At 35.5% G+C, this 461,958-nt stretch overlaps 11 protein-coding genes, 4 long non-coding RNA genes and 1 pseudogene across 18 annotated transcripts; 7 read left to right on the top strand and 9 right to left on the bottom strand.

The window, feature by feature from the left end:
- Positions 1-25,629: 25,629 nt before the first annotated feature.
- On the top strand, positions 25,630-31,315 carry LOC100369799 (uncharacterized). Its single transcript, XM_002742315.4, has 4 exons — positions 25,630-25,750; positions 26,235-27,919; positions 30,717-30,809; positions 31,209-31,315. Coding segments are annotated over exons 1-4 (1,887 nt in total). The 5' UTR covers positions 25,630-25,748.
- Positions 31,316-47,034: 15,719 nt separating this feature from the next.
- LOC146737920 (uncharacterized) lies at positions 47,035-54,818 on the bottom strand. Its single transcript, XR_014930788.1, has 2 exons — positions 54,684-54,818; positions 47,035-47,593 (listed from the first exon to the last, which is right to left on the bottom strand). It is a non-coding gene; the product is annotated as an uncharacterized LOC146737920 (long non-coding RNA).
- A 9,382-nt stretch (positions 54,819-64,200) lies between these two features.
- Positions 64,201-64,907, bottom strand: LOC146737921 (uncharacterized). Its single transcript, XR_014930789.1, has 2 exons — positions 64,820-64,907; positions 64,201-64,379 (listed from the first exon to the last, which is right to left on the bottom strand). It is a non-coding gene; the product is annotated as an uncharacterized LOC146737921 (long non-coding RNA).
- A 3,643-nt stretch (positions 64,908-68,550) lies between these two features.
- Positions 68,551-69,747, bottom strand: LOC102800871 (carbohydrate sulfotransferase 1-like). The gene has a single exon (XM_006825914.2). The coding sequence runs from the start codon at positions 69,745-69,747 to the stop codon at positions 68,551-68,553; it is 1,197 nt and encodes a 398-aa protein (XP_006825977.2).
- Positions 69,748-81,176: 11,429 nt separating this feature from the next.
- On the bottom strand, positions 81,177-82,280 carry LOC102808786 (carbohydrate sulfotransferase 1-like). The gene has a single exon (XM_085504609.1). It carries the CDS (start codon positions 82,278-82,280, stop codon positions 81,177-81,179), a length of 1,104 nt encoding a protein of 367 aa, XP_085360735.1.
- Positions 82,281-92,503: 10,223 nt separating this feature from the next.
- Positions 92,504-130,200, top strand: LOC102802508 (gamma-aminobutyric acid type B receptor subunit 2-like). The gene is made up of 15 exons (XM_085504610.1): positions 92,504-92,737; positions 103,527-103,661; positions 113,081-113,410; positions 113,691-113,879; positions 114,214-114,459; positions 119,296-119,359; positions 119,894-119,977; positions 120,956-121,106; positions 122,500-122,632; positions 123,853-123,960; positions 125,123-125,245; positions 125,355-125,454; positions 127,239-127,477; positions 129,869-130,012; positions 130,144-130,200. Exons 1-15 carry the CDS (start codon positions 92,504-92,506, stop codon positions 130,198-130,200), a joined length of 2,337 nt encoding a protein of 778 aa, XP_085360736.1.
- A 7,691-nt stretch (positions 130,201-137,891) lies between these two features.
- On the top strand, positions 137,892-159,904 carry LOC100371827 (uncharacterized). The gene is made up of 31 exons (XM_085504329.1): positions 137,892-138,124; positions 140,005-140,169; positions 140,533-141,339; positions 141,575-142,861; positions 143,105-143,266; positions 143,862-144,004; positions 146,398-146,496; positions 146,812-147,018; positions 147,136-147,234; positions 148,119-148,191; positions 148,662-148,759; positions 148,891-149,092; positions 149,291-149,503; positions 149,697-149,971; positions 150,258-150,428; positions 150,797-150,913; positions 151,003-151,128; positions 151,289-151,614; positions 151,755-151,918; positions 152,139-152,218; positions 152,575-152,769; positions 153,393-153,526; positions 153,925-154,009; positions 154,312-154,509; positions 154,789-154,926; positions 155,137-155,282; positions 155,662-155,785; positions 157,210-157,355; positions 157,724-157,844; positions 158,541-158,782; positions 159,213-159,904. Exons 2-31 carry the CDS (start codon positions 140,025-140,027, stop codon positions 159,373-159,375), a joined length of 6,486 nt encoding a protein of 2,161 aa, XP_085360455.1. The 5' UTR covers positions 137,892-138,124; positions 140,005-140,024; the 3' UTR covers positions 159,376-159,904.
- An 8,287-nt stretch (positions 159,905-168,191) lies between these two features.
- LOC146737922 (uncharacterized) lies at positions 168,192-183,618 on the bottom strand. 2 transcript variants are annotated; one of them, XM_085504331.1, is made up of 2 exons: positions 183,555-183,618; positions 168,192-172,207 (listed from the first exon to the last, which is right to left on the bottom strand). In XM_085504331.1, exon 2 carries the CDS (start codon positions 172,202-172,204, stop codon positions 169,277-169,279), a length of 2,928 nt encoding a protein of 975 aa, XP_085360457.1. In that variant the 5' UTR covers positions 172,205-172,207; positions 183,555-183,618; the 3' UTR covers positions 168,192-169,276. The 2 variants fall into 2 exon arrangements, with proteins under 2 accessions (XP_085360457.1, XP_085360456.1); XM_085504330.1 differs by lacking the exon at positions 183,555-183,618 and adding an exon at positions 176,439-176,587.
- A 6,058-nt stretch (positions 183,619-189,676) lies between these two features.
- LOC102802861 (phosphoacetylglucosamine mutase-like) lies at positions 189,677-232,692 on the bottom strand. Its single transcript, XM_085504332.1, has 17 exons — positions 232,551-232,692; positions 231,555-231,625; positions 229,466-229,595; positions 226,846-226,941; positions 226,283-226,356; positions 224,652-224,779; positions 216,454-216,609; positions 208,919-208,961; positions 207,567-207,691; positions 203,923-204,036; positions 200,335-200,436; positions 199,557-199,612; positions 198,902-198,965; positions 198,614-198,736; positions 196,596-196,717; positions 194,374-194,425; positions 189,677-193,973 (listed from the first exon to the last, which is right to left on the bottom strand). The coding sequence occupies exons 1-17, from the start codon at positions 232,652-232,654 to the stop codon at positions 193,884-193,886; spliced, it is 1,650 nt and encodes a 549-aa protein (XP_085360458.1). The 5' UTR covers positions 232,655-232,692; the 3' UTR covers positions 189,677-193,883.
- Positions 232,693-232,956: 264 nt separating this feature from the next.
- LOC100371978 (alpha-1,6-mannosyl-glycoprotein 2-beta-N-acetylglucosaminyltransferase-like) lies at positions 232,957-305,976 on the top strand. The gene is made up of 8 exons (XM_002735781.4): positions 232,957-233,777; positions 283,899-283,996; positions 296,169-296,268; positions 298,081-298,211; positions 298,957-299,032; positions 299,518-299,607; positions 300,251-300,375; positions 302,673-305,976. The coding sequence occupies exons 1-8, from the start codon at positions 233,160-233,162 to the stop codon at positions 302,887-302,889; spliced, it is 1,455 nt and encodes a 484-aa protein (XP_002735827.1). The 5' UTR covers positions 232,957-233,159; the 3' UTR covers positions 302,890-305,976.
- A 6,086-nt stretch (positions 305,977-312,062) lies between these two features.
- Positions 312,063-327,530, bottom strand: LOC100372124 (ubiquitin thioesterase ZRANB1-like). The gene is made up of 6 exons (XM_006817836.3): positions 326,381-327,530; positions 319,308-319,379; positions 315,356-315,554; positions 314,364-314,608; positions 313,285-313,514; positions 312,063-312,331 (listed from the first exon to the last, which is right to left on the bottom strand). Exons 1-6 carry the CDS (start codon positions 327,483-327,485, stop codon positions 312,164-312,166), a joined length of 2,019 nt encoding a protein of 672 aa, XP_006817899.1. The 5' UTR covers positions 327,486-327,530; the 3' UTR covers positions 312,063-312,163.
- A 1,134-nt stretch (positions 327,531-328,664) lies between these two features.
- On the bottom strand, positions 328,665-329,496 carry LOC146737923 (uncharacterized). The gene is made up of 2 exons (XR_014930790.1): positions 329,282-329,496; positions 328,665-328,841 (listed from the first exon to the last, which is right to left on the bottom strand). It is a non-coding gene; the product is annotated as an uncharacterized LOC146737923 (long non-coding RNA).
- Positions 329,497-331,975: 2,479 nt separating this feature from the next.
- LOC102803113 (TWiK family of potassium channels protein 7-like) lies at positions 331,976-361,389 on the top strand. Its single transcript, XM_006817837.1, has 2 exons — positions 331,976-332,390; positions 360,539-361,389. The coding sequence occupies exons 1-2, from the start codon at positions 331,976-331,978 to the stop codon at positions 361,387-361,389; spliced, it is 1,266 nt and encodes a 421-aa protein (XP_006817900.1).
- A 6,859-nt stretch (positions 361,390-368,248) lies between these two features.
- On the top strand, positions 368,249-416,263 carry LOC100372277 (deoxynucleoside triphosphate triphosphohydrolase SAMHD1-like; annotated as a pseudogene). The gene is made up of 10 exons (XR_014930710.1): positions 368,249-368,363; positions 382,026-382,080; positions 382,604-382,764; positions 396,374-396,486; positions 398,005-398,081; positions 398,985-399,143; positions 404,860-404,910; positions 407,924-408,094; positions 408,392-408,483; positions 416,010-416,263. The product of XR_014930710.1 is annotated as a deoxynucleoside triphosphate triphosphohydrolase SAMHD1-like (transcript).
- A 14,549-nt stretch (positions 416,264-430,812) lies between these two features.
- On the top strand, positions 430,813-457,314 carry LOC102810390 (cytochrome c oxidase associated subunit FA4L3-like). 2 transcript variants are annotated; one of them, XM_085504739.1, is made up of 5 exons: positions 430,813-431,147; positions 452,961-453,007; positions 453,518-453,606; positions 456,523-456,589; positions 457,072-457,314. In XM_085504739.1, the coding sequence occupies exons 2-5, from the start codon at positions 452,966-452,968 to the stop codon at positions 457,159-457,161; spliced, it is 288 nt and encodes a 95-aa protein (XP_085360865.1). In that variant the 5' UTR covers positions 430,813-431,147; positions 452,961-452,965; the 3' UTR covers positions 457,162-457,314. The 2 variants fall into 2 exon arrangements, with proteins under 2 accessions (XP_085360865.1, XP_085360864.1); XM_085504738.1 differs by lacking the exon at positions 430,813-431,147 and adding an exon at positions 452,071-452,156.
- LOC146737924 (uncharacterized) lies at positions 432,627-449,557 on the bottom strand. The gene is made up of 2 exons (XR_014930711.1): positions 449,468-449,557; positions 432,627-435,670 (listed from the first exon to the last, which is right to left on the bottom strand). It is a non-coding gene; the product is annotated as an uncharacterized LOC146737924 (long non-coding RNA).
- Positions 457,315-461,958: the final 4,644 nt, after the last annotated feature.

Genomic DNA, 461,958 nt, shown 5'->3' on the forward strand with positions numbered 1-461,958 from the left:
AGACTATCATGAAAGGCCTAGGGTGAACGATGAGACATGTTGGCGACCGAGAAAGGTGTTTAAATTCTTCCTCCACACTCAGTTTACCCACGGTTACTATTAACCGTCGTTTATATCTCGGAAATTGCGAATCGCCAGTTTTTAGGGAAAAAAATCATCTTTTTTTCGTTGCAATCAGTGCTACAGATCGCATTTTAACATTGCGGTAATTCACTTCCGCATTGCGCTAAAAAATCATCGTCAATAATCGGAAAATTTCATCATTACGACACATCATTTTGATTGGTTAATGAAAGACATGACCTGTTATGTCAAAGGAAGTTGTTCCAGGTCAAATCGTGCTGAAAAAATTCATGGTGGAAAATTGTTTTGCGTCGACTCTGGCAGATCGCTCCGTGGTGGATTTAAAACCAGTTCCCTCCGTGATGGATTAAACCTGATCCCTTTATTTGGATTCAACCAGATTGCTCCGTGGTGGATTCACAACCAGTTCCCTCCGTGATGGATTAAACCTGATTCCTTCATTTGGATTCAACCAGATCGCTCCGTGGTGGATTCACAACCAGTTCCCTCCGTGATGGATTAAACCTGATGCCGTCATTAGGATTCAACCAGATCGCTGCGTGGTGGATTTAAAACCAGTTACCTCCGTGATGGATTCAACCTCAGTAATCCCTCCAACGGGACAACAGCAGCTGATCATGATTATGGAACAAATTGAAATTCAAAGCAAGGTTTTACGAACAATGTTAGAAAAACGTGACGCGATGGTGTTCGACGATGTCATGCATCAAAACATTTGGAGTAGTTTTGTACCTCAACACTATAATTCCCCACATGTTCCCGCCTACGTAAGTAATGGAATATTTCAATAAAATACGCGATAAAATAACTATAACAGTCACATATTTATAAATATTCGAAATTTACGAAGCAACAAAAAGCAAATATCCCAATAATTCTGCAATTTCTTTTCTGGTTGTATTAATGTCTGAAGTGGGATGCTTATATGATGAAATTGTTTTTGCGTATCTGTTAATCGACTTAATTAGCTGATTATTAGCGAATGGCTGTGTTATGTCTGTCATCGTTTAGGCAGGCGAGGTCCTGGACGGAACTCGACTCGAGATAACCGTCGCTATTCGGACTACTATTTCTGACAGTTAGTATTCGTAATTATTAATGTAGTGTTCAGTACTTAGTGTGATTGGCTTTATGATTGAAAGTTACGCCCTAGAGTCTTTTTTCTGCTTTGTAATTGGTTAGAGTTTTGAAAATGAATAAAGTTGTTTTAGTTGGTCTTGGCGAGTACAGCACGACATACGCAGTCCAGTCCTAGAGAGTCTTGGGGCGAGCCTTGAGGCAGTCCAGTCTTGGGCTAGTCTAGGGTCAGCTATGCAATAGTCTTGGGGATTTTCCCCAGGGCGCTGTGTCTTATAGAGTGCTCGACTGATCGACTAAGACGAGAATTGAAACGTATTTCGTTGTGTGTGTCTTATTTGACTGAAAAGCTTAAGTAACTTTCCCGATCCCGTACCTCAAGGGGACGCGATAGAGAGACGAAACTAGATTCTCCCCTGACATGTGTGGAGAACCCTAGAGGAGAGAATTTCCCCCTGATACTTACCAGTTGGTCCGGAAAGAAGGTATGGGACCAGGTCTTCGAATGTTGTTGTCTTCAACAAGTTCCCAGTAGAAATCGGCTCCGATTGAAACCGATATTTTTTTCGAGGTTCGAAGAAAATCTTAATATCGAAAGTTACAACGTCAAATAATCGGATGTTTGAACCTTTGTCGCTGAATGTTGCAAGTTTCACCATCTCTGTGCTGTTGTGTTTCATAGTCAGTTTATAAGCAGTACATGTACTCGTATTCCGTCTGACGAATGACCGAGTAGCGCCTTCATCAAATAATATTTTCGCATTGTACATGTCAAAATCTTAGAAGATCTGAGCGATAGCAGTTCGCGAAAGACGTACATCGTACATATCAGGCATATCCCGGTACCATTAGATCAACATTCGGAAACTCGGCATTTCTTCGGGCAGTTGAATCACAGATCGTCGCGTTTAACTATTTAGTGTCGTTTACGAATGAATGCCGGACGTTTCGGTCAAGGGTTTCGACCAGGGTGGACGTTTTTCTTATGTAAAATAAACGATCTTGAGTAAGTATTTGAAATTAGTGTTAATTAATGTGCCGACATAAGTGAAGCCATACAGAAATATCCCCCAATCTGATCAAGTAAACGGTGGTGGTAACATGTAAGAAAGCAATGTTTTCCCATTTTTATATTGTTGATATACGTAATGGGCATAATGGGTATTTCATTGTGAAATTTACACCTATTGTTATGTGTTGATATCAGTTATTTCATAACAATAAGTAGTGGCAGTATGTATTCGGTTTATTCTGGAGTGGAAAATAGTGATTTTTTGGCCATGGGCATTTAGATATCTATTGTTTTTTTAATTGTATATATTTACTTGGTTTTAATTTAAGTAAAAATACGAGTATGTGTATTTAAATGTCTTATATGTTTTACATGATTGTCGCGAGGATAATGAAAGAAAACGGCAAAATAAGTTATTATAAAATACACACCAGGCATTAATATTCGACTATCGAAAGGAACACCATAGTTGACAGCAAAACAAATTATTATAAAATACACACCAGGCATTAAGATTCGACTATCGAAAGGAACGCCATAGTTGACAGCAAAACAAATTATTATAAAATACACACCAGGCATTAATATTCGACTATCGAAAGGAACACCATAGTTGACAGCAAAACAAATTATTATAAAATACACACCAGGCATTAAGATTCGACTATCGAAAGGAACGCCATAGTTGACAGCAAAACAAATTATTATAAAATACACACCAGGCATTAATATCCGACTATCGAAAGGAACACCATAGTTGACAGCAAAACAAATTATTATAAAATACACACCAGGCATTAAGATTCGACTATCGAAAGGAACGCCATAGTTGACAGCAAAACAAATTATTATAAAATACACACCAGGCATTAAGATTCGACTATCGAAAGGAACACCATAGTTGCCAGCAAAACAAATTATAATAACAAGTTATACTTCATAACTGCATTATCTGTACATGTGTGATGCCTTTCGTGTGTTGAGAATCGAAGTTCTAATTTATGAGATTTAATCATTTTTTTATACTGGAAAGTAATGTACTATGTATTGTATAGGTGAACGGTCTCCCCGATCACATAAGTTCATCATACTGCTCAACCTATGCCGATGATGCAAAACTTTATAAATCTATCATAAAATGTTACAGACTGTTTCACCCCCCCCCCCATAACGATTTAAATAGGCTCCATGATTGGTGTAAGGCTTGGTTTCTCAAACTAAATCCCCAGAAGTGTAACGTTATCTCGTTCACGCTCGATTCTCTGTCACAATTGTAAGATAGATGGTTTGCCTATTGAACGTGTCACTCAAGTTAAAGACCTAGTCGGCGTATGCTGCTTAGGTTTGTAAACTATCATAAAAATTTCAGATGCTGCAGTGTTCATAATTGCGATTTCGTCTCGCGATCGAGCCATTCCATTAGAGCGCGTTCGTTCCGATACAGAACGTTCCATTAGAGAGCGGTCTTAGCGATCACGTGACAATGTCATGTGATCAATTCAGCGAGACGTGTGATCACCTGATAAGTGCACGCTATAACGGCAAATACCGTTAGGTTTAGCGAATTACGAAAGAGTTTGCTCGTTCGAAGGCAGTTTTTGTAAAAGCGACAGCCTTGATCGATACACTGTTCATTTACACAATCTTTCCTGGCACCATACGCACTCACACTGTTAGCGGCGGAGTGAAACGCGCCCAAGTCATGCTATTAACCGATTACTGACGTCTATGTATTTCATGTCCTTGACATGAAAGCTATAAAATATATAAAATACAATGCCTTGCTATCGTTTGAACATTTCAAATATTTAATTGGCCTAGCGTTTTTTTTTTTCATTCCATTGGAGACGAGTCGCTCTTCATTCCATTACAGAACGGTATGACACAAACCACCATCTAACGTCGCTCTATTTACTTGAATTGATATGGGAGCTATTAAATATAATTAATAAAATATATTCAAACAGTTTTGAACATTTCAATTATTTAATTGGTCAAGCGATATTGTCATTCCATTACAGACGAGTCGCTCTTCATTCCATTACAGGACGGTATGACCAAAACCACTCTCTAACCTCGCTCTATTTACTTGATTTGACAAGGGAGCTATCATAAATATAATTAATACAATATATTCAAACAGTTTTGAACATTTCAATTATTTAATTGGCCAAGCGATATTGCCATTCCATTACAGACGAGTCGCTCTTCATTCTATTACAGGACGGTATGCCCCAAACCACCCTCTGACGTCGCTCTATTTACTTGAATTGATATGGGAGCTATTAAATATATTTAATACAATATATTCAAACAGTTTTGAACATTTCAATTATTTAATTGGCCAAGCGATTGTGTCATTCCATTACCGACGAGTCGCTCTTCATTCCATTACAATACGGTATGACACAAACCACCCTCTAACGTCGCTCTATTTACTTGAATTGATATGGGAGCTATTACATATATTTAATACAATATATTCAAACAGTTTTGAACATTTCAATTATTTAATTGGCCAAGTGATATTGTCATTCCATTACAGACGAGTCGCTCTTCATTACATTACAGGACGGTATGACCCAAACCACCCTCTGACGTCGTTCTATTTACTTGAATTGATATGGGAGCTATTAAATATATTTAATACAATATATTCAAACAGTTTTGAACATTTTAATTATTTAATTGGCCGAGTGATCTTGTCATTCCATTATAGACAAGTCTCTCCTCATTATTTAGAGGCCACTATGGCAGAAACCACTCTCTACGTCACTGTATTTATTTTATTTTACATAGGAGATGAAGAGTATATGTTAGTAGTAAATTTCAATTATTAATTCGCCAAACGATTTGTATTGTTTGAAGTACGCACAAAGGCTATTGTTGATTCAGTTGCTATTCAGTTGCTAACTGAATGAATGATGTCTGAACATCATATACATAAAACTATTTCCTGATTATAGCGACGTTATATCCATCTCATTAGGCGTTGAATTACGTCACCTTCGGTGGTCGTCGAATTTATTCAATGACATATATCGCCCGGCAGGCAAATGGGTTTTTGAGCTGGACCTGTATTTGGAGTCAATACAAAATATTTTGATGTATTTTGTTTCCTGGGACGATAGACTTGATGAATCGGCATGGTGACATGACGTCATCCTTGGGTATTTTTTTCTAATTTTGCATAAATCCGAAATGGTCATCACGATACCATAACACGGCATATCAACACCTCCAATTAATATTTGTTTATGATTTAAAAAGCGACATTCTTGTTAAAAGGTACTAGAATATCTCTTGAGCGAATCATGTGATCATTTTAACATTCCTTATTTGCATAACTCCAAGATAACTGCCTTAGTATTATACTATTGATTTCTCCATTAGAATTGTGTTTAGTTCAAAATTAGTCTAGTATTTGTCAGATACGGGAAAAATCTGTATCATTGGTATGTTTAATTCCTGCGTGATTTTTATATATTTGAATGGCTATAATATACGCATATAATAACATTAAAGTGCCTGTGAAATGCCTGCTGTTTTTGTGGCCAAAATCATTTATTGGTGCATCATTATCAGTATTTTTTACGTTATCTTTGACTAAATTGCTACTCAGGTATTTGTTTCTCGAGGATGAGTGGACCATATAGACCACATATTATCGTTATAAGTTTATCGTACAGGGTTGAGTTAGATACAAAATATATCCTTTCTGACGCGCCTGGTCGCCGCGATCAACCGTGTACTGTACAATCACAGTCAATTGTATTGTGGTCGATGAAGTCGATTGAAGTGCCGACTACTATTGCCGTAGAACTCTCAACGATCGCCATGTCTATGTCGACTCGAGTTATCGCGATTGTCATAATTACGACATCACATTAAAGAATACGTGGACGCAAAATATTGACAGTCCACTTATTACGCAGATCAAATTGCAAGAAAAGATCACAGAAGTGTGAAATCAACACCAATCACAAAACAATTCAGAAAATTTTAGACAGCATAATTAAAAACAATTGCGTGATTTACTGTTGACGCACAGTTTTCGTGTCACGTCATTGCTACCTCTTACATAACACGAACTCTATTAGTCTGGAAGCTACTTTTCAAAAGCCTTCTAAAAACGGTTTTAGCTGCACTCCACGTGAAACATTGTGGAAACAGACTTTTCTTACGCAAAATTATCTGACATTTTCAAAAATGCCTGTTTCCAGGGCGGAAAATGCCCTAAAAGTGGTGAAAATTGACATGTTGTTATGGCAACCTGAAAATATTATGAAATCATTAAAAGATCTATATTTTCAATACATGAAGATATAGAAGTAAAGTTGGTACCAAAATGTAGATCGTGGATTGGCCCAATTATTTATGACATCATATATGCTAATTAGCTAATTTGCAACAACACTGTCTTTTCAAAGAAATTATATATATTGCGTGTTTGTTTTTTCAGGAAGATACAGTCTTCACAACACTATTTGCCCAATTATTTATGACATCATATAAGCTAATTTGCATATTAGCTAATTTGCATATTACTTAAATAGCATTGGAATTAAGTTAACCATGTACAAGCATTTATCTTATCGGAAATAGATAACTAGGGGTTACCGAAATCCATAGGATTTTGTGTAGTCATGAAGCTAAGATCCTACGGAAATCTCGTTTCGTACACTGCGATATTTGGAACGTATTTCAATGAGTACGCGAAAGAACCCGGGACGCTTTAACAACAATGCGATTGATACAATTTTTCGCTTTGGGAGAAGTTGTTTCTTTGACCAAATAAGGTATATATTTCAGTGAAATATTTAAATCATAGATTTTGATATTTAATGTCCAACAGGATTGATAATCGCCAAATCATTCGGTTCTTTTAATGTCAAAATACGAGACAAGGTTTTCATGGGATCTTGGCTTCATGACTTACAACATACTAACCCTTACATATCTACCCTTGGTCTCATTGATACTAAACATTTCATAAACAGTTGTTCCTTACGCAAAATGGTTCAGAAACATTCTATTGTCACTTTCAGCTTAGAGTGTGATCACGATTATGACATTTACATCCCTGGTAAATAATAAAATCAAATCATGTTTGTTACCAGGGATCCAAGTGCCATTCATATGATTACAGTCTAAGCTGAAAGTGATTGTAGACCATTATGCGAGGTGTGGGGCATACTAACTAAATGGTCAGTTTGGCTTTCAACTATCAAAGTAAAATCCATTTGCGAAGATTCCAGAGGATCTATTGAGGAAACAATAAACAAGAGGAGCAAAATACCAGGAGGAATTCTTGGAAAAAGCATAAATCAAGATGCAGTTGGGAGATGGATTGAAATAACAGCTGACCGCTCACAGATAACTGAAAACATCAGAAGATATGCTGGTATATCAGATGAATGCAAGTGGCTCTACAAAGAGGCAGGACCCTCCCGGATAAAAAAAAGGAAGATGTGAGACAGGTAGTCAAGGTCCTTGCCAGCATGTTGAATCCATTTTCTAAATCAGAGACTTTAACTTCAATTTCAACAGGGGTAGCAGCAGAAGATAAAAAAGAGAAGTTTTTACTACTCAACAGAATGATGATCAACTTTGTAAAGAGTTTGTGAAATGTCGACTGATCAAAGCTGAATCATCAGAGTCTGCTGAAGCATCAATTTTTGAAACGCTATCGAAACAGAAGCTTCAAACGTAAACCTAAAGTTACGGGACAAAATTTAATCATCAAGGCAGAACATTAATTTTTCTGCAAATCGGTATTTTTTGCAAGGTAACAAGAGCTTTACCTATTTTCTCACAAGTTAGGTCCAATTCCATGGGAATTAGCGAAATCTCATGGCACACGCTACAGATCACAAAAGTCTAAACTCCTGGAGGATCTCGAGATAGGTATCCCAGTCATTAGATGCCCAGACAACGTGACCCTGGTGATTGACAATTTTGCCACTATCCAAAAGCTCAAACCTACACCAAACAAAACGAAGCCATCAACCTTCAACATTCACCTGTGGATCTCAGAAGGCACCCAATGACTGGGGCAATTTTATGTTAAACAGTGAGAACAAAGAGAATCTTCCTGAATACCTGGTGGATAAATGGTCGAAGGATGGCGATGCAGGTTATTCTGATATCATTGAAGAAACATCTTTGTTTGTTTGTTATGGTAAAGAATGCCACTCAATACTCAAAGATGCTGTCCCTTCTCTGACATATTTGCTGGAGAGGCTGACACAAGACCAGTGTTGCACTGCGAGCAAATTGCGGAAACTGGAAATTTCAGAGCATTTGTCCTGAAAACATCTGACACTGATGTGATTGTCCTTGCTGTGTATTTTCAAAAAGAAATTGACATTCCACTGATTATCAACAGACAGGCTACTCAGAAACGATAGAAATACATTGACATTCAAGCTATATGCAGGGAACATGGAGAAGATGTATTCAAGGCACTTCCTGGTATGCACGCATTCTCAGCACGCGATACAACAAGCAGTTTCTGTAGCAAAGTAAGAAGACATTCTTCAAGTTAATGAAGAAAGATGCAGATTTCATGTCTGCCATGACAGATCTGGGTGACAGGCTTGACATTACAGCAGACATACTGACCAAATGTGAAAAGAGCCTGTGTTGCATTTATAACGAGCCAAATGCAACCAGTGTGAATGAGGTGAGGTACAGAATGTTGTCAAAGGGGGCAGACGCTCATGAAATATACCACCAACACAAGATGCCCTGACTCTACACACTCGCATAGCAAACTATCAGTGATACATATGGAAAATTCACCGAGTTCCTCATTTCAAGCTGTGAGCCCCAATTGACATGGCTGGGTGGTAGAAGGAAACACAATAAAGATCTTGTGGATGACTCAATATCCAGCACCAAAAGCATTGCTTAGCTGCAAAACCTGCAAGAATTGTGACACACGGCGCTGCTCATGAAAGAATACAAGATTTCCTTACACATGTATGCATGTGGATGTTCAGCTACTGTGCGAACTCTGAATATACTGGCAGATACATTGAGCCTGAATCAGATGCTGACAGTGATTATGACTAATGATGATTTAAAACACTTTAAAAACACAATTGAACCTTGAAAACATTGGACACGTATTAATCTAAGAAGGTTTTGTATGATTTCCCAAAACTAGTTTTGTAAAGTAACAGAACATAAATTTGAAGTATTTGCACAATTTGCTGCAGTGCAGATGCACACTTTCTTCAGAGTTGTCATTACTGTTTTCATGTAAAACCAAGACACATGATATGGTGAATAGTTTGCTAAAAAGCTTGTTCATTTCGCATAATTGTGTTTAGTTCTGTATGCAAATAATTTGTATAAATAAAGATTTTATTTTTTCAAATCTGCCATGTTCATAGTTGTATTGTCTTATTTATTACATGTTATAATTATAGAAAATAAAACGATAACCTTCAGAATAATATTGGGCAAAAATAGTGTTCTGAAGACTATATGTTCCTGAAAAAAAAAACACGCAATATATACCATTTTCTTTGAAAAAACAGGTTTGTAGGTAATTTCTGAATATGCAAATTAGCTAATTAGCATATATGATGTCATAAATGATTGGGCCAATCCACGATCAACATTTTTGTACCAACTTTACATCCGTATTTTCATATGTATTGAAAATATAGATCTTTTAACGATTTCATGATATTTTCATGTAGCCATAGCAACATGTTAATTTTCAGCCTTTTCAGGACATTTCCGTTCTGGAAACAAGCATTTTTGAAAAAGTCAGGATATCTTGCATAAGAAAAGTCTGTTTCCACAATGTTTGACGTGTGGTGCAGTTAAACTCCAAATTCTTGGCCTTAGCTTCCAGACTATATGGTCTCTTCAAAATGTTATCCAGAATCCCAAGTTGTTCTTTTATAAATGAGGGCAATTGTTTCGCGTGGGGGTCTATGGTATGACGGTATAAAGAGAATGTCCATCCCATCTTTTCCTCATTGATTTTAGGGCTTTCGTATACTGATGTTACCACTTCGGATTGTTTGAAAACGCGTAAATTCTCACACCATTACGCCAAAAATATAACGTTTAAAAAAAACGCCGACCGAAAAATATATATCGTTAATATTATTGTTAAATGACGCAGTATTGTAAAAGTATAGTACGAGAGCATGGCTTCCTCTCATATTTTGGCGTTTGGTGGAGCACTTTTAATTCGGCTAGAGTCGGAAAGCCGAAAACAGTCGACTGTTTCAGGATCGGTGGGCGTGGCTACAACACGAGAAATATCTCAAATTTACTCGGATACGAATACTCATTTCAACCAAAAAATCAATAATTGTCTATTTCAGTGGAACACAAATACAATACGATAAATGTGTGGTTTGGCATTTCACAGTCACAGGCATTTTCTGTGTGGAAATCATGACTATTAGCATAAATATATAATAAACAATCAATAACATATTCTACAACAAAATATACTGGTTCCAATAATAAAAACTAAATAGATGCCAGTGCACAGCTAACAATCTTCTAAGTGACATTCACATATAATACATGATAGTCATTTTACTTTATACAATCATGCATTTTCGGTGCAGGATACTATCACATGAACACGCACCGCTCATCAAGTATTAGTAAGACTTAGTAATTTCATCACACATTCAACAGTGAAGTATAGTATCTAGTGCCGGTGTACCATATTTAAATACATGTTTCATCACCAAAGCTTGCAAGTGAAAACGTTCTCTTTTTCAGTTGTGGTGGTAGTAACGTTTTGTGTTGACATGCTATGTTTGCAAACTTTATCTTAACCTAACCTAAAGGACCATATATGGGCATCAGTTTTTGTGAATTAAAGATAGGTAATTTATACATATTCCGCAGTAGATTCATCGAAAATTCTTCCAATATTATACACATAACCACAAAATGTTTATTATTGGATGTAGGTACACCCATGAAGAGATAAGTCATGAAGGAGAAGTGATCTAACATCAGCATATCTCAACTTCTCATGTAAAGAAATATTAAATCTTTACGCAGTGATCAACAAGCAGTGATGAATGTTTAAGCTAAATAGATGTCTATGTATAATGTATCGGCAGTTGATACTTATCATCTGTACTATGTATATATCCATCTCATACTTCACTATTGAGAGCCACATCTTAATGTATAAACGGTAATTAACACCGGAAATACACAACATAGCACAATACCTAAGTGTTGTCCATGTATGCTCTTTGACATATTTGGCTGTTATTTTATAATTAAAGAAAGTTCTTCATAAAACACATTTAAGAATGCTATTCAATGTCATAACATAGCAATGTCCATGTATTCCAACCTATCATAGCAACATACTAGGCTACAAAAGCTTATTAACAGAAATATTACCTGCAAACAGAATTGCAAGATCGTGTATGGGAACATGAAACACCAACACTAGAATATGTAATGCAATTACTATTTCTTTGTTGCAAATACTATACTCGATAGTGTTACCCTTTCTCGAAGTATTCAATGCGATCCTGTATGAACGAGTCATGAAAATACAAAACTACCATGTGTTATTATTTGGATGCCACACAAGTCGCCTGTAAAAATGAGATGACAGCAATATGAGATATATGATGCAGAGAACTATACTTGATATGTAAATTACAGTGCATGTATCTTCTGATTATTAGAGATGTATCAGTAACATGAACAGGTATAATAGTAAAACAATATATAGGTTTCATCAATGTATTTGTATTACATGCATTATTAGGAAGAGTATTCAATATCTTATATAATGCTGACCATTATTATAATTTAGTAACTACTGGTGCCATACAGGCATTGTAACTTCGAGTTACGGGTGACATAGATTTTTTATTTTGTTTAATGTGTTATGTTTTCCGTAACAGGAAGTTCAGTTAACAGTTAATTCGAAGTTTATTAGGTGGTTGTCAAAGAAATTTTGGTCAATAAATGCCATGCTAAACTAACTAATTATTAATGTAAGTCAGTAATTTAATTACGTATATTAATAAGCAATTAGTAGTTGCTATATATGTATGGTACAACAATTTTCCTTACTCTGTTGTATCGTATCTTTGGTAGAATTATTAACTTAATTACTGTTGATCACATTTCGAATTGTGCATCTCTGACAGTTTAGAACAGTTTAACACAAGATTGAAAACGCATGGGTTTTGGGACTCATAGTTACGCGTAGTGAAAAGATAAACGTGTAATTATATTTATCTGGGAGTTCTACACAGAGTGGTTTTCGTTTATGACAGTTGAAGTTGCTGTCATGATTTATATTTACATGTATTTAGTTTATATGAGTATATAGCTTTATTACCATCAACTTTTAATAATTTAGGAAACAACGATATATAATTCATTCCACCACATCAACACCGATGTATGCGGTCAAACATGGGGAAATATATTTTGCTTGAATAAGTTCCTTTAGGAAGATGTAGTTAAAGATGCATTCACACGTCAAACCCACTAGCAAGCTAAATACACAAATAATTCGAATGTTATATATTAAAAGAAAAGTCTGACAACATAAGAACATACAATTTACAGTTTTTTCATATCACTTTTCATTCTCTAGATACATGTATTTAACGTTTTAATAATTTATGTAGTCCACCATTTTGATTCTTCAGCAAAGTATTATGGGTAAAGTATGACATCATATTCTCTGTTGTCAGAAATTGACAAATGATTTCATCTATAACTTCGAACTTCAAATTGGCTGAAAGTGTAGAACATGGTAGCATGCATGTACCGGCGCCAAACAAGCATATAAAAATAGTTGTCACGACGGAAATGTAAATACTAGTATTCATTTGTGTGTTTTTCTACCAAATGCTCAAATTTCCTTATATTGTATACAATTTATCAATGTAAATAGGTTATTGCTGGAGAATCAATATGGCGGACTACATAATAGTGATGAAAAGTTGAATATATAGAGAATGAAAAGTGATATAAAAAACTGTAACTTGCTTGCTACAGTTGAAGAGGTCTTTCTTTAGGGAGCATTATATTGTTTGGCTTGACTTCAAAGTACATATCATGCACAACTCATATCTACTATATAACTGGCCCTCTAAGTAAATAAAGCCAACTAAGAGTAATGTAAGAGTGCTGCGTAAAGTCACATTTGAAGTAAATTTCTCGCTACCTAACCACTATATAATAACATGCTACATAGTTATCTACTAAATGTATCTAAAGAGCCGTCATCTTATAACATTCCAACATTGTAAACTATTCTAACTCTAACAAAAAAAACAAAAAAAAAACTATTCTAACATGCATTTTTCATCAATATTTGATGCCCTTTATTAGAAAAGTTCGGTGACCCTATACTTTTATTTCAGAATCTTTAACATTACAGTAACCCAATCCCTCTCGCTGGATTTCTGAGTATTTTTAGTGGTAGCAAACTACCCTAAGTAGGCATTCATATTTTACACCCTCCGGAAATCAGTTATCTAGCGTTTTTAGCGTGTGTTATGATCCTCGCTTGGGACTCAATTCCCGCAAGTGCGCAGGTGAATGACGACCCACCACTTTAACTAACATTGAATTAAAGGAAATATTACTATGACATTGTGTGTTTCACGACTTCATTAAATAACATGTTTTTTACCTGATAAACAGGCATGTTTACTTCAAGCATTAACAATGTGTTTACCATATTCTGTTTATACTTGTCAATTTAAATCGATAGTTTGTGGAATAACTATAGGTAACGGGATGAACACATAATACGTGAATATGGCTAATTAAATTATTGAAATGTTGGAAACTGGTTGAATACATTGTATTAAATATATTTTATAGCTCCCATGTCAAATCAAGTAAATAGGATGACGTTATGGGTGGTTTGAACACTCCGATACACATTTTACCTTTTCCGATATTGAGGGATTATTAGATTTTTCAACAACAAAATCACAAAAAGCAGCTTTTTGTCATAAAATAGTGAAATATATCAAGAAAAAAATCCTTCATAGACTTATTGGATATAAAAACAGATAATTATTGTAACAATTACCAATTACATACGAATTAAAAAAAAAACATTCCACAATATTTCACTCTATTTTTTCATTTCATACATCCTTAATTGTGGTGATGCAAATCAGGTGTTGAAGATCATAAAAAATAGAGTGTGTTATCTCCTATGAACTATCACAAGTTTTGCATTAACTTTCATGAAACCTATATTCACTGTAGCAATATAATAAGGAAAAAAATAAAATATATCCAAATGAGCATTGTACTTTTGTTCTAATTTCAGATTATGCATTTTAAAAGTCTTCAGTTCTGAATTTTTTCAATTAAATAGGTCTGTGCTTGCCAAAATTTTTTCGCTTGTCATAATATTGCAATTTAGTGAATATTATTTATAGTCTCCACCAAATGACTGGTGTGCTTGCTTTTCTCGACAATTGTCAAAGACTGGTGTGCTTTGCTTTTCTCGACAATTGTCGAAGACTGGTGTGCTTTTCTCGACAATTGTCGAAGACTGGTGTGCTGTGCTTTTCTTGACAATTGTCGAAGACTAGTGTGCTTGGTTTTCTCGACAATTGTCGAATACTGGTGTGCTTTTCTCGACAATTGTCGAAGACTGGTGTGCTTTGCTTTTCTTGACAATTTTTGAAGACTGATGTGCTTTGCTCGACAATTGTCGAATACTGGTATGCTTTGCTTTTCTCGACAATTGTCAAAGACTGGTGTGCTTTGCTTTTCTTGACAATTGTTGAAGACTGGTGTGCTTTGCTTTTCTCGACAATTGTCGAAGACTGATGTCCTTTGCTTTAATTGACAATTGTCAAAGACTGGAGTACATAGCTTTCAACTTAAAATTTCTCAATTAAAAAGTATGCACTTTCTAAATATGGAATAATATTTTGAAAAAATTAAGGTGATACCAATGTGTACAACCAAGGGCAATTTTTTTACATAAAAAAATTCACTTGTTGAGATAAGGTTTTATAAACATGATTTTGTTTTGAAAATAAACTTAATAACTATGATTATCGGAAATGGTAAAATGTTTATCGAAGTGTTTTTGGGTCATACCGTCCTGTAATGGAATGAAGAGCGACTTGTCTCTAATGGAATGACACGATCGCTTGGCCAATTAAATATTTGAAACAATCAAAACTGTTTGAATATATTGCATTAACTATATTTAATAGCTCCCATATCAATTCAAGTAAATAGAGCGAGGTTAGAGGGTGGTTTGGGTCATACCGTCCTGTAATGGAATGAAGAGCGACTCGTCTGTAATGGAATTACACGATCGCTTGGCCAATTAAATAATTGAAATGTTCAAAACTGTTTGAATATATTGTATCAATTATATTTAATAGCTCCCATGTCAATTCAAGTAAATAGAGCGAGGTTAGAGGGTGGTTTGGGTCATACCGTCCTGTAATGGAATGAAGAGCGACATGTCTCTAATGGAATGACAAGATAGCTTGGCCAATTAAATAATTGAAACATTCAAAACTGGTTGAATAGATTGTATTAATTATATTTAATAGCTCCCATGTCAAATCGAGTAAATAGAGCGAGGTTAGAGGGTGGTTTGGGTCATACTATCCTGTAATGGAATGAAGAGCGACTTGTCTGTAATGGAATGACAATATTTTTTGGCCAATTAAATAATTGAAATGTTCAAAACTGTTTGAATATATTTTATTAATTATATTTAATAGCTCCCATATCAATTCAAGTAAATAGAGCGAGGTTAGAGGGTGGTTTGGATCATACCGTCCTGTAATGGAATAAAGCGACATGTTTCTAATGGAATGACAAGATAGCTTGGCCAATTAAATAATTGAAATGTTCAAAACTGTTTGAATATATTGTATTAAATATATTTAATAGCTCCCATATCAATTCAAGTAAATAGAGCGAGGTTAGAGGGTGGTTTGGGTCATACCGTCCTGTAATGGAATGAAGAGCGACTCGTCTGTAATGGAATGACAATATCGCTTGGCCAATTAAATAATTGAAATGTTCAAAACTGTTTGAATATATTGTATTAAATATATTTAATAGCTCCCATGTCAATTCAAGTAAATAGAGCGACGTTAGAGGGTGGTTTGGGTCATACCGTCCTGTAATGGAATAAAGAGCGATTCGTCTGTAATGGAATGATAATATCGCTTGGCCAATTAAATAATTGAAATGTTCAAAACTGTTTGAATATATTTTATTAATTATATTTAATAGCTCCAATGTCAATTCAAGTAAATAGAGCGAGGTTAGAGGGTGGTTTGGGTCATACCGTCCTGTAATGGAATGAAGAGCGACTTGTCTGTAATGGAATGACAATATCGCTTGGCCAATTAAGTAATTGAAATGTTCAAAACTGTTTGAATATATTTTATTAATTATATTTAATAGCTCCAATGTCAATTCAGGTAAATAGAGCGACGTTAGAGGGTGGTTTGCGTCATACCGTCCTGTAATGGAATGAAGAGCTACTCGTCTCCAATGGAATGAAAAAAAAAACGCTAGGCCAATTAAATATTTGAAATGTTCAAACGATAGCAAGGCATTGTATTTTGTATATTTTATAGCTTTCATGTCAAAGACATGAAATACATAGACGTCAGTAATCGGTTAAATGGCTTGACATGGGCGCGTTTCACTCCGCCGCTAACAGTGTGAGTGCGTATGGTGCCAGGAAAGATTGTGTATTAACATCGATCAAGGCTGTCGCTTTTACAAAAACGGCCTTCGAACGAGCAAACTCTTTCGTAACGGTACGTAAATTCGCTAAACCTAACGGTATTTGCCGTTATAGCGTGTATCAGGTAATCACACGTCTCGCTGAATTGATCACATGACATTGTCACGTGATCGCTAAGACCGCTCTCTAATGGGACGCTGTAATGGAACGAACGCACTCTTGCTCGAGCTAGGCGCGTTACGTCGTCATGTTAATCGATTGGACACCCGGCTTGAATAGTGAAATATTGCTATTCCAAATCATTGTGGATTGTGGGATATTTTTGACCGAATCGAAGCGTGATTTAAGGTCTCATGCCGCTAATCAATGTAAATGCCTTGCAAGTACCAATGAAATTTGGTATTTTTTTTTATTCTCAGGTGTTCTCTGTTTGAGGGCGTGATTACCTGGGTCAAAGGTGAGACTAACGCCTAGTCTTTTGTTAACTACTTATCGTCTGTGTACCTGTGTATTTGGATGTTCTAATCTTGGCGTTTTTCCAGTGAGTTCCTAGGTGCAATCCAAATACAGTAGGTGTGTCTTGTTTACCTCAGTTTTGCAAGAGTTTAAGCTGACCAACATGTGCGTTTTTTTTCATGTGGTTGATTACAGGCATGATGATTTCCCATTTTAGAGCCATGTTTTCAACTTTGTTTATTATTTTCATATAGCAATCTCATCATATGTTAACATTGTCGTCTATGGAGTTTCAATCAGTGGTATGAGCCCTGAAATAACAATTCCGCTAATTACAAAGTGCGTCAGCTCGTATAAACTTGGCGTAACAATCCCACAATGCACTTAAATTGTTATATGTTCTATGACTTTCATTTCCCGTAACAACCCTTTTCACGGATCGTGCAATTTCCATTTTTCGTCGGCCGGTTCTCGCGTAACGTGTTTACAAATATCTTGGTATTTTTTTCAGAATAATAAACGTTTGTAGATCTCCACAAGTATCCCCCTTTTACCATAGTAACTTTATTGAGAACACATACAATTAGCCAGGAGGGATCAAAATGGTTACAAAACAAACAAAAATACAAAAATAAAACAATAATTAAGCTAATAAGAACAGACACTACGCATGTTCTTAGTCAAAAGGTCGAGAGGCGATGATAGAGGTCATTCACGATGTGTAGCCAAGGATTAAAATTTGAAAAAAAAAAAATAATATAATTATCAATTCATGACGTAAACAGCAAATAAACTGTTGATAACGGGCCTTGGTTACTTAGCAGTATCGCAGCCCAATGACTCGAGACAGAAAAAAAATCGTCACGTAAACGCGTTCGGCACCGGTAAATCTCAGGGTTCGGCAGAGATAGGATTGAGTGCCGCCGAAGCATCGGGCCGAAATCACGCCCTCTATCGCCTTCTACAAATGGCATTTTATTTCATCGTTTAATTCTTGCTCGACGTCGATGCACGCGCCCTGGAAACAATTTGGCAGTACGAAAAAGTACTTCTACATATCACAGTCCCTCCACTGTGGACAAATCGTCAGCCCGACTAGATTAAAACAATGGTGTATAAAATTATGAGACTAAAACCTCGTGACCTGAGTTTTGAACGAGTAAGTGCAGAGGGACTGTGATATAATAGACGATACTATTATCCTATAACGGTAAAGGGTACAACGTCGAGCAAATGACAACATTTCCCGAATACTGAACCATAAAGATTATACAAGAAATGAAAAAAATGACGCAGCCCTGTTGCGTACGTTAACACACTGTGTGTAGGGGGTTAGTATCATAATTATCCCGGTCAATACATAGGACTATCATCGACGCAAACGTTGACTCGAAACCTCCATGAAGGCGCGACAATGTCATATAAATCATTATCGGATAATTATCGTCTAATAAAATCTAATGAAATTCTGGCAGAGATGTCTAACTTAGACATTTTTAGACGATATTATCGATAATATCGGAGAAAACGAACTGTCCCAATAGTTGCCCAGACAGACCTGTCTAACTTAGACATTATTAGACATTGTTAGACGATATTATCGATAATATCGGAGAAAAACGAACTCTCCCAATAGTTCTCAGACAGACCTGTCTAACTTAGACATTTTTAGACATTTTTAGATATTGTTAGACGATATTATCGATAATATCGGAGAAAAACGAGCTGTCCCAATAGTTGCCCAGACAGACCAGTCTAACTTAGACATTTTTAGACATTGTTAGACGATATTATCGATAATATCGGAGAAAAACGAACTCTCCCAATAGTTGCCCAGACAGACCTGTCTAACTTAGACATTTTTAGACATTGTTAGACGATATTATCGATAATATCGGAGAAAAACGAACAGTTGCAATAGTTGCCCAAACAGACCTGTCTAACTTAGACATTTTTAGACATTGTTAGACGACATTATCGATAATATCTGAGAAAAACGAACTCTCCCAATAGTTGCCCAGACAGACCTGTCTAACTTAGACATTTTTAGACATCGTTAGACGATATTATCGATAATATCCGAGAAAAACGAACTGTCGCAATAGTTGCCCAGACAGACCTGTCTAACTTAGACATTTTTAGACTTTTTTAGACATTGCTAGACGATATTATCGATAATATCCGAGAAAAACGAACTGTCGCAATAGTTGCCCAGACAGACCTGTCTAACTTAGACATTTTTAGACTTTTTTAGACATTGCTAGACGATATTATCGATAATATCCGAGAAAAACGAACTGTCGCAATAGTTGCCCAGACAGACCTGTCTAACTTAGACATTTTTAGACTTTTTTAGACATTGCTAGACGATATTATCGATAATATCCGAGAAAAACGAACTGTCGCAATAGTTGCCCAGACAGACCTGTCTAACTTAGACATTTTTAGACATTGCTAAACGATATTATCGATAATATCCGAGAAAAACGAACTCTCCCAATAGTTGCCCAGACAGACCTGTCTAACTTAGACATGTTTAGACTTTTTTAGATATTGTTAGACGATATTATCGATAATATCGGAGAAAAACGAACTGTCGCAATTGTTGCCAAGACAGACCTGTCTAACTTAGACATTTTTAGACATTGTTAGACGATATTATCGATAATATCGGAGAAAAACGAACTCTCCCAAGAGTTGCCCAGACAGACCTGTCTAACTTAGATATTTTTAGATATTGTTAGACGATATTATCGATAATATCGGAGAAAAACGAACTCTCCCAATAGTTGCCCAGACAGACCTGTCTAACTTAGACATTTTTAGACATTGTTAGACGATATTGTCGATAATATCGGAGAAAAACGAACTCTCCCGAGAGTTGCCCAGACAGACCTGTCTAACTTAGACATTTTTAGACTTTTTTAGACATTGCTAGACGATATTATCGATAATATCCGAGAAAAACGAACTGTCGCAATAGTTGCCCAGACAGACCTGTCTAACTTAGACATTTTTAGACATTGCTAAACAATATTATCGATAATATCCGAGAAAAACGAACTCTCCCAATAGTTGCCCAGACAGACCTGTCTAACTTAGACATGTTTAGACATTGTTAGACGATATTATCGATAATATCGGAGAAAAACGAACTCTCCCGAGAGTTGCCCAGACAGACCTGTCTAACTTAGACATTTTTAGACTTTTTTAGACATTGCTAGACGATATTATCGATAATATCCGAGAAAAACGAACTGTCGCAATAGTTGCCCAGACAGACCTGTCTAACTTAGACATTTTTAGACATTGCTAAACAATATTATCGATAATATCCGAGAAAAACGAACTCTCCCAATAGTTGCCCAGACAGACCTGTCTAACTTAGACATGTTTAGACTTTTTTATACATTGTTAGACGATATTATCGATAATATCGGAGAAAAACGAACTGTCGCAATTGTTGCCAAGACAGACCTGTCTAACTTAGACATTTTTAGACATTGTTAGACGATATTATCGATAATATCTGAGAAAAACGAACTCTCCCAATAGTTGCCCAGACAGACCTGTCTAACTTAGACATTTTTAGACATCGTTAGACGATATTATCGATAATATCCGAGAAAAACGAACTGTCGCAATTGTTGCCAAGACAGACCTGTCTAACTTAGACATTTTTAGACATTGTTAGACGATATTATCGATAATATCGGAGAAAAACGAACTCTCCCAAGAGTTGCCCAGACAGACCTGTCTAACTTAGATATTTTTAGATATTGTTAGACGATATTATCGATAATATCGGAGAAAAACGAACTCTCCCAATAGTTGCCCAGACAGACCTGTCTAACTTAGACATTTTTAGACATTGTTAGACGATATTATCGATAATATCGGAGAAAAACGAACTCTCCCAAGAGTTGCCCAGACAGACCTGTCTAACTTGGATATTTTTAGATATTGTTAGACGATATTATCGATAATATCGGAGAAAAACGAACTCTCCCAATAGTTGCCCAGACAGACCTGTCTAACTTAGACATTTTTAGACTTTATTAGACATTGCTAGACGATATTATCGATAATATCCGAAAAAAACGAACAGTTGCAATAGTTGCAATAGTTATTACGGAATTATAGCACATAATTTCCGTTGGTCACGTCACGCGTAAACACGGGTCAACAGTCCAACAGTGAGGGCGTGATTCTCGACTCGAGCCGAGTTTCGGCACAGGGAGTTTGAATGTTTGATAATAAATATACATACGAACATTTTTTTCTTTTCCCCCGAACGCGTTTGCGTTGTAGATTTACCACTCTCGGCTTAATGTACATTTTAATTCTTGGTTACACACCTACTAAAGCTCTCTGTAATGACTACTAATAATGCGGCTTTTTCTTTGATATGATGCGTGCAGCGTTTGCTTTTGTGTTCTAATCTGTTTTCACACTGGGGTAACGATTACGTAATAGATCTACATGTTCAAACAGCAACCATGAAGCTAGAATGCCTTACTGAACTAGTAGTGGGGTATAAGTTCACAGATATGTTACATTCAAAATTATTCACATTATAGCATTCATAATAGAGAAAATGACAAAAAATATAATGAAGCAGAGCATCATGGGTGCCTTCTAGTTAACTGCCTAAAAACTCAGATGGCGGTCTGAGGCGGCCACTTTTTAAAGTACGTACCATCTTACAAAAAAATTTTCAATGCAAAATGTTACAATTGGGTAAATTTGAAGACTGACTATTAAAACGAAGATTTTGTTTATGTTTGAGCTTAACTCCGTGGCCAAGAACAAACAGATAGTTAACGATTTGTTTGCGTTTTTCTGCTGTTACATATTCATGAACTTATTACTTTCTCGTACGTGTGTGCAATTTTGTGTTCTTTAGTGGAAAGTCCGCTGTTAGGCATTTTAGAGGGTTGTGCATTGGTGAAGGCGATTTCTAGTCACCTCGACCCCTATCCCGTTCGACCCTGAACACCTCGATCCCTTGCCCCCTAGTCACTTTGACCCCCGGAGTTACACACTGTGCGTCACTTCGACCCAAGAATTATACAACACTGATACGACAATATCATACTTTCCCTGAGTGTGTCGGCCACCGATTTCATTTCACTGTCTAGTTAATGTTCGTTGCTTGTCGATTTCTGTTCATTCTATCGCACGCAACTGCAAAATGACGCCATCTTGGACTGAACCATTGTACTTGATCAGTGACACCCTATTATCCCGCAAAGGAGGTGTTGCCGACGCACATATTTTTACTAAGTAATACTTCAATGAGGTGATGCCGAAACCAGTTGTCACTAATATTGACACTTAATAAAAGATGTGTAATTATTAAAACGAATGTTTATTTTATTTTCTACGCATGCAGGCTTATATTTATAGCACCGTATACAGACTATCATGATTGTGATGTGTTTTAATAGGAGATATTTAACTCATTTCTGAAAATATATAATTAGTTGCATTGTACAATAGCATATATGACAGCATTTGTTGCCACTGACTTGCTTGAAATAAATATAATACATTGTTGCAAGTCGGCCGTGGGGGGGGGGGACTAGCCTGGGTGAGTAATGTATTCGCGCAACTGTTTTTTGATCCAAAAACGCAACTGAAACCAACGGGTACGGACAGGCGCAGCTGTCAATTATTTTGCGGAATCAGGATTAAAAATGCGTAAAATAATGGAAACACTGCATGATGATATAGAACATTATAAATATATTAAAGTTTGTGTGGTTGGTGTAATAATGTACATAAAAATATCCAACTTACGACGGTAAGTTGTCATGCAGTGGTATGTGTGTGTTTGTTTGTTTGTATAAGGTGTTAATTGTCGGTAACAACATATATTTTTTTGTCGTACAGTGTTGTATAATTCTCGAGTCGAAGTGACGCACAGTGTGTAACTCCGGGGGTCGATGTGACTAGGGGGTAAGGGGTCAAGGTGTCTAACTTGGGGTCGAGGTGTCTAGGGTCGAACAGGATAGGGGTCGAGGTGACTTGATTTCGGTGAAGGCTCAGTAGTGAATGAATTGTTTGTTTATTTTCGCCACGGTCTTCAGTACATCCATTGTTTCGTGCACATTTTCAAATGCAATATTCACAAAAACTACACATATGTCCACACAATTGATGCCATAAGTTAAAATAAAGAGAAATATTACTCTGAATATTCATAAAATTAATCGTAGGCGAAAGTTCCTCTCTCAAAAAAATTACCAATTTGAACAGAACGGCGTTCAAAAAGTTGACACTCATAGATTTCATTTCCGGTTAAATCCGTTGGCTTTTGACACTGGAATGCCAATACGAAAATGTATAAAACAGATAAAAGCGAATGCGTTCGGAAATCATCCGGCAGGCTTGTGCCAGTAAACTACCAGATGTGGCGCACATCCTACAGACATTATCCTAGTTAACACCCCGCTCACTTCTTTAGTAACCGCGTTCACACCTAGGTCAATAGATGTTATCCGTCTGGTTTTACAATGGTTTGAGTTGTATATGAACTTACAGACGGCTTGCTTATAACCGGATAACAGAAGGTAGTGTATTTACTCCATTGTTACGTAACAGTGGTTGACAAGGGTTTACTCACAGGGGACTTTTACTTTTCCGCTTTGATTCTAACTAGAATTTATAGAAAATCTTGACCATTATTCGAGTAAACATTTGGCGTACAATCATTATTATAATATTCATAATTGTTAATTGTCGAAAAAGGTTCATGATTGATTGGATCTCTCGTGTAAGATGCTGCCTGTACATTTATTAGAGACGCAAATAACTCCTCTGTTCTAAGCCCATTATAATAGTCACACAGCCTTGCAAGTTGGGTTTAGAAAGAAAAAAAATACATATATAGACACTGTAATAAATGTAACACTAAAGCATTAGGAGATGAAAAACATTTCCTGCTATTTTGTACTGGCTATATAGAACAAAGAAAAAAACTGTTTGATGAGTGTGCAATAAATATTTACACAATGGGTGTGAATTCCATATTTAAAAAAGATTATGGAGAATAATATAACTTTAGCAAAATACTTAAAGAGCACAATTTTTAAAACCACAGAAAGTAATTAATTTATTTTTTCTTTTATTTTACTAACATTTTATTTTTATCTCTTATGTATTGTATGTTTTTTATTTCTTTGTATTTATGTTCCTTACCATACAAAAACCTTCTGAAGGTTTTTAGTAGTGTAATAAAGTTATTATTATTATATAATTATTAATTTTTTTATCAAAATTTCACTTAAGTTATTCGAAGCCCTTGTGATTTCGGCTCCGATTAAAAAAAGACGTTGTATGGACAGAATACGGCGTTTTCAAATCGTGGACGCGTTTTAGAATAGTTTAAAGGAGTGGTCTAAATACTAATAAGTATGTCAAGGAATTGTGGGCTGATCGGGAATACTAGTTGTTTTCAGATGGGCATTTTCGGCTAGAGACGGAATTCAAGAAGCTCGGCCTTGATAAATTATCAGAGTTCAAACCCAGCTCTGATCGCGTGCACGCACTATATTTCCTAGTTTACAAGAATGACATGTTTATGTTTATTAATAAAAGAATTGTTAGTTTTACGACACTCTGTCTGATTTTGAACATACATGTATATGCAAATATACATTCGATTTCCCTTGACGTCGGCAGCGGCGCTGCACACAAGTTGGAATTCGAACAGAACTGAAATGCCATGTCATGTTACTGGAATTATATGTTGTCTTCTGATTGTCCATTTTCCAGGGAAATTATAAAAAAATAACATTTTCAATCATTATTCATATTAGAGTGAAAACATTTTCAAATCGACCCTAGGATAAACCAGTCCCCAAGGAACTGTGCAGGGACTGGGACTGTGGATAAACGTACCTACTATCAAAACCGTCCGATTTACCCCCCCCCCCCCGCCAAATATCTATAAGGTACTAACGGAAGGAGCCACGACGCTATTGTTTTAGCTTTGCCCCATGATCGTCCGTTAGTACCTTCCATGGTTAAAGCAAATCCGACCACTCTATGCTTCGAACATGTAGTAAATATATTTATATTTTCATTTTAATTCAAATTTCTTTACAGAAAATGATAAAGATCGACCCCGTTATAGTATCAATGTAATAATAATGTGAATATATTGTGTCTTTACTCATAGGTGTCAAATCTCGCATATCATCTCGACGATCTATCACGTGATTATTTACAATTTAACTAGAGTGCACCATATGTTTGACTCACTTTAATTGGAGGTATCGCAGAGAAGTTACGCAGCTCAAAGCCTGTATATGCCTGCCCTATGTTATTTTACGACTTGATTGAAAGAAGTGTTTCCTACTACAGGCCACGCCGTATAAAATGTATGTAAGCTTTTCAATCAATTCAATGATATTCTTTTTTTTTAAGTTTTGAAGGTTTATTTGCCTTCTTTGACTTGCCTTTGTGAACCACACACGTTGGGTTTATCTCGTATGTTAAGGTCGCACGTGATGGAAGCGATAGAACAAACACGGCCGGTACGTTATAATGTGATTCACGTCAGCTAGTTTGTGTAATACAAGGTTTAACCATTTAAGAATCTTTCCTTATAATTCCTATAAAATGTGAGTTTTTGTTTTGTTTATATAGAATAGAATTTTTGTTTTACACGATTGTTTCTGCACTGATTTTTTTTTTAAATATTCTCCCTCGCGTTCCTAGCTTGTATAATTTAGAAAACACTGACGGGGCATATGCAATAACGTATGTATCTTACGAAACTGTCGCCGTAGTGTATGCAACACTATGATGGACGTATTGCGGATGTGCAATTATTTCATGGTAGTTTACATTTATTTTTCTCAGGTACAGCCCCGAGAACTGCGACTTACATAGACATGACATGCCTGATTCCGAGGGAATGAAGGCATTTCACCCGCATGGAACGAAACGCCACGCGGTCGAAATGTATGAAGATAAATTAGAAGAGATGTCGGCTAGAAAGAAATCAAGAAATTATCTCGACACGCACAAAAGTATAGAGAAAAGACGCCGTGACCGAATAAACAGTTGTTTAAATACTTTGAAAACACTAGTACCCGGATGTAGGGTGTATAATGTTACGGCATATGCAGCCAAGAAGTTAGAAAAAGCTGAAATATTGGAGATGACAATTGATTATTTAAACAAGATTCATCAAATCTACCCAGACGGCTTGTTGAACGACAAGGCGGGGTGTTGCGGCGGCAATGATCAATTGGTAAATGAAATAACACAATGGGTTCAAGAAAAGAAACGTTGCCATAACAACGTAGACGATTTCGTCCACACTCTTATAGGTTATTTGCAAACTTGCAATGAAAGATCAAGGTATGACACTATATTACATAGTGCCATCAAATCAGAGCCTCTTAGTCATGAGTGTAGCAAAAAGCATTGCAAATTCGACGTATCTAGAATTGAACGAGGTCGACATTCTAATAATGACAAGTTAGACGAGCCGCTACCAACGCTTCAGCGTGAAAATGGGTCGCCACTACCAGATCATGCTAATCGCGATGACTCATCGTGCTCATCTAGCGAGTGTTCTATTATCGGGAGTGGAAAGATGCCAAGTCCACCGTTGATGACGGGGCCAACCGATCACCTCAGTACATTTCAACCAGCATTTTCTGATCTTTTAAAATCACTAGGCCAAGCCAGTGCAGTATCTACACCTAGCTATTACGATTTTCAAAAGCATCCAAGCGGATATCCAACATCCCACCAACAATTACATAGTCGCCAGGCTAGCCACACAGACAATCAAAACGTGAGGAACCCATCGACTTGTACCCCATGTAACTCACTTGACGAAGCATGCACCTGTGGGGCAACAGCTCGAATGCAAAATAAGCTACAGGCAGAACATCTTAACAATGAACACGAATTTCCATCAGTGTTAAATGCCCAATCACCAGCAATGAACATGAACGCTCTTCAACACATGGTCACACAGCATTTAAAACTTCCAGGTACATCGCAATCACTTCTGAGCTCATTGGCTGCACTGACTTGTAACATTGTAGCCCAAACGTTGCAGAAACCACCAGCACCTCCATGTCCTCCGCGATCACCACGACCTCCACCACCAACACCGTCCGATCGTCACTACCACCAACACCCACCATCACCGCCATCACCACCACCTCCGCGACCAATGTCACAGCAGTCTCGCCAACACCACCATTATCACCCACGTGTACAGCGACAACAGGTCAATATCATTGCGGATTACCAACACCAACCAAGGAATGGAGACGTCCACGATACCAGTAACAGCACCCATAGGTACAATGCATCCTCAGAATACACTGGAGGCCCCTTCCCACAAAAGAATGGAGCTGACCGGGACACTAGCAACAACAGCCATGGATACTATACGCCTGAGTATTCTGGGTCCCCATTTCCACAGAAGAAGAACCAACACATTACCAACAATGAAGACGTGGTAGTAGATAATATGCAAAGTCTGATGCAAGACCCAGTGAAACTAAATAACCAAGAATCAGGTACGTTCAATTTCTACATCGTTTTTAATATGAGCCACACGCGACGTACACACCCCGTTTACAATATATTGTTTGTTTACTTTAAATTCAAACGCACACTGTGGCGTTTTAGAATAGGCATGACATTTTTGAAGACAAATTATTTAATCCCAGAGAGGTGGAAATATGTAGACGTTAATTATTGTTGTCGCCATAGAAACAAGTTGGGTACAATCATTCTGACTAGCCTTCAAATGCCAGCTAAACACCCGACTGCTCTATATAAGGAGTATTTTAGATACTAGTAATCCTTTAAACTTGCCACATTCCCTCTAGAGGGACTGTAAACTTGCGCCTTTAATTGCATTTTTTGTTTGTTGTTTGTCATGTATCGCAACTGAATGTCCAAGCTGACATTGTTTTGGCTATAGGTGTAGGTGGGTCGAGATGTTTAGGGGTACTGGGTCGTGTTGTACAATAAAAAAACGGGTCGAGATTGTTTTAGGTTGAGATGTCCAGTACCCGTTGTATACAGTCTCTTTTTTAAATGTTTAATGTTTTTAAATAAAATAAAATATGGGAGTCAGTGTACTAAATAGCGAAATACGGGTTACCGCAAAATAAACGGTAACCCGGCTTTTGAAAAAAATGAACAAAAAACTGTATGCAATTCTAATAATTCCTTTTAATGCTTGTAGATTAACTTGTGAGGATCGCACTAAAATCATTTAAATTCCAGACTTGTTGCTTAATTATCATTGTTTATAATGCCTAAAATAAACGATGGTAGCATCTTTGTTGATTGTAGACTTCTATAAGCCCTTATTACAACAACAACGCCGGTGGCCAACCGCGCCGATGTTGTGCATTTAAAGACAGTAAATACAGAAAGCTTGTTTATAAACAGACAATTGATTTTTCATTCACCATCATTGTTACGTAACAGTGATTGCCAAGTGTTTATTCACTTTTCCTGCCGTCGAATCTAACCGGGTTTTCAAGAAAATCTTGATCAAATGCAACCTCCGCTCAAAGACCTTGGCCATTCTTATCATTACCGCCAACATGAGGCGGTATCGATAAAATCGGGAAAAGCCCAATTTGTTATTACACATTTTGCAAGATAATCCTAGTCACAAATTGCCAAAAAAGCGAAAAGGTTTTCGATCTCATCTCGGAACGAGAAATATGCATGTTACTTTATCTCTCGTCAGCGATGTTGACGGTACGCTGATGAGAGACCTTGTGATCGCTTTGGTTTCATAATACAGAATAATTGTTTAAACCATTTGCTAAATATATGATATTTACTTGAACATTGTTCAATTTCCTCGCAATACCTTACATTCAACGACAGAGAAGAGCAAAGTACACCCATGGAGCTCCATGGTACACCTAACACTATATATAACATACACCCAGCATCGTGAATTTTAATAGTCCAACTTAAACATATTGTCGATGGCGCTTCGCGAAGAGCGTTATTTGTCGGGCAGTGCGCTGGAATTCAATGAAAACGAACAACGTAGTTTACTTGTGTTGTGTACTCGAACACAACGCGATGACTATACCATATGTACCATATCACCATACCGTGTGACAGGAAGTCACCTTATCTGTAGCTTCTACGAGTCACATATCCTGTTGTTGTTTTTTTCTGACGGCATTTTTGCCCTTCGTAAAAACAACAATAATTTTCAATATTAATGTAAATTTATATCATGTTTAACTTTTTTAAATTTCGATGACAACTTCTTGCAATTCATAGTAGCAATGAATTTATAATTCCTCAAAATACCAGTATGATCATGACCATTTCATTAAAATGTTTCAATCCAACATTCAGAACTCGTTTCACATCGCCCAGTGTCAGGACATGCAAATGAAAGGCGTAATGAGGTTCAGGCGAAATACAAAATTGTAAATTATTTTTATTAATTTAAATTAACTACTGTGGAATGCTTCATGGATTGACTAACAATAAGGCAACGGGGGTAAGATGAATGCAACACACTCCAACCTGATTACTAGCCCAAAACCAAGCAGTACGCACAGAAGCCTGTCCTGGTCGTTCAACACGTGTAATTTATTTAGAGTAACATTTCAACTACAACTTTAACACACACATTTACCGGTATTTCTAGTCGGACCACGTGTTGGTACATGTTTATATAAAATAATTCTACAGTAAATATGTAGACAGTTGATTATCGATTAAGCTTGACAGCGATCTGATAAAAGATGAATGAACGACTTGTAGGACTCAGACGATTTACACCATGATAAAAATAAAGCTTGCGCATGTAACGGCGGCATTATCAGTGGTTCCAAACACTGAGCTTCATAGAATCACCGAGTAGTCGATTTTCGACTATATTAATTGTTACGGGTTATCAATAACGTGGGTGAACGAACGTGGGTGTGTTAAAAAAGTTAACACGCGGGTGTTTCATGTAAAAAACACTTTTTACACCTGTGTATTAGCATATGGCAAACGATTGAAACTGGCATTTTCTAATTGAACGGAGTCCACATGTATCAACTTCATTGTCCGCGTAAAGTAATAACGTTACAAGTTTATTGTTAAAGCGCGGTGGTCGTCTCGTAGCGCGGGTTCGAATTTCATGTAAATAAACAATGTATTTTACACGCGTTGTATACGTCGCTATGAGTCCCATATCGAACAGGACGCGGCACGACGACTGCCGCCCTTTAACCTAAGACCTTGCATAACGATAAGCAATTTACTTACAATGTATCTACTATCAGTAATTTACAAAGACCTTGATTTAACCTGGTCTTAAATGTTCATTTACAGATGAAGAACGGCAAAGCCGAGACGATTCGTGTATTTTAGGAAACGAGAATCAAAACAGTCCAGTATGTAGCAGCTCATTCACCGACCTGCTGAGTAAGTTCAACTATTCTATTCCATTCCGGGGAGGGGGTCGTTTTTCATTTTTGTGGTGACTAATTCTAATGTATTTTATTCTATTTTACCTATACTCGTGTTATTTCAAAATGAACAATGTCTGACTGCCGGGTCTGACTGCCCTGTACAAGATTCAAGAAATCCCTTTCCTATTAGCTAAGTAAAAATAGGAACCACCATATTAATCCGCCGACCCACTCACGCCTGCAGAGGCTGTCCATTCCTTTATCGCCACGTGTAATTCTAAACCTGGCATGTTTATAGTTTTAAATTAACCCAAGCTGCTTCCAGAGAGCAGGCGACGTTAACTTATACACGAAGACAGTGTTGGAAAAATCAACATTTGTCATTATTGACTGTTTTATTTCTAATCAGCAGGAGTTCTGGAAACTACTGCATGGCAACCATCTACCGTTCCTGAAGTAGGCGACGACAATACTGTATCTCTGCACGATCTATCTGCGTGCATACCTGGACAAGAATAGAACACATTGCGTCAGACTTCCAACGTTTCGTCATATCCGATTAGAAATTATCTAAAGCAAACACCGCGAACAATGACGGACATGGTATTATTTGGAAAGGAGTATACACCGATACTAACACAATTTCCTCCACTGACATTGTATTCTTATTTTAATAGAGGTCATGGGTCAATCAGTTTTTGAACTTCTTTTTACTTTCACGGGTATAATACATGATTTACCATGCACATTCTCAGAATATCGTCAAAATATAAATAAAATATTAATACAATATGGAATAAGTCACATGTAGTATTGCTTGCCATCAAAGCAGTTATCAGCAAAACGGAAATATTGTTGGTTCAGCTTGATAACTGGGTTATGTTGCCCGATAAAACCCAAGGTGTGTCGTTCGGCTAAATGTGGGACAATTTAACATTTGAAATGAAGTATAAACGTTACAAACATGTTTAAACCTGTGTAAATGTGACTTGGCGTGCGAGATTAAGTGAGCATATACATTTGGTTTAATAACATTGCCGTGTCTAGCAATTAATACGAATCAATGTGATACCTGGAATTTTTGTTAGATCTCTAATTTTACAGCCATTGATCTGCCATGTGTTTCCTATAGTAGTTTCTGCTTTCAGTTTTACAGATGAAACTTAGGTTCATGGCAAATTCTTAGCCTTTTTTGAAGTTATGTCAAAGATGCAAAAAAAAAATAACTTTAATTATGTATGTTTGTGTTTTTATGTAACTGTTACAGAGGGTTATATGACTTGATTAAACAAAAGTTTCTCTGTTTGCGCACCTCAGTCTCAGTATTGGTGTAAGTTTAACAATAGAACAAAATAAGTTCCATGGTTTTAACCAACTGTGAACTGTCAGCAAAGAAATAAAAATTATATCGATTTTAAAAATTATGTGGTTTTTCACTCAAGTGCTAAAAATGTAATTTCTGATCACAGAGTTGGAATAACTTTTGTATTTGAATTATATTTCCTCATTTGTTCTACTTCTTTCTGTTACCACGTGTCATTATTGTTGTATAAAGCCCCTCTCACGGTGTGCCATCGAGGATTACAACTTGTGTATAAAATAAGACAATATGCTACTTTCATGAGCTCTTAAAGGTCACACATACTGGTACTTTCATGAGCTCTTAAAGGTCACACATCCTGGTACTTTCGTTGGTGTGATATTTCAAGGTAATTTCCTAAACTTGATTATTTGTTCAACAATTACATAAATTACATTAAAATGCCTTAATTGTGTGTGTTTGCGATTCAGTCATAAGACCAAAAGTACCACGACGTGAGGTTATTAGGGGCCATAAGCGTGACCTATTATAATTAACTGGTTTTAAATAGTTTTCATGTCAAGCAATAGTTACCTACATTGAATATTATTTATATCTTTTTCATATTTGTGTGCGCAGTATGCAGTTAATGACCTGATTGAAGAAACCATATTCCATGTTATCATTGTTGTGAATTTAATTAAAATATTTCATTGTTCTTGTTCGTTTATGTTTTATACTTCGTTACACGGGATAAGCTTGGCGTGATCAGACGTCACGTAATTTACACTTTACTCCCCCCTAATTTGCATATGAATCATATGCACATTTTGCAACAAGCTTCACACTCGAGAAATATGATTTTCAAAATTATTGAATTATTTAACTCGTATAGTTATTGTACGTCTCATTATTCACCCGTTGCTTTGTTACACGAAGTTATTGCACCCTAAATTCGTCCCTACTTCATTTAGGAATTCCAAATAAGGAGCAATGAAAGTTATATTTTCAAAATGGTGACGAAATTCGTAGCGAGAATATCACGTAAATGTTCACCACTTTGCCCCGTCCGTTTTCTATACGAACCAATTATATAATACGTTATGTAAGCTATATAGCCTATGCCATTATAGAGTGAAGATACTCGGCATATGAAGCAACCAATCAGAAACTGCTACGTAAAAACCATGGAGGTAAACATTCTTATTACCTCCATGGTAAAAACTGAACCTGTGATATTTGTTACGAAATTCAACGTAACATAAGCCCCTACTGGTAAATGAAAGCAACGGAGGTGAACTCATTTTAGGCAAACAAGAATTTATTTTTTAACTGTCATATTCGAAATATATAGTATATAATTCGAAAAAATATATTAATATTGCTCAAAAGTCTCGCGATTGGGCCAAGAGCATTACTACATTATCCTATTTTGAGTACTATTTGCATGTTTAAACAAAACGGTATAATTTATCGGTAAATAAAAAAGAAAACGTTAGATGAAATTGTGATAAACGCTAAGACACGTGCATCCTAGATTTATACAATATTTATAGAATAGTAGTAGTTAGTATTCAATATAACCAGACATTTTGGACAATGATCCTTCATCGAAATAAAGTAATAACTCATTATTATCCGGATTTCCGTAAACTTGCAGCTAGCTGGGAACAAACATTTACAAATACACTGTTGCAAATTTAAATCTGACATTGAAAATACAACTTCACTATCATATCTAAAAGATCACGTGATTAATTTTGATATCGGTCAGCCGAGCAGGACAATCAACACATCATTTCTTGCTGACACTGATCATTAATTTGAAAACACATGTTTATTTTTAGTATCCTCTTATCTGACACGATAAGACGATGTTGAAGTAATCTAACGATTGGCGAAAAAAATCAACACTCAAGGCGTCTGTCTGCTGCAGTGATTTACGTCTATCACGAGGTTACGCCGTGGTGTACCTGTGAAGGACCAGTCAACAAATGGACCAACAAATTAACAATCTAAGGTTGTTATCGGAGGTTGATTCGACCTTGCAATGTGCTTACTTTGTGATATCATCACGAAGAAATGGAAAGAAATATGCCAGAAGTCCGTGTTTGTGGCAAGGTGTTAGGCCTTGCATGGGCCTTGAGTTTATCTATGTATAGTGTAGCAGGCCTGGAGCTTGCAGTGAAACACGTCAGACTTAGTTTCCCCTAGATGTTACCCAAGCGGCTTTGTACAATTTTAGTTTATGTATTAGTTTACGGTAGGCAATAAAACCCGACGATATACCCCCCTCTTATAGTTATGATAACTTTTGTTTTGATTAAGAAAGTAAGCTGTTGTAAGAGTTGAAATGCCTGAACAACAGTAACGCCCTGTCTGCTGCCTAGCTTCAAATAATTGCATCATATACTAGTATTTAAAGCGCGGTGGTCGTTGTGCAGCGTGTATTCGAATTTCATGTAAATGAACAATGTATTTTACACGCGTTGTATACGTCGCTATGAGTCCCATATCGAACAGAACACGACGCGACGACTGCCGTCCTTTAAACATTGTTTTAATCCTTGTTATTATTCACAACCAATACCATCTTCACGCCTGTTTTCGCGTCCCTTATGCCGACACAACATACGTCGACGTAAGAGAAAAACAGACGGGAACATGTTACAAGGGCGTATATACCGTAAACATGTATTTTTGACCTCATCGAATGACTCAAACACAATAAGACACGACTGACTATGACCCATACATCCTGTATCATCGAACAACTGGCGAACTTATAAAAAACGATAGATTTGCAATGTCACTAGTCAAAATATGCATAGATTTACTGTGAAAAACAACCACTGTAAAGCGCAAGCAGAATTTTATGATGTTCGACAAAATAGACGAGAGAATTGACATATCTGTTATGTGAAAGGTCGACAAACAGATCACGGTTAATGTGTTTATGTGACGAGTCGTGGTCGACATTGCGCATGACAACTTTTGCCCAATCAGAACAATTTTGTCTCCAAATAAGCAGAAGCGCTACAACAGTCTCGGAAGTATTGGGGTATCGAGTTAGCAAACTCATTCAGTAATTAACTAACATCCTTGGTTTTGATTATACGCAGGTGATCTATAATTTGTACCTCTAAATTTCCACTGATCTTCCTGGGGTTTGTAGGTCTATGCACCGACGTAAATGTGTTTAAAATGGCGGAGTTGACCCCCACCCTCTCCCTGATAAAGAGGGGAGAGTATCAGCACCGGCGTAACTATTACCTACTAGCATTGAACTACAAAGTACCCGACGTGAAAGCAGATGAGAACACGTTATGTTTGCATTCGGGGGTCAAATATGGCAAGTTGAACCATTCTCAACGTGTGTCATAAGAGCATTGACGTTCTAATTTTGAGGTTCACAGTAACAGTCTTACTTCAAATTAGGCAAATTGGAAAAGTGTGTCAAGGCAGTTTAGGTTGTCATGGAGCTAAAAAAGATAATGAACTGACTTTTTAATCTTAATCTTTTAATCCCGAGTCTTTTGTTTTTAGCTGACATATCCCGACAGGGAGGGAGAGTGAGAAGAATTGTGGTTGAAATTTTATGCAGATGTGATCATGGAGATGGGGAGCACATCGCAAGTTATGAAAATGATAATTTCAATTTAATGAAAATGACGGCCATGTACTTTTGAACGGGGTATACTGTCGTGGACAAACGCATTTTCAGCGTAAATTGTCAAAGCCCATGTACACTAATGTACACTGATGTTTACTAAGAAATCGTAATTAGTAGCGTTCACGCACAGCTCCTTAGCACGGGCCAAGAAAACGTGCGCGAACGCTTAGTACGGGCTAAGAAATGCTAAGTACGGATTGATAATAATCTGGACAGTTTTTAAGACCCGAACCAGGCTAACGAAGTATGAGTGAACGCTTAGCTCTGGCTATTGTATTCTGTGTTCATTTGGAAGATTTGCTATTACATTTTACTATTACTATTCATTTCGGTATGCCGTTTGCGACACGAAATTCAACGTCAATACATCTAGAAATATTGTAAAAAATAACTGACGATGAGATACTGTGCTGCTTCTTGTATATTTTGCAATCTGTACTTTCTGAATTTGCTTTACTATGTATTGTTTTGTATGACCATAGAACCGACATGTATATCTCATTATTTACTGTAATCATATTTAAAATGACTATACTTTTGTATATTCTTATCAACTTAGGGCGTTTCTTAGCTCGTGTTAACCGCTGTTTCCTCCCGTGCGTGAACGCAGTTGGGTCTATCCGATATGCAAACATATGAGATTAACCCGTACTTCGTATATCGGGAACACTACTATTGGCAAGGAGTCCATTCCATTGTAAGGAGTGGATAGATAAAAATATCATATTTTGTAATTTTTCTCAATAACATATTTTTCCAACTCCCTGTGGTGCCATTGTGTGCATTTTTAGTGGTCGCCATATTTCCGCCTCTTGTAGGAAATACTGGCGTGATTAACCGGACGTAACTCACACCGACGTGACTTTTTCTAGCGAGAACACGGGACAATGTGAAGCACAGATCAAGAGAGTAAAAAATAGTGGATTTTTTTTCGCTATGAACTGTGTTTTAAACATTCCCGCCAGATCGATTTCCTATTGATGTAGGATGCAGATACCCCGTGCAATATTAAAACATTTCAAGTTCGCCACGGTGTAACTTGCTGAGTTACGAATGGCGTGGATTCAGATCACATTGTGCAACACAATAAAAACTAAGAAACAACGTTGAGTAATATTTTAATACAAAATAAAACAAACCAAGTCGATATACGAATAATTTCACACAAATCGTACTCCAGTTATTAAAGCGCGGTGGTCGTCGCGCAGCGCGTGTTCGAATTTCATGTAAATAAATAATGTATTTTACACGCGTTGTGTACGTCGCTATGAATCCCATATCGAACAGGACGCGGCACGACGACTGCTGCCCTTTAATATCGCCGCGCACGTTACCAGCGACCTGGACACTTGACTCCCACCACGTGAATGTGATATACGGTATTATTAGACCATGGAATCGGTGAGTTTACACAAGTGGGCGTGTCAAGACAGAGTCGCCGGCAGCGCCACTGCATAATATACTAACTGTCATATTGAATGACAATGGTAGAGTTAAATATAGAAATATTTTTTTTTATAAACCAGTAATAAACCAAAAATGATTGACAGTTTCACCTTACTACCTCAATTAAATCAGGCAAATTTAAAAAAGTTAAATAAAATAATAAAAACAACTAATAACGTAATAAAATAACAATAAAATACAAAACAAAAAAGGGAAATAAATAAATGACTATGATTAATGTAAGTAAAATAACAGGAGAATCCTAGAAAATAAATAAATCGCAAGACGTGTGCGCCTTTCATGTTTAGATTACCAAAAACGTCCTGCAATCACTCTGAACTGGCCTGGGTATATACTTAAGTACGATATTAAAACCTGTTCTGTCCTGAAAATGACTTATGGACGTGCTAGTGTGTTCTTCCCATTTGTTTATTAAAATACAGATAAGGTCGACACTGTCTCGCCGAATTCGGGGTCACCCTAGTACCACCCTAGTTTCACCGCTTACTATTATGACCACAGTTTATCTGTCATCATACCAACTCAGTAACTGTGCCTGAAACAAAGCTCAGACAACTTTTTTCAGCTGTTCGGGAACAAAAAACGAGGTGAATGAATGACCAATCATCTCAGTAAACAACTGGGTGATTTTGTGTTTTAGTAATTGCTCTTTCTAATATCTGACCATATGCTCTGCTCTATGGGGTGCCGATATAAATAACCCCTATAACGGCCATATACGGATGGCTATTCGAACGGTGCACAGACGCAGCATGTATAACGCACCATTTACTTGGGCCCGGCCACCACGGGGAAATTGTAACACCAGTCCTTTTACATGTTTTAGAAGTCCTGGCAGATGCACTGCAAGGCCTGATGCACAGGCAATTACCGCAACTACTTTTATAACTAAAACATACTATCTATATATCTATTTTTTGTCTAGGAGACGTTTGTTAAGCCACTATTTTGGTATTTGCCACTATTTTGGTACCGTGTCAATAATGAGCGGCCTAGGAGGTGGCAGTAAAGCCTATTGAATACTACTAATGAGCAAGCGGACAATAACTACTTCGACAATAAAGATCGCCACTAGTAACCAAAATACTTGCAGCTTATTTGGACATTGGTGGATTGTAAAAGTATCAACGTTTAGCATGAAAATAAAATAAACTAAAGGTGTGTTCCAAATTAAATGTTTCTTGAAAATGGATTTGATGACAAAAATTCTTTAACAGTAAAATTGCACACAAATTATACTTCACCATAGGAATAGTACCAAAATAGTAGCACATATGATTTAATTGGCGGGAACTGCTATACTTCACAATAGGGATGGTACCAAAATAGTAGCACATATAATTTAGTTGTCGGGAACTGCTATACTTCACTATAGGGATGGTACCAACATAGTAGCACATATAATTTAGTTGTCGGGAACTGCTATACTTCACTATAGGGATGGCACCAACATAGTCGCACATATAATTTAGTTGTCGGGAACTGTTATACTTCACTATAGGGATGGTACCAAAATAGTAGCACATATAATTTAGTTGGCGGGAACTGCTATTATACTTTACTACAGGGATGGTACCAAAATAGTGGCAAATATAAATTAGTTGTCGGGAACTTCGGGAACTGTTATACTTCACTATAGGGATGGCACCAAAATAGTAGCACATATATTTAAGTTGGCATGAACTGCTATACTTCACTTTAGGGATGGTACCAAAATAGTAGCACATATAATTTAGTTGGCAGGAACTGCTACACTTCACTATAGGGATGGTACCAAAATAGTAGCACATATAATTTAGTTGGCAGGAACTGCTATACTTCACTATAGGGATGGTACCAAAATAGTAGCACATATAATTTAGTTGGCAGGAACTGTTATACTTCACTATAGGGATGGTACTAAAATAGTAGCACATATAATTTAGTTGGCAGGAACTGCTACACTTCACTATAGGGATGGTACCAAAATAGTAGCACATATAATTTAGTTGGCAGGAACTGCTATACTTCACTATAGGGATGGTACCAAAATAGTAGCACATATAATTTTGTTGTCGGGACTGTTATACTTCACTATAGGGATGGTACCAAAATAGTAGCACATATAATTTAGTTGGCAGGAACTGCTACACTTCACTATAGGGATGGTACCAAAATAGTAGGACATATAATTTTGTTGTCGGGGACTACTATACTTCACTATGGGGATGGTACCAAAATAGTAGCACATATAATTTAGTTGGCAGGAACTGCTATACTTTACTATAGGGATGGTACCAAAATAGTAGCACATATAATTTAGTTGGCAGGAACTGCTATACTTTACTATGGGGATGGTACCAAAATAGTAGCACATATAATTTAGTTGGCAGGAACTGCTATACTTTACTATAGGGATGGTACCAAAATAGTAGCACATATAATTTAGTTGTCAGGAACTGCTATACTTTACTATAGGGATGGTACCAAAATAGTAGCACATATAATTTTGTTGTCGGGACTGTTATACTTCACTATAGGGATGGTACCAAAATAGTAGCACATATAATTTTGTTGTCGGGACTGTTATACTTCACTATAGGGATGGTACCAAAATAGTAGCACATATAATTTAGTTGGCAGGAACTGCTACACTTCACTATGGGGATGGTACCAAAATAGTAGGACATATAATTTTGTTGTCGGCGACTGCTATACTTCACTATGGGGATGGTACCAAAATAGTAGCACATATAATTTAGTTGGCAGGAACTGCTATACTTTACTATAGGGATGGTACCAAAATAGTAGCACATATAATTTAGTTGGCAGGAACTGCTATACTTTACTATAGGGATGGTACCAAAATAGTAGCACATATAATTTAGTTGGCAGGAACTGCTATACTTTACTATAGGGATGGTACCAAAATAGTAGCACATATAATTTAGTTGGCAGGAACTGCTATACTTTACTATAGGGATGGTACCAAAATAGTAGCACATATAATTTAGTTGTCAGGAACTGCTATACTTTACTATAGGGATGGTACCAAAATAGTAGCACATATAATTTAGTTGGCAGGAACTGCTATACTTTACTATAGGGATGGTACCAAAATAGTAGCACATATAATTTAGTTGTCGAGAACTGCTATACTTTACTATAGTGATGGTACCAAAATAGTAGCACATATAATTTAGTTGTCGGGAACTGCTACACTTCACTATAGGGATGGTACCAAAATAGTAGGACATATAATTTTGTTGTCGGGGACTACTATACTTCACTATGGGGATGGTACCAAAATAGTAGCACATATAATTTAGTTGGCAGGAACTGCTATACTTTACTATAGGGATGGTACCAAAATAGTAGCACATATAATTTAGTTGGCAGGAACTGCTATACTTTACTATAGGGATGGTACCAAAATAGTAGCACATATAATTTAGTTGGCAGGAACTGCTATACTTTACTATAGGGATGGTACCAAAATAGTAGCACATATAATTTAGTTGTCAGGAACTGCTATACTTTACTATAGGGATGGTACCAAAATAGTAGCACATGTAATTTTGTTGTCGGGACTGTTATACTTCACTATAGGGATGGTACCAAAATAGTAGCACATATAATTTTGTTGTCGGGACTGTTATACTTCACTATAGGGATGGTACCAAAATAGTAGCACATATAATTTAGTTGTCGGGAACTGCTATACTTTACTATAGGGATGGTACCAAAATAGTAGCACATATAATTTAGTTGTCGGGAACTGCTATACTTTACTATAGGGATGGTACCAAAATAGTAGCACATATAATTTAGTTGGCAGGAACTGCTATACTTTACTATAGGGATGGTACCAAAATAGTAGCACATATAATTTAGTTGGCAGGAACTGCTATACTTTACTATAGGGATGGTACCAAAATAGTAGCACATATAATTTAGTTGGCAGGAACTGCTATACTTTACTATAGGGATGGTACCAAAATAGTAGCACATATAATTTTGTTGTCGGGACTGTTATACTTCACTATAGGGATGGTACCAAAATAGTAGGACATATAATTTTGTTGTCGGGGACTGCTATACTTCACTATGGGGATGGTACCAAAATAGTAGCACATATAATTTAGTTGTCGGGAACTGCTATACTTTACTATCGGGATGGTACCAAAATAGTAGCACATATAATTTAGTTGTCGGGAACTGCTATATCTCACTATAGGGATGGTACCAAAATAGTGGCACGTATAATTTAGTTGGCAGGAACTGCTATACTTTACTATAGGGATGGTACCAAAATAGTAGCACATATAATTTAGTTGGCAGGAACTGCTATACTTTACTATAGGGATGGTACCAAAATAGTAGCACATATAATTTAGTTGTCGGGAACTGCTATATCTCACTATAGGGATGGTACCAAAATAGTGGCACGTATAATTTAGTTGGCGGGAAATGCTATACTTTACTATAGGGATGGTACCAAAATAGTAGCACATATAATTTAGTTGTCGGGAACTGCTATACTTTACTATCGGGATGGTACCAAAATAGTAGCACATATAATTTAGTTGTCGGGAACTGCTATATCTCACTATAGGGATGGTACCAAAATAGTGGCACGTATAATTTAGTTGGCGGTCAATGCTATACTTTACTATAGGGATGGTACCAAAATAGTAGCACATATAATTTAGTTGTCGGGAACTGCTATACTTCACTATAGGGATGGTACCAAAATAGTAGCACATATAATTTAGTTGGCAGGAACTGCTATACTTTACTATAGGGATGGTACCAAAATAGTAGCACATGTAATTTTGTTGTCGGGACTGTTATACTTCACTATAGGGATGGTACCAAAATAGTAGCACATATAATTTTGTTGTCGGGACTGTTATACTTCACTATAGGGATGGTACCAAAATAGTAGCACATATAATTTAGTTGTCGGGAACTGCTATACTTTACTATAGGGATGGTACCAAAATAGTAGCACATATAATTTAGTTGTCGGGAACTGCTATACTTTACTATAGGGATGGTACCAAAATAGTAGCACATATAATTTAGTTGGCAGGAACTGCTATACTTTACTATAGGGATGGTACCAAAATAGTAGCACATATAATTTAGTTGGCAGGAACTGCTATACTTTACTATAGGGATGGTACCAAAATAGTAGCACATATAATTTAGTTGGCAGGAACTGCTATACTTTACTATAGGGACGGTACCAAAATAGTAGCACATATAATTTTGTTGTCGGGACTGTTATACTTCACTATAGGGATGGTACCAAAATAGTAGGACATATAATTTTGTTGTCGGGGACTGCTATACTTCACTATGGGGATGGTACCAAAATAGTAGCACATATAATTTAGTTGTCGGGAACTGCTATACTTTACTATCGGGATGGTACCAAAATAGTAACACATATAATTTAGTTGTCGGGAACTGCTATATCTCACTATAGGGATGGTACCAAAATAGTGGCACGTATAATTTAGTTGGCGGGAAATGCTATACTTTACTATAGGGATGGTACCAAAATAGTAGCACATATAATTTAGTTGTCGGGAACTGCTATACTTCACTATAGGGATGGTACCAAAATAGTAGCACATATAATTTAGTTGGCAGGAACTGCTATACTTTACTATAGGGATGGTACCAAAATAGTAGCACATATAATTTAGTTGGCAGGAACTGCTATACTTTACTATAGGGATGGTACCAAAATAGTAGCACATATAATTTAGTTGGCAGGAACTGCTATACTTTACTATAGGGATGGTACCAAAATAGTAGCACATATAATTTAGTTGGCAGGAACTGCTATACTTTACTATAGGGATGGTACCAAAATAGTGGCACATATAATTTAGTTGGCAGAAACTGCTATACTTTACTATAGGGATGGTACCAAAATAGTAGCACATATAATATAGTTGGCGGGAACTGCTATAGGGATGGTACCAAAATAGTAGCACATATAATTTAGTTGTCGGGAACTGCTATACTTCACTATAGGGATGATACCAAAATAGTAGCACATATAACGTTGTTGTCGGGGACTGCTATACTTCACTATAGGGATGGTACCAAAATAGTAGCACATATAATTTAGTTGTCGGGGACTGCTATACTTTACTATAGGGATAGTACCAAAATAGTATTATTCTGTGGACGGGGTCTGTTATTATTCGATATAGGATTGGAACCAAAATAGTGGCATGTATTATTCTGTTGTCGGTATCTGTTATTATTCGATATAGGAATGGTACAAAATAGTGGCATGTATTATTCTGTTGTCTGTATCTGTTATTATTCGATATGGGATTGGTACAAAAATAGTGGCATGTATTATTCTGTTGTCGGGATCTGTTATTATTCGATATAGGAATGGTACAAAAATAGTGGCATGTATTATTCTGTTGTCGGGATCTGTTATTATTCGATATAGGAATGGTACAAAAATAGTGGCATGTATTATTCTGTTGTCTGTATCTGTTATTATTCGATATGGGATTGGTACAAAAATAGTGGCATGTATTATTCTGTTGTCGGGATCTGTTATTATTCGATATAGGAATGGTACAAAAATAGTGGCATGTATTATTCTGTTGTCGGGATCTGTTATTATTCGATATAGGAATGGTACAAAAATAGTGGCATGTATTATTCTGTTGTCGGTATCTGTTATTATTCGATATATGATTGGTACAAAAATAGTGGCATGTATTATTCTGTTGTCGGGATCTGCTATTATTTAATATACGATTGGTACGAAAATAGTGGCATGTATTATTCTCTTTCAATATACGAAAGGTTCCAACATAGGAGTGTGCATTCTTTTGTTGTCACATGACCCCTAACAATTTTTAATTCCCTTTGTTAATGTACTGATCATTGCATTATCAGATTCCCGGGGAATTATTCGAAATTTTGCATAGTGAAGCCATACCTACCTTGCCAAAACCAATGTATTGTATGTATGTTCAATGGGTACAAAGTATACCCTGGTGGTGGCTGAACTGCGGGAGTTCAAGCCCATTAGTGACCCTCAAGTAAATCCCAAAATGGGGAAAGGGGCGCAGCTAAATAATTATCTATTCAAAATTACAGGCACATATATGAACATATAAACTGAAAAAACGAGATTGGAATGTGAAACACGGCATTGCGCGTTGTGTTGGCCACACTGTTTCTAATCCCTGCCAGGTGGGCTTCAGCTCAATTTCCCACTCTTTATCTCCTCCACTAGCTGGCTAGTTTGTGGGATTTGTCCACCCATGTTTTGTAATATATGCTAATACAGTTGTGTTGTCGCAATGGATGTGAACTGTTTTATTCTATACTTCATCTAGAAAGCAATCTAATGCCCCCCCCCCAACATATTAGGTATGTTTATGTGGAGCTGTGCTTTGCAAGGGAGCCACTCCCCATTCTATTTTCAAGGCGTCCATGACCAGTGTTATAGCCGCAGTTGATGGAGCAATCTGTTATCTCCGTCTTATGTTGGTTAAGTCCATCCACTTGATGGCAGTCAAGCTTTGTGGGGTCCATGATATTTCTCATGTGGCGATCCACACAACTGGAGTGTGTGGACCTGGACGAGCATACCTTTGAGAGCTGTTTGAGGCACAAGGCCTCTCATGGATGAAGCCATTTCCAAAAAGCTCAATAATTGTCTGAGCTGTGCATGCATGCAAAAAGTGTGGCTGCCGGGTCTCTCAACCTGAAACACTCCCAAGAATACATTCCCGGAAACACTAAATGTGGGATATGATTGTTTGAAGGATGTGTGCTAAAATTACTGCTCTTGTATCAACCAGATATTGATAAAATGGATTCACATTGTTGGCCTGCTGTGCAGCCACAAAACTGGCACTGCCATTAATTTTGGGAAAAAAAACTTTGAGGCTACAATGGGCAAACATTGAACTAATATCTTGAATCAAATGTTTGAGTGATATCAGGAAATCCCCTGATGTACACAGCAGTGTACCTCTGCTGGGGTCACCATCACATAAAATGCTCTGAGAGAATATACTGATTCAGTTGGCTTGGGTCTATATTGTTCACCAAAAATATGGGGGAATAACAGGCACTGCACTGCTGCCATTTGCCAATAATTCTCTCACTTCCTGGAAAATCATGCCTACCATTACTCGTGGCAGAGCCATTGACACTGGTGATGGAGTCAACTGAAGCTTTTTGGCCAACTTGATCTTGTAGCTGTGCTTGACTTCTGAAAGGTCCTACAGGGTCATTGTGGTAGTTTGCTACGGTAACAGAACAATTTAACGTCACAGGAAATAAGGGTTGGGAAACAAAATGAATCCTTTAATTCATACCACTGAAAACACCTGACCCCAACCACATCCACCTCAACAATCATTTCCTTGGTTGATATGTTTGTTCCTGTATTCCCCTCGACCAGACTGTCATTATTGGGCATTCTGACCCTATGAATGAGATTATTGTTCGTGTGTATCTGTCTTCAGTTTATCATATTTAGAACACATATTATATTGGTGCATCTATGCCTAGCATCATTGGTTCTGGCAATATGTTTGACTGCTGCCTCTGTTGAGGCCCTCAAAATGGCAAACTACCTAGGCAGAACTGGGCTAAACTAATTCCTTATATTTGGTCCCATTGAATCAAAATAGTTTTGCAGGCCCCTGTTCAGTGAATATCCTTTTACCATAAATACAACATTCTGGGTGATGTTAGCCATGTAAAAAAAGGGACACGTTACGATCAGCAAATTCTTGTATTGTCCATTGAGTGCCAGCTTAAAGCCAGAGACTGCAGCAAGCACTTGGCAAATCAGAAAAATGCAACTTATGTGGAAATTAAAATTTATTTAACATGGTGCCCAAGGTTAGACATTCTTCCTTGCAAAAGAATGGTACATCTGGGCCCACCAACAGTACTGAATCATATGATACAGGGTCCCCTTTACAATCTGGTTTGTCACCAGAAATACAGTACTGATGTTCCCACTTGTAATCAAATGGTGCTTTGGTGTGGTGTGGAATTTGCAACCCTACCTAATATCCCTGCCCTCTGCTCGACGAATGAATCAACAGCAGGTGGCAGTGGTATAACAGTGGATCTACACTGAGGTTATTGTACCATCTCAGTCACCTCATATACTTATCTATCCCAAGAATTTTTCTATTTGGGCTACATTTTTTGAGTAGACTTGACTCATCAGAAAATATAGAACTAAACTAAAGGGCACTGGACCCCACACATGATCAATTTTATTGTCATATTGGATGATCCCATGTTTAAACCAAATTTGAAAGAATCCCATACACACGACCAAGATCTGGTTTCAGGACAATGTATATATCGGTATATACATATTGATATATACCGGTATATCACAAGATGTTTGATGCATGTGTACAGTTAGAATGTTAGCAGTCCTGGCATGTTAACGATGCAGCTGGAGATGTACGCTTGTACACACACACAAAGATCAATCCCAATCAGTTCCCATTTTTGAACAAAACAATGTGACATAACAACCCACTATGTATGATGCTCATATCAAGTTTGTTGTGATCTGCCTTTACACTGCTGGGAAATTAGTGTGACCATGCCAACCACAATTAGTGTACACCATGAACCTAGGTCAAACTGTAAGCCCCTAATTTGTTCTACACATGAACAGTTGTTTTTAAATTATTAGACATAAATCATAGAGATCAAAGCTTTATGCTTCAATCAAGTTTAAATTTTTAAAGCAAACATTTTGTAGAATATAAACACAACACAATGTGGTATTGCAAGAAGCAGAAATAATATATTTGTGTCTTGTAGTTGTACAAACTATATTATTTGCCCAATTGAAGAATCTAACACTGCAATTTCAAATATTATAGAATTTTCCATAGTACTGAGCAATTTAATATATAGCATGTTTGAAAATAAACAATGCACCATCTTACTTATCATCTCACTCATTTGGAAAATATTGAGAGTTCAAATATTATAATTGTTGACAATATGCATAATGCTGACATGATCACATGCTTTACTACAAAGTGACCAACACTGACAAGGGTCCAGAAGAGAAACGTTATTTCTAAATTAAGTATAAATTTATAATCACACTTTAATTCTTGTTGTTATACTGTATGGTACCTTTGTAATACAGTTTTATAATATTTTTGTTATTATCATTATAACAAAATACACCATAGAGTCACAAAATAATCAGAAAACTGAAAAAGTGGTATACAAATACAATTACTAAAAAGTCATAAATCATTGTTACAGGTACTGAAGCCATTGATACCATATTCTTTCATTTCTCTGTATAGTATTTCCAAGTTTCCTACAATAATAAAAAAAAAAATTGTTAAAATATCTATCAAAATACAAAGCTTGTATGTTATGCTAATTTATCCCAGTACAGGGCCTAAGGGTTATCGGTAACAAGTCTTCCATTAGTAGTTAGTGTAGTGAGTCAGGTCAGGGAATTAATATTAATACCGGTAGTACCCAGTCCTAATTATAGGTAACAAATGACTCATTGGTCATTAGTGCAGTGAGTTAGGTCAGGTTCTCTGGGATTAATAAAACCCAGTCCTCATTAACAAATGCCAGAACAGAGCCCAAGGGATTAATAATACCCAGTATTAGTATAAGTAACAAAAGTCTGATTTGTACATGAAGTTAGTGCAGTGAGTCAGGTTAGGTTCCCTGGGTATAATAATGTCCAGTCCTAGATATAGGTAACAAAAGTCCCATTGCTAGTTAATGCAGTGAGTTAGGTCAGGTTCCCTGGGTATAATAATGCCTAGTCCTAGATATAGGTAACAAAAGTCCCATTGCTAGTTAGTGCAGTGAGTTAGGTCAGGTTCCCTGTGTATAATAATGCCTAGTCCTAGATATAGGTAACGAAAGTCCCATTGCTAGTTAATGCAGTGAGTTAGGTCAGGTTCCCTGGGTATAATAATGCCTAGTCCTAGATATAGGTAACAAAAGTCCCATTGCTAGTTAGTGCAGTGAGTTAGGTCAGGTTCCCTGTGTACAATAATGCCTGATCCTAGATATAGGTAACAAAAGTCCCAATGCTAGTTAATGCAGTGAGTTAGGTCAGATTCCCTGGGTATAATAATGCCCAGTCCTAGATATAGGGTAACAAAAGTTCCATTGCTAGTTAGTACAGTGAGTTAGGTCAGGTCCTCTGGGATTAATAATACCCAGTATTAGTTATAAGTAACAAAAGTTTCATTGCTAGTTAGTGCAGTGACTTAGGTCAGGTTCTCTGGGAATAATAATACCCAGTCCTGGTTATAGATAACAAATGACCCATTGGTAGTTAGTGCACTGAGTCAAGTCAGGTCCTCTGAAACTAATATACCCAGTTCTAGTTATGTGTCCCATTGGTCATCAGTGCAATGATTATGGCCATGGCCTCAGGATTAATACATGTAAAACCCAGTTCTAGTTATAGATAACAAATGTCTCATTGCTTGTTAGTGTAGTGATTCAGGTCAGGGCCTCAGGATTAAAAAAATTCAGTCCAAGTTCAGTGTTCTCCCCAGACCCCAAGTCAAACACTGTATCTAATTTGCATAATTTTCCCATTGAATATTGTGATACAATAACTGTGTTAGTATAAAATTAGTTAAAATCTATCTACAATTAATTAAAGACGAGACAGTCTGATATTTTATATCATTTTACTCCATTGTCTTTTATGTATTTATCAAGTCAAATAAAGTTTGAAATAGAACAGCACAACAAGCAGCCTATTGGCTGAGATAGCTCCGCTGTTAGCAAGGCACATTTCAATTAAAGAACTGAGGATATCATATAAGAAAATGAACAATATGTATGGTATGTATAGCAATCAGACTTGCTGTTTCAACAAGAATTCAAAAATATCACTTTTTACTAAAAATGACAAAAATATTCATCAAAATTAGATAATTGAAGATATCATCATGAAATGAACAAATCTGAGGGAGGTTTACCTGAGGTACATATATGTATAGTATCAAAGCAATCAGACTTGCGGTTTTTAACAAGAAGTCGAAAATATCACCTTTTATCAAAAATTACAAAAATATTGACTAAAATTAGAAAATTAAAGATATCATCACAAAATGAACAAATCTGAGAGAGATCCATATGTAGTACTTATATATATATAATAGCAAAGCAATCAGACTTGCTGTTTTCAACAAGAAGTCGAAAATATCACTTTTTACCAAAAACTACAAAAATATTCATCAAAACTAGAGAATTAAAGATATCATCACAAAATGAACAAATCTGAGAGAGGTCCAGGTGTAGTACCTATATATGTAATATCAAAGCAATTGGACTTGCGGTTTTTAACAAGAAGTTGAAAATATCACTTTTTACCAAAAATGACAAAAATATTTACCAAAATTAGAGAATTGAAGATATCATTACAAAATGAACAAATCTGAGAGAGGTCCACATGTAGTACTTATATATATATATAATAGCAAAGCAATCAGACTTGCTGTTTTCAACAAGAAGTCGAAAATATCACTTTTTACCAAAAACTACAAAAATATTCATCAAAACTAGAGAATTAAAGATATCATCACAAAATGAACAAATCTGAGAGAGGTCCAGGTGTAGTACCTATATATGTAATATCAAAGCAATTGGACTTGCGGTTTTAAACAAGAAGTCGAAAATATCACTTTTTACCAAAAATATTCACCAAAATTAGAGAATTTAAGATATCATTATGAAATGAACAAATCTGAGAGAGATCCACATATAGTACCTATATATGTAATATCAAAGCAATCGGAATAGCGGTTTTTAACAAGAAGTCGAAAATATCACTTTTTACCAAAAATAACAAAAATATTCACCAAAATTAGAGAATTTTAGGTTTTGACAGTCTGCTATGCACCATTCCACTAATGCCTAGCTGTGTCGACTTTGTCGACAGCGGAGCTAAAAAGCAATAGAAATAGTTAATATGTTATAGCCAGTCAGTAAATATATTGTTATCCATGGAGATAACTGTTTATCATTATTTCGTGTCAAGTACAGTCAGTTTTAGTGCCCATGTCACTGTCGGTTCATGAGACATTAGGGCAAACATTTTTTTGTTGTGAGATTGCGAGTTATCAAAATAGGATGAAAATAATAAATCAATAATGACAAAATTTCAAACTAAAGTCAACGATTTTTCATTGATCTATACCTTATGTGTAATGCTATGATTACCCTAACTTTGTCCGCTAAACCGTAACATTCTTGCATTGAACAAATTTAGAATGTTTTGTTAATTAAAATCAGGGTTTTTTCTTGAAAAAAACTGCAAGAGGGAGCACTGCAATTCAGCGGCACCACCAAGTAGGGGAGATGGGGTTTTCCCTATCAGGGTGTGGAGCATTCTCTGGCTTCCTTTGGGCCAAAATTTCTGTCAGACATGTCAAAGTTGAAGACTGAAGCCACTTGTGATCCCTTGTCATTCAGAATTTTGTGGTTGCCAGAAAATCTGCCCCCGAGGGTAAGGGGCACATGGCCATGGCATGAGGGCGATGCACCCCTGTTTCTTGTTTAAAAAAATTCCTGAAAATGATTCATTGGCGATTGATTATCTTAGAACCACTAATAAACAGACTGGCAATCCAGGTATTTCTTTTGATCTAACGTGTGTCTCGAGTTAATGTTTTAATCTTAGAAAGAACTGGGGATGATAAAAAAAAATGTCCACAAAGTCATGTGATAACATACGACTTTGTGAGGAACTATGGTGTTTCAACAGGAAGTGATGCAAAAGGTCAGACCGAAGTTTCATATTTTATCTTACATTTTGCCCTGATGTATCATATTTTTCAAGAGTTTTTTAATACATGATCAGCGAAATACAGTAACATAATACCAGCTCTGTTGTAGACATGGCGACGTCAACTATCCTAGAAAAATCGACTAACTATCAGAAAAAATATTATGGTAAAAGTCGTTCATTACTATAAAGATGGTTTATACATTCAAATAATCATTACTTTCCTAAAATATGGTCAATTTTGGCTACAAAATATATTATTTGGCAAATCAACTTAAAACTCAACTCGCCATTCGGCAAAATTTGGCAAAGCATGAGCCACCAGCGTAGCCGAAACACACAATCATTGGGCAGATGGACACCTCCAAACAACAGTGTTGCCAGTCAGTTTTTTTTCTTTGCCGACGCCTGCAGTTGAATAATTTTTGCTTCGATTTATGTACAGTTTTATTTTCAATGGGACCTAATTTCACTTGTTTTTTTTTTGAATTAAAGTACAAACTGCAAATAATAGTGTACCAAATCAGTATATTTTCCGGACATATGCAGCATTTGTGATTTGTGAGACTTGTTTTGTCACATTGTTGCTGTTACGTGCAATGGGCAAATTATTAATATTCTAGTATTTGATTTGGATTTAGAGGGGCCACACCCTTGAAAGAACATCTCACAGGGTCACATCACTGTACCATTACGCTTTAGAGGTGTGGAGAGAACACTGTTGTTATACATGTAGGTAAAAATGTCCAATTTGTTGTTAGTGCAGTGAGTCAGGTTAGGTTCTAGGGGAATAATAATACCTTATTATTAGTTTTATAGTTAGTGCAGTGAGTCGGGTCAGGTCGTCTTCGATTACCAGGTAATAATACCTAGTCCTACCGGTCGCTGGTAGTATACCGTAGTGGTTGTCGCATCAGACTCATGATTTGTAGACCCAAGTTCAAATCCTACTAAGGCTGAACACAGAAAGCCCAATTCCACTGGCCAAGATTTATTCACTAACGAATGCGACTTTGGGGGAACTTTGATTAAGGTCGGATAGCGCATTAAATTGCCATTTGATAGGAAAATGGCCGCACAGCCCTGTCATGTAGTCCCAAACTTGAATATGACTTCTGTGGCAAAAATGCACTATGTGTCAGCACTTGCAATTTGCACATAAAAAAAAGTCAGGAGAGACAACAGTGACATTCAATGTCCGGAACTGTTGCCTGGCACAAAAAAATTATTAAAAATAATAATAATACCTAGTCCTAATTATGAGTAACAAATGTCTTATTGGTTGTTAGTGCAGTGAGTCAGGTTAGGTTCTGAGGGAATAATTATACCTTATTATTTGTTTCATAGTTAAGACAGTGATTCATAATATCCAGTTTTAGTTATACATGTACATGTATAGGGAAGAAATGTGTTATATACATGTATAGGGAAGAACTGTGTTAACTCCATATTTGATTTTGCAAAAAGTTGTGAGATAGAAAATTGAACTGTAGATGGCATTTGGGGGGCTCACATCTTTTCCATAGAGCCCTCCGTTAAAATAAGCTTTTTACCTCTCCTGTTTTCAAGCAACGTGCAAGTTATTTTTAAAAATTTTATGGTTATATTGTTCAGTTCAATTTTCAATCCCACAATTCTTTGCAAAATCCAATATTGAGTTAACACATTTCTTCTCTATAGGAAGCCATTATCCCATTGATCATTAGTGCAGTGAGTCAGGACAACGTTGTTAGATACAAATAGATTGAATGGTAAACTTTTGATTTTCAAAGGATTTTTTTTAGTAATATTATTTATTCACTTATGGAACATGTATAAATGATTGTTTAAACATTCATCTATCACAGCAAGTATTTGGAAATGAAATTAAGAAAGCATTTCTGTGAATTCATGGCGTCCCAAAATTCAGTAGGAATTCCAAGTGGTTACTCACATTCTGGAGCTACATTTATATCCACAATGCAGCAATAATAAAGATGGTTTTTGTATTGTAAAACTTACTAAACAAATTAAAATGTAATACAAAGATTGAAATAACCATGAATGGTTGTTATTAGTGAGATTAATAACAAGTGTATAATGAGATTAATAACAAAATTGTATGTCTTTTCTAAATGACTATAGTATTGCCTAGGCTGTTTTATAGCTGTGGAATCATAGCCCTATGTTGCCGACCGCATTATTTACGTGACTGACTCTGGCCGGCCCATAGGGCTATGGGGCCTTGTGCGACTGAATACCGGTTAAAATCCACATGCCAAATTTGGTCGTCGCGAAACCTATTTGCGCTGTGAAATGATGACGGTGGTCATAAAAAATTGACTTTATTTACCGTACACCGAGTCGCAGGAAAATAACAAGACGAAAGACGCCATTTTGTATTCCAGAGTTTATAGCAAATTACGCGAGACCTATAATTTTGTACCACGTGACCGAAATCAGTAGATAAATTGCGTTTATGCAACTAGTTTCTATTATTAAACAAAAATCATACAATTATAAATACTGTATGTGATTGCTTTCTTGGAACAATTAGAATAACGGGAAGAGTGAGTTTTATTCTTCCACCACTGTATCACATGACCGCCAAATGAGATTACATTTATTCTGTGCTCGGGAGTGTGGGATGTCAATGGCTGCCGTTTTCTCGCAATTTGCTTGGTTTCTGCGGTAATTGTAAAATATCACAAATTATTGCTTATTTATAAACACAAATTGCAAACAAAAGTTTGTATGTTATTCATCCAGCAATCAATTCACAATAAAGGTACGTCACACCATAGTAATCGAAAGCAAAAGCGATTTAATTTACGTATGCCAGATTTCTGTTATTAAACTGTGATAAATCCCGTAGCTCTATGTTCGACGTACAACTACAAAATTAAAAAAAAGACGTCCAAATGAAATTGTTAGGGCGAAATTCGATTGTAGGTCGCACCAAAGAGCTACGGAACCGCAGCTAGCTGTTTTATTGACTATTGACACACCTTTGTCATTTACGCAAGTGTATATTATACAAATTGTTCTATCTCGTCATGTTATAGAGAAAAAATATGATAAAATAAGAAAGTGACTGACATGTTTTATACAAGAATATCATTCAGGTTATGGGTATAAATTACTAACATCAAGACCTCATTAATTACTTAAATCTTGCGTATTAAAACATTTTAATTTCAAGAAAATAAATAGCTGCTAAAATATAAAAATTTCCAGAATGGATGCTACAACTTGACAACACCAGCGATTTCTGTCATCATATACGGAATATTTTACAGAAATGCATCTCAAATGGAAGAAACACAAAACGGAAAAATAGCATATCGCTCGGTGGCTCTGTTGTTGTCCGCCTGCTCAACGTCCGCATATAGATTATTTAAATTCAAGCTGGACATGTACACGAAGTTTAAATATCACTTTCTGGATCAGATGAACTATATACATGTCTATAAATTACTGTTTTGAGAAATCGATGCACATTCGAAATTGGAATTGAACACAACATGATGATGATGATAGAATCAAATGGACGACTCGAGACGCCGCAGCAGTCTGAGCAGGCACACTAAACAAGTCATAGTGCGATAGCTAGCTAGTAAATATCAATATTAGTATTGAATTGTCATATACTTACCTAGCAGTTTCGCCGAACAGTTTCGATGCACTAACACCATTTCAATCGGCGACGGATGTGCTATGCAATTGATTTTTAAAAGTACGACAGTTGAATTGAGCTCCGCGATATGGCTGTTAGTACAGCCGATTGTAATACCCCCTAAGTTAGCGTCACTGTGTCTGCGTCAAAAAGATGACAATTCGGTCTGAAAAGATGCGCAAGTAAAGAAAACTTAAATTAAACATAACAAATTACTCCAAATTATACACAAACTGTCCAGAATTATTCAGAATTATGAGATTTATTGACTTGTGAAGAAAAATAATAACAAAGAGCAAGAGAATGTTGGTTTTAATTTTCGCGGGTACCAAAATAGTGGCAAATACCAAAATAGTGGCTTAACAGACGTTTTTTAATTCTTATGTGTCGGTTTTGTGTGCAAAGGATGTTTTTTTCGCACAAGAAACACATTTCTTCATTTTCGATGTATTTGCTGGACATCTTCTATTTGTTATCCGCATTTCTCATAAATATATATATTTATATTTTTCATTCTTGTTTTCTTAATTTAATTTAATTTAATTTAATTTAATTTAATTTAATTTAATTTAATTTAATTTAATTTAATTTTATTTTATTTTATTTTATTTTATTTTATTTTATTTTATTTTATTTTATTTAATTTAATTTTATTTAATTTAATTTAATTTTATTTTATTTTATTTAATAATCACAATGTTTTTTTTATATTATTTTGTTATATTATTTTCAATCTTCCTTTTATTTTTGTTGTTGTTATTTTTAGTTTGTCTTTGATTATTTTATCTTCAATTTACGTGTCAAAAATAATAAACCACGTTTTGTTGTATATTTGCAGGCTCGGTGACGAACCACTGCGATGAGATGGGTTTTGACATTTATTGCACATCCTAAATTTAAAACCAGTTCGAGGATGATAACGATCATTGTGAACAAAAATAGCTGCACTTTGATATGAGCTGAGCCAGTGATAAATTACACCTTTAACGTTGATGTTCTGACCGAATTAAAAGAAAGATTTGATTGGCCAGGAGAAACACGCCGCACAAAGACAATGGCCATTTTGTGTTACACGTGTGCAATTTGAAGGGTAATGTTTGTTACCGTGTGAATTAAGAGAGAACACTCAGTGAACGTCTATCAAAGCGTCTAACTATTGCGTCAACAAAGATGCCTTAGTGAGAAATATGTGATTTTAATTTCAAATCATCTGCAACAATTTGAGCATTATATGTTAACTTTCAGATCTGTTAAAAACTACGTTCTGCAAGTATTATTCTGTTACTGTTTGTCCCCTCTACACATCAGGCAAATTGTGCATTGTTACATAATGTTCCCTTTATATCGTCGTGACCCATGCTATTCCAATTACTGATGCTTCCTCACGACACATGCCTATTTAGAAATGCATTATAGTCCCCCCCCCCAGGTGATTCAATATCGATATATGGGTGCTAACAATTACTACCGCAATCGAGGTAGCTTGCAACGAGAACGAGGCTATGGTTTTAAGTGTATTAAAATTGGGTCACAATTGCGTGTTCCTCACATTCACATTTCTGGACCTTTAGTATTAATGATAATAAAGATAATATAGAGTGATTTGTAATTAATTGTTAAGATGACATGAATATTGAGAACACGTCTCTTGATTTTTAAACATTACTTGACCTGATTAATAGTCCGAATTGGAGCAAATGGCATGTTCCATTCAGTAATTCATCAGTCTGGAGGTCAGGGTACCATATCTGCATAATCATATGTAACAATGATCAGATAAGTGTAATGCAAACATATTGAACTTTTGACATCATGGCTGACTAAAAATAGCCAACTCAACCTTAGTTGTCAGAGACTCAACTGGTCATGTTGGTGGGTAGCAAAATTTGTATTTCCGTTGTAATTGTAAAAGATGGCTAGATATAGTTGGGGGAATTCAAAATTCAGTTGTCGTTTTTAAAAACATACACTTTGGTGCCCCAACAATATCTTGTATTTATACATTATTTGGTCGCCGGAAACGTTAAAACAGCTGATTGGTCGCTCGATAAATCCATCCTATGAATCAGGTCATGTCGATCCATACACATTTCACTCGCTTGCATTCAACTTCTCTGGGGGTCACTGCAAGCTAGGCAGTGTTGCCATATCATTTTGTTGTCTGATGTAAACAGCAAGTGATGAGCGAACTCGAATAAACATGATGTGGGTACAACATAATATCACTGGGGGAGGGGATAGATTTGTTAGACTCGGACATTTTCCATAACCAACTAAATATCATTTGAATAGAAATGTTATCGCAGAATATCAACTCTTATATTTGTATTTGGTAGATAATAAAGGTTGACCCGACAACAAAATCACTGGTATGAGACAAAACATCTTGGTTTGCATGCATTCCAAGTGTCGCAATCGAACGTAGACGTTCCGTCAATGTGAAAGTAAGGCTTGCAACGCAAAAAGTCACCAATGGCCGCGTCATGGTAAAGGGTAGTGGTCGTCAAACCACTCATGCGCGAGATATGGTTCTCTTCTAAACAAATATGGCGACTTTGACTGTTGCGCAGAGTACAGACGTTACCTTTAATGTCTTAGGTGATTGGAAGGTATCGAAAGAGTCACCGGCGGTAATTAGTGCAAACTCATACTTGTGATTTCCATTAGAAGAGCGCATTGGATTGTGGGAAAATCAATGTTTTAGCAACGCAAGTGTCGCACATGCTCGGCGCGACGAACGCCGCCCTTCAATTGTAGTCGATGTCCTCGATGTATTTATAGGGAAAACCGGCCTCGAGGTGGATTCTAACACGCTCGCAATCCAACACCTGAGCGGTATTTTAGGTTTTGTTGCATCGAGCCTTGATCAATTCTGGTTAGAATAATTCTTAATTCAACGAATAATTCCTAATTTAACGACAAATTACGACCTTTTGCTTCAAAGCTACCATGGAGTCATGACCAGATTAAATACAGTAATGTGTGTTCAAGTTTATTAATTTAACTTTATTACTCAGAGCCCAAAAAAGATTGTAATTTCTTTACGGTGATGTATTGTATTGTATTGTATTGTATTGTATTGTATTGTATTGTATTGTATTGTATTGTGATTTTTGATTTACGGGTATGTAAAACGAAATTACATTAACGGATGTAACTGATAACTTTTCCAATGAAATCCTTAGCACCCCGTTGGCAGGCCAGTCACACTGGTTCTCACCACAAGAGGTTACGATCCCCCCTGCCAAATGCTGAGTACAACTGAAACTAATATCTACATATTTACATGAAAAATTGTCCACCTGTGCGGATCTATTTGTGCAGGAGTTTTACGACCGTATGCCCTTACTGGTATTGTATTGTACAGTGTCTCACTCAGAGACCAGATTAAACGTCTGCCATGATAATGTCAATAACGGTATTACATTTAAACGCAGTCCCTCTATTAGATCCTGTGATTTAACGTTTTGAAGCAAATGTTCTCTGTGTACAGGTTATGTCACGTGATAGTTACGACCTTGTAGCCACGACCACAGTACGTGGGTTGTTTATGCTTTAACTATCAGGTGACAATGGATTGAACTAATTTGGACCATGGCTATCGAAGGTTTTAACCAATCCATATTCCGTGTTTTCGGTACTATGATCTATACCTATTACCCGATATTCTTTATTGTCACCAACTTAGACACTGGCTGCTTCACCGACCAGTAGTTAAAGTAAACATTCATTCAATCAACAGATAGCTCTCTAATTTTAATAAACAGGGACGGTAAACTGGTCCGATCCATGCTGATTCATAACCACAGTGAGCTGCGTTAGACATGTTTTGAGAAGTCTAGGTGATTCAACTTGAAGGCAATGTCCAGCATTATAATCATTTTCATCATGAACAAACAAAGTCATTCACAACTGAGTGCACAACACCCAACATTTCCATTAACGATTTTACACCAAATAACAAAAAATTCTTCAATGATTTATGCAAACTGATATGTTCACATAAAATACGTAAACAGAGAAAATTGCTCCCTGCCTGTCCTTGGGTATGGAGTTAAGCTCAAGCATAAATGAAATGCCCTTTTTAATAGTCAAAGAAATTCAGTTTTCAAATACCCGCAATCTATCATTTTGAATTGAAATACTTAATCAGAATTGTGAAAGAAGGTATTTACTTTGTATTATTTGTGTTATAATATGTAGAAGTTTATGTTCAAGGGTAAACGGAAGGCGATTTTAAAATGGCTTATGTAGTAATGAGTCAGTTTGAAGTCTGTAATGAGTCACCTCGATCTGCTCCATTTTACATTTTACTATTTTTTTTTATTATGAACGCTAGATTGCGAATAATTTCTGAATTTACTGCATATGTACATACCAGCTGTTGGATGGTTCAGTAAATTATTTTGGGATTTGTTACTAGCCGACTTGGCAGTGAATGACTTGGATTGTTTGTTTGTTTGTTTGTTCAGGGGTAATAACATGGCGTTTGATGGGGTTGCGAATATACACAGACCAGCTGTGAGTTCACTTCCAGATGTTACACACACACTTGGCGAATAATTTCAATAATGACCCCTTAAATCACTGTTTTAGAGGTTCCTGTTGTATTGGCGCTACATAAAGCAAGCAAAATGTAGGCCGGCGTGCTCCCTGTATACAAAGCCCCAGTCTGAGTGACCAGCGCCCTCTAGGGCGGACTGAACCAGAGAAACTTGTATTCATTTTGCTTTCGGAATTCATTTCAATCATTCTGTTGTGCTTTAGTGTGATTTTCTACCCACTCAGAGCTCGTTCTGTTGATAAACAGAAAATTATCCTCATCCACTGGCGTCAGAAGAGGAGTGACAATCTTTTTTAGATAAGATATATAGAATACGATATCAAAGAAGTATATTAAAAGACGAATAGCGACGATAAACTTTCTGCTCTTAGTGTTGTCTCATCAATGCCCCGCCCATATCTATTTCATATTACTTATCTATCACAAATAAGATAATTTTCGTCTTTATATTTAATTTACAGCCGAATAAATTGTAGTAAGAGGAGTGACAGATTATTAGATGAGATAGAAATAGTAGATAAACTATCAGTGTTCACGTCGCGTGAGAATATCATTAACAAATAAGATAGTGTTCGTTCGTTCGTTGAAATTGATCCCTCTTGACAACAAAATGCTTGCTAGTCGGGAGAGTTTGTTTGAACTGATTCTAATATCAAGTAAACGGTAGATAACACTAAAAACAATAACATTCCTAAAAATGAGGTAATGTGTGCGCGTTTGATATCGTCTGCTTGTACTGTCTATGACAAAGTACATGTGAAGATATGTCAAGTTCTAGACCAGTGGAGTTGCCCAAAGACTAACAATCTCAATAGAGCGTAATGACAGTGACCCCCTTGCCTAATCCCACGACTGATTATACATCTAAAGGGGATTCGTCTATAAGGCCAATGGGATGGCCATTCATCTATGAGATTGGATGCACACTTTATGTAACACCTGATTCTCTGTGAGACAGAAATGTTATATAAATATACTTCAGTTGTAATTTCACTTGGAATGCTAAATTAACATTTATTGGTGAAGCTGTTATATCGGAAGCCAATACTCGTGCATAAATAATATGAAATCCGAGAGCATTGCTAGTGTTTGTTTGATTCCTGGACTTTATGAGAGGATCTTGAGGTAGGTGCCCAAAACCTAGTTCTAACTTACCATCTATTTTTAATTTAATATAACATAATATAAGTCTTGCTTTCTAGTAACGAGATGTCTCTGTGACGTCATCACGACTAGCTGTAGAACAGTTGAATACACAACTGTGTTTGACTGTGTAGTCACTCGTCATTTAGAATTTCCCATAAACATGACGTCATTGATGAACGACTGCGACTGAAAATTAAATATGCAGAGCAGCGTTGTCGGGTCCAAGTTTTTAGGCTGCATATGTCTTATTATATCATTGATATCTATTTTAATTTTAGCCATACATGTAACATGTAAGTTGATCGGTTAAAACAATCACGAGAAACTAATTGCGATCAAATCATATGTCTGATCTTAATTATTTTATTTTGCATGTAAAAAACTGTGGCCATATGTGTTACATGCAAAATATCCATTTGAACGGTTAAAGCAGTTTTGCGAAACAAGTGCCCCCAATTTTTGCCATTTTTGGTGAAAATTCAAGATCGCAACCAAAATATGTGACTTATCCAAATGATTTTATTTATCCCGTAAGAAGCTATGCCCATAAATGTTACATGCAAACTATCCACTACATCGGTTAAAGTACTTTGGAATGGGATGGGCGCTTAGTAGTAAACGTCTAACAATGCATGTAACATTGTATCATTTCAACTCAGTTCAAAACTGCGTTCAACATTGTTTAAAAAAATGAACTTTGTCACCTGTACACTTCAGATTGTATTGTTACTTAATATTTTATTTATATTAGCTATTAAAATGAACAATTGGTTCCGCACAATGGATAGAAATGACGATGAGAGTAATATAGAGTGCTTTGCAATAGACCGTCTCCCGTTCATTGCGAGATATCTTGTTAGTCGTGAAATCGAACGTAAAACCAGAGGTCATAGTGTCGTAGTGGCGCTAAACTATTCCATGAATAATAAGGTGCTACACACATTTGAGGCTGGTCAATTTTAATGAAGCGAAGATATTTCAACGCCATATTTCTATCTTTTAGACAATCCTTTCTAAAAGATAGAAATTTCGACATTTTCAACTACAAAAAATAGGAATTTAAATTCAGAATCAAATCATTCTAATTTTGTGGCAGAATCACCTTTTTCACGCTTTGCGCGAGATCTCGCAGTGGACTGAAAATCATCTATTAATTCCCATGGTGATAACAGTTTAGTAACGCATATATATATATATATATATATATATTTGCAATCGTCGATATTGGTTTGATTTGTAGTTATGAAAGATTTCTAAATGAAGAACCAACGAAACAACAAAATATAGTGCGTGTTTTCAAATGTATTGCTTAAATACGTTTCGTCTCCAGAGGGCGTGCTACATAGAAAAAGTGTATCGAGGACAGCGAAATTACATCCACAGGTTCGCCATGTCGAAATCTTTTTACTTCATTAAATGCCACGGGTTCTCCGCAATCTAGGCGGCGTGGCCATATTCTTTTGTGTGTAATTTGTGACTATGTCGTACACAGCAAATATTGAGCGCAATTAAATTAACATATTGTGGTTATAAAATTATATCACTGCGTGGTAGACTTCTTCGAGTAGCAATAATATGTGGTTATTACGAGGATACCTGAAAGTATGCACAAAGACAGTACAGAGGGAGTATCGACCGACGCACATCTTTTCCTTCCAAGGATACATCATGGAAATTCCGAACAGTTTAGAACAGAATCATCGAACTTTTTTGTGTGGAGTCCGGTCAAACCCTTGTGGCAGCCATGTTTGTTTTTATTATTAGAGGACGCTTACGGTTAGTGTTCTAATTTCCTTTCTTGTGATGAAGATATTGGCATCGTTGGCAGAAACAGATAAATTTGTCGCCTTTCTCGTTTAATGTGATTCATCAAAGTCGCTTTTAGTTCATACTTTAGATTTCAACTACAATAGAGTACAACGGCCCACTTAAGCTTCAGACCTGGCATATTGACTTGCGAAACAAGATGAGGCAAACACAATTTTATGTTTTTAGATGAAAGGCGTGAGTGAGTTTGATTAATATTGGTGGTGAACCCGATCACATTTTTTTTTAGTTTTATTATTATTTTATGTGTTCACATAGATTTAATATAGCGGATTTTACTTATCAGCGAAAATAGCGAAATTAAAACCCAGTGAATAATTAATACATCTACAGTATTTATTCATTTTCGACTAATAAACCAATGGAATACACATATGGTGTATATTAAAGTGTAATGATAAGCTTATTTGTATTGCCTGACACACGTCACGAACATGTCAAGAACAATGTAATATGTTCACATAAGTTGTATGATACGTTAGAATTGAGACGATAACAACACACGCTATACATGCAAAGGCTTATGGGTAGACGCTTGCTTGTAAACAATGACACGCTATGGCCACCTGACGCATGCGCAGGTGACGACTCCCCCGCTTTAACATTCTTCAATACCAACCAATGAATCATGTATCCACACCACCTATTGTTTTAATAATAGAAAACTATCATTTATTTTTTTAGTGTTGTATCGCCACATACACTTCTACTTCACATAATGTTAGAACGTTAGCCCACTCAGGTGACAATCAAATGTGATTTCCCCTCTTCACTGATTTCTGTACCAGTTTACTTGATCCCCACATTGGTCATTTCGGCGAATAATAGAATAATCACAAACAAACACCACAGCTTCATCAATTCTATCAGCTGGAATATATAATCATATTTCATAGAATTACTAGATGTATCAAGGAATTTTTAATCTCAAAGTAAATTTAATAAACTATATTGAATAAACAATTCACTGTTTGTTGAATTATAATCATGCATAATCCCCCCTTAAACAAAATGAAATCTACATTCTTTGAAACGCTATTTCCTGCATTTTGAGGGCAAATTTTGCTGACACAAAGGGTTTCAGGTTGACTTTGGAGGGCTACGTCCCCACCATTTTTCTCGAGGGGCGACCTCCCCATGCCTCCTCCCCTATGCCGCCGCCACTACAAGTGATGGGCCACATTTTTCTGTTGTTTGAAAGACCACAATTTGTATAAGCCACTACTCACATTACACTTTCTATTTTATTTACAGATGCTCTAGTTTTTAGGACAAATAATAAGCTGCAATCAACAGAAGCTTATATTGAAAGATTCATGAGTGATTGTTGATGATTGTTTCAAAGGCTAGCTGGCATTTTGTTGTCCATTCACAGCTGGCCTTCCTTCTCTTAGTTGGCAGTTCCAAAGTCAAGTCTAACAGGTCGTATTAACTTGGAGCATCCATCAACAAATCTTATGTAATACCCAATCTGATTGAAATCTGATGTAGTGTACGGGCTTTAATTATTTTGGCTATGAACTTATTTTGATTTTATTTTTTATTACTTTTGTTATTAATGCATTTTTATTTTATTATTTTACTTTGATTTTAATTTTGTGATTTTTTTTAATTCCGCCCTACATTACATCTGAGCCTCAATCTGATTAAAATCTGATGTAGTGTACGGGCTTTAATTATTTTGGCTATAAACTTATTTTATTTTTTATTACTTTTGTTATTAATGCCCTTTTATTTTATTATTTTACTTTGATTTTGATTTTGTGATTTTTTTTTATTCCGCCCTACCTACATCTGATCCGACGCCTATGTAAGTCCCGTTCAAATCTCGCGTAAGTAACAGCCAATCACAGCCCCCCTTTTATACAGGCTGTCGGTTGCTTACTTTTCAGTGTAGCGACACTCTACGGGCAATCTTTCTGTACATTATATTTTATCCCCTTGAATAAACCATTAATAGAAAATTGCTAGTATATTTTTATTTGCAAAAGAAATTTCACAGCATTTTACAATTTTTGTCATTACATTGAATATTTTTTTCACTTCCAACAAATGTGTACACTTCCAGATACATCTTCGCCAGCCAAGGTTCGTTCATTCAGTCATCGCTTCAATTTTACATCACTGAGCATAATTATCTAGAATGGAAGCAAAAAAATAAGTAAATCGTAATGATTAGAACACTGTAAACAGCTATAGTAAACAATGCAAACTGATTTTAAATTGTATAACGGTCACCGGCCCACGGCATCGACGCAGAAAATTGGATTCCAGTCCAAATCAGCTCAATTACTTTAATAAAGAGTTATTGTATAATGTACAAAATGTTGATACAACTTGATAAATATTTACAGCTACGCTTCAATACCGTAGACGATGTTGGCCCGATCGTCAACAAAACATCACCCGTCTCCAGGGCAGGCGACTGGAAAAAGTCACTGGTGTTCGGTCGAAACGGTGGAAACAAAATCGTCACTCCCAGAATAACTATGCACAATAACGATCTAAAGTCGAACCATTCGAGCCACAATAATAACATAAAAATGACTTTCGTTGCATTTGACAATGATAAACTTACCGAAAAGCCGTGTTATTCTCGGTCGCTAACGTCGGTATAATCCGCCATTTTATTTGAGTGTGTTTGCCACCCGACTCCGCCCGGTGACGTCATCATACCGGTGTTCGGTCATACCGGTGTTCGGTCGAACTGGTGGAAACAAAATCGCCACTCCCAAAATAGATACGCAAAATAACGATCTAAACTCGAACCATTCGTGCCACAATATAAACATCAAAATAAAAATGACTTTCGTTGCATTTGACAATGATAAACTTACCGAAAAGGCGTGTTTTTCCCGGTCGCTAACGTCGGTATAATCCGCCATTTTATTTTAGTGTGTTTGCTACCTTTTCCAGTCGCTTGCCCTGGAGACGTGTGATGTTTTGTTGACGATCGGGCCAAAATCTCTACGGTATCATTGAAGCCGTAGCTGTAAATATTCATCAAAATGTATCAACATTTTGTACATTATACAGTAACTCTTTATTACAGTAATTGAGCTGATTTGGACTGGAATAAAACATTTTTTTATTTGGAACACATCGCAATTGATCAGAAAATATTTTTTTGCTCCAATATTCTGCGTCGATACCGTGGGCATAATACAATTTAAAATCAGTTTGCATTGTTTACTATAGCTGTTTACAGTGTTCTAATCATTACGATTTATATATTTTATTGCTTCCATTCTAGATAATTATGCTCAGTGTTTGATGTAAAATTAAAGCGATGACTGAATAAACGAACCTTGGCTGGCGAAGATGTATCGGGAAGTGAAAAAAATATTCAATGTAATGACAAAAATTGTAAAATTGGAATTTCTTTTGCAAATTAAAATATACTAGTAATTTTCTATTAATGGTTTATTCAAGTTGGCAAAATATAATGTACAGAAAGATTGCCCGTAGAGTGTCGCTACACTGAAAAGTAAGCAACCGACAGCCTGTATAAAAGGGGGCCTGTGGTTGGTTGTTACTTACGCGAGATTTGAACAGGACTTACATCATCGGATCAGATTCTTGTTGGCTTTCGAAATTACCAAAACTTCAAAAAAATAAATACTAGATCAAAATAAAATAAAATAAAATAAATATACAAAAAAACAAACAAACAAAAACTAGGACCATATTTTAATCAGATTGATGTAATACCTAGCATATCAAGAATTATCTGAGTTCTTGTGCATTTGTAGGTACCTGCCATGTCCTCAGAGCAGCTACTTTCTCAGGATCTATTAGTCCACTCTTCGTTGAACTAGGTGTGGCAGTATTTGACTTGTTACTTATAGAAGCGACATTTGAAGCTTTTCTAGTCTCTCGAAGAGAGATTCTTATTGCTTGATGCTCTTAAAATGTGAATGAAAACACGATATCATCGAGTTACTAACAGACATATTTTCATATATAGATCTTCCATGCATTGCTCCAAACAGCCATAAAACGTGCGTACTACATTGGTCATACCAAATAGCAAAACCACTTTGCTTCACTTAGGGTATCAAGGCGCTCCACAAACTCTAGTATTGTGTGTAAATCATGTAGATGTATACATTGAGTATAATTTTTATACTAAACGACTCCCTATTAGCGAAACCTTTAAGCAGACTTGTTTATACTTCAAGTTGTTTAACTTTGTCATACACAGCAGGTAGTCATCTGTGTTCATGTTTACAGCCTGGTTGGCATTAGTACTTAAGTTCAACAACAGTACACTACCTCTAAGTTTATCTTATGTTTAGAAAAGATTTGTATCTAATGGTTTTTGAAAAATTTGCATTTGTTCTGGGCCTATGAACGAAATTAACAAGTTAAATTCAAGATTGTCAGTTCAACTTTGGCTTTTTATTTTTATTTTTCTCACATGGTTTGACTGCTATGACCAAAAGCACCACCAGTTGGTCTTATCATGTCAGCTTTTTCATATCAGTCATAAAATACATGCTCATTTAGTCACTGCTCATTTAGTTTAGCTTAGTTGACGCTCCATAGAGATTTTTTTGGATGTCTAAACTTTCTTCATATATGACCCCCTTGATAAAACTTCAAGCATCGAATGTGTTCTGATACTTTTGTATTGTTGCCACTTGTATCGTTTATTGTGATCGCTTGGTATGTCATTCCGTTTCCAATGTTGTCTTGGTGTCAGTAGTTATACAATTTAGTCTTAATAAATACTATTTAGTTTTTGCTCCATTACCATGCACCATATTTATCAGACAACTGGGTGACACCAAGTTGCCAACAGCACAACAGACAAATACCTCTATGGATATCCAATATTACACAGTAATATGGTGCCTTGTTACGGCGACAAAATATGTAATCAGTGTACAGCTACTTAAAAGCTAAAGGAAGCACGCAAAACTAATGACACAGGGGTTACATGATTTATGGTGAAAACAACACTCATTCACAGACTTGCAGGTAATATACGACTATTCTACTTAATAATTACAATTGTGACAACCAGTGACATTGCGCCTGTTCAAATAATAAATAAATCACTGAAAATGACGAACATACATTGTATGGATGATGTTTGTGGATGACATACACAGCATACATAAACCTAGATGGAAATATGAGTATACAGTAATACAGTAATCCGTGAAAAGATTTACAGAATCCATGATGAGAAAATATCAGTATCAAATAAATATTACACAGTAATATGGAAACATATACACTCTGACCCAGTGAGGGCGCCATCACGCTGAACCACATGACAAAGCAGTCTCACTGCAGTTGTTACAAATATGCGAGATGTGAGAAAGCAAATAACACCTATATTAGATAAATGTGATTAAATTAATAGCATAATAATTGGCAATGGCCGATATCAATGTATCTAGATATTGCTAAATTAATTATACCACTCATAGGAGAAGCATAACGAAATACACACAGTGTGCACCACATAGTTGAAAACCCGTTTACCCAAGGCGCCGCTTTTTGTTTCCATAGCGACCTATACAACGTATGTACGATACACTGTTTGCTCACTTCTAAATCGAACACGTGCTGCGCGATGACTCCCACCCTTCCAGTGACAACTGCTACTGATATTTGGTTTATTTTCATAAATTACTACATTTTGTTATCTTTATATTGGTTTAACAATATTTTAACACGGCAAGTTTAATCATCTTCCTCTAAAAAACAAAACAAAAAAAACACTACAAAGTGAAAATGACATACGCAACCGTAGATTAAGAGAATTTACAAGTATAAAAGAACACAAATGACTGACAACAAACTTAGTCAGATGAACCATAGAGATAAAAGACAGAATCTGTCCTTTACCTGCATGGAGGAACTGTGTCAGGTGATTCATGTTAATTGAACTATGTCACGTGACCATGTCGTACTAACTCTGCTAGGAGACTATCATATGTGAGAACTATGCCACGAGACCCATGTTAAATGAACTATATATACAAGGCAATTTTAATAAAGTCTTTCATGTTAAGATTGTTGGCCCTTCCCTATTTTACTCTCATTTCTATTGTTCAAATTCATTGAAGATTTTTATACATTCCATATAATAAACTATAAAATCTATATTATAAAACGACACAAATTTAAGCACTGTTTCAGTTAGAATACGTAAATAATTCACGCAGGGCACGTAAATAATTTATTCAGAATACGTAAATGATTCACTTAGGAGAATAAGCAAATATGCAATATACGATGGTATCTTAATATCACTCAGGCTTGTAATGCATAAATGTAACATCCCCTAAACTGTTAATATGCTGGAAGATCATTAACTAGAGATGTTTTGGTGTCAATTAATTCCAATTGGTTGTTGACAAGTTTATAACCAAAATCTGCGAACAATTTACTTGAGCATAATTCTTGGACTCGTAATACTTCTTCTATTTTTAACTTGTTTCTCCATCGTTCGCCATTATTACCCTTTTCAAAAACTTCAAATTCTTCAACTTCTTGCAAAACGGAGCGCATGACGTCATTGCGGAACTGGACCCCTACAAAATTGTATATTATTTGAAGTGTCTGTCGTAGTTGCCTTTCCATATCTTCGTATCTTATAATTAAGTACCTGTCTTTCAACCAATCCGGGAGCTCCGATATTGCGAGGTGATTTAGTTTTAACCAATTACAGTAGTCCAACATTAAATCCTCCATTTTTGAATGAAGCTTAAATTCACGGTGTTCCACTTCATTGAAATTTTCCTCGGGCGTAAACAATTTTGTAAATTTCATTCGCGATGGAGCCATCCCCCGGGGATCTCGAACGATAAATATGATTTTCACATTGTCTTCTGTTACCAATCTTTCAGCCTCGAGAATGGAATACAGCCGACACACTTTGATCACCTTGTGAGGTTTCGATTTACATATACCAGTGACAGCTTCGTTGGTTATATTAGGTCGCGGCAAATACGTCAAATATGACCGCAGCACATAATACCAAATGTTGTTCAAAGAATCGATGAAATACGGATGTCCAGTAAAGTTACAATTATATATATCGTGCATAAAATCGAGTAGGTCTTCGCGAATATCCGATAATTTATCATAGCTATCTTGCAAAATATGTTTTTTCAACGCTCGTTGTAACATTCCTCCGGGTTCGTGAACGCCGAAAAAGTCGGGATTCCGCGATAGAAATCTTTCCGTGATCGTGGACCCTGTTCGAAAGCGTGATACTATCAGTACACGAGCTCCATTTTGAGTTGATATTGTTCTGCGCTCGTTACCTGTTGCTCTGGGTGGTAAATATCGAACGTTATTCTTTTTGCGCGTGATTTCCGTCTCAGTCGATAGCTTTGCTTCAATCTCTTCTATAGGTGTAACGTTCCATTCCCTTCCCGTCCCGTCAGCCACGTCACTTGCCGGAGATGTTGATGAAAACACGTAACTTAAAGCAAGCAATGCACACATATAAAAGAACAGTTTGATGCTACTGGGTCGTCTCATTTCTAAGGATAATCCTCCCTATAGTTTAAGTATGTGATCAAAAATCAACACCTGTGACATTACCTTATGGTAACAGCTTCTATTTAGCAATTATTAATGTACGAGTATAGGTCAAAGTTCGGAAAAAGGTCATTGCTCACATACCTGATGCTACATCATAATAATTTAATTAATCGTGCAAATATATATAAATGTTAATTTTTTAAAGTATTTAGACTGAATCCGTTCTTGTACTGACAATGTAATCTAATCATGGTTCGTGTATAGTCACGTGATGTTATGCAGTGTTGAAGGGCGGTGGTCGTTGCGCAGCGCGTGTTCGAATTTGATGTGAATAAAAGTATCGTTGTACTCTCGCTCCCAGTCAGTCAGTAAATCAATATTTTTGTTTACTGTTAATTTTGCGTTTGTTCTGACAATTTTACACCAAGTTGGCTCTTGATATTTCAACCAGAACCGGAAATTTATGCCATATATTTGTAATGATTTAATCTATGGAAGGATTATTATTTCATAACAATAACATACTCAACTGCAACAAGGGGGTACTTTCCCTTCACTTGCGCCACGAACAACACTGTGAGCAAACACGATGAAGCGTCGACTAACATTAATTATCATCGACAACACCAATAATCACCATATGCTACCATATTAAGCCTCTTCGCATCATGAAGTTACACCCTCTATATTAATATGTTGAAATATTATATGCTTATTAGTTTCCCATGATACTTTGTGGCTGTTCGTTTACTAAAATAAACAAAATATGCAAAGTTATCTAATCCGTTTCAATAATCATGCTCATTGCACAACTCAGTCCCAGAAAGCCACTGATTGTGTTTTAGTCAAAGAACGAATGCACACAATCAGAGTAACGAAGGATTTTCTACATCATCTCAGTTCGTAGCTTTGTCAGTTGTTTTATGTCATGGACTGTTTCGATTTTAAATGCCAGCTCGTCAAATTTTACTTTGCTTTGGTGTTTTTGTTCTCACGTCCAGTGATTCACCAGTTGAGCCTATCAAGGGGCACTGTGCATGTGGGCAATGTTATGCACGCGTGGCTATTTCAGGTGTTGTGTGTACAGGTAAATACGGAAAATCTGTTCAGGGACTGGACAGAAATTACTGGGGCGGTGTTTTTAAGGGTACATATTTTTCATGCAAGCAATTAGAGGATGGTAATTTTATTTTGCGCAGAGTCACTGTTTTCTGTGCATTAAATATAAGGACTATATTATACAAAAAATGCAATAAAAACATTGTGTAAATTTACCAATTTTAATAAAACAAAAATCCATGTAGGTATTGTCGCTATAATAAAACAGTCATGACTCAACACATACATTACATACGGTGTTGACTAATACCCATGCAATAGTACAGCAAACTTAAAAGAAAAAACAATGTAAATTGTAAATTACGTCTCAGCAACCACTGCTTGCAGACATGCAAAGCCAAGAATGCCAGTCACTGCTGGGATTCATAACGAAACATGCAAAGTTGTTGAGCTTATTTCCTCAAAATATTAGTCTAAATGCAAGACAAATGTTTGGGCCTTTATTTTTTTGTATTAAATAGTGTATTTGTATTAGTTATTAATTTCTTAAGTTTTCCACTTTCCTACTATATTTTATAAGCATGCCTTCTAGTCAGAAAGTAGATGTTTTATACAGACATAAACTTTTAGAACAATGTTTTTTCTTCCTTTAATTCTGTTTTACATTTTAGTCATATATTTTATTTTTAATTCTTTTAGTGAATATGTGTGTTCTTGCTTTTCCCCTGGGGATTGAATGAGAGTCATTAGAGTTATTGTTAATCAAAATCCCCTTCTTCCTCTAGGTTACGGTTTTCAGCATCGCTCTCTGTGTCACTATTCACTGACTGTTTCTCCATATCACTGTTCTCAGTCTCCTCCTTCGTATCACTATCTTCATCAAATACTTGGACGAGATCTTTAATTTTAAGATAAGCACATTTGTTTGCACATTTTTTACAGTATTCACCACGTCAAAATACAAACCATCTTCACTCCTGATGGCATCGGCATCAATACGTGGTGCTATTTTGGTCACCACTTTTGCAATTCCAGCACTCATTCTGTTTTCTCCTCATTTTTGGAAGACGTTTATTTTGCTTGTTTTTACGATTTTTTATTCTTGTGTGCCCAGCAATTTATGTACCTCTGTATTTATATGATCAGTGTTATATCGCACTACACATTCACTACCTGATTTTATTTTTTCCATTTTTGTGTACAGTAACTCATATCTTGCCTTAAATTAGGTCTTTAACATACTCAAGTATAGTTTCTACAGAAACACAAGCGAAAACATACGATGACATTGATTAGTTAAATCTTGTATAACATGAATCAACTGAAAAAGCACAAAGTTGACGTCTTAAACAAATACATCATATGCAATAAGCTTGGTGATGTGAAGTAATGACTGAAAACAAACAAGTTAGTGGTAGCACAGATGAAGAAAGTGTGGCGGAGAGCAGTGAAGATGAAAGTTCCAAAGAGAGTTAAGAAGATGAGCAAAATGAAACTGATGATAATGATTTAGTGTTGGCTAAACTGGGCAACTCTGATTAAGCACAGAGTGAGGACAGTAGTTAGAACAGCGAGCCCATTCAACAAATTCTGCACTCCAGATCTGTGCGGCGAACCAGCACTTTAAATGAATGTACTTTTGATAAATAAATTGCGACCTTTCTTCTCTTGAGTTGAATCACACAAGACGTAAATGTGTATTATTGATTCTAAAACCAGTTTTTAGAAGAGTGACAGCAAATATGTCAAAACACAGTTGGTGGATGTAATTCCATGTTATTGTTGATGATGAAAATATTGTTAATGATAGGATTATTTCAATCACGGGGATTGTACTTGATGTTTATTTGCATGAGAGTGGCAGTCTTTTTGTTTTCTATTGTAATTGTAATCTGGCATATTTACTTCAAGATAATTCCGATTAAAAACTTTCTCCTTTAAACAAAACAATGTTTATGCGTACAGGGAGAGTCAGTATTTATTGTGCATAAAAAATGTAGGGTCAGGTATTTATATGCACATAGGAGGGAGAGGGCATCTGTGTGTACACATTTGTGAAAAAACACCAGCCCCCCCTGTAATTTCTGTTTAGTCCCTTATAAACAGATAACTAACTAAGTTTATTTAACTATCACTTAACATCACTGTTACTGGTCTGCAAGGAAATTAGGTGTCTAGTAGTCAGTATAGGCATAGCATAACTCAGTATTATGATATTCATAGTTGTAAATTGCAAATACTCCACGGGTTTTTGGGCTTCCATCACTGAAATGCGCAGGTTTTGGATTTCTCGTTAGCGGCGTTTCTGTACCAGATTCACTGGCATAATATAATAGCAATAAACCGCCGTCCTGTCAGGTATAAAGAAGCACTAGTTTGTATATGATGTGGTTCTAATCAAAAACACCATGTACGCCATGCCTATCGATGGTTTATTAGTCATACTGTAACACATATTTGAGGACACGCGCAGCTGTGAGCCACTGAATCTCTCGTCAGACTGGAGACATTATAATCGCCTTTATTTTGAGCACATTATTAGTATAATACTAGTCAGAATCAGAATAAGGATTTGACCGAGTTACCGTAGGGCAAGTTCACAACAACTTCCGGTTCACGTGCCCGTATGGCTGCCATCGGCAAAAAGAAACGTTACATTTCACGTACTGTTATTTAATGCCGATTCCATTTAAAATTTTTCCGTTTGTACATGTTATATAGACTGGCGCAGTCGGGCGATTAATTCGTTTTTGTAGTTTAAAAAAAAAATTAAAAAAATCGCGAAATGGAGGTGTTATCGCGAAATCACCCCGACTGGTTTATTCTGCAGGAAATTAATTGCTATTAAATATTCATGAATGCACATATTATAATGAGGTGGGCGCGGATATACGTGCACAATGCGGTCAACATGGTAAAGATCACACTGCAGTGTCGATAGAGGGCCATGCAGAATAATCCAGTTACAGAGGATTTCGCGCTAACACCTCCATTTCGCGAATTTGTTTATTTTATTTAAACTACAAAAACAAATTAACCGCCCGACTGCGCCAGAGTGGGAAGATTCACCATTTTGAAATGGTACAAGTGAACTACGCTCAGTAAACTTCAAACTTGTTATTGGTAACTTTGGTTAATCCACAATCCACATATATAGGAACAGGTATTTAGAGAACAAGTTCTCAAGACTGCGTTGATCAATTATGGCTGAGGAAAAACGCATACGAAAAGAGTTACGCGACCCTAAGTTTTTTTACGACGACGATGACATCAGACACACCACGGAACAAAGGAAACAAAAGACGAAAAAAGGTAAACAAAACTCTCGATTCTATGCAGTCGCTAAAGGAAGATCTGTTGGAATTTTTGAGTCATGGAATGATTGTTATAAAAGCACCAATGAATACCCTAGTGCTTTACATAAATGCTTTTCCCAGAGAGAAGACACCGAGAATTTCATTGCGGCATTCAACTCTACAGCTATGGTTCCTAGGAGTGCCGCTGTTTACTCAAAGCTAACACAATTCGGCAATTCGCACAATTACATTGACAGCGATGATGAGTGTATCTGTGACTCTGAAGCAAAAATCGGTGAATTATATACGAAATCAGATGAAAAGGTAGCAGATAATACTGATGTCACTGATCTTACTACAAAAACGGATAAAGCCACTTTTGAACAATCACTGTTAGACAAAATGGAAGTGTTGAAATCAACCCCATCGCGTCAGAATCAAACAGCGCACGTTGTTATTTCGGAGTACCTAAAGTCCGTTCACAAATCAACAGAAAGTTATGATACCAGCATTAAATTTCTTGAAGAAAAATACACAGAGATTGTGGATTTAAACAACAAAGAAAAATGTGAAATTCGAGAAGTCATTTCCTCTAGTATACAAGAAGAAAGCAAAACTAGAACGGAGGAAGTTCGCCAACTGAATAAATCAGTTGCCGCGGTTAACGAAGTCGTCGACACTAAACTATTGAATACTCAAACTGTAGTCAATACACAAATTAAAGACAGTGTTGACAACATGGAACATTTATTTAAGAAACGCATGGAAGAAATGGAAAACAAACTCAGGTCAGATTTTGAAGTTAAACTTTCAGTTGTGGAAAACATGTTTGATTTACAGTTGGAAAAGCGAGAAGAAGATCACAACCGGGAAATACAAGCTATTAATATTCAACTGCATGAATTAAACCAGAAATACGCTTCTTTACTCGGCAAATCAGGCGAGGCCACTGATGTACAGAAGAATAGTCAACCAGATAATAATCTACAAAGCCTTTCTAGTAATGGAACATCTGATCTCACTAGCGATAAAACTGTTTGCATGACGCCACATATGACGACAAAGATTCTACCAACGAGACGCATTCGACACAACCAGTACCCACTATCCCTACATCGGTGAACGCCGACACCAGAGTTCACTACAAACGCACTATTAACGAGACGCTTTCAGAACAACCAGCACCCGATATCCCTTCATCGGTGAACGCCGACACCGGAGTTCACTACAAACGCACTATTAACGAGACGCTTTCAGAACAACCAGCACCCGATATCCCTTCATCAGTACACGTTGACACCGGAGAACGTGTTTTACGCAAATATAACACAGAAACAAACAAACTCTTGGTTGTGGATTCAATCACACATCGCATTTCAATCACACATCGCATTTCCGCTAGTCGAATGTTTCCCCGTACCACAGTAGAGCACCTAAAAATTCCTACATTAGAAGAAGCCTGCTTTCAAATGAAAGGAATTCGTTCAACTACAGTTGATTTTGTAGTATTCCATCTTGGTACAAATGATTTGAAGAATGGCTTTTCATCGGATTACTGCTACAATGAAGTATGTGATTTGATCGATACCACGAAGATGAACATGCCAAACGCTCAAGTTGGTTTTTCTGAAATTCTATATCACCATAATAATACTGAGCTAAATGATTAAATAGCAAAGTTTAATTGTTTATTGCGTAATATAGAAACAGAGAAGCAGAATGTTATAGTTGTAAATCATGACGGTCTTTTCTCATCACGTGATTGTTACAACAATGATGGCGTACATACACGTATAAACAACAGAGGTGTCGCAAAGATATCAAGCAGGATTTACGTAAGAGAAATAATTTGCAAAACCGCAACTTTAATCAATCTTACACCGGTAACTACAATGAGTATAACAAGAATAAACACCACAGAAAGCGGAGTTTTCAAGTATTCTCCGACAACGAACGACGCGTCACGAAAGATCATTATAGAGAGCGCCCTCAGTCTTCTGGTTCAAGAAAGTACTCAGGAAACGACTTCAAGACTAAAAGAACCTTTGCAGAGGAAGAAACGCCAGATATGTTCAATAAATTTATGAATTTCATGAACCTTATTAACTCATTTTGAAGTACAGTGCATTCGACAGCTTTCCATAGATTAATGTCAGGTATTCTCTAGTCTGTCCTTTTTAATGTCAGACCACTTATAATTGATTTGTGCCCTACATATTATACAATTCAAAATCTTAAACATGCATTATAATTATTACCATTCCACTCACAGCTAATGATAAATAATTAAAAAAAAAGATTGTGAGTTAAATAAACCTATGAGCTATTGTATGGATAGTCATATTATTGACTTATTAAAATTACACAATTATTTTTCTTTTTCTTTAATTGCTTACCAAAGTTACCAATACAGTTTGTTACCATATTTGTTTAGTACATTTAGTTTTACTCTTTTTTTTACTATTTCTATTTCCATTGTATTTTGTTTTTTCCTGTTTAATTTATATTCTGCTGTCGGTCATGGTTGCAAAAAAGAGAAACTCTGCCAATGGCATGCAAATATCTTCTTTCAAGCTTGGCAGTTGGAATATTAATGGGCTTTACAACAAGCTATCCAATAATGAATTGTATAACCTTACTTCATCCTTAGACCTTATTTGTCTACAGGAAACATGGCTGAATAGCAGTGTTAGTAGTGAGAATTTACTTAGTAGTTTAGATGCTTTTGAATTAATTAGAAAAGATAGAAATTTAACTAGTAAAAATGGCTCAAAAGTTCATAGAGGAGGTGTTGCGGTCTTGTATAAAAGCAAATACAAACAGTATGTTACTGAAGTAAATAGCAGTAATAATGAAGTTATTTGGTGTAAAATTGACAAAAAACTATTGAACAAAAACAATGACTTGTATATAGCCTGCGTTTATATACCACCTGAAAATTCTTCCATTTATAAAAAGATTGATAATGATATTTTTCAGCTGCTGGAAAAAGACATCACTAATTTTTCGTCCAAAGGTGATGTAATTTTATTGGGAGATTTTAACTCCAGAATTGGCAAAACTGATGATCTAATCAGTGACAATAATAATAAACATTTACCAATGCCAAACGACTACATTAATGATCATTTTAAAACAAGGAAAAATATGGATATAAACTCTAAATCTAGTGTAAATAAATTTGGCAGGAAATTAATCGATATGTGCATGGAGTGTAATTTAATCATACTCAATGGTCGCACAATTGGAGACTCTGTTGGCAAATATACATGTTACACACCGAATTTTTGCAGCGCTATTGACTTTGGGATTATTTCAAAACATTTTTATAACTCTGTACAATACTTCAAAGTTCATGAGCTATCTAATATTTCAGATCACTGCCCTATCTCTTTGTCTTTAGCCATAAACCGATTCATCTATAATGCCCTGAAAAAAAATAATAACAAAAATAAATTGGATCCATTACCTGCAAAATATATCTGGGATGTGGATACAAAAAATAAATTCTTGGCCTCTCTGCATTACAGTGAAAAAAATGAAATTACGGAATTTCTCCTAAAACAATATAACAATGACTCGGAAACAGCTTCTTCAGATTTTGAAAAAATCATATTATCACTTACAGACCAAAATGTTAAAAAAAATCACTCCAAAGGGTTTTAAAAAGAAAAACAAAACAATACTAAAAAAGAAAAAAATAGTTTGACAATGATTGCTGGTTGCTTCGCGTAGAATTAAAAAATATTTCAAAATTACTACAGAAACACCCACTAGACCCGATTATTCGTGGTAGATACTTCAAAACAAAAAAGCAATTCAAAGATTTAATCAGGAAAAAGAAACATGCCCTAAAACAGTTAACGCTGAAGTCAAAAAGTGATACATCTAAATTTTGGAAAATACTGAATGAGTTAAACAATGACAGTATAACACATTCAGATAATGAACCTATTTCACCTGAGGACTGGTTAATTTACTTTAAAAAACTGTTAAATAAAAACAACACTGTTCACTCTAATATGAAAACACATCTAGAAACTTTAGAGAAAAATGTGGACGCAGTCAATACAGAATCTTTAAATGGTCCTATTCAAAAAATGAAATTAAAAAAGCAATTAGCCAATTAAAAAATAATAAGTCATCAGCAGAAGACAAAATCAGTAATGAGGTTTTTAAATGTGGTGGATATCACCTGTCAGACGCACTACAGAAACTTTTTAACATAGTGTTCATGTCTGGCAAATTCCCTGATTCTTGGAATACTAGTCTTATTGTACCCTTGCACAAATCTGGGTCAAAATTGAACCCTTCTAATTACAGGTGAATAGCAATTTCAAGTTGTTTTGGTAAATCATTTAATAGTATTTTAAACACAAGACTAGTTTCATATCTAGAAAAAAATAATATCCTCTCGAATAAACAATTTGGATTCAGGAAAGACTGTCGGACAACAGACAATCTGTTTATCCTGAAAACTATTATTAATAAATACCTCCATCAGGACAAGGAGATCATTCATCAAGCAAATGATAAAAATAAATCGAAAACATCAAATAAAATTTATGCCTGCTTTGTAGACCTCAAAAAAGCCTTTGATAGTGTTTGGCATGAAGGTCTTTTTTATAAATTGTTGAAAATGGTGTAAACGGTAATATGTATAAAATTATAAAAGATATGTATGGTGATGTGAAATATAAGGTAAAAACAAGAAATGGTTTAACAGAATCATTTTGTTCAAATATCGGAGTAAAACAAGGATGCAAACTTAGCCCAAGTCTGTTTAATTTATTTATTAATGACCTGCCTGATATTTTTGATAATGATCATTGTGACCCCACACTGCTACACAACACACCCATTAATTGCCTTCTCTATGCAGATGATATTGTGATTCTTTCAAAATCCAAAAAGGGATTACAAAACTGTTTGGATAAATTATCAGCCTACACATCAAAATGGCAGTTGTCTGTCAACACAGATAAAACAAAAATAATGATATTCAATAAGTGTAACAGACTCCTTAACAAGGAAATATTCTTTTATGAAGGAAAAAAAATCAATGTAGTTAAAGATTTCAATTATCTTGGCTTAACTATGAGCCCAAATGGTAAATTTAAAGATGCCATGAAAAACCTGAAAAGAAAAGGAATAAAAGCTTTATTCTCATTAAAGACCAAAATTGGATCTGGTAATCTGGACGTGTCCATACTACTGTCACTATTTGATAAACTTATCAGACCAGTTATTGTGTATGGGAGTGACATTTGGGGAGAAGAAAGTTCTACAAAATCAATTGTAGAGGATGTCCAGCTTACATACTATCGGTACATTCTTGGTATCTCAAAAACTACACCAATCATGGCAATATATAGTGAATCGGGAAAATTACCTCTTGACTCTTTTATTAAGAAACAAATGATAAAATATGTCAAGCGTATTGCAAATTCCACAAATACTCTACTTCAAGAAGCATATTATGTCAATAAAATTATTAAAAGTAAACGGTTTAAAAGACTTGATTTGATATTACAAAATATAAACCATTCTTATCTTTTAAATGAAACAAATATTATCTCATTATCAAAACTAAAAACAATTGATGAGAAATTAAAAGAAGAGTTTACAACTGAGTGGAAAATGAAATAAATAATGACAATAGGAAAAAATCAAATTCTAAAAATAAACTAAGAACCTACAAACTTTTTAAAACCAAAATTGAACAAGAAAACTACTTAACAATTATGAAAAACAATGAACTTCGCAAATCCTTAACAAAATTTAGACTTGGCAACCACTGTCTGAAAATTGAAACAGGCCGGCATATAGGTTTGGATTTTAAAGACAGAGTCTGCAATATGTGCGACAATGACCATGTTGAAGATGAATAACATTTTGTCATAAATTGTCCTCATTACAACGAAATAAGATCAAAACTTTACATTGTAGCTAATAAATGTATACCAAATTTTGACAAATTTAGTAATGAAAATAAATTCATATCATTACTAAGTAACGAGAAAATGTCAATTCCTTTAGCACAATATTTAAAAATCTGTTTTAATACAAGACAGCAGCACCTACATAAACTAAGCCAGTAACACATTCCTCGTATACAAATTTATCTTTCTTTTTTTTAATGCTTTTTTGTTCCCTTACTTTTTATGTAGTTATTTTTCTTTTACTAATATTTGATTTGTAACCCTTTTCATCCCCTCCGGGGGATGTTGTGTGTTAATAAATAAATAAATAAATAAATAAATAAATAAATAAATAAATAAATAAATAAATAAATAAATAAATAAATAAATAAATAAATAAATAAATAAATAAATAAAAACATGGTATACAAAGGAAGGTTCAAACAAAAGGGACATTGATATTGTTAAACAACGCTATTTTTACTAGTTGACTGCGTTAAGGCAGAGCTCTGTTTGACATGCATATTTTCCACGATAATCTACCCAGTAGATTTTGTTTATGTCTGCTATGACAACGTGTTACTATTAGTATTAGTTTTATCATATACTAAATGACGAACGTTCACAATTGTTATAGGGCATGACATGCAGGAAAACGCATTGCATATCACTGCCATATACATTATATATCCCTATAACATGGAATTCAAAATTATGAATACTGCGAAGCGCCTTGCTAATGTAGGTTGAGCCCGTCCTCCGTCCAACTGTCGGTGAACTGTACCACACTGACTGCCACGCCAACATCATACGAGTGACTATATAACAAACTATAAACATTGAATAAACACACTAATACGCAATCCCTGTTCATACATTGTTCACTAAATGTAACAGCTGTTGAGACAATTATGACAACGCAATCACGTGGGCCATTTATATACACATAGAGACTAATGACATATAATTAAATTTGTCTACATTTTTATTGAAAAAGCTGTTCAATGATATCACAATGTTTCTGTGCTCTTTCAGCAATTAATTATTAATAAAATAACAATAAACTTAATTAAAACTGCTTATTTTTTCTTATTTTGTGATAAACACACAGTCAACGGCGTGTTTGAAAACCTAAATATCTTATTTGAGGTTAAATGTCATTAACTAAAGAAATGGAGCTGTTCCTAAGTTCAAGTTCAGTTTTCACCAATTTATACCCCAGTTCTTTGAATAATTTACTAGTGCACAATTCTTGGACCCGTTTCACTTCTTCTATTCTTAGTTTTTTTCTCCATCGCTCGCTATTGTTATCTTCTTCAAACACTTCAAATTTTGCAAGTTCTTCTAAAACTTGCCTAATGTCTTCTTCGTGGTATTCAAGCCCAAGGAAATCAAATATGGTTTGAACTGATCGTGACTGATGTCTCTCAGTATCTTCGTACCGTATTACCAAATACTTTCCTCTCAACCAATCAGGTAGCTGTGATTCGGGCATGTGATTTTCCATCAGCCAATTGCAATAGTCGGTTACAATCACTTCCATTTTTGGGTGAAGTTTAACTTGTCCTTTGACTACATCATTAAAATTCTCCTCTGGGGTATATATGTCATTAAATTTCATTCTTGATGGAGCCATTCCACGGGGATCACGTACCATGAATATTATTTTGACATTGTCTTCCCTAATCAGTTTTTCAGCCTCGAGAATCGAATACATCCTGCACACTTTAACCACTCTATGAGGTTTAGATTTACATATATCTGTGACTACGTCATTTGTTATATTTGGTCGTGGCAAATACGTCAAATATGTCCTTTTCGAATAGCTGTAAATGGTATTCAAACCAAGGAGAAAATAATCATGTTTAGTAAAATCACAATTATATATATCATGAATGAAATCCAGCAATTGTTCGCGAATTGGAGATAAATCTGTGTATGTTTCTTGTAAAATTGGCAAGCCCAATCCTCGTTGTATCATGCCGCCTGGTTCGTGAACACCGAAAAAATCGGAATGACCGGAGAGAAATCGTTCGGTCTTGGTGGATCCTGTTCGAAAGCGTGATTGGATCAAGACACGAATTCCACGCTGGTTTGCTACTGTTCTATTTAAACCAGCGACCCTGGTTTGTGCTGATATCTTTGCTTCCGACCTTTCGATTGGTCCGACGTTCCATTCCTTTCGCACCTCATCGCTCACGTCATCGGTTGAGATTAATGTTGAAATCACGTAAATGGAAGAAAACGTCAACATTATATAACAAGAAATTCTCGTTCCAGTCGGTCTTTTCATTGCAAATATCAGGTGATTAAATATGTAAACAAAATGCAAGAGGGTATCGCGTTAACACGTTCATAAATTGTACAATTCGTGGTGAGAAAATATGGTTGACAATCATGAAAATGTATGCAAATCTGTCTTCGTTATCCGACTTTCATTGTAACAGCTTGTTTTATAATTAGTGCAAGTCATCTAACATGGCTGTCATAAATGAGCGTTTTGTTTTTGTATTTCACATACTAGTTATTAATTTTTATCATTGTAACATATAAGGGAAATTTAGTTTTTTATGTTTAATATGTGTTTTTTCTGTACTATAATAATAATATACAGGTATATCAACACATTGAAAAATATCGTTGTAATTAGCAACGCGTCCCCTCGTGATTAATACTAATTGTTTATTATATTCGCGATATACTGTAGTTATGGTATTTTTTATTCATATTAATAATACACCAATAACGTTAAATAGACTATTATAGTTTAATTTAAAAAAATCAAATAGAGGATATTTAGGTATTTCGATAATACTAATTTAAAATGGAAAGAGAAAGTCGGGTTTCAGAATAACTCAAACGATAGCAGTTAATTGATTTTCGGATCGGCGCTCGTTCGCTCAGTGAGCTTTGTAGCATTAACAAATTCGCGGTGCGTTTGCAAAGTAAAACGATGTTGTTTAGGATTATTTCTTTTTACAAACGATAGTGTAAAATCTGTCAATATCTTAAAAAACACATAAATATAAAATCAGAATTTCGTCTACAGGACTAGATCTTAAATGATTCTCTGATTTGAGACGATTTTGTATCTTTTTGCCACTAAGAAGTACACCGACATTAAAATGGTGTAATTTAAAACAAACCGCCGCCCGGACAGACGCCAGTTCGCGTATGTCGTGCTTCTATGCAAAACATCAAGGTAAGTCATGACGACCGATGGTTTATTTCTTAAATATACCACAGTCAAAAAACGGATAAAATAATTACTACAACTGTAATAACAAATTGAGGAAAAGCACAGCTGTGAATTATGTACCACTGCATTGTCGGTCACATTATGTTAAGCCAACCTTGAAATCCGGGGTCGTAGCTTTAAGATTAATGCCGGATATAAAGTCATGTAAATAGTTCGGTGTTTTATAATGGTGAAACAACACAAAAATGGTCCCGGGCGTTCGACATGAGCCTCATTCGATGTCCCATAATACGTAGCGGCAGCGCACTAGGAAGGTCTTAATTTTACGGCCAATATTTGTTGTTATATGGCGTCTGTTTGCTGGTTCTGTAATTTTCTCTGCAGTTAGTTCTTTTTATTCGCATCTACCTCTTTCTTACATGAAGGGGCGAGATCTGCTCACCAACCTGGCGCCTTTGGCGCGACCTTACTAGGGGGTCCACCGTCCAGGGGCATGCTCCCTCTTAAAAAAATGAAATCTAGACCCTCTGAAACGCTATTACCCGCATTTTGAGGGGCAAATTTTGCTGACACGAAGGGTTTCAGCTCGATCTTGGAGGGGCGACGCCCCCAAACATTTGTTTGCTTCCCTTCCCCCTGTGCCGCCTCAACTGGGTAGTTGTTGGACTCTCGTGCAGAAAAATACATTTCTATGAAAGATCGCCGTGGCTCTGTGGTGTTTTGGGTTCGAATATGTACTATAAGCTGCGTGTCCTACACTCCTAGAACTTTCTATCTGTTGATAAATTTAGTCTCATTTTTATTTCACGAGAAGAGGAAGGGTCAGTTCCATAGATATGCACATATAAACTTGATCACGTAATACTCGAACTATTCATAGTAATACAATAAACAAAACGCGAAACAGTTTTTAATTTACCAAAATCATTAATTATGCTGAAAACCTTAGTGTTCAATATGCCGTACACGTTGTGTTAGAGCTGTTATCATTGTCATTATAACGAGGTTAAGGTTTAATATTTCTTCCCGTTACTTTAAAGCGGGGGTGTCGTCACCTGCGCGTGCGTCAGGTGGCCATAGCGTGTCATTTTTTTTTTTTTACAGACAAGCGTTGTTATCGTCGCTTGGGACTCAGTTCCCGCTCATGTGCAGGTGACGACCCTCCTGCTTTAAGGGGCGATGGTCGTAGCGACGCGTCGTGTTTGATATGGGTCCCAAACAACGCGTGTAAAACATACTACTAGTACTTGTTTACATGAAATTCGAACGCGCACTCCACAACGACTACACGCTTTACAATATTTGAACCCACAATGTCATCCTTAACTTCTATTAGGGAATAAATCAGACACTCAGTCCACATTGCGACTCCCCGAAATGACATCTACTTAAAGCGGGAGGGTCGCCCAAGCGACTATAACAACACACGCTAAAAACGCATAGGCTCGAGGGTAGACGCTTGTTTGTAAACAATGACACGCTATGGCCATCTGACGCATGCGCAAGTGACGACTCATTATTTCTGTAATCATTCGATATCAGTTGAGACTTTCAAACACGGTTACTTCTAGTGACCGTGTTTCAAACCACGCTTTAAAATTATTTGAGGAAATAGGGGAATGTATGACATGCCTTGACATAAGCATTCAGAAAGCTGCGAAGGATAGCTTTGTTTTCGTCACAATAGGATCGTAATTGTTTTCCTAAAATAATAAATTATATTTAAATTCATACAAAGATGTTATTATTCGTAGGATGTTTTATTTAACGTTTTCAACGTTGACCTCTGTGAATTCACTCAGCATATATATCACAATATTTTATTAGACCTGTCTTTACTTAAATTACATTTATCTATGATAGTTGAAAAAATAGAAATATGTTTTTTTATCTTGTTTATCATTGTTATGTTTTTTTATTTCGGTTGAAATATAAAATACAAGTACAATTCCAAATTATTCATTATTATTAATCGTAATCGCATTATATTCACTTTTATCGTTTCCGTTCTTTGACTGTTACCATACGTTTATTTCCTTCAATTGAAATGTGATGTTATTAAAAAACAAAAACAAAAAAAGTCACACTGACACAGAGAAATACATTTGTGTGATAAACTTTAAGACGGTTCGCTTACTAATTATATGTTATGGCGGATTGGGATTAATCTACAGGAATGTAACTATAACATCGTATCATGGCCTCGTTTTATAATAGCAAATTTATATAATTGAGCGTGCACGCAAAATACAGTTTATATGGATTGTTATACTATCCCCCATTGTACTAATGATCGTGGTGAAATCTGCCAAGGGTTAATATTGAGGCATCCGCCGAATAAATGGTCCTTGGCTGGCGAAGATGTATATTGTGAGTTGTTTACATCTGGTACTCGTATGATCGTCCAGACAAACCGGTGAGCTCCATAAAATTCATGGCTATTTACTTAAATGTTCACATGTATTTTTATGTCGCGCAAAATTACCTTAGTCCTATCTCCCGTAAAATAGCAAAAATAAAATCCGTGAGTTAATTCATAGCATGTATCATCTCAAAAAGTCAAAAGTCACCTCATGTTAATACATTCTTGTCTCAGAAATTGTGCTTTATGTACAAACACTGCTAGTTTTGTGATTATTTTGTCAGATGTATTTATAGTTTCTAATGTTTTCATACATAGGGCATTTCATCCTCTATTTCAAGAGATTCACATATTTTACATATTCTCTATTCTAACCCCAGTCCCACAAATCTACCCTGTTCTATTTTTAGCCTATGAATAGAGCACCTGATACAAGCAAGAACTCTTTTTAACTCATCAATTTCTACACAATACAAATATACTTCTGGGTGAAATTCAGTTCTGATATTTAGATATGTCCGCAGCTTTTCCTTTGAGACAATACCCCCACCACTCTTGTTTAAATGTTTTAGATGCTCTGGTTATAAATAGGTGTAAAAATACATCAAAGTCTCGTGGTCCCTGCCATAGCCATACCTCCCAGAACCCATGCACAGAAAATAGATATTTTACTTTTGTTGCCTAAGATTCCCTGTTATTATTATGAAGTGAAATAGCCAAATCAGACATTTTTAGTAATTTAAACCAGTATTTGAGACATTTCTTATAGGTATGCAAGAAAATTGGAAACCTGTACTTTTGAATCCATGTAGAGAATCTTTCTGTATGGACTTGGAATACTCAATATTAAAGGTTAAAATCAAAGTATTTTTCCATGCCTGTATACTTGGCTGCACCTGTTTCCATTTACACCGCATAATATACAATTTCGTAAAAAGTATCAGAAAATTTAAAAGGCAGAGATGATTTCTGTTTGAATTTAAAGGTATGCCCAAAATTATATCTTTCTGAGAACATTTTATGTAAATATTGCCGTTTACCTCTAAATAATTTTCTACCTGTGTCCAAAGCTCAAGCACATGGGGGCATTCAAAAAACAAATGATGACATCTTTCTACAAACAGACCACAAAAAGAACATCTTTCATCCTCTACCAAATTTCTTAAATGCAAGTATCTGTTAGTTGGTGTAATTCTATGCAATAATCGAAATTGAACATTTCTCATTGATACATCGTCCGTAGTTTTATATGGCAGAATGAAAATATCTTGAAATTCTTCATTATGCAAAGAAAAGAACTTGCTCCACTTTTTTACAGCAGTAAGTGGTTTTGTTTTTAGTCCTAATTGACAAATGTAGTAACTATAAATAGTTTTAGATATTTTCTTATTGCCATTGGGAATATAACAGACATTCGTCTTGCATGTTGTCTGTTTATTTTTTTTTTAGTTTTGTTTTGCAATTTTTCGGGATTGCAGCAATTAAAGATTGATATTGAAGAAACTTTGGTGTAATATTCCATTTTTGGCCAAATACATTCAATGACATAATATTTTTACTTTCATCCAATAAATCCCCAATTACATCAATTCCTTTGTGATGCCAATTCTTATATATTACAGTGTTATTTCCTACCAATATTGCTGGGTTATACCAAAGTGGTTGATTTACAATATAATCTGCTTCTGTTTTGGTAATACAAATTTCTTCCCATACAGTAAATACATCTTTCCAAAATGGATTATCACTCAATACTGTATGTCTAATATAACGTATTTGTTCTTCCCCCATACGCTTGAGCAAGTGATGTTTAAATTTTAGTTGACTATTAAATAGTTGTTTCCATGTATAAAAGTCATCACTGAGTAGTTTATAAATCCAGGATGATTTCATAGATTTCATAAATGATAATAAATGGGTCAATTTCAAGCCACCCTCTTTGTATTCTAAGCACATTCTTTTTCTATTAATTTTATCATAATTCCAAATAAAATTGTAAATTATTTTTTCCAGGTCTTTGATGATATTAGCCGGCATGTTTGGAAGAACTGTCAACAAATGAACCAGTTTTGAAATTGCTAATGTTTTTACCACTGTAACTTTTCCTATGAGTGTCAAGTGCCTCTTTTCCCATGACTTAAACAACCTTTTAATATCATTGATAGCGGGAATATAATTAAGGTCACACAGTAGATTTAGATTCACATCAAATGTGACCCCCAGTACTTGAAATGGATTGTTCGTCCAATTTAAACCTCTGTCTGTTAAAAACTTATCGAGGCAATGTCGTTTACTCCCTATCCAAATAACACTAGTTTTTTCATAATTAGGGCAAAGTCCTGAACAGATAGAGAACTTATCTAAGGTATTGAGCACTTCCCTCAGGGACCATTCAGTTCCATCTAAAAATAAAAAGGCATCATCTGCATATTGCCCAAGCAAATATTCATTTTTTAACAGGGTAATCCCTTTTACTTTTTCGTTATTTCTAAGGTAGATTGCTAAAGTTTCAATGGCAAGAATAAATAGGTATGGTGACAATGGGTCACCTTGTCTGACTCCCCTATGAACTTGAAAAAAGTCAGTAAAATGTCCATTATTAATTACACAGCTGGTAACATTAGCATATATAGTTGATACCCATTTACGGAAAGTTGGCCCGAAATTAAAAATGATCATTGCCTTTTGAATAAAATCCCATTCTAGACTATCAAAAGCATTTTCAAAGTCTAAGAGAAGTAACATGCCGGGAATGTTTTGTTGGTTTGCAAGAAACAGCACATCATAAATTAGTCTGGTATTATCACTGATGCTTCTGCCCTTCATAAATCCCTTTCGGTTCTCATTAATAATTGATGGTAATATTAATTTCATTCTATTTGCCAAACACGCTGAGCCAATCTTATAATCCGTGTTCAGTAAAGATATCGGACGCCAGTTTTTCAAAAAGAATCTGTTCTTGTTTGGTTTAGGCAGACAAGTTATAATGGCCTGTTTCTGTGTTGTACTTAATTCTCCCTTTTCATACGATTCATTTAGACTCATTAAAAGGTAAGGTGAAATATCTCTCCAAAAGAATTTGTAAAATTCACTGGGGAAACCGTCTGAACCAGGTGTTTTTCCATTGACCATATTTTTCAAAGCATTGGCACATTCTTGTATTGTAAGCTTTCCCTCTAACGAATTTCTTTCCTCCGTTGATAATTTTGGTATATTTGTTTTTAGAAATGAACAATTTTGATCAGAAATATCCCCGACCGTTTGATTGGCAGATTTATACAAGTTTTTTGTAAAATTGTTTCATTTCTTTCAAAATTTTTCCTTGATCTAAAATTTCAGAACCATCTTCTTTAACCAGTTTTCCAATCGTTTTATTTACATACTGTCTTTTTTCCAGTGTACAAAAATATTTAGACGGTTTCTCCCCATAAAGAGAGTCATTTACCTTTGACCTTATCATAGCGCCCTTCAACACTTGAGAGCGCATTTGTTCCAGTTCGGACTGTTTATTTTCCAGTTCTATCAGTTTTTCCTTTTGAATGTTTTTATTAATTTGTTGTATTTTAAGGTCAATTTCCTGTTCCAATAAATATTGTTTTTTATTATTTTCTCGTTTCCTATGACTGGAATACATTATAGTTTTGCCTCTGATATTTAGTTTTAAAACCTCGAAAAATAACTGGCTGGAAATAGAAAACTCCTCCGTATCTGGAACTTCTGCGCTTTCATCAATTGGACTGTTATTCACCATATAATCATTTACCGTTTCCTCTATAGTTTTTTTGACAATATTAATGTATTCTTTATCCTTAAGAAGGTCTACATTAAATTTCCAGAAACCCTTTCCTCGTTTTTCCCCATTCTGGTTAATAGTAACCAAAATTAAACTATGATCAGTCTTGTAGCCTGGTTTTATATCTGCATTTGTAGTATTAGATGCAATGTCGGATGTGGTAAGAAAATAATCTAGTCTACTTTGTTTAGGCGGATTCTTTTTTCTCCATGTAAATGCTCTATCATTTGGGTGCAGTTCTCTCCAAATATCCAAAAGAAAATATTCGTCTACTATTTTATCAACTTTTTCTTTTGCTAATGGGTTGTTTTTCATTGAATAACCCATCGAGTCTTTTTTGTAATCTCTTACCACATTCCAATCACCACAAAATATACATGTTGGTATAGCAAAGTCATCTAAGTACGAGGTCACATTGTCAAAAAAGTCGGGTGTGTCATCATTGGGTGCATACAGATTTACTAGGCATATACGCTTTTCTTGAATGGTCAAATCAATAATGATGTAACGACCACGTGGATCTGTTATTGTTTTATTCACAGTATATTCAAAATTTTGTCTGAATAAAACTGCCACGCCTACACTGTTACTGGAGTATGCAGTAAAGAAAGACATTCCCGACCACTCACATTGTCATCTGTTTACTACTCCTTCTGAGCAATGGGTTTCTTGCAAACAATAAACATTACAGTTCTTGTCACATAACCAATTAAATACATCTTTTCTTTTTTTTAGTATCCATGAGACCTCGTACATTCATGCTACATATTTTATAACTAGCCATAATATATTTCCAGTTTGGGAATTACCTGATATACCGTATTGTACTACTGAATGATCTTAACTACTATTATTTTGACAATAGCACGTCCTTTTCTTTGGATCCTAATTAAGTATTCAAAAGTAATGACATAACATAAACAATGGATACTCTGAAAAATATTCGGTGTTAATAAATGGACAAAAATAAAAACGTACACTAATAAAATACAACAAATCTGCGCCATAGTTTTCACAACCAAAAAATATGTATAAAGACAGAACATTTAACTTCAGTAGCTAAACTGGAGAAAACTATTATTCTGCAGTGTTCAACATCGAGAATTTTTGAGCACGGCTGTCTCGCGTCTTCTTTACGTAGGTTGTTCCGAGATTTGTCCAAGCGGTGTACCATTTTCTTGATTTAACAAATTCTCTGGCATTGCGAAGGATACTGGCGTTATACTTAGTTAAGCTTTCATTAATATAGATGAACTTTGATTGAGAACTAATCCCCAAATCTTCCGTTGATTTTCGCCTCAGGTGGATTCCCTTTGCATACACACAGCTGGCTAGGTAACACGATTTAAATTTCACAATAACAACTGAAATCCCTTGGCTTTTGCGTGAAATCGGATGACAGGTGTCAATATCGCGTTCTAAAACTTCTACGCCAATTGATTCACAAATACTTATTATCTTTTTCATAATATAAAGATTACTGCTATCTTCTAAATAAACACCGTGGAATTCCAAACAATACTTTCTGGAATATTGTTCCAAGTAATTTATTTCCATTTTCAACGTATCATTCTCTTCTCTAAGATTAATAACTGCCTCGGTCTCTAATCTTTCTATTCTGTCGCCTTGACCCGTGACTATTTCATCAATGCTTGTAATACTCTTAGATATATCATTTATTTCTTGCTTTAATTCAGATGAGACCACATCGATTTTTTCCGAAAGCTTCGTGAAAAGCGACTCTAGTGTCATCGAACTTGCCTTTGTATTGTCTTTGTTCACACTGGTATCCGCCATCTTGCCACGTTTCTCGTTTGGACTGCACTCACTGCTTGTAGACACTGGTGTCCTATTTTGCCGACCGCGCTTCTTTCCCATTTATTGGTTCACCGTATTGAATATAATAGTATTTCGCACTGCTTTAGTTATGATTTAAATCAATCTTCTTCTCCACACTACCGAAGTTTTGTAATATTTACGGAGCTGCCATCAGACACGTCCGCTTCTCAGCCAGACATGCGTGGAAACCTGCCACATTCTCCTAAAACTACTGCATCAGGTGTTGATGATTTTACCCCCCAAAATGCTTTACAATATTTTAGCTGTACTCTTTCCATCACCTGGTATTTACTATGCCCCTATATTTCAGTCCCGTAGCTTAAACCACGCAAAACCATACTATCAAATAATTTAAAATAATCTTGGTGAGGAAAGCTCCCAGTTTTTCTTATCATACAAAAAATGGTGTACATGACCTTTCGCGCTTGTTGTGTAAGCGTTGTTACTGCTTTGCCCCAAGTGTTTCTACTTAAATTAAGTAAACCCAAATATTTATAGTACCCAACGGATTGTCATTTAGAAACCATTTTTCACTCCTAACACTTTATTTTTTCAAAATGAAATTATTTTGTCCATGTTCATTTCATTTATGCACGAAATGTGTGATAATGTAGTATTGTGATGACAATGTAGCAGGAAAACGTATTATCATGGGATATGCATGTTCGAGTGATTTAAAAATATTCACGATCACCAAAAGTTCGTCGCCTCACTGGTTAGAATAGCTTCTGATCTTGGGTTGTTTTCGCTTGGAAATAGCAGAATGTACCAAAATATAAACCATTGTTATGAACGACTTAAAATACAGGGACCATTATATTGCACACTTTTCCAGATTGAAGTTTTGGTTCCGTTTTATCACACAAATATGCCAAAATCTGACCGTCCGAATATACTTTCTAAAATATGTTTTACATCAACATAAACGTCATGTGATATAAGCGCCCTCTGTTGTTGAGAAAAAAATCTTATTTTGATGTACAACCTCAAAAAGCACGCATTTTATACTATGTTTTCTATGCAGTTTAGATTTCTACTTAATGCGCTTATTGTTGTATGATCACATATAACCATCTTAAAACTAAGCAACTTATTCAAATTCCTTTTCATCTAATATTCACCCAGTATTTGCATATCTCTCTTTAACTTGTGGCAGATAGAAGTTGAAGGAGTTTGAGCAACGACATCTCGCGAGGAACTTCGAGAATCCGCAAATGCTAGCATAGCGTTTCCACTTGTGCAAAGCCCCACTTTCTCATTAAGTTCAGCGTGTGGCGTACTACAATGAATACATCGCAGCGTGTTCACCGTCTATTCTTGTTCTTATGTCTAGTACAAACCAGTCACCACTCAGTGCAAGAAGAAAAGGAAATCCATATTTCTGGAATTTTAATGTATTTCAGTTCACCTGCGTTTTTTGGTATTATACCGGCCATGGATATGGCATTGGAGTATATAAACAATAGAAGCGATATCTTGCCAGGCTACAAACTAGTTGTGGATGTGACTAACGCAAAAGTAAGTAGATATGATTGTGATCATATATTGTTAGTACTATTAGCACCAGAATATCACAGCAATGATCGTTATTACTAGTTTTGTTTTTTTACTGTGTGTGTCCCTCCCTGTTAAGGGTATAGCAGCTTCGAGCGTACGTCTGCTTCGAACCTTCCATAGTGTATGTACGAGTCTACATGAGGAGCGAACACAGGGACCGTGAAATCCATAAGAAACGACAGGAACATAGTTCTCATAGTCAAACATTGTTATTTTCCTATGCACACATACGTTCTTCTATGTTTGAGTTTTATATTTCGTGACACTAAATTAAAATTACATCACACATTCATATATACATTATGCACGTATAAATTGTTTTACTGTATACAACTAATGCACTATATAATGTATATTCGAATAATGTTTGTTTTATGCGAATACAACTCAATGCAAGACAGACAGATATGCGAATGACACAAACATTTTTGATAAGTCTTATGTCAAATGTCTTATGTATCTGAATACTGATATTTCCGATCACGTAATGTGTGTTGTAGCATATATGTTAGTTTGTCTGTAATTAAATTACATGTACACAGGTGGTTGTCACTGCTGGTGGACAGAGTTGTCTCAGAGCAATCTGGACTATGTTGGTTAATACTGAACTACATGCTGTTTGTACTGTCCGAAATTTGAAACTAGTCGCTGTGAGCCCATGCTCAACGTGTGCTATTTATATATATATCCCTTACAATGTGTCCCAGTAGGGAGAACGCTTGCGAGGCAATACCTTTCACGGTGCGATGCACTCGGACATAAATTATGTTCTATTACACTCACAATATAGCTAACGCTCGTTTACTGACTGTTTCCACAATACGATGGTTGTAACTAAACACTTATCAAAAAATATCTACATATTTGAGAATTTTTGTTTTTTGCCTTGTTTTATGTCAGAGATGAAACTATATGTATGTTCTCAGCGTCAGTCTTCCTCTCCCAGAACACGATGTACGAACACGCCATGTACAGATCCCGGTGCATTCGCCGTTTAGTACAGCGTTATCAAGCTTATGAATATAATATATTATATTTGAACTCATAGTTGCTGTCGACATAGGAAGTAAAGTAAGCAAATAACACCGAATAAACGGCAAGGTAAAGACTATGTTTACTATAATTAGACATAGTCTTTACCTTTCCGTTTATTCGGTGTTATTTACTTATATTATATTTGATTTATCCATGTATGTAAATGACTTACTGATATCCTACTGCTAACCTCGGGAGTAAACCTACAAAATGTTCTAAAAGAGTATATACGTATACATTGCAATACGCCATTCAGTCTGATTACCCTGGAAATAATGACATGTTCCCAACAGCCTTATTTGTATATGGATACTACCAAGAATTTTTTAAAATATTGGTATGCTGTGTTCATATCTATGTAATAGTGATATTCGATGAATATCTCATGAGATCTCGTACATCGTAAGCTATGGCATTGCTTTCGACTTTGCACATCATATACGTTACTTTTATAATGTACTCAGACATAAATCCCAATAAACCCAATAAACAACCCTATACAATAGAAAGTTGTATGTGATGCAATAATTAGTTAAGCCTTGATACAAATTAGATTTAGAGTGATGAATTATAGTTTATATATATATATATCGAGCATTAACCTAACAAGAAGTTAGTGACCAATCACCGTAAAACGGCAATGTTCACAATGAAGTACCAACTCGCTTCTGTTAGACGTCCCTCCTCTCGAGGGGAGGGAGGGTATAAATTCACCGGACTTTGGAGTATTCCATTCAATCAGACTACCCCGAGCCCAGAGCACGTTAGATCGCTATAATTTATTCAGTCGTTCAGTAATACAATACAGTTATTAGTAAACTTGTATAGTGTGAATCGCGCGCGTATAACAAGTATACGATCTAGTCATCATGGTTTTTTGAAGCAGCTGCCGGTTTAGGGTATCATGAAACTTCCTGTGTCAGCGGAAGGATAACTGTCAGACTGTGTTGCAAACAGTATCGCTAAGGGCTTTTTCCGGACGTCGTTTGAGATAATGCGGCATATATTGTAAGTTTGCTAAGCTGACGCTTTTACCCTTTTTTGGCAATATCATCCAGTCAGCGTATGGTGTACCCGGACGTAAATACTAAATATGTCTGGAAATAATGTCATGTATTATGTATCACGTATGATAGTTGTTTTATGTTAGTGATGAAACCAGATGATAGTATTTCCCAACTATCAGTTGTCCTACAGTGTTCTTTTTTTGTATTTGCAATCGTAGTAAACGGACTTTTATTGTTTTCGTTTTCATCATAAATGTTTTACGTATTACAAAAATGAGTCGACACGGTACATTATTTGTCATAAATTGGGTCAAGTCCGAATAATAGTTACATTTTGTGTCGAAGTGGCCAAGCACTGTTGTCTCAAATGTTCATCTCACAGACTATGTGCATTTTCTGTTTTGTATATTTTTCTTGTCTTTACATTATACCATGGTACTAGTCGCCATCAAAGTATAATAAGAGATCCCCACTGTGAATAAATATATACCAGTTTCAGTTTCTGTTAACTTGTTGCTTTAAAATACCTCATCATATTTATCCATTTTAAAAGCGAAACTCGGTTATTTACATATTGTTACGGCCAGGGCGGATGCGAGATTTGTAGCGATTCGTGACAGCAATATTCGAATTCCAAGTGACGTCACCTCTTATTTAGTGGATATGCGCTAAATCTTGAAAATCGAAAAACGCACATAATAACGTAAATTATTCGCAAGTATATATATGTTTTTCACAAACAAAGACAATGGCGAGAACTTACTGAGTCAAGATATTTTATGTAAAATCTTCGTAATTCATCAAAATATCTGATCACTTTGAATTCAGTGAATTATTTATAATACGTCGACTTCCGTGTGATAATCCCCATAAATAAAAGACTAGAAAATACAGGTTTCTGTTTTCTCTAGTGTGTTTGATCTCGTTTAATTCATATATGTATATGTTTTGCTATGATGAAACATACACACATACATACATCCGTACTTTGTATATTGTTATACGTCACGTTTTACCTTGTAAGGCCTTTAATCACACGTTCATTATTCCAGTACTAATATCCATTGTTTTCTTATAGCTGACGTACAATCGCTATAGGCAATATATTTCGGAATCTTTATAATTGGATACATTTGAATCCACATTAATGTATTTAATCTTTCAATCAAACTAGCCACGAACAGTCTTTTCAAAATTCATTCTCACCTGTGTATCTTTTAATTTAGTCATATGGAAGGTTGTAGTTTATGACTGCAGTTGCTAAATTATATTACCGTACATTATGATGTACTAGTTGAGTAAACCCCTGTAATGATGTCGACAGATACGTGTAGGTGATGGAACCCAGTAAATATATTGAGGGAACAATAACAAATATGCGTCGATTTCAAACTATTGCAATTTCATTAACCCTGCAGCATATGCGCTTACGTAAATGAGTCATTATAAATCATATTTTAATGATTCAGTAGAAAACATTGTTGGCTTCCCCCCACGCTTATATATTGCGCACTACTTAATACACAACGTAATCGATGTTGCGAAAGGTACCAACCGTTCAATTTTATTGTTCGCGCAATGCATCATGGGTGTTTAATATAGAGCATTAAAGTAATGATTACCAAAAATCAGCGTATAATTTGTCAATTTCCTTTCAAATAATGAATGATGCGAATGAAATAAATTACAGTAGCAATATAAATTACACATATTTTATATTAATATTTAATACTTTTCTTTTTCTTGCATTATATTTACTTTAAAACTCATTCCCATTATTCTCGCTCGACAGACGTAACAGTTTAAAGAATACATTATTATCAGCTATGAATCTCATCAGACGATGAAATTCTGTTTAGTATTTTATATGCGGATACGTGACTCGTATAATTATTTGTTCTATAAAACGACAATGAAAGCATCATTGTCTTTATTACATGTACTCGGAGCATCTGGTCTGTTGGGAATTAGAAGCCATCATGTAATTACTAAGCTTACACGTAGTGGGATCTGCTTATTGGCAGTAAATACATCCAGTATGTTATTTGTAGCTTTATAATATATAGCAGTCTAGTTTATGATAATAGTGAAAGACACAAACCATACAAAATATGCAGATTAAGCAAGTGCATCTCAGCCAATGGACGGAAACCGATACCTGCACGTGGAGTGAGACAGTTGCATACATATAATAGGCAAACGTAGTTTACTCACTGACGTTAGCAATACCACTGTATTTACTGACGGGATGACAAAGTGTTTTTGTAAAATCATTGGTTATAACAGTACATTGTCAGATCGCAGAATTGTGCACATGAAATGATTGTCGTCACAGTCTAAATGCACAGTATTACCTGTATGGATGACATAAATTGTGACTGTGACGTCATCTGCAACATGACTCATTCATATTTCGCAATATTTTTTTCCTTTTAAATTTATCAACGTGTATATACGCATATACGGACTTCGTCGTTTCTAATTTTCCAACCTCAATGTGTCATACATTTTAGCACAATTATTTAGCAGTGAATATAAGGTGTTGTTAAACTGTATTAAAAAAATAACGTTTCAATAAATGCGATCATAGAGTTTACGGTTCTTATGTATTTATGATGACACAATAATTATGAAACGGATATATGGGGATTCTCAATTGTGCAATTTGTAATTATGTGATATCGGTTTAAACTCGTATAGTAAATGTTATACGTTCCACGCCATACACTCACTTTGTACTTGAATTCAAGCGCTGATATACATATATGGAACTACTAGTATTTTACTGATTGTTACATACGAGTCGAGGCGACCATATGGCGGATTTGATGCTAAAACCCAGTATATTGTATACTTTGTTTGACGACATTTTATTGAGTAATATAAATCCAGCATACATCCTAATGGTGCACTCAGTCTGATTACCTCAAACCCAGTTTACTCATCGAATAAATCACAATGTTTAGTAGCCAGTTAGTCTGTATTACAAAGAATGTGTTTATTGTGAACTGCGTGCGTATACACATCTACGGTGTATTGACCGTGATTTCTTAAAGCAGCTGCTGGTTTATGGTATCATGATTTTTTTCTGTGTCAGCGGAAGCATCACTTTCAAGCTGTTAAAATCTAGTATCACTTTGGGCTACTTCCGACCATCGGTTGGGAATAGATTTTATGTTTGCTAAGACGGCGTCGCGTCAATCTCAAACTAAATAAAGGTTGAGTGACTGACCGCAACGACTGACATTGCCCTTAGATACTATGAAGGATTTGTAGGGTATACAATTTCGATATCTATTTTAACAAATGGGAACCACAGAACGCAGTTGAAGCTCGGAAATTGAGATTGTCGGCGTATTCGAAAACGAAAAACGCCCGTAATTCTCCATCAAACAATCAAGAACACTAACAAAACAGCCCTTAACAAAAGCTCACCAGTTCGTTTACAGACTCATTCATTCGAGTTACTGTTTTTTTTTTAGAAATGCATGTTTGTCCCGCGATTTTGTAATCATCTCGCAATACGCGTGACTTCAAGACCCTTTTTAACTTCATTGCGTATCACAAAACTTGCATACCCTTAGCTCATACATCATTGATACTAATAACCTAAATCGCAATAGAACGTATAACACATCGCATTTTACTTTTATCCCCATGGAGTCCCGCGTATTAACCCCGTATTTAGGGTTGAATAATAACTCATTTATCTATAAATATTTATCCCCGGTAAAAAAAATTCCCGGATGTGACCTTGTGTAACAATAATCAGTTAATTCAGTTAAGGTAGCGAGACTATTATTTGTGTTGAAAATTACGATTTTCACATTTATTTATTAATTGATGAAATGCACCATAAACTTTCATATGATAAAGTCAATATAACATAGAATGTCATGTAAGTTGGTTAAAATGTAGATTTTCTGAAGGGAAGCAAGGCAGCCTCAGTAGTGTTTTCCAAAATCAACAACACAGGTTTAATCTGTGTGCCTATAAGTTTCAAAGATAAACTCAAGACAAAGCAATGTTAGGATGTGTTATCAGTAGCTATCTGACATACAATGAGTGTTTCCAAACATTTGAGTGGTTTGTCTCCGCCCCTGTTTGTTTCACAGATTAGTCATTTGCATATGAATGTGTCAGACACAAGGTCACACAGCCACTGAAAAAAATCATTGATTTTGGTGTTTTCATATGCCGAATTTATCCAATTATAGCTATTCCATTCCTTTATTTTTTTGGTTTCCAATAGCCTTACACATTTGGACGTCCCTACACATGGTAAAACAGACCTTGATGGGAAAACAAATTGATTGATTGTGCCGATAAACAAGCTTGAAAATCTTTGCTGTTACTTCATGGACGTTTTCTATGAGTTTATGTTTTTCAAAATACAAGGTCTTTAACAAAAAATAACGTATACTTATTGTCGTCGGATTAACACCAAATTTTCACAGCTTTCAGGTGACAATGAGAGGAACTTGAATGTGTCCAGACAAACTATTTCATCGATTATTTACCAACGAGTTGTGGTTTGAGTTGGGGGCAATGCGACTAAAACAGTAATTGAAATTCAGGACACTACTTTTTAAAACGCGTTGCTTGATTAAAACTAACCAGACACATTCAATTTACCAGACTATTAAACAACTAGGAAAAGTGAAAAAAATACTTCTTATCGCCAGCATAAATGCGTAATTTTTTTTTACAGAAAAAGTAATTTTTCACCTTTGATTGAGTAACGCGTCGTAGAATGCAGATACGGGCATGCAAAATACACTTGTGAAAAGCTTGAAGTCTGGCGATTCTAAAAATATATACTTTCCCGGGTCTATTTGTAGTCATTTAGTCACAATTAGAAGATGAAAATAAGTATGCAAATAATAGTCCCGCTACCTTAAGGTAGCGAAACTATTATTTGTGTTGAAAATTACGATTTTCACATTTATTTATTAATTGATGAAATGCACTATAAACTTTCATATGATAAAATCAACATAACATAGAATGTCATGTAAGTTGGTTAAAATGTATATTTTCTGAAGGGAAGCAAGGCAGCCTCAGTAGTGTTTTCCAAAATCAACAACACAGGTTTAATCTGTGTGCCTATAAGTTTCAAAGATAAACTCAAGACAAAGCAATGTTAGGATGTGTTATCAGTAGCTATCTAACACACAATGAGTGTTTGCAAATATTCGAGTAGTTTGTCTCCGCCCCTGTTTGTTTCACAGATTAGTCATTTGCATATGAATGTGTCAGACACAAGGTCACACAGCCACTGAAAAAATCATTGATTTTGGTGTTTTCATATGACGAATTTATCCAATTATAGCTATCCCATTCCTTTATTTTTTGGTTTCTAATAGCCTTACACATTTGGATGCCCCTACACATGGTAAAACAGACCTTGATGGGAAAACAAATTGATTGTGCCGATAAACAAGCTTGAAAATCTTTGCTGTTACTTCATGGACGTTTTCTATGAGTTTATGTTTTTCAAAATACAAGGTCTTTAACAAAAATAACGTATACTTATTTTCGTCGGATTAACACCAAATTTTCACAGCTTTAAGGTGACAATGAGAGGAACTTGAATGTGTCCAGACAAACTATTTCATCGATTATTTACCAACGAGTTGATTGATTGAGTAACGCGTCGTAGAATGCAGATACGGGCATGCAAAATACACTTGTGAAAAGCTTGAAGTCTGGCGATTCTAAAAATATATACTTTCCCGGGTCTATTTGTAGTCATTTAGTCACAATTAGAAGATGAAAACAAGTATGCAAATAATAGTCCCGCTACCTTAAGTCTCAGATATTTCTTAGAAATTGTAGTATGCATCATCGTTGACTTAAAAAAGCAGATATTTCATTTACAAGTTTCATCTAATTTTCATACTATTACTACTGTATTATGTCATGGTTGAAACGTATTTTGTAACGGGATGTGTTTGAACTTATTTTAGTACGAAATTTGTTGAAAATGTTTTATAAGAAAATAACAAGATTTATTGAAAGTATTTTATAAGGGAGTTAAAATTAATTTATAACAAAATTCGGTGAAATGATTTGTAGAAATTTTTATGAAGGAATTAGTTAAAATTTGTTTATTATTTATTTAACAGTAAACGCAATTATTGAGAGTTTACGACCTGTTAATAATGTTCCTTAATGTCAATTAATATTCCTTAATATCGTTTTCAACAATAAATCATCGCGGGTTTTCGTGCTGAGTAAATACATTGTCTGCTCATCGCGGTATTGTACCTATTCTGTTCTTTACTTTTGTGTGTTGTAGAGGTTATGACATTACACAATATTACATGCAATTATCTTCATGTGTCATTGGGATCGGAAAACTCGAAATGTCTTTGATGTCTGCAAATATATATATACCCGACTTTTATACACAGGCATAAGTGGAATTCAAATTCTACATTTACTCAATAAGTAAATACTGGTTTATGTGAACTGAATCAAAACTCAGTTCTAGTTTGAGTGAGTATGCGTTTGAAGATGGCATACGTGACTCGATATTTGGCACACAGGGATTGTAAACGCGATTTTATAACTAACACATTGCGGTACGTTTGACGCTTAACAGAAAAACTCCCAAATACTGACATAAAAGTGTAACACGTTTCTGTCTTCTCAGTTTGATGTGTTATTTAATCTTTTCACAATATTAATTAGATTCGGAAAATATGGTTTTATTTTATATGCGTTTCAATGCATTTATTTACAGTATAATTTCAACACCAAAACAACAACAACATTTTTTAATAATTTTTAGATTGCAATGCTCAATACTTGCACGTTGCGTCACTGTTAATTTGTTTTCCATCGTACGGAGAGCGAGCGACAACAAACACATTTTATATACGATATGAAACTATTTTTGAGGCAATGTAGATTAACTCAAGCAACTGTGTGCGTATATCGTTTTGTATGGGCAGCTAACAGCGGAGACATGATGTTATGTTACCAATATGCTGAATTTCGCAGCTACATTTTCTCTGGCTTCAGTCAATGTACGATTGGTTCATTTGACATTTCAGTGCGTTAAACAAAATGTTGCTTTTTAAATCACTTAAACAAATATTTCAATTAGATGTGGAAATATGCCGTTTAATAGTATTGTGACAGCTATTTCATATGTATGCAAATTAGGAAAAAATATCACCAACTTTCAGAAAACAAAATCCATCAAAACATTTTATGTAGACTTAAAATCCAGTGTCGGCTAAAAAATTGGCAGTAGGACCAATCTTTACTGTGTGTTAACTAGCATCATCTCATTTCGGTATAAGTTTATAGTGAATGCGTAAATGATAGTTGTATATGTGTCAGTCATCCGACAAGGCTACATCACAATGCAGTGTACATGTATAATACAACATTGTATCTCAATAAACTGTTCATGTTGCGATGTCTATTCAATACATTTTCCTAATTATTGATGCATTTTCAATTTTTGTCTACGATGTCGATGTACTGATACAAGTTTAATCCCGATGCCTTTAATATACAGCTTTTTGTATAAAACATAATATAATCGTGATGTATTCATTATCGCGACAGCATCGTGATACGAGGACGTGTTTAGAAATACATTTACTGATGTATTCAACAAAGGTAAAAGTTGTGAAGAATGTTTTGAATGCATCAGATCAATCAAGTAACTAAAACAAGCGATAAACAGTAACAATCAGACTCGTCGGTCATTAAAACCAATGAATATTGTTCATAACATTTTCTATGAATGATTTTGTTTTGTTCATTTTACGACATGTACAATGGACAAAATATGATTGAATATGTATGTGATATTCATTAAGGCGCAATGACATAATCGAGCTGGCCGGCACGATTCTGTGACTTTTCAATCCGCTCTCGGTAAAACATTCACAATATGACATGTAAACAGCAGTTGTGTGACGTGCCGTATATATCTGTTTGACTGAAATGCACACATGGATTGTGTGTAGCTGTGTGATATCATGCACGTTTGTTCATTTAAATATATTTAAAGATTGTCTGTTTCTTTCAATTTTCAATGTAGGATATGTACTGGTGAAAATAAATACACGATAATATATTGTACCACATCATGTACATAACACGGATTATAATCATTATTATATGTGACATCTGCAGTTCTGTTGTCCAGATCACCCACTCGGTGAAACATTTGAATAGACCGTTCATGTACAATATTGTTGGCCCCTCTCAAAAGGTGTGTTTTTCATTTGTATGCTCAGGTATTTACCGAGCGAGGACTGTATTGTTTTTCCCGGATTTGTAGTAATCTCCACGTTTGCAAGGGCCCTTCTATCGTCTATACAATACCACCATTAACCAATTGCAGGCGATTTCGTCACAATCAATCAATTAAGCATTAATACACATATCACCCGGAGTGTGAAAATCACGTCGCCGAATGTATGCATCTTTACAGAAACTCTGATTTTATTAAACCCGCATATGTTGTGGGTGTTTGTACATTTTAAATGAAATATACACGTTTTGGGCTGTTGTACACGCTTAATAAAAGTGAACATACATATTCGTTACTTTCATATAACGAGGTAATTTCCGGTGGTAATTGGTGGACATATCTTGGCACACAAATCTAGTTTTTATTTTATTCAATTCGATGATACTTACTCAATCAAGTGACTGACTAGGGCATACATTTCTTGCAGACTGCTGGTCTCGCCAACAAGCTGTTAGTGGAGCATATATTTGACGAAACTCAGAAGTACATGGTGTTTGGTCCTATATCGTCTAGGATAGCGGAGGTCATATCGCAAACGGCACCGTACTATAATTTAATTCAGGTTAGCATTATATTATGTACATACAAACAAATGTATCTGTATCACGTGACCACGTTGCCTAATTTTGCGCTATTACACGAGCTACCTGCAAAATGTAAATTCTTAATATAAAACAACTACCCGATATATCCATACTTTGATCTGTTTAGAATTCATACTTTTCCGTGTTTTATTGTCCAGTGCTGGGCTTCATTATCAAGCAATTTGATCGGTGAATTTTGATATACACGTTAATTTTGGATACTCGCCAATACATCAGAATTCACATCATATTTTCAATTCCGAAAATACAAACGAAACAAACAGAACACAACAAGAAACCTCCCGGAAATCAGCCAAGAGGTGATGTCAGCTGTTTCAAAAACAGTAAGCAGCTCCTGTCCGCTGCGGCACCAGCCACATATTTCCCCTGTTAACTTGTTTGGAATTGAATCAATCAACTATGTAAATACATAACCTTGTTGGAAAATAAATCAACCAACAGCCGTTTGTATTATTGACATCACTGTGACATAAGTGCGATCATTTGTGACATAGGAGCAGAGTATTTATCCAACAGTAATATTCGCTAGGAAACTGTTTTAAATGTCTCTTCATGTCATTCAGCAATGTCATCGTGGTGTAATTATTAAGTGTACATAACGCCATGATGACGTTGTAGAAAAGGTGCATATGCTCGACTGTAACGAGGCTGGAAAGATATTACTGTCAAGGGGTGGGAAGTTTATGATCATGTCAAAATTAAAAAGATGGAAAGATGACCAGTAGTTTCACGATTCAAATAAATATCTAGATATCATGACCAATGATTCAGTTTATCTTTAACTTCCAGTTCTGAGGGGTGAATCATTGGGATAGCATCTTTAAACTTCGAATTGTTCATGGAAATATATATGTATTTGTGAAACTGAAGGAAGCTTCAATGTAGAAAACATTTCAGCTAGCAATGGTGTACAATTTGTACCCATTGGAGTACCAATGACTTGTTGGAATATATATGTACCAAATAAGTTGTATTGTAACCAAGAACAATGTAACAAAATCTAATGTTTGAATTTCTGCAATGCTGCAATCTGCGCTATCCGGACTCTCATTGGAATTGCACTTTAAGCTATTCAGAAGCCCTTTGAAATTACGCAATAACCACTTTTTATTGATACCACTCCTAGAAAAGACAGTATAATGATATATTGCCAGCCCATCTGTTACTACAAATAGTATCATAATGTGAAATGTGAAAGAGCTAGCAATTAATTAAGACATGCATTGTGTAATTTAGGAATCCATAAAAGACTAGACAATTCATTGTCACTATTCAAATTATTCATAATTCCGGCAGCCATTGGCGAATGAGATATATTAATTTCCACACCTATATATGCATCTTTGCAGGTTTATGATTGGTTATTTTAGTTTATGGGTATAAACTATCCTAGACTAGTGGTGTAATATATAATGTTGCCATCTGAAAACGAATATTCCATTACATGAAGTCGTATGGAAAACTGCATAATGACTGCCAGTAGCTAGGCAACGATTACTGCGCTACTCTAAAATGACTTCAATACGTACAACTACGGAAGTTAGTGTTATAAAGATGCAATCAAACTTACTGAAATGCTAAAATTGATTCTAGATAACGCTGTATTCGTCTCTACACATTGTACAATTGTTTCGTGTTTCGTGCCCGGTTTGTAACAACTATTGGTGTATAAAGTGATGAGACCATTTTTATGGAATGCATCAGATTTTAAATAAAATTATTTTTAGAAAGGCATCACATATTTGCAACTAATTATAACTAATCTTAACCATTTATTCTGCGGTCAGAGTTTGAAAATGCAATAAATTATTACTCGAAACAATTCAGGATGATGTTGGCAGTCTAATCTATATAAGCGCATATATTTGGCTTACAGGGCCATTTTGTGATCCGCAAGATAAATTCCTATTATGGAAGATCAAGAATGGTACATGCGTCACAACACCAAAAGAAAATAATGAATATTTCTATGTATGCCCTGAAAGTATCTAAGTTCCATTATTTTTATTATTATGACCGTAAACACAATAATACTTATGACAGATTTTCCTCTTCTATATCTCGTTACATATTTCGGTGTATGGAGTTACTTTCTTCGATTTTATATTAGTCTTGAGGGTATACCAAGTTTTTAGAGTGTGTAATTTGTTAAGGTTGCATGTGTCCTGTAGGGTTAGGTTTGCCGGTATAATGAATGCCCTTTACGGTGACATTAACGGGAATTACGGTAATGGTATACGTTGACGTGGGCGCATCTACAACAGTTTTCTTTTACTACTGCAAATCTTTGTTGTTGCAACTCGGTGCGCATGAGTAGGGGAACGGTAATTTTTGCCAATAGATCCGAATACAAAAATAACATCGACGTGGCTGACATCACTTTATTAATGCATGCGTTGAAACACACATATCTATGTATTATAATGTGTAATGTCTGTTTTTGTATTGAAGTTGTTAATTCACTTTACAGGTTATGATTTTTTACGATTGTTGATTTTTTAGTATGATGTCATTTTAACCTGTCGGTATCTTCAATATGTCCAGATTTTAAAAGTACATAGCAGTGTATAGCATAACATTCGAAGCTCAGGATATAAGATTTGCGCTTTTTAGACGTGAAGAGTTTTTTTCCCAGAGAGGCTTATTCAACGTGGAATTGTATTCAAAAATGCACCAAGCACCATCACAAGTGGCTTTGTCAAGGTTATCCTCCGCGAATAACTATTACGAATTTGCATGTAATATTCGATTTTGCATGAGTCCGCTTTCCAGTTCGATTCAATAATGTACAACACTTCACATCTATAACTGATTGTCTATCAATAAGTGAATAACGTACCACAGTATCTATGTTCATTGTTTGAATGTTACACGTGCTTAAACTAGCCAAATCAACATATAATAAGCTGTGCCTTTGTACATGTTACCACGGCTTTAAGAACGAGCAGACTTGCTATCAATGAGCCGAAACGTGCGAAATACGGGTTGCATATAGATTGTTTTCTCATGTTTGAACCACCCTAGTTACGTGGTATGTTAATATACACTTGTATGAACGTACACTATGTCAACATGTTATGCGGATATATCGAGAGTTTATTGCATGCGCTTTTCTAAATGTTGTAATATTGCATTCTGACTAATGACTAAGACAGCGTTCAATAACGGCTACCATGTACCCTGTACCATGTATGCCATAATGGCATATGTGCCCTGGCAATCGATTGAACTATTACAATAAACCAACAAAATAATCATACAATCCATTAAACTATTACAATCAACTTTTGTTGCATGTTATTTAACACTATTACTAGCTAGTACATTGGTGCTTTAGTACATGCATAAACCTTAGAAAAAAGGTCTATGGAACATGTGATATAATTGCCAACGCACCCAAGTAAACAAACAATCTGCCTGGACAAATTACCAATTACGTACTTCTGCGTACTTATTTCTATGTGCTCTGCGCGAGTTGCTGTGGAACGCCAGTTAAGAGCCAGTTAAAAAAAAAAACTAAAGAAGAGAAAATAGCACAATTTCAACTATGAGAAAATCCAGGCCGACTAAATTTATATATGTTGCACATGTAAGGGGGATCTTATTACACTGTGCATGAGTCCCGACAAGTAGCTCCAGTGTACAGTTTTCTGGGAGTTTTCATCTCCCCAGTGATGGTTGCCAGGCGGTGAAAATGCCCGGATATTCGATTACGAGATTATGTGTCTTCAAATATGTCAAACCTAGAATATTCTTTTTTATGGCATATTTGTTTACGGGTCGTGCTTAATTCTATAAAAGGGATTTGATAAGATACAATGTCTAACGACGATGTCAACAGATGGTGCAATTCATTGGAAAGGTGCGTCAGCAGTTGTTGTATCGAGATCAGCATTTGATTACATAATTGGTCGAATCTGAAGTGGGGATAAGTATCGAATCGTGTTACATTGAGCAAATAATGCACGTTACGTTGCACGGATGAGGGTATATGTATTTTTAAATGCATTGCATCAAATAAATATGTTGGTGTATACAAATGTTGCTCTCATTTTCGTGTATGTCTAACTTCTGTGTTTTTTCCACAAATCATAACCTAAAACTTTCCAACTGTATTAATTATGTTCATTTACATTGACTGTAGAATGCGTTAAGGCTAACAAACTCTTGTGCCATTCCGGGATGATTTTTTTCTATTTTATTCTCTTAGCTAGTGGAATATTGGTTCATCTGTCAACATTTCTGAACTCGATGGCACGATACAATAAAATCCATGCTGTAGATGGTTAGATGAATTGCAACTCCCACCCCTCTCCCTTCTGACTCAAAGAAACCTTGAAACGTGTCTCCTTAAAATATGTTATATCTCTCCCGGCGATGTGCGTATGCATTTTAAGTTTAATTGTGATTGTTTGAAATATACGGAACTAAAATCGCTGTTTGCGTTAATCAAACAGCACCAATACTAACTACGTACTATTTAGTTGCATTTGAGTTTTTCATTACGCCCACAGTGATGCAGGTAATTTGAAATACGATGTATGTATTCACTACGTCTTCCCTGTCGATATCCATTATTGCTTTGTTAATAACCGAATGCAAATTTCGCTACCACATACTCCTAAGGCAAGACAAGAAGGAAGCATAGTAGTTAGTTTTATGCCATTGTTTTGTGCGTAGTGTGCATATTTTTATAGCTTTCGGGAGATATTCCAACATGTTTTGCAGATAACAAAAGCTCAGCCAATGGATGTACGAACAATAAAAGTCGGCATTTTATATAGAAAATCATGAAAAATTAAGAAAGGTATTTTACATGTGTTTTTTTTATTAATAACACTTTTTAAACCCAGTAAATAGAGTGTATGTTAAGATCTCATGCCACTAATCAACCAATGACTTAATTTAAATGCCTTCAAGTTGCAAGAACAAATGATATTTTTTTCTCAGGTGCTCCTTGTTTGAGGGCGTGATCACCTGGGTCAAAGATGAGACCAACATGTGGTTTTTTGTTTACTACTTAGCGACTGTGTACCTGTGAGTTTATTATGTGTGTATTTGGATGTTCTAATCTAATGTTTTTCCGGTGATTTATCTAGGTGCAATCCAAATGCAGTAGGTGTGTCTTGTTTACCTGAGATTTGCAAGAGTTCGAGCTGGCCAACATGCTAGTTTTTTTCAAGTGGTTGATTTGTTGATTTCCCATTTTTGAGAAATGTTTTCAACTTTGTTCATCATTTTCATATAGCAATCTCGTCATATGTTAACATTGTCGTCTATGGAAATTCAATTAGTGGTATGAGCTCTGAATTATTGTGATTGCGAGACAAAAACTTTTTTCTAAAAAATACATTCATTTGTAACATTGCTAAATTAACATTGATCACAAAATATTGTGATTACTACATGGTTTGAAGCATGCCGTAGCCACGTACAAGCCGACATTGTACGTGCAATGAATATATAATTAACGCAATGTGTTAACGTCTCGCGAGATTTGTAGATGTCCATGATAATACTGAAAGGAGCACTTCGATACGACCCATGATCTGTAAATACAATGTTATAACCATATCGATTCGGTAGACTGTTTTGCTCACTCGTCCAATGTAGGTGTGCTTGTGTGTGCAAACTCTCCCACACTGTTCATAGTGAAGATATGGCCCTGAAAGAAAGAGTGTACAAGAAGCGGAAAATAGGTTGTTGAATGTGCTGCCTGAACTATGCATTTATAATTTAACAGCGACGTGATTGAATAATCTGGCAGAATACATTCAGGTCGGAAAATAACTATATGACATTCAAAGCATTTTAGTCAGTAAACATGTTGAAAATAAAATAGATATCTCCTAAAATAATGTTGCGCTGTTGTTTGCCAATCTAGTGCACGCCACGCTGCAACGTCTGCCACTGAGACTACGGATATTCGAATCACCACACGAAGTAAACTCCCGAATTCGTGTAGAATACAGTTGTTCCGGGATTGTTGTTTGCCAATCTGTTGCACGCCACGCTGCAACGCCTGGCACTGAGACTACGGATATTCAAATCACCACACGAAGTAAACTCCCGAAGTCGAGATATCGAATTTTATTTATTGGCTGGGAAAGACTCCGATTGTAATTGTGAGATTTGTGATATGACATAGGGGTCTCTTTATAAACTGGGTAACAAACGAGGCAGATGTAATCATTACCGCATGATTTGTGAGGATCTAATAATTGTAATTCAGTTTCCATATCATATTCTGTAACTGGATGAAGAAAAAATGATGTAATATTACTATAATTTAAATAGCTGGCGGTGGTCTTTAAAATTCGTGATTTTCTTAGCAAGTTCTTCTCCAATATTGGCGAATAATTATTTATTTTTTGGAGATCATGCAGATATTCAGATTGATTGTTAGGATTATCAGTTTCAAGAAGTTTGGGCAACTTGCCAATACTAGCAGCCACCTTTTCAGTTACTTCATTAATTATCTTCCATAGTTTATTAGAATTGTTTTTGTTGGCATTGATTTGCTTAGAGAAATGCAATTTTTTTACTTTTCGACGAATAGAAGTTAAAATATTTTTGTAGCCGTGTTTGTTTTTTGTGTTTTATTCCGTTTCACTAACGTTGTTAAAAAAATCAGTGAAATAAGCTGTGTCTACATCAGCCGTGGAAATATTTGCCCAATTTGTGTTGTTTACTTGATGATGGAAGTCATTAATATCATACCTGGAAAAGTCGCGTACATAGTGTTCACCCTTTTCAATAAAGGTAAAGGAACAAAATAGTAAAAGACATTTGAGAAAAAAGTAATACGGGTGGGGGCGTTGTTTGAAATTAAGAGCTGACATTGTGTCAAAATAACTTTGACTCAGGGTGTTTTCTTGAATATAATCGATATTGAAATCGCCAATGAGGATATAGTTGGATTTAGTTGATTGTGAATTAATAAGGTAATTCTCAAGGATGCCTGTAAACAATACCGAAAGTGAAAATGGTAGTTGATAATTGTATTTCGAGCTACACAGATTCTGATTCATGTATGTTACTTGTTGTTAAAAATTGGAATTGTGTTGTGTTGTGTTGTGTTGTGTTGTGAATGTATGCAGCCACACCTCCACCAAGAGTAGTACGACTGTTTTTTACTACAGTATAATTAGGAATGTTTAAATAGGATAAATCACCCGCTTGCCATATTTCAGACAATGAAATGATTTGAAATTTAGGTTATAAAGTATTTTCATACAAAAATTTAATTGGTCAATATTTGTTTTCAAAGATCTGATATTTGAATATATAAGAGAGAGCCTGATGGTGATTTTGGGAATTCTGTATTGAAGTCATTAACGGAATACGATTTGCAATGGAATTTATAAGGTGTTTTCATCTCTTGGTTGGCAGTCATATTTGAAGAGAATGTACAAATTGCTCAACCAATATTTAAGAGGAAGAAACATAAATCAATGACATTATATAATCTTACTGATGTCGGCTTCTGTATTTATAATTATTGTATTGTGTGCAGGTGATTTCTTCACATAGATCCGCCTATTGTATGTCCACATACATTTATGTCCTGGCCGTTTTTTGGCTGCATTGGTCTTGAGTTAAGTTTCGTATTGTTACTTTGTTCATATCCCATATCTAAGTTTGCGCTTTTTGTCGTATATACTGTTACGACGTCTTCGAGTGGTTAATCTCACAATGATGGGCCGCGGTCGTGGTTGTTGTCTCTCTTCGGGTTGTCATGGTTCCTGATTTCCTTGTACCTATGTGATGAGTTATATCTATTTCATTTCATTTCTGGATTAATTTTCAGTAATATGGTTCAGAACTATTGCGCTATCTGTATTTTCTTTTTCATTGAGTGTTTCCGGAATCCCGCTTACTTCAAAGTTAATTGTGGGATTTATTTGAGTCAATTACCTCTTGCTCCAGACCAACGTTTCCCTTAGCTCATCATTCTTATTCCTAATACTGGTATTTGGCATTACATTACTTGCTTGGGTGAGGTTGTGTAAAGTGATTCTATTGGTAAAGTAGAAAACACACAAGATGCAACCAAATTACTTATAAACTGTCAAGTCTCCCACTATATCAAACTCTGGTAATTCTTGGATATGCCAGCTCAAACCTGTATAGTGTTTGGGGACAAAGAAAATCATGAAGAACTTGAGAGCTCCAAAAAGACCCTGTTGCACCATGCGTCCTCTCTGTTGTTCTCACGCTTTGACTGCATGGACATCAGTCGAAAATTATAATAACTGAATAGTATTTCTTTTTTATATGTTTATATACCAGTGCTATTGATCAATGTTATTTTTGTGTTCCACAAGACACATAGCTCATAAAGAGGCAAAAGGTGATTTGTTTGGTTCACTGCCGAGGTCTCGCGCAATGCGTGTAAAACGAGGATTAAACGTCTGCCGCAATTTAATAATTTGATTTTCTTTTTTTTGTAGTTCATTCTAGAAAAACATATCTTTCAAGAAAGGATTATTGCGTTGAGATAAATTTACTTTACCAAAATTGACCATCATTAAATTTAGATAGCACATTATAGAGCGCGTAAATACAAAAAAAAATTATTCGTGTTTTTTGAACCCCACGCGATGCTTTGACACTATAATGCCGCTGTGACTTTTGTTTGCATTGTTTTTAGGTTCGATTTCATCTCAGACAACTATTTGCAGTACTTTCATTGTCCATATTTCCTTTGTTTATAGGGCAATAACTCACATATTCTAGGAGATTTGGTGAATGAGAGCGCCATTAAATCAGCGTGACATGTTTCCTACACGGCACACGTTTATATAGTTTATATATATATATATATTCAAAATTCAGTTAAATACTGTAATCTTGGTTTGTATGATTGGAATTCACATACGTGAATGAATAAACACTAAATCGTCCAGATTGGAAATGAGTTTTACAGCGTATTAATGAACTCATGATTCATGAATCGAGTATTTGTTTATTATATTTATGGTATATTTGAATTTCTAAATTAAGTATCTAGAGTTCACTAGCGTTTTTGTATACGTTATTGTATCAACGTTTTTCAAGGAACAAGTGCCAAAAATATGATTATTGTGTTTAAGCAGTTTGATTTAATTATTATCGTGTTCTTATATATCTTTTGATCTAACAAAGTCAAAATTACACGATTACGGCGACTGTTTTAGGGAATATTTAATGAATAAATAAACTAATAAACTGATAATCATAATTGAACACTGGATGGTGATTTCGAAATTTTATATCAATTGTTCATAGTAACCAAACAAATGTTTTATATAAGTTGTATAAGTAACTAAAACACATTGTAAGCGTCAAGTAAAAACAACTTTTTTTGTGAAAGCTATGTACATTAACATTGCAGGTGTCACCCAGCGTAACTTCGGCTGGTCTTTCAGACACATCTAAATACCCATCTCTGTTCCGCACGGTCCAGTCAGATATAACAAACAATCCAGCCCGCCTGGCGCTAATGCGGCATTTCGGGTGGGATGAAATTGGCACGCTGGCGCATGATCAAGACCTGTTTAACAGCGTCATGCAAGACTTCCACGATCTGATTGAAGTAGAAAATATAACGGTTCTAGCTTCAACCACGTACAGGAATAACCCAGAACAACAACTCAAACAGCTGAAAGCAGTGGATGCTAGAATCATTATATCAATGAATTATGGAACCGAAGTCTTATGTACGGTAGGTATTGGACTATACCCTATACTCATAATTCTGAGAAGAAATTAATTTTGGTTTAACAAAATAAGTGTTGAAATTTACTACAATAATATATAAAGATATATATTCTGTCATTATTTTTAAAGATGATCCTGAATTCACATCATTATAACTGCGACACATTGAATTAGTTTCGTGTGGTGAAAACGCCCATCTGGGAAGCATATAACTGATCAACTTTTGTGGGCATACATGAATAATCGGTTAAACTAATATAGAAATATACGTTTAATACACACAGGCTTACAAAGCTGGTATGTATGGACGTAAATACCAATGGTTTCTGACAGGTGGACAGAGTATTACCTTAATGAGCGGTGCCGAAAACTACGGTTGCACTGACGATGAAATCATAGAAGCCATAGAGGGGGCTTTCGTAACTGACCACTCATACTATGGCAACGAAAATGAGAAGACTATATCGGGACATGTATGTTACAATAATACATATCATATAATTATATTAAAATATCTCTAATTGCTGTCTCTTTATGATTCTCAACAAATTAACACTGCGCCCAAAGCCATTTTTTTAAATTTTAACTGTATTGATTATACATTTAATTTAATCATTCGTCTGTTTAAGAAATCAGGGAATCGTGTTTGGACTCCGAAGAGCGCATCGTGTTTACGGGCTACTTTTTCATTTGTTGTATTCATTTGTACAAACATAGACACATTTGTTTTAATCCATCAATTTTAAATCAGCGCGATTCAACATGTAGTTATTTTTTCATCGGATAGTTGTGCATTAATTCCTATAGACCCCAGGCGAGTTCCAATCAGAGCTAAACAATGTAATAGTCAACAAGTACAACGCAGATGTTTCATTATCATCAGAGTATGCGCCATGTGCATACGACGCCATATGGGCCATGGCACTGGCGTTGAATGGTTCTATTGATCAGTTATCCCCGAATAAAACCTTGGAAGACTTCACATATGACGACTCGAATATGATGCAAGTGTTTAAAGACGAAATGCTGAAAACGAGTTTTACTGGAGTTACGGTATGTACCTCAAGTACGTTTGTTCCAGCAGTTTGGGTATCATTAAAGGGCGGTGGTCGTCGACATCTGATTGTGTATTGATTGGTTGGAGAGTTGTGTTATCTTTACAGTCGGTGGGTCATTAAAGGTTCAACTGTCCAATCATTGTCGCATTGTATTCTAAATGACGTATTCATACAATGATACACATACAAAAAGGATTGTGTAACTGTGCGTAGTATGCAAGTACTGTCGTATGTGTCACGACAAACGTGAGGTTGTCTTACAAAATTTAGTATAACATAAACTGAAATAACGTCTACGCCAAAACAAAGAGGAAACATTATTTTTGCAAATATTTGACAATAATATTCACTGATCACCGGAATGTTAAGTCAGTTTTATTTGGAAAGAAAATACTTATTTTGTTTCTTTGAGTGAAAATCACAAACTCATGCAAATACAATGCATACTTTATAAATCGGTAGATATTAATAAACATGTGTAAGACCTGAAAACAGTACTTCCTTGGATAATTTCTGACACATCATTGGCTTTGTGGGGTCGAGTATATGTGGGGTTACTCAAATCATAGGTATCTATTATGAAGATATTCATATTCATTATAAGGAATTCAGTCTTCCACACGATCCTTAAACTTAACCCTCGTCCGTCTTACATTTTTGTAATCTGCCGGACGTATTGATGCCGGCCATCAAATTCTCAATATATAACAATTTCCGGTATCAGCAGTTTCGACTGTGTAATAAATTCAGATTGAATCTGTTGTATTTCGTTGATATTCGTGAAAGGCGTTGGATCCGATAATGTAATAATTACCGATAATGTATCATTAACCGATAATGTAACTTACAGGATTTACTCGATATTGTAATAAAAACCGATAATGTAACAATTCGCAACCATTAATGTAACAAAAAAGGCAACCGATAATGTAACACCAAATAACTGATAATGTAATATATTTTTTCAACCGATAATGTAACAAGACGGCAACCGATAATGTAATAACATATTTGCAAGATATTTACTGTTTAGAGACGGCCGGTCCAACAAATATGATTCTTTTGTCATTCCTTTCGCGAAGCAGGAAGTGATTTAGTAGGCGACCAGGAAACTCTCTATTTGAAACAAGTCAATATTAACATTCGCGCACAGCTCGTTAGCACGGACTTAGGGAGCAGATACCTTAGCCCGTGTTAAGAAAACGTGCGTGAACGCTCAGCAAAGGCTACGAATCGCCAAGTTTAGATTAAATCTTTCCCGTTTTAAGACCCGCTCCAGATACGCTAAGCGGTCAGAACGCCATTGCATTATATGTTAATTTGGAAGATTCACTATTACATTAATAACTAATCATTTCGGTATGCCATTTCCGGCATGACAATCAACGCGAGCACATCGAAAGATGTTGTTCTCGGGGAAAAAAATGAACCGACGATGAGACTCCGTGCTACTGAATTTGCTTTGATATTGTTTTATAACCGTTGAACTCATACCTTTCTGGTTACTGTACTGAGTAATCACAGTTAAAATGACTGAAGATTTGTTATATTCTTCAAAAGTTTTGGAATTCCATAGCTCCTTTTTAACCCTGACACCTCTTGTGCGTGAAAGCAATTGGGTCTATTCGATATGCAAACATGTCTTAGCCCGTACTTCGTGTAGCGTAGACATTATTACTGCTTTTGTGGGTTGACGAACATTTTCGCCCGGACGATTCGGCCCCCGGATGTTTCGGCCAGGGTTGACGTTTCGGCCCGTGGCTTTCTTCTGTAAAATATACGAGCTTCAGTACGTGAAAGTAGTGGCGGCGGCACATTAGGGGGGGGGGGTCGCACCTCAAAAAAAATGTTGGGGGCGTCGCTCCTCCACATTCAAGCCTAAATTTTCCCCCTCAAAATGCAAGAAATAGCGTTTCAGAAAGTCTAGATTTCTAAATTGTTAATGGGGAATATGCTCCGGACCCCTAGTAAGGTCGCGCGAGTAGATAACCCCGACCCCTGATTAAATTAAAAATAATTATACAGCACAGATTTAAATATATATAAAGATGAAAAAATATCAATATTACATTTAAATGAAATGTCATTAAATAATGTCATACAAATTGACGAATGCTTCCTGCAGTTGACAGATCCACAGTCAGGTTTAAAAAATGGTTTGCGTCTCAAACACATATTTGGAACATAAAAGTCAATATTGACAAGAATAGCAGGGCAGTCATAAGAAGAATTAACATTCAAGAATAGTTGTCCTATTAGATAAAAGAGAGATGTTAAAAAGTTTGCAATAAATAGAATAACATGTAATACTACAATGCACACGCAACTTAGTACATAAATATTAAACAAATTTAAATTGCACATTTTCAATTTTGTTAGAAAGTCCTTTTTGATGAGGGGATCACACCACAGAGTTATATTCAAGAATAGATCTGACATAAACAACTACAAAGAAATAATTGCAGAAATATCATTAAAGCTATGGATACCCAAGTCTTTAATGATGGAAACTTGCTGCAAGGGTATACCTTCCATAGAATATTTATAGCTTGAAATAGGCTTTTTCTTAAGAGTGAAGGTAATAAATTTACACTTCTCTAAATTGAGTGATAATTTCCAAAGGTCGCACCACTCTACAAACTTATTAAGATCAGTTTGCAAAATGTGACTGTCAGTTGGAGATGTGATAGACTTATAAAGCTTGGTATCGTCAACGTAAATACTAAGATTGGCAGAGATATCAAGGTGGGTGATGTCATTAATATACATAACAAATAACAAAGGCCCCAGGAGTGACTCCTGTTGTACACCAGACAATGCGGGAAACTATTCAGAGACGTGATCATTCAAAACTACTCTCTGCTGCCTATGACTTATGTAATATGATAATATGTAAACTACCACAAATACCAAGTTTAAAGGCCTTGTGGAGTAGCAGTGGCTGGCACACAGTGTCTAAAGCAGTATATATGGAATCTACCTGCTGCTTGTTGTTAATAGCAGCAGATACAATGTCAGTGCATTCAACCAGATTAGTGGAGGTTTATCGAGATGGACTTAAGAAGACATATTAATTTTATGTCATTGTAAAATTCACACCTATCGTGTGGATATCAATTATTTCATAACAATAAGTGTTGGTGGTATAAGTTTGTTTACAGAAATTATTGAACCTACTAAGGTAAATGTTGCAAAGATAATGACGTGAATACAGGTTACTCGTGGGTTTGTGAAACATGGGAATAACGAAAATATTTTATTACAGTGGCGTTTCATTTTGGCATGTTTCGCATGATCGGCCTTTAATAATTTTCCATTTCACAAAATTTAACAACTTTTTACACCCTCTCAAAATATGGTCCTCTATATTGTCTTGGAAGGTCCCATGATTCGCCGTAACTTCATGGCAACCCCGACAGCAATATTTGAACACAAAGATGTGCAGTCAATATTAGCTGGACATGCTAAACATGTATCCTATAGTATAAGAAAATTTCAGTACTCTTTTTAATTAAATTGCAGCTAAAACCAAACAAAAAATATTTGTTTGATGGGAGGATATAAAATACAGTACATTGCATATCGTTTTGGAAAATGTGAACAATTTCAATGGATTTAAGTTTGCAGCTATACATGTCACCCAGTTACGTTATCAGTTGAAAAAAATCTATTACACTATCGGTTATTTTGTGTTACATTATCGGTTGTCCTTTTTATTACATTATTGCTAGCGAGTTGTTACATTATCGGTTTTTATCACAATATCGGTTAATTCGTGTTACATTATTGGTTAATAATACATTATCAGGAATGTATTACATTATCAGGTTCAACAAAATGTCTGTGAAAATATATGCACAGAATATGTCATTACACATCACAATAGGTGAACCGTTATTTCTCGTTGCAGAATTGAGCATGTCTTCCCCAATAAAAATGTCATGACAATATGAAGTTTTAATCAGACGTTAACATCGTGAATACTAATATCAACACTCAAAAAATGGGTAACATGAAGGGTTTAATCTCGATACTCAGGAGGTCGTTTAACGTAACGTAACGTAACGTAACGTAACGTAAATTGAATTACATGTGATATTCTGTCAACAATGACGTAGAATTACAGAAATTGTGCTCGACTAAATTATGTTGTTGACACACAAGATCGTGCATCTCGCTGCGATTCCCTGGTATATAACATATGAGTATACACGCTACATGTCAATATACAGCAATACGATCAGTATGACTCAACTTTAATGAATTAAAAATAATGAACATCTGAATAAAAGAAACGATAGTAAGGTGTACAATAGATGGAATAATAAATACGTAAACTAAAGGTACTGCATAATTATCCATGGAAACATGTTACCTGATACTTGTCCGCGCTAGTATCACGCAAAACATGTATCTCTTTCAGCTAGTTAGTTAGTGTCGTATTGTTTATTTTTTTCATTTTTCCATCCAGTTTTTAAAATCCTGTCTGATCCCATATATTACATATATATATTGATATATTACTGTGGTTGCAACGTTAGTATAAATTCCAAATTCGTTTGACAGTAACTCAAGGAGTGAATTTTAAAATCATAAATTGGTATAATTTATAAAAGGCACGTTGGACGAAATGTTATGGTGAAGATTCTTAATCATTGTGCAAAACATTTTTCTTTTTTAATTCGCTTCATTAATATTCCGAAGTATGTGTCATAGTCAAAAATGTGATTAACATTTATTGTTGTTAAGAAATAACTGTAACAAAACAGAAAAAAATTTTGTCTATTTGCCGTGTTGATTTCTTTCCTGAAATGGTTACTTTAAATTTCAGGGTCCTGTGCACTTCACGCCAGAGGGTGATCGACTTGGACGTGTCATTATTTATCAGATACAAGGTGAGATAAATAAATGGTTTATTCGTTATATAAGTCATGGCTGCAACGTGTCTGATTTTCACGCGCGTAACTAATATGATATGAACATCAATCTATTACAATAAGACACTTTTCGAAAAAGTTTAACGTAGATCAATTATAGTGCAATGCCTGCTTCAGATTGTATCAATTCCCCATTTAGTCTGGAATATTTATAAGTTAAATTCCTTAGTGTTAAATCTGAAATTTCAGTCGGGAAAACAGTCCAAATAGAGAATAAATATTATAACATGCTTCATTATAACGGCGGTCAATAAAAATTGTTATTTTCTCTCAAAACATCCTAAAATCTTAAAATCAATTCAGATTTTATTAAATCGGGACTTGTTTTTCTTCTGATATCTGAGCAATAACTTCATTGTCTTCATTGTTGAATAAATTTATGCTCTGAATAAGTTTTAATAAAACTTATTGACACGTTGCTGAAAAATATTATATAATGATATACACTTTTAATTTGTGTATGTATTTATTAATCTGGTCCTTTTATTGTAGATGGGGAAATGATTCGTGTTGGTGTATATGATAATTATAATGATGTTATAGAGTGGGACAGTCAACATCGTTTACGATGGAAAGGTGGGCACATTTTCGAATCTAATTAGTGTGTCTAAGTAAACATGTAGGTTTCTTCAGTGCTCGCAATCAAACAATATTTGATTTTTCTATATTCAGAGAGTTGCGAAATGTCTAAGTGTTTACTTCATAAACACATGGCATAGGGCATCGATGTAAACTAATCACTTAGAACTCCAAAAGAAATATGTCAACACGAGTGTCTTCCTTCTTGTGAGTCACGGGTCTAAGCAGCATATTTAAAATCATTTCTGGCACGCGAGTTCGAGTAACATACAAACTATTATTTGCGATTAAATATCTTTGCCAGTGTCCTCGTCACGTTGCATTCGTGACACATAAGCCTTGGCATCTTTATTATTACGATAAGAGTACACCATATAATTAAAATCATACACGAAATGTCTAGAAGTGGAGATTACAATTTACGCTGATTCAGTGAAGCCCTCGATTAAGGATTAAGATTAAGGATTTAGGTATAGGAGAATCAAACCTTTCACGTCACATAGATGTATCGTACATATTGCTCGTACGGCCAAAGATTGAAAAGTTTTACAACATGTACTAATGTTAAAATTTACGTCAATATTACTATGTTTTCTGAATGCTCGAAAATGAACCCATACCAAACAATAATGCCATCACGTAGTCAGATGTCTACTCAATTGTCTTCTGTGATGTGCCATGCAGAGTAACGACCTGATTAGCAATATAGTTGCCCCCTGCTAACAAAATATAGTACTAGATGTGTTTATGTCGCAGGAGTAACAAGCTGATTGCATCCTCTCGATGAATGAATTGCCGTCACACAAAGAATGCATTGCAAGAACATGATATACATTTTTTTTATATTACAAGTATACAAGTATATACAAGTATTGTTATATATTAGAACCGAGATTAATAACAAATATAGAAGGTAATAATTGAATAATCACCGTACATAGTTGTTGAATATAACTTCTCTGTTATTTGTTTCAGGAGGGGATCCACCTATTGACTCAGTTGAACAGCGAAGCGTGACCATCGGAATAACACGTGGGGTATATGTTGCTATGACAACGCTCTCATTACTGGGAATTTGCATATGTTTATTCTTCTTGTGGTATAATATTCGCTACCGTTATCACAGGTATGAATTCGAGTGTGATAACATAATTATACATTCAACATTAAATTATATGTGTTCTGGTCAAAAGAAAATACAACACCCAAGGTGATTTTATACATTCCTTACACATTCATATGATTTACTTTTACCCCGAACACTGAAAAGTGTGTAAACAACGATGGTAGGAGTTTACACAGAAAAAAACAAGACAAAAAACAATATATTTTTCATATTTGAAAGATAAATGTTTCTATGGTAACAGTTTGATGTGTCTCATCACAGGAAATTTATCAAAGACCTATTTGCCGTGAATGTTTAGTCATTGTCGTATATGATAGCTAGTTGGGGCGTGATTGCATGTATTGCGCGTCGCGAGCAGCAATTGTGTAATTTACATTCGGGCTCTGATTCTATTAATCAACGCCTAATAAAATTAACGAGAATAGTTATCTGCGTTAAATGTTATGGCTTGGATATATGCATGTTTGTTAAATTGATTGTATCATTCAATTGTAAAGCTTGTGCATTTATCCCGGAACTCCACTCTTTATCTTTATGCAAATAAGTGAATCGTTACAGTTTTTTTAATACGATATATTGCACAGTAAACTGCAACACATGCGTTCCGATTAATGAATAGTGTGACATTTGGCTTGGTTAAAGTGTATTAATAAAGACGGCCGCATTGGGTTCGGCTCGTGATGTCAGTAATGGCGGGGGTGTATCACCAACTGCAGAATACGGCCATTGTCACAGGTGATTAATTGTGCTTAATAAACTGAAATAAATTGATACCGTTTTATTGGCATGCATGTGGCGTACTAGTTTTGGATTTATGTGAGTTTTTCGGACGCTTAGTAATCTATGGTCAAGGCCGCTAAATAATAAATGCTCAACATCCGGGGACCGCTGAAATTGACATACAGAAAGATACTCCCATTATGCGTGTGTTACATAAGACGCTACGATGAATAATTATTACTCATGTTTATGCAAATGTTGTAATTAGTGCTTTTTCTGATCCCGACATTTTTGTCCAGTTACAATGCGTTATGTACGACAGATTTCAGAAATTTGAAAATGTGATGTATTATTTTCATCAGTAGACCATGTCTTAAAACACAAATATTGGTTCATTCATTTTGAGACATGTGTAATTTTTCCCTTGAATTTATTTGTTTGAGTTGTGTAAATTAGTTGGTTCTGTATGAGTATATTTCTTTCTTAGTAAGTTGTACAATGGACAACCTTCAGTAAAAGACTGACATCCAAAATATTGTTGGCGTTATGGACACCGACACAACCCCGACACTTGTTATCGCCGTACTGATTCGTAATATGTCGTTTTTAGTATCTAATGAATCGTACTATATCTAATGAATAAATGTGTGCTTCACTATTTGTCTTAAATCAGGTTCATCAAAATGTCGTCACCGCGCTTGAATAACATCATGATACTGGGTTGTGTATTGACTTATATTTCCGTTGTCATGTTTGGCATTGACAGTAACGTATTCCAGGGTAATTCATTACTTACAATGTGCAGCGTAAGTATGCATTGATACTGTCATCAAGATTAACTTTTGACTGTCACATGGTGATCTCCTCGACTTGCGATTGCATAACGTATTAAATGTATTCTTATAAATGTCAGTTTATCATTCAAACAGTAAGCCCACAACTGAGTGAGGTTGTGATGAACATCATGCCAAATTCGGATAATGGTATATTTCAAATGTTAAACTCGAAAGCAGAGTGACGACTCTCATATAATTAGGTTAAAATGTTTCTCAAATTGACCATTACTTTTTATTCTTTACATAGAATCAGATTTTAGATTCACTCGGCCAGTATGATCAATCTTCATAAGCAGCGTATAGGTTAACAATGATAAACAAATGTATTTATCATGTTAAGACAACAGAGAGATCATGGATTTGATTGGTTTAAATCATTCGATAGACGATAAAGATGTAATGTTAGATATTTCCAGAAAGCTGCGAGTTTTAGCTAATCAAAAATTAGTTTTGTTTTGTTTTGTTTTGTTTTTATTATCGATACATTTGTGTAAACAGATTGGATTGGTATTTTGCTCAATGAAATAGTTGTAAAACATGTAAATTAAAAATTGGTTTGTTTTGATAATAACAATGACGAATCGCAGTCGAGTGTACAAGCGAATAAGTGTCTGAATATATTCTGCCTTGAGCAAAATATGTTCAAAAACATTCCCACAAAAGTGCCTAAATAGGTACATCCTCGGGCATTGGTGCCTTCTCGGGGATTTACAGCGTTCCTTAAATGCGTAGGATATCCGACTGTTATTGAAAAATATTGGTCACAATATATAATTGCAAATCGTCGTTCGAACCGTGGTCCCCGTAGTGTAAAAACGTAGGTGGGCAGGGCAGGGAAATTTACATTGAAACGTAGGATGTCCACCGCTTTGTCGATGTCATACGATATGGCATATTAAATTACAAATAACATCTCATACAACATTATCATGTCATATTGTTTGTTTGGTATTCTTAATATAAGATATAATTAAATATTTGTTTCAATCATTTTGTATTAGCTTTAACTCACTTCAGCTTTATTGTTTGGTTATTGTGTTTCATTTCCTTTTGTTTTTGAAGCAATAAAAGGGATACAGTGACAAAGAATAGTCGTCCGTTGGGTATATATAGTCAGACAATATAGTAGAGAATACACTAATACTATAGTAGTCAATTCAATCATTTAGTTTTATGCTTTATTCCTGCAGTTGCGTATCTGGGTAATGGTTATTGCGTTCACGCTGGCCTTCGGGAGCATGTTCAGCAAGACCTGGAGAGTCCATGTATTATTCACGACCAAGAAATATGAGCGAAAGGTAAAAAAACAAAAATCGATACCGTAATAAATAATTTCTAGCTGACTTGTTGGTTGATAACAACAGCGAAATGAATATCGTAATAGTTCCTCCAGGGGTTTCATTAAGATTTATATAAGTATAAAGCATTTGAGGAAAGCTGAGAGATACGCGGTAATTCTAATTTTGTTTCCTGATATCTAGACAGCGGTAGAGAAACATATTTCACTGATACACCGTGTTGTCCGCCTCTTAAAGTCACAGATGAAATAATACTGAAGAGACACATAGACTGACCCTACAAAATCAGATTTATTAAACGAGTGGATCAATTGTCATTTGTTCTTCGCCATATAAATATGATATTGTAGGGTGTTACGAATTTGATATTCTATTTATTCCATGTATTGTTTTTGTAAGCAAACATATCATAGATTGTAGAGCGTTCTTGCTCGGTCGCCATCATGATGCATTACGGTTTCTGGTGTATTGGTAAGACAATTACAAATGTTAAAGTCAATCACACCGTTTTTGCGTTTCACAATCCTTGAAAATTATCATAAATCAATATAAATGGTCAATGTAATAAAGGAGGTAATAACGTTCTATATCTCCGTTCTATGTAATAACAGTGCCGGCAATCTGAGCAAGCAGACGTTTAACATCATGAATGCATATCACAAAATATGCCAATGTATCGTGGCCGATAGAATTCCGTGACACGAAGCTAGGCGATTAGATAGCGATACGCGAGTCACGCACGCAGTTAATTTTTACTTTGACGTAGTATTCATCATGCCACTTGTTCAGTGTTATTTACTTATGTCTCAAGATGTGAATGTTTTACACAATATTTCTTGAAAAAAAAATATAAAAATATGTTGAATGTTTCAGATGCCGGCTAAAACGCTGGACACTGAATTGTCATGATATGTGGAATAAATACATTTCCCACATGGTGCCCCAGGGGGCGCTGCAATATTTATGCAAAGTATGATTGTGATAAAATATATTAATAACCGTAGCTAGTGGCGTTGTTTATAAACGCCGAATCACGATGATTCGGATGCATTTTGTTGATTACGTAGGTATGCAATCATTAAATATGGGGATTACAATCAAACCATACCCTCTAGGAATGCAATGTTTTTCCACACTATTTTCAATTTTATTGTTAATTTAGGTTGTCAAAGATGGTCAACTGATTGCTATGGTGTTCGGTTTGCTGGCCGTAGATGGCGTTCTTCTGGTAACGTGGATGATTATTGATCCATTGATTTTGCGTGAGCACATATTTCCATCACAGGTGAGCCTTCCCGCTGAATATGAATTGTACTTGAAGCAATTAAATATACCGATTGGATTTGGCAAACCTGTTGCCAGTTTCTGAATTATTGTGTTGTTTATGTTCACAGGAACACCCAGTGGAAGAAGACGTAATGTTAATACCAAGGATGCTGTTATGCGATTCCATCTACTTTACATATTGGATGGCGTTCATTTATATCTACAAGGGTGAGTGCAATTTGTATTGAAATATTCAATTCAATAAATAGTACGTACTGTAAAATAAACACAATAGTGCAGATAAAATAAAGAACAATAAAAACAGGGAAATGATGTCTAATACAGAGCCAACTATACAATACACGTGACTCGCACTGATGAGTAAATAACATAATAATGTCAATTGTAGTACAGAGAATTCATAATGCCTACCTAAGTATACATGACTGAGTATCATCAAAACTGTTACGCAATCTCATTGAAAAGTCCAAATAAACTCTGAATAAATTAAAATCGCATAGAAATCGTCGCTGTTTGCGAAACGGAGCATATTCTTTCTACACTCTTATATAGATTCTGAATCATATATACTAGACAAGAAAAAGTCATTGAAACCAATATGGAGTTACTTGAAATATTCTCACAGTATTTAACTTAAGAACTAATGTGATGGAATGTTGTAATGAAATTTAAGCTACAGCTTTTAATATTTTTTATATTTAACATATCAAGCTGGGAATAGACCATGCCACGATAGAGAGATTCATCAGTGGCGACTGTTGTTTAAAATATATATTGTCTGGCTGAAGTGATTAACATAATTAACATAATTAACATAATTAACATAATTAACATAATTGAATCTGATACATACATAGCTTATCACGGGTTTTATTCCTCACAAATCACCGACTTAGCTCAGTCAGTTGAGTGGTCACTCCATGTCTTGGATGTTCGGTAAAAAACCACTAAAACGTCTCTTTAATTCAGATCAGAGAGAGAACAGCATCAGTCTGGAGGACGTTATCAAGTTACGAACATCCTTATTTTTTTTCAATCATATTTCATATGACTTAGATACTATTTGTTCTTCAAATTGTAATTTCAATTTATAAATGAAATAAACTGTTTAGATATACAGTTTTATTTTTCAGGCTACATTAGTAAATTAAACAAACCCGGATACTGTTTGATTAGTGAATGTAATATGCATAACATCGTGTCGACTGTAAACACAAAATATGACAGAACACTGATGATGCCAATCCCAATACGCATATGTGATATCCCAAACGTTTTCAAAATCTGTGTATTTCTTGATAGGTCAAATTAAAAAAATAAAAATGATTTACATTTATTTTAGAAGATCGTCATATGTTGAAGAAAGCAAGGACGGTTTCCATGTATATGTTTAAAGTTTTTGAGAAAATGGGTTGCAAGCTGTCAAGACACCATTACTCATATATATATATATATATCTAATATATCTATATACATAAAACTAAAACATTAGCTAGATACATACTAGTAGACAAAATGAACTAGAACTGAAATAATATTTAAAAAATTAATCAATACAAAGCAATGCAGGAAATGATTATTAATATGTTCGACGAAACATTATCGTATTATTGTTATTTACTCATGTTCTGTTAGCTGTCAACCAGTTCTTAACAATATTATGTATCAAATTATGCATTAAATCTACTAGTTTATTCATGTCATCCTGCTCATATGCCTTCTGTATACATGCTTTTATTTTAAAATTTACTCGTAATTTATATTGCTGTGCGAGATGTAACTTGTCTTTCGTTACATTGCACATGAGACGTTACATCCTTGTTATTCTTTCGTCACTTTGGTTTAATGGGGTAGCAGGCAAACTAACGTGATGTCACTGTTACTGCAGGTAGGCACCCTCCTTGCCTGCCACGCTATCCTGACTATCAAAATGACGATAGCGATACTACGGAAAATACGAAAAACTATAGCTATTCCTATATTTAATGCAGGTATATTGATACTGTTTGGTATTTTTCTGGCTTGGGAAACACGAAAGGTGGAGATTCCTGGACTGAATGACTCCAGACAGATTGGATTTAGTGTATACAATGTTATGGTGATGTCTGTATTAGGAGTTACTATAACCAGTGTACTTGACTTGCAACAGATTGATATACGATATAGCATTGTCGCTGTCTGTATTATTGTTTGTACATCAACTACATTGGCATTGGTGTTTGTACCGAAGGTACGTGATTCATTTTATATTCGACGCTTTGTTATATATTATATATATTATAGAAATATCCGGAGTATTATGCAGATCAATGTAGTGGTAATTGTTCTTGAGTTCCGCTTCTGGTGTGAAAGAAGTGCCCCAAGACAGAAACTGTGACCGGAGTAACTGTTTCGATCCAGGCCTGTGAAACTAAGCAATGATAGCAAACGATAGACTGTCGGTAGATGATGGTGTATGACAAACAGGTTCATCAGAAGGAGAACTGTGACTGAACAACGGACAGAGACAGGGATTGCCAGGATTGGAATGGTGTAGCACGCGATCTCTGAATTAAATGGTTTTGGACCATGTTCCGCAAAGGATGTACGCGCGTGTCAAAGCTGCATCAAAGTTTCACATAGAAGATGTAGCGAATAAGAGATGGTGTTGTAGCTGGAAATGCCTGAACGCAAAGGAAAAAGTTGAAAAGGAAGAAAGCATAACTGACGATATTGCACATGGGTTATACATGTCACACGCTTTGCGACAACCGATAGTACATTTGTCTTATTTCATCCGCTCAATTAAACCATGGGTTTTTCCAGAGAGAACGGCTAGCATTGAAACATTTTGTGGTTAAATATGATAACGCCCTCACACAAAGCTGAATTAATATGACACCAATGCTACGAGTCTGGAATAGACACATTTAGACTTTGAACTTCAGAGCAAGAACTCACTTATTATTTTATAAACTTCACTACATGAAGTAGCCTGTATGCTGAATATTCAATGCCCATCTAGAAACTACGCTTTGAACTCTACATTACGTTTACAGGTTTGGGCGCCATTGTTGTACGTTTACTTGCCCCGAGTCATGAATTGTTAACGAGACATTCAGTCAAACGGCGATATTTTACTTAAATGTCATAGTTTATTAAAATGCATAATGGGGCATCGAATCTCAATCATTTTAGGAAGCACCTTTTTAACCACCCGTTTTTCAAAGAACGGTGACATTTAAACTTTTCATGAAAACTTGTTATAGCATTTTTTTTAGAAATCGGCATGGCAATCATTCACAACGATGAATGTAGGGGCGGGATAAGTGTTTACTGGCCATCGTTTGGAAACAATATTCATCGTTAAAATTGGAGATTTGAATGTTTTGTATAAATATACATATTTATGTGAGTGTTGCATTCGTTTCTGTATGTCTGTTTAGGATGTCAAAACGCAGATACCGTTGTTAGGAGAAACGCAATGTATTTAACAATTTTAAAACAATCGTGTGTGGAAGCTATTTCTAAGTATTTTTTGTTTAGTGTCAAGTAATACACAGCAATGAAAATCATATTTCTCATTAGGGAAGTATTATCACCATGGTTTTTAGTGTTTTTAACTGGTAAAACTACAAAAAATGACTAGAAACATACTTTTTTATGTGTTATCTCTTGATCTACGCTGTACTGAATCAAAATGCTTGTGTTATCCGGACTAGATTGGCCGTACAAACAACAAATACGCATAGTTCTCAAGAGTAGTTGCAGCATTGGTACAGGGTGAAATAGCTCATAGCTTGATAACATTGATGTGTACACTTTAGAAAGTGTGTTTTAATCAAAAAGTGCCTAAAAATAGTTTTATCCTTAAATTATTGTGTCATGTGGTGTGCGCGTCGTGTTATTAATTGTTTTTAATATAATCTTTTATTTAAAAAAAAAATAGCCCCGACAGATATTTGACATTAAGCGAATTGAAATATATATATATATACAGTATAATTTGGATGAAACCATTAATTTTTATATTTTTATTTGAAACTGCATGTTGAGAACTTAATCTGATTGCAATTTATCCTAAACTAAACTGAACTAACAATGATGAAATGAAAAAAAAAACCTGAATCACATGTTCGTTACGCAGATTGTTATAATACAGTACTCTTATTCATGTGGCCCAATTTGGTCACCACATTCAAATAGTCTTCAATATAAGTCACTATATACGATTCTCTCGTGACAAAGTATTTTTTGATCAGCTTCACTGCTAAAACTACAAAACCAACTAGAAACACACCATATAAGTTTATCTGGCGACGAAGTAATTTTATGACTTAAGTATTACGTAAATAGGTGAAAGCGATGTCGAAAACGTCCACTGAGTTTGGCTATGCAGTCGTTTGTCATCTAGTTGTAAATAGCAGATCAAATCGGTATCGATGTTGTGAACAGTCATCGTTACGCTGGTTTACGTCACACGCGCGTTTAGCGCTAGAGGGCGCAACTTATAACGTGTCTGTTATTCTTCATACTTGAAGCTTGATTTAAATGAAAGAATAAAATGATCAGACATATAATTGTACATTACACCTGTTATTCAGTATAACTAACTATCACGTGACTTATGCTCGTTTCACAGATATGGGGGATACATAAAAACAGTATTGAGGACATGCCGTCACGTTTTACCAATAATTTGAGCGATGTCACCCAAAATGAGCACGACTTGGTCAAGTACAACGCTGAAATCATCAAACTAAAGACCCAGGTGGAGTATCTTAAGGTGATTGTGATGGTCATTATCGTTTTAAGGGTATTCAGATCCTCAGTAAACATTCACATGTATCGATATGTCCAGTGGTTACATTTCACTTGGATAACTGCCCTAACAATCTAAGAACTGTTTTCTTTCAGCAACGTGTATCTACCAATGAATCGAGCGTACAGGAAATGTCAACAATTGCAAAATGAAGTTATGTGATTATAATCATATTTAATTCAAAGACATACGCTGTAATGTATTACACCTCACCAGTCAGATCATAACATGATTTGTTTTTCACTTTTGCAACAAAAAATGTGTATATAGCCTAAAATGGCGTGCGAGTCTCGAATTTTTGAGTTTTAAAGAAGACCATTATCAAGAGTTATAGCAAATAACAAAGATGCATTGTGCGTTATTTTCTAGAAATCGGCATGGCAATCATCCGTAACGATTAATGTAGGGTTGGGATAAGTGTTTACTGGCCATCGTTTGGAAAAAATATTCATCGTTAAAAGTGACGTAATTTTCACATTCCATGTGTCGCAAAATATGAAATGTTTATTTGTGTTTTTATTAGTTTTGGTCCGTAATTAAATTTTCATACATTCATTTATTCCTGGCATGGAACCCCCGCAGCTAATTATTATAAGTCAGGACGACATCAGGAAAAAATGAAAAAAGGCAAATCTAATAAAAAAAGGAATTCCAGAGGGTGTTTAAGCGTACGTCTTTTAGATTGGCTGCATATGTTTCATATTATACAGTATTATAGACTGTAAACAAACAAATAAGCAATGGTTTCAAAATATAATTTTAATTGCATCATATTTGATGACAACATATCAGAAAAAGTATTTTCTTAAGTATATCTTTTATCAGTTGCAAAATAATTGTATTTTTAATAGTAATGTTGTTTTCACTTCACTTTGTGATGTAGATATTATAGATAAATTACACAAGAGAGTACTTAGCTTAAGACATTAGAGCAAAGGTACGCTCATTTGTTTTTTCTTTATGGCACTCTAAATCTGTAACCAAATAAATAGAAACCACCACGGCAAATGTTTCTCATAGCGCTCTGATGTGGTATGATACAAATTATGTGTGTCATCGTATTCTTGTTATTTAATAATCGAATAAGAGTTCTATTTCACTTTTCATTAGATGTATCATATCTAGGTATGCTGAAATATCGTTTGATTTTTATATTTAGTTTAGTTTTATTTTGTGGTACATAGCCTATCTTTATGACAAATGAATTATTTTATTTTTATGTTGATCATTTCTATCTGCACTGTGTAATTTCACATATTTTTATATCACATAACATATAATTTACTATTTGTCTATAATTTATCACGTCGTTGAAGTACTACATTCAAACATTTCGTACAGTAAAGATGTATATTTATTCTTAAATGTATTATTATTATGTTGTATTAATAAAGGTGTTTCAAAAAGTTGAAAGGAGATCGAACAATGGTAACACCCATTGAGGGCGAGATATCTACGAGACTTGTTTTTACCATTAACATATTATTTCATTTTTTCCTGTCATGGTGTCCGATGTTTCTTTGGTCTATGTAACTATGGCATTCGGAGCAGTATATGCGATATTGGCGGAGATTGGAACATTATGTGAAGGACAAAACTAATCTCGTGGCTTACTCTCCCTCAACGACATATCGTCGGTCATTTCCGCCAAAGGCAATACTATTCTATTTATGATTATTGCCTGTGAACTTTATATTTCCCACGAAGTTATTATGTTAATTAATTGACCACGTGACCAACGTTTCAACATGTGAGAAAGATAGCATAAAGAGCGTACATTGTAATAATAATGAAAATTCAACGAATATTCAAGTTGTTATTGACTTTAAAAACTGAATCTTTCCAAGAAGTTCTGGTTGCACCTAAGCTCACTGTCTCCCACTTGTCCACACAAAGTACAATTTATTTTGTTTATCAATTCCAGGTTAATAAGTATTATTAAGATAGACAATATTCAAAATAAGAGATTACTAGGACTAAGTCAATTATTGTATTATTAATAATATAGCATAGCATTCTAGTTGCTGACATTATGGCGTGTTGAATACTTTGCGTGATTGGCTATATGTGTGGAGGCCACGCCTCGAGCTCTTAAACTTCTCTGTAATGATTGGCTAACAGTTGGAATGTGAATAAAGCCGATCCCAGAGTTGTGGCAAGCTCTCGATGAAGAGAGTCTTGAAGCGGCTGTGGGTGAGTTACAACGCGGCTGAGACCAAATGTGACACGATTCGATTCTCTGTGTGCCTTTGTTCGATAGAAAGGTGGAGAATTCCCCGAACTCTGACGTGAAGGTTAATAACACTCATTTAATCTTTCACACAAGCAATGGAGATTGTTCCGGTTGCGCCGGTTTGGACGCTATTCAGGAACTAGCCAACTTCATTGATATTATTCGAAACGACGTAAACTTGAGTTCATGTACGTCAGTAATTAAGGAAAGGGCAAGGCGAGTACGAAGAGGTAAATATCAAATTCTGTCGTTCAGATTTAGTGGCCAAAAAGTGTTTGGCACGTATACATGCGTTACGTGCTATACTGCGATTTGGTTCACTGTTATAAAGTCAGTCAAACGAATCGTATTTTTTCATACACCTGAGACTATTTCACACGGGTTTGCGATTTTATAATCCACAGGAAAGCTAGTCACCGATAATATATCCAATTTTCAGCGCAAAAGTAAGTCATTTGCCTAGTAATTGCATGCATGAGTTTGTTTGAGTTGTCATGGCACATCCGCCATATTGAATTTTCATTCGGACAACCTTTATGGCGAACAATGTAATAACAAATAGGTCTTTTATTGTTAAGTTATTGAATTGAACTGGACAAAGCTTGTCCCATTTATTGCGAGAACACGACCGGAAGTGTTAGATCAATTCATTGTCTCTATAGTTTGAAATTGTCCTCGTTTAATCACTCCATCACTGGAGGGACTGTGGTTTAACCCACGGCTTAGACGGCTACAAGTAACCGTGGTTTAATCGGCGCATTTTTGTTCAACCACAGTCACCTTTGACGCAAAATGAGCGGCCCTATATACACTGTGCTGCATGTATATATAATATATATATATATATAAATAATTATTGAGCTTCAACTTGATAAATAAATAAATGAAAATAAATAATTAAACTTGCAATGCATAAGTGCACTACATTCTTGTTATATTTTCAGACTAAATAAAGCATTTTATCATGAGATGCGGTGGGTCAAAGAATGAGCTTGAAGTCGTTACCATAACGTCCACGGTTGAGAATAAATCGACACACACCAAATCACGTCAAACTCTGCCTACAAAGAGTCTCAGATCGCTGAGGGCGCTCGAAACAGAACTTAGTTAACGGCAGTACAAAACAAAAACAGCGGAATATTATCACAGGCAACACGACGTTTGTATTTACATTTGGGAGACGCGCTTTTAATGACGCAAACACGGTAAGGTGCATTGATCGCCGTTTTCAGAAATGTACTGGATGTCCGATTGCATAGTTTGTACCATTTACATTATTTCTATCTGCATTGTCTTAAAAACATACACATTATATCTACATCTCATTCGACACCCACTGAACAGTATACAGCATTGCATTCCAAAGAGGGAACTTTCTTCGCTGCTTTGTGTACTGCGCTAGAAAAAAACAATTTTACCTCATAATAAAAACGAATGCGAAACAAATATTCATATATATGACGTCACTGCGCGTCTCTGACTTATCAATCCTAATGCAATTTCCGCAAAGATTTTTCCTATATGTCGCGCGCCAACTAGTGACGAAGCCTTTCTGTGAGGTATTGACTTCCATCCATACAAAATATTTTTTATAGGTTTATAATATGATAGATGATGAATAGCCACACAAACACTTGAACGGCATTGATTGAACGTTATTTTGACGTCACAGAATGGCCTCGTCTATAGAGGGCGACGGTGTATTACCTGTCTGGTCAGAAAGTTTTTATTTTGATCAAACGTGTTATTGGGTATTGACAGCTTGGAGTTATTTCAACTATGTCTTTGCGTCATGTCGCTGTATGTCTGTGCTCGTCAACAAATTGGTTGTTAAGGAAGAAACATCATTGAACACATGTTGTTAAAATACATTCTTGCTTCAGCTAGTCCAAAATGTGTATTTGAATGTATAAACACAGTCCCTCTATCCTCATAGAGGGACTGTGGTATAAAATATTGTGCAATTTGGCGTGTGTGTGTGTCACATATTTTTTGAGTGAAATTGTCACGCCGTGAATGCCCGAGGTATGTGTCACGTATTAACACAGATGGCGATTCTGATTATTGTGCAGATCAACGTGTACAGGAAATCCACTACTATGGTCTAACTAGGTAATTGCTGGCATGATTGGAACGTGTCAAAGTTAGTATATAGTACACATCGTGATCAGATCAAAGTAGTATATAAGTTAATAAACGCTGCTCGGACTGATAAATATGATATAAAGTAGATAATATTGGTAATCGTAGTCCTAAATAACTAAATAGTTAGTTAGGACTACGATTACCAATATTATCTACTTTATATCATATTTCAGATCAGATCGAAATGTTTGTTGCTGGGAGAGCGTATTGGATGAACTACTGTTATCAACACAAATTTGGCACATGCATAATGCATGAACGACCACCCTCTTGAAACGCTCCATCTTAACCTAATATTTAACGTGACAAAGTTAAATAAATGGCATGGTTGAATTGGTGCTGTGGATACTCGCTTCGTTTTTATGATACAATTAAAGTCAAATTGCCAGACTATCATTCTTTGGTAAATTTGTGGATGCTGAATTCGAAAACACATGCAATACAGGCGTTCGCAGGTGTGTTTAGTATTTTTGTTAAAAGCCTCGTTTCCGCCAAGTTATTTTAAATCGTCCCTCGTAAATGGTACAGGGGTCATTGAGTGAGATGAGGTTGCAGACCATTTTATTCGAAAATGCATGTTATACATGCATTAATGAGCGTGTTTATCCGCATCTTCAATTTAAACCCAAATAGCAGGAAACAAAATGCAGTAAGCGGCGAGGTTCCATGCGGAATGGAAATTTATCAGAGAACTCTTTTCTCAACGCCGGCCAATCTCGAGACGCCGGTTTCAAAATTGTTAATTTCATTGCAAAATCAAATATTTTAATATGCCTATATTCTGTCATGCCAAAAATGCGTGGGGCAACTAAAATTTATTGGAAATGTAGTACAGACCGAGTATATGGCGTAAATACCGGTATCCGATAATCATTGATTCTCATTTTGTTCGGGTATATATAATGAAAAAATACTATTTATTTTTATGAAATAATTCTTGAACACGAATACAAATGGACATAGATTCAAAACGATCCATTTTTCTTGTGTTGACACTGGTTTTCTCCTAAAATATTTTTTACTGAGTAAACAAATTCTAAAAGTCGATAAATGATGTCTAAATCAGTAATTATGTACTAGGCACAGTTAAAACAAATAAACATGACAATTTGTTTGACCTTGACGACGCCATCACTAATATTTGCTACAAATGGTGACACCGTTATTGAAACAGTGTGTTAATGACAGATTATATTACGCTTTTATTGGTTTTGAAAAGACATTCAACCGAGTTGATCATTGTTTATTTTGTAATATATTATTCAAAGCAGAGCTAAATAGGTAAATTATTTTCTGTTTTACTCTCAGTGTATGCTAACGTCACAAACTTAGTTACATCGACAGCCAAGGTATCTGATTGTTACGAGTGTAAACTGTGTGTAAACAGAATAGTATTGTGTTCTTTCCTGTTACAGTTTACGTTTACGACGTTGGGGAGGCTATATATCTCAATTTCCCCTGGTACATATTGCAATCGTCAATTAGTTTTTTCGGTTATTAGCTTTAGCTGTCTTAAGTTCAACCCAGGTTGATTACAGAGATTGCTAAATAGACTGTCACTACACGTCCTGAAATTGAAATGAAAACAGTTAATTTAACAACATCATAGTGAACAATGAAAAACAGTTTTACAATCGTTGCAAACTAGAGGTTGTGGTTGATTATAACTACCTTGGGTTTACTCTCCTCCAGAGTAGGATTGTGGAGTGTAACACACAAGACATTTGCAAGGCAACCAACAAAAGCTCTATTTAATGAAAATAAAGTCCTGAACAGATTTGATAACAAAATAGATTTCAAAATATTTGACGCAAAAATAATGTCGATTCTGATGTAAGGGAGTGAAATTTGTGGTCTTTGCAGATGTAAGGATAGCATATTTTTTCAAAATAAATGTTGCCGTGTTGTACTAGCCCAATTTGACGAGATTTACAGTCTGTGCCCTACGTTTGACGCGTGTTGTTAACTACTGGCTCGGGTTGCTGTCTCACTTTTGCCTTTCGTATCAATGGTTTGGTTTTTAATATAAGCTGAATAGAATCTTATTTTAATTTTATTTCATTTTTAATGTTGATGTTCATATAGTGTTTTGAGTTGATGATCCGTACCAGTAATTCTACACGCATGCGCATTTTGCTAATATATAGCAGAATTAAATAAACCATGTTGGCCATATGATGTAAAGCAATTACTCAAGCGGTATGGACGAGGCTTGGTATAATCAGAGTGTTGGAAGTGATGTCATTGTATAACTCTGTTAAAATAACGGGCTGTGATATAAGCGGTAATGTTGGTAACGGGGTGGTAATCGGCTATAAAACTCTTTCCTGAAACTCTTTATGTGATATTTTGTAGAATATTTTTCATGAATTTATTTCGCTTCAACAATGTTGAAAAATAACAAAATTTGCAGAAGACGATAACAACTACCCTAAAGGACTAACATGTAGTCTGGTATTATGGCGATGCTGCCTGTAAATGCATAAACATGTCAGAATAAATGAAAGTTGTGTAGAGTGAAAGAAAAAAAAATGAGAATTCAAATTGAGAACAATGTTTCTTTCATTTTTCTCATGTGATAATTTTAATTATTATAGTAATATTTAGTGAATATTGTGGAAAACGTTTGGTAAATATAAAGTTTATGTAAATTTAAAGCGCGGTAGTCGTCGCGCTGCGCATGTGCGAGATATATGGGTCTCATATAAACAAAGATGGCGACTTTGACTGTTGTGTAGATCAACGAGTACGAACTGAGACGTTTCAAGCTTTAATTAGGCAATTTTCATGTGATTGGAAGGTATCGAAGGAGTCACCGTTGGTAATCAGTGCAAGTCGCGCCCAGGTCAAACCTCATACTTGTGATTTCCATTTGAAGAGCGCATTGGACTGTAGGAAATTCAATGTTTATCAACACAAATGTCGCACATGCGCAGCGCGACGACTCCGCACTTTAATGTCATTTTAAAGGAATGATACATATAATCAGCACGTGACTGTCAATCATCCTCATCAATTCCGCGATTTTAGTATATGAAGACAATTTGAAATAATTAATCTTCAATTTTGGGATAATTACATAAAAGAAAGATTCATTCACTTCTTTCAATTGTTGTCTGTAGGTTTCTGTCGGCAATGACAACGCGATAACATACACCTGTGAGTGCGGAGATACGAATGGTAAATATAAGAATTGGCAGGAGAACAAATATAATTATAAAAGCAAAACCACGTTCATTTATTAGGGAATAGCCATAATAATTACACCAACATAATCCCGAAATGTAGCTTACAATTACGTGAAGGAAATATATTTTGCACTTCCTTCCCCATGTTTATAATGGTCGATCCCTAATCACGAAAGATATAAATAGTGGAAAGTGAAACCACTTAAAGCGTCATTGCATCGCCTGAACAACAACCACGCTTTCTTTAATGTATGTGTTTTTCCTGTTGACTTTGTCGGCATTGACTTGGCAGTACGCATTGTCGTATCCACAATAGATACTGGATGCAGAGGGCAGGAGTTCATGACGCAGGCGTGTTTGGGCTTATATGTCAGGACTTTATTTAATAAATATGCTTACGTCGAAAGGTGTGTAAACATTGCCGTTATTCGGCGGAGCCGAAGTACAGCACAGTGAAAGGAAAGGGGAAAAGTGATCGCCCAACCTTCAGAAGATTTGGGCGAACGGAGCGTAAGTAGAGCGTCAGTTGATCCCCCCTTTTGCGCGTCCAGACATAGCTTCCCGTTGTTCAAACTGGGAATTCCACGGATAAGGACTAACTCAACGGATTGCTTGCATGCTGGTCAGTGATCTAGGGAAGTACAAGGCAGTTACAAGAAGGTGAATGTAAAAGTGGTTAGTACAATCACAGTCCCTCCACAAAGGGAGGGACTGTGGTACAATTCACTCACAATTAGCTCAAATCGTCATGAGTGGAAAGTAACCTTGTAATAATATGCATATGAATAGACTGTTTCTATTCACGATGAGAGAATGAAAATCAGTCGATGCGCATGTTAGTGGGACCTCGATCGTATGAAGAATATACGACAGTATTTCATGTTTGATTTAATGTAAGTCACGGTCGGGTTTGCGCATCCATAACCCCCTGGAATACTACTCTTCTATAGTTTTACCCGTTAACTCCCATTTATGTGACATAACGCTGGCAGTTGTAAGATATAACCGAAAGCTGTGTTAATTGCTTGTTGGTGTTTACCGGCGTTGCCATGGCATGTCCTCCATGTTGGATTTCTTTCAATGAATTGTTTAATTGGTAACGCCTGAACAATGTAACGTGTACGAGTGTGCACCAAGTAGTGCAATTAAAAAGACGTGAATCAAAGGTAATGGATTGAACAAAGCCGTTTACGCGGGGAGATTACGTGGGTGAAATGGCGGTGACGTATCTCAGCTAATTGCCTAGTCGAGTGGGCGTTCACTCTCAGCGACAACGTACGCTGTTGTGCTAGATTAAGGTTACTAACACCGGTAGGAAATCAGAAATAAGAATTCCTGTTTTACTTACAATAAAACAAATAAATAAACAGTAGTGTAAAAACGATAATATATTTATTTGGTTGGTGTAATTTTTCCTACACATGGCCAGGAAAACTAAGAAATACACAGTCATAGTAATGATCAACATAATCAAATCAACTTCAAAACAAAGCTATAAGATCAATTCATTCTCATTTTTAACGAGGTGGTATGGTTATCTCTCAGGGTTTTTTTTATATATGTTCAGTAAAACCGATTAGGATATGATTATAATATTTAGTTTTAATAATTTTTTATTAAAATATATCTTATTGAATATCAATGTGAATATCATCATATATTGAAGTTCTTGGCTTTCTCTGACTGCGGGCGAGTAAATAATAAATTAAAATAAAATGAAATATATGAAATAAATAAGTATTTTTAAAAATGGGAATAAAATAAAAATAATTAAAAAATTATCTTCGATATTTAATATTGATGTACACATCGAGTTTTGAGTTGATGATACGTACCAGTAATTCGGCATGCATGCGTACTTTCCTAGTTCATAACTTAGTGTTGATATCAATTTTATCAATTTTCATATTCTGAATGGCCGCCGTTTTGGTATACTTCTCTATATGATGAGACATGACCTGGTTTCCATGACAACGGTACCGGACACTCTTTATTTGTTGCGGAAAACTGTATAAAAAATATATTTTCTATTAATAACTCGAGAGAAAAAAACTCACTAATAATCGTGTAACAGTTAAATTTAAGTTAGCTTCCACTTCTGATCATGATTTTCCCAGATTGCCCCATTTTAAACAAACTTTCATAGATACCTCGTAATAATCCATTTTGCAGATTATCTAGCATCTGGTGAACGTATTTGATTCATGGATTCACCAGGTAATACATCATACACACTGAAAGATCATTGTTCGAAGATTGTAACATGTTATAATATTTATATCATTTAACCACGTTATGTTAACTTATTAATTCCTATACTTCATGATTGCACCAATAATGTCTTTGTCTGAGAACTGACTTGTCAAATAAACGTTTATTTAAATTTCCAGAGTAAATAAATCATTGTAACATGGGATGTGGAGCATCAAAGAATCAGATTGAAGTCTTACCGAGAACGTCTACCCCCGCTGCAACAAAGATATCAACAAACGATGCACCACATCAAACTTTACGTACCAGGAGTCTCCAATCACTGAGGGCGGTCGCAACAAAAGGTAAAAGTCACAATTTAAGCGAATTGAGATTTTTGTATACAGTGTAAAGATCTACCTAATCCACTAACATGTCTGTATTTGTCTATTTTGTTTTAAATTATCCTTAAATTGCGGGTTTTGTGGCAGCCAATTTGTAGTCCCTCATTTTCGCTGCGGGTAGGGGCAGATGCGGCTTTGATAAAGTCACGTTCGGGTGGCTCTTGACTGCAACCTCAGTCTCATCCAATATTTGGAGTTCATAATTATTCATAGAGGGCATATTAGCACCAAACACCTACCATGTACTGTTAATAACACAATAGTATGTTTAGTAATTTATTTTTATTTTCTATTCCCATTTCCTTTCCTCGCATGACGATAAAGACGACGAGCTAGTACCAGTAGTTACAAACTCTGACCTTGAGGCAGAAGAAATCGATGATAATCTAGAAGAAGAACTGAGACCAAAATCTGTAGGAACAGTAGACACTGATTCTGAAGATGATGGTCTTCCAATTAGCTCTGTGAGTAATGCATGGTCACAACCTGAATCAGATCGAACCGATCAGGAGACTGGAGAGTCAACGGCTCCTACAGCTCTAAAAGACGATAGCCAAAGAGACGAAGACGCAAAAAATGATTTAGTTACCGACGATTTGATAAATCGAAGTACAGACGCTATTGATGGAGACAACAAAGACGCATTGCTGCCTTTAGATGGGAACTTACAGAAAGAGGAAACAGAAAGTGTGCAGATGGAAACATATAAAGCCACTGGAGCAATAACTGACGATCCCATTCCTGTGGATGTATTTCAAGTAGATCAAGATATGCTGACTGACATAGAGGATGAAAATGTATTAGGAGATGCAGAAAATGAGAATAAAGTGAAAGAAAATAAACCAGGTCTTGAAACTGCTTCTACATTTATAACAGAAGCAATTCCTGAAGACGAAGATGACAATATAGATGATGAAATCAAAATTGATCAATCACCAGATAACACATCAGTAAATGAAGTGGCTAGCTTAGAAGCAGAGGAAGAAGCAGAACAGACAGAAGCAAATGATGATGTTTCAAAAGAGAAAACTAATGAAACGGAAGGGGAGACTAAAGTCATTGAACAATCTTTATTAAATTCCTACCGCGAAGGAGTTAAATTACCAGAAGAACGTGCGAAAGGGATTACTGGTAAGATCAATCGAGCAGCACACTTTGGATTATATTTTTATGCCTCGAATGATTTGAGAAGCAATTGAACTTATCAGAACTCAGCTTTCTTACATCATGTACATTAGGAACGTCTAGTTTTTGTTTTAACCACTTTGAAAACGGTGGATTATATAAATATAGGTCATATATATTTATTCTTTAATTATATTTTTATTAACATCGCATACTCATATTGTTCATTATCTCCTTGTAGACGGCAGTGCTTTCGTTCATGCCAGAGCGTCTGCTAAATGGCCAATTCGCTGCTTTGCTGATCTAACTAAAATCAATGTGAATGCCAAATATGGCGGATGTGCAGCATTATTTCTGGTATCTTGTGCCTATGGAGGCAAAGATGAAAGTACGAGTGAGGTATTTCTTCTCGGATGTGGCTTTGATAGAAACCACTACTACTCGAAAAGCCTCATCCAGATATGGAATGGGCATTTCGGGCCATCAACTGCACTACATACAGACGAAGAAGGTGGCCTGTACTGTGATTGCCTTTTTGGTGATAATTTTATATCTGTTCTTCCGAATGATCCTAGTTACTGTGGCAAAGGGTGTGGTGGTTTGGTTTGCCAAACTGGGGATACGGACGACGAAAGCTTCAACCTCCCATATAACATGATTGAAGACAGAAATGGTGGGACTTCAATGATTCTCTGTAGTGCTGAGCTATCGGGTGCTGGAGAAACTGAGGTTGTTTCGGCGGTATATGTTTTACGTACAGGTCGTCAAAACAAATTTGGCGAACTGGACGACAATAAGATATTTAAGAAGCTGTCTGACAATGGAACTGATAAATGGAAATTTGGGACGAACTCTGGTGGGCAGCTCACTATTGCAGGGCCTAAACGAACTAAAATTGCCATATATCACAACCGCACCGACTGCGGCATAGATCGGCAAGGACAGAGGCCAAATGTGATGCATTTCCAAGCTTACCGGGGAAATGAAGAAACGATAATTCTAGATCAACTACCTAACCATGGATTGGCTTTAGTATTATGTTCAACGAGCCATGGAACCGATAGTGAAACGTCATCAGCACTCTATATGGCTACAATGTCTGAGACTGTCAAGTATGAATTCGTCCAAGGAGTTACGTCCAAGGAATCAGCAGATTTGTGGACAATTTTTGGAAAAGATGGGAGAATGATTATAACCGGACCGTCTTCTCCGTGTAGGTACGGTGTTTTCTGTAACACTCCCTCGCGACAGAGTGAATCCATGCCAGGTAAATATAGCTGCCTAGCAACAGGTAAATCTCAACCAATTAGAGGAAGTATTCACGTTGACATGGAAGCCATTACTGGATGGGTGTCTGACAAATCGGAAGTTCGGATCACAGTTAACGAAGTCATATTTGGAACGTACCAGGCAGATCAGCTCATCCAGACAGAAAATGGAAAATTCGCGTTTCAAAAAACATGGGAAAAGGAAGAATCAAAAGCAGGAATTTATTTAGTTCGTGTATATGCAATAGATACCGACACAGGTAGAGTAAAACAAGTTATCGTTTTATAATAAACCTTAGGTGTAATTGTCTTATTTGCTAATTACCGCTGCGTAATCCTTAATGGCTATTCGTTCTCCCAGATAAATATACATGGACGATGACATTGGCAAATTATCAAATAATGCGACACATTCATTGCAAACCCGATCCCTGAGACGGAACCAAATGAAGATCCTAACAAATGAAGTTAATATATAATATTTTAATCATTTCTGTACATAGATGGTGAAAACAGACTGCTGGAATTGGATGGTTCACCGTTTAGTCTAATACGACAACCAGAACGGGTGACATTTGCCATAAACTGCGGGGGACAAATATACCAAGCATTGAATGGCATAATTTATGAATCCGAACATAGGCATTATGTCAACTACGGAAAAGGTATGTATTGTGCAATACTTCCGAATATTAGCAATAGTGCAGTTAGTGCAGTGTTTAATTTGATGATATGCGTTACGCCTAAATTGCGCCATCTAGTGACGAACCGATTCTGTGACATTAAAATCATGGATGTAAACAATGTCGTTCAACTCTGTTTGTTTATGTAATCTCAATTCTGAGATATTGTTTTTTATTGACGGTTAGATAACGAGTTAATGCAAATCTACTAACAAGATTGTGAATAATTGGCCACCCAACCCTGAAACCTGGCGGATACAATCAGTATCCACGCTGTAAAGGCCACATTTACATCCATTTACATCCAAGTATTTCGATGCTAGAGCGTGTGATTTATTGGAACGACGCAACATGGACAAAGCTAAACTGTGAATCAACTTCCCTCGATTATGGAAAATATTAATCCTTCACCGCCAAATTCTACTTTAGTCAGATTCAGTAAAATAAACTCCCATAATTTCTAGCCAATTGAAAAATTATGTCAATTTGTTCCAGCAACAAAAAATATGTCGTTAGTGTGTTTCGCGATGTTGGCCCTTTTTCTTTTATTTCACTGTATATTTATTATTTCTTGCAGGGCCATCTTGTAAAGCCCTTGGTGGTGTAAAATATCCGGCAGTGCTGTTCCAACAATTGAACAACACACATGACGGGTTCCTATACGGTTCCTCTAGGTCAACGGGCGTGGAAGCAGACGATGAAAAGCATATTCTTTACGAGGTAATGTAATCTCTTTACGATGATCTAGTTGACAAAATTAACCATCGCGTATAACGAGCAAGGCATTCATAGTTACACAATTCCATATTATGAACCACAAGCCGCCATTTTTTGTTTTTTTGTTTTTTTTTCTTTTGTTTCACAATTTCGCTCATTCATGATGAAACCACAGTCCCTCTATCCCCGGTCTGGAAACGACTAGCGTTCTTTTGTCTCGAACCGCAGTGCGGGTAAACAAACCGTCCACACGCGGGCCGAGGAAGTCAGGAAGTCAGACAGATTACAATACCTTCAAAAGTTACCGTCATGCAAAGCGATACCTCATTGTATGACTTCACTTTGACTTCAAATTCGGGCAACCACAACGTAAACAAACATGTAAACAAAATTATCACTATGAAATTTGGGTTTTTTGAACCCTGATGCGCATCACAACCAGCCTACCAACTCATAAACATCCAGTTCCTGCATTTCAAAGATTAATATCGGGAATTATGTTCATTTTATCGTTTTAATAGGAACAAACTTCGCTAAACAAATCTTGTCAAAATGGCGTCGTTCATGTTAACGTAGTCGATCGAAAAACCTGTGATATTTCTGATTCTTGGGGGGTTCATAACAGTTCAAGTCAACTATACAACAACTAATGACTTTATTCTATGCAAAAGTATATAACAATGCTTCAATGTTTGTATATAAATGATTATTTTAGCACAGAAATGAGTACATTGTCATTTCAAAACGTCGCCATTTGCATTTACGATCTAAAAAGCATCCATAAAAGTCGCTCAATTTAACATTAATAAAATGCGGTGTGACAATTAACAAATCAGCCCACCAATTTTTAATGATATGTTTCGATCATAAAATGTCAAAATCGAAGACAAATATTGGTTTCGCGCCGAGAAGTATGGTACATAAAATTGAGTTAATTTCAATCACCCCAAAATCAAAAACGACAAATATTTGGGTAAAGGTATGAAAATTTGTTGCGAAAATGTGTCGCTGCTGGTAAAATAGATGAATTAAAGAACTACTCGCCGGCTAAAATATGACCTTATACAGATATCCTGAATAAAAAATTATATGAAAAAGTACGAATTCTGGAATAAACAACTAAGTTGTAAAAAAATACATAACACTGACGATGTCAAATCACGTACTGATCACGTGACAATGCCTTGCCCACACCCGCAATGCGCCTTTGCTAGAGAAGGAGATCAATTCACACCTAATACAATGACCGTTTCTAGACCGGGGATAGAGGGACTGTGATGAAACATTATCAAAGATGTTCTTCAATGATAAGGTTCTCTTTTTTCTGGCGGCGGGTTAAATAATTGTCACCTCTGAATGATGTTTCGAGATGATATTTTGAGAAGCAGCGATACATGAGTCATGTATGGCGTTATGAACTAATATAACTCGCTGCCATCATTCACCCGTCAAGTCATTTTTATTTTTAGTAAATCAATAAATTCCTTGTTCGCCAGACATTGCCTGCTTCATGTTACTTCTATTCGTGTTTACATTAGTAATAGTGAGTCCGAGTTTATCATCAAATTCGTCATTTACTTGATGGAACGCAAATGATCGTCGAGGTCTCGCAGAGAAAGAAGGCTCTACGAATTCTGCATTTTCTCTCGTCGTCGCAATGAAACAGTGGACGCGATGACAGCGGAGAGTGGAACACTATATCGCTGGTTCCCGGCGGCCCTTGCGAATTGCAAGTAGTACACAGGTAATGCCCTTATTGTTCAACTGGAGCGGAACTCCGGCTAAAAAGCACGTGACTAGGAGGCGTAATTTGAGAACATTCCAATTTTCGTTTTTCCGTACACAAATCTGTATTATTGCAATAGCGTCATGCCATTCAGTCTAGCTGCTTTAGACTTGCGGTAGCTCTGGTATGTGTTTTTCGCTATCTGTGTAACAAAAGAAAGTTTTACATTCACACAATTTTTGGGATCAAAAGGAGAACCCTGCTTTATATATAGAACGACCGCGAGCGCATGCGTTGACGTCAGGTAACCAAGAACAAAGAACGTGGAGGGCCAATCAGAATGCCGGAACCATTACTAGTTACTGGTCTCTTCTGGCTTTATGCGTCATGACACTTGAGGCGGGAATCAGCCAAGTATCACTATTTGAGGTGCAAAAAACAAAAACTCGTGGATCTCTCACTTCAGTGAGGGATTGTATCGGCCAATCTCGGATACGGCAAACTTATACCGAATAATATTATAATGACCAATATTGCACCTCGACTACAAATAAATACAAAAGTAAATGTTTTATTTGAAGTACCGCATAATGCTGAATTGAATTTACAGTCACTCTTGACAAATTTAAGTTTAGTTTATTGATTATGTGTACACTACATTTGTCAACAGGTTCCTGGTTTAAAGAACGGCGAGTACAAGTTACGGCTGCATTACCCCAATTCAGGAAAGCAGACTTGTGTTGTACAGGGAAAAGACAGAGGCAGTGAGGTACATGTAAATGAGTGTAGTGCTTGGTTAATAGTATCACACTTATTCGAAGGCACAGCTTAATGTGTTGTACACTGATAACTTTAACACCCCATGAATGGGTTTCGTCAGGTGATGAAGGAGTAAACGTAAAGAGAACACATTTTGAAAAAATACATGAAAATTATTTCGAAATGTGCAAAATTACATACACAAAAATGTTCCTGTGACACAATAATTCATATAAATAAACAAACACGAATATATTTATATAATAGATGACTAAGTAAATCTATTTTTTCTGCAACAGCATTAAGCAATAACATAATATTTCAGATTTCAAAGCAATTACAATCGATTCCGCGATTACATGATGGGTACCTTCCGTGTCTGGCTACAATTCCAGTGACCGTCACCAACCAAAAACTCACAATACGCCTTGACAGTGGAATGATTTGTGCATTTGCATTGATGGAATCTGACTACGAGGACCCTGTACACGATGACGTTTTTTTGAAAAGAGAAAGAGATCAAAAGCAAAAGGTAATATTATGTTTCCTTTTTTTCTCTCTCTCCCTCTCTCTCCCTGCGTTCTAAGTATTCTGCTCACCCACCAAAGCAAGTTATCATTAATTAAATTATTTTTTTAATAAATCTCAGCTTTTAGACTCAGCTACTCCGATGGCAACCAGCCTTGGAAGGAAGAAACTCACTATAGCCGGATGGTCACAGAATTTATTACAAAATGCTAGTGGCGAGGTAAGACAGTAGTGACGTCATCATTAATACATTTAGTATATTTTTTTTTACTCGTCTGAATGACATGTTATTCCCATCAGAATGTTGCGTCAACATTTTGCCAATTTTAAAGTATTTTTTTTTTTATAATTTGCTTTTTAATTTTGGATCAAATGGACTTTTTTAGATACATATGTCGATCAATAATTAAAAAAAAAACAAATTTTGTGTAAGGCGACACATATTGACTTTATTTTTAACACATAATGGTATTAAACATTGAATTGCGATTTATTGAAATTTATAAGTATTTCAGGATGACTAGATGAACTCATATTTTCTGCATCATAGAAAGGCGTGCTGTGGGTGAATCTTGCATACACCTCCTATCAATTGCGCCCTCTAGTGACAAACACTTAAATGGGTGAAGGCCGCTCAAAGCGCCGATGTTGTTTCGGTCCGTAGTTGTACACCATAGAAGCTTATGTTTCTGGGAGGTGTTACTATATTCTCGGGGACAAACAACCACACAATCAAACATAATTGTAAATTCAAACGATACTGCCTCCACTGATATACGTCGTTTTGACATACTAGTAATAGAAGCGATCCACCACTAGAGGGCGAGATTTATAGGTTGGTGTATAATATTGATGTTTCGATCGGTTTTCGCACGTGTGCTTATTTCAGGTCCCAGTTCCTGTCCTGTTATCTTGTAAATTGAAACACTCCTCTAATTTGTCAACATATGTCGATGGACTTTCACTCTTACAGATGACGTTTCGTTGTTAGCAATGTATTTCCGTTTCCCAAAATACATTCTCATGCGCTGAATCACATACTGCGATTATATGAAACCTCTTGATCTAAAACAAAAACTCGCAGTAATTGTATATGTTTTTCAGTCAGGAAATTTATCTCACTGGAACTACGGTGGAACATGGGACGTACAAGGTGGAGGATACGAAACAGAAAAAGGTAAACACATTGTAATAGTTATATCCGTATTGCCATTATAAATGCTGATAACATGGACGTGTTAAAGCGGGTGAGTCGTCACTTGCGCATGCGTCAGATGGCCATAACGTGTTATTGTTTACAAACAAGCGTCTACCCATGAGCCTTTTCGTTTTTAGCGTGTGTTGCTATCGTCGCTTGGGAATCAATTCGCGCGCGTGCGCAGGTGACGACCCTCCTGCTTTAAGCAGTATGAATAACATTGTTTTCAATAACATAAATTGTGATATAAATATATGATTAGATTGGTTTACCAAGGTATAGTTTAATCAATTATATTTGATTTGAATTCATTGAACTCCAAGTGTTTGAAATAATGTATTGTACAGTTCTGCGATAAGCATACTCAGCCTGTTGAGTTAATGCGAAAGGTACTGGGGTTGAATTTCAAATATTTACATAATTTTACCACCATCTATCATTATTTTCAGCTTTCGTATCCTCTCATATGTGGTGCAGTAAGTATCAAGAAGTAGATCTTACGAAGTATTTCTCAGAAAAACATCTCGACACAGCACCGGAAATACAGGTATGTCGGAGATTGGCAATTGAGGGCGCTCTGGGCAAACGCATTCGCAACTGGGCGGAATTTCGGACAACTAGAATAACTTTCTACGGAACCCAAATCCATGTTTTTTTATTTAATTTTATTTTTGTCAGATTCACGAATGGTATCATGAAGGTTGTTGTGGGGGTGGTTTCTATAAGTTTGAGGCGACCCTACTTAACGCTGCCGGTGATGTAGTCAAGAAATACAATTCTGGCGAGATTGGGACAATATATTCTGGTAAATGGGCGAAAGAGGGCGTGTCTTTCAAAGATTATGGGCCCGGAGTCAGGATGGTCGGATTAGAGTCACAGGGTGAGTATTTATCAGGTACTTTCAGATTTAAAAAAATGTTACGTGATGATTTCGCATCTGTAGATGAGGTCGCCTTGTAGCGTCACAGTCGTTCGAATGTCGTGTAAGCAAACATAGCGATTCACATGCGCTGTATACGTCGATTGTATCATTTTAAATGTATATCAAGTATTATTTATCAAGTTCATGTGATTTCAGGCAAAGATGATAAATTTTGGGGAGGCCATTATGGTACTAAATGCGCTGCTGCTTGTATTCGAGTCAAAAGTGAGGTAGAGGCTGCGGAAAACGATGTATATGATGACTTGGATCTCCTGGAGAGAGACGCAAACCAGCACGATCAGCTTGCTCTAAAGCTGCTAACGGATAATGCCGAATTGTTGGCAGAGACTGGCGCTTATGATGCGCAAGGTAAGAACTCGAATCTTGCAGAAAATTATTTTCAAAAAGGCCTCTCGCGTGATAAAAGAGCGACTTTGCTGTTATCTATGGCGTCATAACGACGTTTCAGCACTGGAGGGCGCTACTATTTGCGAAATGCAATAACAGTAATACTTTTTTTTCATCATTAAATATATTATTATTCCTCATTTCATTCTTTTAGAAGTAACAATAACCGAGACTGGCGCCGAGCAGAACGCAAAACGGGAGGTCAGGAGGAAAACAGATAAAAGGAAAAATCGAGAAATTCGAGTGTTTGTTTCGAGTACATTCAGAGATTTTAAAAGAGAACGAGAACATTTGATTAAGAAAACGTTCCGAGAATTGAATCGGATATGTTCTGATCGCAATGTGTTCTTTACGTACGTCGATTTGAGATGGGGAATAACCACGGAACAGACAAAGCATGGACGTACCATAGCCATCTGTCTGCAGGAGGTAGGTGTAACCCAATACTCTGTCGGAAGCGTAGTTTATATTTCTATATCCCCTCTATTTTTCGACAGCTACTTTTTGACTGCCTATCCCTTATCTTAGCGCCGTGTAATTGTCCGATAATTATTACCGCCATTGCTTCTTTTGATGCATAATATTCCCCTCAAGCTTAAAGTTCCGTGGAGGAACACTGGGCAACCGAAAGCCTGTGAGACGGCGATTTCGCCAAATTACTGCGCAGGTTACATAATGGTGTTGGTAATACTATCCTGTATTGTTATTGTTGCAGATCGACCGGTGTCGTCCATATTTTATATGTCTTATGGGTGATCGTTATGGATGGAGTCAGAAAGAAGACGAGAAAGACAAGACACTGGATCAGAGTTTTGACTATGCCGTCGATAACCATCGTCACTTGAACTGGTTGGATAACTACAGATATAACACAAGTGTTACCAAGGTAACATGCGCTACATAATTATGCTTACAATTCCGCTGGTCGTATATAACAGTAGATTAGATGATTTTTTTCACTTTAGTGTATTGTTTCCCACGGAAATACACGAAGAGTTCAAAATACAATGCAAATGAACGATAAATTGCAAACGGGCGAACATAAACGACCATCGTACGTCACCGAATAACTTAATAATTGTAAACCGAGACAGCACGATACGCCACGTTACACCGCGCCGCGTCGCGCCACGTCACGTCACGTCACAGCACACTACACCACGTCGTGACCCGGTGTCGTGCATATTTCAATATTCGTTGCATTGCAAACAAAAATCTGCTTTATTCAATCACTAATTACAATCTTCTTTACAGTTGGAAGTCCTATACGCAGCGTTGTTGGACACAGAAGCCGCAAAAAGTCGTTCGTTCTTCTATCTCCGAGAATCTCCAGACAAACTGAATTATCTGGTAGACCCACAAGAAGTAGAGGTAAATATGTTAATGTGGATGTTTAGCTTAGTGTATTGGAATGTTCTACATCGAATATATTATAATCCATATCTGATTCATTGGTTTAGGTGTATACATCAGAAAGTGAATGGCACCATGATAGACAATACGATCTAAGGCGTGACGTCACGGAGAGTGGCCTGAATATCCGTGCGTATGAAAGCCCAGAAGAAGTCTGTGAACTAATTAAAAGGGTGAGTGGAAAATATCAGATTCGGAATTTCAGATCTTGGAAAAACGAGTAATAAATTCGAAATGGAATCCAGCTTGCTACGAGCGATACGTTCCTTAGTTGAACGGGGTTAGCATAAAATGTCTCGATCTTCAAACACTTTTGTTAATTTCTTATTCAAGGACCTGGAAAGCTGTGTGGAAGAAGACTTTCCAATCGGAACAGAACTGACACTGCTGGAACGAGAACGAGACGCGCACATGGCATTTGCTGAGGCCAGGCGGCGAGTTTACATCGGGCGCGGAGAGTACTTTGACCACATTCAGACTTTCGTTGGTGAACAAAAACAAGTGCCACTTGTCATTCTCGGAGAATCTGGTTCTGGGAAATCAGCACTGATTGCCAACTGGGTGGCTAAATATGAGGAGGCGAACCAAGAAGCTTTTGTTTTTGTTCATTTCATTGGTTCCTCTGCGGAAAGTGCCTCTCATACAAAACTGTTACGACGGTAAGTTGTTCTAATATAGCTGTTGTTTTGTTATTGGTACCTAGTAGGACATCCGCCAACATGGAATGTCATATTTATAAAAAAACAAAACCTATTTTTGAACTATTTTGATAAGTAAAAAAAAAACTTTTCACTTTCAGGCTGATGGAAGAATTAAAACTGTATTTCGATTTCGACATGGCTGTTCCGTCATCGGACAGTAACCTGATCCGAGACTTTCCTGCGTGGCTCCGATTGGCTGGCTCACGTGGAAAGGTTGTCATCGTTCTGGATGCGTTAAACCAGTTAGACAGCGGGGCTGGTGGTAAGTCATTTCAACTCGCATTACCTGTAGGCATGTATTGCATTTCATCACCAAGATATGTTAGAGTATAGACTGCATCTGCTATCCAGTGCATGGTTAGCAGAAAGTTATACGGTACTGTAACAATGTCTTGTAGTCGCAGTCTGTAAAGTACTGTAATCAATAAATGCATTTTTGTTTTACTTTTTTGTCGATAATCGTGTGATTATGTGTTTTTCAGGGGAGGAACAGGATCTGTTGTGGTTACCTCGACAGTTGCCACCAGGCGTGTGTGTAGTGCTTACCACATTGGTCGGTAGGGTATGTATCACGTTAGTATAATGTACCAACTAAAGCAGGAATCTCAGTACCACAGAGAACAATGAAGGAATTAAGCCAATGAATTAAGCATTACAGTACTCGATATTGCTCCCACCAGGGATCGCGGTAATATACATTTGAGGTAAAATACCATTTGACTGCACATATTTCCCAATTCGGTGGTATTTAAAATACTTGCTAAATACTTGGAGAACTAACCAATCTTAGCTAGGGTGGACAAAATGGCGGTGTAGCTGACGTACTCTGAACAACAATATACAATTTAATGTTGGACTCGGTAATTATCCGTAATTGTTTTATTAAAAAACATTGCTGTACTTATTTTTTGATTAAAGGCTTTTGATGCTGTCACCTCGGCTGGCTGGCCAACATTTCCCGTCCACGCATTGAAGCCTGATGAGAAAGAAGCGATCATAACGGGATATTTAGAAGGAATCTATGGAAAGACGCTCACTGGTGAACAAAAACAAAATATCATCGACGCCCCTCAGAGCAATAACCCATTGTACCTTAGGGCTTTACTGGACGAGGTACGTCAATTATGTACATTTTATGCCTTATACTAGTATATAATATTCCCCGTATAGATCGTTTTCCGTTCACGTGAGATCCCGCGTTATGCGTGAAATCGAACGTAAAAACAGGACAATCAAAGGTTGTAGTGGTGACGAACATCCCGTGGGATTTGACAAACGGGAAATTATTTTGGGGAATATTTCCATGCTTAATAATGTGGTGTACACCGTGACATTTGATGATGGCCAATTTCGATGAAGTATGGGTGTTCAGACGCAACGAAATAAAGAAATAAGCTAATAAATAATAAAGAAATTCGAGTTAAAAATAAAATCGTTGATACTAGTATTTGCGGCAGACGTTCGGCGCGCGCCTTTAACGCAACTCGCGAGATCTTGCAGTTGAACGGAAAATCACCTATTATTATACGTTGTCTGTTTCTTTTTAGTTTAAAAATAAAAATTTTAAAAAAAATTAATACGCATGGCTTCGGTGTCAATACTTTTATGTGAAATTGTCGAGTTAGATAAATAAGGGCATCATGGATTTTTATTAAATTCAAGTTGTAATTACTGTACTCATTCAGTTGGATTGTGGCTAACGGCCACCACGACTTACATATTAAACGTTCTTGCAGCTTCGTGTGTTCGGTGATTTCGGCAACCTAGGGAAAAGGCTTGACCATTTGTTGTCTGCCGAAGACCCGAGTGTTCTATTCGGCAAGATACTGGAACGTCTTGAACAAGATTTCGAAAAAGGACAGGATGGCAGGTGAGACTTGTTTATTTAATAATCACATCATGATTCGTTAAAACAATGCTTCTATAAGTACGCCCTCTAGCGACAAGCGGGTCTGACGTAAACGGCTGTAAGCGACGTTATTATAGGCATCATTGTTGTCTTAATCTATGAGTGTGTCGTTAACGAACAATGCTTTCAAGAGATAAGTTATATTCAAAACGACGAACGACTGCCAAAAGTTATCTACTTGATATTGTTTGCACCCACCCGCGTCACGTTGATGCTGACGTCACAAAAGCGCTTTGCCGCTAGAGGGCGCAACCAGCAACATATGTATGTTTGAATATTGTAGTTTTGAATAGTATAATCAAACGTTAAAATTGGTAATGTACCATGGTTACATGGACTCGGTATTTGTTTCGTTGTAGGGAATTTCTTGTTCGTGACACCACCGCTGCTATCTGGTGTTCTCATCGTGGCATGTCTGAAGAGGAATTGCTACAGATGTTAAATGTGAGTTTATTTATTGAATTAGTTGGTTAGTTTAATATTGTTATATATGGTCATTGTACGTTCGTTCGTTAAATAAAACATAAAGGTCCAAGTGCTCGTGAAAGCGTCCGCCAACTAACTGAGTGCTTCAAGTACAAAGTTGTTCATTTCATGATGCAACAGTTTCGATTTGTGGTTTTGTATCAGAATTCAAATTGAATAATAATTTTGTCTATAACTATCGCGTGAATAATGCGCGATTTTATAGTTATATAGGTTTCACACACGTAATTATCATATTTTTTTCACTTCGCGTCATCTAGGTGCCTTCCGCAATTTGGTCTCCTTTCTACCTCTCGTTGGATGAAAACCTCATCAACAGAAATGGGATTGTAAATTTCTTTCACGACCATTTACGACAAGCGGTGGAAGCTAGGTACCTTCCAACGGCAGAAGATAAACAACAAAAATATGGCTATCTTGCAGCTTTCTTTGAAAGTCGGGAGAGCGATGACAGAGTGGTGAGTAAATTGAAGTGACTGAACATACATACTACACACACATACGATGATTTTGTAAAATTCTGAGGTGTTTTGAGTTAATATGATCGACATATCACGCTTTTTTGTTGCCGAGCACCCAATAATTTGTACCGATGTCGCCACGAGAGTTTAGATTAAGAACAAAGTTATGTGGGACATTTATTATCCGTATAACTGTTCGTACCGCATCATTCCAAAAATATACACATAATTTAACGTTTATTCATATAGACATTTTTTTCGTATTCTGTATTGCAGGCTGACGAGTTACCTTACCTACTGGCCAAAGCGGGTGACCTTACTAAACTACGAACTGTAATAACAAAACACGATATCTTTCGACGTCTGATGAAAACCGAAGAAGGAAAATTCGACCTCATAAAATGGTGGCAACTGGTATGTAAATACTTTATCTATCGTGATTTGCCATGCAGTGCGTTCGAAATACAAATATTGCAGATTGTTTGTTTGTTTGAAACAAATCTTCTCTATGTAAACGCTATTGGTGTCCGGAATTACTGTGAAATGGCATTGTGGGTATAGATTGAAAGTACGTTTACAGCGAGGTTATATATATATATATTCAATAATTGTTCCTCCATACAGTTAGGTGACTACACTCAGGTAGAATCAGCCTATCTCGACGCTCTGGCAGACATCGATAAAAAAGACGAAGACGTTAAGGATCTTTCTGGTCTTGTCCAATCAATCGCCGAGTTCTTTATTGATTTGGGGTTATATAACGGAGCCAAGTAAGTTATCATCGATTTCAGCTTCTCAGGTCTCTCGAATAGGGGGGGGGGGTATATCGATTACATCATCTCGTCTCATTCTAATGAGCTATTAATATTGCATGCCGCATTGTGCTTTCAAATAAACACAGCATGTATTTGGTATATTAACGAATTACACAAATATATATATATATATTTTGAATTAATGGTACGTGGCGTTAATTCGAAACTTGCTTGAATATTTCTGTATAAAATTCTCAATAATGTCTTTAATGCCGTCTTTGTAAATTGAGGTGAAGACATGCGCAGTTAGAGCATTATCTCATCTAAGTACAATGTCCCGGATGTTTCATAGATAATTATAGCATTCTCATATACTTTTTTGTTTCAATACCAGGTCTCTGTACAAAAGGCTTCTGTCTCAGCTTGAAGCTGAGTACCTGACATCCCACAGTACCGTTGTCAATTGCGTAAACAATCGTAGACGTACACACAGATGTAACCACCCACGTGTCATCGATGTGAGTAGAATTTTAAATTGATATTCGAATTTACTGTGATAGTAATGGTGTTCGTTATGAAATATTTCACACATATTTAATATGTTAAAGTTGTTTACATATGAATACGTGCCGTAATTTAGCGGTATTGCACTGGGTATTTTCATCCTACCATATTAGGAAATGCGTAAGTGTCCTCTAATATTAATCGGTTCTACTAAACTGTTTTGCTCCGCGTCGGTCGATACTACAGCTGTTCTGTCTTCGTGCATACTTGTTGGTATCCTCGTAATAACCTCATATCATTCCAAAGAACATGTGTTTACTTGTACGTATAATTATTATACAAATGAACACCCAAACAGCGGTGGATATACAGTTTTAGGCGAAACTCTGAAGGTCTCTAAAACTGTATGTCCTCCGCTGTTTGGGTGTTTATTTGTATTATTATACCGGATAAATCATAGAACAGAAATTGTGACACTCAATCATGGCAAACTTCAGTTCACGCTTGTAGAACTGAATGCATGTATGAACACAAATATACAAGTTCAGTGAAAGAGTTCAAGAGCAGTGATTGAATTCTATTAAGTTTTATTATGGACGTCTTTTTACTTTCATGGTTGTTTTGATACAGTTAATTTCAACAGCTTCAGTCTGACAAATAATTGATTTTTGCAACAACATGCGGCGCCATCCTGTGCGCAGCTATACGCTACATTGCATTCCAGTTCGCATCACATGTAGAACACTGAAACGAGCTGCACACGAAGCTGCACACTGCTTGAGTATAGGCTTCTGTCAACACCATTCTTTTTCAACAAATACACTGTCAATATACTGTCACAACACACACAACACGTAACAAACTCAAACAAAACGAAGCCGTCATACGGCAAAGCCGGGGCCAAAGCCCGCGACTCTCAGATTATTTAGGTTGACGAACTACGCAATCGCAGATCGATTGTCTCAAAGCGCGTAGCTGAGCGCGCTGGCGAACGCACGACAAGCTTGACTAAAAATCACGCGAATTCGCTACAAAATCCTAGTTTTTCTCTCTATTAAGATAGTCAAATAGTGAACGTAAACGTGGCAAACCAATCAGTTCACGAATATTGCCGCGTATCTTGTTCCCCTGACAAGTTATTGACGTAAATCAGGTAAATTGAGGAGAAAGGTACCCGGATGGAGGTTAACATTCTAATATTGCAAATTTTAACCTCTAATACGGTAATCTGATTGGCTGTCATGGTCATGAGGTATAATAATATTTTATGTGTACGCTCGCCATTCCATAGCGCATGCGCATTTACATACTAGAAGTTCATTATCTGAAATATGAACGATCAGTATATCTTGTGTGCCGCAAATATTTTTTTTTTTATTTAAGGGACGGTAATAACCCAGGGTTAACATTGTTGTACTTACTTTTTCTTTATATTCAGGTGTTGCATAAATTAGGTAAAGTGTGCGAGAAACAGTTAGAACTCTGCGATGCGAGCATGTACTATCGTGATGCGCTAGATCGACAGAACAAAATAGAAACACCAAACCAGAAGTTGCAATTTGTGGAAGGATTAATTGGCACGGGGTAAGAATACTGCCTTGATAGTGGAGCTATCGCACGGTGTACCAGAGGCGGCGGCACGAATTTGGCGGGGGTGGTGAGATCTACTCACCAACCCCGCGCCTTAGGTGTGACCTTACTAGGGGGTCCGGGGGCATGCTCCCCCTTGAATTTTTTTAATTCTAGACCCTCTGAAATTTTCTACATTTTGAGGGGCAAATTATGCTGACAAAAATGGTTTCAGCTTGATTTTGGAGGGGCGACCCTAACATTATTCGAGGAGGCGAACCCCCCCCCCGTGCCACCACCACTGTGTACTTTTTATACTCCATACAAATTTATACTTACAATATAGTTATCATTTTTAAACAGAATTTGTTTTTCTACTGTAGGTCTGTTTTACTGTTGCAAGGTGACCCGGCGGAGGCTAAAAGAGTTTTTCTTCGTGCCAAGGAGGTCGCTGTTGATGCACTGACTCCTACACATCAATATGTCGCTGCCATAATAGGACAGGTATGTGTGCTTGTAGATCATTGCGTGACGTAGCTACAACCCTTCATAATGACTATTAAAGTTACGCACTATTTAGCCGTAACCTTTGTTCTAATCTTCAATAAATAGTTAGATCCTTACCATGGCTTATGGGACTATGTGCCTCACTCGTTCCCGAAGGGACAAGTTTCAACCACCGTTTTATTAGTGATTAGTTAATTTGAAATGAAGAAATGTCATATGGTTTATGGGTCCCCATCATGAGTTCTGATAGATCATCAATGAACGAATGATGGCGCTCTATGCCAAATACTTTTTTGACACCCCCCCCCCCGTCCAGATCAGTAAGATGTTTGCATCTATATTTCAATATTCATGAGTGAACATCATCATCATGAACCCTTATAGTCAATAAACATATTCCATTAATAAGTGCTTAAAAACCTTTTTTAACCGCATCGATGACAAATATTTAACTTAGAAGTTCTATTCATGTGTCAAAACGGTTACTTCAAACGTAAGGGGGTACTAATTAGTTCATTTGTGAGACGTAGAAATACAGCAACTATGGCTTTCCCGTGGTTCCTGTTAGATGCCGTAAAAAGGTCATAGTTACGACAATGAGATTGTGTACGGAATATAATGTATCAGTAGTTTTTAAATACTAGTACGCAATTTACATAAAATAATTTCACGTGCATTCCGTTACCTTCTTAGATTGGCCAACTATGCTACAAACAAGGGAGACTAGATGAAGCACTCGGCTTTTACCTTCAGGATTTGAAGCTGACGCGCAGTCACGTGGGCACAAATCATCCTCGTTCAGCGGCTATCATAAACAGCATCGCGCTGGTCTACGATGATAAGAACGATAAAATTGCTGGAACTTTGTACGAGACTGCCTTAGCCATACTGCTTGAAACGTATGGGTCTGCTCATGTCGATGTTGCACATGTTAGGTAAGTAGAAGTATCACTAAAAGTTGATATTGTTTTAATAAGCGCCACGGCGCGACAGAAATAATATAGTCATTCGTTTTTTTGTTTTGTTATTCTGACTTCTGTGTGCGCAATCGTTTTCACAGCGTGTCAATCTTATAAAGCGTTTATAAATGTACTATAGGAATCTATTGTTTATTTTAACGTGTGTTATAAGTAAGTATATATCGTGCACGAGTGTGTTTTATTTTGGTTAATATGAAGAAAAGAGACTTATTTTATTCAATTTTCAGTCTATTTGATACTTTTTTTTTTGGAAATGTTGTTTTTAATGTTGAATTTGCATTTGGAAGGGAAAAATTGCGTAATCGGTGTTAGCCTGGCAGACAATTGGTAATTTTCAGGAATTTCCGATCGATCATCAATTCCATGACATTCGTGTATTTTACAGGTATAATCTTGGAGCATTCTACTTTGCTACAAACTATTTCTCACGCGCTAAGTACCAACTAAACGAAGCTGTCACTATTTATGAGTCGTTCCTGGGTGAAGAACACGAGCACACCAAGGAGACAAAGGAAGCTTTGGACAGTTTGGCGGGATTTACAAGTTAGAGGGGTTAGCCAATCCTGTGTTTGTTAGAGTGGAGAAGGCGGGATAAGGTTGTCACTAGAATTAACAATTGTATCAAAAAATAATATCATAATGATTGATTTATGATCACTCCGTAGTAACAGCTAGTACTTGCTAGTCTTTCAATCAAATTGAAATGAATTGAATATGTGCAATTATTTACAGAAATGTTATTTACTGAATCGGGCATTGTATAAACTAGGTTATATGTATATATATATATAGATGGTGACGTCATTTTTAGTACAAATAGATTGTATGTTAATATCGACACACCTTCCTCTGTGTGTACAAATCTTATTGTTTTTGTTATTGTTTTTGTTATTGTTTTTGTTATTGTTTTTGATTTTCAATATTGAATATCGATTCTAGTGCATACGGCAAATTGAACTAGTTGTCAGGATAACGACCCTGGTTTCGTTTTGCTGTTTGTTCATTATTTGTATTGGAGTTTTGAATATTTAGATTTTCAATTCCCAGAGGTGTTCTTAATAAACAATAAACATAAAACATGTTGCAAAGTTGCAAATTTGTTCAAGTCTGAGAACATGTGCGTGACATGAAACACATTAAGCGATGAAATCTACAGAAACACAACATTATTATTAACCTATATAATGTTATGCATTTCATACAAACATGAAACTATACAAATATGATTAGTTTTGACTCCCGTGTGTGGAGAACTGATATCTCAAGAACCATATGATGGTTTTTAATGGAACTAATGCCGTTTTGGTTTAAATCCATGCATATTAATTACCTAATTTTCATGATAATTAGTTGTTACATGACAGCTCCACTAAAAAAATTGCATAATGACTAGTCAATCATGATTTTCGACTTTTCTACTGATATCTCAAGTACTAATTATCACATTACAATGAAACTTGGTACATATATTCCATGGGACAATATACAGACATGATATGTTTGGTTGATATTCATGCATATTTAATTACCTAATTTGCATAATTAATAAATGTTCGGCTTTTCTACTGATATCTCAAGTACTGATTATCACATTACAATGAAACTTGATACATAGATGTCATAAGACAATGCAGAGATCTGACAACTTTTGGGTTACCGGTAATATCCATGCATATTAATTACATAATTTGCATAATGACTAGTCAATTTTCGGCTTTTCCACTGATATTTTATGTACTTATCATCACATTACAAGAGAACTTGGTACACAGATTTCATAGGACAATGCACAGACCTGATTACTTCTGGGTTAATATCCATACATATTAATTACTTAATTTGCAAATTTTCGGCTTTTTCGCTCATATACCAAGTACTAATCTTTACATTTCAATGAAATTTGGTACATATATGTTCCAGTACTATGCACAGACCTGATTAGTTTTGGTTAAAACATATTGGCATATTAATAATCTAATTTGCATATTGATTAGCGCATTGGCTCCAAGGTATTTACAGAATTCAATTCAAGATCCTACTACTCACATTCAAGGCACTTCATGGATTAACACCAACCTACATATCGGACCTGATTCAACTCCGTCAACCTGATAGAACTCTTCGTTCAAGTAATACATCTACACTTACAGTGCCCAGAACCTCAAGACATATAGCGATCGCTCATTCTCACATGCTTCTCCGTCGTTATGGAATCAGCTACCAACAGACATTCGTTCTGCAGCCAGTTTACAAATTTTCAAATCTAAACTCAAAACTTATATGTTTCAGCGAGCATTTCTGTGAACTGACATCGTCATTGGGCATCATATGATGGATATTATGCGCTATACAAACTCTTAATTATTATTATTATTACATTTTAAGCATTTTTACTTGTTACTCAAGTACCATTCAACAGATTTTAAGGAAACATGGTACATAGATTATCTGGAGTAATGCGCAAACCTGATTAGTTTTTGGCTAAAATGAACATTCACGACTTGCTTTTCTGTTGTTTTTTAAATTAAAGAAAAATACGCGTCATTTAACTATACTTTTTAGCGTCTTAGGCAAGGGACAAATCTGTTATGATATGATATATTTTAAATCATTTTCGTTACCTGAGAATTGACAGTCGTAAGATTAAAATGATGTATAAAAATGCGGATAATGTATTGGTCATTTGTGTGTTATACTTGAATAAACAGTGTTTGGGGAAACTGACGTTATTCAAAAACTGTCATGCGTAAATTGTATTTTTTGCTTTGATTTGATCGGAAATTATTACATTATATGTGCCTTGAATTGGACCCTTTTTATATTGTGTGACGAAAATTTACACTTTTGATATTAACCGGTGTGCCGCATGATATTATCAATAAAATTAGTATAAAACATAGTGCTTAGAGCGCCGCCAGGCGACCACATTTTTAAATCACAGTATCGTGGCACATATTTACAATACCAAATGTACTGTACATTCAGAAGACTGAATATTGCGTGCTTCTATGAAGTCAGCATGGAAGCAATGGACTCTGATTGGTTGCGCAGTTGTTCGTTATTTAGAATATAGTAATCCCCCCCCCCCCAAAAAAAAGATGTTCAATGCCGATCGTAATACTTTCACCATATACGTACTCTGTCGCTAGTTGGCGCAATTTATCTGAAATGTGTAAACAATCTTCGCTTGCGTACGATAGAATGTTATATTACGGAACTCCACTCACTGACAAAGTCCGAGAGATTCCATCCAGGGGCGGATTTATGGGGGCGCGGGTTATGGCCGAGCCGTGCCCATAGTATGCCTTCGACGCCCACGTTACCGGTTACCCATAAAAAGTACTACAGTGGCGTCATCGACACACACACCACTACCACCAACTCCCTCTCTTAGCCAGAAATTCGACAAGCTTGTAAAATTGCTACATCTTAAACCACTATAAAAACTAAAAACTGTGCATGTTATGCATTTTGCTCTGATGTCTTGGCAAATGTTTTTGAAAAATATGACTAAAATCCATCAAGACAACAGAACGAAAAATTAGACAGCCATTTTTTGGAATAAAATAAGTAACATACTGAGACATGAACCTTACTTGGGAGTAGTGGGATATATACGTTACTATATCCACAGACGTAGAAAGTATTAATTCATCACTTATTTGAGTAACAAAAATCGCTATGATATGTATCCATAGCGACGCATGTGACAAGTTTATTTTTAAAACTTAATCAAATTAACACTCTTTACTGTAAGACAGTATGAGGAGGATTGTGTTGACAGCAACTTCCGACCGAGACTTGAAAAATACAAAAAACTACAGGAAACGCGACTCATGTGCGACTGTTTGGGTTATAAATGTACGTTACTATGCCAACCATCATCGTCAACGCTCATTCCACATTTCCTTTAATCAATTTTGATGTCAAAATTGTGTTCAATAAATTAAACCCACTGTGTCAATTACACGTCTTGTTAACTGATTGAGTACAGTAGGCGAGAGGGACTGAAAGTTCTGACGGTTCACCTGTAAATCTTTTATATGAACGACGGAACAAGTTGCCCAAAGATGCCTTAAGGATGTAGTAGAGGTTTTCTTCTTTGAAACTATTAAATTTACTTTTTTCCCACATTCTCTTATAAGAATATATAAAGCATGCATTCAACTAGAGAACAAATTTTAGCGATGGTTTAAGACGGTAATACAATTTGAGTAAATCTGATATACAGTGCGTTTTATGTTTTTTGTGAGGTGTGAAAATAACACCTCTCTATTTGCACAGTTGTCACGTGATTACACGGTTCCTTTTTTTGTTGGAATATTTATTTTATATTATTTGAAAAATAAGCTTTCTAAACATGTATAACTTGGTGCTATGCAATTGCAATAACAAAAACCTCACTACCATTGAAGCATAGATATTTCTATTATTTTCTCTTATTTTCACCGCCGGGCAGAAAACTAAATATATGCAATTTTCAAGTTGCGACTAAATTGAGGCGCCATTTTTTTTATAAAATGCTACACCGATTTTGACCAAACCAGCGTCTTTTAGGTTAAGCTTTTTTTTTCTACTGGACATAAATTATAGTACGACGTGTTTGCACGTACAGCCAACGGCATCAAATGAATTCGGTGTCAATATTTTGCTCTTAATAGGTCGATTCGTATTTTAAAGTTTTGACAAGAAAATCTTTAATAGGAAATGATTCAATTCAATGTTGTAATGGCGTCGCCAGACATTACGTAATGTGATTAATTATTCATTTAGTCGTTCAATTAAGTAAACTGAAACATATCGTCTGCGCAATCCTTCACATTTGATCTTCCGCGCGCTCAAAAACTTTCCATGGTTACGCCTGTTCTATTTTTAGTAGGACCTCGTAATCGTAGTCATGACAACGCATTATAATCGCTGACGTTAGAAAATCGTTGGTATGTAAATTAATAAAATTACGTTATAGCATAACATTCTGATGGAGCTCAAATATTGATATTTCGAGTAAAGATATTGTGCTCGAGTATAACCACTGCTGGGGCGCTTTTTCAGTTTACGCTGAGCGATGAGTTCCCATGTTGATGGTGTATTGGGAGTTCTCATTTCGTATCCTACTGTTTAGGCTAACATTCTATAAGTATTATTGAATCTGAAACTTGTTGACAGCAGTTTATCAACTTGTAACCCAGCATGCAATTGGGCCACATTTAGTTTTCAATATCACTAGTTAATAAATGTAGACGCAGAAACGCAAAGATCGAATCCTGGTTAAAGGGCGGTGGTCGTCGTGTCGCGTCCTGTTCGATATGGGACTCATAGCAACGTATACAACGCGTGTAAAACACATTATTTGTTTACATGAAAATTCGAGACGCGCTGCGCGACGACCACCGCCCTTTAAGTCACAGTTCACCAACACTATGGTTAAACCAGGAAAATATTTTGGGCCCACGTTGTTATTGCGTAATTGTCCAAAGGCAAACTGAGAGACAAAGCACTTCACATTGTTTTGTTGAAATAACTCTCTGTGTATGTCGAAAGTAAGAAAGCTGTTTTTTTCAAACGACGGAAACATAGCATAAAGACGCACAAAGTGTAAAATCACGCATTAGTCACATGCTTGAGTGTCGCATTCAGACGAGACTTCATCCTTTCATAAGATCGCGATAGCATGAATCAATGCGTTATGTAGTCTGATTTGAGCTTTCTGAATACCTCATAAAATAAAATAAAACGCGTCAATGCATTTATTCAAATATCCAAAATAAACATATTGAATAATCACTGATCAATGATATGGTAATGTGGCCATGAATATATACGTAGATTTTTTTTACGTATGTTAATCGCGGAAGTTAATCACATGACTCTGACGTCAATAAGTACAATTATATCATTATTTGGCGTTATGAAAAAAAAAAGGAAAAATAAGTCAGATTTAACACAAAAATGTCCGTTTCAACAATGACAAACGTGTATAACAACAGGTTTCGTAATCACGTGGTTTTTCCATCATCATAATTCATTAAAATATCGTCTGTATATATTTGTCACGTACTACAGTAAAAACAATTGTTGACATTGGTGCTTCATAGATGCGCAAACCATGTTTGATTATATATCTATATATTTAGACGAACATACACGCATAATATCTGATCTAAGTTAACGCAATATCAATTTGGTAGTCTGAATGCTAGACCTACATTTTATTTTAATACTGTTTTCGACATTGACGTAATGCGAGTAGCTAACGTCCGGCACACAAATGAATTAAAAGACCAAATCTATGCAATTGATTTTGTTTTCATTTTTTATTCATATATAATGCATTGAAATTAAAATCACACATGCATCTAGTAGCAAACAATGTCTACTCAATAATAACGCCGTACCCATACAAACAATAGCATCTCGCATATCTAATGGTCCAAGGAAATAACATCGTCAAAATATAGTGCCAGGGATTGAATTAAACGCCTTTTCAATTTAATTTATTTCTTAACGAGGTCGCCTTAATTCTGACCCGGATGTTTGTCTAAATTGGCCAATTTACTGAATAGTACGCTTGATTATTGCAAAGTTGAAAATCACATTGAAATAATGCACAGTGGCGAAATTGTTTCCTTGTTGTTGCTAGTTTGTTTGTCTGAGTGTCCAGTTTCCATGGCAACACGTATAATAGTATTACAACTGTGTTGTATATTATATGCCGTTGTCATTTTAGGCGATTTTTAGAGATTGTTTTTTTAAATCGTAATTTTAAAACTTTGCAGTTAATGGGAAATTACAATATAACGATATGCAGTCAATTTGACTGTGTATTGACGCAATATCGAATATATGAATAGTTATGGGTATTCCACGCGAGTGAATTACGTTCATGAATATTGAAATGTACGTCATATGGCATATGCGTGATTATAATACCATGCGATACAACGACGTGCGTGCTCTCCTTGGTCTATCGGTAGCACTAGCTGTTTAGTTGTTAGACGATAACTGAGCAGTTATAAGGAACAATGCACGAACGCACGCTCAAATAGCGCGTACATCAGCCATATTCAATGTTTGTAGACATTTGCAATGATCGTTCAAACAACAATTATGATTCGTTCACGTTCGGAAATTCTGGTCCCTTTTATCTGTTAAATTATTAATGAGCGTGTTTTCGCGTACTGTTTGTTTGCGGGTGTCGTCGACCCCCGACGACCGAACCACACGGCCTATCTCTTTCTTTTTTCAAAGAACCGGTTCAAATATTTTTAATTTTTTCGACATTTCGAGTATTATAATTGAAATAAGCAATTCGTCACTGTCCATTGAAAATATGGATCAGACGGAGATGGTTCTTGGTCTGGTATTTAAATCTTAATGAATTCCCTGCAACGGCGATATTTTGGATATAGAGAGAAGTTTCTTTTATCGCGTCTAGTGTGTTTTCCGAATCCAATATGACGCTTCGGGGGTTCATCATTACTGTTGTTATAAATCACCACCACCACCACCAGAATTATATACATTTGGAGGATTATTGTTGAAATCAATTTACTTGCATAACGTTTGATAATGTATAGCTATGACGTCATATAAATGTATAAAAAGCAATAACGGGCAGCGCAGCGCGTCGTCCTATTTTTCTGATGATCTTGGACGCAAATGGTTGCCGTTGAGAGCACGAGAGCCGCCAAACAACGTTTTGCATTCAAATAGTGTTCTATTCGCTTACGTCATCGCGTCAACTGATCTATGTAACTATGATTTTTGGAAAAGCCGGTACGATGACGGGAGAGAACGGAACACTATTTGAGGAGCGGAGATCAGTTTTAATCTAATGGATTTCTCGTTTTCAACGAGATCTCGTGACTTTCTCGTTTTCAACGAGATCTCATGGCTTCCTCGCTTTCAACAAGATCTCATGGCTTCCTCGCTTTCAACGAGATATCATAGCTTCATCGCCTTCAACGACATCTCATGGCTTCCACGCTTTCAACGAGAGTCTCAGCGGCCATTGTGTACGTTCTGTTAATTTGTTCTGAAATATACGTCATACTGCACACGAGTGAAATTGTGCGATTCAAAACTTATAATTCCGTCGGCAATTTGACCATCAATTACCAAATTCGCTGTTACGTCACTATCCCGTAAGCAATGCAAGAAGAAAAATAATTGTGGATAACAACACAGTGATTCCCCCCAACTTAAAATATGTTCCCTGTATTCAATCGTGCCTTTAGCACTGACGCATCAGTAAAAGGCTCTCCCACATAGCCTCATAGGTTTATAGTTACTGAGATTACTGTAACAGATTTTAATTGGGAGACGTTGGAAATGACATTGTTGCACTTTTCAATAACATCCAATAAAACGCAATAATTTGAACAAATCATGCTTTAATGGAATTGAATGTTAATAACCGGTAGTTTTATTCAATAGAGCAAGGTAATTCGGTTAGCACTGAGTGAAGCCATGCTTTCAATTTTCCATTATGGTAGCCCAGTGCGGATGCAAATCCACCATACCCAAGTCATTTATTTTCACACTTAAATGGGGCAGCTGAAATCGAATATTACGTTATTCATTTCATATGAAGCACGGTATAACAGTATTTTCTAAATCTGATCAAGACTATATATGGGTTTACAAAAATATATTTAAAATCCTTGTTTTAGGAAAAGATGTTATTGGTGTCAATGTCAACGTAACTTGAAGGGATGCCACAGGTTATTTTTCTGTCGGTCATAATATGGGAGCGTCAGCAGCGCGCATTCGAAACTAACAATCTGTTTTACATTCCCTACCAACAGTCCCAGGCAATAGTGGCCAAAGGATGGCGTGTTACCCTTGTTATGCGCTGTATTCGAACAATATCGATGACGACGCGGCGCAATGGCTGGGGTGCTTCAAGCAGATTTCCGTCGACAGTGTCAATACATTATTGACTTCACTAATAACAAGTCAATGAACAAGCAATCTTTCGTGGTTAAAAAAACGATCTACGTTTAAATAGCAACGGACTGCAGTAATTTAAAAAAGCGATATATCTACTCTCTTCTAGAAAGTTAATTTTTAATTGGAAATAATTTTTGTTGAATAGACGTTTTGGGTGTTTTGTACGTAATTTATTTTCCCTGATTTTTGACGAGTTGTATGTAAGGTATAGGAAAAAGTGTATTTTCGCTGACTTTTATTTTCACTGAATCATTCCTTCAGCGAAAATTAATTCCAAGCGAATACAAAGTATTCCACAGTAATAAATATAAATTACAAATTTGTAAGGTTTGATTAAAGTTCACATACAGTATGCGAGATGCGCAATAAACCAAGCAAATGTGAGGGACAAGACAGTAAAGATTAGTATATACTTATATTGTCTATTATTGACTTTACCCTATGATTTATACACTTACTATGCAATGGAATAAATGTATTACAACGTAACATGGTGCTGGGTTTCTACTACGTCGTTGACAGTTTCACATTTTACTAGAGCCTGTCCAAAACTTATTAATTTATAAAAAGAACATCTAGTCAATAAGAAGAAAGATACAAGTTTGAAATAGTGAATGCAGGATGCAGGGAAACATTAAAGACATATTTTATTATAGATTGAATAGTTATTGCGTACTGCATATCTGTTTAGCAATTCTAGATCTATTAAAAATACATGTCCTTAGTAACCCGGACATAAATAGTTTGCATATTCAATCACGTGATCAGCGTTTAGCGACGCAGAAATTTGTCTGGATAATTGACATAAGATATGTACAAAATTATTATTATTATTATTATTATAGATATATAAATATGATTGGACGGTAACACATGAAGGGTGTATTGCTGATTGATTTTATAAATACATTTTTTGCAAATAAGTTCAATCCCCACATCGCCTTTTACTGCATTTCGTGAGGCTTCTCATATATTTGAATTTAGCTTTATCAAACTGTGGCGGGGGGTCCCCCTTGAAAAAATGCACGACCCATTGCAGCGCAAAGATGGTGAGCAGAACTCGCCACCCCCCTCCCCCCTTTCATGCAAAATTAGGCGCCGCCGCCTCAGTTCTAGAAATAAATTATTGCTATGATTCAGTTTAAAACACTGCTTGTGTAAATGCTCAATATTATCGGAATTTTACTTTACTGTTCTTGGGGACATAAAGCTGTTCAATTGTCAGTGATATGAGAGCTCATACTAAGCACACAAATTGTATGTATAAACAAACCTTGGACAAATGTTAATTCATTGCAAAAAAAAAGTCTTTTGACGTCGTTAGGCAGCATTGTAAATGTATTATGGGTTTTCTTTCTTATGTTGACAACATTGCATATATTTTGTCATAATTGTTTTTTTTTTTAACCGGCCTTATAAAATTGTCATCATAACTGTTTTCTGCTGTTGTTATGTCACTGAATAAGTGAAAGCCAAGGAATTACTATTCTCTGTGTTTCACGCAGTATTGTACACCTTTGTGCGACGTGATGACTTCACCGGACTTTTCATCGATTGCTGAGTCGACGTTCCTGCCTGCCTAGCAGCTGCTGCTTTCTTCTGTTTCGCTCTCAATCCTTTAGCTTTCAGTTTGGCAATGATTATACCTTGGGTGCCTTTTTTCACATTGGGATGAATTATTCTGCCAGATTTTGTTTTATACACCTCAACCTCGTGGCCTTTTCTTTTAGAATCTGGCACCAATAACCACCGATTAAGTTTCATTTTGACAGTTGCTGCTTCAGCAAGGCTAGGCCTGGGCGTGTTTGGTAACGGGGATGGAGTTTTACGTTCTCCCTTGCGACTTGGGGGTATAATACGATTCGACTCCAAATTCTCGATTATAGTTTCGCTTGGTCGCCTTAAGAGTACAGGAGGCAGAGGTTCCCGGGGACTCCTTGGGCTGCTGTCACCTGGGTTCAGAGAGTCAGTTTTTATTTCTGTTGTATTCACTTCTAGTGCCCGTGATCGTGGACGTACGTGTAATGCTGGAGTTGAATGCCGAGACACGGGTTCTCCTTTAACTGTCCCCGTACTATAATCCTCCTTATGCTTTACCTCTGTTTCATCCACTAAAGGTAACAATGCCATAGCAGGTGAAACACGACCAATTCTACGATTCTTCTGTCTTACAATATGAGTATTCTCCACATACTCCTCCTTTCTTTCTTCAACAATAATCCCCGCATATTCTACCTTGCTGTTATTATCCCGTTCATTGGCGGGCGAGATACGCCCATCTCTGCTTTTTGAAATTTCCCTTGGAGGCTGAGTAAACTCCACTGTATTAGAGGAGTGTTCATTTTCCTGTGGTAAAACTGGCGAACTTCTTTCTCTGGTTATGCTCTCTTCTTGTACCGTTAATGAAGTTGTTTGCTCCGTATGTAATACCAGTTCTGATGAATGTCCTCTATGTTGAATTGGAGGCAATATATTTGGCCCCTGAACCTTTTGTACATGCTCATTTTCGATTCTATTAACATTTTTTTCTGGGTGATCATTCTCACTTCTGATTCTTCTTTGTTCAATTGCTGGCAGAACGCTGGTTGGGTCGGGAGTAAAAATGTCTCTTGGCGATCCTTGACTCGCAGTCGCATTGCTCCCTTCCAGCGAGATAACCGTACAATCCTTGTTTTGATCCGTTTGATCATGAACCAATTTTTGTTCAATTGGTGGCAGGACATTGCTGGTGTCTGGGGAAATTCTGTTTTGCGAAGAAGCAGATCGATGTGAGGTCATATCATTATTGTCGTGATTTCTTTCGATGGGTGGCAGTACACTTATGGGGTCTGGCGTCAGTCTCCCTATTGCTTTACTATCATCAGTATTTGAATAACCTGTGATTAGACCTGAAACCGACTCAACATTACATGACTCTGTATTGCTTTTTGAAATATTTTGAACATCCATTGATGAACCATTTCTTGATACAGAAACAGACTGGCTATATCGTTCGCTGCCTGATGATTTGTCAGTTGTGATATTCGGGAACGTATTTTGCTGAATATCTACTTTTTCCAATGATGATGTATTTTGGGTGGATGTAAACGTATTTGTTACAGTGACTGTATCGTTAACGTTATCAGACTTCTCTCCTGCACTTAACACCTGCGTGTCATCTTTTCTTGTTGAAGAGATATCAGTATTCACTTCTGAGTCAGTATGTTGTCTCTTAGAGGAATTATCCAATGAATTTAGGGATAGTGTAAGAATGCTAGCTTCAGAATCTTTCTGGTGAACACTGTCAGATACCTCTCCTCTTTTGTCAGAGTCTTCATTTTGATGAGAAGACATAACATGATTTGTTTCAGAAGTTGTCTGATTAATCGCAGCTTGATATGTAGTTAACTCTTGCACATTATCTCGCTTTGTTGTCGAATTTCCGATATTGACTTCGGCAGTATTTCGTTTCATATCTGGTGTGTCGAGTGATGTAGTACTTTTGGATGCTTCTGAATTTAGCTGATTAATCTTACTTTGACTTTGACTTTCATTTAACACTTCTGCATCAGCTTCTTTTGTTGAGTTATTTTTATCAATGTTGACAAAGGCTGTATTCTTCTTCATAGCGTCATTTGATGTGTATTCAACAATATTCGACTCGCTGGTCTCATCATTGCAAATATTGTTAAGAGTAGGTTTCTCTATATCCTTTATTTCTTCTATATCGTCCCCATTCAAGGAGCAATTACCGTTGTCATTAGCAAGCATGCCTGTTTCATCAGTAGCAGAATCAACACTATCTTCATCATCATCTGCCTCTTCTTCTTCTTCTTCTTCTTCTTCTTCTTCTTCTTCTTTCCGTGCGTGCACTGGCAGAATTTTCCGTAAATGTGTCGGGATTTTATTAGTCTTTGCCTTTCCAAGATCAACTAAAAGTGCGCATCCTTTGCTGTCCATCATATTGGCGGCTGCAAGAAGTGGCGTCTCTCCTTCATCGTTGACGGTTTCCACATTAAGCTTCTGCGAATAACGCTTATGTTCCAGCATAGCTTGCATCACTGAATGGTTTCCAACGCTAACGTTCTGCATCAATGCTGTGTTTTTGTTCTCGTCTTTCAGATTGGGATTAAGATCTCCGGTGTCCAAAAGCAGCTTGACGACATCAATATTTTCCTCCTGTGTACAAGCCAGCATCAATGGGGTTCTTCCACGCTTATCTTGGTCATTTACATTTGCACCACTATTCAGCAGTAAAGCGACTATCTCTGTTGCGTTTTCCAGGCCGCATGCCCTCATCAATGGGGTTTGTGTGAAGACATCGTAAAAATTAACTCCAACGTTTTGTTCAATTATCAGTCTGCTTACTTCGCCAAACTCGGCACTCTTCACTGCTCGCATCAGGGCTTTTTCATTTGGTGACATGTTTCCCCTTTTCGACGCCATGACCTGAAACAATGAACACACGATCAGACAGTTAAGTTAAGCGCATTGCAATACCACAATAATGTCCTGCGGGAGAGGTTTATGGGTTGGGGCTGGATTTATTCATTCGGAATATTTGACTAGGTGTTACAACGAGAATTGTTTTTGCTCCTGGCGCAGTTTATGCATAATATATTCACTGTAATCATTTGATTTTGAAATATTGGAACAAATTCTCACATTCTCTTAAAATAGTCGTGTCCTGTCGATTTTCGCTTTTTTGAATATTGTTTTTTTTTTGGTCAGTCACCGATTTGCTGCATAGCTATGATTATAGTCTAAATGTTCTAATTTATGTATCACGTGTCGCCTCGATGTGATGTGTCACTTACCTCATGGAATGTCACGGAATGTTAGCGATCGAAAGTTAGATTTTATCGCCGTATTTTATATCTCATATTTCAAATAGTCAAAGAACAATTGCTTTCGCATTCTGTTTTGATGCAGAATAAATAAACGTGACACTGTTTTGTATTTGTTAGTCGTCAAGGATACACACGTTGGCAACAATTGCCATGATCCAGCACGGGTGAAGATAAGTAGTGTTTACTACTATGTGCTTCTTATGGTAGGTTACAAATTAGCGTGACAATTGTTAAACTCATTTCGAGGCGATGGGGACCAGTAAGTTGACAAGATGATCACTGTGTTAGTTAATAGTAATAGGTATCTGTCAACGGACCCTGGTAAACTGAAAATATGTTTCCCGTGGTTCATTAAGTAATGAATAATCACCATCGCGTTGTTACGGAATTACGAAAGCAACTAGTTTTATGAGATTTTATGCCGGGTATTGTATTTCGAATATCTCGCCAGGTCTTTCGTCGGCATCTCGTGTTCTTCTAAACAGAAACTGTCAACTAAAGGTGATAGTAAATGTACTTTTTACGACCAAGTATAATTACAGCAATTACAATTTCTATTAATTTCGCATATTTTGTTTTACATTTAAAGTAGAATATATTGACCACAATCTGAATGTGATTGCACATTCACTGACACTCGTAATCATTTAGGAGTAAATTGGAAAAGTGTGAAGCCTAGTCATTTATTTCAGCTGCTGTGATATAGACGTCATCAGTGAATGTCTTAACTTCTGAGATTAAAAAATGTAAATAACAAAATTGTAATCAAATTAATATGTGAAAAGAAATATCCTCACTGAACTCGAACCACGGAATATTCCATTACCAATGTGAGCAGGGACGTGTTATACAGTTATAACAACACAACCAAACATGATTCAACAATGAGGCAGCGAACACTGCGTGACAAGAGAGAGCATCAGACTTATTAGCCAATTAACACGACCAACATTGACATTCTTCAGCCAATTGCTGAGCAGCCAGTGAACACGCAGTTTCAAATACAGCCAATCGACGCGTTCGATACATTAGACAAGAACACGATGATTGTGATCTCTGTGAAACCCAGACGTATATCTATTTTTCTTTGTTTGAACCGGTTACAATTTCTCAAGCATATGTGCGGACTGCGGGCGAATCACTGTGGCACTCGAAATTCAGTGGGCAGTTCATTGTTATCATGATATACTAGTATCATCAGTGGGTGTCAGGTGTTCAATCCGCGGTGCATTCACTTACATGAAAGCCCTGGAAAAGCATGCACATGCGCATGGCTCTACGCTGCACACTGCTAAATCGTAAAAAAAATTATAAAATGAAAGATTATTCATGAGAAGTACTTTAGTTTGTTTATTACACGTCTACTTTACTTCATATCTTCTGCAAACCTGGAAATACTGCATGATTTTTTATCACACCTCAACGAACAATTGTGAAGTAGGTTCAGGGCCGATGAAACACAATAATAATAGTAATATCAATGACGTAACGTAATGTCTAAATATGGCCCGTCAATGACAGTAGACACTATTAGAACGGCAAATGAAATAAGTGCAACATACGTCAAAATGACGGACGGCATCGCATCACGCCATTGAATCATATAATGAAGTAGACAGTAACTGATACTCCAAATCGAAAGATATTTTTATCACAGTAAAGAATCAGGCTCTTTTTTTCACTTTAAAATGCGTGTGACTATTTCAACAATCAATATGACAGAGTGAAAAACTATTTTAATAATAACATGTTACGCTCTTTCAGCGAGACAACGACTGTTATACGAAATGACATGTCTAACAATACCAAACAATAATTTATTCACTGAGTACAACAATCGGCTGTAAAATGAGATCGCCTTCGCAATTTGAATATACGCATACTTGTGAAATCGCATCTGTTAGCGAGATTTATTTATATCCAGGCCACCTCACTTTATGAATTGTCACATGAGTATTAGCGCAAGTGTAAACCATAACGATTACGTCATCTCTTTAAACAGTCGCTTCGTCATGGAGACACAGCCCGATAACCCAATGATGGGTTTAATACGGATATTCGTTATACCAATTTAAGAGCGCGCGCAAGTAGAGGTTGGGGGTGTTCTTTCCCGATCACCTGTTGCATATTTACGACTTTTTCCCACCACTGGAGATTAAATTGAACGCAAATAGTCCATTTTATTGTTGTGTATTATGGGTGTGGATTGCTTGTACAAACATATTGTAAAGTGCTTGTTAAGACGAGTTTACCACGACGCCTGCTACGCAACGCTGCTTAGTTGTTTTCTTCTCTCCGCCCGACAAATGCTTGCTAGAATTAATAGACAGTTATTCGACGTACTCGTCATGTTTCTGTCTTTGAAATATCTATGAATATGAAGTTGTATATGACGACAGGAGTGTCATAATAATATCTAAGATTTATGCTCACAAAATTTACTGTCGAAAAACAAATCGATGGCACGATCGTGAGCAAGCGAAAAAATGTTGACACATTTAAAACTACCTCTGGTACTTATACTGATATAGACAATCGTTTTTAAAAAAAGCTACAGAAGCTGAGCAAATATGGCTAAATGGCATTTACGTGTTTAGTTCACGTCGACATCTAAATCTTAATTTGATCTAAGTTAATGGGGTGAATTTATTAACAAGATAAAATATTAATTTACTGTATATTGGCACTGGCTATCGGAAAGTAACATTACTGCAAATTACAACCTCTTACGCGGATATTTCAGGAATGTACATTTCCTGTACATGTCTATAAAATAAGACATACGTGTTGATGTCGATTTATTCGCATATCCAGAAAGCGGTCCGAACCTGTAGCGTTGGTAATTTGTTTCAAGTAATAACTTCTAAATTATCAACATAATTATACAAAATTGTTCTCAATTTCTACTGTGTTTATTATTAGGCATTATTAAAAATAATAATGAATATTTTGTCTGTAGTACCTTCGAAATATTTTGAATAGATGAACAAATTTACATAAACACGGCGTACTCGATATCGAGGTGAATGCCTTGAATAAACTTGAACTAGTTCATCTAATGGTACTGATGTCGTTACAAATAAAGAGATCTTTCTTTTGATTTTGGATTCTCCTGCCGGTACTTCCAACCGTAATTGTAAAACTCATATTAATAGGACGCTCCAAAATGTGACTCAGCGCCTAAAGAACCATGATGTCTTACTAAAACACCAAATTAATTTCATACTGCAATATAATATTGGTAAGAAGACAAAATAATGTGCTTTTTGTAATTTTTGAGATGAACTCATATCATTGAAGGTGGCAAGAACTAAATAACCGCTCTACTAATACTTTATATACTTATGTTATTGTAAAGTAATGTAGAGAACATGTATATGCAAAGTTGGTCGAATATTCGACGAAAGTATAAACTCATCGGAAAGAAACAGACGAATTCACGATACAATATTCAATAAATATATAATTTGAAGAATGAAGTTTGTATTCACACATATTGGTCGCTGCTAGGTTATAGCGTTGTGACTAGAATATATGTCATTGTTTTCAACATTGCAGTTTTCAATTATGTTTAAACGTATCTCTCTCTGATGAAATGCTGAAAATAAACATTCGCTATGACGGCAGAATTGCTTCATTAGATGGTTGCGTGTGGACTACTCTTATTAAATCATATAACAAGCGTTTATGGCGGGTTACCAAATTGATTAAAAACGTGCATTGGGAAATATAAATTCTCCTTCTTCTAAATTAATCTCTGTCCACCACGCCTGGTGTATTTTACACCCTCGTATTATGTAAAATCAAAGTAACATCGACATCATTCTTACCGTCAGATTGTTCCACGACGCTTTTTCCTGTACAGAAATTTTAGGATCACATTGTTAAGCTAGGACTGATAGTGAGCAGTGTTAATGCGATACTGGGAGCCGACGCAATGTTCCGCTCTATTAGTCACTCACATCGCGTCACCATGGTAGGTTGTTCTTTTGAAGTAAGCTAAACAGACACGTACGTCTGTGGTATTGAGTGTTAAGACAGCCATGCATCGAGTGAAAATCTATAGTTTCCTGGTAACGGCCTAGACCCCCTAGGCTTGTTTGAAAACAAAACAAAAACAACGTCAGTTCGTGATCCTCGATCAATCATATTTTCCAATATAATATACACGATAAAACAAATAAGATTATATTGGATGTGCTCGACTTTATGACAGCGATATTACGGCAGACAGAAGGGGTCGGTGCAATTAGCGTTACGAGCCGTGAAACGTGTTGCTCGGTAATATTGGTGTAATCGTATCGCTATCATGGATGTCGACACGCTAGATCAAACTCACACAGAAACTTTAGAGCCGATCGATACGTTTAAAGACATTGATTTATGTGGGGGAGCAAGTACTTGTGAAGACAATTTGCGATACCGTCGAAATTAGTATACTTATTGGGAACAGCTCAGTAGATTACATTGTGTTATCCAATAATTCAGATTGTACGGCAATTTCTTTTCAAAGTGCTAAAATTCCATCGATATTGAGCGGAAAGTAAACACGCACAGCTTATTAACACTTGTTGCTGCCTTGTGTACTGAGTAAAATTGAACAGAACCCGGTGTAATCTGCTGTTAAAGCGGGAGAGTCGCCACCTGCGCACGCGCGGGAATTGAGTCCCAAACGACGATAACAACGCACGCTAAACGCGCAAAGGCTCATGGGTAGACGCTTGTTTGTAAACAATGACACGCTAGGGCTATCTGACGCATGCGCAGGTGACGACTCCCCCGCTTTAAGCTTCATTGTCTAATTATTATTTGTCAATTGTCGTATCGTCGTCATTCAGACGGTGACAATAAAAACAGACATGTATGTCTTCAGAAAACGAGTAAACTTCTAAAAATTTTAAAATTTGATCTTAAAGCGGAAGGGTCGTCACCTGCGCACGCGCGGGAATTTAGTCCAAAGCGACGATAACAACACACGCTAAAAACGCAAAAGCTCATGGGTAGACGCTTGTTTGTAAACAATGACACGCTATGGCCATCTGACGCATGCGCAGGTGACGACTCCCTGCTTTAAATAAAATATAACACAACCACACACTTCACTATCACTCTTAGAATAAATAGAGAGATTAATTTATGCGAAGTAAACCAGTAAATGTAAGAAGCACCGGTTGTCTGGCAAACGTAAACGTAGATCAATTCTAGCAACAATCAGATATTCAAATATACCCCGGCATTCGTTCGCGAAGTGTAATGAGGTTGTAAAAAAAAATATTTCGAGCAAATTATCGACTAATCAGAAATATGAGTTCTTCACAAATCTTTTGTAAGTATTTTTGTATAGCAGAAAATATAATAAAACCAGAATAACTGGAAGCGAAATTCTATAATTATAGTCATACTTTGTTTTGTTCAAACGTTTCTCTGTGTGAAAGTGTTATTGATGTGAATGTCGGAGTAAGCGTGCATTGTGAAAGTGAAACAGACAATTGCATTTGTTTCAATAGGTGAGGTATTGTTGACTATCCAAATGAATTGAATATTCGCCTCATTATGTCAGTTTACCTGCTACTGAACGGATTGCACGCATCTCTCAAGGGTTTATATTGCTAGTATATATAATACTATCGTGTATGTGCTTTGAAGGGGACAGTATACATCATACCATGTTTAATAAATTAAAATAGTCCAGGCCGAGTTCAAATATTGCACTACTGTGCGTGGTATACATAGTACAATATGGGGACCCTACTGTATATAATGGAAACTAAAAATACACACAATTATGTATCGTTTAAAATGTTCAGCAATATTAGAACTCATATCACCGGAAATAAACTTCATCATAAACAATTTTCCATGACATTGTCTGGTGATCCGAATTATCATTATTTTTTAAAATTCTAATAGCATGTAATAAAACATGGCGAGGGTGGCGTGTAGCTCGTTAAAGGGCGGTGGTCTTCGCGCCACGCATGCGCGAGATATGAGACTCGTGTGAGATAAAATGACGATTTTGACTGTTACGTAGACCAACGAGTACAAACTGGACGCTACCGTGCTTTAACTAATATTTGTTGGTGATTGGGGGGGTACAGAAGGAGTCACCGGTGGTAATTAGTGCACCTTGCGCCTAAGTCGAAACTCGTAGTCGTAAATTTCTTAAGAAGAGCGCGTTGGATTGTGGGAAAATCAATAATTATTAACACTAATGTCGCACATGCGCGGCGCGACGACCACCGTCCTTTTCTGCTTGAACCTCCTAATAATATAATATTACACTGTGATAATATATGATATTAATAGTAGATGACCGATAATACGAATATTGATAGCAATAATGTTTATAGATCCCCGGTAATCTGTTAAATCTTTATAAACATTGTATGATCATTGGCATTCGGATTGGATCCCAACGTTTGATGTACCTACATTGCAGCAAAAATGGTTTTGTTAGAAAGTCGACTACTAATGGGAATGTGTTGATTATTGTTAGTTAGATGATAGTGAACATGGAATTATCCGTCAAACATATCTCAATCATTGAGATATGTTTGACGGATAATTTCATGTTCATTTCATGTGACATCGCAATTGTATGTCTAATTGAATATATAGTCTCAAAATTGTAGATGAATTCAACTTATGTTCAATTATCGCAGCAATTTAAACATGTACCGTGTTTACTTTCCCCGTTAACACAGAAACAGGCCATTCCACTGTAGATACACAATATCGTACAACTATCTTGCTGATTTGGTACAGATTTCTACTTAAATACTAGACGTTTCCAAATTCTAAAACAAATTGTTTTTACGATGATCCCATTTTTAAGCGACGGGGCGATTTTGATAATAACTGCATTTGAGATTTTATGGATCAGTAATTTCACAATTCAGTTCAGTTGAAACATGTCAGCTCAAACTGTTGTTCTCATAGAAATATAAGTTGAATATTTGAATATTCAAATCAATAATTCATACGCATACACGGAAATTAAACACTTTCAAAATACACAATAATGCACAAACACTATGTTATTACAAAGAACACGTTAGATGATATTGTAATTTGAAGACCATTGATCAAACTAACGCTGATTGTGGACTGACCCATGCCTGACCCCCTAGTGCGGGTAAAACAAACATTACATCAAGTCTGTGTCAGCATTGTGTTATGAGAAACAACAATCAGTTAACGGAAGTACGTGCGGATAGCGAGTAACTTCAAGTGGTACAAATATTAAATCACGTGGTACACACATCATTCTTCTAGTCTATTTTAATTGTGCCATTTAGCAATATTCCGTAATCTATCACCATGACGATGATACAGATAGCTCATACAACAACATGTTATGGCGGAAAAACGTTGTCAGTTCATAGAGCTGATCTGTATTAAACAACATTTGGAAAAAATAATTAATATTGTAATTAGTCTTTTGTATAATGAGAAGTGCTATTTCACATTATGTTAATCATTTATTAAACTTTTTGAGCGCCAAAGTAAATTGTTGACACCTCACACAAAATTGTTAATAGTTTATCAACTGTGTTAGGATCACGACATGTAGCTAATGACACTATATGTTGAAGCGGAGATGTACGCGCGGGAATTGAGTCCTAAACGACGAAAACAACGCTCGCTAAAAACGCAAAGGCTTATGGGTAGACACCTGTTTGTAAACAACGACACTCTATGGCCGTTTGCTGCATGCGCGGCGGGTGTCGACTCCGCTGCTTTGATTTGGTGCAAATTTAGGAAGGAAACTATGGAAAAGTATATACAAAAAATACGAAGTGCTCCTCTGAAATTATGACGGAAAACGCCATAAATTTCAAAACATTAAATGAAAGTGTAGTTTTTACTTGTTAATGGATTGAATAAAATGCAGCGCTCGTTCAACAAATCTCATGTAATGGGTAGCCAATCATCGACTGCTTAGCATCTGGTGAATTTTTAAATTATAATTAAAGACAAGCCATGGTGTTATTGGGTATAATGTTAACAGAGAAGTCGTAAAGCTGGTGTGGCCCAGGCTTCAGAGTGATTAGTGTCAACAGACGATGATGGAAATTAGAAAAAAAAATTCTGGGGAATTTATATTTACCTCGTCTAGTACTTCAAATGAAATTAAAATAAGAAGCCAGTGTATAAATAGCTAACAACGTGTGATATCGAGAAGTTGCTTCGGGCTATCCCTCATAACACCCCTCTGTCGTGTCGGGTTTCATACACTTACCCCGTAAATCATGGCAGTATAATAAAACAATTTTCATTATAGTTCCATATTAATACAAATCCAATTAAATAACTTCAAGTTGGTATATACAAGTAGATTGAATTTTTGACATCATTGCTGACAATCTCACTATACACAAAATCTGTTGGTAGTTTCACGCTACATCTTTTAGTATAAGGTTTATAATAACTTTGTATATTCCGATATTTCTTATACGAATTCTTATGAATGAATATGCTTGAGTCAAGTCATGAAATGCACAAAAAACTTTAGACTTTAGCAACACGAGTGATGAGACCAATGAATCCTTGAAACCGTTTCTCAATTGCATGTCAGGAAACGGTGTTCATTTAACGACTATCCTATATATAGGAATGGAATGCTGAAAGTCCTGAATACGCGCTCACAAATTACGTTTCCGGACCAGTTAATAATGCTTGTTTCAAATCACGTCACCAAGCTTTATGTCGTGTGAATAATTATTCGTGAGACATTCAATTCGGACAAACAAACAAATACAAAAATTATGACAGTGACAGACGTTTTTATAAATAAACATCCCTTGAATTTACAACAAATCACTGAAAATCACAGCAAAGTAATGTAGATGAGGTTGAGAATGTCTTCACCTACTGTATATGTCGTTCTATGATTACGTCAGAGTATATCAAGAGCAATGAAGGGTGAGGTTAGCCACATTTAAAGCGGGAAATCGTCATCTGCGCATGCGTCAGATGGTCATAGCATGTCATTGTTTACAAACAAGCGTCTACCCATGAGCCTTTGCGTTTTAGCTTTGGTTGTTATCGTCGCTTGGGACTCAATTCCCGCGCGTGCGCAGGTGACGACCCTCCTGCTTTAACCACTGATCATACATGTACACAAGAAAATAATTACTGTTGTTTAAAATCAAGTGCGTAAATAAAGTATTGAATTAAATTTTATATATATATATATACATGTAGTATAAATAAAGGTCCTCACTGGGAAACATAATAAAAGCAAAGTTAATAAATCAACCTGTCAATTTAATGTTGTAAACTACTATAGTCCTTGAAATCGTTAAAATATGTTAGCCTATTAGTGCCTTGTCTCAAATACACACTCTAATTAAGTCTTTTGAATGCGTTATTTATTTACTCATATCTCCAAATATAACTTGTGAGACTAGCCCAAATCGAACTTTGATTGAGTTGTCGTATTGATTGATAAACATAACCATATGTAAGAAAGGTGTGATACACTGTAGTCTATTGAGGAAGGAAAGGGCATGCAAAGCAAAACGATTTTTGCTAAGAATAGAAAACGATATACTAGTATAAACATGTGCCTCATATTTGTTCGCCAGTAGTGATTTAACCGTTTCATCACCAGACTTTCACACTTGTCCCCTATAATTCTTCAATATTTCTGGAATATTTTGAAGCCAACAGAGAAAATGAGTCAATATTTAGTTTTTACTCAAACAATTTGGCTATTTGTGTCCCAATCTTCTCAGGCAGAAGGGAAGTGCAGACAATAAACGGTACTGTTTTGTGAATTGGTGATGAAATAAGAAAACTCAGTGGTGGTGAAACGCTCGGATCTTTTCCCATATCTCCACAAAAATAGGTGAGAGACATGAATTGGTCGAGATGTAGACTGGCCCAGCTGTGGTGATTTTTTTTCAGTTAAATTATAATAATAAAAAATTGCCCATACAGTGCCAGTCTAGTGAGATGTTATATCCTATTTATGCTATATTAAACGTCCAATAACAAAACAACTTCATCATTACGGGCCAAGGTCACAATGATTAGATTTGGCGTTGTATAAAGGGTTTGATGGCGGTTTCCATAGAAACTTCACAAAACAAAAGATGTCCAAGTAGTGAACTCGTCAACCGACGCATGCGTGAATGATAAATACGTATATTGTCTGATCAGCAAGTGCTGCAGTTCACGTAATGTCAATACTAGATCCTAAAACGGTTACCATGGTAACTTTCTGAATTGATTTATTTTATCGTACCATAAACATGCGCTGACAATATGGAACATTGAATGAAACTATTGTTAGGCGTATATAACCGATTAGAGTTCAAAGAAAGTATCAATCCGTATTTTGCATCTACATATTGAAATTACTTTAAATAAATTACATATAGATATGGGAGAAGGACGCCCAGAGCATTGAGGTAAAAGACAGTGACAATCCATATGTGAATTTGAATTACACACACAAATAAACAACAAACAAACAACTGATGAACAAATTACAGTACATTGTGAGTTCAACAACAGCTGTGTATTTATGCTAAAAATGTTATAAATGTGTTAAATCTAGTTTGTATATAAATGAGTGGTTGTCGCGAACATTGCGGCAATAGACAACATATTGACTCAATGCATCTGTGTTGCTACATGTAGTATGGGACCCACATCGAACTTACACGATCACGACGACCACCGCTCTTTTCATTGATGCGGGTACAAACCTACATACTGAACTCAGCATTGAGAATTGCTGCACCATCGACAAGCAGACCACCCATCTGTTATCGAAAGCATGGAACAAATAGAACATCGACTGATTTGATGCTTTAAAGTCCAGACAGACAGGCCCGATTTTAATAGTTCAAATGCAGACCAGTCATAATTGATGAAAGATGATTCTGCTTTTAAACAGAAAAAAAATCGATTGGAATATGGTGAAACTTACTCACCAACGTGTTCACGTGCGCGCATAGATATGTCTATTCCACCATTGTTCGACAACCTTGCTAATGCACTGTCGACTTCCGGTTAGCTAGGTAATAATTTATAGTCGGGAGTACTGTAATTACATTGAATGAATACAAATAAAAGTTCTAGACAGATATCGTCATATGTAACGAGATCGCATTTTTGAACTCACTCATTGAGTGGAGCACAGTCACTAAAAGGATCTGTTTTAGTAACCGTAAGTGAAGTAAATGGCTAACGGTAATACTTTGTCGATCGTTTTTTGCTGGAACAGCAATTTACAAAACCGCCGGCGCGCGCTTTGCGAACTTGCAATTCGTGTACTACAACCAAGGTAATTTAACCAAATCGCCAATTATTTGGCTGATATTTGGCATGTAATTCAGCAAATCGACGGAAAATGCTAATTTATATTGCAATAGGCAATCAATTTATTTTCCATGAACGGCTCCGAATACGTTGCTATGGGTCGCTATGGACTTAAGTGAAACATTATCAAATGTAAACACGGATGTCAAATAAAATGCCTGATTACACTTTTTAATGCGACCTTAAAAAAAACACCCTACCAAACGTAGTGCCATTCTGTTCACGTCGATGTCGGCATACAACAGTCATCTGCGGCTTTCACAGCAAAAAAGCATTTCCCCCATCACCTTACATCCTGTCTGAAATTGAGTTTTTATCTTCACAGCCTACTTTGGGTTTCAATGAATCGATCATAATCCAGTCTGGGTATGCTGTTATAATCCCGTATTAATGTCAAGATTATCCACTCAGTGTACTTTCATTTTTATTTCATGATAGAAATGAATTCACAATGCACCATGTGATATACAATGACTTATGTGATATGAGTAAGTTAATCCTACTGAGTATGTTCGAAGTTAGAATGCGTTGCAAGCACTAGAGCAACTCATAACAATGTGTTAAACTAGAAATAACACCATTTAGAAATCGATATCCACATTCCAAATCCGTAATGTTAATTTAAAGTCCAAAAGAACACTAACCAAAAAAAATGACAAACATATTTAAAAAAACAAAATTGAATGCGTGATTAGGCCAGTCAGTGGTGGAGTAATGTAAGGATTCAAATAACCATACACGTGAAACTGAGACTTTTGCGCACTTTTTTTTTTGCGACAGAGTTACTACGTTTGCCGACATTTCAGTATCAATTTCAACACATGCATATCGGTCCGTGGGTAATCACCTAAAACATTTTGTCTTTCAACACAACAGAAATACGCTCTAAGCTATGATAATAGTATTACTGTGAAAAGTATCCCACTCTCTTAGGAAGGGCTCTTTTTGCAAATACAATTTATCAATACGACATAAGATGAAATCGAGGCGTCAAGGACTCCATAAATGGGATAATGCACGATTCGAGTGTAATAATGTATATATAATGATGCGCGACAAGGGTCGCAGGCAACAGCGGAATGTAATAGGTAGACACTGAACCAACAATGAGAAACACGAGATATGTTCTAAGGCGATTCATGGGGGGTACATTCTAAGGTGATTCATGGGGGGGGGTATATTCTAAGGTGATTCAAGACAAGCTTGTAGGACAGGATGGGAAAGGATAGGATAGGATGGGATATTTTATTTGGAACGTACACACAAAAACAATGTTTAAGTAAAGTCCAATATAAGAAGCATAAAGTAACACAACTAAATGTAAAATAATTTTAGAATCTGAAATACTAAATAAGCTAAAATACTACAAACATATTTGTCTACACTTGAGAAAATCTTGATAAACAATTCTTCAGTTGACAAGATTTTGGTAATCAGGTGAGTATATATAGTGCACAGAGGATTTTTTTCCTGTGTTCTGAAAAACTGTTATGTTCACAATGAAAAAAGTAATGTTTTTTCATCACCCACGTCATTAGAGTCACACTTGTTACATACCATGTCAATTTTATTTATTCCCCTGTGATGGCTTGTTTCAATTGGCAAGAAGTGGGCTGAAATACGGAATTTGGTTAATGCTACTCTGTGTTTTTTGTTTTTTTTATGCCATCTAGGTATTTTTCGAATTTATAATTATTTGTGAAAGTTTTATATGTACTTAGTTTATTATGACTATTGTTCAACTGACTTTCCACATTTATTGAGTGAATTTGGTTTAACCTTTCTTTAAACAGATTACAACAATTTGCCTGATTAGTATTTGTAATTTGTAAAAGTTCTTGGACAAACTCATACCAAGGATCGTATTTAAACCCACTACTTTCTTTAAATGCAGCTTCGATTATTATGTTGTTTGTGTTCTCACATGACAACCTTTGATAACATTTTACGACAGTAGTACAAACATCACATTTACAAGCAATATTTCCTGTGTACTCCCAACACTCTTATACAAAACTTCATATGCAGTTTTTCTGGTAATATTTTGTCAGAGAATAGCTTTGATACAAAAACAGTATTATCAATCTCTGATTTGCTATTGCCAGTTCCACTAAATAGATTAGTCAGAAAACTACCCCAAACTTCTGACCCATAAAGAATAACTGGTTTAATAACAGAATCAAACAGTTTACAGGCTAGACTCACTGAATGGCATTTATTTGAATTTCAGATCATTTTATACATTTTGTATGATGCTTTGTGAGCTTTTCCCTACAACATTGCTGTGACTGCACTACATTTCTCATTTGGTTGAAAAGTGATGCCAAGGTTATACAAATTCACACATTCATGTTGTGTTCCATTAAAAATTTAATGCAGAATTGAAATTTGTCTTCAAGGTTTTTACCAATACTGTTGAAAACTGTAATTTTAGATTTGTTAATGTTAACCTTTGATTTCCATTCTTGGCAGAAATTTTGATTGGCATCAATGCCCTTCGTTCTATAAAGTGACCATCATGACTAGTTGTCAGCAACAGAAGATCATTTGCATATAAAATACAGTTAAATTTCACACCATTCAGGTCCACTGGGTCAAAAGCGTTAACAACATCACAAATACCATTGACATAAATATTAAACAACAGCCTTGCTTCACACCTCTATAAGAATCAAAGTATGGTGTAACTCCCCTATTCATTGTTATGCTATCGTGTGTATTTTGTTATAGAAGTTCCCCCCAATGCCTATATGCAGTAGTTTATATAGTAAGCCCTCACGCCAAACCGAGTCAAAAGCTTTGGAGAAGTCTTTTTACATTTGTTGTTTAAATATTTTATAATCAAGGACCTCAAAATGTTATCTGTTGTCCTATGATTTTTCTTAAAGACAAACTGGTTATCCCTGTTTTGATTTTTTTCATACAAATAATTAACCTGCTGTTTAATATCATGGTATAAAGTTTGGATAAACAGCTGGAGATAGCAATGCCTCTATAATTATTGAAATCAGCTGGGTCTCCTGATTTAAAAATAGGGATAACTGAACTGCAGTTCCATAATGCAGGAAATTTGCCTGATATTAAAACTAAAGAAAATAATTTGGCAATTGAATTAATGAGATATGGTGCACCATGTTTTAACATTTCATTTAAGATTATGTCATTACCTGAGGTTTTATCTAATTTAGGTAAGTTAATATGCTTTATTATTTCATCACTTGAAATGTCATAATTTTAATTTTATTTACATTCTCTCTCTCCGTAGTACTAACACTATTCCTAACTGTATGGGTAAAACTACTATCATCGACATTAGATTCACTGTTTAGACTTTTAAAGTGATCTAAACAATCATTTACACTTTGGTTGTCATTGTTACTATTTATTTTGTCAAAATTGTATATTAGCAGTGTGCACATTGTCGATAAAATACTTCTTTTGCTCGTCGATATATTCATCTTATTCATGTCGCTCCTTTTTCCAGATTAGATTGTAGGACTCACACCACGTGACTAACTGACATCAACAGTCCACATCACTCGATTGAATATAGATGACGAATGTGACGACATCACACGATTATGTCTTGTTAGTGATAAACATTTGTCCAGAAAAAAAATCTGAAATAAAAATAATATTTTCTCGATGGGAGAATTTTGAATAATCAACAATTTAGCAATAGACCTCAAAAGCATCATAGGAGGTGACAGCAAACTTCAAAGCATATCGAGACTTTCGCACTGTCTCGCACGTAACGTGATTTGACAATGATAGGCCTTTGAGCAAATGGCGGCCGAAATCTCGTCGGGAGCGAGAGACTTGCGAGAATTTCCCCTCTCAAATGGTGTTCCATTCTTTACCGTCACTGCTACAGTTACCATGTTTACATAGGCCAAGAGTTATTCTTGTTATCTTGTATTTAGAAATCCAGAATGTCGATCCCGGAAGTAGCTCTGAGTAGGAAATCATCTGGCAAAAAAAAGACCTGGACGTCCCAAAAAACATGATGCAGGACTGTTATAGCTGAGCTGGAAGAGACACAGGTTCAGGGGAGATGTATTGTGGTGAGGAGTAGGAGAGTTCAATAGCACACGTTTGTTGTGTTTGTACAACCAATACAACAATGGATTTAAAGCGCGTTGTATACGTCGCTATGAGTCCCATATCGAACAGGACGTGGTACGACGACTGCCGCACTTTAAGGAAGCTGTATACGTCTTAGTATTGATTTTCTAAACTGATGTTTCCATATAAAATATTTACTGAACCATACAAAGCTATATATTGATAGAAAACCTATTTCACACTGGACCCATTTCAACTCCTTGAACATCACCATGTCACGCATGGCAATGTTGTTGCAACATGTTGCATGTATCTGTCAATACCATGTCTGATGAATAACATGTGCACATTGCAACGGCACAAATGACCGCCAGTCGGCCATTTTGAACCCAATCCGAAAACTACACTTGAACACAATTAATTATCACGTGACCACAAGTCTACGATGCAATTTCAAATTCACCCCTCCCCAATCAAGTACTTGTACTTTTGATAGGTATGCTCGGTTACAGCCAATGTCCAGCATTATACAAGTTATTCACTGCTGGACTTTCAGTAAATGCACAACCCTTCAGCATACTGATTTTAATGGTGAAAAAAACCTCAAATTCAAATACATCCAAACTATAACATTTTGTATTGAAATAATTAGAATTGTGAATAAAGGTATGTAATTTGCATTATGTATGTTATAAATTGTAGAAGTTTATGTTTAATTTTCAGTGGAAGGTGATTTTATGTGGTTAGCCACTCTTCATTATGGAGTTTGAGCACAGTTAACGAGAGTATACCATGGATCACGGTAAGAGAGGAGAGAGGATGTTATTACAACCCCAACGCTCTCCATGGTTCAATTTACATCCCATAGTCCTTTGCAAAATACAATATGGTGAAAACATGTTTCTGCCCCATTTCACATGCTGTGCTTGTATACTGCTGCCTCTTCTCTCATTTGCATAAACAAGTTGTGGTCATGATTTTTTTTTTCAGCTTTAAAATCAGGATTCAAACCAGTTTTGTTGAGTAAGCAGAATCGATGACAGGTTTAAATAAAAAAAAAGACTGATGATAAGACTTGAAACAAAGAAGATAAATCTGGATCTTCTCTCCTCCCCTACTACCTTTCATGAAACCACCCATGATGCTCTGCTTCATTTTATATTTTGCTATTTTCTCTATCCTGCACGCTATAATGTGAATATTTTTAATATCATATCTGTGAACACATTTCCCCACTATTGCAGGTGTACAGAACAGTGTTGGTTGGTTAATTAAGTTATTTTTAGGGATTATGTGTAGCATGGAACTCCCAGTGCGTAGCGAGCTGACCTGGCAGTGATTTGCCTTGTTTGTTGGTATATGGCATTATAATACTGGACATTGTCTTTAAGCTAATTCATAAAAAAAAAAAACACCATTAAGAATCCTCCAAAGGATATTGAAATGTTTGATGGGAAATTGTACTGAGATAGTGGTTTTCGGTTTTCATGATCACTTCATTTTGGCACTCGCTGTACTATTTTTAAGCTGTAAGTCGATCAGCAAACAAGATATATACCCCAAATTGAACAAACTCTTGCCTTATTGAAACATCAATGGAAAGGACAGATCGTTGCCCTTGTACAGACATTTTGTTCTGGTTCACATAACAATTAACAACAAGCAAACACACAAGATAAAATTATTTAATATCTATATAATATCTATTATATTGATACATTGCATCATTACTACATGAAATAATAAAAGGCACTTTATTGAAATAAATTATAAATTACCAACATCACCTTCAGGTTCTGGATAAAATACAAGAATACAGATAACTTAAAGCAGGGGAGTCGTCACCTGCGCATGCGTCTGATGGTCATAGCGTGTCATTGTTTACAAACAAGTGCCTACCCATGAGCCTTTGCGATTTTAGCGCGTGTTGTTATTGTCGCTTGGGACTCAATTCCTGTATGTTCGCAGGTGACGACCTTCCCGCTTTAAAGCAACAGGGTCATCACCTGCATATATTTGGGAATACATTTCTTGCCCTAAACAACCATAACAAACATTTGTAAACAACCACATGCTGCTTAATAGGTGATTTTCCGTACAATTGCGAGATCTCACGAGATGCATGAAAGACGCGCGTCGAACGTCTGTCGCAAAAATCAAACGATTTGATTTTGAACTAGAATTTCTTTATTTCGCAGCTTACATTGACCAGCCGATCTTCGACAGAGGAATATTGCTTCCGAATACCCTTACTTAATCGAAATTGCCTATCATCAAATGTGGACAGCACATTATTAAGCATGGAAATGTCCCCGAAATACTTTCGCGTTTGTCGAATCCCACGCGATGTTTGACGCGACTACGATGCTATGACCTTTGTTTGTCCTGTTTTTACGTTCGATTTCAAGCATAACGCGTGATTCTCGCAGTGTACGGAAAATGGTCTATTGATAACTCCTTCGCTTTCAAATTTGCATCACATACTAAACTAAAACAATAGTTTCACAAATTATTTCTCAAGGCACCTCTATTTACCAAGTACATTAATTTGGGGAAGAGGATACAAGAACGGAGAAAGGGAATATTAGTGATATTAGTTTTTTGGGATTTCTAAATCGACAGTACCGATAACTAGTATATTTTATGTGGGAACTGGAGGTACAAATGCAGGAGGGGTGGCGATACACGAGGCAAAAATATTGCACATCAGAATATACCAATGTCCATATTTGGGCATTTCATTGCCCTCTAGGGCCACAAACTTGCATGTTAAATGCATTCTCATAAACATGTGCAATTATTAAAACTTCAAATATCTCATTATAAAACAAAAAATTTCAGTTTATTTTTAAACAGCACATAAGTAGATGATACAAGGTTGTGATTTTAAAATTTTTCTGTGTAGGGCAGCGGACAGGCTTACAAATTTGGAAAGATCACTGGGATAACAATGGAATAATGATTCTATACTATCACAGACAATCTTGCATGCAATTTTTTCATTTAATTTACACCACTGTACCAACAATTCTTGGTTTTATAAGAATCAAAACATTAAACACTGCTATAATTCTGAAATAAAAGCAAAAATGTTTTTCTCATGGTTGGTAATAAAATAAAGAAAGTTAAATTTCTGAACTACAAAAATAATTAATAAATTAGTATTTGACAAAGAAATGTGGTATTATCTGAGCCTTAAATGAAAAAAAAGGTTTTCTTTAATCAAACTAATTGGTAAATTAAGTAGATGCAAAACTGAAACTAGAATGATTTGAAAACAAAAGTAAGTTTTTTCAGCCAATTTGTGACTATGCTGAAAGGAAGATTTAAAATGGTTGTTATTTTTGAGTACAACAGAACCGACAAAAAATACACCATAATTTATTAAAATGAATTAACAAAGCATACCATATATAGGAACAATGAAGCACATTTATACAAGTCATCATGATTTTTTTAGCTTGGTCCACTGTGAATAGAATAAATCTATGCAAATCATAAGACCCGCTAATAATTTTGGAAAATATTGAAATGGCAGTTTTCACGGACGGAAAGTCATTTAAAAAAACTGCAACAAAACTTCCTATAAAAGAAGAAATATTGAATCAAAACTCCTGTTAGATGTTTAAGATGTAGTCAGGTAATTTACTAGAGAGAAATTGTCAGTTGTTGTTTTCCAGTTTTGGGCGTCGAGTGGAAACCCCGGAAAACACTAAACCTGTCGAAAAACACTAAACCTGTCGAAAAACACTAAACCTGACAATAAAAACACTAAACCCGAGGTAAAGGGTGTATTATGGGTGTACCATAATCGTCCAGTGAATATTTGATTAAAAGAAAGCGAAAACATGAAACAGAACCCACGACGGCAGCTGATTTCACAAGTCTTTTTCAACAGGTTTAGTCTTTTTCAATAGGTTTAGTGTTTTCCGGGGTTTCCACTCAACGAGTTTTGGGCAGTCAGTTTGAAATATACTACCTACCACATAAGATTCAGACCATCAAAATATGACCCTCGGCCTGAAAGAGCAAATCTAGGCTAAAACGTGACTGCAAGCAATAAACAAAATAAATTTGTTCATGATTATCTTATAATAGTGTGAATAGGCATCTAAAAAAATCACTTCATGTCTCGGAAACTCCTCCAATTGTTATCCCACAAAATATTTACACACCATACATGTGACAAATCCATCACAAAGCAACGAAAAACAGTAAACATGGCAATATGCCTAGTGGCAATGCTCTGCTTAACTGTTTCACACAAATTTAAAAGGTCTCATGCCACTAATCAACCAATGACCATTTAAATGCCTTGCAAAACCAATCAAATTTTTAAAATATTTTTTTCTCCTTAGGTGCTCCCTGTTAGAGGGCGTGATCACCTGGGTCAAAGGTGAGACTAACATGTGGGCATTTGTTTACTACTTTGCGGCTGTGTACCTGGGGGTTTATTCTGTGTGTATTTGGATGTTCTAATCTTGGTGTTTTTCCAGTGATTTCTCTAGGTGCAATCCAAATACAGTAGGTGTGTCTTGTTTACCTGAGATTTGTAAGAGTTTGAGCTGGCCAACATTTTTTTTTCATGTGATTGATTACTGGCATGTTGATTTATCATTTTTGAGCCATGTTTTCAACTTTCTTCATCATTTTCATATAGCAATCTCGTCATATGTTAACATTGTCGTCTATGGAGTTTCAATTAGTGGTATGAGCCCAAAAGAAACCAATAAGTGCAATGCATTCTGGGAGATATTGTTTCAGACGCCATGGGAGGGCGCTATAAATATCACCCAAGGAGAAAGAAACAAAGAATAAAGAAAGTGAGCATAACATCCTGGGACTAATAATAAATTTGACAATTAATAAATAACACTGCACTGCAAGTAAGTAATGTGTTATACTTATTCCGAAAAACACACAATTCAAACCTTTTGCTGAAATCTGTTAGCATATTCTGCATTTTTGGCCTAAAATTGTCTTTAAAATTACAGAAAATTATAGGAATGTGAATCAAATTTGCTCAAACATAATGACTTATATTTGATATTCAGTGTATACTCACTTTCAACATATATAATCTGAGACATGGTGGGTATTTAGAATACAAAACTGTTTACATACCTTCAAGAATTGCTTAATATACAAAGTATTACTCCTCAAAAATAAATTGTGAGATTTATGCACTCAAAAACAAGTATCAGATATTAATTTTAACTTTTTCACCACAAATTCACAAAATAGTCCTATTTATAGTCTGCACTTTCCTTCAGAAGATTGGGACAAAAATAACACATTTTTGAGTAAAAACTGAAAATTGACTTAAATTCTGTCTGTTGGCTCCAAAATTAGGATTCTTTTCAAGAAACATTGAAGAATAAAAGAAAAAACGTGCAGAACAATTTGGGCTTAGAAGTCCGGTGGTGAAAATGTTAACTTCATCTAACATCATTTACAAGCTTGCTGAATACTCAAGAAATCCCACATTTAATGATGTTTTTTCAATTTACCCCAAAATCTGCACAATAGATTCAGTTAAATTCAAGTGACTTTGAAAATCTTGTATGATTTGCACCATTTTTTGCATGTTTTGCCCAAAGAAATGTAGGTAGAGTAGGGTTATCAGAACTACACATAATTTTTATTATTTGGTGAATTATACCAATCATTTATATTTTTTTTCTTCAAAAAACTGTTTTTGTTGTTGCCTATTATTAATATGAAGCAAAAAGACACCAAAGCAAATCATTTTGCTATAAAGTATGATAGCGGCATATACAGCCTTATATGGAAGACAACAAGAGCTGACAATAAATATGGAAATAATTTAAATACGTATTTAATTTGGTCTTTGAGTTCTGACACATGTAGCTATCTTATTTTGGCCGTTGTGGTACATCTCCTACTCCATCAGCAAGTTCAAAAACTTTGACACAGACTTCGTAAGCCAGCATATCAGCATTTTCCTAGGAAAAAATGCATTTTAATACGCATATAGTATGACAAATAAGGAATAAAAATAATTGTAACATGGAAAAGCTAACAATGAAGATGGCGACCAAATGAAAATGATGAATTTTTTGTCACAATCTTTTTTTATTTGAGAAGAAAATGGGTGTCTGTAATATTATGCAAATTAGGCAAATAGTATGCACAGATTTCAAATAAAACATAATGTTGCCCACCACATTTTATTATTGAGAAAGCTAAATTGGTACATGCACCAGTAATGTTACGAAAATTTTGCAAATATGCAGACTTCAAACAAAAAGGTTCTGTATTGCAAAGTGCATAATTGTGACCGAAAGAAATCTTAAAAAATTTGAGACATTTTTTGCCAAATATGACTTAATTTGTTCATTGTACCTGGGTATCTGCCTCAGCATAAACTCTTACAATGTCCTCAGTTCCTGATGGTCTGAAAGAAAAATTTAAAACAATTTGTTACATGTATATAAACACTAAACTACACTACACTGAACTACACTGAACTACACTACACTGAACTACACTACACTGAACTACACTACACTACACTACACTGAACTACACTACACTGAACTACACTACACTACACTACACTGAACTACACTACACTGAACTACACTACACTACACTACACTGAACTACACTACACTGAACTACACTGAACTACACTACACTACACTACACTGAACTACACTGAACTACACTACACTACACTACACCGAACTACACTACACTACACTACACTGAACTACACTACACTACACTGAACTACACTACACTACACTGAACTACACTACACTACACTGAACTACACTACACTACACTGAACTACACTACACTACACTGAACTACACCACACTACACTACACTACACTGAACTACACTACACTACACTGAACTACACTACACTACACTGAACTACACTACACTACACTACACTGAACTAAACTACACTACACTGAACTAAACTACACTACACTGAACTAAACTACACTACACTGAACTACACTACACTGAACTACACTACACTACACTGAACTACACCACACTACACTGGACTACACTACACTGAACTACACTACACTACACTACACTGAACTACACTACACTACACTACACTGAACTGCACTACACTACACTACACTACACTGAACTGCACTACACTACACTACACTACACTGAACTACACTACACTACACTACACTACACTGAACTAAACTACACTACACTGAACTAAACTACACTACACTGAACTAAACTACACTACACTGAACTACACTACACTGAACTACACTACACTGAACTACACTACACTACACTGAACTACACTGAACTACACCACACTACACTGAACTACACTACACTGAACTACACTACACTACACTGAACTACACTACACTACACTACACTACACTGAACTGCACTACACTACACTACACTACACTACACTACACTACACTACACTACACTGAACTGCACTACACTACACTACACTACACTGAACTACACTACACTACACTACACTACACTACACTGAACTACACTACACTACACTGAACTACACTACACTGAACTACACTACACTACACTGAACTACACTACACTACACTACACTAAACTACACTACACTGAACTACACTACACTGAACTACACTACACTGAACTACACTACACTACACTGAACTGCACTACACTACACTGAACTACACTACACTGAACTACACTACACTACACTGAACTAAACTACACTGAACTACACTACACTACACTGAACTACACTACACTACACTACACTACACTGAACTACACTGAACTACACTACACTACACTACACTGAACTACACTACACTGAACTACACTACACTACACTACACTACACTACACTACACTGAACTACACTACACTACACTGAACTACACTACACTGAACTACACTACACTACACTACACTACACTGAACTACACTACACTACACTGAACTACACTACACTGAACTACACTACACTGAACTACACTGAACTACACTACACTACACTACACTGAACTACACTGAACTACACTACACTGAACTACACTACACTGAACTACACTGCACTACACTACACTACACTGCACTACACTACACTACACTGAACTACACTACACTGAACTACACTACACTACACTGAACTACACTACACTACACTGAACTACACTACACTACACTACACTACACTACACTACACTGAACTACACTGAACTACACTACACTACACTACACTGAACTACAATACACTACACTGAACTACAATACACTACACTGAACTACAATACACTACACTACACTGAACTACACTACACTGAACTACACTACACTACACTGAACTACACTACACTACACTACACTACACTACACTACACTACACTACACTGAACTACACTACACTACACTACACCACACCACACTACACCACACCACACCACACCACACTACACTACACCACACCACACTACACCACACCACACCACACCACACCACACCACACCACACCACACTACACTACACTACACTACAATATTTCATTGTTTTTTACTTTATAACACTTCCACTTTATTACATACCTAACAAATGATCTTCCATGTTTATATTTTGCTACCAGTTCATCAATTAATGATTGCAGTCCAGCAGGAGATGTTGTGCGCCTCTCTGCATCGGTTGTCTGGATAACTGAACGATCTTTTACCTATAACAAAGTAAGACAGTCAAAACACAAAAATGTAATATTTAGTGTATATACTTTTCGCCAGGGTAAAAATAAAGAATTCCAAAAAACAAAATTTGCTATTCATAATCCAATTGCTATCAAAAATATATAAGAGGGTATTCAGGATATGAAGACATTGTTTGAGTTTATGTCCTGTGAATCTCAAACATTTTTTCCAGAAATTATTTATGCAAATGAGTATGTGAATTTTTGTGAGGATCTGTACAAATTCACAAAGTGTGTTCACTTTCAAATATCCACTGTGTTCTGTGATGCCATTGGCTAAAACCGATTCAACATTGTTAAAGATCCGCAAGCAGTTATTTTTTCACATACTCAACTAGTATGTAAATAGCTAGAAATAAAAAAAAAAATGGTTGATGTAAGCGCATAGTTAGAACATCTCACAAATAGCCCATTTGGCTCACCATAATTAGACTATAAAAATCAGAGAGAAATGTACATGTAGCTTAGGATCTGTTGAAAACCATGTTTACCACCAAAATCTAGGCGAAACATTTGATATGCTTTTTTTACAACTTAGTTAATTAATTTTGTTTTGTAGTTAAATTTAGACCAAATTGTCATAATTTATAATTGATTGGTACGAATCAACGTTTGTTTTCAAAAATATATGGAAAGAATTATTTTCTGAAAGGCAACACAATTTAAGTCCTGAATGCAGAGGGTTAAAGAAATCTAGTTAGCAATATTGTAATCTAAAAACAGATTAGTTTTGAAAAACAGTCTGGAAGCAAAGTAACAATTACGCATAATACAGGGAAAACAAAGCTGTAAATGTGATTTTTCAGTCTATTGCCTGCCTCAGTGAATAGTCTACCTTTAAATACATGTTTATTTCAATTCAATAAAGGACAATATAAAAGAAGATTGATGTTGCATCATGAATTACTACATTTTTGGGAAGGGGGTGGGAACATTTATATTTCTGACCTAGAAATAATGGAAGCTGACAAGATCATTTTTAAATTCAACCAGTCCTGGTTTTATGGAGCTTAAATGTAATATATATTTTGCCCCCTAGCACTAGATTCCAGACAACTTAATTATAATACAATATACAGTTGCTATATTGATGAAGATGTAAATCAATCATCACGAATCTACAGCATATGCTACAACAGTTTTGTGTTCCACGTTGAAATTGTGTTACAATTAATTGACAATGATCGATATATTGCAATACATTTTGAGAATGGTGATAAGGCAGGTTTGAAAAATAATTAATTACAGCGGCACAGCTGTCGTTTTACATCATGTTTGTTATGGGGTTTGTGCTACATATAATGTACATAGCATGTAAAATACATTGATTATGTTTATGAAATTCAAACATGCACAACTGTGGAATTACTTTAAATACTTTATTCAGTTCCCTACACAGATTGGTTTAAAGTATTTTACATGTACTGTAAATTATTTTAGCTGGAATTAATTTATGCTGAAAATGCATTTTAGGTGTTTCGTATAGAATTTATTTTCACTGATTTTTGATGAGTTGAATGTAAAATATAGAAAAAAAGTTGCATTCGCTGGATTTTATTTTCACTGAATCATCACTTCAAACGGAAATAAAGAATTTTACAGTAAACAGTTTTAATTTCATAATGGAAATTTTTGTGAATTTCAAGAAGCATGAAATTATGAAGCAGCTACTTCCGTATGTCTTTTTTGTGTGAAAATGCTTGGTAAATATTCGGCTTTTTGAAAAAAACTTTTCAGCTGGATATCTTGTGAATGCCATGCTATCGTAATCGGTAAATAATGAATATTAATTCGTATATTAAAGATTTCAATAAAAAATACCAAGCAAGTTTCATAATGGCAAATAAATAATTATGTATAATGTTTTACCTTGACTTTCACCTGCCTGTTTGGAAGTTCAGTATAGATGGCATTCCAGTCGCTGATATGCCACCGCTCAGCGGCTAAAATAGTTTCCACAATTAACATATCAGCCAATGCGTCACCAACAGTCTGTTGACGATAACCATTTCGTTAAATTCAACATGAGAAGGACGAAGAACATTTCTTTGTGGGTTTAAATTTAGGACAGAAAATAACCCCACAGAAATCAAGCATGATAATTGAACATTTACTGGAGGAAATTGAGTAATAAAAACAAACAAATACATCATTTACCTGATTTGTAATGTCAATAAAATTACTTAAATTTTCAGCAGCTTTTCTCTTCTCTGGAGCAAGACTAGTGGAAATACAGAAAATATTTTACATTGTACAAGAATTGATTAACAAAAAATAGTTTTTATTACCATTCATACATTTGTGATTTCAACTAATTTATTACAATTATGTAAAATATTGTTATAGTTATTTAGAAATTAATTATGCTTGAAAACAAAGATACTGATTGTGTCAGGACAAGGTTGTTTTGAACTTTGATAACAAATAAATACTACAAAATGTTATTGTTAGTTACAATATGGTTTTTGCTATGTTAATGCAGTATGCTATTATAGTATACTCGGTACTAGACAGAGATCCGATAAGTTGTGACAGCCCCTGGAGTGCACTTTTGGCATAAAACAGTAAGTTTATAAGTTTTGGCACTTTGTACATCATTTAAAGAACATTCAAGATAAGTATAAACATTTAAATTTTTTGGCAAAACATAAAAAATTCTTTGATATTAGCTTTGAACTTCTAGGACTTATAAGTATAATTTGCATTTGCGCTTATAATAGAGCAAATATGGTATACGAGAACACAATTTTCTTTGTATATTATTTAACAACCATGCATGGAGGACACTGTACAAGCATGAATAACTAGTTACCTTTCGTTTTTACTTGCCGCATTAATCTTCTCTTCTGCTTCTTTACTGAACAGTACCTACAATATAAACACATTCTATTGCTATTAATTTATGATGATTGTGTCTTCATTTCACTCGTGCCATGTATTAGTTTTAAAAATTAAATGGCACAGAATTCTGTGTCATCACCATTTAGCTGTCTCCAAATTTCAGTACATTACCATGGGAACTAGCATGTGCAGACTGAAATTTCAGTACATTACCATGGGAACTAGCATGTGCAGACTGACATTTCAGTACATTACCATGGGAACTAGCATGTGCAGACTGACATTTCAGTACATTACCATGGGAACTAGCATGTGCAGACTGACATTTCAGTACATTACCATGGGAACTAGCATGTGCAGACTGACATTTCAGTACATTACCATGGGAACTAGCATGTGCAGACTGACATTTCAGTACATTACCATGGGAACTAGCATGTGCAGACTGACCTGTATGTACATGTAAGGCCTGCTCATAGCCCTCCAGATCAATTCACTAGTCTATCACTATTGGAACATTTTGAAATAATTAAGGCAGCTTAAAAAGGTTAATCAAGGGTCAATCCGAAGTCAAATTCACAATCACATTCACAACGTAACCAAGGTTACTCTAAAAAAGCATCTATTACTCAATGAATCTTGGGCTGTTTGTTTTGCCTTCTCACTACTTCAGAGTGAGGGTCATGTATGTTTTGTGCAGTTAGAAGAAAAACAAAAGAATGATAGTTGATCTTCCCCCATTTACTCACAGTTCCGTGTCCGTTTGCTTCAAAGTATACACCAATATCATAGTCTAGTGCTCTGTGATGGAGGTGCTTGACACCCGTCGCAACGCAAGCAACTGGCACTTTCTAAAAAGTATATAAAACAGTTATTATGGTGGTGAAATTTTACTTTAATACTTTCAATACATTACTGTTTGATGTGTGTCCCATGTGATGATTGTGACGAGTGTACATAGCTTATATATTCCCTGCAAGATTTTACTTGAAAATCCAACAACAAACATTTGGTAATCCAAACTAATTTTTATGTATTTTAAACATACACTGAAAGTGCTCCTGTGTGTTGGTTAATTAACTACATGTAATAAATACACCACTAATTACTAAAATACAAAATTAACAAATTGAAAACAGTTAATTAATGACGACGTCAAAAGATCAATGTCGGATAAAAAACTTATTTGCTTTAGTTTGGGGGTGGGGGGTTTTGACCTCAAAAAGTTTCCATTCTACAAAAACGATTTTATTTTTTAATGAAGTAAAAAAAACCTTGGACTATTTGTAGTTCGTTTTTTTCTATCCAATCATAGACAAAAATAACAGAAAATGAAAAAAACAAACATCCAAGACGAGAAAATGATTTGGTCCGAGTGTAAATATGTGCATCAAATAAGGTCAATTTCAGGGCATGGACCTAGAGCATGCGCAGAACCCAGAAAAGTAGTTTGCGCATGCGTATATTCCGCGTCATTATTACAACCAACTGCTATGCCATACTGCTGTCCGATTATCAATTTGTATTTAATGGTGAATGTAGTCTGACGCCATGATCAATATTTATCAATTAAGTTTCAGTGGGGGGTTTTGGGAAAAAACTAAAAGAATTAAGTTTTTTATCCGACATCGATCTTTTGACGTCGTCCCTTAATATGTACAAAATATTATCATACAATCAACTGTACAATTAATATGCATGTACCAAAATTTAATCCACAAAAACCAGCACTGTGACACAGAATAAACTGAAAACAATTTATAATTATGCAAATTAGCTTATTAATATACACAGATAATTCAAAGACTATTATCGGATCTTCGTCTACACAAACACTACATGTATTCATGTAAAAAGATTCAAAGAATTTGTGCAAACTAGTACATGCTAAACAAACAAGAATATGCTAAAACTTCACTTATTATGCAAACAACCTAATTAATATGCACAAATAATTGAAAGACTATTATCAGATCTTCATCTATACTATTGCATGTAAAAAGTTTCAATGCACAAACTGGTGCAAAGATATACAAAGAATATGCTGAAAAAAAAACTTCAATTAATATGCAAACAAACCTAATTAATATGCATAGATTTATACCATGGAAGCTGTATGCAAAGTTTCTTTCCAATCCACTCTGTGGCTTTTCAGATAGATCAAGATTTTACACACACAGATTATGAGAAAAACATACAGGTGGACGGACATCGATCGGATGACATTACTTCCCATTTGGGCTATGCAATAGTTAAAAAAGGCTGCCAGAGTAAGATTTAAATCTACTGAAAATTCAATATTTACACAGAAACATAATTTATTTGATGGAACATTTGGCTTGACATACCGGTAATAGCAGGAATTTGCACATTGTAGTGCTGCATTGAAACTAAACTGAAGTGAAGTGAAGAGTGGTTTGTATCGCCACAGTTGAGGACATTTGAGAGTAACAGTGCCCTCTAGTGGCTGAAGTGAAAATACTTACTTTGGAGGTAGAAACAAATGTCAACAATACATATCATTTTAAACTAAGATACTTGTTATTTTAGTTGTTTTACAAAAATACATTTTTGTCACAGGAGCCTTCTAAAGGAACTAGCATATTAAACATTTTTTGGGAGCATTTTTAAGAAATATTTCTTCAATTTTGTTTTCAAGTTTTATGACTTTTATTTATTTATTTAGAGAAAGTCTACATTAAGAATGAATTATGCTAAAAAAGTAATCAACTTAAAAGCACTACAAAAGGTAAAATATAGAGAAAACAAGCAGCCTATCAGCTGAGATAGCTCCGCTGTTAGCAATGCACATTTCAATTAAAGAACTGAAGACATCATTAGAAAATGAACAATATGAATAGTATCAAAGCAATCGGACTTACAGTTTTTAACAAGAAGTCGAAAATATCACTTTTTACCAAAAATTACAAAAATATTCACCAAAATAAATTAATTAGAGAATTGAAGATATCATCACAAAACGAACAAATCTGAGAGAGGTCCACATGTAGTACCTATATATGTAATATCAAAGCAATCGGACTTACAGTTTTCAACAAGAAGTTGAAAATATCACTTTTTACCAAAAATGACAAAAATATTCACCAAAATTAGAGAATTGAAGATATCATCACAAAACAAACAAATCTGAGAGAGGTCCACATGTAGTACCTTTATATGTAATATCAAAGCAATCGGACTTGCGGTTTTTAGCAAGAAGTCAAAAATATCACTTTTTACCAAAAATGACAAAAATATTCACCAAAATTAGAGAATTGACGATATCATCACGAAATAAACAAATCTGAGAGAGGTCCACATGTAGTACCTATATATGTAGTATCAAAGCAATTGGACTCGCGGTTTTTAACAAGAAGTCGAAAATATCACTTTTCACCAAAAAATGACAAAAATATTCACCAAAATTAGAGAATTAAAGATATCATTACAAAATGAACAAATCTGAGAGAGGTCCACATGTAGTACCTATATATGTAATATCAAAGCAATTGCACTTGCGGTTTTTAACAAGAAGTCGAAAATATCACTTTTTACCAAAAATGACAAAAATATTCACCAAAATTAGAGAATTGAAGATATCATCACGAAATGAACAAATCTGAGAGAGGTCCACATGTAGTACCTATATATGTAGTATCAAAGCAATTGGACTTGCGGTTTTTAACAAGAAGTCGAAAATATCAGTTTTTACCAAAAATGACAAAAATATTCACCAAAATTAAAGAATTAAAGATATCATTACAAAATTAACAAATCTGAGAGAGGTCCACATGTAGTACCTATAGATGTAATATCAAAGCAATTGCACTTGCGGTTTTTAACAAGAAATCGAAAATATCAGTTTTTACCAAAAATGACAAAAATATTCACCAAAATTAGAGAATTAAAGATATCAACATGAAATGAACAAACCTAAGAGAGGTCTACCCAAGGTACATATACACCAAGTATCAAAGCATTTAGGCTTGTAGTTTTCAAGAAGAAGTCGAAAAAGTAAAACATTGACACGGACGACGGAGACGGACAATCACTCTAATGATAAGCTCGGCTCGACAAAGTCGACAGCGGAGCTAAAAATGGCAAATAAAAACTGGGTACCCAAATGTGTTTCCATGAAAACAGTGCTTTCTTCATACTACTGGTACGCTGGTGGCCAATTTAATTGAAAAAGATAAAAAAAACACATACAACTAAAATTCATGATTTTTTCTTTAGACTTTCAAATAGCTAGATACAAAGAATAAATTCAGGAAATCCCAGCGACAAAACATGTGGTTGACAATGTCATAGTTTAACAGAAAATAAGATTATTTTACCATTTTGTCTTCTAAATACTGAGTGGAACTGCCATTAGTATAAGCTGTCTGAACGGCTCCCAAGTTAAGATCTAAATCAGCATCTGATAACAGTTTTTTAATGTATCCAACAATCTGAAATTCAAATATTACAAAAAATGGTCATATTCGGAGGTGTGTGGTGGTGAAAAAAAAATTTGACAGATGTTTTACAACAAAAATGGTTTCATTCAACTTTTATAATAAGTATCCCCTTGGACCTGTGTGTGATATTCTATCGAGAGGAAACATTTTTGACCTTGCAGTAAAACACATACTCGGTAGATTCTAGTTGGTGTAGCTTATGGGAATGGAAATAAAACAAAAGGAAGCGATGTTGACTTGCCATAGAGGGCACACTTTAAACAACACTGGCCAAACAAAATCTGCCAAGATATATTTGAGCATATTCAAATATTTGAGGTATGTAAATGTGTCGAAATGGACATAGTGCGAGTGGTTAGTGCTAGTAGCACTAATCCGAAAAAGTACTAGATCTAGTGCTAAAATAGCACTAGATCTAGCGCTAAAATGGCACTAGATCTAGTACTAAAATAGCACTAGATCTAGTACTAAAATGGCACTAGATCTAGTACTAAAATGGCACTAGATCTAGTACTAAAATAGCACTAGATCTAGTACTAAAATGGCACTAGATCTAGTGCTAAAATGGCACTAGATCTAGTACTAAAATGTACATAGTGCGAGTGGCATTGATATCGCGTTGTCAACGACGTCGAGACATCCCGTAATTGTCTGAAAATAAATTAATATTTACGTAAAGTTGTTGTATCTTTCATTTATTGGAAATGTGCTACAGTGGGAAAACTGAGTATGTACATGTACATGGATGTCATTGTCCACGTGTATCGTAACTAATAAACCTTTGAAACAACGCGATCGGCCGGGAAACTAGCTCCATGGTCAGTGAAACTGCAGGTCGAACTTTGCAATTTTTACAAATTGTGAATAGATACACTGTATGAAATGGTATTGTGTGGAAGTTTGTGTTTTCAACTTCGGCGTATGTAAACTTGTAACTTGTATGTAAATGGTGGAATTCAGCGTTGATTTTTTTTTAAATCGCTGACGTGCCGTTTTATTTCTGGTCGGCGCCACACTCAATGAAAATAGATCTTCGTAAATGAAATTATGATGGCATATATGAACTAAATAAAAAATGTGTATACTGCTAGTCTAAGTCCCGGGTCCCTGTAAAGCTCGGCGGGTTTTGTGTGTACGGCGACCTGTGAATAGACATGTTGCTCAGTACCGCTGGGAACTAGACAGAAAATGAACCGTTGTCTGGTTGTCATGACATTGACCTTTGCGGACATAATCAACCAATGGTAAAAGTGGATTCACGCAATTCTGTTGTTACATTGTACCATGGCGGTACTAACGGGAAAAAGCCACGACGCTATTGTTTTAGCTTTACCCTGTGATCGTTTGTCAATATTCGTTCACAAACATTGGTCTCGTTAGCTCTTAGCCCCTTTTTACAATGGATTACGCTAATCTCAAGCATTCGGAGCATGGAGGTACTAACGGAAGGGTCCACAACGCATCTCAAGTGACCATTTAAGCCTGGCTTATTTCCTTTTGTTTCAACCCAAGTTAATCCTGATATGGACATTGTCTAGCTCATCTTTGATGTCGATGATAGTTTGCGATTGCTTACACAAGTAACCAGTTAGCGGAATATGATATAACCTCGCCGATTTTTTAACGTGACCATATAATATATGTCTAGACACTTTCTCTGCAATGATATTTGTTAGGAGTCCTTAGGATTTTTTGCTGTAGACTCTCGAAATCTTGTTCTTGTTACAGTTGCTAGTAATTAAAACATGTAAAATCTGTGAAGTAACAAGTTCGTCTGTTGAATTTCCGGTTGTGAAATGCGTATTTTAACCCTTCACAGCTTTATTCAAGAGCGTGTTTATTGTGACTAGTGTGAATGGGTAAGCTTCGTTTGGACAAAGAGCTGTTATCACTGTAAACAATGTTAAATTATTCTTCTAATGCTCAGTTCATCTTTTGAAAACAACTATTTTTAGATTTGAAAAAAAAATCATGCCATTTCCCTATCAAATTCCAAGCCAAAAGATCGTACTACAACATCGGTAAATCTCTTCCGCGTTGCGTTCAATAACATTAACATATTTAAATGAGCTATGGTGATTTGAACACGTTGGCATCATTCAGCATTTTGATTGGTTAATTAGCGATTTGACCTCAACTCATGCAAGAGAAACATGGCGGATACCATACAGCATCGAGCGTTTATATGCGATCGGAATCATTTGCTTACGATGAAACTAAGTTGAATTTTATTTGAATTTCATAGCAATTCAACGAATTTATTTTTTGTGTGTTATTATAATCACTACTGAGTAATAATCAACAATTGTCAAACGCAGCATGATCGGATTACGCAACTGTGATCGTTTGCTACTACGCAATGCAGTTGTGTTTGTTTTTATATGAAACTTCGTTTACAATATTCTTTCGTTACCAATAAAATAAAAACAAATGTATTTGAAAAATGACACTGGGCGACACTGTAATGACATTTCAGGCAGTCTACTTTTTAATTCAGCAAGAATTATTAATTATTGTTAATTCTGCAATAGTTTCTTTCGTCTTGGGTGGCCCAACTCACGGCGTTGAAAGTCTGCGTAGTTGGATACTTCAATGAAAATAAGTCCCCCAAAAATATTTGATGATTATTTTTTGAAATTTTGAACCCCAAATAAGCGCCCACCAGCCGTGAAATCCCCAGGATGATTTTTCTGATGAGCGAATTTACAGCAGAATCCGGTATTATATAAAGAAAGTAATATTATGGACATCTCACAGATATTGCCGATGTTTTATACTGTTTGTAGTTTGCATATGAAGTGGTTGTTGACAATGCGATAACAATGCCACTCGCACTGTGCACATTTTAGCACTAGATCTAGTGCCATTTTTGCACTAGATCTAGTGCCATTTTTGCACTAGATCTAGTGCCATTTTTGCACTAGATCTAGTGCCATTTTTACCACTAGATCTAGTACTTTTTCGGATTAGTGCTACTAGCACTAACCACTCGCACTACGCCCATCTCAACACATTTACATACATGAATATTTACTGTAAACTGGTTGTAAACTGGTTCTTATGAAAGCCATAATCTACCTGCCAAATTTTAGTGTACCATTATGATCATTTTCATTTATTATCTGTAAGTTTTAATCAAAATGTTGGAAAAAAAATGAGGAAACAATATTTATTTTGCGAAAGGTGATAAAAGTTGGCTTCAGCGTTTTTTTTCAAGTCAGGAAAATTACAAAATTTTGGACATGCATTTATGCACACTGATTTATTTAATCAAATAGAAAGTACTTTATTTTAGCTGGAATTAATTTTCACTGAATAAGACCTTTCGGATAGTTTGTATGGAATTTATTTCCACTGATTCTTGATGAATTGAATGTAAAACATAGAAAAAAATATATATTTGCTGCATTTTATTTACACTGAATCATCCCTTCTGCAAAAATAAATTCCAAGCGAAAATAAAGTATTTTACAGTAACATTAAAAACAACATTCAAATTTTCAGAAAATTATTGTACTTACAAGTGCAGCTATTTTATCTCCATCAAGCAGACGAAACTGACCCTCTTCTTCTTTGTAAAAATATAAAATCCTGTCAGCGTCTCCATCGTAACTGATACATTTTGCTTGAAGTGCAGCTGATAAACCTTCAATCAAAGTCGTTATCAAAACAGATTACAAAGTGGTAGACAGATGGGTAAATAAACGTTAAAATTCTATGTTTGCATAATTTTTAAGAAAATGGATATAATTTTCTCTTGACTACAGATCTTGATCAAAATAGTGTAAACAAAAAAATATGAAAAAATGTGACAGATATAAACAAAAGTTAAGTTTAGTGCTCAAAGTTGGCATTAGCATTTAAAAGGACGATCTGTGTCTTAGCTTCTTATGTGACTTCAACGGTATATGGACTTCATATTACCAAACTTGTAGTCAATGCAACACTATTCTCAGTGATTCATATCTAGAGGAATCAAAAGTAGATGCTCAAAGAAAGCTTAGAAAGGACTCCCATGTGCTAAAAGTATTGCAGGCACATGAAAAGGTACATGTCTCAGAAAATAGGGTACAAGAAACCTGGTGACTACTGGGTAATATAGCTCAGCAGTATGACCTACAGAATATAACAATAGTTAATTAATTTGCTAAATAATTCTTGAGGAAGAAAAAGTTAAAAAATTAAATTGACTATTTAATATGCAAATGAGGTCATTAATATGCATAGTTTCCACCCAAAATCGAATCAGATTTGCACATTAGAATTTGCTAATTATTATGCTGATTAGTTATAAATAATCAATCAGGTCTGTACACAATTATAAAGTATAAGCATTAAAGTTGGCAGAAAATTTTATATTTTTTTTTCAGCATCAACCAAAATAGTTTTATTTCTCAACTAAAAGTTTAACCATAAAGTTTCAATAGCGAGCTATGGAATTTGGCTCCTCATTTAAGTACATATGGTAATTCCAAATAGCATAGAATATTAAATTGTTATAGACAAAAAATGTATGCTCATATAAATGACACCATAAACAACTTGTCAAATATCAACAGATATCATAAAATTTACCATAGATCCCGCATTGGGCGAGAAATCGAACAAAAAAACATGACAAACAAACGTCATGGCATTGTAGTGGCAACAAACATCGCTTGGGATTTGATAAACACAAAAGTATTTTTGGAGATATTTCAATGCTTAATAATCTGCTGATGATGGTCAATTTCGATAGTTTGATTTTTGTGGCAGACTTTCAAATTTCATGTAAACAAACAATGTATTTTATGAGTATTGTATACAATGTTACAAGTCCTATATCAAATATGACACAGCTCCTTTTAATGTATAATACAGTACAAGTACCTACCATTGGGAGGTTTCTGATGGAGCTTGACGTAGTCAGCACCACACTGAAAATAATTGAAAATGAAATAATAACAAATTTATAACAGTTACTGATTTAATCGCACAGTCGAAAACTTGCAAAAAAAATCAATTTAAATAGTTGGTATCCAGTGGAGGGAGAAGTCAACAGTACTGTTGCCTCCTGAGAATCTACATCTTCAAACACTGCAATCTCTGAAGTGCGTTTTTTAAACTAGTATTATAAAAACTATATCATTCTGTTCTAATAGCTGAAATATATTCCTGTGAGTTTTCATTTGTCGAATGAACTGTTTGTCAAATACAGAATACATATATTTTAGAATAATTTTCTTTTTAAAATGTGGATGAAATGTTTTGCTTTTAATGTATTTTTTATGTATTGTTTTTGATTTGATAACTTTGAACTAAACAGATTTTCTATTAGCTTCAGATCTTGATCAAAGTTAGGCACCCAGTTCATAGGAGTGCTTATATTGATTTTCTGACATCTTGTTTTCTGTAAAGATTTTATTGGTAGGTTTGCAAATGTGTATCAGCAATCTCTCCATGAGTTGGTTTTGAAACCCAGTATGGGATTCTGAGATACATTACCAAGGATATTATTACAAGATAAATCATTTGCTTCATTGAACACATACAACAATGCATATTTCCACTGAGATCAGTGACGTTTGATGTGTATCACCAGTGATCAGTCAAGTAGAAACAGTCAAAATATTTTATCAGATTTTCTCAATTTTTGCATGATATTTTCATACAGGACATCTGTTGTTCAAACTCAGGGAAGACTTTATACTGATGAATAAGGTGACCAAGTTTGATAAAGTTTGGAATAGAATTAGTAAAGTTATTATGCACACAATAACAATAATTAACAACGACGACGACGACGACGACGACAACAACAACAACAACAACGACAACGACGGACAAAATTTTCCCCTTAATATACCTTTCCCTTCCATCTTTGATGGTACGGGCAAGGTAAAAACTCTAAAATGACCTTTGCAGGTCACACACCTGTGTCCTTCAAATTACATCCAGTTCGCAGAATTGACTATTATTACGGTTATTTACATTCACAATAACTCAAAATTCCTTAACAGTTCACACCCACACACATTGTACTTCTTGTAAAGGCTTCCAAAGTTCCAAAACATTTCACCGTCTTCAATTCAAAACAGGACAACTTTTAGGAAAATACACTAATTTCTATTCTAAAACATTTTCAAGAAATTTCCCCTATTTAAAGTATGTCAACAAAGTACACTGCACTAAGATAGATTTTTTATGAAGATAACAATTTTACAAACTTTATTCCCAATTTATGCTTATAGTTAAATGTGAAAGTGAATTTTCAAATTTAACAATCAAATGTTTCAATTGTCTATGAACTACATTTACCTTTTCACCACCAGTTCCTACTTTTCATCACAAATTCACAAAATACCGGTAGTCCTGTTTATAGTCTGCACTTTCTTTCGGAAGATTTGGACAAAAAAAGCCCAATTTTTTAGGTTAAAACCTGATAATTGACTCAAATTTTGTCTGTTGGCTCCAAAATTAGTGTTGATTTCCAGAAATATTGAAGAATATGAGAAAAAGTGCAGAAAAATTTGGGCAAGAAAGTCTAGTGGTGAAAAAATTAAAGCTGCCATTGAATACTGTATTTGAAGTACATCTTGCATTAGATAAATCATTCAAACCATACTTATTTTTTTCATAAAAAAATTACTGTAATTTAAAATAAATATAGTATTTCTCATTTACATTTTTATTTTGCTATGTATTATTAAAGAAAGACAGCACATTCAATATACATAGTTAAAAATAATATGTAAACATTATGTAAAATGTGTTATTTATTTATTTTATCTCAAAAATTCAAATCTTAGTCCGGCTAGCTATCATGTCAATAACTCAAAATTGTCACTTATTCTCCATGTAAATATTAATTTTTATACATGTATTAATTCCAACAGCACTGAAATAATATAGCCCAATTTCACGGAACCGAAGCAGAACGTTAACAATTAGTACAAAGTTTCTAACACGACATGACATGACAAGACAAGACAATTGTCTTGGGAAACCTTTCAGCCACAATGTTTGACCTCAAACATCATAGACATAAAAGAACCTCAATCTATATGATAAAGGGAACAGACAGTCTAGGCTGCCATATATGGATGTGCAGAAATTACAACGTATTCTATATTTAGATTTCCGGTAAAACCCATAAAACATTTCTAAAGAATAGGAACCACATACAGAGTCCAGGCAGCTCAATTCATTCAGATGGTGTTGTCTTGAATGCCAGGTAAGTTTGAAACTCTGTATACTACTTTGTGTTTGTGGGAGTGGGACGGGGGTGAGAGTATGGCCAAGACAATTCATGCAAAAAAAACCCTGAAAATAAGCACACTGTCTTGTATGCTGGATTTCATTATTGTTATTTTTTGCAGCGTTATTATTACTAGCAAATTCCCCACGTTTACAAATCTAGAATTTAAGTTATTTAATTAGTTCATTGCACAATACTGATAGGATCAATTTGTCTGTACACTCAAAAACAGCTGATGAGGGGACTGGTATTACATTTTAATGGAAATTAAAACTGGATGTGGGAGGAGTACATCAATCAACAATGTATTACAAACAGCTATATAATCACTTACCAATATAAAATGAACATAAACAAATTGATAATTACATAAAACTTTTGGAAAATAAAATTTTGATTGTTGCCTCTGCTCTCAAATTAGCAGGTAAAAGCATATGAACAACTTTAAATCAACATCATTATAATTTAATTAAATTTTTAAACAAGATCGTGAACGAACATTTTGTATTTCACAACTATAAGATTCATAAAACAATGCACATTTTTATAGTGTACAGTCAATTCTTTAACACAACATTACAGTTAGTGGTTTGTTTTAATACATGGTTTGTCACAGAATATTTAATATTTAAGGTTTTACTGTTTGCAATTAAACTTTGAAAAAACAAAATGGCAATATAGTCTGATGGTTGGGACCTCATTACATGCAGTTGTCGAGATATACCCTGTAAACCCAATATAGCTGCAATTATTTCTAAAGAAGTGAAACTGTGCAATATTAAAATGTTTTTGTGCCAGGCGACAGTTTCGGACATTGAATGTGACTGTTTAACTATTTTTTCATGTGCAAACTGCAAGTGCTAGTGCTGATACCATATTCATGTTTGGGACTACATGACAGGGCTGTGTGGCCATCTCCCTGTCAAATGGCAATTTTAATGCGCTATCCTGGCATCAACCAGGCTTGGTCGAACACAAGCACCTGCAGACCTTAACCAAGGTTCCCCCAAAGTCACATTCGTTAGTAAATGAAACTCAGCCAGTGGAATTGGCCTTCCCATTTGAGTCTGTGGCACACTCACCCAGGGTAGCTAGGAGGCCAACCCTTTTTTTGGTGCTAGGACTAAGGTAGGATTTGAACTACCAATCTACTGATCATGAGTTTGATAAAACAATGACTGTGAAATATGATACCAGAGAAAATTATTTAACATTGTGTTAATAAGAAAAATCAAACCAGTAATTTGACAAAAACAGCCCAGATGAATAATTACTCTGGGGAAGTGGATAAGTTCATTGTCAGCAAAGCTTAGTTGGAGTTACTGCATCCCAAGTTATAATTATTGAAAACTGACACATTACGTCATTTATCGATTAAAACATTTATTGTCTTTTCTACTATAAATCCCATCATGCACCACTGTTTGAATTGTGCGTCTTGTGCTCGCTAAACACAACTAAACTCGGAAGTACTTCATGTTCGACGTTTGAAATTTCCTTGAGTGCAATGGTAACATAAGTAAATATAGTTGTTGCATTTATTACAGTAGCCAATATATTACTCAACGTGCTAATCTCATAATGTGTTCAGCCGAGTCTTTGCAATAAATAATATTACTACTATTCATTTAAAGACTGTTTGTTTGTTTTCAGAACCAGGATGTATCGTTTACTCCTACTCTTGTCTGCAGCTATCTTAAATACTGCTGGTTGTCGTGGAAACATCATGTGTCATTGTGATTATAAGAACATGTTATTAGTAGACTGTGGTGGTAACAGTCTAACATCAGTGCCAGACGATGTTCCAAATAAAGAATCCTTAACTTCATTATGGCTCGATAAAAACAATTTCAGATGTGTACAACAAGATATGTTTAAAGGTTTCCAAAAATTGCGAAATCTCTGGCTGGATTCGAGTAATGTCCACGAACTAGAAGTAAGAGCGTTCTGGGAAATCAAAGGGCTTCATCAGTTGTATTTGAGAGACAATAATATTTTGAATATTGACGAAGACAACTTCAGTGGACTTGAACAACTGACTTCGTTAGATCTGAGGAACAACCCAGTTCAATCGATACAGAACAGTGCATTTAAGGATCTTGTAAATTTAAATGCTTTAAATTTCAGTGACTGTAATCTCACCACATTGCATTCTGGGATTTTACGAGGGCTTACAAAATTGGAAGTACTGAAATTTGAACGTTGTAATATTTCAGCCATCATGAACGAGACATTTGATGCACTCATTAACTTGAAAATTCTTTCTCTGCATGGAAATCAGCTGCGAAACATTGATGGAAAATTGTTTCATTCGCTCACAATACAGACACTTGATGTAAGTTGCAATCTGTTACGCGGTGCAATAGGGAACTTGTGCAATAATGTACAGTCTGTGGAACGCCTCAACTACGAAAAGAATCTATTTACAACGATCAAATTTGATGAGTCATACAGCAAGTGTCGTAACCTCACATATCTAAACATAGCAAATGTTGCCAATAGCATCTCTGTAATGGGAAACACCTTCCAAGGTCTTAAAACCATTAATATAACAGAACTTGATTTCCATGGCAACAAGATGAAAGATTTAGATCCTGATGCACTCACCAGTTTTGAAAATCCGATCTTATTGAATTTGGGTTCTACAAATATTCGAACTGATTTTACACGCACGTTTGAAACCCTACTGACAAAGAACAAACTAAAAACGCATTCTTTATTACTTAACGACATCTCTCATCTTTCAAACATTCTACTACAATCTCACCACAACATTGTACAGAATGTATGGCTTAGAGATTTAGACCTGAGTGACAATCAAATCCCAAGACTTGTAGAAAGAATGTTCCAATGGTGTCCTTTGATTAAGAAGTTAAACTTGATGTCAAACAGTATTACAAATGTAGCTGTAAATACGTTTCTTGGTCTAGAGTACCTTACAGAGCTGGACCTCAGCGACAACTACATTTGGAATATAAAAGCAGATACCTTCAAGAACAGCCAGCTCATTGAACTGAACTTGTCAAATAACATACTGGTGTTTGTAGGATTTGAAGGTCTAAAAAAGCTAAAAAAGCTCAAGCTATCAGATCAAGGCAAAGTACGAATCGTAAAAGAACAATTCATTAAGTTGGAAAGTCTGGAAGAGTTGGACATCAGTTATAATTTCTGGGGGAGCTCTTTCCAACTTCCACTTTGTAATCTGACATCACTAAAAAAACTGAACATTTCGATGACTACTATTGAAAATGACATGCGTAATTTCTCGATAGATGATATGTCAGAGACATGTTCAACGTTCGTCAGTGAGCTGACGCACTTAGATTTCAGTATGTCTTACGTTGATAACATGCACCAAATAGAGAGATACTTCTACAAAAATAGAAAGGCGTTGATAAATTTGAAAACGCTTAATATATCTTCGCTATTACATGCAGAAAGCTACAAATACTTTCCCTGGAATATATTTACAGAACTAATAAATCTAAAAGAGTTACAACTGCAAAATAACCACATAGGTAACCACTTACTTCCCAGAAGTGATCCTTTTAGTAAGCTGACAAATTTACAAACTCTCGATGCAAGCGGCAACCGCATAACAAACATCGCAGCCTGGAAAGGACTACTTAACATACAGAAATTGGGTTTGCACGACAACTGGTTCGACGTTGTTGAAACTGAAACGTTTAGTGATATGAAAAATCTGGAATCACTCTACCTGCATGGTAGTCAGTTTGATTGCGGTTGCACGATAGACAGGTTTCATAGGTTTCTGAAAAAACACACAACAATTTGGACATCCGAGGCAGCTGCGTATGACGGCCGGCCATTCTGGTTCCAGAATTACAACTGCAGTGAACCAAAAATGACCTATGTCATTGATGCCTATTCCTCTCCATGGAAATGTGACAAAATACTAATTGTGTTGGTGACGTTCGCCATAATCACAGCATGCATGGGGCTCAGCTTCCTTTTGTATAAATTTTGCAGATACGAGATACGATACATTTGGTTTGTAGTCCGCTTAAAACTGAACTGCGTTCGACATGCGGAACATACAAATCTTATTAATTTAGATGAATATGACTATGACGTCCATATTTCGTATAACATTACTGACGAAAACTGGGTCATCGACCATCTGTTACCATTTCTTGAAAATCATCTTCAGATCAGAGTCCATATAAACGACAGAGACATGCGAGGTGGGGTGAACAGACTTTCGTACGCAAGTAATTTGATATTGAAGCGCACCAGAAAAATAATGTTTGTTTTATCAGATAATTTTGTGCAAGACAAATACTGTATGTTAGAATTACAATTAGCATTTGAGAAATTATTCAATGACCACGAAAATATTATGGTTTTTGCAAACCTTGAGCGCATAAATAAAAACTTGCAGCCGTTAATGCTGCGTTTGCCAATATGTAAGAAAAGACAAAACAAATGGTATCGGTATAATGAAATAACTCGGGATGCATTCTGGAATGATCTTAAAGAGAGTATTGCAGAAAACGGGAGTGTAAACCACACTGTACAGTTACTATAGCAACATAAATTTAGGGAGGGTAAATTTTCATTCATTCTTGATCAGACAAGATTTTGCAGTCACACTAAAAAAAGGAAAACCAAGTAAAAAGATTTATTTCAGATATAACACAAAAACCAGCCTAACCAATCATCTCAGAGTGGACACTAAACGGCGAATTGACGCAAGGTTCAAAATTTACAATATAGTCAAGAGACTATATAGCAATTTCAGCATTAAATGTAGAACACAATAAATTTCCAACAAAATCTTAAAATGTAATGATTGTGGTTCATGAGAAAAACAAGCTAAAATATATTTTGGCACAATAAGACAAGAATACTGCATATACACACAGTTGTGTTACAATATAGCAGTAATGTAAAGAAAAAACAGTGTAAGAATGTCATGTAAATAAATAAATAAATAAATAATGCATTTTAAATACATTGTATACATTGAATATAACCCATACACGATACTGTGCAGTGTCTGTTCAATTTTGAAAACAAATAATTTAAATCTTGAAATCTGATACCTTTTGTGCTTTCTAAATTGAAAAAAAAACAGCAAAACTTTTTTACCCAAGATTTTTTTTTTAAATTCTTCATTGTAAATAAAAAATAAATATAAACAGACTTACATTGTCATTCAGTTTTCTTATTGATCCATCATTGTAGATAGTAACTGTGATTGTTTCATTTAAATATTTCAGTAACTGCTGTACTTTCAGTGCTCCTATGCCATTAGCACCATCTATATGTATCTCGGTTTGATACTTTGTATTACTTGTAGAGGCCTGGAATAGTTAAAAAAAACAAGTCATTGTTAATGACATAGTCCCTGTTGGAATTAGGAGAAATGTTATTCATGCATTGTTACTCGTATGCCATTAGCACCATCGATATGTATCTCGGTTTGATACTTTATATTACTTGTAGAGGCCTGGAATACAGTGTTCTTCCCAGGCTCAGAGGCAAGCATGGCGGACTAATTTGCATACTTTTCAGGATTCACTCACAATCAAAGAAAGCTTAGAAAGAACTCCCATGTGCTGAGAGTATTGGAGACACATTAAATATAATTTGAAATTACTTAGCTGAAAACTAATTATGCAAATCAGAAAATTAACATGAACAGATTTGATTGTAAAACTAATGAGGTCTGCGCAATGTAACAAAAACTCTATGTACCAAGTTTAATTGAAATGTGATTTGAACCAACAAATTATGAATTATTATGCTAATTAGGGAAATAATATGAACAGAGTTTTACCCCAAACTAATTAGGTTTGTACATTGTCCTAGAGCATCTTTGTACTAAGTTTCATTAAAATGGAAATTAGTACTTTAGATATCAGTGTGAAAGCTTAAAATCGGTTAATTATGCAAATTGGGTAATTAATATGTACATATTTTAACCCACAATTATTCAGGTCTGTCTATTGTCCTACAGCATCCATGTATAAACATTCATTGATATGTGATGATTAGTACCCGAGATATCAGTGTGAAAGTTGTAAATTGGTTAATTATGCAAATTAGGTGATTAATATGCACAAATATTTACCAAAAACTAATTGGGTCTCTGCATAATTCTAGATTCATTGAAATGTGATGATTAGTACTTTAGATATCAGTAGAAAAGCTGAAAATTAATTATGCAAATTAGGTAATTAATATGCACACTTATTTACTTTGAAACTAATCAGGTCTCTGCATAGTCCTAAAGGATCTATGTACCAAGTTTCATTGAAATGCGATGATTAGTACTTGAGATACCCGTGGAAAAGCTGAAAATTAACTAATTATGCAAATTAGGTGATTAATATACACAAATATTGATCCGAAACAATCAATCTCTGCATAGTCCTTGAGTATGTAAGTACCAAGTTTCATTGAAATGTAATGCTCACTACTTATATCAAAAGCTGAAAATTAATTAATTATGCAAATTGGGTAATTATATGTACTGATATTACCATAAAAACTATCAGGTCTGTGCAGTGTCATATGATATCTATGTACCAAGTTTCATTGAAATGTGATGATTAGTACTTGAGATATCAGTGGAAAAACCGAAAATTGACTAATCATTATGCAAATTAGGTAATTAGTATCCACGGATTATTACCAAAAACTAATCATAACCTAGCATTAGTTCAGAGCATGTATGTACAAAGTTTCATCAAAATCCAATGAGTGGTTGTTTAGATATTAGTGGAACAGTCATGGAACCGCTAAAAATTAGCTAATTATCATGCAAATTAGGTAATTAATACGCACAAATTTTTACCAAAAACTAATCAAATCTGCGCATATGTTCAGAGCATCTATGTACCAAGTTTCATCAAAATCCAATGAGTGGTTCTTTATATATCAGTGGAACAGTCATAGAACAGCTAAAAATTAGCTAATTATCATGCAAATTAGGTAATTAACGAGCATGGATTTTTACCAAAACCTAATCAAATCTGCGCATTCGCCCAGAGCATCTATGCACCAAGTTTCATCAAAAACCGATGTATGGTTCTTGAGATAGCAGTGGAACAGTCGGACACACATACACACATACACACATATACATGTACATATACACACACACACACACACACACATACACATACAGACAGACACACTAACTGCAAAGACTCCCATTTTGTGCTTCGCACATGTGAGTCAAAAACCAACATACAAGACAGTATTAAAATGTACTAAAGACTTTATTTACATTACATAATACTTTACATAATATACCATAATTTGACAAGATCGTCATTTAATGTGAACTGTTCCATAAAACTTAGTCTAAACTAATCCTCCTTGACTTTGCTGTGCTCCAAACTTTGGCTGCCTTACTGTAGTTAAACTCGTCATAGACGTACACGGGACTTTGTTCCATACAATCATGTTGTGCTTTGAGCATAAACTGCACAACATTCCTAGTGGGAAAAAAATGAAAAATAAAAAAACACAATGAGGATTGATGTTCAAATAAATGTAAACATAACGATTGAATTGTGCCACGACCAGGGACCCAGTGCCGTATGGATAGCATACCGTCTGCAAAACATGTTGTTTACATACATGTTGGTTTTGTCAGGTCAACAACAAGGAGACTCGAGAATTTTGAGGAAAAAAAACATGAGGTGACTATTCAATTAAAATTAAAATGTAACGATAGAATTATGTATACAAATAGGGATTCCATCGATCATAGCTCGTGACGATAGCAGCTGTCGTTCGCAAGACGTTGACAGGCCGCCATCTTGGAAATACCCACACAGGACAACATGTGACCGGAAGATTACAAAAAATCGATTTTTATTTAATTAATTACCCATTAATCTATGAAGATATCCATAAATAATCTAAAACAAGCAGCCTAGTGGCTGAGATAGCTCCGCTGTTAGCAATGCACATTTCAATTAAAGAACTGAAGACATCATTAGAAAATGAACAATATGTATAGTATCAAAGCAATCGGACTTGCAGTTTTTAACAAGAAGTCGAAAATATCACTTTTTACCAAAAATGACAAAAATATTCACCAAAATTAGAGAATTGAAGATATCATCACGAAATGAACAAATCTGAGAAAGGTCTACATGTAGTATCTATATATGTAATATCAAAGCAATTGAACTTTTGGTTTTTAAGAAGAAGTCGAAAATATCACTTTTTACCAAAAATTACAAAAATATTCACCAAAATTAGAGAATTGAAGATATCATCACAAATGAACAAATCTGAGAGAGGTCCACATGTAGTACCTATATATGTAATATCAAAGCAATCGGACTTGCGGTTTTTAACAAGAAGTCGAAAATATCACTTTTTACCAAAAATGACAAAAATATTCACCAAAATTAGAGAATTGAAAATATCATCACGAAACAAGTCATTGTCAATGACACGTCCCCGTTCCGTTCATATTTGAGTGACATATACATTCAAAGCAGATCATGACCGAAATGCACCTGCATATGTACAACACATTGTACTAAATCTGAACAAAATCCATCCATGCATGACTGAGATCTGGTTCCGGAATTGTGAAAATACGTGATTTTAATGCATTTTCGGTCTTAAAATGGCCATCATTCAGCTATTGTTAAGCGGATCATGAAACAAATGCACATATCTATTTGTGACATGATGCACCATGTGTGTGTGAAGTTTGAACTTGATCAATCCAGACATGTCTTGGATACGGATCCAGAACTGAATTCTTTAAGAAAATGGCCGCCAGTTGGCCATTTCGAACTTGATCCGGAAAAAAAAATGACGTGCATCAAGGTCCTATTATGTTTAATGTAAGTACCAAATTTGAACGAAATTCGTCCATGCATAACTGAGATCCGGGTTCGGAATGGTGAAAATGTGCGATTTCAATGCATTTTCGGCCTTAAAGCAGCCGCCATTTGGCTATCGTTAATGGGATCATGAAACAAATGCACATACATATTTGTGACATGATGTACCTTGTGTGTGTGAAGTTTGAACTTGATCAATCCAGACATGTCTCGGATACGGATCCAGAACTGAATTCTTTAAAAGAAAATGGCCGCCAGTCGGCCATTTCGAACTTGATCTGAAAAAAAAAATGATGTGCATCAAGGTCCTATTATGTTTAATGTATGTACCAAATTTGAATGAAATCCGTCCATGCATAACTGAGATCTGGGTCCGGAATGGTGAAAATGTGCGATTTCAATGCATTTTCGGCCTTAAAGCGGCCGCCATTTGGCTATCGTTAATGGGATCATGAAACAAATGCACATACATATTTGTGACATGATGTACCTTGTGTGTGTGAAGTTTGAACTTGATCAATCCAGACATGTCTCGGATACGAATCCAGAACTGAATTCTTTAAAACAAAATGGCCGCCAGTCGGCCATTTCGAACTTGATCCGAAAAAAAAAATGACGTGCATCAAGGTCCTATTATGTTTAATGTATGTACCAAATTTGAACGAAATCCGTCCATGCATAACTGAGATCCGGGTCCGGAATGGTGAAAATGTGCAATTTTGATGCATTTTCTGCCTTAAAATGGCCGCTATTCGGCTATCGTTAATCGGATCATGAAAAAAATGCATGTGCATATGTCCCATATAATGTGTGATGTATGAGTGAAGTTTGAACATAATCGGTCCATGCATGTTCGAGATACAGGTGATCACGGACGGACGCACGGACGCACGGACGGACGGACGGACGCACACAGGGCAAAACATAAGTTCCCGTTTTCGGACTCCGTCCGAACGGGGACTAATGAACAAATCTGAGAGAGGTCCACATGTAGTACCTATATATGTAGTATCAAAGCAATTGGACTTGCGGTTTTTAACAAGAAGTCGAAAATATCACTTTTTACCAAAAATGACAAAAATATTCACTAAAATTAGAGAATTGAAGATATCAAGATGAAATGAACAAACCTCAGAGAGATCTACCCAAGGTACATATACACCAAGTATCAAAGCATTCAGGCTTGTAGTTGTCAAGAAGAAGTCGAAAAAGTAAAACATTGACACGGACGACGACGACGACGACGGACAATCACTCATATGATAAGCTCCGCTTGACAAAGTCGACAGCGGAGCTAAAAAAGTTGACAGTAACGAGTGATGTTTTTTTTTTCATGCCATGTCTATATCAGCCTTGTGTCTAAGATTGAAATCGGTGTAGGCCTACCATGTTTGGTGTTCTTACGTTCGGCAAAACAAACACACACTGGCATTTTATTTCTAAAATTACAAAATCTTACCTCAACAATCTGAAGTTGACCTTAACCAGGGAAATGTCTTCTTCCACGACTCATTAAAACCAGCCTCACGCCGTTTCTGTGTTTCTACACGCTTCCGTTTCTGTGCTGTGCTAGCGGTGATTGTACTTAAGCGTTTTAGCCGGGCGGCATCAACCTTTTTTCCTTTGCAGGTTTTGTCATATAGCATCTTGGTGTTCAACTATTTGCAACTCGAGTGACAATTTGTTCCCTATTGACAGCGTCCGTACTTCACACATGTTTAACAATGGGACTGTTTAATTCATCCCGGCAAGTTCAAACCGCCGTGGTGTTGACACGTGATAATTTATGCAGTGCTACATGTGAGCGGGTCAAATGGATGTAAACAGTGCATCCTATTAGCATGGCGGTGAAGTTGTAAGCATGGCGGTCAGAGCCCAAGCATGGCGACCGGGTCACCACTAGTGTTCAGATTACAGAGGTTTTACTTTGTACCACACTGACAGCAGTGCAACCCAAACTAGTCACTTACTAGTGTTCAGTTTACAGAGGTTTTCCTTTTTACTACACTGACAGCAGTGCAACCCAAACTAGTCACTACTAGTGTTCAGTTTACAGAGGTTTTCCTTTGTAATACACTGACAGCAGTGCGACCCAAACTAGTCACTTACTAGTGTTCAGTTTACAGAGGTTTTCCTTTTTACTACACTGACAGCAGTGCAACCCAAACTAGTCACTACTAGTGTTCAGTTTACAGAGGTTTTCCTTTGTAATACACTGACAGCAGTGCAACCCAAACTAGTCACTACTAGTGTTCAGTTTACAGAGGTTTTACTTTGTACCACACTGACAGCAGTGCAACCCAAACTAGTCACTACTAGTGCTCAGATTACAGAGGTTTTACTTTGTACCACACTGACAGCAGTGCAATCCAAACTACAGTCACTACTAGTGTTCAGATTACAGAGGTTTTACTTTGTACCACACTGACAGCAGTGCAACCCAAACTAGTCACTACTAGTGTTCAGTTTACAGAGGTTTTCCTTTTTACTACACTGACAGCAGTGCAACCCAAACTAGTCACTACTAGTGTTCAGTTTACAGAGGTTTTCCTTTGTACTACACTGACAGTAGTGCGACCCAAACTAGTCACTACTAGTGTTCAGTTTACAGAGGTTTTACTTTGTACCACACTGACAGCAGTGCAACCCAAACTAGTCACTTACTAGTGTTCAGTTTACAGAGGTTTTCCTTTGTAATACACTGACAGCAGTGCGACCCAAACTAGTCACTACTAGTGTTCAGTTTACAGAGGTTTTCCTTTGTAATACACTGACAGCAGTGCGACCCAAACTAGTCACTACTAGTGTTCAGTTTACAGAGGTTTTCCTTTGTACTACACTGACAGCGTGCGACCCAAACTAGTCACTATTAGTGTTCAGTTTACAGAGGTTTTCCTTTGTACTACACTGACAGCAGTGCAACCCAAACTAGTCACTACTAGTGTTCAGTTTACAGAGGTTTTCCTTTGTACTACACTGACAGCAGTGCGACCCAAACTAGTCACTACTAGTGTTCAGTTTACAGAGGTTTTCCTTTGTACTACACTGACAGCAGTGCAACCCAAACTAGTCACTACTAGTGTTCAGTTTACAGAGGTTTTCCTTTGTAATACACTGACAGCAGTGCAACCCAAACTAGTCACTTACTAGTGTTCAGTTTACAGAGGGTTTCCTTTGTACTACACTGACAGCAGTGCAACCCAAACTAGTCACTACTAGTGTTCAGTTTACAGAGGTTTTCCTTTGTAATACACTGACAGCAGTGCGACCCAAAGTACAGTCACCACTAGTGTTCAGATTACAGAGGTTTCACTTTGTACCACACTGACAGCAGAGCAACCCAAACTACAGTCACCACTAGCGTTCAGATTACAGAGATTTTACTTTGTAATACACTGACAGCAGAGCAACCCAAACTACAGTCACCACTAGTGTTCAGATTACAAAGGTTTTACTTTGTACTACACTGACAGCAGTGCGACCTAAACTAGTCACTACTAGTGTTCAGTTTACAGAGGTTTTCTTTTGTACTACACTGACAGCAGTGCGACCCAAACTAGTCACTACTAGTGTTCAGTTTACAGAGGGTTTCCTTTGTACTACACTGACAGCAGTGCGACCCAAACTAGTCACTACTAGTGTTCAGATTACAGAGGTTTTACTTTGTACTACACTGACAGCAGTGCGACCCAAACTAGTCACTACTAGTGTTCAGATTACAGAGGTTTTACTGTGTACCACACTGACAGCAGTGCGACCCAAACTAGTCACTACTAGTGTTCAGTTTACAGAGGTTTTCCTTTGTACTACACTGACAGCAGTGCGACCCAAACTAGTCACTACTAGTGTTCAGATTACAGAGGTTTTACTTTGTACCACACTGACAGCAGTGCAACCCAAACTAGTCACTACTAGTGTTCAGATTACAGAGGTTTTACTTTGTACCACACTGACAGCAGTGCAATCCAAACTACAGTCACTACTAGTGTTCAGATTACAGAGGTTTTACTTTGTACCACACTGACAGCAGTGCAACCCAAACTAGTCACTACTAGTGTTCAGATTACAGAGGTTTTACTTTGTATCACACTGACAGCAGTGCAACCCAAACTAGTCACTACTAGTGTTCAGATTACAGAGGTTTTACTTTGTACCACACTGACAGCAGAGCAACCCAAACTAGTCACTACTAGTGTTCAGATTACAGAGGTTTTCCTTTGTACTACACTGACAGCAGTGCGACCCAAACTAGTCACTACTAGTGTTCAGATTACAGAGGTTTTACTTTGTACTACACTGACAGCAGTGCGACCTAAACTAGTCACTACTAGTGTTCAGATTACAAAGGTTTTCCTTTTTACTACACTGACAGCAGTGCAACCCCAAGCAGACTCTACATAACATAGGGTTTTCATATTTCCAAGTTTAAAGTGAAATATCATATCAGTTAGTAATATTTCACAATAAATGTCACTACTGTGAATGATATGCGCCACGGTTAATTAAGTGATAATGAACTAATTCACCTTTTCTCGTAGTTTCAGGAAAGCCTTTGATAGTTTCATATAATAACCTTCTTCAGTAGGTTCTCCATACTGGCCCTCCGTATTATGACAACGTACCATATAGTGTAGTTGTGGAGTTGTAAGTAAACCTGCACACAATAAAATAACAAGCAATTAATACACAGGTTTAAAACACATTGATTAATAAATGCTTTAAAAAAGTAAAATTTGCGCCATTGTGTTAAAACGCATTGTTTTATGTCCATGCATATGTCTCCAGGCACATCTAGGATATAATTAGGGACACACAGACACAATCTCAGCCATAAGGCTAACAAGTCAGATATGAGACATGTGTTGAAATACATATTATAATATATATTATCAGAGGTACATTACTTGGGGTTTGCAACTCGCATAGTACTGTATGGTGACATCATGTCAAGATCCCATTCAAGTCTCTTCTCGTAGATAGCGAGACTGAGGCTACAACCTTCTGACATGACATATATCAATGATCAAGGTTTGTAATGAAAAAATAAAACTTTTCTTGTCACTATCATAGTGAAAAATGTAATATATCGAAAATGTACAGAAAATATAGTTCTCGTAATCCGTCATATCGTGGGCAGCTATTTTGATCCACCTGGACATCCCAGTATCCCAGTTACCTCGGCCATGCGCATTCGCATTTTTCTGAGTTGGAACGCTTATGCGAGAGTGAGATTGTGACGGGATCTTGGTATCATGTCACCGTAGTTACAAACCCCAAGTAATGTACCTCTGATATTATGTATTATTATCATAATTATTTACGGTACAATAATCTCAAACTGATAATTTTGTATCAAATATTATTTCACATTTTTCATCCCTGTCAATTAAGAAAAAAGAAAAAAAGACTATTTTTTTACATTTGAGTAAGTTGTAATTTAAATTAAATAAGCAGCCTTTCAGCTGAGATAGCTCCGCTGTTAGCAATGCACATTTCAATTAAAGAACAGAAGATATCATGAGAAAATGAACAATATGTAACCTTGCTGTTTTCAACAAGAATTCAAAAATATCACTTTCACCAAAAAATGACAAAAATATTCACTAAAATTAGTGAATTAAAGATATCATCACGAAATGAACAAATCTGAGAGAGGTCCACATGTAGTACCTATATATGTGATATCAAAGCAATCAGACTTGAGGTTTTTAACAAGAAGTCGAAAATATCACTTTTTACCAAAAATGGCAAAAATATTCATCAAAATTAGAGAATTGAAGATATCATCATGAAATGAACAAATCTGAGAGAGGTCCACATGTAGTACCTATATATGTGATATCAAAGCAATCAGACTTGTGGTTTTTAACAAGAAGTTGAATACATCACTTTTTACCAAAAATGACAAAAATATTCACCAAAAATAGAGAATTTGAGATTTTGACATGAAATGAACGAATCTGAGAAAGAACCATCCAAGGTACTTGCATATCAAATTTGAAAACATTCTGACTTGCGGTTTCGAAGAAGAAGTTGAAATTGGAAAGTTGACGACGACGGACGCCGAACGATGACAGACAATCAGTAATATGAACAGCTCCGCTGTGTCGACTTTGTCTTCATGATGACTAGAATATATTCTTTGTCATAAACTCACCATAGTCCTTGTATTCTGCATTTAATGACTGGACACCTTCTGTTAATGCCTGAGATAGGCCTGGACTACTTGGCCTAGAAAACAAACAAACTGGGTCATAGTACAGAAAAATATTTTTGATTCAAATCTTGAAATAAAGCAAATTATGGCCGATGTTGAAAAAAGGGTGCATGAAAAGCAGTTTCCGTTGCAATATTAAATTTTTTTGAATTAGCATGCAACCATTAGAATTTGCATAAATAGATTGTATATATTTCGCTGTAATATTGAAGAGATTACAAACAAATAGAAAGAAAGAATATGAAAACTATTGGAGAATGTGCAAACCAACAAACTTCTTTAATTATTCATAACATCAAGTATGAAAGTGAAGTCTTTGGACAACAAATAAGCAAGGTTCGAAATATTCAGAGGAATTTACTGAATCTTCCATTTCAGGAAAAGCTCAAAAAATCTTAAGTAGCTAGCTGAGTTAATTGATTCTGAGATTGAGAAAATTTAATTTTTACTCAAAAAATAATCTCAACCCCTTAAACACTGATAAAAATACGAGATACGATTACCTGGTGTCTCTTGCAATTATAACGTGAGCAGTTTGCGAAACATCAATCATTTCACATTCAACTATTTTCTGCAAGGCTCCAACGATGTCCCCGTCTCTGAAATTGAGACCGATATTCGTTAGCATACATGTCTTTTGTGATACTGTCTTATATTTATAACAATCATAAATTGAATAAACATAATATAATAAATATACTCAAAATATAATACCAATAACTATAATCAATCAATGATTTGTAAGAGCATGCCAGGATTTGTGATATGGGATAAAGATTTTACAAGAAGCAAACTCTTGCAATTTTAAAACGCTTGAAACCGATCGCAATTTGTGTGCAAGTCAATCAAAAGCATTCCCAACCAATAGTGTCACAGAATACAATGGGTGTTTTGAAATTTCAATTATGTACGTAAATGAGCGAGACTATCGCCGCATTCGAAAACGCAAAATACACTTACATGTGCATGTATTACATGATTTGCTAATACCCCCGGTAAGCCCTGCGTGTCCAATCAAAGAAAGCTTAGAAAGAACTCCCATGTGCTGAGAGTATTGGAGACGTATTAAAAATTAACAAGCCATGCATGACACAGTTCCCCTGAGAGTTACCAAATTTAGGATATATAGTTTTGTTTATAGTGATATTATTATAGCATTATTCAAAACAAAATGGTCACCGGTCGGCCATTTTGAATCAGATTGTCAAACCAATACATCTGTATACATGTATCTATAAAATGAGGTATGAGGAATATATATATTTGAACATAATCAGTCAAAGCATGTCAGAGATATCGCACTAGAACCGCATTCATTGAAGCAGCCTCTTGGCTAAGGTAGCTCCACTGATAGCAATGCACCTTTCAATTAAAGAATTAAAGATATCATCACAAAATGAACAAATCTGAAAGAGGTCCACCTGAGATATCTATATGTATAATAACAAAGCAATCAGACTTGCCATTTTTAAAAATGACAAAATATTCACTGAAATTAGAAAATAGGAGATATCATCACTAAATGGTCAAATCTGAGTAAGGTCTACCAAAAGTAGTTTTCAAGAAAAAGTTGAAAAAGTAACTTAATGGTCGAAATAGCTCTGCTGTCTTACAAGAACTTTGTGGTACCCATTTTTGCACCGTAAATTCAGACCGTATGTAAACCGTTTTGTAATAAAATGTGTGTATTTTTATGAACATGTTTGTTTCTTCATTGCAAAAATGTTGTGGAAATCAATGACAACTTGTTTTGCATTTTTTTTTTTCTTCAAAAGGTCGTAATATTTTCCTGAGCCCGGCTTAGTGGACGAAATATGTAATTGGGATAGTTTTTCATGGATGGTGAAATAGTTACAATTTTAAACTAAAAAAAAATCATCTTTTTTAGATGGTCCTTGATTATAAGCGCTCCCCCTATTTTTCACCGATTTTACATGTTCAGCCACCTGGGCTTATGATCGGGGAAGTACGGTATAGTAAGATAAATACTGTAAATTACTCATACAACACAAACATTCAAATATGATTTGTAGACGCTCAATCTTGTACAGAGATACAAAGAAAAATGCTGCTCATTTATTAGATCAACTTTTTCTTGCTTGGCCATACATAGTGATAGTGCCCTCTAGAGTTAGGAAATTGAAATTCTTTCAGTGAAATTTTTCACAAAGATTACTGTCTTTTTTATTTCAAAATGTGGGCAGTTTAATCTTAATTCTTAATAAAACTATTTATTACATATTTTCTTGTGATATTAATGGTATACGAACTGTATTTGCTCTATCAGAAGTGCATGTGATTATGCAAGTTCAATATGGCAGTATGTTTTGATAATTTCGTAAGTTTGGTCTTCAAAAAACAAAAACAAAAGTGTTTTGGTCTTGTATTCGCTTCTAATGGAGATGGGCTTCTAATCAGGCAAATAGGATATTAATTTGCAAGCGTGTTCAATCACAAGCTAACTTAGCCTAGCCTCAAACAGATTTTCTGTTCATTCTGAGATCTCACGCAATGCTTAAAAAGACGCAAATCAAATGTTTGCTACAAAAAACAAGTGATTTGAATTTGGAATTCACTTTTTTTATGGTTCAATGTTGAAATGATGATCTTTAAAAAAGGGTTGTATTGTGTCATCAAAATTGAGTATTAAGTGTAGAAACACACAAAAAATAGTTTCTCGCGATTTCTTGACACCACTACGATGCAATAACTTTTGTTTTTCCTGGTTTAACGTTAATTATCCATGCTCGTTAATTGCCTAACACCAGATCTTGCTGTGAATAGAAAATGGTCTATTGCCATTTTAGCCATTCCTCAGACAATTAAAATGAATCAACTGTGGTGTGCTATATAAGCATGGTTCATCACCATCCCATATTGTAACACGATATACAGAGGAAACTTATGTAAACGTTCAAGTCTAGGTTTAAAGAATTAGAAATGATGTGTACATTTCATAAAGACATACTTTAACTGATGCCTGCCACTATAAATAATATTACAAGAGACCTAACGTCAAATTGCTTAGCTTCTTCAAAACAAGGCTGATGAAGTTTGTATGGTGAGAAATTTGCTAATTGCCAGAAAATATTTTCACACAAATATGCATTCAAAATGACTTACTTTTCATTGGCCAATAATGTAGCATGTTTCTCCCATGATGCTACTAACATTTCACCCATTGGCTCGATCAATTTGACTCCATTATCGCACTCAGGATTGTGGGAGGCTGTTATCATCACACCAACGGCAGCTACAAGTGAACCAGACAGATTGTCATTCAGATATAAATTGAAACAAGACAGTATGTAGTCCCTGTCATTTAATTATAAAATACTCATGTCAAAATAATACATGGAATATCTGCAAACAAATGAATTAATATGTACTCTATGTGGGTACAACTCATCATAAAGTAATTTCCCTTAATCCAGTATTGTACTGATAACTGATAACTTCCATTGACCCATGTCCGAAATCTCAAGAGTGCACAAGTGCAACAATGTGTCATACATGCTCAAGAAACTGCATTCATAAATCTGAGTAAACCTTGATGTACCTTTAATAACAACTTTACTTCTTTGTTAATGCAGGTTTTTGTATACTACCAGGACCTGGATTTGTTTCAGTATCACTACTATAATTCCAATCAAAATGTAGCTCTGACCCCTCTCTACAGTTACCACTGAGATTCGTAATGGTATGACCCATTTATCCACCAGCTGACAACTGAAGCTACATGTAGGCCTCATGTGTCAATGTGCCTGGCCAAGATTTATAAACAGTAACTGTAAAATGTTTTCACTAATCTTCAACTTTGTGACCCGGTATTTATAATGGAATGCAATTTTTACAGTTTAAAGATTTAATATACAACAACATTTTTGACCACTTTTTTTTCAAAATTTCCGCGTTAATTTATCATAAAAACCAAACAAAAACCAGACTGTGGTCTATTTCTGTCACTGATTCAGATCAAGGTCATGACATCACTAAAAACCCCAGCATTACGATCTAATCTAATTATTTATTCTGAGCATGCTCAGTTGTTCTGTCAGTGTTGTTAGGAGAGGTAATTTTGAATGAAAATCGTTTTAAAAGACCCACTTAGGATTTTCAGATCTGAAAAAAAAATTAACAGAGACTTGTTTATCAACCTGCCAAGTTTCATAGATATCTGCTGCAGAATTTCTTAGAAAATCTTGGAGATGTAAAGGAAAGTGGATGGACGGAAAACAGAAATTAGAAACTACATGTATAGTCCGTCTTCAGGCTGCGTCTGAACAAGAACGAATTATAAAATATTTGCCCCAGTTGAAGTACAAACTTCAATATAGTCACACGGAACACACGCTGGGCTATTATTGTCAATTTTTATTACCATGCTGGTCAAATATACAATACTAATTCCCAACTTCCATGAATCTGCGATGGCATTCTGGTTGTATTTGCGACTTTGTTAGTAAGGTCACTCAGCAAGTTGGTGAGGTCACAGTACAAGTTGGTGAGGTCACGGAGAAAGTGTGTGAGGTCACTGAACAAGTTGGTGAGGTCACTAAGCAAGTTGGAGAGATCACTGACCAAGTTGGTGAGGTCACAGAAAAAGTTGGTGAGGTCACAGAGAAAGTTGGTGAGGTCACAGAGCAAGTTGGTGAAGCCACAGTACAAGTTGGTGAGGTCACAGAGAAAGTGTGTGAGGTCACTGAACAAGTTGGTGAGGTCACAGAGAAAGTGTGTGAGGTCACTGAACAAGTTGGTGAGGTCACTAAACAGATTGGTAATGTTACAGGGCAAGTTGGTGAGGTCACTCAGCAAGTTGGAGAGATCACTGAGCAAGTTGGTGAGGTCACAGAAAAGGTTGGTGAGGTCACAGAGAAAGTTGGTGAGGTCACAGAGCAAGTTGGTGAAGCCACAGTCAAAGTTTGTGAGGTCACTGAGCAAGTTGGTGAGGTCACTGAGCAAGTTGGCAAGATCACTGAGAAAATTGGTGAGGTCATTGAGCAAGTTGCTGAGGTCACTGAGCATATTGGTGAGGTCACTGAGCATATTGGTGAGGTCACAGAGCAAGTTAGTTAGGAAAATAAACAACTTGGTGAGGTCATTGAACATAGTTGTGTGCAAATGTAACATACTGTGCCTGGAAAGACACTAAAATAAACTTATATGCATAGAAACATGTTTTGTTTATGTTTACATTTTGTCATGAACAAACCTTTAGTAGCTTTGGATCTCAGCACAGCCAATAAACCCATACGATACAATACAGAATCTAATGTATCAGCCCTGCAACCAAATCAATGTTGGAATTATCAGGTGACAATCATGAATAGATATATCTTAATCATCCCTGTAATCATATGAAGATGTATTATGATTGGAGATTCTGGTCAACAAGTTAAATTCTCTTTTTTCTGGACTGGACTGGTACATGTATGTTCAAATAGCACAAAACGTTCTGTTCAAAAAAATGTGTTTTCCTATAATTTGTCATTTTGTTTGCTGTGTTTCATCAGAAATTCAACAATTTGGCACTTAAATCAACTACTCCTATTACTATCAATACAACAAACCATTGATCATTTAGTTTCAACTTTCTGAGGGCAGTCATACATGCACACATAAAATAATAACAATTTAAAAGCTTTTACACTGTTGTCTAAAATAGCATGATTGACATCAGTTTTTGGACATTACAGTGACTATTACAGTTTTGCAACATATTGCAAATTTTGTACTGCATCACGTTTTGTATGGATACCAAGGCAACAAATTTAACACATATATGTATGAAAGACATTGATTATGTTCACAAACTTGAAAGCTCACTTTCAATTTTTATTTATGGTATGCGTGATTTGTAGGCTCTGTAAAAAAAAGCCATATTTTACAAGTGTTTACATCGCCATCTACGTCGAGTATATTCTAATGGTAGTTTGGTACCTACATTTATATTGGTCTAAGATTTGCAGGTTATAGCGCCCTCACTTAGTTGGGTTATGGTGTTAGAGGTGTAATTGTTGGAATAAATTTCCTCATTGTTCTTTTTAATATATTCATTCATTACCTAACCCAATGAGAACATGGCTGAAATCGCTTGATTCAGGGGGACGGTTAAAACAGCACACCATTTGATTGGAAATTCCTGATTTTAATATCTTCAGCTATGCGATGATTCGACAAGTCACTGATCGTTTTATTTGTACCTTACCTTGCTCTGAAACCGGCAGTGCCGTATGTAAATTGTCTGCCATCTGTGCGTGTGTGCTGTGATGCGCCTCGTAGGGCTGCACTCCACCACTCGTTATTCGCCATAGTTCGTTTTCAGTTTGCCACATTGCCGACACTTGACCATTTAAGTCTTTGATAATAAATCAACCATGAACTCCATCGGCGTTTTGTGAGTGCATTGCAACGATATTACTAAAGTTTACGCAAATAAAAGTGTTGTTTATATTTAATTTTAATAATAAAACGACATGTTTGATGTTTTTTATTAATATGTTTACGATACCGAAGAATATATGTATATATAAAAAGGCAGCCAAAGTATTATCGTTCTCGTGTCAGCTGATCGAAAGAAAAAAGACACAGCTAAGCGGTATAGAATTAGCACATGCGCATTTCATTTTTTCGGTTGATATGGAAGAAAGAAATACGAGGAATACCGTTTAGTTGTTCACACAAAAAATGACAAGTCTCGTTGAAGCCCTTTCCTCTGGATGACGTAGAAATGACGTGGATTTGACATATGTGGGATCTCGTGGTGTGTGGTGTTAGGTTAGACTACAAACAACCACAGATAGGTTGGTGACATGCAATGCGGCCTTTCCGTGTTTTCAAGTTGTTGGTGTTTCTTATGTTACTGGTGACGTTTTCGCTATATATCTTAGTGTCCAATGAGGAAGCGAACCACCAATCTCGGAGACCCCAGGGCCATGATGTGTACGACGTAGCTGTAGTTGATCCTCCTGCGCCGCATCCAATACGAAACGTGGTTAGAAGTCGTGAAAACGAGCCCATTCACTTCGCTCAAGGAAAACCGCTGTCAAGTTCAAGGACTGTTGATCCCCGCGGTCAAAATGATACGAAGAATATTTCTTCTCCCAACAACACATTCAATAAAGTCCGAGATGGAAATGAAATTTTTGAGAAATCATCTCAACCTAAAATCAACTTCAAAAGCATTGATGACATGAAGGCTGCAATGTTAGAGACAAATCACCGGCAACACATACGAAATTTGGACAAGTTTCCAACACGACCTTCTGACGGTGTCGTGATTGTCGTACAGGCTCACCAAAGACACGAATATCTTCAGTACTTAGTGAACTCGATGAGAACAGTGCCTGAAATTAACGAAGTGTTGCTGGTAATTAGTCTTGACTGGTACAGTGACGAAATGAATGCTATAGTGGACAATATTGATTTCTGTCAGGTAAGCCAATTTTGAAATACATTTTTGACTTGAAAATAAATGTTATAATGCAGTTTTGATGGAGAAAAGATCATCCTGTCTACATCTTTTGGTGTGAAATTTTAAAACGCAAACATGTTTTTATTTATTTGTTAGTTTGTTTGTCTATTTATTTATTTCTTTATTTACTTACTCTTGCTTATGATAAACATTTTTCTGTAATGTTGTAAAATGGGTCTTGTTGATGGATATTATTTTAGTTTGTGATTGTCTTTTGGGATTTTGGTCAGATTTTCAGCACAAACAATTTCCAATCAGTATTTTAGGGTGTTTAGTTTGAAAGGATGAAATTTTGTGAAACTTTTTTTACTCACAAAATTACATGATTTCTCTTGAATTAAGAAATTTGATAAAATTGTCTTTCGCCAAATTGAAGACATTTTCATAGATTCTTGAGCCAAAAGTTGACAGCGAAGTTATGAAAGTAGTTTTAATTGGTTTACCGTAATCTTTACTGATATGACCATTCATTAAATTGAAATTTATTAGTACTTTGCATTGTTGATCTGTGCAACAGTGTGTCTGTGTTGCAGTGTGTTCTTTCTACTTTCACATTTAGCGTAAAATCTGTATTAGAAGCCGCATCCCTAATAGAAGTCACATCCATTCTTTTTGAATAATTTAGAACCAAATATTCACCATTTCTCATATGTGTAGATGCTCTAATAGAAGCCGCATTTCCTCTATTGCATTGTACCATTTTAATAGAAGCCGTGGTTTCTAATACAGATTTTACAGTACACATGACCTTAAACATAAAAACTATAACAAGTCTAATCCAACTAATGAGAATTTCCATCGTTTCGATATAGCATACGTATCGATGAATACCACTTTTTATATTAGAAATGGATTTATTATACTGGATCATTAAATTTTTTATTATTTTGACCATAAACAGACATGTTCTTGTCCTCAGTAAAAATCACAATACCCTTGTGGCAACAAGTGGCGAATTACTGCTACATAACTTTCCGTCATTCCAGATTTGATCTGCTTAATAAAATATATATATATATATATATATATATATACACACATATCTAATAGAGCAGTTTTAAATATTCATATTTGCTTGTAACTATTAACTATGAAAAGATGTATGGCACAGTTTTCTGTTCTCATTGAATTTAAAATACCTTTGAGTTATTTTTGAGCAATAGGAAATCTACTTTACTTTAATTTAAAATTAAAATTTACTTTAATTAAAATTCATTGTCATTCAGTGTTTTCCCAACACGTGTGCCAGAGATACATCAATGCTGCCTGTAAATCATTCGTTTCCTCCACTCTGGTGAGGGACTATGGTGTTTAGAGTAGGAATAGTGAACTACTACTGAACTATGAAATTTACGATGCTGTGACCCACTGCAAACTGAACCGCTACCATCGTGATCCGTTTGAGGCATGCATCCAGTATAATTGAAGCTATTCTAAATCTGTATTCAATGCAACATACAATGATGCTGTTGTAGTTGCTGGTAGTGATTTGTAGCATTCACAACTGAGGCTTCAATTGCCTCCATGCCCTGGAGTATTCCTAAACTCTTCAAACACATTTTGCTATAAAAATGGGAGCCATCTCAACTTCGAAGTTCAAGCCCTCTGCCACATTCAACTGTGCGTATGTTTTCTGCAGAATTTCCTCCAGTAAATGAGTTTGTAATTTTTTAACAACTGATGACGATGAGAGTTGACATGCTTTACAAAAATTGTTGCTTTCAATACATCATTATCATCATAATCTTCATCAGCCATGTAAATCACTATATGACAATTGTCCTCTGCATGTATGCTGAATGCATGCATGTGATTCATACTTGTACATGTGGATTAGCAGACACGGAGAGAGATTACAATATTAACAAAGAGTTTTAGCTTTACATGTATAGTTCATCAGATGTGCTTGTGAAAGAGAAAATATGGTGCATGTAGACATTATTATGCAATAGATTAGATTACTGTCTTCAATGACATTTATAATTGGTATTCAACCTCTCAGTGTGGAGTCTACTCTTGTATGCTCCATACAGTATTTCTACAAACTGGCTTTCTTTTATTTCTGTTATTATAAGATGTGCTGAAAAGAATCTGAGAAAAAAAAAATTTTAGAATTGTTTAGGCACGCTTTTTTTTCATTCTATTCCACTCAATACTTAGAACATACAAAGACGTTCACAGAGGGATGACTATTGAACTGAGCAGTTTTTCAGACACAGTGAAACTAATTGTTATGCGCTAAACATTGTACTAATGTTTACCTCTCTATGTATGTGTACTGGAGCTAGGAATTCTATCCTATACTACGTACAGTTGATTAAAAGAAATTCAACCTAATGAGGTGTGGCAAATCTATTCTGGACATCATATTGCAAATGTTATATTGCAGATATTTTGGGTGTATAAAATTTGAACATAACCATAGGCTGTAAAGAGTCTGGTGTAAATTTCACTAAGTTAGTCAAATACTAGTACCAGTACACGTCATTTCCTCTTATTTTCAAATCATATAATGAAGTCATATAGAAATAATTGCTACGTTCACACGACAGCATTTTATTGGAGCCCTAATCTTTATCATAATTATTCTGTGTGGTTGTTCCTGTTATACGATTTTGTGATAAAATTACACAAATATATAATTTACTATATTCACTGTGTAACTAGCATTACATGTAAAATATTAAACAGCAGTATCCAGTCAACATTCATGAAGTTTCAAATTATTTTATTATTACTCTGCACAAAAACTGATTACCAATATTCCCAGCCATTAAGACTTTCCACTATACCTAGCCCATATGCAAATCTAATTTAATACATCGAATAACAGTTTAATTAGACTTTAATTAAATGTAACTTTTGTATTTTGACTCTCTCCAGCAGGTCAGGTAGTATCAGAGCAGCACTTTAGTATAATTGAGTATGGATATGTGTGTACCTAGGACTTTCAATAAATTTGTATATTGTACCTAACGTGATATTTTACATTATGCCTTTACGCTTTGAATGCCAGTCACTTTTCACAAAATAAAAATATTTTTTTCCAATTTTTTTTTTTTTACCAATTTTAAGCAAATCCTTTAACAAAAAAAAGGAATTAAAAAAAAAACAATTTATGGAAAGTACATAATAATTAGTCAATTTGTAGTTCCACCAAAGAATTTTCCGATACCATGTAACATAAAACATCTGTCAATAGACCTAATTTTTCAGAAAAAAAATATGTTTTTAAACTGATTAACTCTGTTAATATGCCAGTAAAATACATATTCAATTAATCTAAATTACAATTGTCCTTTCAATGCGTTCACTTCACAAAATTCATAAATTTGTACTTGTTTCTTTTCTTGCCTTTTTACACGAATAATGAAATTTTCAATCCTTAAAATGTATTTGTTTCGTATTAATCTGGAAATTAATTGAAACACTGAAGTTAACTTATTATTTGCCAGCTTTTTTCACAATTTTGAAGCCATCAAGAAATTGTGTTTATTACAGAAGGAATTTTTCATTATTACAAAATTACTACCTGACTCATAATATTAAACATTATTTGTCTTTTGCGAACTACTGCATTTACAGTCTAGTAGGATTTAGATTTCAATGGAATACAAGAAGACAATTAAGCAGTGCACACAGACATATCAATTATCCTGCCATGACCACAAGACATGGGCCTTTCAAACTGAAACATAACAAACATTCTTCAGTCCATTATGCCTGTATATTGGAGAATCACACTGAGCACATACAGCACAGTTTATATTGTCCATGGTGTTTATTTGAGAAGCTTCTATATTGATATCTGATCCTATGTGACCCCCATGGCGATCAGCATCTCCATAGTGGATGATTGCAAACACAATTGTGTGTGCTTTTTAAAAGCTGCTTTGAAAACTCTCTAAATCCACCTTATGATTGCTCTGAATGAACTTCAACTGATTGGTGTTGCATCTAGCTTAGTGCTGATGTCATTAAAATCTGACTAAAAGATACAGTCAAGTACTAGTAATGAGTCTAGTACAAATCTTTTCAGAACAATCTTCATTATGTCAAAGTGCTATGATTTGAAAGCTTTCTTTCTAAATGGGTTAGGTACTGAAATCGTCAGTGTTATCTACTTGGTGTTGAAATGTGCCGGTATGTAAAGTGTACACAAAAAGATGTCTACATCTACATGTACATGTTCAGTATGTGTGTGCAAAGATTCCAACTGCCATCCCTTCTATTTCATATGGTAAACCGTTAATCTGTTCCAAACTTTTCACCACCAGTTCCCTCTTTTCATCACAAATTGTCCCATTTATAGTCTGCACATTCCCTCAGAAGATTGGGACAAAAATGGCCAAATTATTTGGGTAAAAATGGAAAATTATGTCTGTTGGCCTCAAAATTAAGGTTCATTTCTAGAAATATTGAAAAAATATAAGAAAAAAGTGCAGAAAAATTTGGACAAGAAAATCTGGTGGTTAAAAGGTTAAGACAACATTTGACATTTTATTTTTCTATCATGGTGTACATTTCTGTCGCATACATATTTGTTCAATTTGGATCTCACTTGATACATGGATTATGCTATTAATGTATGGCTTCGGATAACATTTGTTTCATTGCCAGTAATTATAACACTAGACTCGCCCTGCTGTGGCAGCAGATTTTGATTCCTTTACGTACTTTGTGATTGTGCTCATCACAGTACATGTATTTCCACACATGCATGTACATATACATCATATGTTGCATGGGACTCATGCATGGGACTCATGTTGTGTTGTGACTGGCGTTTTAGTACCTAATTAACAATGCATCAGAGCATTTTTTTTATGGAACTGATGTGAACATTTAGAACTACATATGTTTCTCTATTCTAAATGATAGTGAATTTGATACACCAGAAAATACTAGAATGTGCATGTGACCTTTTAGGGTTATGCATAGGACCTATTTTGATCTTGTGTAATTATGTTGCTGTTGAACTGGGTTATCAATGTCAACGTGTCTGTCAGCAGTCATTTATCAAGATTTCAATATTTAAAAAATGTTTGGACCAAAAATATGGGTTTCATCTTCTTACATATTTAATCACATACATGTACTGCAGTATATTCATACATGTAGTTATACTGGTACATGTAAGATGGCTGAATAATAGTAATGTTGACAGCAAAGCTATTTTCACTTGTGATGCAATGATGCAATGTATCCATGCAGTATTTCAATTCGCTTTGCTTGTGACATTACGGCCACTGGATACACCACATCGCTTAAAAAAAATAATTCCCATACCCAACGAACATCAGCTATCACATTCTGCCATAGTGCGGGACGTGTAAAACGCAAAGTTTGTTTAAACAAAATTTGAACACCACAGAGCATCATTTTTCTCTTTGAAAAGAGATGTCACCAGCTGCGGAAACAGATTTCTATCATCGCTAAACTGTACCATGATGGTTTTTTTTGTTGTCATACATTTTTGATAACCGGATAAAGCATTTTTTAGTGCGCCTGATTTGTTGATTCCTATGCTTCCAGATACACATTTTACCAGGATTCTGATGCATTGTATATTGACTTTTAATATTAAGAAATTTATTGATTGTGGAACTCTAATGTCATGTTACACTGTAAAATAAGAATGGCCATTACTTACTGTACTACAATAGTTGAATGGAATAATGTACAAATGTATGCACTAAACTGTAATTATTTTTATGTGACCTAAAAACGATGCAATGAAACCAGTCCCATCATATAAATTATTTGGTAATTAAAGACTTTAAGTTACTGTCATTTACATTATATGGAGCACTGTGAACTGAAAAGCAATTAAACTCATCCTAAATTCCACAATACTAAATGCACTTAATCTAGATTAGCTCTCTGTATACCATTCTTACTTTGCGTGGATTTGTACACTTTGTGACTGTTTTTGCTGTACTAGTAATGCATGTGATTTCCAAAATAACATAATAATGTGTCTCTGGTCAAAATAAGTTATATATTAATGGTTCTGGTTTATGAGCTCTTCTAATAAAGAAAAGACATTATTTTTTTTTCAGATTATGATTCAGGTATGGCCTAAAACTGAAGATTACGGTGTCTAATCACCAAAATAAGTTTAAGGTCATTGTTTAGGGTCATTTCACCTTATTTTAGGATTTCAGAATTATGTTGGATAAAATTTCTCAGAACTATACAAAACCTGATGTTGCCACCTCTTACACAGATCTTACAAAGTAGAATTGCAACTTCAAGGAGTTGAATTCAAATTTTACACTACTGAGCATGTTACTGCACAAATATGCAATGCATTATGGGAGAGAACATCAAATTTTACACACTTGAGCATGTTACCGCACGTACATGTAGTGCATTATGGGAGAGAACTACAAATTTTACACTACTGAGCATGCTACTGCACATATATGCAATGCATTATGGGAGAGAACTTCAAATTTTACACAACTGAGCATGTTACCGCACATACATGTAGTGCATTATGGGAGAGAACTACAAATTTTACACTACTGAGCATGCTACTGCACATATATGCAATGCATTATGGGAGAGAACTTCAAATTTTACACAACTGAGCATGTTACCGCACATACATGTAGTGCATTATGGGAGAGAACTACAAATTTTACACAACTGAGCATGCTACTGCACATATATGCAATGCATTATGGGAGAGAAATTCCATTGTGTATAATGGGAATTTATTACCATTACCGTACAATCGCTCACTATTAAATGTAAATGTTTTGAAATCTTAAAACTTTATTAGGATCCATTTCAATAATATTTTTATTATTTCCATCTCATGTCACCAAAGAAAATATTGAGATACATGTATGAAGAAATAATGTCATCATATCCATCAAGTGCCAAGCTTTTCTATGACATTTTGGACTCTTGTTTCTCGAAAAATAGTCCAGTGACCTCAATTTTGTTTTTTAATTTCAGTATCCTAATGGCATGAACCCATAATAATGAAAACATGAAGATAACAATTAATCTTCAATTCAGCGTGAATCTCCTCAAAGTAGTGACATCAAGAGATCTAAATTTACTTTTTTGCTCTGCTGTCGACTTAGTTGAATAAGCTGTTCTTAATACTGATAGTCAGATGCATGGGTTTCATACTCACTATTAACCATTATACATTTGTTACAATATCAATTCTATAATTTTCCAATTTTGAAGAATATTTTTGGTAAAAATTGTTAATCAACTTCAGTACTCTGGATATGATGGCTTCCATGTAGTGAATCTAAAAATTGCAGATTGATGTGTCTCTATCAGATTTGTGTCAAATTTTGGCACCATTTGAAAAATGAAAGTGCATAATTTATCCAATATTTTTTTTTTTTAAATTATGAACAAGTTATTATATGGGATATTATGCTCATTTGGTCCAAAATTAACAAAAGAATTTTAAAAAAATACACTATAATTTACAAAATGTTGTATCATCAATTTTTTTTGGGGGGGTGTTTGCAAAGGATTATTACGCTTTTCGTAAATCTCTATCTCGTACATCAAATTCATGCCTTTAGTTCACAAGACTTATTTCTTACACATTGCGAATTGTACATCACTAACTGCAGAGCTATATCAGCTAACTGGCTGCTTGTTTTTATTTAAATTATACATGTATATTTTGTGAGCAAACACTACGGCAATCTGGATATTGTCATCTCTCAGTAGACTTTAACACCTTTAAAACTGTCATGATTTAATTGATATTATAATAAATGGTCTTTGGAAGGCAGCACAGACCGTGTCAAAAGCTAGTCTGTTGCACAACCCACAGCTGTCAATACATCACATTTGTAATTGACATCAGCCAGAAGATAATACCATATTTGGTCTATTAGTAGCACATGCTTTACCAAAAAAACTGAGGTATTATTATGTTTAAAATAAGTAATGATTAGTTTACTAATGTAATTTTAGGTTTATACACCAGATCTTGCCTTTTAATAGAAACGATCACTTCCAATCAATTGGCCAAGCAAATTATTCCTCTGAGGCTAAAAACATCCCTCTCAATATTGCCATGGTGATGTATTCTGGAATTCTTCACTGTTGAAAGATTCAGTGATTTTCCCCAACTTGCACAATTCATGGTAAATATGTCTCCTGTGAAATTAAAGCTGATTATAGCATTTCATTATATGTAATATGTGGTGGGACTTAATGCATGAATGAATAGATAAATTGTTATCTTAGGCCATAAAGAAGGTTTTTGCATCTCATCATTACACGTCATCGCAGGTTTTAGTTGGAAACCTGGGCCTCACACATTTTTTGTTTGCGTCTGAGGATATACTAAGGAAGAATTTCTTGTTGATATATTTCAGACATACATGTATCAATAAAAGACATTTATGAATGATCTTTAATAGAAAACAGATGCCATTACTGACACCATTCTCTTTAAGTATCCTTTGATTTGAACATTTGAGTGCCGAAATCAAATTATGAAGCTATTCACAAATTAAACCACCTATTTTTTTCTCACCTCAATTTTGATGAAGATCTGTAGGCAAAAAAAATTATAATGTTCATTTGGTTCAAAATTCTTGAAAAAAAGTTTAAAAAAAATTGTGGTATTTAGGATAAATAAATTACTGTACTTGACATGTAGTTCACTTGTCAAACTTCACAACTTCAAAATTCACTGAAATTTCTCTGTGATTGTAACATACAGTTATAGGGTATTCATACAGGTAATACAGTTTTTTGCATACAATGTTTTTTCTTCAGTGAATATTATTGTCATTTTTGTTGGCAAAAATGGCATTATTGACTTTTTAAAACTACCAGCCAAACTACTTTAATAGTAACTGGTAATTAAACCATTGTATGTAGGTACCTTGCGTGGACCTGTATCAAATTTGTTCATTTAAAGATGGTATTTTAAATTCTTTATTTTTAACAGATATTTTTACATTCACTGTCAACTTTGTCAAACAGAGCCAATCATATTACTGATTTTATATTAGCATCCATTGGTGTCAGCATAAACTTTTCACTGTTTTGACTTCTTCTTGAAAACTGCAAGTCTGATTGTTTATTTCAGGATATCTTCAATTCTCTAATTCTGATGATTATTTTGTCATTTTTGGTAAAAAGTGATATTTTCGACTTTTTTTCCGAAAACTGCTTTGATATTATTTAAATGTATATATATATTAGGTACCTCCAGTGAGCCTCTCACAGATTTGTTCATTTTGTGATGATACATGGGCATTGTATCTTCGAATCTGTCGAAGTTTTCCTATGATAAAAATAGATGAAAAACTGTACATTGTACATGATTGACAAAACCTGTCACACTTTTATAACACGCCAACAAAGGACAAGGTAACCAGAGATTTATAACATTCATTATACATGTGTGTACAAAATGTATAACCACTAATAAATTATTGATAAAAATAATATAAACACTCATAAAGTAAATATTAAGTAATGTATTCTCTGTCTATTTAATTTAACCACGTTTGAATCAAAGTTTTATCTCTTTGTACCTACAGTTGTAGCATATCTAACATATATATCGTATATGCCATCTCTGTTCTCTGATAATAATGGGATTTTATTAATCAATTGCAAACGTGACTCATCATCCAGATGAACAATGCCAGTTACCGTAATAGGTGAATCTCATCACTGAGCCGCACACGTATAAATTTGTATGTCGTTATTTAATGTTACCCAGGTTGGCTGATTAAACATAACTCTTACTGTAAGAGGATCAATTGTGCGGTACAAATTTTTGTATTTATCAATGGGTTATTTAGTTACAGGCAATACTATAAGAGCATCAGAAATTAATAGTCTATTAAAAGTGTTATGGGATCAAATAAAGTTGTCATTTGTTGTTAAAATAATACAAGTTTCCATATTGAAATAGAACAATTTTTGACATTGTCCCAAGTAAGATTGACTGCTCTCACATAGACATTGCTGTGTTTGGTCAAGTACATGTATGTGCACTCCTGTGACTGATGTTAACCTTTTAATACAATAAATGTAAATGGGGGAAGGAGTGTATACAGATAATGAATTTAATTTTTGGCTCGAAAACATCATTTTCTTGTTTATAGTCAGTTTCAGTTTTTTATTGACTCTCAAGTGAGTGCCATGGGGGAGTTACGATCGTTTACATGTACTGAATGACTAAATCTTCAGCAATCATGTGATTTGATGCCAATAATTATTCCATACAATGAATTCCAAGTTGGCACTCACCGTACATGTATCGTGATGTTATCAAAGACTTATCAGTAACGGCAATCGTGAAATAGTCCCTGTGTACAGTGTACTCTTTGAGTGACAGTAATGGAAATCAAAAAGCTGTCTGCGTGTGCAATGTACCCTGGAAAGTATTATTATACTGTGATTGAATACATCATATGAATTTCTTAGTGCTCGTTCGGACACTATCTGAAAACGAGGACTTATTGAAACAATGATTGACCTCTGTGCATTACATTCAAATGTCATATATACAAAATGTGCATCATATATAATATTATACATATACACATCAATTTGTTTCACAATCTGATTCAAGATGGGCAATAGAGCAAATACAGTATGGTACTCCTATTCATTTGGATTTTTAATAGTAAAATTGTTCTTAATAGTACTTGCTGAATATTTTGTGTTAGGTATCGAAGTTACTATCTAACCATATGTTGGGAAAAAGCTAGTGGTCATTCCAACGATTCTGGATTTTTTATATACATATATCTCACTGTTTTCTGTATGTAGCAAATGACTGACTTACCTACAAATGTACAAGTAGTACCTGCGTTAACTCGGGAGAATATTAATCTTGTGATATTGTGTTACAGTAGTATTTATGAGTTTGCTTTGTAAAAAAAGACCAAAAAACAAATGAGACTGTATGGAAGTCTAAGTTTGCTTCCAAAAAAAATGTTTGCAGAAGGGCAGTACAGTGAGAGTATTGACTGATACAAATGTGTACTGTGTCTGAGTGCATACTTACTACTAACCTATCAAAAAATAATATAAGACAGATTTTGATGATTTTTGCTGTATATATTCACAACCATTTTCAATCAAGAAAATACATTTTATGAACTTTCCCCATCCTGAATATAAGATAATAACAAAATGTGACTATTATGATTAGAATGCATCAAATGTAATTATAGTTTTAAAATATTGACAAAATATTTCTCATATTGCAGTTACTTTCATGTACATTGTAAGCTGATACATGTACATGTATGAATCACCGTAGAATGTTTGTTTCTATATTGATTTACATTAAACTGGCAAATAAAACACGTTATGTGACATGGTTTACATATGTCACTCTTGAAATGAATGAATGGTATTAAAATTATCAGAAATGTTATTTAAAGTACAAGTGTATTAATTTACCAAAAAAAATTGCTAAACAACAGCCACTTTTCAAGAAAATAACCACCATTATCATAACTGCCATAGATAAAGCCCAGGTCAGTGAAAACATAGAATCACATTCCCAATCAATCTATAGCACACAGCAATTCATTTACCGGTACTGTCAGTCTTTATTGGCAGGTTTTCTTCAGTTATTTCTTGCTGTTGTCATAGCTCTACTTCAATATTATACATACATGTACAATGTACATGTATAGGTACTACATGTGGACCTCTCTCAGATTTGTTCATTTTGTGATGATATCTTTAATTCTCTAATTATTATACATATAGGTTCTACATGTGGACAATTCGTGTACTGCCAGTCTTTATTGGCAGGTTTTCTTCAGTTATTTCTTGCTGTTGTCATACCTCTACTTCAATATTATACATACATGTACATGTATAGGTACTACATGTGGACCTCTCTCAGATTTGTTCATTTTGTGATGATATCTTTAATTCTCTAATTATTATACATATAGGTTCTACATGTGGACAATTCGTGTACTGCCAGTCTTTATTGGCAGGTTTTCTTCAGTTATTTCCTGCTGTTGTCATAGCTCTACTTCAATAGTTGGTATTTATTACAATCGCTTGAAAGACTAAAACACGTAACATGTGCTACCTTAAAGTACTGTTACTACTTTTACTGTTCTGGTATTTGTATTGTTTACTTTGTATATTTTGTCTATACATGTATTACTAAAAGGAATATATCATATTTAAAAATCAATCAATTTTATTGGTAAACTCGAGACCAGCTGCCATTGTTGAACACTTTCCTACTATTTATAACATGTTTTTCTCATGAATTGTCTATGTATTGTGCATTCTGTAAACCATGTGTAGATTTCATGGCTTTCGATTGTATAATCTGTGTCTTGAAAACCCTAAAGATATATTCACTACTGCAAAATTTTCTGACTTGGAAAATTCGCGACAATTTAAAAAAATGTAAAGGGTTTGCTGAATTTTTTTGTTTTCGAGATATTTCTGGCTCAAGCGTGAAAAAATTGTTTCAGAAAAGAAAGAATGTTAAATGTACAGTGGAAGTAAACAAGGTGACTTACATGTAATTATGTACTACCGGGTAAGTAATTTTAATTAATAATTGATTTTTCAGCCTTGGACGCTATTATAAAATCATTAATTATTAAATTATGAACGGATATACTCATGGTGCATGTTAAAGATAGGGATCTTCTTTTAATTGAACATGGTACGATGGTTTAGTGTTTTTTTTACCTCGCTTAAGGAAGCATGTGGGTTCAATTTCCGAAGTTGTCTGCTTCATCAGTGGACCATGTTACACATTCACTGAACATGATATGCCAAGGCTTAGTTGTGAGGCAATGACGGAATAAGTGAACTACATTGTAGGGATGGCAGTGATGAGACAATGGCGGAATAAGTGAACTAGGGATGGCAGCGATGAGACAATGGTGGAATAAGTGAACTAGGGATGGCAGCGACGAGACAATGGTGGAATAAGTGAACTAGAGATGGCAGTGATGAGACAATGGCGGAATAAGTGAACTAGGGATGGCAGTGATGAGACAATGGTGGAATAAGTGAACTAGAGATGGCAGTGATGAGACAATGGTGGAATAAGTGAACTAGGGATGGCAGCGATGAGACAATGGCAGAATAAGTGAACTAGGGATGGCAGCGATGAGACAATAGTGGAATAAGTGAACTAGAGATGGCAGCGATGAGACAATGGTGGAATAAGTGAACTAGAGATGGCAGTGATGAGACAAGGGTGGAATAAGTGAACTAGGGATGGCAGCGATGAGACAATGGTGGAATAAGTGAACTAGAGATGGCAGCGATGAGACAATGGTGGAATAAGTGAACTAGGGATGGCAGCGATGAGACAATGGTGGAATAAGTGAACTAGAGATGGCAGCGATGAGACAATGGTGGAATAAGTGAACTAGGGATGGCAGTGATGAGACAAGGGTGGAATAAGTGAACTAGGGATGGCAGTGATGAGGCAATGGCGGAATAAGTGAACTAGGGATGGCAGCGATGAGACAATGGTGGAATAAGTGAACTAGATATGGCAGCGATGAGACAATGGTGGAATAAGTGAACTAGAGATGGCAGTGATGAGACAAGGGTGGAATAAGTGAACTAGGGATGGCAGCGATGAGACAATGGTGGAATAAGTGAACTAGAGATGGCAGCGATGAGACAATGGTGGAATAAGTGAACTAGGGATGGCAGTGATGAGACAAGGGTGGAATAAGTGAACTAGGGATGACAGTGATGAGGCAATGGCGGAATAAGTGAACTAGGGATGGCAGCGATGAGACAATGGTGGAATAAGTGAACTAGATATGGCAGCGATGAGACAATGGTGGAATAAGTGAACTAGAGATGGCAGTGATGAGACAATGGTGGAATAAGTGAACTAGGGATGGCAGTGATGAGACAAGGGTGGAATAAGTGAACTAGGGATGGCAGTGATGAGGCAATGGCGGAATAAGTGAACTAGGGATGGCAGCGATGAGACAATGGTGGAATAAGTGAACTAGATATGGCAGCGATGAGACAATGGTGGAATAAGTGAACTAGAGATGGCAGTGATGAGACAAGGGTGGAATAAGTGAACTAGGGATGGCAGCGATGAGACAATGGTGGAATAAGTGAACTAGAGATGGCAGCGATGAGACAATGGTGGAATAAGTGAACTAGGGATGGCAGTGATGAGACAAGGGTGGAATAAGTGAACTAGGGATGACAGTGATGAGGCAATGGCGGAATAAGTGAACTAGGGATGGCAGCGATGAGACAATGGTGGAATAAGTGAACTAGATATGGCAGCGATGAGACAATGGTGGAATAAGTGAACTAGAGATGGCAGTGATGAGACAATGGTGGAATAAGTGAACTAGGGATGGCAGTGATGAGACAAGGGTGGAATAAGTGAACTAGGGATGGCAGTGATGAGACAATGGTGGAATAAGTGAACTAGGGATGGCAGCGATGAGACAATGGTGGAATAAGTGAACTAGATATGGCAGCGATGAGACAATGGTGGAATAAGTGAACTAGAGATGGCAGTGATGAGACAATGGTGGAATAAGTGAACTAGGGATGGCAGTGATGAGACAAGGATGGAATAAGTGAACTAGGGATGGCAGTGATGATACAATGGTGGAATAAGTGAACTAGGGATGGCAGTGATGAGACAATGGTGGAATAAGTGAACTAGAGATGGCAGCGATGAGACAATGGTGGAATAAGTGAACTAGGGATGGCAGTGATGAGACAAGGGTGGAATAAGTGAACTAGGGATGGCAGTGATGAGACAATGGTGGAATAAGTGAACTAGGGATGGCAGCGATGAGACAATAGTGGAATAAGTGAACTAGATATGGCAGCGATGAGACAATGGTGGAATAAGTGAACTAGAGATGGCAGCGATGAGACAATGGTGGAATAAGTGAACTAGGGATGGCAGTGATGAGACAATGGTGGAATAAGTGAACTAGGTATACCAGCGACGAGACAATGGTGGAATAAGTGAACTGGTGATAGCAGCGATAAGGCAATGGTGGAATAAGTGAACTGGTGATAGCAGCGATAAGGCAATGGTGGAATAAGTGAACTAGTGATGGCAGTGATGAAGCAATGGTGGAATAAGTGTGAACTGGTGATAGCAGCGATAAGGCAATGGTGGAATAAGTGAACCGGTGATGGCATTAATGAGACAATTGCAGAATAAGTGAACTAGTGATGGCAGTGATGAGAAAATGGCTGAAAAAAGCGTATTATGTCTTGTTAAGATGGCTGAATAAGTAAACCTTGTCTGGTGATGGCTGCATAAACAAACATTTTCTTGCAACATTGAAACGATGAGGTGATTGCCGAATGTCTTGGCAACACAAAGCAAACGCCTAAATAAGTGAGCCAATAGCAAACCTTGCTTTTACGAAGACAATGGCATTCATGAGGACAAAATGCTACACTTTTTCATAGTTTTCTCTGACGTATGAAACACAGATTTTGTTCAAACTTTTCCTGAAATGACTGGCAGCCATTTGGTTTCAATGAATAAAAGAATATTCAAAACATTTGGACGATCAAGCCTAAGCTTCACATGCATCACACATCAGGTCATATACTGGGTATTTTGGAAATGGATTTCATTTACTCATTAACTGATTGAATTCAAACTTTGTCTATACAATGAACGTCATGGAGACCTGGAGGCATGTCATTTTGTTTCTTGATTGGATTTATAATCTCGTTTAATGGTCGTCTAATTGTTTTATAGAATGCAGTTCAAGTGCCGTAATTATGACATGTCTTTCCTGTGCACATTTATACAAAATCAATTCATATGGCGCTAATGTTGACAGTCATTGGATAGGGACATGTCATTGACATAAAACATTGACTTGTTAATAAATTAGATATTAAATTACATCTAATCTAGGGTCAAGTTTGAACATAGCAAATTTACTTTATTTAGCACTGTCACTGCTTGAGAATGTTTTTTCGATTGTTTCCATAATTGAAATTTACTAGACATGTAGTTAGATTGGTTCGCTTGTGCTTATTTGTACACGTAGAATGATTTATCTACCCTGAGTTGTAATTTATTGCTGCCAGCAAAATTCAGCTTTTACTCGCTTGATACAAAATTTATATTAATCCTGCTTCATTAACTGTGCATATATCTGGTCGAGCCTTACGGTAATTTTTATCGCTCGGCACCTGTAGCAAATTAATTTGCATCTGAGCAAAGGATATCATGCCCTGATGAACCATACATGTCTGGTTTGTTTAGTTTGCATTCAACACTAACATGTAAATTGTGCTAAGGGGTCTTCCTAAATTACCCTTGTTAAATATAACATCTAATTGGAAGATTAAAACATTAAAGCTGATTCTACTACCCAGATGTTGGCACTATTGAAGAAAACTTTACCCAGCTGAGCATACGTGTCATGTTCACATTTCAAAGTTGCTAGATTTTCAATAAAATTCTATTCCCAAATCTGGAGCTGGTTTATTCTGGTATGATATCCAATAAAACGGTTTGAAATGGAAGCATGCTACTATAAATTTGGTAAAATTGAATAGTTTACATCTGCAAATGTGTGTGTATGTGGCTGTGCACCTTGGTACAAATTCTAATTGTGGTGTGAAACCTGTATTCCCAGATTCCAACCTCTTGCACATCTTCCTAACTCAACTAAACACAGTATACTAAGACGATATAATAGTGCTTAAACTCAAAAAATTCAATATACATGTATTTCAATATTGGTAGGATCATTGTGTTTAAAAGTTACCCCATGTCGCATACTCATATTTTGTAATAATAAAACTATTATTCAACACACGCAGAGTGACTAATAATCATTCCACCGCAGTGCTTTCATCTTCATAATTATATTTGTCAGGCTGCATGTTATTTCAAAATAAACGATCCTTAATAACGCGCTGCATTATGATTGAAGACCTCCCCTCGTGTATTTGGAAGATGTATTATACGTTTGAATACAAGTTGATTACACGCTGTGTAGGATGTCGTTTCATCATCATTGTTGTTGCTATTTCCACTGATTACAGTTTTTCTAGTATTGCGCACACGCCAATGATAGATAGAATGCTGTGTGATTAGAATATGCGTTATTTTGGATGTAATTGATTTGCATTCATCTATTATTGTAATCAGGAATTCATCACGATATCTAAATGTAGGTTCAAATTTATTAGATATTTTTGTATGTAATTCAGGTGGGATATACCTTTAAAATCTTAACGTCCATTTTTTTGTTCCGTTATTTGCCATGTTAGAACTTACAGAAGAGGGCATCCCTAATAGTAGTATCGTAAAATCTGTATTAGATGCCGCATCCATAATAGAAGTCGCACACATTCATTTTGAACTATTGAGAACCAAAAATTCACCATTTCTTGTATGTGTAGATGCTCTAATAGAAGCCACGTCCCCTGTGTTGTATTGTACCATTTAATATAAACCACAGCTTCTAATACAGATTTTACAGTAGTACCAAAAATTGTATTAATCATATACTAAATGAAAGTATGACAGATTCTTGTAAATATTAAAGTACTTAATATGTAGTTTATGTTTATTCAAGAGTACTGCATGTAAGTGAGACATGTTTCATGTTAGTGGATGTACACAATGTAGCTGTCATATCTTATGTTAGTGGATGTACACAATGTAGCTGTCATATCTCATGTTAGTGGATGTACACAATGTAGCTGTCATATCTCATGTTAGTGGATGTACACAATGTAGCTGTCATATCTCATATTAGTGGATGTACACAATGTAGCTGTCATATCTCATGTTAGTGGATGTACACAATGTAGCTGTCATATCTCATGTTAGTGGATGTACACAATGTAGCTGTCATATCTCATGTTAGTGGATGTACACAATGTAGCTGTCATATCTCATGTTAGTGGATGTACACAATGTAGCTGTCATATCTCATGTTAGTGGATGTACACAATGTAGCTGTCATATCTCATGTTAGTGGATGTACACAATGTAGCTGTCATATCTTGTGTTAGTGGATGTACACAATGTAGCTGTCATATCTCATGTTAGTGGATGTATACAATGTAGCTGTCATATCTCATGTTAGTGGATGTACACAATGTAGCTGTCATATCTCATGTTAGTGGATGTACACAATGTAGCTGTCATATCTCATGTTAGTGGATGTACACAATGTAGCTGTCATATCTCATGTTAGTGGATGTACACAATGTAGCTGTCATATCTTGTGTTAGTGGATGTACACAATGTACCTGTCATATCTCATGTTAGTGGATGTACACAATGTAGCTGTCATATCTTATGTTAGTGGATGTACACAATGTAGCTGTCATATCTCATGTTAGTGGATGTACACAATGTAGCTGTCATATCTTGTGTTAGTGGATGTACACAATGTAGCTGTCATATCTTGTGTTAGTGGATGTACACAATGTAGCTGTCATATCTCATGTTAGTGGATGTACACAATGTAGCTGTCATATCTCATGTTAGTGGATGTACACAATGTAGCTGTCATATCTTGTGTTAGTGGATGTACACAATGTAGCTGTCATATCTCATGTTAGTGGATGTACACAATGTAGCTGTCATATCTCATGTTAGTGGATGTACACAATGTAGCTGTCATATCTCATGTTAGTGGATGTACACAATGTAGCTGTCATATCTCATGTTAGTGGATGTACACAATGTAGCTGTCATATCTCATGTTAGTGGATGTACACAATGTAGCTGTCATATCTTATGTTAGTGGATGTACACAATGTAGCTGTCATATCTCATGTTAGTGGATGTACACAATGTAGCTGTCATATCTCATGTTAGTGGATGTACACAATGTAGCTGTCATATCTTATGTTAGTGGATGTACACAATGTAGCTGTCATATCTCATGTTAGTGGATGTACACAATGTAGCTGTCATATCTCATGTTAGTGGATGTACACAATGTAGCTGTCATATCTTATGTTAGTGGATGTACACAATGTAGCTGTCATATCTCATATTAGTGGATGTACACAATGTAGCTGTCATATCTCATATTAGTGGATGTACACAATGTAGCTGTCATATCTCATGTTAGTGGATGTACACAATGTAGCTGTCATATCTCATGTTAGTGGATGTACACAATGTAGCTGTCATATCTCATGTTAGTGGATGTACACAATGTAGCTGTCATATCTCATGTTAGTGGATGTACACAATGTAGCTGTCATATCTCATGTTAGTGGATGTACACAATGTAGCTGTCATATCTCATGTTAGTGGATGTACACAATGTAGCTGTCATATCTCATGTTAGTGGATGTACACAATGTAGCTGTCATATCTCATGTTAGTGGATGTACACAATGTAGCTGTCATATCTTATGTTAGTGGATGTACACAATGTAGCTGTCATATCTCATGTTAGTGGATGTACACAATGTAGCTGTCATATCTCATGTTAGTGGATGTACACAATGTAGCTGTCATATCTCATGTTAGTGGATGTACACAATGTAGCTGTCATATCTCATGTTAGTGGATGTACACAATGTAGCTGTCATATCTCATATTAGTGGATGTACACAATGTAGCTGTCATATCTCATGTTAGTGGATGTACACAATGTAGCTGTCATATCTCATGTTAGTGGATGTACACAATGTAGCTGTCATATCTTATGTTAGTGGATGTACACAATGTAGCTGTCATATCTCATGTTAGTGGATGTACACAATGTAGCTGTCATATCTCATGTTAGTGGATGTACACAATGTAGCTGTCATATCTTATGTTAGTGGATGTACACAATGTAGCTGTCATATCTCATGTTAGTGGATGTACACAATGTAGCTGTCATATCTTATGTTAGTGGATGTACACAATGTAGCTGTCATATCTTATGTTAGTGGATGTACACAATGTAGCTGTCATATCTTATGTTAGTGGATGTACACAATGTAGCTGTCATATCTTATGTTAGTGGATGTACACAATGTAGCTGTCATATCTCATATTAGTGGATGTACACAATGTAGCTGTCATATCTCATATTAGTGGATGTACACAATGTAGCTGTCATATCTTATGTTAGTGGATGTACACAATGTAGCTGTCATATCTTATGTTAGTGGATGTACACAATGTAGCTGTCATATCTCATGTTAGTGGATGTACACAATGTAGCTGTCATATCTTATGTTAGTGGATGTACACAATGTAGCTGTCATATCTTATGTTAGTGGATGTACACAATGTAGCTGTCATATCTTATGTTAGTGGATGTACACAATGTAGCTGTCATATCTCATATTAGTGGATGTACACAATGTAGCTGTCATATCTCATATTAGTGGATGTACACAATGTAGCTGTCATATCTCATGTTAGTGGATGTACACAATGTAGCTGTCATATCTCATGTTAGTGTATGTACACAATGTAGCTGTCATATCTCATGTTAGTGGATGTACACAATGTAGCTGTCATATCTCATGTTAGTGGATGTACACAATGTAGCTGTCATATCTCATGTTAGTGGATGTACACAATGTAGCTGTCATATCTCATGTTAGTGGATGTACACAATGTAGCTGTCATATCTCATGTTAGTGGATGTACACAATGTAGCTGTCACATCTCATGTTAGTGGATGTACACAATGTAGCTGTCATATCTCATGTTAGTGGATGTACACAATGTAGCTGTCATATCTCATGTTAGTGGATGTACACAATGTAGCTGTCATATCTCATGTTAGTGGATGTACACAATGTAGCTGTCATATCTTGTGTTAGTGGATGTACACAATGTAGCTGTCATATCTCATGTTAGTGGATGTACACAATGTAGCTGTCATATCTCATGTTAGTGGATGTACACAATGTACCTGTCATATCTCATGTTAGTGGATGTACACAATGTAGCTGTCATATCTCATGTTAGTGGATGTACACAATGTAGCTGTCATATCTCATGTTAGTGGATGTACACAATGTAGCTGTCATATCTCATGTTAGTGGATGTACACAATGTATCTGTCATATCTTATGTTAGTGGATGTACACAATGTAGCTGTCATATCTTATGTTAGTGGATGTACACAATGTACCTGTCATATCTCATGTTAGTGGATGTACACAATGTACCTGTCATATCTCATGTTAGTGGATGTACACAATGTAGCTGTCATATCTCATGTTAGTGGATGTACACAATGTAGCTGTCATATCTCATGTTAGTGGATGTACACAATGTAGCTGTCATATCTCATGTTAGTGGATGTACACAATGTAGCTGTCATATCTCATGTTAGTGGATGTACACAATGTAGCTGTCATATCTCATGTTAGTGGATGTACACAATGTACCTGTCATATCTCATGTTAGTGGATGTACACAATGTACCTGTCATATCTCATGTTAGTGGATGTACACAATGTAGCTGTCATATCTTGTGTTAGTGGATGTACACAATGTAGCTGTCATATCTTGTGTTAGTGGATGTACACAATGTAGCTGTCATATCTCATGTTAGTGGATGTACACAATGTAGCTGTCATATCTCATGTTAGTGGATGTACACAATGTACCTGTCATATCTCATGTTAGTGGATGTACACAATGTAGCTGTCATATCTCATGTTAGTGGATGTACACAATGTAGCTGTCATATCTCATGTTAGTGGATGTACACAATGTAGCTGTCATATCTCATGTTAGTGGATGTACACAATGTAGCTGTCATATCTCATGTTAGTGGATGTACACAATGTAGCTGTCATATCTCATGTTAGTGGATGTACACAATGTACCTGTCATATCTCATATTAGTGGATGTACACAATGTAGCTGTCATATCTCATGTTAGTGGATGTACACAATGTAGCTGTCATATCTCATGTTAGTGGATGTACACAATGTAGCTGTCATATCTTATGTTAGTGGATGTACACAATGTAGCTGTCATATCTCATGTTAGTGGATGTACACAATGTAGCTGTCATATCTTATGTTAGTGGATGTACACAATGTAGCTGTCATATCTCATGTTAGTGGATGTACACAATGTAGCTGTCATATCTTGTGTTAGTGGATGTACACAATGTAGCTGTCATATCTCATGTTAGTGGATGTACACAATGTAGCTGTCATATCTCATGTTAGTGGATGTACACAATGTAGCTGTCATATCTTGTGTTAGTGGATGTACACAATGTAGCTGTCATATCTCATGTTAGTGGATATACACAATGTAGCTGTCATATCTCATGTTAGTGGATGTACACAATGTAGCTGTCACATCTCATGTTAGTGGATGTACACAATGTAGCTGTCACATCTCATGTTAGTGGATGTACACAATGTAGCTGTCATATCTCATGTTAGTGGATGTACACAATGTAGCTGTCATATCTCATGTTAGTGGATGTACACAATGTAGCTGTCATATCTCATGTTAGTGGATGTACACAATGTAGCTGTCATATCTCATGTTAGTGGATGTACACAATGTAGCTGTCATATCTCATGTTAGTGGATGTACACAATGTAGCTGTCATATCTTATGTTAGTGGATGTACACAATGTAGCTGTCATATCTCATGTTAGTGGATGTACACAATGTAGCTGTCATATCTTGTGTTAGTGGATGTACACAATGTAGCTGTCATATCTCATGTTAGTGGATGTACACAATGTAGCTGTCATATCTCATGTTAGTGGATGTACACAATGTAGCTGTCATATCTCATGTTAGTGGATGTACACAATGTAGCTGTCATATCTTGTGTTAGTGGATGTACACAATGTAGCTGTCATATCTCATGTTAGTGGATGTACACAATGTAGCTGTCATATCTTGTGTTAGTGGATGTACACAATGTAGCTGTCATATCTCATGTTAGTGGATGTACACAATGTAGCTGTCATATCTCATGTTAGTGGATGTACACAATGTAGCTGTCATATCTCATGTTAGTGGATGTACACAATATAGCTGTCATATCTTGTGTTAGTGGATGTACACAATGTAGCTGTCATATCTCATGTTAGTGGATGTACACAATGTAGCTGTCATATCTCATGTTAGTGGATGTACACAATGTAGCTGTCATATCTTGTGTTAGTGGATGTACACAATGTAGCTGTCATATCTCATGTTAGTGGATGTACACAATGTAGCTGTCATATCTTGTGTTAGTGGATGTACACAATGTAGCTGTCATATCTTATGTTAGTGGATGTACACAATGTAGCTGTCATATCTCATGTTAGTGGATGTACACAATGTAGCTGTCATATCTTGTGTTAGTGGATGTACACAATGTAGCTGTCATATCTCATGTTAGTGGATGTACACAATGTAGCTGTCATATCTCATGTTAGTGGATGTACACAATGTAGCTGTCATATCTCATGTTAGTGGATGTACACAATGTAGCTGTCATATCTCATATTAGTGGATGTACACAATGTAGCTGTCATATCTTATGTTAGTGGATGTACACAATGTAGCTGTCATATCTTATGTTAGTGGATGTACACAATGTAGCTGTCATATCTCATGTTAGTGGATGTACACAATGTAGCTGTCATATCTCATATTAGTGGATGTACACAATGTAGCTGTCATATCTTATGTTAGTGGATGTACACAATGTAGCTGTCATATCTTGTGTTAGTGGATGTACACAATGTAGCTGTCATATCTCATGTTAGTGGATGTACACAATGTAGCTGTCATATCTTGTGTTAGTGGATGTACACAATGTAGCTGTCATATCTCATGTTAGTGGATGTACACAATGTAGCTGTCATATCTCATGTTAGTGGATGTACACAATGTAGCTGTCATATCTTGTGTTAGTGGATGTACACAATGTAGCTGTCATATCTCATGTTAGTGGATGTACACAATGTAGCTGTCATATCTCATGTTAGTGGATGTACACAATGTAGCTGTCATATCTTGTGTTAGTGGATGTACACAATGTAGCTGTCATATCTCATGTTAGTGGATATACACAATGTAGCTGTCATATCTCATGTTAGTGGATGTACACAATGTAGCTGTCACATCTCATGTTAGTGGATGTACACAATGTAGCTGTCATATCTCATGTTAGTGGATATACACAATGTAGCTGTCATATCTCATGTTAGTGGATGTACACAATGTAGCTGTCATATCTCATGTTAGTGGATGTACACAATGTAGCTGTCACATCTCATGTTAGTGGATGTACACAATGTAGCTGTCATATCTCATGTTAGTGGATGTACACAATGTAGCTGTCATATCTCATGTTAGTGGATGTACACAATGTAGCTGTCACATCTCATGTTAGTGGATGTACACAATGTAGCTGTCATATCTCATGTTAGTGGATGTACACAATGTAGCTGTCACATCTCATGTTAGTGGATGTACACAATGTAGCTGTCATATCTCATGTTAGTGGATGTACACAATGTAGCTGTCATATCTCATGTTAGTGGATGTACACAATGTAGCTGTCATATCTCATGTTAGTGGATGTACACAATGTAGCTGTCATATCTCATGTTAGTGGATGTACACAATGTAGCTGTCATATCTCATGTTAGTGGATGTACACAATGTAGCTGTCATATCTTATGTTAGTGGATGTACACAATGTAGCTGTCATATCTCATGTTAGTGGATGTACACAATGTAGCTGTCATATCTTGTGTTAGTGGATGTACACAATGTAGCTGTCATATCTCATGTCAGTGGATGTACACAATGTAGCTGTCATATCTCATGTTAGTGGATGTACACAATGTAGCTGTCATATCTCATGTTAGTGGATGTACACAATGTAGCTGTCATATCTTGTGTTAGTGGATGTACACAATGTAGCTGTCATATCTCATGTTAGTGGATGTACACAATGTAGCTGTCATATCTTGTGTTAGTGGATGTACACAATGTAGCTGTCATATCTCATGTTAGTGGATGTACACAATGTAGCTGTCATATCTCATGTTAGTGGATGTACACAATGTAGCTGTCATATCTCATGTTAGTGGATGTACACAATGTAGCTGTCATATCTTGTGTTAGTGGATGTACACAATGTAGCTGTCATATCTCATGTTAGTGGATGTACACAATGTAGCTGTCATATCTCATGTTAGTGGATGTACACAATGTAGCTGTCATATCTTGTGTTAGTGGATGTACACAATGTAGCTGTCATATCTCATGTTAGTGGATGTACACAATGTAGCTGTCATATCTCATGTTAGTGGATGTACACAATGTAGCTGTCATATCTTGTGTTAGTGGATGTACACAATGTAGCTGTCATATCTTATGTTAGTGGATGTACACAATGTAGCTGTCATATCTCATGTTAGTGGATGTACACAATGTAGCTGTCATATCTTGTGTTAGTGGATGTACACAATGTAGCTGTCATATCTCATGTTAGTGGATGTACACAATGTAGCTGTCATATCTCATGTTAGTGGATATACACAATGTAGCTGTCATATCTCATGTTAGTGGATGTACACAATGTAGCTGTCACATCTCATGTTAGTGGATGTACACAATGTAGCTGTCATATCTCATGTTAGTGGATATACACAATGTAGCTGTCATATCTCATGTTAGTGGATGTACACAATGTAGCTGTCATATCTCATGTTAGTGGATGTACACAATGTAGCTGTCACATCTCATGTTAGTGGATGTACACAATGTAGCTGTCATATCTCATGTTAGTGGATGTACACAATGTAGCTGTCATATCTCATGTTAGTGGATGTACACAATGTAGCTGTCACATCTCATGTTAGTGGATGTACACAATGTAGCTGTCATATCTCATGTTAGTGGATGTACACAATGTAGCTGTCACATCTCATGTTAGTGGATGTACACAATGTAGCTGTCATATCTCATGTTAGTGGATGTACACAATGTAGCTGTCATATCTCATGTTAGTGGATGTACACAATGTAGCTGTCATATCTCATGTTAGTGGATGTACACAATGTAGCTGTCATATCTCATGTTAGTGGATGTACACAATGTAGCTGTCATATCTCATGTTAGTGGATGTACACAATGTAGCTGTCATATCTTATGTTAGTGGATGTACACAATGTAGCTGTCATATCTCATGTTAGTGGATGTACACAATGTAGCTGTCATATCTTGTGTTAGTGGATGTACACAATGTAGCTGTCATATCTCATGTCAGTGGATGTACACAATGTAGCTGTCATATCTCATGTTAGTGGATGTACACAATGTAGCTGTCATATCTCATGTTAGTGGATGTACACAATGTAGCTGTCATATCTTGTGTTAGTGGATGTACACAATGTAGCTGTCATATCTCATGTTAGTGGATGTACACAATGTAGCTGTCATATCTTGTGTTAGTGGATGTACACAATGTAGCTGTCATATCTCATGTTAGTGGATGTACACAATGTAGCTGTCATATCTCATGTTAGTGGATGTACACAATGTAGCTGTCATATCTCATGTTAGTGGATGTACACAATGTAGCTGTCATATCTTGTGTTAGTGGATGTACACAATGTAGCTGTCATATCTCATGTTAGTGGATGTACACAATGTAGCTGTCATATCTCATGTTAGTGGATGTACACAATGTAGCTGTCATATCTTGTGTTAGTGGATGTACACAATGTAGCTGTCATATCTCATGTTAGTGGATGTACACAATGTAGCTGTCATATCTCATGTTAGTGGATGTACACAATGTAGCTGTCATATCTTGTGTTAGTGGATGTACACAATGTAGCTGTCATATCTTATGTTAGTGGATGTACACAATGTAGCTGTCATATCTCATGTTAGTGGATGTACACAATGTAGCTGTCATATCTTGTGTTAGTGGATGTACACAATGTAGCTGTCATATCTCATGTTAGTGGATGTACACAATGTAGCTGTCATATCTCATGTTAGTGGATGTACACAATGTAGCTGTCATATCTCATGTTAGTGGATGTACACAATGTAGCTGTCATATCTCATATTAGTGGATGTACACAATGTAGCTGTCATATCTTATGTTAGTGGATGTACACAATGTAGCTGTCATATCTTATGTTAGTGGATGTACACAATGTAGCTGTCATATCTCATGTTAGTGGATGTACACAATGTAGCTGTCATATCTCATATTAGTGGATGTACACAATGTAGCTGTCATATCTTATGTTAGTGGATGTACACAATGTAGCTGTCATATCTTGTGTTAGTGGATGTACACAATGTAGCTGTCATATCTCATGTTAGTGGATGTACACAATGTAGCTGTCATATCTCATGTTAGTGGATGTACACAATGTAGCTGTCATATCTCATGTTAGTGGATGTACACAATGTAGCTGTCATATCTCATGTTAGTGGATGTACACAATGTAGCTGTCATATCTCATGTTAGTGGATATACACAATGTAGCTGTCATATCTCATGTTAGTGGATGTACACAATGTAGCTGACATATCTCATGTTAGTGGATGTACACAATGTAGCTGTCATATCTCATGTTAGTGGATGTACACAATGTAGCTGTCATATCTCATATTAGTGGATGTACACAATGTAGCTGTCATATCTTATGTTAGTGGATGTACACAATGTAGCTGTCATATCTTGTGTTAGTGGATGTACACAATGTAGCTGTCATATCTCATGTTAGTGGATGTACACAATGTAGCTGTCATATCTCATGTTAGTGGATATACACAATGTAGCTGTCATATCTCATATTAGTGGATGTACACAATGTAGCTGTCATATCTCATGTTAGTGGATGTACACAATGTAGCTGTCATATCTCATGTTAGTGGATGTACACAATGTAGCTGTCATATCTCATGTTAGTGGATGTACACAATGTAGCTGTCATATCTCATGTTAGTGGATGTACACAATGTAGCTGTCATATCTCATGTTAGTGGATGTACACAATGTAGCTGTCATATCTTGTGTTAGTGGATGTACACAATGTAGCTGTCATATCTCATGTTAGTGGATGTACACAATGTAGCTGTCATATCTCATGTTAGTGGATGTACACAATGTAGCTGTCATATCTCATGTTAGTGGATGTACACAATGTAGCTGTCATATCTCATATTAGTGGATGTACACAATGTAGCTGTCATATCTTATGTTAGTGGATGTACACAATGTAGCTGTCATATCTTATGTTAGTGGATGTACACAATGTAGCTGTCATATCTCATGTTAGTGGATGTACACAATGTAGCTGTCATATCTTGTGTTAGTGGATGTACACAATGTAGCTGTCATATCTTATGTTAGTGGATGTACACAATGTAGCTGTCATATCTTATGTTAGTGGATGTACACAATGTAGCTGTCATATCTCATGTTAGTGGATGTACACAATGTAGCTGTCATATCTTGTGTTAGTGGATGTACACAATGTAGCTGTCATATCTCATGTTAGTGGATGTACACAATGTACATGTAGCTGTCATATCTCATGTTAGTGGATGTACACAATGTAGCTGTCATATCTCATGTTAGTGGATGTACACAATGTAGCTGTCATATCTCATGTTAGTGGATGTACACAATGTAGCTGTCATATCTTATGTTAGTGGATGTACACAATGTAGCTGTCATATCTCATGTTAGTGGATGTACACAATGTAGCTGTCATATCTCATGTTAGTGGATATACACAATGTAGCTGTCATATCTCATGTTAGTGGATGTACACAATGTAGCTGTCATATCTCATGTTAGTGGATGTACACAATGTAGCTGTCATATCTCATGTTAGTGGATGTACACAATGTAGCTGTCATATCTTATGTTAGTGGATGTACACAATGTAGCTGTCATATCTCATGTTAGTGGATGTACACAATGTAGCTGTCATATCTTATGTTAGTGGATGTACACAATGTAGCTGTCATATCTTGTGTTAGTGGATGTACACAATGTAGCTGTCACATCTCATGTTAGTGGATGTACACAATGTAGCTGTCATATCTCATGTTAGTGGATGTACACAATGTAGCTGTCATATCTTGTGTTAGTGGATGTACACAATGTAGCTGTCATATCTCATGTTAGTGGATGTACACAATGTAGCTGTCATATCTCATGTTAGTGGATGTACACAATGTAGCTGTCATATCTCATGTTAGTGGATGTACACAATGTAGCTGTCATATCTCATGTTAGTGGATGTACACAATGTAGCTGTCATATCTCATATTAGTGGATGTACACAATGTAGCTGTCATATCTCATGTTAGTGGATGTACACAATGTAGCTGTCATATCTCATGTTAGTGGATGTACACAATGTAGCTGTCATATCTCATGTTAGTGGATGTACACAATGTAGCTGTCATATCTCATATTAGTGGATGTACACAATGTAGCTGTCATATCTCATGTTAGTGGATGTACACAATGTAGCTGTCATATCTCATGTTAGTGGATGTACACAATGTAGCTGTCATATCTCATGTTAGTGGATGTACACAATGTAGCTGTCATACATGTATCTCATGTTAGTGGATGTACACAATGTAGCTGTCATATCTCATGTTAGTGGATGTACACAATGTAGCTGTCATATCTCATGTTAGTGGATGTACACAATGTAGCTGTCATATCTCATGTTAGTGGATGTACACAATGTAGCTGTCATATCTCATATTAGTGGATGTACACAATGTAGCTGTCATATCTCATGTTAGTGGATGTACACAATGTAGCTGTCATATCTCATATTAGTGGATGTACACAATGTAGCTGTCATATCTTATGTTAGTGGATGTACACAATGTAGCTGTCATATCTCATGTTAGTGGATGTACACAATGTAGCTGTCATATCTCATGTTAGTGGATGTACACAATGTAGCTGTCATATCTCATGTTAGTGGATGTACACAATGTAGCTGTCATATCTCATGTTAGTGGATGTACACAATGTAGCTGTCACATCTCATGTTAGTGGATGTACACAATGTAGCTGTCATATCTCATGTTAGTGGATGTACACAATGTAGCTGTCATATCTCATGTTAGTGGATGTACACAATGTAGCTGTCATATCTCATGTTAGTGGATGTACACAATGTAGCTGTCATATCTCATGTTAGTGGATGTACACAATGTAGCTGTCACATCTCATGTTAGTGGATGTACACAATGTAGCTGTCATATCTCATGTTAGTGGATGTACACAATGTAGCTGTCACATCTCATGTTAGTGGATGTACACAATGTAGCTGTCATATCTCATGTTAGTGGATGTACACAATGTAGCTGTCATATCTCATGTTAGTGGATGTACACAATGTAGCTGTCATATCTCATGTTAGTGGATGTACACAATGTAGCTGTCATATCTCATGTTAGTGGATGTACACAATGTAGCTGTCATATCTCATGTTAGTGGATGTACACAATGTAGCTGTCATATCTTATGTTAGTGGATGTACACAATGTAGCTGTCATATCTCATGTTAGTGGATGTACACAATGTAGCTGTCATATCTTGTGTTAGTGGATGTACACAATGTAGCTGTCATATCTCATGTCAGTGGATGTACACAATGTAGCTGTCATATCTCATGTTAGTGGATGTACACAATGTAGCTGTCATATCTCATGTTAGTGGATGTACACAATGTAGCTGTCATATCTTGTGTTAGTGGATGTACACAATGTAGCTGTCATATCTCATGTTAGTGGATGTACACAATGTAGCTGTCATATCTTGTGTTAGTGGATGTACACAATGTAGCTGTCATATCTCATGTTAGTGGATGTACACAATGTAGCTGTCATATCTCATGTTAGTGGATGTACACAATGTAGCTGTCATATCTCATGTTAGTGGATGTACACAATGTAGCTGTCATATCTTGTGTTAGTGGATGTACACAATGTAGCTGTCATATCTCATGTTAGTGGATGTACACAATGTAGCTGTCATATCTCATGTTAGTGGATGTACACAATGTAGCTGTCATATCTTGTGTTAGTGGATGTACACAATGTAGCTGTCATATCTCATGTTAGTGGATGTACACAATGTAGCTGTCATATCTCATGTTAGTGGATGTACACAATGTAGCTGTCATATCTTGTGTTAGTGGATGTACACAATGTAGCTGTCATATCTTATGTTAGTGGATGTACACAATGTAGCTGTCATATCTCATGTTAGTGGATGTACACAATGTAGCTGTCATATCTTGTGTTAGTGGATGTACACAATGTAGCTGTCATATCTCATGTTAGTGGATGTACACAATGTAGCTGTCATATCTCATGTTAGTGGATGTACACAATGTAGCTGTCATATCTCATGTTAGTGGATGTACACAATGTAGCTGTCATATCTCATATTAGTGGATGTACACAATGTAGCTGTCATATCTTATGTTAGTGGATGTACACAATGTAGCTGTCATATCTTATGTTAGTGGATGTACACAATGTAGCTGTCATATCTCATGTTAGTGGATGTACACAATGTAGCTGTCATATCTCATATTAGTGGATGTACACAATGTAGCTGTCATATCTTATGTTAGTGGATGTACACAATGTAGCTGTCATATCTTGTGTTAGTGGATGTACACAATGTAGCTGTCATATCTCATGTTAGTGGATGTACACAATGTAGCTGTCATATCTCATGTTAGTGGATGTACACAATGTAGCTGTCATATCTCATGTTAGTGGATGTACACAATGTAGCTGTCATATCTCATGTTAGTGGATGTACACAATGTAGCTGTCATATCTCATGTTAGTGGATATACACAATGTAGCTGTCATATCTCATGTTAGTGGATGTACACAATGTAGCTGACATATCTCATGTTAGTGGATGTACACAATGTAGCTGTCATATCTCATGTTAGTGGATGTACACAATGTAGCTGTCATATCTCATATTAGTGGATGTACACAATGTAGCTGTCATATCTTATGTTAGTGGATGTACACAATGTAGCTGTCATATCTTGTGTTAGTGGATGTACACAATGTAGCTGTCATATCTCATGTTAGTGGATGTACACAATGTAGCTGTCATATCTCATGTTAGTGGATATACACAATGTAGCTGTCATATCTCATATTAGTGGATGTACACAATGTAGCTGTCATATCTCATGTTAGTGGATGTACACAATGTAGCTGTCATATCTCATGTTAGTGGATGTACACAATGTAGCTGTCATATCTCATGTTAGTGGATGTACACAATGTAGCTGTCATATCTCATGTTAGTGGATGTACACAATGTAGCTGTCATATCTCATGTTAGTGGATGTACACAATGTAGCTGTCATATCTTGTGTTAGTGGATGTACACAATGTAGCTGTCATATCTCATGTTAGTGGATGTACACAATGTAGCTGTCATATCTCATGTTAGTGGATGTACACAATGTAGCTGTCATATCTCATGTTAGTGGATGTACACAATGTAGCTGTCATATCTCATGTTAGTGGATGTACACAATGTAGCTGTCATATCTCATATTAGTGGATGTACACAATGTAGCTGTCATATCTTATGTTAGTGGATGTACACAATGTAGCTGTCATATCTTATGTTAGTGGATGTACACAATGTAGCTGTCATATCTCATGTTAGTGGATGTACACAATGTAGCTGTCATATCTTGTGTTAGTGGATGTACACAATGTAGCTGTCATATCTTATGTTAGTGGATGTACACAATGTAGCTGTCATATCTTATGTTAGTGGATGTACACAATGTAGCTGTCATATCTCATGTTAGTGGATGTACACAATGTAGCTGTCATATCTTGTGTTAGTGGATGTACACAATGTAGCTGTCATATCTCATGTTAGTGGATGTACACAATGTACATGTAGCTGTCATATCTCATGTTAGTGGATGTACACAATGTAGCTGTCATATCTCATGTTAGTGGATGTACACAATGTAGCTGTCATATCTCATGTTAGTGGATGTACACAATGTAGCTGTCATATCTTATGTTAGTGGATGTACACAATGTAGCTGTCATATCTCATGTTAGTGGATGTACACAATGTAGCTGTCATATCTCATGTTAGTGGATATACACAATGTAGCTGTCATATCTCATGTTAGTGGATGTACACAATGTAGCTGTCATATCTCATGTTAGTGGATGTACACAATGTAGCTGTCATATCTCATGTTAGTGGATGTACACAATGTAGCTGTCATATCTTATGTTAGTGGATGTACACAATGTAGCTGTCATATCTCATGTTAGTGGATGTACACAATGTAGCTGTCATATCTTATGTTAGTGGATGTACACAATGTAGCTGTCATATCTTGTGTTAGTGGATGTACACAATGTAGCTGTCACATCTCATGTTAGTGGATGTACACAATGTAGCTGTCATATCTCATGTTAGTGGATGTACACAATGTAGCTGTCATATCTTGTGTTAGTGGATGTACACAATGTAGCTGTCATATCTCATGTTAGTGGATGTACACAATGTAGCTGTCATATCTCATGTTAGTGGATGTACACAATGTAGCTGTCATATCTCATGTTAGTGGATGTACACAATGTAGCTGTCATATCTCATGTTAGTGGATGTACACAATGTAGCTGTCATATCTCATATTAGTGGATGTACACAATGTAGCTGTCATATCTCATGTTAGTGGATGTACACAATGTAGCTGTCATATCTCATGTTAGTGGATGTACACAATGTAGCTGTCATATCTCATGTTAGTGGATGTACACAATGTAGCTGTCATATCTCATATTAGTGGATGTACACAATGTAGCTGTCATATCTCATGTTAGTGGATGTACACAATGTAGCTGTCATATCTCATGTTAGTGGATGTACACAATGTAGCTGTCATATCTCATGTTAGTGGATGTACACAATGTAGCTGTCATACATGTATCTCATGTTAGTGGATGTACACAATGTAGCTGTCATATCTCATGTTAGTGGATGTACACAATGTAGCTGTCATATCTCATGTTAGTGGATGTACACAATGTAGCTGTCATATCTCATGTTAGTGGATGTACACAATGTAGCTGTCATATCTCATATTAGTGGATGTACACAATGTAGCTGTCATATCTCATGTTAGTGGATGTACACAATGTAGCTGTCATATCTCATATTAGTGGATGTACACAATGTAGCTGTCATATCTTATGTTAGTGGATGTACACAATGTAGCTGTCATATCTCATGTTAGTGGATGTACACAATGTAGCTGTCATATCTCATGTTAGTGGATATACACAATGTAGCTGTCATATCTCATGTTAGTGGATGTACACAATGTAGCTGTCATATCTTATGTTAGTGGATGTACACAATGTAGCTGTCATATCTCATGTTAGTGGATGTACACAATGTAGCTGTCATATCTCATGTTAGTGGATGTACACAATGTAGCTGTCATATCTCATGTTAGTGGATGTACACAATGTAGCTGTCATATCTCATGTTAGTGGATGTACACAATGTAGCTGTCATATCTCATGTTAGTGGATGTACACAATGTAGCTGTCATATCTCATGTTAGTGGATGTACACAATGTAGCTGTCATATCTCATGTTAGTGGATGTACACAATGTAGCTGTCATATCTTATGTTAGTGGATGTACACAATGTAGCTGTCATATCTCATGTTAGTGGATGTACACAATGTAGCTGTCATATCTTGTGTTAGTGGATGTACACAATGTAGCTGTCATATCTCATGTCAGTGGATGTACACAATGTAGCTGTCATATCTCATGTTAGTGGATGTACACAATGTAGCTGTCATATCTCATGTTAGTGGATGTACACAATGTAGCTGTCATATCTTGTGTTAGTGGATGTACACAATGTAGCTGTCATATCTCATGTTAGTGGATGTACACAATGTAGCTGTCATATCTTGTGTTAGTGGATGTACACAATGTAGCTGTCATATCTCATGTTAGTGGATGTACACAATGTAGCTGTCATATCTCATGTTAGTGGATGTACACAATGTAGCTGTCATATCTCATGTTAGTGGATGTACACAATGTAGCTGTCATATCTTGTGTTAGTGGATGTACACAATGTAGCTGTCATATCTCATGTTAGTGGATGTACACAATGTAGCTGTCATATCTCATGTTAGTGGATGTACACAATGTAGCTGTCATATCTTGTGTTAGTGGATGTACACAATGTAGCTGTCATATCTCATGTTAGTGGATGTACACAATGTAGCTGTCATATCTCATGTTAGTGGATGTACACAATGTAGCTGTCATATCTTGTGTTAGTGGATGTACACAATGTAGCTGTCATATCTTATGTTAGTGGATGTACACAATGTAGCTGTCATATCTCATGTTAGTGGATGTACACAATGTAGCTGTCATATCTTGTGTTAGTGGATGTACACAATGTAGCTGTCATATCTCATGTTAGTGGATGTACACAATGTAGCTGTCATATCTCATGTTAGTGGATGTACACAATGTAGCTGTCATATCTCATGTTAGTGGATGTACACAATGTAGCTGTCATATCTCATATTAGTGGATGTACACAATGTAGCTGTCATATCTTATGTTAGTGGATGTACACAATGTAGCTGTCATATCTTATGTTAGTGGATGTACACAATGTAGCTGTCATATCTCATGTTAGTGGATGTACACAATGTAGCTGTCATATCTCATATTAGTGGATGTACACAATGTAGCTGTCATATCTTATGTTAGTGGATGTACACAATGTAGCTGTCATATCTTGTGTTAGTGGATGTACACAATGTAGCTGTCATATCTCATGTTAGTGGATGTACACAATGTAGCTGTCATATCTCATGTTAGTGGATGTACACAATGTAGCTGTCATATCTCATGTTAGTGGATGTACACAATGTAGCTGTCATATCTCATGTTAGTGGATGTACACAATGTAGCTGTCATATCTCATGTTAGTGGATATACACAATGTAGCTGTCATATCTCATGTTAGTGGATGTACACAATGTAGCTGACATATCTCATGTTAGTGGATGTACACAATGTAGCTGTCATATCTCATGTTAGTGGATGTACACAATGTAGCTGTCATATCTCATATTAGTGGATGTACACAATGTAGCTGTCATATCTTATGTTAGTGGATGTACACAATGTAGCTGTCATATCTTGTGTTAGTGGATGTACACAATGTAGCTGTCATATCTCATGTTAGTGGATGTACACAATGTAGCTGTCATATCTCATGTTAGTGGATATACACAATGTAGCTGTCATATCTCATATTAGTGGATGTACACAATGTAGCTGTCATATCTCATGTTAGTGGATGTACACAATGTAGCTGTCATATCTCATGTTAGTGGATGTACACAATGTAGCTGTCATATCTCATGTTAGTGGATGTACACAATGTAGCTGTCATATCTCATGTTAGTGGATGTACACAATGTAGCTGTCATATCTCATGTTAGTGGATGTACACAATGTAGCTGTCATATCTTGTGTTAGTGGATGTACACAATGTAGCTGTCATATCTCATGTTAGTGGATGTACACAATGTAGCTGTCATATCTCATGTTAGTGGATGTACACAATGTAGCTGTCATATCTCATGTTAGTGGATGTACACAATGTAGCTGTCATATCTCATGTTAGTGGATGTACACAATGTAGCTGTCATATCTCATATTAGTGGATGTACACAATGTAGCTGTCATATCTTATGTTAGTGGATGTACACAATGTAGCTGTCATATCTTATGTTAGTGGATGTACACAATGTAGCTGTCATATCTCATGTTAGTGGATGTACACAATGTAGCTGTCATATCTTGTGTTAGTGGATGTACACAATGTAGCTGTCATATCTTATGTTAGTGGATGTACACAATGTAGCTGTCATATCTTATGTTAGTGGATGTACACAATGTAGCTGTCATATCTCATGTTAGTGGATGTACACAATGTAGCTGTCATATCTTGTGTTAGTGGATGTACACAATGTAGCTGTCATATCTCATGTTAGTGGATGTACACAATGTACATGTAGCTGTCATATCTCATGTTAGTGGATGTACACAATGTAGCTGTCATATCTCATGTTAGTGGATGTACACAATGTAGCTGTCATATCTCATGTTAGTGGATGTACACAATGTAGCTGTCATATCTTATGTTAGTGGATGTACACAATGTAGCTGTCATATCTCATGTTAGTGGATGTACACAATGTAGCTGTCATATCTCATGTTAGTGGATATACACAATGTAGCTGTCATATCTCATGTTAGTGGATGTACACAATGTAGCTGTCATATCTCATGTTAGTGGATGTACACAATGTAGCTGTCATATCTCATGTTAGTGGATGTACACAATGTAGCTGTCATATCTTATGTTAGTGGATGTACACAATGTAGCTGTCATATCTCATGTTAGTGGATGTACACAATGTAGCTGTCATATCTTATGTTAGTGGATGTACACAATGTAGCTGTCATATCTTGTGTTAGTGGATGTACACAATGTAGCTGTCACATCTCATGTTAGTGGATGTACACAATGTAGCTGTCATATCTCATGTTAGTGGATGTACACAATGTAGCTGTCATATCTTGTGTTAGTGGATGTACACAATGTAGCTGTCATATCTCATGTTAGTGGATGTACACAATGTAGCTGTCATATCTCATGTTAGTGGATGTACACAATGTAGCTGTCATATCTCATGTTAGTGGATGTACACAATGTAGCTGTCATATCTCATGTTAGTGGATGTACACAATGTAGCTGTCATATCTCATATTAGTGGATGTACACAATGTAGCTGTCATATCTCATGTTAGTGGATGTACACAATGTAGCTGTCATATCTCATGTTAGTGGATGTACACAATGTAGCTGTCATATCTCATGTTAGTGGATGTACACAATGTAGCTGTCATATCTCATATTAGTGGATGTACACAATGTAGCTGTCATATCTCATGTTAGTGGATGTACACAATGTAGCTGTCATATCTCATGTTAGTGGATGTACACAATGTAGCTGTCATATCTCATGTTAGTGGATGTACACAATGTAGCTGTCATACATGTATCTCATGTTAGTGGATGTACACAATGTAGCTGTCATATCTCATGTTAGTGGATGTACACAATGTAGCTGTCATATCTCATGTTAGTGGATGTACACAATGTAGCTGTCATATCTCATGTTAGTGGATGTACACAATGTAGCTGTCATATCTCATATTAGTGGATGTACACAATGTAGCTGTCATATCTCATGTTAGTGGATGTACACAATGTAGCTGTCATATCTCATATTAGTGGATGTACACAATGTAGCTGTCATATCTTATGTTAGTGGATGTACACAATGTAGCTGTCATATCTCATGTTAGTGGATGTACACAATGTAGCTGTCATATCTCATGTTAGTGGATATACACAATGTAGCTGTCATATCTCATGTTAGTGGATGTACACAATGTAGCTGTCATATCTCATGTTAGTGGATGTACACAATGTACCTGTCATATCTCATGTTAGTGGATGTACACAATGTAGCTGTCATCCAATATGGACACTGGCCGTATCATAACAGCCTGGTTGTCTAATCCAGGGATTTCTTTAGTTAGCTACATATACATGTGTCCATGTTGTGTATTTATTGTTTCCACACTCCTGTGTTGCTAACAATTTTGGTTATACAACTGTGTGTCTCTGCTGGCTGGATATGAAAAACTATTACATGCTTGCTTATTGGATTTCTCATAGTGTTACAAGTCAGACAATATATAGTAGATGATAACAAATTGTGTATGATACAACTGTACTTGGACATGAACCCTTTTTTCAGCTTCATGGTTGATGTCACTATGGTATTAAAATGCTCCTTATACTCTCATAAGCATGACTTGTGTCAACACGTTAATACATCTGTACACCATAGATGTATTTATCATTGAACTAAAAAAAATGTCATTTAATTTCTCCTACAGTGATAGGGAAGCAATATTCTAAAATGCATTTTATATACTAGTATATATTTTTTTGCCATAATGTAATGCATCACCAGATACCCAGTGTGTATGTGTATGGTAGGACAGCAGCATGTATAGCTTAACTATCAAATTGAACACTCAGAAAGTCATTATTCTATAGGGAATTTATGTTGATCATTGAATAGATAAGACCCATCAATGAACAGAGAATTAATCAAGTTTGGAAGACCGGCTCTGTGGTTGTAAATTCTTATGGGGCATGGAGAAATACACTGTAAATGGAAGTGATAAACTGTCTATTTTCAGAATAGGGTAATAAGTCTTGTCTTCATCAGAAAATAGACTCCAAGGTAATAAACAAGCTACATGTATGTTTCCTAAATAGCGTTGATGTATTCAATTTCAAGTTCACTCTTGCATGACCCTATAAACTAAGATTGTGTGTACTATGTTTTCTTGAGTAGGTGAAGACAATATTTTTTTTTTTCCTTTTTTTTTTTTTTTTTTTGGCAAATTAGCGTCTGGCCAAAAAAAAAAACTAAATGTGGTATTTTCGGTAACAGTTTAAAAATCAAAGCAAGAAAAAACTTGTATTTGAGGCATTAAGTACTAATTAGGAATACAGTATTTCCTATACTAGAAGCACATCTTCAATTCAAGCCTCGCACATGGGAGTCAAAAATACTTGCTAGGTAGGCATGGATTTTAATTTATGTTTTTTTTTAATTCTCACTTTATATTTTTGTAACTACGGATGTGCAAAATGATTTCTGATTTTTTTCCCCAGAATATACTGTATTAGCTTAAAGGCCGGTGTTCGTTGCGCAGCGCGTGTGTTCAAAATTTGTGTAAATAAACAATGTATTTTACACGCGTTGTGTATGTCGCTATGAGTCCCATATCAAACAGTCTCTTTAAACAATTAAAACTATTAGTGCAAGTCATTCGCTACATACATGTATAAGGAAATGAATGAAATTAAAAATAATTTTGGTGGAATTACCATAGCTAATTTGTATTTAAATAAATAATTTTGAGCTAATTTACATAAAATAAACATTTTAACGCTTACAAATAGGTAGGTTAGGTTACCAGAAACACAGAATTTATTTTGTTTGGCCATTTGAAAGTGACGTTGAGTGAGTGACAAATTAAAGAGAAATGTTCACTGTGTATGATTGTTGTTTACCATTCGTATTTACATGTATATACATGTACATGCTAGTCCTGCTTTATATATCAAATTATCATTATTTTGAATACATGTATGAACATGTGCGTCTATGTATTCACGCCATCTACGGAATGGTACTCACTTGTTTTTAAATATAGGCAATTATTATCTATTCCTGTATTTTCTGAATGCCTTTCCAGCAAAACAAGAGGGTGCATTCACTCAGGAAAACATTTTTAGCGTTTCTCTATCGAACAATTAATTTGTTGCTGGCATTTCATAACGTCAGCTAATAAATACAATGAGATGATTCGTCAGCATAACTAAAAATAGCGAAAACATTCAAAACTGTTTTTGTGCTGGTGGGCGCATTCTAAAATGCAATGCGTACTGCAGAACACTAAATGTTGGAAAGTTAAATGATAGTTTTGCTTGAATTTCGCTATTCTGTGTACACCACATTTCAAGGCTTTAAGAATGGCTTGGCTCATTGATATTGTAAAGGAAATAACAGGAATTGAGGGATTTATATGGAGCATCCTTGGCCTCTGTGATGTCAACTAAATCAAACAGATGTCCTTGTATTTGAAAAATAATGAGAAATGTGATTGTAAAGTAATGTATCAAAAATGACCAAACCCTTTTATTTATCTTTTTTTTTTTAAATTATCGATAGTTACTGCGCAGCGTTAGGGATTATATTTTCACCATTCTGTGTTGCTTGTAAGCTTCTGTATTGGAGTGCAAGGCAACAATCTTTATACTTTGATGTTGTATACATGTTCACAAATTACATGAATGAAAGAAAGTACCGCTGTGAACACTGTCAAGTTCACTGTTTTGTAAAACTACGTTTCTCTAAAACTGTCAGTGTAATCTAGACTTTCTCACCTAAATTTGTCTGCCCTGAACCCTAATTTTGGAGCCAACAGACAAAATTTGAATCAATTTTCAGTGTTTATTTAAAGTATTTGGCTATTTTTGTCTTGATCTTCTGAAGAGAAGTGCAGACTATCAACTGGAGGTGTAAAAGTTAATGTTTGAATATTATACCAGACTAAGTTTGTTGACATTTTTCAAAGGTTAGGAGATTAGTTGTATGCATATAACTGTTTTATAACTCTTATAATCTTTAATCACTTAACATCCATTGGGATGGATATATGACAATGAACGAAAAAAAAAATACAATACAAACATTAATAAAAATAACTAAGAACTACAAAAGAGGGAAAAAAATACTTTAAATAAAATATTTTGATGAATTAAACTATTGCACTTATACATTATTAATAGTGACCCAATTATGAAATTGAGTTATGGTGTTGCTGCCACAAGTCAAATGAAAATTTTAAGTATTGAGCAAGAGGTACAAATGTATTGCCATTTTTTGGCAACTTAATAAAAAAATTGAACTTTTCTTTCAGATTCAAATTCTTGAAAGTGTTTTTATGCTGTTCAGCTTTTGTGAAGAGTTGATTTCTCTGGTGGAAATGAAATAATAAGTAAATTAATGTCCGCCGTGTCTTGGTTAGCATTGGAATACTGTGCTTTGGGCAGGGTAAAGGTCATTGACAAGAATCTATACTATTGGATGACGATCATCAACTTACATGTACAAGTTCTTGTTTCTTAGGTCTATCTTTTTGAATTCTAAATTATACATCACTGTGACCCCTTCGTTTGGTTCTAAAATATGCATCACAAAAGTTGACATTTTACAGTAAAAAAAAATAGGTATTTTCATGTGTTAACAAAAAATACTTTTAATAATATTTAAATTTGTTGATACTGATTAATCTAAAACAACATGAACACAACGCTTTAGTAGCAAATGATCAACACATTAGTAGAGTTCGGTCATGTCTGTTACAAGCGTTGATTATTTACTTAGTCATGATTATATTAACATACGAAAAAGCAACATAGTTTCAACAAAAGCGTATGTTTTTGTTTGCACACAAACACTCGATACGAAATGATAACTGCCATGTTTTTTCATACACAAAGTGACCTGAAACCATGTCCTTTGACCTAATAGGTCAAACTGGTTATTAGCCAATCAAAATGTTCGATATCAGCGATGGCTAGTACAGCACAGAATTAATTTAAAAGCTCTACTGTACTGTACAATCTGTTTTCCTTTATTTTTGATTGAAAAACGACATTTTGCATACGGAAAAACAGGAAATTATTAATTTTTAGAATTTATATTGAGCATTGAAGAAGTATTCAATGCTTTTCACAGGGATAACAGCTCATTGTCCAAATGGAGTTTTCCTATTCATGCTAGTTGAATAAACATAATAGGCATCAGTGACTATGAAAGACATAATTAAATTGCTAAAAGAAATTTCAGTGTTCCAAAAATGTTGCCTAAAATAGAATAATTACATTATTGTTCACAAATTATTTATTTTCTAAGAATTGCTTTCATCTAAAATTGTGTTTTGGTGATCTTAAAATAATCATTGATGTTGAACTCAGCATAATTTTAATGACAAGTTGATGTGGTTCCATTTGTGATGCGAGGATGTACAAAACTCTGTGAAGCATCACACTTTTCGCTTAGTGCAGTGTAATATATTGAATATATTATTTGTTAACGCAATATTTAGTGACAACAGTGACGAGTACGCGTGTACAGCACAGCTTTCGAACATTTACCTCCAACCAATTCATTGCCTCGTTATCTCATTCGCTTTCCCCCCACCCTATTTATTCAGCTTCTATGGTATATATTCATTGTGTTCTTAAAGGTATCACACTGGTTATCGAATAGATTGGCTCAGCCACGGTAATTGTAAATAAATAAATTTGTGGCATGATTATGATAAATGGGCGATGCAACGATGATAACTGCTTCCGTGAATGCAAAAATAATTGCTGGTTTCACAGAAGCCGCACTAAGTATTCTCCTCAAAGAATGTTTCTTTGGAAAATACATAAACGCAATGTTGAGCCCACCAGACACCATACCAGTAATGGGATTCTAGCAACATTTATTCAAACGTCAAATGCTATAGTATGTTATAAGTGGTCTCCGGAAATAAATACTCATAATTTATTCATTGGTTGTACAAATGTATAAGCTGTCCATGCAGGGAGTTTCTAATAATCATGGTAGCAATTGAAGTGCCTTTAAATCCACATTTGTCGATATTGTATACTGGGTCAAAAAAATATAACTTATTTTAACCATAGACACACATCTGTATCATTTACATAAGTGCAAATATGGTGGTACATGTACATACAAGTGAGGCTAGATGTCAGAGTTATTTAATGAGTGTCGTCGTTTTCATCATTTCCAAGCCTTTGGTGTCGCATTTTGATGACACATAGAAGACCCCCATACCCCAGACCATATGGTCACAAAAACACGACAACAAACTAACAATAATTATATATAGTCCCTCAATACTTCCTTTTATTAGATTCACGTCAGCAGACAAAAGTGATTACCACCAGAGTGTCGTTTCAATCAAAGCTTCAGGCTGTAATCACAAAGAGAAAATATCATGGGGTTATATCACATGCATATGTTCAAAGTACGAAATAGTGAGACGGAGTATTGACAGTGGAACTATATTGCTAAAATAACACCTATTAGAAATATATCATTATGTGCACATTGTATGCTAGTTTTGTTTACTTCTGTGCGTGTGTGTGTGCGATCGTTTGGCCTGACCATGTAAACGCATTGAAGATAATCTCCTGTTAATGGGTGGGAGGAGCAACAGATCGGTGGGAGGAGCAACAGTTCGGCTCAGATAGAATGCTGCCGTTTGAACGTAGCAAATATGGCAAGCCAGCTCTTCATGATATTTACTCAAATTAGTTATGATTTTAAAATTTCAACTGATTTTTTTAGAGCACCTAAATAATAAGTCAGTAGTTATCCGACTGTGTGTAACCCAGGAAGCCCAGTTCAGGCAGCAAGTACAATGAAAATGGGTTGGAAGTATGTTACATAACACTGTGGTAATATGAATTTTTAATGTGTCCTGTCTTGCATCACACTGTGGTAATACGAAAGCTTTGCATGTGATAAATTAATACATTTCATAAACAAAGTTATTAACAATATTTGGGCAAAGTTACACTTAGCATGGAGCAAAAGGAATTCTCAAAACCAACGTACTCACTGCACGTGCTGGTTAGATTTTACTGGTTACCAATAGAACAAATACACAAATGTTCTGTACGTGTACATGTATTCAGGCACGTTCTTCATTCGTGCCATGTAGCCATATGGTGCATGTACAAAAATAAGTGATTACATCATCGAGTGTTTGATAATATCATAGTTGTTGGGTTTTGCACTGTTATTTTTCTTCACTTATTGTCCGTTTTACAGTGTCTCCTCCAGGACTCGTGCTAATTTTTGTGCATATTTATCAGTGTTGGTGCTAAATAGTGTATGAGATATTAGTTAGAACAGATCATTATAAAGTAAAGCACATGTTCTAATTGAGTGGTACAGTATTGTATGCGCAAGTAAAGTATGGGAACATCCATGACTTCAATTGTTGTGAAGCCACGTTTTATATACATAAAATATTCAAATGTAAAATATATATACATTTTATTCCACCTTTCTCATTAAGTTATAGGTTCCACACCACTTTTAGAAAAATTATCCATTTGTGAGTGCCTGTACATGTAGGCCAGAATTTTTTTCATTGTATATTTTTCAAATTATTAATTTTTTTTTTTTTTTTTTTTTTTTTTTTTTGAGAATGTATTAAGCCGTACCAGAATATAAAACAAATAACTGGAGAAAATCTGGAGCTGGATCAGTTCGTTCATCACAGCTGGCATCACTGTGGATTTGTTTGGTATATTAATTATTTGTACATCATTATGATTTTAGTACTTCAGAAAAGTACTCAAAAGTGGAGCTGCAGAGATAATATCCACCATTCAGTCATCTGTTTGTTTGATTCATTCATCCCACTTGAATACTTGAAATTTAAATTATTTATCTGAGTTTCAGCTGTCAGATACTTTTGGTATATTTGTGTTGTGATTGGACGATTAAAACAATATAATTTACCGATGGTTTCATAGACGGGACTATTTAATAAACCTCATAATAATTAAATATTATTGTCAGGTACATGAATAAAACCAGCATGTGGCTTGCATGAGTTTCGTATTCACAGTCCTTGGAATACTGCTCTTGGCAACCACTTTTATCTAATAGGATCAAAATAATATCTTCCCTTTGGGCTGGGCTGGACTGTACTTATGTTATGAATTGCTGCAAAACATAGCATTATCAATTTTTTATATTATTTTTACAAAAGATGTTTTGGGGTAAAATGTTTTTGTTTTTTTTAAAGCATTTTTACGTGTACACACTTTGTAATACTTTGCATGTAATGATGTTCAAAATAGTCTGATACAAACCTGTATTGCATATGGGTTATATGCATATTGCATATGCATATCCATTGTCTGCTGTTGACAGTTTCTTGTACTGTATAAAGAAAATCCCTTTTATGATCCATTACATCATCTAATTTGCATAGTAACTGTCAGACTTTTATTGAACTAGATTCTTGTACATACAAGTGTCAGTGTCAGTAAGGCAGTAATTTCCCTGAAATTTTGTTCCTGCAAATGTCCTTCCTTCACTAATAAGTCACAAATATCTTTGACAAGAAAATTTAGTTTAGAGTTTTTGTACATATTAATTACTATAGAATATTTTAGAATATTTTAGCTGAAATTAATATCCGCTGAAAAGGCTTTTTGGGTGTTTTGTTTGGAATATATATATATTCACTGATTTTTGATGAATTTAATGTGAAATATAGGTAAAAAAGTATATTCGCTGGATTTTATTTTCACTGAAGCATCCCTTCAGTGAAAATAGCAAAAAAATAAATTCCAAGTGAATATAAAGTATTCTACAGTAGCTAATTATCATAATTGATATTTTTGTTTGGGGGAAGGACTGTACATGTATCTCCTAACACTTTCATAATATACATGTATGTATTTAAGTTATTTCTCATGATGAGTGTGTCTCTATTTTAATAGTCCTTTCGTCCACTCAGACTTTGTCATGCCTTGTATTATCACCATGACAACATTGATGGCTTTCAGTTTTAATGATAAGGTTTTAAAACGGTTAAATTTCTTCCACTAGAAATGTATGCTGTTTCATAATTAGGAAACTAAAATCTGTGAAAGTCATTCTGAATCCCAGTGTCAAGAACCCTGGTGAAATTGTCACCACTATAATAGCAGAGTTTGAACTTTCAATTTTCAATTGATTAGATTAGATTATTTTGACATAAAATGATAGGAACAACATGGAAGGGAACCAATCTGGTGCCAAGCAAACACCTTTGAAACCACTGCGATAAATGTTCTCAGTTACAAAAATCACAATCATTTTTGACTCCTGAGTGCGAAGCACAAAAAGGGAGTCTTTGCAGTTTAATAGTTTAATGTGTTTGTCTGTGTGTCTGTTCCACTGATATCTCAAGAACCATACATTGATTTTTGATGAAACTTGGTGCATAGATGCTCTGGGCCAATGCGCAGGTCTGATTAGGTTTTGGTAAAAATCCTTGTATATTAATTACCTAATTTGCATGATAATTAGCTGATTTTTAGCTGTTCCATGATTGTTCCACTGATGTCTAAACAACCAATCATTGGATTTTGATGAAACTTGGCACGTAGATGCTCTGAACTAATGCCCAAATTTGATTAGTTTTGGGTAAAAATCTGTGTCAATATTAATTACCTAATTTGCATAATGATTTATCAATTTTTGGCTTTTCCACTGATATCTCAAGTACTAATCATCACATTTCGATAAAACTTGGTACATACATGTAGATATCATAGGACACTGCACAGACCTGATAGTTTATAGGGTAATATCAGTACATATTAATTACCTAATTTGCATAATTAATTAATTTTCAGCTTTTGATATTTCAAGTAGTAATCATCACATTTCACTGAAACTTGGTACATAGTTACTTAAGAACTGTGCATAGACCTGATTAGTTTTGGAGTAAATATTTGTGCATATTAATCACCTTATTAGCATAATTAGTTAATTTTCAGCTTTTCGCCTGATATCTCAAGTACTGATCATTATATTTCAATGAGACTTGCTACATAGATCCTCTAGGACTATGCAGAGACCTGATTAGTTTTAGGGTAAATATTTATGCTTATTAGTCACCTAATTAAAATAATTAATTAACACTGATATCTCAATTACTGATCATCACATTTGAATAAAATTTGGTACATAAATGCTCTAGAACAATAGACAGGCCCGATTAATTTTGGGTTGAAATTTGTTCATATTAATTCTCTAATAATAATTCATAGTTTTTTTGTTCTAATCACATTTCAATGAAACTTGGTACATAGATATTACATTACGCAGGCCTTATTAGTTTTACACTCAAATCTGTTCATATCAGTTACCTGATTTACATAATTAGTTTTCAGCTATTCCATCAATATCTCGAGTACAAGTGATTTTGAATTAATTTTTAATGTGTCTTCAATACTCTCGGCACACGGGAGTTCTTTCTAAGCTTTCTTTGATTTTTCTTGTAAAGTAGTTTACACTATACTGTAAAATACTTTATTTTATTATGGAGTTAATTTCGCTGAAGGAATGATTCAGTGAAAATAAAATCTTTCCTTTAATTTTACATTCAAATTAAATTCCATACAAAACATCAAAAAGTCCTTTCAGCGAAAAATAATTCCAGCTAAATTAATTAAAAGTATTTTACAGTATACATGTGTATGACATAAAATGATAGGAACAACATAGGCAATATGGAAGGAAGCCAAAAGAAACCCCCTGGCATCAAAGCAAATGCCTTTGAAACCTCTGTGTAGTCCAAGCCCTGCAATAAATGTTCTCAGTTACAAAAAAACACAACTATTTTTCTCTCCTAAAGTAGTTTACACTATATATCTCTAAGAACGATCAAAAATTGATTATTTAATCTGTGCTTTTGGATATTTCAGATTAAGAGGTTTTTAGCATGGTACTGATTACAATCACTGTGCTTATAACAGGATTTGTTTTGTCTGAAAAGTAGAATACTTCAATTCCACCAGAGAATACTGATGACTTATCAGTATGCATCGCTGCACCAATTTCTTCGCTATATCCAATTCGTTTGACATAAATTGAATGATTGATTTTATTCTTTCCTAAATATATTCCATGTAATATAATCGTTAACCAATGTATATTTCACCTTGTATTCCGTCAATCACAGCTTAATGTCAGTGTAATTAATGACCCTGGAATAAAGATTGACTGGCATCTATAGAAAGATGTATAATCTAATTTTACTGTCATTTGCTCACTAGCTCTGCATTCTACCAGTATTCTAAGCGCTTTCGCAACAAAACAGCATTCACTGTGTTGCATGGATAGAAATGCATTCCAATTCAGTATCTGCTCTGCATGTATTAGAAGTACTGTACTGTACTGTACTCTACTGTACTGTCAGAGCTTAATTGAACATATTAGGCCCTTGCACAGTGACACCATTCATTTTCATTTTTGCAAACCAGCATGAAAATGTCTGATAACAAGTGACGCTCACTGATCAACACTAGCTCGCGATCTACTGTGACAACGTTCCCCATAAGTAGGACCACAAACATGTATCTTTAGTAATGACAACAGTGAATATCAGCGTTATTTTATTTTTGGTGCAATTGAACCGTTTTTTGCCAACTGGTCATGTGTATGTTTGCAAAGTACATTGGCCTTTATGCAAATTTAGCATGCTTTCAAAACCACTATGCATCTAAAGTGATCAGAATAATCTGCCCATTAAAATATGTCTCATATTAATAAAATACATGCAGGTAAATATAAAGAAGCTGTAATTACAGATGATTATAATTTTAACTTTAAAAATTATATGCGTTCATGGAAGGCAAAACCAGCTGAGAACCAGCTTGGGAAATAAGATATATTTATATATACATTAGTGTATTCCCTATAGGCTGAAATGTAAACAGATATACATGTATATACAGGTGACAGATATCTAATAAAGAAAAAAAATATTTTATGGTGTATTGTATTCTACCCTACCCTACCCCAGTATGTTTTTTCACACACATCTGGCCTAATTTATATACCGGTAATACATTGTACAATGTATATATCTTCATAAAAAATAAAAATACGGTGACAACTGTGTAAACAGAGCCATGCATGTGTGAATAGGAAACGTGTCAAAACCAAACGATATATTTTGCTGTTCTTTTGTGATTGCTGCCCATGAGTCTAATACTTTAGTAATAAAATGTTTTAAGAAAATACCACACAAAATTGTAATTCCTAACTGAGGTAAAAGTTGTCAGAACTTTCAAAACACTGCATACATTTGCTGTATAAGTAAAACACATGAAACGTATTTGCTCTATTTGTAGTGAATGTGTTTATATGTATGGAAATGACAGAGGTGTGTCCATATGATCAAAATAAGTTGCCTTTCAATAATTGAGGATATTATGTACAATTTCTGGTTTATATGTTGGAGCGTTTCTAAATTGACATGTACATGTACAGTTCACACCTGTATTTAGTATCTGTAACTGAACAAGAAATTGTAGAACATAGTCTGGTGCATTTTCTGTTTTACCTTGTGTGAGTAAAAAAGGCCTTATTTACTTTTTTATCCAATCATCTGTCTCTGTTTGTGTAAATGAATAAGCAAAACAAACAAACTAATAAAAAGTATTGACATAATTATAATCTATGCTAATAATTTGTTTTTTTGTTTTATATTTCATTACAGGTAGTTCAGTTATTTTACCCGTACTCAATTCAGGTCTATCAAGATGAATTCCCAGGGTTCCATCCCAATGATTGTCCAAGAGATATGCCCAAATCAAAGTGAGTACAACCTTGATACCAGTTTCTGTGCATCACTTTAGGCAAAATAAAAACATCCACAGAAGATTATAGTACATATTATTTTGTTTGTTTTAAGCTCCACTGTCGACTTTGTCGAGTGGAGTTTATCATGTAAGTGATTGTCTGTCAGTGTCTGTTGTCGTCCTGTGTCGTTCAATGTCCGTGTCAACTTTTTACATTTTTGACTTCTTCTTGAAAACCACAAGTCAGATTGCTTTGATATTATACATATAGACACCTTAGGTGAACCTCTCTCAGATTTGTTCATTTCGTGATGATATATTCAAACAGTGATTGGTGAATGTCGACCATATGTGGATGTAGATTGACTCTAATTAACATAATTTATGCATTTCACGTGGATATCTGCAGTATCACCGTAACATCGAATATAACAATAACAACTCTGAAATTAATAATAATATTAATGTTCACCAAAGTCTACTTTTGTCACCTTTTGTAAAATAAAACAGCTATTTTTTTTTAACAAATTTTCAAGAATATTCATCAAATTACGTAGCTGATTAGAAATAATGTCCATTTGGTTTAAAATTATGGGAAAATACCTTCCAGTATTGAAAAATGCCATGTGAGAAACCAATTAGAGTGCTCAAAGGGTTACCCCCGGTTACCTGCAATACCTCGGTTAATTAGTTGTGTAATATGGAGTAGAAAAAAGCTGTAAACAATCATTGCACAATTTACTTGATGTCAATTTTGTTAGGCTCTTTGTTTCTAAGATGGTCTGGGGAATACGATTCTCAACAATTCTCTCCATCAAAATTGTTATTTATAGAATATGCTATTTTCATGCGTAATGACGCAGAAAATCCATTAGTGGTTTTTGGCAGGATCTGCTTGGATACAACATATAATACAAATCCTATAAGTGTATTTTTTTCGGTATGTAATTGAAGGTGGTGACATCAAATGACATCAGATGGCAGTTTCCTCAAAAATGTTCTTCAATGAAAGGATGTGAAGAATGTGTTATTCTATTTTTGTTTTGTTTTGCTCACCAATCAAGTCACATATGGTAACATAAATAAATTTCCACATCCACTAATTTAGAGTTGAAATTTCAAAGAAATAATTGTGAAAATTGATATGTACATGTATTGTAATTGTATACAATTATCACATGATTTGTGAAATTAACACAAATTTACTTGTGTGAGTTAATAGTCGATTTATGAAAGAAGTGATTCATGTTCATCTCAGGCTAGTGTACCTTTATACATTATATTCACAGACAGTATTATATTACATGTTCTTGCTTCTTTGAATGCGCTCATTTCTATTCATAATGTTTCCAAGCATTTTCTGCGTTCTGCAATGACATTGATTACAAATACATGCAAGTCTTGATTGATTGAAACATGGAACTCAGACAGAATGGAATTTTCATTTCTTACCTTGAAAACTATAAAATTTCAGAGCTTCAGTTGTCTCATAAGTAGCTTTGAACTTTTTTGTCCAAAATGGCAATTTAGCATCAAGGGACATTTCTAATTATTTGCCTTTATTTTGGAAAGTTCATCTGTTATGTAGCATCGTAAAAGCTGTTAAAACTCATTCAGTATTCGTTTTACCTTTTAAAAAGTGCTAATAGTGCTTTTTGAAAAACATGCAGCAAAATTAACGCATCTTTACTTTGCTCAGCACCCCCATAATCACAATTTCCCATTGTTAAGGACAACTCGTCCATGCGATAGTTAGGAACTACATCCATAAAATCCATTCCTGGTTTTCAAGTAGGAACTCTAAATCTACTACGCTAGACAATTGTTTTTCTGTCATCCTTAGCAACTTCGTAATGCATGTACCACATTGAATCCAATATTAGGCATATTTCCACAGTACATATATTTTTGGTCATCAGCTTGCTTTTGTATTTCTTTTAGCTAAATACTAGGTTTAGATACTTGTAGAATTTGTTGTGTTTGACATTGTCAGTCAGTTTTGAACACTCGACTGACCCACCCATATGTTTACCTGTGTCTCGTCTTTCCACAAACTTGTTACTGTCTACTGTAAAACATGTCTTTTTCGCGAATTTAGCGAGAGAACTGATTCGCTAATTCAAGATGTCGCTAATAACTTTTTATAAATTCAAAATGGCCAAGGCTTGGGGATTTGTATACAGTAATCTGGAACATAAAAATCTGCGGTGCTTCCTAATTACACTTGACAGGTTTTCTTTGTTTTTATGGGGGTGATAACTGCGCATTTGTTTTGGCTCACGACACACAAGTATTGTGAAAACAGGAAATCAACAATGACAAGAGAGATTCACTAAATCAACATTTCGCTATTACGTCATTTTACCACAATTCGCTAAAATTGCATGTCGCTATTTCAACATGATTTACAGTATGCTGTGTGGTGTGGATTTCGTTCCACAGACAGTGATCACAATCAAAGCATATGACTTGCCCTCTAAGAACAATTCAACTATATTTCTAAGGAGTTCCTTCTGTGATCTTTAAGAACATAGTCATGTTGTTCTAGATACCGGTAGTAACCCATGTTTACCTTAAATCATGTTGACAAATCAAAGAAGCATGTATATGGTTGAATGCCTACTTAGAACTGATAGCACCCAGTGGTTAAGTCTGAATACAATATACTAAATTGTCTTTATTTTTGCCAACAAATTAGGAATCACAAATCTCAAATGTGTCAATGTTTACATGGAAATATACTGTAAAACATGACTTTTTCGCGAGCATGTCTTTTTCGCGAATTTAGCGAGAGAACTGATTCGCTGATTCAAGATGTCGCTAATGACTTTATTATCAATTCAAAATGGCCACCAAACAAAGAAATCAACAATGACAAGAGAGATTCGCTAAATCAACATTTCGCTATTACGTCATTTTACCACAATTCACTAAAATTGCATGCCGCTTTATTGAACAGCCTTTTTTACAGTATTCTGAAAGAGTGATTGAAATGGCTTTAACATTTAATGATATGGGCAAGTGCTGTAATACTTGTGTTATGTTTTTTTAGCAGCCTAATATAAAAGACAATACAGTTCAATTTACAATGTAGTACACAAAGTGACTTGCATATCATTTTCATTTTTTCATTATCATTGTGCAATGAAGACTATCCCATGAAGAGCACTCTACATTTTTAGACTGGAAAAAAAATGTTGACATCAATTCCACAAACCTATCCACTAGATGATTGACAAGTCATTAGAGTGACACACATTAACAAATTTCTGGCTATAGAATGTAACTGTGATGGATATGCAATACAACTTTGTTATTAAATTGTGTTATTTATATAGCTTTTAAACCTTTAAGTGTCAATCAAAGACAACTTTTGTCACTACCGATCGTTATTCACAAATTTAAAACTTACATAATATTTTCAGAATTTTTCCAAAATTTTGATCATGGCGTGTAGCCAATAAAAAATTATGTCCGTTTGGTTCAAAATTATCAAAATATATTTTGAAAAATGCATGAAAACAATCGTTATTTTACCAATTAGGGAGTTAAAAAAGGTAATACCTGGCAGAAAAAAAAAATAGTTTTAATATTCATCAGGGATGAGAATTTGAGATTAATTTGATACAAATGTATTTATTAAATCTATTTATGCATGTAGTACCATTAATAATTATAATAAATTAAGGATAATACTATATACAGTATGTATGTAAATTAATGTGTCCATGTGTTTTCTGCTCTGTTTGATTAAATTTGAAAAAAAAATAATTGAATTTCCGGGTACCACGTATGTCTGTTAAAAACATGTACGTCACAGGTTTTTTTGTCAGAATTTTAGAAAAATTAAGTTTTCATGAAAAAAGCTGTCCAATTTAAGACAACAAATTGATTGGAAACATTTTTCTTTGGTCTAATCTTCTGTTATTTGTTGAGAAAATTATCATTCTTAATTTTAATTTAAAAGTAGATTGATAGATTGTATTATGCTGATTCATCTCTCTGTAATTTCCTGAACTGTCATTAATCCCATGAAAAAAAAAAAAAAATTACAGGCGAGATATTTGGGTAAAAAATGATTTTCATTTTCAATTTTTATGCATTTCAATGTTTAAAAATGTATGTTATTTTAAACCACTTTAATTTTTCAAGATAGAAAAATCGAGTAAAAATCAGATTGAAAATTGAAACAGTAAAATTTGTATGTACCCCGGTAATTTTTCAGTGTGTCTTTGACATTTTTAAAAAGTCATGGTTAATTTAGTATTCATTAGAATGACATTCGTAATGACTGTGTGTTTAAGTACATGATCATGCTCAATGTACAAGAACTTTCTACAAAATCATCTGATACATGTAGCTGAATTAATAGGAATGAGCTTGCTATTAAATTTTTGTATTAAATCGACCTTAAGTGGTTTTCCACATTGTATGACTACGATATTAAAACAATATACAAGTCAGAGCTAACCTGCTAGTGTGTGGATCATTTCGTGATGACATATAGATGACAGTCATTCACTGACTGCTGTTAAACAATCAGCACAAAACTATTGAAAAACAGTCTCATTTAACATTAGGAACCTCACTGAGAAACAATGTTGAATCTTCATCACTAATGAATAGTTTTCATTCAGGGGGGTTGAATTATAGGTTCAATTTCCTTTTTGGTGATACACTATGGAACATAAATGAAAATGTGGGAATTACCTCATCAGCTATAATTAGGAAATATGTAACTGATTTATGGCAATATAGAAAAGAAATGATGAATGTAATTTAAAGATATGTATTACTGTTTTCATGGTGCCGATACAAAGGTTGAATAAACATTATTATTATTATTATTATTATTATATTACCGTAAAATCTGTATTAAAAGCTGCATCTCTAATAGAAGTCGCATCCAAAAATTGATAACCAAAAATTCATCATTTCTCGTATGTGTAGATGCTCTAATAGAAGCCGCATCCCCTGTGTTGTATTGTACCATTTTAATAGAAGCCGTGGTTTCTAATACAGATTTTACAGTAGTCAAAGTTGGGATCATGTTCGATCACATAACCAATGGAGACACTTGGTGATGTTTATTAACTAGACCGGTTTAAACCAGTTCAGACTAGATAATGGAAATGACAGTATAATATATATATATATATATATATATTAAGTAATCTGTACTTTTCTTTTTTCACTGCTCTATCGAGGGAGCTGTTCATTTACATGCAGATAAGAAAAAGACAACATTCTGTATCCCCATACCTGTGTACCATACAGTATAAGACTGGCTCCATGAATAACTGAGCTGCAGGTGACCAAAAATCAATCAGGACAGTGAATCTTATGAATTAGTCATATCAGAGAAAACATTAACACTGTCTCCTCTGGGAAATCAATTTGTGATGATTGACCAGGGGGAAATTAATTAGTCATATCTTCTGCCAATTTTGGTGACAGTGTGCGTCAGTAGAATTTTGCCACATTAATTAAGAGCGACTATTAAAATATTTGAGTATTTAAAAAATATTTTTTTTTGATACTTCCATGAATGATAAATAATATATTTTGAATATACACTTGTACATATATACATGTAGTGGTAATACCGTAGTATTGACGCAAATTGATGGAAACATCGGTTACATCACTCATGACAATCGATGATTAAAAAACAGTCCGGGATAGCTGTATTTGGTGTTTATTTCGATGTAATGTGTGTGTAATCATATTGCTGCATGCTGTGGGCAGCGACGGCCAACAGATTGCTGTGGTTCTGCTGCTCTCTTGACACCGACAACAGCTTTTTTTCAACTGTTTCAACAGTGGTAGGCCCTGAAGATAGAGTAAACCATATAGCATTAATGCACAAAATTCATATGAGATACTGCAAAGTGGAAATAACAGTTGTTGATTTTTGTGCAAAAGTCATATAGGGAAGAACACAAAACAATTGTCTGACAACAATCCATATATTAAGAACAACCTACACAACATAGCTATATACATGTACAAACGTAAACACAAAATAAATGTCAGTGTATACAATATTTGCAAAAAAATTCTGCATCCCCCATAGACAACCTGCAAAATCACTCAATTGCGAACTTTAAATCATATTTGTTTATATACACCCATAAATAATTGTTGCACAGTAGCAACATTTCCATCCACAGTCAACTTGGTCTGTACATTAAAAAAAATCATGTATACATGGAGTAGGCACCTTCAACCAATTTGAAATTTCTCAAATACTGCCCACAGATACGATATTATTAGGCGTGTTCTACTATTTTTAGTCCCCGTTCAGACGAAGTCCGAAAACGGGGACTTATAATTCGGTCTCCGTCTGTGCGTCCGTCCGTCTGGAGTCATATCTCAGAATTCTTTGGACCGATTCCGTTCATTCTTTGCATGTGTCTAGTACTTTATGTGGGACATATGCACATGCAGTGGTTTAGCGATTTGATTCAAAATGGCCGACTGGCAGCCATCTTGTTTTTTGAAAATGTTTTATTTTGGACATGCTTTGTCCGTTTCCATTCAAACTTGGTACATAGATTATACATGTTAGGATACATGTCCATGACGATTTATTTCACAATTAAATAAAAGATGGCCGACTGGCAGCCATCTTGTTTTTTGAAAATGTCGTATTTTGGACATGCTTTGTCAGTTTTCACTCAAATTTAGTACATAGATCATACATGTAGGACATATGCACATGCAGTGGTTTAACGATTCGATTTAAAATGGCCGACTGGCAGCCATCTTGTTTTTTGGAAAATCTTGTATTTTGGACATGCTTTGTCAGTTGTCATTCAAACTTGGTACATAGATTATACATGTTAGGATACATGTCCATGACGATTTATTTCGCAATTGGATCAAAGATGGTTGACTGGCAGGCATCTTGTTTGTTTTTTTATGCGGTATCTTGGACGTGCTCTGTCAGTTTTCATTCAAATTTGGCACATACCGTACATGTACTTTATACATGTTAGGACGCATGTCCATGACAATTTGTTTCAAAATCTGGTCAAGGATGGCCGATTGACAGCCATCTGACTTTTTGGCCTTACTACTATATTTCCACAATTTATGTACCATTTTCATTTGTATTTGGCACATACATCATACATATCAGTGTGTTTCATAATCAGATCAAAGATGTCCGAATAACGGCTGTTTTTATTTTTGGCCATATTACTACTACACGGAACACGTGTTTTGATGTAAATAAACAATCTGTTGTATACGTCACTTGGAAGTTTCAAGGACACGCGCGACAACCCCTCCGCTTTAATATGACGAGCACAAAGAGAACTTAATTTAAGTTTCTATTGTGCAACCTTATTTTTTTTTTTTTGAGATTTTTATTTGCATTGTCTTTGTTATTTAACTATTTTAATTCCTCTACGGTATTTTATTTGTTTCAATAAAATATTATGTTTCCATTAACATTATCAAAACTTCAGATGCTAACATAGTACACATACAAAGTAAACAAAATTATTCTGAGTGATTTTGGATTTGTTAAATCTAGTTGGTGGTGGGAATCGGAAAGTCAGTTTAAAAAAGATCTATAGAATTGTGACCAAGTTACTTTTGTGAATACTATTGTGACCACGAAATATGCCCATCAGGAAGCATCTTGTTGTTAAATAAAAACATTGTTTTGACAAGCAACACAAGCAACATTGTCATAAATTACATGTACCTCTGTACATATATATATGTAAATCCTAGGCACTCATCTTTTCATTATATTATTTAATAAACACTGCTGTGTTTTTTATTTTATGATTTTACAAATTTTTATGTATTATCAAACAAAATGACATACAACAGGCTGAGCGTTACCTATCTAAAGTATGCCCCCTATGGCAGCAAATGACCTGATGTGTTTCTGGCTAGCCCTTAACCAATTGTCACTCTCAAATTTCATTTATATCTGGCTACACTGAAATGTGTCATTTCACCACCTAGAGAACTTTCAAATCATGAATTATCCTTCAAAAATGGTCATCTTAAAAAAGAAACGTGTCCTCATGCGCAGAAAACATCTAGAAAACATATTGGTAACGTATATTGTAAAGTGTTACGCATTTCAATTTCCTACACAAGTCTGACAAAAAATTTTGTGATTTTTCAAGTTTGAAATTGGCTGAGAAAACAGTTTTGAAATTAAATGTAGTTGTATTGCAAAGGCTCATGGGTAGATGCTTGTTTGTAAACAATGAAACGCTATGACCATCTGACACATGCACAGGTGACGGTTCCCATTCTTTTTCCCCTGTAGAGTTCAATGTACATGTATTTACTCTGTAATCTACATACAGTAATTAAAAGTTTATCCCAAAAAATAGGTTTGTACCCTTAATTTTTCTTGTATAGCAATGAGCAATCCAATCACAAAGTATTTAGTTGACACTGTACTGAGCAACCTTAAAGTGACTCATTTTAATGAGTCATCAAGGCTATGTTTCCATAGTTACCACAGGGGAATCAAAGACAGATTGACAGATAACATGCAGATGTCATAGACAGTGACAAAGGACGAGTGTAGTTTGAAATGTATTTGAAACAAACGTTTTCGACTGTCATGCCCACATCGAGAAAAAAAATCCTGCTGTCATTTTATAAAGCATCAAGTCTGAAATTGCTTGTACATGTACATTGTACATTATCGTACAGTCAGTGATTGTGTTCTTCCGGCTTGTACCTCGATTGGTATTCAGTGTAAACGTTTAGTGGTCTGCGTCACCAACCTCACTCTGCTTGGGGAGTATTCAAACTACTCTAGGGTCGACCCCATGTAAAGAGCAAGCAGAGAGAGCCATATACATGCACATGTAGAGGCAGCACCATCTGCATTGTAAAAGCCACCAGATGGGTCTTTCAGATACATGTACATAATTGGCCATTTTATTTTTCCACTATTGAACTTTTGCTTCTCATTTGTTTTGTTACTGCGCAAGTAAATTAAATTTGAAATGCAATCTTGTGTTTCTGAAAGTATTAAAATTTGTTATTAACGATGTATTTTCACGCACATTGTGTACATACATGCTACGAGACTTGACTTGTATTGAACATGGTATTCCCAGATTAAACAAGTAGATTTTAAAATTTAGAATTCAAGTGAGAACTTGATAGGCTTAATAATGTGTGGACCAGTTCTAGGGTACTCATCATGCTACTGTGTTAGTAGGACAATTCTAGAAGCTACTAAGAGAATGAGACGATACATTTCCAAGAAACCAATCATTGGTCTGATTTAGATGACAGAAGATTATTCTCTTTTGACAATTTTTTTGTTTGTAAGAGGACATTTTAAAAGAATGGCAAAGTAAATATTAATTACACATGTAGTAACATTAGTACAAGTGTGTGTGTGCGACTCAAACATTTATGTTTGTACTATAACATAGTTTATTATTATATTAATATTACACTGTACAATATTAAAATTGAGTGTGTATACACTGCTACATGTATCGGTATGTACTTGAAGATATACATTATATGACACTCACTGTGAAATGTCTTTTGTGTTTGCATTTTAGTAGCCCTGAATAATCGTTAGTTTGAGATGTTAATTAATACAACATTGCTGATTTGAGATGTTAATTAATACAGCATTGCTAATTTGAGATGTTAATTAAAATAACATTGCTAATTTAAGATGTTAATTAATACAATATTGCTAAATTGAGATGTTAATTAATACAATATTGCTAAATTGAGATGTTAATTAATACAGCATTGCTAATTTAAGATGTTAATTAATACAATATTGCTAAATTGAGATGTTAATTAATACAATATTGCTAAATTGAGATGTTAATTAATACAGCATTGCTAATTTGAGATGTTAATTAATACAGCATTGCTAATTTGAGATGTTAATTAATACAGCATTGCTAATTTGAGATGTTAATTAATATAACATTGCTAATTTAAGATGTTAATTAATACAATATTGCTAAATTGAGATGTTAATTAATACAGCATTGCTAATTTGAGATGTTAATTAATACAGCATTGCTAATTTGAGATGTTAATTAAAATAACATTGCTAATTTAAGATGTTAATTAATACAATATTGCTAAATTGAGATGTTAATTAATACAGCATTGCTAATTTGAGATGTTAATTAATACAGCATTGCTAAATTGAGATGTTAATTAATATAACATTGCTAATTTGAGATGTTAATTAATACAGCATTGCTAAATTGAGATGTTAATTAATACAATATTGCTAAATTGAGATGTTAATTAATACAGCATTGCTAATTTGAGATGTTAATTAATACAATATTGCTAAATTGAGATGTTAATTAATACAGCATTGCTAATTTGAGATGTTAATTAATACAGCATTGCTAATTTGAGATGTTAATTAATACAGCATTGCTAATTTGAGATGTTAATTAATATAACATTGCTAATTTAAGATGTTAATTAATACAATATTGCTAAATTGAGATGTTAATTAATACAGCATTGCTAATTTGAGATGTTAATTAATACAGCATTGCTAATTTGAGATGTTAATTAAAATAACATTGCTAATTTAAGATGTTAATTAATACAATATTGCTAAATTGAGATGTTAATTAATACAGCATTGCTAAATTGAGATGTTAATTAATACAGCATTGCTAATTTGAGATGTTAATTAATACAGCATTGCTAATTTGAGATGTTAATTAATACAGCATTGCTAAATTGAGATGTTAATTAATATAACATTGCTAATTTGAGATGTTAATTAATACAGCATTGCTAAATTGAGATGTTAATTAATACAGCATTGCTAATTTGAGATGTTAATTAATACAGCATTGCTAAATTGAGATGTTAATTAATATAACATTGCTAATTTGAGATGTTAATTAATACAGCATTGCTAATTTGAGATGTTAATTAATACAGCATTGCTAATTTGAGATGTTAATTAATACAGCATTGCTAATTTGAGATGTTAATTAATATAACATTGCTAATTTAAGATGTTAATTAATACAACGGAAAATAGAACCTCATAACATTAGACAGCTAAAATTAATGTCCTTCCAAGTTACAGTAATGTCATGTACTGTATGTGTAGCTTTATCATTGAATTTCTGGGAATGATTTTTTGTAACCAGCAGTCCCGTATTATTATTTGAAATTCTCAAAATTGCTTGATTCATCTGCATTATTTCAATATTTTTCTTACATTTGAAAATAAATTAGTCTGATATATTTTTTATAAACCTTGGCAATGTACATCAATCATCTCATGTCAAAGTGTTTGGATGCCTGGTATAGATTTATGAAATTTATCTGTTCTTTTTTCCAGTCTTTGTCCTGTTTAACATACTATAACATGCGTATACAACAGTATCAGCCATTGTTTTTTCCACGTTTTACATTGTAATCATCATTTTATAGGTCTTGTCTCATATTTTAAGATCAAAGACTTTCTAGTAATTTAATAAAAAGAAAGGAATATTTTTGCCATAATTTATTTATACATGTATGTACATGCACTGTATACAATTGTTTTACAGTATGTATGTGGATGTAGTGAAGTATTTCCCATGAATAGATCTGGTCTGAAAGCATTATTGGTTTAAACCTAATAATAAGTGCTATTTTTTCCCTGACATTGTTTACCTTTCTACATTTTGTATGTATATCTAATTACCCACTTTGTCCCTTCATGTATTGAATTTTGTTACTACATAGTACATGTATTGAAACAACAACATTTACTTTTGTGAATAATCAATACACAATTGCAAAAAAAAATGTATGGGGCACAGTTTTCTTCAAAATGACAAGAAGCAAAACATATTTTAGTTTTCGCTTTATACATGTACTAACTATTTCATGGTACGTTAAAGCACAGACTCGCTTGTTGAATAGTGTATTCTGAATTCCATGTACATTGTAAACAATGCATATTACACATTGTGTATACGTCACATGGCCAACACGACACAAGCATGGCAAATATATAAATGGTTTTATTTTGAAAATTTAGTATTATACTATAAATGCGTCTGTGACTGGCAGTAATGATGTTCTTCCTGTACAATTCAGTTATTGTATAACTCACCGGTGAGTGAATTTAAAGTGTTCATTTAACGACAAGCGCAGTTTTCATGTATTGTTTGTTTTTTTGTTTTTTTCAGAGCGGAGGAAGTGAAATGCAACAATTGGGAGAATCCCGATCAATACGGCCATTATAGGGAGCCGAAATACACTATGACAAAACACCACTGGTGGTGGAAGGTGTGTAGTACAAAATTATTAATGTACATTGTACATGTATATATAAACTGACTGTGCCATGTAGTTGTTTTTGTTTCCATTTTATGTTTCTATGACATGCTGTGAACTGATCAACATACATGTTTGTACATACTATTTTGTCCTCAGTTGTAATATATGCATCTCCAGGCTGAACATACTATGTTGTACATACCATTCTGTCCTCAGTTGTAATATATGCATCTCTCGACTCCACATACTATGTTGTACATACCATTCTGTCTTCAGTTGTATTACATGCATCTCCAATCAAAAACAAGTTCTCGCCCAATCAGAATGATGTACATGTATTCAGGAAATTAACCCTTTCACCACCTGTTTTTTTTCCATTTGAGTCTGCGCTTTCTTTCAGAAGATTGGGACAAAAATAGCCAAATTTAAAAACTGAAAATTGAAAGTTTGTCTGTTGGCCCGAAACTAGGGTTCATTTCCAAAAGAATTTGAGTGAGAAAGTCTGGTGGTAAAAAAAGTTAAAATGCTGCTACAAATATATTAAATCCCTTATTCATTTGCGAAGCACAAAAAGTGAGTCTTCACAGTTAGTGTGTCTGTCTGTGTGTCTGTTCCACTGATATATCAAGAACCATACATTGATTTTTTATGAAACTTGGTGCATAGATGCTCTGGGCCAATGGGCAGATTTTATTAGGTTTTGGTAAAAATCCATGCATATTAATTACTTAATTTGCATGATAATTAGCTGATTTTTAGATGTTCCATGATTGTTCCACTGATATCTAAAGTACTACTCATTGGATTTTGATGAAACTTGGCACATAGATGCTCTGAACTAATGCGCAGATTTGGTTAGTTTGGGGTAAAAATCTGTGCAATATTAATTACCTAATTTGCATAATGATTAATCAATTTTTGGCTTTTCCACTGATATCTCAAGTACTAATCATCACATTTCAATAAAACTTGGTACATAGATATCATAGGACACTGCACAGACCTGATAGTTTTTAGTGTAATATCAGTACATATTAATTACCTAATTTGCATAATTAATTAATTTTCAGCTTTTGTGGTAGTAATCATCACATTTCAATGAAACTTGGTACACAGTTACTTAAAGACTGTGCAGAGACCTGATTAGTTTTGGGGTAAATATTTGTGCATATTAATCACCTTATTAGCATAATTAGTTAATTTTCAGCTTTTCGCCTGATAACTCTAGTTCTGATCATCATATTTCAATGAGACTTGCTACATAGATCCTCTAGGACTATGCAGAGACCTGATTAGTTTTAGGGTAAATAATTGTTGATATTAATTACCTATTTGCATAATTAGTTAATTTTTTCCATGAATGTTCCACTGATATATAAAGAACCACTAATTGGATTTTAATGAAACTTTTATAAAGTATTCATCATCACATTTCAATGAACCTAGGACTATGCAGGGACACAATTAGTTTTTGGTAAATATTTATGCTTATTAATCACCTAATTAAAATAATTAATTAACACTGATATCTCAATTACTGATCATCACATTTAAATAAAATAGACAGGCCCAATTAATTTTGGGTTGAAATTTGTTCATATTAATATGAAACTTGGTACATAGATATTACATTACGCAGGCCTTATTAGTTTTAAACTCAAATCTGTTCATATCAGTTACCTGATTTACATAATTAGTTTTCAGCTATTCCATCAATATCTCAAGTACAAGTAATTTTGAATTAGTTTTTTATGTGTCTTCAATACTCTCAGCACACAGGAGTTCTTTCTAAGCTTTCTTTGATTTTTTTTTGTATTTCAGTTGCAACATGTATTCACTGGTTTACAAGCCACAGTTAGCCATGATGGTTTAGTACTGCTGTTAGAAGAAGATCACTTTGTGACTCCTGATTTCTTATCAACACTTAAAGTGATGTATAATTTCAAAAAAAGGTATAGATGTGAAATAATTGTGAAATAAATGTGTGATATTTTTGTCATCAAATCCACCATTTTGTTCATCCCAATATACATGTGCCATGTGATATTTTTGTCAGAATACTTCAGATCTGAATATCGTAAGTGGGTCTTTTTCATGATTTTCATCCAAAATTACCTCTCCCAACACCACTGAGAGAACAACTGAGCATGCTCAGAATAAATAATTAGCTTACATGTATATTGTAATGCTAAGGTTTTTAGTAATGTCATGACCTGGTCATGACCTTGATCTGATCAGTGACAGATGGGTGTACCATTACCAATCTCTGGAAACTGTAGAGGGGTGTCAAGGCTACATTTTGAGGGGAATTATAGTGGTGATACTGAAACAAACCCAGGTCCTGGTAATATACAAAAACCTGAATTAACAAAGAAGTAAAGTTGTTATTAAAGGTACATCAAGGTTTACTCAGATTTATGAATGCAGTTTCTTGAGCATGTATACATGTATGCAACATAGTTGGGTTGCATTTGTGTACTTGGGGTCAATGGAAGTTTTCAGTTATATCAGTACAATACTAGATTAGGGGAAATCACTTTATGATGAGTTGTACCCACATAGAGTACATATTAATTCAATTGTTTGCAGATGTTTCATGTATTATTTTAACATTAGTATTTCATAATTAAATGATGGGGACTGTGATGTGATATGTCTTGTTACGCTTTCAATGATTTTTACATCTTTTCATTTCAGTGCGTGTCCTGAATGTGACATATTAACACTTGGTACTTATGACAAGACTATACACTATTCAGATCGGAGCAACAAGGTATTCAAATTTCATGAATACTTTATAAATACACTTTTATCAAGACCAACTGTTACAAGATGGATTGTCAATGTTCTTGTAAAACAAGATTTGAGATGGCTTTCAAATTCTTAAAATGCACTTCTTCCAAGATGTCAGCAAATATACATTTGTATCTCAAAAATTGCTGTTTCAATATGGCTGCCAATATTCGCACAATCCATTTATCAAAAATGACTGCAAATGTTCCAAAATGGCTGCCACATTCTATAAAATCAATTGCTGCCAATATTCCCAAAAATCGCTGTTCTAAGATGGCTGCCAATATTCTTAAAATTCCCTTCCAAGATGACTACTAATAATTTCAAGATGCTCTTCCAAAATGGCGGCCAATATTTTCAAAATTATCTTCCATGATGGCTGCCAATATTCTCAAAATTCATTTTAGATGGCTGCCAATATTCTCGATAGATTCTTTTGTAACATTTATTACTATTTCTTTTCAGGTTGATGCTTTATTATGGCATGCAAGTAAACATAATATGGGGATGGCGATGGACAGGAAAACATTCAACAAGCTACAGGGATGTTCTAGAGTAAGTATCTCTCTACATCAAAACAAATTTCATACAGCTTAAGAACATAATATTTAAATTTGATATGTTCTATTTATCAATCCTGCTAGCACCATCTATCTCAATAGGAACAGCAAGTTCAACAATGACGCTTGTAAGAAGCCACAACTTAGGGTTTAGGCATGGTTTTTGAGGATGTCTATAAAACTTGGAACCAGAACCGTAATTACATGACTGAAAAATTATGTATTAATTTAAAAGTCATTTCAAAGAAATTAGTGTCTTGACATTAGGTTTAGAGATTTGGTTGTAATTCAGTGCCAAGGCAGGTTATTTTTTGTTATTTTATAATTGCAATTTAATTAAAGTGTAATTTTTTCGATAAAAAATTGCCATTTAAATTGAGTTACTCCACAGATTCCGGTTCTGGTTCCATGTTTTATAGACAATCCTTAATTGTAGCTTTTTGATGTGCACTGTTGGCTGATTTTTATTGCTTAGAATATACAGGTAGCAAGTCTTCTCTTAAAGATTATTTGTCATTGGGGGACAACTATAGTTCTTACCAACATTGGAAGTAGCTTCCTTTTACTGATGTGCACCTCAGCATCATAATGGCAAGGTACATTAGTTTTTAAAATAACTTGTGTAATTTTCGCTACAGGAATTCTGTACATTTGACGACTATAACTGGGACTGGACTTTACAGCACATTAGCAAGCATTGTATGTCAAGTTCACTAATGGCTATAGTTGTAAAGTCACCCCGAGTATTCCATATCGGTGAATGGTAAGTATTGGACCTGGATTCCTGTTTTTTTTTTATAGCAATCACTATACCAGTAAACAACACATGCAATGTTTTGTTTTGTGTGTGCTTCTACCAGTAATAAATACAGTATTCTGATATTTTTGGATTTTGTCACTTACTACCTGGTATCTATCTGTGTTGTTACATTTTAATTTCAATATTCGAACACAATATCACAATCTGTCGAGATGATAAGGTTTCCTTATCACACATGTTGGTGAGATTACCTTTAGAAAAAATAAATTTATAGTTTTATTGTTTATACCTGGTATCTATCCGTTATGTGACATGTTATATAATTCCAATATTCAAACACAATATCGCAATCTGTCTAGATGATGAGGTTTCTTCATCACATGGCTTGGTGAGATTATCTTTAAAAAAAAAAATGTTATAGTTTTATTGTTTGCACATCTCACTCTCTACTGAAGTTGATTTCAACCATGTTATTGTTAAAATCCAATCTGGCAGTGAATGAATGAATGATAGATAGAATGAATGATAGAATGATAGAATGAATGAGTGAATGATTGAATGATAGAATGAATAAATGAGTGAGTGAATGAATGAATGAATGAATGAATGAATGATTGAATGAATGAATAAATGAGTGATTGAATGATAGAATGATAGAATAAATGAGTGAATGAATGAATGAATGAATGAACGAATAAATGAGTGAGTGAATGAATGAATGATTGAATGATAGAATTAATGAATAAATGAGTGAGTGAGTGAATGAATGATTGAATGATAGAATGAATGAATAAATGAGTGAGTGAGTGAGTGAGTGAGTGAATTAATGATAGAATGATAGAATGAATGATATGCATTGGTGATAAAATATTATTCTTTGTTTGATCCATCCTTGAAAACTTCCTTCACTTGTCACTAAATAATTGTTTTTGTTTTGTTTTTAAATGATTTGCTCCAGACATGTGGACAATGTTTATATTCATTTTGTCAAACTGCAGAAATCTACATTAATTGTTACTTTAAAATTGCACCATTAAACCATGCAACAATCAGCATAATAAATGAGAAAACATGTTTTACTACTAGTATTTAGTATAAGGAAAGTCAAAAACACGATATTATTAATCACAAATTTTAGAATTCAATATATGCTATATACAATTGGTTGATATTTTGTGTTTTCCCCAACTAATCTAAATTCATATAAATGTCAACAATCATCTGGAACTATATATTCAACCGGAACAATCCGTTTATTTATATGCAAGCTGTTAAGAAGAGGTCAGGAAATTTGATTACAACATATAGACACCATATGTTTGAGAATTAATTCAATTTGTTATTTATTCTTTCCTGATAAAACAATTTTTTATTTTTTTATTTCATGAAATATGGTTTACATGCACATCGTATGTAAATTTAATTAATAATCTCAATTTCCAGCTGTATAGTTACTGAATGTAAATTATAAAAACAACTACAGTACCATATTTGTCGTTTGCTGTTGTGCATATAAATCAAGTTACATTTATTGCTTGGTAGACTCTAAAAAATATACTAGTAACTTATTATTACTAAAGACACACCTCTGACATTACCAGTATGTAAATACATATGTGCTACTAATAGAGCTAATACGGTTTGTATTGAAATATCTGAGTGGGGTTGATCTGTGATTGATGCAGAGCTACTTGATTGATTGTGCCTAATTGGTTCCCCAACCGTAACACCTGACACTCAGAACAATCAAGAGAGCAGCTTTTGTTTGTTGATCATTTTTGATCATGTACAGTTTCAAATTCTTCCTTGTACAAAATGTATGTATGGTTCAACAACGACTGATTTGTGATGCATTCGGCCGGCATGATTTAGATTTGATTGACATTATTTCTGAAATTCAAACGCATATTACATTTATCTGACTCGCTGATGACCCCACTATCTTCCTGCCTCGTTTTCTCGTCAAATGATAAAATTTCCTCCATGGATTGAAAGCTATGTACAATGCTTTAATCAGATAAAATTAATTCTCAGATTATATTGTCACTGTACAGTGTGTGTCAAATTCGTAATGCGTTTTTGATCAGAATGAAATTTGCTAGACAGGCAGCCTGGACAGTCATTTTTATCTTTAAAATTCATCAATAACAGTTGATAAAACACATTTTATATTATTATGTAATACATAACTCAATGGGTTGTATCAGTGGTGGACGTTATCTATTAATCTCAGATTTCTCAGATTCATTGCTGTCAAATATTATACTAAGCAAGGATCTCGCTTTATTTTTTGTTTGTAGTGGTGTGCATCATAATGGGAAGCAGTGCAACGTTGCTGACAAAGTCAATCACATTAAGGACATACTTCAAAAAAACTCAATGTTCCTGTTTCCAAAAGAGTTGCACCTTGGTCAGAAAACAAAGACAATGACTGCTAAGCCATCTAAACCGAACGGCGGCTGGGGCGACATCAGGGACCACGCTTTATGTATGACATATGGCAAAAAAGTAGTTTAAAAGGACATGTTGGAAAGACCTCAGTTTACTGGATGGACTGCGGTATCTGCACAAAGATGAACTTTATGGGAATGTCTCAGAGGATGTAGTTGAATAAATTTATGTAATTTGAGCAGAATATCTAAATTAACAATTATAGCAAATGATTGTGATTCAGAAAAAAAAAATCACTATCATTGTCACAAAATGGTGAAGTGCGCCACCACAGGTCAGAATTGTGATAAATTTACAGGATGTGCTTTTTTTTCACGTGCAAGGATCTTGTGCATTTTTATTAGAATATTATTTTTTATCGATAATTGATTTTATGTACAAAAAACGTATTTAGCCATACTTGTTCTTTCTCTGGAACACATGGGCAGATAGTTGTATACTGTAAACCGCAGTCCCGCAACAAACAACTGTTGTTGAGTCACTGTGTGTAAACTGTTATATTTTCATGTTTCTATCACAAAACTCCTCCCTGCCTAAAGAGCCCAAGTAATTTTACAAAAAAATTTCTCTTTCAAAAGGTGTTTACTCTTGCAAAACTAACTTAATTTACTTTCGCAAAAATATATTCATTAATTCTCACAAAAAATGAAAGCGTTAACAATATCTTTAACATCCTGTTATCTCAGTGTGGATCGTGTTTTCAGTATCATTTTTACTGTAAAGATTTGGAATAATCTACAAAGAATGTGCAATTTAATAATTTTTTAATGTACATACAAAACAGTTTACATCAGAGTGGACGTGATCGTTACCTATCACCTCCCAACTATATGTATTCAAATTAAGGTACTCGCAAGAGATTACCGGTATTCATAATGGCTAAAAAAAAAAAATGAAAAATAAAGTGAATTCTGAATATTTGTTTTTATAGAGATGATCTACAAATACCTTTTTTTTTATTTTTTTTTTAAATTTGTCGTTGACTTGTATGTCACCTTAGTGTGGCTTTACTACGAGTAGTGGCAACGAAACAAGTTTAATAGATATTATTTGTGTACTGTTGTCAGGTTGTTTTGTTAGCATAGTCACTCCACAAGTGTAGTATGCATTGGTACTGTCATCTGTGTACAAATATGTATCAATAACAATCTCTGCTGCTGACTCCTTTCCTTCCTCCCCCTCTTTTCTTTCTCCCAACTAATAGGTTTGGGTGAGTTGCATGCTGTTTATTTTACTGCAGCTCAAATAAAATCTTGAATTTATTAGACTACCCGTTGACAAAAATGTAAAAGAAATCAGAGTGAAAGAAGTATCTGATGTTGTTTTCTGCCACTAGAGGGTGATAACAAGGCTGTATGAATGTTGTTCCCTGTCTTAGTCTTTCATTCATATATTGCTTCAGTTGTATGAATTGAACCAAAGATTGCTGACTGGTGGCCATTTTCATCATAACAAATCAATTGTTTACTCTCCAGAAATGTCTGATATAAGATGACTGTCCCGCAGCCATTTCTGATATTTTACCATATTTCAAATTACCTTGCATATCATTATTGAACCTTCTTTTACTTGCAATTACAAGCATTCTTCTGGTATAATTGAAATTGTAGTAATTTACTGTCAGTTAATAGAAACCAATACACATAATCTACCGTTCAGGAATCAAATATGTGCACCACAGTTAACTTGCCTTGCACCTTTTAGTGGTGAGTCACATGATATCAGACCCTCTATCTGCAGCCGGTGTGGTGTATTTGATCAAATTTTGATGGCAGTAATGAGCAGCATCATCGTATGTGTTATTGTAACAGAAGCCATAATTCAAGAATTTCAGTGTTTATTTGTCATCTCTCGTAAAAATATATTATTTTGCATTTAATGTTTTCGAGTGTACTCAGAAACTGCCTTCTATACGTTTCTACCATAATGCATAGCGGTCATTGCGTTGCGCATCATTTGTATTTTGATAAACATTGATTTTCTCTCAACCCATATATCTCTTGCATGCGTGGCGCGACGACTACCGCTCTTTAATACTTCTTGCATAATGATAAACATGTTCATTTTTTATCGGTATTCATCAACATATGTTTCAAAATGTATGTACGCTTCTATTCGGGGGGAGGGGGAGCAATTAACTGCAACTGGCAAGCCAGTCTATCAGAAAGGATACAAGCATTTCAGCCATTGTGTGGCTGAATTCATCAAGGCTGATAATATCATTCTTAGACATAATCTTGACTGACTTTTTGAGTTATGCTTCTTAAATCGCCGGGTTGAATCATCTTACTGAAGTAATAGAAGTATTTATGGGCAATAGAGAAGTTTAAGATGATCAGTTAAACCTTCAAATTGCGGGAGTTTGAAAGTCCCTGTACACACTACGTGTATGTATAGTATGTAAATTAAAATATTTTTCAACGTTGCCTTTGATACAAAATATATTTAGTTGTACACTAGTTATGAATAATTATATTGACACCAAAATATCAGGAGTCTATTCTGATTACATTTATTTATTCTCAGCATACTGGAGCATTGACTCTCCTTGCTTTAATTGTTTGTAGGCATGAAGCTACATGTCTGTTTAGATGTAGTAAAATTTTAAAAAAAATATATATCAAAGGTAGAGTGATGCGACAACTGCCACAATCATATGCTCATGCTGGTTTTTTCCTTAATTTATTGCGGATATCTGTCGAGACTTTCAGCAGGCAGTGTGTTAAACCCATAAAATAAAGAGTCTGTGCGTGCAGTGCGCATATGTGTTTATATACATTTTATTAATGCATTTTTAAATAAACTTTCCCTATTATATAATATATGGTCAGATTAAATATAATTCTTTAAATTCCTATGGTTATCTCTGTGGGTTAACTGCTCAGCACTGCTAAAATGAATTCTACAAATGTATGTCAGTCCATTCCCGAGGATTTTTCTTCATGATGAACAACTCTATGCAAATTATTGTTATCTTGTGGTCTTCTGCACTTAGTAAAAATAGCAGCAAAGCTTTTATGTTCTGTGTGATTGTAAACACTTTATTTTCTAATAAAATGTATTAAATTTTCTTTATCAAAAACTGTGTTATTATTAAAACATGTTCATATGGATTTTGTTAACTCCTTGTAAAATAAAATATATTAAACCTGATTAGTTTTGTTGTTTGTACATTGGGCGTAAATTAGTATTCTTAGGTACGTGTGAATGAATGGTTTAACAGTATATGCAAGTTAGTGCTGTCATGAGTTCGTCATTATAGACCAGATGTGTGCAAGACGTACTACTTAACTGGAAACTTTTTTTGCAGAAATTAATTCAACTTAATTTGCAAGTTTCCATGGCTGTATGATTCTTCAGTGACATCAAGATGACACTACCCGATGACGTCCATCCAGCACCACAATCAAATTGTCAAGTAAACATACACCAATGTTTTACTTTAACAAAAGTAGCGAAAAACAAGATCTGAGAGATTGACAGTCTACGTTATAGCTGATCGCTATAAAAATGGGACCATGTGATTAATCACTAAACAATTACATGTTTTAATGCTATGTTTATTTCCTCAATGAAATACCATGCACTTATCAGTAAGCAAAAATGTAAAAAAAACAAACAAAAAAACTCTTAATTATATCAAGAAATCAACTCTCTAACTATTGCACAATCCAAGACAATAAAAAGTAATTAGGACAATCAAGATCAGTGAATCATGGGTAATAATTATTACAATAATACTTGTCATGGTAATCAAGGTTAAAGGGTAGCGGTCATCGCGTCGCTTCCTGTTCGATATCAGACTTGTAGCAATGTACACATGTAAAATACATTGTTGTTTATATAAAATTCAAACGCACGTGCTGTTCAGAGACCACGGCTCGTCAAAGGTGTGGTTGCATTCATTAATAATAAACATACAAAAATGGTGTGTTCATCACCAAAGTGACACTTTTATAAAACAAAATCAGTCTTAGAAAATGTGAAACAGCCATGTGCTTATAAGTAAATATATACGCTACTCCTTGGATATTGTCATGAAAAGATGAAATATAACAGTCTCAGTGGTGGATTAAATGCGATTCACCATTAATCTCAGCAGTGGTAGATCACATTTTTGTATAAACAGAAAATCGTTTATTTTCCGCAAAGGGACCGTACCATAAACTACATGTATGAAGAGTCTCACCCAATAAGAATGTTCACATAGTAATCAATTTCAGATGACTGTTAAATAAGGGTGTATTATGCATGAGAATTTATACACAAAAAAATTAAAATAAAAATGTCACAAGTGGTGGAAGATACTGCAGTATGAATTGGGAGATGGAAAATCAAATTCATTCTAATCAGTGAGTACCTTCACAAAAATGACCAACAAGATACAGGTCTGTTTTTGTCTGCATCACTCACCTTCCTCAAACATTTACAGTAAAAAGAGAAAATGTTATAATATTACCCTACCCTTCCTTCAACTAAGGATGATATAAACTAACTAAAAAACAATAAATTAACTTGCGAGGGGAAAAAAGATCAATAAGTTATATTTGTATAAAACAGACATGGAGTACTTACAACTAAGTAAATTCATATTTAAATGAGAGAAACAGATTTCTCTTGAATGGCCTAATACTGTTACAAAAAAAGTTTGCTTCTAAAAAAAAAAAAATGAGGAAAATGTTAAAAAAAATAAAATGCAACGCATACCATAGATGGTAGCTGAAATACAGTGATAGTTATCTTAGATAACCTTATTATGGCAGTTTTAAATGAAGTTAACAGGTGTATGTATGAAAAACAAACTGCCTTGATATTTATATAGGTCACCAGACAACATGTCTAGTAAATATAAGAATCACACTAAATGTGGATTTCAAATATTGCGTTCTTCACGTTAACCCATTTTTAGACATTTTAGATTTTAGACATTCACATAGGTGTGACAGTGATGTGATGTGATTGCATAATTGTAAAATGTATATCATTAAAAACATATTACACCAAACTACCCCAGAGCATTTAATCACTAAAGGTCACACATCCTGGCACTTTTCAGAGTATGACTACAGCCACAGTAATTTATGCTATGTTGCTACTGATTACACCTTAAACCTTTGAGTACCATATCTTTTTTTTTAAATTTAGCCTGTTTTTATGCATTTTTCCATACTATTTTTGAACCAATTGAACATAATTTCATATTTGTAACATGTCTTGATCAAAGGTTTGGTAAAATTATGAATAAATTAGAGGGGTTTAAAATTGTGCATGGTTCCAAAAGTTAACTTTGGTGCTCAATGGGTTAACATATAGGGTTAATTCAAGCCTAAAAATGTCATGTTTTGAGGGGAAATTAAATGGCAATGTAACTTTGAACCCTGGATGTGCTAGTATGTATAACCTTATAGAAGCAGGTCACTAATAAGAGTTATTGTTTTTTGTCAATCACTGAGAAACCAGGTAAACAACTAATGCACTCTGAATTTGTAAAAATACTGTAAACTCTATTAATTTCACTAAAGAAATTTTGTAAATTTTGCGATTTGGGTAATAAACTGCAACATTTTGTAGCCGTGAACATTTCACGGAATCTGCAGTGCCTCACCATCATCGTTCAGGACATTCATAACGGTAAACAAAAGTCATAAAATTTCTTCGCAAATGATATTAACCGGTCGTCTGCCTCAGTTAATAGATGATTTTCCGTACAATTGCGAGATCTCGCGAGATGCATGAAAGACGCGCGTCGAATGTCTGCTGCAAAAATCGAACGATTTGATTTTGAACTAGAATTTCTTTATTTCGTAGCTTACATTGACCGGCTGATCTTCGACAGAGGAATATTGCTTCCGAATACCCTTACTTAATCGAAATTGCCTATCATCAAATGTGGACAGCACATTATTAAGCATGAAAATGTCCCCGAAATACTTTCGCGTTTGTCGAATCCCACGCGATGTTTGACGCGACTACGACGCTATGACCTTTGTTTGTCCTGTTTCACGCATAACGCATGATTCTCGCAGTGAACGGAAAATGGTCTATTTACTTTTCACACATAAAACTGTATACAATGTATGCGTTTGTATATGCAGCAAGATATGGTCTATTAACAAAAGCACTATTGATGTTAGAGTAGAGATGGATGCAACTACAATCGCAGTAAACAACAAAAAGAACATTGCATTCGTATGGCGGAGCATGTGGGCTTTAACTGTCAACAGGTGGAAGTTTTGACAACAAAATCAAATGCTGTGAAAACCTTTTATGATCGTATACATACTGTGTTTGGATATTAATTTTGGAAGCCAATGTCATCGAGGCTGATTGTCCACCCTCACTTTTGGAGATGCAGATGTGACAATTAACACATGAAGAACAATTTCCTAATTTGCCCAAATGTATGAAAAATGTACTGATAGTTTACTATAGAAGTATGAATCAGGCAAGTTCTCGTCCTGTAAAAAAAACAATAAAATATATTGTTTTCTACCTCCCTGACTCATTCTTCAGTGACCAGACATTGCAAATGACGCCATCCCTCGATCTCCCTGTTGGTGGGTTAACTAAAAAATGTTGGTTGTTTTCTAGAAAACACCAATCATGGCGAGAATCTCAACTCTAGAAACTATACTGTACACTGTTCAGCAACAAACTGTTAAAAAATTGATAATAAAAAAACTCTGATAATACAAAAAATGAAAGCCTGCCCTCAATGTGCTCAAACATAGAAACTTTTGTTTAAGTTACTCTGATTCATGTAATTTTATATTGATATCAATGAAATCACAACATACAATTATTGGCAATAATGATAAGATTAAATTTGGCATCTTAAAAAGCAAAATACGAGTCATGTATGACCTGCTTCACCTGCATGCAAATCAATGCCTTGTCGCACAAAGCACTTTAGACAATTTCGAGGAGGAAGAGGTAGTTTCTAATTCTTTTGAAATTTCTCTCAATTGACAAAAAAAATCACTACATAATTATTCGCCATGGTACTAGCACACCCACATTCAAAAAGTGAATTTGGAGAAAAACAGCAATCATGTTACATTATCTAGTGGCTTCATATAGCATATATCAAAAGTGAAAACAATTTCTTATATTAATATATTACGATAATAACAGTGACTGTTAACATTTTTTCAAGATATGATGGAAATTATTTCCATGACTAACAAAAATGTAATTATTGGAAAACAATTGCATTCATTTTTAACTTCTTATCCGCAGTTTTGAAGTTGCCTGGATTACAATTAATTTTAGAATGACCAATTCATGAAATAAACTAAAAGTGCTACTGCAAGTTGTATTTTGAATACACCCACACACAAAAATAAGTTGATAAATATGATGCACAGAATGTAGCAAGGACTCATCAAGTCTTGAATTTGTCATGGAGTAATATATATGCTTCATTGGAAGTGTTTGTTTTAGTGGGATTTTAAGAACTGTATTCCTAATTCGCACTGACGTCTTAATGATCGTTAGCGAATTGAGTTTAAATAGAGCAAATCTCTGTACAATAAGTTACTGTATAAGCTGTGTTAGTGAAATAAAGTATAGAAACACAGGTGAATATAATGCTAATTAGCATGTAACATTACGATAAATATACACCTGGATTACATACTTCCATTTACTAACTGACTGGCCATTAAATCTGTTTAACTACATAGATTAGCACCACAATCTGATCTGCAATTATTGTATATACAGTAATTTTTGATTAAATAAATATTTTTATGATAAAATCAGAAGTACACAACATTTTGTGCACAGTAATACGCATCACCAGACATTACAGAGAAAGCCAAAAAAAAAAAGAACAGCATCAATTCAACTGAATCTACTATTCTCAAATGCATGACATCCGGGTGTCAAACTACGAACAACTAAACAACGAAATGTCCATGAAGATATTTTTGCTGAAAACACGTTCATTCCAGAGCACAAAACCCTCCTATATAATGTAAACAATAATATACTAAATTCTGAATGTACAAAGTCGGCGCAGAGTAAAAAAAATTAGCCACTTGTACTTCAAACACAGCGGAGGTGGAAAGTATGATGTCAGTCTGCAGTACTGACTTTCACGATAACAGTCCTCATGAATTCAGCATGAACTGAAATATAGAAATACTGACACGTTTCGTTAAATTTGTATACTAAATATAAATAGCTGTGTTTAAAACAAATTACAATCTATTTTGCAAATTAGACTTGCTAGTGTAATAAATAAGCTAATGAATAACTACAATAAACCAATATGTATACTTGTAACAACAAATGTAGCATTTTTAACAACCCTGGAAGGGCGCCCTCAATGTTCAAATGGACATATGTGATAAAGTCAACCCAATGACAGAGAAATAACTAATTACAAATTTGCAACATTCCATCTCTGTATTAGAGACAACATAGACTGCAATTACTGGTTCTTTAACCAGCGTAAACCTAAATGATTTAAGTTATTGCTTTAGCTGCTAACAAGGTGACATATAAAATATCTCTGATTATCATGTCTCGAATTTTCTAAGGAAAAACGAGTTTGCGGCGGGGGGTAGTAAAATTAACATCCTCTATAATACAATGTAATACACAATTTGAATGTTGCCCCAACTACCAAATCTGTTGATATCGCTAAGATTTTGAAGGCAATCATAAACAAAACAATTGTTTGTACTATCAGGCAACTGATCGTTTTCAACCGAATCTCAATTTATTCCAGGATAGCGGCAATAGAGTTTGAAAAATAATGATCTGTGACTTTGCGATGGTCAATGCGCTGGATATGCGATGGCAAAGGTGCTCTCCCAGTGGCAAACAATGAATAAAAGGTTCTTCTGGTTGCATATGAACTACTGGTACATACTGACTTTGAGTCCTTGGATGCGTCGGTGCAACAATCACTAATCACAATCTTTGTTAATATGGGACCCACATCATGTGCATACAAGGCGCAATGACCACCATTCTTTAAACTACATTTCTGATGCATGCATCAAGTGCTGTTTGTCTCCTTGAATGACAGCCACTCAGTTAAATTAATCAAAAAAAGTAAATCCATGCTAGTCTCCAAAAAAACATGATTTATACAAATTCTGAAACTGCTGATGAATTACTATAAAGTAGACCCTGAGTTCTATTGAATCAAATTTAAACTATTATAATACTATATATTCTAAAATTCATCAGCAAATACCAAATAACTAACAAATTTTCCTGATACATGTATTTTCATAATTATGTTTAATTCAAGTCAATCAATAGCAATGTTTCTCCTGATCTGAAATCAACATGTTTATGCAATGCCGAGAGACGTCTGCTTGAATCACTGTCGCCTTGTCATCTTACGATATCTTTCTAGCCACTCTTCTAACATCTGACTGACTTGCACTGGTCGTTTTCGTTTGTGAATTATTTGTTGAGCGACGAGATTGCCACCTTCAGTCACCATGCAGTCCATCCAATCATGGTACAATCTCTCTTCCGTTCCAACCTGTAAAACAAGTGTTTTAAGATTCACTAAATGCCTAATTTTATCCCCCTCAGCAGTCAAAAATAAAATCAAAATGATCTGATGAGAATTGATTTTTTATAATAGTTATTTTAACCACATGAGTTTACGCCGGAGACAACAACAACAATGATGACAATGGCGGAAAGGACAGACATTTTACCCTCATATACCTTTCTCTTAATCTAATGACGAACAGGCAAGATGAAAATTTTGACCCATATGTCAGGCCTCAAGTGAAGGAAGACGGTTTTCTGCTGGAGGGATGCAAGTTATTTCCAAAGAGAACTGTATGTATATGTGTTTTTTGCACGTTTACCTGGCAATCACATTATGAAGTTTACATGTTCTTTGCTTGTTCATCTAAATGAAGTAACCGAGTATACTTAAATCGATAAACTTATGTCACTATAATTGTTCATGAATTGAAAATTCAAAGGTGTTCATTAGGGTGCAATGTCACACAAGTTACTGGACTCGATGATTGCATGCTGACTCTTTTTCCTTTGGAGGCTTTCAGCAGGTGAGCGTCATAGTCATCAAATTTCATAAACCATGTACTGTAAAATACTTTATATTCGCTTGGAATTAATTTTCGCTATTTTCGCTGAAGAAATGATTAAGTGAAAATAAAATCCAGCGAATATACCTTTTTTCCAATATTTTACATCCAACTTGTCAGAAGTCAGTGAAAATAATTTCCATCCAAAACAGTCAAAAAGTCTTTTCAGCAAAAATTAATTACAGCTAAAATAAAGTATTTTACAGTATTTCACACACGTTGTATACATCGCATGAGACCTGTATCGAAGATGCTGTACAAGGACAATTGTGAAGTTCTAATGTCCTGGCGAGCAGTTAATTGGCACATTTTTTTTACGAAATTCATGAAAATGACTTTTGCACAAGGTTCTAAAATGGATTATAGTACTTACCTCAGGTGTTGCTATGAAATGAACAGGCAGAAGTTTACCCTCGTTATCAGTCAGTGGTAAGTACGTCACTTGTACATCATCAATACTATCGACATAAGCACCAGCGCCTAAATTACTGTCGGTGTCTGTATCCATGGAAACTAGGGCAGAGAAATGACCACGGGTATAGCCTAATGCAATAGGACTTTTCCAACAGAAACCTGGCTCCCACAGAAGTGGAAGATAGACACCTGTAATAAACATGGGTATCATTATCAGTGTTCATGCAAGCCATAGGACAGTATTTGGATTATCAATACTTAGCTTATGTAGGTTAGTGCACCGAAAAAAATATAGAAGGAAAAATTAGTGAATTTGCAAATTTTGTCACAATGCTGAGAATAATGGAGACACTGTTTACCATGTATAGTACACCATAATTTTCACAATAACAATGATCTCAGATGAAAATTAGAGCTGCAAAGCAGCTTTGTTGGGTCCAAGTTTGAAGGCTGAATTTGCTTTAATAAGTACCCATCGATATATATGTGATTTTTCTCAAAAGATGCTTTGAATATACATGCTACATGCAAAATAGCAAGTTGATCAGTTAAAGCATTCATGAGACATTTTTGAAGGAAATCTAAGATGGCAGCCAGACCATGTGACTTATCAAAATCATTTTATTTTTCCCATAATAAGTACGAACATGCTACATGCTTTGCAAACTTTAATGAGCATCATAAATAGATGGAGAAAATGTGATGTGTTCAGTGGTTCTGAAGAAAAAGATTTTTTTTTACTTTTTTTATTCATGATGCCGAGACCCTAAGAGAGAGTTTAAAATTTCCAGTTTAACTTTAATCCAAGATGACTACCAAACCAGTCAACCAATCAGAATTGTGCAAGTTAGGTGCACCAGTTCTCAAAGTTCTAGGATGACAAAGCAACGGCCAAAGAAAAAAAAATGAGTGCCCAAACATACACCTGAATAGACAGTCTGAAATTCAATCCATGAACATGAAGACAGGTGTGGGTGCGAGCAAAAAAAAAAACATATAGACAGAACTCAATCCATAACACAGGCAAGACACTCTTACCTTGGAATCTTGCATATCCAAGAGTTTCTCCTCTAAAACTCTTTATAAATTTAACACCATAGACAATGATAGGTCTTCTTAGTATATGGGCTAATGCAAAGATATGTGTTTGCTCTAAAGGTGCTCCAGGTTGACTAGCTAGACTCAGCATAATTGCCCAGTCTTGCTGCCACTGTTCCTCATCCAAAGAATACTCCAGGTTCTCAGCTTGAATCGTCTCGTAGTCTTTCCACCTTACGTAGAATCTACAAGGAAATAAATTTGAGAGCAGATTGGACACATGTATCAGATGCATCAGAATATTCCAATGTGGGTCAGGGATATTTTTAAACAAGGGAACAGGGGCCATGCGCCCCTTACCATGGGGAGCAGATGCTTGGGCAACCATAAAATTCTGATTGACCAGAAAACACATGTGGCCACGGTCTTCAACTGTGACCTGTCTGATAGTAATTTTGGCCCCAAAGAAGCCATAGAATGCTCCATTTCAACTTAGAATTACCCATTCTCCCCCACTTGGTGGCTCCGCTGAATTGCAGTGCTCCTACCTCTTGCAATTTTTTTCTAGAAAAAAACCTGTGGGCTACAAGTATGGCTACCATGTGACATACATGTAATACAGAGGAATCTCTTACTGCACTTGCAAAACTGGTGGAGCCCACAATTTAATCCCAAAGTATTTATTTGCAGTGTGAAACATTCAATCATTCCTGCAAATTCTCAATTTGAGTACCCATGAATTGTGGGAAATATTTCCTAAATGACTTCCTCGCTCCTAATGCTTTTTAATCATACTCTTTCTAAAGTATCCCCTCCCAAGTACTAAGTACAATTCAATTCAATATAATGAAAATATCGTAAAGTATACACTAGGCAGTACAGAAATCACAACAATCAATGCATAGTACTGAAATGTTTTGAAACAAGCGCTGATACAGCTACCAATTACTATTTTTTCGGTGCTTGATGTCTAACAATGAAAATGAACTCACCTTGCAGCACCTTCATTCAGACTTTCACTCAAAGCTCTTCTTAATGTATTGTCCTGATCAAAGATACCCCATGTGGCTTGTAAAACAGAATCTAATAAACAATCACCTGCGGTTCTATTCCACAGCGAATACAAGCGACTACCAAGTCTTTCGCTGAGTTCCATACTCCAGTTTATAATATGTGATTCTTGCTCCAGTTCTGAAAAGGTCAACAAATTCTGTTAAATCAAGAAATGAAACAAATTTGGCATGTCTCTTTTTCAAATTTAATTCCTACATGTATTTTGTATGATATGTAGAAAATTAATGCTTTTACAATATTTGATTGCTATAATGACACAAATGAAAAAAGATTGAGGGTGAAGCAGGAGGAATTAACTTTCTTGGGAGGGAGTGGGGGTATGATGCAATCCAAGTGAAGTTCACTGATAATCTCAGTGTTCTCATCAGGATACAAACAGAGTAGCGGTACTGTCATACCAATTTGCTTTACTGTCACACTGGTCAGACTCTGCATTATTCTGACTGCCACAGTGTCATTTCCACTGTGCCATTGCTCAACTCAAATTGATAATTAAATAACTTAAAACTTTTGTGTATTGTAACACTCTTGAAGCAATAGTAGTGTTCACGCTACACGAAGTACGGGCTAAGATTTAAGCTGATTTAGGCTTATCTCACATGTTTGCATTTCGGCTAGACCCAATTGCGTCCACGCACTGGGAGGGCCAGTCCTTAGCACAGGCTAAGGGGCGCCATTAGTAGGTAACCTTTGTTAAGCCGCTGTTTACGAACGCAAAATTTCTGCTTTTGAAGTTCTAATTTTGAAGCAGCATGCACAGACCCAATTTATTTGGATGCACAGAAACAGTTTACAACAGCGTAACAGAATGCAGAGTGTTATTAATGCATGTTGTAGACAATGAACCAAATTTATTTTGTCTACGATTGGAGCTGCTGTATGCTCTACTACAGCGACCCGATCAGTGTGGAAGCGTATGTGGAGTAACGTCAGAAAAATAAAATTCTGTTCTATCGACTATCAGCAAACAGTTTGTTTTTTTCAGCCTGACAAAGCAGTAGTATTTTTGCACCCCAGTCTTGCTACTTCCAGGAAAGTTGTCTTATAGAGTCGTTATACGAACATGGGATATAGCAGCATTCCTCTAAATTTTCAGATTTGTTTAACTAATTAACTTTTCATTTCTTAGATTTAAATCATGCGTCTTCTAGGTTGTGTCTTTGTTATGTCTGAGCTTGGTTGCCATTTCGAAATGAGAAAGTTGCATATATTTAATCACGTAAATAATATTCACACCCAAAGGTCGCCACAGAGGACACTTAGCCCTTGGCTAAGCATTCGTGTACACTTTGTTAGCCTGTGCTAATGGTCTGGGCCACGTCATAAAATTGGATCAGATTTTACCCGTACTTAGCATTCCTTAGCCCGTGCTAAGTGTTCTTAGGATTGGCTAAGGAATTTGACCTCTTAGCCCGTGCTAAGGAACTGTGCGTGAACGTAACTAATAACAAGTTTTGTAAGTTAATAATTGTGTGCATTGTGTAATTGAGCAGGTTAATTATCACAATTTGTTTGAAATAATTATGTAAATAATATGAAATTGTTATGAAAATTACCGGATTCGGCTGATACCCCGCCCTGGGTGATCTTATGGAGAATTCGATTTTTTTTTTAGAAAAATGTGGACCAAAAGATCGCCCGGGCGATCTTTCGGCAGATATTACGAGGCCCATCTTGTCTGGAAAAATAACCCTGCGTTGATAAAAATGGTCTAGAAAAAATAATGTTTCGCGTTGATCAAATATCATGCAAAGTATAAAATCAAAGTATTTTAATACATTGGTGAGAGGTCGCATTTTACGTGAACAAGAACATGCACTAAGAAGGAAAAGCAAGTCAAAGTCGAAACGGGGTGCATCATGGACATGACACAACACACGCTGCGACAACTGGGTGATCAGCGACATCATTTTGGGACGCAATTGAACTTCAAGTACTTTGCGAAACTTGCTGCGCGGTGATGCTGGCATCAAGTGTGTGTTGACCGAAGTTTGACCCCAAGTCACGCACTGAACTGGCGCGTTATCTTAGCAACTATTTTCTTTTGTGGTCCGTGCGTCGATCTAGTAAAATTGTTATTATGTCCGACGGTACTGTCATTACGCAACTTGTATGCAACTCTGTACTGGCTTTGAATATATCAACGTCGTTTACTTAGTGCACTGCTTTTCTAATTACGCAAATTTGTTTACAATATTGTACCAGCTCTGAATATTTCAACTTTGTAATGTATTGCTTTCATAATAATTATGCAAACTCAAGTTAATTTTTACTATTGTTAGGATGCTGACCCGGGGTATTGGGTCTGTGAATATTTCAATATTACCGACTTGATAATGCGTTGCATTCGTAATAATTACACAAACATAAACATGGGCGCATTTAAATCATTAAAAATGATAGTAGTCGGGTATCTACGGAAAGTCGAGAAAATATTTTATTAAATACTTGTGATTCATCGATGTTCCAATGGTGATTTTTTTATTTGAAATGAAGTGAACATGTAATATAAACCATACCATGTGTCAAGTTAAATTTTACTATAATATAATATACTCTGGACAACGCACTTTGATCGCAATATTCACGTACATTTCGACTGAACTCTAATAACCACGCGTTTGAATTACGTGCGGCATTGGGCAATGACCTCAAGAGTTCACGCACTGATATTTAAATTCGGACCATCCAGCTTGACGCAAATCAATATAGTTACTTGTCATGTGTTCAAAAAATCTGTCAACTCTCACAAATACCATGAACGCGAAGAGTTAACTGGGGGTTAACTGAAAAGGAACGTCTTTTTTGGACAAAAAACATGTCAGTACAATATTATGTGCACAAGGTTAGATTTATAGAACATACATGACCGCTTCACTCAGTCTTTTATAATCATGTCGCATGTGAAACGCAGGAGACATTTTAGTTCGCCCATTTCTTGTTTACTGACTTTTTGTCTGGAATGCGATACAGACAAAGATTAAACATTGCTGATAACAACCAAGAGGCTCAAATCTGGAAAGCTTGGATATTTTAAACTTCGTAAATAACATTCTTTTCAAGCGTAGACTTTATTCGAGTGTAATAAACGTAAGTGAAATGTATTTTAACGAGTCATAATACGCAACAACAATTCGTATACAGCATTGGTTTTATTGAAGTTTTAATGCTTTTCGACTTTACAGTGAATTATTTTAGCGTCATATTTGAAATAGCGCGCTCGATACAAGATGTCGGACGGGAAAATTGGGGTCTGTAAAAATGTTTGTTGGTTCAGTCAGGCAATGTGTGGACCAAAACATCGCCCACTATTTGAAACATCGCCCATGGGCGGGGTTTAGGATGGGCGAGGTATCAGCCGAATTCGGTAGTATGTACATTTTTAAATTTTTTAATTTTTTCGGGAGATCACTGTTATCTGGTTATCTATCCATAGAAAAATGTTTTTGTTAATGCATAACAGGATTATATGCACGATCACACCATACATACCGATAAGTTGATAAATCATAAGTTACATCATAAATGTCAAAACATGCGACTACAAGTCCTAGTAAGGTCGTGAGGCAATGTACAAATATAGACGAACAAGATTAACAAAATTAGTTCAGATAATGCAGATAACTGATGTTGGAATAATTGCAGGACTGCAGCAATACATGTATATGATCTTCCAAACAATGGTGCGGTAGTGCATATTTTTTTTTTACAATATTGTGGTAGAAATCTGCAAAAAAATGTCATGAGCGACCCCTTTTGAAATGCCATGCGCACTGACCAGAAACAAATCATTTATTTTATTAAGACAGCAATGCATAAAATAAACTACATGTAGATGTGAGGTCTTATAGGATTAACTCATAATCTTACCTTTTTGTACATCTCTATCGAGAATTTCATCAAACAGCTGATTTCGTACTGGTAAGGGAAAATCTTCAATTTCTGAGAAAGAAACAAATTATTGAATTGACTTTTGGTTGATATGCAAGCCATTGAAGTATAACTGTTACACGTCAATGCAGAATATATTATGAAGTGCGATATTGAAAAAAACAAACACTGAATTAGATGAATGACACCACACAACACAGATAAGGCCCAAAGGAGTTATTTTTATTTTTACATGGTAATATATCATCATGACAAGGGTTGGTAAGCATTCTGTATCACTCTGCCGTTTCACAGCGACACTGTGTCGTACTATGAAAATATGCATGTGATAACTATATTATCCCATAATATTTTCTCTTAGGTTGAAGTTAGAACACACTCGTGATTACGCTAGATTTATAGCGTTAATCCTGTAGTATTAATCACTTGTGTCTGCTGACTTCAACCATGGAGGTACCTCCAAGTTACAACCTAAGAGAAAATATTTGGGGATTAAATATGAGTATTTACTCACATCACTCATGAAAATAGCTGTGTCCATGATGGAATTAAAAAGTGTCAAAGACAATGCATACACTGCTGACAAAGTTCCTAGCAGTGATGCAATGTTGACAGAAAGACAGTAGTTTTCATGGTCAGTTTATTTAGGCACCTACTGTTAGGTTTGAGTCCCAACAAATTGACTATACTAAACATGTACATACAAGAATTATCCTTAGAGCAGTAAACATGTAAAGTAGACACTCCATACTGCCAAAACTTTGTGGTTGAATTTTCAGAAATACAAAAATTTTGTTTTCCCCGAGTGAAAATACTTGAACGATGAATATAATGGACGAGATTAACACATTGGATTACTAGGTTAAGTTATCAGTGATGATGTCATTTTTTTAAAGAAAACGGGAGTTTTCAGTCTGTTTAAAAGTAATATTTGTTCAACGATAACTACTACGTTCACATTACGGGATCTCTGCACATACCGAAATTTCTAATCCTTTGTGTTCACGTTATTCGGGACCCACTTAAGACCGACTCACTTTGTGCTAAAATCACCCCCCCCATTCGTCGATCTGTTATTTGGTCCAAACATGGAAAACAATACGCATATGATGATAATAATAATTGCTATAGTGAAATTGTATCCATTTGTAGTTATAGTATTTATTACGAGTCATCGTGCACATGAACGGCAAAGAAGATTCGAAAAACAATTATTTTTCCATGTCATTGTAGCATTGCAAGAAAATAGTGGTTGCAGCAGCACATAAATATGCATCGCTGACGACGGTTTGCATTAAATTTCATTCATTACTAGAGCATCCGACCATATACTAGTATATCTGCATCCCTGTCCCATTTCATACTCATATGAATCAGCATGTGCTCTCTTAAATTTACCACTGAGGGCGTGATTTCAGCTCATGCTGAGCATTCAGGCAGCAAATCTCGGCCGTGCCGAGTTTGGGCCCAAAGCATCTATCGAGATCAAGTTTTTTTTTTGCTGACTCGGTCCCGAGTCTCACATGCCGAGATATCAAAAGTGAACGCCACTCATAATATAATATACATCAATTGTCATTACAATAAAAATAAAGGATTATTTATGTTCAATGAACATATTTAAAATTCAGTATTCATTACATGTATATTCGAAAAAAGAAGAAACATGCATACAACCAAATAAGTGAATGAGACAATTGTACAAATTAATTTGTGTTATATATGCATGCACCTTTGAACTGTCGTAATATTACGTAACACTGTGAAGATATGCACGTTATGTATTTGATAAAACATACTGTATAGCATTCTGATTGGTTGATGGCATTCTTGACCAACATGTATCAGGTCAACGGTCGCATTGTGGCATGGCAAATCCGAGCTCATCAAATTAGTCGAACCATTTTTGAAAACCTATACTGCAATCAGTTACTGTAAAATACTGAAAAGGCTTTTTGGGCATTTTATATGGAATTTATTTTCACTGATTTTTGATGAGTTTAATGTGAAATATAGGAAAAAAGTATATTCGCTGGATTTTATTTTCACGGAATCATCCCTTCAGCGAAAATAGCGAAAATAAATTCAAAGCGAAAATAAAGTATTCTACAGTATGTAAAATATGTAAGTTTTCACAGTTCTCGGCGGGTAATTTATATTGAAGCACTGATGTTTCTGTTGCAGATCTTTTTTCAAAACCTTCAAGATTAGTCTTGGCATTTTTTTCCCAAGGCAAGATTACGTTAAGGCATTTGTTAAGACATATGTGGCAACTGTTATGTATTTTTATTTCAAACTGCCCTATGGGTACCCTACTGTGAAATGCTTTCAAGATGTCTATGCATTATGAACAAATTTGTAAGTGTCACTGTGTATATACACGGTTATGAGAAGAACTGTGGTACCAGTATATATTAACATTTCAACAGATTTATACTCCTCCAAGGTGAGTTTAAAATGTAATTATTATAGTCCTAATACTTACAGAAAAATATTTTTGGCTGAATTGAATTGTTTAAAAAAAAATGCTGAGTAGTTGAATTATGAGAGTTTTTAGTAACATAATACAAAAGTGAGAAATACGGAAAAAAAATACACATTTTAAAACTCAAAATTGTAATGACGTTTATTTATTTTCTAATCATTAGAAAGAAAACAAAGTGAAAGTTTCCCTGTCAGGTTGTTGTGTTCATAGAGGAAAATTAAATATTTTTGTTTAAACTGAAATTAGTTGGTCCAACCAATAGAGGGCGGCCTAACTACCAGTAATACAACATAGGATTATGACACACACACACACACTACATAAATAACACAGACTAAAAATAACACAGACTGGAGTGGAGTCTATTTTCTGGATTGGAATGCCAGTATGTACATACTGTGGAATACTTTATTTTCGCTGAAATTAATTTTACGCTGAAAATGCTTTTTGTGCGTTTTGTATGAAATTTATTTTCACTGATTTTTGATGAGTTTAATGTGAAATATAGAAAAAAAGTATATTCGCTGGATTTTATTTTCACGGAATTATCCTTTTCAGCGAAAACAGCGAAAATAAATTCCAAGCGAAAATAAAGTATTCTACAGTAGTGTGATTGAATCACCAGCAGAGTTCATTCTTAACAATCTAAGATGCAATATAATCTGGGACCACTTCTCAAATATCACTAAATGTATCCAGATTTCAGCTATCATACATCAGTGTTTATTTTACTATTTACATTTCTCTGATGTCCTTGAAATAATTCACACCACAAATAAAGGAGTATGGAATCACAAAGCCCCCACATAGGGAGTTGATTATTACATGTTCCTTAAGTTCTTAATTTTAATTAACCAAATTTATTTCTAGGGAGACCTCAATCTTTTTATTTTATACTTTTTTTTTAAATATGGTACAAAAATAGCGATAACCCAATTTTGAGTAGGTTTTTATTAAAATTGGCAGCCAATCTGCATGCATAATAAGCAGCTGGTGGTGGTGCAAATTTGAATTTCAAATTTGAGATGTTTTTCAAGAGATTTTTCAAGAGATGTTGGATTGTTGAATTATGAACAAATAGGTACAGAAATGACTATGCTCAGATTTTAGAAACCATTTTTTAGAAACCATTAATTTTCGCTGAAAAGGTATTTTGGGTGTTTTGTATGTTATTTATTTTCACTGATTTTCGATAAAAATTATATTTGGCTGAAATCATCTACATGTATGTTATCCATAACTCAAAGTTTGGTTAACTGTTAACTAAAGTTAGTTACTAACTCATACTTCTGTGAACAGTAAATTGAACATCGAATTAAAATTTGGGTGTGGTTTTGAAAACTATAGACAACTGTTCTTCAGTATACTTCATTTACTGCATTAATGTACTACTGGAAATTTGGTCTCTATGAATGTGACAGTCCAACATTTCAAACCAAATTGACATTGGTAACAATATACACACATGCTATATTCTTTGCAAAAAGTTATTTTCAATATTACATTCAGAAAAACCCTATGTTGTAATACAGATTAACGGTATAATTATGGCGTGAAAACTATAAGACAGATAGTACAAATAAGTGTTTGTAAAATCTATATACCAGTGAAATCTCATCAATGCCTACTTAGACATTGCGAGTCAAAATGTAACCCCCCCCCTAAATCTGAGTCAGCTTGTTGCTTGCTGGGCAGGTAAAATAAAAATAGTGAAATCTTCACAATCTTCCATAAGATCACATGTGAAACAGTTTCAGAGGTTTGAAATCATGTGAGAAGGGTCACTTTCGTGACATTTATGTAGTAATAGCGAAACTTGTCATTTAACACTGTTTATATGATTTCTGAGTTCTCTACAATAAACTGCAATAAGTTCCAGTGTCTGGAAAATGTTCAGTTCAGAGTCGACCACATTTTAATAATACAATGTATCTGTAATTTAAAACAAAAACATAGAGAACATACTCCACTACATTGTTTTTGCAAGATATCTGATGCTCTGATATTTGTAACTCCTTAGAAACATTTGCTGAATCACGCACAATCTCACAAGGTCTGTCTGCGATGTACATGTACATGTAGAACATTCTGAAAAGAACTAGCAATGTGTACTTGGGTGAACAAAACATATGAATCCATTTCCCAGTGAACAAAACAAAACAGTGAATGGTTTTGGATTACCACAAAAGCTTGACCAACTAATTATTTAGCAGATGTTTGTATTTCATTGGCTTCTAACATTTCAACCAATACCATAATTGTGCTTTTTTGAGTTCTCTAGAATGTTTTTCACCTCAGATTTATTTTCTTGAACTAATGGTTTAACTCTAATTTAGACTTTAATTAATTTATGAAAACAAATACCATTTAACTAATAGCTAGGCCGAGTTGACACATGCCGAAACTTGTGTGTGAATGGTCAGGACTGAGGCGACACAGGTAAAAAAAAAATTGATCTTGGTCCGGATGGATGCAAAAGACCGAAACTCGGCAGGTGCCGAGATTTGCTGCCTGAACGCTCGGCATGAGCCTAAATCACGCCCTCAGTGGTAAATTTAAGAGAACATATGCTGATTCATACTAGTATGAAATGACCGATGATAGGAAATGCAGATATACTAGTATATGGTAGAATGCTGTGCTAATGAATGCGCAAACAGTCATCAGTCATCAGCGACACATATGTATGTGCTGCTGCAACCGCTATTTTCTAGCAATGCTACAATGACATGAAAAAATAATTGTTTTTCGAATCTTCTTTGTCATTCATGTGCACGATGACTCGTAATAAATACTATAACAACAAATGGATATAATTTCAGTATAGCAATTATTATTATCATCATATGTGTATCGTTTTCCATGTTTGGACCAAATAACAGGGCGTGATTTCGGCACAAGCCAAGTCAGTCCGATTTGGGTTCCGAATAACGTGAACGTAACTGCTGTAATCCCTCTGCAAACACAAAGGATTAACAATTTCAGCACGTGTCGAGATACCCGACAGTGAACGTAGTAATTGGAACGATACAAGAATATAAACATTAAGTAAATGATCATCTACATACATACCAGCGTAGACGAACACAGCATTGCTTATTATTCAGTTATGCATGATGGTTTGAGGAAATATACTTATGTAAACTAAAAGTATCTTTTATCGAGAAAACATTTTTTGGAACACTTGATTGATTCTGTACAAATGCTGTAATCTGACATGTTTTTTCTAGAATACAAGTTGACCTACATTTGGTGACCTTTGACCTCGTATGGCGAAAATGCCATTAACAATTCTCCTGAGTATTGGCAATAACAAAGAACTCATCGGGAAGTACATTTGTTACATTTGTATTATCAAAGTTGCAGTACAATCTGCTATGGTTGATTTCACTGCATACCGGTAATGTGATAGCAATTTTAACAGCTTTCATGACAATAACAAATGAAATGTATTTTTTTCATGGTGCGAACTCAGTCATATCATAATGTTTTTGTTTTGTTTTTGATAAATAAATCATCGCAAGTGATTGTGTTTTGATTGACATTTTGTTTTCTAACAACAAATGATTATTTTTTCAAAATTAATTATTTAAGATAATGAAAATATCCAAAATTTATTTATTTTGCAATAATTTTTCCAAGGCAATTTAAATTACCGGTGAGGATATTGACTTAAAAAGTTAAGGGAGACACTAATCTAATTTTAGTGGATAGTTGCCATTTTGACAGTATTATAACGCTTTTAACATAGGTTCATATCACAGAGGTATTATGTCATATTTCTAATAGGCTAGTGACATAGATTGAAAAATCATATACAGTAGAATACTTAGTAATTTTCGCTTAGATTTAATTAATTTTCGCTATTTTCGCTGAAGGAATGATTCAGTGAAAATAAAATCGAGCGAATATACCGAATATATTTTACATTCAACTTGTCAAAAATCAGTGAAAATAAATTCCACACAAAGCACCAAAAATGTCTTTTCATCGAAAATTAATTCCAGCTAAAATAAAGTATTTTACAGTAGTGTTAAGGAATACTTTTTGTTGTTCTCAATTATTTAAGTAATCTGGGCTTTAAAAAGCACCAAAAAATGCAATTTTTCTTTATCATTGTGTTCTATTGTTTAAGAATTTTTTTTTTATCAAATATTAGGACAAGTTTTTCAAAAAAAACGCCATCGTAATACACAAAATAATGCTATTTCATTGTGCCATGGGTGAAGAGCTGCATGATTGTACATAATAAACGAATGAACTGTCATGTAATTTATGGCCAACTTTCTCAAAAAATATGAGTAGGCGGAACTTACATGTTCGGTAAATGAAGTTGGAATTTCGGAGGTTTTACTGTATCATTCATTTAAAACATCTATAGAGCAAATGTGATGAAACACTATGATTTCTTTCCTAAAGAATTTCATAGTTTCTCTGAAATGTTTACGAGTGTATGTATATTATTTTACTGTACTCATAAAAACATACAGGTCCATCATTTATATAGACGCAAAATATATAAACTAGTAATAAGGCGAATATGGTATTTTAAAATAAAGTTACTTACCAACAGGAAGAGTAAACGTAACACAGTCAGTGACAAAACAACAAGGAAAATCTCCTTTTCTCTGTCGCAATGATACAGCGATATCTCTACGTATATCGGTAGCCAGATCTGAACTCACATGACATGGCATCCTTTTCAAAGCATGGCTAGCAACGTCTGGTGTCAGTAGAACCGACAACAAATCTTCCCGTTGAAATCGTATCGCAAGATGCACCAGTGTGAAACCGACATCAAAAGCACTTGTCCTGTTCAATAGATTTATTTCATCCTGGGTGAGTTGACGACCTGGATCACCGCCAGAAGTGAGGTATGCTTCTACTGCTTGAATGTCATTGTCAACAACACCAATACACGCATTTAAAAATAACCAGTCTGATTTACGCATTCGTTTGCGTAGCTTTACTCTACGGTGTTCCTTATCTTCTTCATAGTTACTACTACTACTAGTAGTAGTAGTACCACTACTACTGGCAGAAGCAATTCCAGCAGCAGCCGCAAGTTCAATGGTTTGTATTCCACTTGCCCCTATCGGAGTGGGCAATGTTGGTGAGGTTTTTGTAATTCCGTTACCAATGTTACGTTTATTATCATCATAATCAGATGATGTACTGGCTTGTTCAGCGTCAGTTTTTATCTTATCCCGGGCAGTGTGGCATAGAACGCATTTTTTCGATCTGGGCCAGTTGTCATAAGTACAAGCACTGCAATTCCATTTCATCATTCGTGATCTGCTTTTATCGCTGTCAGGTGAAGTCGGTGGTTTTCTTCGTGTAGATGAACGCGGGCTGCCACTTTCGTTGGCAATTATATTCCCACCTTTAGGGCTGTGGCACTGCATACAATTTATGGCTTTGGGCCAGTTCAGGTAGGTACACGACTTGCAAGACCATCTCGATGCACCTGGTTTGTTGTTTTCATTTTCACACACCTGTGTTTTGTCGCATATAAGAGGGGACGATGAGGAACTTACGTCTGGTCGACTGCTGCTAGTTTCTGGAGGAATGATATGCAATGGCTTGGGGGCTCTGCAGAGGGTACATTTTACAGCAGATGGCCAATTCAAATACGTACAATATTCACAGGTCCATTTTCTCGAGTCGCCCATGATGATTTGATTTCAAAGGGAAATACTATTGGAGCATCCCCCGCTGTTTACAAAATCCCGCTAGCGGTTCGCAGACTGGTGGACCGCAACGCGTTTGCCGGGCACCGTATTCCTATCAGTTCGTTACGACAACTATAGCAAGATGGTTTCATTGACGCGTTACGTGAGTCGCGATTCTGTGAAGTTTCGTAGCAAACAACTTTGGAATTTAAATGCCCATCAAAACAAATGCGACGAGTGATAGTGAGGCATAACACAGCTGATTTGTAGACACAAACAAACGGCTTACCTACTCACACCAGTGTTACTGACAACTTTTCGCGGTCCCCGCTAAATATGCTTGGAAGTTCTCATAGTGGTTCAGGGTTTGGCAACATTCTGGGTAGCAGAACGCACGGTATAGACGGGGAAATAACCAACGATTTTGTTCACAATAAACGACAACAAAAGAGAGCTATGGCAGCCATCTTAGTTTCCAAACGATGACGTCATTAATTGATTTGCCAATACCTTGACGCTGGTGGCGCATGTGACAACGCTTGCAACTCGTGACCTTACCCAGGCCTCAGACCACTAAAAGAATTAATTGCTAATATTTTGGTCTGTTTTACTAAATATTGTCGACAAATTAGATACAAGACTACACAGTAGAGTAGAATATAGTTATAGTCAAATAAATATAGTTCTCAAACAGTACACATTATTTTCCAATTTCTCATTTTAAGTATTTATGTAATTTAAAATATATTTATCCCTTTAAAAAATAATCCAATATTATATATACATTTATTTATATAGGGCGTGAATTTCCACATTATGGTGTACTGTCCTTATTTGTTGATATATTAGATTGAACACCCCCCAATCTGATTAAAATCTGATGTAGTGTACGGGCTTTAATTATTTTGGCTATAAACTTATTTTATTTTTTATTACTTTTGTTATTAATGCCCTTTTATTATTTTACTTTGATTTTGTGATTTTTTTTTATTCCGCCCTACCTACATCTGATCCGACGCCTATGTAAGTCCCGTTCAAATCTCGCGTAAGTAACAGCTAATCACAGCCCCCCCCCCCTTTTATACAGGCTGTCGGTTGCTTACTTTTCAGTGTAGCGACACTCTACGGGCAATCTTTCTGTACATTATATTTTGTCCACTTGAATAAACCATTAATAGAAAATTGCTAGTATATTTTTATTTGCAAAAGAAATTCCACAGCATTTTACAATTTTTGTCATTACATTGAATATTTTTTTCACTTCCAACAAATGTGTACACTTCCAGATACATCTTCGCCAGCCAAGGTTCGTTCATTCAGTCATCGCTTCAATTTTACATCACTGAGCATAATTATCTAGAATGGAAGCAAAAAATAAGTAAATCGTAATGATTAGAACACTGTAAACAGCTATAGTAAACAATGCAAACTGATTTTAAATTGTATAACGGTCACCGGCCCACGGCATCGACGCAGAAAATTGGATTCCAGTCCAAATCAGCTCAATTACTTTAATAAAGAGTTATTGTATAATGTACAAAATGTTGATACAACTTGATAAATATTTACAGCTACGGCTTCAATACCGTAGACGATGTTGGCCCGATCGTCAACAAAACATCACCCGTCTCCAGGGCAGGCGACTGGAAAAAGACACTGGTGTTCGGTCGAAACGGTGGAAACAAAATCGTCACTCCCAGAATAACTATGCAAAATAACGATCTAAAGTCGAACCATTCGAGCCACAATATTAACATAAAAATGACTTTCGTTGCATTTGACAATGATAAACTTACCGAAAAGCCGTGTTATTCTCGGTCGGTATAATCCGCCATTTTATTTGAGTGTGTTTGCCACCAGACTCCGCCCGGTGACGTCATCATGTGCGCTACAGAAGGAGGTCTGTGATTCGTTGACTAAAATCGTCGATAGTGGGTCTCGTTGAAATCTCGTTACATAGGCATCGGGTCAGATGTAGGTAGGGCGGAATAAAAAAAAATCACAAAATCAAAATCAAAGTAAAATAATAAAATAAAAGGGCATTAATAACAAAAGTAATAAAAAATAAAATAAGTTTATAGCCAAAATAATTAAAGCCCGTACACTACATCAGATTTTAATCAGATTGGAACACCCCCAGTGCTGACAGTGAACAATCCAACGATGTCATGTGCAAACGAAGTCTTTGTGTATTACGCTCTCTGGCGACAGCATCACATATAACTTTGTTTGTATTCATCGCCAGCGGGCGCAGTTTATCCGACTTTGTCAAGATATTCAACACTCTTCCGTTTATCACGAGATACGTTTACACTGCATTGTCATGTACATACTTACCAATCTGTGTTGTTTTTTCTAGGTATATTTAAAATTGAACTTCTAGGTTGATCTGAGAAACGGTGTTTTAGTTCATTTGTCCATATTTGTGAATTCATAAACTCAAGCTAATCACGTCATAAGAATATTAAATGTGCTACGTCTCATAGTAAAATTATGGATATATTTATATGTTAGCTAAATGATAACGTACTGACAAATCATGATTTATTCACTGGGTTTGAATGTCGCTATTTTCTCTAATACGTAAAATCCGTTAAATCTACGTGAATATATGTAAAATAGCAATAAAACTCCTTGTTTCCTTGACAAAATCATGAAATAAAAACCACAGTGGATATGCTCAAAATAGTGAAATTATATGTCAGTGAAAATAAATGGTTTTACAGTAACATAAATTATATCACTCTTGGTCATTAGACCTATTGCGGTCGTTGGTTTATATCTGTAAACGTTTTGTTCTTAGTATGCAGTTAAAAAATCGGCCACGTTTGTATACATATGCAGCATACTATATTTGTGATTGCTACAGAGAAATATACATAACTTGTAAAGCGGCATTGTCTTAGTTACCTAACTGTAACCTGTTTTGTAAACCGGTATTGTAATCATCTAGCAAGTATACTCTCTAACGACTGAGTTGTTGCGATTTTTACCTCCATTTTCTGGAAGAAAAATAACAGTTAGAAGAATCATTGCAAATTATTCGGGAGCAAATGACAAAGCGTACAATATATCTTTTGTGTTTATGTAAATTAACATACGTTAGTACTATGCACTGGCAATGCAACACATTGCTGAATCTTTCAATTTTATCGTTTTTTCGTGGTATAAATGAAAATGACACCAACTCGAAACTGTGGATTATCGGACATAAACGGATATTTTGGCTAGAGTCTGTTAATTCGCAAAAAACGCGTGTTTTACGAATGATATGCCTAATAGTCAATATCCATGTTTTTATCCAGTTTAAATTTAAAGGGCGGCAGTCGTCGTGCCACGTCGTGTTCGATACGGGACTCATAGCGACGTGTACAACGCGTGTAAAATACATTGTTTATTTACTAGAAATTTGAACACGCGCTGCGCGACGACCACCGCGCTTTAAAACATTCACCCGCTTGCGAAACAATATGCTTGTATGTGTAACTGTCACTAGACTAATTTTAATATAATTCTGGGTCACGGAAAATGCAGAAATACCTGTTTGTCTTTCTGGGATTTTAATCTATTTTTTTTTCTTTCTAATATATTAAATAAATAAAATACTGCATATACCATGTATACCGTGCGTGCTATTAATATCACTTCAATAAAACATAATATTGGTAATTATTTAAATGTCCCGTCTTGAAGGTCGACCTTTCATATTCCTTTGTCTGAAAAGGTTGCTATTCGGCAAGTGAAATAGCTTTCTGTTAGCTAAATAACACGTGATCGACGAGATTACACAGAGTGGAGTTACTATGGAAACAACGTTCATGTCAAATTCGACCTGTTTCGGTTTACGTCGTATGTCAGTGTGGAACGGGCAGCTTACGTATCATTCAGTTTCATCTGACGAACCCCAGCCACAGAGTACTATTTCTCACTCGGACGACAATAGAATATGTCGTTCAACCATGAAACGTAGCAAAGCGGGAATTTTGTCGGAGCTGGAGTAATTGCCTCTACTTTAATAATACCGAGCTGCTCGGGCGCATCGATGTCCCGGTTCTCGCTCACCCGGTAAAACTAAGCGTAATATTACGGAATCACTATGAGTGGGGATTCCTGAGAATAACTAAAGTCGGATATACCACGGCGGCTACATCCCGCGCTGTTACGGCTTCGTTTCGATGCTCCCGTACACAGACGAGACCATTTCCGCGGTAATTAGCAGTGGGCGAAATGAAGCGGTAACAGATGAGGCGTCGCAGTCCTTAATATAATACACCCATCAATGGGATGGATGAGACATGTCTACGTACTATTCAAACGTGATCTTTGTGTAAACAGTCTTATAGTTTATACAATCGCGTCACTTTGTGCAATTACTGATGGACGTAGACCTGGAAAATTAAGGGTGCGTTTTATGAACCGAAACGTAAAGCGATACGACAGAGAACGCGATCTGTAGTACGGTTATTGTTGTATGCAGTAGCGTAGAAACCATGGCAAGCCGCGAGGGTGATCGACGGCCACTGAGAAATGGGTGTTTCCCTTGTCTTCCATCTACGGGTATAAAAGCGTTCCTCTTAGCGCATTTTTTCTGCGTTGTTCTTCTCGTTGGCTACCTCCTGGTAGGCGCGCAGATGTTCCGCGCGATTGAACTCGACGAGGAAATCGCTCAAAGGGAACATGTTTGGGAGTATCGTTCGTACCTCATCCACGAACTCTGGAACCAAAGCCAAAACAAGAACGTCACCAAAGACGAATGGATAGAAATGGCAGAAAGTGGAATCGACCATCTGTCCAAACACTTAGAAGTTTTGTTTGTTCATGGATACCGAACTTCCCAGAATCACCACAGTCATTGGAATTTTGTTGGATCGTTGGTGTTTAGTATGTCGGTCGTTACCACTATTGGTAAGTACAAGTTTAACAGAAAGCTTTCTTAAAATGTTGCATTTGGGGGTGGGGGCTAAAACATTCCAGATGAAAGCCATACATGACGCGTGTTATGACTTCCGTTTGTTGGAATATGACCACATCATCGTTAGTGCACCCATAACTCGAGGATGTTTTCAAACCAAGACTACTCTATTTCTGTATATCACCAAACCAAACATTTATTCCTCGTTCTCTCGTTCTTAAACCTTCAACATTACCTTGAATTAGCGCTTTGGTTATTTTATTCGCCCTGATACGCTGTCCAAACAAACTCCTTAAGATGGTCTGGTTCTCCCTGGATGATTTTATTTCCAGTAGTGCATTCAAACTCATTGGTCTTATTCCCCTTCCACGAGGTGTTAAGCAATCTTCTTGAAGACGGTACATTTCCATCGTCTTATTTACTGTCCAACTCTTACAACTTGAACCATGCATCAAGACAGAGACAACCAGAGCGTATTTCTCAGTTTGATGTCTTTTTCAAGTCTGTCAAGTGTGGGCGTCCACTCGGTCACTACTGGTAGTCATTCTGGGATAAGCGACACAATCATAGGTGTAGTTCCTGTTGTGGAATTTATATATTTCGAAAAAAATGCATTTATTTAGCGATCTTTTCCCAATTTATTAATTATTTATTCATCAAAACATTTCATATTGACTGATAAATCCTGCACCGAAACTGTGTCATCGCTACGCATTGTGGGTCACTGTAATAGGAGGCTTGGTTCTATACCAACTATTTTTGAGACAAAATTTCCATAAAATTGCGTCTTTTCTGTGATTGACGATTTGAAATTCTTTAAAAAAAATTCAGATCTGTGTACAATTTTTTTCAAATTGAAGAGCCAATTTGTGGATATTCATCTTCATGATTGTATTGGATATTTTTCAAAATGACCGCCTTAAAATGAAATGCAATCATTTGTTGCCGTGGTTACTATTCTTATTTACAACATATGATTGTAATACGTTTGATTCTCGACAAAAATGCAGACTGTGTAGCGGCGTTCAATAATCAATATTCTCCCCGGTCTTGTTAAAGGATGCATCCACCCGGTTATAAAAAATAGCTACGACATTTCGGTGTGTCTCAAGGGATTCCAAACTGACAGCTTCTCGATGGAGTGAGTAATTATAACAGTGTGTACTTTATTGTTGACTTCTAAGGAAACATTGAGTTAGTGGAATGAACCGTGAATAAGTGAAGTGTTTGTGTTGATTCATGGAATCTATAGAGACTATGGTAGATTCTGAAATTGAGCAGACTAAAAACGAATAAGGTCACACAAAGACAATCACCAATTAGCGCTTTCAATAGGCTCTATACACTTGCCCTGTCGGGAATTCACATATTAAAATTATTAGTATCCTACACCAAAAAAACTAACACGATTTAGGCACAGTATAGACTTAGATTGAATATTCGAGAAACAACTGATGTGTGGCATAATGGTTAATATGTCTGATATCACCAGGGAGATCGTGGTTTCGTCTCTCATGGTCTACTGCACAATCGGCAGTGGAAAAATTGGAATACATCTTCTCCACTTGCGTGCTTTCGGAGAGTAAACGGCCCAGCCGTACATCTTGCAAGGAGTAGCAGTTCCCGCGGAACATCTGGCGTATTCCTCTCACTACATGTGCATGCATGGGATGTGCTGTCTCTCATTTTCCAGCCTGTAAATTGTTCCGAGCTTGTTGACAGGGAATTATATAATATAAAGGGGTAATAAACAACTTCAATCTGTAAATAAATGAATGATAATGGATAATTAAATATTGTGTGTTTTATTATTACGTATACGACTGAAACAGTCTTCTCTGCCAGTAGACAGCTAACTATCCTGAGATCTTCATAGTGAATCGAATACTAGTATGTCACTGAGTGTTGCTTCTTGTAATATGAATCCTGATTCGACAGAAGACATCCCCTGTAACTATTGAATATCGCACATTATAGAATGTTTCATGGTTCATTGTGGATTGCTCGCACTTACAAGTGAATGTTATCCGAGTTTTCAATTGCAAAGTGGATCCATTCAAAGTATTCGGACATTAGTGAGCATTTTTTCTGAGACGTTCTTACTAGAATGTTTACTTGTATGCGGAAACTACTACAGTTCGTAACTTGAATTCGGCCGAGAAAGTTACTTTTTAAAATTTCCTAGAGTGTGATGATAAAACGATAACAACCATGAATCCAAACTAGCGAATTTTCACATATGTAAATTAGCTGGTTTACATATTCTATTAATCAATATCCAACTTTTTTTTCAGTTTCTAAGTTACAGTTAAAGAAACAACCTTACGCAATCTGAATAAAAATTATTGACGACATAATCATACCACATGTATGCAGAATCAATTTAACAAGTATGCGATGATTTGGGATTATCAGTATTTTCTTGGTTGCATTGCGGTTGAACGGATTTTTCTTTTAATAATGTACAAAAATTACATGTACAATAATGCAAAATAAACTGAGTTCAGTTTGTATGAAGATTTTTTTTTCAAAGTTATACTGATATAACTGCTTTAAATCCGGATAATTTCAAGCCGTGACATCGGGACTGAAGAGATACCTCCCTCCCCGTGTGCTCGGAAGAAGAGCTTCGCCATTAGTTCCCATAACGCTGTGCAATATCCTTCCCGTAGGTCTGTGTGCTTTACGCAACATTATCTCTGCCACAGGAAACCTTCACTTTTGTGCCCAATGTGCGAGGTTACATTAATGGAGTGAAATGTCGCATGTGACGCACTTAAACTGAGAAAACCAAAATCCAGTTTACGTATCAAGTTGGAAATGTAGAATTAACATCGATTTCACTCTAAATCTGGCTGTCTGGGAAAATTAAGATTGAACATTATTGTATAATCTAATGCCGTGACATATTTGAATCTAATTATCCGAACGCTTCATTCAGATTTAGTACTTAAAATGCGTTATTATACTAATTAATTAACAGACGTGTGGTTCAAAGATATACGAATGTGCAAATGAGTCGTATGCAAATTTGCATTGTGCAGTGATGATAGTAGTAGTAGAGATGGTTTATACGCTGTAACCACCACGTGATCATGGTTCTACCCAATAATGTGACGCGCTAGTGACGTCATTGTAAAAGTGTGCACTTTACCATAGAATCCGACATTCGTCCCTCTCTCTCGTCTCTCACCTTTATAGTCAGATTTATACAAATTTCACTGTTTTACGATTTTTGAAAGACGACGCCCGTAGGGTGCCACTGACCTAAGACGGCGTTATACACATATATACACAGAATAATGGTCTTGGTTTCTAGCTGAAAACTGCAAATTAACGTGTATACCCCGTCATATTCCGCCAAGCTTCTTCGAAACGTTGAATTTGAATAATAATTATAACAATTTTGAACAAATTTTAGTAGAACAAATCCAACGATCAATAGCGCCTCGGATGCGGCGGTGTTCAGATGGTATTAGCCGTCACTCAAAATTGATGTATTCATTCAACTATGGACCTATTTTGAATATAATTTGCCTATAATTCAATGCAATGTACCGTGACTATATCTTTTAGATATCTGACGGTCGGTCACTATAGGGAAAACTTCATTTTTCTTGAAATCTTGCCATTTTTTTCTCAACAGATGGGACCTTACTGCACCCACAAGGCGTTAGACTAATAATTAAATGCAGCATATGAGGTCTATAGTAGAGTGTATTGAACTTTATGAAATATATAGGTCGTCTCGAATTTTCACTTGCGGCACGATATCCTAGTCCGTCCATGCATGGAGCAATTATTAGCTATGCTAAGGGACTGGACAGAAAATAAAAGGGAGAAAGACGTTGTTTTTCTAAATTCAGATAAACACCCGCAATAAATATACAGACCTTTCCTCGAATAATGCATGAACATTTGTGACTCCAGACCAGATATTGTTACCTATAGAACATCTCATCACTAACCACATCCTTATTACTAAGCGCACATCCAACTAACAAGTGTAGGAGACAAAAATGAAAACTAATTTATGGTACGCACCGTCATATACGTTAAACACTAATTCATTAAAAACCACACAAATGAGCGTTATTTCGTTTAATAGGGGTAGGTGTTATTGCTGGACAAGTGTTAATATCCTCAATTCATCCACCAAAACTTTGATTCACGCTTAAAATATATAAGTGTAACAAACCGTGGGTTGAGACATTTTTCGAAGTTAACATTAATTGCAATACAAACCACAGTTAATATGAGGTTACTACGAGGACACCTCAAAGTATACACGAAGACAGTACAGTGCATACTTTGAGGTATCCTCATAATAACCTTATTATTATATATCTTTTCCTTCCAAGAATACATCATGGGAATGCCGAAATCCAAAAAGTTTAGAACAGAATCAGCGAACTTCTTTGTGTGGAATCCGGTCAAACCCTGGTGGCAGCCATGTTTGTTTTTATTATTAGAGAACACTTAAGCGCGTAATCATTCCATGTTTGGAATTCGTATTTCCTTATTTGGTTGGATGAAAATACCCCGTAAAATACCACAAAATTACGGCACGCTGTAACTTACGTCGTTATGTTGACAGATGTATAACAATAATATTTTAACATCAATGTATTAACAATAATTGATTTAATTTATCGCGATCACAATATACTGATTTTCCACATACACATCTGATTTTCCAATTTCAAGTTTAATTCAATCTTGAATGCAATGCCCTACGTCCAAAATAATCAGGAAATATAAGGCTTTGTATTATATAGAAGAGAACACTGACATCGTATCTACCACATAACACAACCCAGTCTGGGTGAAGTCATATATTATAGTGACCTTTGGAACCATTCATTGGTTGAACTTATAACTATCCATTCCGCGCCTTCTACCGGTACCATTCCAACACTTCAAGTTCAAAGCATCTACATTCACACATTTCATGTGTCATAACATTCACCTAAAAAGTTGAACCAATTATTATATCGTATCATTTAGTTTAGTACAAAATCCTCTTTCATTTATGTAAAACTACATGCCTGTAACTACCATACTATATTTAAATAATAACACATGTTTGTGAGGGCAATATCACGATTTGTTGCATGCCAAGGGATAGTGGTCATGACCATAATATTGATAATGCCAGAGCCGAAGTATTTAATGTTCTTGTTTTGGAATAACTTTGACATAGACCGCTTAGTGAATATGTATTAAATTAGTAAATACCGGAAATATGTATTGACAAGATTTTATTATCACAATACTGCTAAAAATGCTTTCAGTGGGCACACATTTTGTAAAGTATTTCCACCAGAAACATGTATTGAAAAGTGTTGATTATTGTCTCAACCGGCGACATGTTTTAATGATGTGTTTCCTATCACAACATTTTGAAATGTGATTTCACCGTACGTCTGCTGATAGTGGTGACGTGTGTTGGCATTGTGTCTAATAACTGTACATTCGATAATAAACACTGTGGCTATTATGCGTACAGTATACTACATACACAATTGTTCTGCAAGGAAACACTTTATGAATCATTTGTAGTCTTGTGTTTTAGACTGAAACAATGCATGATGTGTTTCAAAATAAAACAGTTTTCGAGAAAAAACGTGTTTTAGTTACCCCCATGAACCTGTGTACATGTCGTATACATAAACACTTACCAAACGTTTATAGCCTGGCGCTTTGGTTGAAACATTAGTGCTTTTGGTATTTGAAGTGCTTTCGAGAAGAATCCTTTAAATGTCACGGTTTCCAGTTGTACTTACTAATATATTGATAAGCCATATACGAATACATACAATTAATTCTTTCACAGCCTTGTGTGTTTACAATTACTCTGAAAAAAACATTTTTCAAAAAAATACTAAAACACTACTGTTTTGATGGAAAATGTAAATGTTTTACAGTGTTCTTTCAATTAAAACAGTTTGTTTTCAATGAAAAACATAAATGTGCTACCAAGATTTACTATGTAACATTTACCCTCCATTAAAAAGTAAAATACATATTAACAAACTTGCTAAATGTCTTGGAAAATTAAAAAAAAAAAATTTAAAAAATATTGCGTATGGTTATTTCTGTCCCTACTAAAACATGTATAAACGAACCTGCTAAGATCGATTAATTATGTAGTTTTGGTCTTTAGTGTATAAATATAATATAAATGTGAAATTTATTGAGCGTAGATAAAATAGATATTTTTTGTCTTGGCTGGCCTTTTGATAATCCATCAATAAATTTAGCTTGGATAGGTGCATTATAATATTTGGATATTTAAACCGGATGAGATAACCATTCATTCATTTATTCTTTGATAGGAATGTTTGTTTATTGTTCTCACTAAGGCAAAATTCTTTAAAAAGGCTCTCATAATGATATGACTTACAATTAAGCACCGTGTTGTTGAAAACTTTGTTCACTGATACACCAGATTATCTATCGCCACAGACTAAATTAGTTCGGATTAACTTCCTCTGTGGTCCACACCAAGAAATAATAATAATAATAATAATAATACATGTAATAAGTCAGGCAGGCAATTGAGTACATCAGGATCTTTGAAGTCAGACTAGGGTCATATGTTGATACATGGCTCAAGTTTATTGCTTTGACAATGCACCTTACTTCTTATAGCCTCCACCCATTCTGACAACGTATCCAATTCTACCTTACCTTGTTTGGCCCATTGTCTCCTCTGCCTCTTCAACCATTATATAATGGCTTTACAATAATTATTATAACTCCACTTGATATATATAGGAGGTTTCCTTACTTGGGTTCACATGATGTTATCTTACGAGTGGAATGGAATAAATTATGTATTCAAATCCCTGGCAATAAATAATCTGGCCGACAAGAGAATACTATCGAGCTTGAGGAGTCACAAGAAGTTGAATCATGAAGATTGTCCACTTATAGTTTCTTATAATTGAACATTTCTGAGAAGATTGTTTGTTTATATTTGTAAGATAGGATCATTGAAGTTACCTTCTTATTATGAAGTACAATGCTGACATGGATAGTATCAGTTGCTTTATTCGCCAAAGACATATGCATAATGATTATGTTCATTAGTCAAAGGCTACGATCGAACTTTCTTGAAAAAGTCTGTACGCGGAAATGTCTTTATATCTTTGTTATATTTGATATCTATTTCTAATTTCCAACTACATAGTCTGCAGAGAGTTTCAAGTTTTTAGAGTAGACAGAAAAGTAGTGAATTTCGTATGCGATGAATACCTAGAGGTTCTTTTATATAATCCAGTGCTTGTATAAGTGTTCTATGTTTCTATGCACTTGTAATGGCAATTCTTCCATATACTGTTGTAGTTGTTAATGAGTGACTTCACATTGATGAGTAATCTAACACTGTATTTGTGAGTTGTTGTTAGATCCTCCTGATGTTCGGGTTATTGGAGTATGGTGATTTGCACATGAGATTTATATTGTTTTTCATGGTCACGCGAGTGTCAAAAAAGATACTTGTTTGCTGTTGGTGTAGGTAAGATTCCAATGTTGATATGTTCATAGCTGGTAAATTGTTTTCCCTCAGGTTGTGACTTGATCCTAGCTATAGAAGTTCTGCATTGAATTTCATAAAGTTCTGCAATACATACATTCATTAATTGACAGACAATGTACAGTTTTTCATTCGTGAGATATTACTTATAACGTTTGATGTTTTAAGATATGGATACAATTGTGTGTCACCCACGTACATATAAACTCAATGTAATTTCCTCTGATGATGTATAGAACACAACGCGGTGCAACGACTGTAGTACTTTGGGTAACTGGGATATTGAATGGTATAGTCAAGTGGTCACAAAGTAAAGGGTATTTTCACAATATGCCGAATACAGGACAGATAGAAAATGTAACTGGCAAACCTTGTTTTCATTGTACGCACTACCAGAAGGATTTCTACTGAGTTGCTCGGACCTTCAAGGTGTATACACGATAACTACGGTTTTATGGTAAACATAGATCAAGTTAGCAAGTTCATGTGTATGTTTTCAGTATTATTATTTAGTTGCTTGAAAAAATCTAACTATAAAAAAATAGTATTTAATTACATGTGAAGATGTATGTGTTGTTTGATTCTTTAGCTGGTAGTAAGTTATTGCGATATTATTGTGCAATATATAAAACGCCAGTGAACACATCGATAAAAAATAACAAATATTAGAAATCGGTAGATGCGCGCCAAGGACATATTCGTAATCGTAGCTATTTCAACAACAGTTCCGATTTAAATACTCTGCCGTTTCATTATGCATGTGATAAATATATAACCCCACGGTATATTCTCTGAGTTTGGCGTCAGCAGACGCTTGTGATTTCCAACTGAGTAGCATTAGTCCTCGGCCACGGCTCGGATTAATACAGAATTCTGGCGGCAATTACTCAGATTAAAATAATCCCGCGATATTTTCTCTTAGGTTAACTTCGCCAGACACTAGTAATAGCAACTAAAAAAAATATTGATTTCATACGAGACACGTTTTTCGGGATTAAACGAAGCATACGAAGAACGGATTGCATGAATGAGACATTAGTTTAAGTGATTGGACAAAACAACTTTTTTCCTCGGCTAGACATGACTCGTGTTGTGCTAATTGTCTTTCTATATATAAGTATTCTCACATAAAACAAGTCTATTTTTATATTTGCGTATATTTATCCTAACATTAAATTGCCTACAATAAATAAATAAGTTAGTATACATTGTCGTCTTAATTATACCATTATTGATTCAAATTCCACAGTTTACGAAATCACATAACCATACTTGATTGAACGACAGTATGCATAACAATGAAATATATTTCACGCAACCGAAATGTGACGAAAACATCTCTATAGAAGACTTCCAAAATGGAATTCGAATAACAATTTAAAATAATATCAACCATCAGTGGGTATCTACCACCCATTTTGCTGATATATGAAAAGTCATAGACGAAATTCAAAAAAACAAATAATTGATTGTCATACCCCGCAATAATAACACGAGATCTCGTAATTATAAGTTTCATATTGTCACCAAGTTGCATTGATGTTGTCATGACGATGCTATGGGGCGACGCCCTCACTGGCGGAGTCCACATGCCGTCATGACAACGCATGCAAAGTATTTAGACTATTGGTTGAACGATTAACACTGTCGTTTATAAAAATGGGGGGTTCCAGCGTATTAAGGGGGAAGAGGACCGGGGGCGTATGGTGACGATTGTAGTGGTAATAAATATCTGGCTGTACTATACTGCTGATGTCTTAATGATTGAATGGTGCGTATAAGTGTCGAGCGATCCTAGTGTACCACTCACTGGCTTGCGAGTTACCCGGATTCTCCACCATGTAAACAATGCGGGTTTCGTCTATCAGGGGTTGTTAAGGGTGGATGGTTCGTCAGGTTGAATATACGGGAAGTGGATGCATTGTTATTTTCATGTATTATTTAGATTTTATCTCAACTTATTGATCATGCTAATTAAAAAAAAAAATTTCCTCGAGTGAAAGACTCGCGGTCCAGGTGCATTAAATACATTCGCGGTCCAGACTCAACTGAAAGACTCGCGGTCCCGACTCATCTGAAAGACTCGCGGTCCAGACTCATCTGAAAGACTCGCGGTCCAGACTCATCTGAAAGACTCGCGGTCCAGACTCATCTGAAAGACTCGCGGTCCAGACTCATCTGAAAGACTCGCGGTCCCGACTCATCTGAAAGACTCGCGGTCCAGACTCTTCCATTACCTCCACATTATAATCATCCTATTCATTTAATCATCAATTTTGTTGTTACATTTTCTTCTATCTGTATTTAAATTTTTTATATATTTCTTGTTGTCTGTATCTGATTTTGTACAATTCCTATTGCATATATTTAATTTTATGCACTTCCTACTGTTTGTATATTTTTACCATACGTTGCCACGGTCCGAAAATGGGGTCATTTTCATCTTTTGTTGGACAGGACAGTGTCACCAAGTTGCATTGATGTTGTCATGACGATGCTATGGGGCGACGCCCTCACTGGTGGAGTCCACATGCCGTCATGACAACGCATGCAAAGTATTTAGACTATTGGTTGAACGATTAACACTGTCGTTTATAAAAAATGGGGGGTTCCAGCGTATTAAGGGAGAAGAGGACCGGGTGACGATTGTAGTGGTAATAAATATCTGGCTGTACTATACTGCTGATGTCTTAATGATTGAATGGTGCGTATAAGTGTCGAGCGATCCTAGTGTACCACTCACTGCCTTGCGAGTTACCCATTCCCCGTTACAACCACTTCCCGTATATTCAACCTGACGAACCATCCACCCTTAACAACCCCTGATAGACGAAACCCGCATTGTTTACAATATAGATATTACTATTATCACGTAATCTCGTAAAATAATATTTTTAAATATCCATACTGTTGCACTTGCATTTGGGACAAAAATACAGTCATTTATCAGGTAATTACAAGAAAGAAGACGAATGATTTGTAAAGAAGCTTCATATCTCCAGGTCAATTGTTGATTTATTTCCCGTATCCCGTCTTCTTTGTTGAACTAAATTTGACAAATATTATTACTTGAGCTAGTGTTAATATTAAAAACATCAATAATTAAATAACTACTAACGGAATCTATTTTAGGGTATCTTATAAATGAAATATTCATTATTATTGTAGATTTATTTTCATCATACAGAGAGCACATCCTCGAAATGACAATACATTTTTACAGAATACACAATTCTGTTAATTATTTGCGTACGATCACATATATCAGGCTCCATCATCCACCGACGATATGTTTAACGTGACACGGGAGAAATGAAACCCAATTACTTTTTGATACTACATTTCGAGAAGTCAGACCAGGTTCATCTCATGTACATTTCCCAGTGATTAACTCTTTCCGCATTTTTATTTGCATTATTTCCAGTTTTCCGATCGCATGTGTGTGCTTCACGGTCGGCCGATAAGATGATCTTGACATTAATTAGATTGTCCCAACCGGGCCATTTCTAATTAAAAATTCTTCAATTTCTCACGAAAATGGTTCAATTAAAGGTCAGGGTATTAATAAAAAAGATATTGACAGATATTTAGCAGCTGCCTATTAATTGGCTTTTACTGATTGTGGGATCTATAGGGAAAATGTTGTTGCGTAGTACAAATTATTGTAATGTTAGTCTTGATGATTATACGGGTCGTTGAGTGTAACTTGTGCAACTTTATTTCATCAATAAATTTTAACGCTTTTTCCTCTTTGACTTTTTTTTTATTATACATTGTTACCCAGTGCCAATTCAGAAGGCTTATCGGTATCATTTACTTAATATAGAATGTTATTCAACAGAAAAAGGGAGACACGATGCGAAACTAGTAAGTATGTATAATGAGAAGCGCGCCTGCTTACAGTGACGTTGTGTATTTGCCGACTTATGAGTACGAATCATGTGTATTATGTTCTAATGTTAATAATAATAATTTAATTTATAATTTCCATGGTATAAATGCACGACTAATTAAAAAACTATGTGCGCACGGTATTCAAACAGAGTTAATGAATAATCCAGCAAAGTAAATCACATAACACAAATTGCCCAAGCAAAGTTCAAGAACACAAACAATCAAGAAAAAAAAACAATATATCTATAAGAACAAAACAACAAAAATGACAATGACAAGGAAACATATTGTTTGTTTAAATACATTTTCAAATTTAAAAACTTTTTCGTATTCGCTTCCTATTGTATTAAAGTAAGACATTTTGGAAGATGTATACATAATATAAAGTAAGCGGTACAGAATATCTAGACGAGCACGTAACTATAATTCAAAGCACACAGTATACTTGAAGACGTATACCAATCATATACCGAGCATTTGCCCGTTGTTACATTATATACAAGTAGTGAGATTGCGGAAAAACAAGCAACTTTAAACATGGACAAAAGACTTACTTGAAACTTGAGTATGTACAGCAAGCCAACAAGTTAACTTAATCTAGCAAATTCCCAAACATCGTTTCTAGGTATTTAATAGATAATTCTGATCTATATACTAGGCTATACGGTTCAGAGCCTCACATACAAATTGTAATCATCGTAATTACTCGTCATTATACTTTACATTACACACCGGTTAGGGAACACGATTCGATTGATAAAGATAGTAATATCCACATTCCCCCACATTTCCGATAGGCAGGACGTACTAAACAATGTTCGTATATGTGGTGTAGTTATTCTGACGTTTTATTCCTAACGTTTTGGCAACACTTATCAGTGACATGGAATACGATTACTTACTATGTACCGTATTTTTTTCCAATACATATTAGTGTACGGAATGGGTATCTGCCGACTGATACTTTTTTTCTATCCATTTATGCCAATCCATTTATGCTATTATGCAGAACAAACATTCTGTTGTTAGGAAATGTATTCAACCCAGTCATTTGGTGTTTTAAATTAGTCCATAGTTCCACTAAATGGCTTAAAAGTGTGTATGTGTCTTAACATCCAGACACAATGCTTTATTTTTTTTATTTTGCAAAACATATAATATAATCCAAAATGATTTAATTGTCCAAATGGTCAAATGATCCAAAGTGGTTGATTATATAAGTTCCTAAAGTAGATTTGTTCTAATTGGTCATGCATACACCGCACAATGTAGTTTGGAAATGTTGGCACAACTAAGAATAGTACGGTTTTATTATTTTACAATACGGGATAGAACAGTAGTTTATCCTCTGAATTGATCAGAAATATACACCCAAATAGTACCTTGCCAATTAAACATCACCTCTTTCAACATTTGACATTGAGTTGATGTATTTACATAAGTTACCTAATATAACAAGGCAGTATCACGATTCTGCTTCCACAGTGCCTGTGGGGATGACTAATGTACACTTATCGAAGTTTCTGCAACTCCCGAGGCGACAGTATGGTACAGCTGCAAGACGTACAACGAACTCATTACGACGTCTCTGTCAATTGAGAATAAATGTGAACATGAAGTACATACACACAAAGCACCTCCTGATTGCTCCCAAGCAAGATATCAGCAATGTCCATTTAACGGTGTAGTTAAGATACGATGTGGCCGTTGGAAAAAGGTGACCTTTCGAACTTTAATGAATCTCATTAACAAAATTCATGCAAAATAAAGGAGAATTCCAGTACATATTTTTGCCATTTATGAATGTAAATATGCGCCTGTGTATATTTTACAAACTTAATATCACATTTTATTTGAAACTATTGATGATGTGAGCAATCAGTCATTCAATCATTGTTGACTGAAGGAGGTGTACGATCTCGGATTGTCCTCAATTAGGGAAAGCATGTGACGAAAATGAACCATCAATTTTGTATTTTGTAAACAAATCCTGTATACACTGTGCTTGATTTACGTGATAGTGTTTCAATTGTCAATATGCATATTACCTGAACCTTAGCATACGCCTGGAATGAACAAATTTGAAAACTTCACATTTCAGAACCCCTCCACTCCGTGAGTTAATCCAGGGATATCACACGGATTTTCCTTCAAAATTCTTCCCATATTTCACGATATTATAGTTGAATACATTAAAAGTAAGAATACATCGACACCTTGAATATTGCAAAAGTTATTGATAATCTCCCTAGATAGACACTGCCAGTGGATTCCATCTCCAGGGCACATGCATAACTTGTGGTATATACAAATTAAACTCAACTACGGGAACTCATCTGTGAATGAAGATGATCGGATTTTCATCAAAGCTCTTTATAAAACAGGTGTTACATAATTCATGACGCCATTAGGCAATATGTCAGTCTCCACGTACGAATAAGAGATTAGACGTACAATCGCACCCTTTTGAATAGAATAATAAACGCGTATGCTCATTGAAAAGAAAACTGAAAACCTTTTATATTACTCAATGTCATTTGTCAAAACATTGCCAGTATAAACTTCTACCTAACTACCAAATACATAGTATGTGTAGAAACATGTATTCCAACTTCTTGAGTCTATTGTTGGGCGTGACTAACAATAAATTTTCCTCTCTTTGTGTAAATAGGGACAATCAAGGGATGGAAATGAAAATCCTTCTCATTTAAACTTCAAACAGACATGGGTAAATCGTTCCCTTAATTTCAATTGATGTTGAATCCTAAGGAAGCTTTGAAATATTCCCGTCCATACATGTCCGTAATTACGTCTTTAAGTACGAGCTTTATGTGCTAAAATGATTTAAAGTCTGTTCACATAATCTGTGATATATGTTCAAACATTTGAGCAACAGTACCGTCTGATTTTTGGTTTGCCGTAGGGTTTGAAACAGTTCTATTTATATACTTCTTGGTTCAATCTCACCTCTGTGTTAAGTGACCTTTGTGACAGTTAAATGTTATTCAATATTTCAAATGGAACCCATCTATCGCATCCTAACATAACAAAATACTAGATGATCTTAATAGAAAATGCTTTATTTAGATTGTGAGTATCTGTTGTTTTCTACATATCTTTTAGTTATCCTGCGTACAGTCAGACAAACCAACAAATTCTCTCTTCATGAAAACCGGGTTCATATCTCTCCAAAATTCTACTTTGCTGATCATTGGATTAAGAGCAGTCGTCAGCAGTGATGTAATAAAAATTTGCTATCAACTTTCGTGCTATTCTGCTCACATATAACAAACAAATCCAAAAATGCTGTTTCCATGGCATCCGTAACCACATCTCTTTCACATTCAAATGGAATCGCCATTGTTTTAAAGATCACGCTTTTAAATATTCAATGATTTTGTTTCTCTACTGCTTCTAAGATATCCTGCTCACTGACAATTAAAAAAACATATCTGTATTCATGGCAACCGGGTTTTTCGAATTTTAATGGATTAATTACTTCTAAATGTTGCCATAACTATTGGAGTTATACTGCAGAAAAAACGTATCGGCAAAAACTAACCCCATTGGCAGAAGGAAATATGCTTATCATATACACAAATAAGGAGGTTTCAGATTTTTAAGCGAGTAGACAATTCACTCCCAGCTTGAGTCCATAATTTGTCATTTTGTTATTATTTGAACAACCACTAAGCCATTGTTATACACGTATTTGCTATTATTCATCGTATTGGCATCACTGATTTGTGATAATCTGTTACCATTACTCAGCAAAAGGATGGTATGGAGCAGAAAATGGAGCTTTACAGGAGTAACAAAATATAAGGAAGACATTTTCGAGTAGATGTCTCTTATACATGCTTTAAAAGGCATTTTCCGGTATCAAACGCTGAATAGGATCTTAATTGTAATGCCTTAAGGATTTTATAATCATTTATTTCTCGATGTCTAGTGGCTTTCCTGCTCTCTGTAGAACTACACTCATTACGAGCTATTTAGAGCCATGATTGCAAACTAGAATGCCTGTTTACGTCGTTGCCTGGTTTCCTTCTAGCATTGGTGTTGTTAATTGTCATGGCAACTACACAGTTCTAATCCTGTTTATCAATAACGATTCTCACAATTTACATATTTATAATTGTGCATGTCGTGTCTAGGCATATCTGCTAGTTCTACTTTTAGCTGTTTATAAAATTCCTGGTCATCACGAAGTGTCATCATTATCATCAAAACACTGAAAAATACTATATTTTGTTTGCTTTCTCTGAGTTTTATTTTGCATGGCCTACAATTAAATTGTTTCCACTCAGCTTTTCTCTACACTTTTTTTCCAGAATGATGGCTACTCCTTCTTTTTGATATATGTCTTGCCCTGCGTGCAACACTGTCTCCCCTGAGCTTGTCATAATCCTACCAGATCCTATTACATCTACACTCACTCACTCAAGTCATATCAAGAGTGTATAATGTCATTTCTGATGTTGCTGTTTGCAAGATTGTGATCTAATGAGAATATATATATAATTGCATTATGCTAAGTTACTATACACGTTTCTTTTTTTGTTCTGGCCCACAAAACAAATTTTACCCCTGGTAATTATGCGAATAAATATGTATATGTGCTTATTTCCAGAATATGTTTGAACACAGGGTTGAATTTAGTATATTTTAAATAATGATATTTCAAAAGTGATCGCTAATTGCTTGCTACCTAACGCTGAACACTTGCTAGATGCATTCACTGTCAGTTTTTCTCACATAATTGTGCTGGATTTATTCGTGAAACTGTGAATTATGATTGAAAAGTGCCAATGAATCCTGGTCCTGAATGGAAACATTTGCAGTATAATCGCTTCGACACTTTCTTTTATTTGTTCATTTCAATATCTAGAACAATGCATCTATAGTTGTTGACCAATAAACAAATGATGTCATTAATTGTTTACTTTTACATATCATGTCTTCTGAATACAAATATGCATTTTTGTATTGGGATATAATATTGACAGAAAATGTGAGATCACCGTTCTATTTTGCATTCAAATAATTCAGATCGTTATATATATATATATATATATATGACTCAGTAATTAGATTTTTGTGAACGTATCGATGTAATGCACTACATCAACAAGCAGCAATGTATTGCAGGATGTTACACTAAATCATAAATCTCAATTTGGTATATACATGTATCAGTCCATTAGCAAACTGAGTTGCTTGTTAGCCAACGATTCAATAAGTGCATTAACAAAGTTACCGTGTCACCTGTATGTGAACATCTCTGTCAAAGTAAGAGTTCTTCCACAGTAGACGATTCTCTTAAGATTATACTCGCTTTAAATCCAGCGCGTTCATTGCCCTGTAATCTTATAATACCTATTATAATATAAATCTTATGTAGTTTGGCTAAACGCTTGCGTACTACTGAATATTTGTCGTTTAGTTGCCATTGGTCGTCATACGTCAGACTTACTGTTTCATAATTGAGTGGCCCGACATACGTTTTCAAGTAAACTTGATCCAATGACAATACACATATTCGACTGCAGTACTAGTACACGACAATTTTCACTGTGTTTGTTTCTGCCTGTTCATTTGTGTCACTGTGTCAAACCTTGTAACTTTTTCTCAATGACATAGCATATTTTAAAATGTCAAACTCACTAAAACTATTGTCAGCGACAGTGTCATTTGCAATTACTATGTACATTTCTTGACATGTAGATATGTCGGGAAAAGAGTGTTGCCAATAATAATTTAGAATGAATACATTGCGGTATCTATATGTAGTACCTTTAATTTGATAATTATTGGTATTTAAATATAGGGGCAATTCTCTATGGAATATTATTGGTTATTGTGTTACTACTACCCTGCCAAGGAGTTGATGAGTTCCTTCTCGTATTCTATGTTTTGTATTATAAATAATTAAAATTTAGTTTGAAATCTATCGTTTTGGATCTTGATTCATCCGCGAGCCCACAGAATATACTAGAAATAAATTATGGATTATGTGTGTTTTGTAATAAAAATGCATGGTTTATCCTACATAAATTCCAAGGTTAGTAATGATGATTTAGTTGCATCAGTTTCCACATCAATGTACAAAGATATTCTGGCGATATCTAAGACTTATTATGATGATTACCGCCTGCAGCTGGGATTGTAACTAAATTGTGGCGTCTTCGTAATTCAAATTACGAGACAATATTGTGAGACTATGTTTAATACAGAAGTCATGATTACGCAACTATACCAGACGATTAGATTTGTTAGTTTTTTTTTTGTTCTGCATTTCTGTACTTTCTGTATCTTTCACAAATTCATTTGATTTATATTTGATCTCAAAGAATTTGTAGGTAGCAGTAAAGTATTTTTTGCTGAGAAAAGCTATAAATTCTTAGAATTCTAGACCTCATATTTTCGTTTAGAGTTTAAAATAAACAGGCTCAATAAATGGTCGATATGGACAATGGCAGTATATTATTCTTCCTATAACAGAAATTTAAGAATATGTCATAAAATAAAAATTCTCATAGTTATTATTTCCATCATTTCCAAAAGATTAACTATTTGTTCACAATTGTTAGTGTTACTGTGAGGTCACAACCGTATTTCTGGCGACGTTTTGGAAAATATTGAGCCTTCATTTTACAAAATTTATCAAAACGAACTAAGAGTCATAAACTAAGTTTGCGTTGCTCCCTTGTCAGTCAGAATTCCAAAATATCGGGATTTACAAAGCTGGAATACAACATTGAACTAGTCACTTTCCATGTTGTTTGGAGTAAGTAGTCTCTTCGATTTTCATGCATGCAAGAAGAAGACCATTAATAGGGGAGTATCAGTCGACGCGTATCGGGTGTATGTACTTTGCTGTATCCTCGTAATGACTTAAAATATAATATTAGTTCGAGATCGTTTTCATGTTACCGCGGATTCGTATTCTCTAATCGATAATAGTATAGCATATATACTAGATTGTCTATGCAAGTTGCCCGGGGTTTGTGGTCGCCGAAATCCCCGATAAAATCGATATTCTACTGAATAACTTGACATATACCTGTTTTAAACTTACCGAGAATAGATTTTATCAGAGAATCTCCGAGAATTCGTGGTAATGAGATATCGGTGAGTCGACATAAAATGAACAACATGATTATTATATCGTGCATAGCTTCCACATTATACACCGGATTATATCCATAAACTGCAGTTAAGTGATCAGTAACCGTTTAAGTACACGGTCTATTTCAGGGACACATTTGATATCTACCAGCAGAATACAATAGTTTAGTCACAATAATAAAAAAATAACCGTGTAAAACTGACAGGCGATCAATGAAAATACATAATTTACATCGACGGCAGATACTCACGCGTTTTATGAATTTCCATATTTATTGACTTAAACGCTAAATTGTCCACGGCTTTTATCACAAATTTCAATTTCAACGTAGCAATTTTGATATTGATTCGACAAAACAATTATTTATCGTTTTCTCTCTTGCAATTCTGATAATAACTGTCCAATGCACAATGTTATAATTGTTAAATTGTTAAATTGTATTGTATATGAACATAACCCAACTGGTGTGAATCTTGCATTCAGTGTTGTGTGCTTTGGACACGTGACCACGAATATCCAATGAGTCGATTTTCTGACGGCTTAATGGTGGACGTCAGTCAACAGATGGGGGAGCGTTGTTTCAGGCTACATGTTCACTACGTGTCCAGTGGTTGTTCCCACACTTACTAACCCAAGTCTGCCGCCATCTTAGTCGCATCGCTCCTCATTCAACTATTACGTAATTCTAAACTTGTTAGGTTTACAAATTTGTTGAGATTAAGAGTTGTATGTATATCGTTGTATACCAGGTGTGCAGGGCGTCGTTCACAGTATTGATATTAGCATTCAACGCAATTGGTATTAGATGGGAATTTGGTATTTACAAAAGCAAACAGAAACAAACCTAAATATTTATATTGTTGCTTTATTGATTTCATAATTAAGCATTCAATAATTGTAGTTAAAGAAAGCTATGAAATTAACACTGCCATTCAGTTAACTAGACAATTATATTTACAATGAAAAAATCAAATTTTAGAAAACCTGTGGAAAAACACTAAATAGTCGTAATGGGGATGGAGGGGCATTAATAAAATCAAAAGATATAATCTATTTAAGAATGATTTAAAATATTTATTTACAATCTAATAATTTAGTCAAATTACGTTTGCATCGCCACAATCATGTTGCAACATTGACATATATTAAGGAAACAATTCACAAACCTTATAAATGAGGTTCAACGGAAATGTTATTTTGGTACTATTACACCTAGATTACTAGATGTGTTGCTATTTTAAGCACATGTTATGGTATTATATTTACCACACTGTTCCAACAGATGGCCCGTTGTTTAATAAAAGGTTATGAATGCCTATTATGTAATAACGATCAATCAATATATAGTAAGTCGTAAGTTCTGATCGGAACTGACCCGACCTCGGAATTTTACACAATGACCTACAGAAGCGTCGGCACATCAAATGCTGTTAAACAAATATTAACAAATACGTGATTTACACTGCAGACATATATTTGCAGATGTCACATCACATCAAACAATATGATTTATCGATAGCCACTTATGCCCACAATACAGGACAGAATAGTTATCAATACTGTCCTTGTGCGTTGTTATTTAATGTCACGTGTCATTTTAATGACGCCGCGTTCGACGTTCTAACGCTTCGTGGTAATTTTTGTCAACCAATGCAGGTACAGCAAACACTGGAGTATTTTTGGCGCGCGGTCTTAATACAGGGTTTTTGCGACATTTGGTCTACCGTGCAAGGGAATTACTCTGACAATAATGCAACCAATAAAAAAATAGTATTGTTACATCATCGTTAGTTTAAAATTATCCAATCAGCCAGCGTTATGTCACGTGACGCTATAAGCAGCAATATGGATAGACACAACATTTATCTTGAGCAAATCTCATTGAATACTTGAATTGGAATGAAAGCTGGTGATCGACATTTACAATTTTTATATAAATACGTTTTTAAGCAAGGCCCCACATTTGTGCTCTTCACTGTGTTTTAAAAGTAACTCAATGAGGAGTTTTGTTCAGATCATTTTCATAGAATATTCTTTAAAATGAACTATCAGTGTATAGCACGTTCAGCTGAAATAAACCAACCAAGATATTTGCATATTCAAATCCACTTTAACAATGTTGAATACATTTTTCACTTAATAGTATTGAAGCCGGTGTATATAATTAACTATATTTAAGCATTTGTCATTTTTTTATTTAAATTTTTGACTGGTTCAAAAAGTGTGTGTTTATGTGGCAAACTATGTATTACCAACATTATGCTACACGTAATATTATTTGTTGTTGTCAATTCCAATAACCATTTACGTGTTTAAATGTGCGTGACATTCCCTAGCGTAATGTAGCTACATCTTTTAGTAATTGCCTTCGGTGCTGGATACACGCGCGCTTAGTTATACATAGTCAACTTAATTATAAATATTTAACAGCCCTGTTAATTAAAAATTAATTAACAGTAGTTGTCATCACGCTTGACCCTATACGCTATAGGCGTACAATATATCTACAATACATATACAATATATCTCCATAATATGATGTGATACTGTGCATCGCCACCATAGAATTAACGGGTTATATTGTCAACAGATTTCCCAGTTATTGCATAATTAATTGCAACATTCATATATAGGATTTTTTTTATCAGCTGTATGCGAGAATACTTATTACAAGAATGCATAATGTATGCTAGTGACTGGAACATGTTTTTGTTTTTATATTTACAAGATTAAAAACTTTCATGCACAAATCATTGGTCAATGTTTGCACTATATATCTACTTTATTATGAAAACCAAATAATTTATACAACAGCAACAAGGTCATTAAGACCGTGGTTTCTGCCACATGTATCCATCCACATTCGGTTAATACTTTGCTAAACCTACGTTGAACTGAAATGGCATGCAATTGGAACGTATTGAGTATAACATACGAGCGAGAGCTGGGCTCACTAATGTATCATCGGGCATCAACATTATCTGTGTTTCTTTGACGTATTCGTGTCTGTAAATTCCGACGAAGGACATCTATTGACCTTGACTAATACTAACTCGGTAAATTACAGAGCTGATAGCATCAATGTAATTGCGATTGCTTGTGGAGTGTCCACATGTGGTCTTCTTTTTTCTTTCTCGGGTGGCTCAATTTCACGGATTCGATGTTACAGTAGTACCATGTTCAGTTTATCCTTAGCTATAAAATGTAATAGTTATTTATTTATTCCGGGTACATTTAACCATAGACCTTCTAAAAGAGGGTCTATAGAGGGTCTATGATTTAACCGCAGTAACTGTGTTGTTACAGCATAATTGTGTTGAAAGGATTTTGAAATATTTTCTTATAAATGCAACTACGTCCAGTATATCTCTTTCCGTGTGACATATTTTATTCGTGAGCTATAACGAATAAGAATACTAATTACATATAAGTTCCGCATGTCAATAAATTGTTCATGGTCACTGTCTGTGCGCATTGAACAATTCCTAGAAATGCGAACATCACGGTAATTAGTACTGCAGATCAGTGAAGTGGCCAGTAGTGCGGGTTTGAAATATCAAAGCTGTTTCTCGGTCTTGATGTATATACGTGAAGCAACGATTGGTCTATGATTGGTTTGCGCGTGCGGATTATATGTGTGAAAACTGACTTATTGTACTGGAAGGTTGCGAGTTACACATATATTTTTTTTTCCTTTTCGGCGGATCATACATCAAACAGTATCGATCTTAAAATCTTAAAGAATAATCCCAAATTTAATTTACTAAGCATTTTTTTCAATTTCAAATCATATGATCAACATTCCAAGCATTATATTACTTGGATAGGTGAAAATCGAAACTTCGTCTTTTGAATTTAAAATGACTTGAGTGACAGTTTGTTCGTAAGTGCGTTTGAATAATTGATAGCATTTGAGAGTTAAGTGGTCTGTAAAATTAACGTTGTTAATTAGACAAACACAGTTTAAACGATCGATAGGATAGATAAGCTATGACAACAGACATTTTAAACTAATGTAGTCTGTCAATATTAATTAACTTTTTTGTAAAAGAACTTCTAGTTACACAATTAATGTTTTACGTTCAAGTAACCGATTAGATTACGTTCTGGTGAAACATTGTAATTAGGCTTATTCTCATTCGAAATAGATTTTAGCACATTAGTCATGTTATCGGCGCTCCCTGTAGGCCATACGATTCATAGTTATGGCAACGCGTGACGTGGCAAGCATCCTGTTCATGGCACTTATTCACAGTACGTTCCTACTTATTTAAGACATGCAGTATCCTTCAAATTGTAACGTTTTGCTTTTTTGTGTATTTTTCTATATTTGTATAGAGAATTTTGGATAAATTGACATAATTAATCGGCCTCAGTTCTTGATCAAAATAGTACGTGCGTTATTTATTTTATGAAAAGTAACAAGTGCAAACTGCATGTATACACACATTTTTTAATTATAAGACTTTATAAGATATTTTAGCAGCATGTGTGAATATTTCAGCTATCATTTAACTGGTGTTGAGATCAATTCGTCTGAACTTCCGTTCTGCAACAGGAAGTAGAATGGAGACGAATTTCATCTGTCACAAGTTATCGCTACAGCATTATCTCCAGAAAAAACTGTCTTGCTTATGTTAAAGCTGTTGATATGGATCACGTTAATCCTGTCTTGTTTTAAATTAGTGTGCTGTTATTTGCAATAAAAACATGCATGCTTATACAAACTGTAATTTTACAATTGAACACTGCATTGCCAAATTTGGAAATTGTCTGTGCTATATTTTCAATATCATTAATCGAAGCAATTCTATCACATTATTGAAGTTGCATTCAACAACAAAAAAAAGATTTTTTCAGGAGATAACTCATAAAGTTGTACTAATAAACCACAAAAATGTATTGAAATTGAGACAGAAAGCATATTCTATGTCGAAACCTTGCTCCCACTATGCTGACCAAAATAAACGCAGACAACTCGTATCTACGTCTTCGGAATTTAAAAGAAGATGCAGAGAAGCGTGGATAGGAAGTAATCAGCAATTGTATATGCCCTGTGACTGAACTTTATAGTTTTCGTTAACAAATAAATCACATACACATTTCGAACGTAACACCGCGCACGTCGAACTCATCATCACTGCACGTGCGCCTCACCACTAAATGCACGCGGATTTCCAGAGACGAGATGCATTGACAATCTAAAAATATATTTGCTTCTTTCGGGAATGATAATCATGATGATAATCTAGACGGTATGGTTTTCGTAATGCTGAATGAACGATTCCGTTGGTATGAACAGCTATAAAATAAATGTGTATACACTGAGTGATTTGTTGATGTATGAAAAGACGTGCAGAAAAAGACTATTTATTTTGGTTGGAGACAGCTTCCCGGGCGACTAATATTCGATAAAAAATTATGTTATTGCTAGAAACAGGACTCGTATAATTTTAGATCGCTCAGTCAGATAAAATTTAGATAATACAATCGTCCTTGAATATAATAAAATGTATTGCTGTGCAAATTCTAGATAATTATTTGAAAAAAACAAATAAGAAATTGCACGTAGGCACCCAATGAATATATTTTTTTTCAAGATAATGTAATCTCGTTTTGTAAAAAAATAGAGAGTTGATCATACTTTGTTATCACATTAGAATTCTCACCTTTTATTTCAATCAAAATGTTTGTATAATTGGAACAACAACACCCCCCTCCCCCGCAATGTTATCAAAATTTGGGAATCTTATAAAAATATACTTTTTGGACCCGAGCACCACCACTTCTGTCAGTTAACAGTTATCACATTAAATAGTGTAAAACTAGAATTCAATATGGCCAAATAGTTGAATGATAGATGGTTAGACTTGCAATTGGAACACAACGTCTTTGACAAAAAAAAATACAGTATATTTAAAAAAACTATATAATTATTATATTTCAATCGACGGGTATCTTGGTGACTCAAAGACGGAAATAAATTGTCAAGGAAAACGTGTTTAATGTCATTACTGCATTTCATTTGGAAAACAAATTGCGTCACAAGAAGACGATGTCGAGATTGCAGGGTAGAAATACTATCTCAGTGACTTGTGATAGTGTGCACAACACTGTTTTTTTGATCTATTACTGTCCGTTTTATCCAATTCTTTGAGGCGCAATCCCAGTTTGCAAATGAAATGAGAGACGTAATGAGCTTTTGGAAAGGAAATACAATGATGAACAAGAAGAGAGTTATCACATCCAGCCACACTGAAACGTTGAAATCAGCTGTTGAAATCAGAGTTCTAATTGGAATCTGCATTTCCGATAATAAAGAGTAATGAATCTTCTTTTCTTTACATTTACAAAAATAGATTGGAGAGCAGGCCAATTAATTAATTTGTTGAAAATCTTCTCATTTGTCAAAATGCTCGTACATTTCATCCGTGAAGATAACATTGACACAATACCTGCCATTCGCACCAATCACCGTGATGTTGCTCCTGGTTTATACTCAGCATAAACGATCAAGCCGAACGAGTTATGCAACTTTTTTCACACAGCTAAAATCGAATCAATTCGCTTGTAATTCCTTAAGAGTACGTTATAGTTGATTAATGGCAAGTAATTCTTTAGTTTGTGTCACGTGATTACGCGAGTACGTCATCGCGTCAACCGTTTTTGTGGTACCTAATTTTGTTGTTTGCCGAGCTTGTCACAAAAATAACTTTTCAAATATTTATCTTTCACACTACAAGGTAGGCAAATGGAGTTGATCTCGGTTACAACGACCAATGACACAATAAACAAGAAAGACGTGATCATAACTGTATATACCTCACTGCTTCTGTTTTGCATGTTCGTATTGATTCAGGTGACCTTAATGTTGTTGTTTTGGGGTTTGTTTGTTTTGTTTTTTTGTTTTTTGTTAGATTAAAATTAACGTATATCATCTGAGAGGAAAGTAAAACATATATCACAGCTCAGATATGTACGTTTATACCCTCACGCAGGGAGAACTGCTGTCCGGCAAATGATCTCCTTCACGTCGGCGAAGAATTATATTTCCGGCATTTTAATCTGCGATATTTTATTATTCATTTTTGCGATGTGAAATACATAATTTGAGATGTCAGCAAACTATCAACCTCTTTGTCTTCATTAACTCCACAGCGACCCTTTAATATTAGAACTCTTCGAATCGGTGTCCATTACATTACAACCAACGGTTGTGTTATTTTATTTTTTGCTCTGGGGATATAATATTTATTATAAAAACTAATAATAATTTCAGCAAAGTATTGTATAACTATGTATGAAAGACTAAGCGTAACACAGCCTGGGGATTCATTCATACAAAGTGGGTTGTGTATTTTGTAAAGCCGCCATTGATTTATGATTCCCACGATATATGTGCGTTGTTACATTAATGCAATAAGTACAAACTACGTTGATGGATAGTATATGACATTTGAATTTCTGTCATTTGCCTGACTGTGTCAATATTTCAGTGGCTCGTGATATGTGTGCATTTGCTGATTCCAGCTAGCTCGGTTCACATGAGATGCCCGTTTCATACTTGTAATACACCTTTACAATAGTTTCCTCCCTTTAGCGAAAATGTGCTTACGGGATATCAAAATGGCGTCGATGCGTGAAGGCAATTTCATTCAAAGATAACACTTGTTTGTTATGTCGTATTTTGATATTTGAAGTAACTTCCTAAGCATTCGTATTTTTTGTTATTGACAGACAACTATTAAGTCAACACCGACGCTGTGAACGGCATCTTCGCTAGCCAAGGTCTAAGTTTATTCGGCCAAGCCTCTAAACAGACCTTGGCAGAACGACCATCAAATATGCGTGTTCTAAGAGCGCCTCCCGTAGTCAGTTGCGGCTAATCATTTTCCAATCAGTTTGCGTGTTACAAATCCCTTTTTGGCGTTTCATTTTAAACAAAATGGCGGAGCCCATAAATCGTAATATTTGTGATGATAAAATTGCGAAAGTTGTCGTTGTTGGTGCCCTCAAGCCTCATCAGGTACAGGCAATCGACGCAGTTTTATGTGGGAAGGATGTCTTCATAGCGACAAAACAGGTAGTGGAATTTTGTTTTATAATTTGGTATGTCCAAGCTGACTGGGCGCCTTGTTTCGAGGCGCGCCCAATCAGATCTCACTGCTTAAGATACGCAATTAGCCTATGTGATCCTGCACATTATCGTGTAGAGACCTATAGGTCGAAGACACGAGACCGTGCGATTCGGACGATGTGTGAACGGCGACCTTATACCAAGTATGTCTCGAAACCACTTCGACGCTAGAGGGCGTGACTTGTACATAGAATTTAAATGCGCATGCGCTATAATACAAATGTGATTGGGTTTTACCCCGAACAATTGATTTGTTGTCTGAGGTGACCTTTGACATACACACACATATACGGTACTTACATAATGTATAACATCACTAAACGTAAAAAGCGTGTAAGCTGTTTCAGTAAGTATATATTAAAAATGAAGGTAGATAAAAGAATGATATATTTGAAGAGAGACAATGTGATTCATTTTGAACATGTTGACTTTTGTTTGCTAGTGATATTGTATCTTCAAGTTTTTCAACAATATGTTTCAGATTTATTGTAAAATAAAACATTATTGTGGCACTAAACATAATCAAGTTCTCTGTGTATAATAAAATCCGAGCGCATGTGAATTCGTGTTTTACATATTTTTATTAGACGAATAACGATATTTTTTTCTGCAAAACACTCACATTCCTACAGAAATAAACCATTAAACAAATTATCAAAAAAGCGCAATCTTGTTCACATATCCTTTTTCAGCCATTACCATTATCAATTTTATTGTTAATTATAATTATAAGTTTTATTTCAATCAAACATTCCATAATTAAAAAAAGCTCTTCAAAATTCAACAATCTGTGCACTGACCGTGTCTTTACCCCAAGATGCTCCCAATGTATAAAACCATAATATAGCAGTAAAAAACGCTTCAATAAAACATTGATGTTCCCGTAATTGTACATAAAATACCACGATTTATAATACAGAGTGAACTCTCTATAAAATCATCTGCGTATAAAGAGGTGTATACTAACTAGTCATTCCCCCGGGCAGTTTCTGAGAGTTCATAGGTCTTTATGTTTAAAGGCTTACAGACCGACTATTAGACACATTTTATGACGTCAATAAAGTTAATTTAGTAAGAATGGTGGGAGGTATGAATACTGAATGTGTGCAAGTAATATTTATTGTATTCCCATAATACCGGTACTACAAAATGCCCGTTATTTAAAGCGGGGGGGGGGGGTCGTCACCTGCGCATGCGTCAAATGGCCATAGCGTGTCATTGTTTACAAACAAGCGTCTACCCATGGGCCTTTGCGGTTTATCATGTGTTGGTATCGTCGCTTGGGATTCCCACGCGCGTGCGCAGGTGACGACCCTTCCGCTTTAATTCCTTCTTTACATTGTATTCGAAGAAGGGATGCGATACCTAGAAAAATCCGTGCTGCTTAATTATTAAATGATTAATTGATTGATTCATTCATTTCTATTTGACCTTTCAGGTTATGGTCACAGAGCTCCCGCAACCACTCTTGGACGTTTCGTGTGTATTGTATATGCTATCATTGGAATACCGCTCACGTTTCATATCATTGGAGATTCGAGCAAACTGTTGTTTCATCTGATCGGAAAAGCCTTCGTCTCGCTGTGCTGTAAACGTAAACAGAACAGCGGTGGACAGAGAAGCGAGCAGGGGACGCATGCGTCGATGAATGATAATTGTCTTTCCGATGCAAGGCGAGCGACCGGTCCTATGAGTGCTTCGTCCAGTAGACGACTCTCTCCGCACGCGCAACCCTTATCTCCCCAGGCGACTGTGTGGGTCGCCGCTGTCGACACACAGGTGTTGTCGCACAACCGGAACATTCGAAAAAGCGTAAACCGGAGAATACGCAAACGGACAGACACCCCGCGACCTCCAAGACTTCCCATGATGCTTATTTTCATTGTATTAATCTGCTTTATATTACTGGGTGCTCTGTACTACTGGTGGTGGCAGGGTTGGACTTATTTCACGTGTGTTTATTTCAATGTTATATCTATTAGTGCAATCGGATTCGGCGACTATATGCCACGTGAAACTACCGACAGTTTTCTCAGTACAATGAGACTATTCCTATTTTTCAACATCAATTTCATGGGAATGGCCATAGTGACGGCGTATATTACGCATGCGCAAAAACGCATAGGAAGGTCAACCCGGAAAATAAGTAAGAGCTTTCTGAATCTAGGAAACGTGAGGCGCGAAAGCGAAAGCGACTCTGTTTCCAGGCAAGAGGAGAATGGACATGTCCTTTCAAATGTAAGACAGAGGAATTATTGGTTGTACAGCAGTGACGATGAACAAACATGACGAATGGAGAACCGTGAAGCCAATACGCGAATCTTATACAAGTAAATCAAAGTGACCAAACAGAGTTGCGCATACCCAGTTACGTCTTAACGTCATATAAGCGTTCGTCGCTGGAGGGCGCTACTTAATAATAATAATAATTTCATACAACAGGCTGATGATTTTGATCTAAACAATACAATGCTAAAATAGTTTTAACGCATGTTGAGAATGTTGAATGTGTTAGCAGTCTAATGAATATTTAGCATCTATCTAGGGTTTTGTCCAGCCTGGATTTGAATTCTAAGATTGGTGACGAGATAATAAACTCTGGTAAATTAACACTTCTGAAGATTAAGCTACGCTGCTTAAGTTCAGTTTTACATGTTCTTTTCTTCAACTTTAAACTATGTCCTCTATTGGGTTTGTAGACATAAAGCTGTGCCCACATTTTGCTCAGTTAGATCATGGAAGGTACTATCCATGCATGTAACTGTGTACTACGGAGTACCTTTCATGGTTAGATACACATAGTGTGTATATTTGTACACTTCAATTATATCATCTATTCTATAGATTAGAGATTACAGACGCAGCACATAAAGACTCCCAACATACGACATACGACTTATCGGAAAGGTACATGCATTGTTAGTATATTCAATCATTGCGTCACCACGCATAGAATAAGTACATTGACATCGTGTTAGTCTATACGTGCGAGTCGGGTGATACTGTCGGTGCAGGAACATGGGCAAAAACTCTCTTCATTTCACGCAAATCATATCCAGTATTTCAGATATTAACATTTAAATCACAATTATCACTAAATCTTTTATATATTGTAGATTTCGGGGTAGTTGTTTCATAGTAAGATATCTGCTCCATTTTACGCATGCTGCAAATAAAAATCGTGTGAGGGCGTTTTCAATTTATCTGTTGTTTACATAAATAATTTCACTAGATGTAAGTTTCAGCATATTTATTCGGTGTAATATTCATGACTAGTGAAACAATTAAATTCGATTGTAATTATTACAATAATAACATAATAACATTAGCATTATTTTCAGGATTTCATTTTTCTATTGACATGTGATTTTTTTTTGACCGAGACTTACCAGGAGTCAATTACAATGTATCGCTTAAAAATGTTCTGGTTTTCCACTTCAGTCAGTAAATAACGAAACATGATGCCAAGTATATATCTAACAGTGCTGAGCTTGTTCAAGTAACTTGTGGAGTAGGATTCTTCGGATGATGACAAGATACAGAAACGACACCAGCTATTGACAGTTGAACAGATTTATTGAAACACTATTGAGACACTACCGAGACAACACTTATATACATTCTTAATTTTGGCGGGAAGGGTATCTATTACACCATTATCATTGGTCAGTAAGGATGCGCTATGACTGGCTGTTTTTTTACATCCGGCCATATGGGATTGGTCACATAGGGGAGACATATGATTAGGTAAGAGGTTAAAGGTCGCTGAAGGCCGAATCCTAAACTGTTACCAAGCTCGGTGATATTGATTTCCAACATAACTTGCAAATGTTGATCGATTTTAAAGTTTCTATAATTTTCGCAGTGCAACCTATACATGTATGTACGTTCATGGACCAATAACACAGTACGTCCATAGTACGTCCAATAGTCAATTGTGGAAATCTTTTAATTTCATCTCAAGACTATTTTAAATATTAAATTAGCATTGGAGGATTCCCGCTTTGTATTTCATGCCTACAGGAAGATGCAACTTGAAGTATTATGTTTAGTAATAAAAAGGACCTTGTTACTGTCTGTGTGTCACAAGTGTGGATCAATTTATGACGCGCATATTCAAATATGGACAGGCGGATTACCAATAATCGGTCTAATATCTGTGTTAAAGCGGGAGTGTCGTCACCTGCGCACGCGCGGGAATTGAGTCCCAAGCGACGATAACAATACACGGTAAAACGCAAAGGCTCATGGGTAGACGCTTGTTTGTTAACAATGACACGCAATGGCCATCTGAAGCATGTGCAGGTGAGGACCCCCCCTCCCGCTTTGTGAGGTCTACTAAGACGAAACTCGATCATAACGAAAATAACAGTGTCAGTTGTTGTGCGCCCGCAATGCACTAGTACAAACCTCGCTATAAACACCACACGTTCACCAGTTCTACATGTTTGCCATGGTCAAAGCGTGATATGTTATTTTAAAGGACGGTGGTCGTCGCGCAGCGCGTGTTCGAATTTCATGTAAATAAACAATGTATATTACTGTCACACGCAACGTAATATTACCGTAATTGGTATAGTACAGGTGTGATGGTTCAAATACCAAAATGGCAACAGTAACATAAAAACTTCCCTGGCGGCGATGATAACATGCGAACACGGAGCCAACAGATGAGGTTTCAACTGGTACTGGTATTATTATACTTTGCAAACATCAAGTACAATAACGTGGTAAAACTCCACTACTCCAATAACTAGATACTTAAACTCCAATACAATTCAACGAGATCTCCGATCTGAACTCAGTGCTGAACAACTCCCCTATATATACCCACACTGTCTATAAATAGACCATTACATCAGCATACATAATGAGTCTGGAACTTACTACAAATTTCTAGAATGTTCCATTACCTTCTATTGCCTCCTACAGTGTTCTATTACCTATTCAACCAGTTTCTAAAAATTCCACCCAGACACAGTACGGTTCTAGAACATTCTCAGTCACACGGAAGTGGTAAACAAGTCGTATGCGACAATTACACGCGTTGTATACGTCGCTATGAGTCCCACATCGAACTGGACGCGGCGTGACGACTGCCGCCCATTAAGTTACTGACGGCACGAGAGTGATAACTATGATGTTGATTTCATGTCGTTTGCGACAAAATGAGCACTTCTGAAACTGTTTCCAGATTACGTCTTCGGGGAGAACGAAATTAACAGGGCGAGGTGAATAAAACGTTGTGTAATCTTACGTCGTGATTCGAGTTATACATGTATAATCCTATCGGGAAAACTAATAATGTAACGCCCGGGTGTTGTATGTAAGTATCAGTTCGCAATAATGTAATATCGAATCAGATAATAAGTAGTGTTCACGCTACGCGAAGTGCTAACTTAGCTCGCGTTGATTGTCATGTCGGAAATGACATGCCGAAATGAATACTTAAGTATATAATAGTAATTCGTCCAAATAAACATTGAATACAATGGCGTTTTCAAGGTGCTTAGCCCGACCTAAGCGTTCACTCACACTTCGTCTGCTAAGGGTCTGGGCCGGGTTCTAAAAAACAGGCCAGATTTAATTCGTACTTAGCATTTCTCAGGCCATGCTAAGCGTTCTCGCACGTTTCCTTAGCACGGGCTAAAGTATTTGACCTATTAGCCCGTGCTAAGGAGCTGTGTGTGAACGTTACTATTATTTCTGACTCAGTAAATGACTGATTTATTGTAATTAACCTATGTGGCTATTACGTAACGACTGTAGTACACTCACATCTGAGCTTACAAAGTGACACATAAACTATTTAGCGATCAATTTTGCTAATGATATAAAAGAAAAAAAACGTCATGAACCCACAGTGGCCCACAGTCCTTATTGTGATTAAACCATCAGTCGGTGTTATGTGTGTGGGTATAATGCAGAATTATTGAGTGTGGCACCGTCTGGCTGACTCGCTTTATACATGAGCCAGCCGGACATACTATCAAGTTACTGTGCCCGTGTCACAAGACTGAGGGGGGGGGGGGGGCAAGGGTTATTTTCGTTCAACGTATTTGCAATATTTTTTTGTTCGTACAACGTAAATAGAAAAAAATAAATTCTGTAATTCTGTAATCACAGGCTAGACGTACAACGTAATCAATCAAATATTTTTTTCGTACACTGTAAAATTGTGTCATTTTTCTCGTACGTAAACAAATTCACATCCAAATAAAAAAATCGTAAAGAATAATCCAGGGAAATTACATTTTAGAAACTGTAAAACGACTAGATGACACAATTCACTACAAAATTGAATGTCAAGACGTAAAAGGCCCTCTAGCCGAATGAAGAGCATTACGAGGGTAATATGCGCATGCGTCTCTTCACACGGCGCAGCAATGGCGGAGAATTTGAGTCGGAGAGCTCTTCGAACCATTCAATGTTCCATTTGTTAACACTGTAAACTGTAAAAACGTCTTTTTTTTTTCGTAAATTGTGAAAAGCCCTTTTTATTTCCCGTAAAACCGTACCAGCTACCCCCCTTGCCTCCCCTCAAGACTCAAAACGTATGTAGTTTGCAAATGAATCCATCGGTGCTAGACAAGTTCCTTTTTATTTCCTTATTGACGTTATAGAAATTTTATTTTCTTTATTGACGTTATAAAAATTCACAAACGAAAATGGCTACCACTTGAGAGGACGCCTCCACAGGCGTGAATAGGTTAATGCACGCGATTTTTTTAACACACAAACGAAATAAATCTCTCAAATAGCGCCCCCACAGGCGTAAAAGAGTTAACGCACGCGTTTTTTTGCACACACACACGAAAAAAAAATCTATTCAAAACAGCGCCCCACAGGCGTAAATAAGTTAATGCACGCGTTTTTTTCTTTTTACACACACGAAATTTTCATTCGACCTCACACACGCCATTTTTAAAAACACACACGTCATTTTATAACACACACGTCGTTTTTAACACACACGTCATTTTTAAACACACACGTCATTTTTAAACACACGCCATTTTTAAAAACATGCACGTCATTTTTTTAACACGCACGTCGTTTTTAAACACACGCCATTTTTAAAAACACACACGTCGTTTTTAAACACACGCATCGTTTTTACACACACGTTATGTTTTTAAACACACATTATTTTTAAAATACACATGTCCTTTTATACACACACGTTTTTTTGAAATACACATAATTGTAAAACACACACGTCATTTTAAGACACACATCATTTTTAATTCACGCGTCATTTTTAAAACACACGTTTTTTAAAACACCCACGCCATTTAATACACACACATGATTTTTTAAAGCACATACCATTAAAACGCACAGTCACGCCGTTTTTTTAAAATGCGCACATCATTTTAAAACACACACGCCACGGCCTCTAATACTTACGGAATTTTGAATTATTAGTACGTTTTCGTCTAGTATACACAAAATAATAAATTTACATTACGCGCCTCGTAGTGCCACAAAAAACAGAACAAAAACAAAAACAGTGCTTTCAGGTCATGATAAATCAGTATCCAATATAGTCGTTACAGTTAACATGCAGTATCAAACAACAATACTAAAATTTACATGTTCTATTTTCATAATACACCTTTAAAACCAGATCCGATTCTCCGGACTTGAAGGATGATAACATTTAATGGACAAACTACAAGGGATGGGAATCGTAAGCTGGACAGGGTAGAAGATATTAACACAATTGGAACTATTTTGGGATAATTGGATTCGCTTAAAATGTGCTACTGTAATGGTTTGTTTTCACAAAAATATTTTATTTGTTCGTTTTTGATTTTTTTCTGATAATTTCTTGTATTGATATCAGAAATTAGGAAATTAAGAACAATTCTACCCTACAGCAGCACATTTAAGCGAATCCAATTATTCTGAAATAGTTCCAATTGTGTTAATTCGTCATGTCGCATAAAAGTGATTTTATTTTGAGTTAAATAAAATTGCATCAGAAACTTTTCGCTCTCGAAAAGTCAAGATTCTAATTTAATGTTCTTCTCAGTGATGCATTATGGGATGATAATAATGATCTAATAGAAGCAACTTCCAAGACAGTCCAATAATTCATCTGCCAACTAGCTTCTTTTGTTTCCAAAGTTAAACTGAAGTGATTTTTCATCATGGCTTTTTATGACTACTTATATAAAGTTCTAGTATTATAACATAGTTAGTCTGAATCTAGCCATCTGATTGGCTGGAGCAAGTTTTATACTGGGCACTAAAAGACCTGTGATCCTGGCCGGATACTGAATAAACTAACTTAAACATCTAACTGAATCGAGATTACTTAACCGTAGTAACCGTGCTTACACTCGGCTATAATCTCCTGCCAAATATGCTAATTTTCCCCATATACCCTTGCTTACCGTTTAGCACTACCTTAACATGGAAGTTAGTACCTTCCATGCTTATACTAAAATTTGTTTGGATATTTAGAGTAGTAACAAATTCTCACTTCCGGTCCGGTTAGACTTAAAATATACCACGAATATTCACTTTTGAGATAGAATTTTTATTCTAAATAAAGATTATTATTACTAAAAGGAAATTTATTATTGTTATTTGGAATTGAAAATACTTTAATTGAATAAAATACCTTAATAAAATAAAATAAAAACATGAGATAAATTGTGAAAAGGTTTAGAATCAGTGACCATGGCATAATTTGGAAATCGAATTTGGTAAAAGATGAAAACCTCTCATAAAATAGACTTTGTGGGAAAAAATGCAATGAAAAAGTAGTTGAGAATGAAATTCACTTCATCCCAGATTGTGTAAGTTGTATAAGATGGAAAGGAAACTTTTATTAGAAGAATTTGATATCAAAACAAACCAGAAGGAAAAAAGACTAAATAACTTAAAAATAATATGCAATTGTAGTAATGCATTGACCAAATATTAAAAAAAATACAATATACCAAATTAAATGAGAACAGAGGGTTTTATTTTTGTAACAGATATTTCTTTTTAATTGTTTATCATCATGTATTGTTTGTTTTTGTCTGTCCAATGTGTTTTATATTTTGTCTTTATCATGCAGTGTCCTCAGATGGTACTTGTTCAGTAATAAATTTATTATTATTATTAAAGTGCGCCCTCATATAGCGTATATGTCGAAGGTCACGTCTGCACAGTTCACTCATCCGTCGCTGTCGGTCTGAGCAGTCGTGGATGAAGTTATTTTTTTCCTTCTGAAAAATAACCGTATCGAAACTGCAGAAATATAGGTAGGTTATGAAGCATTGTTGTTTGAACTTTGATTATATCATCTGTGCTGTGAATTCAGGTTGGGAATGATGTGACTGTGTCCGAGGACAGTGTTCAACGTCATGCAAGCTGGAAAACAATGGCGATGTAGTTTTTTTCCCACGAAATCACTTTCTCCCTCGGATTTGTTTTTATTCCGATTTTGTGTGTATCCTCGGGGGCGGAGCAACGTCACACGTTGCTAAGACGCGTACCACTTAACACGTATAATTTCTATGAGCTCTGCGCGTGTTGCTGGAGGAACGCAGAACGCACTGAACGCCGAGCGAAGAGTCGGTGAAAATTCGAGAAAACAACATGAACTCAACTTTGAAGTAATCCTGAACAATCAAATTTATATGCGTTACACACACGAGGGTAATCTTGTTACACTGTTCAGGGGAGTCTCAACAAACATCCCAAAGTACCGTTTTCTGCGAGTTTTTGGTCTTTGTTTTCACCCTGATGGTTGCTATGAATAGTGGCATAATTACTAGTGGTGTGAATGTTTTATTTGTTTTGTTTTGGCTCGCGTGTCAAAACGTACAAAAGGAGCTTTTGTAGTTTATCTGTGTTTTGTTCCAACGATATCTTGAAAATGTTTCAATTAATGTTGATGTAATTTGGCTCAAAGGTAAAAAAAATACTCTAATGCATATCTATTTAAAATTATTCACATTTGTGAATGCTAAGTATGTTTTTAATCCAAAAATAAGTTTCATCTATGCTTGGAAGGGTAAATTTTGGTGAACGCCCCCACAAAAGAAATAATTTATTGTAGGACAGCAGACAGCTGAATCTGGTTTGCATTGAGGAACTGATTGACTAATAAAGTTAAAGAAGAAATGTTAAGTGAACACAGCACAATATCACAGATACTAGCATGAAATGGTTGGTTGTACATTCTTATAAAGGTAGTAATATGGAAGCAATTACTATTACACATGTAATAATATGTATATTATTTAATATTAATAATGTTATTTCAAGAAAAATCATTATCAATATATATATATATGCTGATTTTATTTTGCTTCACAGGGCATATTTGTTCATTAGTATTTTTCGCAATTTCTCAAGCTAATTTATTTTTTAATGATAGAGAATTATGGCCACTTGGAGCAATGCATAAAAATTCATTTAAATAAACTTTAGGTGCATTAACACTTTATGCCATAAAGTGTAGTGTAATGTTGTTTTTAATAAAAGCCAATATCAATGTTTGGTAAAAATAAAATAAACAATTTTTTTTTGTTCTAAATGTTGTATTTTGTTCTCATAAAGTTACATGCATCAATAGGCATTTGTAAATGTACAAATGACAGCCGATAATAAAATTAACCTTATTAACTGGTCATCTAGGTCTGCACATTTGTCTGCAAAAACAACACCTATTAGGTACGACGTCAAAAGATCGATGTCGGATAAAAAACTTAATTCCTTTAGTTTTTTTCCAAACCCCCCTACCCCCCACTGAAACTTAATTGATAAATATTGGTCATGGCGTCAGACTACATTCACCATTAAATACAAATTGATAATCGGACAGTAGTATTGCATAGCAGTTTGTTGTCGGGTGGGTGTTTACAAATGCACCTCATTTGACGCACAGATTTACACTCGAACCAAACCATTTTTCTGTTTTTTTCCCCTTTTCGGTTATTTCTGTCCATGATTGGATAGAACTACAAATACTCCAAGATTTTTTTGACTTCATTAAAAACTAATATCGTTTTTGTAGGATGGAAACTTTTTGAGGTCAAACCCCCCTCCCCCCACCCCCAAACTAAAGGAAATAAGTTTTTTATCTGACATCGATCTTTTGACGTCGTCCCTTAAGCCTTATCTCCATTCAGTTAGGGCTCATACCACTAATTTGGGCGAAATTGAGGTCAAAATGACACACCTACTTTAGTGGGACTGTACCTAGATAAATCATTGGAAAAACCCCTACATTAGAACATCATACAAATATACACAGAATAAATAAACCTTTGACCCAGGTGATGCACTCACTCTCTTGAAAAAACAAATGGTGATTGGTTTATTTGTGCCATGAGACCTTTAATGGTTTTACCTAACAAGACGTTAAAGTTCATATTTTTTCCCCAAACTTTTCTATGCTTGGTTCACGTTTTTGAATAGATACACAGGGGGAGTTATCGGTAAGTAGTCTGGACACTGTGTATAACTATAAGATAAGATAAAATAACTTCATTGACATAACTCTTAGCCACCTATGTCATGATCTAGGTCGCCAGTGATCAAGATCATGACAATGTCAGCGTGGTACTCAAGAGAGGAAGCCGCTTGTGGGGACTCGTGTGCATAGGCGTTATTGAGGCCTCATCTACCTTGGCGTTTCGGTCATATTCGACTCGCCTCGAGACAAGGGTGAGGTGTTACCCGAACCGAGTCATGAATCCCTGGTGACAAACCTCCCAAATTGAACAGCGTCAAAAGAGGTGAATGATGACCAGAAGGTTCAGATGTGACAATGCCTTAGTTTGTTGGAAATATGCATTATCCAACAATTAATTACTATAAAATATTCATGAAAAAATCACATTTACGAGTTTATACCTTACCTCAACAACATTTGGCTTATTGAAAGTTTTTTCACTCCAAACATGGAGCTCCATGCTCCGAACGAGTCAGGTAATTGAAAAATCGTGGTTCATCTTGACATAATTAACATGTTTGAATATTCCTTCAGCTAATTCTATATTCCTCCCTGTTCGGGTACAGTTCGAAAACTTATAGATTGACCATCTGTGCTTGTGTGCATCCGTCCGGACCTGTATCTTAGACATGCCTGGACCGATTACATTCAAACTTCACAGATACATCATACATAATATTATACATATGCACATCAATCACAATTTCACAATCTGATTCAAAATGGTCGAATGGTGGTCATTTTTGTGCTGAAAAATCAAGCATTCTATGGCTTCTTTGGAGCCAAAATTACTATCAGACAGGTCACATTTGAAGACTGTGGCCACATTTGATCCCCTGTCAATCAGAATTTTATGATTGCTATAGAGGACCTGCTCGCCAGGGTAAGGGGGCGCATGGCCATGGCATGAGGGCGCTGTTCGTTGTACATCATGTCATAGATATACAGATTTATTGGATTGACAATCCAATTCAAATGACTGAATAGTGGACATTTTTGTGCTAAAAAATCATCACAAAATTCACTACGTTCAATTATCCACCATAGACTCCAGTCAGTCAAAATGATTATTTTGAAGTGTAGGCATTAATCTGCGATTCAGCCAATGACGGAGAGAGCAATCTAAGTTAGGGGAAGCCCCATGACCGAAAGATTTTCTTTTATGTCACAGACCACGTGACCGAGGTAATGAGGCGACACCATAGCTAGTGCCTCTCCTAACACTTTTTTTCTCCGCCAAAGTGGGTGGCTCGATGAAAATGGTGTGTTCAGTCATCAAGATTTTTTTCTGTCCGGGAAGCCCCATGACCGAAAGATTTTCTTTCATGTCACAGACCACGTGACCGAGGTAATGAGGCGACACCATAGCTAGTGCCTCTCCTAACACTTTTTTTCTCCGCCAAAGTGGGTGGCTCGATGAAAATGGTGTGTTCAGTCATCAAGATTTTTTTCCTGTCCGGGTTTTTGGTCTAGCTAGCTGTCACCTGCGTGGCAGCCAACGCTGTGACTGGTAGGATAATTTTTTACCCCTGTTTGGCCTTTTTGTGTGCATTGCTTACAAGGTAGAAAAAACTTGGTGACGCAAATTCGGCCACGTTGTTGGATCTCTTTGTGTCAGCTTTTAACTGTGATTCGTTCCTCTCGTGCATGTCTTGTTCATTTTTTACTCCCATGTGCGAAGCACATAATGGGAATCTTTGCAGTTAGTGTGTCTGTATGTATGTGTGTATGTGTGTCCGACTGCTCCACTGCTATCTCAAGAACCATACATCGGTTTTTGATGAAACTTGGTGCATAGATGCTCTGGGCCAATGCGCAGATTTGATTAGGTTTTGGTAAAAATCCATGCTCGTTAATTACCTAATTTGCATGGTATTTAGCTAATTTTTAGCTGTTCTACGACTGTTCCACTGATATCTAAAGAACCACTCATAGGATTTTGGTGAAGCTTGGTACATAAATGCTCTGAACATATGCGCAGATTTGATTTTTTGGTAAAAATCTGTGCATATTTATTACCTAATTTGCATGATAATTAGCTATTTTTTAGTGGTTCCATGACTGTTCCACTGATATCTAAACAACCACTCATTGGATTTTGATGAAACTTGGTACACAGATGCTCTGAACTAATGCTAGGTTTTGATTAGTTTTTGGTAATAATCCGTGGATACTAATTACCTAATTTGCATAATGATTAGTCAATTTTCGGTTTTTCCACTGATATCTCAAGTACTAATCATCACATTTCAATGAAACTTGGTACATAGATGTCATATAACACTGCACAGACCTGATAGTTTTTATGGTAATATCAGTACATATAATTACCTAATTTGCATAATTAATTAATTTTCAGCTTTTGATATAAGTAGTGAGCATTACATTTCAATGAACTTGGTACTTACATACTCAAGGACTATGCAGAGATTGATTGTTTTGGATAAATATTTGTGCATATTAATCACCTAATTTGGATAATTAGTTAATTTTCAGCTTTTCCACGGGTATCTCAAGTACTAATCATCGCATTTCAATGAAACTTGGTACATAGATCCTTTAGGACTATGCAGAGACCTGATTAGTTTTAGGGTAAATAATTGTGCATATTAATTAATACCTAATTTGCATAATTAATTTTCAGCTTTTCTACTGATATCTAAAGTACTAATCATCACATTTCAATGAATCTAGAATTTTGCAGAGACCCAATTAGTTTTCGGTAAATATTTGTGCATATTAATCACCTAATTTGCATAATTAACCAATTTCCAACTTTCACACAGATATCTCAGGTACTAATCACATATCAATGAATGTTTGTACATGGATGCTGTAGGACAATAGACAGACCTGGATAATTGTGGGTTAAAATCTGTACATATTAATTACCTAATTTGCATAATTAACCAATTTTAAGCTTTCACACTGATATCTAAAGTACTAACTATTCCATTTCAATGAAACTTAGTACAAAGATGCTCTAGGACAATGTACAAACCTAATTAGTTTGGGGTAAAAATCTGTTCATATTAATTTCCTAATTAGCATAATAATTCATAATTTTTTGGTTCTATTCACATTTCAATTAAACTTGGTACATAGATTTTTTGTTACATTGCGCAGACCTCATTAGTTTTACACTCAAATCTGTTCATATTAATTTTCTGATTTGCATAATTAGTTTTCAGCTAAGTAATTTCAAATTATATTTAATGTGTCTCCAATACTCTCAGCACATGGGAGTTCTTTCTAAGCTTTCTTTGATTACCAAGGTGTTTTTAGAAAGGAATAAGAAGAAAGGGTAACACGCCAGAGGCTCCTCACCTCCTTTTTGTCGCCCCAAAGATCGGGGCGAACAATTACAGTAGTTGCCACCAGGATTTACCAGCTTGGAACCCACATAGCAAATGCCTTTTGTGTATCATAGCGATACACTCACCGTGTCAGCGACTCCCTCGATTTGCCCATTTTGGGTCAAGTAGTCGAGACAGGGTGCTCCCCTTCGAGTTTTGCATGGCGCCATATGTGTTCACCAGAGTGTGGAAACAGCTGGTGCTACTGTTGCGCTGGGTGTCAGTACACATCAACCCGTACGACTGGTTGCTACACAACCCAAATAAGGGATTGTTAGCCGAGCAGTGAGGCTAACACAGGATTTACTACACCTGTTGGGTTGCCTATTAGATCAAGCAAAGTCCCATCCTCTGCCAACACAACAGTTGGTGTTCCTGGGCACGGAGTTCGACACAGAGGTGGCTTGGTACGGCCATCGCAGGCCTATTGCCTAGCACTAAGCGACCTAGTCGTACGCCTAGTCAATGTTCCCTCTGTGTCCCTCCGAGAACTGGTGCAGATCATCAGAATGATGACCTTGGTTCGCAGGGTAGTTTCCCAGGCCACGTTACGCAGCCGCCCGGTACGACGCACTTTGTCGCAGCACCAGGCTCACCTACGGGAACTGGAGAGGGAGTAACACTTTCATACCAAGCGAAGGATGCCTCCCACAACTGAAAGCAGTGCACTTAGCACTGATACACTTTCTACCCATAGTTCGAGGCCACAAAGTCTTGCTTCGCACGGACAACATTGCAGCTGTCAGTCCTAGCAGAGCAAATTCTTCTTTGGTACCTGGAATACAATGTGGAGCTAGCTGCACACCATCTTCAAAGCAGCTCCGTCTCCCCAAGGGGTAACCTCCAGTTTCGGCGGTGGGAAGGTTCAAAGTTAGACCTATTCACTACACCCCGAAATGCCAAGCTCCCGACGTACGTGACACTCCTACCGACTCCAGGAGCCTGGGCCAGGGATGCTTTGTCGATCCAGGTGGCCCACATGGACGTGTATGCCTTTCCTCTCTTCCCACTAGTCACCAGGTACTGAAGAAACTTCAACAGGAGCACACCTGCACTTTGACGTGGGTGGCGCCCAATGGGCCAATCACGGCCTGGTTTCTACTACTTCTAATATTAGTCAAAACACCAGTGGTGTTTCCGGATCTGCTGTACCAACCAGACAGCACATTGCCGTTGAGCCCAGCGGTGTACCACTTACACGCATCAAAACTCTCAGTTAACTCGCTCAGGGTTTGTTATTGGCTATAAGTCAGCCTTGTCACACACCATTGAGAATTCTCTGGGGACGAGGCTAGTTGGTTGTCCTACTATTAGGAGACTGTTTACGGCTTCCTGTAATCAGAGGTCTAGACCCCGAATGAGAAAACCAACCAATTGGGACTTGTCAGTTGTGTTGTCCGCTCTAAGCAGACTGTCCTTTGAGCCTCTTCGATCAGCACCACTCAAATATTTGACGTGGAAAACAGTCTTCCTACTTTTTTACATGTCATGGACAAGACATTGTTGCTCCTCTTCAATACCTGAAGTAAATTATAGAGCAGATGGAAATTGTTTGTTTTGTGCAATACTACTTGGGTTATGTAAAATTGACTGGTCGTGACTACTGTGACGCCATGTTGAAGACTGATTCTATTTATTCAAGACTTATCAATGACGTAATATAGATTAACAAATGAGCATCGGTACAAGCATGAATACATACATTACACCTTCCCTTCTGAGCTTGTTTTTTTTTTTCATTACAGTAGTAGTACATGTTTAGAAAAATGATTTCCATTCAGTTCTTAGTGCGTACTGTTCTCACATTAATGTCAACATAGTTATCAAATCGTTTCACAAAACATTATTAAGTAACCAAAACTATAAACACTATTTAGGTAACAACATACAAAACTGTTATCATATCCAAAATCTTTACGGCATCAAATATCGAACAACACAACTCAAATCAACTAGTATCATTTCTACAAATCTAGCTTACGAGGTGGTTTGCTGAGTCTACCCGATCTAGTGAAAACTTGTTTAGTTTCCGTTGTGTTAGCGGTAGGTTTCAACTCTGAATTATCATAGTTATCAGGCTGTTTTGTGTCATGTAAATTGTCATTCTTATTTGTGCTAAAAGAATTCTCAACATGAATATAAGGTTTGCTTTGATCACTCATGTGATTGTCACTAGAGTTAATATCAATGCGCGTATTCTGATCACGTGGAGTAGTTGGTGTAGCTTTGCGGGTGTCGAATGCATGACGACGGTTACGTCTGAATAATTTGCCCTCAAGAGTTTCTATTATGTAATTGCGTGGTACATTTTGACATTTATTCTGGATTGTACCATACTTCCATTCTTCCTTCAATGTACGGAATCTCACATTATGTCCTGGCTGGAATGCATGTTTAGTTGTACTTGCACGCATATCGTAATAATACTTCTGAGTCATCTGGCGTTGTCTGAGCTTTGCATGTGCATTTTCAACGTTTTCTGGTTTGAGCAACTCTTCAGTGACAGGCAGTTTTGATGCTAGTCTACGACTTTGCAGTAGTTGTGCTGGTGATTTATTTACTGTGTCTACTGGTGTGTTTCGAAAGTTGAGTAGAGCAATATATGGATCATGCCCTGTTTCTTCACATTTCTTTATCATCTCTTTCACGGTCTGAACTGTGCGTTCTATTTGACCATTAGCTTGCGCGTAACCTGGACTTGAGATTGTGTGACAAAATCCCCATTGTTTTGCAAAATCTGCATACTCGTGCGATGAGAATTGAGGACCGTTGTCAGTAACAACTTCTTTCGGTATTCCAAAACGTGCAAACATTGACTTTGTTGCAGAGATTACCGATTGACTACATGTATTGGGGAGCAAATACATGTCTGGAAACTTTGAATAATAATCAACAGATAACAAATAATTTCTTCCCTTGTATACGAATAGGTCAGATGCAACTTTGGCCCATGGAATGCTTGGAATGTCATGCGGTATCATTGGTTCAGCTGGTGGCAATTTGCGAGAACTCTGACATGTGGCACAATGCGACACCATATCTTCTATTTGGCTACTCATACCTGGCCAAAATATGATATCACGGGCTAATTGCTTTGATTTGACAATACCTATATGTGGCTCATGTATGCCTTTGAGCATTTCGGCTTTATGACTTTCTGGGATGACAATGCATCCGCCCTTGAGTATCAGACCATCCCTATATGTTAACTCATCTTGATACGTCACAAAGGGTTTTAACTGCGATGCTTGATATGTCACGTTTTTCGTGTCTGGCCATCCATGAAGTATAGCATCCTTCACCAGTTGTAATGCTGGGTCTGCTGCGGTGCGGTTGCATCTCGGAGTTCACCTAGTTTATGTGAACTGAACTGTACAAAGTTTACCTCTATTGTGTCATCAAACAAATCTGCAGTTGAATTGTCTCTAATAAAAGCACGAGACAACGTGTCTGCTAAGAACATCTCTTTCCCTGGACGATGTACGAGGCTAAGATCATAGCACTGAAGTTGCATTCTCATACGTTGCAATCTTGCGAATAGCTTGTGAATAGGCTTTGTCATAATAGCTAATAATGGCTTATGGTTGGTTTCTATCTGAACTTGTTTGCCATAGATGTAGTTGTGAAATTTAGCACAGCCAAAACAAATGGCAAGCAACTCTTTCTCAATGACGGCATACATGCGTTGAGTGTCATCGAGTGCTTTAGATCCAAACGCTATGGGATATCCATTCTGTAGTAAGGCTGCACCGAGACCATATTTGCTAGCGTCTGTCTGAATAGTAACAGGTTTGTTTACATCATAGAACTTGAGGATTGGTGCTTGTGTAACGAGCGTTTTAAGTTTGTCGAACGCATTGATTTGTCGGTCTTGCCAGTGCCATTCAACTTTGTCTTCAAGTAATTCTCGCAATGGCTGCGTTACCGTTGATAGGTTTGGCACAAATTTCTGTAGGTAACTTATCATGGCTACGAATCTGCGTATGTCTTCCTTGCAAGTAGGAGTTGGCATGGTAACAATGGCTTTGATTCTCTCTGGGCTAGGCTTGAGACCTTCTGCTGATAGTATGTGTCCTACATATTCAACTTAGTTGAGACCGATCTTTGTTTTCTGCGGGTTTAGCTTGAGGCCAACTTCACGTGCACGCTTCAAAACATTCTCCAAATTCTGGTCATGATTGCGCTTATCACTGCCGTGAACACAAATATCGTCAACTACCATCTCTACGCCTTCTAGGTCACCAAATATATCTTGCATGACCTGGTTAAATATGTCACCACTTGTGTTGATGCCAAAGGGTAGCCTGGTGAACCTATAACGCCCCCACGGTGTGTTGAAAGTGCAAAGTTTGGAGCTTTGTTCATCGAGAGCGATTTGCCAATACCCTGATCGAGCATCAAGTTTCGAGAACAACTTTGCATTTGGCATTCTTGCGGCTATTTCTTCAATGGTTTTGGTTGGATGATGTGCTCGGCGAATTGCTTTGTTCAGCTTTGTAGGGTCCATGCAGATGCGAATTTGGTTGTTGGCTTTCCTGACTATGGTCATACTGTTCACCCAAGGAGTTGGTTCAGTTTCTGGCACTATCACACCTATCTCTTGCATGCGATCTAGCTCTGCTTTGACTTGATTGCGAATAGCGTAAGGGATACGACGAGGTGGATCTGTACTGGGTTGTATAGACTCGTCTACATGAAGGTGATAGTTGTTTTTGATGCATCCAAGACCAGTGAATACATCTTTATACTCTAACTGAATATGCTCTGTTGTCAGATTACTTGTGACGGCATTTACACAGCGAATTAGATTAAGCCTTTGGCATGTATCACGGCCTAAAATCGGTTCTCGGCTGTCAACCACTTGGAATGTTACATTCTCGCCATTGATGTCAACTGTAGTTTCACCTATCGGGAAAATATGATGACCCGAGTACGAAACAAGCTTGCATTGCCTTGGTCTGAGTGGAGTTTGAATCCGCTCGTAATACTGTAGTGGCAAAATGTCAGCTTCACTGCCAGTGTCTAACTTGAACTTTATGTCTTGGTTACCAACTTTGAATATCTGAGTCCATGGCTTGCATTGGTCAATTTTTCGATATTGACGCTTACTCTTGTGATCTCACCCATAAATAACTGATCACCTGCTATGTCATCATCACTGTCACTTTGATTTGATGTGTCAATGTCATTCACTTTGTGAGAGAACGATTTGCGTTTGTTGAATCTAGAGCGAGATTTGCAAACTGATCTAAAATGCCCTAATTTGTGACAGTATAAACACTCTTTCCCATATGCTGGACAATTGGCTCTATTTGCATGGAAAGGACCACCACAATTTCCACACTTCTTGCTGTCACGAGCGATTGATTTTTCATCATTATCTTGAAATCTGGTTTTGTGGGACGTTGGGCGTGATGTCGTTAGAATCGGCCATTTTGTTTTACTGCGTGTACACTGGCTTCGGGCGTTTTCAACTGCGACGCGCTGATTTCACTCAAACGACAAATATTCACAGCTTTCTCGAGAGTTAGATCTTCAGTCTGGAGCAGTTTCTCACGCACACTCTCATCACGAATACCACAAACGATACAGTCACATAGTAATGAATTTTCCAAGGTGTTGTATTCACAGTCTTTGACTTTCTGACGCAATTCAGTGAAAAATGTATCAAATGTTTCACCTGGGTTCTGTATGGTAGAATTAAATGCGTACCTTATGACAGTAATGTTGCGTTTGCCCTTGCAGTAATTCAGAAATTTGTCGCGGAGAGGTGCTATTTTGTCGATATCTTCATCGGTGAATGACCAAGTAGCGTGTACTTTCTGTGCGGCATATCCGGCGACATGAAGAAATACGTTGCACTGTACCTTCTCGTCTTTTGTCGTGACACCACTAGCAATTGCATAGATGTCGTATGCTCTGAGCCAGTTCTTGTAGTTCTCGTGAATGTTGCCTTCTAGCTGGAGCGGTCCTGGAGCTTTCAATCCCGTGGTCATTGTTGCAACATCCCGGTTCTGACACCATGTAAAATTGACTGGTCGTGACTACTGTGACGCGATGTTGAAGACTGATCCTATTTATTCAAGACTTATCAATGACGTAATATAGATTAACAAATGAGCATCGGTACAAGCATGAATACATACATTACAGGTTATATTATATAGAAAATTATCATACATATATTAGAATAGTCACTATAGACTATATTGTAGAAAAATTGGGCTAAATTTTAAGATGCAATTATAGCAGAATATAACAGATGGCATGCAAGTAATAAATATGAGTACTATAAAATGACTAATTTTCACTGGGTTTAAATTTCACTGATTTACCATTTCAGGCATATTCAGTGGGTTTTAAATTCATGGTTTTATCTTTTAGATAATGTGTTCTATGCTAAATTTTACATATTCACTGGGTTTTAATTTAGCGCATTTTCCAGTCAGTGAAATAAGCAAAATTAAAACCCAGTGAATAGTTAATCCTTGTACAGTATATAAGTTATATAAGTATACATAATTCAGGTCAGGCAACTTGTGCAGGGGACCCAGAATTAAATGGTGCAGCTATGACTTATGAAATAAAATTTGCAGTACATGCTGACCTAATTACCACTGCTGGTCAAGGAGCTCATACAATATATGTATTATATAATCATCGCAGATATTCTCAGTTTAGTCTCATTAACGGATTTAATAATTGCATTTGATTTGTTTATTGCATTAAAACCTTTATAACTAATGAAATTTGTAATATATTACAACCGTGTGATGGACTTTGTCACCACTGTCATACTGACTTTGATCTCTCTAATTTTTCACTCTATGTTGAACCTAACTTTACCATGTGCAATCTATGTCTGTATGTTCAAGCCCAAATTTCCCTTTTTTCATGAATATTGCTGTCCATTGAATTAACACACAGGAAGTTTTTCTGAGCTGTCTTTGATTGTTTTTTATTTCAACATCTGTTGAAGAAATATTTATTTTGTTATTAAAAGCCAATGAGTGTACAACTGTTACATTACTACTATCATAGACCTTTTCCTGGGTCAACGATGTTATCAAAGTGGGCGTATAAACATTCAGCTAATCTTTTCTAAGGTCCATCATTCAGACGACTTGTTTTATTATTGAATTGTCAATATATTATTAAATTATATATGTACAATTGTTGGGAGCTCAAAGAAATGATGCTTGCAAGTGTGAATTTGGCACAGCTGGAATTAATTTTTGCTGAAAAGATTTTTTGGCTGTGCAGTATGGAGTTTATTTTCACTAATTTTTTTCTTCTGGTATCTAATATCATGACATCCTGGTATCTAATATCATGCCTATTTCATTTTTTTCTTCACAGTGCTTTAGTTTCATGAGACAAATGTTTACAGACATTTGTAGGAAATCAGTGTCTTTGGAAGCCACTGGGATCCTGGGGAGTGACTGACTTTTGCTAGAGTCTTAGAGAGTCACAGTGACTTTCACAAAATTCCCAGGTCATCCTCACAAAAGCCATTAAATTATTAAATCTCAAAAATGATTGACATTATTGCTTCATGCACAGTAAGCAGACAAATGACTAGAATTAATACAGTTTCTTTGTTGTGCATGAAACCAAATGTGCAAACAAAGGTCACAGTGATATCAAAACATCACATGGTATTTTGAGCGTATTTCCCTATATTATAAACATTTGATGTTGTCAATTTTGATTCACTAATTAAAGAGTATCTCAAAGATTTTGAAACCATGAAATTGGTTTTTATTCGAGTGTTTTTTGGTTTACCTAGGTTTGAATATGAGATTGCCTCTTTATACTAAGTACTGGGGGTATCTTGATTCTACTTTTTGCCAGTGACAGTAATACGCAGGAAAACTCTCAAAGTGGCTTGACTCGACTCGCAATATGACTTTTGGCGACTCGTAGGAAAACTCGCAAAGTGCCTCAAGAGATACCCATATATTAATGCAATTCCATGTAGTCATGCTATGAGGCATTTTATCATTAATTAAGCTATAAAAAAGAGAAATTGCATTTTATTTAATATACAAGATTTCATAGTATTATTGCTTCTGCATAACAATATGCAATTTTTACATTCCCAGGTTTATAATGGAATTACAGAACAGTTATGTTAATACAAAAAATGAAAGTTGCAAGGTAAAACTAGATTTCATTCCTCCTCCTCACATTGTTGTATTCAAAAAAGTGATACCTTTTATTATATATATTATATTTATTTATTACTGATACTCATCTAACGCAGAAAACAATAGGATTTACTGTTCTATATTAAGCTGTACTAGCATTCATCTGACCTTTCAACTTTCCCCTTATATGGAGCAGTATGTAATAAACTAGATTGGTTGATGTGTTTAACCACCAGACTTCGCACCCAAATTTGTCTGTACGTTTTTTCTTATATTTTTCAATTTTGGGAATTCGCATTTCCTGATATGGTAGAATGAAAATACCCTGTAAATTACTGCAAAATTACGACACGCTGTAACTTATGGCGTTATGGTGACAGATGTAGAATAATATCTATTATTATCTGTAAAATGTGTTTTTATATGTAATAGGGTAATTTTCTTTGCTGTTTTATTCAGTATGAAGCCCTTTCCCAAAAAAATAGCTACTTTCCAACATTTCTACAGTTGATATTTGTACTTATAATTGACAGATTTTCCATGATCCGGTCCATGGTCATATAGAACTTGATCCATTGTTAGTGAAAATAATCGATACACCAGAATTCCAGAGACTTAGAAATCTGAAACAACTTGGTGCTCTCTATCATGTGTTTCCAGGGGCTTCACACAATAGATTTGAACACTGTATAGGGTAAGTAGAATTGAACACTGTATAGGGTAAGTAGAATTGAACACTGTATAGGGTAAGTAGAATTGAACACTGTATAGGGTAAGTAGAATTGAACACTGTATAGGGTAAGTAGAATTGAACACTGTATAGGGTAAGTAGAATTGAACACTGTATAGGGTAAGTAGAATTGAACACTGTATATGGTAAGTAGAATTGAACACTGTATAGGGTAAGTAGAATTGAACACTGTATAGGGTAAGTAGAATTGAACACTGTATAGGGCAAGTAGAATTGAACACTATAGGGTAAGTAGAATTGAACACTATAGGGTAAGTAGAATTGAACACTGTATAGGGCAAGTAGAATTGAACACTATAGGGTAAGTAGATTAGAACACTGTATAGGGTAAGTAGAATTGAACACTGTATAGGGTAAGTAGAATTGAACACTGTATAGGGCAAGTAGAATTGAACACTATAGGGTAAGTAGAATTGAACACTATAGGGTAAGTAGAATTGAACACTGTATAGGGCAAGTAGAATTGAACACTATAGGGTAAGTAGATTAGAACACTGTATAGGGTAAGTAGAATTGAACACTGTATAGGGCAAGTAAAATTGAACACTGTATAGGGTAAGTAGAATTGAACACTGTATAGGGCAAGTAGAATTGAACACTGTATAGGGCAAGTAGAATTGAACACTATAGGGTAAGTAGAATTGAACACTATAGGGTAAGTAGAATTGAACACTGTATAGGGCAAGTAGAATTGAACACTATAGGGTAAGTAGATTAGAACACTGTATAGGGTAAGTAGAATTGAACAATGTATAGGGCAAGTAAAATTGAACACTGTGTAGGGTAAGTAGAATTGAACACTGTATAGGGCAAGTAGAATTGAACACTGTATAGGGTAAGTAGAATTGAACACTGTATAGGGTAAGTTGAATTGAACACTGTATAGGGTAAGTAGAATTGAACACTGTATAGGGCAAGTAGAATTGAACACTGTGTAGGGTAAGTAGAATTGAACACTGTATAGGGCAAGTAGAATTGAACACTGTATAGGGCAAGTAGAATTGAACACTGTATAGGGCAAGTAGAATTGAACACTATAGGGTAAGTAGAATTGAACACTGTATAGGGTAAGTAGAATTGAACACTGTATAGGGCAAGTAGAATTAAACACTATAGGGCAAGTAGATTAGAACACTGTATAGGGTAAGTAGAATTGAACACTGTATAGGGTAAGTAGAATTGAACACTGTATAGGGTAAGTAGAATTGAACACTGTATAGGGTAAGTAGAATTGAACACTGTATAGGGTAAGTAGAATTGAACACTGTACAGCGTAAGTAGAATTGAACACTGTACAGGGCAAGTAGAATTGAACACTGTATAGGGCAAGTAGAATTGAACACTGTATAGGGTAAGTAGAATTGAACACTGTATAGGGCAAGTAGAATTGAACACTGTATAGGGCAAGTAGAATTGAACACTATAGGGTAAGTAGAATTGAACACTGTATAGGGTAAGTAGAATTGAACACTGTATAGGGTAAGTAGAATTGAACACTGTATAGGGTAAGTAGAATTGAACACTGTATAGGGTAAGTAGAATTGAACACTGTATAGGGTAAGTAGAATTGAACACTGTATAGCGTAAGTAGAATTGAACACTGTATAGGGCAAGTAGAATTGAACACTGTATAGGGTAACTAGAATTGAACACTGTATAGGGTAAGTAGAATTGAACACTGTATAGGGCAAGTAGAATTGAACACTGTATAGGGTAAGTAGAATTGAACACTATAGGGCAAGTAGAATTGAACACTATAGGGCAAGTAGAATTGAACACTGTATAGGGTAAGTAGAATTGAACACGGTATAGGGTAAGTAGAATTGAACACTGTATAGGGTAAGTAGAATTGAACACTGTATAGGGTAAGTAGAATTGAACACTGTATAGGGTAAGTAGAATTGAACACTGTATAGGGTAAGTAGAATTGAACACTGTATAGGGTAAGTAGAATTGAACACTGTATAGGGTAAGTAGAATTGAACACTGTATAGGGCAAGTAGAATTGAACACTGTATAAGGTAAGTAGAATTGAACACTGTATAGGGCAAGTAGAATTGAACACTATAGGGCAAGTAGAATTGAACACTGTATAGGGTAAGTAGAATTGAACACTGTATAGGGTAAGTAGAATTGAACACTGTATGGGGTAAGTAGAATTGAACACTGTATAGGGCAAGTAGAATTGAACACTATATAGCGTAAGTAGAATTGAACACTGTATAGGGTAACTAGAATTGAACACTGTATAGCGTAAGTAGAATTGAACACTGTACAGGGCAAGTAGAATTGAACACTGTATAGGGCAAGTAGAATTGAACACTATAGGGTAAGTAGAATTGAACACTGTATGGGGTAAGTAGAATTGAACACTGTATAGGGCAAGTAGAATTAAACACTATAGGGTAAGTAGATTAGAACACTGTATAGGGTAAGTAGAATTGAACACTGTATAGGGTAAGTAGAATTGAACACTGTATAGGGTAAGTAGAATTGAACACTGTATAGGGTAAGTAGAATTGAACACTGTATAAGGTAAGTAGAATTGAACACTGTATAGGGCAAGTAGAATTGAACACTGTATAGGGCAAGTAGAATTGAACACTGTATAGGGTAACTAGAATTGAACACTGTATAGGGTAAGTAGAATTGAACACTGTATAGGGCAAGTAGAATTGAACACTGTATAGGGCAAGTAGAATTGAACACTGTATAGGGCAAGTAGAATTGAACACTATAGGGCAAGTAGAATTGAACACTGTATAGGGTAAGTAGAATTGAACACTGTATAGGGTAAGTAGAATTGAACACTGTATAGGGTAAGTAGAATTGAACACTGTATAGGGCAAGTAGAATTGAACACTGTATAGGGCAAGTAGAATTGAACACTGTATAGGGTAAGTAGAATTGAACACTGTATAGGGTAAGTAGAATTGAACACTGTATAGGGCAAGTAGAATTGAACACTGTATAGGGCAAGTAGAATTGAACACTGTATAGGGCAAGTAGAATTGAACACTGTATAGGGCAAGTAGAATTGAACACTTTATAGGGCAAGTAGAATTGAACACTATATAGGGTAAGTAGAATTGAACACTGTATAGGGCAAGTAGAATTGAACACTATAGGGCAAGTAGAATTGAACACTGTATAGGGTAAGTAGAATTGAACACTGTATAGGGTAAGTAGAATTGAACACTGTATAGGGTAAGTAGAATTGAACACTGTATGGGGTAAGTAGAATTGAACACTGTATAGGGCAAGTAGAATTGAACACTGTATAGCGTAAGTAGAATTGAACACTGTATAGGGTCAGTAGAATTGAACACTGTATAGCGTAAGTAGAATTGAACACTGTACAGGACAAGTAGAATTGAACACTGTATAGGGCAAGTAGAATTGAACACTATAGGGTAAGTAGAATTGAACACTGTATAGGGTAAGTAGAATTGAACACTATAGGGCAAGTAGAATTGAACACTGTATAGGGTAAGTAGAATTGAACACTGTATAGGGTAAGTAGAATTGAACACTGTATAGGGTAAGTAGAATTGAACACTGTATAGGGTAAGTAGAATTGAACACTGTATAGGGCAAGTAGAATTGAACACTGTATAGGGTAAGTAGAATTGAACACTGTATAGGGCAAGTAGAATTGAACACTGTATAGGGTAAGTAGAATTGAACACTGTATAGGGCAAGTAGAATTGAACACTGTATAGGGTAAGTAGAATTGAACACTATAGTGCAAGTAGAATTGAACACTATAGGGCAAGTAGAATTGAACACTGTATAGGGTAAGTAGAATTGAACACTGTATAGGGTAAATAGAATTGAACACTGTAGAGGGTAAGTAGAATTGAACACTGTATAGGGTAAGTAGAATTGAACACTGTATAGGGTAAGTAGAATTGAACACTGTATAGGGCAAGTAGAATTGAACACTATAGGGCAAGTAGAATTGAACACTGTATAGGGTAAGTAGAATTGAACACTGTATAGGGTAAGTAGAATTGAACACTGTATAGGGTAAGTAGAATTGAACACTGTATAGGGTAAGTAGAATTGAACACTATAGGGTAAGTAGAATTGAACACTGTATAGGGCAAGTAGAATTGAACACTGTATAGGGCAAGTAGAATTGAACACTGTATAGGGCAAGTAGAATTGAACACTGTATAGGGCAAGTAGAATTGAACACTATAGGGCAAGTAGAATTGAACACTGTATAGGGTAAGTAGAATTGAACACTGTATAGGGTAAGTAGAATTGAACACTGTATAGGGTAAGTAGAATTGAACACTGTATAGGGCAAGTAGAATTGAACACTGTATAGGGCAAGTAGAATTGAACACTGTATAGGGTAAGTAGAATTGAACACTGTATAGGGTAAGTAGAATTGAACACTGTATAGGGCAAGTAGAATTGAACACTGTATAGGGCAAGTAGAATTGAACACTGTATAGGGCAAGTAGAATTGAACACTGTATAGGGCAAGTAGAATTGAACACTTTATAGGGCAAGTAGAATTGAACACTATATAGGGTAAGTAGAATTGAACACTGTATAGGGCAAGTAGAATTGAACACTATAGGGCAAGTAGAATTGAACACTGTATAGGGTAAGTAGAATTGAACACTGTATAGGGTAAGTAGAATTGAACACTGTATAGGGTAAGTAGAATTGAACACTGTATGGGGTAAGTAGAATTGAACACTGTATAGGGCAAGTAGAATTGAACACTGTATAGCGTAAGTAGAATTGAACACTGTATAGGGTAAGTAGAATTGAACACTGTATAGCGTAAGTAGAATTGAACACTGTACAGGACAAGTAGAATTGAACACTGTATAGGGCAAGTAGAATTGAACACTATAGGGTAAGTAGAATTGAACACTGTATAGGGTAAGTAGAATTGAACACTATAGGGCAAGTAGAATTGAACACTGTATAGGGTAAGTAGAATTGAACACTGTATAGGGTAAGTAGAATTGAACACTGTATAGGGTAAGTAGAATTGAACACTGTATAGGGTAAGTAGAATTGAACACTGTATAGGGCAAGTAGAATTGAACACTGTATAGGGTAAGTAGAATTGAACACTGTATAGGGCAAGTAGAATTGAACACTGTATAGGGCAAGTAGAATTGAACACTGTATAGGGTAAGTAGAATTGAACACTGTATAGGGCAAGTAGAATTGAACACTATAGGGTAAGTAGATTAGAACACTGTATAGGGTAAGTAGAATTGAACACTGTATAGGGCAAGTAAAATTGAACACTGTATAGGGTAAGTAGAATTGAACACTGTATAGGGCAAGTAGAATTGAACACTGTATAGGGCAAGTAGAATTGAACACTATAGGGTAAGTAGAATTGAACACTATAGGGTAAGTAGAATTGAACACTGTATAGGGCAAGTAGAATTGAACACTATAGGGTAAGTAGATTAGAACACTGTATAGGGTAAGTAGAATTGAACAATGTATAGGGCAAGTAAAATTGAACACTGTGTAGGGTAAGTAGAATTGAACACTGTATAGGGCAAGTAGAATTGAACACTGTATAGGGTAAGTAGAATTGAACACTGTATAGGGTAAGTTGAATTGAACACTGTATAGGGTAAGTAGAATTGAACACTGTATAGGGCAAGTAGAATTGAACACTGTAGGGTAAGTAGAATTGAACACTGTATAGGGCAAGTAGAATTGAACACTGTATAGGGCAAGTAGAATTGAACACTGTATAGGGCAAGTAGAATTGAACACTATAGGGTAAGTAGAATTGAACACTGTATAGGGTAAGTAGAATTGAACACTGTATAGGGCAAGTAGAATTAAACACTATAGGGCAAGTAGATTAGAACACTGTATAGGGTAAGTAGAATTGAACACTGTATAGGGTAAGTAGAATTGAACACTGTATAGGGTAAGTAGAATTGAACACTGTATAGGGTAAGTAGAATTGAACACTGTATAGGGTAAGTAGAATTGAACACTGTACAGCGTAAGTAGAATTGAACACTGTACAGGGCAAGTAGAATTGAACACTGTATAGGGCAAGTAGAATTGAACACTGTATAGGGTAAGTAGAATTGAACACTGTATAGGGCAAGTAGAATTGAACACTGTATAGGGCAAGTAGAATTGAACACTATAGGGTAAGTAGAATTGAACACTGTATAGGGTAAGTAGAATTGAACACTGTATAGGGTAAGTAGAATTGAACACTGTATAGGGTAAGTAGAATTGAACACTGTATAGGGTAAGTAGAATTGAACACTGTATAGGGTAAGTAGAATTGAACACTGTATAGCGTAAGTAGAATTGAACACTGTATAGGGCAAGTAGAATTGAACACTGTATAGGGTAACTAGAATTGAACACTGTATAGGGTAAGTAGAATTGAACACTGTATAGGGCAAGTAGAATTGAACACTGTATAGGGTAAGTAGAATTGAACACTATAGGGCAAGTAGAATTGAACACTATAGGGCAAGTAGAATTGAACACTGTATAGGGTAAGTAGAATTGAACACGGTATAGGGTAAGTAGAATTGAACACTGTATAGGGTAAGTAGAATTGAACACTGTATAGGGTAAGTAGAATTGAACACTGTATAGGGTAAGTAGAATTGAACACTGTATAGGGTAAGTAGAATTGAACACTGTATAGGGTAAGTAGAATTGAACACTGTATAGGGTAAGTAGAATTGAACACTGTATAGGGCAAGTAGAATTGAACACTGTATAAGGTAAGTAGAATTGAACACTGTATAGGGCAAGTAGAATTGAACACTATAGGGCAAGTAGAATTGAACACTGTATAGGGTAAGTAGAATTGAACACTGTATAGGGTAAGTAGAATTGAACACTGTATAGGGTAAGTAGAATTGAACACTGTATGGGGTAAGTAGAATTGAACACTGTATAGGGCAAGTAGAATTGAACACTATATAGCGTAAGTAGAATTGAACACTGTATAGGGTAACTAGAATTGAACACTGTATAGCGTAAGTAGAATTGAACACTGTACAGGGCAAGTAGAATTGAACACTGTATAGGGCAAGTAGAATTGAACACTGTATAGGGCAAGTAGAATTGAACACTATAGGGTAAGTAGAATTGAACACTGTATGGGGTAAGTAGAATTGAACACTGTATAGGGCAAGTAGAATTAAACACTATAGGGTAAGTAGATTAGAACACTGTATAGGGTAAGTAGAATTGAACACTGTATAGGGTAAGTAGAATTGAACACTGTATAGGGTAAGTAGAATTGAACACTGTATAGGGTAAGTAGAATTGAACACTGTATAAGGTAAGTAGAATTGAACACTGTATAGGGCAAGTAGAATTGAACACTGTATAGGGCAAGTAGAATTGAACACTGTATAGGGTAACTAGAATTGAACACTGTATAGGGTAAGTAGAATTGAACACTGTATAGGGCAAGTAGAATTGAACACTGTATAGGGCAAGTAGAATTGAACACTGTATAGGGCAAGTAGAATTGAACACTATAGGGCAAGTAGAATTGAACACTGTATAGGGTAAGTAGAATTGAACACTGTATAGGGTAAGTAGAATTGAACACTGTATAGGGTAAGTAGAATTGAACACTGTATAGGGCAAGTAGAATTGAACACTGTATAGGGCAAGTAGAATTGAACACTGTATAGGGTAAGTAGAATTGAACACTGTATAGGGTAAGTAGAATTGAACACTGTATAGGGTAAGTAGAATTGAACACTGTATAGGGTAAGTAGAATTGAACACTGTATAGGGCAAGTAGAATTGAACACTGTATAGGGCAAGTAGAATTGAACACTGTATAAGGTAAGTAGAATTGAACACTGTATAGGGCAAGTAGAATTGAACACTATAGGGCAAGTAGAATTGAACACTGTATAGGGTAAGTAGAATTGAACACTGTATAGGGTAAGTAGAATTGAACACTGTATAGGGTAAGTAGAATTGAACACTGTATGGGGTAAGTAGAATTGAACACTGTATAGGGCAAGTAGAATTGAACACTATATAGCGTAAGTAGAATTGAACACTGTATAGGGTAACTAGAATTGAACACTGTATAGCGTAAGTAGAATTGAACACTGTACAGGGCAAGTAGAATTGAACACTGTATAGGGCAAGTAGAATTGAACACTATAGGGTAAGTAGAATTGAACACTGTATGGGGTAAGTAGAATTGAACACTGTATAGGGCAAGTAGAATTAAACACTATAGGGTAAGTAGATTAGAACACTGTATAGGGTAAGTAGAATTGAACACTGTATAGGGTAAGTAGAATTGAACACTGTATAGGGTAAGTAGAATTGAACACTGTATAGGGTAAGTAGAATTGAACCCTGTATAAGGTAAGTAGAATTGAACACTGTATAGGGCAAGTAGAATTGAACACTGTATAGGGCAAGTAGAATTGAACACTGTATAGGGTAACTAGAATTGAACACTGTATAGGGTAAGTAGAATTGAACACTGTATAGGGCAAGTAGAATTGAACACTGTATAGGGCAAGTAGAATTGAACACTGTATAGGGCAAGTAGAATTGAACACTGTATAGGGCAAGTAGAATTGAACACTGTATAGGGTAAGTAGAATTGAACACTGTATAGGGTAAGTAGAATTGAACACTGTATAGGGTAAGTAGAATTGAACACTGTATAGGGCAAGTAGAATTGAACACTGTATAGGGCAAGTAGAATTGAACACTGTATAGGGTAAGTAGAATTGAACACTGTATAGGGTAAGTAGAATTGAACACTGTATAGGGCAAGTAGAATTGAACACTGTATAGGGCAAGTAGAATTGAACACTGTATAGGGCAAGTAGAATTGAACACTGTATAGGGCAAGTAGAATTGAACACTTTATAGGGCAAGTAGAATTGAACACTATATAGGGTAAGTAGAATTGAACACTGTATAGGGCAAGTAGAATTGAACACTATAGGGCAAGTAGAATTGAACACTGTATAGGGTAAGTAGAATTGAACACTGTATAGGGTAAGTAGAATTGAACACTGTATAGGGTAAGTAGAATTGAACACTGTATAGGGTAAGTAGAATTGAACACTGTATGGGGTAAGTAGAATTGAACACTGTATAGGGCAAGTAGAATTGAACACTGTATAGCGTAAGTAGAATTGAACACTGTATAGGGTAAGTAGAATTGAACACTGTATAGCGTAAGTAGAATTGAACACTGTACAGGACAAGTAGAATTGAACACTGTATAGGGCAAGTAGAATTGAACACTATAGGGTAAGTAGAATTGAACACTGTATAGGGTAAGTAGAATTGAACACTATAGGGCAAGTAGAATTGAACACTGTATAGGGTAAGTAGAATTGAACACTGTATAGGGTAAGTAGAATTGAACACTGTATAGGGTAAGTAGAATTGAACACTGTATAGGGTAAGTAGAATTGAACACTGTATAGGGCAAGTAGAATTGAACACTGTATAGGGTAAGTAGAATTGAACACTGTATAGGGCAAGTAGAATTGAACACTGTATAGGGTAAGTAGAATTGAACACTGTATAGGGTAAGTAGAATTGAACACTGTATAGGGTAAGTAGAATTGAACACTGTATAGGGTAAGTAGAATTGAACACTATAGGGCAAGTAGAATTGAACACTGTATAGGGTAAGTAGAATTGAACACTGTATAGGGTAAATAGAATTGAACACTGTAGAGGGTAAGTAGAATTGAACACTGTATAGGGTAAGTAGAATTGAACACTGTATAGGGTAAGTAGAATTGAACACTGTATAGGGCAAGTAGAATTGAACACTATAGGGCAAGTAGAATTGAACACTGTATAGGGTAAGTAGAATTGAACACTGTATAGGGTAAGTAGAATTGAACACTGTATAGGGTAAGTAGAATTGAACACTGTATAGGGCAAGTAGAATTGAACACTATAGGGTAAGTAGAATTGAACACTGTATAGGGCAAGTAGAATTGAACACTGTATAGGGCAAGTAGAATTGAACACTATAGGGCAAGTAGATTAGAACACTATATAGGGTAAGTAGAATTGAACACTGTATAGGGTAAGTAGAATTGAACACTGTATAGGGTAAGTAGAATTGAACACTATAGGGCAAGTAGAATTGAACACTATAGGGTAAGTAGATTAGAACACTGTATAGGGTAAGTAGAATTGAACACTGTATAGGGTAAGTAGAATTGAACACTGTATAGGGCAAGTAGAATTGAACACTATAGGGTAAGTAGATTTGAACACTGTATAGGGTAAGTAGAATTGAACACTGTATAGGGCAAGTAGAATTGAACACTGTATAGGGTAACTAGAATTGAACACTGTATAGGGTAAGTAGAATTGAACACTGTATAGGGCAAGTAGAACTGAACACTATAGGGTAAGTAGAATTGAACACTATAGGGCAAGTAGAATTGAACACTATAGGGTAAGTAGAATTGAACACTGTATAGGGTAAGTAGAATTGAACACTGTATAGGGTAAGTAGAATTGAACACTGTATAGGGTAAGTAGAATTGAACACTGTATAGGGTAAGTAGAATTGAACACTGTATAGGGTAAGTAGAATTGAACACTGTATAGGGTAAGTAGAATTGAACACTGTATAGGGTAAGTAGAATTGAACACTGTATAGGGCAAGTAGAATTGAACACTGTATAGGGCAAGTAGAATTGAACACTGTATAGGGTAAGTAGAATTGAACACTGTATAGGGCAAGTAGAATTGAACACTGTATAGGGCAAGTAGAATTGAACACTGTATAGGGCAAGTAGAATTGAACACTATAGGGCAAGTAGAATTGAACACTGTATAGGGTAAGTAGAATTGAACACTGTATAGGGCAAGTAGAATTGAACACTGTATAGGGCAAGTAGAATTGAACACTGTATAGCGTAAGTAGAATTGAACACTGTATAGCGTAAGTAGAATTGAACACTGTACAGGGCAAGTAGAATTGAACACTGTATAGGGCAAGTAGAATTGAACACTGTATAGGGTAAGTAGAATTGAACACTATAGGGTAAGTAGAATTGAACACTGTATAGGGTAAGTAGAATTGAACACTGTATAGGGCAAGTAGAATTAAACACTATAGGGCAAGTAGATTAGAACACTGTATAGGGTAAGTAGAATTGAACACTGTATAGGGTAAGTAGAATTGAACACTGTATAGGGTAAGTAGAATTGAACACTGTATAGGGTAAGTAGAATTGAACACTGTATAGGGTAAGTAGAATTGAACACTGTATAGGGCAAGTAGAATTGAACACTGTATAGGGCAAGTAGAATTGAACACTGTATAGGGCAAGTAGAATTGAACACTGTATAGGGTAAGTAGAATTGAACACTATAGGGCAAGTAGAATTGAACACTATAGGGCAAGTAGAATTGAACACTGTATAGGGTAAGTAGAATTGAACACTGTATGGGGTAAGTAGAATTGAACACTGTATGGGGTAAGTAGAATTGAACACTGTATGGGGTAAGTAGAATTGAACACTGTATGGGGCAAGTAGAATTGAACACTGTATAGGGCAAGTAGAATTGAACACTGTATAGCGTAAGTAGAATTGAACACTGTATAGGGTAAGTAGAATTGAACACTGTACAGGGCAAGTAGAATTGAACACTGTACAGGGTAAGTAGAATTGAACACTGTATAGGGTAAGTAGAATTGAACACTGTATAGGGTAAGTAGAATTGAACAATGTATAGGGTAAGTAGAATTAAACACTGTATAGGGTAAGTAGAATTGAACACTGTATAGGGTAAGTAGAATTGAACACTGTATAGGGTAAGTAGAATTGAACACTGTATAGGGTAAGTAGAATTGAACACTGTATAGGGTAAGTAGAATTGAACACTGTATAGGGTAAGTAGAATTGAACACTGTATAGGGCAAGTAGAATTGAACACTGTATAGGGCAAGTAGAATTGAACACTGTATAGGGTAACTAGAATTGAACACTGTATAGGGCAAGTAGAATTGAACACTGTATAGGGCAAGTAGAATTGAACTCTGTATAGGGTAAGTAGAATTGAACACTATAGGGCAAGTAGAATTGAACACTGTATAGGGTAAGTAGAATTGAACACTGTATAGGGTAAGTAGAATTGAACACTGTATAGGGTAAGTAGAATTGAACACTGTATAGGGCAAGTAGAATTGAACACTGTATAGGGCAAGTAGAATTGAACACTGTATAGGGCAAGTAGAATTGAACACTGTATAGGGTAAGTAGAATTGAACACTGTATAGGGTAAGTAGAATTGAACACTGTATAGGGCAAGTAGAATTGAACACTGTATAGGGTAAGTAGAATTGAACACTGTATAGGGCAAGTAGAATTGAACACTGTATAGGGTAAGTAGAATTGAACACTATAGGGCAAGTAGAATTGAACACTATAGGGTAAGTAGAATTGAACACTGTATAGGGTAAATAGAATTGAACACTGTATAGGGTAAATAGAATTGAACACTGTAGAGGGTAAGTAGAATTGAACACTGTATAGGGTAAGTAGAATTGAACACTGTATAGGGTAAGTAGAATTGAACACTGTATAGGGTAAGTAGAATTGAACACTGTATAGGGCAAGTAGAATTGAACACTATAGGGCAAGTAGAATTGAACACTGTATAGGGTAAGTAGAATTGAACACTGTATAGGGTAAGTAGAATTGAACACTGTATAGGGTAAGTAGAATTGAACACTGTATAGGGTAAGTAGAATTGAACACTATAGGGTAAGTAGAATTGAACACTGTATAGGGCAAGTAGAATTGAACACTGTATAGGGCAAGTAGAATTGAACACTGTATAGGGCAAGTAGAATTGAACACTATAGGGTAAGTAGATTAGAACACTATATAGGGTAAGTAAAATTGAACACTGTATAGGGTAAGTAGAATTGAACACTGTATAGGGCAAGTAGAATTGAACACTATAGGGTAAGTAGATTAGAACACTGTATAGGGTAAGTAGAATTGAACACTGTATAGGGTAAGTAGAATTGAACACTGTATAGGGCAAGTAGAATTGAACACTATAGGGTAAGTAGATTAGAACACTGTATAGGGTAAGTAGAATTGAACACTGTATAGGGTAAGTAGAATTGAACACTGTATAGGGTAAGTAGATTAGAACACTGTATAGGGTAAGTAGAATTGAACACTGTATAGGGCAAGTAGAATTGAACACTGTATAGGGTAAGTAGAATTGAACACTGTACATGGTAAGTAGAATTGAACACTGTATAGGGTAAGTAGAATTGAACACTGTATAGGGTAAGTAGAATTGAACACTGTATAGGGTAAGTAGAATTGAACACTGTATAGGGTAAGTAGATTAGAACACTGTATAGGGTAAGTAGAATTGAACACTATATAGGGCAAGTAGAATTGAACACTGTGAATGCTGGTGTAATCAGATTTGAACACTCTTGTATACTCAGAGTTTCATGCCATTGTTGTAATCAAATATTTGATGTTCATCATCTCTATATATATCTTTGTCATAGCACTTGCTATATAGCTACACAGTTGGTCAATCACTTAGTAAAAACCCAAGATGACTTGCTGACAAAGCAAGAAGCACAGTGTGTCAAAATTGCAGCATTATGTCATGATCTAGGTAAGAATGTGAATTTCTCTTCAGATTTATGTGCCAGTCTGTGTTAACCCTGACCAACCCTAATTTGGGATATGTGTCCATGCTCGACTAAGCATCCACACCCCACTTTTGGGGCATTCTTATTTTCGTGTTCAAGTTCGACAAAGTGCTCATCCCTTCCAGAATGCTCCAAATTTGACTGTCTATATAGTCATAAAACTTGGTTTTTGAGCATTGTTTGACTTTTCCCGCATACTGACAAATAAATTTATATAATACAGCGTAATTATTGACCGCCGTATGTACATGTATATATCGTGTGGATGCATAGACCACTGTAACCATGGGCAAATTATGCTTTGACAGTGGAAGGTTGTAAATAATTCATTCCATATTCAATTTACCTTTAGAAATTTCTAATTACCTTATTTTTTTTTTTTTAAATCATGCCATTTTTTTGCCAAAATCAATTCAAACAGATCGTATGTCAACATCAAATATTCATGTTCACATTGCATTACTTGAATGCTTTCAGGAATTCTCAGAGAATTGCATTGGTACAACATGGCATTTTGATTGGTTAATAACTCCATCATTTGCCATAACTCTCAAGTTGGGAGCTAGGGTTTACTGGCACATAATGCTTCTAGGAGGTAGACCATCAGAAATTCAAAGGGGGAGCAAAACTATGCAAATTCATTTTCTCCTTAACTTAGTTTTATTTTGTTTCTTATTCAGTATTTTCCTCTTTTTTCAGGTTATATTCTCTACTTTAGAGTTTCTAATAGTCTATACAGTTATATATAATATTGAATTATTTTATGGTCATTGAGTAACTAAAATTGGGAAATTAAAAAGTTCCTTTGACGTCCTTTTTTGTTCCTATATATTTTTCTTCATGAGTACTCGTTGAAACAGTACAGTCCTTTATTGTACTTTTCAAGTTAACATCCTAACAAGGATATGATTACAATGAAGTTATTATAATTATAATTCGGTGTCCGTCAGTCTGTCGGATCAGATCAAAGATGGTCGCCTGGCAGCCATCTTGTTTGTTTTTTAAATGTTGTATCATGGGCATGGTTTGTCATCTACATTTGTACATTTTAGGTTACATGTCTATGACAATTTGTTTTACAATCGAATCAAAATGGCTGACTGGAGGCCATCTTTCTTTTTGACCATACTAATTAATACATGTATATCTTTCTGTCCTGTTTATAGTCTGCACTTTGCTTCAGAAGATTGAGACAAAAATCGACAAAATATTTGAGTAAAAACTGAAAATTGACTCAAAATTTGGCTGTTGGCTTCAAAACTAGTGTTCCTTTCCAGAAAAATTTAAGAATATAAAAAAAAGTGCAGACAAATTTGGGTGAGAAATTGTGGTAGTGAAAAGATTAGAGCAGGCCATCCATACATTTCGATTATTATCTTAGCAATTAGCACTGATATAAATTTTGTACATGGATGCTTGGAATTGACTTGCAGACCTGCTTATAATTCATGCTGAAGTCTCATAACGCATTATTTTTGTAGGCCATGGTCCATTTTCTCATCTCTTTGATGGAGAAATAATTCCAAAGCTTAAACCTAAAGGATATGAAAATTGGAAGGTATGTATATTAACCTCTTCGCAGAGAAAAGTAGGAAAATAGAAAACATTTTACATAACACAAAGAATTTTTTGGTGGACTGGGAAATCTGTTTACAAAGGAAAATATATGAAAGTTATCTCAGGCTTTGTTTCAGCATGTTTCAATCTGCTTAAAATCTGATGTAGTTTTCGGCATGTATTTTATTTTATATATTTATTTTAATTTGTTTTTATTATTTTGTATTTATTTTATGTTTCTTTTTTTAGATAACTTTGATTTCTCATTTTTTCAACTATCGCCACATAGAGCCTTGTTGGCTTTCGCAATTATCAAAACTTTAGGAAACTACCAACAAATAAATAATGGAACAAAATGCATTAAAATAAAATTGAGTTAAATGAAAAAAAGAAAACTAGTATAATCTTATTTTATCCAGATTAGTATGTATTTTATATTGTATTTTATATCTGGCTTTTTTTATATATCGGTGTATATAAAAACAGCCAGAATCTATAAACATCGCATACGCTTTTGTCGGAATCTGCACCTGTATGCAATGTTCTGGTGGACATTTTTAGAGGTAGTACAACTGTGATGCATCAACCAATCAACGAAAAGCATAAGATCACGTAGTGGCAGAGATATATTCGTAGAAATAGAATCGTGCAAGGGAGATTGGTATTGCACGTGATACTGGTTTACTACCTTATTTAAGAATGAAATTCTTAGTAGGAAAATTCCACTACCGCATACGCTGCGTAGATTGAATTCAATTTGGCAAGGTACATTACAATAATAATGTTATGACAAGGATAGGGCAAATTATGTTCTCAGATAATACGTCGATGACCCAATCTCATCTGAGCAATGCCCAATATATAATATTTTATACTGACATAATATTTTTTTTTTATTCATTAGCATGAGTTGGGTTCGATCAAACTATTTGATCATATAGTAGAGAAGTATAAATTAAAGTCAGAATTTAAGAAGCTTGGTTTAGAAATCACGGAGAGACATCTAATTAAAGAAATGATATACGGACCACTGAAAATGAATGAAGAGAATAAGTATGAAAAGGTATATTTGTGATGTATTATAATAGATGTCTAAACTGTACCTCAAATGCACTTCAGTTTACAGAAATGTTCAGTTTATAGAGGTCTTACAGTGAAACCAGTAAAAAATGAATGCCAAAGAAACTGAGAAAAATGTTCAGTTTATAGAGGTCTTACAGTGAAATCAGTAAAAAATGAATGCCAAAGAAACTGAGAAAAATGTTCAGTTTATAGAGGTCTTACAGTGAAACCAGTAAAAAATGAATGCCAAAAAAACTGAGAAAAATGTTCAGTTTATAGAGGTCTTACAGTGAAACCAGTAATAAATGTATGCCAAAGAAACTGAGAAAAATGTTCAGTTTATAGAGGTCTTACAGTGAAACCAGTAAAAAATGTATGCCAAAGAAACTGAGAAAAATGTTCAGTTTATAGAGGTCTTACAGTGAAACCAGTAAAAAATGTATGCCAAAGAAATTGAGAAAAATGTTCAGTTTATAGAGGTCTTACAGTGAAACCAGTAAAAAATGTATGCCAAAGAAACTGAGAAAAATGTTCAGTTTATAGAGGTCTTACAGTGAAACCAGTAAAAAATGAATGCCAAAGAAACTGAGAAAAATGTTCAGTTTATAGAGGTCTTACAGTGAAACCAGTAAAAAATGTATGCCAAAGAAACTGAGAAAAATGTTCAGTTTATAGAGGTCTTACAGTGAAACCAGTAAAAAAGAAATGCCAAAGAAACTGAGAAAAATGTTCACTTTATAGAGGTGTTACAGTGAAACCAGTAAAAAATGTATGCCAAAGAAACTGAGAAAAATGTTCAGTTTATAGATTTCTTACAGTGAAACCAGTAAAAAATGTATGCCAAAGAAACTGAGAAAAATGTTCAGTTTATAGAGGTCTTACAGTGAAACCAGTAAAAAATGTATGCCAAAGAAACTGAGAAAAATGTTCAGTTTATAGAGGTCTTACAGTGAAACCAGTAAAAAATGAATGCCAAAGAAACTGAGAAAAATGTTCAGCTTATAAAGGTCTTACAGTGAAACCAGTAAAAAATAAATACCAAAGAAACTGAGAAAAATGATCAGTTTATAGAGGTCTTACAGTGAAACCAGTAAAAAATGAATGCCAAAGAAACTGAGAAAAATGTTCAGTTTATAGAAACCAGTAAAAAATGTATGCCAAAGAAACTGAGAAAAATGTTCAGTTTATAGAGGTCTTACAGTGAAACCAGTAAAAAAGAAATGCCAAAGAAACTGAGAAAAATGTTCACTTTATAGAGATGTTACAGTGAAACCAGTAAAAAATGTATGCCACAGAAACTGAGAAAAATGTTCAGTTTATAGAGGTCTTACAGTGAAACCAGTAAAAAAGAAATGCCAAAGAAACTGAGAAAAATGTTCACTTTATAGAGATGTTACAGTGAAACCAGTAAAAAATGTATGCCACAGAAACTGAGAAAAATGTTCAGTTTATAGAGGTCTTACAGTGAAACCAGTAAAAAATGTATGCCAAAGAAACTGAGAAAAATGTTCAGTTTATAGAGGTTTTACAGTTAAACCAGTAAAAAATGAATGCCAGAGAAACTGAGAAAAATTTTCAGTTTATAGAGGTCTTACAGTGAAACCAGTAAAAAATGTATGCCAAAGAAACTGAGAAAAATGTTCAGTTTATAGAGGTTTTACAGTTAAACCAGTAAAAAATGAATGCCAGAGAAACTGAGAAAAATTTTCAGTTTATAGAGGTCTTACAGTGAAACCAGTAAAAAATGTATGCCAAAGAAACTGAGAAAAATGTTCAGTTTATAGAGGTCTTACAGTGAAACCAGTAAAAAATGAATGCCAAAGAAACTGAGAAAAATGTTCAGTTTATAGAGGTCTTACAGTGAAACCAGTAAAAAATGAATGCCAAAGAAACTGAGAAAAATGTTCAGTTTATAGAGGTCTTACAGTGAAACCAGTAAAAAATGAATGCCAAAGAAACTGAGAAAAATGTTCAGTTTACAGAGGTCTTACAGTGAAACCAGTAAAAAATGTATGCCAAAGAAACTGAGAAAAATGTTCAGTTTATAGAGGTGTTACAGTGAAACCAGTAAAAAATGAATGCCAAAGAAACTGAGAAAAATGTTCAGTTTATAGAGGTCTTACAGTGAAACCAGTAAAAAATGAATGCCAAAGAAACTGAGAAAAATGTTCAGTTTATAGAGGTCTTACAGTGAAACCAGTAAAAAATGTATGCCAAAGAAACTGAGAAAAATGTTCAGTTTATAGAGGTCTTACAGTGAAACCAGTAAAAAATGAATGCCAAAGAAACTGAGAAAAATGTTCAGTTTATAAAGGTCTTACAGTGAAACCAGTAAAAAATAAATACCAAAGAAACTGAGAAAAATGTTCAGTTTATAGAGGTCTTACAGTGAAACCAGTAAAAAATGAATGCCAAAGAAACTGAGAAAAATGTTCAGTTTAATATAGAAACCAGTAAAAAATGTATGCCAAAGAAACTGAGAAAAATGTTCAGTTTATAGAGGTTTTACAGTTAAACCAGTAAAAAATGAATGCCAGAGAAACTGAGAAAAATTTTCAGTTTATAGAGGTCTTACAGTGAAACCAGTAAAAAATGTATGCCAAAGAAACTGAGAAAAATGTTCAGTTTATAGAGGTCTTACAGTGAAACCAGTAAAAAATGAATGCCAAAGAAACTGAGAAAAATGTTCAGTTTATAGAGGTCTTACAGTGAAACCAGTAAAAAATGTATGCCAAAGAAACTGAGAAAAATGTTCAGTTTATAGAGGTCTTACAGTGAAACCAGTAAAAAATGAATGCCAAAGAAACTGAGAAAAATGTTCAGTTTACAGAGGTCTTACAGTGAAACCAGTAAAAAATGTATGCCAAAGAAACTGAGAAAAATGTTCAGTTTATAGAGGTGTTACAGTGAAACCAGTAAAAAATGAATGCCAAAGAAACTGAGAAAAATGTTCAGTTTATAGAGGTCTTACAGTGAAACCAGTAAAAAATGAATGCCAAAGAAACTGAGAAAAATGTTCAGTTTATAGAGGTGTTACAGTGAAACCAGTAAAAAATGAATGCCAAAGAAACTGAGAAAAATGTTCAGTTTATAGAGGTCTTACAGTGAAACCAGTAAAAAATGAATGCCAAAGAAACTGAGAAAAATGTTCAGTTTATAGAGGTCTTACAGTGAAACCAGTAAAAAATGTATGCCAAAGAAACTGAGAAAAATGTTCAGTTTATAGAGGTCTTACAGTGAAACCAGTAAAAAATGAATGCCAAAGAAACTGAGAAAAATGTTCAGTTTATAAAGGTCTTACAGTGAAACCAGTAAAAAATAAATACCAAAGAAACTGAGAAAAATGTTCAGTTTATAGAGGTCTTACAGTGAAACCAGTAAAAAATGAATGCCAAAGAAACTGAGAAAAATGTTCAGTTTAATATAGAAACCAGTAAAAAATGTATGCCAAAGAAACTGAGAAAAATGTTCAGTTTATAGAGGTCTTACAGTGAAACCAGTAAAAAATGAATGCCAAAGAAACTGAGAAAAATGTTCAGTTTATAGAGGTGTTACAGTGAAACCAGTAAAAAATGAATGCCAAAGAAACTGAGAAAAATGTTCAGTTTATAGAGGTGTTACAGTGAAACCAGTAAAAAATGAATGCCAAAGAAACTGAGAAAAATGTTCAGTTTATAGAGGTCTTACAGTGAAACCAGTAAAAAATGAATGCCAAAGAAACTGAGAAAAATGTTCAGTTTATAGAGGTCTTACAGTGAAACCAGTAAAAAATGTATGCCAAAGAAACTGAGAAAAATGTTCAGTTTATAGAGGTCTTACAGTGAAACCAGTAACAAATGAATGCCAAAGAAACTGAGAAAAATGTTCAGTTTATAGAGGTCTTACAGTGAAACCAGTAAAAAATGAATGCCAAAGAAACTGAGAAAAATGTTCAGTTTATAGAGGCGTTAAGTTTATAGAGGTCTAAGCAAAACTTATCTACATGCAGGTAAGCAAGTTGATTAGTTATAGAGGTGAGGTCTTCCCTGTGAAACTTGTATAGATTGCACGCTTAACTTGCTGTAGTGGATATACTGTGGAATACTTTATTTTCGCTGGAATTAATTTTCGCTGAAAAGACTTTTTGGGCGTTTTGTATGGAATTTATTTTCACTGATTTTTGATGAGTTTAATGTGAAATATAGGAAAAAAAGTATATTCACTGGATTTTATTTTCACGGTATCCATCCCTTCAGCGAAAATATCGAAAATAAATTCCAAGCGAAAATAAAGTATTCTACAGTATTAGCGGTGAAAGATTGGCATATTTAGGCTCACATGGCAGTGCAGGAAATATTTAGGCTAACTTGTTTATTTGACCTTCTGCTAAAGTTGGGTGTATTAATTTCCACATGTGATGGAAGGTTATTGTCAGTATTGATTAAAATGCTTATAAACTAATCCATTCAACAACTGCATTAGTAGAATAGTTATCAATTATAATGTGTGCATTCTGATATGATACTGTAAGCTTACATGCTGGATTTTTCCAAGAAATCTCCTGACAAACTAATGTGGTAAAAATAATGTTTCATGTTTGTCGTCTAAATTAATATAGAAAATGCTTTGTTAGTCCCCGTCTGACGCAGTCTGAAATGGGGACTTATGTTTTGGGTGCGTGCGTCCGCCTTCATTTCTCAGAGACGTCTGAACAGATTTTCTGCAAAGCTGGTACAAAGACAAGTCATAATGGGAGACAAGTGCACATCAATTTATTTTTGCTTTGGTTGACCTTTGACCGACTGGCGGTCATTTTTGTCAACTGTTTCTTGAACAAGCCTTCATTCAAACATCTGTCATGGGGGGGGGGTTACTGATGCACGTAATTTTTTTTTCTAAATTTGATTTAAAATGGGCGGACTGGTGGCAATTTTGTTTTTTAAGGAGTGTTCTGCTCATTTTACAGAGATGATTGTACAGATTTGGGTTAAATTTTGTACAAAGGCAAGATATAATAGGTTAAATGTTATTTTCAGTTTTTTTTCGTTTTTCCTCGAAATTTAGCCAAACGGTAACCATTTTCCTCAAAAACAAATAAAATCACAAATCAATCATTTTTGAATGTCAATGAAATTGTGCATATTCACATCCATTTGTTTTTAACGGCCTTTGGCCAAGTTTTAACCAATTTTGTCTTCCAAACAGTTGCTGTTTGTCTGTAACGTTTCTTGAGCACGTCCACTGAGAATTACATTACTTCTGATGTGCGACTGCTGCAAATCAGTTTTGCAAGTTGATCAAAAATTGCTGGCTTTTGACTGTTACATGCATTCTTCTGTCTGTCATTTCTTGTGCATCCCTGGAACGTCTTTTTTTTGTTTTTTTACATGTGAATATCGCTTTGTTTTATTTTGTTGACCTTCAACTGACAGCCATTAATTGTCCCAAAAATCAACATTTGCACATGTCGTTAAAAGTTCCTGGGGCTTCCCTTGACCAATTTCATTCAAACATGACAGGGACTATGTCATTGACAATGACTTCATTCATCAAAATTAATCTTTAGTAAACTATGTTGTAGAATTATTTGTTGACTGTTTTCTGTGACAAGCTTATACATATACAGACATTGTTAATTTGCTATCTTAAACAAATCAACTACAAAACTGAACAGCTAAGTATGTTACTGCCACAGAAACTATGTTTAACTAAATCACTCTTGTTGGTTCTATTATCAGGCTGAATCTTATCAAGCTAGATGAGACAGTAAGAAGCATTTCTTATATGAAGTAAGTAACATTAGTATTTTTTGCTAATAACTTTCTTAAAAGTTTTAAACACTTTTAACATATATTGTGCAATTCTTCACTTTAATTGCATGTAACACAGTTACAGGCACAGCCTGAAAAGGGGAGTATAGTTTCTTATTTCGATCCTGTTTCCGTCCGTCATTTTCTTTACATGTCTAACATTTTCTCAGAAATTCTGTAGCACATATCGATGAAACTTGACAGGTTGATGAACAAGTCTCTGTTGAATATGCGCGTATTATTTTTAGTCCCCGTTCGGACGAAGTTCGAAAACGGGGACTTATAATTCGGTCTCCGTCCGTCCGTGTGTCCGTGCGTCCGTCCGGAGTCATATCTCAGAATCCCTTGGACCGATTCTGTTCATTCTTTGCATGTGTCTAGTACTTTATGTGGGACATATGCACATGCAGTGGTTTAGCGATTCGATTCAAAATGGCCGACTGGCAGCCATCTTGTTTTTTGAAAATGTTGTATTTTGGACATGCTTTGTCAGTTTTTATTCAAACTTGGTACATAGATTATACATGTTAGGATACATGTCCATGATGATTTATTTCACAATTGGATCAAAGATGGCCGACTGGCAGCCATCTTATTTTTTGAAAATGTCGTATTTTGGACATGCTTTGTCAGTTTTCATTCAAATTTAGTACATAGATCATACATGTTAGGATACATGTCCCCGACTGTCCGTGAGTTCCTGAGTTTGTCTGTCCGACCGTCTGTGTGTCCGTCTGTCCGTCTGTCCGTGTGTCAGTCTATCCAACGTCAAATTTCAGAATCCTGTGGACCGATTTCGTTCATTCTTTGCATGTGCCTAGTACCTTATGTGGGACATATGCACATGCAGTGGTTTAGCGATTCAATTCAAAATGGCCGACTGGCAGCCATCTTGTTTTTTGAAAATGTTGTATTTTGGACATGCTTTGTCAGTTGTCATTCAAACTTGGTACATAGATTATACATGTTAGGATACATGTCCATGACGATTTATTTTGCAATTGGATCAAAGATGGTCGACTGGCAGGCATCGTGTTTTTGTTTTTTTATGCAGTATCTTGGACGTGCTCTGTCAGTTTTCATTCAAATTTGGCACATACCGTACATGTACTTAATACATGTTAGGATGCATGTCCATGACAATTCGTTTCAAAATCTGGTCAAGGATGGCCGATTGACAGCCATCTGACTTTTTGGCCTTACTACTATATTTCCACAATTTATGTACCATTTTCATTCGTATTTGGCACACACATCATACATATCAGTGTGTTTCATAATCAGATCAAAGATGGCTGAATAACGACTGTTTTTATTTTGACACGAAACAAGTGTTTTGATGTAAATAAACAATCTGTTGTATACGCCACTTGGAACTCAAGTTTCAAGGACATGCTTGCGACAACCCCTCCGCTTTAATATGACGAGCACAAAGAGAACTTAACGGGGACTGTGTCATTTTCAATGACTTGTTTTTTCCAGATCTGAAAATCCTAAATGGGTCTTTTTCAAAATTTTTATCTAAAATTACCTCTCCCAACAACACTGAGAGAACAACTGAGCATGCTCAGAATAAATAATTAGGTTAGATGGTAATGCTAGGGTTTTCAGTGATGTCATGACCTTGATCTGAATCAGTGACAGAAATGGACCACAGTTTGGTTTTATGAAAAATTAACACTGAAATCTTGAAAAAAGTGGTCAGAAATGTTGTTGTATATTACATATATCTTTAAATAGTAAAAATTATATGCCATTAGGCCAGACTTTTATTATCCCTTGTTTCGTGAACCCGCTGAATGAACAGGAGCCAAAAATGAAATAAAAATAGAATTTTATTTCAGCGTAATTTCTCGCGCCCGCCGACTTGTAAGCACACAAAAATGCTAAAAAAATATTATTTTTATCTTCATGTTTTTTACTGCCCGCCGCATAACAAATCCAAGTTGCATTTTCGTGGGAGTATCATGATCAAAGTACCGCGCAGATGAGAAACAAGGTTATACATGGAATAAAATTTTATTTCATTTCTTCATTCCGATCAATGATCTCACTTACAATTCTTTGAGAATCACACAAATCTAATGGAAACAAAATTTAATTTAATTTTTTTCCACCCTCCTCAAAAAAATTGCCTTATAAAAACTCGAGAAACAATGAATAAAAAAAGTCTAGCCTTATAAAGAGTCATCACTGAAATACCTAGTCACAAAGTTGAAGATCAGTGAAAAAAACGTTTATAAATCTTGGCCAGGCAAATTGAAACTTGTGGTCTAAATATACCGGTAGCTTCAGTTGTCATCAGCTAGTGGATAAATGGGTCATACCATTACGAATCTCAGTGGAAACTGTAGTGGGGGGTCAGGGCTACATTTTAATGGGAATTATAGTCGTGATACTGAAACAAACCCCAGGTCTCATGGTAATACACAATAACCTGAATTGTTGTTATTAAAGGTACATCAAGGTTTACTCAGATTTATGAATGCAGTTTCTTGAGCATGTATGAGACATAGTTTGGTTGCACTTGTGTACTCTGAGATTTTGGACCCGGGTCAATGAAAGTTTTCAGTTATCAGATTAAGGGAAATCACTTTATGATGAGTTGCACCCACATAGAGTACATGTTAATTCAATTGTTTGCAGATGTTCCATGTATTATTTTAACATGAGTATTTTATAATTAAATGACAGGGACTGTGACATTCATGTCTTGTTAAAGGTGAATTTTGAGACATTGGTCATACATCACCAATGTTCATTATTTAACAGAAATTGTGTCAAAAATATTGCACCAGCTATTACCATATTTGTGAAAAGTTAATAAAGTTGACCATGCCTCTAAAATACATTTTGCAACTGATGTAATGGTATTTGGGCTTCACTTTGCATTCACATCTGCTTTCACACCAGCGATGCAGGAACATGAAAAATATATTAAAAAACCCATTAAAAAATTATGAAAAGTGAACTTGCATGGTTATTGTTTTAGATCGTATCTAATGAGACAAACGGTATAGATGTGGACAAATGGGATTACTTTGCCAGAGACTGTCTGAATCTTGGTATTGCTAACAACTTTGATTACAAAAGATTCATCACATTTTCAAGGGTTGTGAAATGTGAGAAGACTGGAAAACATCACATCTGTGTCCGAGACAAGGTAAGAACTCTTCTACTTTCTGCTGCTTGCAGGTATGCATGATATGATATGATATGAGAATGCCGAAATCCAAAATGTTTAGAACCAAATCAGCCAACTTCTTTGTGTGTATCCCGGTCAAACCCTAGTGGCAGCCATGTTTGTTTTTATTATTAGAGGATACTTACGCACATAATCATTCAATATTTGGAATTCGCATTTCCTAATATAGTACAATGAAATTACCCCGTGAAATGCCGCAAAATTACGGCATGCTGATGACTCCCTCGCTTAAAGTACTATTTGTTTGTATTACAGGAAGTGGAAAACGCATATGAAATGTTTCATACAAGATTTCGTCTTCATAGACAAGCTTATCAACATCCAGTAAAAGTGAGTTTAGAGATAATGTAAGTCTTTATTGCTTATCCTCACAACTATTGTGAATTCTTGAATTTAGGCGTCACCCTAGTTTAAGCATGAGGAAAGAGTGAATGATTTGTGAATAACCTTAATTTGGTTCTGAAACACAAACTGTTGTAAAATTACTATATATAAATACAGACCCGCCAGAAAGTATTTACGCACCACACTACATGCAGTTACTACCTACGATATCATTCAATAAAATACACTCAAACGATTTGAATAAATATATTTATATATCTAATAAAATATGCGGTTTTACACACAATAAAAACAAAAAATTGGAATTGGCATGCAAGATTGAATAAAAAACGGCAGTCTGAACGAAACAGTGTAAAAACAATCAAATTCTGTACGGAGAATGCCGTGTAAACGCAAGATCATGAATATTCATGGAGTAATAGAACGCAGCGAATGTCAATAATGCGTGTGTCCACCTCTTCGCTGGATGACTTCTCTGAGCCGTTTTAGAAAGGTATAGACGAGTTTCCGACACATGTTCACTTGGAACTGTCCCCAAGCTTCCATTATACTCGCGTATAAATCCTTGATGTTAGCGACTGGTCGGGAATGCACCTCTAAATCGATCAACTTTCAATAGGGTTCAAATCTGGAGACTGTGCAGACCAATTCAAAGTGGTAAAGTTGTCGAAAAAATATTCGTATCTGTACTCTTGTATCCGTACTGCCAATGCTGTGTGAACAGGGGCATTATCCTGTTGGAAATGAAAATTGGGTCCAACGAGTCTTATTGCCGACAGTATCATTTTGTTTTGCAGGATATCCAAATATTTCCATCGGTTCATGGTTGTCGGTACACAGACTCCAAGCCGGTAGCTGAAAAACATCCCCATACCATGACGCTACCACCACAAAATTTTATTGTAGGTTTAATGCATTTCAGCTCGTACTCTTCACCTGGTCTCCGACGTACAAATAGTCTTCCACGGCTACGAAACACCGTAAACTTTGTCCGATCAGATAACTTGAGCCCACTGCACCGGAGTCCAGTTGATGTGTTGTCTGGAAAATTGCAACCGCGCTGTGATGTGTCGAGGTTGTAGTTTTGGTTTCTTTTTAGCAACACAGCTGCGAAGATTACCACCCTTGTATAGTCTTGATTTTATAGTGCTCAAAGTCAATCTTTTTTCAGTGAGTTGTACGTCTTGGTCGACCTGATCGACAACGATTGCCCATACTACCTCGCAGACGAAGTTTTCGCAGGTTGAAACGTATGGAGCCTTCAGAAATTCCCAGTCTTCTTGCTATTTCCCTGTTAGAAACTCCTTCTGTATACAGTGCTTCAATGTTCCCTTTGGTAAATTCCCTAACTTTCGGCATGGCTCAATTTTTGTAAAAAAAAATTACGTATCTGATACTATTAACTCGATAGGAATATTCATGAACTACAACTGACAGGTATTCCCGCCCAGAAGCGCATGTTGAAATAATTTCAGCTTCCCAATTGGTTTAAATTTGCATGAGAAAGGACATGACTATCGCACATGTTTTATGACACGAAGTTTTAATGAGATGCAAATGATATGCAAATGAGCGCGCTCCCATAGAGTGATTAAACCATTGGGATTTTCGCTCACTGAAAAAACGTCTACATACAAAAAAACTAAACACAAATCAACCATTTTATTTTGACTAAAATGCACTAATTCTTCTTAAATTTAGTATATTTTAAAGACAACACATCATGTTACCCAGAATTGTTATTTTTAATTCTGAAAACGATCAAATGACAGATGCGTAAATATTTTCTAGCGGGTCTGTAGTATGACAGCATGATAACAAAAATATGAAAAATGATTTCAATGTATTATGTATGTATGTTGGTGTTAATTTTGTTGATTAAGTCAAGTCAATTATTATCCTATCAGAATGTTGGATGTCGCCCAGTAAAGAAGCAATTTAACTCCTATTTAAAAAACACTGACAAAAACTTGAAATCTAAATACTAGTTGCTTTCACGCACAGCTCCTTAGCATAGGCTAAAAGGTCAAATTCCTTAGCACGTGCTAAGAAAACGTGTATGAACACGGGCTAAGGAATGCTAAGTACTGGTAAAATCTGATCCGATTTTAAGACACGTTCCAGACCTTTAGCATGGGCTAACAAAGTCTGCGCGCGAACGCTTAGCCCAGGGCTGAGTGCCCTGTGTGGCGACCTTTGGATGTGAATACTATACACATGATCAAATATATGCAACTTTCTCATTTCCTAAATGGCAACCGAGCTCAGTGTGTACGAAACTTCGTTCCCTCACAAAAACTGGAGCGACGAAGACACAAAAGCTTCACTGGGTATATGGAAAGACAACGAAATCCTGAACAGAACAAATGCTTACCAGGATATGCAAGCAAAATTAGAAGTGATGGGATTTTTCGAAACAGTGGCTTAACAAAGGTCATCGACTGATGGCGCCCCTTAACCCATGCTAAGGACTTGCCCTCCCAGTGCGTGGACGCAATTGGGTCTAGCCGAAATGCAAACATGTGAGATAAGCCTAAATCAGTTTAAATTTTAGCCCACACTTCGTGTAGCCTGAACACTACTACTATATCTAGAATGTTTGTTAGTGTTTTGAATGCGATCACATAACGAATATAATAAAGCTGGATGATCAACAAATCAGTATGCAAATTAAATCCTTTGTTTTCAGTATGTCACCCAGCCTGGGATGTAAATGTACCAAAGACGTGTTTACCCATAAACCGATACTGTGGAATATGTGTTTTGTGTAGAATTTATTTTCACTGATTTTTGATGAGTTTAATGTAAAATATATATGAAAAAAGTATATTCACTGGATTTTATTTTCACGGAATCATCCCTTCAGCGAAAACAGCGAAAATAAATTCCAAGCGAAAATAAAGTATTCTACAATATTATGCAGCAAATGCATCGCGTACAGTAAATTTTGACCACCGATTTGGAAAGTATACAATAATATTTAATATTCTGATATTTTTTGAAAAATGTTTTTTTATTCTGTTTTTTTCCTTGCTCACTAACGTAAATTTTTTAATGAGGGTTCAGCGACCTTATTGAATGTAGAACGAAGAGAATTACCAATGATGTAGTACGATATTTTACCATTGATTTGGGTGGGAAAACTGCATTACCGGCTGCAGTGAGGCTGTGCCCATGGAGGCTTTCCTCCTCTGGGGCCCATTGCAGGTCCCCTTGTAGACCCTTCCTTGCATGGCGCCGGGTTTGCCTCCGAGTTGATGGCTTTGGTCAAAGGACTGTCGGGGCAATTGCGTCCCTGGCAGGCTGGGTAGATCAGACGCAGTCGGAGCGAGCTGTCTCCACTGCGGCCCCTACGTGGGCAAGCAGGAAGAAACACGAAAGCATGTTTGCATTCAAACACATCTCTTCCGGAGGACCCCCGTTCCCAGCTGCGGCTCTCCCACTAATTTGGGTGAGGCCGAGGCTTAGGCTAATTGCACTGGGTCTCCTCTGGAGCCTCGGGCACTGAATGCCAACAAGGTGCGCTGGCAGCCAAGCCTCCGATCTCGGGGTAGGGCTTTCAGGGCAGGGCACACGTTGACCCCCCCCCTACTTTCAGTCAGCCAGGGTTTGTCACGCGGTAACGGTACAATGGTAACGAATTTATCCTTGTGTCCGGTCTCTGCTGTGGGTTTTGAATCCCTTCTTACTGACCCACAGGCGTCCCCAGAGGGAACCGACCCTGGCATGAGACGTACAGTCGAACACACTCCCTCTCACATATCTAAAGTGAAAAGACACAGTTCGCTCGCGTCGGATACAGCCGGTACTCCGGGCAGTCCCTCAGAGTCTTCCATACGTAATGACTTGGTGAGCCACGCTTTTGGGGTGATGCGGAGTATCATCGATCCCAGTGATACGATGTGAATACCCCCACCCTTGATCCTAAGGCGACCACCTAAGGTTGCTTCAACGCTTATGGGATCACGGGCGTCCGAATCCAAAGCAACCCTGTCGACACGTCTCTCCCTGTCCATCCGAGTGGGGCGCAGGGCATGCAAACTGTGTTGATGGGCGGGCGTTGGTCAGCCACGGAGGACGTAATGCTTAAGGCCCCCGGGTGGGGAAAACCTTAGGCAACACTTCCCGCTGGACCAAACGCTACCCAGTTGGTGTGGTTTCAGGATCAGACCTCATAGTGTGGGATGAGACCAAAACACCCCCAGCCGGGTCCCAAGGCTCCTTCCCCAGACCCCGGTACCACGAATTTCCATTTGGCAAACCGGGCAAAGGGGGACAGCCGTGTTCCATGGGCGTTCTCACCAGCTCAATCAGAGACGGAAGAGTTGCTTGAGCGCATTATTGTGCGCGCCCAGGACTCTGGAGACCTCAGAGGCGGAACGCACCAGCCTCCCCCCACCTCAGTGACGCAGACTGGACACCTTCCACCCTCTTGGTTCGGGGAATGGCAGGTACAGTCTCGAAGCTTCGGAGTGCAATGAACCTGAGGGTTCAGATTGAATTCGCTAGCCAGTTGGCCCTGCCAAGGGTAAGCAGAGGGCACCACAAGCACAGAAAAACACAAAATGCCCTAGGGCGCCGTCCGTTAACCAGAGTCAGCCAGGAGGCAAGCGCTCATACCCTTCCATGGGAGGGAAGAGTAGCGGCGCGCCCCCAGAGAGGAAAGGGTCAGGTGGTGGCTCCCAACCCTCCTTGGGCGGTCGTCCACCCCGGCAGCGGGGGGGAAGCATGTTTGACGCTTACCTCTGCAACCGGGGGGACAGGCATGTGTTCGGCGAGTGGCCAGGTCACAACTTAGTGACTACTCCAAGCCTGGACCTTTCCAGTTGGTGACAACCTGTTAAGGGATACCGCTGAAATCTCCATCTCCCCCGTCAGTGTCTCCCCTGTTGGGCACTGCCAGGGGACTCCCGCAAGGTGGAAGCAATCAGGCAGGTAGTAGCAGTTTTGCTGGGAAAGGGCGCCATACACAGGGTAGATCAGCCGGAACTAAGGCCAGGCTTCTACCCAAATGCGTTCGTAGTACCAAAATCTACAAGTGGCGGGCGTCCAGTTCTGGACCTAGGCAGACTGAATCAGTACGTGCTCCTTGATCGGTTCCACATGAAGACGCCATTCAGGGTTCTTCTCTCCATCCACCGTTTTAACTGGCTCGCCCCCACTAGACTTAAGCAGGGCCTACCTGCACATACCGATGCACCCAGCGAGTTGCCATCTCCTTTGAATCGCCCAGCTGGGCCAAGTATTCGATTTTCGGGTGCCCCCTGTTCGGGTTATGCACAACGCCTTACGCGTTCCCCAGAGTGATGAAACAGGTAGTGCTGCTGCTTCACCAAATGTCAGTACACCTCAATCCGTACCTAGACGACTGGTTGCTACACAACCCAGACAAGGGGTTAATAGCCAAACACGTTAGGCTAACACAGGATTTACTTAACCAGTTGGGCTCGTTAGTAAATTGACAAGTCCCACCTTGACCCAACGCGCAGTTGGTGTCCCTAGGCATGGAGTTTTGACACAGAGGTAAGCTTGGTTTAGCTTTTTCAAGCATGTTGCTTAGTGCTAAGCAGCCTAGCCGAATGCCTAGTCAGCGTTCCCTCAGTGTCCCTCCGAGAACTAATGCGGATCATCAGAATGATGACCTCGGTTCGAAGGGACGGTCCAAGGTTAGACCGATTTGCCGCACCCCGTAACGCCAAGCTCCCAACGTACGTAACACTCCTGCCGACTCCAGAAGCCTGGGCCAGGGTCGCTTTGCTAACCCGATGGACCCACTTAGTTGTGTACGCTTTTCCTCCCTTCCCGCTAGTTCACCGGGCACCGGAGAAAACCTCGACAGGTGCACACCTGCATATTATCATTGGTCGCACCCAATTTGCCAAACAAGGTCTAGTTTCCACTTCTTCGGAAATGCTAGTCGAAACACCAGTAGTGCTTCCGGACTTACCGGCCCTGCCGTCCCAACCGGCGCACTACCAACGAGCCCAGCAGGTATCACTTACACGCATAGAGGCTCTCATTAGACCCGCACATACGAAAGCTTTATCTGAGCGGGCTGCCAACGTCCTGGCCAGGGCGAACAGGGATTCCACCAATGCAGCCTACATTTCTGGGCTGCGAGCATACACTGATTGGTGTAGCAGAAGGGAGATTGATTTATACAATCCCTCTATTGGCCAGGTAGCAGGCTCCTTCGTCCACCTGTTTGACGAAGTGGGTTTGTCCTACGCAGCGATACATTGTGTAGTTGGCTACAGATCGGCCTTGTCCCCCACCATTGAGAACGTACGGGAACAAGACTAGCCGATTGTCCTATTATTAGGAGACTATTTACTGCTTTCCAGACGCCGAGACACCATACAATTTGGTGGGCAGGCTCCTGGAGAACACAGAACGTCTTTATCAACTATCACCTAACAGACACCAAATCCATTGAGGAAGGTCTCTTTAGGCTGGGTCCCATTGTAGCGAGTCAGTCTTGGTTTGCTGACCCAGCCTGAACGACCACAAGGGTCCCTGCGCATAGGCAATAAGTCAATCTCGGCATTTTATGTGGACAGATTTCTCTACCATCAGCACTCCCTGGAATCTCCCAGGGCCTGCTTTTCGGCCTATGCCCTCATGCAGAACTGTTTTGGTCTTTACTTCGAAAGCTTACTACCCCCAGAATTGGGTTGGGGTCTAGCTTTCTCGGGCACACCAAACCCTGTCACCGTAGCAGCATTTTGGCTTCTTGCTCCGGGGACAGCACAGGCAAGGTAAGACACCACCCCTTTTGAGTCTTAACTAAGGTTTTAAGTTTATTGTAGATTGTTTCATTCCGGACTGGGAAAAGACTTTCATCATTTTCTGTTTGCTCAGAAAACCCGCTACCTATCGGGGTCTGACTCTGCCTACAGTTCAAAATAGTCATTTTGACTGACTGGAGTCTATGGTGGGTAATTGAACGTAGTGAATTTAGGCAGAGGGTTCTCCAAACCCGCCTATTCACATAGTTCATATCCACTATAGACACCCCCCAACCACCCCACTTTTTCCGTAGCGTTGGTCTAAGTCCTTGAGGCGGAGAGAAAGGAACCAGAGTGATTGTACAGCCGTCAATGGCGCTGCCATTTGGCCTCGGTCATGTGGTTCCTGACGTAAGGGAAAAAGAATCTTGGGGTCATGGGGCTTCCCCTGACCTAGATTTTATCTCTCCGTCATTGGCAGAATCGCTGATTAATGCCTACAGTTCAAAATAGTCATGTTGACTGACCGGAGTCTATGGTGGGTATGAACTATGTGAATAGGCGGGTTCAGAGAACCCTCTGCCTAATATTCAACTTGCCTGTCACAGATACATAGTATTTAGATAACTTAAATAACATGTATAAACTAAATTGTATAATACTTGATTGTTGGATACATATTTAAAGAAAAAATTCCATTTTCAGAAAGTTGGGTAATGTATTAGGCAGCCATGTTGGTTTTGTTGTGACATTCAATTGTCTTAGATGTACGTATGCAACAAAATCTTATTTTTTTACAGGATTGCTGAGGCGTTAACACGTGCAGGAAATGCCTTGTGGTTCACCAAACCTGATGGGTATGTATGATGAATTAAACTCGAGCTTCACTTTTTTTGTGGAAAAATGTGGAAAAAGAAAACTCAGTTTCCATTAAAAAGCATAAAATTAAAGACACTCACCGACCAACATGTGAAACGTACCTTGGGAAAAAAAATTGACCTTGGCTCCTTACTTAAAGCTGTATTACCAGTAATATATTTACCAAAAAAAGAAATGTGACATTATTCTTATGCTGTTAATAAAAAATTCTATGATATTATGTATCTCCATACAGCATTTGTTTGTGATTGGTGTTACACAAAATGTAGGCGTCAATTCAAAATATTGTAACAGTTGTGTTCTCTGATCCATCAGTGACCCATTGACATATCCATTTGTATTTCTTAGAGTTTATAAACAGCAAACTAACTCATTCTTAGGAAAATTAGCATATTTGGTGGAAGATAATTACTGAGCGTAGGTGATATTATCAATTGCAGCAAATATGCTAATTTTTCCCATAAAGGTTTCATATTTAAAGGTTTCATTTCTAAGGATGCAATAAAGTTATTATTATTATTATTATTATTATTATTATTCGCTACAAAATACCAAGTGTAGCGTTGATAACAATTCTATAGAACATTTAATAAGAATTTTTATGAGTTATTCTTGACACTTACACATTTTCAGGAAAGTGTACTAAAATTCAGAAATCTATAAATTAAAAAAAAAGCATTCCCTAGGCACGATATAGTGACCTAATAAAAGCAAATCCAACCCTCATTGTAGTCTTAGGAGCTTTAAAAATAGAAAAACAAAAAGGTACCCCATCAGTCAAGATATATGATTTTTTTCAGCTTATGTAACCAGCCTAAAATTTAAGATATGACATTTTATCTCTGCCATAGAAACCTATGGTTAAAGCACTATTGCCAAAATGGCCCCCTACCAACTAAATTACAAGCATAATTTTCTCGAAAATTAAGCTGGTCACCAAACTTTTTTTAAGTCAATACTCTTATTTTAATTGAAAATGAATAATTTCTGGGCATTTACATTCATGAGTTGCCTTCTACCTTAAGACCAATAATTGTAATTTTATTTTGTTTATCTACTTTGTTTACAGAACATCATTCAAGATGGCAGATGCTATAAATGACATGGAAGCATATGTTCAACTGGATGATGGAATATTCAATCACATAATCAGACAGTATGAGAATAACGATTTCACAAGCGCGATAAACTTTTTAGCAGATATCAAAGAAGTGGACGAAGAAGCCATGAAAGCCATTGGTTCTCTGAAGAAATATATGGAGGAACGTTTTTCAAGCGATCTAGAATGGGCAAGAGAATTGCTGATAAGAGTTGTAAAACGAAACATATATAAACTAGTTAAGAAAATCCCTTTTACCGAAAATGTGGTTAATGTTCAGGTAAGATTTATGTATACATCTACCATATTTGCTCTATTAGTAGCATATGCACTTAAATAAATGGCAGAGTTCATCAGCATTGTTAGCAGCATTGCATTGAATCGGTTCAACAACACGGCCTGTATTTAACTCAAATGTCCGTAAAAGTGCTTTCCTGGACATGTTGGGGGGCAACAGAATGCCCAAGCATGCAATTTTCTCCCTCAAATCAGCGGCAGACCAATTTGAAGGATTGGAGAGGTCGAGACCTTGACTCCTAAGTTGACGAATTGTAGCAGGCAAACGCCTTGAACTTACATCAGCTGATGTTGACTGAGTTGGATCTACATCGTTAAGTAGCAGAACCTCCGCTGCGAGGCGTTTCCGACCCCAGTGACTTATAGTGTTGCTCTCCATGGTGTTCGGAATATAGTCGTGAGGAGTAAATTCAAGTGAATTTTAACTCTGAGAAAATCAAAACACTGGACTAAAAAACTGAACTGTTCAAGATGGCTACAAACTAACAATTGCGTCACACGAAATCACGTGATAAATGGGCGAGATTCATGTCATAAACACTGTTTAATGCATACACAATAAACATGTATTGCCGATGCATTTCTGATAGGAATAAATAGTCAATTTCTTTCATGTATGCTCTCTTAAAATTAATTGATCATAAACTATTTATTTATTGTGTCATAATGATTTTCTAGCTGTAATTAAAGGAAAAAAAAAGGAAAGTGTTATGAACGGGAATACGAGATAGTCTCCTGCGAACCTGGCCACAAATATCCCACACTCCAGGACGCAACACTAAAGGTCAAACAAAGGCACACAACCAGATTATGTCAAATAATACTAATTTACTAATACAATATTAAAGCATAAACCATAAACAGGAGTAATATAAATTACACACCGGTCAGCAGTAAACATTACAATAATAATACCAATAACGATAATAGCCCAGCTCGGGATTGCCTACTCTATCCTATCACAATCTCTAGAACCCTTACAGCGATCAGTGAAAAGTTTTCTACAGATCATACAAAGTCGGAATGCAGCTTTTAATCTGTAGCTACAGTTTCATATAACTACCGGTATATCAGAAACACCAGAACAAATAAATGCCTGCAAACTTGGTATATGATCACTGTTTGTCTCGGTCAATATCTGATAACAGGTTGTAAATAATCTGTCCATATAAATGTGTCAGATGGCCATAGTGTGTCATTGTTTACAAACAAACATCCTCCCATGAGCCTTTGCATTTTAGCGTGTGTTGTTATTGTCCTTTGGGACTCAATTCGTGCGTGTGCGCTGGTAACGATCTTCCCGCTTTAAAAATAAACTATTTTCAGCAGTTTTATTCTGTGGTTTTATCTAATTAGTTGAAATCAAGTGAAGCTTGATGTATTAACATCACTTAAATTTTGTTTTGTTTACGATGATTTGTTCACTATATATTAACCGTTTCACCGACAATTTCCTCTTTTCATCACAAAAGATTGGGACAATAATAGCCAAATGTTTTTAGTGCAAACTGAAAATTGACTCAAATTTGATCTGTTGGCACCAAAATTAGGGCTCGTTTCCAGAAATATTGAAGAATATAAGAACAAATGCAGGAAAATGTGGGCGAGAAAGTCTGGTGGTGAAAAGGTTAAAGTACCAATAACTTATTTGTTCATTTTAGGAATTGGCTGATACCATAGTGCAACATGATACAGACCTGACAGCTGATGATATTGTACTGAAGGTAAGGACAAGAAATTTCTTTACTAAAATGCCCAGGTTGGTCTGATGGTGACTGAAAAATACATTATGTAACAATAAATATAGTTAACATATAAAAGCCTCGTGGATAACTGACTCGAATGGGAAAAAAATAGCGACAACACAAGAGATGTCTTGACAGCAAATTTTTGTATGTTTGTACAAATATACTACACTTTTTAAGGCAGCAATATTCTTTGATTCTGTTTTCAAATAGTCTTTATATTCAAATTACCTTTTTATCACAGATTATTAAGTTCAATTATGGCATGAAGGAGAAAAACCCAATTGACAACTTATCATTTTATACAAAAGAAAAGCCAGATGAATCTTTCCAGATTACTAAAAATGAGGTAAATAAAATTCATTTATTTTGCATTTCTAGAAAAGCACATAATTATCCTGTGATTATTTGTTTTTTCATTCTTAATTTTTACAAAGTAGGAATTGTATTATCATTAATCCTTATCAAATCATTTTCAACTTCCATTCTTTTTGGACATTAAAATAAATTTTAAAAAGCTGAGATCTGAGTCTCAGAATATTTTACACAATAATTTGCATGATGAGTGATCATTTGTCTTTGTTGACTTAAAGTTTGGAGTCTGTATGTCCATCTGGTGTACAGCTTGAAATTTAATTTCACCAAAGAAATATATAATATATAAATATATAATTATGCATCAACTTGTATTGGATCCTGTCTGTCTGTGTATTTGCAGCGTTTTTCACAGATGTTCTGCAATGGACTTTAGTCAACATTTTTCTAAATCTGAGTATTTTAAAAAGAGCGCTTTTTGACAGTTGTGACAGTTGTTCTTTCAGCATTCATTAAGAACAGTCAGAACTAATTACAGTATAACTTTTGCTTTCCTGGCTAATACACTTTTGTAACTTATTAACAGCCAGAACATGTTAATTTTGTAGGTGTCGTATCTCCTGCCTAGTGTATTTCAGGAGCAAGTTTTATTTGTCTTTGTAAAAGATGTCTCCAAAAGAAAAATTGTTGAAAAATGTATTGAACTATGGAAGGAGAAGGAGGAGGAGGAAAAGAAGAGGAGGACAATGAAGAAGGTATGTCTTTGAGAACATTAGGTTGGGAAAGAAACATGCATTTATATATACATCATACAAGTGCTGGTGCATACTATGTATAGTATCCAGCTACGGTATTTATGTACGTTTAAGGTATTCATAGTTCTCAGTAATTCTGTGTCTTTTTGTTTACAAATCAAGTATGTATGAATATTTTATTAAATGCATATCCAGGTTTAAATTGTATTGCATATTAGGTACTTATAATTGGTCAGAATGTGGAGATTGTAAGAACATAAAGAGGTAACTGTTTGGTCACAAATGGAAACTAAATGAGGGCAACCAAATAACTTCCACTTACATACGAGACTTTATAGAAAAAGCACTTCCGGCTTCTACTGTGAAAGGTCATAAACATCATTTCAAATTTGTGTAATTGCAATATTTTTTTAATAATAACTTTATTATGCAACTTAACCATCTGTGGGTTTAGTACGGTAAAAAATGATTACAAAGACAAATAAAATAAATTAAGAGAAAAGAAATAAAAATTAGAAAATCTCTGAAAGATTGATTAAACAGCAGCAAGGTTCTCCCAGACCACAGTTACGTACGGTATTTAACCTAGTAGAAAATTGTATTTTTTAAATAATATGATAAAACCATATAATTTCCCATTATTTTCATGAATCTTTCCATTCTGGACAACTCATTAATTTTTATTATAAAATACTTCAAGACTTGGTTCATCCCTACTTCATAGAAATTGCAATCTAAGATGAAATGTAGAATGGTTTTTAATTGATCCGTTGTTTCGTTCACATTCATGCTTTTTATTTAAGAAATGTATAAAGATTCTTTTCAACATTTTGAATTTTGTAAAATATTTTTGAAATTATTTTTTTACTCCCGCGTGCGAAGCACAAAAAAGGAGTCTTTGCAGTTTAATAGTGTGTCTGTCTTTCTTTCTGTCTGTGTGTGTGTGCATGTGTGTCTGTGTGTCTGTGTGTTTGTGTCTGTTCCACTGATATCTCAAGAACCATACATTGATTTTTGATGAAACTTGGTGCATAGATGCTCTGGGCCAATGCGCAGATATGATTAGGTTTTGGTAAAAATCCATGCATATTAATTACCTAATTTGCATGATAATTAGCTGATTTTTAGCTGTTCCATGATTGTTCCACTGATATCTAAAGAACCACTCATTGGATTTTGATGAAACTTGGCACATAGATGCTCTGAACTAATGCACAGATTTGATTAGTTTTGGATAAAAATCTGTGCAATATTAATTACCTAATTTGCATAATGATTAATCAATTTTTGGCTTTTCCACTGATATCTAAATTACTAATCATGACATTTCAATAAAACTTGGAACATAAATATTATAGGACACTGCACAGACCTGATAGTTTTTAGGGTAATATCAGTACATATTAATGACCTAATTTGCATAATTAATTAATTTTCAGCTTTTGATATTTCAAGTAGTAATCCTCACATTTCAATGAAACTTGGTACATACATGTAGTTACTTAAGGACTGTGCAGAGACCTGATTAGTTTTGGGGTAAATATTTGTGCATATTAATCACATTATTAGCATAATTAGTTAAATTTCAGCTTTTCGTCTGATAACTCAAGTACTGATCATCATATTTCAATGAGACTTGCTACATAGATCCTTTAGGACTATGCAGAGACCTGATTAGTTTTAGGGTAAATAATTGTGGATATTAATTACCTAATTCGCATAATTACTAATTTTTTCCATGAATGTTCCACTGATATATAAAGGACCACTAATTGGATTTTAATGAAACTTTTATAGAGTATTCATCATCACATTTCAATGAACCTAGGACTATGCAGATACCCAATTAGTTTTTGGTAAATATTTATGCTTATTAATCACCTAATTTGAAATTAGGTTGAAATTTGTTCATATTAATTCTCTAATAATAATTCATAGTTTTTTTGTTCTAATCACATTTCAATGAAACTTGGTACATAGATATTACATTACGCAGGTCTTATTAGTTTTACACTCAAATCTGTTCATATCAGTTACCTGATTTACATAATTAGTTTTCAGCTATTCCATCAATATCTCAACTACAAGTAATTTTGAATTAATTTTTAATGTGTCTTCAATACTCTTAGCACACGGGAGTTCTTTCTAAGCTTTCTTCAAGTCTTCATCCCATATGTATTTGGGAGGGAGTGGGTTTAACCTATCCATCTTTTCATTGTTTCTTTCTCCCTCAATTGCCAATTACATTTCAAATGAACAGTGATCTGACATGTAGTTTAAGTCATTCACTTTGAAATGCTGTATGTATTTATACATGCTTTTAGTACATACACAATAATCAACCAAACTGGATCCAGCTGGATGATAACATGTATAATTTCCCACTAGGTCACCAACTGTTCTCCCATTAACAATTATCATATTATTACCAATACAAAGTACATTTGTCACCTAAGCCATGTACATTCCAGCTGCCTAGCTCTGGGTTTGTTCTATTAATTTGTTTCATTTATTTGATTGCCTAACTGTGGACAGTAAACAGGTTGTAGGTGTTGTATATAAAACAAAAAAGAAGAAATAATTTGGCATGTTCTCATCATAATGGTGATTATACATATAATCTCTTCTTTGTTTAATTTGTCTTTATAATATCAGAATCGTAATGTAGATTGTCGTCATAATCTTTGGGCATGTTGGTACAAGTCTCTTTGATTATGGCCTTTATATAATGCATCATCACGGTATTGATTATTATGCATGTTGGCATAGATTTTTCGTCTTTCTGTTTCTGTACTAGTAGCGATGACACCTGCGGTATTCATTGTTATTATCATTTTGTTGTTTTCTCCATTTCTGTTGGTGTCTATATCCATTATTGCGTTGTGATCCTGTTATCTGTTTTGTGTTTAATTTGTCTTGTTGGAAAGTGATTGTCTCTGTATCTGTCATGGACACGCTGTGATACATTACGTAATGTGTATTTAATATCACCTACTATTAAATACCATTGATAGTAATGTGTATTCCATCATCACAATAGAATTCTTCATAACCACTGTTTCCTGTGCTCTATATAGAGACATTGTTCAGTTTCATCACATTTGTTCTTTATTCTGTGATTCAATTTTGTTACGTCATAGTTTATACTGTCTTTGTTTCTCTGCTGCGACAAAATACTTGATACAGCAATCTGTGCACCAGAAAACTTGTTGCGTATATTATCAATCAGACTATATCCATTTGTCCACTGACAAAGTCAATGTCATTCTTAATGTCATTTGTCCCGATATGCATTATTACTCTATTTACATAATCAATGTTTTTAACATTGTGAATGTAGGTAGTAGCCTCACTAACTGTTGGTGCAAATATTTTCCTTACTACTTTGCCATGGTACATATCGGATAAGTAATACCTCAACATTACTTATTAAAATCAGAATTACTATTTTCCGATAATTTTCCTCCAATATTTTTTATAAGAACCACCACCTTTTCAGCATACAGACTGGCAATTAAATCAACAGCTGACTGTAGACAAATGTGATTTTGTTTTAAACAAGGCCATTGCATTTCTTTTGATATTCATTTGATAGAAATGAAAATTTACCTTGTCAAGGACAAATTGTCTGTAACATGTTGATGTCAACAGTGTTTTCTTAGGCACTGCATATGGTCTTATTAACCTAATGAGCAGCATTGTCAACTGTTTTCACCATCTTATTAGTAGTGCATGTAAAGGGGAACCGATACTATAAATATAGGCAAGATTACCACCGCAATTGATATGCTAATCTGAACCAAGCCCGCTCACATCGTGTCGGGAGCTCCGGGAAATGTGCCATTCACGATGTTTAGAAATCAAGCTGTGATTCCAAATATATTTCTACAAGGGTATGAATGTATGCGCTAGTGATTACACTCATCTGGTTGGGCTTTTTGATGTATAAAAGTTGTTGTTTTCGGTTGAAACGTGCATGTGCAGTGACAAGTAAAAATCACGAGTTTAAAATAGCGACTAATGTATGCAAAATGCCAGTCAATCACAGTTTGAGTAAGCGAGCACAAATAAGCACTCATTTACTTTGTGGACAGAGGCGGAGTTAATTACCCATGAGCACGTGGTGCAATCCATAGGATTGAGCGGGTTCCCCTTTAAGAAATTCATAAAATATTACAGCTGTATAATGGAAGTTCTGAGCGTGATCTGAGTGCAATATCAAATGAAGAAAGGTTTACTGTTGATTTTACCAGTACTATACGTCTTTGTCAACCAAATTATGTTTTTTGGCCATCGCCTCGCTGCTTTACCTTGGTTGAATATTGTCCAGCAATTAAAGTGTGCCTTCTTTGCAGGTTCAACATATCCCATCCTTTTGTTTTTAATTTTATGTCCATCTACGCTATGACAACTCTTATTAGGTGTATGTTTTACAGGCATGTTTTTTCAATCAGATTACCATTAATCATAATTATTCAAAATGTTATGTCATAGTTGTGTTTTTTTCCTTATAGGAAGAACAAGTGGATCTTCTGTGCACACCCGAACATTCATCTCAGAGTGAGCAACCGCGTGCCCCAATAAAGCACAGTGAAAACATCGGACAGAGCAATGTGAAGAGAAGACTAGATTTGGGCCTAAGTGTTCCCTCTCTGAAGAAGACTAAAATATCTAAAGTTGATGGTGATGATATCATAGATTAAACATGTTAACTGCTTCACTAAGGCTGAGAAAAATAAATATCTGTTTCTCGTTTCCAGGCGTATCATTTTGAACTATGCACCTCAATCGTTTTTTTCCTTCTAAAGCATTCCAAAATGTGCTTGTAATCGCACTTGTCTCCAATTTCCCCCATTTTAGCTCAGTATTCAAAAAAAAAAAACATCGCCTGATTTCTAAAATTTCCATGAAACAAGAAACAGATAATTTTTTTTTGCTTGCCTAACTATTGTTATTTATTATGGCCCAGCATAAAGTAGACCAATTCACTATTTCCTTTTCTGTGTTTGAACATACTGGTATGGGACACTGTAATGTTTTGTACCAATTTAAGATCTCATTGACATACCATTTTTGTGAACATATCAATTTTGAGATTGGCAGGTAAATAATAACAATAAGTCATGAATATAACAAAACAGATATAATTATTTATGTCATTACTGAGTTATCCTGAAAATTTATGTTTTTGTAGATTATTGAATGTGAGCAAAGTTTCATTCATTATCAACTGTGTTTTAACTATTTTGACTGCTGGATGCACACTTCAACACCCATTTGTTTGCTTTTCCTTGTTGAAGACGACATTATAATCACAATAAAATGCTTTAAATTATGTTTAATGAGTAATATTCTTCACATTTTGTGTGGATTTGAATTAGTTTTAAAGTTTATTCTGCATATAAATGATCATGAAGCAAATGCATATATCCAATTTAATGAGTTTGATTTTGCTTGTCACTGACTATTAAACATTTATATTTTGAATATATCAGTAACTTTATTATCATTAACAAATTATGTGTAAAATTATTCTTCGATAATTTCTTAAATCAATTGCTAAACCACACGATAACAGTGAATATTGTGTTTTTCATTGCCTAGTTAACCTGTTTTGTTTCTTATAATAACATTTTAATAATTTAATCTAAGAATTTTCATGAGTCCAAACTTTGGAATGTGAAATGTTCTCTGCTACAATATATATATATATATATGTACAGAGAAATTAAGACACGACTACATGAGTAAAGTTAACTCTACAGTACCTCCCTATATATATATATATATATTTATAAAATATATTCCACATTATTGCCTTAATTTGGTGCTGCATATAAATTTGAAATATTCTAATATTGTTTAGTGAAATAAGGCAGTATTTTGTATTAATCTTGTATGCTTGTGTGTTTATTAAATTACCAAACGCACTTGCATATACAAGTGGTACATAAGTTTCTTTGTTGGAACAATAATTTATATTTTCAACTTAGTGTTATGTTTCTTCTGCTTTTGTTAATAGTCTGAATATTGATGTTCCTAGTCTAGTTCTCAAATATATTGTTTGTGTGTAACTACTTAATCTCCAGTGTTTGCTAATAAATTTATCTGTGTCAGTACTATTATTCCCTCATTCACTCAGATGATTTTACTGTGTGAAATGTTAGATCAATTAAGCCTTGTGGTAGCATAGTTATGGCAGTAAACTGGTTTTAGTGATCCTGTAAAATTAACTTTCTATATTAAACCAGGTAAATGTATGTATATTTGAGAACGTTAGCTACATACCCCCCCCCCCTCCAATTGGAGTTATATTAACCTTTGACATTTGACCATAAAATCTAACAAAGTACTGTGGTTCACATCTGTGTAAAATTTGAAGGCGATAGCTATTTTCCCCTGGAACTCTATTGCACAATTTAATCAGCCTTTTGTCTGAAAAAAAAGAAAACCAGGTGTAGCTCACACAAGTTGACAGCTTTATCTATTTTTTTTTCCATTGTAGTTCTTTTGCATACTTTGACCTTTAGTCAGGAAAATATAAATATAACTTGCGATGAGGAATATGTGTGTCAAGTTAAAGGCCATAGCTATCCCCCTTGTAGTTGTATTGTGAACATAAATTAATGCTTACTATAACATTCACCTTTTGTACATAAAATGCAACCACGTCCTACAAATCGCATGATGCACCAAGTTTGAATGTGCTAGTTAGTCCCTGTTTTCGGACTTGAACTTCCGGGTCTAACTACTAACACATTCAAATTTGGTGCATCATGCAATTTGGGTTTTGTCCGTTCGTGTGTCCGTTCGAAGCCATTTCTCAGACACCCTTTGACTGATCTCGTTCAAACTTGGCATACAGACAATGTATGATGACCTACATATGCATGCCAATTTTATTAAATATGGCTGACTGGCAGCCATTTTGCCCCTCAAATTTGCTAAATTCTGATTTCAATCAAACTTTGTATGGTGATCATGCATATTGGGTTATAGGTGCATATCACTTTTTTTTTGAGATTTGGTCTAAGATGGCCGACTGGTGGCCATTTTTTTTTTTTTTTTGTGTGTGCTGATTTGGAGCTGAACAGGGCGATATGGCCTGATTCAGTTCAAAGTTGAATAGGGCATTTTCAATCAAACTTTGCATGATGACCTTACATATTACGGTGCAAGCCATGTTTCTTTTGGAAATACTTGAACAACAATACCCGACTGGCTGCGTTTTTCTTTCCTGCTATTTCCTCTGTAAGATATAGTTCAATTCAGTTCAAAGTTTCCATGTAGGTACTATACTGACAGTAACACAATCTATAATCTGTGTTACGATAGTCTTAAAAAAACATTGATCTTTCATTTTTACATGTCACATTTACATCGACTACTGCTAATACTTAACGGGGACTATGCATTATCAATGCTTGTTATTTTTCCCTTGAATTTGAATTGAGATCTCCATAAAATGTTACCACGTCTTGCAAGTCACTTGGGATCATATGTACCAAGTTTGAAACTTATTTTTCTTCTGAGATATATTGCAAAACACTTGTGTCTGAGCAGTACAATTTTCTGCTGAACATCAGGATACAGGTATAGCTATAATGCATCCTCGTATATTTGCTCAAAATCTTCTGGAAACCTAGATTTACTTAACACATACCGGTACTACACAACTGCTAACCACTAACATGTTGTTCAGTTCTGCATTTTATCTATAGCCGGATGTACCTATCAATGAAACCAACTCTGAAAATTTTATTGGAAAATTTAGCTTTCACACTGTTCAGTTATTTACACTTGTGTAACTTAATATTTCCTGTAGATTCGATTTTAAAATATCATGGCAAGTCGTGGGTCATCGGACATTTCACATTTTAACTTATTTACAGTCATTTACCCGATATTTGTATTCTTTCGTGAATCCAGATTCAGAATCATTTCTTCTTACACCTTAATATATTATCCTGCATATGCACATAACATACAGTTCCTCAATGTATCAATCTCGCAACATTTTGAAATTGCTGTGCTATGCTGTCTCCAACACACATGAGTTTAACTACATCTGTAGCCCAGAAATTTCGACAAGGTGGTTTGCAAATTTTGTAGTTTTTCTATTGGATTTCCACATCATTGTTCCAAATTTATGTAAAATAAATTATACCTACTTTCTGTCTTAAGTTCATATTTTCTTTTTTTTAATGTGAGAAGTTAAATTTTATCCACTGATATGATCACTGATATTACCCAGGGTATTTTGTTGGAATTAGTTCGTGATCATGCACGCTCTTTCGCTCCCATACCCCATTCACCGCCTTTTACTCTCTCATTTTCACAGTATTATATGTTGCTTATTTAAAGTGGGAGGGTCGCCACCTGCGCACGTGCGGGAATTGAGTCCCAAGCGACGATAACAACATTCGCTTAAAAAACCGCAAAGGCTCATGGGTAGACGCTCATTTGTAAACAATGACTTGTTATGGTCTCATGCCACTAATTAACCAATGGCTGCTCGTAGCCCTCAATTTAAATGCCCAGCAAGAACCAATGAAATTTTTTAAATATTATTTTTTTCAGGTGCTCCCTGTTTGAGGGCGTAATCACCTGGGTCAGAGGTGAGACCAACATGTGGTCTTTTGTTTACTACTTAGCGGCTGTGTACCTGTGGGTTTATTCTGTGTGTTAATGGATGTTCTAATCTTGGTGTTTTTCCAGTGATTTCTCTTGGTGCAATCCAAATACAGTAGGTGTGTCTTGTTTACCTGAGATTTGCAAGAGTTTGAGCTGGCCAACATGTTAGTTTTTTTCATATGGTTGATTACTGGCATGTTGATTTCCCATTTTTGAGCCATATTTTCAACTTTCTTCGTCATTTTCATATAGCAATCTCGTCATATGTTAACATTGTCGTCTATGGAAATTCAATTAGTGGTATGAGCCCTGAAGTAACAGTTTGCCTAGGACCACCTGAGGTTGTTGTTTTAACCATAATTATGGCTCTATTCACTGGAATTTAGTCATTTTTGGCAGATCTCATCTTACATAACCAAAGTTTACTTTGACCTAATTATTATAATTTTTGACCTCTCCTGACCTTGCATAGATCTGATAATTATGAGGTTGTGTGTTCAAGCACACATTTCATGAGATCAGCTCCATTGATTTGGCAGGTATAGTGCAAAGTAACTGGGAATCTTTTTTATTTTTATTTTACCACTTTTCTTGCTTTGTATTCAACTATTTAGACACAATGGAGTAATTTTTTATCCAGAAATGTTATATTTTGCTATGCGTTTCACCCATTTCTGTCAATCTCTTATATCTTGGTTGAAGATTTTGAAAATTTGTAATTCGGTATATTTTTTGCCCTAATCTTTTTAATTGGCTGTGGTTGGGCTGTGGTCTGTAAATATAAATGTTTTTATTAAACTGGTCCAAAAATTTTATTCATTCATCAATGAATTATTCATGTCACCACTAATTTCAATGGCTCTAGGAATTCTGAGAAAAATGCTTAACCCCATTTTATGGGTTTTTTGTCTTATTTTCACATTATGGCAGACAAACTTAACAATTTGTAGTGCGGTCATTTCTAATGTACCGTATTCAAAGTTTAATGAGGTCAAAATCCCAAATATTTAAATAAATTCTCAAAATTGTGTTGTGTATCTTGTCACTGACAAGAGATTTGCATACTGTCAGTATATTAGCCAAGTAGTACAACTCTTTCAATTTCACAATTATTGCTCTTTTCTCAGAATTTTTGTGAATAGTTAGCTAATTAATCCCATCTTGAGTTTATTATTGAACAGTGCATGTACCCCCCCCCCCAATTAATCAGAAATCCTGTTGATTTGAATTTAATTTGATCAGGGATGTGTAATACAAGTATTTTATATTTAGATCCTTTTCTTGTTTGTATATTTTTATTTTTATTTCTTTTTAAATCATAAAATTGTTTCGTTTAACTACTTTTTTTCACATAAGATTTGATTAAGTATTTTATGTTGAGCAAATTCTATGTGTGGCCATGGTAAATCAAACCACTGTTGTGTTTTGGTATATCCAAGGTTGCCCGTCACAGGTCTCCAGCCTAAATGCAGATACCGTGGAATTGTTTTTTTGTTTTTAATTAATTGGAGAAATAATGAGCTGATGAATTGAGACTTTTGATTCAGTAGAATTTTTTTTTTTTTTAAATTATAGTGATAAACTACTTTTAATTGTCATTATTCTATGTATTATTTCTAGAAATTAATTAAAATTACTAATCATGCCAAACGTTGGTCTGTACTTGTTTGTGGTGAATGAGAACATTATATTTTACAGTACTGCATCTAATAATCAGGCTTATATTCATTGCCTACCATCTATTTTGGTGTTATGCTGAGTGTGTATGTTGCCACTTTCTACAACTAATTGTCTGGGTATAGGGCGCCACCAAGTGGTAGATTTTGATAAATAACTCCCAGGGTTTAAATTTTGGGGATTTTTTTTGCATGGGAAATTACTCGTCTAATGATATTCCATCATATATAAGATCAACAAGAACTTTATTAAACCTTCTTATTTCTCTGAAGGTCTCATGCCACTAATTAACCAATGGCTGCTCGTAGCCCTCAATTTAAATGCCCAGCAAGAACCAATGAAATTTTTTAAATATTATTTTTCTCAGGTGCTCCCTGTTTGAGGGCGTAATCACCTGGGTCAGAGGTGAGACCAACATGTGGTCTTTTGTTTACTACTTAGCGGCTGTGTACCTGTGGGTTTATTCTGTGTGTTAATGGATGTTCTAATCTTGGTGTTTTTCCAGTGATTTCTCTTGGTGCAATCCAAATACAGTAGGTGTGTCTTGTTTACCTGAGATTTGCAAGAGTTTGAGCTGGCCAACATGTTAGTTTTTTTCATATGGTTGATTACTGGCATGTTGATTTCCCATTTTTGAGCCATATTTTCAACTTTCTTCGTCATTTTCATATAGCAATCTCGTCATATGTTAACATTGTCGTCTATGGAAATTCAATTAGTGGTATGAGCCCTTATGGCCATCTGACGAATGAGCAGGTGACTATTCCCTCGCCTTAAACACGTCTTACCGTTCTGGTGTTATTTCATGTCTGTTTTTCCAGTACAGTACAATATAAAATCTATACTATATTACCACAAAAGAGGTGATATGAAATAACACTGATCGACAAAAGGAATATTTGTGTAGAGGGGTCCAGTTATGTAGACTCCACACGTTTCGCATAGTGGAAAAGAGCAAGTTGATATGATAAAACTGTATGTTTTTTATGTCAGCAGAAAGGGGAGACGATGTCATGTTTTGATATGTGAATGCTAAAAACAAAAACCTAACTAGTCTGTACAAAAGATGGCTATTAAATGCTAGCGAAAACTTAACATGATAGCAATCTGATTAAAATCCGATATAGGTATGAGGGTCCAATTTTTTTTTTGTAACCCTTCATATTATATTTATGGGTATTTTAGTTTGAAAATGTCGATTTTTGAGGTTTTCTTGCCATTAATCAGTTCTTGGAAATAATACTGATCAATGGCAAGAAAAACCAAAATATTTACATATTTAAACTAAAATACAAATAAATATAATATAAAGGGTTACAAAAAAATAAAAAAATAAAAATTCGAGCCTCATACCTACATTGGATTTTAATCAGATTGAACATGATAGATAAGTGTTGACGCATGCGTCAGATGGCCATAGTGTGTCATTGTTTACAAACAAGCTTTTGCGTTTTTAGTGTGTATTGTTATCGTCGCTTGGGGCTCAATTCCCGCGCGTGCGCAGGTGATGACCCTCTCGCTTTAAGCGACGATCCCCCGTTACAGAATTTGTCTGAAAGTTGTGAATGTTACATTCTAAGGAGGCCATATTTCTTCTCAAAAATCACGCGATCATTGTCCTACCATGTGCTCACATGGGCTTGTCAACTAACGGGAGGCATGTGATATAGCAGCAGACAAATGAACAAGATGTTGCAGAAGAAGATCTTCTAAATGAACTGTCACTGTCACGGCCATTGAATCATTCCATAACATCAGTGATCTACTCGCTGTTTGGAACGATCTTTCTCTTTAAGAAGTTGTAGATCAACACACATCGACATTGAAAACATGTAACGACCAGAATTGACGACGAATAAATATAATTTTGTGCATAAAGTGAGACTTTTTGAAGTATGTAAGAACGTTAAACCTTCATGCACATGTTTAGTAAGAACAGAATAATATATGATATTCTTTTACTTCGTATTACAAATATTGATTGAAAATTAAACAGGAATCGAATGCACTGATATATTTGTTTCTTTTTCCTTTTTATTCATAAACACTAGATAGCTGAATTTTAAAGAGTATTTTTATCTTTCAAAAAAAGTAACATGTCAAACCATAGATCGTTGAACACATGGAAGATTTACATGTCCAAGAACACAAACCAAATGTCTTGTCAACAATCGAAAAAAAATCCACGAAAACAAAACAATTAACTGACATTACCTATACGATATATGGACCCACATATTCAGGTGTTTCGAAAAAAGCGAGTACACCCTACTACGTGTGGCAACTATCGCATATTTGTTCAGTCATGATAATAAACTGTTTTTTTTTTTTGTTTTTTTTTTGAAACTTGAGTTCTACGGAAGACAAGTGATATTATGCCATGTGAAATCAACTCTAACAGAGTTATTGTATTTAACCACAAGCCTGTTGTATATGCCAACAAAGTATTTTGAATGTTTCAGTCTGTGTTCTGATGCCAAGCGAACATATGCTAACCCTATTTGTTCTTTACAAAACCCTTAGTTCAATAGATTAGACGAAAGAAGCCACGTTTTTTTTTAACGTCAGCATAACTGCATAACTGGAGTGAATGGGTCGGAGAGTGCATACACCATACGTATGACAGTATGGAATATTATCGTGGATGCTCATCCACATGTTTGTTTCCTCATTCATTAATATTACTTGTTGTTTATTCAGTATTCTTCTTTCGTATTCGTAATTTAGTGATATTATTAGACTATTTTTTACTGTATTTTTCGTCCTTATTTTATACAATTCCAAGCTATATTAGCTGCGATACAACAATTGAAAGTTGTTACATGTCTGAAACTATACCGTAATGCATGTATCTCTATTGTAAAGAAACACAGATTCGGTTTATACAAGCCATTTAATAATAATCAATAGGCAACACGAACGCAATAGGAATCAGTTGCAAGGTCGATTTTAAGCTGATGTATCAATATTAAAAACCAATCACTGTGTTTCCCTCCAATTTTAATCCATAGGTGTGAATCCTACTAAACCGTATAAAAATGGCATTCTATCGTGTATTTATTAGTTGCATCCTTGTTACATTGTGGTTCCTTTGTTGTAACACTGTACGAATAAATAGTGTATTGTTTAGATGTACTTTACGCTGTCTTTATTATTTGAACCTGATCAAATGTGAGTGAATATCAACCACAAATATTGCTGAATGATATGGGATGGTAAATTTCAAAATCATTTCACTTGTCATACAGTCTGGTAGAAAGCTGTAACTACACAACACAGGCTGATCCTAGTATGAAGCAGATTATGTAGTCACATTAAATAATTACTAAGTTCAACTCAATATATGATTGAAATATAATCACTAAATTTAAGATCATTATTTATGGTAAGCACATAATCAATAAATCTGAATGTGAAATTAAAGGATTTCTCTTCTTTATCCTGTTTTTTAACTAGTCTAGAAATTAGTTCATATAAATAAAGAAAGAAATCAGCCAGCATCATGGAAGCACGATGTGTTGTTCCACTTGAAAGGCCAATACTTTGTTTAGAAATATGTAATCCAAACTCTACAAATATGTTGTCAATAAGCAAATCTAGCATACTGATGGTGTAAACAAGTTTTGAATAGGTCTTGTTCTTAACAAAGTCGAATCGTGTCCAACAACTATGTACTCATAGTGACTAGAAACATTTTTATTATTATTAAAAATTGCCTGCTGGATATTGTAATTTTAATTTAGCGTGTGATTCAGTCGTATATAGGGTGGAAATTGTATTCTAAAGTGATTTGGATTTCTTTCTTTTTTTCCCAAACGTTTATTGAAAAGCTTCAATATGCATATTTGATATATACCACTTCTGGAAAAGGTGACTTCACAGTATTTTGGGGGATTATCCTTAATAATAGTAGATACAAGAAATCGCCGAAGATACTTAAAGGGCGGTGGTTGTCACGCTGCGCATGTGTGACATTTGTGTTGATAAACATTGATTTTCCAACAATCCAATGCGCTCGTCCAATAGAAATCACAAGTATGAGGTTTTACCTGGGCCCGACTTGCACTAATTGCCGTCGGTGACTCCATCGATACCTTCCAATCACCTAAAAATTAAAACTTGGCAACGTCTCAGTTTGTACTCGATGATCTTCGCAACAGTCAAAGTCACCATCACATAACCATATGAGACCCATATATATATCGCGAATGCGTGGCGCGACGACGCGAAATGTGAAGACTACACGAAGGCTATTAAACCCAGATTTATAGCAACACTTGCATGAATGATTTGTTATACAAGTCTGACATTACCTGATATCCACTTTATGTACTGCAATGTCCTTTAATAATATCTACACTTTATCGCAATATTTGACAATCCAATGATCTAAAAGGTTTGTACGTCGGTGAACTCAAACAAATCAACAGTTCTTGATCACGTTCTAACATCAGTTCTTCGTAAACGCCTAACTTTTCGAATATGCCTTCTAATATCTTCTCTGGTAATCTCAACTTTGTTCGCTGCGAATACATCTCCATATTTAGCAGAAAAGACATTGATGCATCCCAGAAAGAGTAGTATGAGTGCTGCAATCACTATGGCGGCTCTTGAAAAAGAGTCCCATCTGTCGAACTTGGTGCACAGATATCCACATTTGTGTTGTCCCCAAACACGCGTTGTCACGTTACCATCTGTAATGTAGTTAATTTCTAGGCAGAGTTGATATTGTGTCGGCCATGGATATAGATTGTCAACTACTGCCCAAGTTGTCCCATTATTATACACTTCTACCGTTCCACTATGATCGACAAGGTTGCGGTACTTGCCAGTGTATGTTATAATGTAGCTTGAAACGGAAGTGACGTTTTCAATATCTTGTGTTACAATTGAAATGTTGACTGAAGAAGAGGTTACATCATAAAAACGAAAAACAGATATTCTGTTACATCGTAAATAGGCTGGAGTGTTTGTTTCTGCTGTAACTATGGCAACATGGTATTGCAGGCTGACACAGATTGCAATAAAAGTTATTCTGCAGATCTTCATTTTCCAGGTATCTTGAAGAAAGAAATAATGTAATAGTAATTTTATGTCGTGATACTGTCCAAGAATATCACGAATCATGCTCTCACTTTATGATAATATCACGCACTTTATTAAATGCATCAAACTAGTATTCAATAACACCAATAAAACTATGCGTTGACGAATTTTGCCACCACACGATACAATAATAATGTACATATGATGCCACCACACTGTACAATAATAATGTACATATAATGCCACCGCACTGTACAATAAAAATGTACATATGATACAACCACACTGTACAATAATAATGTACATATCATGCCACCACACTGTACAATAATAATGTACATATGATGCCACCACACGATACAATAATAATGTACATATGATGCCACCACATTGTACAATAATACTGTACATATAATGCCACCACACTGTACAATAATACTGTACATATGATACCACCACACGATACAATAATAATGTACATATAATGCCACCACACGATACAATAATAATGTATATATAATGCCACCACACTGTACAATAATACTGTACATATGATACCACCACACTGTACAATAATAATGTACATATAATGCCACCACACTGTACAATAATACTGTACATATAATGCCACCACACTGTACAATAATACTGTACATATGATGCCACCACACTGTACAATAATACTGTACATATGATACCACCCCACTGTACAATAATACTGTACATATGATACTACCACATTGTACAATAATAATGTACATATAATGCCACCACACTGTACAATAATATTGTACATATAATGCCATCACACTGAACAATAATATTGTACATATGATACCACCACACTGTACAATAATACTGTACATATGATACCATCACAATGTGCAATAATACTGTACATATGATACCACCACACTGTACAATAATACTGTACATATAATGCCACCACACTGTGCAATAATACTGTACATATGATACCACCACACTGTACAATAATACTGTACATATGATGCCACCACAATGTGCAATAATACTGTACATATGATACCACAACACTGTACAATAATACTGTACATATGATACCACCACATTGTACAATAATACTGTACATATGATACCACCACATTGTACAATAATACTGTACATATGATACCACCACACTGTGCAATGATACTGTACATATGATAACACCACACTGTGCAATAATACTCTACATATGATACCACTACACTGTGCAATAATACTCTACATATGATACCACTACACTGTGCAATAATACTGTACATATAATACTACCGCACTGTGCAATAATACTGTACATATGATAACACCACACTGTGCAATAATACTGTACATATGATACCACCACATTGTACAATAATACTGTACATATGATACCACCACATTGTACAATAATACTGTACATATGATAACACCGCACTGTGCAATAATACTGTACATATGATAACACCACACTGTGCAATAATACTGTACATATGATAACACCACATTGTACAATAATACTGTACATATGATACCACCACATTGTACAATAATACTGTACATATGATACCATCGCACTGTACAATAATACTGTACATATGATAACACCACACTGTGCAATAATACTGTACATATGATACCACCACACTGTACAATAATACTGTACATATGATACCACCACACTGTGCAATAATGATGTACATATGATAACACCACACTGTGCAATAATACTGTACATATTAAACCACCGCACTGTACAATAATACTCTACATATGATGCCACCACACTGTACAATAATACTGTACATATGATAACACCACACTGTGCAATAATACTGTACATATGATACCACCACATTGTACAATAATAATGTACATATTATACCACCACACTGTACAATAATGATGTACATATGATACAACCACACTGTGCAATAATACTGTACATATGATACCACCACATTGTACAATAATAATGTACATATGATACCACCACATTGTACAATAATAATGTACATATTATACCACCACACTGTACAATAATGATGTACATATGATACAACCACACTGTACAATAATACTGTACATATAATGCCACCACATTGTACAATAATAATGTACATATATTGCCCCAACACTGTACAATAATATTGTACATATGATACCACCACATTGTACAATAATACTGTACATATGATACCACCACATTGTACAATAATACTGTACATATAATGCCACCACACGATACAATAATACTGTACATATGATACCACCACATTGTACAATAATACTGTACATATGATACCACTACACTGTGCAATAATACTGTACATATGATACCACCACACTGTACAATAATACTGTACATATGATACTACCACACTGTGCAATAATACTGTACATATGATACCACCACACTGTGCAATAATACTGTACATATAATGCCACCACATTGTACAATAATACTGTACATATGATAACACCACATTGTACAATAATACTGTACATATGATAACACCACATTGTACAATAATACTGTACATATAATGCCACCACATTGTACAATAATACTGTACATATGATAACACCACATTGTACAATAATACTGTACATATGATAACACCACACTGTACAATAATACTGTACATATGATACCACCACACTGTGCAATAATACTGTACATATGATACCACCGCACTGTGCAATAATACTGTACATATGATAACACCACACTGTACAATAATACTGTACATATGATACCACCACACTGTACAATAATACTGTACATATGATAACACCACATTGTACAATAATACTGTACATATGATAACACCACACTGTGCAATAATACTGTACATATGATACCACCACACTGTGCAATAATACTGTACATATGATACCACCACACTGTACAATAATACTGTACATATGATACCACCACATTGTACAATAATACTGTACATATGATAACACCACACTGTGCAATAATACTGTACATATGATACCACCACACTGTACAATAATACTGTACATATGATACCACCACATTGTACAATAATACTGTACATATGATAACACCACACTGTGCAATAATACTGTACATATGATACCACTACACTGTACAATAATACTGTACATATGATAACACCACACTGTGCAATAATACTGTACATATGATACCACCACACTGTACAATAATACTGTACATATGATACCACCACATTGTACAATAATACTGTACATGTGATAACACCACACTGTGCAATAATACTGTACATATGATACCACTACACTGTACAATAATACTGTACATATGATAACACCACACTGTGCAATAATACTGTACATATGATACCACCACACTGTACAATAATACTGTACATATGATACCACCACATTGTACAATAATACTGTACATATGATAACACCACACTGTGCAATAATACTGTACATATGATACCACTACACTGTACAATAATACTGTACATATGATAACACCACACTGTGCAATAATACTGTACATATGATACCACCACACTGTACAATAATACTGAACATATGATACCACCACATTGTACAATAATACTGTACATATGATAACACCACACTGTGCAATAATACTGTACATATTAAACCACCGCACTGTACAATAATACTCTACATATGATGCCACCACACTGTACAATAATACTGTACATATGATAACACCACACTGTGCAATAATACTGTACATATGATACCACCACATTGTACAATAATACTGTACATATGATACCACCACATTGTACAATAATAATGTACATATGATACCACCACACTGTACAATAATGATGTACATATGACACCACCACAATGTGCAATAATACTGTACATATGATACCACCACACTGTGCAATAATACTGTACATATGATACCACCACACTGTGCAATAATACTCTACATATAATGCCAGCACATTGTACAATAATAATGTACATATAATGCCCCCACACTGTACAATAATATTGTACATATGATACCACCACACTGTGCAATAATACTCTACATATAATGCCAGCACATTGTACAATAATAATGTACATATAATGCCCCCACACTGTACAATAATACTGTACATATGAAACCACCACACTGTGCAATAATACTCTACATATAATGCCAGCACATTGTACAATAATAATGTACATATAATGCCCCCACACTGTACAATAATATTGTACATATGATACCACCACATTGTACAATAATAATGTACATATTATACCACCACACTGTACAATGATAATATTCATATGATACCACCACACTGTACAATAATACTGTACATATGATACCACCACACTGTGCAATGATAATATTCATATGATACCACCACACTGTACAATGATAATATTCATATGATACCACCACACTGTGCAATAATACTGTACATATGATACCACCACACTGTACAATAATACTGTACATATGATACCACCACATTGTACAATAATACTGTACATATGATACCACCACACTGTGCAATAATACTGTACATATGATACCACCACACTGTGCAATAATACTGTACATATGATACCACCACACTGTACAATAATACTGTACATATGATACCACCACATTGTACAATAATACTGTACATATGATACCACCACATTGTACAATAATACTGTACATATGATACCACCACATTGTACAATAATACTGTACATATGATACCACCACACTGTGCAATAATACTGTACATATGATACCACCACATTGTACAATAATACTGTACATATGATACCACCACATTGTACAATAATACTGTACATATGATACCACCACACTGTGCAATAATACTGTATATATGATACCACCGCACTGTGCAATAATACTGTACATATGATACCACCACACTGTACAATAATACTGTACATATGATACCACCACACTGTGCAATAATACTGTACATATGATACCACCACACTGTGCAATAATACTGTACATATGATACCACCACACTGTGCAATAATACTGTACATATGATACCACCACACTGTACAATAATAATGTACATATGATACCACCACACTGTGCAATAATACTGTACATATGATACCACCACACTGTACAATAATACTGTACATATAATACCACCACACTGTACAATAATACTGTACATATGAAACCACCACACTGTGCAATAATACTCTACATATAATGCCAGCACATTGTACAATAATAATGTACATATAATGCCCCCACACTGTACAATAATATTGTACATATGATACCACCACATTGTACAATAATAATGTACATATTATACCACCACACTGTACAATAATAATGTACATATAATGCCCCCACACTGTACAATAATACTGTACATATGATACCACCACACTGTGCAATAATACTGTACATATGATACCACCGCACTGTGCAATAATGATGTACATATGATACCACCACACTGTGCACTAATACTGTACATATGATACCACCGCACTGTACAATAATACTGTACATATGATACCACCACACTGTGCAATAATACTGTACATATGATACCACCGCACTGTACAATAATACTGTACATATGATACCACCACACTGTGCACTAATACTGTACATATGATACCACCGCACTGTACAATAATACTGTACATATGATACCACCACACTGTGCAATAATACTGTACATATGATACCACCACACTGTGCAATAATACTGTACATATGATACCACCACACTGTACAATAATACTGTACATATGATACCACCACATTGTACAATAATACTGTACATATGATACCACCACACTGTGCAATAATACTGTACATATGATACCACCACACTGTACAATAATACTGTACATATGATACTACCACATTGTACAATAATACTGTACATATGATACCACCACACTGTGCAATAATACTGTACATATGATACCACCACACTGTGCAATAATACTGTACATATGATACCACCACACTGTACAATAATACTGTACATATGATACCACCACATTGTACAATAATACTGTACATATGATACCACCACATTGTACAATAATACTGTACATATGATACCACCATATTGTACAATAATACTGTACATATGATACCACCACACTGTGCAATAATACTGTACATATGATACCACCACATTGTACAATAATACTGTACATATGATACCACCACATTGTACAATAATACTGTACATATGATACCACCACACTGTGCAATAATACTGTACATATGATACCACCGCACTGTGCAATAATACTGTACATATGATACCACCACACTGTACAATAATACTGTACATATGATACCACCACACTGTGCAATAATACTGTACATATGATACCACCACACTGTGCAATAATACTGTACATATGATACCACCACACTGTGCAATAATACTGTACATATGATACCACCACACTGTACAATAATACTGTACATATGATACCACCACACTGTGCAATAATACTGTACATATGATACCACCACACTGTACAATAATACTGTACATATGATACCACCACACTGTACAATAATACTGTACATATGATACCACCGCACTGTACAATAATACTGTACATATGATACCACCGCACTGTGCAATAATACTGTACATATGATACCACCACATTGTACAATAATACTGTACATATGATACCACCACACTGTACAATAATACTGTACATATGATACCACCGCACTGTACAATAATACTGTACATATGATACCACCACACTGTGCAATAATGATGTACATATGATACCACCACACTGTACAATAATACTGTACATATGATACCACCGCACTGTGCAATAATGATGTACATATGATACCACCACATTGTACAATAATACTGTACATATGATACCACCGCACTGTACAATAATACTGTACATATGATACCACCGCACTGTGCAATAATGATGTACATATGATACCACCACACTCTACAATAATACTGTACATATGATATCACCGCACTGTACAATAATACTGTACATATGATACCACTACACTGTACAATGATAATGTTCATATGATGCCACCACACTGTACAATAATACTGTACATATGATATCACCGCACTGTACAATAATACTGTACATATGATACCACTACACTGTACAATAATACTGTACATATGATACCACCGCACTGTACAATAATACTGTACATATGATACCACCACACTGTGCAATAATGATGTACATATGATACCACCACACTGTACAATAATACTGTACATATGATACCACCGCACTGTGCAATAATGATGTACATATGATACCACCACATTGTACAATAATACTGTACATATGATACCACCGCACTGTACAATAATACTGTACATATGATACCACCGCACTGTACAATAATACTGTACATATGATACCACCGCACTGTACAATAATACTGTACATATGATACCACCACACTGTGCAATAATGATGTACATATGATACCACCACACTGTACAATAATACTGTACATATGATATCACCGCACTGTACAATAATACTGTACATATGATACCACTACACTGTACAATAATACTGTACATATGATACCACCGCACTGTGCAATAATGATGTACATATGATACCACCACATTGTACAATAATACTGTACATATGATACCACCGCACTGTGCAATAATACTGTACATATGATACCACCGCACTGTACAATAATACTGTACATATGATACCACCACACTGTGCAATAATGATGTACATATGATACCACCACACTGTACAATAATACTGTACATATGATATCACCGCACTGTACAATAATACTGTACATATGATACCACTACACTGTACAATAATACTGTACATATGATACCGCCACACTGTGCAATGATACTGTACATATGATACCACCACACCGTACATATGATACCACCACATTGTACAATAATACTGTACATATGATACCACCACATTGTACAATAATACTGTACATATGATACCACCGCACTGTACAATAATACTGTACATATGATACCACCACATTGTACAATAATACTGTACATATGATATCACCGCACTGTACAATAATACTCTACATATGATACCACTACACTGTACAATAATACTGTACATATGATACCACCACACTGTGCAATAATACTGTACATATGATGCCACCACACTGTACAATAATACTGTACATATAATGCCACCACACTGTACAATAATACTGTACATATAATGCCACCACACTGTACAATAATACTGTACATATCATGCCACTACACTGTACAATAATACTGTACATATGATGCCACCACACAGTACAATAATACTGTACATATGACACCACAGTGTACAATGATAATGTTCATATGATGCCACCATACAGTAAATAATACTGTACATATAATGCCACCACACTGTACAATGATAATGTTCATATAATGCCACTGCACTGTACAATAATACTGTACATATAATGCCACCACACTGTACAATGATAATGTTCATATGATACCACCACACTGTACAATGATACTATTCATATGATACCACCACACTGTACAATAATACTGTACATATAATGCCACCACACTGTACAATAATACTGTACATATCATGCCACAACACTGTACAATGATAATGTTCATATAATGCCACTGCACTGTACATTAATACTGTACATATGATGCCACCACACTGTACAATGATAATGTTCATATGATACCACCACACAGTACAATGATAATATTCATATGATACCACCACACTGTACAATGATAATATTCATATGATACCACCACACTGTACAATAATACTGTACATATGATACCACCACACTGTGCAATGATAATGTTCATATGATACCACCACACTGTACAATGATAATATTCATATGATACCACCACACTGTACAATGATACTGTACATATGATGCCACCACGCTGTATAATAATACTGTACATATAATGCCACCACACTGTACAATAATACTGTACATATTATACCACCACACTGTGCAATAATACTGTACATATGATGCCACCACACAGTACAATAATACTGTACATATGATGATACCACAGTGTACAATGATAATGTTCATATGATGCCACCATACAGTGCAATAATGCTGTACATATGATACCACCACACTGTACAATAATACTGTACATATAATGCCACCACACTGTACAATAATACTGTACATATCATGCCACCACACTGTACAATAATACTGTACATATCATGCCACCACACAGTACAATAATACTGTACATATAATGCAACCACACTGTACAATGATAATGTTCATATGATGCCACCACACAGTACAATGATAATGTTCATATAATGCCACTGCACTGTACAATAATACTGTACATATGATGCCACCACACTGTACAATAATACTGTACATATGATACCACCACACTGTGCAATGATAATGTTCATATGATGCCACCACACTGTACAATAATACTGTACATATGATACCACCACACTGTGCAATGATAATGTTCATATGATACCACCACACTGTACAATGATAATGTTCATATAATGCCACTGCACTGTACAATAATACTGTACATATGATGCCACCACACTGTACAATAATACTGTACATATGATACCACCACACTGTGCAATGATAATGTTCATATGATGCCACCACACTGTACAATAATACTGTACATATGATACCACCACACTGTGCAATGATAATGTTCATATGATACCACCACACTGTACAATGATAATATTCATATGATACCACCACACTGTACAATGATAATGTTCATATGATACCACCACACTGTACAATGATAATGTTCATATGATACCACCACACTGTACAATAATACTGTACATATGATACCACCGCACCATGCAATAATACTGTACATATGATACCACCACACTGTACAATGATAATGTTCATATGATGCCACCACACAGTACAATAATACTGTACATATGACACCACAGTGTACAATGATAATGTTCATATGATGCCACCACACAGTAAATAATACTGTACATATAATGCCACCACACTGTACAATGATAATGTTCATATAATGCCACTGCACTGTACAATAATACTGTACATATAATGCCACCACACTGTACAATGATAATGTTCATATGATACCACCACACTGTACAATGATACTATTCATATGATACCACCACACTGTACAATAATACTGTACATATAATGCCACCACACTGTACAATAATACTGTACATATCTTGCCACCACACTGTACAATGATAATGTTCATATAATGCCACTGCACTGTACATTAATACTGTACATATGATGCCACCACACTGTACAATGATAATGTTCATATGATACCACCACACTGTACAATAATACTGTACATATGATACCACCACACTGTGCAATAATACTGTACATATGATACCACCACATTGTACAATAATACTGTACATATGATACCACCGCACTGTGCAATAATGATGTACATATGATACCACCGCACTGTGCAATAATACTGTACATATGATGCCCCCACACTGTACAATAATACTGTACATATGATACCACCGCACTGTGCAATAATGATGTACATATGATACCACCACACTGTACATATGATACCACCACATTGTACAATAATACTGTACATATGATACCACCACATTGTACAATAATACTGTACATATGATACCACCACATTGTACAATAATACTGTACATATGATACCACCGCACTGTACAATAATACTGTACATATGATATCACCGCACTGTACAATAATACTGTACATATGATACCACTACACTGTACAATAATACTGTACATATGATACCGCCACACTGTGCAATGATACTGTACATATGATACCACCACACCGTACATATGATACCACCACATTGTACAATAATACTGTACATATGATACCACCACATTGTACAATAATACTGTACATATGATACCACCGCACTGTACAATAATACTGTACATATGATACCACCACATTGTACAATAATACTGTACATATGATATCACCGCACTGTACAATAATACTCTACATATGATACCACTACACTGTACAATAATACTGTACATATGATACCACCACACTGTGCAATAATACTGTACATATTATAACACCACACTGTGCAATGATACTGTACATATGATGCCACCACACTGTACAATAATACTGTACATATAATGCCACCACACTGTACAATAATACTGTACATATAATGCCACCACACTGTACAATAATACTGTACATATCATGCCACCACACTGTACAATAATACTGTACATATGATGCCACCACACAGTACAATAATACTGTACATATGACACCACAGTGTACAATGATAATGTTCATATGATGCCACCACACAGTAAATAATACTGTACATATAATGCCACCACACTGTACAATGATAATGTTCATATAATGCCACTGCACTGTACAATAATACTGTACATATAATGCCACCACACTGTACAATGATAATGTTCATATGATACCACCACACTGTACAATGATACTATTCATATGATACCACCACACTGTACAATAATACTGTACATATAATGCCACCACACTGTACAATAATACTGTACATATCATGCCACCACACTGTACAATGATAATGTTCATATAATGCCACTGCACTGTACATTAATACTGTACATATGATGCCACCACACTGTACAATGATAATGTTCATATGATACCACCACACAGTACAATGATAATATTCATATGATACCACCACACTGTACAATGATAATATTCATATGATACCACCACACTGTACAATAATACTGTACATATGATACCACCACACTGTGCAATGATAATATTCATATGATACCACCACACTGTACAATGATAATATTCATATGATACCACCACACTGTACAATGATACTGTACATATGATGCCACCACGCTGTATAATAATACTGTACATATAATGCCACCACACTGTACAATAATACTGTACATATTATACCACCACACTGTGCAATAATACTGTACATATGATGCCACCACACAGTACAATAATACTGTACATATGATGATACCACAGTGTACAATGATAATGTTCATATGATGCCACCACACAGTGCAATAATGCTGTACATATGATACCACCACACTGTACAATAATACTGTACATATAATGCCACCACACTGTACAATAATACTGTACATATCATGCCACCACACTGTACAATAATACTGTACATATCATGCCACCACACAGTACAATAATACTGTACATATAATGCAACCACACTGTACAATGATAATGTTCATATGATGCCACCACACAGTACAATGATAATGTTCATATAATGCCACTGCACTGTACAATAATACTGTACATATGATGCCACCACACTGTACAATAATACTGTACATATGATACCACCACACTGTGCAATGATAATGTTCATATGATGCCACCACACTGTACAATAATACTGTACATATGATACCACCACACTGTGCAATGATAATGTTCATATGATACCACCACACTGTACAATGATAATGTTCATATAATGCCACTGCACTGTACAATAATACTGTACATATGATGCCACCACACTGTACAATAATACTGTACATATGATACCACCACACTGTGCAATGATAATGTTCATATGATGCCACCACACTGTACAATAATACTGTACATATGATACCACCACACTGTGCAATGATAATGTTCATATGATACCACCACACTGTACAATGATAATATTCATATGATACCACCACACTGTACAATGATAATGTTCATATGATACCACCACACTGTACAATGATAATGTTCATATGATACCACCACACTGTACAATAATACTGTACATATGATACCACCGCACCATGCAATAATACTGTACATATGATACCACCACACTGTACAATGATAATGTTCATATGATGCCACCACACAGTACAATAATACTGTACATATGACACCACAGTGTACAATGATAATGTTCATATGATGCCACCACACAGTAAATAATACTGTACATATAATGCCACCACACTGTACAATGATAATGTTCATATAATGCCACTGCACTGTACAATAATACTGTACATATAATGCCACCACACTGTACAATGATAATGTTCATATGATACCACCACACTGTACAATGATACTATTCATATGATACCACCACACTGTACAATAATACTGTACATATAATGCCACCACACTGTACAATAATACTGTACATATCATGCCACCACACTGTACAATGATAATGTTCATATAATGCCACTGCACTGTACATTAATACTGTACATATGATGCCACCACACTGTACAATGATAATGTTCATATGATACCACCACACTGTACAATGATAATGTTCATATGATGCCACCACACTGTACAATAATACTGTACATATGATACCACCACACTGTACAATGATAATATTCATATGATACCACCACACTGTACAATAATACGGTACATATGATGCCACCACACTGTACAATGATAATATTCATATGATACCGCGCATCAATGCCAGCTCTCATTCCAAAGTTCAATTGAATCAAATAACAAAATTTGTAGACGCAAATAAAACGAACCGTCAGTTTTTGGGGAAGTGTTCTGTCTCTTTTTCTACTAAAAGGCTATCTCATACTGTAATCTACACAATCATATAGAATGAACATTTTACGCTGTTGATTTCACCTACATGGTGGTTGTTTTCAACAAGCAGATAGATTGTTAACGTAATATATCACTATACATCAATACCTACGGTCAAGGATCGCAACTATGCAATGATGGTGACGAAACCAGTCTGTCCAAAAGCAGTGTATAGTTTAGAGTGATATATTTTCATTGAAAATATACAGGTATACAGGTGTATTGAGAGTAGATGCCTATTTATCTACTTGTTACCCAAAATAATACTGACGAAATGAGTAAGCCGATTTATTTTTCTCTATTTTTGAATATTGATTCAATTCAATGCGCGATTGCTTTATGAACACATTTGAAACACCTATCTCATAGTTAAAGCGTAATTATATTTACAATATAACAATCTATACATATCAACCTGTAAAGTGTTCATTTTCTGTCATTTGTTTGCAGCTCGCCGTTCGCTCAATTTGTTGATATCTTACCAATGTGACCAACAGCCAATCATAATGCCCGTTATAAAGTAAATGTTTCAGAATAATCCATTTTGTTTAAGTAAGATGCTCTCTGGTTTGTTGGCTTGCATACTCATAAAACGACTGCCTCTAAATTGTGATAAAACAACTGCTCGTCAAACTGAACTACAGGTTAATTAGGTGAAAATACACAAAAAACTTATCTGAGCCAACCAAAGCTGGGAATGGGGCAATAATACGTAGTTTCAAAATGTAATAGAGTTTTAGTCCCCCTTTTATGCGAACCATTAATTTAAGTTGACTGGCCTTATGAAACTCTTTGCTGTCAGTACCTCAAGTTCCTACTTGTAGACCGCCATAAATTCGATCATGAATACTGAAATTGAGACATCTTTCTATATATTCCGCCCCAAAAATATTTCATCTTGCAGCGCCAATTACCGAAACCGAAATCTGAAACTGAAATCTCGTTGGGAGTGAAATGTACCATGATATCTTTCATTGCAAAGCTGTCTACTTATTAATATATTTATTCGTTATTCTGCAATTTCTATACTTGATGTGATACCGCATGTTGACCTGATCACCTTCTCACCCTTATATATCGGGAAATCTAGACAGGTGAGGTACAGCTGGCTTATCTGTTGTGCGAAATGAAACAAACAACTTGAGTACATACTATTGCCACAGATCCATACAGAATTCTCCTAACAAGTCAGTAGAAACACACACCTCTATACACACAGTTGTTGTTTTTATTTAATAAAGTGTTGACACAATATTTCACTGTAATGTAGTTGTTATTACTGTCTGTATCCTCGTGCTACCTCTGGCTCCATTTGGAGGCAAATTTCGGTTAAAAATGTATATTTATTGTTGTTGTTGGTGGTGGTGGTGGGTTGTCTATCAGAACGCACGTCACGGTGGAGAGACATTTTAAACAGAATCCTGTGTCATTCCACACTGAATGTCCAGATCCAAATACTGTGTCGAGAAGTAATTCACATTACATTCCCATCCGGGTTTTTTTTTTATTATATTCACCTTTACAATCAGTTTCAGATTATTTCTCACGGACGGACCCAGAAATGTGTTAACGGGGCGCGCTACTGCTACTGAATCTCCTCATGACGTGGCATTGGTTTGTCAATTGATTTGTAATTTTTGTTTTGCCAGCCGAACGGTAGGAAGGGGGGGGGGGGTACTGGCGCGCCTAAATCCGTGGATAAAGAAGTAAAGCACGAGAAATAGGCATTTTATAGTGACGTAACTATTCACTTAGCCTTATATTTTCTATTAAAATTAATGCTCTGTGATGACGTGGTATAGATCTGATGCTACCAACCGTTGAGAGGCGATATTAAACAATAGGAAGTACAACTAGAACCATGGTGGTATACACAGATCTGTTTATACCTCCATGCTAGAACTTACTTGCACGCCTACTGCAATATGTTATATTTATCGGACAATGAGAACAATTTTAATATTAAGCATCTCATTAATTATATCAGACACCACGTGACCAATATCCAATAAGTGCTTTATTATTACACTGAAACAAATCGCACAAATCAGCGACTAAACCATTTCAATCATAGGGGTGTCAGGTTCTATAATTGTTTCTCAAACAACTCGTTTGTTACAAGCATACCAGAAACGCTGTTTTGGATAATTCACTTATAAAATATTAAATTATTAAAATCAAAATGAAAAAAAAAACACTTGCAACTAATAGACGTTAGAGGGCGCACGATAAAAAAAGAATACAGGATCTGTTTTTTTATTGAAAAGACAGATACATACACACTCTTGTACGCTAGATGAAATGCCATCTCAACATAATGTGATGGGTATTCAAATAAAGGTAGCGCTATCACTCGTTTCAAAATAAAGCAGTAAGTAAATCTGAAATTGGTTAATATTCGCCTGGGGATTATCAAATCCTTGATAATTTATTTAAAAAAAAAAAAACTATTAGAGATTGCACATGAACAATTGTTATCGGAATATTAACCAACTAAATATACAAATTTCACAGGTCTGAAACCTTTCAACATCTCACCACCCTCGCTCAACACGAGTAAAATCAGAGGCATATTTAGAAAGAAAGTAATACTATTTTGTAACATATTTGTAAAGAGATACATATTTAATGGTAACATATTGAGACAAGTCTAAAAATTATCAGTTCATTACGTTTCCATGGGCGGCGATTACTTTACACAAGACTTGTTTTAGAGCGAGGCTAAGTAGATACGTTGATGCAGAAGATTCAACCGCGGCAGACTGAAGTTCATGATCCAAAGAAGACACAGTCATCTAAACGTACGTGCAAATATCTTATTTTCGATCAAAGCGACATATACACTTACTTCAGTATACAGTGAACTTTTCTTACGAGTTGGTTTTTTGATTTACAACTTATAAGCTGCAATAACGGTGACCCGTCGACATTGCGTCGAACACACAAGTGGGAATCGCTGGTTATGTAAATTTACAGTTTTAGTATCACTTTCGTGTATTACATTTGTTCTGATTAGACACTTGTCTATTCTAGGAAGGACAGTGTGGGTATATTAATCTGCACTTTAGCAGAAAACTAATATCCAAGGAATATATTTTGTACTTATCCACAACTTGCACTGTGGTCAGTTTATGCGTTCGCTTGCGTGGTGCGCGCGCGCGCGTCATGATAGTTGATTTTACGCTTTTGGTGGAGTAATTTACCCAACTGCTCTACTTTCATCATCCCAAAATTATGATATTTTATCCTAAAGGGTCACTGTAAATTGTTCATCAAAATGAAACCAAATGCGCGTGTATAGTATGTGGGTCCGAGATGTGGGGGCGTCTCCTGTCAATTAAGACGCATGAGCGCATACCAGCACAATTTATGTATTATTATATCTTTCACTGATACTGTAATATATTTTATTTTAGTTTTTTGGGTGTTTTGTATGAAATTTATTTTCACTGATTTTTGACAAGTTGAATGTAAAATATATGAACAACGGTATATTCCGTGGATTTTATTTTCACTGAATCATTCCTTCAGCAATAATAGTGAAAATTAATTCCAAGCGAAATTCTACAGTATTCCAAACAATTTATATCTTCTTTTATTTTCAGTAAAAATGAGTAAGTTCACAATGCGTGTGTTGGTGACTAATCCTGAAGTAAGTACTATTACTTTTTGAAAAACTAGTAAAAAATGTAGACATTATGAAATCACTACTGGCTACCTACTATGGTGGTACATACGTATAAACGTTGATTCTTTCACTGTCAATCGTCAGTTTTGTGCTGCATGAGAAGTTGCACTCGCCAATATGGAGCTGCCTGCCAACCCATAGTTTTACTCACATGTCCCAGATTTTGTTGGCAAATTTACATATCTTTGGCTTCAACCAATGAAGAGAAAGGTCTGAGCCACTAATGAAAATAAAATACTTAAATTCAACAAGGTTTGACAGCAATTAACTTGCATTGCAGGGCAGGATACAGTTTTATGTTAACAAAATTATTTCCACAAAAATGTGAACAATTAATAGAATTTTTACGCAGATTTTATTTTAATAGAAATTCACGATTTATTGTACCTCTAATATAGTGAATATACAAATGCTTCAAATAACATACATATATATTAAATAATGCAGTTTTACTGTTCTGTATCTACTTATTAGCTGATTCCACTATTTGCAATGACTGCGACTGTTTGTTGCATGGCTGGATCCTATATCTACTACATGGCAGCAAAGAAGCCTGATATACAGTTAGTATTTTGTTTTGTTGCAGGCATTCAACCTAGTAACATAAGGTTGAAACAATTTTCACATTTGTTATGTTTGAAAATTGTTACATAATGATTGATTTGGACACAATTGATTGACTTTTGAAATTTGTTTATTCCCTATGAAATATTTTTGGGGTGAAAAACATTCTAAAAATGGGCTTTTTTGAAAATATTTCCATAGGAATTTAAATATAAATACCATTAAGGTAGCAGGACTATTATTTGCATACTTGTTTTCATCTTCTAATTGTGACTAAATGACTACAAATAGACCCGGGAAAGTATATATTTTTAGAATCGCCAGACTTCAAGCTTTTCACAAGTGTATTTTGCATGCCCGTATCTGCATTCTACGACGCGTTACTCAATCAAAGGTGAAAAATTACTTTTTCTGTAAAAAAAAAATTACGCATTTATGCTGGCGATAAGAAGTATTTTTTTCACTTTTCCTAGTTGTTCAATAGTCTGGTAAATTGAATGTGTCTGGTTAGTTTTATTCAAGCAACGCGTTTTAAAAAATAGTGTCCTGAATTTCAATTACTGTTTTAGTCGCATTGCCCCCAACTCAAACCACAACTCGTTGGTAAATAATCGATGAAAAAGTTTGTCTGGACACATTCAAGTTCCTCTCATTGTCACCTTAAAGCTGTGAAAATTTGGTGTTAATCCGACGACAATAAGTATACGTTATTTTTTGTTAAAGACCTTGTATTTTGAAAAACATAAACTCCTAGAAAACGTCCATGAAGTAACAGCAAAGATTTTCAAGCTTGTTTATTGGCACAATCAATTTGTTTTCCCATCAAGGTCTGTTTTACCATGTGTAGGGACATCCAAATGTGTAAGGCTATTGGAAACCAAAAAAATAAAGGAATGGGATAGCTATAATTGGATAAAAAATCAATGATTTTTTTCAGTGGCTGTGTGACCTTGTGTCTGACACATTCATATGCAAATGACTAATCTGTGAAACAAACAGGGGCAGAGACAAACCACTCAAATGTTTGGAAACACTCATTGTGTGTCAGATAGCTACTGATAACACATCCTAACATTGCTTTGTCTTGAGTTTATCTTTGAAACTTATAGGCACACAGATTAAACCTGTGTTGTTGATTTTGGAAAACACTACTGAGGCTGCCTTGCTTCCCTTCAGAAAATCTACATTTTAACCATCTTACATGACATTCTATGTTATATTGACTTTATCATATGAAAGTTTATGGTGCATTTCATCAATTAATAAATAAATGTGAAAATCGTAATTTTCAACACAAATAATAGTCTCGCTACCTTAAATGATTCATCATAGTATAGTATCCCAATAATTCAGAACAAACATAAGTACTTATTTTAAAACTACATATGATGTTTTCACCCTCTAAACCCAAATGAATATTTCAGATTTATATTAGAATTTTGTGAGCAACAGCATAAAATATAATCACATGGTAAAAGTTTAGAAAATCTGGTGATAGTTAGTTTGATGGTAGCCAACTATCTCAGTTAGATGTTGAATTTTTTGAGAAAAATTAACATAATATATATATTATATAATATATATAAATGTCAAATATCTGCAAAAATGTTCATTGAATAAAGTCAGTTTAAACCTTGCGATTAAAGGTTTCATACATTTCATGATAAATATTGATTCCAAACTCAAACGAATTAAAAAACAACATGAATTAAAAGAACATAAACAATGAAAGAAAGCTTAGAAAGAACTTCCATGTGCTATTGGAGACACATTAAAAATTAAATCGATATTACTTGTGCTTGAGATATTGATGGAAAAGCTAAAAACTAATTATGCAAATCAGAAAATTAATATGAACAGATTGAGTGTAAAACTAATGAGGTCTGCACAGACCATCTATGTACCAAGTTTTATTGAAATGTGATTAGAACCAAACAAAATTATGAATTATTATGCTGATTATTGAATTAATATGAACAGATTTTAACCCACAATTATTCAGGTCTGTTTATTGTCCTACAGCATCCATGTACAAAGTTTCAAATGTGATGATTAGTACTTGAGATAACAGTGTGAATGTTAGAAAGTGGTTAATTATGCAATTTAGGTGATTATTATGCATAAATATTTACCCAAAACTAATTAGGTCTCCGCATAGTTCTAGATTTGCTGAAATGTGATGATTAGTACTATAGATATCAGTGGAAAAGCTGAAAATTAAAATAATTATGCAAATTAGGTAATTAATATGCACAATTATTTACCCCAATACTAATCAGGTCTCTGCATAGTCCTAAAAGATCTATGTACCTAGTTTCATTGAAATGTGATGATTAATACTTGACATATCAGTGTAAAAGCTGAAAATTAACTAATTATGCAATAATGATTACTACTTGAAATATCAAAAGCAGGAAATTAATTAATTATGCAAATTAGGTAATTAATATGTACTGATATTACCTTTAAAAATATCAGGTCTGTGCAGTGTCCTATGACATCTATGTACCAAGTGTCATTGAAATGTGATGATTAGTACTTGAGATATCAGTGGAAAAGCGAAAATTGACAAATCATTATGCCAATTAGGTAATTAATCGCACAGATTTTTACCAAAAAAACAGAGGCATCTAAGCACAAAGTTTCATCAAAAACCAATATATGGTTCTTGTGATATCAGTGGAAAATCACAGACTGTCTCAATTTTAGCTCAAATTTGTAAGCATTTTATATCAGATAACGCTGTGTAGAGCAGACGATTTGGTGATTTAAGAAATATATTAGTGTGATGTACATACCAAATTTAATGAAAAATATGATAAATTCAACTTACAAAATCAAGAATTATTTTTCTAATATACCGGTATCAACTTTGTAGACTAATTAAATTATATATTTCATATTCTCCCCTGTAGAGTCAATAGATGGAACAATAAGTTATCTGCACCTTGGGATGTAGTAGACCCAACACAAAAACAGAAGGTAAAAAATGTTAATTCTGTAGGCAGGTGATTAGACAAGCCTTTTAAGATCTGGTAGGCCCCACTGCAATGAATAAATTCATTCTCTATTTTTTTTTTTATATGTTTTGCAGTTTTTACTTGATTTTACATATTCAAAATATTTTTTGGAGGAAAACTGTGTGTTAATTTGCAACTATATTCATTGGAATCCATGTTAACACATTGTTCCCTAGAAAATCAAATAGTACTCTAAAATCTGTGTTGGAAGCCGTGGCTTATATTAAAATGGTACAATGCAACTGAGGGATGCGGCTTCTATTAGAGCATCTAAACATATGAGAAATGATGAATTTTTGGTTCCAAATGTTCAAAAAGAGTGGGTATGACTTCTATTAGGGATGCTAATACAGATTTTACAATACTACCAGTAATCAGAATTCCCTAATAGTTTTTAATCAATTCCATCCCTTCCTGTTTATCATTTTGTTTATATCTTTGCAGTTGATGACTGTCTCACAGAAGTACAACCCTGATATGAAATTACATCAATTGAGAAGAGAAATCAATTATGCATATGCTCCTAATAAATAAGATGTACAGCGACTATTTTAACAAATTAAGCTCATGTTAATTAATGAAATGAGGTTTTTAAACAAAACAATTAAATGAGAAGCTTAAAAAATGCTTTGTAATTCTTTTCTTTTTTTATTGATAATAAATTTTGAGAACTTATTGTAGACATTATTCAAGACTTGCACTACAATTATCGCATCGAGTCATGATCGATATGTACGTCCCATAACAATTGACGTAAGCAATGCAGATAAAATATGTTTGTTTGCATGAAATTCAGACGAGCACTGCATGACTACTGTAGCGCTTTAAAGCGGGAAGGTCGTCACCTGCGCATGCGCGGGAATTGAGTCCCAAGCGACGATAACAACACTCGCTAAAAACGTAAAGGCTCATGGGTAGACGCTTGTTTGTAAACAGTGACACGCTATGGCCACCTGACGCATGTGTAGGTGGTGACACTCCCGCGTTAACTAGATAATACATACACAACTACCATTGTATTGTTCCTTAAAGATCAACACTTGCCGCAACATGCTTCATACTGGGATTGGCATTCTCCATGCATAAACTGAACACTGAATCTGTGGTTGTGGACCCTCAACCACACCACTAACAGCAGTAATCAGTGAGATGCCGAATTGTTCGAGTTACAGACATCAGGTTACGAACATCGAATCACAAATATGACCACGCCCATATTTCAGAAACCACGCTTACTTTTGCGAAACCACGCCCAAATTCCTAATTTTCGAGTTGTTAGTTTTCTACGGAATTCCGCAAGAGGGCGCATCCAAAATACCCGGATGACGAGCCTGAGTGGGGTTGTTTTTATTGAAGTTCTGTATTCTTACATACGTAAATCAATAGATTGGAAAAGCAAAAAAGTTCCAGAACTCCGCAAATTTCTTCGGAATCGTGGTATAACTTGCAGCAATATTAATGTTCGTAAAGCTAAACTTTTTGAACTTGTTGAGTTAGCGAACGAGTTAAATGTTCGCCAAGAGTCAAACAATCGTCGTCGTACCGTAAAACACGGTGAGTCGACGCTAACTCTGGTAGATCCATGTAACGTAAAAACTTGGCAAAAAAACCTTCATACTTTGCCTTTATTTGAAATAGCTGATATGTTCGCATATTTGTTGCATCGAAGTGACTGGACAACAGCCAGACTGAAAGAATATCGACTTGATAATGGTTATTTATTTCATCATTTCCGCAAAGCTTCATCATGTGCAGAATACAGAATTTATTTTCATTATGGCAGAGTGTATTCGGCAATGATCCATGAAGGAAAATCCTTACAAGCCATGGTTTATTATTAAATCAAACTCTAAAATAGTTTCTGGTGTTTGTAATTGTGTAGTGTAAGTGTGAATTAATATGATTCACCAGGCGATCAGCAGATGCAGTTATCATACATGTTTTCGTTTGCGCTCGTCTCGGGAAGATGACAGTCTTCGTTTGTCAATCGATGTATAACTGCGGTTGAAAGACGGCTGTCTCCAGTTATTGAACTAAAAAAATTCTGGCGCAGGATGGAAAATGCCGTGAACAAACCCGGGAATATAGTTTGGCGTCCACTCAGGTTCCCGACGACGCATTCGAATCAACTGGCGTTGAAATGATTTCTTAGACGAAAGAAATGTATGAAAAGTTACGCCTTTCATCTCAGGATATTTCGCTGTTTTTTTTTCTTTTTAATCGAACCCCAGGAATAGCATTACAATACCAGTTAACCACTTTGACCAATTCTTGCAAAACGTTTGTAAAAAGTAAGACTTAGGCAACAGTAACTACTAGTATATTGCTTACAGCAGACGCCGCTCAAATTCAACCCCACCACGAACGTTGAACGGACTGTCATCCGGGTACTTTGAGAACGCCCTCTATCGAATTTCGTGAGAAAAATAGTAACTCGGAAATTAGGAATTGTAACTCAAACTTTTAATAACAGTTAATTGAACTTCGAGTTACAGGCAACATATATTTTTATTCTTGTTAAACATCCATATTTAGTGTCAAACTTTAAATACCAGTTAACTGAACTTCGAATTGCGTGCAAAATAGATTTTTTGTTTTGTTTAACGTATATTTCTTGTAATTCGAAGTTCGGTTAACTGATGTCTATGTAATTTATTTACGTGTTTGGAAAGAGTTGTGAATATAAGTATGGCAGAAATCGAACAGTACCTATTTTAAGGGTTAGATATACCTGAGTATGAAAGTGAAATAAAAATGACCGAACATACATACCAGTAACACCGTCGCCCGGAATAATAATAATATTTTTTATGGAATGACATTGTCAAAGATGTCAATCTTTGCACGGAGGTTTTTTATTTTTGTCTTGCTGGCAAATCAGTTGAGGGTGTTGGCACAGAAGTCGGCGAGGGCAAATTCAAGGTCACACAGTTCAACTGCAAATCAGCTCATTCTCGTAGGACTGCAGACAAACTATCAAATAACCTTTTGAATAAAGACGAACACCTGCTCTGAAAAAAGTCACAAAGTCATACGCAACACTCATTCCATCTTTTGTTGAGAATGCGTCTTTTATTTATTTACTTATTGACTCTTACACAATCCCCGGAGGGAGAGGAAATGGTCACAAGGTACAAGAAAAAAAATATATAAAAACAATATGCTAGATAACAAAATACAATCGCTAATCAATACAAAATCACTAAAATACTAAATAATGTAAGATTACTAAAATGACAGCAGGCATTTGTTGCATTCCAGAAAGTGCATTTCATTCTCAATGAGACGCATGTCACACAACCTGGAGATTTTTTATGACCACCAACTTCAATTTTGAGACTATGGTCACTAAGACAAAATTTGGTAAGCATACTACCAAGTTTAAAATTTTTTTAGCTTGACTAAATATGGCTCGATCTGATTTGATTAGCCAATATGTTCTCAGTTTGTTTTTCTCATTTGCTTTGGTGTGGTTATCATTATGAACTTCACCTTTCCATCTTGTTAGGAATAAATCCTTGATGCCCAAATCAATTTGTTTCATTTGTGCCATGTCTGACGGGACATATATTTCAAAAAATGTTGGTGAGACATTTTGAATCGTTGCTGAACTCCGCCACGAATGACACATATACGATTAGGACCATGTTATGTGTGTCCTCATTAGAAATTAACGAAATTATAAATAACAAGCCATGCATGGCACAGTCCCCGTTAGTTATTAAATTTAAGATATATACTAGTAGTTTTGTTTATAGTAATATAGCTGGAATATAACCATGTCAGGAATATGGTTTTTTAACATTAAAATGATTGACATTTGTATCTGATCATCAAACAAGTACTTGTCGATACTGAGAGATATTGCTCTGGAACAGCATTCAAAATCATCCATTTTGAATGCATGTATATATATATATAACATGATGTATAACGAATATATAAAATTTGAATATAATCAATCAAAGCATTTAAGAGATATGGCTCTAAAGCCCAATCATTAAAACAAAATAGCCGCCAGTCAGCCATTTTGAATCCAATCTGAAAAATAAAATGACGTGCATTTTAGTCCCCGTTTTCGGACTGCGTCTAAAAATCTAACGGAGTAAACTTGTGCTCTGGATGGTTTATGTGCTGAACACTTGAAGTATGCTTTTCCTATTGTTAGTACGCATTTGTCTATGTATCATTTATGTGTATCTCGCCACCCTTCGTGCACGGAACACTTCTTGGGACGATGTTGGAAATTGTTGTAGCGTCACTCTTGAAAAATAAAACTGGAAATATTACCAACGCAGGCAATTATCGCCCGATTGCAATAACATCTGTTTTGTCAAAAGTATTCGGACATATATTGCTCAAGAGGTTTGACAAGGTTTTTGAAACAACGTACAGCCAGTTTGGTTTTAAACACTTCATCTGTCTATGCATTCTACTCCCAAATAAAATTGATCATTCGCAAGTGTAATGGTCTTGGTAGCAGTGTATTTGTGTGCGTTTTCTTGACGCGTCCAAGGCATTCGACAGAGTGAAACATTGAACCAAGTTCAAACGTATTGCAACCAGTTGTACTGTGGGGGATTACCACCTCACAATTTGTTAATGTATCCAATGGAGTATGACAGTGAGGAGTAATGTATCCAACACACATTTAGCATTTATAAGAATAATATCAGTGTAACACTGAAATAAACAATTTGAGCTACACAAATGATATTTGTGTATAAGTGGGCCCTCCATTTGTAATGTGTGCGCAAACGTTTACATATTTTGTGAATTATTCGCAGATGAGCATGACATTATCTATATTTCAAAGAAGTCTAAATCTAGGCCGTTCTGTGGTCGCAATCGCATGAACCATTAGATTTATGTAATAATAATGTTGACTTTGTTGAACAGTTTAATCTGGGAATAAAATAACTCGTGATCTAAATTGACTTTTAGTGTGCGGGCAAACATCATGCTACGTAAATTTACGAACTGTAACAGTGAAGTCAAGCTTTCGTTATTTAAAACATTCTGTTCTAGCATGTATTGCTGCCAGTTACGGTGTACGTCAAGAAAACCAACTGTTATCGCCCTTCGGGTCAGTTATAAATAACCTCAGACACAGTCTCTCAACAGTGGCGGATCCAGGGGGCAGGAGGGGGCATGGCCCCCCCAAACGCATGACGATTCATATTATCTGGATTACGCATAGCTTCTCTGCGATTTTCGCTCCGTATATCTTAAGCGAAGCTTGCCCCCCCCCCCCAATACATTTTGCTGGATCCGCCACTGTCTCTCAACACCCGTTACCGGTACCGGGTGTTGAGTGACTGTTCCTCAGAC

The sequence above is a fragment of the Saccoglossus kowalevskii genome, chromosome 10, assembly GCF_978046115.1.
Source record: "Saccoglossus kowalevskii chromosome 10, keSacKowa6.1, whole genome shotgun sequence".
Lineage (NCBI taxonomy): Eukaryota > Metazoa > Hemichordata > Enteropneusta > Harrimaniidae > Saccoglossus > Saccoglossus kowalevskii.

Bases quoted from the DNA above. Each gene is read 5' to 3' on its own strand.
- LOC146737922 (XM_085504331.1), bottom strand. From the start codon at position 172,204: ATGGCGTCGAAAAGGGGAAACATGTCACCAAATGAAAAAGCCCTGATG.
- LOC100371978 (XM_002735781.4), top strand. From the start codon at position 233,160: ATGCGGCCTTTCCGTGTTTTCAAGTTGTTGGTGTTTCTTATGTTACTG. The intron at 296,269-298,080 runs GTGTGTAGTACA...TTTGTATTTCAG, and splicing joins AACACCACTGGTGGTGGAAG to TTGCAACATGTATTCACTGG. The intron at 299,608-300,250 runs GTAAGTATCTCT...TTTTCGCTACAG, and splicing joins AGCTACAGGGATGTTCTAGA to GAATTCTGTACATTTGACGA.
- LOC100371827 (XM_085504329.1), top strand. From the start codon at position 140,025: ATGGGATGTGGAGCATCAAAGAATCAGATTGAAGTCTTACCGAGAACG. The intron at 149,972-150,257 runs GTAGGTGTAACC...TTATTGTTGCAG, and splicing joins TAGCCATCTGTCTGCAGGAG to ATCGACCGGTGTCGTCCATA. The intron at 154,510-154,788 runs GTGAGTAAATTG...TCTGTATTGCAG, and splicing joins GGGAGAGCGATGACAGAGTG to GCTGACGAGTTACCTTACCT.
- LOC100372124 (XM_006817836.3), bottom strand. From the start codon at position 327,485: ATGGGCGACTCGAGAAAATGGACCTGTGAATATTGTACGTATTTGAAT. The intron at 315,555-319,307 runs GTAAGATTATGA...TGACCTTTTCAG, and splicing joins CGATAGAGATGTACAAAAAG to AACTGGAGCAAGAATCACAT. The intron at 312,332-313,284 runs GTAAGTACTATA...CTTGTTTTACAG, and splicing joins ATTTCATAGCAACACCTGAG to GTTGGAACGGAAGAGAGATT.
- LOC102802861 (XM_085504332.1), bottom strand. From the start codon at position 232,654: ATGGCGAATAACGAGTGGTGGAGTGCAGCCCTACGAGGCGCATCACAG. The intron at 224,780-226,282 runs GTGAGTTTATGA...TATTGTGTGCAG, and splicing joins TGCAGAATACAAGGACTATG to GTTTACTTACAACTCCACAA. The intron at 198,737-198,901 runs GTAAATGATGTA...TATCGTCAACAG, and splicing joins TTATTGACATTACAAATCAG to ACTGTTGGTGACGCATTGGC.
- LOC102802508 (XM_085504610.1), top strand. From the start codon at position 92,504: ATGAATACATCGCAGCGTGTTCACCGTCTATTCTTGTTCTTATGTCTA. The intron at 119,360-119,893 runs GTGAGATAAATA...CTTTTATTGTAG, and splicing joins CATTATTTATCAGATACAAG to ATGGGGAAATGATTCGTGTT. The intron at 130,013-130,143 runs GTGATTGTGATG...GTTTTCTTTCAG, and splicing joins CCCAGGTGGAGTATCTTAAG to CAACGTGTATCTACCAATGA.
- LOC100369799 (XM_002742315.4), top strand. The intron at 27,920-30,716 runs GTACGTTCAATT...GTTCATTTACAG, and splicing joins ACTAAATAACCAAGAATCAG to ATGAAGAACGGCAAAGCCGA. The intron at 30,810-31,208 runs GTAAGTTCAACT...TCTAATCAGCAG, and splicing joins CTCATTCACCGACCTGCTGA to GAGTTCTGGAAACTACTGCA.
- LOC102803113 (XM_006817837.1), top strand. From the start codon at position 331,976: ATGGCAAGCCGCGAGGGTGATCGACGGCCACTGAGAAATGGGTGTTTC. The intron at 332,391-360,538 runs GTAAGTACAAGT...TTGACCTTTCAG, and splicing joins GTCGGTCGTTACCACTATTG to GTTATGGTCACAGAGCTCCC.
- LOC102808786 (XM_085504609.1), bottom strand. From the start codon at position 82,280: ATGTTGACGTTTTCTTCCATTTACGTGATTTCAACATTAATCTCAACC.
- LOC102800871 (XM_006825914.2), bottom strand. From the start codon at position 69,747: ATGAGACGACCCAGTAGCATCAAACTGTTCTTTTATATGTGTGCATTG.
- LOC102810390 (XM_085504738.1), top strand. From the start codon at position 452,093: ATGCAGAAGATTCAACCGCGGCAGACTGAAGTTCATGATCCAAAGAAG. The intron at 453,008-453,517 runs GTAAGTACTATT...TCTACTTATTAG, and splicing joins TGTTGGTGACTAATCCTGAA to CTGATTCCACTATTTGCAAT. The intron at 456,590-457,071 runs GTAAAAAATGTT...ATATCTTTGCAG, and splicing joins ACCCAACACAAAAACAGAAG to TTGATGACTGTCTCACAGAA.